This window comes from Aptenodytes patagonicus, chromosome 17, assembly GCF_965638725.1.
Source record: "Aptenodytes patagonicus chromosome 17, bAptPat1.pri.cur, whole genome shotgun sequence".
NCBI lineage: Eukaryota > Metazoa > Chordata > Aves > Sphenisciformes > Spheniscidae > Aptenodytes > Aptenodytes patagonicus.
Window position 1 is genome coordinate 3,355,108 of NC_134965.1, and position 514,354 is coordinate 3,869,461.

General features: G+C 46.7%; 8 protein-coding genes and 1 long non-coding RNA gene across 24 annotated transcripts; 3 read left to right on the top strand and 6 right to left on the bottom strand.

Moving 5' to 3' along the window:
- Positions 1-31,312: 31,312 nt before the first annotated feature.
- Positions 31,313-168,738, top strand: CASTOR2 (cytosolic arginine sensor for mTORC1 subunit 2). Its single transcript, XM_076354559.1, has 9 exons — positions 31,313-31,745; positions 98,186-98,256; positions 146,143-146,336; positions 147,121-147,253; positions 148,585-148,708; positions 149,287-149,397; positions 150,790-150,872; positions 152,328-152,422; positions 156,424-168,738. Exons 1-9 carry the CDS (start codon positions 31,633-31,635, stop codon positions 156,487-156,489), a joined length of 990 nt encoding a protein of 329 aa, XP_076210674.1. The 5' UTR covers positions 31,313-31,632; the 3' UTR covers positions 156,490-168,738.
- On the top strand, positions 32,896-37,948 carry LOC143168276 (uncharacterized). The gene is made up of 4 exons (XR_012996674.1): positions 32,896-34,138; positions 35,590-35,676; positions 36,773-36,940; positions 37,220-37,948. It is a non-coding gene; the product is annotated as an uncharacterized LOC143168276 (long non-coding RNA).
- A 3,630-nt stretch (positions 168,739-172,368) lies between the features above and the next one.
- RCC1L (RCC1 like) lies at positions 172,369-191,356 on the bottom strand. Its single transcript, XM_076354396.1, has 11 exons — positions 191,063-191,356; positions 190,080-190,209; positions 187,459-187,587; positions 186,521-186,587; positions 185,334-185,385; positions 182,881-182,965; positions 181,668-181,849; positions 179,508-179,592; positions 178,259-178,432; positions 176,985-177,070; positions 172,369-175,375 (listed from the first exon to the last, which is right to left on the bottom strand). The coding sequence occupies exons 1-11, from the start codon at positions 191,354-191,356 to the stop codon at positions 175,298-175,300; spliced, it is 1,362 nt and encodes a 453-aa protein (XP_076210511.1). The 3' UTR covers positions 172,369-175,297.
- A 1,334-nt stretch (positions 191,357-192,690) lies between these two features.
- Positions 192,691-201,524, bottom strand: NCF1 (neutrophil cytosolic factor 1). Its single transcript, XM_076354400.1, has 11 exons — positions 201,398-201,524; positions 200,841-200,921; positions 200,411-200,486; positions 198,757-198,922; positions 198,563-198,618; positions 198,136-198,258; positions 197,485-197,592; positions 196,543-196,660; positions 195,617-195,724; positions 193,817-193,959; positions 192,691-193,157 (listed from the first exon to the last, which is right to left on the bottom strand). The coding sequence occupies exons 1-11, from the start codon at positions 201,467-201,469 to the stop codon at positions 193,039-193,041; spliced, it is 1,170 nt and encodes a 389-aa protein (XP_076210515.1). The 5' UTR covers positions 201,470-201,524; the 3' UTR covers positions 192,691-193,038.
- A 3,336-nt stretch (positions 201,525-204,860) lies between these two features.
- GTF2I (general transcription factor IIi) lies at positions 204,861-285,695 on the bottom strand. Of its 10 annotated transcripts, XM_076354594.1 has the most exons (35): positions 283,959-284,070; positions 273,051-273,156; positions 271,506-271,644; positions 260,104-260,238; positions 259,493-259,676; positions 259,258-259,286; positions 258,045-258,093; positions 257,292-257,335; positions 255,801-255,878; positions 248,458-248,514; positions 247,628-247,684; positions 244,636-244,698; positions 242,817-242,918; positions 237,943-238,008; positions 234,709-234,892; positions 232,866-232,924; positions 228,910-228,981; positions 228,014-228,197; positions 227,638-227,696; positions 225,459-225,530; positions 224,773-224,956; positions 224,200-224,258; positions 223,405-223,488; positions 222,819-222,914; positions 220,591-220,656; positions 219,558-219,741; positions 218,894-218,946; positions 217,872-217,982; positions 217,008-217,091; positions 216,026-216,209; positions 214,863-214,891; positions 213,313-213,378; positions 211,882-211,920; positions 209,188-209,262; positions 204,861-207,428 (listed from the first exon to the last, which is right to left on the bottom strand). In XM_076354594.1, exons 2-34 carry the CDS (start codon positions 273,147-273,149, stop codon positions 209,204-209,206), a joined length of 3,030 nt encoding a protein of 1,009 aa, XP_076210709.1. In that variant the 5' UTR covers positions 273,150-273,156; positions 283,959-284,070; the 3' UTR covers positions 204,861-207,428; positions 209,188-209,203. The 10 variants fall into 10 exon arrangements, 9 of the variants coding, with proteins under 9 accessions (XP_076210709.1, XP_076210701.1, XP_076210704.1 ...); XM_076354586.1 differs by lacking the exons at positions 247,628-247,684; positions 283,959-284,070 and adding an exon at positions 285,632-285,695 and having other exon boundaries at positions 213,277-213,378; positions 248,458-248,517; XM_076354589.1 differs by lacking the exons at positions 247,628-247,684; positions 283,959-284,070 and adding an exon at positions 285,020-285,194 and having other exon boundaries at positions 213,277-213,378.
- An 11,655-nt stretch (positions 285,696-297,350) lies between these two features.
- GTF2IRD1 (GTF2I repeat domain containing 1) lies at positions 297,351-365,806 on the bottom strand. 4 transcript variants are annotated; one of them, XM_076354606.1, is made up of 28 exons: positions 365,772-365,806; positions 342,473-342,601; positions 340,273-340,414; positions 337,180-337,326; positions 333,252-333,435; positions 331,861-332,165; positions 331,316-331,405; positions 330,327-330,410; positions 329,168-329,351; positions 327,812-327,837; positions 325,134-325,254; positions 320,649-320,686; positions 319,497-319,577; positions 317,670-317,759; positions 317,049-317,111; positions 316,510-316,575; positions 315,616-315,799; positions 314,377-314,435; positions 314,128-314,193; positions 313,187-313,270; positions 312,028-312,211; positions 311,209-311,237; positions 305,611-305,658; positions 302,136-302,213; positions 299,987-300,179; positions 299,454-299,491; positions 298,390-298,526; positions 297,351-297,594 (listed from the first exon to the last, which is right to left on the bottom strand). In XM_076354606.1, exons 2-28 carry the CDS (start codon positions 342,593-342,595, stop codon positions 297,520-297,522), a joined length of 2,919 nt encoding a protein of 972 aa, XP_076210721.1. In that variant the 5' UTR covers positions 342,596-342,601; positions 365,772-365,806; the 3' UTR covers positions 297,351-297,519. The 4 variants fall into 4 exon arrangements, with proteins under 4 accessions (XP_076210721.1, XP_076210724.1, XP_076210723.1 ...); XM_076354609.1 differs by lacking the exon at positions 337,180-337,326; XM_076354608.1 differs by lacking the exon at positions 330,327-330,410.
- Positions 365,807-376,577: 10,771 nt separating this feature from the next.
- CLIP2 (CAP-Gly domain containing linker protein 2) lies at positions 376,578-461,202 on the bottom strand. Of its 4 annotated transcripts, none has more exons than XM_076354359.1 (17): positions 461,115-461,202; positions 444,616-444,837; positions 422,428-422,966; positions 411,769-411,893; positions 407,145-407,358; positions 405,951-406,148; positions 404,699-404,802; positions 398,971-399,031; positions 394,072-394,176; positions 391,550-392,494; positions 388,874-388,931; positions 387,047-387,130; positions 386,454-386,610; positions 385,790-385,949; positions 385,007-385,192; positions 381,523-381,585; positions 376,578-380,891 (listed from the first exon to the last, which is right to left on the bottom strand). In XM_076354359.1, exons 2-17 carry the CDS (start codon positions 444,725-444,727, stop codon positions 380,880-380,882), a joined length of 3,123 nt encoding a protein of 1,040 aa, XP_076210474.1. In that variant the 5' UTR covers positions 444,728-444,837; positions 461,115-461,202; the 3' UTR covers positions 376,578-380,879. The 4 variants fall into 4 exon arrangements, with proteins under 4 accessions (XP_076210474.1, XP_076210475.1, XP_076210476.1 ...); XM_076354360.1 differs by lacking the exon at positions 461,115-461,202 and adding an exon at positions 453,770-453,827; XM_076354361.1 differs by lacking the exon at positions 461,115-461,202 and adding an exon at positions 453,724-453,740.
- Positions 461,203-482,329: 21,127 nt separating this feature from the next.
- Positions 482,330-489,895, top strand: RFC2 (replication factor C subunit 2). The gene is made up of 11 exons (XM_076354328.1): positions 482,330-482,472; positions 483,346-483,415; positions 484,082-484,123; positions 484,540-484,646; positions 485,802-485,903; positions 486,519-486,619; positions 487,330-487,487; positions 487,850-487,915; positions 488,414-488,494; positions 488,841-488,954; positions 489,641-489,895. Exons 1-11 carry the CDS (start codon positions 482,351-482,353, stop codon positions 489,749-489,751), a joined length of 1,074 nt encoding a protein of 357 aa, XP_076210443.1. The 5' UTR covers positions 482,330-482,350; the 3' UTR covers positions 489,752-489,895.
- A 3,472-nt stretch (positions 489,896-493,367) lies between these two features.
- LAT2 (linker for activation of T cells family member 2) lies at positions 493,368-511,314 on the bottom strand. Its single transcript, XM_076354518.1, has 13 exons — positions 511,279-511,314; positions 505,785-505,890; positions 504,969-505,008; positions 503,360-503,403; positions 502,401-502,455; positions 501,799-501,842; positions 501,164-501,202; positions 500,556-500,586; positions 500,351-500,406; positions 498,399-498,464; positions 497,519-497,587; positions 496,572-496,656; positions 493,368-494,193 (listed from the first exon to the last, which is right to left on the bottom strand). Exons 2-13 carry the CDS (start codon positions 505,870-505,872, stop codon positions 494,175-494,177), a joined length of 636 nt encoding a protein of 211 aa, XP_076210633.1. The 5' UTR covers positions 505,873-505,890; positions 511,279-511,314; the 3' UTR covers positions 493,368-494,174.
- Between the last annotated feature and the right edge of the window lie 3,040 nt (positions 511,315-514,354).

Genomic DNA, 514,354 nt, shown 5'->3' on the forward strand with positions numbered 1-514,354 from the left:
CATCCCTTTTTCTATCGAATTTGGTGCATCCCACTTAAATATTTCCCTGTTCACATCTCACTGAAGTGTATGCTGCACTGTCCCATGTTTCACTTACTTTGCACAGCCTTCTGCCTGTTGCCCCTGCATTAATCCCTGTTACTCCTTGAAGTGATGATAGTGTGAGGTATTATTCTAAGTGTGGAAGTGGGAGGATAAAACTGGGCGCTAAAGTTCTGCTTTGTGTTTCTGGCTATGCTGCTAGCTGACAGACTTCAATGTAATCATTTAACTCATGAGAATACTGAAGCAAAGAGAGGTAACCTCTTAAGTGGCTTCAGCTCTCTCTGCTTCAACATTGCAGTCTTTTTAAGGGAGGTGATTATTTTGTAGTTGTTCAGCCTTGTTCAAACAAACTGGAGAAGCCTGGAGGTCAGTTCATTTGAACTGATTAAAACTTACAGGTGGGAGAGGTCAAGCTGTTCTCTGAGAGGGAGGGAGATGCTTTTTTGACCTTATTGATTTCAGCTGCATTTGGCAAGGGAAGCTGGCTGGTAACAGAGGTGCCCAGGAGCATGCCTCTCTCAAAATGAGGATCTTCCTCTCAGTGAGATTGTCTTCATTTAGTAAATTAAAACCTACCATCCACAACCCAGGGCATGGGAGGAGATGGCCTTTTCTGTTAATGACTTGGTTGATTACAAGAACTTGTATTTAATTGCAATGTGCATAACTGGTATGTTCCAGGCAAACAGTGTGTCATCAGAGAAATTGGGGAAAGTGAGTTGTTTGTTCTGCCAATAGGTCAGGCATTTTTTCTTCATTCCTCCCTGTGATCTGTTTTGTGTGTTCTATATGCATGCACATTAATCAATGTAGGCAGTCTTTAATTATAGGCAAATGGTACTTACTGCTTTCCAAATCAATGTGTCTTCTAAGGTAGGTGCCTGCATATGAGAAAAATTCTATGAGCAAAATTGAAAAGCTCTGCTTTGTCCTAGAAGTCATCTTCACTACCTGCCAAAGTCTCACCTGATCTTTCAAGTAAGTAGCCTTCAAAAGAAAGAAAAATACTGTTAGTCTGGTGGAGTTCTCCCAGCTCTAGACAAAGCTTGGTGTGTTGGGGGGTATAGGATGTTAAAGTTGTATGTACATACATCTTGTATGTTTTAAATGGAAAATTACACCCTAATCACCCTGAAGGAGTTAACTTGTTTGGGTTGTAACAATGTCAGCAAGCAACATGTAGATAATGTGTGGGTTTTGGGGGGTGTTACTTCTGATGTTATGGACACTATTTCTAAGTGCTTATTCCTTGGAAATCTTTTCCCATGGGCTGGTAACTATTTTAAAATTCAGAGGTGGTTTTCAATCTTTGAGATGTTTACTTTAGGTGAATGTTTCCTGTGTAAATTGAAGGAGTGTGAGCCTTAAGAATGCTCATTCTGAAAGCACCAATGCTTTCCAGTCTAGGTTTCCCACAGTGCTGTGTACAAGATGCTCTGCAACATGAAGATAAACACAATGATAGTTTTGAATATACATCAAAATGTGTCTAAGCTTGCCTAATATTTTTTCACTTAAAAACTGGCATAGTTCAATATGGAAGTTTTTTTTGCAAAGAAGTGGAAGGAAAAAACGTCTAATCAGTATGTCTGGTTTTAAAAATTCTGAACTATGGAAAAGAAATGAAAACCGGATTATTTAAACTCTGTATTTCTTATTTCAAATGTTAGATGATTTTTAAAACATGACTTCTGAATCAAAACCAGTTAGGCATAAAACCAAAAAAGGGGGGGAGAAAGTTGGCAGCAAATAAAATCACTAGCTGTTTTAGCTTTAAATTTGTTATTCTGCTTTCAGTGATATCCAAAAATCGCTGAAGTGAAACCTAGTTGGTGTCCCATGTTTAGTCTCCATGCAGCATATGGATGGTTTGTACTTAAAATCAGTAGTTCAGTTTTCTCTTCCTTTGCACTTTGGGCACTAATGTATACCTAAAGAAATCATAGGTAAGATCTTCCTTTACCAGGTTAATAGTGTCAGATCCTTTTATTGTGTTTCCCCTTGCACTGGGGAACTGAAGATAGACAAAGGTAAAGGGTTTTGTTTGTCTTCTGGTGATACCCAATAGTGTGGCTGTATTATCTTCATTGTGCATGATTCTACAGTGTTTTCTTGTCCTATACCAGCTTCTCCAAAATAATTCTAGTTTCAAAGCGTAATGTGATATTGCCTGGATTAACGAGGGGCATAGTGTGTGGACATAAATGCATAACCTCTTTCCAAAAATTAATTTAGCTCTCTGCATTTTTCCTGACCAGCACTTGTTAGAGCATAGCGTGGCATTTGCATGTGAGGCTTTCTCTCCTCCAAGGTACTCAGGGCAGTTGCAAATGGCTAAATTACATGATAGAGTACATATTTAATAGTGTGTGTGTATGTGTGCATATATATGCATGTGTATAAACAAAATGAAGGCATGGGAAAAAAGGGAGGAAGTGCTGAGGTTTTTTGACCAAGACATGAGGAAGGTATTAACTGTTCTCCATTGTCCTTGGTGGCTGTAACATCCTCCCATTTTGCACTATGCATATATTACACGTGGTCAAGGGGTATCAGGTATAGCTCTACACCTTCTTCCCTATTCATGTCTGAATCTAGCCCTGAGACTTCACTCACCAGTTCTCTTCCTTCAGAGTTAAAGCTAAAATATTTTACCTGGCAAAACATATAGCTATAGCACTGCCATCAAAATGATGGTAAGTAAGCAGTTAAGGTAACTTGCCGTGATGTTTTGCTACACTGACAGCTGATATCACAATCATCTGATGCATTACAAATGCACATTTTAAAAGTGTACTTAATCCTAGCATAGAAGTATGTAGGAACGGCTCAGCTCAAACATTACAAATGAGTACATCTTGTGGATTGTAGCAGTGATGTGTTTTAAGGCTAGTGATATGATTTTAAGGTGAGTAGTAAGAGGCCTTATAGACTTAATGTACGCAAGCAATTTGGCAAGAGGGCAAAAGGTAGAGTAGGTGATTAAGTTGTCCTCCCTGTAAGAAACACTAGCTGACCCCACTAATTGGATCCCAGATGCAGATTGACACAGCTAGCTGTAAACATTAGAGATTTCAGGAAAACCTTTGTCAATTGTAAATGAGAGTTGAGCATTTCTTCAGGTCAGTTATTAAATCATTTGATGCACAACCCAGGGGAGTTTGAGTCGTACCTTTGAAAACGTGTGCCCCTATTCTGGACTGACCTACCAGACAACGTTTTAGGCACCAAAACTGCAGGACTTGCTACTGAATAGACCTTTGTCTATGTGCCAAACTTCTTCTTGCTGCTCTAGAATACTGTAGAGGGACTGGGATCTCTGGTCAAGCAGTTGTTTACAACCATTCGTTCCCGCTACATTGTGTTTTAGTTCACTAGCAGGAGTTCATGATTCATATTAATGTGAAATACATGCCTGCTAATGTAAGTCATCTAACTCGTACCAAAGCTGGGGTCGACACCATGACCATTATCACTAATGCTATGAGGGGAAATGCTGCTAATGTGAATAATCTTAGAATGAATAGTCTTTTTAATAGCCTCTGGTTCTGTATCTCATCCAAAAGGCAAGCATGTGTTCTGATAAATTAAAGGACTGCTTAGCTCTTGTGAAGGATGCATCACAGAAGCTTGTAAATTGCATATCCAACATTAAGCAGGCTTCCTTAAAAATTCTAGGTTAGTAACCTTTGCTTTTGCATCTTCTGGCCCTTATCTGACTGCACAGGGCATTCCGTCCTACTGCACCACTCATCTGTGATGCAGTGGTCGTGATCTTTGTCACTGAAAGACGTGTAGAATTAAGAGCAAGAACCTTTATAGTTTGAAATGAAATAACACGTTCCCTAGTTGGAAGCTAACGTGTATTCACATCATCTGTCGATCAAGCACAGAGGGAAGAAGCAGTGCATATTGAATAGTGGGTTACATCACTGCCCTCTCTTTAAAGCATTGAGAAAGTAGACATTTAAGCTAAAGAAAGCATCGTGTGCCTTACTGCAAATTTTCTAGATAATGCTGTTTTTGTATTTGATAACTTTGCTTATCAGCTTGCTTACAAAACTACTATACATTGATTATTCTGAGAAAGTCCCCCCAGATAAACTGAGAACTAATCTGCCACAGATAATGCTTAGGCCATTGCTGTCTTATGGTAATTTGCATCTAAAAGATACTAAAAATTATTTTAATGAGTCCTATAATAAAAATAATAGTAATAATAGTGCATTACAATAACTTTCTGAATTTTGCTCCTGGCTGGGGAACAGAAGTGAATTTGAGGTTTGAAGCTGGAATTTAGCTGTTCTTTGGCATTTGCTGGGATTGGCATGACCTCCTCATATGAAGGTTTTAGGGGAAAAAAAGATGATCAATGGCAGGAAGGGACTCACGAGTGATACTGGCAATTTAAATGGAGGAGCTTCAGGTCTATTTGTCTACCTTTATGAACCAACATTTTGCTTCATTAGTACCACTGGGCTTCATCCTCTCCCCTCTACAGAGAGAGTCTGCTAGGTTTGGTTCTGGAATTCATGACAAATATCAGTGCATCATCCTCAGGCAGAGAGATCTTCTCTAGGTTCCAGGAAGAAGTGAACAAAAACTTTACACAATGAATTATTTACAGGAATTGTTCCTCAACAGGAAATGGGGCAAGTCCTGTTCTGAATTTAAGTCTAACTTAATAAACCTTAAAGTAAGCAGCCAGAATGTTGTGGACAGCAAAACACTTACACGGCTTACTGAGAAAAACTAATCAAGAGTTATTCAGTGTGAGGAACCATTGTTAGTTTAGGAAGTTCCCTCAGCTGCTGGTCCCTGAAGGCTGGAAAGATAGCAGGGATGAACACTTATGCTTCCCCTGTTCCTGTTTCCCAGGCTACCATCTGCGTCAGGGTACCAGGCTAGTTACATAGGTTTTCAGAAGAAGCATGATAGGTAGATGTAAAACCTCTACTCAAAATATTGTCTGACGTATTGCCTAGCTTTACCTCAACCTATATAAACTTGTGTCTTTCCCTTGTTGTTAGAACGTGCCAGTATGTTTTATGAGTTGGGTAACTTCTTGTCTGGGTGGATATTCTTTTTTCAGTTCTTTCAGAATCTGTAAAAGATAGCCAAAAGAAACTTCATATCTTGCTGTCTGCCCCAGTAGGTCTATTGTTATGTTAGTTAGAAATGAGACTAATTGAAATCTATGTCAATTTAATTCTTAATGAGATGCCCTGTGTGACTGATTATTTTTAATAGTTGCTTTATGATCCTCTGGGAAAATTTAATTTCTTAACTACATTTATAGGAAAAGGTTTTCATGTGAGCACCAAGAATTTGTAGGATTTCAGTCTTAGATCTGAAAATTAATTTTTTTAAGCTAAAGTAATTTTATTATGGTGGTGATCTCATAGTTAATCTTAGTGGTTGTTTTCTGAACCCACAACAGTGTTTTTTCTAAGATTCTGAGGTGGGTCTTGCTAAACACTAATCATTACACTCTTTCCTTTTCATTAGTGCCAAAAAAAACCTAGCTCTAAGCTGTAGCAACTCACAGAATCACCAGTGCCTAGGCAGAGAGGCAATAGGTTTTTATCTTCTGCTCTGTATATTTCTTAATGTCTGTCCAAGCTTTGGCAAGCTAATTTGCCATGGGAGTTTTCATCTGAATTTACCTGAGGATCTAACTGAAGTAGAACCAAAGTAGTGGGAACCAGGTATATATCCAGCAGAGAAGTGCTAACAAATACATAGCGCCTCAATTCAGCAAACTGTCTGAGTCAGCCAACGCTACCAGAAAACAATCTTCCCCTCACCCATGAGATTATGCACGTACCGTGTATCAAAATGGTATCAGAGGCTGCCATGGCAATCTTAATATAAAATCAGATTGGATGTAGAACAATAACTTTTTTCCACTCAATTAAGAAGGATTATGGACTAGGTTTGGATATTTTCCAGATCCCTTGAACTCTACCATACTTTGTCAAGAGTCTCACTGGTTCAAAGGCAAAGAGTTTATTCCACTTAATCCCTATGAAATATGTTCTTTCACCCAAACAGCACATGCCTAGAGAAAGTTCAAGGGGGCCCTTTCCAGGCTAGTTTGCATGACGCACAGGAAATGCATAAAATCTGCACAGGTGTGTTTAATGAATCATGATTTCTTGCATGTTAGCAGTAAAATAATGGATAATACATGTAATCTTTGCACATCATCAGAATCTCAGTGTCCAGATGGTTGTCAGGACTCTAGGATGCCAATCCAGGATTCCTTCCTGCTTACCATGGTAGTATGGCAGTAATTTACACACTCTTGCATAACTGATTTAGAAGCACAGGAAACTTACCTTCTCTCTCCATCTCTTCCACCCAGCCTTGCAGCTTGAGACAGCGCGAAACCCTCCCTGACACGTGGATGGGGTGTGAATGCACCCCGTCTGTTATGCTAGGGGCAGTGGCTATATGCTTTGTAGGGCTCCTCTCTGCCCATGCTGTTTTGTAAGATCTTTCCTCAATTCCAAGGCTTAAGACAGGCTTTAGTGCTTAGAAAAGACATACAAGAAAATACTTGCTTGATTGGCAAATGTGCAAGGATTGGGATCAGCTTCCAATGGAAACTTTGTTATATGGAGAAAACCTATGCCTACCTCTTTTTTTTTTTTTTTTCCATGCAAGTTAGCTAAAAATATTTTCATCTACAGTAAATGTCTGTGCAGTCGACACATGCCTAAGGTAGGGGTTTTTTTCACTGTTAACATGCATGTGGGTAGATCTTGATCTAGATTCCACTTTACCTCATCAACAGAAAATTCATTTTCTCAATAAAGAAGCACATCTGTGAAACTATTCTGTGCACACTCCTATCTTTCTGCAGATATGGCTTTTTTTATTGTTGTTTTGCTTAATTAGTCATCTGCAAGGTTTTTAAATAAAAAAAAATCTAAATTTGGTGCAATACTTGAGTGGTCAGCTGTTCAGTAACTGGTCTTTATTTGTAAGTTGTGCTGACATAGCATCTATTGATCCATTGTGCTTGGACACGACGTTTATGTTCCTGATTAAATTAAGAACGTGAATGACTGAAGCATGACTTCAGCTCTTCTATAAGGAAAAAGCCTGATTTTGAGTTTATATTTGTTAGTGCACTGGCATCCCATAAAATATAAACTTTGTGAGACACATTTCAGGAAAAAGAAAAAGTTAAAAAGAAAATAGTTTGGGTTTTGGGGTTTTTTTACCTGCAATCCATTGCTATCCAGAACCATGAGATCCATGTGACATTTCGTACATTGTGTCTTGGCAGTTTATTTCCCTTTCAGAGTTAGAGCTTAAATGCAGTTGACTTTCTGTGCACGTTGTTTTCTGAGATTTTAAGTGGTCACAGGTTGAATGTGGCCGATGTTGCATGTGCAGATTGTGTTTTTTCCATAATGACCACTGTGGCAACCTTTATCTCTTTCTAAGTGATGTATGAGCTCTTTTTTGACAAGCATGTTATACAAATTGGAGAAAGGGAAGCACCATCTCGGGGTTGAATATTGTTCGAAGTATTTCTGTAGCCTGTCCTTTTCATTAAGTGAAAAGGTATTGAAGGACTGTATTGCCCTTTTTGGAGTGGGACTTAATCAAATTTCCTGTTTGTGTGTATTCTGGCAGGAGAACAATTTAAATGTGACAGTTTAAGCAAGTGTATTCTCAACTGGTTCTTGATTTGTTGGCATCACAAACAGATGGGGAACTGGAGCTTGGCTTGGTTGAGTTGTATGTTTGTACACATCTGTGCTGCTTTTTGCTTTCTGATGCAGCCCAAGCAGCAGCTTCCCTATCATCCTATTGCTGTCTGTAAGCACCTGATAAGGAGGAGGAAGCACTAGCAGATAAGAAGACAGACGCTGCCACAGTTTTCAGCCGTGAGCATTTGAAGGGGCAGACGAGTCTTAACACTGAAAATTGAGTGCTATTTTCTTGTAATACCCCATTGGAGAGGGAGAGCCTTGGGAACATGATGCTTCTCTCTTTACTCTTTAGTAAAAAATACTGAACTTAAAATCTTGGACCTTGTTATATGTTATGCTTAGGCCTCTTATGACCCAGTTTATGGACTGAAAACAATATAGTTTCATATAATTTACTAAGAGATGAGGTTGTCTGAGTATTGTTACTTGTTACTTATTTTAGCTTGTTAAAATTATTTTTTAGAATAAGAGAGTGCTTGGCCAAGTGGAGAGCAAATGGGCAGTTTCCCAATTAAGTTTTGCTGTGTACAGTCAGGAATAGCAGATTTGGGCTATGAAGCCCCAGCATCTGCTTTGCTGTTAGCATTTCCCAACCACCAGAAGGAGGGTGTCAGGGCAATCCCTGGTTCAACAAGGTACAGTGCAATGGGACACACACACACACACACACTGTGCTCCTGTGTTTTGAAAGACAAAGAGCAAAGGAAAGACAATAAGTAATCTGTCCTCTCACTCACTGTTTGGCATGTTACGGGAGAAATTAATTGTTTGTTTTCCTTTTCAATTCAGCCTATTAAGGGATATCCAGTTAAACTTAGTGGAGGCTACAAGGCCCAAGTTCAGTGTAACAAAATATTAAATATCAGTGAGGCCTATGAACCTTTTCAGAAATGTCTGCTGATGTTGTTATTTGTAAGCTTCAAAAAAATTGTTAGGTCAGCAGACATTGGTTATATAGCCTGTTCTTTTTACTGCCAGCAGTTATTATCAGTCTATCAATATGGATATGATCTACTCACAGAGTCGTGGCAACCTGTACCAGCTCAGGGGTAATTGTTTTCCACGTGCCTGAGACGGACCACCAAACAGCTTGTTATACTGCATAGCACAAATACAAGGAAACCGAATATTAGTTCTTCCTTCTGTTTCCTCTGTATTGTTTCCAAACCTCCAGTGGAGGAAGAAGTATAGGCCTTTCTCAGCCTGGGTCGAGTGCTGCCAGTGGAAGACAAGCATTGCAGATGGCAAAAGTAGCCTCAGGCTTCTGGAACTATGCCTGAGTCCGATAGGGGTGGACAGGCAGTGATGTGTCTGGCTGATACTTCTGGGATAGTCCCTGAGCTGAATAGACTTTCATCAATACACTGATTTCTTTACTCATGTCACAAAGAGAACATTTATCTGAGATTCTGCTGCAGTTTACTTAAACCAGAGCAAATGCCCATTTTCTGTTTTTAAATTAAAAAAATTAAAATCGAATTGGGGACAGGCCCATCAGAGGATATGGTGATGTTGTTTGTGTCTAGAAGCTGAGATAGTAGTGTTCCATCACTTTAATACATGCGTCTCTCCTGTGTGAGAACAGGACTTCTTTCCCTGATTTTGGAGAGGAAACAGTTTCTGCCTCTTTAAAAATATGTTAATCAGTTTATTGGAGAATACATTGATGAAAACTGCCTCTAAAGTAGTTAACTGCCATGAAGGAGATTTCATCACCTATTTTGAAACTTTGATATGCATTTCTATTGCATGTTGGGGAAAAAATCAAAGACAAAAAGTATACATGAGCAACAATTAAGATGTGCCATGAATCATCTTTGCAGAGCAATGAGAATGCTGTAATCACATTATTTTTAAAAGTAAGTCTGCCGTTTTGCTTCATGGCCCTGCTTTATAAGTGTCTTATGCTCTCTCAGTTTACTTGGGGAAGAAAGTGCAACACTAATTATACAGATAAATAGTTATATCTATCAAATGGTATAGAAAGCAATAAAGGAAAGAAGTCATCACTGTTTTGACACCAAAGCCAAGAGTAGTTTGGCAAATTCAAGGTCAGGCATGAGTGCTGGCTAGAAGATGAGTGACTCGGTTGGTTGAGAAGAGGATGTTTGCTGCAGTGCCCAAGTTCAGACCATGTAGTTGGAGTCATCTGTCTTTTGGAGGTCTCCTGAACAACCATATTGAGGCCAAGGTCACTGAAAACTGCTTGGATAATAGATGTTTTCTCCATAGTAAAGGGCAGGGAATTGCTGAATAGGACAATTAATGGGCACTAGTTGGGAGCAGGATGGTGAGAGGGAAGGGTCAAGTGAGCTTTTCTCAACAGAAAGTTTAGCAATGTCTTTTCACAGCAAAGGTACTTTCAATGCTGAATGGTACAAGGCACAAAAAGGGAAAAAAGTCTTTCAAACTAAACCAGCTGCATCAGACTAGGTGCAAATCTTCTGTTACGTTGGCCATGTGTGCCCTATTAACATGCTACATTTTCTCAGCTAGCCAGACTTGGAAACCACAAGTTCCATTGAAGCTGACACATGCAAGATGTATATGATAAATTTTGAAAATAAGGCCAACACCTCCAAAAATGATACAACTACTGACTTAGCTTCTGTACAATGGAAAACAAATAATGAGGGTAGTTTCTGTACATACTTGTAATTACTGCTATCTTTAACTTTTAATTTATTCCATTTTTAAAATGTGTTATCTTGAGTATCTGCTATAAAGAAATTTGGGGTTTCCAAATAACAGAAACCAATGAGATCACAGGATGAAAAACTCATTAGAAAAGAATGTTCACTACTGCACTATCATACAAAGTCTAATTTCTAAGAATTACTAATACACTCAAATGAAATCCCAAATTTTCTGGGCATTGTGGAAAATATTATGGTTACTGTTTTGCTGAAGCCTGATTCTTCAGTCCCAGTATACATCTGAACATTCATGCAATGAAATCTGTGGAAGAGAAAGAGTGCAAAATACATTCTTGTTCTTCCCTAACATTGATTTTTGTGGCCATTTCACAACTGTTACCTTAAAAAGTGAAGTTACAGAAATGGGCATGCTTTTATGCCAGCGAAAATTCTTTGTGGCTTAGCTGCTGCAGAATTAACTGTTCTAGCATAGCTATCCCATTTTCACTCCTTAATCTAAAATTAAAGTGACTTTTATTTTGCAGAGTATGTCTGGAGCTGCTCTGAATAACTCCACTGCACTGAAAGGAGTGTTGTGAAATAGTTATTCTGTAGTAACTACGTAGCTCAGTTTCCCCTAGATATAGAAGGGCCTTAGTGCCTTCAGCATCCAAGCAGCTCTTTAAATAAATCAACATATTTCATTCTTGAAATTCTGCAAAACTGAATTTGAAAATCCAGCTGGGTTATGTATGTAAGAAGTATTTTCCATCTTTAAGGAACTTATATTAAATTAGGAAAAAGACATGTTAAAAACATTAAAGTAGGGGAAATTACTTATAAGTGAACATTAAACAAAAATACAAAGCCAGAACTGTGATGAATCTAGAAATACTTTGTATTAAATAACAGAAAATATTCTTTGTTCTACAAACCCCTTTGCCATCTTTCCTTCCCAGCGTATATACACTGATTTCTAATGAAATACAATTCCAGTAAATCCTGGGTTTATGGTACATTGACAGTGACCCCAAGCATCCTATTTTTGAGGGGTTTATGCTAAGCCTTCTGGAAGATATTTGTTGTCTTTCATTGCTGCCTTCAAAAATAACTTTTCAATCTATTGAGACTGCAGTTCATCTGACCGCTTTTAAGCACGTGCTTCAGTTCATGTGTTCAACAGAGCCTTCAAGCACATGCTAAGTCCCTTTAATATCAGGAAGACTTTAAGAAGGGGTTAATGGTAAGCATATGCTTAAGCACTCTGGTAGATGAGTGCAGATGACTATTACTGTCACAGTTTTGGACATCGCCTCTCTTGGTTGTACGTACCACTTCTTGGCCAGAAGCTTCTGTTAGTCCATTGGAATGGCAGAAGAACCACTTATGTGCCGAGTCCTGAGCCATAGCTAGGAACTAAGCAGTTTGTAACACCAGTTCAAGCTAAGATGCTAAGTAGTGACGTGCAGCTGCTCTGGAGCCAACACAGGGGTAATACCCCTGGCAAAGCTCCAGAGAGGACAGCAGGAACAGTCACATCTTCCCTGGCCTTGGGCTGAGGGGCAGTGCTCACCTTCCAAAGCTCTTTGCTCTTCTTGGCTTGTGCCTCTGATGCCTCCTTTGTATTGCCTGCAAGAGAGAATGTGATTAAGTTTGATGCCTGTGTTGCTGGTTTTGCTAGTTTTGGGGAAGCTCATCCTACATGGAAAAAAACTATTTGTTTAAAAGGGTCTGTAATGAAAGATGACTGCAATAATTGCAGGCTGTTAAATTTGCACATTTGAAGGTTAATTCATGTACTGTACTCAGACAGAGCCAAATATCCAGGACAGATGATTCTGTTCTTAAAAATAGACTGGCTATTACAAAACAAACAAGTGAATAGAGATGAAACAGCAAAAGTCCACCTGGTTCCAGTACTATAAAAATGTCAATGACATACAGTAGGGAACCTCATGCCAATTTAACTATTGCTCTTCTTGTAGAAAGTGACAGAAACAAGTCTGCGCAGCATAAGGCTTAGGCACTAACAGTGTGCTGACACTAAAACAGGGGTCCAAATCAGCTCCCTGTTTCTGAAGCCCCTTTTTTTTTTCCTGGATATGAAACTTGTGTGTCAAAGCTTGATAAAGTAGAACACGGACAAGTCAAACAATTATATCCATGTCCAGGATGGTTGTTCCCATAGAGTACTATGGGATCATATGATCATATAAGATCATATAATCATCATAAGATCATATAATCTAACAAATGTAAAAACAAATGCATGTCCCACCAACTAATCCTCACGACAGCCAAGGCTTGCAATCAGAAAACAGAGGGTTGCGTGTACAACACAACATGTAGCACACCAGGGGGAGGGAACAAGTTTCTTGCAAATGTATACACACGTGTCTATATGCAGAACATATCTGTGAAATGCTGACCTTTTCATTCCCCCTACAAAGTACTGGCAGTACTAGCTGCTTCATTTCCTTTTTTGCTGTTGGCTGTGCGAGCTGCAGCAGTGTGGCCTGGCTGCTACTTTGCAGTTGATGCTCTGAGAGCCAAATATTGGTCCCACTGAAATTAAGTGAGTTCTGCCCTGCAAGGGAGGGGTAACCTCTCTGAGGAAGATTACAACTTGGCCTTGATAGTACCCAGTAGATTTAGCCAGCAACATAAATACAATGCCAGAGCTCTGTATTTCCTTCTAAGCGTGGCTGTCGTGAGGATTAGTTGGTGGGACATGCATTTGTTTTTACATTTGTTAGATTATATGATCTTAACAGAGGATTTCTTAAAACCAGATACTGCATTTACACAGATCTTGTGTACATCACTTATAATATTACCCTTTGCAGCCAGCTGAAGTTGAATGCAGAGACAGGGATATGACCTGGCTGGTTGTTCACTGAGCAGAGTATTTCCCTGTGAACGTTGGCTGTGGTCAACATTGGTTTTCTGTTGATAGGAGTATGTGTGGAGCTATATGCTTTCTGCAGCAAGGAAAAGGAAGGGTATTTGGTCTTCAGCTTTTCAGTTAACTGTGTTGCTTTGTGTGGGGTTTTTTTTGTGTGTGTGTGTTACCCCCATGGTCTTTTCAACAGTAGAATTCACTCCCTTTGTCTTGATCTAGATTATTGCCCTTTGGTGTTTGATAAAAGGAGCCTTGGGCCTCAGGCAAATGAGAGGAGAGGCAAGATTGGAAGAAATGGGATGAGTGATTAGTAAATGGTCTTGGATTTATTGGGCTCCAATCCTGCCTTATCTTTCTGTGGACTGCAAGTATTCAGCAGCTCCTCCTGGGCCTGGAGAAAACTGTGGTGACCCTCTGCAGGCAAATGTTGCCATCTGTCTTGGAAGAGAGATGTTTATGCATAACTTTTAATACCAAAACCACACCAAACCTGTGGTTCTTAGTCTCACCGAAGTCCTTCAATGCTGCTAACATCTATTAGAACAAGGCTGAGTGTTTGCCTTGCACGGCATCTCTGCTGACCCTTCTACATCTCTATTCTCATCTTTCCAAAATGGATCCACTCCATGGAGTGGTATGTTTGGACCCACAATAGTGATTTGCATTAGCGTTAGTAGAAAAAAACCTGCATGGTTATGCAGGAAAACACATGTTTTTAATTTTTAACAGTATCTTGTAGTGTCAGTTTGTTGCAGAAATAACCACAAAGTTGGGTTTTGTTTGTTTTTTGTTGTTGTCTTTTGCCCAATAAAAATTTTTTTTGGGGGGGGGAATTCTGACCTGCTCCAATTTGAGTGGTGTTAGAAACAGTCATTTCTTTTACTGTGGTTGAATAAATTAAATAACTGATTTTCCATTGCTGCTTTATAGAAATTATATTGTCTTCAAGGCCTGACCCTAAGAAATGCTAAACTTCTACATTCAATATGAGTAGGCATGTGACATTTTCTTAACAGTGTATTCCTAATGTGTTTTCTAGGACAAAACATAAGCAGATCATGGAAGCAAATGTATTCCTGCTGTTGTCTGTGGCCTTAGGTGTCTAATCTGTCCATTTCACGCACTCATGCATGCCTTCTTTCCTTCTCTTACCTTTTTAATGAACAGTAACACAGCAGAATGTAGTATGTAGCCCCTTGTCTATTCTGAGGTATAGAGCTGGAAAGAATCTTGTTTGCAAGGTATGCTAGCTTGGAACAGAAGAGAAGAGAAAGATGTCTCTTCAGAGATGAATGAAGGTTATAAACACAAGGTTTGAAAGGTATCCTTGATGATACTTTTTGACTTCAATATATAGGTGAATCTTTTAAATATGTTCAACTCACTGTCATCTGACCGTACAAACTTCTGTTCAACAATGAACTACAGAAATGACCCTTTAGAACCTATATTAATGTTCATCTGGCAAAGTTTTGGAATTTCATAATCGTATAGTTATTACCAACGTGTTTTTCTTTGCCTTCTCTACTCATCTATTAATGGCATCTGTATTCTGTGAAGATTTTTCAGTATTATTTGCTGCTCCATAATAAGAAATGATAAAAGTCAGCAAGCCTGTATTGAGAGAGAGAGTTTAAGCCACGTAGAGACTTCTATCCACCTGCTTGGAGAAGGAACATACAAGTGCAGGAGCGAGTAATAAGTTCTACATTTGGGTGCTGGTTGCAGCATTGTTTCTTGTGGACTTGAAATTTGCAGGGGTGGGGAGGGAAGAAACTAAACTGGAGTGGTTGGTTGGTTGCAATTAGGTCTGGCTTATTCTCTTGTACAAAATTCTACAATTTTCCAAGTCATCGACATAAGCATGGAAAATAGACAGTATAATGTATTGTTAAATCAGCTTTAGTGGAAACTTCTCATCATGAAAATGTAATTGAAGCTATCGTTTTCATGGCAGCTTAGTGTTATAATGGCAGCATATTCCACTGATGAGTGGAATTTCAAGATTCAGAACATGCTCCCTGCTCACATCCTTGGGAAGAGAACATAACTTCAGATACAGCCATGCTCTAAAGAATGAATTTAACTCACTCAGCATATATCATCAATACAGATGCAGAACAGGATAATGTGGAATGGGTAAAGCCACTTAATGCACTCTTCTTGTCTTCCTTGTTGAAGAGCGTGCAAAAGGATATTGGAGTGACAAGTGAAAATAAAGCAACGTACTTTGTTCTGGCCTGATTCGTCAAGGGCATGGGGATTGCATTGTTCTGTTGTAATTTTGAGAGCAACACTTTCTCTGTGCTTCCTTTGAGGTTACGAGAGTGAGTCATGAAGGAGAAGTACCCAGGTGGCTTTGAGCACATACCTGTCTCTAGCACTCTTCAGCACACTTGCACAGTAATTCTGGGCTCATAGATAGTAAAAGGATGTTCCTTCTTGAGAGGTTATTGGAAGGAATTAATCAAGAATTTCTTATTGAAATGTCTGTTTTGTAAAATGATAATTCATTAAAATCAAACGTTTTTTTCAGGAGAGGGCTTGTTCTGAGACTATCCTATCACATTTTGTCTTTTAAAATCATTTTTACAGGAAAGGTTTTGACATTGTTGAAACATCTGCTTTGAACAATTTCTTTTATAAATTGTACTGTTTGAAGCACATAAATGGAAGTTTAAATTGAAAAAGATAAGACAAAATGAATAGTTTTAATGAAAAAATGAACTTGAATTTTTCATTCTAATTTAAATGAGGAAAATACTTTTAAAGTATCACACTTATATTGGCTGGAAGAGTGCTCTCATTCTATTCTAAAAAAATGAAGGGATGGGAAAATATCTAGTTGAAAATAAGTGAACAGAGCAAAATAACAGTTAACTTCTGCTCTTTGGAAATGGACTTTAACTGCTGGTATCCTAATGTTAGTGTATGATGTTATAGTTTACCATTCCTGGAGTATTCTGAGGAGCACGAAAGTCCCTACTAGCATTTGCCCTCACTGTATTTCTGTTCATGTATGACCTTTAAAAGTGAGTTCTGAACACCTCAATCAAAACCCCACGGGAATTCCAACTTCATAGCAAGTCAGTACTAAGGATTGCTCGCTGCTACTCTCAGTAAATCTATATTTCTCATCCAATTTCAGATGCAGTTGTCGCACAAAGTGATAGATTAGCATAGCAGGAACTGGCCCCTAGATTGGTTATGATACCATGAGGGCAAACTGGGTTAATAAGTAAGTCATCTGTAAATTGGCAAAACTTGGTACAAGAAAGCATGGAATAACTACAGAAAGACATCAGTCTTTTCATTAAATCTCTTACAATCGTTTCCACACATCATACTGGTAGTTAGAGAATAAGCCTGAAAATCAGAGCTGGTGTAAACTAGCACTTTCCCAGGAAAGTCTAGTGAAGTTGTACTATTTCATACTAGCTTCCAAAAAGGACCTTGCACAAAAATGACCTGTGGTGGGTTGGCTCTGACTGGATGTCACGTGCCCACCAAAGCTGCTCTATCACTCCCCTCCTCACTGGACAGGGGAGAGAAAATATAATGAAAGGCTCGTGGGTTGAGATAAGGGCAGGGAGAGATCACTGGCCAATTACTGTCATGGGCAAAACAGACTCGACTTGGGGGAAATTAATTTATTACCAATCAAATCAGAGCAGGATAATGAGAAATAAAAACTAAGTCTTAAAACACCTTGGCCTCACCCCTCCCTTCTTCTCGGGCTCAACTTCACTCCCAATTTTCTCTACCTCCTCCCCCCAAGCGGTGCAGGGGGATGGGGAATGGGGGTTGCGGTCAGTTCATCACACGTTGTCTCTGACGCTCCTTCCTCCTCAGGGGAGGACTCCTCACACTCTTCCCCTGCTCCAGCGTGGGGTCCCTCCCACGGGAGACAGTTCTCCATGAACTTCTCCAATGTGAGTCCTTCTCATGGGCTACAGTTCTTCACAAACTGCTCCAGTGTGGATCCCTTCCACAGGGTGCAGTCCTTCAGGAACAGACTGCTCCAGCATGGGTCCGGGAGCACCTCCTCCCCCTCCTTCTTCACTGATCTTGGTCTCTGCAGAGTTGTTTCTCTCACATATTCTCACTCCTCTCTCTGGTTGCAGGTTGTTGTGCAGATGTTTTTCCTCTTCTTAAATACGTTATCACAGAGGCACTACCACCGTTGCTGATGGGCTCAGCCTTGGCCAGCGGTGGGTCAGTCTTGGAGCCAGCTGGCATTGGCTCTATCGGACATAGGGGAAGCTTCTAGCAGCTTCTCGCAGAAGCCACCCCTTTAGCCCCCTCGCTACCAAAACGTTGACATGCAAACCCAATACATGACCATAATATGGAAGTGACAACAATGTTATTCTGACTGCCTAAATTTGTTCCACCTGTTGATGGAGCAGATAAAACTGGATGTAATATATGGACTATGCTATGTCTGGGGGGGAGCCTGCATTCTGTTTTTTCAACACTTTAGCAATGCCATTCTCTCCAGAAAGACTCCTTTTAAAAGAGGGGGGGGGGGGGGGGGGGGGGGAAGGGAGGAAAAGAAAACCAAATTTGTAATAATTTCTTATAACTTACAGCAAAGGCACTTGAACAGAAGTTCCTTTTTTCTTTTTTGAGTGACAAGTAAAAAGAAAAAAAAACCCCAACACTGTAGCTTTGCAGTAGTGGTCTAAACGTGATATTTCTCCTCATTATCAAGCCATTTGTGTTCAGAGAATTTCAGTCTCTGGCAAGCCCGCATTACTAGCAAGGTACCGTTCTGATAAAGAATCTTTGCTTCTGTGATGGACAGCGGTGTAATAGTAATATTCTTCTTGCCTATCACAGGAAGCTTTCTGTGATCAGACGTTTGATGCATATCTTCTAATTCGTCATGGATATTTGTGTTTTCAAGGAAATGTTCAGACTGAAAGTTGGGAATAAACAGACTTAAAAGGCTGTAAATATGTGTCAATGATTCTAAATACAGAGATGACAAGTGTGCAAAAATCTGGTTTTGAAGTGTGACTGAATCAAGACTTACAGGTTTATGTTATGGATCTTTCTGCTACCATTAGTCAAAAAGATACAGCCAAACCATAACTTCCTACAAAGCTTGTAAGTATTTAGACCAGATTATCTAAGCAAGTGGGACACACATTTTCAGGAAAAAAAATCTTGTGAAGCAAAAGGAAAAAAATATAACAAATCAATGATTGGGCTCAATCAGATATTCAACATCTGCATTTTAGGAACATAATCTTTTTATGGTATTTGGGACGATAGATTTGTTGTTCCTTCTCTAGATGTACCTTTTTATGTCAACGATAGTACTAAAGGTGGGTCTGTACGGATTGCTGGCCCCCTTGTCAGTCAGATGCAGTCATGTAGATGCTGGAAGTCAATATCCTAATAGAAGCTGTGACATAGAGGCAATCTTTGTAGTACTTACTGTTTTGGTCACAGCAGATTTCCATTGACCCATGCTTTGGCAAGTAGCCCCTCCCTCTCACCAAGTGGCTCTTGAATTTTCTTGGCCTTTTCTAGCCCTTGAGTTTTACAGCTCAAAAACCTGATGGGCAAACACTGCCTGGGACCAAAGTGTCTCTGCTAACCTTTCTTTTGATAACTGCTTGGGAAAGTTTGATGGCACAGCAGCATGCTTTAACTCTTCTCGACCCTCTGTATACGGCTAATGCATGGGTCATTGTTGCTTTCTTCCTGGGCAGTTCCCTCTGGAGTGGCTTATACATCAGCAAACCCTAAATTGTGAGGCATTATCACTTGTTGCCACAACTGTGACTGTGTACAGAAAATGAGGGACTTAAAAATGTCAGTCGCATAATACTGATCCACAAATAAAGCTTATTTTGGACCAACAAAAGGACTTACGATGCAATAATGCCGTGGTTTTTGAAACGGCTGTGGTTCAGCTTTTAATTCTAGCTGCAGACTTGGGTCAAGGTGGCTGTGGGCTCACAGCTTTTTTGTGGACGGGTCTTCGTTGTTGCTTGGAACCTCAATTAATTTACGCTCAACTGTATTCCAGCAAGTAGTGTCTGCAAGATTTTGTCTTCATCCTGTTTTCATGGCTTGTGGCTTCCAAAAAAAAAAAAACAACGAAAAACATTTTTAAATGGCAAATTTTATTGCTAGGCTTATAAATATATCCAGAAAGTAATTCTTTCATTTGTTTTTGTCCAAGTTTGATAGTGACTTGAAGCTAGTTGATGATGCTGCCTTGGAAACACAGAATCAGGAGGAGGTGCACTTCTCTTTGGACTCAGGACAACTACAGTGAAACATGCATCACCTGCCTTTAGCAGAGACACCACAGAGCAGCACACCAAGCTCCTCAACCCTGAGCGCATGCAGCAGCAGCCCTCGTGCAGTTATCAGCATAGACAAATGCACACCCAGGTTGAGCTAACTAAGAATTTGCCAAGCAGCTGAGCTGTTTAAAAGTCCTTGGCATATATGGGGCCTGAGGTGTTTGGGAAGGGAGTTAAACAATGTAGTTGCTCCTGATAGCATGGAATGAGACTCAAGAACCAGAAAGAGCCTTTTTGGTTTTCATCTGGGTTAAAAAAAACCCAACTTCCTGCAGTTAGATTCTTTCAAACAAAATCTTACTGCAGCCACATCATTTAAACAGAGGATCTGGCATTTTTAGACAGATTTTTAGGGCTTTTAAACATCATCAGAAAACGCCGTTCCTCTAGCGAGGGGGCCCAGCTTGCACCTTGTTCCACTGATTTAGTGAAATGGTGCTGGCAAGAAGTATGGAAGTGTTCATGCAAGGAGAGTCAGCCTCAGGCTGAAGGGTAGAGAGCGAGGCAGGATTTCTTTCATTTTAAGTTCTATGCTAAATCTTTCTAAATGTAGTGCTATCACATGGAGTTACAAGGTTTTGTTCTTGTTTGTTTAGTTTTCTTTAGCCAAAATAATTATCAAGTCCCTAGTGTGAGTGCAATGATATCATTTGTGTTGAAACTAGAGAGTGGGAACAGAGTGCTGTTTCATGAAAAGTTTAATGCTTTTGTCTTTTTGTTTGTTCTCTTCTTGAAAAAGAAAACCAAAGCTCCTAAGCCCATCTTTTGAAGAAAGATACTGAGACAGGAACCAGCCCCCTTCCCATATGGTAGTAGCCCAGTGGGAAACGCCAGGTTCAAACACCTCTTCTAAATCTGGGCAACCTCTTTAATGTGGAAGGCCTTTCTGGTTTGTGTTTGTATGTCTGTCTGCTCGTCTGTCTGACCCTGCAGTATATGGACAGTGCAGAACCACCCCAGAAGGAATGCTGTATCTGCCTGGTCTTGCCAAGCAATTGCACTGTGAGAACAAGAACCTCTTCCCAGCTAATATTTCATTGGAGCTGACATTTTTCTGCAGAAAGCTTTGGTTTCAACAAATCAGCACTTTCCAACTTTCTCCGCCAAAGAAATTCCCCAAATATTTAGTTGTGGTTGTGGTAGCTCCTCAGTAGGGGGAGTTCTGGTATGCTTAGTTATAGGTTCATGTCCAAGAATTTGGAGAACAACATGAAGTGCTTCCATGAGTGTGGTTGGTATATGAGGAAGGAATAAAAGCCTCTAGGACTTCTGCTCTTCCTTAGGCTTCATTATCTCCTGCTCTTTTTCTTTTTGCACTCTCCTAAGTTAAACAGATACTGTGTACCTAGTTTACTCCATTATCATTTCCCCTTGGGACAAATTATTCCAGTGCAGACAACTTTCTGTCATTCAACCTACTGGAGCAAAAGCAGTGAAATATTCTGGTGAATATATTGCCTTACCTTCAACTCATCTATTTGTTCTGCAAACATGTGGACCCATTTAGTGTTATCTCTGCCTCAGAAGTTTATCCCATTTCTAGCTCTGCCCAAGAAGCCAATCACAAAAGCACTGCCTCCTCACTCCACTTAAAGAATAAGAAATGAATTTGAGTTACATGGGGAAAGAAGTAAGGAAGACTCTAGTTAATGCAAAGAACTGAGAAGGCTTAGTCTTCAGGTAACAAGCAGATTAGGAAGCAGGTAACTGTCTGGAGTCTCTCTTCTTGGTGTAACTCCTTCCCCCCCCCTTTTCTGCTAGTCATGAACAGCAATGCAAAAAAACTAGGAGCAATTTGTTGCAGGGTTCTTTCTCTAGGACGACATTTCCCCCCTGGTGAAAACAGGCCACTACAAAAAAAATCATCTGCCGGTTCAGAAAATGGTTTTCAATGTCCATCCACCTGAGTGACAGATCTTGCTCTCCCCTCTCAGCCAGACCTGTCCTCCTGTTTGTTTGTCAGGCCTCATGTGTACTAAGAAGCATTGGTTTTCTGTGCGCGGTATTTATTGCATCTCTACTTCTCCCCACCCATCCCCCTCTGCACTCTCTACCCTCCCTCCTTGTTAGACATGATTACATGTTGTTTGGCCTCATTCCATTTAGGTTACTTTGCTGTATCATCCTGAATTTGTGCGTAGCATAACAGCTCCAAAGATCCCCTAGTTTGAACCAAATGATAGAGTAGGCAGAGTTCATTAAAATAAATAACAGCATAGTGTGAAACACAGCCCTGAAGTAATCAAAACTGAAATTTGAAAAAGTGACTCTGAGCGTAAAGAAGTCTGTTACATGCTGTCTGATACAGGCAGAGATGGAGTCTTGAAAACAGCCAGTTTTATATGCTTTATTTAAACCTGTCAGCTCTCCAGACAAAGACATGGGTGGTTATAGCAGGGGGAGAGAAAGCAGTTGGGAGGGGGATATGTGTGACCACATTATAGAACCTGGTGCCTGAATTTCTCCCTTAATCCCCAAAGCTGGAACATTCTTCATGTTGTTGCTGTTGTTTTTTGTTGGGGCCAGTGGCAGAGGAAAGCTGTGATTTAAGCCTAGGAGTGGAAATGTTTTATATAAAGCAAACTTTCTATGCAGTTAAATGCAGTTGACTCTGCCTCCTTCCACTTGCTCACCTGTGTGTCTCGCTGTCCCATTTCTTTAGTCTGCTTGTTTTCAGTGTTTGTAACGTTCCATTTTAAAATATCTCAGTGGTTTTCCCTCTGCTGTCTTAAAGACTCTTTGTTCCTCAATTCAGCTTTAGCTCCTCAGGGCACTCAGATTATTACTACTAAAATTTTGCTCTTAAAATAAAGGCTCAACGTCTACAGAGTGGTTTAGAAGAATGTGAGGTTTTGTACCTGTTAGACAATAGACAGGGTGCAGCAGAAGAGGCTACAAAAATGTCTTATTCTTACATTCTGCCATCAGCATTTGCTACTGTCACAAACAGGATTCAAGGCAAGATGGTCCAGTTCCGCAGCTCGTTATGTTCATCACTGAATTTATTTCAGCAACTCCTCCCTTGCAGCATCTATGAATCTACAAATATGGTGTATAAACCAAGTAAAAAGTATTCCCTGGCCACCATGGTGGAACACACAATCTGAAGATGTGAAAACACATTTCTAGTTCTCTGCAGAGGTATCCTGTTGATAGATACGACATTTCCATGATTTTTGCACTTGCAAATTGGAGCCTGAAGCAATTATACATGACCCCCAAGTGTTATAGAAGCAGGCCTTGTGTAGGCAAACGTGTACATTTCCTAATTGTGCAGTTATTTTTATGTCTCTCTGGTATTTCTTTCATTTTGGTTTTGCTCTATCTCTAGTATTAAACTCCGTGGAGTGCATGAGAGTAGTTGTTGTGCATGCTGCTGTATCCTGTTTTCAAGGGGTAACAATGGGTTAAAAATCCTATCCTGGTATGAGAGGCAAGAGGAGCAGAGTATTTTCAAGTACTTGCTGGAATGTTCTGGCTGGAATCAAAAGGGTTGAGATACTTGAAGGAAGACCCCATGTTAGATACTATGGGAACAACTGGGCTTTATCTTCTAAATCACTCCAGGAGGCCTCATTTGTATCAAAGTAATCATGTAAAAAAAGACCCTTCTGAAGAAGACAAACAGGAGGGAATGGATGCTGACAATGTGCTGGAGGAAATGGAGGCTGTTAAAGAGACCCCGCTGCTTCCCTGTTGGAGCTCCTGCCAAGAGAGACCTGGACATGCCGGCTCAGGCCCTCCACCTCTTACAGACAAATGACCAACAGGCCCTGCTTTGTCTCAGCAAAGCCGCCTTGCCTAACTGGGATTCCTGCCAGCTTGCCTCAGCTTCTCTTGAAGGGAGCAGGCGTTAGAGTGGATTTAAAATATTCACTGTTTCCTCTTTGCTGAATTTCTGTCACAGGAGCTCCCTGTCGGTCCTGTAGCCAGACAAAAGCTTTGACTAGCACAGCAAATGTGTAGGAATTAGTCCCTTAGGGCAGGCTGCAACTTCTAAAGCCAGCTTCAACAGCAGTAAATGCATTGCCACAGCCAAAAACTCCCTAGCGAGGAAAGAGCATGGCGTTCACAAGCCCATAAAGTCAAAAAAGCCCTAGGACTTATCCAGAGGTTATACTGACCAAGAGATTCAAGGCATCCTTGGGTGGAAATGGCAAAACCCCATGAGCCCAACTTAGCTACACCAGTTATAAGAGAAGCATAGCGTGGTCAGAAGTGTACTGCCTTCTGTACACATAAGGTTACTCTGTAAATACATGGGCAAATAAGGCCTTCTCACTGTCGAGATATGGGATGTAATTTATTGAGAATGTGAGAGGCAACGTGCAGGGAATTTTTCCATGTGGCATTTCATCCGGAATGAAATCTTGTGAATACCTGAATCCTGTGGTCCAGCAGAGCATACAGGATTTCGTCCTGTACGGTCGGAACTTTCCAGTGTGTAGAAAAGTGTTCTGGAAAATGTTAATAGCTTATACTTTGACCTGGTCTTTAGGAGTCCCCAGATTGCTGTGGAGTCATACCTAGTCTACCATGTGACTAGGTAGGACTATGTGAGAGATGTGTTATGTTCTTCAGTAGGAGGTGTAACAAAGGACATTCAACAAGATACTGATCTATGCTTTCTCATGAAATCTTGTCCCCACCAGCAAGTGCCTTCTTGCAGAAAATGCACTGTCCGCTGCCTCCTGCGCTGTCAGGAACCAGCCTTTTTTATTGCACTAGGTTTCTATAGAGCAGTGACAGCATTTGTTTGATTCAGTGCAAAATGGTGAGGTTCAGGGGGAGCGGTGGATAAATTTCACATGAGTTTCTAATCCTTAATTTGCGGATCATTAACTTTGCACTGTAACCCTTGGGAGACAAGGTCACCTGCTTCATAGGCTGGGAAGGTGCTTTTGCAAATAAGGGTGTTTGTTCAACATTGCTGATCCCTGCTGATCCGTTATGAAAGCCACATTAGTTATTGTATCCACACGTTATGTACAGTCATGTGATGCTTGAGGCCTGAAATACATTTAGCAAGTCAGAAGAGATAAGGCAGGCTACAATCTGGCTTTCTTCCCTTAGGTTTGCAGAATGTGTTTGCAGATGTGTTGATCTTCAGGAGGCTGAAGGGAGGAGGGGGGATATTTTCTTCAGTTGCCTATTTCAGTATCAGAAGTAAATGAGAAGATGAGGTCATCTGTAACACCACCTAGTAGCTGTGAAGACGTCCTTCCCACATCCTGAGCCATGCTGTCTCAGTTTTGCATCAACAATGATTTTCAGCCTTCGTAAAGTGGACATCACTTTAGTTATTTCACCTGGCTTTGTGTAGAGCTAACGGGCTGAACTGGGTCTGTTTCAATAATGCTTATTGCAACAAACAGGTTTAAGTAGCTTCACCTGATCAGTAAACTAGTGTGATCAGCATCTTGGCTAGGAAACTTTCAGCTTCTCTCTCATGTGATGTTTTGGCTCAGCAACACATGCGCTACTTTCCCTCTTTTTGTTAATCACCATTTTCCCTCCCAGACTTTGAATGTTCTCAGTAAACTCATAGGTGCAACTTATTAATGCATCTAGGCATTACTGGGAATGAGGGATTCACAGGAGCGGCTGTAGCCACTGAATCTTGAAGGATGTGGACAAGCTTTGCCAGCCACTAGCTAAGAGAACAAGGAATTGGAGCAAAATACCAAGACCAAATATTTATGCTTGGCTCCTCACAGGCCAAGGTTGAGCAAATTTTGCTTGCCTCAGATGGGGACGGTATTAACCTGCCACTTCACGGTGTACTGAGTTTTGGCGAGTTACTTGCAGTTGGTTGATACGCAGTTGGTAGTTGCTATGTCCAGCTATACATGACAGGTACATGCTATTTCACCTCTTCTATCCAGAGGCTCTGTAACATTAATTACAAGTGCTAAAGCTTCCTTTCCCCGGCTCAGCATTGGGAGTCCCATTGTTTTCTGCTCTTCTAGGACAGTAGCTGTTAGGTGTCACCAAAGCATAGAACATAGATGGGGGAACCAAGAGGTGAGGTTTTGTCCTTCCTGACCAAGGTATTTAGTTGTACAATCTCCATTTGCAAGCTGGCTCGTGAATGTTTAATTGGAGCTCTTTGCTGCTATTCAGGTTAGGGATAACATGGCTCGTACCCAGAGTGGGAGCTGCCTCTGCACATTCTTTTACTGGTTTGGCCTCCCCCAGCTCTCCTGCAGGACATCTGGGCCTCTCTGAGGAGCTGATGCAACAGCAGAGTCTCATCCACACCTCTGCTGCCCTGGGAGCATGAAATGTCTGACCTGCTCAGCCCACTTTGTACTTCAACAGTAAATTAAAGGTCTTCATTAGCTTGTTTGATAGTTGAATAAAATGCTTTGAAACACTGGCACATTAACTGCAATCAAGTTTTGAAAGGTCTCTGGTTGCTAGAAGGAAATTAGCCTGATAAATCGCTCTTTTCAATTAAACAGATGGGTAATTTTTCACACGCAAGCTCAGAAGCTATCATTTGGGAAGCTTTTTTTTTCCTTTTTTATTTTTTTATATTTTTCACATGATTATTCTTAAAGAACTGATTTATTTAGAAGACACTAATTGTCACTGAAGTGTTAAGATAGCAGCTTGTGAACCCATCCTGTCCGTCTGCCTCAGACAACCTCATGGAGGTCTCATGATCAAGCAGTGGCCTATGAATTGTACTTCCAAAAATAGTAATAACTAATGGTGTGACCTTGGTTCATTGCCTGCCTTTCTGTGCCTTTGTTTACCTGTTTGTCTAAAGAAGCATTACCCTCCCTGGGTCAAAAAGGCCTAACTTAAGCAAGGAGTTCCAGGATAATTATAGTTACTTAGTAACTTTCATCTCAGAATAAACTGGTTAAGGCTGTTAAGAAATGCGATGGCTTCCCTTTTGGTCAAAACCAGCGACTGACCTGAAGATACCTCCATTCCTCAAAGCTTTAAGCACAGTCTGCATTCAAAAAGTACTCTCGGAGCTTAGAAGCTGGAACAGATTGCTGTGTCCCTTACGTACTGAGTCTGAAAGGGACCCCAGAAATGCACGCTGACCCTGGTTTCACACCAGAGCTATAGACGTGCTAAGAACTTCATATGCTCTGTTTACTGCATAAAAGCAAATGCTAGTATAAACAACTGCGACACTGGATTCATCTTGCCTTGGGCATATTTATCCAGGGTATTGCCATTACATCATTCACATTAGGACTTGTATTATCTGCTATTTTAGATCTTAGAAGCTGTTACAAGCCCTAGTCAGAGGTCAAGATGCTGTTGAACTTCAGATGTTTCTGAAAGAGCGTAATTCTGCCAACAGCAGAGCAATGTTAGATTTGTAGCAGTGCAATGTCATACAAATCACATGAGAGAATTTAATCTAAATTATATTTATTTTTTTTTAAATGAGGTTTTATTGCCAAAAATGTAGATACTGCATGTTAAAATGCATCTGTAAAAGGCTACCATAGCTTCATCTTTGAGAACTAAGTAGGGTAATTTGGGGCTTTTTTATGGTATCAGAAGAGACCACAAATGATTTAAGAACTTCCTTCCACCATCTAAATAAAATAATACTGAAATATCCTGCTGTAGTTTGGAGTAACTGCATAAAACATGATGACTCACGTGATTAGAAATTCTCCTTTATTTTTCCTCTGTGTACACTGCTGATCTTCATGAACTGTTCATCACAGTGTGTAATTACATTCCTTTCACCTAAACTGTTTCTACATTTTTTTTAAATTTCTTTTTCCTGAAACACTGATTGTTGTTGAGTGTTTCAGTTTGGTTTGGAAGCAATCTGCATGCAGAGACTTGGGTGTTGGACTGCAGTGTGCTTTATGAGAAATTTCGCATTCAGACAAAATTCAGACTCACAAGAGCTAGAGTCTCCCAAAGGACTGTTGGTGACCTGTACCTGGCTGTACCTTGGTTGCTGCTGAGATAAATGTTCAAGGCAAAAATAGAGACCAACTTCTTGAATTTGGGTTTTTCATAGAACAGTGCGTTTCTTCTGAGGACCTCACTTCTAGACAAACAGTGCCCCAGGGCAAACAGGAGATGGCTCTTGCCCTGCTTGCCAGTAAGAAGGTCCTTGTGATCATGAGCAGAAGCTGAGATATCTGAAAACTGCCCATCAGTCCAAGTACAGTCTGCATTCTTCTACCAAGGAAACCCCACCACCTCTAGCTTCAAGGCTTCAAAACCCAAGTTTTGCTTAGTGTTACCAGTGGTATCTGACCTAGAGCACTTAGAAATCTCATCTACTTTTAATGGCTCATAAGTGCTCTGCTCTCCATCCAGGCAGGAGATGACTCACAGTGCCTGGTCCTCATACCGAGATTTGTTTTGCTGCTCTCTCATCTTCCTGTTTTCTTGTCCGTTCTCCCCGTTTCTTTGTTCTGTCTGCCCAGCATGTGCTGCGGTAACTGACATTGGAAGCTGTGGGGGCAGGGAATGGGTTTTGGTTTTAATAAAAAAAGTGTGGTTACATCGTCTTGCACAACAGGTCCCTGCTCTGTGCCTGGGCCAAGTGAGTCCTTTCGAGCTGCAAAAATATAGAAAACTTGACATTACAATAATCAAAAGATATTACAGCATGTTATATATAATAACAACGCATTCTAGGCTGCTCCCTGCATGGAATCTCCCAGGTATACCTGGCAACAAGGGAGAGAGAGATCTGAATACTAATGACAGCTGGAGGAGGGGGCACTTAATAGTATTTTGGCTAATTGCCAGGTTGCCTGCTCTTGAAAAATTTGCCTATGCTGAGCTAGGAATATTTTTCACGTGTAGAAAAATGGGTTGGGTGTTGGTAGGGCTTTATATTTTCCTAATGCTTCCTAGAGTCATCTATGTGAAGGTTCACGTAGCCATGAGGCCTGTGTTTCCATCTTGAAGAGGCCTTCAGGCCTTCTTTGAAAGACTTGGAAAACCATAGCAGCTGATCAGACCCAGGAAAGAAATTGCAATTTTGGAGAGCACCAGCTGTAAACTTACAAAATTAAGAAGTATTTTTGTGTTTTGTGGGTTTGGGGGGATTTTTTTTGCTTGTTTGCTTGATTCTTCTTTTTTTTAGTAAATCCAGATGACAAACTGAGGGCCTCTTTTCTCTTTCCCTGCAGGCAGAACAAAGTCTCTGATGATTTGCTTGCTTCAAAAGGTCCCCACTGATTTTACCTTTGGGTTTGTTCTACCATCTCTCATTGTTTCATGTAAGCATTTTCTGTGGTAATTAGACTGGTAATAGCATAATCCCTGGTGGCCTTCCTGGAGTGCCTGGCCTCTCTGGCTTGAGAAAGCTCTGCTTGGGGGCAGCATATTTTTTCTCTAAGTGGGAAGGGGAAGAGTTGATGTTGTGAATGTTGCCCTGATTATGATGGAAAAATCTTTTAAGAGAGGAAAGTTTTGCAGCATTTCCTAGAAGTGATTCAGGCTACGTTTGTCTGATTTCCTCTGGAAGCTTACAGCAACCTTGACGGTGCATGTTTTGTCCCTGGCTGCTTCCTTCTGGACTCTGTGGTCTGCATTGTCCCGCAGAAACATAGAATCATAGAATCATAGAATCATTGAGGTTGGAAAAGACCTCTAAGATCATCGAGTCCAACCATCGACCCAACACCACCACCCACTAAGCCATGTCCCTAAGTGCCTCATCTACTCGTCTTTTAAATACCTCCAGGGATGGTGACTCAACCACTCCCCTGGGCAGCCTCTTCCAATGTTTAACCACTCTTTCAGTAAAGAAATTTTTCCTAATATCCAATCTAAACCTCCCCTGGCACAACTTGAGGCCATGTCCTCTCGTCCTGTCACTTGTTACTTGGGAGAAGAGACCGACCCCCACCTCGCTACAACCTCCTTTCAGGGAGTTGTAGAGAGCGATGGGGTCTCCCCTCAGCCTCCTTTTCTCCAGGCTAAACAACCCCAGTTCCCTCAGCCGCTCCTCATCAGACTTGTTCTCCAGACACATGAATATGTTGTGTGATTTGTAGATGCAGGTGCAGGCACTTTTTGTAGCTGAGCGCAGATACATTCAGAGCTTTGAAGACCAAGACCTTGAACTGGCAGTGGAAGCAGATTAAAAACCCTCTTCAGCTTCCTAAAATGCAATGCCTACAGTCATCTGAACTTCTGTGTGAGGCAATGAAGGAAAACAAGTCCTTGTTTTTTAAAGGCTTTTAAAAAATGAAGTAGAGATTTGATATTTTATCTTTGTTGCCTTTCCTCTGAATGATTTCGACTAGCTGTTGATATGAATGCCTCTAATTTCCATTTTTCCTTTTGGGATATAACAAAATATACTTTCAGAAGTATGGCCACAGGCAGAGGAAGAACAGACATGTCCAAGGGAGAAATACAGCCATCCAGTGGGAACTAACAGAATAGAAAGGGTTTGGAAATCCTAGTTTCAGAAGCTTGTCTCCAGAGCTGGATTCAAGGGATTTCTGCCACAAGAACACAGGCCCTAAAAGTTTAATTTACAACTGCAGAAGCTCTCCCTTCTGGAAGAGGAATGGCCTGGAGTGGGGCTTGGCTAACTGAGCTCTGATCTTGTGCCCTTGGACACATCCTGTGCTTCAGTTTCCCCATGTGTAGAACAGAAGGGTTGCTATTGATGGTCTTTTTAAAGCCTCTTTGAGATCTGCTAATGAAAAGTGCCATAGTGATCTAGGTGGTACTATTATTGGTGGTGGTGGTGGTCATGGCAGAAGCAGTGTGACCCAAAGTCAGAGGGAGCCCTGCACAGAAGCTAAAATTGGGTTAATGGCCCAAGTCCTGTTTTAAGAACACCCCAAACCTGACTCTAATTCCTGTTTTAGTCTGCGTGCTGTCCATGGGGCTCTGTGCAGAGGAGCCGGTGCTCACAAACGATGTGGCTGGGGTCAGTGTCTTGGTGCCAGCCCTGTGGCACTCCTGGTGGCAGAGCAGCCCCCATTTCTGGGGTGCTGGTTTGAAGGTCCGTCCATTCCTACCTCCCTTCAACCTCCTTGTTGAGGAGTGGGGCGAGGACTGGGACGAACAGGCCATTCACCCTTCCAACATCACCAACTGTCACACACACAAGGCTGGTTTTATGTTCTTAACAACTGCGACGTTACTTCTGTAACACTTTCATGCAAGCTCTTTTTCTTCCCACTTTATTTTTGCTGCACAGGGAAATAGAGGAGGACTCCCTGTCTGCCACACAGAAGAATAAACAGGGTAAGATTTGAGTATTTCCCTATTGTTAATGAAAACTTCTGAAGTTCTCCTTTCTGCTGGCTTTTGGGTTCTGAAAGATTTTCCAGATGCCCTATGTGCCTCCCCCCGCCCGAGTCGAATGATAGGTGCAATGAGAATTAAACAAACCAAACCAAAAGAAAGGCTGGTCGCTGACAAGTATTTGTAATAAATTTCCTTTTTGGTTTGTTTTTTTGTTTGTTGTTTTTTTTTTTTTAAGTGACTGGTCAAAATCGCACCTGAAGGCAGAGGCGGTGCGGTGGGGAGGGGTTTCCCGGACCCCCTCCGCAGGGCAGGGGCAGGGCGGGCGGACGGACGTCCCGTCCCGTCCCGTCCCGTCCCGTCCCGTCCCGTCCCGTCCCGTCCCGTCCCGCGGCGGCGGCGCGGACTCCAAGCCCCGGCATGCAGCGGGGCGGCGCGCAGGCGCGCTGGGCCGGGGTTGAGTGGCAAGTTGTTTGTTCCAGCGAGCACCAGCTGCTCGGCACTCCGGGCTCCGCTGCTTCCCTGCCCGGCTCCGCTCCGCTCCGCGCCCCGCCGGCCTCCCCCGCCGGTCCAACTTTTGCACCCTCTGCTCCCTCAGCCCCCCTGCCCGCCCTTCCCCGCCCCCGGAGCCGGGAAGGAGGAGAAGGAGCCGGGGGAAAAAAAAGAAAAAAAAAAAAAAAAAGGCACCGACAATAACAGCCCCCCTCCCCCTCCCCATTCAAAAACACAAAATAAACCCCAGGGATAGATGAACTACAAATGAGAAAGAGGAAAAGATGGAACTGCACATCCTAGAGCACAGGCTCAGAGTGGCCAGCATAGCCAAGGAGAGCATCCAGTTGTTTACCTATGGATTAATCAAACTTGCTTTCCTGTCCTCCAAGACGAGGTAGGTGCTGGGGATGGGGCAGCGCGGGGGCTGGGGGCGCCCTCCTTGCAAGGGGACGGGGTGTTGGGGGGCACCCTCCTCGCGAGGGGGCAGGGTGTTGGGGGGATATCCTCCTTGCTACAAGGGGGCCGGATGCTGGGAGGGCACCCTGCTTCCCGCAGAGGGGCAGGGTGCTGGAGTTGGGGGCACCCTCCGTCCCTGCGAAGGGGCTGGGGTGGGGGGTACCTTCCTTGCAAGGGGGCAGGGCAGCCTCCTTTTTGCAAGGGGGTGGGTTGATGGGGTGGGGGGCGCCCTCCTTGAAAAAAAGCAGGGTCCTGGGATGGAGGACGCCCCCCCCCCCCCCCCGCAAGGGGGCAGGGTGTTGGGGTGGGGGGCACCCTCCTTGCAAGGGAGTAGGGTACTCTCCTTCCTGCAGAGGGCCAGGGTGCTGGAGTGGGGGGGCCACCCTCCTTGCAAAAGGGCAGGGTGCTGGGGTGGGTGAGGGCACCCTCCTTGCAAGAAGTCAGGGTGCCGGGGTGAGGGGGGACACCCTCCTCGCCAGAGGGCAGGGTTTTTTGGGGGTGAGGGAGGACACCTGGGTCTTCCCTATACACAAACCCCCCCCCCCCATCCCAAGCCTGGGAGATGGTGATGGGGGTCAGCGCTGGAGTTTGGGGTCCCCCCGTAACGTTTTAGGGCAGCCCCCCGTGAGGCTCCTGCCGCCCTTCCCGGGCCAGCTCGCCCGGGAGCTGCGCGCTGCGATGAGCGGATGAATGAAAACAGGTGGGGGCCGGGGGGGCCCGGCCGGGGCAGGCTGCAGGCTCGGGGCGACCGCCGGACAACAAAGGCAACAACAGCAACGGGAGGAGGAGGAGGAGCGGGTTTTTTTTTCCTCTCGCTCTTCTTTTTTTTTTTTTTTTTTTTTTTTTTCCCTCCCCCCGGTTGTTGTTCCTTGCAGCACTTACTGAAAGAGCGAATCGTCCACACGCGTGTTTGTTTTAAAAGGTGCTTTTCCAGTGCTGCCAAATTGGAGGAGGACGACGAGGGGCAATGCGTGCCTTGCACTTGGTTCTCTTTAAAAATTGTGGTATTGAGTAATATGGATTGTGATAGCTTTAGGGGGGGGGGAAAGAAAAACGTAGTGGAAGGCACTTTTTTTTTTTTTAGGGGGAGGGGGAAAAAAAAAATCCTCTGGCCGGTTTGTTGAATGTATATAAGCTGCCTAGGCCTTTCTCAGCAAAACAACTTGAATTGCAAATGCGTATTCTTGTGTCTTCGCTTAGCTTGTTGACTTTGTTGCTCTATTCAGAAAGAGGAATGGGAATGTAAATAACACAACTCAAACTCTTCTTGTTTTTCCAGCCTGATAATTAGTATTTCAGTTTTCTCCCCAGATTCATCTCGGGTAGCATTCTTGTATGAAGGTGGGAAATTTTCTTTGGCAGTAGGAAAATAATAAATAGATAATAAATTTGCTTTTTATTTCTTAAATTGTTCTATTCCAAGCTGTAATTCAATCTTCTCTCTGCGATAATGCTTACGGATGAATGGACCTATTTGTGGTGTAATTTGATTACAGTCCCTTATCTTACAGTTAAACTTAATGCATTGAAATTTCACTCTGATTTGGGGCTCATCCCATTTGGCTCACCACTGACGTTGTTTGCAGTGTAAAGCATATCAGCACCTTGTTTACTGCTGTCCCTGAATACTCAACAGGGCATTAAAGGCTCTTCAATCTTAAATTTCTATTTTTAATGTGTTATTTCATTATAATTGAAAGTGGTTACTGATTTTTTGGAGGGGTTGTTGCTCCCCCTCCCGTGCTTAAAATGTCACTGTTAACGTCAACAGTGAAATCTTTAAATCTGTCACTCCTAATGCATAGACTGGGTTTTACTGAATTTGTTTTTTATTTTTTTAAGTTCAGGGATGGTCCTGTTGTCTTTTTGTTTCACACTACATTTCACATCTTCAATGTTAGAGAGCTGTGAAAGGGTTAGGACAGTAAGATGAGCCCTTTGGGGTGTGATACCTTGTCTTGCATTTGGGTGCAGCACTTGACAGTTTGGTATTGTCCCTGGTCACTGTGGTGTCTGGCCCTTTCCATGCACAGTGAGTATTGATAATCTTTCCCTAACTTTCATGGAATCTCACTAGTCAGGAACAAAAACTGTTTGTGGAAAGGTTTGTTGGCATGTGAAACTTCTATTTATTTCCCTTTTGTTTGTTTTGTTGTTTTTGCAGACAGTAGAGATGCAGGGGAGAGAAGGGGAAACTTGTTTGTGTCATTCCTAAGACAAGTGACAGTACTGAAACATTGCTTTCTCGTGTGCTTTTTATATGCCCTGGGGCAAACAAGGTCCCTGCCCCACGGACCTTCTGCTTTGATGAACACCATGTGTATGAGGAAGGTGAGGGTCTCTGGGAGATGTAACTCCATAAATTTATGATCCCACTGTTTCTTTTTCCTCCTCCTTTAAGAAGTGAACGTGCCCAGGAGACAACAACTTTTTGTATGGGTGCAAGACAAATCTCCCCTCCCAACCACCCCATCTGAAAAGGACCACTTGGGGGATGAAAGGGGAAGGTGGCCTACATCCCTGCTAATCTTTTCCGATGAGAGAGCAAAGATGCCAGTTACTTACACCACCTACATTTTTCCCAGTGAGACCTTAAACAGAGTTTTTACCTGTGCTGCAAGGCTGCCAATAAGAAATAATGATTTGTGGGACAGAGGTGATCCAGAGAGGTGGCAATGACATCATCAGTATCCTTATGTTAGTCATGCAAGAAACTCTACAATTTTTACATAGGCTCTTCTGAGAAGTGTATTGGAGTCTCTTTCATGTTCTCATACACCAGGGAAAAGGGCTGGAACAATTTTTAAGTCTTGTATGTTTTTCTTAATCCTCTTGGGAAGGAAAAGTAACAAATCTCCCTCTTCTTATTTGGCCTTTTGCCACTTTCAGTCTGCCCTTGTTCATGACATGAGTCTTTTAATTTAGTTTCTGTTACAATAGCAGTATTTTTTGAACAAAGAACAGCAATTTTGGAACTATTTCGATGGCCAGAAGCAAGAAAGCAGTTAACGAGGTGAAGAGGTGAGACCGGTAGTGAATAAAACAGTGGGCTGAACTGAGCTGAAAGAAAAACACTATTAATCATAACTTTAAGTTAGGCATGAGGTATTTTATGCAAAGTTGCATTAAGACAGGTAGTCCAGAAATAAATAGTAGTGAAACTCCTAAGCAGTTACGCTGAGCAATGTACTCTTGATGCTCTGCTTGTGTAAATAAGTGCAGACCTATTGATTTCAACTGAGCTCTGCCAGGCGCCCTAGTGGAGGATCAGACCCGTGTAATTTTTAGTTGCATGCTGAAGATTTGCACGTGTCTAATCTTTTTGCTGTTGCTGTCATCATCATCCTAGTGTTTTACTGATGGTGGTGTGTCCATGTTTGGCTTGAGAGTTCCTTGGTGCCAAGGGTCTTCATCTATTCAGAAGGCGTGCCATGTGTTTATGTATGTAAATATAACAACTGTGCCTGGTTTTAACATTGCGTCCTTTTTCTGTTGTATGTGCCTCTGTAAATGTTAGTTCTCTGGGGCAGAGAACTGTGCTCATCTGTAAACTCCCACCTTCAGCTCCCTGTGTGCTGCAAAAAGAACAGCTTCCCTCCCACCAAAATTAAGTGTCTCCACTTCCTTGGTCAGAGTTAAACCATCTCATGCTATTGGGTGATGTGCCACAAGTAACCTGCTTGAGGACTTGATAGATGTACTAATGTGCTGCTACATTCCTGTCTTGATTTTTTTTTCCTAATTGCAAAATATTTTTAACTGCGTTTCCTTTTACTGCATAGGAATTAAATCTGAATGGAGGGGGAGGAAGGACAGTCTTGGATAATGCTTGCACTGAGCCACCAGTGCACGCAGTAGGTAAAAGGAAGGTGAGCCTGACCTTGTCTTTTGAGTGTATATAAAAATATATGGAGAGTTTAAGTTCTGGAGAATAAAGTGGGGTCAGGGTTCTTCCAAGCACTGTATCTGTATAATGTAATTAGTCTGATTTCTGGGTAATGCTTTGGTAGACCCTTGAACATCTGGAGCCAATGACTTAACAAGTAGCCTTTCCTCTCTCTGTTCTGGTACCTAATATAAAGATTTGGTGGTAAACAGTGAAATAAAGTAGTTGAGGGAGAAAGGTATTATTTAAATTCTAATGCTATTAAGTTATAACCAGGATGAAGTTTAGAGGTTAGTTTGTTCAAAGGACTGGGCAGTTAAAATATTGTAGGTCATGTGTCTAGCATCACCAATTTTAAAATCTCTAACTGAGAGTTTTCTGATACTGTTTAGTTTGAGATGGTCATTATTTCAGCATGCTGAAGAGAAGGAACAAGTTCTGCATGTGTAAAGGACGAGACCTTGGTCACGGAACTGTTTAAGGCAGCCATTTCAAAAGCATCTGTCAGTCTGGTTTCTTTTCCAAGATGCTCAGGTCTTCTTCTAGAGGTGCAGTTTGTCTATATTGGTGACTTGAAGCAGAATTACAGGCCCTTTGCAAGCTTGCAGATTTGGCACTAAATACAGAAGGCTGGCCGTGCAAGTGAGATGCTTCTCAGAGAAGCTGGATAGGGTGGAAGAGCCAGGCCGGGCTCTGCCCCGTGTTCGACGCTGCTTGTCATGCAGCCTCTACCATGGGATGCTCGGAGGCAGGAGGTATTCTTAGAGTGGAGAGGCGCTTAAAACTACTCATTCTAATAAAAAGGTAGCAAGAAGTAAACAATGATAAACTGTACAGAATAAGCTGGATTTTCTTTGGTCTTTGAACAAAAAATGCAACTAATTTTGTTACTTTTGCTAAGTTTGTGGTGGTATTTTTGGTAATCTGTCCATTTTGCTTAGTAATAATTGACACCTCTACTTATGAACAGTGTGTTGTTGCTATTAATATAAGTGTTTCTCATTCCCTGATCACTTGTTTACTGTCTAGTTGTCCTGAAATTTGAGATACTGTAATAAAAGGTCTATTTTGGATTTCAGAGCATAATAGGACAAACAAGTGCTTAAAATGTATCTATGCATCATTTGAGGACATTCAAGAGATCAGTAGTCTGTTTTCTTTGGTATGAACTCAGACAAACAGATGTCATTTATGCCCTTATATGAAATACAGATTGCTCTGCAACATTGGATGGTCATCTGGCAAAGGCAAGTTACTCCTGTTGTTAAAACCTTTTTTTTGTTTTCCCCCTTGGCTTCTGCCATCCTGCATGTCCTAGGAAGACCACTGAATAAAGGTTTTTGCAAGTTGTAAGACAGTGTTTACTCATCTAAAACAGGTTGCTGGTCTTTTCTTTTGGTGTGTCAAAGACTCCCAAATGTCTTGATTTTTTTTTTCTTTTTTTTTTTTCTGGGGGTGTATGTGTGTGTGATATCTGAGGTTTGGGGACTTCTTTTTTAGTCTGACTTGGTTACCATCTGTTACAGAAGGACCGAGTGCTGATGTCCAGACACCACAGGAGGCTGGAGTGATGGGAAGCCTCATGGCTAAAGCCACCTGCCTGCCCTTCCCCAAAGCACTTTGCCTTCTTGTTTGCGTTACCATGTGCATGTATGGTGCTGAACTTGCTGGTGGATATTCAGGATGAGTAAGAGCTAGTGAGAATCAGATAAATGAGAAGGAGAGAGAATAGAAGTTACTTGTTTGGGCTAACGAAGGACATAAGCCCTTTAATTGTGAATGTCACCAATTTGTGTTCCGGGCTGCTGGGTGTTTCAGCTGCCACTAGGCTGTGAGAACATTCTGCAGTGTTTTAATACATTATACCTTGGAAAGAACAGGTTTCCTTCCTGATGGTCTCTTATTGTTTATCTACAAATGTTGTTATTATTTCCCTTTCTTTTCTGCTCCTGGCACTTTGCCTGGCAGTCCTGTCATTCAGTCCTCAACCTACCATGTGGTCCCATCAGGCTAAGGCTGATGCCAAGTCAGAAGCTGACAGGAGTGCTTAGAAACTAAATGAGATTCAAAAGGTGGAACAGAAGTACTGGATCAAACCCACAGTGTAATGCTGGGGAGCACTATGTGCTGGAGAAATGTTGGTTTAGATATTGGATGTTTTAACAGGGCTGGGGTTTTTTTTAAGGGTTTTTTTTTTCCTTCCTCTTGTCTGAATTTGGACATTTGCCTTTTAAATAAATAAATACCTGGCTGTAGTTTGTGGTGGGCTGGTTCTTTTTTCCTTATTTCCCATGCGAAACTGTTTCCATCCATTGGCAGAGCTGTTGCATAGATGTAACACATCATCTGGGGATAAGGTACATCATCAGTGATGTAAAGGAAACAACGCTGGTGCCCACCAATGTTGAGCTGAGAAAAAAGAGGAAAAAATATTTATCTTTTGCCATGTAACTCATTAAAGATCCCTTCAGCTGAATATTTGTTTATTACTTTCAGATGAAAGTCAATATTTAAATGAAAAATGTGGCTTTTATTAGTTCCTAGATGGCTCCCCCTGCAAGCTGGGTGCTCTCATGCTTCAGCAGTAGAGCAAATGTATTGCAGGTCTGTTAAGGAAAAGTATGACTATTGTGCATTTGTCATCAAGAAGTAACAGCCGAGTTGTTCATTAACACAATAGTTTGAATCCACAGGCTACTCCTTCCACAGAGTTATAACTTAAATTAGGCTCCATTTGATGGCTGGAACTATTTGACAATGCCTTGTTTGTGCTCTATAAATATGTAAATCTTTCCACTTAATTCTTCTCTTTTTTTTTTTAATCTGTTGCACACACTACCTCATTTATCTAATACACAACTCCTTAATCATCCTGCATGTTTCAATGTTTTAATATATTTGGACAAGGGCTACAATTTCTTTTTTCAGAGGAAACAGTGCAGATTTGTTCTTTTGTTTACTGCCAGCTCCAGAGTAAACTGCAGCTCTGATCTGCTGATAGCTGAAGGCTGGTAAAGGAAGAATTATACAACAGGAATGTGAGGAAATAACTCCATTCGTCGCAGTTCAGAATCAACAGAGCAAAGCCTCTAAGTTGCAGTTATTATTTCAAAGTAAAAAGATCTCTCCTCCCCCCGAACTCAGCTTGGTTTTGTGTAGCTAACTATAAGATATATTTGTTAAGAGAGAAAACAACAGACACAAAAATGTTTTATTATGGCACAAAAGAAATAAAGATTGATTAAGCCTGTTTCATGACTGTACAATCCCTTGTTAGTTTCAGACTTACTGCACAAAGTTTTACTGTGCTGACCATGAAAACAGAGAATCTGATCTCATTTTTGTGGTCTGATGTATAATAAACATTTTGTACTGGTTGATAAAGTTTTATTTTCACATCCAAAAAAAGCAGTGAATGCCTAAACTTCCTCACCAACCAGAACTGACTTCCTTACTTTGGTCTGTTAAATGTGCTTTACCAGATACTAAAATAAAAAGTCTACTTCTGAACGGCAGCCTGCTTTAGAAGGCTCACAGCAGTAATGCTGAGATATCAGAGTTGCTATTTAGCACAATGCTGGCACATGGAAAAGAGACGTGGTGAGTTTGCTTGGTGGCAGCAAACCATTTGTTGATCTTTTGGGGACTTCTGAGATACGCTTTTGTGGGGCTGTCTCAGCAGGCAAAGTGATTTTTTCAGACCTTTGCGGTCCAATTAAGTTTCGTTAACGTGATGGAATAGATGCTTTTAAGATACTTGTGCTACTTATTGGCCAGTAATTGTAGGGAGATGTAGGCTGTTATTGGTGGTAGGCTGTCCTTGACCCAAATTCTTTCAATACAAATTGTTTATAAAGTAGGAACCCAACCCTCTTGTAAGTGTGAATGTGTGTTTGATCAAGATGTAACTGTAAAGGAAAAGTTCATTTTCTTTGCCTGCAAAGTTTTAGTGTCCTTGTTACAGAGGATACTAGAGATGTCATAAGGTGCTGCAAGCTACACCAGTTTATAGTAAAACACAACCTTTAAGTCTTCTGTATTCAAATAGGTGAATTAAAAAAAAAAAATTGATACTGAGGGAATTTCTAAAGCTGGGAGGGGAAAATTTACAAGTTTTGATATGGGTAGAACAGTTAAAATGTAGGTGTGACTCTCCCTGTCTTTTTCTGTTCAGGTTTTTTAGAAATGTTATGTGTCAGAGAATCTGGGTAATGATATGTACTGGTTTTAGTGATACCTGAATATTTATCCTAGTTCTGTCGTTAAAAGATCAGTATTCAGCCCTTTATTATGCCACACATATACCCTGTTTAGAGGGTGAGTTGGTTGAAGTTGACGAGTCAGAGGCCTTGATTGAAATGGCCCATGTAAATCTTGTTTAACATTTGTAGCTTTTATTTCTTCTCCTAAAGAAAGATTGACTCTTCTCTTTTGATAACCTCTAAGGCACTCGCTTGCAAATAAAAGCAGTCTTGGCGAAAAGAAAAAAAGGTTGTTCTTAATAATGAGAAGGATATACTCTGTATGCGTCTAAGTAACTGTATACATTTACATAGATTTACTTAGTCTTTATTTTTATGCTTTTTTAAAAATGATTGATGATTTATTGCATGGTTAATCTTTCAGTTGTGATCTTTTTCAAGCTGCTTTTGGGTGGAAATTGGATTTATAACATTGAAAACAAACATTTTCATTTGCTGTTTTTAAACTAATAAGCAATATTAAATGTGCTGAGTATTTAGGGGAAAAAAAAATCTCAGCCTATTTTGTATTTATAACTAAGCAGTGTAATGTGACCGGTACTAAACAAATGAAACTGATGGTGACTTGAGGCTGTGCTTGTCAAGGCATTGGAGCTAGTAGATCTCAGCTTCCCACACCTACTTCTTGTTTGCAGACTGGAAGAAAAAAAACAAGTTTACTTGCTTTTTCTATTCCGAATTTGTTTCTCAACCTGGAATGAACTAGTGATCATTCTGAACTAAACTGAGTATTTGAAATGAGGAAAATATTCTTCCTTCTTGCAGAAGATGCTGTTGCTGTCAAAATCTGGCTTATTGCGTAAATGGACTGGTTCCAGTTGCTTTGTCACAGATTTCTCCTCAATTGACTTGTTTAATTTGCTTTAGAGTTTCAGCAGCAAACATAATTGATAATTGTAAATAGGATAATTTAAGTAACACCTAAGATGCCGTCACTCAAAAAATGATTTCAGATATCTTTAAATCAGATTAGCTAATGTTAAAATAAAATTGTGCTTTAATTGTTTTCACGTTCAAACTACGTGGTTGCAAAATGGAAATGTTAGAATTAACCTGTCTTTTACCACTGTGGGGATAAATTTAGGACAGTTTATGATATACTGATATATATATATGATATATATATGATATATACTGATATATATACTGATATATGACATGCTTTGAGTTGCGTGTTATTACCCATTTGGCATTTTCGTAAGCCAAGAAGAGTTTTAATGTGCGTGGTTTGTTTGCATCTGCTGAGCTAGCAAGGTGTGAAACCACACGCTTGTGGCTCATTCTCTCCTGAGCTTACCGCAGGTTTTAGACTAGTTAGTGAATGGTTTTCTGCAGTGAGTGGTGGGACTACGTGTTTTGCAATACTTACCTTTTATGGACTAAGAGGACACAAATTGAGATAGATTATTGTTTTTGTTAAGAGCAGACAGTCTATAGCAATTTCTGTGCAAATGAAATTAATACATTATTCTGGAAAATGAAATGGATTTGAGTTACCTGCTCTGCAGGCAAAGTAACAGTAGTTACAAATGTACAAAACGACTGGATTCCTAAAGAACAGAGCATCACTTTTGACACAGAATTTTTTTTAAATGGTTGCTTTCTTTTCAGTATTTCTGGCATACAGGTGTAACCGTATTTTGATGGCTGCCAGGAACCACTTTGCTAGACCAGTATAATTTTGGCTAAGCACAGAAGAGGTTAGCAAGAATTCAGCTTGACCAAACCAGGCTTTATGGTTTTCTGGAGGGGGAGCGATGGAGGGGAGAGGAAGAGGAACAGAAGATGACAAAGCAGAGGGTTGGCCTGGTGAATGAGCATGGATGTCTCATAACTACATGGGAGCCTCATGCAGGACTTTGACAGTTAATGCCATAATGGAGCCTTAACCTTTTTGTGTTGTTTTCAGTCTAAGTGTGGTACCGTGCTGTTGTCACAAAATTAGAAAATAGCAAATCTTCACAGAATGGTTGAGGTCGGGAAGGATCTCTGAAGATCATCTAGCCCAACCCCCCAGCTCAAGGCAGAGTCAGCTAGAGCAGGTTGCTCAAGATTTTGTCCAGTTGGATCTTGTACTTAAAGCCGTGCATGGAGCTTTGCTCTCTTCTGTGTTAAGGTGTTGTTGACCTTGTTGACATTGTAACGCTTTGCTCCACTTGGCGTTACTTTCCGCATAGCATTATAATGTGTGATTTAATGTCTCATTTAAACAGGACAAAGTGTTTTTTGAACTTAAGAGTGAGATTGTACAACCTCTCAGTTTTGGAGATAACTGTTGATACGGAGGAAAAACTGTCTACTGCAGTAATTTATTGGTCCTTCATGTTTCTTTGTGAGCATTTCATGTGAAACTGCTTATTGGCTGTAAACTGTGGAAAAACTAGCTGAAGTTAGAGCAGCCTCAAGGCTGCTTTAACTTAAACAAACTAGAAGCCAAAAAATTCCATAGCTGGCTAAGAGCAAAGCTTGCCTTGGGAACGGGCATGTACTCACTTCTGTACCAGTGCAGACAGCTGAATTACAATTTGTAAGGGTGTTAGCTGGATGTACAAGAGTAATTAAGCTACTTCTACCCAAGCCCTCTACACAGGAGTTTTATTTATGTCCTTGACGTAAGTAAGGGAAAGTATTAGAATGGCATGAAGTCCAAATGTTACTTGGTTTGACTTTAATGTGCAGTATTGTGTGGTGGATGCCCTACAGTAAAAATTGTGCTTTGGTTATTGTACAGTTTCTGGAATCCTACTGTAATATTGGTCATGCAATGAAACCACACTATATGAAAGAGTTTTCTCTGTAGTCTTCATATTGGTATCAAGTTACTCCAAGGCCCTGCATTTCTGAGTGGTTCTCATAATTCCTGTATGTACAGTCATTTTCTTGGCTTTATGCCTTGTCACATTACCCATTGCAGTGCTGTAATCCGGGGGCTGCTGAGGCTTGACCCCAGGACAAGCGCTCTGTGTTTGTATGTAGGGAAAGCCTTGTGTCTGAGGAAGGATAAAAGTCTCTAAGGGAAGGGTTTGCGCCGAACCACTGAGCTATCCCCTGGTAGCTCTTATGCTCTGACAGGCCAGAAATACTTTTCGTTTGCACAGGAGTGTGAAATCAGCCTGGAATGACTAAAGTAAAAGGACTTTGTGTGTCCTGTACCCGTTTGAATGGCTTTGTTCATTCAGATGGTGGTTGAATTGTAATCTTGGGCAATGATTTAAATATGAAATAGTCCCCAAACAATATGGCTATCTATTAGCTTTTAATGGTTTTGTGAAGCAGTGTATTTTGAATAGATATTTCATTGTAAAGGTGATAATGACCTAATTATCGTGGGAAAAAAAACAGGAAAAAAGTCAGAAATTCTAAACAGTTACGTGCACATATGTGTAAAATGCTTCATGCAAGATTTGTGTCCTTTTGAGATGCATGAGCATATGCTTTAAATTAATTTTCTTCTATGTTTATAGTGTATCACTGAGGCTTTAAACGGATGCATCCTTGGCTGTTAATCCATGTTTGATAGCCTTCCATGGCACGTTATTGCTGTTTGTCTCCTTTCCCACTGACTGGAACGTAACCATGCATTTTTCTTACAGATTAGTAGATGGCCACAGTACTTAGAACAGTTAATGGCTCAATCTTTAGGTGCAGCCTCCGTTGGCTGGATAACTGAGGGTGTAGTTGGAGGATCATAGCAAAGCAGTTGATGAAATTCCTGGCCCCGAGTCAACAGTTCCCACCTCCAGTGTTGTGGAAGTTGCTATTAACTTGCTGAGAGTGATCCAAGTTCAGGGGGGAAAAAAAAAAAAGAAAAACCACACCTTTGAAGCCAAATCATTTTGGTTATATTTATGGTACAGGCTCACAGACAGTTGCAGTAGTACAGCTACGGGATGGTTAATTTTGGAGTTGGAGTAGAAATGATTGACTTCTTAACCTTTCTTTACTGCCCAGGAGAATGGTCAGATGATTAGATCTTGTTGTAGGGATAGAAATAATTTATTTGTAAAGGTATGAGGTGTGCGAATAGCAATGGCGTTAACCTTTTTTCAAAACTATAGGGCAGGCGTATCCTATATGTATTACTAGTATCATGTTTTGAATATTACATTTGCTCATTTTGTCTTTTTAATTCCAACAGTAATGGTTTTTCCCTTTTACTTGGGTTTGAAAAAACTCAGTGACAGGAATAGAACAGTTCCTGGATTCCAAATAAAGTGGTACTTTTTCCTTGGCTTGTTTAAACATATTACTGATTATATATTCCTTGCAGGATCAGCACAGAGAAAAGGACAATGAAACAATTTCATGGTGCTCCTTAAATGAGTCTTATATAAAACAAAGTTTAAAATGAATTAGAACCTACCTTTTAAGCACTTGTCAAATGTTCTCAGTGTCAGGTTTTCTTCCCACTTAATGTTCACTTTATATCAAATCTAATGTGAGGTACATGATAATATTTTCAGAATCACCTAAGTCCCATTTGAAAAAAAACGACTTAAGCACTTGGCACCCCAAGGCTCATTGGAAGCCAATGGGGCTTACACGCTGAAATGTCTGTTGCTGTTGGAGGGGAAGACACTTAGGGGTTTTAAAAATTTTGCCTCCTGGACGGACTAGCTGATAACGTTCAGGACGAGAGCATGGTGAAAATGGACCAAAGGGAGGGGAGGCTTAGTGTGACTGATCATGCAGACACGAGTGAAGATGTATTTCTGAGAATTAGTTTAGGGAATCAAAATGGGGGTCTCCCTGTTCTTCTCTCTCCACATAACCACGTGGGTTAGGGACTTGCTTTACTCCGTTTCTCCAGCAGTGCAGCATCAGGCCCCTGCACTGCCCCGCTGTGCAGCAGTAACCCTTGCAGTCACCGGGCCCTGTGTGCTCCGGGGATCACCCGTTACACTGCGTACTGGCTGCACCTCCGGGAGGTGGGGAGACGCTGCTGACTGTCTTTGCAGAGGAAGAAACTGAGGCACACAGGAGTGCGAGTGGCTTGTCCATCTCACAAAGCAGGTCTGCAGTAGGACCTGACTGTGTTTTTTGCAGGTCCCGCATCGTCTCCACCACTGGAACTGCCTCTTTTCTGTAGGACAGATGAAGGCCATGTTTCCAATCTGTGTTTGTACTAGCCACTTGAAATCCTTGTCATCCGGCTGCTGCCTTTTTCTTTTGCCTTTTCTGTTTGTAGTTTTTCTGGGTTCATTAGTGGAGGTGTGATCTGTCGTCTTTGCTTATACCTTTAGAGAGAAATATGAGTTGAAAGATGTCCGTTCGAGCTTCCAGTAATAACAGCAGTATTCCTGAGAGACCTAAAGAAAACAACCAGAAATGGACTCGTATGTGTGGTTTTTTAATACACATAAACGCACATATATATGTATGTATGTGTGTAATATATATGTAGGTATATATGTGTCATTCCAAAGTCAGAGCACTCTTGAAATGGAAATTGCCTCAGCCAGAAACGAGAGGTAGCTCGTGCTGACAAACAAAACCACATGTTTTTAGGGGCTCTAATAGCTGTGCTTCAGGATAGCGAATGTCTCTCTTCCCAATATCCTTCAGATGACAGCTGCCACAACGAAGGCTGAATATGAAGAATACATTTTCATGCGGCTGTATCCTGGGCACTGGGAAGACTCTAGAGCTCAGAACAATAGCAGAATTACGGAGCTGCCAGCAGGGAGTCTGAGTGGACAAGTATAATCATGCTCTGCTCAGCTTTCAAGGAAATTACAGTTAGTGCACTGACTTGCTCATAATAGTGATGCATTGTTTAGCTTAATAACTTATCAGCTGTCCAGGAACCAGCTAGTGATCACTGTCATCATACACTGCTAATCACTCTGTTCTCAAATTGTCCCAAGATGAACTGAGGACCTGTCACATCACCTATTAAACTGGCAAACTGACCGCGCTATAATTTTTTTTTTAAGCTAGAAGGAACAATATTGCCCACCTTTTTTGTTCTCTTGTTTTGTCATTATCATATGTAATTGTGCATGTAGTTTTTTTAAATGTCAGGTTGAAAGGACATTGTCAAATTGTGTTGGGGGTTTTTTTTTACATTTGTAGAGTCTTCGTTAAATTGCTGTTCTTTGTGATAACTACTAGGGAACTGAATCTGAAACCTGCTTTTTAAGGAACATTTGTTTTTCATAAAGCATTTGGGGCAGAGGGGCGATTCTTTGTGGTGCTTGTCTGTAGTACCTAGGCTCCTGTCAATCACTAGTAAATGTAGCCTGACAATGGCCCTCTGTAGTAGCGAAGAGTGATTATCCCTCTTACACAAATGTGGAATTTAGGCACGGGAAGATTGAGTGATTTACCCACAGGCATGCAGGGAGCTGTGGAAGAACAAGAAGGAGAAGCAAGCTGGTTTGAGTCCTGATCCCGGTAGGCCGTATATCCTTGCTGAATGCATGCTGGCTTCTTGTCAAAGGGTTATTTGTGAGCTCTGAGCTGCTAGCACTGAAGAAGCCTTGGAGCATCTTCTGAAGGAAAAGTGGCCACTGATACACAACTAGATTTTACTAGATAATATATCTGAATCTGCTCTTTAAGAGGTAACATTTTAAACTCTTGTGACTGACTCTTACTGCTGCCACTGCTTAATTTTTCCTTACTAGCTGGAGAACCTGGGGACAAGGCATTGAGATCTTATTTTGCACTTTGTAAGTGCCTAATTTTGTGGCTGTGGATGGAAAGCTAAAACTTCCTACCTCAAGACCAATGCACACAGCAGTAACATATCTATAACTTTAAACTAGGTAGCTTGGATAAATCTGGTGCTGTAACCAGTAAAACACAGAACTTGGCATGGTCTAAGTGACCAAGTGTTTACCCTGTTTTTAGATAGATTTTTTTTGTAGTCCATGCTGGTCTATGCTGCTACATACATGAGAGCCCTTTCTTCATGCCCCGACAGCAACAATGGTCAGATGCCAAATAAAAACTATTCCCGTGGAGTACTGCAAAAGAGCTTTGTTTGCTAACGTTTAGATGAAAGATCCTAGAATAGTACAAAATACCAAAGCTGTGGGGACACCTTTTCGTGGTCAGTAGTGCATAGATACGCAAGTCATGGCACGGGGAGATCTCCAACCTGTTCCATACTTGCGGCTGAAATGATGCATCTATTAAAAGGGGAGGGGGAAACAGATGGATGTGCCCCACTGAAACAAGCCTCCTTGCTGTTCTGAATAGTGCCGGCAGCTGCAGGATAGTATCTACTGATCTCAGGAATTGTGCAAACAGTGGGGTGAGCTATTTTTATTAGACTAGAATGAGTACGCCAGGATTTAAATGAAACCCTGAGCATTTCAGTGTTTTTTCAGTTGTTTGAGGTGTTTGCTTTGGTTTCACCTCTCCTGTGTCTGTCTTGAGAAAGACAATTGTATCTCTCCATCGGTGACGGCTAGAATTAAAATAGGAAGGAGCCTTCTGCTGCAAGATTTATTGCCTGGCACATCTATGTTGTCTGATGAAGTGTCATCTTTTGTTATGTTTTGAGAAGATGCTGCCTGTGATATCTCTGAACTGCATGAGAAAACATTTGGCCGCACCTATTCTTGTCAATTACGGCAGAATTCTTCTAGCTCAAATTATATAGGTCTTTGTGTATAGTATTGAAAAATTTAAGTCCAGCCTCTGCTAATAAACAGAAAAGATCAGGTGGTTGTGAAATGGTGGTCTCTACAAAGACTTAGCTTTGTGTATGCTTCAAAAGTATCACCTATTTCTGGCAGCAAGAACTGAGAAAAACGCTGAGTAAGTATGTCTTGTCCCCAAGACCAGGTTTCATCATAAGGAAATACCTGAAGCTTACAGGTGTGGCTTTCTCTTTTCCACAGGAATGTTTCCCACTTCTCCAGGAGTTTGCCGTCTTCCTTTGAAAACGATTGTTCAGGTAGTTTCCTCCTGCAAATAAGCCCCGTTTTATTGGCTCCAGTTGCTGTAGGGCCAACAAATGGCATTCGGCCCAAACTCCCAAGGTTGTACCAGTTAACTGTATTTTGCAGTTGAAAAGCGTTGCCAGGTAAAAAAATAGAATTGAATAGAATTGAATTGGAAAGCCTAAAACCTGGTATGAAATAATGCCAATATGTACTTCAATACAGCATAACCACTGCATAATGATTTACCTTACTGTTTGTATTGAAATATAGCTGACTTGGTAGTTATGCTCGACCAGAGCTTCTTCTTGAAAGAGGTATTTCTCTCTTTATCATGCCTACAGATAAAAGAGTGGAAATGTCAATATTCAAGCTGATGATTTTGTTACAGATCTGCTTGGGATGCCCTGATAACCCAGTTCTATGCCTGGCAAAGTCAAAAAGTTTCTCTTCATTGATGTCAGTGAGTTAGAGCCCAGGCTGAAAAATTCATGTGAGAGGGAATGTTTCAGCAAACTCCTGTTCATGCAAATTGGACATCAGTACGCTTGAGGTTTCTGGGAAAATAACCCTTTTTGCTGGATGTGGCATGCATTGGATTAATTCATGTTACGTTAAAGCCAGCTCTTGATTATCTCTGGCCGAATTGTGTAAATGGTGAAGTTCCTGCACTAAAGGGACAAAACATCCAGTCTGGATCTAGATGAGCAGACTGAAAGCAGCATGCCGCCTTCTCCTGGCATTTTGTTGTTGATTTCCCAGCTCGGGAGACTCAGCAGGTGACAGGATTGCTGACGGTTCTTTCCCCAACATCCCATTCCAGACTCATGTGTATGATTTCTGCTACTTAAAGTTTTATTTTGCCAAGGCTCTCCCATCCCTTTGTTCTCCTGGATAACTGATGTTTACAGTGCTCCCATCCTGTTGCTCAGCAGCTCCACCATGGTTTGAAGCCATCGTGCGTTGTGGTGAGTGTGAAGGCGGTGATAGTCTGTGTGATGGTTGCCTAAGCCTTGCTCTTTTACCTCTTCCCCTTTTATTGCTGCCTTTGTGGCTGTGAGATTCTGCTCAATGCTAGTGTGTTGAAGGAAAAAAAAACCCATGGTGGCTCTGTGCTATCATTTCGAAGAATGGCTATTCACCAAGCTCTTCATGGAGAGGTTTAAGAAGAAATTATTTTGCTCCTTGGGCATGAAAATGCTGGTTAAGAGTGTAACCTACACAGGACTACCTTTGCCTGGGAGTCTGGCCAAACAGAAATTTTTGATTTCCATTTAAGACATGGGTCTGCACCCTCAGTAGTCTTTTTCATAGGTGTTTTGTTTACAGCTGTCATTGCTGCTCAGGAGCAAGATGTGATGCCTCGCACTGAGAGTGGCCCATGATGCCTCAGAACATCTCTCAGACTGCTAGGCAATAGTTGGCTGCCATGCTGGGAGAGGGAGGAAGCAGGGAAGAAAGGGTCTTAGACTTAATCAAGGGTCTAGGTAAACTTGCATGTAATTTTTGTGTGTGTGTGTGTGTGTTGAGCTTTGTTTTTGAAATTGAGGGGAACATCTCTGCACATCTATTGTGCAAGCATAGACAAAGAGATTAATCCGTTGGGTACAGGTCACGGTAGTGCTGACCTCCTTACACCGCCTTTGTTTAGAGCAGGAAAGCCTGAAGTTTGCTAGTGCTCAATTAACTGCAGTAAAAACATCCAATCATTTTATCTTCGCTACATTTGTCTTTATAATTTTGGAGCCTCATTTTGTCCTTTTTTCAGGTACCTTGTATGGTTGTATTACAGCTGGCAGTGATACAAGCTCATTTCAATCAGGGCAATACTCATTTGAGGAAGAAGTTAACGGGAGCATGGCTCAACATTGAATGGTTTTTGGTGGACAATGGGTAAGCTAAGCCTGTGTAACAGGAGAAATCTTTATTCGATCAAAAGCAGTGGCCACGTTGACATTAATGTAATTGGAAGGGATGGACTTTGTCCCTACCCATTGATAGATTAGAGTGTTACTTTCTTTTTCCAGCACACTTATGTTCAGTTCTTTATGATCCTTTAAGTAGGAGATGCTGCCCACTGCTCACACAGCTCTAGAATGAAGCTTTATGCACCAACTAAAACTCCACAGTAGTTGTAGCTTTGCTTATTGCAGCCTCAGATGAAACTGAAGCTTATTTTACAGTAATCCTGTAAATTACACTTCAGCTTTTCTTTGGACAGGTCAGCAGTGACTGGCTTGGAAACCTTGGTATGCTGTTGGATTTCTGTTGTGGAGAAAGCTTGTCTGTGATTTAATCTAAAAGATCCCCCCCCCCCATTTATTCATCTGACCACAAAATCATTACTTTGACATTGTGTGAGCTGATTCCCATGAAAATAACTCCCTTCCCTGCAGAGAGAGTGGCCTGGCACTGTAGCTTCCCAGGAAATCTATCAAAACTGCTTCGCCTTGGTTTGCGTACCTTCACTATGTGCAACATTGCTATTAAACTAGTAGTAGACTTCAGTACAGGCTTGCACACTGACAGATTTGAAGCAGCAAGCTCTGTAAAGCCATTTTTAGTGTTTTTACCCATGCATTTGTGTGGCCGCACGGAGCCTCCTCCTGAAATGTTTGCATCTGTGGAGCAGCCTTCCCATTCTGCAGGTGACAGGCTGGGAGCATGTTTCCTTCTTGATGCCATGTAGAAAATCAGTGTCATATAGTTACACGTCACCAAACTAGTGAATGCCATGGCTGCGTCCAGAATTGGGACGTATCATTGTGGGAGACTGGCTTCAGTGGAATTATCTGATGTTCTGGTTAGCTGATTCATTACTGGCTTTCTCAAAAGCCCATAATGTCCCCTGGTTGTTTTCTTCCATAATTAACCTGTTTTTCTTGGTCTGGATTGTTGGTCCTTAAATAATGAAAACAGTTTCTTCTGCTTAGAAAAGATGCACAGACTGTTATGCTCTGTGGGCTCCTATCAGGATTTGTTCCCTTGGATTGTGTTTGTGTCTTAGTAAGAGTCCGGAGTGCTTGGGGATTCAGGGATTGTGTTTATTCATTTTCAGAAAAAGATTTTGGTCCCTTCGCTGACAGTTTGTCTTCAGCTTGCTGCCTTTTGAAATCATCTGCAAGTTCTGCACTGACAATCCGTCAATCTGTCATACGAGACAAGGAATGAGTGACATTACTTGTTTCAACATATCATAACTGTTATGCTTGCTCCCTCAAGCCCTGTAAAGTCTTATTATGTCAGGGTGTGTGGGAGAGGGTTGTATATATTTTCGTTGTTGGGGGATCTCCTTTTGGGTCCTTTGTCTTTTACATCTCAGGCCTTGGAGGTATTTGGTTCTTCCCAAAATGTGCTGTTTTGAAGAAATGCCACTTGTGCTCAGCTGGCTAAAGCCTTTGCTGCTGAAGCAATGGGGTTTGTCTGATGCAGCTAAGCAAGCTTCTTGGGGCAGAGACTGTACATGCGAGAGGCCTGAATGCAGGCTGGAAGCTGTTGCAATACAGATGGTAGAATAGTGGGCAGGATGAATGCCATACAGAAGACTTAGACAGAAGTTACGGGCTTGATACAGGAATTACTAATTCAGTTTTTTCAGCCAATGTTTTGCAGAAGGTTAAACTGTAATTACAAAACCTTTCACCTTCTCTCTCCCCCCTGCCTCTCTCTCACACACACACAAAATCATCTCTTCCCTTTATCTTTTTCATTCTTCTTTCTCCTTAGTCTGCAGAAAGTACATTCCTGCAGAATTCCTGGCATAAAGATGGAGACTGATAATACTGGCATGTAATACTGAAGTAGGAGCTGAAGCTACAGCTGTTTCATAGTTTCCAGCACAGGGCTTTTGCAGTGTGGCTGATGGAAGATTCCTGGGTGAAGCCTTGCAAGGGCAATGTGTCCTCTTGCTACATCAAAGTCTAGTTGTGTGCCTGAGTGCCCAGTATGGAGAAGGCAGCAGTTACAGAGGCTGAGCACTTGTGTAGCGAGTCCAGAACTAGGAACCAGGATTCCGAGCTTCGCTTCTTAGCTCAGTAACCAATTCATTGCAGAGCCTTTTGCAAATCATATAGCCCTAATCCTGCACATATAGCAGCCGCCAGAAAGTCCTTTCAGTTTTTCATTGGGGACAGAGGATCAGCTTCTTAACTGCTGTTTTTCTTTCACTCAGTAGGACTGGGGGAATGAAAATCAACATCTTTATGCAGAAAGTGTGATAATTTTTTAAAGTTTGTGAAGCAGTAATGTGGGCATCACTGTGTGACATGTGTGACCTGGCATCCATAAAGGGGATTGATTGATTGCTGTTATCAGTTGGGTCTTTGCAGCATGGGATTTTTGGCCTCTCTCATCAGAATACAATTTTACATGATTGTAGAGGATAATGCTGGAAATGCCTCTGCACTGGGCTTGCCACATGTCCAGATGGCAAGGTCAATGTAGCTTGGACCTTGCTCAATTGCTCTGTATGCCAGGATAAGTGCTGCTGCTTCTTTCTCTCTTTCTGCTACTGGCTCAGCTAGAAATTGAGGAGTTCTGTGGCTGTCAGTAAATTCAGAGAGTTGGAAATTAATACCTACAGTGAACTCTGCTTTTTTTGGCCTTAAATTAATTTCCCACCCTTTTGCAAAGGTGAATGGGAATGCTTGTTTTTGTATGGTACTTTTGCTTTAAGATAATCTGAGCTGCAATCTTAAAATGAAATGGAGTTAAGAACATTCTGAGCTAGGAGTTAATTTCTAGAGTATCTTGTAAGGTAAAAGGGTACAACAAAAAGGATACTATAATGTGCAAAACCCTTACCTTTACATTTGACTGTGCTGTATTTTGTAGCATGTGCAGTTCTGGTATCTGCCGAGTGCAGCATCTTGCTCTGCTGGTTTGTGTGAGGCTTTATTTTCCTGGTACAGGGACAGAGGTAGATTAATCTACAGACCTGTCGGCAAAAATCTGTTAGCAGGCTTTTCAGTGGGGGATCAGCCTAAAAAAAACACAATTTGATTTTTTTATGTCAGTTGAGTTTTTGATAACTGTTAGAGAAAGTATGGTCTCTTTGTAAACTTAGTTCTGAAAACACAGACCCTGGTAGTGGACTTTCTTGTTTCTTTTAGGAAATGTTTCTTAGTGCAGTGACACTTCATGCTCTTGCCTGTGAAGGGGCAGGTCTGTCCCAGTGCTTACATATATTTGACTAACACGGCTTTAAAGTGGGCAGGCCTTGCTGAATAAATTATTTAGGTAAAGTAAGAGGCCGAGGAGCAGAATTATTACCTCCCATGCCCTTCATGCTGGGACAGCATCCTCCCTTCCTCTCCCCCCAGTGAATGAAAATACTGTCCTGACTTGTACAGCAAGCCATTTCTGGGAGCCGGGGGGGCAATGGTACAAAAAGCACTGGTAGCCCATAGTCAGAAGCTTGAAGATGACTTTTGGTTTGTTGGGAGCTATGTGCCTGTACCTTTAAATACACATACAAATCTATTGGTGTCTCTCCAGCTTTACAGTTTATCTAATGGTCTCTGACTGCATATGAGGCAATGGACTGGAGCTGCCACCAATGCTGGCGACTCCTGGTCCTCATGGTGCGTCCCTGGGTGGAGCTCCTGCTAGTGCCCATGGCCCACCCAAATAATAATAATGTTATATTTTTAATATATATTAATAATGTTATATAATATATAAAAAACACTGCTCCTGGCAGTCACCTTGGTTTGGAGCCGTTGTGCAGGCAGCAGGCTTCTGTTCTTTAATGAGGTTCCCCTCATTTTGTTCTAATGCCTTTCCAAACGTATTTTCTTATCCTCAAGGTATAGGAGTCTCTTGCTTTCCTGTCCTGCTCTCTCTCCATCTGTCAATCGGTAGATCCCTCCTGCTTTGAAAGGGGAAGGCTCTGGGAGCCTGTTTGCTGCTGTTCTGCCTGAGGGCACCAGTAGCCCCTGTGGGTAAAGCGTGGGACATTTTGGGGTAAGTTGGCTGGCTTGCTTGTCTCAAGAGGACTCGGAAGTAGAGGTGAGCTTCCAGTTTTCTTCCCCCCTCCTTTGTAGAGAGGGTGGCAGCCCTGAGTGCTTCTCACCCCAGAAAAGCAGGAGGGCTTGTCCCCAAAATGGGCATCAGAAAAAGGGCCGGGAAAAAAGATTTTGCCCTGCTTCTCCAAGTACTGCACTAGACAAGCACCTTAAGATGCACTCAAATGTAGCCCAGCATTGACCAAGTTGTGCACTTGATGCTTTTAGTATTTTGACTAAAGCCTGCCCAAAAACGAACGGAGGCTCTTGGGTTCCTTTGTACGCTGATAATTTTTTTCCATTATTTTTGCTGTGTTTTCAGCCATAAAGCAGTATTTTTTTTTTTTTTTATTTTATGTTCATTTCCTTTTGCTGACACTAGAGCATCATATGATTTAGGGCTTTGTTTTCAGGCTTGATATGAAGGCTAATTACTTCCTTCTTGCATCCTCTCAGTAAGAAAACATGGGACTTAATCTTTCACAAAAGAGAAAAGCGAGGAAAAATTTTTAAGTGCATGGAAGTCTTTGGTAAGACCCTGGATTTGAATTTATTTTTCACAGTGTAATGACAACAAAACATTAGGAGATAAGCTCCCAAACTCCATAGCTCTATCTGTGTGGGGATAGTTTTCTGTTCAGTTTGTCCTCACTGGGTCTAGTTATGCAGTTACAATTCAGCCTGTGGCTGAGTACTTTTAGTAATTAGGGGTACACTGTGGATATTTACTGCTTATATAAAAGTCAGGATGTATTTGTCTTGTTTCAGCCCTGTGACTTGCTTTGATTATCCATAGTCTTCTAGGTAATTAAGCTGTATATTTTCTCCCTGTCTCCTTCGTATTCTCTCTTGCCTTAGTTTGACAAGAGAGGGAGAAACTACAGCAGGAAACTTGGGAGCATTAGTAAATTGTTTCAGTGGGAAAGTGTGTGACTGTTTTACAGAGGTGTCAATGTAAGGGCAACCTGCTGTCTGGGCAGTTTGGGAAGAAAAAGGTTATTGCTTCCTCATCAAGTGTTACTTTAATACAACCAAGGGAACATCAACTCTTGGGATCGCTCATGTAACACAAGACTGACAAAGCTGACAGGAATCATATTTCACTTCTGATCAAAGCAGTTGTTGTTAAACTTTCATCTAAAATTTCTGTTAATGGACTAGCCAGCAATGACTGAAGGCATGTGTTAGAAAATGCAGTACTCCACAATGCGGAGTAAATACCAGGTAGTTTGGGGATGTCTCTCTGAAAGCAATGGCCTTAATAGGAAGGTGTGCTTTTATAAAAACTTGGTTTATATTAGATGGGTTGTTTTTTCTGCAGGGTCAGCATGCATGGCTCCCAATATCCCTGGTTCATCGGGCTGCCTTAGGGCATACCTAACTTCAAGCGCATGAGTCACTCCATTTAAAATTTATTAGCTAGGTATGCGATTAAGTAACTTGATAAACTGGGAATGCGAGTTGTAAGTAGGGATTGGGGGGCTGTTCCCCAACTCTCTCGTCTGGCCGTAACCCCTTCTGTGGTAGTGTAATTGCAAGATTTGTTTGCTTCCAAGATTTACTAACAAACTTTTTCGAAGTTTGGCAGAAGAAAAGTCAAGCGATTCTTTTGAAGACAGGCTTGTGGGAGTCAAAGGTGATAAAACCAGAAAACTTCTTTTAAAAGCAACTCAGTTCTGTAGAGTGTCATTAAGAATAACTTTTTGTCCATGGCTGTCTGAACCATTTTAAGCATTTGATATACAGAGATTACAATTCCTTAAATGCTTTACAGAGATACTAACTTTCTGTAAGTGCTTATGATATTTCTCAAGACTTTTTCAACAAGATACATAAAGGAAATATTAAAAAATAATAAAATCAGTAATACTGTCTGCCTGCAAGCTTTGTAGCAAGGGAGTTTTTACAACCTGCTCATGCCTGTGGCTATTTTCATTGTTGGATTCTAGAGTTTGAAAAAATGCGAGATAGATGGTTTTAAACATTTTCACTCAGATCAACTATACATATGTCATCAAAACAATGGAATTAATTTTAAAATCTTGACTTTTTTTTAATAAAAACAGAGCTGTTCTTATTTATGTTCTAGTCTGAGCCTCTTTGGTTACGCATGCATCGCGTTTACCTTTCTTTTTCTGTTCAAGTGCCTAAAATACATATCCTTGAGCTTCATATGATTTGTTTTTATAACCTGGATTTTTAAGAAAAGCTCATATCACGAGATCAGTGACAGTAAAACAGATCAGCAATGCTGAATTTTATTCCAAGTGTAATCCCAAATAGTGTCATGTATGCTTGACAGTTGAAAGTTGGAAAGCTAAAGAAAAGATACAGAAATTACTTTTTTTTTTTTTAAAGCTTGATAAGCATCTAACTGTATCTTCAGCTGAAGAATAGGCTCAGATCTGACAAAGTGATTGAGCCTGTTTTGAGCCTGTATAGGGCTTCTCAGATGACTCTCAGCCACGGTTTTGGGTTTGGGTTGTACTTCTGAAAAGCAAGTCTGTACACATATTCCCAGTAAAGGGCAGCTTTGTTCAACATTGCCTCTTAGCACAGTTCTAACAGCTGATACTGACTTCACAAATATAATTGTATAGTGTCAGTTGTGTTGGAGACAACATTTAAATGTAGACTTGTGCTTAGGGATCTGGATGGGAAACTCTTCTGGTTTAATGTTTAGCCATCTTTTGCCATCAGGTGAACATTCAGGTTGTAAAAGCTGGTTTGTTCTTTTAAGCAGAAGAAGGGTGGAATAAGTAGAAAAAACCAGCACAGCACAACGTGGACAAGTGCTGATGGCATCTGTTCGAACAGGCAGAGACTTGCCAGAGGACAAATGGAAAGAATGTGATGTAGTGGGCTTGTTGGATTTGCTTCTCCAGGTTGCTACGGTAAAGGATCTTGTTTTGATTATTGCTGTGTGGAATATGAGCATAAAAGATGTGCAGAAAGCTGACTCTGCTGGCTGGGCTCTTCTGGCTTCTGCTTGGTCGCGTCTAGCCTGGGTATGCAAGGTGAGTGCTGCACAGTAGCCAGGCAGAATCGGAGAAAACACTGCTCAGAGACCTCTCATAGCTGGCCAGCTATTTTAGGAGTGGTGTTACCACAAACTCTGAATAGAAATAGCTGTCAAAGGACCAGCAGCATTTCATTAAGAGTGGTTAAGCCACAGAACACCTGCGTGAGGTAGGTGTGGGCTGGACATTCCATTTTCAGCATCGACATACCCAGATATCCAAAAACCCCAGGAGGCTGGGCGCCAAGAAATAGGAAGACTGGCTTTAAAAGGTGAGTTTTATTTAAAAGTATTCAATGTGTGTTTCTTTCTCTGATTAGTATCCAGGCGTTCAGTTTAGATTTGTCTACAAACAAGCCTGAACCTATTTATTTATTTTTTTTTTTATGTTTGGTCATACATAATCACATTATTCTAGGTGGAGATTTGGAGAAAAGATACCTGCTTTCTTAACCACGTTGCAATGAATGCAACTGCCCAGTATTATGCAGGAGACTGAAAGAGTGGAGTGGTTTGCTCCAAAGCTGCAGTACCTCAGCAGTTCCCAGCCTCTCTGGGTTTATGGTGATCATTCATCTGAATGTGATCCCATGCCTTTGCAGAAGAAAGTTCTCCATTGTCTCAAGCTGCATCCCACCCTCTTCCCCACTGCCCAGAAGACCTTGGTGTAAACTCTGGGTGTGCATATGTTTCTAAAGAAAACTGATATGGAGGCTTTGGATACCAGAGAAGGGTTGATTAATTGGCTTTGAGATAGGCATAATAAACATGTGGCTCTCATGTGATAGAGGTTTAAACTAAATACTCACGGCTGTATAAATGATAGCGCTCAGAAGACTTATGTGACATCGGAACATGAAGAGCTTTTATTTCTTGTCTCAAGCCAAGTGTTGACAAAGCCTGGAATTTCCTGCATGGGAGACTTGCAGGGATGTGACTTCTTGGTATGTGATCAATGTGTTGAGCAATAATTAGATTCAGTAACAAAGGGCATCTATTGGAAACTCTTCCTTGGAAGAACAGTGCCAGACCCTGGTTGATGAGCGGGAGGAACTAAAACAAAGAAGTAAATGAAGGAGAAAGTAGGTTCCTTTTTCCTCTTTTGCCTTTGAAGTAGCCATCCTTGCAAGTTTTGAGACTGTGCAGTTGAAGGATAATAACTGCTCCCGTTGTATTGGCTGGTGCTTGAATGGATAAATGACTGCACACCTTTGGATTACGAAAGATCAACAGTGCTCTCGGCAAGTAACTTCCATGAAATCCCTGTTTGAAGAGCTCCCAGGCTGAGCCTTGCAGATAAACTTTAAGCGCGGTGGACAGAGCTGCCCAGTGCTCAGCCTCTGTAAGTGCCACGTGCTGGGCTGGCTCCTCTGTGCTTTTGGCCAGCACCAGGATCTTGGCCAGCCAGTGGGCACGTACATGCATGATACATGCACAGTTTTTTTTTCAGGGGGCCTTTGGAGCTGCTGAGGAACCTTCTCCCTTCTGTAACACTTACTTTCTTCTTCCTGACCTTGATCTTCACATTTCTTTCTTCCAGGAGGTTTCATACTGCAGTCACAGGAGGCTTGTTGTGCCTCAGCATAGGGAGAGCCATAATTTGCATCTCTTTGTAGCAGAGTGACTGATCTTTTCACCATGCCTTCCTCCTCCGAGCTGCGGTGCCGCTGTGTTACAGCGCTACGAAGCTTGTGTTCACTCAGTGTTTGCCAGGGGATGTGTGAGGAAATAGTGAGCGGGGAAAAAATAGAACCTAAGAGCTGCTGGAGTCACAGTGGTACTGAGATAAAATAAGCCGTGTTATCTAACTTAATACTTCGGGGTGGGAGGGGCGGAATGTGGGCCATCGTTGTGTGCTGGTAGTGTTTGATCATTCATGAGGCTTTACTTCATGGCCAAGTATTTCTTGAACAGACCCCCTGTGGCCAGCTAAAGCACAGAGTGTATCTCGGCGTGAAGGCAGCTGATGGATGGCTGCGCGGCCAGGGCAGGCAGGATGGTTGGTTGATGAAGGCATTTTGTTTTGCAGTTGTTTTCCTTGTGACAGGCATTTATTTTAAAGTCACACTCAATCCTTCTGGCAGCTTCTGTGTCACATCCGAGACTTGTTGACTGTCCAGCACATAGGACCTGAATCTTCTCCCTTGGGCTTGTTTGGTTCCTGTTACAGGTGGGAAACTCGAGACCCTGACCCAGTATGACTATAGGTCCCACGTTTTCCATGTGAGATGCCTAGCTGAAACACAGTTTGGGTATCAGAATGGCTCCCTGTCACAATTTCACACCCTGCAGGAGAGATTTAAGATGCATTTGAATTTTTATTATGTTATTTGTGAGCATATAAACCAAATATTTCTTCTTTCCCACATCCTGCACTGTACAAACTTCTTGTTGGTCTGTCTAAGGCAGCTTTGTGGTGATGCCAGGGACTGAAAGTCCTTGTTTTCTGACATCATATATTTAAAAAATTCTGCATAGGTACAGAGAACAGCTCTCTTCTCTCAAAAATGGACTGTTGTGTACGTGCCCTCTTAGCAGTCAAACCCTATGCAATGAAGCAGTGGCCCTGTAGCAAAGAACTGGGCAATTTACTGAATTGTTACAGTGTTTAATCGGCTTTCTATTTTGATGAGTATCTCATTGGCTTGTTAGATATCTTCTTTCAAGACACTTGCACTTGTGTTTTTTTGCTGTACCGCTCTCAAATGTGATAAAGAACTTCACAGGCCTGCACTGGGAGAGGTGGTCCCAGCCCTAAGGTGCTTACGCAGATCACCGAGACCTCTCTTAGCATGCAGTTTTGACGAGGAGATAAATGTAATTTGGAAAGGCAATTTCCAAGAAAGTCTCATTTCCCAGAAAGTGTATTTGGAATATTTTTATAACATGGGCAGATTTTGAGGAAAAATTGTTATTCCTCAAGCTTTTTCTGAGTTTTCACTTGTTAGCTTATGCAAACAGGCCAGTTCAGACAGAGGAATAAAATCACCATTGCCCTTTATTTTGCTGAACTGAGCTACAAAAGGAGCTTAAAGAGCATTTTCATGTGCAATAATTTTCTTGATGTTCATGTCTCAAGTAAGTTAAGCCCTCAGTTCCTGACACAGGCACTTTTGACTTCCTGGGTTTGTTTGAAAGGCTCCACTTTGGGCCCAGGCACCACTGTGGGTGCAGGCGGGTACATGCACCCAGTGAGTCAGGGCAGCGGAGCCATGTTCTGCTCTTCGGTGGCTTCCCAGTCTGCTCCTTCAGCAGCACAAGTTTGCAGTTGGAAAAAACTGTGGATAAACAGCTAGCAGTGGTTAAATCCAGCAAAACTGCAGGATATACACTGCCAAGTGAGCTTAAACAGAGCCTAACTTCTGTTTTGTTCTTGCTGCTAAAGCAATACAGACAGTTTCCTACCAAAGCCCTTGCCAGGGCATATTGCATACGTAGATGCATCAAGCAAATCCCCTTAGTTTTAGGTGTTGTCAGAGTCATGGAAGTCTGTTTTCAGCTTTCAGCAAGCTTTCTTACAGCTCGGGGTGGTGGCTCGGATGAGGAGTGAGGTTAACGCAGGAATGTCCTTCCCCGTCCTGCGGCCCTGTGGTGATCGCTCTGCACTTGCAGCGTCATCCTCTGCTGCCTGGCTCCATCCCGAGTGGGGGGGTGTTACTCTCATGAGCTTATATTTGGGGACAAGGGTGGTCTTTACAAGCAGAAAGCCCTGAGAAGTTCCCTCAAGCATCGCTGCAGTGGAAGAGGGCTGGGGCTGGGGGAAAGGTGGCTGGCCCCCATCCCTGCCTCGAGTGGGTCAGGTCTCTGCTGCCAGGTGATCTGGCCTGAGGCTCTACCACTGGGTCTGGGAATCAGTGTGTTCAGCCTTTACTGTGATGCCTATGCTGGTTTTTTGGGGGGGTTGTGGGAAATTTGTCAGTTCTTTTCTTTTTCTCCACATTATCAGATCAGAAGAGCTTTCACACCCGCGAACCTTTCACAAAAGGACAGTTTTTAATCAATAAACTTAACTATCTCTCCTCTCCAAAATACTTTTTGGTCAAGGAATTTCCTGCCTGCTGTAGTTTCATTGAAAGGGCTTTAAAAGGCCTGATGTCAGCGTGAGCCCTTACTCGTCGAGTCTGCGGTCAGGCAGCCCGTCTGCCGAAACTGGAGAATCAGGCGGGAAACTCTCTTGTTACCCACTGGAGCTAATCGATTAATTAGCAGGGGATGAAGTGCACCAAACAATCTGTTATGCCAGATGGATGCTTCAGTGTTAATTCATGTTCTCAAAATAACTGGACATAGATATGCTCGGCACTGTGGCCTAGATCCTGCTTTTGTTGCATTGAGCGGTGAAAATGTTGGCTTTAGTAATCCAAGTGCATATTTCTTCAGGAAAAATGTATTTTGGCATCAAATGGTAATAGTAAAAATCAAATGATTAAAAGCTGTCCAGAGCAATGGACTTTACCTTCTTAAACAGGCGTACATTAGTGCAAAAACTGAAGTTTTGCTTTTGTCTCCCTAGAGCATTCCTATTATCTGAATGCCAAGAAATGAGTAATTTGGGTTTTCTTTTTGCTTTTTCGTTCTTTTAAATAATTTTTGATGTATTTCCCTAAGGAAGTCTGAACTAAAGCATAGTGCTGGAAAAGTTAAGATGTACGTTGCTTTCTCTTTGAAGGCACCGTGAAGGAGACCGAAAGAAAAAAGCAATTAAGTTAAAAAAGTCATGGTGGTGGCTTATTCTACCACATTTATTTTTAAATGAAGGAGGCTTTCTGCAAATTTCCTTCCATATTTTTCTTCCATTCTTTCTTTTGTATTTTTTTCTCCCTCCAGCTTTTCATAGCCAAAAGTTGGTGTGCCAGACATCCATTTCTTATGAACTGACTGTTGGAGAACCGCAGAAAACACTGACAATCTGTGGTCAGACTTCAGTGGGAAACTGGAGGCTTTTACTGCTCGCTGGAGGAAGAACGTGGCCCAACACCTCTGTGACACTGAGGGAGACTGCAAGTTAGAGTTTAGAGGAGCTCTGTGTCGTATCAATAGTTCATCCATGTTTTGTAAAAGGCAGTAGATTTGTTCTGTCACGCTCGTGCAAGGAGCCAGATATCTACTTAGGGTATTATTTGTAAAGCTGGAGAAAAGACAGGCCCTGGAGGAGGGAAGAAATTTGGTGTTTTTTCTGTTTGGTTTGTTGTTTTGGTTTTTTTTTTTTTTAAATTGAAATTCAAAATATTGATGATGCATCTTACCAGTTTTTAATGCTGAAAAAAATCTCTATCATGACCTTTACCTGTGTCCAGATGCTTCTTGATAGTTATTTACAGGCTAAATTGTGCGATTAAAAAGCCAGTTCAAATCACTTTTCTTTTTGCTCCATTAGTATGCTTTAAAGTATTATTTAGTATGCACAGAGTGATATCACAAACTTTGGTTCTGTTTTCAGTGTTTAACCAAAACACTGAATTACTTTTACCTTTGTGATACTGTTAGGATTATTTCTAATTAAGTGAAGTGTTTTAACGTGCTCTAATTTGTTTTTCAGCAAATGTGTCTAACACTTGATAGAGAGGGGCTGGTTCTGGGAACAAGACGTGCTCCATCTTGCCTCATTTACCTGAGAGTTGGGTAAATACTCCCTGAGGACCTGGGAAGGAGAGGTTATTGATGAATTACCTCCTATTATAGCCATGTACAGATCCCAGAATACTTGTGGACTGCAGGGAGGAGGCAACGTGTACAGGTTAAATGCTCTGATACTGAGTTGTGCTGTAGGAGCAGCTTATTCCCTCAATAAACAGTGCAGAAAGAGGCTGAATCTGAGCAAGTCATTAGCTCAACTCATTCTTAGTCCCTGATGTACTTTCAGCCTACTTTTAAGGTTATACTCAAGCCTGAATATATATTTCCCTGAAAAAACATGCCATAAATAATAAACTATTTCTTCACCAAAACAACATTGCACAAGCAGTTCCGTACTTCTTAAAACAAGGCAACCGACGAACTTGTGAGGGGTCAAACCTACTGCAGAACAACCTGTACCTGGCTCTTTCTGCCAGGCTTGTGAAGTCTGGCGTGGCACAGAAGACTGGCCTGGGCCATACAGTGACCGAGTATCCTAAATGGGGTAATGTTCCAGTGTAAGGATGTCAGAGCAGAGAAATGGGACTTGGCCTTTTCATAACCAATCATTTTATGAAGAGTGCATGTGACCCTGTAGCGTGGGGAGGAATCGTAAGTTTTGTTAGCAAAATGCAGCTTTAGGGGACTTTAAGGGGGGATCCGTGACTCTCTACATGGTCTTAGCCTGAGTGTAGAAGATGGGGTAAAACTGTCTGCGGAGAGGCTTAATCCAAGGAGGTTTGAAGGTGCTGGAAAAAAGAGGCTACGCAGCAATGGACCCAAGTGTGGCAAAATCTGGGAAACCGAGACTGGACGTGTTAACCTAATCTGTGCCTTTGCAGTGGGATTTCCTTCCCCTTCAGAGTGAGAGTTAAGATTTGCAGAGAGCATGAACGTGTAGGGCAGAGCTGAGCCATAGCAAGGCACCTTGGTACTGAGACTTCACTCTTTCTTTATTACTCCCAAAAAACAGAGTTGGCTTTAGATTAATCTGACCCCCCTATCTCCTGCTTGCTGCAGGGTTCTCCTTTTCTTCTGTCCTTGTTCCTCTTGGCTTTTAATCTGTGTCCCAGTCTGATGGCAGTAAGGTATAGGGCTGAGATGTGCCTAGCATTCTTGCATCCCATGCGTCACTACAGACCAAGCGAGCATTGCTAAAATTAAGGTGGTGTGTGATGATGGGGTTTCTAAAATGGATGCCCTCAATTGTCTAGTTTACAAGCAACATTTCAGGGGAGGAGGAAGAGGGATAGGAATCTGTGAACAAGAATTTGCCATGTTGCTCTGCTCCCATTTTGGTTGCAAGTAGGAATTTTACCCTTATTTACTTAAGCTGCATTCAGGTACCCCTGAATATGACTCCTCTCCCTCTATGTCAGCCAAAGGTATTTAAGCAGAGTACACAACTAGGTGGTATCTTAATTTTATGCTTGGTAGCTTCCAAAAACTCAAAAGGGGCTAAGGAAAGTTTGTGTTTGTTGTTTGTTTTGAAGGGCAGGGTGAAGGGTAGATGAGAGATGTTGACCTTGTAAGTAATATTTAGAGAGGTAGGGTTAGAATTCATGTTTATAGCTACTCAATGCCAACTTGCTCAATAAAAACCCTGTTAGGTTTCCAAGAGTATCAGGAAACCCAAGGTAGTGTTGGGAGAGGGAAGGGAAGCCAGCTGCTTTTTATAGATCAGGTTACAAGAAAACTTGGGTTACTGTGCAGTTGTATTTATTACTGGGGGACAGTGGGGTTGGTGTTAAGTGCAAGCAGACAGATGCATCGCAGATGGTAGCTGGAAGTCTCTTTTAGTATGCAGACTAAATGAATGAGTGGCAGCTAGATCATTTTAAGAAATGATCACTTCCCTTTGCTATGGTGTTACATTCTCCGTCTTCCAGCCCAAGCAGTCTATGGCAGGAAGCGCTTACTTCTAGTAATGCTTAATGCGCAAAGCTTTAAAACAGTGTGTAGCCATCTGATCTGCTGCAATGCAAGACCTGCGAGCTGTTTACGGGGAAAGCTGTCTGTCCTTAGGATCACAGAATAGTTTATGGTGCCCCTATCAGGGTATATTAGAGTGCAACTTTTGGAAGTGCACCAATAAATACAAATACTCTATTTGAGCCATAATCACTGCACTGTAGCAACACTGCTTAAATGTGTAACAACACATCTATGGGGGGGAGCATAGAATTACACAGTTCACTCGCTACACAGGTAGGAAAAATTGCTCTCCTTGTGTGTCTCCTCTATGGCTCAGCTGGGATTTATTGTCATAACTAAATAATTTTATACCAGCAAGTAGCCATTTTCTGCCATTGTAACTTTACATACTGGTTTGGAGGTGGAAAGGCAGCCCTGAGATCCCTGTGGATCCTGTCTTGCCTGTGTTTCCTTCCAGCACAGCAGGCAGAGTCCCCGGCATGGTCTGGAGCGCTGCATCCCCTCTGCTCCCAGCAGCAGCCCAGGGGATAGTGGCAGCCTCCGTGGCTGCTCTCCAAGACCTGCCCACCAGCAGAAAGTGAGAAACTTCTGGTTTTTCCTGGGATGCGAACTTTGTCTCCCGTTATCCCCCCATTTTCTTCATTTTTCCTTCCACAATAGTACATGTCCTTAGTGGAAACAAATCTGTGAGGGGTTGGAGGTGTCTCTGCAGCCTTCCTGGAGGGAGCAGCCTGCTTGGCACAAGGAGCATGTCAGGACTGAATGGAGACATAGTTGGTGCTGGCAGGAGTTGGACTTTGTCCTTGGGCTACAAACAGGGACTTGCAAGTGCTTCTGTAGGCTGCAAAGGGAGGCCTTGGGTTAGTCTTTGAGCTGGGACTTGGGCTCTGCTGTTCAGTTTCAGTACTGCCACTGCAGGTGCTTCACAGGTTTCAAGAGCAACAGCCCACCTTTGGGCAGCAAAACCCTTCTTGAAGCCAAGTATTGGCATTTCTGGCCTTAATTTCTCTGTCTCCTTTCCCTATCTGCAAAGCAGGATGAATGGTCTTCTATCTTCACCCTTTCCTGCTGTGTCTGTCTAGATAAGGTGCTAGCGATACAGTCACAGCTTTGTATAGGGGACGTGTGGGACACATCTCCCATTTTGCCAGGTTGTCATCCTCCAGCGCAGCCTTAGGGCATCAACAGCAAGCCAAGAACGCAGCTGACTTCAGGACCGGGTTCTCACAGTGCTGCTGTTGTTGCCTGGTTGGTTAGATTTGTTTGTGTGTTTTCCCCTTCTTTCTAATTATGCTGATATTTACTACTCAACAGCTGTAGTCTGGGAAGGAAAGTGGTGAGTGACAGCTCTGCAGCTGACAAACCGCCTTGTGCCTTGGCTGCTTGTCAGCAAAGGGCCGTTGCCGGCTGGGGTAGAGCTGTGCAGCAGTTGACCAGAAGGTTGTTTGGAGTTACCCACTAGGTAGCCCTCTAAAAGTACTCCTAAAAAAAAACCAAAAACAACAAAACCCAACGAATTTTCCTGGTTTCTGTGGCAGGAACTACCTGGCAAATGACTCAGAATTTGTCAGGAGGGCTTATCTGAGGAATGGGATCTGCTGTAGTGAAAATCTCCCCCAAAATGAACAGGTTTTGGGGTAGATTATACTATCCTGACTCCTGGTCCTGGATCGCCTGTTGTGTGTCAGTCTGTGTTTCATTGTTTTCCCACATCTGTTTCTGAGGATTTCTGGATGTGCTGGTTTCACAGCACCCTTCCTGCTACGTGTCCAGTCTGGGGGAGCATCTGGAAACGTTTCTTACCCAGAGTCGTCCATCCCCTGAAGCCCAGCTCCAGTGTGATACTGGCACTAAAAGGGGCCTGGATTGAGTGATGAAATGGTCTTTTGGACCTTAAACTATAAATTTCAGAGTTCACGTAATGATTTGCCACTCTTCTGATTCTGCAGTAAAGCCTGTTTTATCTTTTAAAGCAGATCCATGCTCTCATGACTCTGTTTTCAGGGGTCACTGTCCTAATTCAGGAGCTCTTAAATTTGCTTGATAGCTGTTTCCAATTTCCATTTCCAGTAGTGGGAGTGCAGAGGCATGGCAGGAGCATTACACTCTCTGTGGAGCAGATACGGGAGTGAAGTGGTGGGATGCCTGAGCTGAGCACAGACATGGCATCTAGATTAATGTCAAACTTGGCTCTGATCTGGGCTCTGGAAGTTGGTTTTACCTGCTTCCATCTGTGAAGATGAAAGTGATGAAGTTAATGACAATTTACACCTGTTTGCTTCAGGGAGATGTGAAGATCTGCTTGTAAAATACGTTTGCAGACGATGCATGTCCTGAATTGTGAAGTATCGGGCAGTTATGTGAAATAGGCTGTTGAAAAGCCCGGTGAGCGATGCCGGATGCTGCATCGTTCTGTATGGCTGTTTGAGGTGTCGGCCTTCAGAGCCCCGTTTTTCCCTGGCAGCATTAGGCACGAATTATCCCCTGCTCTGGTGATTGCAGGCTCTTTGCCAACATAGAGCTTTGTACCGAAATCTTTGGGCCGGCATACAGTAATTGGTTGTGTTTTAACTTCTTCCCTTTCTTTAAACAGGACTTCAAATGCTACAGCTTTGCCGCAGGGGTATAATTACATAAGCCATAGAAATGTACTTCAGTGACCAGTCAAATGACTTTGTTTTTGCCAGTACTTTAAGCTTGCTGTTTATTAAGCTGTTGAAGGAATATAATTGAAATTCATTGGGGAGTTTAATTTTATCAAGCCCACTATAACTGCATGCTTTTGCTTTGTGTCTGTGTGTGTTTGGGTTTGCCTATAAAAGCCTTGTTTGCTTTCATAAAGGAATTAGCACAAAAGTGCAGCGGTGTAAGGAACCAACCCCTGCCCCATGCTGGTTAGGGTGCAAAAGTATTGACATAAACATGCGCAGAAGTGGCCTGTAAGTATTTCAGTTCATAGAAAAGTTTTATATTTTTATTAATTTTGCTGCAGTCTTCTGCCTTATTCTATTTTTGAGCATAAAAAGACACCAGAGGTCTAATATAGCCAAGAAGGTTTTAATGGCTGCTCTGAGGATGCTCCTGCAGCACTGGCTGGTGCTGGGAGATGTTTGCTGCCCTGCAGCGCTGCGCTACAGCCCTGTCAGGCCTTACGGTCAGCAAGAAACTCTCTTGGTTTGTCCCCCTTTAGGGCTTTTCAGCTCTGTATTGCGCAGTTCCCAAATGAGGAGCTTGCCTTCTGGCCATGCAGGTGTCAGCTTGATCTGGGGTCTGCCCACAGTTTGGTGCATGGGGCTCAGCAGAAACCAGTGCTTGGTCCCCTACTATATCCCCCTTTCCTGCACCGCGTGTCTGTCCGTGTCTGCCATGAGACCCTACACTCACTGTGTGTCCCAAGTCAGCCGCTGCGGTTTGCCTGTTCTTCCCACATGTAAGTTGTGAGGTCTGATGATGCTTTCTGGCACTCCGAAATTGGGAGGGAGGAGTCATGGGACTTGCACTTCTTCAGATGTGGTGGGCCGCCTCCACTGGGATTTCTATAACAAGCAAATCCGGGGAGGAGTTAAGGCATCACTTGTCTGATCTCCAGACATGAAATAGCAGGAACCTTCTCCACCAGCTCCTGCTCTGCGGAAAATACTGCCTTGACATTAAAGCCTGAATGGAAATCTGCCATCTGTCATTTTGTGGCTGTCCCGGCTTTTAGGTGTTGTGGCTGTTCTGCCATCCAGGAAATTGGTGTGCTGATCATGCATGCTGCCTTGTCGTACCGCCGCTAAATATGTAATCACTGCTATCCCCATGGAAACGCAAGAACTTTTTTTTTCTGTGCATGATAGTGCCTAGTCTGGATTTTGATGCTTTGGCAGTGTTATTCCTTAAACCAGTGACTTTAGCTGTGAAAGGTGAGCACGTGGGCAAGTGCCTGGTTACGGAGATCTGGGCAGTAGCTCTTGCTTTGGGTTCTTTCGCTAATGGGGTTCAGGTATGTCCTGGTTTCGGCAGGGATAGAGTTAATTTCCTTTCTAGTAGCTGGTACAGTGTTTTGGATTTAGGATGAGAACAAAGTTGATAATGCACCGATGTTTTAGTTGTTGCTAGGTAATGCTTACACTAGCCAAGGACTTTTCAGCTTCCCATGCTCTGCTGACTGAGAAGGCTGGAGGTGCACAAGGAGCTGGGAGGGGGCACAGCCAAACTGGCCAGAGGGACATTCCATACCATGGGACGTCATGCTCAGTACAGAAACTGGGGAAAGCTGGCCGGGGGGGCCGCTGCTCGGGGACTGGCTGGGCATCGGTCGGTGGGTGGTGAGCAATTGTACTGTGCATCACTTGCTTTGTGTATTATTATTATTATTTTATTATTATTATTATTATTATTATAATTTTATTTCAATTATTAAACTGTTTTTATCTCAACCCACGACTTTTTCTCACTTGTGCTCTTCCAATTCTCTCCCCCATCCCACCGGGTGGGGGGGAATGAGCGAGCGGCTGCGTGGTGCTCAGTTGCCGACTGAGGTTAAACCACGACAAGGTACTCAGTTTTCCCTCTGTTCCCTTGCAAGCGGGGAGGGCAGAAGGATGAACACTGTGGATGGGTTCAGTTCTGCTCCACGGTCTGAGTTGCAGACTGGGGGAAGGGTTGCTGTATTACCATGCTAGCTTTTTGCTTAAATTGGACTTTTGAGCGATTATGAAGATTTTTCTCTGATCTGACTGAATTGGTTCTTGCTGTTCTCCTCGTTTGTCTGGCATCCCTGCAATTCTTCACTTTAAAAAAACAGGCTGAGAGGGGCTGTTAACATGGGCTGAGCCCAGCAGTGCCTATGTGCTTCTCCGTAGTGTGGGCTCCCTGCCTTTTCTTTTAATCAAACTTCAGTGTCTTCTAATTGCTTTCTAGTGATTGTGCTCCACTCTATTGACTCCGTCCTTGAAATGGTTCAGCCTACTCGGTTTGCAGAAGAGCTTCTGGGCTTTTTGGCAAAGTGTCATAATGCCAGTCCCTCTCAAACTTTTTTTCTGAGGTAGATGTGAAAGTGAGCTCACAGATCAAAGAGGCTGGCCTAAGATCACACAAGAAATCTAGAATGATAGTGCAGGCAGCTTTGAATTCTCAAATTTGATCTGTAAAACATGGGGGGAAAAATTCCCTTACTCTTCAGTCTTGTAAGCATAAGTGCATCAAGGACAGTTCAGAAAATAGGATATTACAGTTCTGACGACCATATAAGTATGTTGTATTTCAGGCTTGGGGTTGCTACTGTAATACAGACTCTCTAGATTCCTGTCACCTCAAAAGATCCAAATGTTGAGTGTCGACTGTAGCTGCAGTTACAGAGAGTAAGATGAGTTCTATGGGTGCAGTTTGTTTGAGGATACTGCCGTAAGCACACTAGCAAAACTGTCTTCTGAGTCAGTGCAGAGCAGAGAGGAAATTTGGGGGGGGTTATGCTATACCTTGAAGTTTTCTACTGACTTAGTAAGTATAGCTTGATTTCCACATCCGAGATGTTGAAAAAGACTGAATTAAATACTCGGAGGTAATTGGGGGTGGAGGGGAGGGCTTGTTAAGCAGCCTTTTTCTCTGTAAAGTAAGAGCATTGGCTATGGGGGGGATCTGTTGCACTGTTTAGAACAGTGCTACAACTAAATCATGCTTATAATGAGCCTTGGGAGGCCAGGAGCGTGAACACAGTGAAATTGTTAATCTGTTCTGTTCTATGTACAGGGTTATTTGGGAACATTGATAACCAAGGGGATCCCTGGCCACACATGGCTGGTTTTGCAATGGCCGTGTGGTGGTTCACCTTTACTTACTTGAATGTTTAAAATCAGGAACAAAATTTTCACATGGAAGCGTTCAAATCACCAGATCTGCACTGAAACACTGAGTAGGTTGTTCCCTAGAGAGATGCTGAGCCACTGCAGCTCCAGCTGATGGCAACAGGAATTACCAGGAGCTCAGCACTTCGGAAGCTGCTGAAGGACTTGCAAGCAGATATAGGTGCCTGCCTCTAGGCAGTGAAGTTAAAAATGCTGGCCTGAATTTGCGTGGCAGAGGAACATGAATAAATAGCAAGAACTTAAGCAGGGCAGAGAGAGGAAGAAGTTCCTGATAGCTTCCTGATAGATGTAAATTTTATGGGAAATTAACTCTTTCTCCATAGCTGTTCTTAGGGTAGCAAGTTGGCAGATGTGAACTCCAGTAGCATTAAACCAGTAATGGTGATTTGATGCTCAGGAGTTAAAAGCATGGATGGCTTGTAGCTGGGTATTGCTTGGTCTTATTTGATAGGACTGTTCCAGCCCAGTGAATCACAAGCTTTTGCTTCTGATTCCCCCCACCTCCACAGTGGCCTAATACTCCTCTCGTTAAAGTTGGCGACAAAATTCTTGTTCTCCATGTGCACAGTAAAGTTGCTAAAGATAGAATCATAGAATCATAGAATCGAGGTTGGAAAAGACCTCTAAGATCATCGAGTCCAACCATCGACCCAACACCACCACCCATTAAGCCATGTCCCTAAGTGCCTCATCTACTCGTCTTTTAAATACCTCCAGGGATGGGGACTCCACCACTTCCCTGGGCAGCCTGGTCCAATGTTTAACCACTCTTTCAGTAAAGAAATTTTTCCTCACATCCAATCTAAACCTCCCCTGGCGCAACTTGAGGCCGTTTCCTCTCGTCCTATCGCTTGTTACTTGGGAGAAGAGACCGACCCCCACCTCGCTACAACCTCCTTTCAGGTAGTTGTAGAGAGCGATGAGGTCTCCCCTGAGCCTCCTTTTCTCCAGGCTAAACAACCCCAGTTCCTTCAGCCGCTCCTCGTAAGATGTACCCCTGCCGTTGTGTTATCCTGCCAGGACTGTTCTGATTGAGTTCGCAATAGAGGACAGGGAGGGACTCCAACTTTTGGTCCCCTGTGTCAGTCAGGACTGTCCCAGTTGAATTCACCTGGAGCACAAATCTGTGGAAAAACTGTTGTTAACCAGGAATGGGGTGATTATGGTCTGGCAGGAGAGTGATAACCTTTCTCACTGTTTCATCAAATGTATGTGTAAAAAGGATCAAAGCTCCTTACACTGAGACTGCCTTGATCTTGCCTTGATCTTGTCCTGTGCCAGCACAGGGTCAAATACCAGCAAGATGGGGCTACCAGGAAGTCTTGAGTTTTAGAGAGCACTGCCTGCACCTAGCAAGTCTGTCTTATCTGATAGCAGGCGGGAGCTCTGAGAGAGAAGGTGTATAGGTGAGCACTTGATAATATAATAGGCTTTGTACTGAAGCAGCAGGATTCTCGGAAATGCCCTAGTATATGCCTTAATTATTTTCTTGCTCCTTTATAAGCTAAGAGGTGAACGGTTGGATGTATTGGGAGCACAGGATGTTGATGCTTAGCGTGGAGGCTAAGCCTGGCACTACACTGAAGTACAACAGAGCATTATTATTTTCATGCAAAAATATGCAATAGTTAAATTTTAAAGCCATAACTGAATATACTTGGAAACCCTTATTCCATCTATTGCCTCTTTCTCTTCTCCCCTTCTTGTTTATTTTTTGCCAGTTGCTCTCCTTTATGCGCACAACTGCTTAATTCTCTCTGCAGGCTTTTTTTTCCCAGCACGTGCAGCTGTGTGTTGGTCTGGACATCAAACTTCTCTTACCTAGGGAAATACCTTGGCTCATGTAGATCTGTTGCTTCCATCAATGTAGTCTCCCTCTTCAAAAGATCTTCAGATCGTTTAAAAGGAAGATATGTCTTCAAGCACTTATCCAAATCCCCACTGCTAATTGAATACTCACTCAAGGAATTATTTGGTAAATGATAAAAGCGGTGCTATGGACATGGCAGTGTTCATGGGTGGTCAGGCATGGGGAATGGGGTAGTTGTTTTACAAGGGCTTGTTAGTGTTTGCTCTCTCCCCTCGTTGCTCTTCGGTGTGAGATGAAAATTAGGGCTGTTAAGCTACAGACTTGATTCTTGTTGAATATAAACAAGAAGCAATTTCTGATGGATGATGAGCTTTTCAGGGATACCAATGATACTGTTCCTCTGTAGTCGACCTCTAACTCCAGTTTGTGGGTTTGGGTGTTCCCTGGATATTGTTCCAGTTATATGCTTTTTTTTAAAAAAAATGTTGGGGTTTTTTTTGGGAGGCGGAGCTCATATCCCGATATCTACCTGGGAATCTGTGAATTTATGCTAATGTCAACCTGCAGCATTCAAGGTGCATCAGATCTCCACATATGCACATAATTTGGCATCCTGTTTTTGAATTGTGGGTTAATGCTTCAGGACTTTTCTCCACTCCTGGAGGGTTGCTGGGTTTTTTTAAAATGGCATGTGATTACATGAAAACGTCATCTGTTTCTAGATATATCAGCAACAAGGCAGTCATAAGATTTGACAATCAAAAAACCATGCAAATTTGGTAGCATGGTGCAACAACAAATTGCTGCAATTTGGTAAAAGTGTTGTGGGGAGCATTGCTTTCTCTGATACTCCCTCACTTTTATGCCAGCGTGGCAGCAATTTCTGAGTTGTTGGTACAAGATGGAGACTGTCTGGACACACAGGGACAATAAGGTGCCAGCAGTCTCTGTGATTAACTGGATTTCTTTGTACTTAGTTTTGGTTTAATAATACACCAAGGCTTTGCTTCTCTTGCCTCCACACTTGTTGAAATTGTCTGATGCCTAAAATATGACCCTTTATGTGTAATCTTGCCTTTCATTTTGTAACAAAAGGAGTTAACTTGGTGACAGTACTTGGTCCAAACTGTGGGCTTCTGACCTATGTCTCGCCTTTTATTTCTTTTTCTAGCAGCAAAGGCAGCTGATATTATTTAAGTTGGTAATAATATCTGAAGCATGCCTGGAAATATCTGATAAGTTGCTTCATTCTTTTGATAAGAGAGTGAGGCAGAGAAAAACAGAGCTTAGTGTAAAGTTTATTAAATGGCAGAGCATGTTTAATCTTCCCACCCCACACATTCAAGCCAGAATTCAGCATTTGTCATCAACAGTATCCCCGGCAGCATTACTAAAAACCGATTTGTCTTCGCCACAGCAGGTTGTTTTTTTCTTTCTCAGATGGACACAATGGGTTGTTTGTTCTTTGTCCTTGGGCAGCTGAATAATATGCGCACAAACCCACCTACCTCTGTGCTTCAAAATTCATGAAAATCAGCAAGTTGCAAAGCTACCCATTTTGACAGTATGGTAGCATGCTGTCAGCGCTAATATTCATTAATATGCATTGGCAACTGCTTGTGTTTTGAAGTGAAGTATTCCACAATTCCCAATAAAATGACAGATGAATGTAAAGAAGTTGCATCTTGAAGGAGAGGTATATGAACACTTGGAGTATGTACATAAGCTCTTATATGCCCACTGTTTGAATACTTCTCTCCTTATCTCTTCCCCATGCCTTAGGGATTTTAATGAATTTTAAGGATGATTGCAAACTTCATGAGAGCTGAATTAAAGACCTGAATTAGATGGGTTGTCATAAGCCCCTACCCACGTAGTAGTAGCAGAAGCCATAATGTGTTTACCCCCAATTGCATACATTTTATATTTCCTGGCTTTTCTCCATGATTTTAGTGTTTTACCACATCTACTGAACTATCATATGAAAAATAAAACAAATTGGCTCCTTTACTGATGCTGGATGAAAGACTTGCCTATGAAATATGGTGCTTCACCACAGCTGGTAAGCTTGAAGGATACCTGAGAGGTTGATGTGCTTTTTTTCTACTCTGATTTTCACCGGAAGAAATCTGTGGAAGAGGATTTTCAGCAGCCAGCCCAAAATACTGCAGTGAATTCACGTTGAAGCCATGAGCTGCACCTAAGAACCCCGAGTCCCAGTGCTGCCACTTCCATTAGATTTCTTCACTGTTACTTGCAGGTAAAGATCCAGGCTCATCCTGGCAGTTCGAACAACCATGTGCACTCACATGCACATTTCTACTCCTGTAGCTGTTTCAGTTTTCACTCTAGCTTTCTCGGACATGTTCTTTTTATCTAGGCAGAAATTGAAGGTAGTAATTTGCCCGCTCCTGTGCTTGAGAGAAAAAAGCCTTTTCAACATAAAGCCAGGGAGGAATGCAGGAGTGAGCACTGCATTCTTATTTTGCAGGGACGTTTTCTTAGAGTAGAGGAGCTGGCCTTTTCCCAAGGGAATGAGGCTGCCCTTCGCATTCGCCTCTTGAAAACAAGAGCCCTCACATACACTAAAGCATCTGAAAATGGAAAAGTATCTTTTTTGGCTTTCTTTTCTTCAGTAAAACCACAGGACTTTGTTCCACAGAACTCAGCACCTGTATGTGCAGTTGTTTCCCCACACTTGAGATTCTGCTTTATATGCAAGTTTTGGACTTGATGTCAAAATCTGTGGCTTGTGCGAGGACAAAGATCAGTCAGGAAAATGTCTCCTTTTGGCCCTCAAAACCCATCTTCAGAGGGCTGGCATTTGTGAAACTGTGTTGTGAGACTGTTTTTGTCTTTGAGGTACATAGCTTGAAAGATAAAGCCACTCTAAGTGAAACCCAAAATAAATCCACTTTGTTGCATCAGGTAGCAGAAGTAGATGCTGGCCTGTGTTGACAAAGCAGATTAGTCTTGTAGCACCTATGTGATACATGGGGTGAAGCACGTCCCTTACTAAGCGAAAACATTTTCTGTTGTTTCTTTGAGTTTCCTTGTCTCTGGTGAGCACTCCTTTTATTGTGGTGTCTGTCTATACAAATGGCTTAGAAAGGCGTCTTTGTATGCCATACGTTGCGTAAGTTCTGTCTTCCCCAAATCCGGCGGAGTAACAGGATGAACTAGCAAGACTGATTTGCCTGATTCCGCACGATCAATTGCACCAGTAATTCCTACAGCCTCGAATTTGCAATACTGCCCATGAGCTGTTCGGAGGAGGGTGCTCTTTCTTGGGAATGTGGTTTTCTGGGTTTTACTAAAAGGCTGATGGGATACAAAGGTTGTTAGGCTAGCAAAAACAGAGGAAGATTGTAAATCGTTTCTATATGCATTAGTATGACTGGTATATTTATGTGTAGTGATGCAGATGTGAATTTATATAGGAGGATGTAAGTGGTGTTTATCTAAGATAGAAGTAACTTATTTTCTTAGGAAGATGGAGTGAAATTTCCCCTACCTCTCTTACCTGCTGTGGAATGGAATTTCACATGACGAACATGGGTGCTGAGAGAAAACTAGCAATACTAGATTCAGTCATGTCTTTAAATAAAAGACAAAAATAAAACTGTCAGTCAGCTCCATAGCTTATATTTAGCATGTCCATTTAAAGATCTGCAGCTTGAGTATATCTGAAACCGATGCAGAGGAACGAATAAGAAACCATAGCACAAATTAGTGCAGGATGACATTCTGTTCCATGTGTAGCATGAAAGCGTTTGGCACCACGAGCTCATTTTGATCTCACTTGTTGTGTCTTCTGCCTCCTACCAGCCTGGAAGAGAGCTGGAGCTGTGCCTTAGCCAGATTAACTCAACATGAATGATCTCTGGTTTACTGAGAGTTTATCTAACTTATTTAACTTTTGTGACAGCAAGGATTGCTTAGATGGGGTTCCCCCAGCCTACTGCCAGTCCTCAGTGATTCACTGGGTCTAGAAATGGTAACGGCTCCTAGTGAAGTCCCTTCTCATCTTACTGGGTAAGAGACCCTACGGTACAGCAGCACCTTGGGTGGGAAACAGAAGTTCCCCACGCTTAGAGGATGAGACTAGGCACCGCATGTGCAAAGGGATTTAGTTCATTTTGAGGTGTGGTTACTCACATGGGTTTTCAGAGGTATTGAAGTGCCTGACTCCTTTTCCATTTCTCTTGAAGGGGCGGATGCTTTGGAAACCTCATAGTCTGCACTGTCAGCAACCCTGCCTACCTTTGAAAGTCTGGCCGCCAGGTTTTAGTTTGGAAGTTGGCTGGCTGGCAAGTAACTGTGGAAAAGTGCTGCTGTCGGTGAGGCAGAAGCAGCTCTAAGTTGATTTTCCCCTTATATCAATGACTAAACCATACCTTCCCCCAGTCTAATTTCTGGGAGGTTCTCCTCATGCCTTGTTTGCTCAGCGGCTTATAGCTAATACGCAATGCTGAAACCTGAAATTAACTCAGCCGTGTCAGGGTAAACAGATGGCCATTTCCAAGGAGAAGATACTAAGCACTCTGTACAGGTTTTGCAGTGTGGTGAAAATCCAGTTAACGGAAAAAGCCAAAAGTGAAGTCTGAATTATATTGGATTCCTGAGTCATCAGCTATTGATGCAGAAGATCTTGCTACCTATGCGTTTGTGGTGATGCTGCTAAGTAGCATTTCCAGCCCTCTGGGCAATGATATCAAAGGATGGCGAAGATAAAAACAGACCACTGTTGACTTTGAGAGAAATGTTGTATTTATACAGGCAGATGTTGAGGTAACTGAAAACTTTTAGACTGTTTTAATGAAAGTTTGCCAGTCCTCAACCTTCAAAAACTCATACTCGGGCTTGCCTTCTCCAAAGTCACAGAGCTGGCTTTGGGTACCCCTGCTTCTTAGCAGAGGAGAGCTTCTTCCAAAATGAACGAGGAGCCCCAGGAGGGAAGCAAGGCCTGCTGTGACCTGGCAGGGCAGGAGGGTTGGCTGGGCCCCGTCCTTTGCCAGACATGCCCCTCAGTCATGACAGCCTCCCCAGAGCAGGCATGGGGACAGACCCTATTTCTTACGTGGACGTTTGGGTGCCTGTGTATAGGCTGCTGGGTTTGGGTCAGGTCTGGTTCCCATTTGGGGTGGTGGCATTAATGTGTGTGTGTCCCCAGCTCAAGGCACTGGAACGGCGCTCTCCCGCCAGCGCGGCAGTCCGTGTGCTCTTCCCTCGGCTAGAGACACCACTGGGTTTTCCGCCCCATTCAGGCACTTGACGTAAAGAAACACCACAGCTTTATGCAGGATTTCTAAAACAATTGGAACTCTGCTTTACAAAGCATGCCCAGGCTGCACATCTCTGATGAAAACGAGCAGCCAAACTAGCAAAGCTGGTTTCCTCTCGCTTTCTCTTGCAGCGAGACTCTCTGGAGCCTAGCACGGTGTGAGCTCTGAGGTTCCCTGTGGTCGGGACATGTCCCTTGTGGATTCTTTGCTGTCTAATAAGGTTTGTGCTTGTGTTATGGCCTTTCCCTCAGCACTGCTGCAGACAGGCTTTCCTCTTCTATCTAGCACCTATTTTAACGAACTTTCCATCAATTTAGTACCTTTGAAATATCCAACTCTGACATTTAACAGAAATTAGCCAATAGGTCAAAAACTTATATGGAAGGGACAAGTGTGTCTGCATTAAAACTGCCTTTCTCTTTAAAACTAGGCCCAAAATAGGGGATCTATCAGTACTTCTTTTCCAAATCTTCCCTGCCCTGTCTTTGGGAAGAGAGTGATCATCTCTTCCATGCTCCACTTGCTGCTGAGCAATTGAACAGCAAGAAAAAAAGCAGAACTTCTCATCTTAATAAGATCTTAGTTTCTTCAGTAGGTCGCCGCTCCTCTTCCACACCGGGCAGCATCAGATTCATGGCTTGGCCCCGTCTACCTGCAAGGCAGCTCCCTGGCTCACAGCCGGTTCACCGCTATCGGTGGCTGCCGTGTAACTGGAGGAACAAGTAGGTGAGTGACCCTGGATCATGCTTCATCTGCTAGAGCGCATGCACAATCTCTCCAAACGCTTCCTGGGCATCTCAATCCTCTATTGAGGTTAGACAGTGAAATGTAGTTATAGGGAGGACAGCAATTAAAAATTCACATTCCCAAAACATTCACGTTGCTGTGCCAGATCTGCAGGACACAGCAGTGCACAGACATTTCCTACCAGCCTTCTTGCAGCTCCATCATGGACCAGACTCTTGATCCCACACTCACAGTGAATAGCACCTAAATCCATGGGTAAAATTGCTGTTTATGGTGCAAAATGCTGTTTGGACTCTCTGATGTGATAGGAATTGACTGCTTTGTATGTCAGAGGATCATTCTGCGATTCATGGAAGTACTTATTTTAGCAGAGGAGCAAAAGGCAAAATGGCAAAGAACTTGCTGGCAAATAAATGAATGGTAACTTCCCTCTGTTGGATTTATTCAGTTCTTTGAGATATAAATGTATTCTTGATGGCCAGAGAAATCAGTCATTCTACATTAGGAAGCTTGATTGATGTCTTCAGCAGGCCTTTATGAAGGGCTGTGTAAGTGGATCTGGAAATAACCTACAGGGAAAAATACGATGTGGTCTAGTTCATTTAATACACAAGTACACAATTATGTTTTCGTTAGTTTTGCTTTTGTTGCTACTTAAGGAAATTTTAATTGTACAGATATATGAAAATAAGTTACTTCATCCCTCCAAAACACCCCTTGTGTGACATTCATCACCCCCAAACTACTGTGACTTGCACCACATCTGAATTTTAATCGTCGTATTGTTATGTTTCAAGTTGATATCTCTTACTCTGACAAGATCAGATGTTTTTAATTATGGAACAGGATCTTCCTGAGGATTACAGATAGTGCTTGCCCTAAGGACATTGCATCTGAAGTGTGTGGCTGCTCATCTTCCTTAGCAGCCTCCACAGTCTGTGCAACTTCCCATCCCCACGGTGAAGGTGGTGGGGAAGGAAGGGCTGCTCGGCAGAGCTTAAGCAGTGGGAGAAGGTACATCAGGGTGGTACAGAATAGACCAGAATTGTGTATTGAGATGTTCTGGATCGAGAATAATAGCAAATGCTCTAGATTTGGACTAAGATGGACATAGTGAAGTCTGAGGTCTTGTCTATGATAATGCAGGTACATTGATGCAGTATCTTGAACTGGAATAACAAAGGTGACTCTCAGCTTGGCAACTGGGCACGCTGTCATAGCCGTGGAGAAGGCTGTTTTGTTCCTAACCTTCCAGTGGGATTTGAATCTTGGCACTGAGTGAAGAAAAGCTTGTGCAATAACCAGTGGGTTTCCTAGCACCTTCTCTGTTGCTCCCCCTCTTGATTTGTAACAGCCTCTAAGATCAGAGGTTCATTTATGATTGTTTTCTGTTCTTTGAGCAGCTTTCACCCCCTCACTCTTTGCCTGATCAAAAAACCCATGTTGTTTACTTACTGACATAGGTCAACGACAGCAGGAAAAAAATGGTGACTAAGCCAATTAATTGCTGCCAGAACAAAGCCTGCGGACTGTATCTCAGAGTGTGAGCTTGACAGTAAAGCCTTGGGCTCAGCAAAACAGAAGTCGTCCATATTGAAAGAGAGATCTACCTTTCCCAGACTGTCCTGCACTCTCTGTTCCCCCCAGCAGTGAAGTCCTGGTTCCAGACAGTTTTCTTAGAAATCCTCCAAGTGCTATCTGGGGCGGGAGCACAGGCAGCATGTGTTCACAGAAACCTCCTGAAACTGCTGCTGGAGACATGGTTACTAGAGGCCAGATCCTGCTGGAGACCCGTGCACCACGTCAGACCAAATTAAGTGTAGATCCCTAGTCATGCTTGAAAAATCTTATTCATATCCGTCCTCTGTACAGGACTGGATTTTATTTTTCAGGTCATGACTTCCTTTTCCAGCTTTTATGCCGTTGCTTGGATTGATCTGTGGATGAGGATGTCAGGGTGCTGGTGGTTTGGGTCAGACCCTGCTGTCCTGTGGGACCATGCTGTTTTCTCATCTCCTCGCTGCTTTCTCACTGTGTAGAGCGTGCAGACAGCAATACCTGGTGGTTTTGTTCCTGTTTCTTTCTGCTGTGGAAAAAAAGCAAAGTCTTGGCTTGAAAGCAAAGCCTTGTATATTGCCGAAGGCTGTGCTCCCTTTATCCTCAGCATAGGTTAAAAATGTTCTTTAACTGTTACGAACTGTTTATTCTCCTGGAGGACTTGCTGGAAGAGCACTAAATGTTCAGACCTGTCTTGGCTGTGTGAGGCCAGAGAGAATTACTACTTTTGTGCTTTGTCCTGTGAAGCTGAGATGCAATAAAAGCTGATATTGATACTGACTTTCTTTAGAAGGTGCTTTGAGGTCTACTTGTGAAAAGCAGCAAACAGGAGCCAGGTAGAATTGTGCCTTTTTAAGAGTCTTTTCTTCTTTTGTTCCTTGATAATAGTAATTTAGTGGTTCCCTATCAGGTCCACTCACAGCCTAGCAATAACTTGTGTTCTCTAGTTCTTATTCCACCTGTGATTGTCTTAGTTCAACATTGTACTTAGTTTTGTATCTTCTTCGAGGATATTCAAGCATTTTCTGTGACCTAAATATATTTTTAAGAGAGAGCATTCTGATGGTATTTGCTGGCTCTGGAGAAGGGAGAATTGTACTACGTGAGTCAGGCTATAAGCCGTCATTGATATCTTTGCATCTTGTGTTACACTACCCTAAGCCCAGGGCTGCATCTCACCTGAAGTTTTTGTCATTTATCCTGATGTTGGTTCCTCAGTAGAACAAACTTTTCACCGAACTCTTCAGGAAGCATTACGCAAAATTTAGCTTATTCACCCAGGTGACCCAATAAGCATCTGTCTTATGATCAAGCTTGGAAGCATTTTGAAATACCATTGGCAGAAAGTACTCATGCTGGCAATGAATGAGAATCCTCATCTGTATCTGTAAAGTGTGTTTTAAATCCTGATTTGAGTGGAAACGGATTGTTAACATACCTCAAGCATATCCCTCAGCTCACAGGACTGTGCTTTCCCTTAAATCTATAGATACTTACATTCTACACAGGTCTGTTATCCTGGAATCTTATATTGCTGAAGTACTTAAGTTAAAAAGTAAGTACAGAACTGAGGTGACAGAAGAGTCTTTTATATCAAAGGCTCAGCTTACTGAGGCTTGGACTTGTTTCCTTTCTGAGTTGGCCACTGGTGATGTTGCAGACTTGAGCTCTTGGGCGCCTGAGCCGGTTGCATTTTTCCACAGCAGGGGAACTTTCCCTTTGAAGCTTTTCAGCCCAGCCAGCGTGGTATGAGCACGCTGGTGTCACAGGTGCTCGAAGTGTCTCAGGACCTCTCTGGAGGTGTCTCATCTTCCCTTTTCGAGTCATCTGATGGTTTAAACTTCTTTATTGATGAAAATTAAAAGCAACATCCGACAGTGTATTTTCTGTTGTGTTCACTTGACCACTTACTGGTTGGAAGGAAGAATGAAGTCAGAAGTATTCCCAGGCAGCTGCCTAGGATGGAGGGGATATTGATATTGCCCAGCCTTACCCTTGTTCGTTTTTGGTGGGCCTCAACACAACCGCACACAGAGGAAGATCCAAGACTATTATTCATTACATTCTCATACTTTGGAGGTGTCTTTTGATGCAGCCTTGTATTGTTCTGAGAGTATTTGTTCTTCCCCAAACCCTTACAAGAGAAGGATTGTGTAGTTTTGTTATGTTTTTTTAATCCCAGCTAGGGATTTCACAATTTTAATTTTCTGCAAATCTTTGACAGCTGTTATTTTGTTGCTTTAATTTTTTCAATCTATTTTAATATTTATCCTGCACAGCACTTGGTGAGGACAGGACACAAATAGATTATTACAGCCTGTTGGGTCTTCATAAGGCCTGGCCATTTTGCAGTCTTTGGCTGTTTCCAGAGAACACGTTTATGGACTCTGTCGGTTACTGAAACATCTCTTCCCTTTTCTCTTCTTCTCTGTGGGGAAGCAGGGAATGAACAATGCAGTAAAACGTAAACTGAAATGGTGATTAGAATTTCATGCGAAGTGGTATTTAAAACGGTTCTGCACTTGATTCATCTCCATTTTAAAGCAAAGAGGGTAGGGCAGGGGAAAATCTGTTAGTTAAAGTATTAAAACCTGCCTGGGGCACAGCATTTCCTTTCACTTCCAAAATGCCTATCCAGTCTGAGACAATTGGAAATGGAAAGATGTTGTCTGTGCCCTCAGGCTCTCACTTGGAACTACCTTAACTTCTTGCTACCTCTGCTTGTGGAAAGGTTTTCCCAGCACGTTAAATGCATTGTATTTGTTCCCATAGACTTTAAACGCCTCTTTAAAACATAGACAGACCGCTGCCATTCAGATGCCTTTTAATTTGACTAAGATGACAGCTAATAGTGATCTCTGGTAGCTGAAACCTCTAAACCATTACTAAAATGCTGACTTTTTTCCTGATACGGTTCTGTCCTATCCCCCTTCCCCGGCACAGTTCATCTTGTCTAAAAAAACTTTACAAATTTAGTAACCATGAGAGCTATGCCAGAAGAGGATATGTCTTGATAACAGGCTTTACCTGGCTTTTGGCTCACACTTCTCTTTTACCCATCCTGACAAATGGGCTCAGAAATACGAGGTTGAGAATCAGAATTTGAAACATGGATTTGTCTGTGATTGTATCTGAGGCAGTGGGCTCTGATTCACCTTAGCCGGGCAATCAGCTCAGCTTAGTGCTGGTAATTCTCTCTTCCTCACCCTGGGAAAGGGCTGACAAATTTCTCCCAAGGTGGCAACTCAGCATGAAGAGTCCCTCTAGGATACGTGCCTAGAAGGACCGAGAGGGTGCAATGACGAGGGTGCAGGGCTTTGCTCTGCAACTGCATGTGTTTGGGGCCGTTTGACCCTCAGGCCAGTTACCTGAAGGGTGGTAGGTGTCAGAGATTACCAGAATTGCACAAGTACTTTCTAAAGCAAAAAAAAGAAAAAAAAAAAAAAAGGATTGAGACCTGCAGGGTTTTATTTCATGCTGTATCTTCCTGTCTTACCCTTGCCTTGAGCCGTGCTATCCTTTGGAATACAAGGTTGGTCAAAGCAAAGAGCCACCTCGCCCAGCGCTCCCATAGCACTGATCGTGCTGCTCAGGGAAGTGAAACAGGGCCTGTGTACGTACCCCGGAGCGTCCTCCCAGAGGCAGAAGTGTGAGAGATGTGCTAAAGGGAAGATTTCATCAGGGGCACCATGTTTACCAGTGAACTCTTCTTCCTTGAACCCGTCTCTTCCCTGTGCATACTGGCTTTTGTGTTATTATCTGGCCATCCCTCTCTCATATATGTGTATAATCATGCAGGTTTTTAAATGGACAGCTTTGTGCTATCAGATCACTTCATTGCATGCCCCACTTTCACACACTGTGAGACAGTGAACTATTCTTCTTTAATCACATTGGCCGTAATAACTTCTCCCATAATCCAACACTGAGCTGTCGCTTCTTGCAGTTGGACAGTTCTCATCGGTTTTCCACACCTTGGATCACCCTTAGTCTCTTCTCTGTGTTTCTTCCAACTTCCAACCCATTTGGTAGCCTTGGGATGGTTTGATCATGAAGTACTTGGCAGCTGGGTATGTGCTGGATTTGTGCTTTGGAGTAATGAGATGTTCTCGCCTCCCTGCCCGGTTACTCCTGTTCTCTCAGCTTCTTTGAAAGCCTTGACCCTTTTGGAGAACAGCCCATGGTGACTCCAAAATCTCTTTCCTGAGTGGTAATAGCTCATTTAGAGCCTGTCATTCTTCATTCAGAATTTAAATTATTTTCTCCCCGTATGCATTAATTTCCATTTATTGACTTTGTATTTCACCTGCCATCTTATTACTCAGTCACCAGGCATTATAAGATCTTTAAGTGGAAATTGAGTTTATGAATCCTTGGCTCTAAGCAGCTGTTTTGTCATCACCCAGCAAACTTAACAGCCTTACAAAACAGTACTCCTAACGCACACTTTTGCGTCACGTGCTCTCTAGAAATGTCTGAGCCTCATTGTGCTAGGTGCTGTGCAGAGAGCACGGCAGAGTTCTTGTGCTGAAACTTTGAAAGGATCAAAAGCCAAATATGAAGGCACTGCAGGTGCAGTGCAGCCAGTTAAAGTAGCCAACAAACATATCCAAAGCCCCAGAACACAGCAAGGGAATGAGGAACTCTATTAATTTCTGGAGACTTTTGGAGCATTGATTTGAGGCCCTGATTTGAGCTGCTTTTGAGCTTGTTTGACACCTTTCACACTGGTGGCCCTGCAGGGATCCAAGACAGACCCAGCGAGGCTAAGCCCTATGGAGTGGCTGTAATGTTCCTTCAGAGTGACTGAACAACAAGAAATGTCTATGGGATTGTGGAAAACTGGCCATGACCCTGTTTTTGACCTAGACGGTGACCCACTTTGCATTATCAGTGGACTTTACTTCTCCAGGAGCTCTGGCTTTTGTTTGGGGTGTTGATCTGGCAGCTGCATTTCAGGGGCAATATTCGGAAGCTACAGGATTCAATCTGAGCCATGTAATGCTCACTTGCTGAATAATTTCTCATGTTTTTCTTGGGTCTGGTAGGCCTGGGAAGAAGTTTGATGCTTCTACCTTTCCTGTGGGCTCTTCCTTCGCAGCCTGAAGAGACCGATTTAGAAAGAGCGTTTTGGAAGAGCACTGTTAAAAATAATACTGGCTGGCATTTTCAAGGCTGAAACTTCGTGGGTTGTCAGTATTGACTTATTTTAAAAAAAATAAAATTCTTGAAATGTATTTTCGCCTTTGCTTATGTGTATAGGGAACTTTATCCAAAAAAACAGAGAGAACTGGCATGAGAGCAGCTTCCTTTTGCTTCATGAGCAAAGGAAGCAAATGAAGCTTCCTTTCAGTCCCTCTGAGTGTGGTAGATTTGGTAAACACCTTAACTACAGGTTTATGGAAAGCTGGCTACAGGCATATCTACAATGCTATTTTGCACATAATGTCAGCTAGAATATGCAGAAATAATTGCTTTTCTTTTCATCACTGGGCTAGTTAGTACCGATGTTGGGTGGGACCCAAAAGCAGAGCCTGGGAGAATGAGAGGAGTCAGAGGTAGCTTTTCCTGTAAGTGTGTCCTTAATTCATACAAGAAACTAAGCCCGCTCTCTGTGCTTAAGGGAAAGTTGATGAAACTATTTTATTTTTATTATTTTTATTATTCAGGCTCAACAATGGCTCTTAAATTGTTAATATGCATTAAATTTGGGTTTGACATACAGACTCACAGACAGTGTTCCCCCTTGGATGGAGTTATAATGGGGGGTTTTGGACCCGCTTGCAAATGGAAGCTCTTTGAAAATTATGAGGACTGAAATGGGTTTCTCCTGCCGCTCCGTTTCGATGGAGTATGGCTTGCTCTCTCTCCTCCTCCCCCTTCAATCCCCCTGCCACACATGTTCTCAATTACTGCCTGCATTGAAGCTGCAAACATTTCTTGTACATCTAGCTTTCTATATTGAGCGCTGGAAATATATTTTAGTAATTTGTGGGAGAACTATTATGTCCCATGCTGGGAAAATTGTGTTTATGGTTCCTGCAGGGAAACAAGTTCATCAATTCCAGTCCACAACAGTTTTGCTGTTTCTTCCTCCTTCTTTTGTATCTTGGAGCAGTATCGTAAGAACCTCTTGCCCCCTTTGGGTTGAGCCTGGGTTTCTCCCATGTTTGAAATAAAAAGCATATGCTCTGCAGTCTGTGTTTTTCAGTGCTGTCCACAAAATAATCATTGGTTTTTGACTGGACACCATAATAGCTACTATGTACCCCAAATATTTGGGTTTGGATGTGCAGCAGCACTGCACTTACAAAAACTCAATTGTATTTTATTGTTGGTAGGATTTCAAAGTCAATATTCTGCAGCAGAGGGCATTAAAGGAGTAATACAAGAGGGAATCAAACTTGCAGTTTGACTGGCAGTACTGATATATAGTGCCTGATTTGGAAGGGGAAAGGAAACAGGGCTTACTCTTTTTCTCAGCATTTGCGTTGTCCTCATAGGATAATCCTTCTGGATCCAGTTGGTAAAATGTATTCACAAGCCTTTGTTGTACATTAAATCATGCTTTGTTTTCAACTGTAAACCTTCGGTCCCACACCCACATCTGTAACATGTTTCTCAGTTCAGTTTCTGATTTGTAGAAGATAATTTTGTGGTTAAGGAAAATTCTGTGTTGTACTCCACCGCTCTTTCTTGTGCTGAAAGTAAGTTCGGCTCTGACAGTGATCAGGGGATATTGTTACTGCTGTAACAAAAGAAAAAGTTTTTAAAGCACAGTTACCTTCTGCTTAAAGAAATGATGGGCTATTTCAAATGGAAAGAATTGCTTTTGCATCTCTTGTGTGGATAAGTTGGCTCGCAATGGATGGGCTTTTAAGAGTACTGGCAGGTGGGATAGCAAAGAGAGAAGAGGAAAAGGTGTGTCTGGATCAATTAGTTAATTGTTAGATAATAAATGAATCCTTTTCCAATGCACACAAACTAAGCTTCCTTTTCATTTACTGCTCCAACTTACCCTTCAGAGATTTGATTACAGCTTTCTCTCCCAAAGCAAAGAGCTCTTGCCATTTTGATGTAAACATTCATTGTCCCTCTATGGAGATTTGAAAAATTACTTTCCTGTCATTAACAGTGATAAAACTGTAAACAATGTTGTTAAAGATGCTTTGGGGAGGAATCAAACCAAAAGGAACAAATTAAAGGACTTGAATAAGAAGTGATGTGCACTTTTACCATCGTCCTTGGAGAAGGAAATTACTACAGGCACCACTGCACTATACATCAAATAGTAGTTTCATCTTTGCAAATAATTTTACTATATTTGCAAGTTTGGGGATTCAAATGTTTTTGCTATTGCTCTATTGCTTTGTTTCTGATATATTGGTTCAAAAAAGAAAGCCGGAGGACGAACAGCAATAAAACATGAGCAAAGTGATGCCTGAGATGCTCATTTAGTTCCCATTAGCACAATAAATGAGAATATGATGAGGTTTGGTTTGGTTTTATATCCCCATGCTTCTCAACAGGAACGGTTTTAGACCTGTATCACAAACGGAAACTGAGTCATAGGCTGGCCCATAGGACCAGTATGGAGCAAGGTGTTAGATTAGAGTCTCTCGAGCTGGTAACATAACTCTGGCAGTTTTGGTGTGGGCTTTTTTTGTTTGTTTGGTTTGTTTTGGGTTTTTTTGTTGGTTTTGGTTTTTTTAAGTGGATAAGAGTCTTATCTCATTTCCTATTTGTAAATCCAAAGACATTGCAATCTAAATTAGCAGACTAAAATAATTCCTGATGTAATTTATGGGTTTGCCTAAAGGGAAGAGAACTTTCCTTGCTGCCGTGTAGGCTTAGGTCAGTAGCAATGGCCACAACCTCCCCTGCTCACCTCCTCGCACATGAGGAGCCTTTGGGATGGGATCCTGTGACCCAGGAGGTCTGTTACTGCCTGCCTTCGCACTGGGAAAGAGCTGCTCCCATCCCACCAGGCACGGAGGCTGGAAATGTAACCAGTCTCAGGGTGCTTTCACTTCTAAAACAGGATCTGGCTTAGTGATTACAGCCTGTTTTGTGACTGTCCTCACGTAGTTGGCTGTAATGACTGGAGGAACGTGTTATCTAAGGCTACTTTATCTTTTGAATATTTCTATTATTGGCTGCTCTCACGTCTCTTGGGTCTGAGGGCTGTGACACCGTTTGTGCTGCTAGGATCTTAGTCCCTTTTCACTGTTGTTCCTAATAACACTTTTTGGGAGGGGCAGAAGGGGGGAAATCTGTTTACATACAGGTTTTAGGTTAACAGAGGAGAATGTGCACAGAGGCCCTGCGGGCAGTATTCTGTTATCCCTAAAGTGCTCTGGGCTGAGAGGCGGCATCCTTGCTCCTCCTGCATGTTAATGGTTATCGTGGTTCCCGCTAATGGTTATAGCAGATCAGCACGGCATAGACAGCACCTCGACAGTGCTTAGTGTGGCCATGGCCAGTCCACATTCAAGGCTCTTGATATCACTGATGCCGGCAGTGCCAGGCTGCCTTGGTTCCTGGAGAGACCCGCTTCCTGGGCAGAGATGCGGGTCTGGCATTTTCACTTGTGCTGCGGCTCACCTTCTGCCTTAGCTTGACTTCCCTTCATTTTATCTGGTGCTAAGCCTCCAAGTATTTCACTTTGACGTGAAGAGTGGCAAGTAATTTTTTTGTTACCAGTCTCCTGGCTTTGTGGGACTGCACAACTCCCTGGTAGTCCTCTGCGGCTCTGCACCGCCCTGGCAGGAGCTACAGAAACATGCCCAGAGCCCACAGTCAAAAGCTGAATACAGACAGAGTGAGACAGTCCTAATTGGAGTCTTGTGTGATATAGAGGCACACTACTGCTGTTCTTTCAGATAATAGTGTTAAAGGCAGATTTCTATAGAGAAAAATATCCTCTGCTTTTGCCCTTTGCCCGTTTTGTATTGAGTGAAGCTAGTGTTGGGTTTGATGAAAGTCGGAAGAGTTGTAAAGAGAGTTGGTGCAAACCACTAACTGGGCTACGTTCGGTGAATTGCATGGACAAAAAACCACGTTTCTATGGCTTCTTTTTAACTCAGAAAACCATGCTAATAAATCCTGGGCTCTTTTTGGTGAACATTGCAAGTTTTTTGTTGGTTTTTTGTTTTGTTTTCCTCCCGAATTCAAATTTGCATTAGATGGCTTTCCCTGAAAGTTCACTTTTTCACATTGAGTTTCTGTAATATGATACAGGTCAATCAGTAGTGACGGCTGGAAGAAGATGATTTACTCATCCATGTTTTCAGTGTTCAGAACAAAAATCTGCTTTCTTTGCACACATTGCCTTTTGGGGAATGTAGAGTCTTTAGTGACCCAAACCCAACTCTATGCAAGACCAATTCCTACAACTGGGTTTTGCTTATATATCCCAATAACCAGAAAGCCACGAACTCATGAAGACAGGATTAACTAAACTTCTTGGCTTAAATTCACTTAATTTCCTCTTATATTGCAAGTAGAACTCCTTAAGTTGCAAGCAGGGCTGTAGTCAAGCCAAAGGAGGCTCCGTCTAGTGAAAGCTCAACAGCAGTCCTGCCTTGCGTTAACAGTTGGGGGGAAAAAAGCAGATCCTGGGAGTGCTTGTGAGCTGTCAGGATGGCCTGCTAGATCAGGGATAGCACTGACACGTTGTACCTGCCTCTGTTGCAAACATGCTTCAGTGCTTCTCCTACAATGCAAACAGATTGTCACCCTATCAGTGTTTACTTAGAGCTATGTAAGACCACCTAAATCAGTAGAAATTTATGCACCATTTGGTAAAAAGGGGCAGCACAGGCTGAATGCTGACTTGGGAAGAGTTGAGTATCTGAGCTTGTCTCACACCCTTGTGACTCTCGCAATGTGCGCTCGGTGTGCACGGCATTGCTCCACGCCTGGCCCATGTCGCGGGGCTCCTCAGCCAGGGGGGCTCTCCGGGCACGTCAGCTCCAATGACTCTGCAAGGCCAGCTTCTTAAATACTCCTCAGAGGCTTGACAGCAAGCCTTTTAAAGATGGTTTTAACATCAAGAAATAAAGCTGTGCTCAGTTTGCCTTAAGCTCCGTAGAACCAGAGCTGCAAAAAGGCTTTTGCCATAATAACCCATACTGACCCCAGGTAGGCACCCAGTGCTCGTCACCCAGATGCCAAACAGCTCTGTAATGCACACCATTTCACCAATTCACCCCGTGTTCCTGGGGTGAATAGCAAATATCCCACCAAAGTTACTGGCTATAGTTGTAGCCGGACACCCAGTTGCCACCGCCTTGTGCCTCGCACCGAGAAATCCCAAGGTGTGAGGGAAGCTGTGGCTTTAACTTTGCCTGCTGCCTGCCCTTATCAGAGCAGCCTAGTGATTTTGACTTCTAGACAGGTAAGCAAAATCAGCTAATAATTATTATTCTCGCAGAACTTGAAGTTGCCAAATTTGTGTTATGAGAAAAATAGGAAATAGTTTCGAGTGAGAAGCAGCACCCGCTATTGACTTTATGACTGTTTCCCTACAAACAAGCACGCTGATGTTTTCCATACAGTCAAGGGACAAAGATATATAGTTCGGTCTGTTCATGTTCACCCGTATGCTGATGAATTTGGGCTTAGAATTACCGGGTGATGACAGGAAAGAAAACTAGTACCTCACAGGCAGTATTAAGCAACAGCTCTCAAAGTTTGTGAGAATAACAGAAGATGAACAACCTGGTAATTCTCCTCTGTTTTCTGTCTCCAGTGGTTAGAGCGTGGAGAGATGCCTGCTTTCAAGCAGAAAAGCAGCTAGTTCCATCGGCAGTCTGACACCTGAATTTTTTGCCCGTAATGAATCTAGAAAGTTCAAATAATATTTGGGAAAGTGAAACCTAACCGAGTGCATTTCTTTCCTCTCATTTCTCCCCTCCTCCAGCCCTCTCTCCTGCCTTACTGTGTTCCCTACTTAAGCAGATGATAGAAATGAGTTTTTCGAGATGGGAAAAGGCCAGCACTATGCCGTGCAACTCACCTATGGCTGCAGGAGAGGAAGGTGGGGTCTGTTGTGGCTCACTTAATGCGATGGGATTGTTAAACCTGCTCCAGCGGCAGCATTGGCAGTGCATGCGACATGTGCAAGCCAGAGAGATAACCCTGTGGTTCCAGGGTAAGCGTAAGCAAGGTGTATGGGCAGTCATACGTGCTGTGAAACACAGTACGGTTTCAAAGGCCTGAGAAGAGAGTGTAGGAGTAGAAGCGTGAGCATATACCTGTCTAAATGCTGGTTTGTTCTAGTATTTTTTTACCTTTACGATTAGTGGAGGATCTTGTTCCTGTCTGCAGCTCTGAACCATGGCTGCTGGTTTCTTCTGTCCCCCTTTGTCATTCGCTGCACCAAGATAAACAAATGTTTCCCAAGCAGAATGCGTTAACCAGTGAAGATTCTTTATGGAATTAAGACTTGAGGGGCTCAGTTATGTCAAAATGGAGCAGTGCCTTCCATGAAATGTTTGTTGCTGGCATGAAATTTTTTATTCCAGTTCAAACTAAAAGGAAATGTTTCAACTTGAAACTCTAAGAAGTGATTTCCTAGTTTTGATTTATCAAGAACTTGTTCCCTCAACTTCTGTTGCCCCTTTTTGGGAAGTAAGATGGCAGAGAAGACAAAACAAAATGATGAATGAGGAGTAGAGGTGAGGTAATTCCATTTTCCTTTTTTTTTTTTTAATTTTTTTTTTTAGGTTACTTCAGGAAAATTGAAATTATGTTGCTATAACTGATTTTTTTTTTTTTTTTTTTAGACCAAGAGCTGCTTTCTCTCTGAGCACCAGATAGGCTTTCAGGTGCATTGTATCCATCAAATCCTTATGAGCACCAGTACTGCTAAATATCCAGTAAGAATGCTGAAACCTAAAGAATGACACCCTGTGGTTGTGTGAAGTGAGGTGCAGCATGGGTGCAGAACTGCTGCAGGTTCCTGTCCTTGGGTTTTGCACCCTTGAGCACCCTTATCCTTGAGGATCCAGTGCCTTGGCGGACTGGAGTCTCCAAGTGCCAGTGAGCCATTTGGAGGTAACTGGGTGACTTTTCTCAGTGTGTGGAAGGAAGGACTCCTGCCAGGCACCTGGCACTTGTGTCATCTGGGCACCGGCCAGAGCAGTAAAGTTCAGATCCAGGTTTTTGATTCAGCCTCATTCACTAATATAGGTGGTGAGCGGTGACGTTCCAAGTAAATATTGCACAGCAGAGCTCACTTGAAATAGTTTATGACCCGGGAAGAAAAATCTGTGCTAAGAATAACTTCTAATTACATCAGGTCAGTAAATTATTCTACAGATTCACACCCAGGACAAGTCTTGGGTATAGAAGATGTGTTAACTTCAGTATGTCCACACCTAGTCATTGGTTTGTTCTCACTGAGTTAATAAAAAAAAGTCTGTATTTAGCTCCTTCAATGGACAAATAACAGATGAGCGCAGTAACACTTGCATGGTCTTAAACTGCATTTATATTTCCTGCAGTACATCTCTGCTAAGCACCACAGACTCTTTCCCTGTTGGCAGTCATGCTGGGGTGGGAAACCGGCGTCGTTCACATTCATCAGATCGAGTGGCTTAATGGGGGAGCTGCACTTGGGTGGACTCGGGCCTTTTCATCTCCCTTATATCGTTTCCTTCAGTAAGCTGAGCTTTCCACTCCATTCCAGCATGTAACATGCCTTAGTTTCTTCATGTGGTGTATTTTCTTACTACTACTTCAGTGTAGTTTTGGCTTCTCTCTTCACATTTGGCAAGAATTTATTTCTACACATAAGTCGAGATAAAACAGATTTTCTTACAGAATCTTCCTAAATACGATGGTGGAAGTCTGTTGAGGGGGGGGGAAATAAACCAGCCAAGTTGCATGTTGCTTTCTAATTGTTTTTTAGGAAGTATTAAAAAAATGCTGTCGTGACAAATGAAGGAAAGATATGTGTTAGTATCCCAAGTAACAGTTTTAGAAAGCAATACTGCAGACGCTGTGCTTTGACTTGTGAAAGCATCGTGACTTGGGCTTTGCTAGTCATACAAAATAAACTCCAAGTGTGTGTTTATAGAACCAAAAAAATATCTCCTGTGGTTATGTTGCAGGATAACTCTTGAATATTGTAGCTTTGTTTAATCTGCAGCTTGGGAAGTCTGGACTGACCAAGTCTGACTCCAGAAAAATAGAAATCATATCAGAATTACTGGTTGGTATTGTTTCAAGCTACTGCTAATCTTTCATTTGCAGCAGTAATTTGATTTGCATGGGCTCTGGTAGTCCAGACCACGTGGAACTGTTCTGATGAAGACTTGAACCACAGTTTGATATTGGTTTAACGAAGGCCAATACAGTAGACACCCAGCTGACTTTTTTTTTTCCAATAATCCTTACTTATTTTTGCCATGTGTCCTGACTTTATCAGTAAGCTGTACTTAAGATCAGTATCTTCTTCAGCACATCCACATCTATTTATTTAGTTATTTTCTGTATCGCATGTCATCCTTTTTGTGTTTTGTCTTGATTTCTGTTCCTTCAGGGTGCCGATCATTTTTCTATTATTCTGCTCCCAGTTGTCTCAAAGTCTAAATACAGGCTTAGATAACTTCCCCAGCTACACAAAAGTAGCAAGGAGAGGGGTTGACTGAAGGTCCCCCCTTTTAACTTTACACAATGTAATCTGTAGCTTAAACTGTCATTATTATTATTATTATGGGTTAGACAAGATCATCATGGTTATCATGTTGGAAGTTTTGGCATAGCACAGGCTGTAGAACTTCCCTGAATTTATGTCTGTTCATGAATACTTGCTTTCCTTGGCCACAAATCTGTTAGTTTTGTTCTGTGTTGTTTTTGAAAATGATTAACTTTCTGTAATGAACCAAACTCTGCTATCACAGTGACTCTTTAGGCGGTCCCTGATTGTATTTGCTAATGTCTCCGTCCCAGATCTGAGCACAACTAATGACTGGAAGGAATGTTGCTGTTGTCCTTTGACCGTTTCTAACAGTGCTGTGACATCTTTAGTGTTTCCCTTGGTAGGGACGGTAGTGCGGAGTTTGTTTAAGCAGCTCATATGAACAATAATGCTCCTTTTAACAGGGTAGCAGCCTTCTAATATCAGGCTGCAGAATTAAGTTACTATAAGAAAGGTGAACCCACCACTTTCTGATCTGAGCGTTGAGTGGAAAGTCAACTGACACTATTGCAAGGGGCTTTTTTTTTGTCTTTGGAGTCCAGCTAAGCTGTGTTTTATCAGCCTCACCAAAAAGATGGCAAAGTGTTTTGGCTAACAAACAAATACGCTGTTTAGAAAACACCAGCCATTTCACTGTTTGCAATTTTCAGTGCCATTTAACTGTATAGTCTTGTAATTAGATGGTGTAAAGTACTTAACATGTTACACAAATATGTCAAAACGCATTAGCAGCACAAGTGTTCTTTACTGCTTTCCTAAATACATTTCACAATATGTCGTACTAGAATCCACCTCTTGTCATTATTTATAAAACTGCAAAGTTAAGATCACCAAGAATTAGATGATTAGCATGAGACTGTCTTTCTGTACTAAGAATATATATCATGACAACGTACAGACTGAAGCATACAAATCCCTTCTCATCTAAAATGAGAAGGCAGCCTGGAATAAAACCCAACAAATTATGTTTTTCATATTCACTCCGATCAACTTTCTGCTGCTGCTTCTTAATTCCCGTTCAGTTCAACTGCTTCTTTGCAAACTTTTGGGTTACCTCCAGACTTTGCATTTGAATGCCTTTTAGGCATTGTGTAGCTTTTGAATGGCGTTCGGCCATGGTTTCTGACGCGTGGGGAGGCCAGCCGCTCACCTGCTTCTGGGAAGGATCTTTTCCATAGAACAAACAGCTTTGCAACACTTTACCCTGCCGAGGCAACAAGTAACTAAGTAGCTTCCTTATAAATGAGAAGGTAGGACTTGCGGCTTCCTTAAAGACCATCAACTGTGCTGAACTTTCAAATGACCCATAGCAGTATTCCCACAAACGCGCGCTCTATGTGTGACCCAGAACCAATGGAAGTCGCGGTCATTCCAGTATTATCGCCCTTGTGGTCTAGGCAAGCCTGGGGACCAAGTGTCTTGAGGAGACACTTCTGATGCGGACCTGCAGGTGAGGCCAACCAGTATGCCAACCAGTATGCTCTCCCGCCTGCTTGCTTCTCCCGTGGAGACTTGAGTGCTGTTTGCAAACTGAAACGATGCTGTTGCTGCATCCTACACATGCTTTCCTGCTCTGTGCAAGCTTGGGTATTACTTCCATACACAGTGTAAGCTTTGCAGTTTCAAAGATCTAATCTAATAATAGATTGGTCTACATTTGCTGCGTTGCCAGAAAAAGACATATGTTGTCAGGCAGTCGAAGTCAGCAACAGTGCTGAAGTGGAAATGTGCTGAAACACGAAGAAGGCAGAAATCCAGAAGAATCTATCTGAGGTTTGGCTATTAGGAAACTAAAAATATTGTCTTCTTACATATATGCTTTCCACACATACTTAGAGAAATACTGTTTGCCTGATGTCTCAAAATGATTAAAGGGCAATTCTTTTCCTTTCTTGGCTTTGATGTGATAATAGAAGATGCTGTTGGCATTCAGCTTATTGAAAACTGGTGTAAGAGGAAAGAAATGATTGGAATGACTTGAATGGAAGAGGCATGTGTAGTATAGCGCAGGAGAGAAATACGACATTCGAGTTCCTTCTGTCATTGATGATTCAAGATGCAATTTTTGAGTTGCACTCACAGTGGAAGTAGATCTTTCCACATCTGTGCTGAGGCACAGGTTTTAGGGTGAGGACTTGAGTTTTGACAGCATGCGATGGTAAGAAAATTTTCCATGCCATATTTTATCACACAATGTTTGCAATTCCCATTTTTCATTTTTAGCTTTTCCCTGGGAAAAAGAATGCATCGTTGGCTTGAACAAAGTGAATGTATACCACAAGAACCGCTGGTCTTCTCTGTGCTGGTGAAAAGACTTTGCTTTTAAATTCAGATGGCTCTATGCTGCTGACCTTTTACAGAATTGCAGTGAGGTGGGGATTGGGCTTTAGGCTGGTATATGAAGATGTGAGGTTTTGACATGCGTTCTGAGCCAGCAATTACAGGATTTCAACTGTACGTATCCCTTAAAGATCATCACTTCTGGATGTGTGCTAAGAAAATGGCATCTGTCACAACCATACTTTTTCTGTTGCGGTCCATGTGTGCACATAGACATGTATTACTGTTCTGGAACAAAATTTCTCCGTAAATGCCATCGCAGATCAGGAAAGATTTTTTTTTTTTTTTTAATATTAATGTTTCCTCCTTTAAGACCAGTAGCTTCTCCCTAGTCAGCATGCATGTGGCTTGGTGGGGTAGTAGTAGCAAAGAATTTTATTTCAGTGACTTCTCCAGGGAATTCATCCACTAAATAATAAATACTTATATCTCCTGGGAGCCACCTGGAGCAGCATCCCAGAAGTCCTTTTTGCTTGGATCACCCATCGCACAGGTAGCATCCTTGTGCAGTTAAGAAGTGAGAGTAAAAGATTTGGCCTGCTACTGTTTTCTGCTTCTCTTGGCACTATTCCTGGAGAGAGTTGAGTTAGTAAATGTGGCTGTCACAGTAGCTATTACCAATGACACGAAATAATTAAGTTGTGGTTTCTGTTGTGGTGGGGCCGCTTCTGTATTTTATAGTGATACGTCTGCGCTAGGAGGGAGAGTGTCATGCTTGATTGTCGTGACGGATGCTTCTAGGAAAACAGGATGAGCCTCTAAAGGCAGGTTGTCTGATACTTTCCATTTACATGAAATCCTGTTGGTTACATGGCAGATCACTAATAGAACTTGCATGTTGTTTCTTCTAGTTTTCCTGATGAGGTGAGGGGGAGGGCAGCAGCCATCTCATTTTTCTCCCTGTTGTTTTTGGAGGGGATAGCTGCAATCTTTGTTCTTTTCAGCTAGTCAAAAGAATGCTTAAGCCAGTTTTTAGTCTGATTCTCTAATCAAGTGAATGCTTCTATTTTTTGATGTCTAGAGCCACCAGTGTGGGGTTCCTGGCTTTCAGTCCTGAAGACTTTGGGACACAGATGCTCAGCCGCGCTGAGAAGCCCTGGTAGTCCCTGATTGCTGAGTCCTGCTGAACTGTGCTCCATGCAGGAATTATACTGTGAACACACTGGGGGCCTTAAGAACAATCTTTCTTTTTCCGGTATTTAAAGTATTTTCTGTAGGTTGCCTCAGATAAATCTGATAGTATTACAGTGTAACTGCGAAATCCTGCTCTTTGGTCCTTATAGACAGGCTCTTCCTGTTGCACCCGATTTAGCTTCCTAGAGGGAAAAGTTTCTCTTGTAGCTTGGGCGGCAAACACAGTCCATGTGCTCTGGCATGCTGCTGGAGGGGCCAGGAGCCCTGCGGGGGTCGGGGGAGCCGGCCAGCACTGTGCTGACGCTCGACAAGTGCGTGCTCTGCTGAAGGTGAACATGAGCTTGCAAAATGTTGTGCAAACCTTCCTGCCATTGCTGGGGACCAATTGGATAGAAGCTGGAGAAAGTTTTGGGGTTTTTTAGTAGATGTTGCTGTACATATGTTGGTGTGTCAGGGGGGAAAAAAACTTTTCAGCTGTCTGTGGTGTTACACCTTGAGGCTGAGGCTTTTTTTGTTTGTGTCTCTACAGTGGAAGAATCCCGTGTCACATTTATTTTGTATCTCGTGTTAGAGGTGACATTGTGCTCAGTGCTGAATGAGATGGAGAGGCCGTGCCGCACATGGCCTGCGGTGTCAAAAGATGAGCACGGAGCAGAACAGATGCGATAGGAGATTGCGGGGGGGGGAGCTCGACCTTGTGTTCATGTGCTCAATGGCCCCTACCACTTGTGTCTTCACCTGGAGCTCCCCAGGGAAAGGAGGCATCTACTGAGGGAAGGGGCAAGGACCAGCAGAGGGAATTGGGATGCTGTCTGCTGGTGGGAAAAGACTCTGAAGCAGTAAGAAGAGATACTGGGGCTTGGCTGAGAGATCAGATGTCAAACCTTGAAAGGCAAGAAACTTCAGTGGGTAAATAGGGAAGAAGGGTGCGTGTGTGAACCATGGGAAGGGCGTTGGAGTGATCAGTCGGTAAGCAAAGCTTTTTGCTCTGTGTCAGTGCAATACAGCAGGTCCTGGGCTGTGACGGGAAGCCTTAAGGGATATGGTAATTAAGAAAAGTAACTAAGAACTAAGTCATAAAAATAATAAGTGTTTTACCAGCTCCGTTGTGCATAGGCAGGCAGCAGGGAATGTGGGTCACGCAGTGTGAGTGGCTGAGCCAGGAATAAAATCCAGGTCTGTTAATGCCTCAGGCCTCTCAATACGCACCAGACCGTGGCTCTTTCCTCCGGCACAGCTTGGGTGGGAAAGGACCTCCATTTTAGGTGGAAGACCAGGCTCCGCTCAGTCCAGCAGCTAATCATGTTCTCCTGTTGTTTGCCTTTGCCAGGTGCAAGTTCTTCAGCCTCACGGAAACCCCAGAGGACTACACCATCATTGTGGATGAAGAGGGCTTCCTAGGTAAGTGTCGGCCTGTGCCGCTTCGGTATCCAACCTGGGGGTGGGGGTGGAGGCGGAAAACCTGTCATCTCTCGCTGAGATTATAAACCAAAGCGTTTGTAAAACAGGTCTGTTTGTCAGTGCTAGCAGTACAGCTATGAAAGGTGCTTTGATCACTTAAGCATACTGTCTCTGCTGCTGTGCTGTACAAGGCGTTTCACACATGGAATATGAATATATTTTAATGCCAGGAGAAGAGCACGCACAAGTCTTAAAGAGCAGCTTAAGCATATTTGAAAAAGCAAAACCATCTGCATATCATTGTATTAAAATGAGCTGGCCTTTGTTGCCAAACCTCCACAAGCACACCACATCTTGCGTCTCCAGCTTGTTCATCCAACCTTTCTCATTAAAAGGAGCACTTGAAGATGAGTAGTTCCTATCATCCCCACGACCATCACAATGCTGTGGAGCTGCGAATCAGCTCCTTTGGCTCATCACTGAGAGTTGTGATTTTCTACCCAGCTCTCTCCGTATCAAATGTGCCATCTTTGCCCGTGGTGGCTGACGGTCTCTCTCTGCCCGTGTCAAAGGTGGAGTCGGCTGTGTGTCAGAGAAGCTGGTTAGCATGTGCTTGGGAGCTGCAGATGCTTGGCATTGGGCGAGTGCTGATGGAGAGAATGGTTTGGCTTTGTGGATGGAAATAGTTTGTAATAACATTTATCATGTGGGGAGGTTTTGTTTGTAGCAGTGTTACTGAGGTGGTGGAATGAGGAAGTATTGTGCAGCTATTATTATTTTTGTTCAATCGCTGCTTTCTGTGGTTGGAATTAGAAGTCTACACATTTTACCGGTTTGGAGAAAATTCATTAAAATACGAAAAAAGAGGATTTCATTCCTGAATAGGCATTAACTGTCGAGTAGCTACTTGTGACACTGTAATACTCAATGGGTTTGTAATATCCAAAACCTAAGGAGAAAATGAGAAACTATACCATCTTTATTTAGTACAGAGTCAAAGTTTTATAATCAGTAGCATTGCTGAATTATTCCCCTTTCTGTTTCAGGAGCGCTCATAAACATATAATAGAATAAATTATTGCATTTTAGAACACTACAATAGTGGCTAAACGTTTTCATAAAATAATCACTAGGTTGAGAATAGGTGAATGGATCTTTACAGCTATTGCTGTTTGTAATTTGGGAGTTGTAGGGTTTGACTGAAAGCGTATGTCACGTGTTCTGCTTTTGCCTCCCAAAAGAGGAGGTGACATACGATTCTGCTGCCAGAATGTCCCTTGTTGCATTTTTTCAGGGAGCATATGCATGAAAATCTTATTACTACTATCGGTAGTATCACCTTTTATATTATCGGTGGTAGCTGGGGGAAATCGATTCAAATTTGGTTTCGCCATAGTAGTAGGATGCAAAGCCTCCCTCTTAAGAGCTTCATTTTAAGAGAGAAGTCACCAAACAAGGAGAGAAGTTTTTTTTCCAAGGGCTGCAGCACGTGGCAGAGCAAGAAACCCGGAGATTCACATTCTCAGGAGGGAGTCTGCGTCACTGAACCATGCTGTCCCTGCAGATGTGTCACGCTAGGGGCATGCTCATCTCCAGCATCACATCTGTGTCTGTGATATCCATGGCACTCACTTCTCTGCCCAGTTGGCACAAGGCAGATTCCTCAGTTCAATCACTGGTGGCAAGTTCGGATTGCAACCACCCCCATACAGCCTCTAGCAGCCACGCTGCTATTTATCTCTCTGGAAATTATTCCAGCTTGAAACAAAGGTGAGCTTAAGCAGTGGTTTTGCTCCTCAGTAGCGGGGGGTTGTGTTGCACTGTGTATGCCACCGGTTGTACTTGGAGCAAATCCCAGGTCTAGCCAGACCAGTGTCCTCGAGGAGCTGCATGTCCCACTGGTGCCCCGGGTTATCTCTGTGAACCAGACAGTGCTGCTGCACTTCAAAGCAGCGGTCCTCTCTGCTTGGACCCCTTTGACTTTGTTACCTTGGCTCTCATACACACATGAATTTACTGCTGGTAGTTACAGTACCCATGTAGCTTCCGTTGGGCTATGGTTTTGGCAGCATGTAACATCCCTTTTTTTCAAATACACCGCGTGCAGTTGGGGTGTTAAAGCAGGGCTTTGCAGGAGAAAAGATCACCTTCCGGGCAACGCAGGGGATGGAAGGAGCATGCTAAGGCCATCCTCTACTATGGCATGGCATGGAAGCCAGGTGCAAAACCCAGCACGGGTAGTGGTGTCACGGAGCTGGCAGCTTCATCACTAATTCTTTGCTCTTTGCTAGTAAGTGATGATCTGCTGGACAAGACTCGTACGCTCTGCATCCTGCTAACTGTCCTGACACAACCCCCATGCCCTTCGGGTTTGTGTCCAGCCTATGCTCTTCTTTCTGAACTGTCACAACCTCAGGGTTAGCCCTGACCGCGATCTCCACTGTTGCTCCATCCCTGTTCCTCATTTCCATATGCCGTAAGTTTTTCACGGTCTGAAGGAATTCAGGATCTACCATCGAGGATGCCTTCTAACAGTGAAAGGGCTCTGCTTCACCCCCTGCTTCCCCTCACAGCCTGGCTATAAATGTCTCAGGAGGAGGAATCTCACTTGGCCTTTGTACAGAGTGTAATCAGCCCATGGACCTGAACAGGATCAAAATCTATATGAATTGCAGCATCCCACCTTCTTGCAAAACAGCACCAATCATGTCTGCCTCGAGTGGATAAGCTGCTTCTTGACCTGATTAGCCAAGTGCCAGGTTCAATTTGCCAGGCAGGGTAAATTTTCACCTTTGTTGAGCAGTTTAGGTAGCAAGTCCAGCAGCAAGAAGTGACTTTTTTTCCCCTCTCCAGGTAACTTTTGTTCTTCCAGTGCTTAACAAACTAGATGTAAGTCTCTGAAGGGCAGGCTTTTCTGTGTGGAAAGTTAGGGCCTTTCTTTCTCAGGCACCTATATGAATTTTTGCTGCAGCAGCAGTGAGAAGATTGTCCTCTCAGCTGGCATCTCTCAAGTTAGCCAGGCCCCTTCTCCTGCATATCACAAACAGCACGGAAGGGAAAAGAAATAGGCTGGAGAAATACTGGCACTTTCAGCAATCCTTGAGGTTAACACTTCAAACATACTGACACGCAGTAATCATTCTTAACTGTTTTGTCAAAAAATAATCCTCAGGCTTGTTTCCCTGAGAGTAGCGAGTGAGTCGGGCTGGTAAAGAACTCATTATTTCTTCTCCCCAGAAAATGTCTGCAGTGCAAAGCCGTAACCTGCTTAAGCATTCATCATTCTGGAAGGGAACGGCTACAGCCTAATTCTTTGCTTTAATTCCCTGGCGGTGAGGTGGGGATTATATCTGCACAGAACCTTGTTTGTTCCAGTGGCCGTTTCTTGGGCTTTGGCCTGTTAATGAGGAAGAATTTTATTCAGCAAATAACACAGGGGGACAGCGCACAGAAAGCTCTTTTCCTGGCTGATACTGAGATGAATTAGCAGGAGGAGTTTGGCCATGGGCCTTCCTGCATGAAGACAAGTGTCTCAGCTACTGGGGTGCTTGGACAGCCATGTAAAACCCTTGCATTTGTCACCTGCTGTGCAGCCAGCGCGTGGCAGAAAAGTCGAGCGGCTGCTGCTCCCTGAAATATAGCAATATTTGTTTGAGTTTGGTTTGGTTTTTTTCCCCAAGGTTTGGCTGAAAGCAGGAGCTGCCTGCGCGTGGTGCAGATATGCCATAGCCCCTGTGCTCTCCGCATAGTCTGTCCCTTTTTCAAAGGGCAGCAAGGACAGACTCCCTCCATCTCTGGGCAGCTGCACCAGCAGAGCTTTTAGCCTGTGGTCTCACTGGTCCCAGTAGTCTCCGTTCACCAAAGGTTTTAGCTTTCACACACTGAAAGGAAAGCACGTGCCAGCACACCTGGAGATAGCCATGCTCTCGGAAACCCTGTTTATGTGCACCGGGAAGCAGTTGCTAACATTGCAATCCTGTCCTGGAAGTGCCATCTGAATAAAATAATGGGGTCGGGGGGCAGCAACGTTCCTCCAGTGGCACTCCCAACAGCTGTCACGTCGCGGCTTCTGTACCGTATATCCAGAGAGACTTTTACTGGAGGTAAAGGGGCAGTTTGGGTGTTTGGTTTGTTTTAATTGTCCCTTTTCTGTTCCTGGTTTCTCCAGCTGGTTTGTCTGCAGTCCTATTCATCCTTTTTTCTCTTGAAAGTCCACTTCCAGGTTTAGCGATAGCTCTGCTTGGGTAGCTTTCAGTGAAATGCCATCCATCTAGCCTCCCATTTTACAGCACTTCTCTAATTGCACAGCACAGTGTGAAATGAAGAACTAACACTCTCCCTCAACCACCTTTATTCTCTACAAGCCTAATGAAGGAAGAGCCCGTCTAGTGTCATCTATGTCAGTTGGTCCAATTGCATGGAGGTGAGAGATGGCTACAGTTTACCCTCAGATATTTCTTTGTTTCAGTATCTGTTGCATGCACTTGAAACGAAGACGAACTCTTTGATAAGGACCTTCCCAGAATCACCACCACTGGGACCTGGCTATGTGCTAAGGGAAAAGGAGCTCCTCTGTACTATCATTCCTATGGCAAGATAGTCTCTTTGCACCTAGAAGGCAACAAGTCCTACTTTTTGAGTTTATGCCTATTTATGATGGAAAAAGAGGAGTCTCCCTTTTTGAGACCTCTTACAGGGCAGTGGATGGAGTTTGAAGGCTTCTTTCTCCATTTGGGGGACAACCTCTAGCCTGTTGCTGCCCTGCCCTGGCCTCCTCTGTGATCTTGGCAGCTGTTGAGTTGCTCCATGAACATCTGCATAAATGGCGTCTGTGACAGTCTGTCACCCAGGTGAAGCTGTCCTGAAGATGGAAGATTGTAAAGCAACAAGTTGCTACCATTTCCACGGCGAGATCACTGCCTTCCCAGCCTTGGCATTTGGTTGGTGTCCCTTCCGTGCAATCTTTCTCTGTAGGCGGTGAACTTAAAAGGTATCAGAGAAGGGGAAAAGAAATCAAATGCTAGGGTCAAGGGAGGAGTGAATCCTTGTGATTTCCAAGTTGGTAAACATGCATATTCTAGTTTCAGGGGAATTGGGGGTGAGTAAGGGGAACACATCACCTTCATGTCCTCTGGTCTTCTCTCTCCTAGAACTGGCAAGCCCATTTCATGTAGGTCGCTGCAGTTAGCAGACCTTAGGTCCTGACTGATCTCTCCTGGATTGGAGCTAGAGAGGAAGGGCAATTTGATTTCAGTACTGAAGCAGCGCTGGGAAACATCTCCTTCTTTGGTGCAGATCCCCTGTGTGAACGTAGAGCAAGACTCTCAATCTCCCCACACTGAGGTTCATCTACAAGATGGGGGTGACAGCCCTTCCTTTAACCTTCTTTGGCTGCCCAGTATGGCTAGTAACTTCTCTAAGGCCAGAAATCCATGCATTTACGCAGTTTTCAGAATGAGGACGCTCCTAATCTCAGTTCATACCTCACAATAAATTGCCCAGTACGTTAAGAATAATGGAACTATTTGAAAAATCTCAACTAGTTGGAGTGGCAGAGAGATTTTGTCAGAATTCATAAAATGCTGACCTCATTCTAATAAAAAGAAAGGATAAAAAGAGAAAAAGCCCTCCTGCTGGCAGTGCTTTGTTTTCAGAGCCATCATCCTCAGACAACCTGTTCCCTATCTGACCTTGGATTCAGGACCATCATATGCTTTAGTACCACATTGAGTCCCTTTTTCAATAACATCAAAATGGTAAGTTGCTCTCAGTGTCCTCTCTCTCATCCTGTATATAAAATGGGCAAGAAATCATCTTATTTATAAGTGCAAGCACAGAACCTGTCTAGCTGGGAGCAATCTGTAACAGAGGGAAGCAAGCTAATAGATGCATCTGGTTTTTTGAGTATTTCTTCTATAACTATTTCTCCTTTAATTTTTTATTGCCCAGTGACTAGGCCTTTATATCTCAGGCACGGTGGCTTAATTTGCTTGCTGACATTTATAGTGCTGAATTCCTTCCCTTGGCCCGCCAGGAGAGCCTGCTGGTTGCTAGGCAGAAGATGTTTTTCTCTATTAAACACGTGCACAATCGCTCTCTTTTGGATCTCTGTGTTGGCCAGACTACACTGTGTCTGTGGTTTTCAGGTTTTTTAAGTAATGTGGTATTAATGACTTAAATTCAAATTAAAAACATGGGGATTTGACTACTGGCTAATTAGAAATATGTGCTTGGTTGGGAAGGTTTTTCCTGCAATGCATATATGCTGATATAGATCGATAAACATGTTGGGGGGCTGCGATTGCATGGGATTTCTGCCCTCTCCCGAGAGGCGGTAGGGTTTGGTAGTTAAAGCATTTGGGGGAAGGGAGGGAATGATGAGAAATATGTAATCTTCCAAGGTCTGGTTTGTGTCACCTGGGGAAAGGAGCACTTTAGCTTCTCCTCAGAGCTCATATGTGAGTGGGTTTGCAAATCTCGATAGCTCGTATTATCCCTTATGTTTGTAACCTGCCACATAAAGTCTTTTGGTCCAGTTTTTCTGCTTGCCTCTATCTAAAGAAATACTGCATAAATAATACATATTTTTCACTGTTTCCTCCAGCAGATGGGTGTGTATCGATACCTATTTTTGTTTCGCAGCCTGTGGTGAGAAAGCCCAGACATCTCTTCCTGAACCACTTGACTGGCCATGATTTCCTCCTTCAAATTTATTACGTCTTGGCTGCTTCCTAGCACTTTCCAAAGTCTGAGATAGATGAGCAGATAGATACCATGGCTCACTCTTATCAACCCGCTCTTATAAATGCAGGACCTAAAAAAAGCTTTTCTGGCTGAAATGATGGAATGATTCACTGAAATTTTAGGTTGGTCTCTAAAAGCAAGATGCAGCTCAACAGAGAAGTAGCAGCCCTGCTTATTTGTTTCACTAGACAGCATTTGACCATCTGCGTGCTGTTCCACTGGTGGATTTGGGTTTGGTTTGGGGTTTTTTTTTTAGGCAGGACTTAGGGGGATTTTGTGCCTTCCATTGTTTTCCTGTTTCTGGAGCTATCCACAGTCTGCCAGGGTGGCAAAAGGTGCAAAAAGGGACAAGGCTGAATATACTCTGTAAGACTTTTTGAAGCACTTTTATATTGTAAGTGCTGGTAGGACTGTAATTTGTGATCTTACGCTGCTTTTTAAATGAATTCTGTATGGAGCACCCTGTGAGAGATGAAGAAGTGCTGTTACCCGCCGGTCACAGGTCGAGAAATGCAGCACAGGGAGAGCTTGAGGGATCGGTGACACAGCAGAGAAATGAGCCCCTTTTCCCAAGGCTGAAAGCATTCAACCCCTCAGTTCCCAAACTTTGCTCGTTGTGAACCTACTTTTAAGTTTCAAGCCACACTTTTCTCAAGTTTGTGACCTGACGAGGAAGTGGATTTCCTCCACCTTGGCATCTCATAAATGCTGTGACCTTAGTCTAGAAATCGTGAGACTCCAGTAACCTTCCAAAAAAACCGTCTGTCATCACCCGCAAACAGAGAAAACATTTCTTTCACGGTAATCCTTGCAAAATGCCAGCACGCGGCACTCCCCAGGGTTGGTCCCTGAGCAGATTTGCCAGATTTTCTCTTCGCTGCAGGAGATGGAGGTGCCCGTGCCTCAGGTTTCCCAAGGACCAGCAGTCGTTCATAAAGGTGAGAAAATTTCTGTCCCTGGCAGGCTTGGAGGATCCTCCTGGTCAAGTGGTCTGGGAGGGAAAGCCAAACAAACTCCCATCTTGTCTGTACCTAGACAGAGGCTCTCGGGCAGAGGTGGCAATTTTTGTGCCCTAAAACTTCACCAGCTTTATTTTCTCCTGGTGCAGTGATCAGTCTTTTCCAGCTTTCTGCCAGCCCTGGTACAAAGTCTCCAGAGCTAATGATGGATAAAGGGTAGCTCTCATAATCCCAGTGCAACGTGTCTAGTTGTTTGGGTTTTACTAGAATCAGTTGAATTCCTTGTGTCTAACTCTGGAAATGCAGTGATGCATGTGTTTGACTCCGACTAACAGTTCTCTTTTGAGGGGAATGAGGGGAGGCTTGATGCTTTGAGCTAATCCTTGTGCAATTAAAACAAAGAGGGGATGTTCTTTCCTTTGTGTGCAGTATTAAGCCGATGGTGACACACTGGCCAACCATCATCTTCAGGCTTTTGGCCCGACAGTCACAGAAAGGCTCTTCTGGGTTTGTGGAAGGGCTGCTTGTTGGGCAAATGAGCCTTTCTCGAGTGAGCAGGTTTGCTGCTGCAATCGCAAGGTGAAGGGACAGGGAGTCAGAGCAGCGTGATGAAGTTCCTAGGTCTGCTGCAGGCTTTTCTGTTTGACCTTGGACAAGTCTCTCATTGTGTCTCAGTTTCCTCATCTGAAAAAAATAGGGATAATCCTAGTAAATCACCTCATAACAGGCCTTATAAAGATTAATTAGTAAACATGTGGAAATGCTTTGATAATGTAACAGGCAATGGCCGTGATAATAATAATTGAGGTAGCTTCTGTCCCACAGGATTCACTTTTACAATGGGTACACTTGCAGACCTACTGAATAAATCACCTCTACAGTGGAACAGATTGGAGATTATGGTGGGAAAAAATACCCTTTTATGAAAAAAGTTGCATAATCTTTTTAAAATCTCATATCTTAGTATTTAATCTTGCTCAGGATTAAGTCTCACAACCTCAAGGTTACAGTCATACAACAGTTAGGAATTTAGTGGCTCCATCTTCAAGTCTTGTTTGAAATGTAATTATTTGCTCTGCTCTGTCAGTCCGGTGAAATATTGTCTGAAATGTGATTTTCAAAAAAAAGAAGAAGAAGAAAAAAAGGATTCCTTGTGCTATTTTGTTTGAAAATACAGAGAGAACTGGAAATGTGAGTCCAGCTGCATCGGTTTCTTTTTTTGATGATCTTTTATTTCTGTGTTTTTCGTTTTTCAGTGAAACGCGCTGTCTGTGTCCCCTTGCCGACAGTAACCTGAGCCGACAGCATTGCCTTCAACTGCTCGCCTGGGCGAGGTCCTCCCCACCCCCCTGCTTGCAGATTCTGCGAGCAAAGCCTTTGCCAAGAGTTTTTGAAACACAGGGAAAGTTTTGTCAGGAAGTGGGAAATCTGCTGATTTCTGCAGTTCCCATCCCCTGATTACCAGAGACAAAATCCTCAATTCTTTCGGAATGTGGAGCCCATTCGCTCGTGAAGCAGCGGGTGGGTGAGGAGAGGCTGGCCGTGAGCAATGCTTTCCTGGCTGGGAGCAAAAAGCCGTGGTCAACAGGTTGGGAAGGACCCAGCTCTTGATCGTGGCACAGAGAGGGCATCAGAGTCAGTGCACTCGGGAGGCAATCCTGTGTAGAAGGACAGATACACCCGTATCCATGCTCTGAACACATCTTGAGCCAAACCTTTAATCCGCCTTTGCTTAGCACTAAAGAGGAAAGCCAATTTCTGCTCCCTTCTTCCTTCTCACGAGCAAACACCAGCTTGTGGAGCTTGGATCCGGTTTTCATTTTCCAGGTTTGCTCATCATTAGTGGTGCGTTATCCCGTGAAGAGGAAGGAAGAGAGCAGCTTGGTTTCCTGAGAGCAGGCTGGAGCCTAACCTGGATTTGTCTTCCTAACCCGGTTCTCCAGTGAGAGTGGACATAATGATTATTTTTGGAATCTACCTTACCATGTTCCACGTTTTTAGCCAAACATAATAACGATGCTTTGTTTTTGGAGTGTATTCATACTTCCTGTCTTATGAGACCCTGTGAGGGAAGAATTTTTTTTTTTTTCTCTCCCACATATGAGGAAACTGATAAAAAGGAGACAGAGTGACTTGTTTCAAGTCACATACACACTTTGTGGGAGGGATCAGGTTTTGCCTTAACTACGAGCCCAAATTGCCATCTACTTGTCTGCACTTCAAAATCAGACTTTATTTACCACTGTGTTCCAAAGACTTGAGTAACTGTTCTAAGACACTACTGTAAAACCACAGTTTTCTAGTGATCCTCCCAATCGCCTGTAGTGAGTCACTTACCCCTCTGTGCTCACAGCCAGGTGGGAAGCGGGCTATCGCATTGTAACAACTTCTACATTACGACTTGACTTTCTTGTGCAATGCCATTTATTGCTAAATCAGTGTCTGGCCTGGCAAGAACTCGCCTCCTTGCTCTTAGACTCAGACTATTGCTATTGGTCTGAGTTTTTTTGTTTCTCACAGCAGAAATCACAAGTAGGAAGCTAAGAAAGGGGGCCACCATAAACAGATTTTCTAAGTGGAAATTTTTGTGCATTCCACGTGACTGCGCCAATCTCATTGGAAATGCACTCCTCCTTTTTGTTTAATTTTTAAAAAGTCACTGTAAAAGTATAACCAGCTTAGTTTTTAGATTGCTGTCAAAGTTTAAAGTTATAAGGATTGCAAGAGGAGAAGTAATTGATTGAAAATGAAACGAGAGCAGGGGTTTCTGTATAAGCATTTCCTTTTATCAGTCCTTGATTGCTCTCTTAGTGGACACTTGTACTGAAGGTCTTTCCTCAGGAGGTGCTGATGATTTAAGTGGAGAGAAGGCAGTGCCTGCACATACGTATGTATTTGCAGGTTCCCAGTCTCTAAAGGACTACCGCATCAGCCACTCAAGAAGGACCGGTATCGTGTTATCCTGTGGCTTGATAGAAAAGGATAGTTGCATGCCCTAGTCAGATGTTGAGTCCCTTGGAAAGCAGAGAAGCTACTTGTCAGAGTCAGGATTTCAGAGCTGGGCTATGTGTTTGTACAGCTTCATTTAATTCCAAGTTACCCTTGGGTTATTTAATTTCCTGACAGCTGCAAAAACAGTGTTCTCAGATAACAATGGCCTCTAATTAGGCAATGTGCCTAAAATGGTAGAATGTTTTATTTGACCATGGCACTAATATTTTGTATGCAGCTTACACATGAGAAAGTCGAGTGATTTGCATTTCCAGCTTCCCTTGGCAGAGATGTGTCTATCTTGTGATACTCGGTGCATAATGCTAAAGGCATGCCCGCTCTTCTGCCCCTGTGGTTAAAACGCTTCTCATCTTTCTGGACTGTGTCATCAGCAAATCAGTCTTTCAGCTGTAACCACCTTCCAGAAATATGTTTTATCAGCCCAGCAAGACTAACAGGACTTGCACAGCTGAGGCTGCAGAGCGTTTGAGAGACGCAGGCAGCAAGAAAGCGTATGAGGTGTACCTGTGGTTGAGGCTTGTAGCTTCTTGGGGGTTATACTACGCTGCGGAGTTGCCCATATGTTGCTTTTATGGCTCATGCACTTAGTACACAATCAGGCAGTGACAGAAATAAACACACAAGTCAATCGTTCTTCCAAATCATTTATTCAGTTTGGAAAGGGTGTTAGCATCAGGGTATGTTAATTAGATCCTGACTCATGATTTGTGCTTATGGAAGCTTTATGCATTGGGCTGTACAAATTGATGATTTCTGAATCCCCTCCTGTGACAGCAGGAAGTGGTTGCTCGGGAGTCCTTCCCCTCCTTTAATTCTTAGACTTCCCTTGAAGAAAGAAAATAGATTATTTTTTTTCTTTTTCACTGTTTTACTCCCTATTTTAATTCCTTTCCAGAGCTCGCAATTCTGACAATTCCCATACCGAGTCCTCATCATTGCAGAGCTTTAAGCTCTTTCTTTAAGGTCCTGTTTATATATATAACCATGATGCAAAACTGCAGTTCTATCAGATACCTACTTAAAAGTCTTGCAGCCTTAATTAGGTATTTGCTAATCTGCAGTCAGAGTTTACAACTGCCTTTCACCTGAGCAGTCTTTACATGCACGTCCTGTACCACTGACCGGAGGGCTCTTTTGAAGGTTTCTGGTATGGATTCTGTATATCCATTTGCTTTTAGGTGACTGATACCCTGCTCAGACACCGTAATACGATGAAAGAGAGATTAACTGCATCAATTGCAGTGTATAATAACAGTGAAAACTTATTGTCTGCATTAATCTGGACTTACCCAGTTCTGTTGAGATGCTGATCTGTTTGAAAAAACTGGGGATGTCAGCTCAGATTGGCTTGTGGCTACATGAGCAATGCCCATGGGTTGTCCTCTGTGTAAGATCTGCAAGGATAGGAGATGAGCAAGAAAGTTTGTGTTCTTCCTTCCCCACTACAGTTCCCCACCAGTCAACAATCGAGGGGTTCCTAAATTACAGGTTGAATCACCTTACCGTATTTAATAGCTATCAACATACTAAACCACCGCAAATTTGTCTAAACCCCTTTTGAAGCCTCTTCATTCTTTCAGTCTCCTTGACATCCTCTGCCAGCACATGCAGCAGCGTGTGTGCTGTACGAATTCGTGCTTCAGTTCAGATCCTCTAAACCTGCTCCCGGATAATTTCATCGGGTTTCAGGTATTGTTTGTTTGCACTGCAGCATAAGGATGCCTATTGTCTTATTCACAGGTCTCCTCCCAACAGTTCTTAAAGATCTTTGAACATTGACTTGATGTTTCTCAAAGAACTATCTACAGTCTCCAAGACCCTTAGGAAGGGGGGTGAACAGAGCCTTTATAAAAATGTTAAACAACATAGCTCCTGCCAGGGGCCCCTATTGGTTGATCCCACAAAATTCCTTCCATCAAGAACTGACTGTTTATTGCTATTTTTCTCAAAAGTCCATCAGAGGATCTTCACTTTCATCCCATGGTACTAGGGAAGTAGTGAGAAAGTTTGTAAGACAAATTCTGCCTTTTGATAAGCTGTTTCACAATGATCTTCTCTTAAAATCCCATCTCTGAGAACTGTATTATAGATCTAGTACTCTTTTTTTTTCCTACAGAAAAAAATCTAGTTGATTTTCTCTTGTTAGAGAAGAATAAAATTCTAAAATACGAGCACTTCATCCTCAGAAGACAAATGGAAAGAATCACAATGTATTTGGGTTCATACCTCTCTCTCTCTTCCCCCCCCCCTCCCTCTCTCTCTCTCTCTGAAAAAACAAACAAACAAACAAACCCACTCAGTTTGAATCGCATAATTTTTTAATCCTAACTCCTGACTCTAGGAACCTAGTTTTAGGTGTAAGATATGATTTACAGTGGTTAACTTCCTTCAGAGTAGCATAAAACTCAAGTTGTTTTCCATTTTCTTTCATAATCCCTCTCCAAGCTTTCTGCATACCATCTAGGCAAAAAGTGGTAAACATGTCCCCAGTTTTGCTTTGCGGGAGTGTTGTTCATTTTCTTTTGGGTTTGTCTTTCTGGGATTTCCATCGCCATGTTCTACCGCAACATTCTCAATGTTTATTTTGCAAGACTTCTTCAGTTCCCACTTCCCTACTTCCACATTTATTGAATTTTTGAAGTTGGAATGAACCGTATCTCCACAGTCACAGTTTGCGTTTATTTTGAGTTGGTTTTGGAGTATGTGAAATTGAAGAGTTTCATAAGACGCGAGAGGTGACTTCTCAAGGGCCGGAGGTGTCGGGAACACCGGGCGTGTGGCTGGCGTGCCCTTGGAGGGTCCCCAACAACCTGATTTCTTTATCTTTCTATCTTGCACGTTGCTGAGCAGATTGTAAGCGCTAAATAAGTGGTAATCTCTGGAGTCCTGCAGAAGTAACTGTGTCTGCGAGGTATTTATTTCACACTTGTTTTTCTTTTCTGCTTCCCTGGGCTTGGGTAAGGTGTTTATTTACTGAAACACTTTGAGCTGAACTTGTGTAATTAAGAGTTGCCAATTTTTTTATATATATATAATGCCTGTGTGTATGTATGTGTATATACCTATATTTGTATATGTATATATTTATTCAGGGATGTAGAAGAGGATTAAGTGAAAGCATTTTTAGCTGTTCTTTTTCACAAACTTGTCATTAAACTCTAGCTTAAAACTGAAAAGTATATTGGATTTTCAAGCTTTAATATATCTAGTGAGAGCATCTGCCAGGACTCAGTGGTCCAAGACCAAACCAAGGTTTTCGTTAGTTGGTGAATTAAATAGGCAGCTCACGCACAGACAGGAACATCCATAACTGAGGGCAGTCCAACAGAGGAGGGTATCCTCGGGAGCTGGAAGGCAGGTTGTGTCGTGGTCTCTGGGTACTGCTGTCACACAGCTGAAATCCTCAGTGATACCAGGTTTTCGGTTTGGTGAATTAGGTTTGGGTTTGTTTTTGTTTTTTTTTAAAAAGTTAGAATTGAGCCTTTGGCGATGTGGGACGAGGATTTATGTGGGTCATCATGTGGGTGAGCCTCTGGTGGGTGTCTGTTTTGGCATTTTCAACCAGTGAACGAAAAATAAAACAGCTTCTCGAACAAGCTCTCTGCTGTTTGCAGCAGACAGGAGTGCCTGCTCTGATGGATGTTTACCATGTCTCTTCATGCTCTAAACAGAGAAGAGATCATTTTCCCCCCAGACAAATTCATTTTTAGAATTTGTATAAACAAATTCTTGACCTAGATGAATACTCCAACATGCCACAATGTGCCTGGTTTTAGTGGCTTGTATGCACCTTTACAAGGAAATGTATTTATGTGTCCAAGAATCAAGGACAATCCATGCCAGCTTCTCAGATTGCCTCCCAGCTGGATGAAAGGAAACCACAAACTGAAACCAGTTTGCTTTCAAAAGTAAAACCTGTGTCTCATAAACATGAAGTTCAAAGGAACTGCAGAGTACACTTCACCAAACCCAAAGAAAAACACTCTTGAGAACAGGAGGTTTAATAGCAATGCTCTTTGTGGCACAATGGCTGCACCTTTAAGGCATATGCACCTGCTTAATTTTAAGCATATTAAGCGTACGTATTCTTCCACTGGGGCTTAGAGGGCCACTCACGTGCTGAACGTGGCTTAAATATCCGAAAGATCAGGACCCCTTCACGTACCGCCCCGTAGAAGTGTATGACTTTGGGGGAAGACAGTTGGAGGGAGCCCGGCCCTTTACAGTGGGAAGGAGGAGGGCATCGGCAGAGGTTTTACTCACGTAAAAGCCTCGTTATGTGGATGTATCTGACTTGGGTTATGTGGCAAGGGGAGCTGATGGTCTGTTGGCAGCGCAAAACGCTGGATTTTGAGCAGGGCTCTTTAGTACAGCAGACGAGGCGCGTGCTGGCGTGCTTGCCGCAGGGCAGCTCTGATGGGCACCGCAATAGTTCAGATTGTGTTTGTCACCGATTCTCAGTCCTTCCCCGGCTGCTTTAAAAATTCTCTCCGGTTGAAAAGTTTCTCGAGGGAAATTTAGTATGAAGAAAAGAGCCTATTCTATAGAGATTCCTGTGGTTGAGTTTGGTATGTTTTTGATGGGTTGTTCTAGGTGGGGACACTTTAGTTGTCAGTTTTGATTAGTTGGGCTACTGACGTAGGATGCAGCCTGCTTCCTTGTTTGAAGATGGAAAGATGATGCTTAAAAAGCTCTCAGTGGAAAATTGGGAAAAGGAAAAGAATTAGACACTGCTTTTCATCTGCTCCTTTTCATGCTTTTGAATTTTTCTGATTATTTTTTTTTTTCCTCCAGTGGGCTTGAGGCAGCTGGGCTGTGGTCCATGACCAGGTCTCCTAGCCTCTGCAACCGCATAAATAATAATAGTAATGTGGTCCGGGACGCAAAAAACTGAAAGACTCCTGTGTGTTTGGCAAGTGCTTTTTGCCAAGCAGCCACTTCAGCTAGAAGGTTCTAGGTAGCAAGAAAGATTTTAAATAAAGCGCAGAAGGTACTTATTTCCAAGGTGAGCAAAAGGCGAAGAGGCTTAATGTGAACAATTTCCCATATAGAAAAGTGCTGGCTTAATGAGCTGTATGTTAGTGAGCGGACAGTCTCTGTTGCTGGCTAGTGACAAGACATATGATTTTTAAAGCGCGTAGATGTGCAATAATCTATTGTTGTTTTTCTCCCAGCTTCTTTCTTCAATTCTTTAACAATTTGGCTACCAAGAGGGACTCATGGATTAGAGAGTGAGATTGATTTGGCCTTTTTCCATTGAGGCGAGTGAAACAAGGCAGCTCCTTGTCAATATAAGTCTAATTTGACCTCATCTTCTCTGGTTTCATGAAGTAGTGGAATAAGAGCAGGAGTCACCGATGCACGTTGGGTTGGTGGCTGGCGTGACTGCCGAAAACACGTAGTGCTTAGCGGGGTGGGGAGCACTTGATAAAGAGAAGGCCCTTGTACTCAGAAATGCCAGAGAGAAATTGTGTGGAAAATTCTTTGAACTGATGGTCTGAAAAATATTCTGCAAAGGCTATTTTCTACCCGTACTTCTAATTACATCTTAAACATTAATAGCCTGAGCAACTGGAGAGTCACACACGCTAATGTCACAGTTCACTTGGAGCAATTTGTTTTGTAAGATAATGAACTGTGTCAGCAAAAGTTTAAAACTTGCTATAGGTGGGGCTGATGGTACAGCCTTCTGTTAACTTTGCCCAGTGTATCCCATTAAAATGCCCTAGACCTTTGCCTGATTCTCTGCTGGATTTGGTAACCTGGGGTGAGATTTTCTATGCCAGGGGACGTGACTTTTTCAATTTTTTTTAATTTCATTTAAGCCATTCTCAGGAGCAGCTTGGAAGGAAATACTGCAAAATATTGACAACTTTTTCTTTGAAGAGCTCTAGTCCTCTCGTGCTTTGGCAGGGGAGGTGTCTTTGCATGAGAAGGTACCTTCGCCTTATTAAAACCATTCAGCTGTAGGTTTGTTGCACCCTGGAGTTTTTTGGCCAAAGTGTCAGAAGTGACATCAAGTCTGTTGTGGTTTTTCGCGGTCCGTAGCGCAGCTCATGCTGGCAGAGCATGCCGTACCCCCAGGTTACGGGTAAGGCATGAGAAAAACTAGCTTTGTAACAACTGCCTCGGTGCTGCAGCGGGGAGCAGGGACCCTCAGGGGTGTGCAGGAGCAAGGGAGGTTTCTGGCCCTGCTGTTACCGACGTGATGCAGAGGAAGAAACAGAATAAAGGTATAAATAGCAAGCCTGAGATTGGAAGGGAGAAATCGATGAGTGAGAGCGGCAGTGATGGAGATGAGGACAGGCTGATGGGGTGGGGGGATGGACCTAGTGTCAGGGGGAAGGCGTTGGGGGGAAGACAGGGCACAGGACCAGTGGGGAGGACAAGAGGAGGCAAAAAAGAGTAAAGCTGGATGTATGAACAAGGAGAATGGGAGGAGACGATGAGGATCGAGTGCTGTTGGTGAGGATGACTGCGGTGGGGAGGTGGGAGGAGGGAAGAGAAGAAAGAGGAACAGGCTGGTGGATGTTGGGTTTGTGGATGAGCAGAAATTGGCCACCCAGAGCACTCTCTTCTCCCACTGCCCACGAGGACACCCATGGCAGCAGGTACCTGTCCCACTCACCAGCAAAGGGTGTCTTTCATTCCGCAGCAGCTCTGGGCAGTGGAAAAGGCCAGCTACAATTGCAGTGCATACGGCAGCAGGTCTGAATGGGCTGGCTCTACAACAGGACTATGTGCAGAACACGATGAAGCTCTGATGCAATTGCAGTTTTTCAGCAGTTTTCAGTGCCCAAGCTGGTAGTTGTACTGGTTTTGTTTCTGAGCATTTTGTTCTAACTATTACTAAAAGTGCCTGGGGCTATTAGAAAGGCTGATGCCAAAACTCAGTTTGTCTGTGGTAATTTACCTCCTCTTGTGTCTGCTTCATGATGCAGGCATTCAGTTGCATCATTACAGGCTACTGCTTTTGAGATCCATTACCTGAGTGCCCAAAGCTCCCGCATTGGGGTGGCATCTGGCTCGGGTGGTAAATGCAGCTGGGGGCTGCAGACAGCTGCATCCTTCCCGCTGCTGGAAGCTGGAGACTAAATAAAGCAAATGGCAGGAAAAGAAAGATTGGTTTCATGGTAAATAGGATTGTGTCCCTGTTTGTGACAACTTCAGTTTGGCAGCCTCCTACCTTCAGAGCACTCAATATTGCACCGCTTTAAACAACACTTTTATGTGTGAGATAAATCCTCAGTAACTGTGCTGGAGTGGTTGGTGTAAAGCGGGCTCCAGGATGATGGTTTGTGAGGAGCTGTCTGCAAGGAACCACTGTTTCCAGCTCCGGGTGCTAAATGAGTGTTTAACCTCCACTGAGATCAGTGGGACTTGGGCACATGCATTAGTGCTTTACTTGATTTGCAGCGTCATTGCAGGATGAACTTCCCACTGGGGACTGACTGGTGCTGCAGGGCATGATCCCTGACCATTGATGAATGTGTTGCTTTCCAAGCATGGGTAATAGTCCCCAAATTCCGGGCTGTCATGGGATCTGGAGTAAATTGTCCCTATGGAGAAACTCTGCAGATAATGTCCAGCTATATTGAGAAGAAGGATCACCCTTTTCATTAAGGGCATATGTATAGGGAAGTTATAAAAGGTTAATAAATGATAAATAAGTAGTTAATCGATGATTAGCTTCGAGTCCAGCAGTTCAAGAGATTGCTTTTACCTGTTTGAAGGGCCATCTGTGCCACACGTGGGAGAGAGGGGGCTGCAACAACCCAGCGTTTAGGTTTTTCTTGCTCTCTTTCATGTTCAGGATCAGTTGGGAGTCCTGGGAGTGGAGAGTCATCTCCGACTGTGTCTGGTTCAGAAGAAGAAGTCCGATTTGTTTACCCTAGGGAAGAGGTCATGCGAGTCCAACACAGACACAACGGCTTTGTTCTGCAGGCCGCTTCACTTCTATGCTTTCTTTCATACCATGCTGTCCCATGGCGTTTCACAACAACAACAGGGCACAGTAGAGCTGAAGAAGTTAGCTGTCCTTTTATTTATATTTTTAGGACCCAAGATTGGTAGGTCCAATTCTAATTCTTACAAATTAGAGTTTAGCTGTGTCAGGGTAGCACTTTGGAAATAGAGTTGGGGAGGGTAGCCTGAAGGCGAGAGTCTAAGCCGAAGAGCGTGCTGAGCAGTGAGGTTGCTGGTAGGGCTGTGTGCCCGTCTCCCCACGGATTGACCAGCTCAGGAGGAGGGGGTAAAGCTGTGGAGCAGTGTTTTAGTCTGCATCACTTTGTAAGCCTCGTTCTGTGGGACATCCATCACCTCTCAATCAGTTCTTTCAGAACTTGTGTTTATATGAAGATGCCTGTTTTATTTCTTTGCTCAAGAGCTTGTGCTGAGCTTCTGCTAAGCCCTGTCATGGGACTTTCTTTTGCTTTTGATTCCCTGCAATGCACAGAGAAGTTCCACTTCGCACTTCTCGGATTATGTCTGCAGAAATGAATTTAAACTATTCTTGTCTATACTTATCTTCTTTACTCTCCTAACGTTTCTCATGCTGTGAAAGCAGCCAGAATGCATTTTTGCTTACGTCCGTTGTCTCTCTGTATTAGGTTGAAATGTAAACTCATGGGGGCAAGAAACATCTTTTTGAAACAAGTGCAGGGCCCTTCAGAGTACCGCTGTCTCTGATCCGTTTGTTGCAAGTGAAGCAATCAGTTAAAACTTCTATTAGAAACTTACGTGGTACAAGCATTTAAAACAAAACTGCATGTTAAATCAAATCACTCCCAGCTGGTGAGGCATGCTGAAGATACTGATGTCTGCTTTTCTGCTTGCTCTGTTCTTTTTTTTAATTAGCACCTCACCTTCCTACGCAGGGTTTCCCTTTCCCCCAGCTGTTGTGTCCTGCAGGGTTAGCAGGTAGAAGCCAAGCTGCAGTGGTGCTGCCTGCTCAGGAACCTGCCCTCATAGCCACCCGTTGGGGTCTGTACCTTGTTTTGCTTGAGGATCTCCAGAAGCTACAAAAACGACTGTGAGTTTGAACCCCCGCCATCGCTTTCAGAGAGGGAAGCGGTGGCTCTGACCGGAACGGAAGAGTGAACTTGCTGACTGCTTCCAGCCGAGCAGTGGTTTGCTGTGCTACAGCTGGATTCAGATACTACAGCGGGACTAGCGCTGGGCAGCCTGCTCGCCCAGGGCCCCTGCGCTGACCACCGCTCTGTGGGTTATTGCTTTGGCAGGGTTTAGATGAGCACTGTTTAACCATTTTCTTTCATGCAGACCAATCTGAAAACCTTTTAACTGGCATCATTTTCCAAACTCTTATGTTTTTCTCCCTCTTTTTAAACATTTGCTTTTCTGTTGATGAGGATTTGCAGTAATGCAAATATCTCTTGCTGCATCTCAGGAAAGAGTAAACACTCTGGGGGGGAAGTTCTTTTCTTATAACTAATCTTTTTCCCCCTAATTTGAATGGAAAGCAACACTTTACTAATCTTTTAAAACTGTCAGCTTAATTCTGTGTTTGTTACCAGTGTAACCTCTTGTCTCTAGCATTCTGGGCGATTTGCAAACTGAGAGAAGTTAATAGATATTTTGCTCAGCACAAGTCAGCAGGGGCCACTGGCTTGACGAAACGTCAGCTCTCCTGACCCAGCCCAGGCAGGTTTTGGCATACCTGGAGTTGCAGGGGATGTTAATGCAGTCTGAGAGATGCTTCTGGTAGTTTGTGTCACAGGCTGTGGCAATACATTTAATCAATAGGCTATTAAAGAGGCAGCAGGCTCTCTGTCGCTGGGTGATTTCAAATAATGCATTAAATAGAATTGGGAATGATCTAGGGCTAACTGGCCCTGCCATAGACTGGCTGCGTTATGCCTGAAGATCTTTCAACCCTGGTTTTTTTTTTATTGTCTCCATGGTGTATATTACAGATGCACGCAGCTCTCATCACCAAACAGGGACAGAGTTTCATTGCATACTACATAAATGTAGGAAGAGGTGGTCTGTGCCCTGCAGATTTAGTTGTAAAAGCTAGGCAGGAATTAGGAGCAGAGCATATTATCCCAGTCTTAGAGATGGAGAACTGAGATACCGAGAGATGCTCTGCGAGATAATCTGTGGCGCGGGGACTGGTCCCAGCCCCCCAAGCTGGTATTCTGTGCCCCAAATGGCCTCCTCTTTGCTGGAGCTAGTTTAAAAATACATGTCAGTGAAACAGAGCTTGCAGGCCTCTTTGGCTGAGTGCCCATAGCTAATCACTAGGGATTTCACAGTGAAGTCTTTTAGAGTGTCTATTTGATTAATGGTTCATATTTGGCAGATCTGAGGCTTTTTATTTTATTCTTAAATTTATTACATATCACTTATATGAGTTAAATATGTTTTAATTCCATCTTAAATACAGTGGAACAATCTTTACAGTGAAGTTGGCTTTTTTCACCCAGCGGCAGCATGTTTGCAGAGGCTCGCGCTTGGACATGCAGCTGGTTAGTTAGGATTCTTCGCAGGCCTGTTGCATGCACTTCCCCAGAAGTCTCATAAAACTAAGAAACCAAGGAGCTCTGAAACACCATCGAACTGAACCTCAGTGCGTTATGCCTCAAGGTTATGAGGGATAACTGTGCTGCTTTCACAGGAGAGAGGTTTGATACGTCAGGCTGTTGCAAAGGCACGTGCAGAGAGGCTGGCTGGGAATGGTAACGGTAATGCCGTTTGGGTCCACTGAGATGTGGAATCATAGAATCATTGAGGTTGGAAAAGACCTCTAAGATCATCGAGTCCAACCGTCGACCCAACACCACCACCCATTAAGCCATGTCCCTAAGTGCCTCATCTACGCGTCTTTTAAATACCTCCAGGGATGGGGACTCCACCACTTCCCCGGGCAGCCTGGTCCAATGTTTCACCACTCTTTCAGTAAAGAAATTTTTCCTCACGTCCAATCTAAACCTCCCCTGGTGCAACTTGAGGCCGTTTCCTCTCGTCCTATCGCTTGTTACTTGGGAGAAGAGACCGACCCCACCTCGCTACAACCTCCTTTCAGGGAGTTGTAGAGAGCGATGGGGTCTCCCCTCAGCCTCCTTTTCTCCAGGCTAAACAACCCCAGCTCCCTCAGCCGCTCCTCATCAGACTTGTTCTCCAGACCCCTCACCAGCCTCGTTGCCCTTCTCTGGACACAAGAGATCGAGTGGGGCAAGGGAAGGAGTGAGCTACTTGCCTGTGTCACCTCCTGGACACTGGTCTGGTAGGGTAAGTGGTTTGGGCTCCGATGTGAGCACACACCTGTGGCAGAGCAGGGGTAAAATCCGGGAGTCCCTTCTGCAGCGTTTGCTGCTCTCCCTCCTGCCAGGCTGTTTGCAGCATCCAAAGCACATCACAGTAGTGCCACTTTGGGCTTTGCCCCAGCCTGGTCCTTGAGCACAGGAGGTGCATACGGAGCCCATTTTTAGCAGCTCTTCCCCCTCCCTGCTGGCTGGGACTAGTGGGGAGCTGGACAAAGGAAGCTCCTGATGGAAAAGGGCTGCGTTGTTCTGTCCTCATAGAGTTCAGCTGGTTTTCTTTGGCCAAACTTTGAGTGTGTCAGAGTGAAACCTGATTTTTACAAGTTCACACAGTCTGTATGCTGCTCCCTTCCTTTTAAATTAAACATCCTTTTCTTTCCCCCCCAGCGAGTCCCCCCCGGCAGGAAGACCCCCAAGGGCGCTCCCATTGTGGCTGCGCTGTTGGCGGACAGGCTGTTTGCTGCCGACTCAAACAGAAGTGCTGCAACAGCAACTGCAATCGTCTGTTTGATAAACAGTGCCTGACCGTATGTTCAGCTGTTGATTCCTGAGGACGTCTTCCCCCCGCCGCCCGCCCCCCCCCCCCCCATTTGCATACATGCATGAACAAGCTACCGATATATATGTACAGCCACGTAGAAGGGTTCATTAAGAAGGGATTAGGAGTTGTGCCGTGTTTGCCTTCAGAGCTTTGATCTTGAGAAGGGCACTCAATAGCAGAAACAACACTGCGTCCGAACCCGTATCAAATGCCTTTATCCTGAGCACCTGGGGCTGGAGGCTCAGCAGGGCAGGGTAGCTTTGAAATGAGTTAGGAGCGTTTCTCCTGAGAACTATGAACATTTGTCTCAGTTAAGCTCGGTTTTGCTATTTCCCAGTGCTGCAGGTGATCAGTTATTGTAAAATCCCTTAATGGCTTGTATAGAGGAGAAAACCATGACAAATGCAAGTAAACTTACTGCTTTTGCTTGTTCTGACACTTGTTTCTCTAATATTTTCAGTCCTGAATGACAAATGGCTGTATTCTTTGTGGTTAGCACGGACCACTTGCAGAGCACTGCGGAGCAGGAGTCTCATGCATTCCTATCGTCACAGCTCAAACAACTTCTCAGCTTTTCCTGCAAATTTCTTTTTTCTCCACTTAATTATTGAAGACCCTAATAGCTAGGTGTCAGAAACCCACGAAACAGAACAAGGCAGTATTCCCCATGTAATAATATACCTTCGTAGGTTTGATAAGTTTTTGTAAGCTATTCCTTCTCCCCCCAACGGCATTACTTTAGCCCAAACCTAGCACTGTCATGCCAGCTAACTCGTTTTTATCCCTTCTGCTCCCTCTTTGTCCTGTTTTCTTGGTTTTTTTGCTCGTGTTCACGTGACCAGCCCTGCCAGGCTGTCCTTCTGCACCGGGCTGCAATCGCTGCCCTCAGAGCCGTTATCAGGAGTGGGGTCTGCTGTGTGCCACGTCAGCTTTTAAAGCCAAAAAGCCTCTCTCTGAATTGACTCGGTGCTCTCCGAGCAGCTGCGTTTGTATTTTTTCCTTCCCCGCTCTCTCAGGGTTGTTTTTGTTCCTGTGTGTGACACCCAGTGATGCGCTCAGCACGATGCCTTCCCATCTAGGTAGCCCAGGGTTTGGTTTATTTATAAACCTAGCACGAGTCAGGAGAGCATCAGTGGCATTACTGGGTTTGGGGAGGTATGAGAGTGAAACGGCAGAAGGGAGCAGCTTGCTAGCAAGAAAGTGATTATTTGTCAGATAACGTCTTTTGCTCTTTCTGGAATCAGCTCATTTGTTTCAAAGAGGACCAGCCCGAAAAAGGCAGAATTACTGAGAGTGCTGTGTTTGTCAGAGTGGCTCTGTGCTGGGATAACAAAAGCAAAGTGAGCCCTTGCCTAAGCCCGTAGGGCGGCGTGATGTGGGAGCTCGGGGTGTGCCGCTGAACCGATTTTTATTTTTGCATTCAGAGGCAGAGCGCCTGCTTCGGCTCTCTTTAGGTTCAGAGATATGAAATAAAGGAAAGGAAATATTTCTAGCTTTTAGAAACTTTCTTCTTTTTTTCCTGTAGCACCTAGTTTGGAAGCAAGAGTCTCTGTTGCTCTGCCAGTATGGCTGTTAGGAAGAGGAGATAAAAAATATGCCAGGGAAAGATTTTAAAGGAGCACCAACGGGCGATGATCTTGCTGGCAGATAAAGAAAATCTCCTTCAGTTTTTCCTCAGCATCTCTTACATAGTGCTCCCCCCCTTTATTTTTGTCTTCTGAGCTATCATCGCTACGAGATAAAAAACCCTCCAGTATTGAGAAATTTAGTGTCTGCACAGAATCACAGCCTGTCCCTTTAAACTACAGATAAGCCTTAGTGGAATTTCTATTCTGGGAATAGTTAATTCTGTTTGAGGTTGGGCAAGAGAGAAGCACTCACAGGCTTAGTAACAATATTTTTCTCCTAAGGATTTGCCTCCCTCATTTGATGGAAAATGCAATTATTGATCAATCCCCCATTAAGGAGAAGATTTGGGGGTGGGGGGGAAGAGAGAAAAAACAAACAAAATGCCCAAAAGAGAGTATTTGTAGCTGTAGTGCTGTTATATAATAGCCATTATGTAATGCCTGTTGGTGCCAACTAAAAATATACTGGAAGATAACTTCCAATTCATTGAAGCATTTAACTAGCGTCGTCCCAGGGTTTCTCTGGATTCAAACCCTTCTGCAGATGTTGACAAGAGCTTACAAGGCCCCTAGACCGCACAGCAACCTGTTCTGTCTCTTATCCCTCTTTTCCTCCAATCTTGTTTTTCTCTTCTACCTGGAGTTTTAGAAACGGTAAATGCCTCTTCAAGCCGCCTCTTTGCACACCTCACTGACCACGCCGTTGGTCCACGCAGCCCCTTTTCTAGTGCTTTGTTCAGCTGAGCTTTAAACGTCCGTGGTAGACACTGGGTTTTCAGGAGGAGGTGAGCGTAAAGCATAGCAGGGAATAGATTTTGCAATTGCTCATGCAGCAGCCATCGAAAACTCGACAGCTTCATAGGCAGTTTTATAGGCAGCTCTTCTCTTGTAGCTGAGCTGCAGCTAAAAGTATGTTGCCTTTTCCATCCTTAAGCCCCCCCTTGAACTGCCAGCAGGACCTGACATCCATGCCCAAATGCTCAGCCCAGCTGCAATTGCTTGAGACGGCGTACACCCTCAAGGTGCTCCTACCCAGCACTGGAGAGGTGCGGTACGGGCCGTGGTTTACCCTTATTTTCTGTAGCAAAACATTGATGTGGCTGTGCAGGGCCTGGAGCACCATTCTGAGAGGCAGAGGGGGCATCCCAGGCTGAGCAGTGCTGCGAGGTGGCAGTGCCTTGGCCAGGGCTCGAGGGCAGTGGCAGCCTCTCTGGGGAAGGGAGTAAGCATCAGCTGTGGTCCCCTGGACAGGGTTGGGGGACAAGGGGATGCGACAGGCCGCTGGAGGTGACCCAAGGAGGAGCTGCAGGGAGGTGACACAGGCAGCAGCAGTGAGCTGCACCGCTGATGGGGACCCTGCAAGGTTTGTTACTTTGACAAGAGAAGCTCAAATAGTCCCGGCTGAAAAAGCCACGAGCAAAAGCCTCTTTGCATCCACATATCCAGGATTTCAGTCTGCATAGAGGCTTACAACACTGTAAATAACACTATGTATCACAAAATCACGAGTGCTTTAATTAAAGCCTCACAGTAGTACCAGGAGAGGGTAACTAGACCTGTTATCACCAGTGGTGAAACTGAGCCGTGGTTGAAGCAACTTCAGTTGGATCACATATTCACACACAGGGATGCAGAAAGCGGGGTTTGGACTCCCATCTTTTGCTGTAGTTGGTGTATGGCATTGCCCTTTCTGTTCCTCATCGTTGAAAACAGTCAGTGTGCTGTTCTGTACCCAAGCACTAAGACCAGAATGTCGATATCCATGGCATAAATCTATATTCAGGTCTCTTACTGTAGTAGATGCATCCTGTTAATGAGCTATGGCATCTCTGTGGTCAAGGAAACTAATGCTTCCATCGCAGGAGTCACAGGTGCTATTTTAGGTGACCAGAGATCGTGTCTAACTGTCCAAGGCCTCCAGGATCACTGGTTCAGTCCCCAGTGGGATCAGCAAGGGGGTTTGTTTTTCAGAAGAGCAAAGGGTCTATCTTCAAGACTTACAGAGCCTTTGTTTTGCATGAATTTACCCAAGAAGCGTCTTGATTGCATCCAAGCAAGCATTACGTACATCGTGTGGCGCATTTTGCTCTTGAAGGTGCAGTAGAAGTCATTAGTACCCATAGTAATTATTGTTGTTGCTATTGCTTTATTACAGCACTATAATGAAGTATGAGTGGAGATAACTCCTGGTTAAACTCAATTTCCTCGGCAGGAACAGAAACGTTGACAAACTAATGAAGGGAACCAACGGTGCTTCGCACTCGAGTTGGCTCTGTGTCAGCCACAATGGCAAGTGCAGTTATGTTGCGTCCAGTTTTGAGGAGGGGGAAATCCTCGTAAGTAAGTGGAACTAGGATTTTACCTAACAAATATTTTTGTCTGCTTGCTTTTAACTAGAGCCGCCTACTTTCTGCCACGTGAATGTGCTTCATGTCCCAGCTCCTGGTCAGATGAAAGAGGTCTTTCTCCTGCAAGATGCCTGTGTAGGAAGGGCAGTGGGTTAAGGTAGAGGATCAGGACATGGAAATCGTATCACTGTGTGATCAAATGGCGGCTTAACCTGGTTGTGTGTTGATGCTTGTCTCTGGCAGTTGCTGAGTAGACTGATGTGAATGCTTACTCAAAACCACAACAAATTAGGTGAGTGATAATTGTTTAGCACTATGGGATAAAGATTTAGGACTCTACAGCCTCAGGCCAGCGTGATTTGCTGTCTGTGGGGTAAGATACTGTCTACAGTGCTTATTGCTTTATTTGTATAAAGAGGGAGAGAGCGCCTGTGCAAAGTGGGTTTTGCTGAGTGTGCATTAGCAGAGGCCACTCTCCATTTCCATGTGCGTTAAATGCCAGGTGGCAGGCAGTTGGAGAGGAGAAACGCAAAAGCTGTGGAAAAAAGAGCCAGTGGCTTTAACACTGCCTCATTGGTCCAGCCGAGCACAGCTATAGCGATATACTTACTTTGGCGCTCGTCCCTCGGTGATGTCATCAGCATATTAACTGAAGATGTGGCCATGAATTTTTTAGTGCCAGCAAAGAGCTGGAAGTCTGAAACATTGAATAGGTAATGAAAGCTGCTGTCCTGCACGCGCTCCCCCGCGGGAGATTCACGGGGGAAGGCAGCATGGGGCAGATGCTCGGCCCATCGGCCGTCCTAGCGAAGCTGGCAACCGTTGCACTGGTAGGTCCTCAGTCTGCATCCTCTGTGTGCCTTTAATGGGGCCAATTTGGGGAACTGGCTGTGCTGCACCATGGTTTTGCACGCTCATGGGCAAGATGTGTTGAGAAGAGCATTCATTACGTTCTGAATAGGCACAAATAAACCAGGCAGTGCTGTATCAGCGATATTGTTGTGTGGGATTGTTATTTAAAACAGCATTTCATCTGGAAGCTTTGACCAGCTCTTTGACTGGAAATCAGCTGGGTTTGTTATTGTGCCTATGTTTAAATTCTGCTTTCCTTTTAATCTCTTTAGTCTGCATCTTGCATTAAAAATCCACTTAATTTTATGACCAGAAGATGCCCTGGCTGCTCCTCCTCTAACAACTGCTTCACCACCAGATATGCCATAGCCATTAAATCGACCCCTGCGGTGACCTGCATATCTTTAAGCATTTAAATGAGTTCTACAAATTAGGCTTTTAGGATTAGTCATCGTAGATTTGCAGCATCATTGGTGTGTTGCCAAGGACCCCAGTTTTGTCACCATGACTACTACCGCAGGGTTACCGAGAAACACAAACTGCAGGAAAGTTTATTAAACAGAAAATTCACGTGCCAGCGTGTGAGGGGGTGAACGGTGACGATGCACCCACCACGGCCAGGGGAGCACCTGGTTGCTGATACGCAACGCAGCCCGGGGGTGGGCCTCCAGAGAAGAGAAGATGCTACTATCCACCCAGGGAAAATCACCATCCTATGTATTTCTTGTATCGTCACTTGTGCCTGTTCAATAAATAGCGTGTTTTGAGAAGGTGGGGAGGCAGTGGGAGTGTGTGCTCAGTCCACAAAATGCTCTAATCCTGTGGGGATTGTCCCTTCCCGGGAAAGGCTGTCCCCACCGTGGGACATGAAGCTGCAGGAGGGGTGATCCTATGATGAAGCAATTGCAATGATAAAATCCCCTGCTACTGTCTCATGAGATCAGTGGGCATGAACTGTCAAGTTTGGGGGATTTTTTTTAAACCTGAGCACTGAAAAACGGGATGCCGTGGTTTGCCTCCAGCAGGGAATATACAACCCAACTCTTCCCTGCTGGTCCTTCTTTAGATATATGCCTGCCTTGTGCAAGGGGAAGCTCCTGGTCCCTGTATTCACCTTCTTTTCTAGATCTTCTTCAGACATGTGGGAATTAGGGCTTTAGAAATGGGGCTGCTGGAAACTCCTAAGTGCCATCCATTCAAGATTTGTGCTTTTCTATCATTTGAAAACCCAGCCCCGTAGCTCTTCCCCCCACCGCCTCGACGTCTTCTCCTAGGACATCTAACATGTATATACGCCTCACCCTGGCGTGTTTTTCCCCACGCTCTTGATATACATGGCTGTTTCTCATGTCATCTCCTGTTCCTCAGCCTCACCAGACTGTTTCAGAGGGGCTCAGGACCAAAGTCGTCCTACTGGCTGAACCTCCTGTCCTCTCTGGCACATGTCCTGGACTCTCTTATCGAATCCTTCAATAAGACAGTGCCAGAAATCATCAGGGGGATGTTCACTGGCACCTAATGGAAGTAGGGTCTACATTATGAAATGTCTTTTATAGTCCTTGGAGAGAGAAGGAAATCCAGGGAATGGTTCTTAGCTCCTCATGAGCTCTGCAGGCACCTTCTCCTGCCCTGGGCAATGCTGATAAACTGGCTGCCCAACGGCATGCTTAGTGCTGGGCAAGAGTAGAGGCTGTTCTCAGAAGGTGTTTCTCCTCCTGCATGAATCTGCTTTTTCCACCTCACTTCATTCCTTCCCTCTCCCCAGGACCTTCTCGCAGGTCTCGTGGCCGAGCGTCTCTGTAAGGTTGGCTGCCCCGTCTGAATGTGGGATGCTCCCTGTGCTATTCCACCAGCTCTGGGCCGCCAGCTTACCATCTTGGCGTGGAGGCCTGAGTGGGTTTTTTGTTTTTGAAAGAGATTCTTTGAATTCAAAACACAGCAAATTCCTGGCGGAGGCAGCTGACGGATCACGCTCTGCAAGGGCTCCATGCCTGGGACATGCTCTTCTGTGGTCCTTCCCTGACCTTCCAGCAACACTGCCAAAAACCTCTGTCGTGGGTTACAGATCAAAAATACATAAATAGAATGAACCAACACACTGGGGTCAAAAAGGGGACAAATACTCCTGATGCCAGCTCTCGTGTGGCCCGAAGACAAATTGCCTGTCCTACAAGCCTGATACTCGCTGAAAATGGGGCTGGTCGGGAGGGGAGAGCATTGCTGTGTGTGCAGAAGCTGGCATACTTACGTGTTATATATAGGAGCATGTATATAGATGCACACAAGCACATTATATGTTTATGTGCTAGCAGGCCACCACAGCCCAACTGCTTCCTCAGTTTGGAGGTTTCCCACTTAAACCATTCTGGTTTCCCTCGTACGTTTTGTTTTTACCTCTAATTTCCCACAAATGAGCGGTCAGGGAAGTTCTCCTACCACTCTCCTAAAGGTTTCCTGCCCCTGAACTAAACTGCTTTTGCAGGGGATTTTCACTTACGCAGTAAAGTACATGTTAGAGGTCTGTGTGGGTGACTAAATGCTATTTGCTTTCCAGTGTCAGTCCTGTTCCGTATTTGTATTTGTCTTGAATGTTCTGGAGAAATAGAGGAAAAAGACGTTTTAGCTTCAGACCCATCTCAGCGTAAGTGAATTTGTGCCTATTGCTTCCCAGGCTGGCTGCATTGATCTCATGGTTAAGGGAGTGGAAATAAAAGAAGTAAAATCCTGAGCTATCGTAATCCTGTTTGGGTGAACTGGCTGCCTCCAAAGTATAAAGCCTGGTGTGGAAAGCATCTCATTTTTAATTACTGCTAATGCTGCTGTTTCGGTGGCACTTAGCACTGGATTACCCGAAAGCCTGACTGTCTCAGGAACATCAGCGTTCACCGTAAGAAAGTGAGAATGAGTCTCTCTGCTTGGCTGGTTTCAACCAAATTTGCTGGAGGCAGAGGAAAAGCTCTCAAGGATCTCAGATTCCTGCAATTATTGTGCAAATGGGTGAGTGGGAAATGGGAGAGAGACTGTGTCCCTGTTCACCCTTTCCTGCTCCAGGGAAGGGTCCCATATTACCCACCAAGGGGACCAGGCTTCCTCACGTGCGTTGCTCCCATCGTATCATGCTCCAGACAGCAGATGCCAGGGAAAGGAGAGCCAGTGGTGGGAGAGCGGCTATTCCTGCCTCATCCTGTCAGTGTAAGCCTCTCCTGGAGCCTGTCTTCCCCTTCTCCTCAACCCATTAATCGCTTTTTTTTTCCCCCCCACTGGCAATTACCATAATAATAATAATAGAATCAAATGCTGAAGAAGAGTTGAAAATGCCATAGCATCTTTCACAACATACAGCATTGGACCTGGTCCCTCGAGCAGGAATTGCAGTATCATGTGGTAATCTATCAGTGTGTACTTTTGAACTGTCTTGTTCTTTGTCACTTGGGGTAATAATTACCCAGACCATTTTACCTTCCAAATGCTTTGCAGCTATTAATCACTTATCAGCATTCCTGAAACGACAGAGTTCGTATCCCCGTTATATAAATAAGGAAAGCGAGATGAAGAAGGTAGCAACAAAACTTCATAGGAGGTGTCTGCTGCTCTGGGGTGGGTCTGCTTTGGGGGTTTGATTTGCAGCCTGATGTTTCCGAGGTGCTGAGTCCCAGAGCAGCACCAGCACCGCCGGGCCGAGAGCAGCACTTGTGCAAAATCAGGCTCTGCGTGTCCCAGCGTGGGGAGAGGCTTTTGAAAAATTGCCCCGAAATTAGAAAGTTGATTTAGGAGTTGGGCCTTAGATCAGCTTTCTTCCAACTGTGAGGCTTGTTTTTCTGGAGGACTCTGCAAGGAGATAGGAGGCAAGTTCCCAGCGAAGCCAGCTCGGCGGGAGGACAGGCAGCAGTTTGCAGCCTTCCTGCATCATTTTCACAAAGCACGAAGCTAAAGTGTTACCAGCCACCTGGAATGCGGAGAGGGCTCAGGTTTTGCCAAACACCAACCAACCATGCAGAGGCAAGGAAAAAAACCTGCCGCCTCCTGTTTGTTTTGTTTGCAGCTAACCCTTACATCCTGGCCATTTTTATTCCTGGTTTCTAGCCTGCCCTCCTCCTGCATCTCTCTGTATCCTGGCGAAGGAAGTGCTACGATCAAATGTTAATGCTCAGGAAAATCTAGCTGTGAGCAGCAGCGCTCGCGTCCTGCTGTTTAATTTTCCCTGTCATAGGCTACAGCCATCAGTGGTTGGGGCAGGCTGACTTTCCTCCTCGTGCGGGCCGCCGTGCGGGCCCTGTGGGGAACTGTGCTAGCCATTGCTGCCTCCCCCCCTCCAAGCGCTAAATATGTGGTGTGCCCTATCTCTAATACTCCTTATCGGGCCGGCTTTGTTTACTTGCATAATTCCCTCAGTGCCTTATCAGATTAGCATGATTTCAAAGTGTTAAGAGCATCAGTGCCTGAAAGAGTTTTGCACTCAGCTTGCCTGGGCCTCCCTGCGTTCAGATTAGATGCAAACACATTCGTGATAATCGAGAACTGTTTGGACAGAGGTGGTTTTCTTTTCATCCTAGATTAATAATAGAAGTATGGAGACCTGTTAGAAAGGAGCAAGGCTTTCTCATGTAGTTGCTTTAATCCTTGTTAAAGGTATTCTTTGGTATCTGGCTTTTTTGTGGGTTGCTGTTCAGGAATGGTGGAGAAAGCCCCCACGTCCCACAGCAAAGGCCACGTGTGCTTCCCCGGGTCACGAGGAGAGGGAGTGATTCCTGTTGGTCCCGGCGGGTTGGGGAACAAGGCCCGTCTGAGCAAATGTCTCATTTCTCCTGGGTGAGTTTGGAGATTTGATTTGTTTAAAGAAGGGCCATGAAAGAGGTTACACTGGAGCCAGCCACAGTCATCCCTCCTTCCCTCCCTCCTCCTCCTCTGATAGCAGCAGTAAAGCACGTTACGTATATGCGAGCATTATGTCAGCACACAGGAAATAATGAGATTTTCCTGTTCCTAACAGTGGCAGGAATAATCAGACCAATATCTTCATAACAGCCAGAACAACGAAGGTTTTTGGGGTCTGCGCTGCCGAGGAGCGTAGTCGGAGAGGGCCACCCAGCCCCTGCAAGGATGCTCGCTCCTCTGAAAGGGGCTGGTCCTGAGCCTCATCGCAGACCTGGGCAGAGCCCTAACCGAGCTGATGCCTGCTTGAAGTGTTTGCCTTGTGGCCAGTTTGCACTTCATGCCCATCCGCATACCTGGCACAGCTAGGATCTGTTTACAGAGTAGTTGTGCCTTGCTTGGAGTGCTGGGTAGAGCAGAAAATAGGCTTGTGGTATAACTGGGCAGATATCTTTAGTCCCAGCCAGAAAAAATTTGCTCTGCTTTCCATGTTCGTACCATATACCCGTTCCCAGGGTGCAGTGTCAGCAGCCCCTCCGGCTCCCTCTTGATCCCCTTTTGCCTGGTTGCAAAAGCATCCAACAGCCACGTTCATATTGTAGCTTGGGCTCAGCCGGAGCCAAGCGTTGATTTTTGTATCCAGAAAGGTCTATTGTTATTCCTGCTTGCTCTCACCCTTCCCTCACCACCCTCCCCTAAAATTCCCACCCTTTGGCTTGCTGCATAATTTCAAGGTGCTAATTGCCCCACGCAGCAGCTGATCCATTGATCTGGAACACAAACAGTCTCGAGGTAATTTTCTGTCTGAGCCAGTCTGGGGCTTACGCAAGTGCTGGTGTTTGTTTCCTTGTTTTTAATTTCCTGCAAAGAAAAGCTTTTGTGTTGCTCTCGACAAGATGCCTGTGCCTCTGTCTCAGTCGGCGGCTGCTCCGTCAGGCCACGTGGGTCTCGAGGAAAATTGACACTAACAATACCCGTTTCTTGTGTAATTGAAGTCTGTGGGTGGGAATTGAAAGTCCTGCTCAGTCATGTCCCTCTATCAAAACTGTTAGTCTGTTCCTTGAGGTATCAGGTGGCTTCTCTTGCTCATCTTTAGTCCTACACTTGGGACAGACTGGGAGCAACTCCGACTCTTTGTCCTGTTAGATAAATACTTGGAAACAGAGGTTGCTGGGGCTGCTCATCTCTGAGGATTCAGACATCCCTTTCTGTAACAGCTAACCACAAAAAGCCAGCGCTGGGTAACTCCTAGCCACTGGAGAGCGCAGCATGCTGGTCCTGCACAGCAAAGAGTTAATTTTCCTACGGCTATTGCTTCCAGCAGCCGTCAGCAGAAGCGTTGTGCCTTTGCAGGGTTTGATCCGTCGAGGGGGCGGGGGTGTTTGGATGATGTAATGTTAGCAACTCCCGGTGCTCTGGTAGTAGGAGGCTATGCAAAAATAAACTCATCTGCATTCATTTCTCTCCCCAGCTTGCGTGCGCAGGTTCGGTTTACCTGGAGGACGTGCTCTCGTATGTTTTAAATAAAATCGGGGGTTGTTTTGCTAACCAGGGAAGAGGGCAAGGTTGGTGCGGCAGCTCTGGGCAGGGGGCAAAGGGGAGCACAGGGCGCGGTGGTAGTGGGGCTGCACACAGGGAGGTGCACCCCTCCAGGACAGCAGCGTCGGTGAATAAAGCGCAGAATGAGCTTTGCACCCCATTTCTGGGAGCAGTCTTGTCTCCAGGTGGTGTGTGTGTATAAGTAGGAATGAGTAGCAGTTGTCTACCCCCGAATCATAAGCAGATTTTGAAAAGTGAAATATAACATGACATCTATCTCCCTCCAGAAAAGTAGCCCCTTCTTTACAGGGTCAGAGAAGGTGCCCGTGGCTCGGACCCCATTTTACGAAATGCTGCAGCCCGGCTGGGTAAGAGGTGGAGGACAACTCTAAGGCGTGCGTGTAACCAGGTAGGAGGGGGGGAGATGTTTGTACCATTTGCAGTCCCGGGCTGGCTGGTAAATCCTGTCCCTCTGGCAGATCTGTCACTTTGGCAGGAGGGGAAGGTTTGTTCTCCGCAATGCCTCGCACCATGCCTTTGGAGGGATGCTGGCTCGTGCACTCTAAGCCATAGCTTTAAGGACTTCCATCTGCAGAAAAGGTAGCATTTCTTGTGCTGCTGTTTCAAAAGCATCTGCCTGAGTGAGTGTGTGCAGCCCTCGCACCTGCGTACTTGGCTTTCCAGAAATGGTGAAGATTGATGACACCTCTGGAATAGTTTGGCACCTCTCAGCCAAGGAAAGATTTTCCCAGTTCAAACAAAGTACTGAAATATCCCTTCTGTCTATCCACAAGTTCACAGATAAAGTAGGAAAGGGGAGGTGGAAAGAAAGAAACATCGCACAAACTGGAAACTGAGCTGCTGTGAATCCTTTTCCCAGCACCATCCTGTGTCACCGACGTGCCTGGCACTGGCAGGAGCCGGCAACAGAGCAGAGCTCAGCTGGTCTGCGTGGCTGGCAGCCGGGAAGGGTCTTTGGTTTTTATGATGATGGGCTCAGATGGCAAGTGGCAAACAGGTATCGTCCCCGCGATGATGGGTTGGGTAGCCAGCACTGCCAGGTTTCTCTCTGGTTTGCCCTCAGACATGCAGATATGTCTGCACTGCCCTCAAAGTCCCTTTTAAACTGATGTAATTGTTTGGGAGGTGCTTTGGATCCATTCTGTAGTCTCAGAGTGAGATGGGAACGCCCAAAAAATGGACCTGTGTGATCATCTGTCATTGGACACTACTGAAACTGCCTCTGCTCTGACTCAGCGGTGTATCTCCTGAACATCTCCAAGAAAGATGTCTTCTACTCCACATCTTTTAACTGGAACAAGGGGAGGGGGGCATTTAGAAAAACAGCTTCAAAAGGTTGGAGAGCTTGACGTTTTCAGGTAAAGGTACTTGCCTTGCAGAGTCCCGCTCTAGCATTGCTGTATATCAGAGACCCATTCGAATGTTAAAAATGGCCTTTCTCATTCATTGCACTGCCTTGGCCATGTCTGTGGCTCTGGATGTGACCCAGGATGCACGCAAGACTCTCACTGTGTTTCAGGTGGTGGCAGAGCATGCCACCACAGCAGCGCTTCCAGGAACAGCAATCCCTTGCACCTGCTGGGGGCACGGCTTCACCGAGCTTTTCTTCTTGCCGCAACCTTCATTTCAGGCTCAGGCTGAGGACCACAGTCAGCCTGGGGGCTTCCAGGAGGCCAGGGAAAAACGGTCATAGCAGCAAAATCCCTGCAAAGCCCAGTGCATACACTCATACTTAATACTGAGCCAGGGAAGGGAGAGGGTCGGGCACGTGAGTTCACGTGGGTCTTCAGAGATTTGTGCTGGGTGCCTCTGGTGAAGCAGCTTGGGCTGCAGCAGGTCTGGTAGATGCGCAGCAGAACATGACACTGCTTGGGTGTATCAGCGGTTGGTGTGGGACAAGCAGAGACTCCAGGTAGTGTTTCTGGCCTCTGCCTGCAGCACCTGGAAGGCTGCAGTGCAGCACTTAGCGGTTGTCAAGTTCAGCTCTCCATCGGGTCAACACAGGGGTGCTAATTCTTTGCTTGAAGATGGGGAAGCTGAGATTGGGAGGAATACTTGCTGATTTTAAAGGAAATGTGCTTCACATGGCTGAAGATCTCTCTCCTGCAAAGGGAACTTGCATTGCAAACACATTCTTTCCCCCCTGGGAAATACTGGCCTTTCATTAATGCAAGGAGATCCAGCTGCTCTCCAGATGCAGACCAAAGGGGTCACTTGTTTTGGTTGTAGGTTGGAGCCTAACGGAGGGAGAAAAAAGCAACTGCTTGGATTTCTGGAGCTGTTGCCATTTTTCCTATTTCAGAGTGGAAGAGGAGGCATGGAGACTCCTCACCTTAGTGGCACAGGCACTGCTGGGGATGGCTCCGAGTGCCACGGTGCTGTGGACACAGGTGGCTTTGGGAAAACTGCATGAAATGAAAATACCAGGAGACAAATAAAGGGGAGCTGCTTCCTTTAAGTGCACCAGGATGGGTGGCCAAGTCACATCTCCTGAGCTCATTTTTGGTGCTATTACTGTAACACCCAGGAACCGCAATGCTCTGTGCTGCCAATATTTCACATACGTATTGCAGAAGAGAAGGACTTTAGCAACCAAATACTTAATGTGGAAGGGAAACACAGGTAAGGGAGAGGACGTGATGTGCTCAAGGTCACCTCACAAGCTAGTGGCAGAGTAAGGCAGGTGAGCCATGTCTGCTGGGGCCAGACCACTGTGACGGACTCACAGCATCCATCTGCAATGCTGCAACCCTTGCCACTGCCCCAGCATCCCTGGGGCAGAGACACAGGGGCACCTGTGAAACAGCCTGCAGCTCTACTTTCCCCTAAGCTAGCGGCCAGCTGGGTAAGGAGTATAAAAATGTCTGGACCAAAGAGAGATGCTGTTGTTGCAGCCATAAGAGTATTCATCTTGAGAACTAGCTGCTCCAGGAAAAACCAGTGCTAAAATGCTGTGGGAAATCAGCACACAGTTTCATGTTTTCCAACATACAGTTCATATATACTCTAGTTCCCCCATATTTAAAAGAGAAATAAGCAGTGACAATAAGAAAAAACATATTTCACTTATTTTTCTGAATACTGATGAAAGTTAGCATTATGTAGGCTCCCCAGCACCTCAGCACATATTTTCAATTACAAAGGTTTTCCTACCTGCAGCATACTGTATTCATCTTTTAAATATCATTGCTCCTTTCTTCCATAAAAAGCCTCTGTGAACTTGTGCAAATATTTGCTTGCTGTTCAGTGGCGATTTGGATAGTCACCAAATCCAGGAGCACGGTTGTACAAGCGAGCTGCGTTCTGCTGGAGGACTCCCTGCCGTAGGCAGCTCCGGCTATAACTAAGTGCAAGCACCTTGTTCGCAGGCCCGGGGTGCTGCAGGGAGGAAGGGACCCACATCACCAACTTGGAAGGGCATCTGTCAACATCTAGATCGTTTAGGTCAAAACCAGCAAGGCAGAGTGCAGTGGGAGAACTTTGTCTGCTGCGCTTTCTCTTCACCACCTCAGCAGTCAGCTGCTCTTTAATTCTGGCTCTGCTTTCTAGATCTGTACACTGAGCACGTGGCAGAAATGTAGCCCATGCTGACAGAGGCCTGGGGTGTAGAGACACAGCCCCATCCCTGCAAGAAAAGAGCAAAGTGTTAAAATCATTCTTGCAGCCACTGGTATTTCAGTGGCCAGGACCAGCTGGGGAGCCAGCAAAAGCCCCGAGGTGCTGATATCCTCAGCAAAGGCATATCTTCTAGAAGCTTTCTATTCCCTATCTGCAGTGCCATGATTATCTTTGAATTACATCATTTACAAGCTCTCAGCCATGCCTTCTCTTTTAACAGGTGCAGGAGATGCCTTTGCAAATATAATGGTACCTTTGTTATGATGGGGGGACATGGACTCGCAGCTGGCTGGGGCTGTGCGGAGCTGGTGAGCATTGCTGGGCTACGGAGCACTCCAGTTCTGGCCAAGCCTGGATTAAGCAGCAGTGCTGGGTTGGACCTGATGGGTGCTCAGGTGCATGTGCATCGTGGGCTGTCTGCCCTTTTGCTTCCAGGAACACGTAACGTGCCCGGGCCAGAGACCCAGAGGCTGCACAGGAAGGAGTGCATTTCTGAACACAGCACGCTTCTTGCCTCAGGTTCTTAAAGTCAGAAAAAGCGATAGACAGCTTTAGCCTGGCTTTTGCCGGCTTTTTGCATTCACAACAGGCTCCAGCAACAACATTCGCTTTATTTTAGCTCTTCCCTGGGAATGGGCGCTTCAGGTTCCTCTGTTTGCCTGTTTTCAGGCAGCAGAGAGATCCTTAATGGCTTATGTTGGGTAAAAGTCACTGGTTTGTCTCTTCAGTCCCAGTGGTGTGCCAGGCATATTTGCTTGCTGGAACTAGCCCAAATTTCTGTCTGCACCCTTAATTGGGAAACAGGGATGGGGATGAGCAGGGGACTCCAGAGGTGTAAATAGATCAGTCAGCCACATGGCGTCATCTCTGCTCTGTACAAATGCAGCTGAGGATGTGCTGAGCAGAAAGAATAATTTTAATTAGCGCATACTCCTTCCCAAGTTCTGGAACTAGTGTAAATATATTGCCACTTCTGCTGCTTTTAACAGACTAGTTAGTAAACTTTCCAGAAAGTTGCCACCCCTCAGCATCTACCTCGTCTCATTCCTCAAAATTTAAGTAGGCTGTGTCCATGTCAGCGGAGGTGAGGATCCCTTTGGCACCTGCTGAGAAAGGGATGCATGTGTTCCCGGATAGGCAAAGAGAAGCGGCAACAAGCTGTCTTCCTCCATCATCCCCGGGGCACGGACGTTGTGCCTGGGATGTCTTTGTGTAACTGTACCGTAAATGGTAAAAATACACCGACTTCTCCATCTTTGAGCATGACATCTCCAGCGCTGTCAGAAAGACTTTCCTACTTCGTGTGGATACGTGGGCAGATATGTAACAGTGGAGAAGCTGCACAGCGCTGTACCCTCCCTTCCCTACAAACGTTTTATAAAGGCCTTGCTAGAGAGCTGCTTGACTGTAGCGCCCGCAGAAACGATTGTGTTGTACGGGGTAGTGGATGGGGCTGGTTAGAAAAAGTAGGTACTTTACATAAGAAGTTCCCAGCTGTTTTGAAAATTCAGAATACTCACACGCCCCTGCAAATTGTTTACGGGGCCAGCGAAGCTTCGGTGGAGATGGCTGAGCTGATACAGTCTCTCCGGTAGCTCCCAAGGTGGCTGGAAATACTCAGTATTAAATCACTTGATGTCTCTGGTTAGGAGCTACTTCTCTCTCTTTGAGAATGGGCCTTGAAGAAATGCTCCGGGTGACCTCAGTGCTCTTGGAAGCAGGTTTTCAAGTCTCCCAATTTTTATAAAATGAAGGTGGGATGAATGTGTTTATAATTTCCTTCCAGTAAAGGGCTTGGAGAACTCCCTTGCTTGTGAGTAGTAACAGTAGTCTCCGTCAGATGGACATGGGACCTGGGGTCACTGTGTGTGATTCCCTGTGTATGTAATTTGTCCTATTCACATGAATACTTTGAAATTCAAACTGGTTATTACACTGGGTAGAGTTAGAATTGAATTGTCAGGAAAACATGAGAAAATTGCACTGGGTATGTTCACCCATTCTAACGTAAACCCGTGAACGGCCTTTAGATTTAGTTAACGCGTAATTGAAAGAAAACCTGTAACAGCAGACAAGGACCAGTGTAAGATAAATGTCATGTGAGAAATGAGGGAAGATGGCTGCATTGCTCGACGTTACTTTGGGAGCACTCCTAGGAGGTGCGGATTTGGGAAGAGCTGGTCCATACTGGGTGCTGTACGAGCACTGGCTGCTCAGAGCTCAGGGACTGAGACTTTGACAGGCTCTGGGTGCTGGTTTTTCCCTAGAGTGCTTTCTTGTTTGCTTCCTTCTTGTTTTCTTTTTCTTTCTTTCCCTCTGTCTAGCTGTTTGTCTGTCTTTTATGGTCTTGATAGTGGAAAGTGAGAGACCTTTGCCTTTCAAACCTACCTTAATATCCCTAGAATAACACTAGCACCAACAGCTTCCTCCCTCAATGATGAAGGAAAGATGCTCAAAGAGGCCAGAGCAAAACTTCCCAGTTCCTTCCATTCTCACCCTGTTTTCAGACACTTAAGTCTTTGCCACACTCTCTCTTTGGGCAGAAATTTTCCATGCTGCTTGTCTGCCTGGTGCTGATTTTTGCATTAACTGTGAAATGCTTCAATTGTGAGATTTATATAAACCTCAGCTAAACAGGTCAGCTGTTTCTTGAGAGCAAGATTTAGAAGAAATAGGGTTTTTTTGTACCCACTTTATAGATGGGAAACTGAGGCACAGAAACATTGAGGTTAAATATATAAAATGTCAAGCTGTCACTTCCTCACTGCAGAGTGTTTGAGTTTATGAACCTAACAATGTTCTTTTGACAGTTTTGTGAGTGGGATAATACCTAAATAGGAAAATGAGCTGACAGGTTTCACAGCTTCCCTGTTGAGGGAGTTTGGAATTAAAAAACCTCGGTTTTGCATGCTCTGTTAGGAGAAAATTTTAAAAACACAGAAGCACGCAGTTAGAGATGGCGAGGTTCCCCGGCTGTGGATCCAGCCCTGCAGAGGTGCCCGGGTATCCCATCAGGAGCAAATTTGGGATGCACAAAGAAGAGCAATAAAAGAGACAAAAATTGAAGTTTGATGGTCCACTGTGATCCTGGAGAAACCTGCCTCCCATTTGCTGGTAGCGCTTGGTATCTAATGAACATTTGGAGCTACCAGCACTTTAAAAATTCCTGATCTGCTGCTGGATGAGATGTCTCGCTGCCGGCTCATGCCTCTGAGACTGAGCCAGAGCGCATACTGCAGGGCAGCGATGCGATGCTGGAGGCATTGCGCTCCTCGTGTTGCAACTCATGCTCGCGGGCCTGTCTTCTGTGCACCCATCACTGGAACAGGTTGCTCAGGGAGGTGGTGGATGCCCCATCCCTGGAAACATTCCAGGTCAGGCTGGATGGGGCTCTGAGCAACCTGATCTAGTTGAAGATGTCCCTGCCCATGGCAGGGGGGTTGGGCTAGATGACCTTTAGAGGTCCCTTCCAACCCAAACTATTCTATGATTCTATGATCACCTCTGGTATTGCCCTCTGAAGAGGGTGGCAGCTGACCAAACCGTTAGCATAAATGGAAAAAATTGCAAAAGCTGCTTGGTTGTGAGCACGCCGACCTCTTCCCAGGATGAGCTCGAGCTCGTTGGCATGTGAGATAATTTCAGCTGAGTCAGAGCTGTGGGATTTTCTCCCTTCTCTTGTGCACAAAAGCATTAACTTTTTGGACCTAATCATCATGTTTCCCAACGTGAAGCCAAGCGGTGTGCTTTCATCTCACCCGGCTATTGTGCTTAGATAAGTCCCTTGGTGTGGGAGTGCTCTGTGGCACTCAAATCAAACCGACACCAAGGACTTTCTGCCTGGCAGCCATCTCGCACCGCGCTGCAAACTGCCTGTGGGGCTTATTTAGAGTTTATGCAGCAGCAAAAGTCTTTGCTCCCAGTTATTAAGTGTGAAGCTGGCAGCGTATGTGTTTTCAGGCAAAAAGAAAGGGTATTTGCGTCCTCTGAAAGGTTATAATTTGCATTGTAACATCCCCAAGACATTTTTGTTGCCCATGGGGGAAGCACAGCAGTGGATCGCTTCAGCTTGTCCTTGTGGCAGAGCAAAGCGAGAAATGGGGCATCCTGCAGGAATAACCCTCGTGCTTCCAGAGTAGCGAGGACTGGGACACACAAAGCTGGGCACTGGACCAGCTTCCGAGCTCTGCCTGGATTTTAGCACACTACAGAAACTGATAAATGACATCTTTACCCTGCTTTATCCCCTTTCACGCGGCTTTCTGAAAGTGAGAGAAACAGAGTGCTCCACTTCCTAATATTAAAGGAATGTTTACTTAGCCTAATTTTGCAAAAGGGATGAGGCTCAGGTGGTTATCCTCCTCCCGCTCTCCCCCTCCCCAAGATTTTGAGCTGATATGGCCAGTTTCCATGGTGCCCTCCAAGATAGAAAATTCCTAAAAAGTCTTCCGAGCAGAGACATCCAGTTCAAACACATGCACTTTATTAGATATCAGGGAAACCACACGAGTGGGCGCTGGAAACCTACCTTGGGCATCCCAGCTCCCCGTGGGCTCGTTGATGCTTTGGCCATCGCACGCTCTTCTCGGCAGCGCCCAGCGGCAGCACCCGGTGGCCTCTCCAGCCCCTCCTCAGTGGCTGCGTGATAAGGCCGACAGAGAAGTCGGAAAGATGCCCGGGCTTTGGATCAGGCTTTACAATCTGAGATAATCCCTCGCTTCATTATAAGATGGGATTTTAAAACGGCAGAGCAATGAAAAGCTTCCACTGGGCAGTGGGAAGAGAACTCTTTAATAAACATAAAAATCCTATTAAAAATATATCTACATAAACTGTGCTGCCACATAGAGGCATTGGCGACAGCTCTCCCAATTTATCATGAATTTTGCAGTTGGCAGCACTTTTATTTTTAATGCCTGACCATTGGAGTCCTGCTCTTGCAGGAGCCTTTTTCTCTATCTTTTTAATACAAGCCAGAGTCTAGCTGTCATTTTTGCAGAGGGAGGCTATAAAAGGTGAAATAATTGCAGCGTAAGGGATCTAAAGCCAGAAGGCTGGTCAAAAAATCCACAGTATTTTTTAATTTCATTATTTTTTAACATTTGGAGTTAGCTGTGGCTGCGAACATAAGTCCTATAATGATGAATTGAACGAGCAATTGGTTCATTCGGAGTACCAGAACAAATCAAGGAGTAGCACATCACCCAGAGTACTCTGCTATAACGCAAAATTTGTGTACTGAGTGAAGATAAGTGCTTAGGAGATGATCCAACATACCACACCAAAGAAACAAACCAGCTGAGTGCCTTCATTTCTCTCCAAGCACTACAATAAATCCATCGTATATCTACAGTTTCACTTGAAAGCTAATAGGTGTCCTCAAGTGGGTAGCTGATTGCCGTTAAGTTGGAACGAGGTCCACGGAAAACAGCTCCCAGGGTGTCCTTTTGGAGGATGGGAATAAGTCTCTGGTTGGCAGCGCTTTGGACAGCACTGATCCAGATATCGATGTGCGTAGGTGAGGTGTATTTCTGCTATGGAACTGTGCATTTTCCAGTTATCCCCCCCTTAACTGTAACCCTTTTATGAGAAATTTGAACCCATTTAAATTAAGTACAGAAAGGGGAGAAAAAGTTCTGGTGGTGTTGCACTTTCTGAGAGCATCTTGCACATTTTCCAGCGCTCCTCCAGAGCAGGGGGACTGGCTCCCAGTGCTTTGCCTCCAGCTCTACAGGGTGCGTGAGGCTGAGGGGTCCCCAGGGTGGAAAATGGAGGCAGACAAATGTTGCTGTTTTCCCACCGTTATGCAGACCCACACTGTCGGGCTGACTCTTTGGTCAGGGCTGTAAACCAGGGGATTTTCCTTCCCTGCTTTCTGTGGCCACCTTGGCTGCTTGCAAAGACCCATGAGCTAGAAGTTCATCATCTGGCCGGCATCCTCCCAAAGGTATTTTAAGAGTGCCGTGTGGAGCACCAGCTCGCAGTGCTTACAGCATTGTGTAGCCCTCTGGCAGCAGCAATTCAATCCTTATTTGGGTTTCGGCCAATGTTTGTTGTCCTCACTGGAAATCGTATTGATTATTTGAGCTCAGGAGCCAATTATGGCCGATATGATACTCACCACCTTGCGTCCCAGGATGATGTGTGCCATGGAGGCTGCTTTGCTTCAACTGTACCTGCCAAATGGGCCAGTGAGGCTCTGGACAGACCTCTGGCCTTTTAAATCACCTCTTAAATCACCCATGGTGGGAATAAGCAGTTTAACTCATGCCCTAAACCTTATTTGACACGTGTTTGTTGGGTTTGGTTTGAGCAGGGATTGACATTTGTTTAATATCTCCCTCAGGGGGTGTCGTGTCCCACACGACATCTGTCTGTCTGCTTGGTGGCACTGCAGATTTCATACAGCAGGGAGAATTTTGGATGAGAGAAAACTGCTGTGCCAACGGAGAGCGGTACCGTGGGCTATTGGAGCCCAACAGCGGTTGGTACCTAGCGTTGCACTGCCAGGCAAAATCATACACGAGATGAGTGCTGTGCTTGGGCTATCAGGATGACCACATCTTGCGTAGGTTGGTGGGGTTCCATGCTAGCTACTGTGGATGAAATGACAGCTGGAGTCTGTGAACCTCCTCTGCTTGCCAGCGATGGTTGTGATGATGGGCAGCGAATGATGGCTAGGGAGCCTGCGGGCAGCTGAGCCGCTCCTGGGTGCCTGCTCCTGGCAGCAGGTCTGCAAAGTGTTACACAGCAAAACCACCAGAATCGAAAGGCTTCACCCCAATGCAAATTCAAAACAAAGACCCCGATTATAATAAACAAAGCTTAAGTCTGACCTCTTAGAGGTCCTTCTCAGGCAGAGGTGAGATGTCCCCTGTGATCAGAAGGGGGAGTGACCCGCACTCTGATAAACCAGTTGCAAGAGGATCTTGAGAACCCAACAGAGAGATTTCTGCGCTGATCTCGCAGTGCGAGGACAGGGGATGCTGCGTGTCGTGGTTTAACCTCAGTCGGCAACTGAGCACCACGCAGCCGCTCGCTCACTCTCCCCCCGGTGGGATGGGGGAGAGAATCGGAAGGGTAAAAGTGAGAAAACTCGTGGGTTGAGATAAAGACAGTTTAATACGTAAAGCAAAAGCTGCGCACACAAGCAAAGCAAAACAAGGAATTCATTCACTCCTTCCCCTCGGCAGGCAGGTGTTCAGCCATCCCCAGGAAAGCAGGGCTCCATCACGCGTAATGGTGACTTGGGAAGACAAACGCCATCACTCCGAACGTCCTCCCCTTCCTCCTTCTTCCCCCAGCTTTATATACTGAGCATGACGTCCCATGGTATGGAATGTCCCTTTGGCCAGTTGGGGTCAGCTGTCCTGGCTGTGCCCCCTCCCAGCGTCTTGTGCACCTCCAGCCTGCTCAGTCCGTAGAGCATGGGGAGCTGAAAAGTCCTTGACCAGTGTAAACACTACCTAGCAACAACTAAAACATTGATGTGTTATCAACATTGTTCTCACCCTAAATCCAAAACACAGCACCGTACCAGCTACTAGGAAGGAAATTAACTCTATCCCTGCCCAAACCAGGACACTGCGGTGCTGAAGCTGTGGGGTGTCAGGAGCTCTGCTCTCCTGTAGGGGAAGTGGTGGAGATGGTGGGTTTGCTGGGTTGGTGCTGAAACATGGGAGATTCCTCATTTTGCTCTTTATTTATTACCTCATTCTGCCTCACTGAGTTACATCTGGTGTTTTCAGCTCTCCTTGGGTTTACTGCATTTAACAGCTTCCTGGGCAAAGCACCTTCCCACGTGGCTTATTTGATGCTATTTAGATGAATTTGTTCAGCCTCAAGCCTGGGTTTGTTTCATTAAAATTTGGGCTGTACTTTTCCATCTGGCTGCCTAGTGGAAACAGTGTCCAAAATTGGTATTTCAGTCACTTTCTATATATTTTTTGCAAAGTTAATTGAATTATGAGAAGCAGGTTACTTAGGCAAATGCAATGGCCCCTGTCATACTTCATAGGGCCTTTTAAACACATAAAACCAAACACGATCAACACTTTCCCGTAATTACAAATGCAACGGACAAATCAGCCTTCCTGTCCCCCGAGGAAGAGGTTGACGAGGTCTTCTTGGGGCAGCTCCTCCAGCACCGCTGCTGCCGGAGTGAAATGTGATAATGCCTCCATCCACCGTGAAATACTGCATCTTCCGTCACATCCCTGACCCGAAGTAGTATTTAAACTGGTATTTAATGAACTGCAGCCAGGCCCACGTCACCCGTACAAAGCAGGAATATCATCTACTCTGTTTATAGAGAGGGAAATGAGTTGTGATCTCTTCTCGCTGCTGGTAACGAGTCATTAGCGGACTTGGGCACATCTGGGACGTGCCCGCTGCGGGTGGGACAGGTCGGTGAGCGCAGGACCCCAGGGGACGCGGAGCTGCCCGTGCATCCTGCGCAGCTGGCGCAGTTACTAGGTCAGCCGCGCTGCCAGAGGCTTTTGGGGATGAGTTTGCAGAGAGGAAAGGTGTCACTTGACCTTTCTGTGATTTAGTTGCCTGGCTGCTTTAATGGCTTTGGGATGCGGGAAATGGAAGTGTAAATACTGATGACGTGCAGGTGGCGTCGCCTGCGCCTGCCCGCTCCGTGCTGCCAGGGAGCAAATACATGTCCAAAGAAGCAACACATGGGTTTTTTTTCCTCCTCCTTCTTATTTATTTCACAGGCAAAGAGCAGAGGTGGGAATAAAGGAAAAAAAGACGTCAGCTGCTTATTAGATCAGCAGCAGTTGTTTTGAGCCCTAGCTTCTCCATGCCAGTTGATGTAGTAAGCTTTGTTTTGGGGGTGCTTTTCTGATGCGAAGGGCTGGCTGATCAGAAAATGGTATTTTGCTGCAGTAATTTACCACAAGCAACTTGCACTGGTCTCTCTGAGGTAACATGTTGTTGATTAATGCACAAACTTACCCACTCTCCCTGGTGTCTAGTTTTCATTCCATGTAAGCTCTGATTATTCAGTGAAAAAGAAACATTGGCCTATGAAGCTAAACATCAAAATGCAGAAGCAGAACCCTCAGTGTCCCCACTGTTTGCAGTGTGTTTGCTCAGGGTTATTTTCATGCCACACACAATTGAGGTTATTGAGGAGAGCAAAATGAACAGTATTTGTTATTCAGTTCATTTTGGGTTTTCAGCGCTGTCGTTGTCTCACAGCAGTGGTGCCTGGGGATTCAGGGCGTGTGAGGTTATGAATTTATTACATGGTGTCTGGAGCTGTACAGAAACAGCTCCCAAAGGTCTCGCTGAAGGAGATGGAAAGGATACTGTACGGAGGAGCCAGGAGTGGGTGGACAGAGTAGGAAACGTGGGTTCGGAGGCATGAAGTGGCTTGCCCACGGTGCCAGAGTGCTGACTGCAAGAGCAGCTATACTGGGATTTATGCTTTCGAGCTGCTGGGCTGCATCTAACCTCTAAGCAAAGTGTGTAGGTTTCTGCTGGGACCTCCGCTGTGTCTTTGCTGGCTGGATCTGCATCTGAGGTCAGGTTCCTTATGCCAAGTAGATTTAACTGGGATTATGTATTTGTAAGTCTGGTTATGGATCTGAACTGTTTGTTTCTATAATTTGCCAAACCAAAATCCAAAGTCCAGAGAATCATAGAGAAGTTTATACCTTCATTCCAGAGTCCACGTCTGGTTTTACGGGCTGTTAATACATTAAGGTTTCTTTAAAACAGTTAATAATTTGTATTAAATGGTTTAGCTGCAGATTTTTAACTACTTAACGACAGCAGACTAAAAGCAAATGGCATGGAACTGGGGTTATTCTTAAAAAGATCTCCATTATCGTAGTATGTGATCACCTTGTAATCTCTAGCGTACATGTTACACCATCCATCCCTTACAGAGCTGTGCGGCTCTTGTCTTCTGCTTTAGAGATGGAGGCAGCAGCCCGCAGATGCACAGGGTACCTGCTCTGCATCTTCCAAGTTTTGGGCTAGTGCCCAGGTTGCTCTGTCAACCTCCATCTCATGTCCAGGAGAACAAAATTCGGGTTTAGAGCAGGAAAAAGGAAGCGAAAGAGACCAGAAAAGCTCGAGTGAAGTATTTGGAGAAATTGTGTGATAGAGGACATTCAAGTTAAGTCAAGAACCTCAGGCTGTTTCCACATGGGGAATTCATCAGTGCTGGTCACCAGCATCCGAGTGAATGGCTGAGGCTCATGTAATTCCCTGTGTTGTCCTTGGAAATCTATATGAATCCTGCAATGGAAGCTGATGCAATTGGTATATCTAAAAAGCGGCCCCGTACCAACCTGTGAAGCAGCGTGGGAAGCCCAGGAGGTTGGCTGGATAAGTGGGCTCATCTCATTCCTTGCACTGAGGTCTGTGCTAACCACATACGGACCAGACGGTGGACCTGGCTTTCTCCGCCTCTAAACCAAACCTCTGTCTCCCCCCTCTGTCTCTTTGCAGAGCTCCCTTCCTCGGAACACTTGAGCGTGGCTGATGCAACATGGCTTGCCCTCAACGTGGTGTCTGGTGGAGGTGGCTTCTCTGGCTCCCAGCCCATCGGAGTGACAAAAATTGCCAAGTCAGTAATAGCACCCCTAGCTGACCAAAACATCTCGGTGTTCATGCTCTCCACCTATCAGACGGACTTCATCCTGGTAAGAGGACATGAGAGGACCAGGCAGAGTTATCTGCCACCAGATGAAAGCTCAGTTGGGCAGTTTTAATGACATTTCTGGGAACACGTTGTTTGAGTAGCGGCAGAAGGACCAAAGTCTGCTTTCCCCAGAGCTCTGTGCCTTGTAGTTAGGCTCTCTGACATCTCAGGAGCTTTTCCCATGGGATGAGGCATTTGTTGGTACGGGTTATCTGGTGTCTAATGAGAGTGCTGAGCCCACACTGCAGTCTCTCCCTTAATGGAGGCACTGGCAGCATTTCCCACCATCACTCAGACACTGGTTTTCTGAGAGTTAGAGGAACATAGTGTCTGCTGTCAGGTTGGCTGATGATGGCCAAGAGGCTCCAGGGTTGTTTTGGGGATAGACAGACAGACTTTCTGTCTCACACATGTGTGTGTGCACTCACAAAGGGCACGACCACATAAGCTTTACTTCCTTAGGAAACAAGGCTGAAGAACAGGCAGTGCTGAGTTCTTGAAGGGATGCTGGAAAAGAGGTGAAACATCTCCCTCTTAGAAGTCTCCACGCTCTTTCCACAGTCCTAAAAGTACCGTGGTGCTCAATCCTACTGATATTTGCAGTAATATCACCAAATGTGCTTCTCTAGACACACATCCAGATAATAATTATCCTTACACACCTGCTGGCTCAAGCAGGAGTGGTGTGTGCCCCTTTCTGTGCCCTGAGGGTACATAACCTCCACTGCAGTGTATTCTCACTTTTGGTGCATACCATCACGAGCTAATCCTGTTGTCAACTTCAGGTACGTGAGCGAGACCTGCCCTTCGTGATGCACACGCTGGCTGCTGAGTTCACCATCCTCAGAGTAGTGAACGGGGAGACAGTGGCTGCCGATGACCTTGGGATAACAAATGGATTTGTCAAACCAAAACTTGGTAAGGACCAGCATGGGCTCAGCTTGCCAGGGAGTTGGTCTCCATGACACATGGGGGTGAAAGTCTGCCTCCTACCTTCCTTCAACATTTTGGTGAATGTTTATCCTGTTGTAAGATAATAAACTATCTTGCCTGAGCCTATCCCAGTTCAACCAAGGATTTGAGTAGGTGCTTAACTTACACTGAGCAGTGCTGATGAGCTCTGCTGAATTTGAGCCTTTTAATGCTAGTTTCACATCTCTAGCAGAGATGTGCCTTTTGTAGGACAGAAGGTTAAAGTACAATTCATTTCAGTTGCAAAAATAACATTGTCTGTAGCCCATATTTCCATGTTTCAACATTTCAAAGGAAAATGGCTTATATAAAAGCTTGTTTAAGTATTGCAGTGATTGATGCACAGAGAATACTGTTGTTCAACGTTCACACTTCAATACCGGTCAGGATCAAGGCCACTACGAGCCCAGGGCTGTACAGACTCTTAGGATGTTTCCAGTCTAGAGGAACAAGCATCAAGCAAAGGGCACAATCAGGAAAAGGAACTACTTAAATACATATGTTTACCTACACACCTGTGTGTAATTTTGTGCCCGTAACCACACAAAGCAGGGATCAGTTATTATGAAGTGCCACTCAGCCTTGTCACTTGATAGCTATAGATAATCTTGTTTCAGAAAATGAGCCTTAAACAAAAAGCATAAAGGAAGGGCACAGCGAAACGCACGTTGATTATGCACATGTATGCAATTTGCTGTGTTGCTCTGTTTAATAGTTGCATGCCTAAATACCGGCTGCTTCTCAGCCACTGGCTGCAACGTGTTTGCCAAGATGCATGGCAGCTGGTTTTTAATTTTTGCAGGTATTATGGCAAAATAGGCCCCCAGAAAGGAAGGAAAAGAGGGCGTACTGCCAGCAACCACAGCCGGAGAAATGCCTTCCGTAGCCCTGCCTTTTAAATGGTGGAAGCCTGAATTTATTTCTACTTTTCGGTTTGTGTTGGCACCTCCTTTAGCTTGCCCCCTGTCTCATGTGGGTGCACCCGATGGCCTGAAAGCCCCTACGAGCAGAGAGCTGACCTGTGCCCCGTGCAGGGCAGGGTACTCAGGATGATCTCACCCTGTACCCCGGGGAGAACACCGCAAGAGCAGGTTGTCCCCAGGCTCTTCGGTCCCTGTCTGAGAGCCAGCAGGGCTTCAGCAATGAGGAACTTCCTTACAAACACTGTCAGTTTTCTCTGTGGCCGCTGCCGACGCGTGGATAACACGTCTGGTGGGACGTGAACCCGCTGCAGATGTGGCTTCATAGTTGTGTGTGTCCGTGTGTGTCTCTTTCAGTTCAGAGGCCTGTCATTCATCCCCTTTCCAGTCCGAGTAATATGTTCTGCGTCACCAGCCTGGATCCAGATACCCTTCCCACTGTTGCTACGCTCCTAATGGATGTCATGTTTTACTCCAATGGGTAGGTCCCAGCAGGGAGACAGGCTCCCGGGGGAGGTGTGGCCGGCGCCTGGAGGCACAAATTCACATTGCTCCTCCAGGACGCCCAGGGATCTGCTGTGGCCTTATGCTGCTGTGGTGCTCTGCACTTAGGGAGGGAAGTTCAAGAGGGTTGTCCTGACAGGTGGAAGCCAAATAGGAGATTGAGGATGCCCAAAGACATCCGCTGGCTTTGGAAAGCTGAGCCTTTTCAGATTTAAGCTAAGAGTAGCAACGCGATCAACGTGCTGCATATCCACACATGACCGGAGGATGTACGGCTGGCTGTACTGCTGCCCATTGGTGCCTGTGGCTCCTGGCCCACAGCCTCCTGCGAGAGAACCTTGGGGCAGGGATGGGAGAGTTTTGTCAATTGTGGGGACTGGCATTTTTTTCCCCTGCAGAATCAAAAAAATGAAAAGCAGTGTAATGTGACAGGACTCGGTGTCACTTCCCTAAGTCAGGGTATGAATGTTTCTGGTGTCACTGGCTATATCTGCTTTAAAAACCTTCCTTTGCTCTTCTAGCCACAGTTAATGCTGTTCTCTTCTGTTTCTTCAGAGTAAAAGACTCGGTGGTGGGCAACGAAGACTCGGGACATATTCGCTTTTTCTCCTTTTCTCTCATTGAGGGTTACATCTCCTTGGTCATGGATGTCCAGACACAGCAGAGGTGAGCTTTGGTCTTAGAGTCTCCTGGACCCAAAAAAAGCACCTGGGATGTTCTCAAAGGAGCAGGAAGCAGCTTAAGCTCCTCCATGTTAGTTCTTGGGAGCTTCATTGCGTGGGTGTCATGTGCCTGTTCACCCTGTCACTTTTCTGAGTGAGGTCTGGCATGTTAGTTCCAGCTCCTGAATTTTGGGCTTGTCTGTCCAAGCCCTCAGTGAAATCACAAGCCAATGTAACGTAGGGTTATCTCACTTTTGAAAGAGGAACACTGGAGCAAAGTGATTTTGACGTTTTTATTCCATTGTTTATTAGTTGCGCTTTTAAGAGCAAAACCCAGAAAAATCTGGTGTACGTGGTCGAAATTTTACTGCTAAAGGCCGAAAGTAGGGTGGGGACGTCAGTGATGCTGTCCTCCTGCTTTGCTTTTACACATGGCTGGGCTTGGTGCGGAGTCTCGTTGTGATGATAATGTACTGAGTCATCCCTGTGCAGCGGGAGCCCATGACTCGTTTGTCTGGCAAGGAGAAAGTCAGCTGGGGAGCAAATACCGTCCTGTTTGTGTGTGTGTGTGTGTGTACTTCTGCAGCTCCACGTCACAGAAGTCTCTGAGGTCTGGAGGCTAGATAGGATGCTGCACTGAGATGCAATGCATAGACTTGCTTTTGACACACAGTGCAGTGTTTGGTTTTGATTCTTGCCTGCCCTAGGGACTTGTTTTGCAGACTATTAATTGCCCTCTTGAAAGCTGCTTTGACCTTAATTGGAGTAAACCTCTGTATGCCTTCAAGAGAGGCTAGAAGGTTGGAGCGGCAGCCTGGTGCTTGGGGAACCTGGGCAGCCAATTCCTTCTCTGTCACAGACTGCCTGCTTGACCGTGGGCAAGTCTCTTAGCCACTGGTCTTCCTTCCCCTGCTAAGTAATGGGGGTCTCTGCAGGGATCCCAGGGACCTCCCGGGGATGGTATGGGAAAAACCACCGATGGTGCTCATACACAAAAACAGCGGTCACCGTTCACGTTCCCAAGAGAGTAGGTATGGAAACATATTCTGTCCCTAGGTGTTTCTAAATGCGGCTCAAATCAAGCCTTCAGATTAACAGTCTCGACGTTTGTAAAGCTGGGGCATGGCCTGTTCCTTAGAAATCTTTTTCCGTGCCTCTCTGTGTGCCTATGCACACTTCCAGCATCAGATGCTGATTTACCATAGGACATCTGGAGGGGCAGGCAGGTGCATCTGTCCCCCTTGCCTTGAGTTTTCTCAGTTTCACCGAGCTGCCGCCGCCGCTATTGTTGGCTTCAAGCAGCGCAGGGATACAGGAACAGCAGCATCCCCGCAGGCAGAATCTGACACACTGCTGTGTTTTAATTGCCACGTTTGGTGTTCCTTTTCTTTTGCAGATTTCCTAATAATTTGTTGTTTACAAGTGCATCTGGCGAACTCTGGAAGATGGTGCGGATTGGTGGGCAGCCTCTTGGCTTCGGTAGGTAAACATTTGGGGGATCAGCTGGTGCACAGGTAGTCAGTCGCCTCAGGGCCTTCAAGGATGATGGAAAAATCCATCTGAGGCTGAGCGTTTTTAAGAGCCAGCAGCTTAACATGACTTTGCAAGCTGAGATTTTCAAACAGGAGGAGTCTGACTCCTACCTAATAAGTCAGACTTCTAAATATACTTTTGAAAGCGCTACATGCTTGACAGCTCCATCTAAATTGCATTCATCTGCTGGACTTCGGAGGTGGCTGCAGCTGGGTCTCTGTTTAAAAAGTGGACAAAAAGGTGGCATGGGAACGCATTGCAGATTCCTGAAATTGGTGGTCAGAAGGCACTGTCGTGCAGTCCTTGGGCAGCTCTGTGGCTTTAGTAGATCTAGTATAGATTTATAGCAGTCCAAGTGGCAGTCCTATTTGTAGACCTGTTTCACATCCAGTGCTGCAAACAGTTTCTCTACTTGAAAGAATATTGGACCTAAGTAGCACAGAGCAAATGCTTCATGTCTGCAGAAGCGTTCTCGTTATTTTTACGTCCCCTGTAATTTTAAGGAGTCCATTCTGAATACTGCAACAAAGGCCTGATCTTCAGAAAACACTGGGGCTCCTTCCCGTGGCCTCTGAAACAGTTACAAAAATACGGGCCTCAAGAACATTTCTGAAAAATGTTTGGCCAATTTTTATATTTAATTGCAACTTCTACACCAGACAACCAAAAGTAGCAAGAAGGAAATCTTCATGCACCTTCTCTGTATGCATCTTCAAGGCAAAACACGTAGAAGTGGCATGGTATATGTCATTGATGGGACATCAGGACACCTACAGGTCCCCTAAACATGCGATGTTTAAATATGTTAGCTTACAATCAAGTTGAAATGTTCAATTTGGATCAGTGAAACTCAGATTTCATCTGGAAACAATGTACCATTGATCTGCGATGAATAGGACAGATGAACCATTTAAATTGGCGTGAAATCCTGTCTCGGGGGCTGCGGTGGTTTGTGGTCTAGGAACCATGTGTCCAGGCCGACCAGCGGGTCAGCATCTCCTCTCTCAGAGATGCAGGGCAAAGTGTTTAATAGCAACAACTAAAGAGAAAAATGGAGGTTAGGGGTGTATGAGACTGGTTTTGGTGCTTCCTTCTAGAATGTCATTAATTGCCTTTCTTTGGACCTCTGCAAATCATTCCAGTTCTAATGTTTTGTGCTTTTGGGGGATTTACATTTCTCTGTAATAAAAAGAAGGCAATAAAATCCAACGTGCAATGTATCGTGGTGGCCCAAAGAGCCTGATTCTGTGAGAAAGAGCACATTTTACTACAGAGATCCCTTCTGCTTGGAGTTTGTGAAGATAAACTCCTCCCTGTATAAGCGCCGAGCTGGCGAGACCCAGGAGTTCTGCGAGACTGTGTGCCGTTCAGACAATGATTGATATTTTATCTCCCCCACAGATGAATGTGGAATTGTCGCTCAGATTTCTGAGCCTTTGGCCGCAGCCGACATCCCAGCCTACTACATCAGTACTTTTAAGTTTGATCACGCATTGGTGAGTATCAAGACAGCTTCTTTGGAATAGGGGAGATCTTTTCCCTGGGAGAAAACTCATGATGAGAAGATCGTTTCCAGTCTGGAGAGCTTGTTGGAGTGCCTTTGCTCTGGCATAGCCCAGCAGATAGCTCTCTCCAGCCTCCTGGCTGTCACTGCCCTGGGTCAGAGGCTCCCGAACGTAGCCCAGCCCTACCCCAAGGCGAAGCCGTGTCAGGGAGTGTCATTCTTGCAAAAGGCTGGTCTTGGTCCTTAAAGACCTGCAGCGATGGAGACTTCACGGCCTCCCCAGGCAGTCTCTTCCCCTGCGTCACTATCTTTTATTAGACGCAGCCACAAACCCTCTCCGTTTTCCTGCAAACGTAGTCAGAGGCTCCAGACTTTCAGGAGGGTGCCTTTGTGTGTGTGGAACTTTTTGGAGAGTCTCCCAGTAGCACACCCCTGCCTTCATCTCTTGGTACCTGCACAGCCCTAGCCTTGGCATTTTGAGACCCATCTGTGAGTCCTGATTAGCTCTGCTGTCCCTGCATTGTCCTCCTCGTGGTGTAGGCCTTTGATAAAGTAGCAATAATTGGCAGCACAGCAAGGGGAGGTGATTTTGAAGCAGAGAAGAGTGTTGCCGTGTTTGTTCTCCTGAGTGCCCATAAGCAGTTGCAGCACAGTCATCAGCATGAGGGTCTTGCCATTCGTGCAGGGTTCTCTTCTCTTTTATACTGGCAGATATTTTACCTTCTAGGCCTACCTCTGCTCTTCCTTTGGCTGTATAGGACACCCTCAAAAATGAGGAATTTCCCTGAAAAGGGAAAATTGCTATGCCTGTAGCCACAAACAGGATGGCATTTGACTTGGAGCCCATTCCCCAAGTCCTGAGGGGGGGAGTCAGTAGCCCAAGCGCTAACAAAGCTAACAAAACTCAGCTACTTTGTGCTTTTCAGGTTTTTTTTCTTAAGTGTGCCCTTTATTGCGCTATACTTCTCCTTTCGTCACTGTAAATTCACTGCTCAGGCCCGATTTTTGACCTGTAAAAGCCCCAATGAGTTCAAGGCGGGTTTTTTTCAGCTTTGGCTTTTTTCAACTTTGGTTTTTCACAGTTGGTGCGAACCATTTGCAGCCTATAGGTCATGTGTGTAAAGAGTAAAAGTAAATATTATTCCAGATAGCAAAGGTCAAAGTGTTATATATGTTTGTCTTATTTTCTTGAATATTAACTGTGCTGATAAGATAAGCTAATAAAACACCATTTTAAAATCAATACTGTTAGCTTTGCCTCACATTCCTACCTGTTGTTGTGGCCCCAGGTGCATGCTTTCTGTGCAGAGCACAAGGTGCAGAGTGCTTCTAGTTGTCAAGCAATATCTGGAGAGCTAAGGCCTGTCGGTTAAAATAGATATTTCACTTAAAACTTGGGCCATACAATTGTGATGACTCTGCAGGCAGCTCCGCCTTTTAAAAGTGTCTCATCCTGCTGCATCTGAGCCCAGCAGATCCCTGCCTCCGAGCAGCTGGCAGGGTATTATTTGGGCCGTGCACGTGGTCTGCAGATCTTCCTCACTCAGATCAGTATTTTAGCATTTTCCTTCCTACTTGCTGTTTTCTTTTTGTACGGTTTTAAAAGCCTTTTCATCTGGGCAGTGCTATGCTAGCTGTCAAATCCTTCCACCATGTGGAAGGTGCATTTCAAGCCCTCCTTTGCTTGACTTTGCTCCGAGCGTGGCTGGGCTGCGTGCTTGCTGGCTCGAGGTTGGTTTGGTTGGCCAAGACCCTGGCCTAGATTTTGTCATGTTTTCCCTAACTTTGCTACCCAGACACCTTGACTTCTAGTGACATTTCTCAGGGTCTAAGTGCATCTTTAATCCTTTCTCTACATCCTCCCTTTCTTTATTTAAGGTTGTTCAGTACTTGTTGTCAACCATTTAGAGTGCTTTATAAAAGCTTGTTGTTCCCTTTGACCGGATCTTTTTTCTCCTGTGCATCTTAAGGTGTTTTTTGTTGCTTACTTTTTTATCTGACCTGGGTCTCTGGTGTGTCCCCTGGGTGACATAAGGTTGGGCTGGAGAGAGCTACGGTTTCCAGCTCCCTCTAGAGAGAGCAAGTGAGAAGAGTTCCTTTTCCAGGTGCTCTGCTCCCGCTGCCTCATGCTCAGAGGTATCTTGCTCTTCTTCACCAGCGTTTTGCATCTAATGAGGCTGAAGCTGTGTCTGGGACGTAGTTTGGAGCTTTACTTTTCCCTTCACGGTAGATGCTTTGATCTGCCTTCTAGCTGATAAGTGAACATGTTGCTCCGGCTGCCCTGGGGTAGGGATCTTTTCTAAGGGGCAGAGAGGGGTAGGACTTCTCTACTGGTGGCAATCTAGGATGTGTCCTACAAATCAAAACTGTTCGCACATCTGTCCTGGAGAAAATCCAGCCCAAACATTTGTGCTATGATTGATACTATTTCCTTGACGTTAAGGGAGTCAAATCATTTTGCAGCGAACGTAGGATCAGCCCATTGTGTTTAAGTGAGGAGGCGGGTCCGTGCAGGGCAAAGCCAGTTGGCCAGAACTGGCGGGTTCTGCTTCCTCCTGCTTCTGTACTGGGCTGAAGGAGCGTGCGGAGGGACCCGCTGATCGTCCGCTGGGGCTGGCTAAGAAAATGTGTTTTGCAAAATTGATTCCTATGTCTTTTCTCATTATCTTCCGGAGAGGCAGAGTGTCATACAGCTTCCTCCACTGCAGTGTTCAGTATACTGGGAAAAACGATGGAGGGGAGGCAGTGAGGAGTCCCGTCTCAAAGTCCTGTTCCCTGTGCTGGAGGTTTGCTGGGGTTTTCTTCCTAACCCAGAAGAATTTGCTGTATGGTTGTTTTAAGATTATTTTCTTCCTTTCTCAGCTGAGTCTTGTTCACACATCATCAGACTTAGCCACTCCTATTCCATCTTCCCATTGGAAAATTGAACGTTTTTCTTGTTATTTCTCATGGGTTTTTTCCCTCGGTTTTGTTAAAAGCCTTGCAGAAAAATCACAGTCCAGTTGTATTTCCACTGTCTGAGCTCTGGAGGGTGTCCAATGAATCCAGGTATTGTACTGCTGGCCAAGGACTCAAGTACCTCGCAGAGGAGACAGTCCCTTCTTCAACTTACTTAACGTGAATTATTTTGGCTTCTTGCAGCAGCTCACAGATAATTTATTTTTCCCTCAGTCCCCTTTCCACTTTCCAAGAGCTGTTAGCTGCCTGTCCCCTGAGTGTCGTCTTTGAGTTTATGTAACGGTCAGATGCCTCTTTTCTGTCTGATGTAACTTTACTTGTGATATTCTTTTCTACCGGTGACAGTCGCTCTGAGATCTTTTGCATCTTCTGTTACGAGGATTTTTTTCTTGCAGTAAGTGTGAAAAGACACCCACTAATAATTTTGTGTATGGACTTCTATGGTTAAGTCTCATCACAAGACTGGATGAGAAAGAGGTGCTACGCCGCACCATCTGGGACCCCCCCACCACAAGCAGACTGGCAGTTCTCTTCTCCTTTTGATGGACACGTTCCTCTGTCACCCGACGTGGTCTCCCCACCCACACTTACGGGTCCCAAACCTGTAGGATGCCCCGGAGAGCCTCATGGAGCCCTTAGGCAGCCACATAAATCCATCAGCACAGGCACCTTGCATGAGCGAGCTCCTGGCGTACAAATGCTTTACCAACGAAAGGAAGGGAAAGGAGGGGAGAGGAAGAGGAGAAGGAAAGGAAAACCCCAAAACAGTTGCCTGCCCACCAGCACCCACCATACAGACAGCAAACCAGCCAGATCTCACTTACAAAGTTTGCTCCTAGGGGTACCATGGGTTAACGCTTCTGAACCGGAGGGTGTCTCTTGTAGGTGGAGTCCTTTCTCAGCGGAGTTCAGGTGTCCAACAGCAAAGTACCTGGCTCCTTGGGACTGTTCTGGCTTCGTCTCGTGCCGCTCCTTTCCTTGTCGTCCCTCCCTGGCTTTTGCTAGAGCATGACCTTTCTTTTTGTTTTCTTGCAGGTACCTGAAGAAAATATAAACGGTGTGGTCAATGCACTCCAAGTCAGTCAAGCTGAAAAGCATTAGAAATCTTCTGAGCTGGTTCCAGATGCTTTTTATTATTATAATTATTATTATTATTATAATTATTATTATTATTCTTTTTTTCTCACAGTATTTCTTGAAAAATCTGATTCCAGAGAGTGACATGAAAAGAGACTGTGGAAAGTTGAGCAGAAACAGCTCCAATAAGCCTTTGTTTTAATTATTATTATTATTATTATTATTATTATTATTGTTATTTTATTAAATTTATGAATGAGGGGCAGGAGGAAAGGGAGTTCAGACGGTTTCCTGATGTTCAGCTCCAAGGCGAAGTGTAACCTGCCCGTGTTCTCGGTGTGGAAGGAGCTGCCCGGGGACACCCATCTCTCCCCGAAGCGCGGCGGCGCGGATGGCCGCATGCGCGGGCGCTCTGCCGAGAGCTTCGCAGCACGTCTGGGATGGATGGGCCGCTTGCTCAGAGAGAGCCCTGAAAACCGTAAACAAAATGAAATGTGGAATTAAACAGAAAAGACGTCGCATAGTGCTGGCTTGTCTCCTCGCATCAGACTTTCTGAGGACTGTCCATCGTTGCGTATGTTGAGATAGGATGGGAATTGGGTTCTGTTTCCCCTGGCAAAACTGTTTGGCATTGGAAAAGGGGAAAATATCCAGTTGTTTGAATTTTCCCTTTCTCCCTGCAGCCAAAACCTGGCTGCTCCGAGAAAACCTGGGCAGGGGGAGCATTGCTCTGGCCCACCTCCTGGCAGATGGTGCCACCAAGACTTCCGTCTGCATTGAAACTTGGCTGTTTTAGCTCAGTTTTCCCCAGTCACCCTCCCCCCGCCCCCAGCGTCCTCCCGCCATGTCCCCTGCTCCAGGGCAGCTGCTGTCCCCTCGCCCCCACATCAGAGCCATCCCCGAGCCCTTGTCCCCTAGGGCCAGCAAGAGGAGGGAGGCATCTCTTCTCCTGTCCCCGTGGGCTTTTTCCCATCCACTTCGCACACATTCATGGGGACACGAAGCGTTGCCCGGGGTCCCCGGGTAGCTGCTCCTGCACATCCCAGGCTACCTCGGCCAAGAGCCGCAGCGGGTTGTCCCCACCAGGGCCAGGAAGGTGCCCAAGCCCTGCTGGGACCCTCCTGCAATTTTTTGTCAGCTCCTTCATCACCAGGGTGGATCACCACTGCCAGCTGGGGGCTTGACTCCCAGGGTTTTTCCATTGGGTCCGGTGGGCAGCCCTTCAAAAGTAGAAGGGTGCTGAAAACGCATAAAACCCGAGACATTTCCTGCTGGTCCTGTCGCAAGAAGATGATGTGGGCTTTTCCCGTGGGGCAGCAGGAGTGTGTTTGCTCCTGGCTTGAGCCAAAGCTGTGGGCCAGCAGGAGCCAGGCATCGAGGCCCATGGTGGCACCTGCCTCTGAATCGTGCCCGCGGCCACTCCCAGCACCGTGGAAGGCAGCGGTGACTGGTGCCGGGAGAGCAAGCGTCACCCAAGACGTAGGTACCAGCAGCCTGCACCGTGCTGTGACCGTGCAGCAAGGGGTGGTGGAAAGGAGAAGCCGTCTACAGAGGACTCTGCTTTTGCGGTTAGGAGCCCAAGGATTTCTTGCATTTCTAGACTTTTTCCAATTTCATTTTTGATATGAAGAAATTGCAGGTCTTACAGTTTTAATGAGGGCTTTCCAGCCTTGCTTAAGAGACAGCCTCTAGCATGGTTTTGCTGAGGCCGTGTCTTGCAGGTTTGAGCCAGGGTTTTGCATTCATCTGGAGGCAGTAAGCAAGCACCCGAGATGATGCCACGGGCATGGTTTATATGGCGTGTAGGTCATGCAAACAGGCTTATACTGGTGCGTAGGACATGCAAGCACAGACGCTAGCTTACAGCTCGCTGTTTAGTTCTCTATTCACGGTGCTGGAGGGCTGAGCTTAACATTTGTGGTTTCTGGTGCTGCTGGACCCAGACATTGAGTTTCAAATCTTTCTGATTTTTCGTCGGTGGGATGTTGCGTGGCAGCTAGACAGGGAATCAGAGCATCCACAGGAAAAATCGTGGGTAACTTTCCTTTGTAGGCCCTAACTGAGTTAAAGCATCCCTGCTGAGAAACACTTAGGCACATGTTTAATACTTTACCGAACAGTATGTTTTGCTGTTCCTTTACATGGGTTTTCAGAATTGCCCCATGATACATTATATTCACTCCAGATTTCTGGAGTAAAGGTTTATTGCAGGTGCGGCACCACGCGTCTCTGGATGTTTGCTTGGAAAGATGCTTTGGTCTCCTGCCGCATGCCGTAAGGATGCGAGCACAGGCTGTGCGGTGCAATATTTAAAATAAAAAAGCACTCGGAGATGTTTTATGGGAATCTGCACAGCGTCGTTGGCAGCGAGCTGAGCTGAAGGATGCGGCAGGGCGGTCGGTAGCTTTTCACCACGTAAATTGTTGAAGGGTTTCTCCTTGGGATGGCAGATGGGAGTGTTTGTAGGACTGTGCAGGATTTTTTTGGAGAGGGATAGCAGCACGCTAGTTGGTGTACAGCTACTGAGTTGCCAGCCAGGCTTTCTGACCGGCCAAGCTGAGCCTGAGCTTTCCCTGTGTGCGTGGACAGTGTCACCGGGGCAGGGTCTTCTTTGTGCTCCTGGGTTTTGTCAACCATTGGAAAATGATTATTTAGCCACTTTCCGCATCGGAGAGCAACGTGCGTTGCCCTCTGCGTGTGCTAGCGCTGCTTTCTAAGGACCGCGACATGTACGGTAAGGAATTACTTGAAACAAGCATCAACTTTCTGAGCCTTAAGAGAAAGAGAAAAAAATAGTTTTTAATTTATTTTTTTTTTAACTTTGCACTCAGGCTATTTTAGAGGCTGATTTTTTAATTTAAATTTTCCACTTTTTTTCCCGAGGGAGTTGGCCTTAAATTTGTGAAATCTGTAGAAATTTTGGGGGTGTTTCAAAACTTCACGAAGCAGGTTGGCGTCCCGGTACGAGAAAGTTAGCCTGAAAAATTCACAAGGTGTAAAATGCCATTGAGGGACTCTCTGTCTCTGCCATCATCCTCGGCTTCACCTTTTTATTTCCTCTCTCGTGTTGTCCTGAGAACCAAGAAGATTGTTTCAGACAGCTTGAGGTAGTTTGATGCTTTCCCTTTAGCGTTCCCCACACCGCTTTGCTGGTGGGAACTGGGATACTCCGAATTTAGCCAGAATTGGTTGAACCTTGAACCAGAGCCCTCGGGAACGGCAGTCCAGCGTGCGGTCAGGATCAGTGCAAACTCATGCAGTGGTGTTGCTTGTGAGACCTTCACTGGATAAGGCAGGACGGGGTCTGCAGGGGCTTTGTTAAAAGAAAATTAATACTAATAATAATAATATAACACCAGAGGGCTTAATGAGCCCAAAGCAGTGGCTCTTAAAGCTGCTCAACAGCTCCCGCTCTCCCAGCACCTGGCCTTCGGGATGGGGAAAAATTGAAGGGTCTTGTCTTTTTTTTTTTTAAATGCCTTATGATAATAATGTCTCTGAGCATCCCTGGCGTTGTGCTGTTTAACACCGCGTGGATAAAAGGAGGAACATGTCTTAGTGGGACGCCCTTCGGCTGGGCGTCTGCATCGCTGAAAGCCCGGGTTACCTGTCAGCCGCCGGCACTGCCCCGAGCATCCCTGCTCGGCTGTCCGGAGAGTTTCACCAGGTCGTGGTTGCTGCTAATCAGGGATCACCTTAACGCTGCGGGACCCTCCCCGTGCCCGCTCGGTTCCTCTCGTTTGCACAAAATTTCACCAAACAACAGCGGAATGCAAAAAGCGTTTCCAGCCCTGCGAGGAGGGGTGGGCAGGGAAGGAGAACGTAGCCCTCCTGCGCCCTCCTTGTTTCTCCGAGGCCTTTGTTTTCTGAGAAATTTCAACCTCTCTCCTGTTGTGTGTGTTACTACGTAGGTTTTTGTCTTTTTTTCCCCTACCCCAATTAGATTTTGGCTGCAAATTCCTTTCTACTGTGCAAGTGTGTGCATATGTTCATATAATTGTATAGTGTTTACATAGAAATACTTAGTATGTCTCTATTGTACACATATATAAATACCTGTGTTTTATGTTCGTATGGCTATATACTGTACATAGCGTATATACTTGAGCAATATAGGTTAATATATACTGTGTGAGTACATGTGCGTATACTCCAGGCACACGCTCTGTGTGTCTGTATATATGTAGTAAGTGCTGTATACACACATTTATTCACCATATATTTTTAATTCAAGTATATAGGCAATATGAATACTTAGTTACGCTCTCGGGATTTCTCTACACGTTTTTAGCGAAGAGCAGCAGCGAAGCTGACCTGGAGCAAAGCTGTGGCTCCTCTGCTTGCTGTGAGTAGGCAGAGACCCACGCAGATTCGCAGCATCGGGTTTTTCCTGCCTGCTTCAGAAACACCCTGTTCCTCTTCAGCTTGGTGCCTCAAGCACAGAGACTGTAGGAAAGTTGCTCCTTTTTCTTTATATGTATTTTAGTCGCTGCCCTGAATTGCTTCAGCCTGTAAGTAGTGATGGTTCATTTGCAAAGTGCCTGCCCAGACCCTGGCTGGAGGGTTTGCAATGGGGCTTCCAGTTCCCCCAAGCGCCGGTGCCCGTGCCGCCCGCCTTCCCCGGGCCGAGGCTGGGTCCGGGCGCCGCCCGCGGGGAGCACCTCCTGAACCTCCCGCCCGCGAGGTCTTCGGGACGGCCTGGGCTTGTCGCCGCGTTTCCTCCGGAGCGGGTTCGTGGTGGCCTTCCCCAGCGTCTCCGCGCAAGGCTGCACGGCTGCTTTCTGCGGGTGCGGGCTTTCCTGGTAGATGTGGCTGTTGGTGGCTCGGTGGCCAGAAGGCAACCCATGGCTAAGGCAGAGCTCTGGGATTTATTGGGAAACTCGCATTTGCTGGCCTGTGAGGAGCTTTAAATCCGTGGGTTATTTTTAAATAGATGGAAATGTTGGAGGGTCTTTTCCCATTAAAAGTAAGAGCGGCTGTTTGAACTCGGTCACTGGAAGCGTATGGTCTTTGCATCTCGTAGTCAGAGTTTCCTGCTGACCAGGAGAGCTGTTTGTTAGGGTCCAGGTGGGAAAAGGCTTTTACCCCAAACATCCCCTAGTTTGATGTTTCAGTTACGCTTCACCAAGTGCGGTGGGGGTGCTGCCTTGCAGCTGACCTTTCGGCTCTTTCAGGTTGCTGATTTTCAGTCTGCCCCCTAAACGCATCCTTGCCCCGGTTTGCGCAGCTTTCTCTTTCTTGTCAGACATTGAAGTCAGTTTGGTTTGCAGTTGATAGAGTTTCTGAAATACTGTGCTTTGCTTTAAGTGGCATGCAATAATCTCTCTTGCACAGGGAGGCCTTAATGGAAGTATTTGGGTTTGACTGGAGCGCAGAGATTGTGGCACCTGCAGCGGGTGACATTAGTATTAAGACTTACTTAATGGCGATGCCATTTAGAAAGAGCATTCATCATATAAACGTCATGCTGCTGCTTCCAAATGTATTTTTAACTCCAAGCTCAGTGTTACCATTCCCAGGGGCACAGGTAGGGAATGCTGTTGGTCAGAGACGAGTCAACCTTCGTCTCTTAACAAAAAGCTTGGTGGTGTCAGACCCTGCTTGTGGGGTTGCAGATGGCACTGAGCAGTGATTCAGTCTTTTTAAGACGTGCCATGCAGAGCAGGCGTGGGGATTTTCAGGACTGACACTTGAAGGAGAATGTTACTAGAAGGTCACGATTGCTTTAGCCAAGAAAAGCATCCAACAGAGGTTTATCAGGTTTAATTTTCCTGAAGCATGATGTTCTGTCCTGCAGATGCTGGGAGGGAAACAAGGCAGTGCAACGCGGGGGGCATGTAGCAGAGGAGGTCGCTCAGGCTCCAGTGTAGCTCCATGAGCACCCAGTTGTTTTCCTGACGCACTTGATGCTCTCGGCAGCGTGCAGGCACCTGAGAGAGGCAAGGCAGAAGGCGGCTCTGCTCGGAGACTACACTGGCGTGTGTGATGCATTTGCAGGGGCTGGATTTGCCATCCCCAGGCACGAGCTCCCGGCACGTTCCCACACCGGCTGCCCTGCGCGGGGACCTGTTGTCTCACAGTGTGTCCCTGGGATGAGGTTTTAATAGCGTGACTCTGACATCCCATGACGGTAGGGAAGCTGTTGGGGACATGAGAGGCTAAATTGCGTGTGTTCGATCAGAGTCTGGCTCTGAAAGAAGCCGGTTCCCATCTTTTCTTAGCTTTGCTGTACAATGCTTGAATTTTCTTCCATTACAAAGGGGACAACCTCCCTGGTGTAAGTTGATGCAGCCGTTACTGCCCCGGCTGCAGAAGGGCCAGGGCTTCAGTCCGTGCTGACTTGCAGCAGCCGTGGTGTCGGCCCCAGCTTCTCGATTCCTGTGGGCATCCCTGGTTCTGTCTCGGCAGTTTCCCGCATGTCTCCGTGCGCAGCGCGTGAGGTGTGGCAGTAAGGAGGTCTGCGGAGGTCCCTGTTAATAGCCAGGCATGCAAAAAACAGGGGCGAGGAGGGGATAGCTGGAGCACTGAGTGATCCAACAGAATTTTTTTTTCTTTTTTAGTTGCGCAGATATGAATGTATGCAGTTTTGCTCGTTGTTGTTGTAAACACAAAAGCGTTTTCATTCTTTTTCCTCTTTGAATCAAACAGACCTCCTCTCCCTGCCCAGCCTCCCCGCTCAGCCCAGTGACCCCCCCCGGGGATGCATTTCTCCCGGTAGCACCATCCCAGCAAAGGTGGCACGACCCCTCCCAAACCCCCAGCGTTCAGAAAAATTCTTCCGATGCTCAACCTCGCCTTGGGGGAAAGCCTCCAAGTATCGCTGTGTGTTTTGAGGCAATGGTGGTGTCGGGCACTGTGGCCGGAGGGGTTAGTCACATCCTTGTGGTGTTTCCCGCCCAGGTACCCACACGTACTGTTCGAGAGCACCAGGGCGTTCCAACTCCCAACTTCCAACTTCAGAGGTCAACGACTTGAGCAGAAGGTGCTGGGTCCTGTGTCGGCGCCGTCAGTGCTCAATGCCGTGTCAGTGCAAATGTTCCTGTCTTGGCACCGGATAATTGGTATTTTCTGATAGTGACAAGGGACGCCCCAGCCTGAGCGTCGGCTGCTAGCTCCCGAGCGAAGGTGTCTCACAGCAGCATTCGATGATGGGCAAGAAATCATTTTCTGATGAGGATTTTTCTCTCTGTTACTGTGACTGTTGTGGACGTCTCCAGTAAAGAGCTTAAGGCACCTCACTTACCTGCTCCAGTCCTGCCTGCAAACGTTGGACTGGATTAAACTTTTATTACCTGCTAGAGAGTAAAACCCAGTAATCCTTTGCCAAATAGTATTTACATTTTATAGCATGTGCTGGGGTGTGTTTACATTGGCCGAGATGTGCAGATCTGCCTCCAGATGTAGATACCTTCTCCCCATGAGCGCATCTGTCTGTCTGTCTGTCTGTCTGTACCCTGCGTGGGCCATATGTGCCAGGGGCCAGCAATACCCCTCGGGCACCCTGGCAGCACTGAGCCGGTACAGAAACGCCCTGTGCGCATCCCCAGCGAGGGTTGTGGGACCTTCCCAGGACGCCTGGGAGGGAAATGCTCGACTGTGAATCTTGAGTTATTCTGCTGTCTTCAGTCCCCTGTTTTCCATCCCTCGGCCTCCTTCTTTATTTAGTCTTCATGAAGCACAGCTCGGTTGAAATACCGGCTCTAGTTAGCACAGGTGAAGGAAAGGACTGGGGTCTGCAACGCGGGACGTGCACTGGAGGCTGATCAGCAAATCCTGGCTGTAGCAGCAACAGCCCCTGCAGAAGCTCCGGTGAGCGTGGAGCAATGCACAGACCCCGTTTTAGGCAGGGGAAGTAAATGAAGTATGTATCAAACAAAGTATATTCTAACTTTAGGGTATGAATGTGCAGAGAAACATACCTCTTTGGAACAAGAGGTCCCTTTCTTGGGCTCTCTAGACAGCACCAGCCATTTCTCCTTCAGGTTGGGAAGATAATTTCTATACCGAAGCCTGGGGCTGAATGTTACCTTGTACTTGCGGATTACGTGTCATAGCTTCTCCCCGCTCTGCAATTTCCTTGCGGAGATTACCTGCGCCGCTGCCTGCCCCGGGTTTGGTGAGGGCCCGACCACGAGGGAGCACGAACCCCAGACAGCTCCTCCCAGCTGAAAGCCCGTAAGTTTTTCAGCCGGGGCGCAGGGAGCGGCGGAGGGACGGCAGCCGCACACCTCCTGCCCTGGCTGCCCCGCTCGAGCGTGGCCACGGCCAGCCCAGCACCACCCCGGGCTGCGTGAGTGGTGGCGTGGTTGCAAACCAGCTGCTTAATTCCCTGGGCTCCCTTGGGTTTTTTTTGTTTTCATCCTTTTTTAGCTTTCTGCAGAATTTTGTAAATGAAGCATGGGTGGATTTTGGATGGGAGATGGGCAGAGTTGCCCAGCAGGAAGCTGGCAGAACAGACATTTTGAAGTATCTCCAAGAGCGGAGCGGGAGCACTTTTCTCCCCTCTGTCTTAGCTCTGTCCTCTGCCTGTACCACAGGAGAGAGGATCAGCTGCCAAGTGTCCCTCTCTAGACAGACCCAGCGGTTTTACCGGTGTCCTCCCAACCCTAAAAGTTGATGCCAAAAAAAAGGGCTCCTTTCGTCCTTCATTTTGGGGGCCTGGTTGCTCTTTTCCTCCCTGTGTGGATGTGGCAGAGGCAGTGTCTCTCTTGCACGGCGCAGTTGGAAAGATGCCGTCGGAAGCTGGCTGTAGTTTGGGGTCCCCCTGCTCCGCCCAGCTTTCTGCTGCTCTCTCAGCATCTTGAGGATTTGAAACCAGCTTTCTGCAATTACAGTAATAAGCTTTTTCTTTTTCCCAAAGGATTCCTACCAGCTCTTTTGTAACTTGAAAAACATAGTTTTCCAGGTACCCGATTCCCTGGCCCTTGCGGGAATGCTGCTGGAAGCACCCCGCTTGCCGGGACGGCTGCTGTGAGCATTAACGCTCCTTCAGGCCCCAGAGGAGTTGTTCAGCCCCATTTGCCTGCTGAAACACGCTGAAGCAGCCACCGGGCTCAGGCTGGTGGGAGGCTGCTCTGGGGACCAGGTCGTACGGGAGATACAGCCCCGGTAAACGGAGCCGCCTTGCCTTCCCTGTCCTCGCTGCCCGCACAGAGTCATTCCCATCGGCTGAAAAGGGACGCGGAGGGAATTTCCCTTTTGCTGAAGAAAACCGGCAGCGTCCTGCTTGGGTTTGTGGTCGGCGGGAAGAGCGAAAGAGCTTTTGCCATGTGGGAAGCTGAAGAAAGGGGCGAGGGGGTTGTATGCATAGGGCAAAGGAGAAAAAACCCACAGCCTTTTCTTGTAGTTGTTTCTTGTGATTATTTTTAAGGTCAGCCTTGTGATTTTTTTAAATTTTTGAGGTCACTGAGATTACCTAAAGAGCTGGCTCTGCTGCTACAGCTGCGGGAACTGCAGACCTTCCTAGGGCGGCGTTGCCTCTGGGCAGGACTGGCCTGCACAGGGTGCAGGGACCCTTCCCAGCGCGGCTCAGCCCTGAGGCACGGGGTGTTGGGGGCTCTCCCATCCAGCCACGCCGTTCATCTGCAGCAATACCCGTAGGCGGTCTATTTAACTAGTCCTGTTCTTGAAGAAATCACTGAATTTTGAACGTCTCCTTTCTGGGAGCAAACCCCTGTGTTTTCCCTCGCGGTGTGTGTTTGTGGGTCGGTGCCGTTCAGCAGCCCTGCGCCGGCGTGTGCAGGAGCGTGCTGGGGTTGGGAGGTTCAGTGTACGTAAAGGACGGCTCTGCAGTAGGAGCACCCAGTTTTTCCTTTGACCGTTAGGAACAGACGCTGTCTGCTCCGGCTCAATGACCTCGGCCTTCTTTTAGTTTTTATCATAGAATGAAAAAAATGAATCGTGCCCTCGCTCTCCTCCAGACCCTGCCCACCGGGGTCCCCTCTCCCAGCCCCGCGGGGCCCGAGCCACGCCGTCTCAGTTCTTCCTTCCTCCGGGTTTTTATTTACTTTGCATTTGTGAACTGCTCCGATAGCGTGGGGGAACGGAGGAGCACATCAGTGTCCCTGGGCCAGGGGTCTGGGGTGCTTTTGCAGCTCCCCGGAGGCACTGGAAGAGTCTTTTCCCGGTGTTTCTGGTTGTGCTGGAGCTGGGACTGCCCTCGCCTTTCACCCAAAAGCCTCTCTGCTACTGCTGCTAAAAATAATCATGCTAATCCCATGGCCGTTGATAGTAGGGGTGTGAGAACTGCGTTTGAGTGCTGTTAGTGCCCGGATCGGGGGCCTGGCGACGCAGAGGGTGGCACTCGCTTGCCTCTCGCCAGCCCAGGGCTGTGCTCCGCGTCACAGCCAGCGTGGTCCCGTCCCCTGTTCCCCGCTGCCTGTGGCTGGGTCGCTCCTCGTGTCGTCCCGCCCCTGCGCGTGGGCTGCAGGCTTGGATTTGGGGTTCGTGAGACACGAAGTTGAGGAGTGGGCAGTTTGTTTTAGCACCGCGGCAGCCATGTTTTCTGCCAGCGCATCCTCCTCCGCGCTGCCTCTGCAGCATCCAGGGATGGCAGTGACGGCGAGGGGACGCTCGTCCTGCCAACCCGAGCAGGAGAGGGGAGAAAGAGGCTGCCAGGCAGTGACTCATGGCAGGATCTGGCTTTGGATGCTCCGGTTCAGCCTTCGGAAGAGCCTGGCTCCCTCCCTCTCTCTATTAACCACCCAGGTAGCCTGCTGTCCCCTTGTTTTCACTAAAATTGGGGAGTGTGATGACCTCAGTCTGGTGAACACGCTCACCCGCTCCCACCAGCAAGCCGTGCCAGCAGGTCCTGGTGGTGCTGGGATTTGGGGGTCTCCTCGGTGCCGGGAACATGCTCTGGATCCGCAGCCCCCCGCCCCGCAAACGCGTCCGGCTGCAGCCCCGCAGCACGGTGCTGGCTCGCATCGGTTGTCTCTTGCTCTTCGGGCACTGTAAGGCACCTGGGAGGGTTAATTTGGAGGGAGCGTTGCATGGAGGGAGCCTCCATCATCCTCATCAGTACTTAGGGACAGATTTTTTAGTTTGGTTCCTCTGGGCTCAAATGCAGCGAGCTGTTGCCCTGCGGGGTCACGGTGCAGGTTTACGCCGTAACTCCACTGCGTTGGGCACATTCAGAGCTGCCTGGGTGGGGATCAGCCCTTTCACGGCCGTAGTGCGTCACCACCTTATTAGCGTCTCAACTGGCTTGAACAAGACTAAGCATTTCTCTCTTTCTCCCCTTCTTTTGGACTTAAGAAGGAGCCTAGATTTTCCCCAGGTGCCCGGGACGGCGGTAGCATTGATTCGCATTTCTAGAACTGCCAAGGGAGCAGAGAAGCTCCTGGTGCAGCGTCTGCCCAGCTGGGACCAGGATCTGCCCCTCTGCTCCCCGGCTGCTTCGAACGGCCGTGCTGGGCAGCCCAGGGAGGAAACACAAACCTTCGGGCCCTTCTTAAAAAAAGTTATTTATGTATCATTTTCTCTTTAAGCGAAATACCACTTCTGGCCTCAGACACCCACCAAACTGGCTGAGGTCGGGCTGGGGACGCGGCAGCCCTGGGCACCCCGACCTCCCGCAGCCTCTCCTCCCTGCTCACTTCTGAGAAACCCCATGGGAGCTTTTCCTTTGGAGGGAGCAAAAAAGAATGCATTATTTTTTCCCCTTTAATTACCAGACTAATGCAAACAGACTGCGCGGGGGGGGGGGGGTGTCCACCCTGTGCAGGGGCCCGTGCTGCACCCCCTGCTCTGGGCTGCGGCCCTGGGAAGGCTGCTTGCACCAGCCGGGCGGGCAGTGCCGGCTGCACTCGGTGGGGCTGTGCACCGCACGTGTGGGCAGCAGCTGGTGAGAGCTCGGGGGCACAAGGTGTAGGGGAGACCGAAAGCGTCGGTGGCCTTCGTGCCGGCCTCGCCGCGAGGGGAAATGTTACGCCGCGGGGCAGAGGGAGCGGTGGCAGCAGCTGAGGATCGTGCTCTGGACACAAAGTGTGGAGCTGAGAAGTGGATGCTTTGCTTTCCCAGCGAGTGCACACGCTTCTTTTCTTTGCTGGTCTTATGCTGAAAAGCTGAGATTTATGTACTGTATGGAAAAAAAAAACAAAACAAAACAGAAAAAAATAAAAAAATCCTAATGTTCCAAAATAAATGACAGTATATTTTGTACTTTGTAAAGTGTTAATTAAAATGAAAAAGAATAAAAAGTGAAACATACGCTGTCTGCTTTTGTACTGATCAAACTGATGAAAATAAAGCAGAGCTTGGCATTGTCTATAAGATGTAGCGCTCTTATTTTTCGACCTACGGCCACGCCGGGCCTTGCTCCCACCAGTGCCCTTTGCCTACGTACACCCATTTAGGAAGGTCAGCAGACGTCCCCAAGGCTCTCTGGTCTCCCAGACCTGTCACCGGGTGTATTTTACCCCCTAGGGATGGCACCCGCCACCATCTTCTCCATCCTGCCGCTGTTCTCTGGGAGCCACCAACCCTGCCCCATCCTATTCCCTTAAAAATAACAAGTCAGTGGGATACCGCTAGTGTAGTTGCAAGACTTAAGTTTTACCTGCTCACAGAAGGGTGCGAGATGCCCGGGAGCCTGGAGGGCCCCAGCAGAGACCGTGATGGGACATCACCCGAGCCCTGCACCCCAAGAGAGGCAGGGGAGAATTGTCATCCCCTCGCAGGCTGTTTTAGGGCAGTCGCAGCTGGGTGCTGTCCGAGTCTCGGTAAGCAATGCAGCTGCGCGGTGCCGTTGCCACACGCTTCTCGGCAAGGAGGAGCTGAAGAACCTGTCTGAAGTTTGCAAGAAAAAAAACCCCCAGTGGAATTAGCTGTATCGTCGTCACCCCTATCACAGTTATAACAATTTATAATGGCTCTTTAAAGGGAAGCGGCTCGTCTACATAAACTGTGGTCAAGAAAAATACCTTCTTTCTAGCGTAGCGGAACCCATTTTTGACTCTTCTGGTCAAGTGTAAGAGCATGCACGTAAGAGTTTAGTGTGGGATTGCTAATCTGGAATGCAGCCTTAATGCAGAGCATTGCCTGGAGGGTTTAATCCAATTTAAAAAAAAAAAAAATCAACACCCACGCTGTCATGCGCACTCAGCACTGCCTGCAAAAGTGACTGGGTTCTTAGGGTGAATACACAGGATTTAGGCTCTTTCTTACACTGGAGCCTAGACACCACCACCACCCCCCCACCCCCCCCAAACACTGCACACCTGAGACTTTTTTTAGCATTAGGGGGGTTTTGGGGGGGGGGGTTGGGTTTTTTTTTTTTACTTTGCCTGACCAGGCTCGTGCCCTCCTGCAGAAGGTGCTGGGGGTGCTCCAGCCCCCTTGCAAAAAAAAAAAAAAAAAAAAGCTACAAAAACAGATTCTGATGAGTCATGACAAAGTAACATTATTTCAGGAGCAGTTCGAATGCTTCAGGCTAACTATTAGTTCTCCAAGTCATTTGTTTTTGAAGGTTCCTGGAGAGAAAAGTTTGCTGCAATGTAGCAGGTGCCTAAAATAGGGTGGGTTTTATGGGCTTTCATGTGTTTTAGTCCCAGTTAGGCAGTTTGCTGGTAGACAAGCCCAGCCTTGCCGTGCCGGGGGCTCGCGGAGGGGCCGCGGGAGCCCTGCTGGGGCCAGCTCTCCTGCAGGGAATTGCCGGCAGCCCCTTGGCACGACAGGCTGCGGACAGGGAATTTGGGCATGGATCTCTCACCCCGTCCCTCCTGCAGCCCCCCCCCCCCCCAGCTGCTAATAAGTGTCGCAGCCCTGCTCCGCCGCCAACGTGCTTGGAGCTGTACATGTACACGGCTCTACGCGAACATCTTGTCCTGAAGCGCTTTCAGGCTATTTTAAGCCAGACCCGACAGCGCGATGATGTTTGGAGGGCAAATTACTCTTGCTAATCAATGCAAAATCAAGTAGATTATTTTAGTTCTAATTTGAGCTGCTCTCCGTGTGCGTCCCTGGCCTGTAACACACCCCCCCCCTCGCTGCAGGTATGTTTAGGGATGCAGGTATATTTTGGGCTGGCTCATTTGCCATGCTTTGAAGGACAAAATGATGCACCGGTGCCTTCCAGCGCATACCTGTAATGACCTGGGGTCATTACACCACGGCAGGGCTCCTGCACGGCCCTGGCCCATCGGTCACAGGGGAGGCAGCATAAACCTCTCAGGTTGTGGCTGGCTTTGACAGGTGGGGGGACGGGGGGGAGGCTATTTGTTTTCCTATTTTTCTGAGCCTCTTCTTCAATAAAATATTTGTCTTAGTTATTTCCTAGATACAAAGCAGTACAGGGAAGAGCGCTGCTACAGGGATGCTGTGAATTAGGGCCGGGCACAGCCTTTTTCATTTGCATGCTCCAATTTTCTTATATCCAAAACCCCCACCACCAAGCTCCAAATACGTCTGGACCCAGCTCATCCCGTCTCTGTGTTTCCCCAATGTGCAATCTGCTGTTGGAGACCATCCGGACCCGGGATGGACCCACGGGGAGCGGCAGGTGCTGCCCAGTGGGGAGGGAAGGGGCTGCAGTGGGGGGGTGTGTGTGTGTGTTTGGTATGTGTGGTGACTCCCTTCATCACACGAGGATAAAACATGCTGAGCTGCTCTCAGCATACGAACCGGAGTAGCGCAGCCCCCAAGGAGAGCTGACAAGGCCAAGGGATCTAGGACAGGAAAGGGCTATTAAAAATAAACGCTGATCTTTTTTCAGTGTGGGTTTTGTTTTGTTTTGTTTTGTTTTTCCTGGTGGTCTTGCATGGCCATGTGGGCCGGAGCCTTTGGCTGAAGGCACATCTGGCTCCTCTTCAACTTTGAGGACAGTGTAGTTGTACATTCTAAGAGTTTAGGTGGGGCAGGAGCGTTCCTCTTAGTGCCAGAAGTCACCAGTGTCCATCCTTCGCCTTCTCCAGAGGTTGCACTCACCTGGAGGACACTGCCTGCTTCGCTACCGCACCTGGGGACTCTTCAAGATGCTGCATCTCAGAGCCACTCCTGTCTATCTCGCATTCACTGACTCTGATGCTGCGCAGCCTGCACACAACCTCTCGATGACGGCGACTGGGAGAAGTGCCCGAAGACTGACCAAAGTCAGCCATGAAGGTCCCCTCCTTTAGCAAGAGATGAAGACATTTGTACAAATGACAAGCAAGTCTTGTTTAGAAACCCAGCACCAGAGCAGCTCCCCAAGGCGCCGGGAACGACAGCTCTATCCTATGGCCGCTCAGGCTCCTGCCCAGCCAGGCTCGTGCTCCTCGCAAGCTGTAACAAAAGGTTTCTCTGGGAAGAGCCGTTCCCAGAGCAGCACAGTGCTGGTGGGCAGCAGGGCCAGCGGCTCCACCGGCCCGGGCAGGCTGGCAGCAAGCCTTCTGCTTGCTTTGAAACTGGACCCACAGGCGAACGGGGAGGAGCGAGGCCAGACGAGTAGGATGTTTGTCAGCCAGGCTCGAAAGAAAGATGCAAAAAATTGGGAAAGTCTCCCGTCACTTTCAGCTGCTTGTAGTGAGAAGCAACACACCCCTGAAAGGGCTCCTTTTAGTGGGGCGCATTCCTGGTGCCCCCCCCGAAAGGGAACCCTGTTTTTAAGATCTCATTTTGTGGACGCTTCTTTGCGCCATCCGTCCTGGCAGCCGGAGCCGAGGAAGGTGTCAGCTCTCCCCAGCCTCAGTTTCCCCCTCCACAGCACGAGCTGCCGTTCCCAGGCTTCCCACGGGGACGAGCTGTGCACGCGGCGATGCCACGTGAGTACCGGCTCCTGGCAGGTCCCGGCAGCCAGCTGAGCTTGGACACCAAAAACGTGGCCTGGCCAGCTCGGTGCCGGGCTGCAGGGCAGTGCAGTGGGAGCCCAACACCAAAGTCTTTATTAAACAAAAACAAACAAAAAACCCCGAAATAAACCTCAAACAAATAAAAAATACAAGTTTATTGTAATGAGAGTGGAAACCATACAATAGTGAACAGATTGCATATATTAAAAGTTACGTTAATAAATTTAAGACTATAATGTAAAAAAAAAACCCTCCAACCCAAACCCCAGGAGACAAGCGTGAACGCGGTTCACCCATGCTGACAGACGGGGCACTGATGCCAGCGCGGCAGCTCCTGGCAAAGGCGCTTTTTGACCCACGCGCCCATTTGGCAAACCTGCAGCTGCTGGGGGACCTTGTCTGATCTTGTGGATCAAATCATTTCAGCAATGCCCACTTGTATTGGGCAGCAAGGTTTTGGTAGCAGGGGGCTGCAGGAGTGGCTTCTGTGAGAAGACACCAGGAGCTGCCCCCATGTCGGGCAGAGACAGTTCCACCCAGCTCCAAGACAGACCCACCGCTGGCCAAGGCCGAGCCCATCAGCGACGGCAGTAGCGCCTCTGTGATAACGTATTTAAGAAGGGGAAAAAACTGCTGCACGGCAGCAGCTAGGAAACAGGAGTGAGAATATGTGAAAGAAACAACCGTGCAGACACCAAGGTCAGTGAACAAGGCGAGGGAGGAGGTAGAAAAGTCAGGTTGAGCCTGGGAAGAAGGGAGGGGTGGGGGAAAGGTGTTTTTAGGTTTCTTCTTATTCCTCATTATCCTGCTCTGTTTCATTGGCAATAAATTCCTTTCCCCAAGTCTGTTTTGCCTGTGACAGTAACTAGTAAGTGATCTCCCTGTCCTTATCTCGCCGCACAAGCTTTCCATCATATTTTCTCCCCCTGTCCTGTTGACGGAGGGGGAGAGACAGAGCAGCTTGGTGGACACCTGGCCAAGGTCAACCCCCCACACTACTTCGACCAAGAGAAGGGTCAGTGCTGGCGTTTGCCAGATCGTAGGCTCTCTGCCGCTAACCTTGTTCCCATCAAGCAGCATGTTTGAGAATGCCCACTCCCACTGCATTAAGCCACACACCACTTCTATTTAGGGCTGAAGACCTTGCTGGCACCTAATTAACACACAGATTCTGCAACTTATTGCACCAGCAAGACTGCAACGCAATCAGGTACGACACGGCATTAATCCTCATCCCAGCTCTCCAAAAGGCCCAGCCCCAAGTGGCATCAGGAAACACTTGTGAACGAGAGCAGCCAAAAGCCTGCAGTGCTCCCCAGCACTAACCAGCCAACAGGTTGCCCAGAGAGGTGGTGGATGCCCCGTCCATGGAAATATTCCAGGTCAGGCTGGACGGGGCTCTGAGCAACCCGATCTAGTTGAAGATGTCCCTGCCCACATCAGGGGGGTTGGACTAGATGACCTTTAGAGGTCCCTTCCAACCCAAACTATTCTAGGATTCTATGATCCTGTGCAGCCCTCCTCAAACAGCAACATCCATGAAGGGGGTTGTTAGAAACACCTCTCTCACCACAGATTTTTTTTACATTTGTTTTCAATGCTTTAATACGCTTCCTCGTGTTAAAAGGGCACAGCTACTCCCATGAGGCCAGCAAGACATGTTTGGGCAGCTCAAGTTGCCCAAGTCGCATGTAGAAGGTGGCATAAATTAAAGCTAACTTAATGGGAATTCACTGCAGTGAAGGTCTGCCACAATTTAACGGTAGCTTTCTGCTTGTCCTGCCTCAACCCACCACAGCAATACCAGTTACACAGTAATGTTAATAACAACTCATATACATCTCTTTCTGTGTACTTTGTTTCAACTCTCCTATATTTTATGCAAAGTCCTTCAAGACTTACTTCATCAAGGTAGTTTACCCCCTGAGTTTTGGTAGTTACACAACAGATTTGATACAGAATTTCAGATAAACGGAGCCAAAGTGTGAGTACGTGGTGTCCCCTGGGACGGTGGATACAGCGCCTGCCTACAACAGTATCAGTCCTGCAGGTGCAGAGGTGCCTCAGTTGACAAAAGAGGTTTCCTGTCACATCACTGTGAACCAAAATGCTTAAGTTTAAATGCAGACTGCAAGACTGAGCAGCCCGTGTGTGAAGTCAAGCTCAAGAGTATTTCCATTACCACTTTATTAAAAACATTATCAGCTTGGATTTTTGCCAAAATAACTTACACAGTAGAAGTATCCCACACAGAAAAAAAGTTATACAACTCTGCCTGATGTTTGGAGTATTTCACAGGAGACAGTTTCCCACACATTTGGTAAGTGCCTGCTACAGGTACATACAGCTGTTGCATCCCACCTCCGGCAGCCTACTGTGTCCTAAACACGCTCACCACAACTTCTCTGCTAAGAAAGTACCAAGAAACAAGGCTCTGCTTCTTGCCCATTAAGACTCCTTTCCCTGCTAGCACACCACTGCCTCCAGGCCACCGGCCGTGCATCCAGCTTCCACAGGAAACAGCAGCCTGGGCAGAGTACAGCTGGTGGCGGACGCCGAGGACGGCTGTGCTGGACTCCAACAGCCAGCACGACTTTTCTTCCACATAAAAAACAGTTATTAAAAAACCCTTTCCCTTGAGAAATAGTTTGGCTCAACCCAACACTGACACCCCAGAGCTGGTGACAGGGAAAGCATCCATAAACGAATGTCCTGTGCTACAGATTTCACCTCACGCCAGTTTTCCCTGAGGGAGATGCTCTTCATCCTTACACACAGAGGGACTCACCGGCTGTGGGATGGGCCTCAGACTCTTTGGGAGCTCATCATGAACCAGCCAGATCACTCCCTGCATTTCCACTCTCCTCGGGGAATGTAAATCTTTCCTGCAGCCAGGCCGAAGCATTTCAATGATGCAGAGATGACAACGCACCCAGGCACTGCTATGGCTCTCTCTGCTCACAGTCACTTCTTGCTTGGCTTCACAGAATGAGTCTTCCTTTCCAAGAAGCTCGTCACCGAGTCCCCCTGTCTTCTTAGCACAGTGCTGAGGCCCAGCGATATCACTAGGTGAAAGACTTAACCATGCTTACCATATGATCAACTCCACATGCAACATCCACCACCTCACCGGGAACAGTCACCTGGATCAGACACACAAAGAATGGATTATTTCTCAAGCTGGTACTTTGCACCTGATATTTCCTACTTCTCATCCCCCTTCTGCTTAACATGCCAGTTGGTTTCACAGGGACTTGTACCTATGAAAGTGCCATCTTGAAAACGCAGAGAAAGCAAGATTCAGCACCAGACATGTTTGTGCATTGAGCTGTGAAATGTTCCCTTTCTCCCTTCACAGAAGCACATAAACCTTTGGAAGGACAGAAAGAGAGGTCTCGCTAGCAGACAGCGAGGAGACTAGCCTCAGCCCATCTGTTCAGCAGCAGAAACAGCACGACCAAACAGAGAGTAATCCAGACAGCAGGAAGAGGATCTGCCCAAGCACCACAAGGATTTGCCTCCTCTCTCATCAGCAAGGACTGGAACGAGGCAAAAGCTCAACTCAGCCTAAGGCAGTTTTTGCTTTGATGCTAAGCAGACCCAGCTCACTCACTAGTGTAGTTATAGCTCTTTCACTAAAAGTTGACTCCAAATTCAAGGAAAGCAGAGGCTACAAGCGGAAGTTTTCCTTAGAGCTAAGGGAGAGGAGAGATGGCCAGTTCTAGGGCAGGAGGTCACAGACAAGTACCCTGGTAACTGCCCTTGTTTCGGTACATTGCCGTAGTAATGTCAGACAGGAGTTGGCTGTTTGAGGGAGCATAATCCTCCGTGTCCACACTTAGGGAAACCTGGACATGCCATGTTTGGTGAATTCAGAGGCTCCACTCAGCCACAGCAGTGTGATTTTAGGCAAATGCTCTACATGCCAGAGAAACACATCCACTGCAAGTTCAGACACATGGAAAAGGACTCCAGGGTGGTCCAACTGATTGCCTCCCTCCTCTCCTACTTGGCCTTCATGGAGACTGGGAACATCTGTTAGGCTGAGTGCTGAACTCCAGAGCCAAAGCCTCTTCTACACCCACAGAGTCTGGCTCTCAGAGCCATCTGAGAGAAGGGAGTGGAACTGGAAGCGTTGCGAAACAGCTATGAAAACAGTTCAGTGGCTAAGGACCTCCTACTGTAACTACACAAGCAGTCCAGTGACCCACCACCACAGCTGCCTGACTTGGAAGGGGAGGAGGGGAAGGCAGCCCACTGCTATGTGGACCTGCTGCCACTATAGCCTGACCACCATGACCAAAACGTTCACCTAATTTAGATGTGCCATGCAAGTCTTTTGGGCCACAGATGACCAATACTGGTGGTTTTCTTTGCAGCACGTACAAAAGTGAAGTGCAGGTTAGAAGGGGAGGGAAGAGGCAGTAAGTGGTAGCAAGTAGAAGACTGTGGACAGGAGGAAGGTAAGAACTGTTCAGAAGTGATGGCACAGCACCAGATTTTGCTTTGGAATCTGAAATCTATACTGAAATAGCAGAACCAGAAGACCCAAAAAATTTACTCAATACCTCCCATCCCTAAGCAGGCTAGGCAAGGATCTCTGGAAAACAAAGCAGTTCTACAGTCACCTTAGGCTTCCACTATCTTACAAAATTACTCAACAAAACTATGCAGCATATGATGTTTCTTGCCCTCAGGATAACAAAGACTAGCTGAAGAATATACTCTTGGCCTTAATACTACCGTCCTTACCCTCCATGGGAAATATTGGTCTTCCATTCTTCCAGTTCCCAGGCACCCTCTTAGATTCTTGCCCCATACAAACAGTTCTCCTCTGTCTATACAGGAAAAAAAAAAAAATAGGGCATAGTCATTAAAAGGAAGAATTCTATTTGTGATGCTGACAAGTGTGGCTACAGTGCTTCTGGGAATATAAAGGGTTATACATGCAGTATGAAAGCCATCGAGTTTAGTTCCAAGTATAATAAATGTACTTGTGCTTGGGGAAAGTGATGCCTAATGAGCAGGACAAGCAGCAAGTTCTGGGCACAAGTCTTTGCTTCTCCCTCTTACTGCTCTTGCTTTGGAATTTTATTTGAAGAAAGAGTGGAGTAGAAGAGATTCCAGGGAATCGTTTGTGGTGAAGTGAACCATTTGTGCTAGAAGTTAGACAATTACAGCTGACCCACACCAGCTATCAGCACAACTGGGGAAAAAGAAAAAAAACTTGCGTTCAACAGAGTTGGAAAGTTTTAAGCCCCTCAGCAAAATATGTAGATCTCAGAAGTGTTTAGATCAGCCCCACAGCAGAGACAACCAAAACACAATCTACAATGCAAGTACAATTTAACTGGAACGCAGTTTCTAACACTTCCTGAATACCAGGGGGAGACCAGTTACAAGCACCCCGTAACCTGACTGATAGCGTCATGTATACCACTTCCCCAGGAAGGACCAAGCACGTTGGCACCTGGCACTTTTCATTAGTAAACTATTACTTTTGCTATCAAGTACATGGGTTTTCTGTGCTGCTGCCCTCTGCTGCCCATTTTTAAGTGGCTTTCAAATTCAAAGCTTTCTTTAAAGGCTGGTATCAAGTACAGGGTGTACATACCAGAGTATCATACCCTTTACACATTAAATGTGTAGGTCTTCCCACCTCAGATTGCTAACTGAATTGGTCAGAAGAGCCAAGAAACCCTGACACCTAGCTCCGATTTAGACTCAGTTTTAGTTTGTTCATTTATCACATAAATTCCTGCTGCTTCTAAAGTGCAACTGACTGACTTACTCTGTACAAGGAAATGAAAAAACCTTCCCAGGTTTCCTGTTTGAGAGTAATTTTTTGTCTGCTTTAGTAGAATAACACTTTCTTAATTAAAGCATAAGTTAGTGCTGCCCGCCCCTCCTGTTGCATTCCAGTGTGCTTTAAGTTTAAAGAAAGACGGGTGCTTTTTTTGTTTTTCTTTTAAATGCCAATAATACAGCAATGTGACTTCTCCATGACAGTAGGACTGGAAACTTACTTGTAAGTGCCGCAAACTGGCTGAGTCCACAGCGAACGTGAGCAACACGGATGTCCGGATTGAAGTCTGACCAGCCAAAAAGGCTGGGTGGGATCATCTCTGGCACTGCTGTCTCTATTAGGTTTGGTCCTTTCCCAAGAATTCCATATCCCCAGACAAAAACATTTCCTTCTTCTGTATTACAATAAGAACACATTCTGTAAGAAAGTCTGTGCTTATGAATTCATGCCATGACCAAGAGTTAATCAGATCCAAAGGGATATTTTCCTTTCTCCCAGAGCAGTCTAAGCACCTTTTGATTATTTAGAAGTAGCAAACAATGCATTCCCATTCAAATGCTCTAATTTTTTCCTAAGCTGTGCAAGCAGATCAATCTTCACAGGCAAAACTTTCATGGGGAAAAAATGTCAACACAGTGTGGGCTGGATAAAATACTTCAGCTTATTGACTGACGGGACAGAGGCTGAATGTTTTATCACCACCGCTTTTTCCTTTGAGGCATGGCCAAACCAGTGGTAGGCTAGTCACTGTCTGGCATTCTGCCTTAAGCTGGGTGCCTGGGAAAGGCAGCAGTTGGACAGCGTAAGACAGAGTAAGTCGCTATGTTTGCTAGCTCTGCTCCCTTCATGCTAGAAGCTCAAATGTCCTGTCATCACAGCAACCGCATCATATATATGAAGGTCTTCCTTGAGAAGAGCCTTCATAAAAGTAGTGCAATCCTTTCCCTCACTCCTTTATTCCGTGACTTTCAAGCTGTGCTCCCCTGGCCACTGGCAATCCAAAGCAGCACTCACTAAGAAGCCTGCTGTGGAGTTTCGCTGTTCTCGGAACTCTCTAATTTCCAGCCTAGTTTATCAAGATTTATTTACATGTCAGATTTATATTGAGTCTGAAGGGCTCTTCTTTCTCTCAAATGTTGCCTTACTTCCTCCCTATATCCATCTTCATTATAGGCCACACATGGCCCGTGGGATCAACAAACAAGGGATCAGAACAGCAAGCAGTGACCATGCTCTTGTTATAGTTTGTGTAAGTGCTCACAAGGCACATACTGGAAGCAATACTCTGCAGCTAGGGAAAATAACTCCCCTAGTACATTCTTAAATCACACGTTTCTCAGTCTCACAGCTTTCCTTGTAACAGACGGTACCTCCCTGTTTCCAGTGAACAAGATGCTTGCTCCATGATGTTACAATCCACCTACTGCATGGCCTTGCACTAAAGAGGATAATTGTAAAAGCGAACTCACCCGTTAACACAGTATTGCCAGTCCCTCCACATGCAGCCTCCTTTATCTTCCCAATCTTGAATGGCAAATGTCTGGGAACATTCACCTGTACAAGGTTGCAAGAGTGTCGTTAGAGACAAGGTAATAAACTGCAAAAGAGACACACATTTTTAACTTGTTCTTTAATCCTGGTTAGAGCTTACATACACTGAATCCCTGATACAGACAACCTTTGTTGCCTGAATAACGAAATGAATGCAAGTCCCAAGATTAAAAGAAACTACATGAAATTCATTAAGGCTGAGAGTGAGGACAAAGTGGAAAAAGTTACCCACTGGAAAACTTAAGTGTATGGCAACAAAGCCGGGAATGCTTAATGTCTACTTAAATCCCTGGCTCTGTAAGTCAGACACAATGGGAAAGTCAACAGGTGAGCACATTTGCAAGTTTTCATAATGGACAAGATCACTAAATTTTGATCCACGGTGGCATTTTTGAACATACTAGGGAAAAATCACTCGACGAAAATCACTCTTATTTGGTACAGTTCAATACAACAGAAACCTACACGGCTTGACACATGTAAACGGTGACCTCGGATTTCACAGATAATATCCAGCTCCGCTATTCCACAATTTGGACTTTATCTATATTGTACCTAAAACTCCCACTTTGGCAAACATGCCATTCATCCATTTCAGACCCCTCTGACCTCCATCGAGCACCCAGCCAGGAAACTACAACACCACTTAACCTGGTCATTGTTTTCAGGCCTTACGGGTCTCAGTAATTAGCCCTACATTATGGATACATCAGGAGAGGCATAGGAAACAAAGGTACGTGTTTTACTAATGCCATACTAATGCAATTGTCTGCTCTTAGCCTTCTGCCAAGAATAGCTTGAGTATTAATTAATTCCCTGACTCCATTTCCTACACTAACTGCAAGAGGAAACCGTCTGCCTAATTACCTCACTACTACAACATTTAGTGTCAGGTCAGCACTGTATTTTTGCCCCACATAAGCATGCTCCAAAAAAACCTTTTATCTGTGAGACACTGGGATTTGTTTAGGACTCAGCTATAAACCTACTAAGGTTGTTCGTGAAAAATTCACCAACATAAGGGTTGACCGGAAGGGACTTCCAAGGATCATCTGGACCAACACCACACTCAAAGCAGGACCACTCGAAATTCTAGATTAGCCAGTGGGCTGGTTTTGGCTGGGACAGAGTTAATTTTCTTCACAGCAGCTAGTATGGGGCTATGGTTTGGATTTTTCCTGAAAACAGCGTTGATAACACAGGGATGTTTTTGTTACTGCTGAGCAGTGCTGACACACAGTCAAGGCCTTTTCTGCTCCTCACCCCACCCCACCAGCGAGCAGGCTGGGGGGGCACAAGAAGCTGGGAGGGGACACAGCCAGGACAGCTGACTCCAACTGACCCAAGGGATGTCCCACACCATATGACGTCATGCTCAGCATGTAAAGCTGGGGGAAGAAGGAGGAAGGGGGGGACATTCGGAGCAATGGCATTTGTCTTCCCAAGTCACTGTCACACATGATGGAGCCCTGCTTTCCTGGAGATGGCTGAACGCCCGCCTGCCGATGGGAAGGAGTGAATGAATTCCTTGTTTTGCTTTGCTTGCATGTGTGGCTTTTGCTTCACCTATTAAACTGTCTTTATCTCAACCCACGAGTTGTGTCACTTTTACCCCTCTGATTCTCTTCCCCATCCCACCGGGGGAGAGTGAGCGAGCGGCTGTGTGGGGCTTCATTGCCAGCTGGGGTTAAACCACAACAGTCAGCCAAAAGACTAATTCCTGCCCTGAAACCAGCACAAGCACTCGAGCTGGATCTCAATTTGGTGCAAAGTCCATGGGATGGGGAAAGGAGAGCATGGGGTGTACTCTTCCTTTATAACAGACTAACAAACTGGGGTGAGATGACACAAGCCTTTGCCTATCAATAGCTGGGAAACATACTGCCCTAAAGCTATACAACCGTTTTAGACAGATTGGTTTTGTAAGCATAGGTAAAAACAGCCTGCTAGTGGTGTTAGCTTATATTGATTTATACTGCTGTCAAAAGAACCCAGAGCAGGGAGAAGTGTGTAATTTTTAACTCTATGCGCAGCAGCTGAACTGAAACATGTAAAAACACACCCCCAGGCCAACTGACCTGTGTGGTTTCTGTGACAGATGCCAACTGCAAGTATTCTGAATTTCCCCAACCGAAGACGTCTCCTTCATCTGAAACAGCCAGACAACAGTCCCCGTAGGAAGAGACCTGGATAATGTTTACTCCAGCAATGTCACCACGTAGCTTAGTAGGAACACTGGTGATGTTGTAGTGTCCAAGACCTGAAAGGAAGAAAAGTAGAGATGATGAAGAATTTTTTCCCAGACATACTTTTAACACCTACATAGGACCATTTTGTCATGTTATAACCCAATCACCCTCCCTCCAAAAGAAATCTTTCTGTCCCTCTCTTAACTACCAGCTTCCATGCACAAGCAGCCACGAACACCAGTTCTACTAGCCAAAGCTAGCTCTCTAGAGTACAAAACAACTTTAATACAATCACACCTGGAAAACAGTCTAGGCCCTCATCTCTCTTGTCTGCATGGACCAAAGTGTTTGAGAAAGCAGTAACCAAACTAGGCAGATATCCCAACAGAGATGAAGTTTCACAAACCAGCTGCGTCCTGTTTCTGCAAGGATAGCCATGAGCAACAGCACACTGCAATCAGTTTAGACAACAGCAGGTGAAGCGGCAGAAGAGGCTGGGAAGCAAACACATTACATGACAAAGAGCTGCCTGGACAAGAGGCCAGACCGTAGATGACAAACCAGACAGGCTACAGTACGTCCGCACAAGAGAACCATGTGCAGAACCCGGCTTCAGGAGCAGCAGGACTAAACAGTAGGAAGGACTGGAAGTCCTCTGACAGCAGGAGCCACCAGGACAAGGGCCTGGCCAAAGATTCCATGCTAAGACAGCAGTAGCTGCCAAAAGTCTCTGTCAGTTCAAAAGGAGCAAGAAGCAAAACAGACCCTGAAATGAGAATCATGAAGCAAAGCCTGCACAGAACCAGGGAGCTAACCTCCCCATGCTACTTCCGCATCCCCTCACAAGCTTCAAACAGCAGACACATTCTCCTCAGATTGCATGCTTGGATTGCCAGCGTGGCATCCTAAAGCTCCTCTAAAAATGAACTGGTTTGTCTCAGTTTGGTTGCACAAGAGTATTGAGAACATCTGCACACAGCTGGAAACATACCAGCCCCTTTCTGCCCACACATGCAAGACAAATATATACCACAAGCTCTGAATTAGGACAGCTTGCTATATTCATCAATTCACTGAAATGCAAGCTGAGCTGAGCTCCTACCTGTTTGTCCATCAGCTCCCCATCCACATGCATAGACCGCACCTTTCTTGGTTCTAAACAGACTGTGGTCCTGCCCACACACAACCTGCACGCAAACAAAAAGTCAGAGCTGTTCAGGAAAGGTCAAGTGTTCAGAATTGATTTAATGAAGCACTACTGGCAGACAAATTTGAGCAATCAACCTCTACAATGCCCATCAGCTCAGATTTTGACCTTTCTCTCCAGATCACATGGCTCTACAGACAGGGAAGGGTAAGAACAGCACGATACAGCACAGAAAACAGCAGAATTTTCTTTGTGGAAATTGATGCTGCAGTTGATTTGTTCTGAGATCCAAACCAAGGCCTAGTTAACAGAAAGCTCGATTCAACAGTGCAACACAATAAAACAGCAAAGAGTAAATAAGAGATCTCCCTTCCCAGAGTGCTACCACATGGCTCTCAATGCCAGCTACAGACTGTTATTGATTCCTTGCCATGTAAGCGCTCTAGGAACACATCTGTTCTCAAATTGACATTTATGTTGAACTAGCTATCATGTCTGCCACGGGCTTGGCATGAATTAAAGCCAAGACCTTCAAAAGCAGACATTAAAAATTAGCCAAAGATTAAAGGGATTTAATCCACAAGTTAAAAGATTGACTACCAAGAATATTAAGCACATAACTGCTGTCAAAGCACAAACAGGCACCAATTATTGGAAAAAAAAAAATCATGAAACATCCAAACAGAAGTTTACAAGCCTAATTCAAAACATCATTAGGATGTAACACGGCGCACACTCATCACGTGGACCTGAATAAATGACCCTTGCTTTCTAGGATGCTGCATGGAACAGGAGCAATGTTTGCCTGCAGAGTACTGCTACAGTGGCATAGACATGCTAGCGAACTGCTCCTGTGCCTGGAAATACTGCAGCCGTGTGCAGACTCAGTAACATTTATGCTGCTCTGCAGTCCCTTGCTCTCCTAGAAACCTGCCCTAGGGAAATGCTGGCTAGTCTAAGTGGACAGTCTCACAGCTCACTTTTGAAATGGGGAAGACAAACTTCAAAATAAAACAGTTCAATTGATATAAAAGTGCCAAAGGGGAGCAAGAGCAAGAAATCAGGACAGGAAGAGATGAGGCATCAAAACAACTTCCCTGCCGTGCAGGCGTTACCTAGAAGTCGAGCAAGCAAACACTGCATTGGCATTCCCATCAAATTCTTCAGTAAGTTCAGACCCTGCATTGCCAGTTGCAACTGCTCTGCAGAGGCATGGAGCAAAATGCCACCTTGTGCTTTTTATAAGCAACCATATAGTAGATCGCCTCATCATTTCAAAGAGCTTCAACTGAATGATTTGCATGCTGATTCCCCCCCCCCCCCATTACAGAATCACAGACTGGTTGAGGTTGGAAGGAACCTCTGAAAGTCATCTGGTCCAACCCTCCTGCTCAAGCAGGGCCACCTACAGCTAGTTGTGCAGGACCATATCCAGATGGCTTTTGAGTATCTCCAAGGAGGGAGACTCCACAACCTCTCTGAGCAACCTGTGTCAGTGCTCAGTCACAGTAAAAAAGTGTTTCCTGATGTTCAGAGGGAACCTCCGGCGTGTCAGTTTGTGCCCACTACCTTTTGTCCTGTCACTGGGCACCACTGAAAAGAGCCTGGCTCTGTCCTCTTTGCACCCTCCCTTCAGGTATTTATACACATTGCTAAGACACTCTCCCCCAAGCCTTCTCTTTTCCAGGCTAAACAGTCCCAGCTCTCTCAGCATTTCCTCACAGGAGAGATGCTCCAGTCCCTTCACCACCTCAATGGCCCCTTCATTGGACTCTCTCCAGTATGTCCATGTCCCTCTTGTACTGGGGAGCCCAGTAACGGACACAATACTCCGAGTGTGGCCTCACCAGTGCTGTGTAGAAGGGAAAGACCACCTCCCTTGACCTGCTGGCAACACTCCTCCTAATGCAGCCCAGGGTACCATTTGCCTTCTCCACAGCAAGGGCACACTGCCGGCTCATGGTCAACCTGGTGTCCACCAGGACCCCCAGGGCCTTTTCTGCAGAGCTGCTTCCCAGCTCGTCAGCCCCCAGCATATAGTGGTGTCTGGGGCTGTTTCTCCCCAGGTGCAGGACTTCACCCTTCCCCTTGTTGAACTTCATGAGGTTCCCGTCAGCCCATTTCTCCAGCCTGTCAAGGTGACTCTGAATGGCAGCAGCACCACCCTCTGGTATATCAGCCACTCCTCCCAGTCCTGTGTCATCTGCAAACTTGCTGAGGGTACACTCTGCCCCATCATCCAGATCATTAGTGAAAACGTTAAACAGGATCAGACCCAGTATTGACCCCAACACCACTAGTTACTGGCATTCAACTAGTCTTCGTGCCACTGATTACCACCCTCTGAGCTCGGCTGTTCAGCCAGTTTTGAATCCACCTTCAGAACTCAGTTCAGAAGATCCTCTTACCTGGACAACTCTGCTGTCAAACTCCTTCAGCTGATGAATTAGATGGCTTTCACTGGACACCACCAAACAACCGCCGAGAAAAGAAAAGGCAACAGAGAGGGTTTCAGAGGACTGCAACTGAAAAACATTAAGGTAGACCTGCCTTTGCTGAAAGCCCCTTTGCTACTACAAGAAGAGAGATTCTTTCACATGTTCTCTTATATATTCAAAGAGCATAGTTACACTGTAAAACTACTGCACAAAGAAGGAAGGTAATTTTGCATTCTCTTATTTAAGGATTTAAGAACCGTCATTTTTTAAATATAACCTCTCATGAGAATTGGGGGTGGGAGCAATCCTCAAACATGTTCCCTAGTCTGGAATGAGCACAGACACTAGATAATACTGCAGCACCTATATAAACACTACACTTGCTAGAGATTAACCAGATTTAAATCCCAGAGCACAAACAGCGTAGTGTTAACATCCATTTCATTCTTTCACAAAAACAGGAATTCTGAACAACCCAATGACAAACTTCCAGTATCAAGGTGAAAAAAAGCTAGCTAAATTACAGCTATTTTCTTAAACTCTACAGGCCAAGTCTCGTGGATCAGAGAGAGCAATCACCAAGATCTCTTCTAGGCCCTGCCAGTGAATTAGTAACTTTCAACGTATTCCCACTATCCACTTACATCACTACCATCTTATAGAGCATTTTGAGAATATGCTTTGGTGTGGCCCGCAAAAACCCTGTAAAGGAAAAGCACTACAGATTCAAAGGCAGTTACAGCAAAGAGATTCAACAAAAGGATGCCTCTTTCATCATTAAATGGCATTTCTAACACCCTCAGAAATAGCACTTGCACTCCGAGAGGCTAAAGGGAGAAAGACTGACTACGAACGCCAATTACCTCAAGCAATTTATGAAGGTTGCGTTTTCTCATTATGCTTTGCGAAAACTGTCACATGCTGACATCTTCCTGTCTTTTGTGAATGTGGTCAGAATAGTGCTCGTGTCCAGCCTAGGTTTAAAGCCAGGCCATTTATATGATGCCTGCAGCATAAAAGCCTGTTCTCAGACCCCTGAATCTTAAATGGCACCCTTATACTACCAGATTTCTCCCACCTCCAGGCTTTTCCGTAGGGTTGTTTTCATGCAATTATGTTTTTAACATTAAGGAAGTTCAGGATCTTTGGATTCTCACCTGTAAGTTTCATCTTCAACAACCTTCCGGCCACACTGTCCATAAGAATTGTTCCCCATGGTGAAAACTGAAAAACAATGATAAAATGCACTAGTTTTATTACTGTCCAATCCCCTGAAAGCCTCTTTTCAGGTACACAAAATATTTTCATGTGCTCCTCAGTATGAAAGGTGGAACACAGTACTGTAAAAATTGGCATAAGCTTTCTTCAAACCGAAGTCCACGTAAATTCAAGTGACTGAATCCATTTTAGTCAACAATATCCCGGCGATATTGTTGCAGGCACAGTAGCAGTACCTGGAGCCCATTGGGTGTTTTCCAGTAATTGCTAGTTCATCCCGCCGTTGCCAAGGAGACTCAGAAATAGATCAGCGCTCCCACAGGAGCGTTAAATCAACCAACCAACCAGCTCACCCACTGATAAGCACCACGGGATCACTCAGCGCAACACCGAAGCCACTGCACCAGAGAATTCCCAGAGACGTGGAAAGCCAATTCACACACAGGATCTTCTGTATAAAGGCCTATTAATCGCTTTTAAAATGTAGCACTCTGGGGCTTCAAGGTGAAAATAACACAGGAGTATTGGCATAGCCATCCAAAACTGAATTCAAAAACACATCTGACTGAACAAGACAAATAGGCTACACTTAAACGAGGCCTGGGGCTAGATAAACAAACCACATTTTGCAATATTTGTAGTGAAAAAGCTTCCAACACATTTACAGCTTGAGCCAAGCAGAGCTCAACACACGGTTATCAGCTCAGGGCTCTCCCTCCCAGCAGCAATCCCACAAAGGCCAGCAGCTACCTGCATCACATTTACAGTGCAGACAGCCCATTTGGTTAGTTCTAAAGGACAGAAGACGATCTTTTCCAGAGCTTTTAATGAAAGCATAGTCAGGTGTCCCTTGTCACCAGCACAAGCGATACCGTACCTCCCTCACTATCTGTCAGGATCAGGGAATGGGCTCTCCCACAGGACACCTGCAAGACTCGAGTTTGCTGCGGCTTCTCCAACGGTAATGGAATTGGAGATGGTTCCAAGACATATTCATAGCCCTTAGCTTAAGGAAGGGAGAGAAATAAAAAGTCAGTACCTTCCACAAAGCAAATTCATCATTTATTTGCCAATCCTGTTGTACATACACACACTCGCTTCTATTTTGTTACAAAAGTAGATACATTTTAGAAAGCCAAGATACTAACCAAAATAAAAGGTTGACTGTGATTCATCGGGGGGCGGACTTAAAAAGCCATAGGAATGGTTGAAGCCAATAATCACTGCCTAATCTAAAATCCACCATACCTAGAAGCTGAATGTTATTAAGGCTTCAGGTGGCCAGAACTGAGAAACAGAGGCTTTCAGCCGTTATGTTCAACCACTTTGGTGAATAAGGCTGGATTACTAGAGAGCTTAACACCAAGCACAAACTAAGTACTCTGTGCAACCGGGGATATTGCAAACAAGGTATAATAGCAGCAATCACAAAAAGACAGCATGAAAGGTGAACAAAAACTCTCAGGGCTTTGTATTTAAAGAACAGTAGATTAAAGGCCTTTTCAGAAAAAAGGAATGCAAGAAACACTAGCTAGCCTGGCTCCATAGGGGATAAGAGATCTAATGTTTATGAAAGAAAATGACAGGCTTTACTAGAAAAGGAAGATTTAGTAACTCGAAAAATATGTAATCACTTATGGTCAACTGGGGCGGGGGGGGGGGGAACAACGAACAGCAAAACATAAATCAGTACTAGGGAAAAGGTTAAGGGGAGATAAAAAGCTTTGATATCAAAGAAAGCCACTGTAACAAGTGAAATCAAATCCCAAAGGACCCAAAGCAGTGTTCTGCTCACATGTAGCAGTGCTTTAACTAGTTCTTACTGCCTTCAATTAAAAAAAACCAGAAAATCTACATGTACCCTTTTACAGCAAGACACTACTTGACAGAAGGACAGGCATCACAACTGGCTGTTTGCAAATGGTGGGAGCCTGCCTTGCAATATAGCAGGAACTGAAACACAGCGAGGCTGTATCTGTCTAAAGAGACGTGGAAGTCACAAAGCAAAAAACCTTTTCCTCTCTCTCTCTCTGTTCCTTCCAGCAGAGTCACAAGCTACTGGGATCTGTGGTAACGAACTCAATATCATCACTGATATCTGAGGGATTTTACAGAAAAGAGACAACAAGGTGGCTAAGGCAGGGGAGGGCGAGAGTAAAATATTAGTAGTTTAGCTTAGAAACAGCTCAAGTTAGAGCATGAAATACAACCATCTAGAAGTCAGAAGGTTGCAAATTCCCCTGGAAACAAACCATCTACAGGGACACAGTGTTAGAACTAGAAGGTACCAAAGTAAGTTTGTAAACTGAGTAACAAGGAAGCTTGTCTGTGGGAAGTTAAACATGGAGCAGCAGCAGACCCCACTGATCTGCACACCACTTTCAACAGATCCTATCGAACACTGAACACTCCCTTACTTAGAAGGGCTTGACCTGCATAACGTATTTACCGATTCTCTGGCAAAAATAACCCATAGGTCAGATGAAAAACAAGAAAATGACAGGACACTCCCGAGACATCAACAGTTACAGAACTAAGACAGAGTAAGAGCTGAAACCTTTAAAAGCAGAAGTGAGTGGAGGCTTCTGCGGTCCCTTCATTTTGCAGCTGCTGTTTAAGCACACACATTTGCTGCGTGCTCTTGGAGATCTATACAGTATGCTAGCAGCAACGCACAACAGCAGCACCACTGCAAACTTCAGCATTCTGCACAGTAACAGCAATTTTCTTTTGCTTCTCCAAAGTTCAATCTTTTGCCCATATCAGATGCACCATACCTTAATGGATTATGCTCTTATACACTACAAAGAGGAAAAACTGAAAACATTCTTCCATGTTAAAAGCAAACAGTTAGATAGCCATTCTATAAGGGAAGCAAGTTTGTGGGTTTTTTATCTGTCTTAGATGGAAGGTGGTGATGTTCTGCACAGAAATCATCATCTTAAATGCATTTGAGAACCTGGTATAAGACAGAATGACTAAATAACATGTTTTTCCTTCAAAATGCAATTTGGTATTAAAATAAAAAACCCCTACAGCTTCACACAAAATTCCACTGACTGTATAAAAAGATCTCTGTGAGAAAAGAAATTAATTTATAGATGCAAAGGCAACAGAAGTAAGGAAATCATCTTGCCAAAATCGTTTTATTAACTAGTCCACTACACAGTCTACTATCAAACTGGAGATTTAAAGCAACACCTTAACCAACACACACACTTCTGAAGAATAAATACTTAGATTTTAGTTACATCCAGGCAAGAACGTAAGTGTACTGCACAGAACAAATGCATACCTTGATCAGTTACAAACCACACAAACACATAGCTAAGTTCCAAAACCAGGCCTCTTTTTTTTTTAAAAAAAAAAAAAGCATAGCCCTGCAATCTGCAGCAAAGCCTCCTGGACATTGTTTTATGCGTTCTAACCTGAAGTTTCCCACATCACATGTGTCCTGTAGTGCCGCCCTGTAAGCCCTTACACCACCTCAATCCTTACTTCGATCTCTTATGCTTCTCTGAAATCCAAGCTGGGAATCCTTGTTCAGCCCCATGCCCCACACTTTGGTGATGTCTGTAGTATTAGAGGACAGCAGCGTGAATCCATAACCGCAGGCAACAGAGGAGATCTTTGAAGACAAAGAAAACCCACACCATTCAGTTATAAACTGTAGCTTAGAAAAACGTTTCACCCCATGCTATTTGTTTATCAGCATTCCTCCTTCCTTAGGCCATATCCAAATACAGCCAAAATTCATGGTACATACGGTCTTCACAAAAATGATCCAGAAACACCCTTCAGTGATATGCACAATGGTGTAAACTCAAGTCCAACATTACCGCCCTAGAGTTTTGTTTTTGTGTGTGTGTACACTTTCATTTTTGCATTATTTTGGACCCATTCAAACACAACAGGAAGGCCTATTTGCTGACCTGCAACAGCAGTAGATTAAAAAAAAAAAACAACCCAAAAAACCACAAAGAGCTATTAAGAGAGTAACATTCCCCTGCTTTACTTCTTTTGCCAAAAGCAGCCCAGGATAACAGATCTGACCTTCTCTGAACTGGACAGCAGAGCATGATGTTTGAAACACGGAGACAAAAGAATAACGTGATTTTCAACACAAGCTTCCAATTTTGTCAAGGTGAAAGTAGCCATGAAAGCCGCTGAAAAGGAGGCCCTATTTCTCTGATAAATGTTGTTCATGCTCTCGCTAATAGCTCTGACAAAAGTATACGTATGCAATCCAAACTGTATGCTACTGTCGTTATACTAAAAATCATCCTGATAAACACCCCAATACCAATTAAAAAAAAAGAATCACGGCAAAGACTTTCAATCAGGTTAGTTAACGCTTTTCAAAGCTGAGAGAAGAAACCTGCCGAGCTGAGCTGGCAGGGACAGAGGAGGTGCACCGGCGTTTGAGAAGCAACGCTAACGTTACCCCGCCGGGACGAAACCGCCGCCGCCCCCGGGCCCACCTTCTCCTCCGTTTCCAGCCGGTAGGGGGTGGCTTGGATCCGCCGCGGCTTCTTCCAGCCCACGTCCGGCTTCACGAAGCTGGGGACGCCCAGGGCGCCCGAGTAGCTGAAGCCCCACACGAAGACGCGGTCCTTCCGCTTGGCCGCCTTCCCCGCGTACTGGAAGACCGGGGCGGCCTCCTCGGCCTCCCTCAGCTGGCGGACGCTCCGCGGGCCCGCCGGCTTGGCCAGGCCCCTGCGGAGGGCCGCCGGCGGCGGCGGCGGCCGCCGCGCTCCCCTCAGCGCTCCCCACATCGCCGCCGACCTCCCCGCGCCCCTCAGGCCGCCGCCGCCATCTTGTCGGCCTCTCACCTGCGACCCCGCGTGGGCGGCGGGCCGCGCGCCGCCTCCCCGCCCCCTGGCGCGCATGCGCCCGGCCACGGCGCCGCGGTCACGTGCGGCGCGAGACGCGGGCCGGCTGGGGCGCGCGACGGTCTTGCCTTAAAGGGGCTATGCCGCCCTTTCGGAGAGGGCGGGCCCCCACGCAGACCCAGCTGTAGATCTAAATCTAAACCTAGACCCAGGCCCAAACCCAGACCCAAACCGAGCCCCAGACCCAGGGCCAGACCCAGACCCAGACCCAAATCTAAACCTAGACCCAGGCCCAGACCCAGACCCAGACCCAGACCCAGACCCAAACCCAGGGCCAGGGCCAGGGCCAGACCCAAACCCAGATCCAAATCCAAAACCAGACCCAAACCTAGTCCTAGACCCAGAACTAGACCCAAACCCGGACCCAGACCCAGACCTAGTCCCAGGGCCAGACCCAAACCCAGATCCAAATCCAAAACCAGACCCAAACTGAGCCCCAGACCCAGGGCCAGACCCAGATCCAAACCCAGACCCAAATCTAAACCTAGACCCAGGCCCAGACCCAGACCCAAACCCAGGGCCAGGGCCAGGGCCAGACCCAAACCCAGATCCAAATCCAAAACCAGACCCAGAGCTAGACCCAGACCCATACGCAAACCCAGGCGCAAACCTAGACCTAGACCCAGACCTAGTCCCAAACCCGAACCCAAACCCGCCTGGCATGGCGGTGGCAGGGCTGGCTGTGGTGGCACCCAAACATAGCCCTCACACCACGCTCCCCGTTGCGAAGCAGCCCTGTCCCGGAGGTGCTGGCCGTGCTGTGACGGTCGCCAGCCTCCCGACACGATGGCCCTCCGCGAGGCAGCAGGAGGGACCAGCCTCCGCAGCCTTGGGAAGCCGCTCACCCCTCACACCCTGGCAGCCCCATGGGCCCTGGGCCGCCCGCCCCGCGCCCCTCACACCCTGCCGCCGTTTGGGGCGGCCACCTTGCCTCATGGCTCCTATCCCACCGCAGCGAACGCCATATCCCCACATCCCGGCCCTCGCTTTCCACTAGAGGGATTGGCACAGCCGCCTTCACGGAGGAAACTGTCCTCCTTTCATCCCCCCCAACCAAATTTCCTCCCCGCCGGCATCTTTCGCAAGAGATCCTTGCCCAATCCCCCGCCGGATGCGCAGGGGAGAAACGCCTTTCCTGCCGCCATGCTGCCGGCCGCCATGCTGCTCCCCGCTGGCTGCATTGACCAGCCGCCCAGGCGGACATTGAAATACATCTATAAAGTGTCTCTCCTTTATTGGTGAAAAACGCAAAATCATTCAAAATACAAATAGGGGTTAAAAGGGGGTCTAGTGGCGAGGGGTCTCCAGTGGCTGTGGAGGCCTCAGCCGCCCAGGAGCCAGTAGAGCGGGGCTGGGTCCCTCCTCACGGTGTCATTAGGACACCTTGGGCTCGCCGTGCCGGCGGATGAAGATGGGTGCTGGGCTGTGCCAATCTGGCCGGCAGCCCCCCGGGACCTGCGGCGGCTGCCAGAGCCACCTGGATCCCCTGGTCTGGCTCTGAGCCCCGGCTGCGCAGGAGCTGGTGGAGATAAAGCATCGGCTGGCTGGTGGGGTGGGCTGAGGCTTCACAGGATCTTTCTCCGGGTGCTCTCGGTACAGCGGTTCAGGATGAGGTCTTTGCTGGGACGGGGAGGAACAGCAGGTTGAGCCTTGGGCTTGTTCTCCTCTTGCTCGTTTTTCTCAACTGCGGGTAAAGCAGACGTACAGATGGGTCAGTGCTCTCCACCACCCAACACCTTCATGTGAACGTTCAAAAGCTTCCTATGTAATGGCCACCAAACCTCCTGCCTCTCCTCCTGTCTCAGCCGCATGTGATGGTCTTCCTGGAGGTCGGGGTGGTGGCATAAGCCCACCAGTTCCCGGCTGGGAACTCTGCTCAGGTGGGAGCCCAGCTCTAGGTCCGTGCACGGAGCGGCTCTCCCTTAGGAAGGTCATGGATCCCGCATGGGGATTACCAGATCTAAAGCGTGTACCTCGATAGCAGCCTCCTCCTTTATGCACCACCTCCCTCTTCGGTGCTTTGCTGACAGCTAACGTACATGATAATAGTAACAGCAGCACAGGTGAGGTTAGGTGCACGGAGGAAAGCACAGGTCCTAAATGTGGGCTGACCTCCCACCAGGACCATATTCTGCTCCTTCTCTGTCAGACCTATAACCAGAGGTAAGACACCTCGTTGAAAAGAAACATCTCCCTGCACATGCTTTCCCCATAGGAGAAGGGTGGACAGGCAAGTTGTGACCTCCATGTGCTGTCCTACTCCAGCAACCAGCGCTGGAGGGCACGGGCTGTGCCTGCAGGACTTCAGCCCGTGTCCAGGGCAAAGGCCCTGCTGAGACTTACTGATGACATTGGCCTTGTTCTGGAAATTTTTCTTCAGGTTCCTCTGGCTCTGGATGTACTTCTTGCTGTTCCTCCTGTAGGTCTCCTGGCTGATCTGCTTCCGGCTCTGCTTGTGGATGCTCTTCGCGTTTCGGATGGTGGATCTGCAGTGAGTCAGAAACAAAACTTTCAGTTTCCGTGCCGGCAGCTCTCACGCCTTGCACTTTCTCGCCGAGGATTTCCCCGGCCCTGCTTCTCACAGATCTGCTGCAGCCGGCCCCCGCGCTTCCTCCTCTGCCTCACCCAAACCCCTATATCTGCTTTGCGGTTTTGCCCAGTGGAAGGCAGCAGGTGGATGCCAGCCCTCGAGGGCAGCCGCAGGTGAGACGTGATGTACAGCATGTTAGGAGGCAGCTGGAGCGGTGCTTTGGAAGGAAATACTGAAGGGTGAAGCCTGAGCACAAGCCTGGAAAGTAATGACGGGGATGGCGAGGTAGATTGGGTGTAAGGCTGGAAGGACAAGATGGGCAAGAGGTTTATCCAACAGAGTTCAAGAAAGCCCTGGAAGTGATCTATAGCTCTTGGACGGATGGACATGCAGCATCCATACTGGCTGCAACATTGAGATCCCTGGTGTGGTGTTTGGCATGGCTCCCCAACGCCCATGGATCAGTCCTTGGGCCAGGGGAACAGAGTGTGGGGTACGCGTCAGCGCGGTGGATGTGTGGTGTTGAACCCACAGCAGAGAAACTACTAAGAGAAGTGAAAGGCTGAGCAGCCTGGGGCTGTGCGGCGGCATGCTGCCGCAGGTGAATCCCCAGCATCGGGGACCGTCCCCAGGCAGGCAGACGGAGGCCACCGCTTTGTCTTCACTACCAGGGCATGAGCGATGTGGCTCCTGACATCCGTCCCATGGCATTGTCCTCCTGCTCTGCTCAAGGCAATGGCCTCTTGCTGTGCCCATCTGCCTTCAGGCTCTCCCTGGTTTGAGCACGTATCCATCTCAAAGCAAAGCTCTTGCCCACAACCGCAGATCAACACCTTTGCAACAGGGCTCAGCCTAGGGACAGCATTCACCATGGTGGGGCAAGTCACTGTCCTTGAAACAGGCCACCTCACGTCCCCCAAGGGTATCAGTAGGCATCACTGCGCTCAATTAGGTGGATTTGGGCCATTTTACACTGTCTCACACTCCATCTGTGCTCCAGCAGAGCTGGATTTTGAGAGATTTTCTAGCAAGGCTGCCGTGTTTTATTGTAGGGAAGAAAAGATAGCGGCAAGCTCTGCCCTTCCTAGCGGTTTTCTTTGCATCAGAATTAATGAGTTATTATTGCTTTTTATCTTTTTAATCAAAATAAAATCCCTTCCATTAGCTCAAATCCTCCCATCAGATTAGGCCATTTGGCAGCTCTGATTAGTCAAATCTCTCCTCGCTTCTCAAAGATTCAGTGGATGCACTTAGGAAATAAGAAAAAGGCCAATTTGAAAATTAAATGAGATTAGCCCAGAAAAGAAACTTTGCAGAAGGACAAGGAGAAATACGCCTGGCTGGAGGACCTGCTGGAGCAAGGACCGTGCAGCCCTGCGTCAGAAATGCTGGGGTGCCTCCCCGCCTGTGGAAGTCGGGGAGCCCAGAGCTATTTTTGCTGCAGCCCTGCAGGATCTGCCTCCCGGCCTGTCTTTGCCCTGCTCACATCTCTCCTGGGCAGTTCCTCATTGCCAGGGCGAGCAAGGGACACCACAAACCACTGTCTGGTTTCATTCTACCCCCTTCAAAGAAGAGCTTTAGTCCTCCTCGACCCCACCCGGGGCTTCCCCTACCTTCGTGGAGGAGCGCTCCGGTTCCTCAGCTCGCTCTTCACAGAGGTGTTCGCCTCCCCGGCTTTCTGCAGGTACATGGAGGGGTAATAACCCGTGGTTTCATCCTTCCTGCAGTGCAACACAAAGCAACATCACTTGCAGTCTTGGCTCTGCGACCACCACCTCCTCGCCCCTGGCCCCAGCAGGATTGCTGGTGCTAGGTGGGCTGTTTCTTCTGATGTTGCTTGCAGGGATGGGGACTTCAACTGTCCCCCCACCTTGTGTGCCCGTGGCTCTCCCTGAAAGTGTGGCTTGAGTCCCAAAAGGAAGTAGGTAGCAGACAGAGCAATGGCTTACAGCTTTCAGGGTCTCACCAGCTCAATTTATCTCCCCAGCTCATATCATCTCCCCTGGGGGTTTCGCTGGGCTCCTGAAGCATTGCTCAGGGCCTCCTGCCAGACACCCCGCCACGTGTTTGTGTCACTCGCCTGGGCACAGGCTGGGGCAGGAGGATCCCCAGGGTTTGCAGCCACGTCATGCCCTGCTGCGAATGCGCAGTCTGTGACTCTCCAGAGGACAAATGCAGCTGGGGATCCCCTTGGGAAAGCCCGAGATTGCAGGGCAGGCCAGGGCTGGGATGAAAGCTGAGGTTTTGCAAAGCAAAACGCGCCAGAATACTTGGAGGCAAAATAACAGATTTTTTTTTTTTTTTTTCCCATCTGCCTCCTTCTTGGATATTTCTGAACCCCCCAGCAGAGGAAGCCCCAGCTGCAATGTTTAACATCCGGCAAAGCCACAGGCTACTAGAAGCAGCCCTGCAAAAGGAAGTGCTGGGCAGTGGCACCAAACGGTCCGTGGCTTTCACAGCCCCGCTGTGGAGAACCTCCGGTTCATCCCTTCCCTCTGCCCGCGTCCCGCTTGCCTGATTTGTTCGTGGCATCTCTCACCTGATGACCCACCAGCCGTCGAGGAGCTTGTGGATGACTTCGATGGTATCACCCTCCTTGAGGGACAACTCGTCGTCCTCCACGGCTGTGTAGCTTTTCTGGACAACGTACTGCTCACCTGCACACAAAATCGGGACAGCAGGTTGTGTGCTACCATGCCAGGGATGAGGCTCATCCTCTCCAGCTGCCGAGGAGAGGAGGCACCAGAGCGTCTACTCTATGTTTTAGGCAAGACCCAGGGTGCTTCAGGTCTCCAAGTTTGGATTCAGACTTCCCCCAGCCCCTCCAGCACCTCCGGAAGAAAGCTGGTGAATGCAAGCAGTGGAAGTACACCTATCTCTGCTGAAGAGCGTGCTTATAATTTGGGTGATTGAATGAGGTAGAAGGAAGTGTTGTGCTAATATAGTCTGTTGCAGTGTTTCGAAAACCACAAAGACAAAGCCTGGAGAGCAATCAGCATGAGTCTGAAGGATCCCCCCTCTGCTCTGTGCGATAAGGCCCTGCTGTCACGGTGGGGCGATGCAGAGGGCTGATAAGGACAGCGCAGAAACCACAGGAGGCTGATAAGGACAGCGCAGAAACCAAGCACTAGGGAAAGCCTGCGCCTCAGTTCAGATGCTGCACCGTGCTCCTTTGCTAACCCGGCAACTCAGCAGGCACCCAGCTGGCTCAGGACGGCCACTGGATGAAGATGTGCATCTGTGATCAGCCAAAACAAGCATCTAATGCCGAGTTGCGTGTTACGGGAAGCTCCTGATGTTGGGAGTAAGGCACTGAACTATGAGATTTATCCCTCCTGGCAGCTTCTACAGCAACATCTCTGGGCCCAGCAGCCCTGCTGCAGCGCGGACTGTCCAGCTGGGGCCTTGCAATGAACCAGCCCAGGAGGGAGCAGCGGCAGGCTGTGCTCTGGTGCACACCCTGGTTACCCCAACATTTTACCTGCATAGTTGGGGTCCTGCTCTTCAGACTCATCGGGACCGTCCATCGGCTCCAGATAGGCAGCTGGTACCCAGCCCCGTTTATTCTTCAACTGGCAAAACCACCAGCCTGCAATAAAAGCAGCCGTGGGCAAGAGCTGAGGGTGCTGTGGGGGCACCACGGGGGCACCAGCATCAGGTCTGTCCCCGGCCCGGGTAGGCGCAGGCATCCACGTGGCCTGGACAGAAGGGAGGGCACCGGGGCTGGTCTCTGTTTACATGGTGCAACCAGAGAGCTTGGCCAGTTCATCCTGTTTCATCGTGGGCAGGAAACCTCACAGGCTGAGGCATGCGAGCAGGTTGCAGGGTTTTCTAGGATTGCCCCACACCCTCCCCGGCCAAAACCGACTGTCATGTGGCTCCATGTGAATGTTAAACATGTCCCAAGGGGGTGGGAAGTGCCGAGAGGTTCGGTGCTGCCGGTTGCATTTGCTCTGAGCTTCTCCTTTCCATCAGAAGACCCTGATACAACCGCCTACCCTTTAACACATGCATTGGCGTAACTAACTCGCATGCTGCATTTGGACGCGAGATGCAAAGACAGTCCCCATGCTGAAATGGTGGCCAGGAGGGGGCTGGCCCCTGGGGGCTCTCTGGAGGAACAGACACATACCGCTCTCGCTCTTCTCCACGACGTCCACCATGTCCCCAGCTTTTAGAGCCATCTCGGATGTGGAGCTCTTCTCATAGTCAGCGATGGCTCGGTAGGTTTGCAGGACAATGGGGCCCGTGATGTCTGTGGGGGAGAAGTGACAGATGTTCCCTCTCCCGGTCTCCAGTGCAGAAATACCCTATTTCAGGCAGGCCAAAAGCAACCCCAAGACAGCCCAAAGCGCTCTCCCAGCCTCTTCTGGTCCCAAACCAGCTGGATCCCCGGACAGGGAGTCATTCCTCCCGAGGCTGTAGTTTCCTCCCAGCTGCAGCTCTGGCACAGAGACGGTGCTCTCGATCAGGGCATCTGCCGTGGGATGGCTGCCCCTCTCCTGGCCAGGCTTTGCTGCCGCCGAGGCAGCCGCTTGCACCCCTCCGAGGCCTCTTACCAGTGGCGTTTTTCTTGGCATCTGTTGGCAGGAGGAAGACCTCGGGCTTCTTGATCCTAGATGGGTCAGAGCAAAGGCAGCTCAATGCCAACCACCCCTCATCGCTGGCAGCGGTGCCCTCCCTGCGGGCTGCTGCCAGCGCCCGGGGCCGGGGATGCAGGATTTCCCCCAAAGCGGCAGGCGGCTGGACTCACTGGCTGTCCGTGACGGGGTTCATGTCGTCGGGACGGACCTTGAAGAAGTTGACCACGTGCAGGCACCGGGAGATCTTGTGGGGCAGGTTGACCAGCATGTAGCAGTACTCCGCCAGTGTGCCCTGCCTGTTCTGGGTCGAGCGCTGCCCGTCAAACCATTTCGGGGCTGGGGGAGAGGGGAAAAAGCAGGCAGAGTGCCCTGGTTTTACGAATTTTCCCAAGCAGCCTGATCTGAATCATTAATTTTGCCCTGAAAATGAGTGGATTTGGTCCCAGGGTGCTGCATGGCTGCATGGTGCTCGTAAGGCAAAGCTCTGCAGGAGCGTGGCCTGGTCTCCTCCCTCGCTGCTCTGGCCCCGGCTGTGGCAGGTGCGCGGGGGGGGGGGGGGGGGGGGGGCCACACATGGTGCTGAAAAAGCTGGGGAGAAGCTGACTGCAGGGCCATGGCTGTTTTGCAGAAGTGCTGCAGCTGCGGGTTCCTCGTTTCGGCAGTGCGGCTGGGGAGGCGAGCGCGGCGCCATGCCCAGCCCGGGTGCCGTGGGCAGCGTGGAGGAGAGCGCTGTGCAACTGGACTCGTCCCCTGCAGCCTGTGGACTCTTGCAGAGCTTGTGCAAGCCCAGAAAAGACTCCGTTTGACCCCATTTCAGTTGTGGGAAAGCTCCCACATCCATGCTCAGACTAAGCCCAGCTGCTGGGCCACAAACGCAGTGACTGCACCAGGGTACAAGGAGGGACTCGGGACCAGCCTGTTGCCGGGGCAGACATGCACAACCCTCCGTCCCACTGGCCACGGCACAGGTCCTGCAGCAGCCACTCTTGACCCCAGGGCTCCAAAATGCCGCTGGCAGCCCCGACCCACAGCAGTGTTGAACCCCGCGTCGGGGTGCATGTGGCACCCCTGCACCCCCCGCAGCAGTCTGACGCCTGCCTTGTTCCCAGCGCTTTCAGTTCCCCAAACGGCACGAGGACGCTCCGAACAGCTCTGGCACGGCAGCGGCAGTACGTAGGAAGGGTCCCGGCACGGCGGTGTTGGTCCGGCCCCGAGGGGAGCCCCCCCAGACATGGCACCCGCACTTGCTGCATGGCGCAGGTTTATTCCTCCTCGAGAGGTGTCGACCACAACCTGCAGCTATTTCTCATGCTCCTTACTGCCTCCTTTAAAGCAGGAAATTAAATAAAAGGGGGAATTTTGCTGACCTGCACCGTGCTTGGGGACAAACCGTCAGCTCTTTGGATCAGGAGTTCATTCCCTGTCATTGAAGACATATTGCATTGCTTCCTCTTACAAAATACCTGTGTTGCCATAAGGGCAGTAAAAGCCGATCCCAGTGACGGTGTCACCGAAGGAGGGCTCAGCTCAGCTCAGGCTCCCCAAAGCCAGACCCTTTACACCAGCCAGGGGTTGCAGCCAATGCTCCGGGAAGCTTCCTTGGGGAGGAGGGACGGGGTCTGTGGGCTGGCGAGTGTTGGGAGAAACCATTGCTGCTGCTCCGACAGACCTTTCCGGTGTTTTGATTTCAAGCCCGGTGGGCAGGAACAGAAATTGCACCAAGCACCTGCGCAGGAGGCAGCCGGCAGAGCTCGGCCCGCTGGGGAATTTCCCAACCAGCTGCAATTTCTATTTCAGCCCCCAGCCCCGGCGTCTGCCCCTCACCTGGCAAGTGTGGGATGATCCGGTTCTCTATGTTGATGTCCCCGGATTCAATGGGGAACATCTCCTTCAGCGCTTTCTGTGGAGCAGAGCCAGGCACGGCTGTGAGGATGGCACTGCGGGACCCCCCCCCGTGGCACCCGCGCCCCTGCCTGCGTTTTGCCCCCCTTCCCGGCGCTCGCCCCGCTGCCTGCTGGCACGTGCTGGCTGGACCCCGCGCCTCAACACTGGGAGAAGCCTGCCGGGGGAGCGCAGAGCCGGAGGCTCCCCACTTCAAGGGGCGAAGAAGATTTGAAACACAGGGACCCGGGAGCCTCTTTTGAGCCAGGTTTGTTTTGGGGCAATTTCAGCTGGAATTAGCCCTCCTCTTTTTCCCCACCCCAAGCCTTGGTGCGCTGGGCCGGGGGCCGGTGCCCGCACCGGGACGACTCACGTGGAACTCGTATATCTCGGTAAACCGGCGGTAGACGAGCTTTTCAGAGAGGTCGTTCCACTTCACCAGGAACATGTAGACCTGAGGGGCAAAGCACAGGCGCTGCAGCTCTGCGGGCGAGTGGGACCCCGTACCCCGCTGCAGCCAAGGACCCCGGGGAGCTTCATGGATGTTTCCATTTCAGATAAACTGCGTTTTTCTTCCACCACCCCAATGCGAGTAGCTCTGCCCAGGCAGCGAGCGAGCTGGGCGCTAGGGAAGCTCGGCAGGGACAGAGAGGGGACAGAAACGTGCAGACGGGTGGGAATCAAAGAGGGAAAAGCCCTTTCCAAGCCTGCAAAGTAACCAACGGCTTGCAGAGGAGGTGCCCAAAATCTTGTGTGTTCAGGACATTTTAGCCTCTGGCTGCCTCCAGCTCATGCCAGCCACCATGACCCCTCCAAAAAAGGATGCTCTTAGGCCCTCGATCGCATTTATCTAAAGAAATATGCTGTCCAGGCTTTTTACCCCCACCAGTCCTCGCTACTCAACTTCTCAGAAGGTCGCTGCATACTCACATAGTGCTGGCTGGGGAAAAACCTTTTCTCGTAGCCCAGCAGCTCGATGTGCCGGATGAAGGCATCCCCCATAGCTGTTCCCAGCCGCGGCGTCCCGCTCCGGCCCCTGCTCCTGCCTCCCCGGGCGTCTCAGCGTCCTCTCCTCCCCTCTGCCTTCGCACAGCTCTGCTTCGCCGTTAAAGCCCCCGGGAAAGCGGAAGTCCCGCTGCAATCGTGCCCGTAATTGTTTACCCACTGTGGTTTGTATTGAGTCGGTGTTTCCCGTGGGGAGTCTCCAGCCCGGCCCCTCCAGCGGCTCCAGGGCTGGGGAGGAGGCGGGCAGCGGGGCGACCTCAGGGATGCCCTGGAGGTACCTCTGAAATCGGAGGACAGTGAAGGTTCAGGGCCAGGTCAGCTGCCCTGACAGCCAAGTGGCCCCTCCGACTGCTGACGCTGCCCCGTGATGGCACAGGGTGCTGCAGTGCCTGTTTCGCAGAGGGTCAAGGATAGACAAGTGCCTCGGCAATGGCAACCAGAGGAGTCTTTACCCTCTCGAGCAGAGGTGGATGGGCTGAATGAAGCACGTAATGTGCTCCCCGAGCCCAGGGATGGCAGCACTGTCCTCTGTACGGCTGGGAGACCATCCTGCGCTCCCAGGGCTCCTGCCTTTGCATCTCCGTTTTCTTTCAGTCACCTGCAGCTTCCTCAAAATCTGCCGCCAAAAGGCCCTTGAGGACCTGAACCAGCTTCAGCGCCACGGCTCTGCTCACTGCCTTACCTGGGCACAGGGCTGCATGGGAGCACCGGCCACGGGGGACCCCGGGCATGCGGAAACCCCAGGGTAGGCTGGAGATGGACCCCTGCCTCCCGCTGGGAGAGCTGAGGGTCCCCAGCAAAGCCCCTCTGAAATGGCAGCGCACTAGCATCCTCCTCCTCCTCCACCCCCAGCTCTGAGCAGAAAGGCCCGAAGGGACGTGAGGGCTGCGCTTATCAATCCCGCGCTGCTCGTAGGCAAAGGCGCACCTGGGAGCACCTCTTTTGTCCCCAGCAAGGGCACCCTCGATTACAACGGGTGCCAGTGCTGGGCTGTCCCCTGAGAGCATACAGAGCCGGGACCTGCTCTCCATGGGATGCTCGGAGGCAGCCCAGCTCCAGCTGGCCGCCCGGCCGTGAGCCCTCAGCCCCATCCCTGACCCCCTCCACTACATCCCCTCCAGGAGCCCGTGCTCGGGTGCAGCTGGTGTCCCCGGCAGGCCAACACCTTACCATAAGCCCGGTCGTCAGAGCAAGCCCAGAGCCATGCTCAACCGGGAGTGGAAACGTCTTGGTCCTTGAAGCAACACCCCTGTCCCCGTTCCTGGCAGGCAGCAGTCCCAAACCACCAGCAGAGCTAACACGGGCTCTCCCAACCGACCCTCAACAGCAAACCGTGGCGCAGGGACAGCCCTCCGTGGGCTAATACCCTTATTAGCTGTAAAGACAAAAGCTTGCTCTGACTGCATTAAAAAACCCCAAATACTAACCATAGCTTTCCCCTGAATCTCAAGTATGGTGCTGTGCAGGTGTTGAGATCAGAAACACGGTCATTTAAATTTGGTTTCTTATTAGTTTAACATGGGGACTTCTCTGTATGCAAGGCAAAATTATACAACCAGTAATATTAAAAAAGGTACCTCCGGGGCTGTTTGGATTCTGCACGGTTAATAGCCAGATCGCTGCTTCTTATGCAGAACCATCACAAACTTTTGTCATGAAAGCTAATTTCGTAATTACAACTGTTTGTGCTAAATTTAAAACTGCTTTACAGACAGTGCATTACTGAAACCACTTAATTCACATGTTTCTTCCTGTTTCCTCATTCCTCATCTTGTGATGTGAGAAATGAAATGGAGCTTGTAGATCTCGCTGCTGGCGATGGGTTAGTTCATAGTACCCTGTACTTGGCACTGGTGAGGCCGCACCTCGAATACTGTGTTCGGTTTTGGGCCCCTCACTACAAGAAGGACGTTGAGGTGCTGGAGCGTGTCCAGAGAAGGGCAACGAGGCTGGTGAGGGGTCTGGAGAACAAGTCTGATGAGGAGCGGCTGAGGGAACTGGGGTTGTTTAGCCTGGAGAAAAGGAGGCTGAGGGGAGACCTCATCGCTCTCTACAACTCCCTGAAAGGAGGTTGTAGCGAGGTGGGGGTCGGTCTCTTCTCCCAAGTAACAAGCGATAGGACGAGAGGAAATGGCCTCAAGTTGCGCCAGGGGAGGTTTAGATTGGACGTGAGGAAAAATGTCTTTACTGAAAGAGTGGTTAAACGTTGGACCAGGCTGCCCAGGGAAGTGGTGGAGTCCCCATCCCTGGAGGTATTTAAAAGACGAGTAGATGCGGCACTTGGGGACATGGCTTAGTGGGTGGTGGTGTTGGGTCGACGGTTGGACTTGATGATCTTAGAGGTCTCTTCCAACCTTAATGATTCTATGATTCTATAGTGAGACCCAACGCGTAACTCAGTATGATACACTGCTTAGTGTTTCTACCAGCTGTCCCATAGTTACTAGGTGGCAAGAAGCATAATTTTAGAAGAAAATTCTTGGAGGAGTAATGACCCATCTGATAAACAAGCCGAGTTCATGAGCTGATTCATTATTTGGGAAACAAGGCTGGCATCTGAATGCAGGACCTGATTTTTGAGTGAGATGAACTTCCCCCGGCCCCAAGATGGAGAGTCGGTAGCAGTGGTTTGCAGCAGCGCACCACTGCTTTGGAGTGAGAACAGCAGGTACGGGACTTAAGGCAACAGATTTCAATCAAGGTTATTGAAGACGAAGCGCTGGAGGTTTAGAGTTTCTTAGGCGAATGGACTATCCTCTTTTCTGTAGTGCTCCACCCAAAACTAGGACCAAAACCTCCTAGAAATGAAAAGCTGAAGAAAAGAATGCCACCCTAATTTTGTTCAAAATGTAATTTTTGATTTTTCGGTAGTTTAAATTTAAGCTTGATTCAATCCAGAGCCAAGGGAGGCCTTGCTTATGTCACTGATGGCAAATTGCTGTGTGTGAACAGTACTACGTGCTCCAATAGCTGTTGCAAAATCACAAAAATGGAAGTCCGCCCTCTTCCTTAGCAGTCCGTCGCCAACAGGACAGATACGAAAAGCAACGAAGGAGAAAGGGTTCAATTTTTGTATGTGGAAAACTTCAAATCCCAAGGGAAAACACAGGCCAGCAGCTGCACGACAGAGGTGCTGGGCCTCATCTGACATCTAGTGGTTACCGCTGCGAGAAAAGCCGGGGTGCCGTACCCGAGGAACACCTGGCTCCACCATGGACACCCCGGATCCTACACTGCTTGGGTCCAAAATTCCTATTTAAGAGAAAGGCGCCAGCCCAAGGCACAGGACGGGCTTTAAAGTTCAGTAAAACATGGGGAATAAATACTTGCCTGCTACTTCATCACCACAAAGCTGCTCTGCTGGAACAAAAAATATTCAGAGCTCTGGTCAGTTGTTGCAATTTTCTTTATTTACTTGTTTATTAGTACAGCCAAGGCTTTTTAGGGCATTATCACTCAACACCCGAAGAGTGACACACCTCATGTATTACTAGTTTGGAAATGAGTGAGATTTTCATACACGGTCAACATCTTAAAAGTCTGCTACCTGTTAGGACTATATATAGAGATAGATATTTTTTTTTAATATAAAATTGATATTTGGAAGGTATAAATATTGGTGCAAGTATTTTGTCAGTCTAATTTCTCTCTACTGGATATAACTCAAAATGTCTGAGACCAAAAAGAGACTTCAGTGTTGAATGCTGACGTACCCATCAGCATTACTGCAAGCCCAGCAGCGGGACGGACACTAATGCATACCACCGCCCTAACTCCCAGCGTCACGTAAGGACTCCAGTCCTTCCAGTAAAACCACTGCATCAGTTTTCACTTCTTTTTTTTTTTTTTTTTTCAGCTCCTGCACGTGAAGTTGCAGGACGTCCACGCTCTGCTGTTACATACTTGACAAGGCAGTAGCCTGGAATTACTTATTTTCACAGTTTTTTCGCTATGATGCCTCGTCCTCATTTTGAGTGAGCACTAACCACTCCATCAGCAATATATAGCCTTGCTGCGCAGGCAGCTGTGCAAAAAGTGCCTCCTAAAGACTGCTGTGAGTGAAGAAGGGATGGACCATCCTTCTGCTTTTTCAAAAGGGGAAGTCGAGAGCCAGCTGAAGACCAGGGGAAAGCTACATTAACTCATTTCCCCATTCTAAACATTTCTAGCAGCAATCGCGAAACTGGCCGTCACCCTGATAACAACCTATTCATGGAGGTACGTTAACTGAGCACGTCTATTAAAGTAATCAGCAGTGAAACACGTCAGTGGTTATAATTTGGGGCAGTACCCATACGGCTGAGAGTTAACAGGTAAGTTAAGTCAACGGGCTCGTTCCCATGGGACTGAGATAGGGGCCGTTTGCCGAGGCAGGGAGGCAGCACTGCATCGGTTACCACCGGTTCCCATCTGGAGAGCTGGAAGGTACAACCGGGACGAGCGTTTTCAAAATGACTCGGCACGGAGCTAACCCTGCTCCTACTGACATCAACAGCGCAAGGTCCGAATATTTAAGAGGGAGCACCTAGACCTGCACGGAGCAATTGTGAAAACGCAAGCACACGTCCTACAGCTCTCCCTTGCCTCCAGAACGACAGAGCACGTGCTGCTCTGAATTAATCTGCTGAATTTCAGGTTGCTCCCAGGGAATAGACACTGTACCCAATTGAATTTAAGGCTTCAAAATTTTCCTTGAAGATACAACAACCTCACCCACCCGGAGCTGGATTTCTGTCTGAAAGGCATGACTGGAACTTACTTCCTTCGCTGGAATGAATAACTACGCTACGGCACGTTCCACCTGCCTGGAGAATTACCGCTAGAACTTGATTTGTTGTAAAATATGCAAACGTATACTGCATGGACAGTCAGGAAAACCATCAGAAAGGTCTTTATTTCTTAATCAGGGAATAAGGTTTATCATTTGTGCGTAATGCAGTCATCCCAAACTCATGCCAATAAAAGAGAAACCTTTACAATAATCTGCATCTTCTCTATAGAGATTATCATATAGCCAGAACTTTACATCTCTTACGGTTTGTGAAACTTAAAAAAAAAAATGCGTACATGAGTCTCTTACATGATGTGGGGCGTAACCAGGACTACAGGGGACTTAACTTTTGACACAGTAGGACTCGCAGCGTCTTGTAGCATACGTTTCCATAACTAGTTCTAGATGAAGAGAAGGGCATCCCCCACAGCCTTCAGGAGAAAAGCTCTCACACAGGCCCATGCGAGTTTTGCCTACGTTAGGACTGCAAGACCAGACCCATCATATATAAGCCATGTGATATTCTGATAAAACATGCACTTACTACTTTGAATTAATGGAACAAACTGTAACAGGGTTTAATTTAAATTGGTTCCTAATCCACACACTGAAATACTGACCATTTCACAGTCCATCTCATTAATGCGTAGTAACCGTCAAGTGAACCAGTTTATCTTTTATTTATGAAAAACATATGAATTGTGATAGATATAATAGGAAAAATTAGTTCAAATATACAGATACTAGTGTCCAATCAGCCATTAAAGGAGTAAGAACCAAAAATTAATGATTTTTTTTTTTTCCCAAAGTAAAACTAACAGACTGAACTACTTGCAGGAATTTTTCTTCATTACAAAAGCTGAGATGCATTCAGGTACGGTGAAATTCAGCTTTATTGGGAAATGTAGATAGCTTCTGTTAAGTCCCTGTTGGTTTTAATCCCTGTCATCTCCCCGGCACTGCTGCATCAAATTTAGTCCTTATAATATATTCCAAAGTAAAACCAGCCATTCCAAATCTACAGTCACTCTTTGCTTTAAGTCAATTCACAGAACTGCTGAAAAAGTAGACATTTCTATCTAAAAGTACAAAAAGGGTTTGTATAGAAGGTACTTCTCTTATACAGTTATATTACACAGCTCAAGACAGTCCCGGCAGGCTCTTCTCAGAACTGGATGCTTCTGACTAGATAAGAAAAATTACAAAAGCGAGTTAGTTTCATTGCAGCTCTCTATCTCATTACAAATATGAGTAGTTTGCGTTGCCTTTTCGAGTTCTTTAGGCCTCGATTCAGAAGGCATGCAGAAGCTGAATATTGCTCTCAAGAAATGTGAGATTAGATGTGTGCTTGAGTGGTCTCTGTAAGAATTTAGATCAAATACTTGCTTTAGTATAAATTCAGTGGATGGCCTAAAGCACTCAAAAATCCAAACCACTGCAGAACCAAACAGTGCAGCCATTGCTCAGACAAAGTTTCCCGTGACCTTTAAGGGACAAGTGAGATGGCTTTTTACACCTCCACTAGGTGAAGTGCTTCCCACGACAAACCAAAGGTTTTCCTTCAGCATATTTTCTCCTGCCGTCTTCAGTTTTATGACAAGTATTTCCAAAGCAGACTTCACCAATTTATAAGGAAGACTACTGCTGTACTTAGAATTCTCAGGGCACCGACAGTTATGCTGGTATGTCAGTCTCTGCCAGTTTCTACCAAATCATTTCTGGATTTGTCCTTTCAGTCCCTCATCCCGATGCCGTCAGCAGCCCTCCACGTGCCAGGCTGTGTTTATGCTGCACGGACGGAGGGCCACGGCCAAGGCTGTCCTCGTCTCCAAAAAGCCAGACGGTGCCAGGAGTGAAACCCGCAGGCTCGAGGCTCCCCCAGCCACTGCTTCATGCGAGGGGCAAACCGCATTATCACTCTCAGCTGCTCAGGCCGGCAGAAATGAAGAACCAGAGCTTGGTTTTGCCGTTTGCCTGTCTGTGCCCTCAGAACTGGAACAGTACGCAGACATTTTCTTCTCTGGGATGAATAAAATGTCTTTTTCTTACTAAGGCTAGACAGGTTACAGCTCGAGTATACTAAACAAATGCATCAAACTTTATATCAATCAAATCAAATTTCTAAAGTATCAAACACTACACAATGAGGAAAATATGTGGTTTGGAGTATTATCAAAAAACTGAAATGGGAAAAAGTACTACAGAGCTGCGATAGCTTAAAATTGCCATTTTCTCTGAATGAGAAAAATCCACAAAGCCACGTGGATCAGCCTTTTACACTTGGTGTCGTGGTAACATGGCTCGCACTGTTCTCCACCTCCACCAAAGTGTCATTTCTAGGAGTGAGTGACGTTAAAAATAGCGTAAGAGGAAGGTTCAGGCATTTTTGAATTGTAAATTACACTAAACTCTTCATAAAAGTTAATGGAAAAGAAAAAAAAAAACAAAACTTTTAAAGGAAGTTGGTTTGTCATCACAGCTAATAGCTTTACCAAGCGTCCCAAGCTTAGACAATACTGCAATCACAGTGAAGAGCTTTCCTGCTCAATTACAATTTGGAAACATAGGCTTTACCAAGAATAATAATGCTCTTTCACACAACCATGTCAGAGCTCTTCGTAAACACTAATTCCCTAAGCTTTCATTTACTCTGCCTCCGAGGTATGTAATTACCATCACCCATTTTTATTTATAGGCCACATTTTCCTAGGACTGCCTGCCTCACAAATTTGAACACTGTGTGCTTTACATTGTGTTTGGGTAAGGTAGTGAAAACATCCCACATTTTACAGGTGAGAACCGAGACAAATAAAAGAATTCACAAGTAAAGGACTGGCGCCTTCTGGCATTCAGTCCTGTATCTCAGCCCTCTTCTCCCCACCCAAAATATAAAAATGTTATTCCTTGACAGGCGCTGACTTCAAGAAACACTAAATTCTTTTACCCAGTATTGATGAGGTCTACCACGTTGGGTCTGGTTCTTGCTTTATTTGAGAATTTTCTTCTGTTTCTGTAGTATCTGTTGAAAAAGCAGTAATGAATGAAGAGAAAAGGAAACTTCTCAACCAATTTTGTTGTTATTGTTGTACTTATAACAAGTACTTTTTTACTTATAAGTAAAAAATTATGATAATATGAAAAGCATTCATTTATCATTTTAAAACTACTAACGACAAATAAAAACATATTCACAACAATCTGATTCTGCGGAAATTAGCACATTCACTTCAATGTAAAGCAGCCTGGGACCTTAGAGAATTCTAGTTTTTTAAAGAACAGAAATAAAAGTTGGTATTAGAAGCGTATGAAACTTTAAAATGCTTTTTATGTAGCTGAAATACTCACTGGGCAAGAAAAAAAACTTAATCCGAAAAAGGAAACAACATATAACCAGTGAAAAAATGTCAGATCTATCACTGGTTTGGTCTGCATCCTGCTCTTCAGTCCTCCTCCCTCCTCTTCGTCAATCCCCAGCGCCATTCCTTCCTCCCTCCACCTCATCAGATACCCAGTATGGGCTGAAGCCTCTCAAACACTCACAGGTTAAGTCTGTGGCCCATGACTTCAAATACTTCAGGCACGACTTCACGTTTTTTAAGATGCTGGCTTCCAAAGCTAGCTAACAGCACCTGAACCTACTTGTGCTCAAGTCATGCCTTCTGGGTTAGTTATTAAATTAACGCTTTCACAGCGCTGACTATTTTTCAGCTTTTTTTCCCGTCTGTAGGACTGCTTCTCTTCTCAACTTGATACAGGCTTTTGCATTAGTGTATTTCAATCTGTCCAAAACAAATTTTGACCCTAGCTAATTTTTCTTCTTCAGTGCACAGTATCACATAGAAAGGCATTATGATATGCTTAAAAAAAGAGATAAAGAAATTTTATCTTGTTGGCTAAAGCATTCATCATCTTTTGATATGATTTTTTTTCATTTCCAGGAGACTTCATTACAAAATCTGCTTTTTCTTGTTCACAGGGCTGCTTGGAGGTAAATCAAAGAAATCTCGTGCCTGTATAGCACTGCCTATATGACCTGGAACCTGATTTTGTTCTTTTTATAAACAGAGAATACGATGTTGGAAGGAAATTGGTTTTTCACTGAAGTTGTTTGGAAGGTTTGGGGCTAGGGTAATTCATCACTACAAAGCCAAGCCATTTCACCACATGATCATTTTATACGTTCCAGCCTAGTTCTGAAGAGATTTTGAGTTCTTTAGCAATTTCATGCCTTTTCTCAAAATCATTCCTCTGGTTACTGGGCCTGAATCCAGTTTTGGATGACAAATTCAAAACCACGTTTGTCTACTTCTTCAAAACAATCACTTTGCAGGCCCATGGCTAGATCTCCTCTGCATGAGGGTATTCAGGAACAACTCGTGCACTCTACCGTCTAACAATTTCAGTGATCCCACATAGTTTTGGTATCATAAAGACATTTGACGCTCCAGCTTTCAATAACTGTGAGCTTAAAATCTGCAGCTCAGCTCTTCTGTGACTCTAATGCACTTGCTTTCTTCTTGTCTTGAATGTTGCAACAGGATTGATCTATATTCTGAGAAAGACCTACTCATAACACTGAGCGAACCCGTAGCTGAGTTTGTAACAGTAGTTCTGGTTAGGCATGTTGGCTTGTCTCGGAGTTCAGTGACACGCCAGGAAAACTGAAGCAATGGAGACTGGAAAGGGCATTTCCGTGGAAAAGGATACAGAAGAACAGGAATGCTGAGATTTGCTGCTTTCTCTTCTGGGGGAACCAAAGCAGGATTAGGGAATGAACTCAAGCTGAGAGTTTTAAGAGGACAAGTGCTGATGCACAGCAGCCTCCATCCCAGTGCTGTTGGCTACGCTGCTGTCAGGCTGCCACTGACACATCAGAGAGCCCCTCTCAGGGCACGAAGGCAGCACCCTGCCAAACTGTCACAGCACTTCAGATCCCCTACGCCAGCCACGCCAGAGGCAGCCACAGCCGTCCAGGCCATGCTGACAAGCTGGGGCTATAGCAGAGGCAGCGTTTACAGGACCAGAGCACACAGCAGACACCAGCATCCCAATTCTCAGGTCAATTCAGCATTCCTAATGCTCCAAGACCGTATGCAAAAGCACAGGGAGGGTAGAAGATCTACAGCCTCCTTGGTCTCACATATATCAACATCTGAAAAAGATACAACTCAAGTATATTCTTGGACAGTAGGAAAGTTGGATGTTTTTCAGAGCTTAAGTTCTGGAAGAACAACAATACTCCCCCCCTACCCAACACAGTATAGTCAGGCCAATATGGCATTCAAATTTCCTGATGATGGCAATCATTCACTTGCATAAATTGTGGAAACTACTGCGCTGAATAACTAGATGCATCGCTCAAGATATGAGCAATCACTCAAAGCCTATATATAGTCATGACTCACCAACCAAGAACAACAATTCATAAAACTCCGTAAAATTATTTGAATAATAACTTTTGCTGCAGAATATTTTTCACATGATGCAGCATGATATTAATACAGATGAAAAAATGTCCCGGGAACCAATAAAAGCCCTTTTTTTGTTTTGATTGACCTGTCTCCCTTAAAAAAAGATGCAACTTTTTTCAAAATTACTTAAAAATATTTGTTGATAATAACTGAAGACAAACACTTACCTCCTACAGATACTTCTATTTGGCTTGGTTCAGCTGGCTCTTAAATGAAAAAAATACAGTCAAATGAATATGAATATAGTTTCAACAATATGAATCAGATAAGTATCTTAGAAAAATTAAGGAAATTAAGTTTTCCCTGAAAAAAAGCACCTCATTTTTTCTCTTATGATAAGACTCAAATATCTTTGAGATAAATGCGTGTAACTTTCTAGAGTCTGCAGCAAAATATAAGAAGTACCCAAACATTTATTACATTACACTACCTAACACTTTCTCTTCTGAGTATGGTTCACTGTGGCAGACCTAGTCCTAGCAGAACATAACATGCACTTGCACAGAATATACCAAGTTGGGAAGAGCTTTACTCAAACCGCTGAAATATAAAACTGTATTTAAAAAAAGTCATCACTTCTGGTTAGTATTGTCTTCAATGGCGAGTATGTGTGTTTTGGGGGAGAGTGGAAAGGTGCAGAATAGAGGGCAAAAAGTATGCTTGAATTCCATAACGATTTTTCTATTATCTATGTGGATGGACTATAGGTGGACAGGTGTTGGGAAAGCCATTTAACCTCTGTAACACTGCAGGTCAGTTAAGGACAGACAGACCACAGCAAGTTCACTGACCATCAGCAGCTGTTTTCCTCCCTTCCATCACCTCCAAATGTAAACGGAGGAGACAGTAGTTTCCTTTATAATTATCTCCACCATACAAGTGTCCCTTACTCTTAAAATGTTTATCGAACATTTTCTCTTAAGTTTCCCAGTTTCTTCGAGTACCAGTTTATTCAGTCAATTGCAAAAGTCTTCCCTGCACTACACCAACTTGGGATACGCATTTTTAAAAGGTCTGGGAACATTTAGAAACTATATTGAGTCAAAAGGAAGTTGCTCGACTACATTTACTTTAGCTATTCATAGCATAAAGCTAAGTTCTCCATTCAGACTAAGATAGGTGATGTGCGTGCAGTCTAGACCCAGCCTAGCAGGGGTTAGAGCTGGGCAGCAGGCAGAAATTCCATCGAGGCCCCTTTCTAGGTTCTTACATGTTACACAGGCAAACTTCACTTGGCTGAACATCTATCCGGTGCAGACACACACATACTTTGAGTTAAGCAGACACCAATAAATGGATACTGAAATGGCTTTATATATTGCCCCTACCAATCCTTCTTTTCAGTTCACTCATCATCTGCAAAAATCAAATCAAGGAAGACGCCAATAACACAGCTTGAAGGAAGCAATGGCTCTTTCTATTAATAAATTAATATATAATAGCTATAAAAGTCACCATCACACACCATCTGTCAAAATAAAATGGCTCATCATGAGCAGCGCGTACCCAGGACATGACTACTAATATCATCTGTCAATAAGATCGAGAACTCCATACCCTACCCCTTCTGCAAGGACATGCGTCACGCTCTGCATCACCTGGCAGTACTGGTGCTGCTGCTGGTGCTGTTGGCGGTGCTTCTGCTTCAGCTTTTTCCATCAGTTCTAAGATTAGACATGATCACTGTTTAACTTCACAATGAAAATGGTCCCACATGTAACACAAGGGCAATCTTACTTCTTGAATCTGCAAATCCTGAAACTTGTCGCATGAACAGGTTACTAACACTTGTGACTGAGCTGCAGTTCAGTATTTTATTACAGAAAAAACATTCCCTATCTCGCCTGCAAGCACCAAAAATTTCCTTGCAAGTTCTCACACGTTCTTCAGAACAAGAATAAAGCATCATCCCTACGTAAGCAGTAGGCTCAGAGCCTTTCAATCATTCACCTCAGTATCTATCAATATCAGATAATTTTGATCATTGTTAATGGACATGGATACTGCATAAAAATCACACGTTCAGTGATCAATCTGCTCCTCCAGTGATGGAAGGTGATTGGATATCTATGTTGTTTTTATTCAGCGTATTAGCCAGCCTCAGTCCCAACACATGCTGAAAGTTATGCTGGATAGACAACAGTTTAATAGATTCTTTCATTTCTAATTCAATCTCTGGAAATGCTATTACACACTTATCTGCCTGGAAGGTTCCCTCTTACAAAGGGATCTCTTTCCCGCCTAAGAAGGTGTGCCTACGACTGGTGAGCAGGTCAACTACAATACCTTCCCGAAAACACTTCGTACTTGCAGTTCATAGACCTCAGCATGTTAGCTGGAATACAGAATCATAGAATCATTTAGGTTGGAAAAGACCTTTAAGATCATCGAGTATGCTGGTGGCTGGATGCAGATGAACGACTGCTGGGTTGCTAAGGCTCAGGCTGGGTAAGGCCAAAGAAACAACAGAAGGTTATTTGGCCTCTAAATTTCTAATCTGACATTAGCTCAGAAAGAACGTGACACAAGGGACACTGTAATGACAGTGTTTTGCAGTTTGTTTTTTCTCTTAAATAAGATCTAAAAAAACAGGTCACAATTATTTTAGGCAACTGAAAATACTAAGACTTTTTTTTTTTTTCCTCTCAAATGATTTCATTGACATGGCCAAATTGGCCATGGCACTTCAGGTGATTACACTCTGCCTCTCTAAACCATTAGTTTCAGCAGAATGAAGAATTTTTCACTGGAACACGGTTGGTGCAGCTACTGGAAAGTTCTTGCTTATTAACTGCTACTGCGATGGATCCGAACCTAAAATGTAGACACTCCCATGTAAGTCTGTTGCTCAGTCAGGGTCCTAAATCTCTTTGGGACTCTGCAGCTGAAAAATACAAAATCAGTATCTTGCATTTTCATATCAAAGTTAACGCTAATCTTACACTGTTCCGTAAATTTATCACACTGCTCTCGAGTTAATTGCACATGCATGTTTAGTCAGGAAATCTTAAATGAGACAGACACAGACAAGAGAGTTATACATAGAACTTAACCACTGTGGAGCCTCTGCTACTAAGCCAGAATGAAGAAAACGAATCTTGGTAAGTTACAAAAATACATTTGCCATCAGTGTTTCATAAATACTTACGATTGTTAATCACAAGTCCTGGAAATGGTCTGGGGGGGGAAAAAAAAAAAATAAAATTACTGATTCTAAAATATACTGCATGGGGTCCCCCTCCCGAGGCGGCCTCAGCTAATGGTTCGTAACAGAGGCCAGGCTAAAAAATGAACAGAAAGTCAAACAAGACAGAAGGAACCATCATAGCAGCTCTTGGGCACCGTGGTTTGTTCGCTAGCATTTTGAAAAGTAACATACACAGAAAGATCTAAATCCTTCCCTCAGTCACAGCTAATTAACAGGGAGTCACCTCTTCTTCAGAGCTCAATTAAATAAAATGTATCAAGCAAAAGTCCTTTCAGTTAGAACTCTTCATGATTAAGGGTTGAGAATTCAGACCCCTTAGTAAAATACATTTAAGAAATTTATCTCTATCTGAAGATAAATTGAAGCTTTTAGACTCCTGTGAAGCAGTCTATGATTTGAGAAGTTACATAAACTGATAAATTTTTATTTTCAATTCCTGAACACCTTCTGAGTATGATTCCAAAGTTTCATCTATTCAGCTTCATGCTTACAAATATACTTTGTATATACATGTGGGTCTGTGTATATACGTCTATGCAAACATACACATACAAATAAAATTCACTTATATTGTAATTGGACAACGTTGTATTTTTATATATTGTAGATAAACTCATTTTGTAGGAAAAAAAACATTTATCAAAGAGCTTACCTTAGCTCAGGAATTTTAACACAACTGAAATACTTAAAAATATTAATATTAATACTACTACAAACATACTAATTACTGTCAAGAGCCAACAAGCTCTGGACCTGTCTCAAAGCTTGATCTGATAAATAGGAGAGCAAGGCCCACAACACTTTAGGACTCTGTTACAGAATATGAATAGATTTAAACTCAAAAGACAGCTTGCTGTAATATGCAGTATTAATAATATGCTCTTTGTCATACTAAATTGGACATGTCTCCAAAAAGTTACCATCTTCATTCATGCTATGAACATTTGGGCTTCATTTGACTTGACATACTGTTTCCGAAAGAGCCAACATCTTCCACTATTTAAAGATGCACTGCAAGTTCTATTCTTTCGAATCTCAATTTATTCAAGCTACAGGGCTGCCCTCACAACATCTGCACAATCTAATCAATGGCAACTACATACCGAATGACAGTAAATTTTATAAACTCTGCTGATTCCAAAATCTTCCTCATCGAGCTGATTTCCAGATAACTGGGAGCTTTAAATGCCACGCCAGGAGGCATCCCATCCACCACCACACAGCCAGGGTTGATAGTGATTTTTCTGTACGGGACTTTCACAGGAAAATTCATACCAATGGCTTCACCTAAGTGAGAGAGGTCATGTTTATGTTCAAGTCTATGTATTTATGATTACATGCTGAAGAAAAAGTCCTCAGACGATAAAGAAACTAAATGCAAACCCAAGCTTTTTATCAGATCTGAAACTATGAAAATCCACTTGACAATTAAACCATTACAGTGTTAGAAGTTTTGGATTACACTCTTGAATGTTACTACGAGATCATTAGTTACAACTTCAACTCTTAACAGCTCACCATATAAAGGACCCAGATTCTGTTTTTACTAAAAAAGATGTAAGATATCTAAGGAAACAGCTACATGAAGGAAGACAAAGCATTTCCTGCAACGCGCACGAAAAGCAATTCAACAGAGCACTAGTGAAGGAATTTCAGACAAAGAAACTCAGGTCATTGTTGCCGTACAAAGCAGAAATAAAGAAAACCATACATAGTAAAAAGGTTAAGTTGCATTTTAAAAATTATTCTAGTCTCAAGTATTAAGAGGTCTCTGAAGCCCTAAGAAGAATCACGGTTTGCCAGCAAAATAAGTAATTCATCCATGTTTACACAGAAATAAACAGGAAGGGGGCGGAACTTAAAGCAATCTATAGTCTTGGGATTTTTTGTTTAAAACACCAAACAACCTACATCACTTACAAAAGATTCTTTTTGAAGTCAAAACACAGCATTCATATACAATTCTCAAATTTGTTCATTTTAGCGATCATACACATCATCCCCTGTGATGATTCAGTAACTTCAATATGAACAACATTAATTGCATTCACACCTATGTAAAAATGGGGAGTAAGAAGCAATTACCAAATTTCCGGCTAAAAAGATCATTTACTTGCTCTCTCAATTGTCTGGCCTTCTCTACTTTTGACAGTCGCTCACTTTCATCATCTGGAAGAAATTGTTCGAATAGCATCAGAATTAAGCAGCTTTTTTTTCCCCTGAAGCTTGTTTATTGTTGCATGTTTACTCAAAGCAGGTGTATCTGAACGCTTCGAAACAGCCCCCGTCTTTGTTCCTAGTTTTAGCAGTAACACAGAATTGTAGAAATACGCAAAAATAGATGGTTGTTAATAAATCTGTGAGAAGCTTCAAAGTATTTACATAACCAACATTAGATTTACTATCTAGAGGTGATTTTGTAAATTTAATCTAAACCCACAAATTATATTTTATTTTCTTACAGTACGTATAATGGTGGGGAAAGGTAAAAGCAAAGCGACATTCAACAGATGGCCATAGCATGCAACGTTCCTCACGGTTTCTAATGAATGTAATAGATGCCTGAGAAAGTAGTAATCAGTGTTAAGACAAAGCAGTTCAGTCTGCAGGGTTATTCAATTCAGTCTCAGTCCTGATCTCTTGAAGTTGCCAAGAAAATTGCAAATCAGTATTTAACTTATTGCATGAGAAAAAAGGGAAAAATGTGCATACGTCTTAACTAGGGGCTGGACCAAGAATATTCTAGAGACGTCACTGAATAGATATTCATGAGCATTAGAAAATATTTAACATCTCAGCAAAAACAGAATGCTAAATTATGCTCTTTGTTGACTGTACTTATATTTCAGCGAAGCAACTTGACTGTAGGAAAAAACTTCATCAGACTAAACAAATGTCACGGGGAATATAACGCAAAAAGTATGATGTGAAACCTGACAGTATACACACCTGGTATAGTTACTTGAATGATGTTAAGATCTTCAACACCTGCAGCTGTGTTCACCACTGTGTTTGTTGTGGTGCTTGCTGTATTGGTTATATTGGATGAATTATTTTTTCCTAAAAGTGAGAGAATTAATTTAAAAAACAGTTGTAAAGAGCCCAAAATCTTGACTGTCATATATAAAGAAAATATTGCAAAATAACAGATATTTGCAAAATTTTCAAAGCAGACCCAGTCCCATTTTCAAAATGGGTTCAGCTTCCAGTGAGACATACTTATTGAAGGTACACACTACTCTGTCTTTCCAACCCAAGAGGAGAAAGGGCTAGATTAAAGACACTGTTAATCTTTACCATTTTCTAAAAAGACTGTTAAGAAAAGGAAAAAAAAGAGTATGTGGAACAGGTATTGGGGTATTTTTATTAACAGAAATATCATAGTACTTGCAGTTAATTTAGTAACACCTACTGATCCACATGTTCACTGCATGCATTCACAAAAGAAATCCCTTACGGTTAGATTTGTAAGCCACGCTGTCCAGCAGCACAAACTAGCATAGCTCAACTAACTCAGTGGAGTTTTGCCAGCCCATACTAACAGATAATAATATGACTCAAAACATTTAATCCGTGATCTGTCCGACAATTTTCTACTGGCTATCTGCACTCCTATCTGTGGAGCACTTCTCATTTAGATGACCTACATATCAGGATCAAATAATTTATCTCTAGACCTGAATTACTTCTGTGAATCACACGTTGCTTCTTACATTTTGATAAAAGGTAGTAAAGAATGTATTAGAGGCATGATTATTGTGAATAACTTTAGAAAATTTAATAGTCCCTTGCTAAAGCTGTATTAAAACTGTAACTGGAAAGTGCTTTTCCCATCTTAAAAACAAACAAGCAAACCAACCACAATGTAGAATGAATCTTTCAGGAACTCATTAACCCCATGCAGCACTCCTGATTTGTATTTAGTCCTTGAAAGAGACTTATCTAGAACGTTAAGCAGTTGCAAAACTCACTTTGGGGGCTTCTAGCAGAACTTTCCTTAACAGCCGCCTCAAACATCTCAGGCCTGCAAACAGATTGAACATTTCATGTACCGTAATAAAAGTACATTCATCAACATTAAAGAAAATGAGATCTTCTAATATTAATTTAGTAAAGACAGGAACTAAGTGATATCGTAAATGCTATATTACCCTCAGCCAAACAGACAGCCAAGAATGCAATGGCTGAGAGGCTCCGCAACTTCTCTTGCCACTGTTTCTACACTGGCACACGGGTATCTAAACCTATTCTAGACAAGAAAAATAAATTCTTACAACTCCCAATATATGAATCTCCACTTCTCAGCTCTTAGTACACTGCCGGCAAGTTTTGTGAGTAACCCACAAGCGCTCCACGCAGTAGGAACTAAACCAGTGATGTGATAACTGAAATGGGCTAAGAAAGCCGGACTTGCTATTCCTCCTAAAACAGGTTGTGAGTGTCTTTCAAAACAAAAAGAGATTACTGTATCTTGCTCCACCTCTGCAAGAGCTTTCTGACCATTTCCTCATTTACTAAAAATATTCCAGTGTGTATTTTGTAGAGTAATTTAGCAACTTGGCAACACAATTTCATTTTTTGGTCTAGATTTCAATACTCATAGAATGGATTATCAAAGACATATGGGAGTCTTACTTTTTAATAATGAATTTTATCTTCGATTTGTTTCTCAGGATCTTCTCTAGTCTTGGAATTCCAAAAGTAGAAGGTCGGCGGAATGGCACCCCCTCGGGTAGTCCTTCCACATAGAAAACCTCCGGGAAGGATTCAAACAACGCAAACGGCACCTTCACTGGTTCAGTCAGCCCCAGCGCTTCCCCTGAAATGCAACAGAGCAAATAAGCTACCAGCTAGATAACTGATGTGTCTATAAAAAGGAAAATCTCAGGTATAAATGGTATATAATAGTTGGCACATACATACTAGATTAGGTGGAACCAGCAGGCTTTGCTTTTTTTTGGTGACAGCTATGAGTAGGCAGGAAGAAAATAAACAGTCTCAAACATAACTCGTTCTGTTGCAGTAATCTGATCATAATTTGCAGTTGAAAATATTAGTATTTATAGACAGCTCATGCCACTGGCTTGGTCTGCATACAAGACTATCCCGTTTGTACTCCACTTTGTTACAGGCAGTGTATTCTGTCTTTGCCTCTGCTAGAGAGTAGCACCAAGGGCAGGTGACATTAGTCAGGTCTTGTTCCAAAAACTGCACTCAGAAGAGTAATGAGAAGTCATTACTTCCAAAAGTCATTAGCTTCCAAACAGCCTGCACTAGAAGAAGCGCTGGGATACGATGGAGCACGTCTCTCCAGATACCATCCATAACATACTGAGTCATGCAGAGGCTGAAGTCATGCAAAGTTCTTAAGCAGAGCGAAGAAAACTTAAATGATGTGCCAGGATGTGGAGTCACTATGTCTCTGGGTCATTACAGAAGTAGTAATCCAACCACAACTTCTCCATTTCCAAACCCAAATAAAATAACTAGTGGAAGTGTGACACAGAATTGCAAGCAACCTACATGAGAATGAACTCAAAAATGAGATTGTCTAGAGTACACAGGGATTGCAGGACCTTTGGGATAAACATGTGAACATATCTATCATACGTCTAACTGCATGTTTATAGGAAAGACATCTCAGTAAAAAAAGAATCAATAAACTTACCACATTTTTCATTAAAAAGGTTTTCAACTTTCTGCTTTAAGTCAGTAATTTTGGCATTCCACGCCTCTGCCAGGAGGAAATTGGAAGAATTAAATCAACATGCACACAATAAATCAGTCCTTGAGGAATATTTTAATAAATGTTTAATAAATTATTATGCTCGATAACCGATTTACTATGACAGTAAAATACGCAAAATGGCTACCATTCTGCAAACGGCACTGAAACATTCTGCTGCAGTCTAAACCTATAATCACGTGAATCCTCATTTTCCTAAAGTTTTGAAAAATACTGCTAACTAAAGCAAGGACGATTAAAATTGAAATCAAGAGTGATCCAAATTTACAGTATCAGGCAACATGAAAACTACTCATCTGAACCAGCACCCAAAATAGCAGCAGAAAGTTCTTCATATGTTCAGTGACATAGCCCTGAAACACATGCCCCTCTTGAGAACTATAAACTCTATCATAATTTCAACTTCAGTGGGTAAGATTAAACGTCCACCTAGCTAGGCATTTTGTTTCTGACAGCAACCAGCAGCAATTCCTAAACCAGTTTACTTGCGGCTGCAGTAAGTGGTCCGTAGCTGGTCTACGGAACTAAAAACTCAGTTGAAAGTTTAAGAAAGTTGCAGACTGTCCTGGTTTCGGCAGGGATAGAGTTAATTTTCTTCCTAGCAGCTGGTACAGTGCTGTGTTTTGGATTTAGGAGGAGAACAAAGTTGATAAGGCACCGATGTTTTAGTTGTTGCTAGGTAATGCTTACACTAGCCAAGGACGTTTTAGTTCTCCATGCTCTGCCGACTGAGCAGGCTGGAGGTGCACAAGAAGCTGGGAGGGGGCACAGCCAAACTGGCCAGAGGGACATTCCATACCATGGGACGTCATGCTCAGTACAGAAACTGGGGAAAGCTGGCCGGGGGGGCCGCTGCTTGGGGACTGGCTGGGCATCGGTCGACGGGTGGTGAGCAACTGCACTGTGCATCACTTGCTTTGTGTGTTATTATTATTATTATTATTATTATTATTATTATTATTTCAATTATTAAACTGTTTTTATCTCAACCCACGAGTTTTTCTCACTTGTGCTCTTCCAATTCTCTCCCCCATCCCACCGGGGGGGGGTGGGGGGGAGTGAGCGAGTGGCTGTGCAGTGCTCAGTTGCCGACTGAGGTTAAACCACAACAGAGACCAAAGCTTAAAAAAAGCCTAGGTCTAACAATAACAAGCAAGTCCAAGAAAACTGTACACAACTGTGAATAGGAATACTGCCCATGCCAAAAGGAGCAGTCATACCAAATCAGTATCTTATATTCATTCTAAACTCTCAGTAGGAGCAAAGAATTCTTTTGTTTGACATTTTATGACCATATGGCTAAAAAGAAAGCATGAGGGACAAATACAAAAAAACAGGTAACAACAAACTCCTACATAAATATAAGCAAATAATCTGAGAATGTAAGGATGCTGAAAAAAGGTTTCATGAGACTTGGAAACTGCTTATAGTTACTCTGAATACAGTCATTCAACTCCCTTGACTACGAGGAATTTATCTGGGTTGCAAATTTGACTCTGCTTTCAATGCAAAGATTTCTGTGCTAGAGCACTGCACAGACAGGCCTGGTCCTCCATGGTTAAAAAGCTCAGGCCCACTGCTCATGAACACAACTACACGGCTTCCAGTCCTGTCTGGCTTTTCCTTCACTGATTTTCCAGAACTGGAGAGGTCTATAATGGCGACCTTGCAAAATCAGCTCCGATAGATCGTGGCTTACTAATGTTAGTTCAAATCCTTCCTAGTTCCTACATACCACTTGGGTATCTCCGCACAGTGATGCTCAATATTTCAAGTTTGTGGAGCGCTTATTAAGCTTATGCACAATATCAGATCACAGCTGGGTGCAACCAGACAGTCCTTCAAGGGTCTGCAGCACTGTGAGATAACAGAGCAGCAAAAGTCTAAAGGGACTGATTCTGAACCCAAGCTAATAAGATCTAATGGACCCGTGCTGCATTTGTACAGCATCCTCCACACATCATCCAGGATTTCTCTGATGCAGATTATTCTATACGACGAAGAACTGAATGTACATGAAAACAGGAACTTCAGTCATTCACTAACTGTAGGATAAAACATGAATTCAAAATCTCTCTGATACATAATCACCAGAATTTTCAATACCAACATTAATAGAATGCACGTGTGCTAATTCCCACAACATTTACCAAAAGAAAACTCTCTTCCTCGTGGCTTGAAACTCATATTGGACCCATTGGTTTGAGAATTAGTTCGAACATCTGTTGTTTGTTGTTTATTAGGACCTGTAAAAAGACATTACATATATACATGCAGAGAGCAGAAGCAAGCCATCATATGAAAAAGAACACAACATCAAACTTGATTACTAGAGAAAACTTAACTTCTGAATCAAGAGTAGACTAAAAAACCCCGTAAGAAGTTCTTCTAGGGTTGTATTTAAGCATTTGGTACTACTGATCACGTCTGTCATTTCTCTACTAAGGACTACATCAGTTCCCACATCTCTCCTTGGAATAAAAGGCCCAAGCAAGCTGTCAAACTCCAACATTATACATAACCATCACCTGCACAGAATCCAGTATTATTAAGAAACGAAAAATAGAACTGTTTTTATATTAAAGTGTACCTGGAGCCCTGAAATGAAACTGAGTTTGCTACATGAGGTGCATGTATAAGTTAATTATAGGCTATGAAAACTGAGAAGAACAGAAAACATCAAAAGAATAGAATAGAACAACATTAGAAGACTATTTAATGGTATTTCTTCCATACCTTCTTCAACAGTAACTTCAATCTCTGGGACGTTTGAATTGTCTGCAGGACTTCGTGACCTTTTTGAACTCTTTGGACTCATTGCTGGAAGTCAATATAATACAAGGTGTGATGCACAAACCCTCTATAACGTATATCCTGCACAGCTAATGAAAACACAGCTGTATTCTGAAAATTCCAACAGACTGAAGAATCACTTGTGTCTGCACTAAGTACAGTCTCCATTGTAAAATCTGAACAATACAGTGACACAGCATTAAAAAGCAGGCTTAGTACTCTTGAAAAAGGCAGGTATCACACCTAAATTTTCACTCCACTAATTCAGAACAGAAGACTTCAGTGTTTCTAAGTGCGAGGGACAGCTTTGGTACTTTTTATTATCTAAATAACAAAATTATTACCTTCTGATTTTTTTATAGACAACTTAAACGTAAATGGCTTTCTTTTTTATTCTTTTCTTACAAAACTTCATTGCTATTTACTTCAGTTCACACCTGTAAGTTAAATATGGCTTAGGCCATTAATCGCAAAATAAAAGTTGTCAAAATTGGGTAAATTCCATTTTCTGCATTGGAATAGTCCTAAGTAAAAAAAAGTAGATAAATTTATGTTTTGAGTAACTTTTTCAAATAAAAGCAGATTTAGATTTAGAGGCTACTACGCTAGATCATCTTAAATAATGCCTTTTGTTTGCGACACCCGTATTTTTTAACCATAAAGATCTCTCAGTCTGCTAAGGAAGCAGAAAGTAAGTATTTATGAATTGATGGCAGCAAATAATACTTAATTGTTTACCTTTAGTGTTTATTTTACTAGCCAGTCCTGGAGGCAAATAGGAAGTGACAAGCTCAGGCCTAAAAGTTGAACAGAACACAATCCAATCAATTACACATGCAAGAAAAAAAATACAGCAAAATGTTACAAATTTCTTAGAATTCATTCGAGTTCCGATTTACATAACATCAGCTCTCTATAACAAAATTCTGCTAGAAGCACGGGTGACTCTCCATCTACTATAACCACAAAAAGTTAGAAAACATAAAGCTACATTTTCTACTCTGTAATTTTCTTCTGGGTTTATTTCAAGAAAAAAAATAAAGAAAAAGAATGGGGGGGGGGGGGGAAGGAAAAAAGCTTCCAGGTACGAGGCCATTTTTTCCCCTAGATCCTTGATGCATGAAACACGCAATTTATACATCTATTTAAATTTAATAAGGAAGGTATATCCTTTTATGAGGTAAAACATATGTGCAAAATGTTCTTTCTGTTTCATGGAAACAGAATTTAGGTAGCATTTAAAGCCTAAAGTTGCTGGGAAGAAAATCAAATAGCTTCAAAATCAGGAGTAAAAATAACTGAATTACGTACTTTTTAACAACAAATTTGATTTTGCCACTCCCACGAACAATCCTTTCAAGGCGTGGAATTCCAAACCATGTGGGACTCCGGAAGGGGATTCCTTCTGGCAAGCCTTCGACGTACAAGTACTCAGGGTTTGATTCAAATACAGGATAGGGAACTTTCACTGCCTCTGAAAGCCCCAGAGCTTGGGCTGAAAATAAAAATTTAACGATAGTTTACACACTCAAATGGGTGGTATTTTATCTCAAGTGATTTTAAGAAGCTTGGCTTACAGAAGCTCTGCTACTCAGAGATAATTAAAAAACCCAAGAGAAATATTTAACTAGATTTTCTATTATTTTCTGTAGAATAATTGCAAATGGCGACTTTGTCCATCTTATTACAGACAACATCTAAGTCTGCAGTGCCTAATATTTTCTTTTGTGAACTTTTTTCATCCAAAAGCTTTTTGCGCACATATCATCTCTGTCACACAAGTGGAAAATCTATGGCCTAGGATGTTGTTATAAAGCCATTTATGTCAGTTATAGGGAAGAGTCAGTAAAAAGTAGGTGAGAGGAGTCAAGATTTCCACACCTGACCTAGCACATTTCTGATGTTTAAATAAGTACGGTAAAATTTAAAACTCTTTTTACAGACGAGTTTTAAAACACAGTGGCATTATAAAACAGTTCATTTAACATGTAACTTACCAAACTTCGTATTAAATATCTCTTCTACTTGTTTTCTTAGCTTTGTGATCCTGACGTTCCAATCTTCTTTGGCTGAAAACCAGAAATGGACAGATGTCAGACTATTACCCAGTTCTAGATAAAGAGGCACATTCGAACACAAGAACTTGTAAACTATCAACACAGTCACATCTGCATAGACAAGGACATACAATGAGCAATGATTATTAATAGCAGCTTAAATGATACACGTAATTCCCTCTACATAATGGAAAATCTGTTTAAACGTGGTTACAAATTTCAAGCATTGCCCCAAGTGGGAGAACTTTCTTCAGAGCCTTTAGATGCAGGAAGGAATTATTGGCTCTGACAAAGTTGGAATTAATTAATCATAGTGCATAAGAATAACATTCTTTAGAACAGAAGAGGATGCAGAGAGTGCTTTGCTAAACATTTTGATTAGCATAAAAAAAAAAAATCATCTTCAATCTTGTTCTCTATTGTAAATAAAAGTCAATTATAGGAGTGCTAGCCAGAGCAGACAATTTGTGGCTTAGGTGGAGAAGAAAGCAAAGGACACTAGCAGCAATAAAAAGCACTACTTTTCTGACAAACTGCATAACTGATTACTTTTCATCATAACCCACAAATAACAATTAACTGCTACTGAGCTAATACCATTCAGAGTTGTGGAGAGCATGCAGGAAAAAAACTATACGGAATTTTTTGTTTCTAAATAATTATTTTTGACTAACAAATTACCTGACCGTCTTTATTTCTAGCTTCTTATACTGTCAAGGCAAGATGCATTCATATTTTTTGCAATCTGGCCTTCTTATTTGATAGATTTCACAGGTATTTAACACCTGCACATGTGTTTGTATTTATGCGCAGGTTGTAGTCTCACTGGCAAAGGAATTAGACTAATTTACTTTTAAGAAACGTTGTTTGCAGACTATCTGTTGAGGACACCGGATTATTACTTTGCAACAGAATGATATTTTGCTTAAAAAAAAGGTATAATATTCATTAGCAACATAAAGTACTGCATCTGCAGGAACAAGTTCCTCAGCTTTTGCCTGGGAAAACGGTTTTCACTGGGCTCTAAGCCCAAGAGAACATTTGCTGCGTTTACCTGTCTGACATCAAACCCTGGACCCTGCTAAGCTTTGTTGTGGGCACTGATAACACCAGACTCACCTGTAAGTTAGTGAAAAATATAACTAGTACAAAAAAGAAATGTTATTCTGAAGATTCAAACAGTCTGAGTTTTAAGAATCGCAGCCACCGCACGTCAGTTCTTTCAGAAAGAGGATTTTATTAGCTGGTTTTTTACTGCTATCATTGGCACCTGCTGTTACTACTTCATTGTCAAATTGTCAGTTATATTGTCAAATTTGACAACAATCGGGGTTTTGGCAACGAAACAAACCAATCAACGCTGCCTTTTCCTTCTGCTCCATATTGAACACAGTCTTTTCTACTGAGCTACCCCTCTTGCTGAATATGAGCCTTTTCCTACAATCCAAAAAAAATCCACAGTACGTTGTGATGACGTAAGACGACTACTGATTACATGATCATTAAATCATATTCTTTCCTTTTTTTTCTGCAGAGAGCTCAACACAATTATTTCCTGAAGCTGCAGTTTGTTTATCCAGTGAAACGTGTGGGGAAGAAACCTAGCAAGCCCTGGGTCTTGGTTTGTGTTATTACTACCACCAGATTCATACTCTGGATTGTACACTTCTGTAGCAAGGAAGTATCAACACACCAATTCAGAGCATTCGGTTGTCTCAGGAAATAAAAAGCAATCTGGATTCTCTTCCCCTGTTAAAGGTATTTCATGCTTACAAGAAGTCATTACAATTCCTTACCAACAGAGGCCTGAAAAAAGCCCAACAAAGTCAGCTGTGAAACGCTAAGGGGCTCCAGAGCTTTGATTCAGGCCAGGACAGTATCTCCAGTTCTCCCGGGCTGTGAAGGTGATCCGTTCTGTTATTCAAAGACAGCTGGACTGCACCACAATCCAGAAAGCCATCCACGTTCATAATGATCAATTTATTCCTTTCAAACCTCATGAAGAGCATGTCAGCACGCTCATCACAGAAGGGTTACTTCTTGAAAAACGTTGCATTGATCCAAATTTGTGTCCCCACCAATCCCTTCCATTCCCACTTGGAGACAGCACCTGTCTTACCTGGGGTGTTCGACCTGGGTTGAATAACTTCGGTTGAAGTGAGAGTTAGCAGCTCCGGCCTGCAACCAGAAAGCGAATAATCTGCCCATTCTTGACATAAATTAATTACTACTACTTATTATGACATGAATTGAAAAGTTTGGATTTTTCTATTATGTATTTCACACTTGTGAAAATGCCACAAAGATATTTTGGAAGACTTGTCTCGATTGCAAATACCCCCTTTATAACGCAGAATATTTAACCTGCCTATTTGGTAACTAGAGACCGAATGCTTCATGGCTTAATGAAACCAAGTGCTTGATTACACAAAGGGTGTTTGTTTGGCCTCTTTTTCAAAAAAACCCCATGTTTAGGCATTAAAACAAACACTCACCTTTTGATCACAAATTTTATTCTGTTGCCCGCTTGAACTATCTTTTCAAGGCGAGGGATTCCATACCAGGAGGGACTCCTAAAGGGGATGTTCTCTGGCAGCCCTTCAACACACAGGTCAGTAGGATGGGCCTGAAATTTCTGGTATGGAACAGCTTTAGGCTCAGTGCTTCCCAGGGCCTCGGCTGTTAGAACAAAATACATCCAGTAACTGGACAGTTTGGCCATCAACCTTTATTAAAAGCTAGCTGAGCTACCAAATCTTCAGGCTGTTGCAATCGTGATCTTAGAACCTGGGACGATGCAGGATATCTAAACCCAACAGAGTCCAAGTCTCAGCACATCAAGAACATAAAAAAATTACTTTATTATATCATGTTGATATGGGCAGTCACAATGCCAGACTGAAGATTACTGGGTTTTTCACTGCAGCATAATACAGTGGTTTTATCCAAAGTTTTTAATCTATTATAGAGCATCATGCAACATTTTATTCTAGCTCTTACGAAGCTGGCTATTTTTTTTTTTATATTGGAGAGAACATAAAAATTCACCCAGAAATGTTCTAATGCTAATTTTAATGGTACTGCAACAGATATAAATAAGTAACTGGTTGTTTTATTCACCATCAAAGGAAAAAAATCCAAATAGGAAGGAATTGAGAGCAATTAAAAGAGCTGTACATATAAGATTTATAAATTTTTTTAACTATGAATTTACCTTGTTGTATAAGCAGTAGAGCAATACATTCTTTTTCACTCAACTGACAGGATTTTAAATATTTGAAAAAACTGATCAAAGGTCTCATTCACGTAGACGTGCAAAGGAAATAATGAAAGCAGCCTTTTAAGAAATACAAAGCCATAAAAGAAAAGAAAATAATAATACTGTACTCACCAAACTTTTTACAGAAGAGTTGATCTACCATCTTTCTCAGTTTGGTGATTCTGGCATACCACTCCTCTTTCACTGTATTGGAGAGTGACACAGAACAAAGACAACATTCCCTAATTATTTTGGTTATATTGTCAGTCGTTCAGTTTATAGCAGGCATAACCATCCCGCATTTTCAGGTAACCCAGGAAATACTATGCAGAGGAAGTATGGATTCAACTTGGAACTAGGATAATTAATTATAAAAAATGAAATCATATTAAAACTGTACAAAAATCCATTGAACCAGTGACATGGCTCTTGCTACAAAACACACGCAGTGTATTGGCATGAAGAACTGCAATGCTTTCATCATCCGCCTCCAATCTGTAGATCCCATTTGGAGATGGGATTAGTTTTTTGCTAGTTTCATTTTCTGCAAAATTATCTGGACACTCAGTGTAGAATTTGGTATGCATATGGGATGAAAACTCGCATTCAAGGCATTTTCACTAAGCACTGACAACCCCAAAGGAAGCTTTTACAGTAGGTGCACATGTTTGCTCCTTGCTGTATATTCATGTTGAACTTCCAGCATCCATTTCTCCCCACTGTTTGTGGGCAATACTTTTTGAATGGTGGTTAACAGCTACATCAGATGACTCTAGGGTTTTTGTCATTCCTCTCGAGATGACAAGCAGCTTAGTTCCAACTCTCCAAAATGTTTCCTTGACACTACCAAAGACATGACTTAAGTCATAATTTAGACACAGAACCCAACATGTGGCAGCTCTGTAGATTAGCATATCCTGGTGAATAAAACAAGTTTAAATACTGTTCTTTCATCATTTTATCACTTGAGTATCTTTGCTGGTACACACGCACCTTTGGTAGAGTTCATGAGATAAAGTTTTGCACCTGAAGACAGTCATAAGTTTGAGTTCTGCTCCTCCAGCAGAACAACAGAGCACAACGATGACATTAGTGCTGTCATATTTGGTAGCAGGAATGGTAACAGCTTTTGTTTCTGTTTTGTCATGTCTGCTTGTCATTGGGGATTGTGACCGGTACCCCCTGCTCCCAACCCCTGGTAATGTGGTTAGCATAATTAATGCCATTTTGTAAGGCAGGCAGCCATTCTCTGTGAAGGAGCGGGTCACGTATTCGTTCCCTTTGCCTTCATTCTCAGGCCCTGAAGGTCTTGTGAACCAAGTAGACAAACCAAACAGATTTCTTCTTCCCCTCCCTATTGTCCTCAAGGTTCCTGGGCGCCAGGCCGATTACTCCCTTCCTCACCGGCCTTGAAGGTCCCAGGCACCCAGCCAGCCCGGTGGTGGTGATGTCCCTGGCATGGAACAGGGAAGCGTAACAGCACACGGAGCACTGTCCATAACATCAAGCAGTTACAAGTCCTATGGGGGGAACTTGGACCGGAGCTGCTGCTGGTCAGCGAGACCCTTGACCCCCCGTGGCTAGGGATGCCTCCACTGTCCTCTGCTTCCTCCGAGGATTGGCTGAGTGACTCGTCGTCTTTTATATCATTTTTGAGTCTAGATTATGATTGTCATTCTTGTATGATTGTATTATTGATACAGCAAGCCATGTATTAAGATCTGACCCGATCTGACCCGATCTGCAGAGGTGATTAGAAACCACAGGTTAAGTTGTATTATAAATTCTGTATTACACTACTTATAAATTGTGCTACATTGATTCTGCTTGTGCCATTCTAATCATAAATTCTATGCTATGCTAATTGTAATATCCTGTTAAAAATACAAAGCTTTAATTGTAACTATGATTTAGTGCTGTCATCATTCTGCCAAGGATCCCTAAAAGAATCTCTCTGTCCCCTCAGTGCCGGGGATCATAGTACATATCATACAAATCACTTTTTTCTTCTAAATATGTCTTTGTGACCACCAAGTGGAAGCACATCAGTCTTGAGCAAGATACTGGACAGCTGCCACACTGTGGGTTTAGTCATCACGCACAAGCAACAACTTCTGCTCCGTAACTGCATTGCACCAGGTTGGGCTATCTTCATGAGCACCTGCCCACACTTCTCCAGCCATTTCCTGAGCCAAACCATCGCTGCCCGACTGGTTTGTCTCGGAGCCAATATCAGTCTTCTCAGGGCTTCAGGGCTGAGACCATTTCATAAAACCTTCCTGACCACCCTATTTCCCACAGGAATGCAAATGCAAATAGTCTTTCTTCTGCCAGTCAAAATACAACTTCTGTACTCATCCCATTCCTCTCCTGCTGGGGACACAAGCTAGCAGGGGCTATGGACAGAGCAGGATGTTGGACACGGAGCCACAAGGAGCCGAGAGCAGGGGCTGGCGCTACATAGCTCTCTCTCCTCAGATGGCAGCAGACACACGGAGCAGCAGAGGAGACGATGAGCTACTGGGAAAGAGGGAATCCAAACAGGGAGAAAAGAAAACTGGGGGAAAGGAGGCTCAGACAGCTGCTGCCTTCTGAGCTGTGTTCCCTGAGACGTTATCACAGCTTTCACAGACGTTCTCTTCTCTCAGAAATAATGCAGAGGTCACACATGAATATATCATCATTACGAGTTAGTGAAGACAAGCAACATAAAGCGACTGTTCATAACACTGTGCCATAAAAACGGGTTACTACTAGTTTTCTTAGCTACAGGGGTTTTACGGGATATGAAATGTACCTGCTTTGTCTTCATAATCAGCATAACCATATTAAATACGACAAAAACAACAGAGAAAGGGGCTAATTTAAAAGCCCATATAAGAGTACAGTTAAGCTTAAGACTCAGTCATTACCCTACCTACTATTTTTGTAGTCAAATTTGGTGCTCAAAGGAACAGTAGGTTATTAAGACTCAAGACACTAGGTTAACTTATACTGCAGGAAAAGTTTAATTCCCACACACATGTTAAAGCGACATCCTTATGACATAATTTCTTTGCTTAATTTAAATCCTTAACGTTCACTTTAAGTACAGTCTTTAACATACTTTTTACAACAGAAGACTACGAGTATATAATACAACATAATGGTGCTGCAGTAGTGCAGATACTACCATTGCTTGCGTCCCTGTCTGAACTAAGAATTTCTCTGGTATTACTAAAAATTCAACAGTTCAACCAGGCTGAGGTTGCCAGTTAGCATTTTGGGGTTGGGAGCAATTTGTTTGCTACTATTGGTTCAGGCATACAAGCTTTCAACACTTGGCTTAATTGGACAATTAAAAAAAATGCCCTGAAGCCCAAGAGACAGTAAAATACAACTGAAGAGAAAAACAAGTCCAGGAAAGTAATTTACCAACTAGTGCCCATGCAAAGGCACAATTCTTTCAAAACTTGATTTTTTTCCATACTAAACTTTTTTCTCCCAACTTGAGGGGAAATGCGTTCATGGGTGTAATCATAACAGAAGTCTGTTCTTGTAGTCTTTTTTTACACGGTCATTTTTGTTACCTTTGGATGGGTGCTCAATGGAGACAAAACATGTAAGAGCATGCGTCTGCTGAAAAGTATTACTGACGGCAAAAGTGGTTAGAATGCACTAGGTGAAAATGGAGTGCCATCATCTGAGCAAGTCAGATTCTACAATAACAAATGTCACTATAACCAGTATGTTCATTACTGCATTTCAGTTAATCTAATTTTGGCAAATACCATATATAAGCAATTATTCCATGATACAGACAGTTCCCTACCCAGTAAACTCTATCAACTATGGAAACTACTGCCTTTTCTCTATATCTCAACAGTCTAACGCTTAGCGCTCTGTTTTTCCTTCTGGCCAGCTGAACCAAATCAGTTGATAGCGTTAGTAACACTGGCTTGGATAGCCAGTGGAAAATTGCTGTCACTTTGTAGCTAAAGAAAATTCAAAACAAGAGGAATTATTTGCAATGTGTTATTAGTAAAAGCAAACAGTAGCCACCGTACAGACTGACTGTACTTGTACAACTCACATGTCTGAGGACCTACCTCCTGCAACTGGTTTGTCCAATGGTAGATCATCTTGTGTCGAATTCAAAAGCTCATGCCTAAAAGATTTAAGATACATACTTCAACAGTGACATACACCTTGATAAACCAGAAGTTACAGCCTCAAGTTACCACTGAAGAATCAGAAAAAAAAAAAATAACAGGGGACATCATGATCCTCAATGTTAAATTCCAATTAACACCGAAGTATTCTAAGAGCTGGCTGGAACCCTACTGACAAAAACATTTTTCATGCCTGATACCCATATCCACCTGAGCCATAACATTTCATGGTAACATACAGATTTACATTAAAATTATCTCTGAGGTCTAAGACGCACCTCATCAGAAACAAAGATCCAAATCAAAAATTTAACCTTTAAAAATGAAAATCTCAAAGCAGACATTTCTGTTTCCCAAATACATCTAGTTTTATCCATATTAGAACAACAAAAAATTTAAAAATTCTGACATTTCTCACAGAGCTGAACTGGTTTTTGAGCCGATGAACAGCATAAATTAATTACTGTTAACAACTAAGACAAATTTGACAAGAGCAAGTGCCAGCATTGCATAAATATTGAAATCTACACATAGTGTCCGATTTTAAGCGAGACAAAAGGTAGATCTACACTTCTTCCTCTTTTCTGGTTATGTGCAAGCGTTAGGATGACAGAAACTGAACATATACCTCTCAAATATGAGAAACTAGCATCCGTGCTAAAGGCAGCATGCACAGAGGCATGGGCTGTCACTACCACCAATTCTGAGCCTGACCACTGCCATCAGCAGATTCCTATCCACTTCGAAAACTCTTGGATTAGGCCCTACACCACTGAACAATAGTAAAACGTCAGCTGTTACTCACAAGAGCTTCATTTAAACTGTAAATGCCCATCTGTGGTGTGAAACATCACATCTGTCTGTGAAGTGAAGCACCAAACTATAAAAGGTAAATATCCACCCACTACCAAAGCTGCGTATCAGTCTGCCACAGTCGTTCCCGCAGTACTGGATCTCAAAGTGCTCTGCAGCTCCGAGATCCAGCACCCGGCATCCACAGATGCCGGCATCTCTCCCTGCATATCCTGAATTCAGGCTCGGTCCAGGCTCCCTTCCAATCCCACCTGCCTTTGCAGAAAGTAATGTCAGGGTTCTTCTAGGAAAGACACCAAGACAAGAAAGGAGAAAAAGAGAAAGAAAGGAGCCCAGAACATCTCATAAGTCTCATGTCCTCACTTTAAAGGCAGACGACACTCTGCCAGGCTAGCTACAGCAGGCAACTGAGCCCTCAAGCAGTTTCTATGTACATCTAAGGTCTCCCTTCATGTACACTATCTGATCTACCTCCAGACACACCAAGGACATGCATCCAACTAAATAACAGGAACCAGCAGCTATTTTGGCCTCAAGTCTGCCCTTGGAGATGCTATACAAATACAGCTGTAGACACCTTGATACAGCATTCCAGCAAGAAAAAAAAATAAAAAGCACAAGCTGAAATTTAAGCCAGGATCCTCAGATAGCATAAAATATCCCCAAGTCAATAGCTTTCAATGTGTATTAGAGCCGCAGAGATTAAAATAGTACAAAGAGATCTGCCCATGACAAAAAGTCCATAATATCGAAGAGATCTGTCCAGATCTCAGCCACCGCTGTGGTGCTCTGGTGACCTGATAAGCTGAATTTGTCAGAGTGAACATCAACTAAAAACAACTCATCAGCACTGCAAAAGAATACGTCAGTAGAAATCAGTTTGGAAGTTCTTGAAGATAAAATGAAGCAGAGTGGAGCCAGCAGAAAACAATGAGTAATATAGGGACAAAAATGCAAAATTCCTTACTTTTTAATCACAAACCGGATCCGCTCCTTTGCTAGAAGTATCCTCTCAAGACGGGGAATGCCGTATGTGGATGGCCGCCTGAAGGGAATTCCTTCTGGCAGCCCTTCCACATACAAGTCTTCCACATGTGACTGAAAGAGCGGGTATGGGATAGACACTGGACCTTTTGCTTTTATAGCTTGAGCTTTAAGAAAAAAGGAGAATAAAAACATTAGAGTAGCTCGTGGCTCTACTCAGATTATCTGTTTGATATCACTCTGAAAAACATTTAAATTAGCAGACAGGCAATAAGCCCCTCAGCACATTTCAACATGCAAGCATTTGTATTTGTGGGGGTTTGTTTTTGTTTTATAGCAAAATCACTCTAATTCACAGTAAACAAGCTGCAGACCTGCATACATATGCAGATTCTCCTCTTCTCCCTTTACTCTGTAAACATTTAATAACAGAGACTGCACCTGTTACAGTGAAGTTTCACAGTATTTTGGTTTTGTTTAATAGCACATTTTGAAAGATGAAATTATCTAGACTTAATTATAAACAAAGCATGTTTCAGTTCATTAGCTCTGATTATTATTATTTGTTAATACTATTGGCTTAGAAGAGTCATTAATGCCTTGGAGGAGGGGCACACATCTCTTCTTTTGAGTGAATTCCTAAACCTTCAGTGTATTTTAGAAATCCAAGGACTCACTGATGAAATAAACAGTACACTTCGAACAATGTCGAAAAAAGCACGACCCTACTAATGAAGTCTTTGAAGCAAATGAAAAGCAAATAACAGATTCACCCACTGCTGGAAAATAACCTCAATGTATTTCTTTAAGTTATGAGGATCGTAATCATATCGATACACTTATCAGGCTGGCAAATACTGGAGAATGGCATGATGGTTTGCAAATACCAAGCGGGCTAATTGCTTTATACTCACAAGGGTACATTAATTTTGTAGGCCACGCAACAAGAATTCTCTATTACCATCTGACTGGTCTGCAAATAGTTTGGTACATTCTGGTTTTTTGCTATGGAAATTAGATGCAAAACATTATTTGTGGAGAGAAAGGCCAAGCTAAGGCCAAATTAGAGTACAGTGATGTCGTGGCAAGGTTTCTGAAAGCAAAACTACTCAATGCACCTTTTCAAGCAACTTAACGTAACGTGAAAGTGGCCAGTGGTTCAGACATCGGTGTATACAAAATGCTCACGTTAACTCACAAATTCTTAAAAGCAATAAAACAATTTAGGTTTTAAAGGCATTTGGGTAACATACTCCGTCAACCACTTGGAAGCAGAACAGTTCTAGGTATGTTTATCACAAAACAGGAAAGCTTTGAAAATACTGTATGTCTCTTAGTCTTATATTCTGACGAGAACCGAGTATCAAAATTTTAGGACACTGTGAGAAGAACTGTGTTTCAACTAGACTTGGTTTCAACTGCCAAATATAAGATGGCCAAAACTGGAGACAGAGAAGAGATACGTACAGAGAGGGACACGAACCTGAAGATGACGCTTACAAATAGACTAAAGAAACCCTATTCAAACCTGCATCAAAGGAGCTGCAGAACAATCACCAAAAGAGCTGTTGTGTATCACACCAGTCCTTCATTAAAGTAGATTTTTATTGCAGTCACATACATCTTCCAAGAAATTAATAAAATTATTCTCAGCCCTGGAGGCTGTTGTGGCACGTGGTGAAAAAGCATAACAAATCCAGATGGAAATGAGCATTTGTGAACCACAGTTAGCCGCAGGAAAAAAGATCAAGAACATCACTAAAATCTAGATCACTACACAGCATCAAGTAAGAACAGCTTCAGAGTAACAAAAATCCTGTCTGTTTAAATAAGTAACTAACAACAGGTAAGATTTTACAAGTGAGAGTCTTTATTTCTCTTAAATCAGCAAATGTTTTAGCAAATACTCTTCAGACAGCCTAAGAACACGATCACCATCGCAGTCTGCAGTGAGGCTTCTTACATTTGGAACCTTACATATTTTTGCATAGGAATCCTATTGAATATAGGTTTCATTTTTATAAATGAGTTTGTGTTTGCGAGACACTATCTTGTGTTTACAGTATAAAAAGTAATCCCATTTAGTTTACATCTAAACACAAAAATAAATACATTTTCAGACATGTCAGTTGTAATGGATGACAATGACTGACGTTGCTGAAACATTTTGGAGCTCCAAAAGCCAACAAGGCTGAGGAGCATTCTGGGAATTCTGACATCCATAACTCATTTCAGTAAATGCGAAACTGCATGTGCATACAGATAGAAAGAATTGGAATCTGATATGGAATTGGTTTCTGAATCAATGAAATGTTGTCATCCACAGAGAAAAAGGGGATAATTTAATTACCATCTGGGCTGCTATGGAAAGTCAGGAATAGCTCTGTATTCAACAGACTCCACAGGAGATTTTTAGGCTGGCTATGTGCAAACAGCAAACCCAAAATTAAAGCAATTCACTACGAATGATGCTCCTTTCTAGAGCAATTAAAATACTGTAAATCAGATTGTGAACTGCTTTTACTTGGTCTGAGTTGCTTTCAGTGGGCTGTTTAAATGTCAGATGATAGCCACACCCAAAACATGTAGTAACTCCAACATCACAAGGTCCATTCTGAAAGCACTTCCACTTTTCACTGCAGGAGCACCACCATTTATTTTGAAATTTTTGCTGATGCTGTTTCAGCCTGTGATATGAGGACACAAAATATGTCTAGGTGCAACATCTGGAGACAAATTCCAAAGACTAACACATGTGCTTTTTCTCTCCAAGAACCATTAACATATAATTGTTGCTTCACTGCAAATCAATCATAATCAGAAAGGAACAATCAAGCAGTGGTAAACCTCTCCCCAGAGCCATTTTAAAAGAGTATTTCACTCAAGGACCCAGTGTAATTACAGAAAAAAGGCCGGCTCTCTTAAATGTGGGTGGCCCCAGACATGAGCACACTGGAACTCCAGGAAACTGAGCACAACTGAAAAATAAAATCAAGTTTCGCGCTTAGGTGCCAAACACAGGCACCCAATTTTGAAATTACTCTGCTCATCAAAAAAGCTACTTTCCCCAGTTTTAGGTCTTCTACTAATATTTAACCCTTTGGTGCTGTCAGTACTGGTGTGCTCCTGAGCCAACGCCAAGACGCATGCCAAAGAGCTGTGATTTACGGTGTCAAAGGACTAGAGGCAATTGTTTGGAAAGGAGCGTAACACATACCGTATTTTTTTTCAAACAGCTCTTCAACTTGCTTTCTCAAGTCTGTAATTCGCGCATTCCATTTCTCTGCAAAGAAAAGAGGAGGACATGTCAGAGTACAAAGGAAACTGAGGATCTCTTGTAAAATCTGTGTTACCCCTAATTGAAATATGCAGTGTGCTTTTACTGCTCACTTGCATATAGGTGCCTCTGGAGCACGGTATAGGCTATACCATAAAATACATGGATACCTTCAGAAAGAAAAAGGATAGAATAAAATGTTTGAGATTACCTCCAAAACTTGTGCAGATGTTAAATCAAGTTTAAAAAAATAAAAGGACACAAACCAGGCTAAAGTAACTCCAAAAACAGTTTCTCTTTGAAGGCTCAGTCAGCAGCTCTCACTACCATCAGGGGTAAAGTCAGTTTGCAGCCGCTGTTGATAGTTATCTAAATCTGGGTGCTGAAAAGTTTAATTAGTGAGACTTGATAAAGCTTACAGCGAGTACATGAAGTTGTTTTGGAGCATCTGTACAGCTATCTGGCTCAGAAGGCATCATGCTATCCTCTACCTTAATCCAGTATTTCTCCAAGTCCTGATGTTGCAAAACATCCCCATAAATCCTATTTCTGAAAGAAGATGAAGGCTGCAAGACAGAAGTTATCCAAATCCAATCGTGTGTTCCATGGAGAGCTGGATTAAACGGCGGAATTTTAACATCTAATTTTCTGCCTGTGACAGAGCGCACATGTTTTCACAGCTTTTTGTACTATCTCAATGCGTTTAGGAAAATGCTGTAACTCTTTTGTAGATGGTACCAGATGCTGGCTGGCCTTTATGAATGAGTTAATAAACAACTGTACTTACAGCTTATTTCTTACACTAAAGACTTGAATCTAGTAACTGCAGAGGTCAAAAAATGAGGCCATTCAAGTTATTACACTGCCAGTTGTCAGAAAATTCTTATATCAGACAAGAGAGAGGATTGAATTTCGAGTCCGTATTGAAAGGGTTTTAAATATTCATTCTCAGACCAATGTATACAACTTTGGTGGCCATTTTTAAGCTTATAGTTTTTAAATGTAACTTTATGGATATCAAGAGACCAGCATGCTTCAGATGTGGGCAAGAATAAGGCCTTGCTTAGAGGGGAAAGGGTGTTTTGGCACACTGCCTCTCATCCAGACATAAACTCTTCATTCTAGTGACCTGGCATATCACCTACATCAATTAACCTGTTTATATTTTGAAATAACATCCATGTGGATAAATCCATATAATTGCTTCTGCCACCCTTTTTACTGCTATCCTGCAGTACACAGCTTCTTAGCTGACAAATGTCTTGAGCTCAACGTTTTCTGCTCCCATGTCACTTCAACCTTGCAATATTTCCCTCTTTAATTTCAGATGTATAGCCAGATGAAGCTCTTTCTGATTCCAGCACAACCACCAACTGCATTTTTTGTTGACCTGCAGAACAATGGATTAACAGCAGCTTTACCAGTAAGAGTCAGGAAAATACGAGTCAGAATTTACTGGCTTAAAGGGGAAACTCCGCTTTACGCAACAGAGCTGGTGAACACACATGGACAGTCCTGGGACAAGGTTTTTGAAAGGCACCCGTGTGACTCCAGATTGTAACCCAGGGGAAAGCGTCACAGAGTTGAGATCCCTTGAGTTCATCAAGCTCTGAGGCAGACTCAGCAAACAACCTCCTCTAAAACTCAGGCTGGTTTTCATCAGAGAGAGAGAACAGCCAGAAAGAATGTCATGCCATATTACAAAGCAACCATATAAAAGTATACAAATAATACTGTTTTGAATATTGGTCGTTCTGCAATTTTAGGAGAAGCTGCTCTCACCCAGCCTGGTCTCCCTCTGCTTGTTAGCATGCTCACGAGAGCGTTCCTCCAGGCGCCATTAAGTTGTCAAGGGTTCGCTTTTCTCAGTTACCAAACCCCACAATCACTGGCCAAATATTCCATGTGGATATTTTCAAGCAACTACTTCCATGCCCCTCTCCCTCCAATGGAAACACTACAGGGATTAATGATTAAATACACCACAAAACAGGCATGTTTATTTGGAATGGTGGATACACAGAGAATAGGCAATTGAAAAAAATTATAAACTCGCTCACATTTTGATCAGCACGCTGTTTTTTAGCTACTTTTGTATTTTATGAGTCAATCGCCAAGTTAGGCTACAGAGACAACATTCAGAGGGGTTATCAGGTAACTGACATTATTTTTAATCAGATTGTCAGCATTATTAACCCCTTGGATTCAGACCAATCACTGTAAAAACATTCTTTTGTCACACACTTCGTGCTTGTGTAGCAAAGTTGAAGACGTACCACAAAGCTAAGCTCATATTCTGATTTGGTAATCACTCTACAAAGCAGTTTAGTTTTCCTGTAGGCACCAAGATAAGTGGTGGTTTCCTTCTATTCCTATATATACACCTTCTGATACATGGGAAACACCATCCCAATTAAATAACAACCCTGAAAACTTCCCCAGCCCATCCACAGTCTCTTCAATTCACTCCACTCTCTGCTCCAGATAACATCCACTACAGTAGGGGCAACCTGCACAGCGCACACAAAATGATGCTCAGGAACATTCTATTCCCATCAACATGCCACACAGTACTCTGTGGGGAAATAAAATGGAAAACACGCAGCAAGTCTAAGCATGCTGCAGGCTGGCAAAACCTGTGTTCAACAGCGTGTCAAAAACTATACACACTTTCCATCAATGTCACAGTGAGGTAACAGCTAAGGGGACTTTCTTCCCACTAAAATGGTATGACACAACTGCAAGACACAGCTTGAAGCTTCTGAGCTTTTGATAAAATCTCTAAGAAAGCAAAAAAAATGTTGTGGGATGAGATTTTTACTGACAATGTCAGTTCCTTTCAGCAAAGGTATTTTTAACCTTAAATAGTTGGTTCAGAAACATTTTTGAAATCCAACCTCCCTTCCCAAAGATGATCAATTTCTATTAAGCATTTTACCAGACACTTTTCATTCCTCCCCCTGGTTACAATTATTTGGCTTTCCACTTTGTTTTCCTGTTTCCATGAAACTAAGAGCACAGCACATTATTCACCCTGTTTCTCAGGCCACTTGGGGTACTGATCTCTGACTCAGTCAAGACATACAGGAAGTCTCTCCAACTCACAGCTATCAAACATCTAGATCTCATCAGTGTTACGTAAAATACTGAAAGTCCTTATCAGATGAGACAGATTTCTCTCTCAAGCATCTTTATCTCCTTTCCAGTCTTCTGAGTGCATGTGCCTTTGTCATTCTGCAGCTATTCATGATAGAATTGAACACCTCCCTTTCTCCTGTCCGATTATCTAATATTAGACTTCATTAGACAAAGGTGCAAAGTCTTCTGAACGGTCCAAACAGCCGCACTGCAACTACCAACAGTTGCTCTTTTTTTCATTACAGCAAATGAAGTCTATTTCTCCAAAGCTTCTCACATTCATTTTGTGTTTTAACCAAACCTTGCAACACTGTAGAGAAATACCCTGTTCTGTAGGTGAAGCCCAAAAATGAATATGAGGGGCAATAACCTCAATACAATTCAGGAAGCCCAGGAATAAAGATCTCTGAATAACCCATGAGCTGCAAAACACTGTAATCTAACTGCACGGCAGGTGGTTAAGAGGAAAGTTTTCTTGAGAACAGCCCAAAGAGATAATCTACCAAGTCAACTCAGAAGCAACAGTGAGCAGGTAAGCTGTGAGATGTTCTTTAACTGGTGTTTCAACATTGCAAGCTCAACTCAAACTTTTATCATCCTAATATTTTATTACCTTTGCTCTCCATGTCTAATCAACCTCACTGTTTATTCCCTTCAAACACTGCTGGCCTGCCAAGCTTAGATGCTGTTTTCTACTAAGGGAATATATTCTAGCAAAAGCTTCTGCAGTATTAACTGCTCAGTCTTCTCCTCTACTAATGTTGCCATTATGTGCTCCTGACCCAACCAAAACTAACTAATGCTACGTGTGGAACTGCCTATTAGTATTAATGATCTTTTGAGCATAAAGCTCTCAACAATGTTTTATTCATTTTTGCTGAAATTAGCATGAAAGAACATGTTTCACGCAAAACAGATGTCAGAAGAGGTTCCATGGGGATTTTTCAATTGACCTCAAATCCCTACATTCCTAATAAACATCTCAAACACTGTGCCAAAGGACATACTCCTGATCGCGCAGAATCTTATAGAAGTACACAGATTCATGGGATATCTGCCCAGAAACCAAACCAAAACAAGAAATAAAGGAGAGGTATGGGGCTGCAACAAATCACATGGGAAGTATCTTTAACCAGAATAACTACAGTCTGTGGATGCATTTCTGCAGTGAGAACTCTACATAAGGTATCATGAAAGAACACTACCAAAGAGACCCCAACTTTTTGTGTGTCCGCAGGGATCAAGGCAGGCTACTCGGCGTAACAGTCATTTGGTTACCTTCCCAAATGTGGCTCCCCTCAGCACATCTTCATTGTTCGCAGCACGTATCAAGAAAGACCAGCTAGACAGGCTCCTGACCTCCAGTTTGCCATAATTCAGTACACTAGTAAATTCAGTCTTATCTTCTTGTCCAAGAAATCAGCTGACAAAACTCTGGACTTATTTTTATTTTATTAAATTACTTGCAGTGTCTATTTAGGGGGTCACTTTGAATAATGACAAAGAACAGAGGTAGCCTATGATGATGATTATACTGCTGCAATGTATCTACAAAGAGCCCTGGGCTCTTCAATGAATACTAGCACTGGCGCGTCTCACTCCTGCAGTGTGAAATTGTCTAATACCTTTTTATAAAACAAAGCAGAGAGACAAAAAATCTTTCATTTTTATCTTACCAAAATTGAACTCTCTCACTTTTCTTCTCCCAGTATTGGCAGCTTCATTAGCTGACTCAGTGTTCTTCGGTCTCTTGTTAGGGGGCAAGTAGTCGTCATCATCTTGAAGAAACATGAAGATATCACTGTTTTAATGTCCAGAGAACTTATGTGCAATGTTGGAACTGCTTTGAATTTCAAAGCTCTAATGCAAGTATTGAACTGTGCTTTATCAGGGCATCAAATTTTGCAATGAATTACTTATCTGAGTAACTTGAGAAAGCTACTGGCCTGCGTAGGAACAATTTGTGTAAGAGAGCCAGCACAAGGCATAAGATAGCAAAAAGCAAAACTACTTCTGTACTTCCTAAGGAAAACACTATTGTGTTCTGAAACATGACTGGACATCTCATGATCATAAAATGACCACGCAACAGCAAAAGAAATCAGGAAATGAATTGTGCAGACACAGACTACATTTTTTATCTAATTGGAAGTATCCTTCCACTAATAAGTCTTGAAACACAGTACCTAAGTTTTATCTTGAAGAGCTCAAAGGTGCCAAAACCAATTTCAAACCAACGTAGAACTGATGGACGTAACTGAAATTCATTTAACAGGTCAGCCCTACCTCAAATACACACAAACAGACAGAGGAGGAAAACTGCGAACCCCAGGTATTTTTCAGTGAGCTGCTACTTAGCCAGTCACTTCCCAATCCAAAACACTATCTTCCCTACCAGTTAATGAGTTTTTAAGACTGTCCAATTACCACTACCTGCAACCTTAGAGAAAAGAAATGGTTAAAGCAAAGAAAATTAAAGTTAATTTCACATACAAAATAGCATCTGCCCAGGTCACCAAGGGTATAGTTTACTTAGGAAGAATAATATTACATATTGACATCTCTTGCACCTATGCAATTGTATTATACTCTGTCAGAGAAAACCTTTTCAGAGTATTTTTAATTTTGTGGTAAAGGCCTTTACATACACACAGAACTTATTAACTATTCTCTTATTACCTTTTCTGTTGAGGTAACGTAAGAATTATTTTACTGCTGGATTATAAAAAGGTGAAAGTAATGCCAGAAGTGTCAACTTTGTCCTAAAATGCATTGCCTAATTTCTAAATTGCTAATTTGGTGGTCCTAATCTTACCCATTCCACAAGCAAGCATTGCAAAAGCCAATCTCGGAAATGTTTTAAAGCAGTTACAGGACATGTAATTCACAAATGCAAGAAATACAGGTGGCTTCCAACCAACATCCTAGCATGAAAACAACGTGGACATTGGTTAGTGGCTTTAGTGCCATTTAGATGAGAAAGGGAGGTGGTAAGTACAAAGGTTTTTATCTCATATTTATCAATATTAGACAAATAAATTGAAGCTTCACTTACACCACCTGTAACACATCATTTCTGTTATGGTACAATTCTTCCCAGAAGCTAGTGTTACTAGAAATTTTATATAATTACAGTGTGCTTATAAAACAATGTGTTCTTCAGAATGAATGTTGTAAAATCTTTTTAAAATCTAAATTATTGGCTGTTAAATAATGAGCATTCTTCATTACCAATGCTTGAAAAATACGTGAAAGATGCAAATCTCTGTCACACATCATTTCAAAACCAGCCCAGTAAGTCCAATATGCTTCAGTATATTGTGGGTTTATAGAACTTCTGGACTAGATATGTTTACGATATGTGCACGATCCAAACTGCAGTCAACACTGGCACATAATCCTATTTATTCAGTGCCAAGTAATGCAGGCATTGTGAAACATTTTTTGGACATAAAAACACCCAACAGACTGAAATTAATGACCGGGAGAACTAACCTTCGATGGTGACCTCGACCTCAGGATCCTCACTTGTTTCTGAAGGGGCATGCTGGGAGGAATCTGAAGGGGGAGAAGCAGGACTGATGAATACAGAAAAGATTTTTAACCAAACACTCTGTGATTTTTGTATTTAAACTAACACTTGTCAAAGAAGTCCCCTGGCTCACTGAAACATTTTGCATTCACAGCGTGCAACAAAAACAGAAGCAAAGATATTTTACCATAAGCCCTTAAGCAATTCTAGACACGGGCAGGGAGGTGAGGATTATACTTGCACAATCTATTGTGTGTGCAGCAGTGCAGAGTTGGTGTTAATGACAGTAGGAAATTCCTTATTCTTGGCTTAATAGGATTAATACAATCATAAATATTTTTCCCTTTGCTATCAAGGATTATTGAAAATATATGACCAAAGTCTGTGTGCCCCTACAGACGATGTATGTCTTTACCATTTCTACAGCCTCATAGTCGTTGCACTATAATGATTTCCATAACAGGCTGCAAGGCCAACAGTGAAAAATGAGAGGGAAATTCATAATCACAATGCTTTCGTTGGGGCAGTCTGCTGCAACCTAATAAACAGGATTAGGCCTATCAACACTCGGTGGGAGAAAGAGCAATATGCATGTAACTGCAGTAAAGTTTAAAAAAGTGAAGCTAAGTATATTAGAAACTATTTCAAAACTAAGTAGCAGTGGATGAAGGAATATATTTTAATTATTTTGGCAGAGTAATGCTGCACTTGTGCATTTTGAAGAGTATCTTCTTTCAGATCTCTGTAAGCTGGAAGTATGCTATCACTTGGGGAGCAAGTCTGAAGGAATCTCCGTTTCAAAGGCTCTTCACGTGATGTCGTGTATAGTAGAGATTCAGCAGCATCTACTGAGACACCTTAACTGGAGTATACTCGAACTATGTCAAATATATCATCTAGTTCATGGAAAACATAGTATGATGTTTTGATCTAATCCAGCGTGAGTGCTGGGTAGATAACTAGCAAATGCAAAGCACAACAAAAGGAAAGAATTGGGAGGTAATGGTCTTTTAGTAGACGTGAACATAAAGTATGGTCATAAAAATAACTATCACATCAACTGATCGCTTAGAACCTTTTTTGAGAGCATCAGAAAAGTTTAAAACAAAACAAAACAAAAAAGAAATACAATTTTTGGAAATTTAAGAACAGCCACAAAGACTGGCAAATGGTCCATCTAGTCCAGTACCAAATCCCTGAGAAATAGTCATAATTAAGAGAAACATGCTAAAATGTCAAAGCAGATGGCAACACAGTTCTGGAAGAAAACTCCCAGATGGGACATTACTTCTTAAGCCATATTAAACCAACTGCTTTAAACACTAAAGTACCTTTTTTTAACAAAGTATTATCATCACTAGGTATTTTTTGATCGTAGGTAAATACACACAGCTCCTAAGCAGCAGCCTTCTTCACAGTTCTAAATGTCGTCGTTCACTGGCACTGTCTCCAGTTTCTCAAACGTGATTTCATTCAGTTTAAAACAATTTCTTTTGATGCACATAACCTTAACTTTCTGATTGTTGAATCTCAATCACACCATGCTCCCCACTCATCCAATCTCACTAAGACCTCAGACGCCTTTATCAGCAGGTATCAATCAATACCATATCAATGATATCAATCTGGGGGATTCCAGGCACACGTTAATTTTGCCACTCCCTTTTTCACCATCTTGTCAAGGTTACTGGAGGGGAAAAACAGTGAATACCCCCAGTGATATACACCAAAAGATACGTTTGTACATCCCTCTGACGTTTTTCTTTGCAGAAAACAATCATTTCTGCAGATCTTCTGCATCACAGTCTGTAGCTTTCAGGCAGACTTTCAGAAGAACTTTAAATGCCTATTATATGTATTTCTCTAATAATAGTTAGAAGGATATACAGCAAAGACTTCATAAAATCCAAACGTTGTCATCAATTTTTCTGTCTTATTCATTTTTGTGAGGATCAGCAATAATTTTATTTTACAGAATCCAGACAAGACTGCCTACGCTGCATGCCTATTTAAACAACAAATGAAATTTCAGTTAGACTGTTACCTGCAATTTTTAATCACTGCCTAGAAACCTTTTCATAAATACTAACCTTCACGAACAACAGGTTTATTCTATTCAGCAAAACCAGGGTGCAAATTTCAGCATCTCTCTTACAGAAACTTGTAAAGGAGAATAGAATTGAGAAAAGGGTGTGTAACAAAACCATATTCTGACACAAAGGGCCACACTCAGCATCTGTAGCTACAAAATTCTACATAGTCAAAAAGAGAGCAAAGTCAGAGTCTCGGTCATTTCATATCACACGTCCCTTTCCTCAGGCTCTCTCTTCACGGTCAGGCATAAAGCTCACGGCATTATGCTTAGGAAAACAAAGTACCTAGATAATTTCTTCTCACCTAAGTAGAGTTAATAATGCAGTCAGCAAGAGCAAAAAAGAACTTCATTCTCCATTATCAAGAGAAATGCTTTTAAATTTCATGTAATGGCACCCTTTGCTATGGTGATATTTACCTTCAAAGCAAAACTAATGGGATTTGCAAGAATGAGTATTGCTGCTAGCGTAACTTGGCCTTAACATCCAAAAAATACTCATGACTCAGGTTTGAGAGTCAGGTGCTTAGAATGAAACTAGCTGCAGAATGATGTACTTTTAACATCATGTCAAAGCATTAAATGTTGGGTGACAAGCACCTTACAAATGCAATTTATGATTTAAAAGAATGACGACTCCCATCACAACTTGCTTATAGTAAGCCACAGAGTGGCACGATTTGGGAGATTAAAAGCAAAACAAAACAAAAACCCCAAAAGCCAACCTTGTGGAAATGTGGAAAGAGAATGGTTGGAGAAGATGTACAACTTTTATTAAGGTGCCATCTTTTCAAATATTTCTGTAAAAAAAAATATCCAATGATGTTAAATTATTCTCATGAAAAACATTTCATATCTCTAACCTTCTACCGGTATTTCCACATCTGTTCCTTCACTGCAATCGGAACCCTGGTGGCTTCCTTTAGACAAATATAAAGTAAAAAACATACCATAATAAAAATACAAAAGAAACTTTTTAACATCTACTATTCAAAGCAAGGATTTTCGTAAGTGAAAAATCCAGAACTATAATGTTCACATGAACAACACACAGAAGGCTCAATTTCTGAATCTTAAATTCATGACATCAGGAGCACTCTGACGTTATAAAGAAATTCACAGGCTGAAATGCAGAATACTATTTTCTAGTGTTTGCAAATGGGCAAACCAGTATTTTTAATACAGACTGTACGAAACTGAAAAAAATGTACAATTTTGGAGTAAATTTATTTCAGGTATTGTTCATATACAGTAAGGAACTCCATCCACTAAACACGGGCTTTCCATATACTTTGTTCTGTATATACCCATTCACCTCACACGCAGCTGAAAGAAAGAAATGATCAGGTTGTACTCATAATACATAAGCAGAAGTTTATTAAACTTTATAACCAATTATGAAACAGACTGAATTTCATGAGAAACATATCGACTCGCACAAATTACCAGTGCTTTAGTGATCAACCTGATGTTCCTTTTCGAGTTTAGAAAAGAAAGAAATGAGGTTCCCTTCTACATGTCTCTCTACTTGGACACCTGAAAATTAAGGCAACTGAAATTTTCATTTCTGTTGAAGTTTAAGTTCCAAGACCCTAACTCTCACTTCAAATCAAGGAAGCAGAGCTTTGAAAAGTAAAACTCACACATTCAATTTCCAAAACAGATGTGAGAAAAATACAACTAAAAGGTCTACCTGTGTAACTTTTTGCAAGAGCAATTTTTTCATCCATCTCCGACGTTTCGGAAGGGCCTGCTTGGGAACAAAGAGAACGGCTTTTAAATTGTGTCTCACAACAAACACATTTTGCCAGTCCATAGAGGAATTTGCCAAATAACTCTTAACTTCATATATCATATGCTCATTTCATACCTTCTATAATGTTGAACTTAGAAAAGACCGTGTGAAATATTAAGAATGTATAAATCCTTACTCATCCAGTTCAACAGAATAAAAACGTTGAGGGGCTAATGGCAGGGGTGTGCATTTCTTGGACTACTCAACAGTCAGAGACTCATGCAGAACAGCAGGTTTTCATTTTTTTTGGTGTTAATAAACTAATTTTAAAACATGAAATGTTGATGGTTCTGCCTTTTTTCAATGAATTTTTAATCAGCTAACTCTTTTTCCTCTTTGTTAAAATTTGTATTCCTAGGGAGTCCTTTTTGACTTTAAAATTTCTACCTACATTAAATAGACAAATTCGGACAGATTAAAATCATTTACGACACTTCAAGGTTGTTTGCTTTTCATCATAACAGCTCTTTTGATGGCTATATGGGGACTGCTTTAAAAAGGCTGGTGCAGAAAGCAGCACACAAATGACACTTAAAAGATTAAATTAACACCCCTAAAATCCTACTGCTTAATGCTTTGGCACTCCTGCAGTTACACTGAAAAGAGCGAACTGCTTATAGCACAAATGGCTTCACACTGAGCAAGAGATCATTCTATACCACAAAAATAGGCTAGTTTTATACACCTATGCTGTGTGTGGCGTACGGGCATGCACAGGACTAACTGGCACTGAAGGATTTGGACTAAAAGGATTTCTGCATAAATCAAATCATTGCTGTGTTCATTTGCAAAAGCAATCTGCAGAAGATCATACACCTCCCCAGAAATTATGGCCGTTTAGAGGTAGGTTTAAAAGTGTATCAACAACAAATATTAATAGCTTCCCAATAGAAAAAGCTACTATTAACTAATAAGGCAAGTGAAATATTTTAAACTCATTATTTTATACACACAGGAAGTAAGACAAGATAGAAAAGACTGTTGTCACAATCAGACTTAATGAGTATTTCAGTCAACTGAAGGTACATATACAGTATCAAACACTATAAGTTAATCAAGAAAATTAATGTTTAGGGATTAAATTTTTAAAAGAAAAACATGATGATTATTAGGTGGTTACAATAATGTTCGGTTGAGACAGTTCTGCCTAATTTGATTGCTCAGATTTTCAAAGGGATTTTAAATTAACAGGATTTCAAGTGAGGAACCTATACAAGATTCCTTGTTTTACATGCATTTCTTTCAGTAAGTGCTGCTTTAACCCGCTCCTGCCACTTTCTCTTTGCGGGGTGGGGAGGTGTGAGGTTTTTTCCTATTTGTCTGTTTAACTCAGAGGAGCTCCCCAATTTGGTTCAAAACATGGCTCCAGAAAAGAGTGGTACTGGCACAGCCAAGACCAAAGTCCAAAGATGGGAAAAAGCGGCGGGGAAGAAAAGGAGCAAGGCAGAAGCCAGAGAGACTGGTGGTGCTCTAGGCCACACGAGAAGAAATTCTCATCAAAATAGTGTGATTTGCAACTGTTATGGGCGAGTAGGAATAGAACACAGCCTCCCTGGGTGTACTGGAAAACATCTCCATGGACTAAATTGGCTTTTATTTAAATGAGCGTATTCTGTGTATGCAGCTAGACAGGAGAGTCATTTCCTAAGAACTCTTCTGAACATGCAATTATTATAATTCATAACACACAAACACACAGAAGCCTGCATCCCATTATAAGCAAATATCCTATTATAAGCACACATTTTCGTGTTTATTCCTTAATTCAGAAATCCTGACAGGATTGTTTTACCTACATATCCTGCAATAGTCTCTATATTGCATTATCTTCATGCCAAATATATGCTGTGACACAAATAAAAAAGGAAAAATAGGAGTCTCTGACATGTTCAAACTTGAAGAAAGATTTCTCTAGTTAAAGATACACTTACTAGGCTTACAGCCCCTGGGATTAAGCACAGAGAATTCAATCCCCTCATCTTTAATGTCAATAAAACCTACAGTACATGTAGTAAAGCCATCAGATTTTTTAAGTGACCCACACAGATTATTTTATGAAACTTGAAGCTTTTTTTTTTTTAATATTATGAAGCTCTGACAGAGGAAAGAACAGTATGAAAAAATTGTTTCAGAAATTAAAAAGTGTAAAACAATATATTCTGCTGGCTTAATTTAGTACAGACTAGAAAGTGAAATTTAAAAGAATTCTGAAAGTTCTACACCAGGAGATATTAAAAAAAGCAAATACATTTCCACTTTACTGCGTTCATGCACATTACAGGCAGATACACACACATCGCATTACTAAGAAAAGCAAGAACCAAGCACAGTGGTAAAACCATTTACTTATACTGAGTTCAAATCCCTCAGCCTCAGTTTCTAATGGATTATGTCCTAACACTACACAGCCAAACCTGTGCCACTTGGCAGAAGCAACGGATTTATCATCTCATGGATTAACATCGTCAGTGATGCTCATTTTTTTGGTCTTTTTTTCACTACACAGATGGCAGCAATGTGAACAATATGTAATTACCAGGGTGTCCTGGTTTCGGCTGGGATAGAGTTAATTTTCTTCCTAGCAGCTGGTACAGTGCTGTGCTTTGTTAGCATGAGAATAATGTTGATAACACACCGATGTTTTGGTTGTTGCTGAGCAGTGCTTACACTAAATCAAGGACTTTTCAGCTCCCCATGCTCTGCCGACTGAGCAGGCTGGAGGTGCACAAGAAGCTGGGAGGGGGCGCAGCCAGGACAGCTGACCCAAACTGGCCAGAGGGACATTCCATACCATGGGACATCATGCTCAGTACATAAACTGGGGGAAAGCTGGCCGGGGGGGCCGCTGCTCAGGGACTGGCTGGGCATCGGTCGGCGGGTGGTGAGCAATTGCACTGTGCATCACTTGCTTTGTATACTCTTTTATTATTATTATTACTATTTTATTTCAATTATTAAGCTGTTCTTATCTCAACCCACGAGCTTTCTTACTTTTACTTTTCCGATTCTCTCCCCCATCCCGCTGGGGAGGGAGGGAGCGAGCGGCTGCGTGGTGCTCAATCACCGGCTGGGGTTAAACCATGACACAGGGTAGTATCAGAATGCCTTTAGGAAGCACAACATCATGCTTGCTTGTTTTCTTGATATATTCTCTGGAATTTCTTGGTTTAAGATAGTATCTACACGCCGAGTCTTACATTATGGAGGTTAGAGTACTGCCAGCCTAGCTTTACAGTTTCAGCCCCATTAAAATGGACATTACTTCTAGTATTCTGGGAGATCTCCAAAGGAGAAGTATTTTGTTGTCAGAGACACACTAGAAGTTGTTCATGACTTTCAATGTCCAGAGTGAGAATAAAAGCACAGTTTACTTTCCCATTTTGGCCTTTTTTTCCAGCAGAAGATATTTTCAATCTCATTTGGTTTTGGATGAATGTCCTATATTTTAACTGCCTCACTCTAACATTTCCAGAAATTCCAAAACCGACAGCACTGTTCAACCACATGGTGCTTTAGAGAGAAAAGATGTTAGGCAGTTGTTTACTCACTCTAAGCGGTTTATAAGCTAAACCGGTCAGTTCATTAGACAGAGGTTTATAAGCTGAACCAGCCAATTCACAGGACACATTGTTTACAGCCTTTTCCTTCTTTTCCTTCCAGTTCTTTGTTTTAACTTCGAGGCGTCAGTGGTAACTGAAGACTTGCATCCACAAAATTCATGGGATAACATGCCTCTTTCAGGAAATGTTTGGTCCTTAGTCAGCAAGTTACTCAGTTCTGCATGGACTATGTCTCCAAAAAGCTTTGTTTTACTCTGTGCTGATGAAGAGGATTGAAGATGGTACATATCCCCAAGGAATTATCTTAACATATTCCTGCTTCTTTGTAAATGGGGAGGGGGGGGCAGAGTATAGCTCTTAATTCTATTCTCTTAATTGATTCAGAGCTGCTCTTATTTTGGCACTGATGGTATTTGCCCTCATTTTTTTCATGAAAAGTCTTCAAGATAGCCTGGGTCTTGCAGACAGCCTTCTAGTAACAAGCCAAGATGCGTCTCTTACTTTTCAAGACATTTATGCATCAGTTGAACAGTCCCCTGAATGCAAGGGAGCTGGTATAGAAGCTAGGAGGATTTACGGGCACAGAGATGTATTTGCAATAACACAGTACAGAACACACGCCCTCCTACTTGGTGTTAGGATCAGGCCTTGCACATACCCAGCTGGTCTGGAGCTCAGGCAGAAATGAATGCCGGTCCCTCTGCAACAGCCATAGAAACAGATCTATTCCCACAGCATAGTAATATGCTTAATCTAAGAGTACAAACCACATTTCAAGGACTAAACCACATTTCAACCACTAAACTAAGAAACAGCATTTTAACTAACATTTCTTTTCATAAGAGCCATAATAACTGGTACTTATAGATAAGGCATATGCAGGAATATTAACTATGATAGCTGGAATGCTCCAGTATGTGTTATTTAGTCCTGCAGATCTCTGCTCAGTCCTCTTCCTCATTTAGTCAAGAGTCAAAATCTGGACCTTTCTTTCAGAACAGGGTGTCTTTGGTGTCACCCAAAGCATTTAACACTGCAGGGACCTTCACATTTGTCCAGGATACTGGAAAAAAACCCACCTACTGCTAGAGCCCACTGATGGAAAATTGCCCCTAATACTCTGTCAAAACACCCACATGAAGTTTTTGATGGCTAAAGTCCCTATTTCTCAGTCTTCTTACTGTGTACTGCTAAAACATTTCTAAATTTAGTAATTCAGTATTAACTCATGGCAACATCCAAATGCTGCAACCTACTATGAGATAATAAGAAATTAAAAGAACGTCCACCTACAGGTATAATTTTCCCCGTTTGATTAACGGGAGAATTTCCTGTGCCACCGAGGCACACAGCATTTTGGTCAGCATTACAGATTTGTGAGAGGAAGCGAACACTCAGAGAAAAACAATAACTGTGAAATTTCATCACTAAATCACTTTCTCCAGGAAGCCCCAATCAGATTGCTGTTCTCTAACAGTTAAGTTGTTTGTTCTCATAAATCGATAAGCCTGGCTTTTGCTGTAGGGTATATTAGTAAGAACTATGACCCTAGCCATTTTCTTTATTTCGCAGCACAGCTCTACAAAGGCAATGCTTGGGCAGACTTGCGTCATCCCTCAGGAGCACATCTCAGATAACTGTACTTTTCTAAGGTTCACTTCTCTGCACAGCACCACCATGCACACACAAACCCCTATATGCCTCTTGAATTTATAGCTCTCTGCACTTTGTACAACCTTTGGCTTGAATCTGCGCGTCAGCAACTCGAAGAAACGAAGGGGAAGCTGCTTCACTCCAGGGAAGGTGGCATGACGTGACACGGTAACATCTCTTTTGGCTCACAGCACCCCATCCCTTCTACCAGCATATTCAGTTTTGCCTCGTTTTAAATGCAAGTTTGGAGGACTACACTGGGAGGGGGGAAAGGGGGAGTTATTAATCAAGCACCGTTTTATCTGAAAAAGATACTTACTGCTCTTCATCAATCAGAAGATTTAGAGTTCTGTAAAAGACAAGAGAAATCCCCCCTCCAAATCCACACTGCTTAGACTTTACTATGGAAGCATATTGTACAAAGGGGATTTTTTAGCTCAAACACGCTGCAGCACAATGGGTTACTATTTTGTAAGGAAGCAATTTCAGTACAGACTCCCTTCAAATGGCATTGGATTACACTTTGGGCTATTGGCCAAATTCTGACATCGGTTTTATGCATGAAATGGAAAGCCACAAGGGCCTGAAAAGCAAAAAGATCACAGGACTGGGCTTTGGAAGGAACAACGATTAGATTGTCTCCAAAAAAGTATCTATTTTTACTACATTCTGTCGTGCCTGTAAACCCTCCCCCTGTCCCTTGAGGCTAGGCAATGTACAAATACAAAGAAAAGATAATCCTAACACCAGAGAATTCACCTTTCAAATTCTGAACTTGAGTGGTGACATTTTGCTATGTCGTATGGTTAAGATCTCTCTGAACAGTGCTCGTACATTACTTGAGACGTGCCAATAAGGGGGGCTTATAAAAAAAGATGGCGGCAAACTTTTTAGCAGGGCCTGTTGCGACAGGACAAGGGGGGATGGCTTTAAACTAGAGGGGGGTAGATACAGACCAGATGTAAGGAAGAAATTTTTTATGCTGAGGGTGGTGAAGCACGGGAAGAGGTTGCCCAGAGAGGTGGTGGATGCCCCATCCCTGGAAACATTCCAGGTCAGGCTGGACAGGGCTCTGAGCAACCTGATCTAGTTGAAGATATCCCTGCCCACGGCAGGGGGGTTGGACTAGATGAGCTTTAGAGGTCCCTTCCAACCCAAACTATTCTAGGATTCTATGAATACGAGAATATTGATTCTACAACCTGTAGTTAGTTATTAAAGCACGTTAGAAAATAATCTCAAGAATCTTTGTGTCTAAACACACACAAAAATGTAATCTCAATAATATACAATATTACAAAATGAAAGGATGTGCTGATGTGCATGTCATTGTTGAGCATGCAGCTATCCTTCAGAGACGCGTGGCAGCTTGCCTGTGTTCCTTTGTATTGCTCAATTAACGTAAGGACAAATGCAAACAGGCTGAAATAATAAATTTAGGGTTCTAGTTATTTTATATCGCCATTCATAATCAGGACTTCTTAATTACAGTTCATCTCAAGCTACAGAAGTAATGATTTCTTTTTTCACTCCTAGTTGAGGTTAACATGCAGCATTAACCAGACACATAGGAACGAGGCAAAGCAACTGAGAGATACCTTAAAAAATACAGAGCCTGAGTCACACACCTCACGAATGTTGTTAGCTTTGTCTATATACACCTTTCAATACAATTTTGACACATATTGGTCATTCCATACAAGAAAAGTGATATACTATGAAAGTTACTGAAACTTTAAACTAAAGAAAAGATCCAAGCCGTTCTCTAGACAAAAAACCCAACCAGTTCAGAAGACTCCTTCAGCCCAAACACATACATATGGGTATGCTGAAGTTGTACTTTAGCTCTTTTGGTATTCTTCCGAATAATTTAAATGATAGCCAGCATGGATATGTTGTACCTTAACAGAGCTAAGTAATTACAAGTTTAACGACCAAGAATAAGTAAAAAGAGAGGCACAGAGAGAGCAACACTTAAGCAATCAACCCTTTTATGAGATAAACACTTACGAAAGTTAGTATCATTACCTGGAATATTATATTGATAGTAGTCAGGATCATCTGATTCCTCCTTCACTGTTACTGTTGCCATTTCCAAAGAAATTCCTGTAGAAGCAACAAAGGAATCAAATACGGAAACTAGTAATAACCAGATTCTTAAAAAAAAAACAAACAAAAAACCCACCAAAATCCTAGCTGGTCTCTATTAAAAAAAAAAGAACAAAAAATTATTTTCAGGTGCTGAGACACTAAACAATTGTTGAGCTAAACCAATGGTAACAAAGTGACCTGCTGGTTTCAGTTTGGTCACCGTCAGAAGGGATTCAGGTTTAAATGCTTCCCTACAAACTAGGCAATCCTTGCAAATGCTGTCTTGGATCTGAAGAATTTAAAAGAATGGTCTCCTTCCTTTTTGCCCACTACCACAGCCAAAAAAACCAAAAAAAAAATTTAACACTCGTTGTGCTGAAAGTACTTCTAGACCTACTCCTGCTCCCTCCTCTGTACAGCCAAGTTCAGATACAGTCTGCATCAAACGGTGCTCTGATGGAGCAACACCAAAGGTCCTCAGCTGCTCTTGGCTTCCTTCAAGTGAACTATCCCCCCCATAAGCCTTCACAGCATTCCCTAAAATGTTTTCAAAACATTCCAACAAAAGGAGAATTACTTAAAATGCCTAGAAAGCAGCACTGGAAAGAGTCTGGGACCGACCTGACAAAAAGCTCAAGTTAACTCTTTGCGTACGTTAAGCTAAATGCTAACCATGAAGGGTTCCCAAACCACAAGTTTAAAGTTGTGAAGCACAAAGAACTAGAGCAAAAAACAGGACTAAATATAAAAACTTAATTCTTATACAAAATGCTGAGTAGCGCAGCCCAACCCAACGAAAGGGAAAGTCACAAGCTTATCTCCAGGCACACCTGTCGTCTCATTGGCTCTAGTGGGATTATTCATGCCTTTCTCTCGAAGCATACACTTAAGCATTGCTCTGCTGCAGATCACAGAGCCTTGCAGGATCGTGTCCTACCTGCAGGGGGACTTAGGAATGCTTGGTCATTTTTTTAACAAGCAATAAACACACTTTGCTACTTTATTTCCATTTTAGCTATAAAATGGACATTCTGTCATTTTCAATATTTTAGTAATATTAACAAATAAACTTCTCCTCTCCCCGTTAGGGATAAAGTGATCTTGAACTGGAACAAAATAAAAAACAGAGGATTTTCTTCTTCTCCATTTAAAACTAAACTATTTACAAGGAGAAATTATTTTAGTCTAGAAAATTTTACAAATCTCCTCCTCCTAGAAATGGAAACATTTGGCTTAAGTTAAGTACTTGATAAAAACACGAACTGAAAAGTGGGCATTTTTAAGGAAAAGGTTTTTCTTTCTCACAAAGGATGTCTTTTTGCTGCTTTTTTCTTGGAGCTTCCTATCTTTGCTTAAATTCAGCCTTCTGAACAGAAACCAATTGTTCTTTTTTTTTTTTTGCAAATAAGGGCAAAAGTTGGAACATACCAGAATCCTCATTTGGTTCCGTTTTCACTTGAATAGGAGGACAACTACAAAAATAAACAAATCAAGCACATTGACATTATAAAAAACAGGTATCACATTTCTGGAAAGTTCCTCAAGCTTTACAAGTTGTCAAGTAAAATCAATCTCCCAGTATTTTTTTTCCAACTGGGAACACAAAAGTAAAAAGCCTGCATCTTAGCTTATCTGATTTATCTCAAGGGAATTGCCAGGAATCTCCCATCCCTACATTTTCAGGACATACACAATATTCAAAGCATGCGTACCATTTAACGGGAAGCAAACTCAGAAGCACAGAAACACTTGCCATTTTGCTCCCTGTTTTCACATTAACCAATTTTTTATTTATTCCATATAGAATCTCTTCATTTACTAACAAAAAAATGTATTTTAACTTTTTAATCGAGGAGGGGGAAGGAAGCAACATTACATCTGTTCCCTATCACTTCCATATCATAAAACATGACAAACTTATCCCTGACTGACAGACTGTGAATTAAACCACTCATTGGACTAATTAAACCAAGGGGAAACTTTGCCATCTGTTTAATTCGTAACAGTTTCCCCACAAATAATGGTCAAAAGAAAGAGAAAATTCAACTTCATGCTTTTTATAATCCCAGGCAAGCAAAAGTCATCCAAAGGTCAGCTGGATAGAAAAAGCACATTGAGAGAAAGATAAACTATATGAAAATACATAGTTGAAACAAAAAAACTACATTATTTTAAATTCACCTTCCACCTGGAGGTATAACTGAATGTGAAGATTCTGTCATATGAGCTCCTGAAAGTTAAAAGACAATCTTTTAATTTCCTGTACTCCATTTACCTTAAATACAAATTGAAAATGTAACATTGATTTCATGAAGCAAAAACCTGCTCACATTTTGCAAGCATATGTGCATATTTTCTGTATTCACAGATATGAAGGCGAGATCTCTCGTTAAATTGCTTTATTGATCTATAAAGCAACACCAATATAAAATTGCTTCAAATGTGCGCATCACCATGCTTTTCACTGCCGTCTTTCATGATGCTGAGTAAAAATCTTGGGAAACAAAGTTAAACAGATCTTCTACCTAAACTCTGCTAAAAGCAAATGGATTGTTTTATAGAGATTCCAGCTTAGTCCTAAATTACAGCTAGACACAAATAGATTATGTTTATAGAAAGTCAGTTACCACACTGAAAACCTGCCTTGCTTTTTCAACAGATATATATTATTACCAGAATCTCTGTAATTCCCCACTCTCTACTCTTCTTACTGAGCACAGGCAACACATTTCTAATTTCACTAATCCAGCACCAACTTGTGACTGTTTCACCTCAGAAAGTGATTACATTCCTATAGAGATTGCTTCATCCTCTTCATAAAACAAATCCTCACATACAGGAATTTTGCAAGTAAAGCAACATGATTCCATGAAAGGAACAGGACAAGGGATTTCTTCTAGACTAGAGTGAATCTTTGCAGAGTTTTAAAAAAATCACTTTAGCTCAGATTTTTTCATATATAGAGGCTTTCACAGGAACTGCAACACCTAACCACTTCAGAAGATTAGATCAATTTTTAAAATGAGATATAAATGCCAAAATCAGCTATGTATTGGAACACGGAGCACTGCAAAGTCTTGGCACATTCTACAAATGCAATGCACAGTCCTTCATCAGTTCGCTTCTCCTTTCCCTAGGATAATATCCAATTCACATTAAATTTAAATTCAGTAAAAGGATGAAGAATGCAATAGAACAAATTTATCTCTAATTAGTTGCTCCTGGCAGAACACATAAAGGAACAGGTTATAGTTCCGTAAGTAAGGCAACTGACGGTCTAGGAATTTCTGTACAGTTTGCCACTTTATCCACATGACCAAATCTTGTATCTATATTGCTATCTAAACTAAAATCCCGATCTGTTTCTGTTTAGTCTGAGTAAGTGGTAACTTACCTAGGTGTTTCTTTGGCTCTAGGAAAGGCCTGTGTGGAAATATGGAAAGAAAACCCCATAGCTTTAGTAAAGACATCATTAAAGACTACATTAAGTAGTGTAAAGAAGTAAAGAGAGAGCACTCCTGTTTAAGAGAAACAGGCTGCAATGTATTTAATTAAAAATTAAAATTAATTGGACTTAATTTAAGTACAAAACCAAAGTGGACAGACCAGCACGAGAGAGAGCAAATAACCTTTTGATGATAAATGAGATCCCTGACTTGTTTTCCAAAATCCATTTCAGGGTTGAAACATCGTAATTTGCTGGATGTTTAAATGCAAGTCCTTCGGGCAGGCCCTGCACTACCACAGCAGACTGGTCCCTCTGAATCTTCTCATATGGCACAGGTACCACTGTTGACTTTCCTAAAGCTTTACCTGGAGGGGGGTGGAAAAAAAGAAGATTGTTTTGAGGTCAAGAACACTCAAGTTAGCAAAAGGACGAGTCCCTCGTAAAACTTCTTACTTTGAAGAGGACTGGAGCGAAAGCAAGGTGCAGATGCAAATCTCTACAGGAAACCAAGTACTGCTTGCATTAACATGCACTGAACCCACTGAGATACAGAGGCTTTCTTGAAAGAAAACTAAATGGGCTGTGCTGTGCAATAACCTCAAATCACACCCCACAAAACCCATCAAGAAGAAAACTATCCAATATATGTGTATGTTTTAGAATTGGCTACTGAAAGTTAAACTTATCACCTTAACAGCAGTATAGTTGGAAAATCATGCAGTACTTTCCTCCCAACTAGAATAAAAATGTAGAAATCCAGAATAGCTATTTAGAAGACTTTAAAGCACCCACCATAGCAAAAGCAGAAAAAGTCCTCCACAGACTTTCTGAGAGCTTCCAGTTCCACAATATCCACTGTCAGTCTGTTTACAGGTGGTACAGTCTTTGTTTTCTGCAGTTCTGCAGCTCTCTCCTCTTCTGTAACACCTGGCAGTTATTTATAAAAATAAGACAAAAATAAAATAATCAGTTATTAAAACTCCCAGTACCTAGTCCCTCCAGTTTAGACTACAGACATTTGGGAAGGATTCCTGCCAGAAAATCATAAGAACTTATTTGCCTCAGAAGCAAATGCACTTAGCTATGTACATGAGCAATGACTAAATTTAAATTTACACCAAAATTATTATATCTTCCTTACAACCTTTGTAAATATCACCCTGTGAGGTTTAAGAATGATGAATTAAGAGACACATCCAAGCAGGCTTTTTTTGGCACGAAGAGGTAGAAAACAGTATTAATCTCAGGAGAGGATAATACAGCAGAAATAAAATGCAAAACTGCCAAGAAAAGAAGGACCAAGACAGTCACCAGGGAAAAGGTAAAATGCCCGTGTGGAGGGTCCCAGAGCTCTCTAGTACTATGCATGATGTCTTATGCAGCAGTTATGTTATATCCTGTTTCGTTTATGCTGTATGTGCTTAGCTGAACTTTTTATAGAAGGGATCTGACTTTTGCCACAACAGCTCCTGTATCTTTCAAAAGTAAGTACACATCTCTTATTGCCGAATAGGAGGAGTCGCAAACCAGCCATCATCACGCAGAACAGAGAAGATTTCAGCCCTGCGCCTTGTTCTACTCTCTGAGCAAAAGTCATTGCAAAAAGGAGTGAGGGAATAACAACGCTTTCAATATTAAAAAGCAAACGGAAGCGATCGTCTCAGGTGGCAGCCTTCCTTTATCCTTCAGTTCTTGCAAAGACTTACTGAGAATCACCCCGCAAAAACAGAGGAAAATAACAGAGAGAGTCTGCATATGAAAGAAAAAGCAGGGCAGTTCTATGTTCCTGTGTGCAAGAGAATGATCAGTGCTGAAGTTGCGTCATGACTTCACCATGAGCAAGCACAGCAGTAAGTCTGAAACGCTGCAATTTGCATTACCAGTACTGCTGGCATCATAATTCTAGGCTAATACGAGAAAACAAACATCAGTTTGAACAACTGATTACAAGTCAGTTGTGAAATGAGCTGAAGCAGCAATGCTTTTAGCAAAAATGCATTTATCATCTTAAAAATCCGTATCTTCATTTAAAAGAGAACCTCTTCCTTCCTCTACAGCTCACACGTCTGCTTTGTGCCCTAGAAACCCACCTCCACGTGACATTTAGCTCTCCAGCTCTTTTGCTTTCTCTGCAATATCATAGGGCCTACCATAACACAAAAATAGTGCAAAAATGGAATATTATTATTTACCCGTAATACCAGGGCTTAGCTAATGACAGTTGATAAGGTTTGCCTGGAGACTCAGGGATAAGAGACATTAGTTTCCACTTATGGCTACATGCAGTGTCGCTTTTTGGGTGGGTTTTTTCCACATAAGAGACTGATTCACTGAAAATGTCTTTACTCCCAGTAGCTTCTCAAAAGTGTACCCACACTTTCTAAAAATAATAAGCAAAACAAAAATAAAACGACTCTGCTCGCTTCCCATTAAAATGAAAAGCAGACAAAAAGACAGAGATTTTCCTTCTTAACTAGAAGAAACCTTATCGCTGTTTTTTATTACATTATTTCTATCCATTTTCTTGAGCTCACATTATGCATCTGCCTCGCTAATCTCTCCCACATTTGTTGCCCAATTTCAATCAAGTCTGACAAACAAGATCAAGTCTCAAAGACAGTAAGATTTGTAAGAGCTCTGCACAACTGATCAAACCTAGCAGCCATTCATCTCCTCCTGGCAGCACTGACGGGCACATCTGCACTTGTTGGAGGCTACACAACTTCGAGGCTCTGTTGAAGCTCTCGCCACAATTACTAGAGCACCCAGCAGGATTCAGGCTACGTCTGGGACAGGGGATGCCTGGGGCATGTGCAACAAGACCTGGAGGGGAAGAGGGATAGGGGGCTGTATTTACAGGGTAAATGGCTCAGGAAGGGTGAGGAACGGTTATAGGGTACAAGAATTGCATTCTACACAGCTGGGAGCATACTGTAGGATTAGTCCAGTTACTCTGCAAAAGTTATTCCGGATTCAGCAGGATTACAACGAACCAACTCCTAACAATCCTCATTTTGCACTGAGAGCCTGTATAGGGTTGAGTGTTTCTTATCTTCTTGTACTATCCGGGTGTTCTGGTTATTCAGAACAACCTTTCTTCTCACCTGTCCTGATCAGCAACAGACTGGGTTTGACAGTCCAGCCTACCACCTGGCTGGAAAAAGAATCTCCCAGCTGTCACCGTCCTTATAAAATGAATATACTATAAAATGAATAGTCTGCTTTAAAATAAAAAAAGCCCTCTTACAAAAATTTTTGTGACAGAACAAAAAATGGAATACTTGAAATGATCAAATTTTAATTTGACGATTTTTTCTTGTTGCATGGCAGCAATTAGACAGCTACACCCTGACCTCTGTATGGGCAGACTCTCCAGCTTCCTGCCTTAAATAGATGCTGTTATGCTTATGAATTGATGAAGAGAGTTACAGCTCAGCAGTGTTATACAACACCTACTCTGAAGGTCCACTAAAGCATGGTCTGAGTGCAGCAGACTAAAATAGGCCATAAAGAGCGTCTGCCTTCAAAGCACCTTACTCAGAAGTAAAGCTGCTGTTTGGAGGAGGCAGGCTGCATTTCTCCTGCGGAGCAGAGCACGCCCCGCTGCGTCATGCTGCAGACAAGTGACAAAACCAGCACTGACCACATCTCACCAAGGAAACAAAAATCAAGCTTTAGCAGATAAACAGTTTACTGAACTGAAATTCTCAAAAATGTGACCTGAAGATGAGATGCTACACAAACAACAGAGCAAAGGTGGTAGGATTCAGTGCCTGAAGCTGATGGAGCACAACACTCCTCTAGCAAAAGAGCTGTCAGCCCCATGGTACATAAGGCATCTTACAACATCAGGTTTTTAATCAGGTGGTTTTTAATCCCCCAGGTAGAGAAAGCCAAGAAGTGATTATAAGAGTATGAATGTCACCCCTGCGCAGACACTCCAAGAGGCAACTTAAGGGCAACAATTATTTTGTGACAACACTCACGTACATACATTTTATCACTTGTGCTTCAGGAAAATTACTCTCTGAAAATAACTACGAGCAATGAAAGAGGGAAAGTAAATGTGTGTGCGGCTAAAAGCATTTTGCTTTGTTTTATAATGCATCCACCCAGTTCATCTGTGAGCTTTTTAAGGCCATCCAGTTTTACAGTTCAGGAAATTGGACCATAACCTCAAATTAAAGAAAAATCATTTTATGATTATCAAAGGATCACTTAAACCACAAGAAAAGCAAATGACCTGAGGCAGAATTCAGGAGCCAGGGAATTTCAAAAAGATCGGCTATCTACAGTAATTTTCTGTTTGTTTGCAACTGAGGGAACGAGATGGGTGGTCTCCACTGAAACATGACTGAACTTTAGCAAGTTTTTTAAACTAGCTGTTAGCTTCATACCCCTTAACTGGCTAGGCAGAGACAGAACATGAAAGGTTTCTGACAATGAAGCCAAGCAATCTAGCTCTAATAAGGCTGTAAAAGAGGCCAGTTACCCAAATCAGAAATTAACCCAGAAAAATAGCAGGGAGCTCTGAGCTGGCAGGGCATAGCTAAAGCTAAAGGTGCTGGAAAGAAAAGGCATCCGGACTGGCACACGACCTGCAAGAGTCTCTGTTCCTGACGCATATACGGAGCCAGAAAGGCAGATGATGGAAGCAAAGGAAGCACCCCTGAGGAAGGGAGACAGAAAGTGATCTTATAAAACTCTTTAAAAATAACTTGTGTCTAACTATGTAACAGAAGTTTCAAAAATGCATTTTTCTTTTCATTTTGAGAACTTGGGAAAAGGGGTAAACTGACTTGTAAAACAAGGGAAACTGCCAGTAACGTAATACTTAAGACAAACAGATTAATTCACCCCTAATACCATGAGAAAGGGCTTGCAAAGGAGACCATCAAAAATGCACGGCTAGCCAGGGCTGGCCATCTCCCACTTCACGTAAAGCCCTTTTACAGCCTGGGAAGTTGGGGAAAAAGGAAGGGAAGGAGAACAGTAGTAGAAAAGAAAAGGAAGAGTATAGCAGGCCACAAGGTAAAGCTAAAAGATAGGAGAATTATTTCCATGTCTTTCACAAAGATCTAGGCTATTAATGCAGAGTTCAGCTAATGAACTTATATTAATATGTGAGAAATATGCAGCATGGGACAGCTCAAAAACTACATTATTTGCATTTCAAAAGGTTAGGCAGGAGGGGACTGTAAGCCGAACCATTTCAGTGAGCTCAAACGGCGACAGCAACGGCAAAAAAAAAAGAAAGCAGCTCTCGGTAAGAAAGACAGGGCTGATTGCTTTGGATTTTATTGTTATTACTTGTAACTGCAACTGTTTGGTGAGTGCTAGGAATGTTATCTTTAAACTAATCCCTAAGCGCATGATTTATTAGGAATAAACTGATCAAGTCTTTAAGGGTAGATGCTTTAACTCATAGCTACATTCTGCAAATACAAAACAGAAAGTGACTGAAACTTAAATCAAAAAAAAGCTCTCGGGGATTCCAAGAATGAACACCGTTCAGTTAATTTATCAGGCAGCTACAACCACAACAGAAAAACTCCCCCAAAAAGTATGGGTGGGGCAGAAACAGATGCAAAAGAAGAACTAGTGCTTCCAATAAACAGAGTACAACGTAAATACTTTAAGAGACTGGGAAAGCAGAAAACCAGAGTGCTGGAGGAAGTCACAATGTATGCAGCAAAGTGCCCTAGCTTTCCAGCAGGAACATCTGAAGCTGCATGCTTTTTATTAAATAAACAAAGATCCCCCGTAAGCTTTAGCAATCAGGGCACTCCAGACATCTTTGTAGCATCCTAGGGAGATGGGGACCCCCAGAACTAACTCACAGTGCTAAGGTTTTACAGTTGTACAGAGGCCTGGGCACAAACGCAGAAGACCATCTCGCACAGAGAGCTGCAGAACAGGAAAGGAGATGCACAAGAGGAAGGCAGCGGTTACCATGCCCACAACTCTCCCAAGCAAAAAGGATTATGAAACTGTTCCCTAGTTACCCCCAGGCAGAGCCAGCCAGGTTAGCATGAACACATCGCTAAACAGGCATGATGCAACCTGGCTCACGTAATGTAAAACGGACAAGGGAACACTCACGTGATCCTTTCCACTAGCAGAGATGCAAGGCCTTAAGTCCCAAGTGACAGACATGGTAGGAGTAAATACGTCATGTTTGCCAGCACAATTAGTCTGGGAAATGGTGATGGGCTACAGCCAGTGTGGCCAGGAGCAGCCATCTATCTCTTCTGGTCTTGCAATTTGGAGAAGTGCAAGTTATTCCAAGTCATCTGCTGTGAAAAGGAAGATGAAAACTCGGGAACACAACCGAGAGCCACAGCTGAGTAAGTTCCCATTAAAAGTGACTGGGAAGAGCCTCTTCCAGCAGATACTCAAATAGAATAAGCATTTAGTAGAGGTTGTTTTAAAGAGGCCACTCCCAAATAGCTGGAAGGAAATCTGGCATGAAAAAAGAGATTGAGAGTTACAGAGGTGTAAAACAGCTCTGGCTTGCCAGTAGGAAAGCATCCTGACAGTCACAGCTTTTAAAAGCAACTATTCCAACATCCTTTTTTCCTGCTACGCATTCTGTAAAGTGTACGCATTTTGAAGTGCACTGGAAGACCAAAGCTAAGGCAAGAATCATAGATACAGCCCCCCATTTGCATTTAAAATAGGTAACAGATTAGTGATGGCATACATGCAACTCCAAGAGTGTTTTGTCAGGATTAATCCTCTGCCCAGCTCTTATTGTTTTTCTTTCATTTACTATTTGCGTCTACAATTTAATGACTCCTTTCTCTTCCAAAATATTCTGTAGCTTCAGGAGCAGCAAGAGCCACAGAAGTCTCAGCTGGCCACAGAATAGTTCAGGGCCAAAGAAAACGACTGTGGGAAACGAGTTTCCACACTGGCACATCATCATCAGAAAGAACTGGTATTTTTAAACTAGCTGCATTAGTGTCAAGGGATTAGCCTCTGAGCAACATAAAAAGATGTCAGCTAGTTACAGAATGGTATTTTCACTATAACACTGTAGCACATAATCACAGATGAAGATGATGATGAAGACTGTCCTTTAGCTATTATAACGAGGACAAACACACACAATCAATAGCAGTTAGACCCACTAATAACCTCTGTTATTAGAGTAATACTGAAAAGATATTAGGCTGCTTCCATACAGGTCAGGGGATTCAGTCTGCACTCAATTGCAAGTCTGAGACATTCTGCTTCAGAGCTGAAAAGCTAAACACCCTACACTGCTTCTGAATTACTACAGGCATGACAAGTAAGATATACAGAATATAATCAGGGGTAATCACAATAGTAAGGAAGAAGGAAATCAACTGTATTAATACTTTATTTACATCATTACTGGAGCATCCAAATAAAGTACCATAAAAGGACTACGTCCAGACTAGCAGTACAGTACACACACTAACTAGCAAGCTGCAGTGTCAGGGGCTATCTCAGCAGATTTAATCAAAGACATTTTTAAGCACAACTCTAAAATTAACCCAGAGCTACTGAGTTAATAAAAATATTCACACTACTGTAGATTGACTCCCACCTATCATCTTCTAAACACAAGATCTGTGCATGATGCTCTCAGGCCTGCAATATCACAGTCTGTTCAGCATTGCTTACAGTGAAAGTACATAGACGATACACAGATGGGATCAAACATGTAAATAGCTTCATCCATTGGAAAATGGAAGAAAGCAGCAAGACATGCCAATCAGAGCTTCAGCATGTTAAAATTTATATTTATATCAACATGCTCTACACTTTACTGAGCTTTGGTTAAAAAATACTGAAGTCATGTAGAAATCTACAGTCATGTAGAAATCTACAGCATGCTTTTTGGATATCATCACCTACAAAGAGAACACAGTTCAAGACAAAAATACTAATTTATGAGCTATTTAGATGCCTACAGGTAGATGTCATGGAGACTTTCAGCAGCTTTGCCCTAGATTTTAGGTGGAATCATAGAATCAAAGAATCGTTTAGGTTGGAAAAGACCTTTAAGATCATCAAGTCCAACCATTAACCTAACAAGGCCAAGTCCACCACTAAACCATGGCCCTAAGCACCACATCTACACATCTTTTAAATACCCCCAGGGATGGTGATTCAACCACTTCCCTGGGCAGCCTGTTCCAATGCTTGACAACCCTTTTAGTGAAGAAATTTTTCCTCATGTCCAATCTAAACCTCCCCTGGCACAACTTGAGGCCGTTTCCTCTCGTCCTATCGCTTGTTACTTGGGAGAAGAGACCCACACCCACCTCGCTACAACCTCCTTTCAGGTAGTTGTAGAGAGCGATGAGGTCTCCCCTCAGCCTCCTTTTCTCCAGGCTGAACAACCCCAGTTCCCTCAGCCGCTCCTCATAAGACTTGTTCTCCAGACCCTTCACTAGCTCCATTGCTCTTCTTTGGTTGTCCTCCAGCACCTCAATGTCTGTCTTGTAGTGAGGGGCCCAAAACCGAACACAGTATTCGAGGTGCGGCCTCACCAGGGCCGAGTACAGAGGGATGATCACTTCCCTACTCCTGCTGGCCACACTATTTCTGATACAAGCCAGGATGCTACAAAGCTTCTTGGCAGATGGGATGGAACACACAGTGCCGGGTAAATCTCTTTCAAAGTCCAGAGCAGATGACCAAAATGGTGTTTCTGAATCAGGAAGCTCTTCTGAAAGTTCACTTCTGACAGGCAAATACAACCTGAGGATGATGAGGCCTCTTCTGGGTTTTTTTGTTTGTTTGTTTTATAAACCACCTTCAGCTCCATTCAAATGAGAATGAATTCCACAGAGCTGATACCAAACCTTGACCAAACCTCAAGGGAAATTGCCAAGATGACAAAGATGAATACATGAAGGGAACAGCATTCTTGAGACACCCCAGGAATAAGTCTCCTATTCAGCATGGCTGATAACCCACAACTCCACAGCAATCCAGAGAGCAAGGAGGCACTTCATCTTGCTGAGGCCATCCAAGAGGAACCGAGGACCACACAATACACTTCAGCAGGGACCAGCAACTAAAACAAAGAGGTACTGGTAGGGCAAGACGTGTATGATCTTGATTGCTTACAGTGCACAAGTATCCATGCTTGTCCATATTCTGAATATGAGCAGGCACTCGAAGGGTATGCTCTTTTTATGTACAATACAAACTTACACAGGCTTGGAATAACTAACACTGCAGGTTACCTAAGTTACATGTTATGTGTACAAGCACATGCAGTTCTAAATTGATTGAAACATACCATTTCACTGTAACACGGGGCTTACAGCCATCTTAATTAAGCACAGTTCAGAAGAATATATTATCTGTCCCAATTTTAAGTAATTAATGCCTGTTGACTGGTTCTTCAACACTCACTACACAACCCATACTAACATTAAAAAAACCATTGCTATAATTTGTTTCTAACGCATTTTCTTAAGGTAACAAGATACATGAGATATGCACAGGGCTCCTCCTTCCCCTGTAGCTGGGCATTAGGGAACCCATGTGGGTGAAAGTCGTTATGAATGAAAGCCACAGGAAACCAAACTCCAGTGCCGCTTTCACCGCTGTTATTTTTATCAGTCCTATACTGCTAGAAAGTGTACATGCTACTTCCTTCACAAACTTCATATATACATTTCATCAATTTAGCCCACTAAATTATACTCATTATTAAAAATAAGCAGCGGGTTTGAAGCCTGAGCCCTCCAAAATCTGAAAACTCTTCATATTTACTCAAACTATACAAAGGAGCTGTGGGAAAAGTGGAAGTAAAGACTGGAGATACATGCTGGCTTGTTACAACAGAGTCTCAGACATAACCAGAGGAACGCTTAGTAACTACACTTCTGTTTCCACACTTAAAGAAAAACGAAGAGACCCACACAAGCAGAGACCTAATTCTCAATATTGTCAGCACCACAAGTTCCAGAGACTGACATCACAGCTGAATTTTTAAAGGTTTAATTCTAACAGCAACATAAGAATCTCTTGGAAGCCTTTATTAATCATAAAGGAACAAAAAGGGCCCAGCTGTAACTTACTAAAAACACACAGAACTGTGGCCTTCCTGGATTCTTCCAAAACACCTACTAAAATTGCAACTAACTTTGTCTACTGCTAGCTTTCATATTTAACTGAAGAAACAAGGTGCGAGGGGAAAGGAACTGTTGCCTCCACGGTTCTAAATTTTAGGTCAACAAATATTACACTATAAACTTCATCAAGACTTCAAAGCTGTCAAGGGCAGTGATGGAATCAGCATCGCCACGAATATGTAATGGTATTATTCCTAAAAATTGGCGTTCTGAAGTCAAGTTTTCTGGAATTATCAACATCTTCGTCAGCAACAGGCGAAAACTACCTCCAGCATCAAAAATCCCCAGAAAGTATGGGGGATATGCACTTAGTGAAACCATGAAAGCAATGACTGAGGTCAGTTGGCTTTATTCACACAGATCTACACCACAACGTTTTGCGAGAAGCATACTGAAAACACTGTTTTCAAAGTGGATATTGTTTAATCTCGTCGGCCTGACAGTACAAAAACACTGCCCAAGAACGAGTATCTTGTAACTGGAATAAAGCAAAGGATCAGGATTATCAGAACGAATGTAAGATTTAAACACACGCACACATCTATAGAAACCACATCCGATACAGTCGGACACAAGCATGGATGAGAAGCCAGTGCTTCCCACGGTACAGAACCAGAAATACAGATCTAGCCAGGGAGATCAAAGATCAAATACCAGTTATTTCAGACTCCCTACCAATAGGTGTGCACAGTGTACAAAGTCTCTAGTATATCAGGGCCCATGATACCACTGTACTGGCACTAAAACAAAGTATCTAGGACCTCAGGAAAGCCCTTTAAGGAATAATACCAAAAAAAAAAAAAAAGAAATCAGGTGAAAAATCCATTATTCAGCTAACAGTTTTCATAAATACCAATATCAGAAGACTGCCCCTGTAAAAAAATAAAAAGGGAATTGACTCATCTTATACTTGATTCCTCAGTGAGGTCGTAATTCTGCATTTTGATACCAGTTATCTGTTACAATGCAACATTGTGGTGACTTTCCTTAGAGTAAATACACTTACGCGCACCGAAAGTCACTGTCCAAGCGAGTAGGACAGTGGCAGAAAGCCAGAGCCCCACCACGAACAAATGACCTTGAGACAAAACCTCCAGGAGAATTTTAGCTAGCAGCAAAAGCATTTTTAGGAGCAAATGTTTCTGTTACAGATTAAACATAGTTGCTCTCCAAGCAGTATTTAATTAGTCAAGCCAGAACATTTTACAGCTGTTGCTTTTAAACTCCCCCCCCCCGGCTGATTCTTCTCTCATACCCTGCTCTTGACCCGCATCTTCTCCCTTTCCCTAGGCAGGTAAATGTACCTTTCGTTATTGATTAAGCAGCATCCATCAACAACACTTTCCTAAATGAGCACATCAATGCTCCCCCAAAGAGTCACTGAATCTTTGAAACCTAACTCCTAAAAATACTGTCCTGTACTCAATGGATCATGTTTTATGAACACAAAAGTTCCAATGTTTTACTATAAAAATGAAATTAAACAAAAACCACACCCTAGATGTACTTAAAGGAGTACAAAAGTACTGCAGATGTAATTTTAAGTCATTATGGTATAGATTCATATTTCTGCCTACTAACAGTGATATAAAAAAGGTACGTAAAAAATAGTATCTTCTCAAAAATCTGCATCTGCTTTAATAAGGCATGAAGTGATCCGAAGAACCAGGACCATCTGAGCTGACAGAAGTAGTCCACTACCTGTTCAATGTTCCACCCAGCCTTCACAAGTGGAAAAAAGACTTGGAGGAGAGGATACAAAGAAAAATTAACATGAGCTAGGAAATGCAGGATGTGTTGTGAGGATGGACAGCCTAATACTTCTTATTGTACTAGTTCATCACATTATCTAAGAAAAAATGAACATTTCCAGCCACAGTTGAAATAACACTCCAAACAAGACCACTGTTACTGATCATTTTTATGTTCTTAAACAGCTGGTTTTGTCATAGCCAATGTAATTATAGCATGTAGCCATGATATACAGAACTTTGCTCCCCAAAGTTATTAGTATTATGCAATACACATTAAGCAGCTTGTGAAATACAAAAATACAACATTGAAACTTACAGTATTTAACAAAATCCTTCTGAAAATCTTTCCTAGAATTGACAAAGGCTCTTCCTCTCTCAGTTCCAACTACAAACACATCTGTTTCGTATACAGCAATACAGGCAACTTCTGCCTTGGACTTGGCAAGTTCTTTACACTATAAAAAGAAAAACAAAAAGCTTTTATTACCATAGTTCAGAGTACAGTTAGTAGAAATGTATGTGGTATCATGTAAAACAGTTATTACTTCTGCTGCCAGCATCCACCCTTCAGAAGGTACTGCAAATAACGTAACATCAGCCATTAGCAAAGGATAATTTATACATCTGGAGCGCTTTTCATCAGGAATCTTAAAAGCGTTGTAGATGCATTAGTGAAATTAAGGCCTTGTCTAGATTCAGAGATTGCACTGTTTTTAATTAAAATGATTTACGACATCAATCCATGCGAAATTATCACTTCCCTGTTAGATAATCATATTGAGTGTCTTACTCCAACTTTCAACAGAGCACACAGGAGTTTTGTTCATTCACAGCACACTTATCACACATCGTGTTCTGTTCAGAAAGGTGTGGTTGCAAGCAGAAAGGCTGCCTGCAGTCTGCCTCGTCCTGCCTGCTGTGCTCAGGCTCAGATGAATTCCTTCTGAGCGGAAGGATTGCACCTTCCCTGTGAACACCGACGTGTGTTCTGCTGGGAGAAATTTCTGGCAAAGAAGTAAGGCAGGAAGCCTGCGGCGCAAGGAGAGAGCAAGGATCCTAAGAAAATTAGTGAGATCATCAAGAAGTGATCACAAAAAGTCAATTTCTCCTAGGAACTCGGATCAGAGTTTGCTGCAACCTATAAAGACACCAACAACTGCAGCATGAGAGGAAAAAGTGACACAAAGCCTTTAAGAACCAAATATACCCATTGGGAAACAAGGCTTGCAATCAATTATCTCATAACTATCCCACTCAAAGTTTCATTGCTAAAAAGAAAATTTTTGTTCTTGCTTATCATTTACGAAAACAATTTTAAAGAACCAAATCTTTGACAGTGCCTCAGCTTTAAGGAAACGGGACAGGCATTTCCACTCACAGCCTTGGCCAACCTTAAACCCCACCACACAATGATTAAATAACTTCTACAAAACAGGTGATATGCCAACTTAAAAAAAAAAAAGTATTTTCTGAACAAGTTTTGTTGAATTGGTACAGCAGCTGAGGACAAGGCATTAGCCTCAAGACCATTTATTCACTCTATATTGCAGATGACAAAGACCAGAACATGCCTTTCAACCACACTCTATCTGAGCAATCAAGAAATATTTCCCATTTGTTTATTTGACAAAATCATTTTTAAAACAACCACACCACAACAAGAAACAAGATGGCTTAAGAAGACTGTTAGCATGATTTTCCACATGCAAAGAGACAGAGTTCCAGCTGGCTGGAGAGCACACAATAAGGTAAAGATATAACATTACACCTTTCCTGCTCCCCAGCAGGAGGCAATATACTGGTGTAATCCTGCACATGCCAAGACAGAGTTACGATGCAGCTGTTTAACTTTTCTACTAACCATTGACTCAAGTGCTGACATGAGGAATGTAACCACCATTCTGCTTTCAGAGGAGTCCTCATCATGGATGGATGTTGCTGGTGCAGTAGTTTGGGCCATTTTCCTCCTATAAAATGAAATAAAAAAAACCTGTTCAGATACACGCAACAGCGCAAGAAAACTAAAACCTCTCTTACGTAAGCAAAGGAAAAAACAATATTCAGAAGCCCAGAACAGAGCCCACCACACACACACGAGCAAGCAAATATACAGGTAAATTAACAGGAGGAAGTGCCCGCTCTTCCATTCTGTCACACTTCCAGCTGTTTCATCCAAAGATGGAGCTAAACGTTCAAAAGTCAAAATGTTGTGCCATGACTAGATCACAAACCCTTTGTGCCTAGAAAGATGCATGTTAATTGATTAGCTGAATTTACATCAATTTTTCTTTCTAAGCATGTTTGCAACTCCAGCAGTCTAGACAAACACAGCAAAACACACTGGCATTAACGTACAGAAAAGAGATGGCAAATCGTAGTTATGACACAAGTATTAGAACAATCCTTCCTGTAATTATGACGGCCTAGCTCAAAACAAACCACCACCACCCTGCCCCAAAATCATGGCCTCAGAGACTACAGTATCAGTAACCAGACCGTGACATTTTTATTCGCATATTCTTCAGTTGTAGGATTAACTCCAAAGCTAAGTAGTCCCAATTAAGGTGCTAAAATTAAAAACTGAATTTCAGCAGTGACACATAAAAGAGATTTAAACCTACTTTCTTTATGTCATTCAGGAGACTTTCAACTTATTTAAGACATAAGTAATAATCAGGACTTGTTTATGCTTCTGCTGGCAGAATCTTCTATATGAGAATGAATATATTGAGAATGAAGCTTCAGTAGCTGCTAAGAGCACATTTTTCTATTGGAGTGTTGCAACTTGCTATGTTTACACATATCTAAAGCAATAACCCAACATGCCTGGAGGAGGAGAGAAGTGGTAGAGATTTAGCTGTTACAACTCCATGCGCAAGTCTTGAGAAGAATCACCTCAAAAGTCAAGATAGCTCAGATAAATGAGACATTTCACAACAGCTCGATGAGACAGCTTGCTGCTCCTGTAGAACCTGGACACATGACGTGGCTCAAGTTTTCAAAGGTGACGTGTACCCTATTAGATGTGCAGACAAGTCAGGGCAGCACAAATAACCATTGGATGTGATAATACACACTTACATTGGAAAAAATGGCACTGTGTTGTTCTTTTGATAGGACTTGGAGCACTTCAGACTACAAATTGCAAGCGAGGAGGGGAAAAAAAAAAGCTAGCAACACTGCAAGCTCACAACAGACATCCAGCAGCCTTCTGGCTCTCCAGACACAGGCCGGCAAGGTTTAAACAGCTTTAGAACTGCGTTATGGATAAACTGGCAGTGGCAGAGTCAGCAGCTGTTTGAGGATGCAGGTAATGAGAGGTTTGAACACCGGCACCTGCTACACCGAGGAGCAGGCAAACAGGTCCTTCGTCAGGTCTGGAAAAGGAGCGAAACTTGAGGAGTGAATGTAAAGGAATAACAACCATTGAACTATGTTGATTGCTTCAGTGATCTAAGAGAGGGTCAGCTGGGGATGGGGAGGCAGAGGCTGATGGAGTTATCCTCCAGAGGAAGAGGGGCATCTTACTTATTGCTTGTGGAATATCAGAGGGAAAAAGGGAGATTATGATGTGATGTAAATAAATCAATCTTCACTGGGCCATGATTTTTGATACCTAATAGAGTTTTCAAGCTCATCTTTGGAACTCCTTTAGGGTTGGGATGCTGACAGTGATTTTAAACATAATATCGTTTTAAAAAGTCTGAAAGCTATCTTAACAATCCAATATTAAAGATGAAATAGAACATAACTGCACATTTCCCCTTTCTCCCACGTCTCTACTCACTGTTTGATGCAGCTGTTCTGCATCAGTTCAACACCTCCCAAGCTAGCAATGGCACAAACATACGCACCTATGCCATTCTAGGCGAGAAATCAAGCTGTGTAAAAACAAGAGTAAACTTATTTTCTATTTTGCAAAGGCACCTTGTCCAGAAAACAGACCAAGGAAACTCTAGCAATCATTTGAAGGCTGTGGATGCAGAAGCACATCAGAGAAGTGCCAGCTCAGGCCATCTCCCCTGTGCAGAATTGCTCCCATCCCTGGAAGGTGGTTTCTGATCCACAGGCAGAGGAGGAGAGGGGAGGAGAAGTGCTCCACTGGACCGGGTCCCAGTTTGATTCACTGCACAGCCCCACAAACAGCCATCCTGGCTCAACAGAGAGGACAGCACATCCTAAGCTACCTTGCTGCCGCACGTGAGGCCACAGCCTCAGTATCTCAGAATCACATTTGGATCAGGAGTTGGGTCAGGTTATCATTGGACTATTCTTCTAATAACATTTGGAAGAGTCTTTACAAAGTATAAAGTCATAGTGCCTTTCATTTTTAAGATACCCATTCTTTAACCAGTTTGCATGGTGCCAGATCAGTGTTTAATGTAGATTCAAGAGACATCCTGTTGCACCATGGCAGCACAAGAATATTTTTTCGTACCCACTTGACAGCAAGTCACACATGAAAGATTTCCCCCCCCACGCACACTTCACCAGTGTCGTGGTTTAACCTCAGTCAGCAACTGAGCACCACACAGCCGCTCGCTCACTCCTCCTCCGCACCCCCGCCATGGGATGGGGGAGAGAACTGGAAGAGTAGAAGTGAGAAAAACTCGTGGGTTGAGACAAAAACAGTTTAATAATTGAAATAAAACAATAATAATAATGATGTAATAATAATAATAATAACACCACCACCACCACACAAAGCAAGCGATGCACAGTGCAATTGCTCACCACCCACCAACCGATGCCCAGCCAGTCCCCGAGCAGCGGCCCCCCCGGCCAGCTTTCCCCCAGTTTCTGTACTGAGCATGACGTCCCATGGTATGGAATGTCCCTCTGGCCAGTTTGGCTGTGCCCCCTCCCAGCTTCTTGTGCACCTGCAGCCTTCTCAGTCGGCAGAGCATGGGAAGCTGAGAAGTCCTTGACTAGTGTAAGCATTACCTAGCAACAACTAAAACATCGGTGTGTTATCGACATTGTTCTCCTCCTAAATCCAAAACACAGCACTGTACCAGCTGCTAGGAAGAAAATTAACTCTATCCCTGCCGAAACCAGGACAGCCAGTTTCTCCCTTTCAAACAACAGTTTTTTCCACTATCCTTATCTATACCACTGGGACAGTGTTTATTAGAAAGAGTAGGCTATGGTTCAGTAGATCTAATGAACCTGGCTGCCTTTCCAAGATCCAGCCCTTAGAAAGTGTGTGACAACTCCACTGCCCAATGTAAATCCCCAGTGCAAAGCCCTGAAAAAAGTGTAACACCTTACCCATTGCCAACGTCCTACACAAAAAGGCCAATTTAAAAACCATCCTTTAAACAATTATAAGCTGGCTGCCAGAGTAGCACTTATGATATATCTTATTAATTTTAATCACATATTGCTAAAAAAGAACTTCCAGATCAGTTACTATTAGTTATAATTACCTTATAAAATCCTTCAGTTTAACTGTGCCAAGATGAGCCTTTGCCCAAGTAAAGGCTTGTAACAATGAACAAAGCCTTGCAAAATACACTGGTAGAGTACCAAGGATGTGGCATTTAGTCGTTCCTGCCTGCAGTTTAACCCCAGCCGACAACCAAGCCCCACACAGCCGCTCGCTCACTCCCCCCCGGTGGGATGGGGAAGAGAATCAGAGGGATAAAAGTGACACAACTCGTGGGTTGAGATAAAGACAGTTTAATAGGTAAAGCAAAAGCCACACACACAAGCAAAGCAAAACAAAACAAGGAATTCATTCACTGCTTCCCATCGGCAGGCGGGTGTTCAGCCATCCCCAGGAAAGCAGGGCTCCATCACGTGTAACGGTGACTTGGGAAGACAAAACGCCATCGCTCCGAACGTCCCCCCCCTTCCTTCTTCTTCTCCCAGCTTTACATGCTGAGCATGACGTCACATGGTGTGGGACATCCCTTGGGTCAGTTGGGGTCAGCTGTCCCGGCCGTGTCCCCTCCCAGCTTCTTGTGCCCCCCCAGCCTGCTCGCTGGTGGGGTGGGGTGAGGAGCAGAAAAGGCCTTGACTCTGTGTCAGCACTGCTCAGCAGTCACGAAAACACCCCTGTGTTATCAACACTTTTCAGCAAAAATCCAAAACACAGCCCCATAGTAGCTGCTATGAAGAACATTAACTCTACCCCAGCCAAAGCCTGATGAGAAGCTACAGAGCTAAAAAGCCTCTGGGTTTTCCTTTTACAAGGAGAAAAACAAAGACCAAAACCAGTAGCTTTTCAGGAAGCCAAATCAAACCAACATGTATCTCACTCCACATGTTTCTTGCTGGCTTCTACTTTTAAGAACCAAAAAATAGAAACACTCAAGGCAAGAGAGAACAAAACCACAAGACAGTTACTTTCCATCTTCCCTGTACTCATACAGGGGCAGACACACCAGTCTGGATAAACCCACCAGTAATGGATACTCTCTCTAGTAGTTGCTTGTCAGACACACAAAAAGCAAAAGCAAAAAAATAATTAAGCTTTATGAAGAGGAACTGTTATTTAAACATATAAAGAATACATATGGAAAATTAGGGGGGGGGGAATTGAAGGAATATGCATTTCTCAGAGAAGAGTCTTAATAAGCAATAACAACACGTTTTTACCCTTCACCAGATGTAATGCAAGTGGGTATTCCCAAAATGATACATATATCCATTGTCTGCTACTCTCCAGAAAAGTAGCTGTGGCTGCCAAAGCATACTTCTCTCCACTAACCCCTCACCTAGCATTACAAACGCTAAAACAAATCCTGCCACACTGATAGAAAAGAACATAACTCCCGAGAACTCCAAAATACAGCCAGATGCGAGGTTGTGTGGGCTCATCCTTACACACCACTGAAGATTTGCTGCTCCCTAGGGGAAAGAAGTCCAGCTCCTGCTAGATCCCCGTGGGCCACTTTTGATATTTGGGAAAAAACAGTTATTCTAGCAGAGAACAAAAGCACACATTTCATTACAAAGCTGGAACAAGAAGGAACATAACAAAATATACCATTAAAAAAAAACAAACAACCTAACAAAGCTAGTCTGCTTCTTGGCTGTTGCAGCTTTCACCCCTCAGCTTCTTTGCTTTCTGGGCCAAGACACAATTTCAGCATACTTAACTCTGCCCAAATATTGGCCTTCTGACAAAGGACAGAAGTTGGTTCTTTCCAAACTGTACAGATTAATACTCACAAGCTGCTAAGTGCAAATGAATCTTTTTAAATAAATCTTGGCTAAAAAATCTGCGTTATTTTTCCTACAATTTGGTTCAGTGATCCCGTGTTTCAGAGGAAATTAAGTCTGATGGTTCTTAGCTAACCTAGCATAGAAACTCTGTTGGGATGCAAACCTACCACCACTGGTTCTTCTGATTTTCTGTAACACATCCACCCTAGCCACAGTGCACACAGGGTTAGGAGATTCTCACCTTCACCCTCCCGCGTCGGTTCATAGCTGACCTACGCAATCCCATTAGGATGATCTATTTTCCTTGTTATGACGTGTCATTGATCATCTTAAAATTATACAAATACTCTATAAGCAACAATTTTCAGCTCCTTCCAACCACTAGACTGCTCACGCACAGCAGAAACACAACAAGCTTAACAGCAAGGGTGCTCAGACTGTGTGACACCTCTACCTTCAGATACATGCAACTATTTTTAAAGGAAATATTTTCACCAGCCATAGCCCAAGATAAACAGAAGCAAAGGATCTGGGAGTTCTTTCACAAAAACATTGCCAGTTCTTCACCATCTGCATCTGATGCATGTGGACTATTGTCGTGGTTTAACCCCAGCCGGCAACTGAGCACCACACAGCCGCTCGCTCACCCTAGCCCCAGTGGGAAGGGGGAGAGAATCGGAGGAGCAAAAGTAAGAAAACTCGTGGGTTGAGATAAGAACAGTTTAATAATTGAAATAAAGTAAAATAATAAATTGTAATGAAAAGGAAAACAACAAAAAAGAGAGAGAGGAACAAAGCTCAGGAAAAACAAGCAATGCAATTGCTCACCACCAGCCGACTGATGCCCAGCCAGTCCCCAAGCAGCAGTCACTGCCCCCCTGGCCAACTCCCCCCAGTTTATATCCCGAGCATGACGTCACATGGTATGGAATGTCCCTTTGGCCAGTTTGGGTCAGCTGTCCTGGCTGTGCCCCCTCCCAGCTTCTTGTGCACCTCCTTGCTGGCAGAGCATGGGAAGCTGAAAAGTCCTTGACTTAGTATAAACACTGCTTAGCAACAACTAAAACATCAGTGTGTTATCGCATTATTCTCATGCTAAATCCAAAACACAGCACTATGCCAGCTACAAGGAAGAAAATTAACTCTATCGAAGCCGAAACCGGACAATTATGAATCAACCTGGTACCTCTGCGGAGGACCAGCCTGTTCTGAAACGCAAACACTGCTGCACAACACCAAACAAAAGCAGCTCCAGATGTTCAGAGCCAGCTCAATCCAAAGCAAAGAGGCAGAGGCAGGTCTGGCAGAGTTTAACTCTGCTTACAGCCTACACCAAAAACAAGAGGGTGAAGCTTCCCGACATCAGGAACAGGAAGGAGAGACAATATGGAGATACCAGAGAGCATTTAGTCAACTCAAACCCATCTGGGTTTCTCTCTTCTGGCTTACTGTCAGCTCTCCCAGACAGAAGTTGGCTCCCTTGGAGGTACAAACCTGGACTCATCGGCTAGAGCGCAGTGTCATGTACACATGCATGGTCAGCTCTTAAGTAAGACTGAACCCAGGCTATTAACACACCCCCCCCCCCCAAATGAATAAAAATAACTCTCAAGGACAGCAGAATAGCCCTGAAGAAGCCTTAACGTACTAGGGAGGCTCTGCACCTCTCCCCTCCACACATACTCCCTGAGGTATCTCTGTGGCCTTTTTTCCCAGCCTCTTATCTGGAGCAGCAGAGCAGCTGATTCAGGAAAAGTGCACATCACGATTAAAGTCAACCTTCTTGCTCCTTTGCACACTAAAAGTTAAGTGTGTTTATCTCCCTAACCTTAAGCTATATTGCTTTCTAGTCCGAGACACCAGGAACACAGACATGGCACCCACTGGTTTCAGCCGAGGAGCAGGTTCCCTGGTAAGCATGCTCTTGCCATTCACGCCCGACACCATTACAAGCGCAGCAACAGTGACCCATTAAACACGGCAGCTGGGACATTTGCTGTCGCCATTTCAATCCAACTCCCACCACAGGGATTTCACTCACAGCAGCAGAATCAACAAGACACAGCACCAAGTGTTTCACATTAGGGCTTACCCCAACAAAACACACCAGCAACGCTACTTACGGCACCACATCCCACTCTAACTAATGAAACGATTCGTGGAAACACGCCACTCAGAAATACAGTCTCGCTGTAAACCAACACACTGCCCCAAATCCCTACTGTAGTGCTCACTGATTTAAGCTTTCATTTTTTTTCTCCGAGGGCAGCCGAGCAGAAGGTCAGCAACCAAAGGCAGTCGGGAAAGAGAACAAGGGCCTCTAACAAACAAAGCTCCGAGGGGAAACACCTGGTGCTCAGCACACCCGATAGCACTGAGACAGCACAAAGTCACACAAAACCAGCAGCATTTTGCTGGGGGCAGGGGGGCATGGTTCATTACACAGCTGCAATACCTCCCCCTAAAACCAGTAATAATTAATTCCCATTTTTCTAGGTACTTTTATCATACTCAGCAACACGCGATGACTTTTTAGCCAGCCTAGATGGCAACTACCTCTGGTACTCTTAAGAACCATTAAAAAAGTAAAACACGATTCCAGCAACTGTTATTTGAAAAGCACCTCTAATTTCTCTCATTCATAAGTCTGCATAATCCTGTTTGCAAAGAGGTATTTAAATTTGATTTTCACTATTTCTAAAGATTACAATATAGACCAACATATTGTCGTGGTTTAACCTCAGTCAGCAACTGAACACCACACAGCCGCTCGCTCACCGTTCGCCCCCCCTGCCCCCCCTGCCGCGGGATGGGGGAGAGAATTGGAAGAGTAGAAGTGAGAAAAACTCGTGGGTTGAGATAAAAAGTTTAATAATTGAAATAAAATAATAATAACAACAGTAATACACAAAACAAGTGATGTACAGTGCAATTGCTCACCACCCGCCGACCGATGCCCAGCCAGTCCCCGAGCAGCGGCCCCCCCCCGGCCAGCTTTCCCCAGTTTCTGTACCGAGCATGACGTCCCATGGTATGGAATGTCCCTTTGGCCAGTTTGGCTGTGCCCCCTCCCAGCTTCTTGTGCACCTCCAGCCTTCTCAGTCGGTAGAGCATGGGAAGCTGAAAAGTCCTTGGCTAGTGTAAGCATTACCTAGCAACAACTAAAACATCGGTGTTATCAACATTGTTCTCATCCTAAATCCAAAGCACAGCACTGTACCAGCTACTGGGAAGAAAATTAACTCTATCCCTGCCGAAACCAGGACACATATAATCACAAAATTTTAGATAAAATGAAAATGCAGTATCTAACTATATACCTCACAGGCAATTACATAAAAGTGAATGTATTACCTGGTTTGGAGTAGTTAGGAAACCATTAACATAAAATTCCATTTCTGTATTAAAGCCAGACAGACTCAGGGAACAATTCACTTAGTTTTTAAGTATGCAGTGTCCTACTGCAGCACCTAGGCATTCGTGAATTACAGTGAAACCATGTAAACAAAATGAAATATTAATCACAGCAGTCCTGACCATCTGGTAATTTCTGTCTTTACCAGTGTTAATTATATTTACTTAGTCAACATGACGATCATGTTAAATAACAATTACTTTAGTTCTGTGTGTCCATCAACACTTACATGTAACATTTGAGAAATGAATTAGTCTAAACTCTATTGGTATTTATTTAATTGTAACAAAATTGGTGCTGGCACTTTTTTCCAGAGTGAGAAATTGTTCTCCTCACTAGTGCGAGCTGGTCCTTTGGATCTGTCCTGGTTTTGGCTGGGATAGAGTTAATTTTCTTCCTAGCAGCTGGTACAGTGCTGTGTTTTGGATTTAGGATGAGAACAATGTTGATAACACACCGATGTTTTGGTTGTTGCTAAGCAGTGCTTACACTAGTCAAGGACTTTTCAGCTTCCCATGCTCTGCCGACTGAGCAGGCTGGAGGTGCACAAGAAGCTGGGAGGGGGCACAGCCAGGACAGCTGACCCCAACTGGCCAGAGGGACATTCCATGCCATGGGACGTCATGCTCAGTACAGAAACTGGGGAAAGCTGGCCGGGGGGGGGCCGCTGCTCGGGGACTGGCTGGGCATCGGTCGGCAGGTGGTGAGCAACTGCATTGTGCATCACTTGCTTTGTATATTCTTTTATTATTATTACTATTTTACTTTATTTCAATTATTAAACTGTTCTTATCTCAACCCACGAGTTTTCTCACTTTTACTCTCCCGATTCTCTCCCCCATCCCACTTGGGAGGGGGAGTGAGCGAGCGGCTGCGTGGTGCTCAGTCACCGGCTGGGGTTAAACCACGACAGGATTTGTGTGTCACACTGCACTGGTCACAGGTAACAAAAGGCTCAAATCGATTTAAGGGCCAACAAAACCCCTTTTAATTCCTCCGGAGTTCCCACAAAGAGCTAAACTGACACTAAACACCCAGTAGTGTTTTAACACCCTGGGAAAAAAAAAAAAAAAAAAAAACCACCCAATTAGTATACAGCCGGTACCTGAAGCGCACACCTTTGCACAGTAGCTTCATGCAGTGAACTGCCCTGTGTCCGCACCGGTGTGCTGCTGCCCACCACCACATGCATCAGGGCACTCCACGAAACCTGGGAAACTAATCACCCCGTCACTCTTCAGCAGTAATCAGTCCCCTCTGTTTGGTCACTTAATTCCCTCTGCATCTCTCTCCCTTGGTCCTATTATTGTACTTAACCAAATGAACCAGAACACCGATTTCCATGGAATCAATTACACGTGTTCTTCCTTGAATTAAAGCATTTATGTCAATCCTATTAGAAGTCTCTCTCCACCCAGGATCTGAGACCAGAGAGAAAAGTCAATTCCATAAGCAAGAGCTTGGGAATGTGTCAGTAACTTTGTCAGAAAATTACAAATTCACAGTCTTTCCAGAGGAACATGAGTTTTCACCAAACTTTTATGAAAAGGTTCTCATGTCCTGATGGGTAAGACAAAGGACTGCTGGTAGCCTCTTACCAGGTTGTATAGGGGACAAACTTTTACGCCATCTAATTTACCTAATGGATTTACAAGCCTTTTTTTTTTGGTTCTTTTTTTTTTAAATATGTTTTATAGGGTTTTGTTATTTTAATTGCAGAGTTAAAGTTAGACAAGCAGAAACAAATATTAGGTATATTTAAAAACATAGCCTAAAAGTTGCTTCTTACTGTGAGATGTTAACCCAAAGATATGTACACACTGACAACTACTCAGCTATGCGATTAGCTTACAGGGGGATGGTTGCGCTCATTAAACAGTCACCATGCGGATGTTTGTCTCAAGCAACTTACACACCAAACCTTTGGCAAAAGAAGCCTGCAAATAAAAAACTGGAAACACCACAGGTGATAGCCAAAACATCGTGATGATTAAAAACATCGTCATGATTAAAAACATCGTCATGAATCCAAGAAAGGCAGGTAACGTTACACATCCAGACGGGTGTACAATTTTACGTCGACCTCCCTTAAACATCAGGTTGACAGACTTCTCTAACAATCCTTTGCTGCCAGCTAGGGAAGTTCTTTGCTGCTGGCCGCGTTGCTGCACATAAACCCACCTTTTCCTGAATCCCTGCCTCAAGCAACCACCCTGCAGAAGCGCACTCCCGGGTCTCTCCGCCGAGCTCTCCTGCCCTAAGGCTCTTCCCCAGGCAATCTGCTCCCCTCGACAGCCGACTGGCGCGCGGATTTGCCACCTGCAGGGTGGAACTGAAGCGCTAGACTCAATTCACAGTTAAGCTGCCTGGTATATAGAAGGGGGAAAGACACCTAAACGCCTCTAGATTTTAAGAAAAAAAAAACACAAACAAGTAAAAGTCATCCTGCTTACTACAGGCAGCTGCACGTACTCCTCACCTGAGCTGCCTGTGCACTTCCTCCCCAGCGCCTGGGCACTGGCCTACACAGGTCGGTACCGTCCCAGGGGAGGGGCTCAGCCCTCATCCCGCGCTCACAGCCCCAAATGCGCACCCTCCCCCTCCTCCCTGAGGGGTGCCCGGCCCCGCGATGGGACAAGGCCCCGCGATGGGACAAGGCCCCGCCGCCGCCGCCCCCCGGGCCGGGCAGGCTGCCGGCGCGGGCCAGGCCCCACCAGCGCCCCTCGGCGGGGCCCCCACCGCAGCTCCTTTGCATACCCCGCCCCGCCCCTTCCCGCCCGCGCCCAATCGCCGCCGCCGCGCGCGGGGCCCCGGCACGTGCGCGCCGCCCCGCCAGCCAATAGGAGGCGGCGGCACGGTGGCGGCGCCCCCTCCTCCCAGCGGCCGGGGTCCCGCGGGAGGGGGCGGTGAAGGGCGCGGAGCTCCGCCCCTCCCGCGCGCGCGGCGCTGAGGAGGGGGCGCCCCCCCCCCCCCCCGCCCCACAGGACCGCGCAGGGAGCGGCGGGGACGGCGCCGAGGGGCGCGAACAGCCGCCCCGCCGGGCCCCGGCCCCTCCCGCAGCCCGCCGAGCGGCGGCAGGAGCTCCCCCTGGGGCCGGGCGGGATGCGTCGTCTCCCCCCCGCCCCGGTCCAAAGCCCCCCCGCGCTCCGGGCCGAGGGAGGGGGAGGTCTCCCCTCAGGGAGCCGCGGGATAACGGTCCCGTCCCCCGTACCGGCGAGGCCCGGTCCCGCCCTCCCACTCACCCGCCGCCGGGCGCGGACAGCCCGGTGCTGCTTGGCTGGAGGCGAGGAGGCGCCGCCGGGCTGCGGGGGAAGGCCGGGCGCGGCGGAGCCCCGCTGGCGGGAGGCGGCTTCCCCGCGGCCTCTCAGCGGCTGGCGGGGCGACGGGCCCGGCCGCCACACGGCCCCGCTTCTCCCCTCACGGTCTCGGGCTGAGCCCAGCGCCGCTCCGGGGGAGGGGAGGGGGCAGGTTTTTTTGTTCGAGGAGCCCCGGCCGCGCACGCGCGCCCCTCGCGGGGGCCGCCGGGAGCCGTAGTCCGCCGGCGGCGGCCGGGCCGGGCCGAGGGGAGGGCGGCGGACTGCGGCTCCCGCCGTGCCCCGCGCGGGGAGGGGCGGCCGGAGCTCTGCGCCGAGCGGGGCGAGAGCGGCGCCGGCCGCTCGGGCGGGCGCAGGCGAGGGCGCCCGGGCGGAAGATGGCCGTGCGCGGGGGAGGCCTCCCTCCGCCCCGCTCCCTCAGGCCGCTCCCCGCCCCGGGAGGGCTCTGCCGCCGCCGGGCCGTTTCCCTTCCTCCCTCCTTCCCTGCGGCCCGGCCCGGGGGAAGCGAGGATCGCTCCCGGCTGCCCCGCGGGGCCTCACCGTGTCCGGTCGCCTTTTCATGGCTGAGGGCCCGTCGCGCTTGTCGGAGGAGCGGCAGCGCCGAGCCCCGAAAACGCCCCCGCACGTCGGAGCCGGCGGCGGCTTCCACCCTGCGGCGGTGCGGCTCCGGTGCGCGGTGCTGCCCGGCCGGCTGTGCCCCAGCTGGCCCTTGCAGAGGCCTCGGCTCGGCAGCCCTGCCGCGTTCATGCCCTTCCTGCAAAAAAATCGGCCGCGTTTAACACCCGGAGCTGCTCCCAGGTTCTCCAGAGCCGACACTGGAGGCAGCAGCCCCTGCAAGCAGAAAGCCCGCTTTTGGTGTCATAAAGAACTTGATAGCAAAATAATTTCCCTGTTGCTGCAAGTTAGGTTATTACTTCTCCCCGAAGGTGCTCAGCATAATGGATACCACCTATGAGATCTAGTTCCCTGGGCATAACGGGCAAATGTTTTAGTTGACATCAGTGTTATTTTCCTTTGAATTTAGGTTCAATATGTGGTAAATGTGGGTAGAAAAATTGCCATTGAAAGGGAAATGCTGCATGTCAAAATTTGTTCCAAATGAAAAAACGTGAGTGCTGTTAAAAAAGCTGGTTTTTAAACCAAACTATCATTTGTATAAATATCAACATTTTGTTTATAGTGTGTATAGGACTGTAAACAATGTATGTAAAACTGTTAATGGTATTTTCAAAACGTTGACAGTGTGTTGAGGGTTGGTCAAGAAGAACCACCAAACACTGCGATTGCGAGTGAATCTCATTTGTAAAGGAAACGGAAGCGTACTTCGTTGAAAGCGTTCAGCTTCCTCCTAGTTGCAATAAACGGAGATAAATCAAACCAGGGAACAAAGCTCAGAAGCTGTCTGCTGGGAAAGGACCCTGCGGGAGGCACTTTGGCCGTTCCCACACCATCGCTGTCGACGCTATAGACTGTGCAAAACGAACGCCCATCTGCAAACGCTGACCGGCGTCCCCTGAGCAAACGGTCCGAGTGATCCAAGATGTTGTGGCTCTCGGTGGTTCCTCGCCAGTGTTAAGCTGGACGTAACTGTTCTCATGATTTACGCTGTGGGAAAGGGGACAGAAGCATTCTGCAGTGGCCTAGCAAAAAAAAAAAACCCCAAGAAACAACCCCTCCCCCCCAAACCCTCCACCAAATCACTCCAAAAAACCCAAAAGGCAAAAAAAAAAAAAGCCACCAGCCATTTTCATCACCACCTTAACCTAAACCAGAAGATTTTGCCCTGCGGCACTTGGGTGGTTCCTTTTTGCCGATCCTGTGCAGGGAGAGGCATAACCTCTGGTGAAGGACCTCAGCACGAGGGACGCCAAATCTTTCTAAGCAGCCACAGCTATTTTCTAAATCAGTATGTCAGCTCCCTTTGCCGTTTAGATGGCATTTTTAGTGGAAGGCATCACTCCACGACAACTGCGTGCTGTCATCTTCCAGCTGTACCTTACTGCACACACAGCCCATACTGGCTGTTTCGGGCAGATTTAGATGTCCTAAGTACACCCTGTCCAAAAGTTACTCAAGCAAATCTTCCTGGGAGACAGGAGGAGTTTTACCTGCCTAAGAAATGGAAGCTCATTGCCAGGACATCATTCAGGCGCTGCATCCGGACCCTTGTCCTGCAGGTGTGGACTGGTCCTGGTCGCAGAGAAGATGCCTTTTGGTTACACAGCATCACGTCACGATTTATTTTGAGAGTCATAGGTGGCAGCTGCTTCCCGCTGGTAAGACCATCATTGCCGTGGTTCATTTGCTACCACGTGGGTCCTCGGAAGAGTGGAAATTTTGGTATTTCTCCAGGACAAGATTCTTCCCGCTCTCCTGTATCCCTCTCTCCCACCGGATCCAGCCACATGAGCTATGGAGCGGAATAAAGTTTAGGAGTTAACTGAAGTCAGAGAGTTAATTTAAGTCATGCTTTATGTGGAATAATGTTTACCCATTGTGGTTACAAGATGACTAACTGAAAAATTACTTCCTTAAGGCTTCTAAATCCATCGGAGACATTCACTGGGTGTTGTAAATCAATGCTCAGACTAGAAATAACTTGTATGGTTTAGTAGCTAGAGTAATTAACAACTGTAACACATTACTATGGACCACGAGAATTTCTCCATCAGTTCAGAGCCTGGAAATTCAAGCAGCTTCCTTCTAGAAAAGGCATCCAGCTTAACACACAGCCTCCGTGGATTTTTACCAGCAGATTCCTGAACTGACTGTTATACATAACATCTATCCAGTTAATCTTGATATTCTTTCTAGGTTGAAAATTCAAGGCCAAGTCTTCTGGCAGAAAATACTTTGATCTAAATTTCTTGGTTTAAAGTATTTTGTATCGCTTTGCTTTTCCCTCTACTAGTTAACCAGCTGGGCTTCAACTACAGATTGAAAAAGATTTTCACACGACTACAAGGCAAGGAAAACATTTCTCTTAAACAAGGGAGCCAGACTGTGAAACCATAAACGTTGGAAGAGAGGAGCTGAATTCAGAGTTATGTTTATCATCATTAAAAAAAAAAAGACGTTCCATTTCAAGCTCATAGTCTTCTTTTGAAAAGAAATTGAGACCAATACATACTATTTTTTTTTTTTTTACTTACTCATTAGTTTGGGGAATTATTCTGTTTCTTCACCAGAAACTTGTATTATTCTCTTTAGCACTCACAAGAGCTAGGCTGTCTTTATCAGAAGGCTTTGTTTCACTACATGCAAGAAGTTACAAATTTAACCTCAAGCTAAGTGTAGCATAGGGGATTTCAGTCAACTCGCCCCTGAAGTCTCTATAGGTAAATCTAAATATCCTCGACAACTTCCACCTGACATCTGAGAGTCTGAAAACCTTAGCGTACGCCTGTTGAAACTATTGGAGTCCTTAAAAATTTGTGAAGGGGTGAGGGCAAGTAGAGACCAACCAGTCTTACACTGATCACCGTAGACCTGCTTTTCGAGGCAGGAAAACTTCAAAACCCCTGCAAAAACTTCACACGTGGAGGGTTCGGATCCAATCTCGATTCTTCTCCCCCCGGTACTGCCTTATCTTTGTCCAGCGTAGGATACGTGCCTCAGTTTGCCGGCCTTTACTTGGTGTCTTGCCATCTCTGTCTCAAAGTGCTTTAGTTCCAGGATTCACGTCTATAACCTTTGAACAGAGGGGAAGCGCAGAGGGAGAGGAAGGAGGAAGTCCCGACCTCTTAAAAAAAAAAAACAACGCAGAATTATATTGTCTTTTGTATTTTGGGCAGAAGTCAGACTGCAGTGTCTGGAAGCTGTGTGCAAATCTGTCAGACCCTCAGAGCACGGGGTTCATAGTTCCTCGCTGTGCACTGTTTCTTTTATATGTAAATAGAATCTCTTTCCTTCTCCCAATTTATTTTTTTTAATTGCGACTACCAAACCAGAACAGCTCCACCGCAGCCCAGGAGCAGCAACGTGCTCTTTGTATCAGAGAACAGTAGTGATGACGGACCAAGACTATGATGAACAGTAGTGATGACGGACCAGAACAAGACTGTAGAGATCCACATAAGCACACGGCTCCAGATAAGCTTATTTCATGCTCCTTTACCATTTTTCCTTTGCTCCAGTTGTCGAGATTCCTCTGCAGTTTTCTTTCGCTAAGCTTTATCTCTGTTAAATAGTAAACAGGGACATCCTGTATTTTTCCTTTGTACATGGTGCATGTGAGAAGGCTGGTGAACACATGGGCAGTACAAATACTGGGCTAGCAAAAGCACAGACACCGTTTTCTCCTATCATTTACTCCTCTGCCCTCAGTTAAGGATGTTCTGGGACGTTTAGCAAGGAAGGATGTACTAGAATGTCTTGGCTCTCCTCTCCACGTCCTCACAGAGCGATGATCTTAAATCAAGATCCTTCTATTGCCATCATTTTTAACGACAATATAAAGTCTATAGAGCAGGCAGGAATTCTGCACCGGTTTGCGTACTGTAACTCTTCAACAGAAGAAGGAAGCGTTTAAAAATAATTCACCTTTTCTAACAGACGATTACAGGGACAGTAAATATGCATTTCTCCAAAGATCAGGAATAAAAAAAAAAACCAACTTGACACACTATCCAAAATTGCAGGCGCCAGCAATAGGTCATGGGGACCGCTAGACGCATCTACTTGTAGCACAAAAGAAGTTGCCACTTTGAAAATACCCGGCAAATCCATGAGCGCAGTAGTTAATGGGGACATTAAAAGTATCCGCGGCTGCTGAGTAATTATTCACATCTCAAAACGGTCGCTGCGCTCGCAGGCTCGTACAGACATTGCTGCATCAGCTTGTGCTTCCCAAATTTTCCTCCCAGCCATACCAGCCAGGGACCGAGTGTTTCTAAAATGAAAGCCGAGACAGTTGTGCACAAGATGGCAGAGTGGGAGACGTGCCAGCATCCCGCCACGCGCTTCCAGGGCCGCGCCAGCCCAGCGCCAGGCTTGGGCCGGCACTGCAAAGAGTCCCAGGCAGCAGAAGGGACAAAGTGAGCAAACACGAAACGCGATAGTTCAGATCTAGTGCAGGCGCGCTGCAAAGTAATTCGGCTATATAACAAAGAATTCCAAGTAACGCAGAAGCCAGCAGTGCTTGTGCCTCATACGTTCAGCCAATCCCTCAAATAAACTTAAATTATTTTTTCGCTGTTAGGAGGAAGTTAGATCGGGAGTTTGCCAGCAATGCTTTATCACCCAAGAGAGGGTTTTGGGGGGTTTTTGTTTTGTTTTGGGTTTTTCTCCCCCCCTTGCCCCCGCTCCTCACCAAGAAATCTGTGCCAGCGTAATGACGGAGCCTAGATCAAGCCATTGACAAACAGACCAGCAATTTGGGCAGCTACGTATTTGATACAAACACCCACAACACTGAAGGCTGAAAAGGGATTCTTGTTTGCAATTAAAGAAGACAGACCTTTCTACTCAGCTTACATGTCTAGAAGAAAGGAGTTTGGGAGCGTTTTTGCTTCACATTACAGAATGATTTCATTGGCAGCTAAACTGTAAAAAATGTGTTTATACAAAAGTCAAAAAAATCCCAACAAAACCAACAAACAATTCAGGGACCCGCCCGTGTTCAGTTTCTGGTTCCAGCCTGATCTTCCTAGACACTGTCCATCCCTTCCCCTTATGTACTCCTGCCTGTACGAGCTGTGTGGGGGGTGGCAGGGGACCACGGCAGCGAGGAGGTGGCAGCAGGCTGGCCATGGTGGGGATCATCTTCAAGGGTTATGAGCTCTTCAGTAGGGCTGCTCTAAACTTGCCTGTCGCCTGGATCTACTCGCCTCCTCGGGGCACAGCACAACTTCTCCCAAGGGGCCAAAAGCCACCTGAAAGCAGTGGTGAAAGGGTTTAAAACTGGGCAGCAAGGAGCAGCCCGGCGTTCCTAGCAGGGAGCCCGCGACGTGGGAGCGCCCTGCCCTCATCCTCGGTGGCAAGAAGTCAAAGCCAGACGCAGTTTTCCTCAGCTGCAGACCTGGGTGGTTTTTGTGCAAAACTAACCGTTCAGCATTCCTCACCGAGGGAGAGCGCATTTGTCCCCATCCATCACCGTCCTTCCCAGAGGGGTGATGTTCCCGGGGAGGTGCCTGGCAGCGCCGGCGTGAGCAGCATGTCAGCGCTCCGCACAGGAGCTTTCTCGCACATCAGTGCCATCCTCCGCAGAGGCTTCCCGAGGCAAACACTGGGCCATCTTATTTATTTTTGGCTGAACACAGTCGGCTGTCACTATCACTTATACGCCTGAAGATCTATTAGCGCTTCTAAACATCATCAGCCTACTGCATCCTTATCTCCAATTATTCTGCACTCAGGTCTTTCGACATTTGGGTGTGAAGAAGGGGGTCTGTTTTTGTCCCAGCTGTAAGAGAAGACAGATTTACTGATGCAGACATCAGCAACATGAACAGCAGCTTAAAATGAGCCATTAATATCAGCAGAGCAACTGTGAGGAAGCTCGCTCCCATAGACAAGTCTGATGCACCGCTTTCCCAAGGGTTTTACAATCCTTTATAAGACCTTGAACCTGCAGTCAGCTCTCCACAGACTGACACCAGCACTGCCAGGGTCTGTCCTAAAGCTGGAGGTTTCCAAGCTGGCAAGCCAACATAGTATCTTTGTAACAGAAAAGAAATCCTGTGCCACCACATGGCAAAGCAGCAATGGTGCTGCATGTGGCAGCGGTGGCTGTGTTCTTAGTTCTCCTCGTCTGTTTGGAAATCAGTTCTGTTGATTCAGTCAGAGAAATGGGGAAAGTGTTTTGGAGAAAGCTTGAAGCAGGACAGGGGGAGGCCTGTCAACTGCAAACACTTCTAAGGACTTTCCCAGGATGGGCCATGCCCTGGGCGCAGCAGCACCTTGCTGGTGGGTGATGCTGGATTGCACCCGGGCACACCCCCGTGTACGTGCCAGAAGCAATTTCTTGGTGTTCACACAACATAAGACCCAAGAGAACAAGCCCGGTGGGTCCAAACCAGCTCAGACATCTTGGCTTGGGTTCAGCAGGACCAACACCAAGCCAGAGCTGAGAGGCACGACTGAAGGAGTCCTCATTGCTTTCCCCAGCACAGGCCACCCGTGACCCTCCCTGCTCTCCCAAACCCCAGGAACAGAATTGCTGGGCAGATCTGCACATACTTTTAGAGCTGCGTGTCCAGAGGACCAAGAAGAAGAGCAGGAAGCCTCCATGAAACATGCTTCCCTACCCAAAGCGAGCCCTGGGTTACGCAGGCACAGCCGTGCTTGCTCAGGCTGCAGGGCTGGGTCGCAGCGCAGGTGAACACTACAGTGGCTGTGCATGGGTGGCCCGAGAAGGGAACAGGACAAGCACAGGCAGTGCTTTCCCCAAGTACTCGCCCAGACCCCAGCTATTTAGGGGAGGTTCCCACACCTGATGTGGTTTGCCAGCTTGGTAGCCCTCAACAGATCTTGCTTCCAAGTTAGTTCTCCAGCCTCTCCTTAAGCCCACACAAACTTTCCATGGCATCCTTTGGCAGAGCTGCACAAATGCCTCCCTGATCCTTGATGAACCACTCCCAGCACCCTTCCCTTCCTCCCTTTTCCCTTAGAAAGGTCCTGCCCAGGCCCTTAATTTTATAATACCTGAGAGGTATTAATGTGCAGGTTAACGAGGAGCCTCGTTACCCTCCCGTGACCACACAGCTGCTACCAGAGATGTCCCATCAGTCTTCTCTGCCACCGTTTGCTATTGGCAGAACAGGGTGAAGCAGCAGAGCTGCCTCCTCCTCGAGCCCGCCGACGGCAGTGCATGTGCTGCAGCCCTGGGTCTCCAAATCCCGCAGGCAGCGATGAGATCCCAGCCCCTGCCATGAGGACTATGAAGCCATTTTAGTAAGATGAATGGTCCTGCTGGGGATTCGGCCTGTCCCTTCTAGGAATGCCCATTTCATAATCTTATCGGGGAAGAAATTAATAAATAACTTTAATGATGGCTCACAGAGATTCATTCCACTTAAACATCACCCTCCAAAAAACCACACTCATGAAAAGACGTTAATCTTCACATGAGAACGTGCCAGTTCAGTTCAGCTACATCAATCTGCCTTTATACCCCATGGACCTGTTAGTCTGAGACAGCTGTTTAATACATTCATTTAAGAAAAGATAGAGACACTCTGCTGGCAGCGTCCTCATGAATTACAGCGCCGCAGCTCCATCCCCCCGATCGACCCCGGTGCCTCCAGCGTCACCGCTGCCCACCAGCTCTCCCGTCCAGCGGCACAGGCACATCAGTGGGGTTTCTTTCTCTGGATTAGGTAATCCTAATCAATAGGATTACCAGTTTAAGATGAAGGGTGTTTGAGCCATTAACTGGAGAAAATAATCCAAGAGATAGCAAAGCACAAGTTATATGTTATATACAAGTTATATGGGAGAGAGATATATACACAAGTTTTATATCTATCTATCTGTCTATCTATCCATCTATCTCTATCTCTATGTACGAGTTATATGGGGGAAGGAAAGCCATGGCTGAAGGTCAAACAACTTGCAGACACGAGAAATAAATAGAAGTCACTGCGCTGTCAAGCGGCTGCCACCCCTGGAAAGGCTCCGGTGTACACTGTGCTGGAGAAAGAGCCCGCACAGAAAAACCTGTGCCTGCTTCTCACTGGGACCACAGAAAATTTTGGTATGGAAAAGCATCCGCCGGGCTGTCCTCTCCCTTGCACACTCCTGCACAACCAGCACACAGTGGGCTTTAAACCCCGGTACGGCCGGGTGGGCGCACGGCTTTGACCTGCGGGAAAGTGCTGAGCCCCAGCCGGAGCCGCCCGGGAGCTCCCGGGGAGTCAAGCCTTGGCACCACCAGGAGGGAGCCTCCCACGGCACCTCAGCCTCCATTTCATTAGCTTTAGCCTTTGATAAGCTACATGCTATATGCTGTGCAGGCTACAAGGGACTACATGTAATGTATATGCTAGCCATACTGCTTCGCGCGTACTGGAAGGGGCGAGTTGCTGCGAGGAGGGGTGGGGTGTAATGACTGCTGGAAAACAGCCTGAAATTTGATTGTCTTTCAAATCAAGTCTTTCTTTGGCATCAGCTGAACGCTTCAAAAATAAAAAAAAATAAACACCCAAAGAAGGAAGCAAGACCTCGCGCTTGGCTGCATTATTAGTTTCCTAGCCTTGCCGCAGCATCGGGGGAAGGAGGTTTCTGCAGGCACCCAGCCGGCCGCGCCGGCCCGTTGAGCTGCAGCCGACAACCCGTGATTGCTCCGAAAGGGTTTCCAAAGTGTTTCCTCGCAAATGCATTCGGGCTTCTGAATAAAAGCCCAGATGCTGTTTATGCTTTTCTCTAGCATCTCGGTGCACTGTATTTTTTAAAAATGATTTGAATCAAAGCTCTCATTCTTTAATTAAACTTCATTTAGCTGCCATCTGCCTGGGATCAAAATGGCTTCATGTTTTGCAACTCTTAATGAGGATTGTTATTGGATTTGTAAACACATAAACAACAAAAAAACCCCCCACCAAAGTCTTTGAAAAGTAATAAATGAGGAACGTGGCTCAAGTGTTAAGATCTGCATCTTCACTTGTCTAATTGTAATAGAGCGGATCCCATTCAGCGGATAATCACGTTATACACAAAATCTGGGTATAAAAATACCCTGCAACTGCAGGATCGAGATTAGGGAAGCTCCGAGAATTACAGCTGAGGGAAAACAGTAATAAAGCGGTATCTGTCATTTTTCCACAGTGGGAAGGGTCAGCACTCCTGGGTCACGAGCAAATGCAGGCACCGAGGGCAGGAGTTTCCCACCCCAGCCACAGAAAACGAAAAGTGGATGTCGTGGCCCTGAAACTCCCCAAAATTACAGCAGGAATTACTGCTATTCGCTCCCAAAAATATATCTGTTACCAGAACCCAGCAGCCTCAAGACCCAGCCTGGGGATACTGGAGGTGCCGGGCAGCCACGGAGCTTCGCGGCTGAGCAGATGGGGCAGGGCACGAGCTGCCCTTTGGTGAGCGGGCTTGGGGGCACAGGGAGCTCCAATTAATGGATCAAGAAACTTAGGGAAGAAAACCTGAGCCTAGAGCTTTGGCTCAGCCCGTGCCGTAGCAGCACAGCCAGCCGTCCCCTGCCCCATCTCGCTAACCAGGCTCCAAGCCGGGGATGCCGGATGGGGGAGAGGGAAGAGGCAGAGCAGGGAAACAGCCCTACGCTGCCTCCTTGCTCAGCTTCCGTTCCCCCCCGACACATTTACAGCCTTTACAATTGCATTCGGCTTTCTGAACTAAATCATTAGTCCCCAGCATAGCTCCCGTGCCCTAATTTAACTCCACTGCCTGCATTCACCCCTGCCTTTCAGCAGCAGTAATTAGGGCCCCGTGCAGGCTGCAGCGCTCCAGACCTACACCCCGCGAGCAGCCTCCCCTCCGCCGCCGGCGCGTTCGTGGGATGCCGGGACCGGCAGCAGACCTGGGGCAGCCTCAAACATCTCCACTCATTACCGAACCCTGCTGCTGCCTTCGGTGCTATGGCATCAGACCTTTTTTAACGGCAAAAAAAAAGAAAAGTCAAAATATAATGAGTGTGCCCTCTTAGGAGACACCTACTCGGTGGGGTTTGATCTGTGAATAAGACCCTTTCAGACATTTTGGAAGAGAAAATTGTATTTTTACCTCTGAATCATGTTTCTTTGTTTCCTAATTGGAGATGCCACAGGTTTGAGCACCAGGCAGAAACATGAAAGACTTCAGATTTTGATGCCAACCGCTCAGATGTCAAACTGTATTTCTAATTGGGGTCACTGATACAGATCTTTGCCCTTCTTTCGGCTGCCGCCTTTGTGCCGTCTCCTACACTTGTTTGTGTTTTTATTATCTCATGTGATCATTTGCATCTAACTCCACAGCAAATGCAAGTCCAGAGCCAGGAAATAAAACTGCAGCTGCCTTGAAATGCTTCTGCCTGCCATCAAAACCCTCCAGTGGCCTGAAAAGACCAGGATTCGAGCAGACCGAAATCCCATAAAACAAATAAAGCAGTGCATTACACTTGGAAAAGCTGTCACGAGCGACTTTGATCCTGCACCTACTACCGTCCACCCTCCAGCAGACCACGGTCGTTGCTTTCGGGGCAGGTTTGCTCTGTGAAAAGGCTGTGACCCGTCCTGCAGCCTGGAGGGACGCCCAGCAATGGTCACCCCACAGTGACACCGCGCGTTGCTGCTTGGGACGACATCAAAGCCACAAGCCCCAGGTCATCTCGCTTCACTGGTGGTTCGTGCTGGGCTGCATTTACCTACACAGAAGCCGGGACGTTTCTTCTCGTTGGCTTCTTACGCCGCCCTCATGCCAGCATTGGCTCCCGCCGCGTCTCACCCGTGCACGGCTCTCAGCGGACACAAAGCACAAGTTAAATACGTGTGGTGGTCAGCAGTAGTGGTCGGCACCATTGGCTTCTGCTGCCAAACTCTACGAGTGGAATGAAAGTAAAAATGCAGGAATTTCAAACAACATCCCTCAATTTACTGGGCTGCTTTGTACATGGGGCGAAGCGGCCCAGGGCGCACAGAGGAGCCCAGGGGCTCCCCCAGACGCTCGCAGCAATGCCACTCGCAGCTCTTGGTCCAGCGTTACGGAACAAGTGGAGCATCAGCGGGATCAGCCTGTACTTACTGCAGGAGCTTCCCCACCCCGTAAGGCATCGAAGCCTCTTAGAAAATCATAAATAGTGAAGAACTTCACTGGATTGAAATCTTTTCCTGGTTCAGAAGCCGGTTAAACACACGCAACCGAAATTGCTTCTGTGCCTTTCCAAGTCTGGGGCGGCAGGAGGCCAGACATGAGAGGGCTTGGGGGGGATCTCGCTCCTTGGGGGGCCTGAAACCTCCTTCCCACTTAATCCAAACCCGCTTCTGCTCCAGAGCCGACAGGACTCGCAGGCACCGGTCTCTGATGCTCGTGAGGGCTGGTTCCCTCGTCTGTCACCACTGCGGTTTGGTACCACTCCTCCTGCAGCTCTGTAAGTAAATTTTTACGCCTTTGATCTAAATTGAAGACATCAGTGGCAAATGAAGCATTAAAACGTGTCAAACCTCTTGGTTTCAAGCACTGGTGACACCAAGTATTTTATTGAGCAGCCAAAGCACGACAAGGTCTGTCTGGGGGTGCCCTCCTGCGCTTACTCTTACCTGTAAATGCTATTATCAATAATATACGTAATAAAATAAGTACTTTTAAGAGCAAGGCAACACTTTTTATTTTTATTTAAAAAGGCCTTGATGGCAGGAATATAGTGTAAAAATCATTGGAAAAACTAAAAGGCATTGATACATATTGGAATATACACTTTTTACATAAATTACATTTATTTATTTATTCTTTCATTTGAGGTTCTTATTCGGTATTGAGGTCTAATAGTTAATAGGTCCTGGGATCTGGACGTTTAGACCACCATAGTCTAACATGTACATGTTCATGGGCCATTGCTGAAAGAGAGGGAGAGAAAAAGAAGGCAAAAGTCTCTGTTAGGACACAACACAAAACCATGCATCCGTCAAATCTCTGACATGTTCCGACACGGGCTGTTGCTCCCACTTTCCAAATAAGATTAAAAAAACCAACCCCAAACCAAAACACCACCAGCCAACCTGACAAAAAAACCCTTCCAAGTTTATATTGCTCTTGCGCTTTTTTTTTTAATTTTATTTTTTAAAAGCATTTGGCATCATCCACAACCGAAGCCAAGCCCCGAGGGAGAGCAGCTGGATGCATCTCCCTGATTTTCTTTCTTATTTTCACAGTTTAGATGCACGCCGGAGCTCTGCATCGCTCCCGGGATGGAGCCGAAGCAACACTCCCGGCGCAGCTCAGACCACGGGGGAACCGCCGGGTCCTGCCAAGAGGTGCTACGGGGCCAAGGCGCCACCGCCAGCACCCATGTTTTAACCCAGTGGGGTCGGGGGATTTGCTCAGGCTGGTCTCGTGTGGCTCCCGCTAACACCATGAGCATCCCCCCGAGGACTGATGCAGGAGAGCCCCAAGGGGCAGCGGGCGCTTTGCTCCGCTGACCCCCCCCTCCACCCCAGACAAACCCAGCAGGAAAAGGCAGCCCCAAAGCTGCGTCCCCTCCTTCGCCAAACCTGCTTGTACCATTTTACGTCACACTTTATAGTGTTTGTCAGGCAGAGGGAGGTGGTGACGGTTTGGGGAGAGCAGAGAGCAGCATCCTGAAACGGAAAGATAGGTAGGCAGTAACCCCCCTAATATTTGGAAGGCTTTACCACAAGTGAGATCTGATTTGTTGATGATGTAGACTCCATATTGGAAGAGGAGGAAGAGGAAGATGAGGAAGAGGAAGATACTGAGTTCCCTTCGGAGATCCTCTTCCGCTTCCGTTTGGGAACGCTGGTGTCTTTCTCTGCAGGGAGAGAGGGAAGGCATGAGGTGTCCAAGCTCTGTCCCCTAAATGCGGGGACCCATCCCACCGCTCCGACCTTGCCTCCCACTGAGTGTTCCCCTGATCCGCTGTGCCACCATTGGTGATGCAGGCTTGGCCTCCACGACCTGGCACGGAGCTGCCAGCTTTCCTCAGGCACCGGTGAAGAAAATCCCCAAAATAAGCAAATCCCAACTCCAGCACTTACAGAGCCTGATATCGCACTGACTTGTGTCCGTGCTGGATGCTTTGGGGCCGTGAAGGTGCCAGCTCTGATGAGGATATGCCCATATATATCTGCATATATGATATGCCCATATATATCTGCATATATAAAGTTTCTTGCGCATCTCTTTTTACATTACGCTGCAGCATGCTCTCGCTTGCCAGATCTCCCTTCTCTACCTAGCCACTTATTTTCATAAAACTAATATGAGCCTAATTATCTCTGGGGCTGCTAATTCTGACACATTTGATTAAAACTGGCTGAGAGTTATTGGGGAGGATGGGACGGGGAGAGAAACGCATTCCCAGCCATCACAGAAACCTTGTTTCCTTAGAAGCTCAACGATGGCTCAAATTAAGGGCTTTAACCAGTGAATAAATTGCTTACAGTGAGTAAATTGCTAATGGGAAAGGGATAATCAAATCCTCCAGAATACGCTGAAAGTTTGAGTCTAACAGCCCAGTCTCTCCCCAGCTCACAGAAGCGCAATCATCTAAGTTGATGCTTTGCTCCGCAACAGATGCTGAGCCTGACTTCTTTTTCCAGGTAGTATCTTCTCCCCAGCCTCCCCTGGGGATGCGGGAGGTTTGAACACCTCCTCATGACCCCCATCCATTTTGCCCATATATTCTCTCTGCCACAGGGCAGGGAAAGCCGTGGTTATTTCCTAGCTCTCCGCTTACCTGTTTGTTTGGCCTCAGTGCAGATTTCGGCAAACGGCCTGCGTAAGAGACAAGCAGGGTCAGAGCAGGCGGAGCCCGTCGTTTCTCCCCTATGCGCCTGCCCGCGCTGGGACACAGCCCAGACCCCGACCCTGAGCTGCCTCCTCCGACACCCTGCTGCGCGGGGATGGGGCATGGAGCCTCCCCACCGCTCCCCGGAGGGAAGCAACCCGAAATAACTCAGCTGGGTCTCTGAGCCGTCCTGCTATCTGCCCTCGTGCCGTGCCCCTTCCCATCATCATCATCTCAAACTGCACAAGAAAGAGGGGATAAACTGGCCCCGCTGACGCTTCGCTGTGCCCACCCGTGGCCGAGCACATCCCTGCGGCGCAGGACAGCGGATGCTGGGGATGGAGCGGGTCCTCCGCAGGTGCGCGGTGGCGTGGCCCTGCTCCAGTGGCCCCACGGTGACTTACCCCACTCCCGGCTGGAGAAGCAAAGGCAATACTTAACGAACAGAAACCTTCCCCGGTCGCAGAGCTGAGGGAACTTACTGGAGCTGGTTTATAATCACCATCCGGATGCTCTCCCGTGCCTTCAGGATCTTCTCCAGACGATGGATGTCGTACGTATTGGGGTTTCTGAAAGGGATATCATCCGGCAGCCCAGTAACCTCCATGGCGTCAGGACTGTCCCTGATGAGTTTATAGGGCACCATGACGGGCCGGTTCAAGCCCAGAGCCTCTCCTGTAATGGCAGAGCAGAGGACAACGCACCGGCTTTACCGCACAAGGCTCCGGATCCAACCAACCAAAGGACCAAGAGCCCTGGGAGGACTTTGGGAAGCCACGGCTGCCATGATGCCCGACCTTTGCTGCAGCCACATCCCACCCAGCCGTTTCACATCTGCCTGCCCAATTTATTGCCTGCTCCATTAGTCTCCGTTTAGGATCCTGCCAGGAGCCTCAGGTGAGGGCTGTTTTACAGCACCAGCACTTGCACACCCGCCTCTGCTCCGTGCAGAGCACACCCATTGCCACGCTTGCGCCAGCCCGTGGCTGGGCCAGCAGCGGCAGCGTGGGGGACAGCCCAGGAGAGAGGGCAAACGGGAGAGATTTGTCCATCTCTTCTTGCCTCCGGCTGTCAGCAGGTTTGGGGGTCACTGGGGTGGAAATTATATCCATCACTCATCATCACATCACATTGCTCCTGCCCATTTTTTGAATCACTTTATCTCTTTGGCCTCCACAGTATCCTATGGCAGTGAAATACCACAATTTAATTCCTTGCTGCGTTACAAGTACTTCCTTCCGCGCGATTTAAACCTGCTGCCCACCTCTCTGGGTACCCCTTTGGTTCCTGCATGGTGGGGAGGAGCAAACGTCCCCCTCCTGTACTGGTCCTGATTGTAAGAGCCTGATCTCGCCTCACATCTCTGCAACCCCCAAACCTGGAGGTGTGAGCTGCCCCTCAGCCACATTCCTGGCTTTCCTTGCAGGGGGTTTGTCCCTGGAGCCCACCTGGCACCTTGTGCTCCATAAACTGTGCCTGGACCGTGAGAACGCAGGGATCTGCTGTGGGCTCAGCCCCCACATGGGCCAAGTGCTGCTGAGCCGGGGCGGATGGGGAAGCTCAGAACACGGGCACCAGCCTCCCTGAGGGGGTGCGCCCATACGCTGGCACCTCCAACGAGGGCAAATCCGCCCCCAAAGCAGCACACAGCCCATGCTGTGAGCAGCACCCCAAAATAAACAGGGTTTGTGGGAAGGGTGAGCGGCCTTGACATGGGGAGACTTGAGAAAGGAGGGGAATGACATTCCCCACTGCTTTGCTGTCATTCTGTTTTCCTTCTCCTTCAGGCAATTATTGTGGGGAGAGAGGTGAGACACTGCACTGAACAGTGGGGTGCCACCGAGCCGCCGCGGCCCAGCTGTGCAGCCCTGGGGTCAGAAGGGTTGAGAAATAACCACCCAGCACTTACTTACACAAGTCGTGCCCAAACGGGGACAGCCACAAGCAGTGGCAGCCCGCACCCGTGGGGCTGAGAGGGTGACGCCGCTCGGGGCCGTGCATCCTGCGGCTGGCTCCTACGCTCCCCCCACCCGGCTGCTATTCCTACTGCGCCTTTTCCCAGCGATGGGTGGAAGGAGGGGTTTGCTAGGCAGCACAAGGGGCCTGCAAAAAGCATTTTCAAATCTTCTTCAGTCTCCTGACCTCCTTTTCCGCCGCGGCGCCAGCAAGCTTTTTCCCAGCCGTGCCTCACGTTGGGCTGCGGCTCCAGCCTTGCTCCCAGCCCGGCAGGCAGAGCAGGCAGGGGCTGCCTGCCAGCAGGCTGGCACAGGGCAGGCACGCTCAGCGCACAGACCACGGCTCACGCCGGCTCAGGACACGTTAAAAACACATCAAAGGCTGATGCCAGACTGAACAAATCCTGCTCCTCGGCTGTGTTTTCTTTCCGTCCTCCCTCCCCTTGCCAAGGAGGAGCTGTCAACAAGAAGGTCATGGTCCCACCTGCCGGGAGCGAGACACAGGAACATCCCTAGGGATGGGCTGTAACGTGGAGCAGTGGGATGAAACCTGTGCTGCAGCAGGCTGCCGTGCGCTCGGCCTATAAATAGAGGCCTTCAGTCGAATTAATTTTAACTATGGCTGCTGTCAGCAAAAACAAACCCGCTTGGCGATGCGTGCAGCTGGGAGACTCACCGTATTTTTCATTGAAAAGCTCTTTCACTTGCTCTCGGAGAATCACCTTCTCTCCGAGCCTGTTGGCATCGTCCTCATCTGCAAAGCAAAAAAGGACAGGGAATAAAACACCCCATTTCTTTCTGAGCCCCTGGAAAACCCATCCCATTGTCACAGCGCACAACCGCATCTCTGTCCCTCTGCCCCAGCACGGCGTGGGAACAGCTCGGAGGCGGCTGCTCTGCCTTTGCACCTTGCGTCACCTTTTAGAGCTGTGCGAAGTAGCTATAAAATGCTGCCAAATCTGCATTTGCCATGCGCTGCCAAGGCTGAGAGCATTTTACATCCACTTTGCGGTGCTGTAAATGACTGCAAAATATGCAAAGCAACGGAGACTCAGGCCCTCAGTGCCACGAATGCTCCCACAAGTGATATCAAGGAATGAGATAGCACTTTTATAGCTGGGCTCCTAAGTACAGTATTGTTTTATAATATGCCATATAATCAGCTTGGCTTTACTAGCTTTTTTAATTATCCTCATCGTGCCAAACAGTTTCTCTTCCGTTCTCTCATTTCAGACGACGTGCCTGTGTCAGTAGATTTTTTTCCCCCCAGCTATTCAGCATCCTCAGGGGGCTCCAGGAAAAACAGCTGGGGTCAGTACCGGCCCCCTTTGATGCTTTTTCACCCCGCAGGTATAAAGCACCGACTGAATGAACCTTATCTGCTTCTCACCAGGGTCACTCGTCCAGCCCCGAGCCAGCCAGAGTGCGCAGCGCAGGGCCGGCTCGGTGGGGTCTCTTCCCGGGGAGGAGGCATCACCACCATGAGCCTTGCCGCACCCAAGGCAGGCATTTTCACGCAGGCTGGCATGCCACGGGGTGGAAATCCAGGATAGTTATTTAAAACATCAAGGTGAGCGCTGCAAACCTCAGCATGAGGGACCCGAGCATCCTCTGCCCCGGGTCTGCAGCTATTTAATTTGATTTTGAGCAATCACATGATTTTTATTTTGGTTTTAAGCGATCACATGGCTTGCAATTTTATTTTAAACGCAAGCTGAAAACCTGACGCAAGTCCCTGCCTCCCTGCACGGGGCCCCAGAGCCCAGCGCTCAAGCACCCCCAGCAGAAATCACACGCCTCGGCCACCCTGCCGCTGAGGGTCCTGGAGAGAAGCTGGCACCCTTAAACCTCTGCACCCTACTACTGCAGGCTACGGCCTCAAAAAACCTCTTCTCTACCTGGAAAACAATAGTTTTGTCTGGATATAACTAGGAAAAAAAAAGGGAGACGTTTCTGTGAAGGAACCTCAGGGCCAAGTCGTGCTTCAAATCCAGAAATGGCAACAAAGCAGCTTGAAAGGGATGGAGCAAAAGATAAATAAACTAGAAGAAAATCAAATAAATGTCGCCAAGGAGCTCTGATTTCAAGAACCAAGACCTTGCCTTGCAGTGCTACTCCCGAGGCCGCAGCAGGCCAGCGGGGGCAAACCCTGCGGGCTCCCTCTGTGACTTCCTTGTCATTGATGCTCAGTTTCTGGGCTGTATATACACACCCGTATGGATGTGTAGATGGTAGCAGACAAAAAACCACCAAAATTAAGTGTTCTCACTCGTTTAATTCTCTGGGACTGAAAAACGCAGCAGCTCTTTCCTTTCCGCTCATGCCCCGAGCGACCCGAGTGCAAGAAATGAGATCCCAAAGGGGTTTTTTTCCCGGCTTGTGGTGGGCAGGACTCCCAAATTCCCATCCAAGGACACAAACAAATGCCATAAAAAACCTGGAACTGAGCATGCATAACAGAGAAGCCAGAGAGGAGGCTCCGGCTGGCGGCGCCGCTTCCCGGGGACCTGCCCCTCCGTCCCCAGGCGGCTCCGGGCAAGAGGGATCTCCGTCTGCCTTTGAACTTCAACGTTTGGGTTTGGGAAATAATCGACTCAAGGAAGCCACTGGCACCCCTGGGATCTGCTGAGTCCTTCCCATAAAGCAGGTTTAGGCATGCTGCTGGCTTCAGCTCTGTCTTATCAATTTATTTTTTTTAATTAAAAAAAGTAGCCAGTTAATTGACTTTTTTTTTCCCCAATCCTACTTGCCTGAAGCGAGGAGCCCTGCACTCCACAGGCACTTACGTACAAGAAGTCACATTTTTAAAGCACCATTTGCTCTTTTCCAATAGGACTTGTCAGAACTCGACATCTCGACATCTCTCTTAGAAACTCATTTAGAAATATGACCAAGGCATATTTAGTAGTTATTAAAAATGGGGTTTAGGTGTCTGCTGTTGGACAACAGGATCCAAAACACCGCCTATTCTTCTAGTGACTTTAAAAAAACCCCAACAAAACCAAATCCAAGGTATCCCACCGATAAAGAACGGTTTTGTCTGGGCTCGTGATGCCATGTGCAGAGCCCTGATCTCGGCGGTGAAGCCGCAGCAGAGCCAGGCAGGGTACCCGGCAGAGCCTTCCTCCTCCCCGTGCCGCCGCCAGCATCCCGCGGTGCAGCTCCGGGCGATGCACGTCCTCCACCTGGCCACCGCGCTCAGAGTAACAACCTCCCGTCATCCGAACCCCCGGCGTGAAGCCTGTTTCGTCAGGGAAACAGCCGCTGCCCAACACATCCCACCGGGAAAGCGGCTCAGGTCCCTTCTTCAGGCGATCCCAGTCGTGCCAAAGAAACACCCAGCCGGGGTAGGCTGCTTACAGCGGTCAGGATCTGGCCCTGAATCTTAAGAGGATAAATACACGCCTCTTTCTCCCCTTCCAGCTTCAATGGGTGCAATTCAGTTACACCCCTGTGTAAATGCAGAATAAACCCGCTGACTTTACTGAGGCTATGCCACAGTAACCCAGGTTTAAATACAGTTCGAATTAGCTCAACATATGCATGTTTTCAAAGCGGAGCTATAAACTTGCGGGAGCAGGCAATTACCATCTAGACACGCAGCCAGAATCCCAGCTGATGGGACTAAGGCTGGATCTGCTGGAGACACGCCGTGCCCCGCCGCAGATACAGGCAGGCGAGCTCTTCTTTACTCCTGTAAATTAGTATGTATGTTAAATCCCCGGAGCCTACACGACTGCACACTGGCTCTGACCCACAGTACGTGTTAAAGCAAAGCAAAAAACCCCAACCCAAATCTGTGCAAGAGCTCCTTATGAATGGCAAGTGGATTTTTTTAACAAATTAATTGCTCGGACACGTGGATGAGCTGAGGATAACGTGGCAGGTCGGTTTGTCTGGAGTAGAACCGGCACCGATGCCCAGGGACTGCAGCAACGGTGCTTAGAAATGCAGAGAGGATTAATAACAACAATAAAATACTGTTAAACACATCCTGCATCATTCAGTTCTTGGTATCACAGGGAAACAGAGCAGAGAGGAAAAAAAAAATACCTGAAATTTGGGGGTTTAAGACATTTTCATTCTTATATTAAAACGCAAGTGCATTTCTTGTCTGCTACCATCTACGATGCATCAACTGAGCTACGTACCATTCAAGGCAGCGTAGGCTTTTTCCAATGATGTTATCCGTCTAGGGGCTACAGCGCAAGTTAAAAGACAAAAAAAAAAAAAAAGAGAGAGAGAAAGAAAAAGAGAGCCATGAGTGCTGCAGCTTGGTTTCTTGGTCACAAACAAAAGCAAAACCCAGGATGACACTGTCCCTAGCAACTTAAAACTCCTCCGGTCCCAAGGCCCCTTGGCACAGAGATGCTTTCGGTAGCTAAATAACTGCCCGGTGAGCTGGGCAGGCGGGCCGGGCTCTCCACCGTGCACCAGGGACCCGTTTTGGGATGTGCTTGAGCCCGCGAGCATCCCCCGAGCTACGCCGCACTCCTGAGCAGCTTGAGGTCCACATGTGCCCAGGGACGCGTGGTCGAATTGCAGCATTTACGGCACGTGCCAAAGCAGCAGCAGCTGTGCTGCATGCCCGCGCCGGAGGATAAAAAAAAAATATCTGAGGTTAAAGCAGATGAAAAGCAAACAGGGAAACTGTGTCAGTTCTGCAGCAACGGGGGGAAAAGGAATCCCTAAGGAGAGGCTGGTGCTTGCCACCGACTCCGAAGTGACGAGCGATATCAAAAAGAAATTAATTCCCTGGGGAAAAGCAGCAGTGACGGGGCTAGGGCCAGGATTTGCATGATGGACAAAAGGAGGAATGAAGCGGCTCATCATGCCGAAGCTGGCAGTCGCGGGGAGAGTCGGTGGGGGGGACGGGGGCTGCGGGTCGTGGCACCAGGGAGGCTCTTGCTGCCAAACTGCAGCATGCAGGCACCGGCAAACTGGAGGGGACGGAGGGGAGAGAGCAGGGGTGTGTGTCTGAATTTGCCGAGCAGAGATACGAGCAATCTGAAGTAGCTCAAAATATGCATCAAACATTTCGAGCAGGCTCAGGAAAGCAGCCGTTGCAGCACACAGGAGACAAGAGCTCTGCCGATGCCTCCGGCCCAACCGTCTGCACGGGGAAAGCGCTTCAGTTCAGCGGCACCAAAGGAACAGAAATCGCGGGTTTTGCACAGGGCAGCTGCAGACGCCGACATTTCGGTGCAGACCACAGTGAGCTGAGGCGCTGAGCCGGATCCTGCACCGCCTGGGCTGCAGGTGGACAAATCCTGCCGTAAGCGGCTGGCAGCTGCAGCACCGCCGCTCGCTGCCACGCAGCGGAACCCAGCTGGAAAATAAGAGGTGCTGCCCGTCGCCTGGTCCCCCGAATCGCTGGGTGACACCCTGCCCGTGTGGACACCCTGCGGGCAGCACCCACCACGCAAAATGTTCAGGCGTATACGCAACGCGAAGGGGGAAGAGATGCAGATGGGTCACGCCGGAGCTGGGAAAGCCAAGCTGGAGTCCAAGCCAAGAGGGAACAAGCTCCTGGCATAGCTCCTGTCAAGGAGGCATGCAGGCAGGAGCAGGGGCAGGAGCGCAGGCAGGCTGCAGGCAGGCAGGAGTGCAGGCAGTGAGGAAGAGAAGCGTACAGCAGCATCTTTCCATTATGAATCAGAAACTGTTTCGGAAGGGCAGCATGGCGTTTCACTTGGTTGGCAGCAACTCAAAGGCATTTTCAGCGTGTCAGGTGAAGATTTCAAGATGCTGTTTGGAAATCACGCTGATTAAGAAAGATAATTAGAATTTCTTGTCCTGGTAACCCTCATGTGCTGCTCAGCCTTAACCACGGGAGGCATCCCACTAGGCTCACGGCCGCTGCACTACGTGGTACGGAGCGCATCCCGAAGTGCTGGACCACAGCCGGGATGGAGCGGCACCCGACTCGATGAGCACCCTGAAAAAAGGGGGTTTGGGGGTCTCCGAAGGACACGTCAGGATATGAGGCTGGCGGGGAGCGGGAGGGAGGCAAGACCAAAGCAAACACGAGGGCTGGGATGAGCTGGGTGATGGCGCTGCCTTCCCGCCGGCGCAAGGATGCCACACACGCAGGCAAAAGGGAAAAGAAGACAAATAATAGGCAAAGAAAAAGGTGACTGGAATCGCGGAGGTGCTTAAAAACAGGCTTTGAAGCTCCACAGCTACTCACACTACCTGCTTGATTTTCCACCTTCAGACTAAAAACACTAACCAGCTGAACACTAAAAAATAATTCACCCTGGATAACAGGAAGGCGGATCAGAAGGAAAAATAACCCGGCTGCTCCTGCGGGGGCTAAATGTCGGGGCTGGGGGGTGAAGGGAGAGGGGCACGGACCTCGAAAAGCAACCTGGTGAGGGAGCAAGGTGCGTTCAGCTCTCATCACCGCCCCATCAAGTGCTTTCCTCTTTTCTTTTTTTCTTGCTGGGAGTTTCCAACGCAAGGCACATCTCAAAGTCTTGCGGAGGATTGTGCTCTTGTGATTAAAAAAAAAAAAAAAAAACAGTAAAATAAAAAGGATGCCTGGATGTGCGGGTTTTTTTTAATTAAAGAACACTGCCTGCCCTACTTTATTAATTGGAGTATGGGAAATAATCTATCAGGGTGGTAGGGAGTTTGGGGAATAGGACAGATGGAGCTGGTGTACATTTTCAATCAAAGCACATAAAAATTAACATACAGAAAGAATTTTTTTTGTGTGCTAGATTACTTATGCTTGCTATTTTTTTTTTTTCAAAGGCTCAAATTAAGCCTGTTTTGTATCTCTCTGCCTCAGGAAAAGAAGAAAAGAGAGGATAAGTGCTGTGTTTGTAGCGCTGGAGCTTCACCCCTGCTCTGCCACTTCTGTTTTAATGCCGAGAGATTGTTCTGCTTTGAAAAAGGGGTTTTGAAGGTCTCTTTCGCAGAGCAGATACCAGCGGTGGGGAGAAGAAAAAAAATTGGAAATCAAAAGGAAAATCTCAGGACACCAGGAGGGCCGTGCTCCTGGATTAAAGCCCCCGGGAGCCACGCGGGTAAAGTGCCGGCGGAGGCACCGGTGACCTCGGGGCCATCGTCCTACCTTCGAAAGGCTGCAAATCCGCACTGCAGAAGGGGGTTGCAGCCTCCGACCTCCTCCGGGCACTGGGGAGCGCCGCCGGCTTTACTCTTCCAAAAAAAAACCAGCCTCATCCCCACCACCTTCTGGTAACAGCATCCCTGCAGGCACGCACCCCCCAGCCGCCTCCGCGCCGGCAGCCTCCCCCCCCGCCACTGCGACCCATTAGGGGGGAAGATACCATCTCGACAGAGAAATTACAGATGATCTTGAGAAAAAGCACGCTTGGTGCTCAGATTATATTGAAATCCTTTTATCTGTTTCTGTCACACTTAAAAAAAATGGGTGTCCCCAAAAGAGAGAGATAAGGAGGCCGGTCCTCTGCGGTCCTGCAGTTATCTGGGATGCTCCTTGCAATGCAGGAGGTGCACAACTTCTTTAAAGCAAATTAAACCCCGTAATTCAACCTGAAGGCAACTAAAATCACCCCAAAATAATAATTTAAAAAAAATGCTTATGTTAAACTTCCCTTTTCCCTTAAAATGTGTATTTTTCATGGCCAAAATGATCCACAAAAAACACAACCTCCCTTATATTTATATTTATACAGTTCTCTTCTGGGCTTTCCAGCTTTTAGATGCCCTTGCAATGCCATCCTGCTTGGGAGTAACTATTGCTTTCATTTTAACGCTCCTCTACGAAATAAAAGTGATTTTCATTGATTTTGTTTTAACGCCAAGCACGCACTTCTGCTGCTGCTCTTCATTTTACATGGCGGGACTTTACTACACAAGATTGAGGTGAAAAGAACACTCTTAAATTTAAATTTTTAATGATCTATGGCTAGTTGGAAATCATTAATTTTGTTAAGGCAGATGAAAAGCGATCAAAGCCAAGGCAGCGCGTGTACCACTGTGTTGCCACCATCCACTTCAGTGTAATGGGGTGGAAAAGCAGACGAGAGGTTAATTGCTGTCAACAGGGATTTTTGGGGGGCAAAATACAAATAGCCTTTTTCTCAAGGAGACATGCTGGTGATAGTCTGACTACTAGAAAACAATTATAAGTCCTGGAACTGTCTCTGAAGATTTAGCAAATATATGAAATAGTCTATAACAAATTGAGTTGTCAAGTAAGAAAAACCCCTCATCTGCGACTGCTCTTATTTAAAACCCCCGTGGGAGGAGAGGGCATGAGCCCCAAGCCCGGCAGGGATGCCGCGACTCCTCCCGAGCCCACTTGGGTACCACAATACACGGAATAAAATATGCCTTTGGGTTTGTGCTAGCATGGGCCAGCCCGTGGTGGGAGTGTTCAGCTGGAGAAGGAAGGAAAAAAAAGAAAAAAAAAAAAGTTGTGCATCGAAAAGAAAATCAATTTCCTCTACATCTCTATTTATCAGGCTGCGTTTCCAAGCCAGCTGGCAGGTTGAAGTATTTGCCTTCTGATGTGCTCCTTTGTTAATGGTGTGATTTGTGTCAGATCAGCGTCTCTTAACGTAATTATACCGATTACGGCGGAGGAACGGGAAGACAAGATGTGGCTGGAGGAGCAGATATACATCCCCGGCTCACTCCGGCGTTATACCATGTAATTCCGTGGAAAACCACAGTTCTGCAAAACCTGCATTTCACCGAGGGCTCGTTTAAGGTCCAGCCGATAGGAGCTGGCACCTTGCTGCTTAGGACCAAAAGATAGGAAGTCTAAACCCAAAGTCCGCAGAGGTCTCGGGGGACCTCCCCATCGACTTGGCTGGGACATACACGGGGATGCAGAGGGTCGACACTCGGACCATGCCCTGGATAGAATTTCCCAGACAGCTTGTCTTTTGTTAGAGTCCTCTCAGGTGTCTAACACCTTTTTGCTGTTCTAGTAAGGACATATAAATGTTTTCCTCTCTGTCATATTTGTCTTCCCTAAATTGTGCCATCCCCGTGGAGGCTGGCCAAGGAAACGGGAAGCCATCAATAAAGATGACAACGTTTTTTGCACCCGTCTGTGCTCTTCCAACAGTTGTAATTACAGACATTTAAAACCAAGACAGGTTTTTACCCACGTTTCTGACAGCAGCTCTCTTTTCTGGGCAGCCTAGAAGCGAGAGACAGAGCTACCGCAGCGATGCACGGGGAAGAACGCGGCTCCGGGATGGTGATTTCTGCCGCTGGGTACGGAGCACACCCAGGACACCCCATCCTCCCCTCTCTCATGTCTCCCCCGGTGTTTCCGCATGCAGGATGCTCACGAGCCAGCGAGGGCTTTCACTGCCATGCTGCTGCAGCCCGATGCGGACCCTGTGGTTAAATCACCCCCTTCCCACGATCCTCCCTCGCCACTGAACCTGCCAGCTCACTGCAACGCTTATTTATTTTAAGAAAAAGCTGAAGAAAGGTGCTTTCCTAAAAACAGAACGCAGATCCCTGCCCTAGATTAGCTCTTGAAAAATGCCGTCATTTCAAGGCAACAGCGGCAGTACCAATGGGTGCCACTGAGGCCAGCTGTCTCGGTCAGGGGAACTTCAGCAAATGCACCAAACAACAACAAAACCAAAGTGGGAAGCCCAGGAAAGTGAAGTCAGGGGCAACCTTCCTTCAGCTGATAAAATTATCGCGCGCCATCCACAGCTTACAACCCCCTGACCACCACTAAACACTTGGCCAATGCATTGCGTAGGCAAAAAGGCATCATCTCTTACCGGGTTTGGGGATAAGTCCTTGAAAAGGCCTGTAAAAAAGAAGGAAACAAGGAGATATAAAATGAAACGCCACTGAGAAGCCAACACGCCTGGCCTGAGCATCCTCCCGCGGCCCAGGGAGGGTCAGGGATCAGCCTGTCCTTCGCACGCTGTGCCACGACTCGCGCGGGACCGGCAGGAGCTCTGCGGGGATGGGGTCCTTGTGGTCCCTGGGGACACACGCCCTGCTTGGGGCAGCATGCACTGCGTCAGTAAGAAGACAGGCAACGTGGCCCAGCGAGAGGTGATGGAGCCACACTTAAAGCCTCTGTTTTTCCCCAGTCTCACCTTACAGTGATATAGTGATAAAGTGCCTTTCCCCTCCCGCTTGCATCCATCTCCTTTGGCTGCAAAACCCGCAGGACCCCCCGGCGAGCGATTAGTGCCTGGCGCCTCTGCAAGCGCTGCGGGACGCTGAGCACTGCCTTTCACCAGCAATAAACCAAGCAATGTTTCTCCTATCTCAAGATTCCTAGAAAAGGGGATGGGATTTCTCTGCCCACACAACCACCGAGCACCGTTTTCTCCTGCCAGCGCCTTCCCCACAGCCTCCCCAGGCAGCAGGCAGGAGAAAAGAGCACGAGTCTCTATTTTACGGTCCCCTCCAAACCGTTCTGGCAATGTTAACTGCCAACTTAATAGCTGTCTCGGGGGCTGGAGGCATTTATAGTATTTACAGCCCTGCCCCGATGGGGCTGGCAGAGCTGGGGGTGCATTTAAGTCAGCTCCCTCCTCTCCCCCTCCTGCTCGGCAGGGTGGCTGCCACCTCTCGCCACGTACCTCGTCACGGTGAACTTGATTTTATCGGCAACGGCCAATATCCTCTCCAGGTTCTGTGAGCCGAAGGTGCACGGCTTCCTGAAGGGGATCCCGGGGGGCAGCCCCTCTATAATCACTGACCCCGGATTGCTCTTGATCCGCTTGTATGGCACTTGCACGGGGTATTTAATCCCCAAGGCCTCACCTGGGAGAGAAACGAGTGGTAAGCGAGCGGTAAGCGAGCGGGACACCAGGGATGCGATTTCTACCGCGGCTCTGGCTCCATCCCCAGCCCTGCCAAAGCACGGCGGAGCGCGAGCGGGCTGCTCGAGGCACCGCGTCAAGCGTTAGATCAGGGACCAACATTTTCAGGCCGCCTCCACGATGGGAGCGGAGGGGTCCCAAGGCAGCCGTGAGCGTGCAGCAGAGTGGTGGGAGGGATGGAAAGCCGCTGCTCTTTCCTTTGGGACATTATTTGGAGATAACTCCATAGGCATGTTCCCTCGCTGAGGTCTGGCTGCAGGACCGAGGCTACACATTGCCTTGCAAATAATTGCTCCTGTGGGTACCTGGGAACCTGCACAAGTCTTACCGCTGCCTAGAAAATGAGGATAACAGCATTTCCCTGCCTTGCTTGATAAAGAACAGATGCTGGGGCAGGCAGGCCATGGGAGTGCCCTGCAGAGCCCGGGTAGGTGCCCTGGGGACAGGAGGAGCGGCAGCTACTCGTCCCCCAACGCTCCTGCAAGTGCTTGCTACGGCCCCTCCTTATTCCCTTCCCAACCTCCTGCCACCCCCAGCGCTCCCACAGCTCCGCAATTCTCCGCTAATGAATTTACTATCGTTGTTCTTCACGGAGGCGGGGTTGAAAGAGAAAAACCCACCAAAACGTGGCCGGGAAGGGCAGGCAGCGGGAAGGGAAGGGCAGGCAGCACGCTCCCCATCACGGGCTCCCCCATGCTGCGTGGGAGCTGCCTAAGCAGCAAGCGCCTGCAGCAAAGAGCACCAATTCCCAGACCCATCGTTCCCTCCCCGGCCCTCCAAGGTGCCAGCTGCTCAAGGGGGAGGCGAGAGAAAGCACCTGGCAAGGAGGAGTCGGGAGGAGAGGGGAGGGATAGGGAGCAAAAAATTAGGAGGGGATAAGGAGGGAATAAAACCAACTCCCACCCTGGTTTCTCACCGTATTTCTTATTGAACAGGTCCTGGACTTGTTCCCGCAGCGTGTTAGCGATGTCTATTCTAGAAAGCCTGGCATCATAATTTTCTGTAAAATAAAGAAACAATTATGGACTTCTGCTGGTAAATTAAAAGGCACTCTGTGACTTTTAAGTAATGCCATTTTCTAATTATAGGAAAGTCCTTATCTTGCAATTAGCTAATCTCTGGAGTGGGCCATTCAAAGTCCTTAAAAATAATCTAAACAGAAATATGTTTTTTTTCCCCCGCCTGTTTGCTAAGAATAAAAGCCGCATGAAATCGAAGATTCAGTTGCGATAATTACCAGCGTTAAAATAAAACGCGCTCCAAAGCCTCTTTGAAAAGCCAAAGCCTTTGAAAAGCCTCCATCCCTCTCTGCAAACCCTCGCAGGCCCCTGTGGCCCGAGGAAAAGGGATGCTCAAGCAGGGCAGCACTTGCCCCCCCCAGCCCACGGGCTTCTCACCATCGCTCCTTTCCCTGGTGGAGCTGCCGTGCCGGCTGCCGGTATGTGCCGGATGGGAGCGGTGTTTATACAAACATCGCCTGGGTGGAAAAAGCCCCGGAAAAGGCCAACTCTGAGGCTTGGAAGACGTAATTATGCATCCCGCAAGGTCAGACGGCGAGATAAGCAAAGCTGGTTAATTAGGGCACCATCCAGAGCGCTTCGAGGCTCTTGGACCTATGGGACTGCCCGCCCCGGCTGCGCGTCTTGTCTTCTGGTTGTCTGTCCTTCCCATCCTCTCACCTCACCTCCTCCTCTCCTCTCCTCCCTCCCATCCTTGCCTTGCCTTGCTCCTCCGCCAACCCACCGAGCCCTGACACCCCGCAGCCGCTCCCTTCCCACATCTGTTTGCTCTATGCAGCCCCCGCAACAGGCCAGGGACTTTGCCTCAAACCTCCCCCAGATGCCTCCAGGCCCTCACCTTGAAAGCCCTGTCTCTTCACAGCGTCCTCCAGCAGCGCCTCGCTCGAGTCCCTCTCGCTGGCGGCTAAGACAGGGGACATAAGAGGAATTAGGGTTTGCGGTGCCGCCAAGGGGGACGCACAGGAGGGGGTTTCCAACCAAAAAATGAGGTGGGGAGGGAAGGCAAGAGACGCGCTGTAGGAAAACGCTCTCACTCCTCTCCTACCTAGTCCTTAACGGCCCGGCTGCCGGGCGTCTCGCAGCCTACCTTTGGCTGCCGGGCTGTCCGACGCCGGCTCCTTTACGCCCTCCGCCAGCAGCTCCGGTCTGGAAAACAGCGAGAAGCAGAGGGCACGCGAGTGAGCTCCCCGGCCAGCAACACCCTGCTGCTCCAGCATCCCCTAGGACAACGCTCCTACAGCCACAAACCACTAACTGTGTCTGGCTAATGCAATTTTAAAGCTCCTGCAATGCAGCGGGGGAACTTTGGAAGTAATTTTCATGCTGACAGACTCTTTAGTGAGCCAATGTGACGCTCCTCAGGATAAGATTAAGCTGGAGATGGCTGAGCAGCTTAAATCAGCTGTTACAGACATTTGGGAAACACGGTCCTGCACATTTCTCGGGGATGGGAGAAGCCGTGCATGGCTCCTTTCAACATACGGTTGGCCCCAAAAATTGTCACTTGGGTATCTAATGCTAAAACCACACAGTGAGGCGACAGCAGGGCTCGTTACGAGCTGCGCTACAGAGAAAGGGGTCTGGGATGGGGACAGGAGAACCACCAAAACGCGGTCAGGTTGGCCTGGGAGCTCCTGGTCCGACGCCACAAAATCTCTGCGCTCCCAACATTTATTTTCTGTTTCAGCCGCCCACCATGTTGGTTGCACCAGCTCTCTCCTCCGCGAGGGATGCAGAGTCAGCATTTGGGTGAGAACCCCCCCAAAATACCTACAGACATTTATCAATCCATCTCTGCCAGATCCGTTCCCTCTTTCAGGGCAATGCTGTTGCGTTACATCGGTCGTGGCTTCTCACAGCCCCCCCAGCTCCTGTGACACACCCAACTCCCTGTGCAACAACAGCATCTTCCCTGATGCCCGCAGCATCCCGCTGAGGCACAGATGTGCACATCTGGACCTTGGCTGGAGCCGCTTCCCATAAGAAAACCCTCCAGGGCTCCCAGCCCCATTTCTTGCCCCATGCCCGAGCACCCTGAAGGTTAAAGGCTCTGGCTCCTCCCACCCACCCTTGGGTGCTCCTTGCTGCTGTGGCCAAACCTTTGCAGAAGTGGGTTAAAACCCCAAAAGACATTGAGGGAGAGATGACAACACCACCGCTGCCTCTCGGGGATGGCTCCGACAAAGCAACAACCCCTGGTTTGCTTCTAATCAAGCAAATTTATTGAAGGCGACCAAGTGACGGATCTTCCCCAGGACACTGCACAGCAGCAGGAGCTCCGAGCAGGAACATCCTCCCCAAGGGACGGCCACTCCACCTGCCTTACCTTTTAATGACAAACTGGATGTTGTTGCTCGCTTGCAGGATCTTCTTCAGCTTGGCAATCCCGAAGCAGTTGGGGCGCCGCAGCAGGATGCCCTCCGGCAAGCCCACAACGAACAGGTCCTCGGGATACATCAGGAACTTGGAGTAGGGAACTTTGACCGGCTCAGATATTCCTATGGCTTTCGCTGCGTGGGGACCAATTCTCGTTAGTTTGCTGGACCTCCACGTCGGGTCAAAGCAGCTGCATGCCCAGCGCCTAACCCTGCCCGAGAGCATCCCGGCCCTTCTCCTTTCCCCCGGTCACGATGGGCTCTCCCGGCCCAGGGGCCGCAGCTCAGCCCTGTCCCCGGCTTTTGGGGACCGCTGGGCAGAGCTGTGTCTCCTGGTCCTGCCAGGGGCAAAAAACTTTCTGCCGGCTCTCAAAATGCACGTGTGACCTCACTTGTATTTTTTCTGGGTTAAATAACCTTTCTAAAAAGGGGTGAGCAGAGCATGCCGAGTGCCAGCCCCCAGCGCTGGGGTCCCGCCAGCCTTCCTGGGCCACACCATGACCACCTCGGGTGGAAAAACCTCTCTGATATTTTGAACAAGTGATGAGGGGAAACACTTTGGTCCTTCCCTCCACATGAGAAAGGCTGAAGGTCACGGCAGCAATTCCTGGGCTGCAGCCAGCAAAAAGGCATCGAGGAAACCAAGGGGAAGAGCTGCAATAACAAGGCCCGGGGAGATTTCAAATGCATTTGTAAACTCAGCAGACAGCAAATGAACAAATTAGATTGCACCTTTACTCAGCCGCTGGTTTGGAAATGGTAGGTGACATTTCTGAGCAATTAGGGGCTCCCCATGGCAGAGGCCGGCACTCGGCATAATGAACATGTGTTAATGACCGTCTTACCGTATCTTGTGTTGAACAAAATTTCAACTTGTTTCCTCAAATGACTTAAAACATCCCCTATACCATCTGCAAAAAAAAAAAAAAAAAAAAAAGAAAAAAAAGAAAAAAAAAGAAAAAGAGAGAAATGCTCTGAGAAATCAGCTGCCTCTGGGGCAAGCAACGCACAACGCAGGCGAGCAGCCCCTGACCTCCGGCAGAGCCGGCCGCGCGCTCTTCATGCCTCCCAGATCGGTGCCGGTCCTCCGGCAGCTGCCTCCAAGCTCATCCCCGAGCGAGGAAGGGCAGCGATGCACCTGCCACAGAGCTGTGCTAGCAGCGAGGAGGAAAAAGACAGGGAAAAAAGTAAATCCAGGCAAGAGAGGGGAGGACAGAGCCCGAGAACACGGCAGTGTCCTTCCACACTGAGCTCTTCGGAGGCTGAATGCTTTGCTGATAAGGTAGGAAGCCCAGGAAACCCAACCCAAAATACATCTGTGTTCATCCATCCTTCCAAAAACTTGCAACGATCAGGCGATGCTCAGGGTTCATCGCACGCTCACCTGATCCCTCCATCTGCTTTTCCTCATGTCGCGACTCCTCGCTGGATCCCTTCTCTGTCCCTGCTGAGGAAGAGGAGGGTTACTGATGGCCAGTGTCAGCAAAACTGGACCAGATACGAGCAGGAGGTCTCCGGGTCCCCTGCAGTCACCCAACTGCCCCCTCCCCTCACTAAGCTCTGAGCACACATCCCCAGCGCAGGCTCAGGCTGGCAGCATCACGCCAGGAGCTGCGTAAGCAGAACAAACCCATCGCCTACATCCAAGAGGTCTGCCCCCCCTTCGGCATGGGCTTCCTGGGAGAGGCAAGACCCAGCACTCGGCATGAGCGAGGGCAGCCGCAGCGGCGGCACAAATCCCTCAGGTAAATCCCAGTCGTGAGCCAGGCAGAGGAGCCGGGGTTTGCAGCGAGCTGGGACTGGAGAGAGACTGGGAAGGAGCGGCGGTGCTGGAAAAGCCACCAGTTCGTCTATCAGAGCTCCCAGCTGGCCTGATTGAGGCCACGACTCTGGAAGCGGGTGCCGACTCAATCACCTTGGCTCATAAATGGTATTTACTCATTTCTGACGCACACACAAACTCCCGTGCCCCCGCGCAGTCTCCTGGATGCTTCATTTCTGGTACCTGCTACCGTTTCTAGGACGTAGTTCGACTCCTCCGAGGCCATGTGCGTGGGCACCGGGTCGTGCATCTCATCCGAACCGGGCGATCGGTCTGCGGACAAAACCCCACGGGCAGCTTTTGTTTCGATGCCGGGGGGCACTGTCCCCAAATCAGGGTTCAGAGGGTCCTGGCCCATCAGCAAGGGCTGAGCAAAGGGCCCCCTGGTCCTGGGAGCCCCGCACACCACGGCCCTGCACCAGGAGCTGCTCCGGGGGTGCATCTGCCTTCTTCCTCCCCGGGACCACCCGGAGCTCGACCCTGAAACACACCCGACCTCTCAGCCCGAGGGAAGAGAGCAAAAGTTTCTTCCTAACCTCCACGGAAGGTGAAGAGCAAAAATAGTTCAAAACCATTTACTTGGCTTAATTCCATCTAGACACTCAATTTTGGCTTAAAAAGTTAATGCTGCTTGACTTAGCTACTCCACTGTGGGAAAACCATTCCACTAATGCTGCCTTCCTCCACAAAATCACACCTCCTTGGGTCTCCCTTACGTAATCTGTATGCCCTCTTCATTTAAACCTGTCTCCCCTAACGCTGGGCTCTCCAACACCCTCAAAGAGCTATCCAAATTTAGCTTTAAATAAACATTCAGCTAGTTTAAGTACTTCAATCAGGTCACTTCTTAATCGTCACCTCAGGATAAATAATCCAAATTTCATCAATTTCTCCCTGTGGGTGAACACCTCTTTTCCACTAATCCTCCTCCTTGCCCTCAGCTGTACTCCTTCGGACTGAACTCAATCTTCAAATAAGGTAAGAAAAGGGGGACTCGGGACTTGAAGTGTGATCCACCCGGCACCCGAGAAGCGATAACACCTCCTCCTCTTCGCATGCACCGTCAGCTCGCCACGTATTAGCTTTCTTCTCTTCCATTAGCTGCCACGTTGAAAATTAAAATGTTTGATCTACCACTATACCTTGTTCCTTCTGCTTCCCCTATATGAACCGTGCGTTAAGTCCATTCTACAATAATCCTAGAGTGAATCCACAGATATCACTGTATTAAGGGGGCTGCTGGGTGCAACAGAGATCACACCGGCACGGTGGGGCCGGGCATCACTGCTGTCCTCTGCATCGCTCACCCTCGGGCACGTTGGGAGTCCTGTTGCTGCCCTCATTCTGGTGAGATTATTAATTAATGTTTGTAAAGCACACTGAAAATGCAAAGCGCTAACTATCCACTCAGTAAACCCAGAGGATCATCCTACCATTTGCTGCGCTGTCCAGGTCAGGTAACTGGAAAACGACTCTCCCAGCTGCCCCTCAAGCACCCAACTGCTCTTCTCCATCACCACCGACCTCTCGGGGCAGAAACGTGGGGAAATGCATCAGTGCCACCGATTCCAACACGTTTTCAGCACGTGCTTAATATTAAACCTGTTCTCACGAACTCTTCATAACCAGGCTGTTCTTCTAAATTAAGGGCCTCATCAAAAGCATCCCGCGCTCGATACCTGGGATCCTCCAAGCCCGTGCGTGAAGGAAAGCAGCAAAACAGGCTCGCTTTCTCCAGGGGAAAGGCAACATGGAAAAGCGATGAAGGAGAGAGAGAGAAACAAGAGCAAGCCCTAAAACACCCTGCACTAGCCCCAGGAAACCCACTGATTCCCGATACGACCCTTAAAATGACCTTTGGTGAAGAAAGACCAGTGCAAGGGCACAGGGGACCTTCCGTGCTGGGAGATACCCCACAAACGCCTCTTCTCAAAGCAACACGCCAAGGCGCCACGCAGCAGCCCTGCCTGCGCAGAAGCCGCTGCACGCAGCCGGTACCCCAGCGCCTACCTGGCACGGTGATCTGGATGATGTCCAGCTCGTCCGGCTCGATTTTGATCTGCCTGATCCCACCCAGCTCTCCTGAGGTACCTAGCGGGGAAAGGCAACGAAAGGCAATCGCCAACAGGAACCAGCAATGCCGTGTTTGCCCACCAATGCAGGCAGGGAAACCACGGCCGGCCGCGACTTCAGTGCCAGCTGAGCATCCCGCAGCAACGAGGCTTCAGCCAAGTGGCCAAGGAGCATCAAGCCCATGGCATGGAGGTACCCAAAGGATGGCCGCGGGCATGGCATCTGCATGCTCAGCTGGCAGGAGCCGCCAGTGCCCTTGAACCGGCCGCTGGCCCTCGTTACGTGCTTGTTTCCTGGCTTTCTTCACTTAAACCAAACTGGGTCCCCAGTGAGCGTTGGTGGGGACGCAGGAGGAGCCACCTCCAATGGGCACTCCTGGCGTCTTTAACACTCCCAAACTCATGTTTGGGACAAGCCCTTCTGCAGGCCCGTGCTCTGGGAGGGCCGATCGCAGCTGCATCCCACCAGGGCACGACCAGCTGAACCCTGGCAAAATTCAGCATGGTTTGAACCCCTGCGCCAGCCTGGCCATCCCACAGAGGCTGCCCCCGGGGAGGATGCTGCATGTGGTGCTCAGCCCAGCTGCCTCTTATCTCCAGATAAATTTCCTCATTTAGGGTGGGACTGATTCACTGCAAGGGGCTGAGTCACAGCTTGCAGCTTGGGCAGGCAGGACTGCGGGGCTTCACCTATTCGGTGGTGATTCAATGGGTCCAAGCACCTAAACCTGGGGAAAAGCATTTCCTTCTCATTTGCGGTGCTCAGAGCACCGACGCTGCTGATTTCTTGGTGACCCAATCGTGGCGGCTTTTAGGGAGAAGGGAACTCCGAGATTGAAGAATTCCCTTAGCATCGCATTTAAGCATAAGCTTAAGTCTTGTTATTTCAGTTTATGCGCTTTTGGGACCCAACTGGAGGGTCACAGGGTAAGACCCTGCATCTATCAAACGGGGATAAAATCCTGAGAGAACTGCCCCGTGGGGCAACCAGGTGACTGGTGCCACACGTCCAAGTTACTTTGCAGGCAGCTTTCTCTAGTGCCCCCCGCCAATATCACTATTTTGCAAGAGAAAACGAATTATTCCTCACCTGGTTCACAGCTTTCAGAAACACTACACTTCTCGGACCTGGAAGGGAAAGGCAGACAAGAGAGGTGGTCATGGAGCAACCAAAGGGAAAGCTTAAAACCCAGCGGTGTGCGTAGGACTGATCCTGGCAGGAGGGAGAAACGCCGCAGCCCGCTGCGATGCCAGGCAAGGGCTGTGGAAGGGTCCCTGGGGACGCTGCACCCACAGTCCCAGCAGCGGCACAACATCCATGGCTGCAAGGGAAAGCCACAGTCTGTGGGTTTCTCTGCAACCAAGCCCTGCTCCCAAACTCTCCCCCGGTATCAGCCCTCCTGCTAGACACTGACGGACGTAACCGCAGCAGAGAGCTCCTGAAAGCAAGAGGGGTTTTAAGCCCAAAACCTGGTCAACTCCATCCCTTTGCGGCAGAGAGCAGTGCATAAAGCATCATTACAATGTGGTTACTCATGGAGGTAATGCAAATAGGGAGAAAGGAAAAAAGTCAGTTGATTTGGTAAATATTTATTCTGCCCAAAGCTTTTCTCCCCTGAAAACTGGGCGCTATCCCAAACTTGCGTCTACAGTTAACTTCACATGCTCAGGAATTTACACAAGGTGTTCAGCATCCAAATGAGATTACTTTGCATTCTCAGGATGCATTTGCTTTCTGTCTCTCTCTTTCTTAAACAAGATCAACCACGCTGCTTTGGCAGTAAATGATCTAACGAACGGCACTGGAAAACGCACTCCTCCACAACGCTGGTCCTTCAGGAGGAAGGAAAACCCTTCTGAGCCAGCACCACATCCCTGTTGGCTCAGGGGGGATGTTCAAAAGCACTTCACGCTCACCTAAATCCACTCAGCAGCGTCAGCAGAGCAAACGATGGGCAATGCGAAGGAAGCCAGGAGAGCTCTTGAAATGTTCTTCCTAAACGTGGTATGGGTAAAAAGGATCTCTGGTCTAGAAAGTACTGTATATATTACCTAGGAGCCTTGGGAATGGCTTTCAACTCTCCCACTTCAGGTCAAAGTCAACCTTGACCTAGGGAAATTTGGGAGGGGGGCTTCTCTGGGGAGTGCCCCACGGTATCGGGCCCTTCTCCCTGGAGCATCTGGCACTGTCCTTTCCCTGGAACTGGACTCTGACCCAGGTGGACCACTGCTATGGAGATGCTCTGCTCCTACCAGGGAACAGAGGTTCCTCATTTGCAGGAAGAACAAAGTGGGATTTGAATATCCACGTACTTTTTCCTGCAGATAGGTGTTATCAATGCACTGGGAGATTTTGGGAGATTTAAGTTTCCCCCCGTGGCAGGTAAAGCAAGCTGTGCACCACCGCTGCAGTTCATGATTCCCTTTGTAACCAGAGACGCACATGAACCTCAGGGTCCGTGGCCCTATTCAATATGCATGCACACAGCGTAAATTAGGAACAAGGCATATATATACACACAGCTAGGATAAATTTGAAAAGGACCCCAGGATGATCTTCAGGTTGAGCCAGATTCACACCAGTGGAAGGCGGTCAGCCCAGCCCAGCCCAGTATGGTCCACATCACAGCACCATCACGGGGAGGGCGATCTGAATCCAGCTGGGTACAAACCACCCCTAAAAAAACTAATTTTCCCCCATAGGGTCTTCTAAAGCGGTTTTACGGCACTGTGCAACCCCTACCTGGCCCACAGCTGGAGTGCAGCAGATGAGACGGGGATGGTGCAGCATCAGCAAGGGCCATATGGGGACCACAAGCCTCTGGCTGCCCTCAGAGCTCTGCAGCGGCAAACCTCAGCTCCCACCCCGCTGGCACGCTCCTGCAGACACACGGGGGCTGGTTTTCTACCTATTGCTTTGCAGAAAGCAGCTCAACATCCCTAATACCCCATCCTTCCACCTCCTTGTTTCCAGTCACACCAATTTAACTGCACAGTGGGATCTTCTGCGGCAAAAATTAAAAGTGTCCTAATTGCAAATGTTAACAAGTGAACGGGAAAACAAGAAGCCTCAGGCCAGGTTTCAGCCCCGCAGCGTGCTTAGAGGCCAGCGGTATTTGAGGCATCACCGTTTCCCCTGGCATCCAGCATGCAACGGATGCTCTGCTCCTCCCCACGTCTAAAACGCCTCCAGACACAGCGCGATTCAGCAAGGTGCAGAGAGCAATCAAGAGCTGGCTGAGAAATGGTTTTGGGGCTAAGCCCTAGCTGGGGATCCGGGAGATTCAAGTTTAATTCCTCGTAACACCAGTGAAGCACCTCAGGCCTGGACCCAGCCCAGCTGAGTTCCCACCGCAGACGTCTCCGGCCAAGGCTCTCATCTGGAGTCCCTTCATCATCGGGGAGGAGAAACAGGCACTCGTGGGGTGTGATTCCTCCAACCCATTTTAAATGGTTGGAAAGGGCTGACTCACCCGGCGCACCGAGCTCACTGCTGATGAAAGGTGCTGGAGTGACTCAGCCAGCCCTGCTCCGGCACAGACGCCCGAAGGCAGCCGCCACCAGCCTCCCTCCAGCACAGCGGGCGAGCGGCCGTGCTGTCACGGCCCTGCTTCACCAGCACAGCATCTGGGGTTGCTGTCCTTTGGCGGTGACACCTGCATGCTGAGCGCTAACCGTTTCAACCCATGTACAATATCAATGCACAGAGCTAACCAACATCACCCACAGAGACCTGGTCCAAGCAAGCCACCCCAACCACCCGCTCATCTTAACCCCCTTCCCGTGCCCATGGTTGACTCTGCCTTGCATCAGAGCTCCAGCGTGGCACGGCTCGTATTGCACTCGCAGCCAACGGTACAAGGAATTGGGGCCAGCCTCTGCAAAGTGCAGGAAACGTCACCGTGGCATAGCACGGGGCACGAGTGACATCCATGGGTGGTCCTGGCACCCCGTCCCTGGCAGAGGAGAGGACGAGAAGAATTTGACTTGTTCCATTTAGCAAAACGAAGCCTGGGAGGGGACACAGTGGTGTCCCGCAGCAGTGGGGCAGCAAGATTGTGCAAGAGCCATCCCAACTCGTGGGGTAAAACCACCCCCAAACCCTCCTTTGAAGCTGGAGATACCCAGAGGGCTGGGTGACGAATGCCAGCCCTGTGGACTGGGCAGCTCGAGAGGTCTCTGCCCTCCGAAGCTGCGAGATTTCAGTGCTTGGTGCACCGCCAGGCTCACTCGCTGCCTGCTCTAATGCTGCCAACGTGGCAGGTTCCCCTGCCCAGGACGAGCACGGCTTTAGAGGCACACGGCAGCCGCATCCAAGGGGACAAACCTGAAACAGCACTGGGGAGAACGAGGAGACTCCAACCTGTCACAGGTTCATGTCAACAAAGAGCCAAGGAAGGAGGGGAACCCAACACATGCCACGGAGGAGATGGGGACAAGTTACCCCATCTCCCCATCCCAGCCTGCAGAAGTTACTGACCCCGGAGCACAGTCTGCAGCCCTGGCTGGTGGAGGTGTCAGCGCTGGGGGGCGAGACTTTGAGCTGGAGAGGCTGAGGAGCACTTGCTCCTACACCCCTGCTCCTGAGCCTCCCTGCAGCCGGCGGCCTCCAGCATGGATGTGCAGACAGACATCCCAGCAAAGCTCATTTTGCTGCTTGCAAACCCATCCATGACCGAGCCGGCCGTGCGGGGGCAAGGCTGGGAAAAGGCTCCTTTCCCTGCGGCACAGCCTTGCCTGCGAGCATCAGTTATACTGCTATGAACTGCTGCCCCACTTCTCTTATTTAAAGTGGTTTTAAAGGTAAATGTTGGGGCTAAATATTACCTTGCTTCTGACCAGCTGAAGCAAAAATGCAGGAAACTGGGGCTACACAGAGAAAAATACCTTCTGGATCTCCCAGCACGGGTTGGAAAGCAATGCTGTATGCTCCATAGGTGCTGCCAGCACATTACAGACCCGTCTAGCTCATGGCATGGTGGTACCAGAAACAGGTACTCTCATAAGAAGCCTCCTGCCCTGCTGAACTCTATAACTCCACCTTCATTAAAACATCTGTTAATCTGCTATTAGCCTCCCTGTGAGCTTTATAAACAAGTAACACTTAATGAGCAGGATGTTGTGTTACGGTGCCGGCTGAGGGTGAATCCTTAGGCCATGCTTTAACACCAGAGATCGCTTCTGCAGATAATCCCAGCCTGCCCGGGCATGTCCCCAAATTCATCAGTTTTGTACAAAATCAATGATTCCAAACTTTGCTATTTTGGCTCGCAAAAGGATGGGGGTGCTCGGTCTCCTCCTGTGCCGGCTAGCTGTACCATCGCAGTGGGTTTTTAGGGAGGCAGGAAAGCAACGCCCTTAGAGCCACTCGCCTTCCCACCACATTACTTACCTACATCTCCCCAGTGCTGCAGCTTACTGAATTGCACCCGTCGCACCCTCCCATGCCCGTCCTTCCCAGCAGGCGCGCGAGCCGGCAGCACAGCAATAACCTGCTGTGCACATTAACGCCCCCCAAATAACTCTCGGAGGGGTGTCACTTTGCGGTGGCCGGGGGGACGGGAGTGCCACTTACCTGCTGTTGGCCTGAGAGGTCCCCGCCAGGTCCAGCACGGCCCCGCGGTGCGGCTCGGGGGAGATCTCCCCGGGGGGGCTGGAGGGCTCCAGCTTGGTTGGATCTTTGGTAAATTTGCTTCCTGGTGCCGGATGCACAGGGCAGGTTTGGAAGGAAAAGCAAAACCAGAATTAGCAACCAGAGAGGCCGATGACGATGCAGCTTTTCCACCTCCATTTCTTCCCCCTCTAAGTCCCAGAGCTGAGGTCAGGGTGGGGGACAGGTTTTCAAGAGTCACCTGCTTGCAAAGAGAAGGGTGCAGATTTAATCGGGTTTACATGTTAAAATAATAGCAAGACGCTTGCTTAAACCTCTGCGTAACTAAGTGTGTGCTGGGAAGCCCTGCCGGGGATGGAGCATCTCTGGAAAGGGCTGGCTGCCGGGACAAGGTGCAGAGAGGTGGGGACCAGGCTCAGAAAAGCCAGGTATAGCCAGGGCCATGGACCAGCGCTGCAGGAGCAAGCCCTGGAGCAAGAAGACCCCTGTCCCAAGGTGCTGCGCTGGACGGGAGCTCGGCAAAGCCCAGAGCAGCGGTGCCACAGGGAGCCCCATCCCGCAGCTCCGAGCCCTGCACGCAACAGGAGAAATCTCTGCTGCAGTGACGCGGAGGGGGACAAAAGCATTCTGTCACCACGAAAAACCTCCTGTCTTCCTTCCCTGTTCCTCAGCAACCTGAAAGGAGCTGAAACGAAGCCTCAGCAATGACCTTGGAGATGAAAAGAGTGATCTGAAGGCAGGGTAGGAAATGAAAATCGGGCAGGGAAGGTGAGCAAAGAGATGGATTAGTGCTGGGGGAAGGAGGGAATGAAATTACGCCGCGAGGCTGCAGAAACCATGTAGGTGTCTTGCTAAATAGCTGCTGCCGAAGGCCTTTTGCTGGTCTCAAAGTGCCATCGTGACATCCCCACCCTTCCAAAACACATCCCATCCGTGGGAACATGAAGCTTTTTTCCTTTCAGCTCCAGCCTGCAAGGAAGGGCAGGGCTCTGGCAATGGGACCAGCAGCAACGCAGAGCCTTAAAGACACTATTTATCTACCGACGGTCCAAAAGGCTCCTTTTAATTTGTGCTTTCTATGGACCAAATCTTGTTCTTGTAGCAGCGAAGCCTGCCTGAAGCTGCTACCCAGGGGAGTAGCAAAAATAGGTTTCCTAGCAGCGGTGGGTATTTTAATTAAAGGGTGAGCAAAACTGTACGGGGAAGCCTTGGGATACTTTGCAGTCGGCAACTTAAAATACAGCTTCACTCAGAAAATAGTGTCTTTGCAAAAATGGCACCTCCTGACTCAGCAGATGCTTTTTTTTTTTTTTTTTGCACAGTCAGATGTGCTGATGCGAATCACAAAAAGCCAGGTTTAATGTGTTTTGCTTCTGGTAGCCCTGCAGGGACCAGGCAGGGGAGGGGGAACTGCCATCCTCCCCAGTCCTGCTGGGTTTGCTTCCTCATCTCCTAATTTCCACTTGTACCTCTCTGCCATGCAACCTCCGAGCTCGTAGCACGGGGCTTTCCATCAGCAGCTCTTGAGCTGATGTACAGACATACGCGATGCCTCCCCCCGGATACTGTGCAACCGTGATGGATTTGCAAGGAAAATCCAAGCATCCCAAGACACAGTTCAGTGCTCCATCCCTTGGGGGTGGGTTAGAGCTTAAAAAGTCCTTTTCTTGAGAAAAAAAGTCATTAACGGGGATGAAGACAAAGAAACCCCCCCATGGCGGTGGGACCCCCTCCAGGCTCTGCTGGAGGTCCCCTGTGGGTGGCTCCGGCATCATCGTCCCCAGGGAACACCCCTGGGCCCGGGGCTGTCGCAGGGCCACAGGGGTTAATTTGGCCAGCGGAGATGTCAGAGAAGAAGGTGGTGTCGGGAAAGCCGCCAGTGTGCGGGGTTGGCGGCTTGGGGGAAAAAAAAAACCCACCACCCCAAAGCACGTCTTTACTTGCGAGCCAAGCCCAGGCAATCCAGGAGCGGGGCTGTGCGGTGACAAATTCGGGTGCAGTGCCATATTTCAGGCGGGTATCAGGGTGGTGGGACGGGGGCAGCTGCTGGAGCGAGGGCTGGGTCGGATCGTACCAGTACCTGTCTCCTTTTATTTGCCAAGAAGCACTTAGCCTGGCTTCTCCAGCTCAAACCAAAAGGAGGAAAAACACAAGGCAAAGAAAGCCAAAGAAACCCCCTCTCAGGGTTTTGTCACTGAAAAAATGGATTTTTGTTGTTTTTTTTTTTTAAAAACAGTCAGCGGCTGGATGATGTTAGCACTTCCCAGCCAAAAACAGAGAATAATTTACCAGTGAGGAACCCAGCAATGATTTTTCTTCCTCCTGAAAGCACAGGAACATGCCGTGTGCTGCCTGTAGCTGCAGCTCAGCCCAGTGCAGGGAGCCAGCCCAGCCTCACACACCGGGGGTTTCTCGCTTAAACCTTCAAAACGCTATTTAAGGGGCGCACAGTGCTTGCACCGATCCCAGGCAAAGGCAATCTCAGCACGCCGGCGTGTAGGGCACAGACAAGGCTTCTCCTCACTGAGCATAATTGCACGTCCTGCACTCTTCCTGCTTACAGGTGACATTATTTCAACTCTGCCTCTCTGGATAATCTTTCAATTCTGTGGGCAATAAATCAAAGGACGTGGAGAACGTACCTGTAAAAATTCTCTCGTCAAACATCCTAGGAGGAAAGGAAAAAAAAGAGATTAGAAATACGTGCTTCTAATGATTGAATTTTAGGTTTTATTAATGAACAGCATTAAACCAAGTCAAAACAGTCATTTTATTAATTCCCTAAAAACGGGAATGAATTTTTCAGCTAAAAAAAAAAAAAAAAAAAAGCCTTTCAGCCTGTTGTGCAACCAAGCAATCTTACAGCATATGCTTTTTAACTAAAGCACTTTTAAATCTGCTTATAAGTCATTCTCTTCATTTAATTAACTTATTAAATGAGGCTGCTACAGGCTGGCTTTACCAAAAGAGACGATGGGACTGAAGTAGCTGTTGCTGGACCTTCCCTTCACGATGCAGACCATCAACCACGTGCCACCAGCACAGAGCTGCAGTATTTACACTCTCCCGCTTTGGCACACATACCCTTGGGGATGTCACCTTTCTCCCAAATCCTGTATTTTGGAGCCACCCACAACTTCTATGCAAAGGTACTCATGGGAGCAAAGCGTGTTCAGGGGCACATCCCGGGGCCTGATCCAGCCCAGCGCAGCCCGAGCGGTGCGGGACAAAGCGGCTCCTCCACCAGCCGACATCTGGAAAGCTAATTCCTTTTAGGATGCCTGAGTCCTGTTGATGTCGGTGATTTTAGCCCCCCTGGGAGCCTTAGCTGGGCGTTTTCTACACCGTAGTTTCACACCTCTAGCAGAGGAACAACACAAGTGCTGCACAGGCAGGGACCGAATAAATAAATATATTATAAAGCAGATTTTCTGATGGAGGAGAAGAAAGGGGTTGCACAGCACAGAGATAACCAGGAAAGCATCCACTCCTCCTACTCCAGTGCAAACACAGACACCAAGACACAACGCCCTGCCCGTAGGCGATACATCCTCATCATCGTATATACAGGACATCCGTAAGTGATCACCGCAAAACAAGGTGGAGGGGAATCCCCGTGCAGCGTGAATATGGATGTTCCTCCTCCCACCCGGAGGCATCGCTCCCATCCACCACATGCCGTTGGAGAGAGTTGTGCTGCGGTCGGAGGATCCCATTTTAGGGTGGCACCGGCAATGTCTGCATGGACTTACAACAGGGTGGTGGGGCTCAGGGGTGACCAGGCCATGGCCAGCCCTGCCACATCCTCTCAAAAAGGGAGAGAGAGATGGAAAACCGAGGTTGGGGGGAAAAAAAGAGCTGTTTAGCTCTTTTCCATAAAAAAGGGTAAAATGAGTTTTGGGTATCAAAGCAAACCCTGTGAGGATGGAGGGAACAGAGCTTAAATCCCTGAGCCCCCTCGAGGCCGTGCACTCTCCCTTGCCCCCCTCGCCACCCACCTTTTGATGACAAAATGGATGTTGTGCCTCTCCTCCAGTATCCGCTTGAGTTTGGGGACGCCGTAGGTGCAGGGTCTTTTGAAGGGTATTTTGTCCGGAATGCCGATGATTTCCACCGCCTCGGGGTCACAGGCAATTTTCCGGTACGGGACGGGGACCATGTGGTCTAACCCCAAGGCTTCGGCTGAAAGGTGAACACATGGTTTTCACTTAAACACACGCTGTTCCTTTTACAGATGATAAAATGAAGGTGTAAAGGCTTGAACTCAAAGCAGGAGTGCCTCCTGCCCTCTTCTCCTTTGCTTGTTCCAGAAGGCGAGCCCCGGGAGCAGCTCGCCGCTGGGACACGGGACAATGGAGAGACGACACAGCAGCAAACACAGCTGATAGCATCCTCCAGAACCCTCAAACGTACCCGGCGTTGCTCAAACCAGGGACGAGCTGGCCCACGTGCCGTCCCCAACCTCCCCGTGACGGCAGCAGGTTGCTGAACTATGTAACTCACGAGTTGCATAGCACATACACAGGTCATAAGTTACAGAGCTCATCTACAGCCCATCTAGAACTCACAAGTGACATAGCACGTATCTATAGCCCATCTAGAACTCATGAACTACACAGCCTCATGAGGATGGTATAGGCGACAACCTCCAGCCCGTCAGCCCATTCCCGAGCAACTGCCTAAGCTTACAGCCACCCAAACGCCCAGGAACTAACCCAGAATCACTGCCCGTGGCAAGGGGAGCACCAAAGACGCCCGTAAGCCGTGCAGGTGGAAAAAAAGCAGCTGCAGTAACGACAACCTTCTTTTCCCCTGCCACGTTAATTTAAACTGGCCACAGGCCTCTGCTCCCCCTCGCCCGCCAGCGCCGGTGGTGCCCAGGCGCTCTGACCCGGCGTGCCACACTTCAAACCGGGGCTGTTTTACAGCCCAGTTATAAATTCCTCGACAGCGGCGGGGGCTCCAAATGGAAATATTGACATAACCTTCAGCAGACACCCAGAGACTGGGAGCTGCTGGGCTAAATGTGTTAGGAAGAGAAGGGAGCTCTAGCATATGGCTTCTGCTGCTGTGTTAGGGAACAAAAATGATTGCTATATAATGATATGCAAACCACAAGTGCTGCAGATGCATAATGGGATATTAACTCCTACTCACCATATCTGCTGTTAAACAGAATTTGCACGCACTCCCTAAGGGTGTTGATATCTTCAGTTTCTTTTATAAAACTGTCCCACTTATCTATCAAAACAAAATATAAGAAATAAGGAACTTCCATATGGTTCGTACACAGCAGATGCACTTTTCTCGCATGAAGCGCTGGGAAGTAAGAACAAGACTTTGCTTCTTTAAAAATAATGATTTCCCTCTTCCTGAGCAGATTCTGCCAGGCTGGCAGATAAGGTCTGGGCTTCCCAAGCCCCAGCCCCAGCCCCAGGCAACCTCCTCTGCAGCCATGCATGTACAAAGCAGATTCCTAAGAAATGACCCCATAAAACTTCTCAACCCTGAGAAGAAAGACCCTCTGGGACAGAGCAAACTCAACCTGAAATGAACCTTTGAAAGGCACGGGATTTCACAGAGGAGCTTTTTCATCTCCTTCTCTTTTCCGACATTCCCACCCACATTTTTTTCTTTTTTTTAACGCACGCAGGCGAGGGTTTTGATGTAAACACATCAGCATTTTTAGGTTGCATTTCCCTTGGGTGGGATGGAGGTGGGGAAATGGCAAAGTCTCCTCCCCATTGCTGAGCCCCCCCGGGCACCGCTGCAGAATCACAGAGGGGTTAGTGGGTTTCAGCTATTTTGAAATAGCGCCAAGCTTTCGGCGGGTATTTGCTGTTTGCAGCTCGGGCAAACGGCCTCACCCAAAGCCATGCCTCGGTTCCCCATGCACGAAGTAGGGATGGGATTTCCCAGCCGGCCGGCAGCGCTCGAGGACCAAGCATCGTAGAGATGGCAAGGACGGACCCGAGTGGGGATGAAGCTGTGACGCTGAAATGTTGCAGCAAGCAAAGGGAAAAAATCCCCCAGCACTGCCAGGTCCCCGCAGAGCACAGGGATGGCTGGGAGAGATGGGGCTGGGGGGAAACCTCTCCCTAAGAGGTGGCTGCCAGCCGCCTCCAACACCGGAGCGGGATACGGACCTGTCTTGTCGTGGACAATGGAGAAGAGGATGCGCTTGGACGAGTGCACATTCTGGATGAGGGGACCTCCGGAGACTGACGATTTCTGTCCTGGACAAGAGGGGAGACGAGGAGAACGGGCTGATGAGAGCCTGACCGATGCTCTGGGCACCCGAACAAGCCCCCGGGTGCTGTCCCCCGCCGGCGATGCCGACCCGACCCCACCGGCTCTCCTCTGTGCACCCTGGCCTGTGACAACCCAGTGGGGTCCTGGCCAGACCGAGCCCCTACTGTCCCCTCCCGGCTCCCCCTCCAGCCTCACGGCGCAGCACCCGGCGTCTCAGGGCAAAAATGGAGGTGCGCCCCGTCGGCACCTCAAAGGCACTCGGGGAAGGGCCGGGGTGGCGCGGCATGGCGGGGTGGGGGCTGCTTATCTCCGTACGGGCCAAGCTTTGCACCGATTTTCATCCGAGGACCGCCAAAACACCCGGGCCTGTCCCCTGTCAGCGCCGGGGGGGTGGGCTTCGCACCAGGCCCTCGTCTGAGAGCAAACTCCAGGCTATTACCACAGCAGTCGCTGTACTCCTGTGAGGAAGGCACCTTCAGCTCTCCCGCGGGCCTGGGCAGCAGCGCCTCGCCGGCCGCGTTCGGCCCGGGCAGGCCGGAGGACACCTCTTGCTTTAGGTCGACGGCGATCTGGGTCGGCAGCGAGACGCCGTATAAGAAGTTGGCGACGGCGGAGGGGGCGTCCTGGCCGGCGGGTTTGGCCATGGGGCCGTTGGCACCAGAGTCTCGGCCACCCTTGGAGGCAAGGGAGGTACAAGTCAACTCGACGCTGGGGTTCGGCTCTCGGCTGGGCTCGTCCGCCGGCCTGAGGGGAAGGAAGGGAAAAGAGGAGGGAAAAAACAGGTTCCTCTGGGTCTGTGGCACTGCTAAGCTGAGACAAGCAAAGATGTGGAGGGTGAAGGAGAGCTGTGCCCGGGAGGGTGGGACTCGCTGCACTGCCCGCTGCTGGGCTCTTTGTTTCAGAAATTACAGCCATCACCCAACCTCTTCCAGCTTCTTCAGGCACCTGCACCGTTTCTGTCTTCTTTAAGTAGAGCAGGTTGGTCTTACAGTAGTTCAAAGCATTTATATTAGCCAGGGCAAAGCTGCCTAGCTCCACGGCCCAGGGTGTTTAAGGAGTAAAACAATTTGTGTGACCGTAACCACTTGACTCCATTGCCTGTCCCAGCCCCCACGGCACGTTCAAGGGGGACCTCAGTCAGCCCAAGGATGAGCTTCAGACCGAGGAAGCCCACAAGCTTCACATGAGACAGGCGGCTGCGAGCTCAGAGACGGCTCGAATTCTGCATGTCCTACTTTTAGCTGTCTCAGCCTGATTTTCCAGAAGTGCCGAGCCTTCAGAGGAGGTATTTGGTAGAGCTCAGCATTTCTCTGAATGGATCCGAGGTGCCACCACCCAGGCAAACGCAGAGAAAACGCACCCAAAACCGCTGAGCCCCTTGCAAAAACGTGGCCAAAATGGGGAGTTCGCCCCACCGCGGTCCCCTGCCTCCCTCCTGGTCTGGCGTTAAAAACTCCATTTAAGCCTGAGAAGAAGCTTGCAGCATTTACACTGGAAACCCCTCTGGAGACAGAAAAGCACTTAGCTTACCGCAGTGGAAATTTTGGTGGAGACATGTAAAGCGATGTGGTTAATGCACACGTTTACAGGTGCTTATTATAGGAACGAGTTCGAAACGGTCTTGAGCCACCCAACACTGACGAACCTCCATGCAAGGCTGGGTTTGGCACGGCTGGACCCAGGTTTCTGGGTCTGGGGGAGAAGCTGGGACATGGGAGGGACCCCCCCGTGCCTGCTCTGCACAGAATCTCTACCATTGGCCGGCGTTATAAAAGCCGCCATCCTGAGGGCTCACTGCCCTCCCGCCCCTTCAGGGATCCCCAAAATTACCTTTTTAGCCTGAAGCGGATGCTGTGGCTGTGCTCTAAGATGGCCATCAGGGACTTCACGTCGTACTCCATGGGTTTCTTAAAGCTGATCCCCTCGGGCAAGCCGGCCACCGCCAGCGAGCCTGGCTCTTTCAGGAACCTCTCGTACGGCAAAGGGACCACGCTGCTCTTCCCCATGGCTTCACCTGGGGAGGGGGCAGAGTTACACACTGATGGACACCCCGCGCCCCCGACCGCGGCCAAGCAGGGCTGGAGGTGTAAATGCAAGAGCAAGAGATCCCGATGGAAACATTATAAGAAAACCTCTTCCTACCTCTGCACTTAGCATGCAAGGCCCTCCAAGCCCTTTCTAAAAGCGCTAATAAATAAAAAGCTCACAAAAGCCAATAAGCAGATGTCTCATCTTTCAGGTTGTGCAGTAAAATCCTTGGTTGGGGTCACTTGGCACAAGCCCACCCCCCGGGAGCGCCCGGACCTGTGCCAGTGAGGGATGTGGCCGCCGGCAAGCCGGGAGGGAGCCAAGAGCTGACAGAGGAGGCTGAAGGGCTCACGCTGATTTTTATCTCATGTTTACTGAGATATCTGGGAACCTTATTTTCAGCCGGTTTTCTTATTTTACCTCCTGGAAGAATGGAAAGTACTTCGATTGCTGGTGCTGTCAGGCAGCTTCGATGTACTTTGAGAGACAAGAAAAAAAAACCCAACAGTCTCCCTCCATCCCACCATTCGCAGGCAGCACGAACATCGATACGTTTGACTGCATGATGACCTCCAGCAGCCCAGAAATCTCACCCACTCCCCTTGACGACGGGCACAGAGTCCCCCCGTATCCCCACTGTGCAGGGCTGGCTCCGTTGTACCTCTGATACCAAAATCTCCCCAAGGAGTTGGGAGCAAACTGCTTTCCCTTCACTGGCAGCACAAGACGACCGGCGAACATCGCAGCTATACAGAGATCTTCTAAACCGGCTAAAGAGCCCACACGCCCAAACTGGGGATGCTTACGGTGCTCTCCAGGCAAGACACCGTCGGAAAATCAGCCCCTTCTGAAGGGTTGCAAGGAATGACCAAACCCTTGAGCTGCTCTCTGCAGAAAAATTACTTTGGAAACCAACCCAAGTCACTGCGACCAATAAACCTGGTGCTGAAAGCACGAAGCAGAAGAAACAGCCGTGCAGGAATGCGACCTGTCTGGCAAAGCAGTGTCCAGATGCAGAACATCTGGCCGCATGAAAAGGTGTCTGCGCCTTCGTCTCCAGGCTGAGGGGCAGGCAGAGGCGATATGGGACCTTTAAATAGCTGTGGGATTTTATATTGTTGCTTTTCTTTAAAACCTTTTATTTTTTCTCTCTTCTTTATTGTGGCACTGTCAGCAAGCCAGTGATTTCTTCAACATGTTCTTTGAAGCAATGTGTGACAACTAATGACATGCGACGAGCCATCAAGGTTCCTTACAGGCAGGATGGATAATGTTTTAATTAAGCCAATAACAGAAGTTTCAAAATGAACCTTTGAACCACAACACCGCCAGTACCTTTTCTGCAAGCCCAGAGGGTACTGATGGTTTCCCTGCCCCGAAGCACCGGCTCTAGCAGCTTTCCACCTCCCTCCATCCCCTCTCTTCATGATGGGGAGAAGCTCCTGATGCCCATGGCGGTTCCTTATCAACCCGACACTCAACAACTCCCCGAACATATTTTTATGGGGAATGCGTTACTGTCAAAGTGACCTTCACCAAGCCTCGCGCTGCCATGCAGAGGCTCACAGTTTAGCTAAAGAGAGACAATAATCATCATTAATGCCTGTTTAATAGAAGCCGGTGGTAATCAGTCATCCTGTTGGTGCAGAGATTACCCGGCTCTGGAGGGAATACGCGATCTTTTTGACTGAGCATTTTCTAAGATTTTTTGTTTCCAATCCCTGTTGATGGGAGGCGACTGAAAGGATAAAAAAAACCCAAACCAAACCATAAGAAAGATAACTGTTAATTTCTGACAGTCCTCTCGGTGTTGGAAACAGAATCACCCTGGGACACCTACTATCTCCTGCGGTATTTCTCCCCACTCAACCAGGAGAGGCTCTTCCCGGTGGGCACGCTGGGAGGGGAGCATCTGCCCGGCGGGTTTCCCCATCCAGCGGCTGAGGGATGGAAACAGCTGATCCTACTGAATCAGCAGCAAAGGCAGAATTACACCCAATGCCAGAATTACGTCCAATGCCAGAACTACACCCAAAGCCAGAATTACACCCAACACCGGGCCAAAACCACCAGCCCAGGGATGCCCAACTCCTCCTGCCACTACCACTGGCCGTGGCGATGCCAGCCACCCTGGGCTGAGGACCCGGCCAGCTTGTCCACACACACAACAAGGTAAAGAGCATCGTGAAACTCATCCCAATGGACGGGCCGCGTGGTCGGTACACCCCCATGCAGATGCACCCTGGTCAAACGTTTTTACGCAATTATATATTTATGGTACGTCATACATATATGAATAATTGCCATATTCCCAAGAGGCCTGTAAAGCCTGGCGCTAACCCGGCAGCAGGACAAGGAGAGCTGCAGCTCAGAGCGGGGATCCAGCCAGCGCCGAAACGCCCTCCCCAGCCCCGTTGCCTTGGCTCTTTTGCATTACCCCTTCCTTCCCGCTTGGGCCCAGCCTTTTGGAGGCAGCGAGAGGATTTGATTACCCCCATTAATGGGAATATTGCCTCCAAGTCCCTTAAGTGGTTTCAGAAAACCTCAGCGACTGTCCGTCCCCAGGGGAAGGGATGCCATCTCCCCTCTCTGTCTGTGAAGCCCGCGGCAGGCGCTGCTGGCGCGGCGAGCACCGAACGACAGCCAGCAGCAGCAAATCCTGCGCACAAGCTCAGGGCGGTTGGTGGGAGCACCCGTTATCCCCCTCACATCGTGTGGGAGTGCCCATTCCCAAACCCAGCACACAAAGAGGGGCAACGCCTGCGCTTCGAGCTCAGAGAGACCTGCACGGCCCCGGCAGGGCTCAGTAGCTCACCCCAAATCCCAAATGGTGACGGAGAGCTGCACTCAGGAAAGCGAAACACCCGGTTCTGCAGCTGGTCCAGCCACACGGCCTGAACTCCCCCAAAGCATCACGCTGGGCTAATGCAACCCGCTGAGCAGCACAGGGGAATATTGGGGCCCGCCGCCCCGTTTTCCCAACCCAACCTCGCTTTTGCTACCCGGGCCAGCACGGCCCCGTAGGCGCTGCTGGGGGACAAGCCGGGAGCACGGCCGCCACCTCCAGCCGCTCCGTGGGGGCTCCCGCAGGGACCTCCCGAGAGAGAAGCAGGCACTGCCGCCGCTCGAGCCTCCGCAGATTGGGCCCAGAGGGAGCTCTGCAACCCACTGGGTTACATATCAACAGCCATATGGTCATCTACATTTTAATTGCAGAAGCTTTATTGCCGGGGATGATGCATGTGCTGGAATGGCACCAGCTCGTCTCTCGGAGACGGGGCTGCCTGCTAGAAAAATCATCTTTTTTCCATTTAAATAGACTTGCCAGGGAAAGGGGTGAGAGAGTCTCTGCAGAGCCCTGACACAGTGCCTGTGAAAGAGGTGCTGTAGACACGGCGTCAGGGATAAAGGTGTGCTTAAAAATCACGCTCAGGGCATGGCAGAGGCTTCCCCTGGCCGGGGGCACAGAGGATGCTCCCCCCCAGCACAGGGATTTTTTTTTTGCCCAGTTTGGGGCACCGGAAAGTGAAGAAGCAGTGGCCGGATCCCATCTCAACGCAACGCTAACCCTACGCAGGAGCACGTCCCGCCACGCCGCCCCTGCCAGGCACCCGCTCCCTCGCCGGGGAGCCGGGCTGGGGCCGAAAGCCGCATCTGGCGGCGGCGCCAGGCAGCTCAGCGAGCCCTGGGGGCAATCCAAATCCCCAAATGGAAGCGTGAAGGTTCTTACTATAAAGCACATCAAACACTTCCTCTACCATCTTCCTGAGGAGGTACACGTCTGATCCCTGGTCCGGGGAGACCCTGAGCACGCTTCGCCCACACTCCTTTGCCTTCTTCTGCACTTCCACGTCCTGCTCCTTCCTCTGCTGGACTTCTGTGGGGGGGAGAGGAGAAAATGGGAGACGCTGCGGTGAGAAGAGGGTTCATGGGCGATGCCGCACGTGCTTCTGAGTGGCTGTGAAGTGATCAAACCCGCTGGCCGGGTTACGCCAACTTCAGCCAGGACTGAACGCATCCCTGCCCACTAAACCCCACGCAAGATGGCAGTCCCACGGGTGCTGGGCCCCTCACCGCCCCCACGGCATCAGCAAAGTCCTCTGGCCAGGCAGGTGGGTGCCCCGGGTCTCCCACCCACCCCACCCCCATGGGGCCACGGCTCCCAGCAGCCCCCGATGTGCAGGGGAAGGTGCTGGCACGGGTAGCGGTGCCAGCAGCGCAGCTGGAAGCGGGGTCGGTCATCCTGTGCGTGCCCCCCCCTTCCCTGGTTTTATCCACTCAGCTGCACTGAAACTGTTGTGATTAATTGGGCAGCGCATTTCTTTTCTCTGGTTTCAATCTGCTTAGCCTTCAATCTCTCAGGAAAAGAAAATCCGCATTTCTTGGAGGCTTTTTTACCCTTCAGCGTCACGTAGCTTGGTAATACCAGCTATTTCCTGCTAATTTCCCCCATTAAACCTCAAATAAAGCATATCTTCGGCAATGACTTCCTTGCATCTCTAAATGCACAGAAAATTAAACACTACAAGTGCATTATTGCTGTTCTATCCAAAGTGATTCACAAGGGATTTTCAGTGGCGAAGGACTAATTCCTTCATCATCCTCGACAGGCTCCTGCCAGTGATCAGCCCTGGATGCTGCCTGGGCGCTCAAGGAGGAGCTCGTGGATCCCTCCCATGGAAACAGCCCGTGGCTGGGACATCGCTGGGATGGGGGCGAGAGCCACCCAGGGTACCCGCACAACCGGCCACAGGAAAGGGGACAGCCACCCAACACCGCGCAACCCATGGCAAGCTCCGCATCCTTCCCACAGCGCGGGGAAACAGGCCCTGGAAAACTTTTTTTGGGGTGTTTTACTAAGGTGGTGAAATGCATCCTCATCCACACCCTCCTACGACTGACTCTCCCTCCCGGCTGGGCACAAACTCTCCTCCATTGACATTAATCCTGATCACTGTCAAGTTCCCCCCGTGCGCCAGGAAAGGCTGAGCCAGAGGTTCAGATAAAGGAGCGCGTTCAAGTGAGGTCTGCGTGCCCAGAGAGATAAGAGGCTTCTTACATCTCCCAGCGATGTCTGCGTTAGATTATTTCAGATCCTTTCTAAGGGGGCAGCTAGACCATAAATCAGCGGCACTTCCAGGGATGCTTTCCACTTCGTGCCAGTTGTAAGAGCTTTATGGAGCAGAGTTGAGCCTGGGCCATTTATAATTCAAGACAGAGTTATCACGTTTCACCCTGTCTCCAGCATCAGCCGCTTCAGCCGAACCCCATCGTCAAGATTTTGTGCTTTCAACCAGACGCAACCATTTCATTTTGACAAAGGTGTAAATGAAACCAACGGAGAGGGGAATCAGGATCTAATGCCGGGCACCTTGCCCCAGCAGAGCGGTAGGTCACCAGCCAGGATATATGTCTATATATTTCTAGAAGTGAGACTTGCAGAAGGTCATCAAATATTGTGAGCTCTAGGGAGACACAGTTGGCATTTAGCATATAAGATGGAGCTCCCGCCCGTTGGCCACCCCGCTGCCGTTCACTGCTCGGGTACCTCCCTGCCTCTCGTGGGTAGTGGGAAGGGGAGGCAGAGCCGCCCGCGAACGCAGGAAACGTCCCCAAAATGCCTCCCGTCCTGCAAAACACAACGCGCCAAAGCAGAGGATAACTAGCGGTGGCTCTCCCGGGTGCGCGTGGCGTGGCGGAGGTGGCAGGCAGCTGCCCACGGCGGGCAGGACGGAGGGGCAGAGCGGAGCCTCAGCCCGGAGCCGCTCCTGCAAAGCCGTGCCGGCTCACCCCGCACACGTGCAGCGAATAACCCGAGCAGACAGCAACCCTGGCAGCTTTACAGCGCTAATATTTTCACTAGAGCGAACCCTTCCTGAGCAATCTCTCCAACGGATTCAGCACCAATATGGTTTCTGTCAACACCATGTGTGTGTACACACGGCCAGGTCATTTCTCTCCACTGACATCCCCCGTGGGCAGCGTGTGTGAGCAGATCCGGGTCTGGGGTCCCCCCAGCTCTGGGGTCCCCAGCAGCACCAAAGCCAGATCCCGTCCTGGCTCCTGCACGGAGTGGGGAAAGCAGCGGTTGGCGTGCCGGGGATGATGCCATCCAAGAAATGCAGGTCCCCGCATGCAGCACGGCTCCCACTTTCCTCTCAGCTCCCAGGCTGGTTTTGGAGAGCTGGCAGAGGCACAGAGCCAGCACAGAGGGCTGGGTGCTCGCCTCACCACACGCAGGGCTGCCACCAGTCCCACACGTCCCTGTGATACCCGGTGACCTCAATCTGAGACCAGGGGGACCACAGCTCTTGCTCAAGTCATCCTTTCACCACTGTTAGCCCCTCAAAAAAAGCAGCAGCTCCACAACCAACACTCCCAGCTCCCAAATCCATCCCTGTCTTACTAAAACCAGGAAAAAAGCCTTGGCCCAGGAAAGCCTGTCTGCTCCTGGGGGATCACTAGGACAAACTATTTCTGCTAAGTCCTCAAAAGCCACTCCAGCGCACCGGCAGTGTTGCCACAGACCGACAGCGACGGGGGGAGCGGAGCAGCCATCCAGCCCCGTGCCACCCCAGGGACGCTTTCGGAGAGGAGAGCCGGGGCGCACGGTGCCCTCCCTGGGAGGGGAGAGGCTCCGGCCGCGGTTCCCACCCGCTTTCTCCATCACTTTAAACACCGCTCAGCCCCACGGACAGACAGTGCCGCGGTGCCCCCCCCCCCCCCCAACCACAACCCCTCCGTGCGCAGTGGGGGTCCCGGCTGGCACAACTGGAGCACCGACCTCGGCACGGGAGAAGACCGCGCCGGCGGGGATACTCACTGCAAAACTTCTGGAAGTCGGCTTGCAGCTCCTTGCGCGCGCTGAGGAAGACCCGTCCCTTCTCGGTGCCCACCACGAAGGCGCTCTCCTCGTGGACGGCGATGCAGGCCACCTCCGCGTTCAGCTTGGAGAGCGCCGAGCACTGTGGGGAGGCACCGGGTCAGCGCGGCTGCGGGAGCATCCCCGCTTGGCACCCCCTGCCATTTTCCAGTGGGTTTTTTTTTCTTCCCATCAAAAAATCCCCCCATCAAAAGCGATGTTCTGGTTTGGGTCAGAATTTCAGAGGGCATTGAATCACATCCCCAAAAATAGGTATTTTTAAGAAACCTAATCCCCTAAACACTTCAGCAACTTTACAGCTCCAGAAAGGTATCTGGCTGAGCTATGCTTTGCTGGAAAACAAGAACTATTTACCCATCATTTCACTTCACTTTTTCCTATCCTAAAAGTAAACATTTTATAGTATTTCTTTAAAAGAAAACATTCCTGTAAAAAAAACCAGAACCAACAACAATTTGTATTTTTCCAGCAGCTCTAATGAAATAAGGAGTACGGGAATCTTATTTCAGCTGCAGAACACTAATATGGTCAAAGTCTGGATTAGTCGAATGATTCTTCTTGTACAGTTATGCAAAACATTAAAGAGATGGAAAAGACTTCCTCCATTAATCCATTTTATGTAACGTGTGCTTCCTGCTCTACATAATACACATGTATATATGTTTTTATTATTATTTTTTGTGTTATAATAGTTACGCAGTTACACCGGCAGCCTGAGTCATATTCCCATAGCTACAACACCGACGCTATGAAGTCGTTATCCCCAGGTCACGATTTAAATGGGTAAAACAGGGGAGATTTTCCCATCGTCAGCCCCGGTTAGACACGTCGCCCGCCCCCGGCACCACGGAGGGGCCAGAGGGTGCTGGCAGCCGGGGAGGGAGCAGGAAAGCAGCTGCCCATGGACCAAACCCCCCGGAGCTACCTTCAGACTCCCCGCATGCATTTACAGCCAGTTCGATTTGCGTAGGCTTAAACCAGTCTTTATATTGGGTCATTTTACCTCCTGCTCATCTTCTTCAAGAAGAGGGCATTGAATCACATCCCCAAAAATAGGTATTTTTAAGAAACCTCCTTTCAAGAACCCAGTAGCAGATGAAAGTACTTTGCTCAAAAAGCCCAACACTCAAAAAATAAATATAAAATCTAGGGGATGTGAGATTTGGAGGCAGACCAAATCCAAACCCTAAGCCCGCTTGGCGATGTGCACGTGGCCCCACGGTTTCTTCATCACGCACGCAGACAGCCAGGCTTCGGTGGGCGCAGAGCCCGGCCATGGTGAAGCGCTGGGACAAAGGCTGAATTTCAGGAGCAGCCTGGCCTCCTGGCCCTGGTGTCAGCACGTAACGAGGACTGTGGAAGCCAAACTACGATAACATGATTTGCTGTATGGGGTGGCACGTATATAAATCATCAAAGCTGCTTGGGGTGTGTCAGCTCTGGGGAACCTGCTCCTTAGTGGGGCGGTGATGGTCGAAAAGAAGGAAATCAGAATTGGTGAAAAAAAAAACCCTACCTGCATAGAGAAGAAGACGCATCCAAGATAAATACATTAAATATGACTTGGCTTTAAAAAGGGAGGGCTATTTAGCACGTCGCATTGCATTAGACATTTGTTACTACACACCCGCTTTCCCTTCTTGATCACATTCACAGTTAAAAATAAGATTAGCTCTGGTCCACGAGACTTAATCCAGACAGTTATCTTGTTTATGTAAGCACGGCTGACTTAGGCAAGGTTTCCACCGGGAATTCTACGTCAAAAGATATGAAAGTTATTTTCTTTGTTCTCGGAGATAAAAGCCATTGTTCTCCTGTTGTGTAAAAGCTCACGGTAACATTGGTAAAACATCAAGAAAAAAACCACCCCAACCACCCTACGTTCAGTTGATACCAACATAAATATTAATGGGAAGACAATACACATCTGAGATTAACTTGGGCTGACTTTATGATCCTTATGGCTGTCAGGGTGGGAGAGGATTTTTATTTCCCAGCTCCGGCAGCTCCCTGGGCTTTCCAGTAGCGGAGGGGAGCGGGATGAGCTCGACAGCCCTCCTGCTTCAGCCCTGCGCCCAGCCAGCCCCAGTAAAGGGAGGCGAAACGATGGAGGGGGACGGGGACGCCACCAGCCTCTTACCATGGAGTCTAAGGCAGACACTAAGCTGGTGATGATTTCGCCTTTCTGGGGAAAACCCATAGTCCACTGGTCAGCTCTGGAGGTGCTGAGAGTCACGTCTAAAGGCTTCCCTGCCAGGGCCATATTCACCTGAAAATAGAAAAAAAATGGTATATGCATTGCTGTTACTAACGGAGAGCTGGCACTGAGCATCGCCAGCGCAGCCCAACACCAGTGTGTGCCATAGGCTACGGCGCAACGCTGGCATGGATACACAGGGGAAACTGAGGCACGGAGAGAGGCTGGGGCCAGCCTGAGCCCCATGTTCCCCATGTCTCCTCTGCTAAAGGCAGATAATTGCAGACGCTGCTGAGCCATAACCAAACCCCGGGGCTGAGCCTGCGTGTCCCAGCAGTGGCCAGGCCACCTCCGCCCTGGGGACTCACCCCTGGGGAGATGCCACCACCGCGCGGGGTGTGCCGGAGCGACCATGTGGTGGGACACCCCAGACGAGCAGGCTGCGGCTGTGCCGAGCCGGAGGATGCAGCGCTGAAGTGGATGCGGAGCGCTCCCGTGCCCGAGCTCTGCGGGCAGCAGTGAGCAGGGGGTGACACATGTGACCCTGCGAGGACACCGTGCTGGCTGTCGCCGCGCCTCCCTCCCTATACCCTGGGCAAGAGGAGAGCCCAGCACCCAAAGGTGTCCCTGAAACGGGCCAAAGCCACGGGGTGTTCTGCCTTCGCCCCAAGGAAGAGAAACAGCTCATGGTGAGGGGCTCCGTCATCAAATCATCCCACCCCACAGCTCCTGGGGGACCGTGCCGGCGGGAGCAGGACCGGGTGGCATGCCGGGACCCTGTAGCCAAGAAGGGGCTCAGCCCCGGGAGCTCCATCCCACACTGCCAAATGGGGAAAAAAGGGGGAAAAAAGCCAGGGTCCCGCCACATGTGCAGCGACTGTGCCAGGTCTCTGCACCCCAATGCACACGTCTCACCATGACCCATGGCGATGCCGATGCTGTGGGGGAAACTGAGGCAGGGGCTCGCCCTGCATAAATCGCCCCATTCCCACGCCGGGGCACCCACACCCAGTACAGCATTACCTCCCCGGCACCCAGCACGGTCCCTCCCAGCTATCGCCCCTCCATCCGCAGGGCAGTGTCACGCCGCCCAGCTTTAATCCTGTGAATAAAGGGTGGCAAATTAGCCAGCAACGCTTGGGAGCCACTCGAACCGGATCGTAAATCATGTGCTCGAAGCCACAAGCGGATAAAAGAGGCCAGAGAATTTCTAACAAGGCGAGACGGGCAGGAGCCGGGGAATATGAATGAAGCTGCCTGCACGTAACTCGATTTGCGGCTCAGCTGATAACCGCGGCCGCTCGGCCCTGCTGAAAACAAGGGTTAAAAGTCAACAGCAAAAACCCAAATTCACCTTCCTGCCCCGCTTCGCACCCGTGTCCAAGCAGAAGGAATCTTCACGCAAAGCGGGGCCTTGCTGCCCCATGCAACCAGGGAAATGGTGGATTTTGGCCCAAAATAACAAGTCCCCCCATACCGGCATCTCTGCAGGTGCCTGAGCGCACACAGGGCAGGGGGCTGACAAACGTGCCCTCGGCCCTGCAAAACCTCGCTGTTACGTGGGCATGCAGCAAGCTAACGAGGGTGGAGACAATTCCCCATTAAACAATAATGACCGAATTTCAGGAATTGCTCTTGATGAGACCTCCAGGCTGGCTTCCCCTGCGTCGCTGGCCGGTGAGAGCAGGCGAGCAGTGCCGAGGCCTCACCAGCGCTTTTGGATGGCAGAGCGTGCCAGCACTTCTGCTGCACCACGCCGACAGCCACCCAGCAAAATCCTTACACCCAGCTGACACTTCTTAACGAAGCTGATGGATGACTCTTCTCCCCCAGGATGATCTTGGGGGATGGGTGGGGGAACCCCCAAACTAGGCATCAGCTTGGAAAATAAAGCAGGCAACCGAACACGCGGTCCTGCAGCCTGGGCGCTCCCGCCCTCCGGCACAGCCCCCGGACGTCCCCACGCTGGGGACAGGGCTCTGCCTGGCACCCCCAGCTTTGCCATCACGAAGGGTTGCAGCAACGCCGGGAAACAGTCTATCTTGCTCCAGCCCTGCAATTTGTGCATGGATGGATGGACAGACAGACGAGGGACTATTTCTCGTACATGCTCCCAAGCAGCTCCCTGCGCACAGCCCTGCGGGTGCGGGGGACTCAAGATTTCTGCTTTTAATCAATGCTGTGTTAATAAGAGGTGCCTTGTTGCAGCTGGCAGGGAGCAGCAAGGTGACGGCGGTGACGGCCCTGAGCCGCTCTCCCGGCCCGCAGGACACCAGGCAGCCGCAACGCTGGGCTGGGCACCAGCCATCGCCTGGGGGCTGCTGTCGGGAAAGGACTCGGTCCAGGGACTACCGCTCCCTTCTTAACCCCCCCACAAGCACTCTATTGGAAAACAGCCTTATTTTGATGCCCATACATATTTCTGAGTGCTCTAATTATTATTAAATATGACTGCTACGACATGGATGTTCTTGTTGCCTGCCGGCAGCGTTTTGGAGAGCCGGTCCCTGCCTCAGCGGGGCTGGTCGCGGCCCCTCGGAGAGCTCAAGCTGCACCAACCTGCTCAGCCACGGCCTCCCACGGGAAGCGGCGTTTACAGGGAAGAGATGCTCCTCCCTTGGCTGCAGAAAGCAAAGCCACGAGCTGGATCTGGCCCCAGAGGGGGAACCGAAGGGAATAACGTCAGTGGGAAGTGGGGCAGGGTCCCTGCACCCCCTCCCTACCCGCTCCGGGCTCTGCAGGAGACCGGGACAAAAATAATCCCTTTCACCTGGCTGATCGTTTAATAAGGAAAATGGAGAATCACTCAACAAGGAAAAAAAATCATAACAAAAATATGACCCAAGTAATACAACAGGACTTTAAGGGATGGGGGGGACAATATTCCTGTAAAGCTTTTAATCATTTATGGTCATGAAGAGCAGTGACAGCAGATTTAGAAAAGGGGGGAATAAAAGGGAAGAAAAAAAACTTCACGGCAAGCACTAGGCTTATTCAAATCAAATTAAGACGTACGGCTTGAAATTGTTTGTCTAATCAAAGGGAAAGTAATCTTTAGGAAAACTGGGGTAAACCATTCTTATAGCAGTTAGGGCCGGTGGCAGGGAGCGAGGTGGGTAGGATGGGTGCAGAGCATCTTACCCCCCTTCCTGGGGCACCACGCACCCATCCTGCTGAAATCCCACCCTGGGGCACCCACCAAGGGGTTGATTTCTCCCTCCCGGCCCGCAGCGGGCGCTCAGCTCCGGCCCCAGCCCACCTCCGCATCCCGAGTCCCGTCCCCGGGGGCGCAGGGTGACTCAGGGACCGTCACGTCGCTGTCACGGGGCCAAAGCAAACATTTGCAGATTGGTTTTGTTTTTTTAATTTTTTTAAAATTATTTTATTATTTAATTTTGTTATTAATTAATTATATCTCCCCCCCAAAATGAGTCTTGCGGGGACGGGACGAACAGCGTGGGGACGGGGGTGCCGTGCCACAGCCAGCACGGGGCACGGGCAAGCAGCCCGCACGGGCCATCGCCTGCTCGGCTCTTACAACACCTCCTTCCTCGCCTCCCTTTATAATCCTGGGAAAGATTATAAATTTGGCCCCGGGGGAGTTTCGCTCGTGAATCACCTGGGCTGCAGCAAAGGAAAAACCAGGTGCGTGGGGAGGCTCCCGAACCCCCGCAGAAACGGCAGCGGTCCCCCCAGACCCTGCGCCCGCAGCAGGAGCATCCCACCTCCATCCCCCCGACTGCTGCCGCGGGGCAGCATCTCTCCCCAAAATAAACATCCTCCAGGCTTGCGCGCTGCGTCACCATTTCCAAAGCATTCGGAGCAAACAAAACAAGTAAAAAAAAAAAAAAAAAGTAACAAGCCAACGACAACCCCCCAAAGGAAATTTCCAAGCAGAAAACTGTGTTGTTATATCCCTCAAATTATAAACAGGTTCAGTTAGAAAGAAACCAAGGGGAGTTTATGCGAGCCAGCAGCTCGCACAGCGCAACACCGGCATCGCCTGTCGGGCTGGGGCTCGGTTCATGGCAAAGATGGGTGCTGTAAGCTCCTGCTGTTGATTTAAGGACGGGAGAGCTTTCATCCCCCTTCTTCTTCCTCACCTTTTCAGGCCTTACAGAGATTTCCAGTCCCGTGCCACCACCAGAAGCAACAGCATCTTGTTTATTAAGGTGTTTCCACGCTGCCGTGGCGGAGGTTGGGGAAGGATCTCTGCTGCCACCATGTTCTCCCCACCGCTTTTACCTTGCCGTGTATGAAAGCATTACTTAGCGTAAACCCCAAAATATAGTTTCCCAAAGGAAGCTGGGTGCTCGCCTGGGACTCGCAAAACTAGGCTGAACTTCTTGCCAGCTCTCCCCATGCCCTTCACTCCTCAGGGCCACCCTTGCCATCAGAAAGAGAAGGCAATAACCCCTTTTTTGGGAATTACCCAAGGCCAAACCCAGTGCAGAGCGGGAGACGCCGTGAGATGGGAACAGCCAAATGCCCAGGAGGGACCGAGAACATCCTGCATCTGCTGCTTCTTATATTGCTTTCTACCAATACTGTTTTTAAAACCGAATTGAGTGATTTATTTCTTTTTTTCCTGCAGCTCTACCGTATCTTAAAAATGTAACCCTGGCGATTTTCACCGCGTGAAGCATCTCCCATAATGAGGACACCAGACCACTCAAAACCATCGCAGGGCAAAGCATCCCACGGCTGGTGCCCCGACCCAAACCCACTAGTGCTGGGTGGGTGCAACGTCTTCCAGCTCAACCCTTAAATCACCAACTGCATCCAAGGGTGACAAGCCGGAGGACACCAGCCCAGCCACAGCACCAAGGAAACGCCACCGGCACGCAGCGTGCCGGGGTCTGATGGCAGCAAGGGAGAAGTGAAAAGCAAGGGAGCAGCACGGAGAGCCCCAAACAGACACTACCACTGCTGCCTTCTGGCCCTATGGACATCCCAGCATCGCCTCGGAAATCCCCCCGTGCGCTCAGCCGGGATGTTTATAAAGCGCCTCCGACCGCATGGGCTGGCTCCCAGTTCAGGGAGCCAAACAGGAATTTAAATTAATGAGAGCTTTGACCGTTCAGCATGTTGGGGGAAAAAAGAAAGGACAAAAAAAAAACCCCCACCAAAACAAAAAAACCCATCACGCTGGTCCTGCCTGCAGCTCCACACAAGAGTGGCTGGAAATTATCCACTCTTATTTTTCCAGGAAAATTCTGCCCTGTTGCTTCAGCGGTGCTGGTGAGACCGTGGGAAGCCCAAGTGAGCCAGCCCCAATTCCAGCAAAATTAAAAAAAAAAAAAACCCCAACCACAAACCAATATATATGAAATATAGATTTTTAAAATATATTAGAGGTAGGTCTTGAGATGAATTACGGGCCTTAAACCCTCCCGGGGAGAGGAGGGACAGCCTGGGGATACATTAGAGCAGGGGAAAGCACTGCTGGGGGTGGGGGGACTTTTGAAGGTGGCATTTGGGCTTCTTGGCCACCCGAAACGCTGGATGAGCCACGGGATGTTGGGCACCACATTCAGCCGCCTCCATTCCCCCGGGACCAAGGGAGCAGGACCGGCACCCACCGCCCGTCTGGTGAATGTAACGATGACCCACATGTAACGACAAGACGACAGTGATTGTATTTGTAATTGCCTTTTACTCCGGGAGGGCATATTTAAAGGGGATTTTTAAAAATTACACCGGCCCTGGAGGACATTTAAGCAATTAGCCCTGGCTATCATTAAACACGCTTTAAAATCCATCAGGAGCCGTCCTGATAGGAGCCAGAGGGACAAATAATGTCCTTTGCTAGCGCTGGGACAGCATCCCCCCTCCAAGCGAGAGGACCATCCCCCGTGTCCGTGCCGGGGACATCGCTTTGGGGCAGGACCCACGCTAAGGGTTATCTCACCGATCAGGAAGGGGCACCGACTCGGAAGGTATTTCTCTGCCCCCCCTCCATCGCAGGGACTTTTGAGGTCCCTTTTTCGGCAGGCGCCTGTTAGCAGCGAGGTGCCCGGAGAGCTGGAGTCGCTTGAGCAAAAAGCCCTGGAAACCACATAAACCGCAGCGGGGCAAAAGCCAGGGGTAGGGACCGGGCTTGAATTTCAATTTGTGGTTTTTTTCTAATCACTTAAGCAAACACCGGTACCAGCAGAGCCGGTGGATGCGACCGAAGCCGTCTCGGGTGTGGAAGCACCACGGCATGGCCCCACGCTTGCCAAATAACCAGCCCTGGGGTTTTTGCCGCGGCGGTGGAGATTTCTGCTCCGCGCGGGCAACTCACTTACGGCACGATGGCTTTAACCCGCCCGTGCCGCCCGGCTAAACCCTAATCCCTTACACCTAACTCATCGCCGGCCTCCGGCCCCTGCAGCCGCATCCTCTCCATCCCGAGCCAGCGCGGGGCGAAGCCACGCAACTCATGCCGGGGCAGTTTATTCCTTCACTAACGATGCTTCGTTAGCAGGCGATCGGTGAGCTGCACGGTTGGCACCGACGCCAGCGGTACAGCAGATAACTGTGGCCCGGGGCATTTGCAAAATGCCCAGAAATACCCTCCAATGTCTAAACACCCCCAACACCCCCCCAAATTCCTAATCTCTGCCCCATGTGTGGGTGCCCCTGTGGCGCAGCCCTCCTGGGGCAGACGGGGGGCTCTTGGTTTTGGGGTACCCCAGGTGCCGCGCTGCCGATGCACCTGCTGCGAAAAAGCACCCGCTGAGGCCACAGCTGCATCCCCCAAAGGTGGGTGCTGGTGCACCCCCAGCCCCATATCCTGCTCCTACTGCTGCCCCATAACCGCTGCCACGTCTCTCCCCGCATCCACAAATTCCCTTTTTTTTGCTACTTTTCAAGCCGATACCTTTTTGCAAAAGTCTGAAAGCAGCAGAGCTGGGGACAAACAGCCTCCGGCACGGTCCGGGATACCTGACCGCTTGTGCCCGTGTCCCCACTGTGCTGGCAGCCCTTACCTCGCCGGGTCTGCCGGCTCCCCCAAACCCTATATTTCCTCCCCCCTCCTTCCAGCTGGGTGCTATCGGGCAGAACCAGCTCCCGCCACCGGACACCTCTTCCCCAGTTATATTTTACCGACAAAACCCAGGGCACCTGCTGGAAAAGCTCCTCATGTACACGCCGGCACCGCAACGACAACATCCACCGGCATCACCGCCTCAGCTCCGCTTTCCCAGATAATCCGGTGCCTGCCGCGGTTTAGTCCCGCTTATAAAAGAAGCAAAGAGCAAACCAGGGGCTCCCGCGGGGGGACGTATCCGCAGCGGGAATTTAGCTTCCCCCCCCCAACCAGGGCGTTGCATTCTGCTGCCGCCTTGATTTTCTTAAGCCTGGCCTAGGTGCACACGCAAATATAATACAGTAAAATTATAGTAGGCTTCTGTCTAGTGCAAAGAGAGACAGACCAGGATCAAGTGCCCTTCAGAAGCTGCGTCTCATCTCCCCCAGGATAAACACTTTCATGTCACGGCGGCTGCTGGGGGGGATTGCTCTGCTCATGGAGCTTGAGCAACGCGGCTTTCAGCTAGACAAGCTTCCACGCCGCAATCTCATGGCAGGCAGGCGCAGAAGCTCTCGCTTCGAGCAACTGCCTCTTCATTTATTAAAGAAAAGAGGAAAAAAAGGGAAAAAAATAAAAAATAAGTGTTAATCAGAGCGTTCCCACCATTGCAGGGGAGGGATGCCGTAAGCATTGTGCATGGGAAGCGGCCGCGGCTGAGCCGGATCCTGCCCCGGCGGCCCCGCGTGGGTGGTTGGGGGCAGTGAAGCTGGAGATGAGCTTCGTGGTGCCTGATGGGCGAGCAAAGGCACCCAGCCATGCCCAGCCCCAAAACCCAGCCCACAGCAGGGAGCTCAGCACCCCTTCCCGTACAGCCTGGACAAAACCCGGTGCTTTGCGGTTCCTAGAAGGAGAGGCGGGCAGCGAGGGCACGGATCCACCGTCCCACGCGCCAGGGCTCGGGTTGCACTTCCCAGAAGCGGGCGACCGGGGGAAGCCAAAATTAGCAGGCGACTAATTCTGCCCCTTGGTACATCCCCTGCCCCTGCACCGCGGTGACTGCTGGTTATTGCAAGAAGATGCTGGCGATCCCTTGCCTAGAGAAAAAACTAGATGAAACGAGCCCCGAAGCCAAAGGATGACCTGCAGGGAAGGTCTTGGGGTTGCACCGACCTCGGTCCCCAGCCCCATATCCCCTCACGCTCCTCTATCGATACCCGGGTCCAACTCTGCACACCCGAACGGGCGCTGGGGCAGGAGGGAGATACAGTTTCCAGCCCCTGGTTCGGTGGCGCGTAAGCTAACACTGGGGTTATTTAAAGCCCGAGTTTTAGCAGCGTTCAGCTACTGGTTGCGTGATCAGGATAAAAAATCGCAATCCTAATTCCTGGCCCCCCGGTGCCTATGGCAACTGGTATCCGTCTCCTTGGAAACTAATCTCGTGGTATTTGAACAATGTACCAAGGGCCTTTAATCTCCCAAACACTGTAAATCTTTATTCTAGCCTGCTCTCCTCCTACCCCAAGAGCCAACATAAAAAGCCTGTTGTTTTCCGTGCAGTCACCAAGAGCCTAACTCGAATTTTATATTACACAGGCACATGCTTTTTTGCTTTCCTCCCCCCCGCCCCCCGTTTTTTTTTTTCCCCTCTGAATTAAAGAAAAATCCCACGTGCACGATGCCTGCAGGTGCTGCAGCACCGGCCCCACATCCCGGTACAAGGTTTGCTGTCTCCAAACGGTGCCCGATGCCCCGTCCTGGCTGTCACCCCAGTTTGCGTGCCCACCTTGCGTCCGTCTAACTGGGCGCTGCTTCAGAGAATAATAATAAATAATTAATAACAATAATTCTGAACTATCTAGCAAAAAAAATCCCCAAATTGCAAATATACAAAGACACAGCGCCCAGGCGGGGGGCAACGAGTTTACAAGGGCTCAGCAGAGGATGGTCCACCCCAGTCCTCGCCGTGGGAGCGGATGCTGGCGGGCACCTCGTCTCGCTCCTCAACACTCATCCCCGATGCTTTTTTCTTTTGCAAAGCCGCTGTTGATGGCACTGACTCCCCCAGCTCCCAGGCAGGGCTGGGGTGGCCCCGTCCCCCCCACGCTGACCCCAGCCCATGGCCACCGCCGCTCATCACCCGCTTTCTGCTCTGCCCAGGTAATTACCTCTGCGTAAGGAGGTCTCTGATAGAGAGCTGCTGTCTAATCTCATTATGTTTTAATTTTATCTCTAATATTTCTCTCTGGTTGCTGGTGTTCCAATATCGAGTATTCCCCGTGTTACAGGACGGTCCGAGGCCTGACTCTACGCCACATAAATAAGCTCAATAACAAAATAAAATGGCTTTCTAAGGGGATGAAAGGAGGCCGGGAGACGGGAGCATCCCACACCCCAAGCTCCCCCTCCTGCCCCTTGTTTTATTTTACGGGATGAGTCAGAAAGGCGACAGCAGGTCCCGGGTCGCCCGGGCGCTTGCCCTCTGCTCCAGCCCCTTGGCGGGGAGCATGTGCCGAGAGCTGGCAACGGCTGCACCTTGTCGCCTGTGGCCTCGACGCCTGCCCAGAATCGGGCATCCCGCGGGAGCAGGGGGACATGGCGCTGCCCGGGACTTGCCGCTGCCACCAATGGAGGAGTCTTCGGTGAAGCTGAGCACGCACCTGCCCCGGTGTGACCCTTCAAGGGAGGCGGGTAGCATGGCAGTGCTGCTGGGGAGGAGGGATGCTGCCGGCAGCTGCCCGCCCCGGCCGGCCGGGATCCCCATTTCCTTCCCGGCCAGCCTCTGGCCATGGCACCAGCCCCAAAACCTGCTGTTTCTCATGCAAACCCTGCCATTACCATGGCGCTATCAGGGCTTGGCATCACCACCGGCTGCCAGACACAAACAGCTGCGGGTGCCGCGCGGCCCCCACCCACCCCAGGCAGACATCACCCTCCGCGGTGAGCTGACACGCCAGGAGCCGCCGGGTCCGGCCGAGGATGGCTCTGGCTTCCCCGGGCCCCGGCATCATGACCGGGGCCGCAACGCTGGCTCCTGCCGTGCTGCTTCTGCATCCCGGGAGCAGCAGCTCCGCAGCTGGGGGGTCTCCGGGGTTCCCCAGCCCGTGGTCAGGCTCCCCAGTGGCTGGCAGAGCCATGCACCTCCAGCTGAGGTGTCCCCACCAGCATGACAGTCCCTACAGCTCTCATGGGGAGATTTGCTGGTGTCTAATATAGCTTGGGTGCGCATCACAAAATTTTCCCCCGCCATATTCACAGGGGCCCAGCTTTTTTTAACGCTGTGTCCTGAGCACCACAAGCCCTGCTGCGCTGGGTGGCAGCCAGCCAGCAGGCAAGGGACAGACAGAGAGACGGACAGGGACAAACCCATGCCCAGAGACAGTGATTACACACCCGTGAGTCCCAAAATGCTGATTCCCCAGCGATGCCCTCCGCTCCTCGGGGCTGCAGAGAGCAGCCCGTGTACATCGGTGCCTTCACCCGGCAAGGGCAGTGCAGCATCCTGGGGGGGGTCCCCGGTGGTGCCAGGGTCCCGCCTCGCCCCACCAGCGGGATTTGGGGTGCAGCAGGGTGGGGACAGTGGCAGGCGCGGGGCGGAGGCGGCAGGAGCAGCTCTGATAGCCGGCGATTTGAGCAGTGACTCAAAGGCCACCCCAGCCGGCGTCAGGGCTGGCCCCGGGGAGCCCTGTAAGGGCTGTCCTGGGCTGGCCAGGATCCGGCCCTAAAATACAGCCAGGGCCTCTCCCGCATGCTTCTGCTTGGAGTCACACCGGGACACGGTGACCTGGCCACTGCCACCTCCTCCCTCCCAGGACGCGCCGATGCTCGGGCTCCAATGCGGTGGCCTGGGCCAGCAGTTCCCTTCCCCCGATGCCTCGATCCCCCCGCAGCACACGAGCCCCTTCTTTCCCAGGGGAAAACTGGTCCTGGATCAGCCCTGGTCCCTATAACCTCAGGGGGATGCCAGTCCCCTCCCCAGCCTCACCAGTGGGCCGGTTCAACTCACCGATCCTGCAGCTGATCAGCCCTCTCCTCTCGTCTCGCTCGCCCCATTTCAGGGCTGTTTAGCGAGGCAAATCGGTCGGCAGAGGTGTCACCCAACACCAGCGAGAAGGGGCCACCCAAGGACGCCGAGCCCCAGCCTCGAGCCCCCATGGTGCCGGCACCACCACCACCACGACCATGACACGGCACACAGGCACGGGGCTGGCGGAGCCTGAGGTCTCGCAGAAACACATGTTCCCCCCTGCTAAATTCCAGCTTAATTCTCATTTCCATTGTGTTATGAAACACATTATCTGTTGAAACTAAGTCAACAGTTGTTTGCATTTACATGTAAACACAGCGAATATTAGGAATGGGGCCAGCATTATATTTGCATACGAAATGCTGCCTGCGCTGCCCTCTCTCCCTGGCTCTTCTCCATCCCTGCAGTTACAGATGCGGGGAGATGGTGAAACCCAAGACCGGAGCAGCCCGAGAAGCAAAAAAACCTAGTTTTTCCCCTCTCTATTTTTGTTTTTGTGCAGCAGGAGAAAAAACATCCCTTTAAACCCACATAACGCTCCAACACGTGCACCCCTTCATCTTGGGCCCAAACCGAAACCGCTTCAAATTCCCAATGATACGCATGTCTTATCGGGCCTGCTTTGCATAGCGCATGAATATTTATTTGCTTTTAATCCTGCAAAGCAAACCTGCCTCGTGGCATATTTCCCTTAATCGGCAGCTCCGGCGCCCGACGAAGTGCCAAGAGAAGCAGCCTCCCAAATTCGGAGCCTGCTTTAGGTACGAGGGCAGGGAAATAGGCACCCAACATCCAGCACCCACCGCCTCTTGGGGTGCCCGGGGCGGGTTCGTGGGGTGCCAAGGTGGCTGTAAGGCACCCTGGTTCCTCACCACTGGGGAAAGCAAGAGCCCGGCTCAGGTGCCCCATAAATAGCAGAAAATAAATAAATGTGCATCGTGGTTTGGGTGCTGGGAGGTAGCTCGATGCTGATTTAGCTCCGGGACAGTGATGCTTCCAGGAGAGAGGATACAAGGAGTGGGGACCAGCCCCTCAGAAAAAAGAGGGTTTTGGGGCTGTGCAAAGGGAGAGCACCCTGTCATGGGGAAGGCAGAGGGCACGCAGTTTATTTTTTGGGCTCGCAGCTTATTTTTCGCACATGCGCTTGTCGGGTTGAAAAGTGGAAACCCTCCGATATCTTCATCCACGAGATGGGAAACAAGGGGCTACACCGCTGGGAACCGCTCAGGCTCTCCATCACCCCAATTCAGGATCCCGCCGAGCACAGACCCGTACCCCAAACGCTGTCGAGACCCACACAACCTCATATGCCACAAAACTTACAGAAACCCATAAAAAATGAGAATTTTCAAATACCAAATCACCCCAACACCAAATGTCCCTTAACTACCTCTTTCTGCAGCCAGAAGGATGGGAAGCAGCACACTCGCCCGCATCCGTCCCTGCTCCACCGCAATCAAAGCATTCAGATCGGGACCCACGGAGCCTGAGATTGTGAATTAATTTCTTAATCAGTTCCCCTTAAATGGGTGGCAAGCAATTAGGCAACAGGCGCCCACAGCCTGGCAGCGCAGGTGCTGAGCCTGGGAGAGCCGGCAAGCTCTCGGCACGGCTCTTCGCGCCGCACACGGCCACAGAGCGGGTAAACATGGAGCTACTTTATAATGGGCAAGTAAATATTTAAATAGGCGGGTTTATTTCGGCTGCTTTGCTGCCATGCCTTGTCCTCTGCGAAGTTGCTGGCCCAGGCGGAGCCCAAAAACCTGATTAAAAGCAAAATGCTGTTTTTCCCCAAGATGGGAGGAAGCGCCTTAACCTCTCCCCGAGGCCAGTGATCTGGGACTGGGAGGAGAAACCGCCCCAGCCACCCTACAAGACACTTTCCCCGGGCGCCGAGTGTGATCCCGCATCTCTCTGGCATCTTCAAGGAGCACCCCTTGCAGCCTGAAACCGTGACCCCTGGTATATCAGCACCTCCAAGGAGAGGTGCTGCTCCATCCCCACAAACGCCTCCCAGAGCCCCCCTGCCCACCGCCTCGCTGCCGCGGACACGAAGCGCCCGGAAGAGGCAGCCCGGCTCTCCCCAGCATCCTTCCAGCTACTCAAAACACCAAGGGCAATAGAGAGAGACTCAAGCAGAAAGCAAAATCAATACCGAGAAGGAAGGTTCTGGGCTTAAACGCCTTTCGTAGCATCGCTGGTGAAAAGTGAGTTAGTGAAGGAAGCAGGGAAAAGGACAGAAAAACCCTCGGTGCACCCCACAGCGCATGGGTTTAAGAGGGATGGTATTTGCTGTAAGGTTTTCCATAGGCATCGCTGATGGTTTCTAGGCGGGGAGCACGCAGGGGGGGTGCAGACCCAGCCTGGCACCCCCCGAGCCTGATCCGGCCACAAGTGAAGAGTTATGGGGAGGAGGAAGAGGAAGAGCAGGGAGACCCTGGCACCGTATCCTGGCTCCCACCCAGGCGATGCCGGCATGCACCCCAGCTGCTGCCATTTTGCTTTTGGGGGGTGCGGAGCCGCAGGGAGGGGGCACACGGGGACAGGGGCCATGTGTCAGCCAGCACCGGGAGGAGAGCCACCCCCCCACTGCTCTCCTCGCCCGTGGCCCCGACGGGAGCCATTTCCTTTCCTGCTCTTCTGGTCCCGCACCTCCGACGGACCGGCTCCGGCTGCCGACGGGCATCGGCTTCCCTGCCCCAATGGGGACAGCAACCAGGGGAGCCGGGCACGTGCCGCGGCAAAGCCCACCCGCTAGTGCAGATGAGACCCCCATGCCATGGGAAAGCCGGCATCCCGGAGCATCCTCAGCAGCAGCTACCCACAGCAGAGACAACCTCCGCGTTATTTTTAATTATCGGGTTTAAAATAATAAAGGATGCCTACGTGCTCCGGCGCATCAATGGCAACCCAGCACAAGCCCAGCTGTTAAAAATAACCCTTTCCAGGAGCGTGGCTGCCAGCCACCCACAGGCACCCTTGGCCCCGCGGGACGGGTGCTCTCCACTCCATCCATCGGCATGACCGCGCCGGGCCCGCGGCGCGCCAGAAGGTCAGCAAGCGTGGAAATACGCATCTCGCATGCAGAAGAAAATAAAATAAATCAACCAGGAGCCAAAAAAAATATTCAACGATACCTACGCTGCTAGGGGAGAAAAAAATAAATCAGGAAGAAGAAAATTTATCGGTGATGAAGCCGCAACCCAAGCCGCCTGCTTTCAGAGATCATTTAAAGATGAGGGGATTTGTGCACTACAAGGTGCGGAGGGGAGGTAAGCATCGCCCTTGCCGGCAGCTAAAGTAGAGGAAACTTTTGCACTGCCGCGGCGGCGCTGGAGCCGGCTTTTATCATGGAGAGCCTCACGCGCAGGCAGCGATAGGGCTGGATTTCTGCAGGTGTAATTCCCACGGAGATAAAGACCTTGTTTTTCAACAAGCGGCGGCATCGTACATAAATTACAACAGCAAACATGGGGAAACAAAGAGGTCTTCAAGAAAGCGCGTAATCCTCAGAGGGGCGGCTCGGGGAAAGCTGGCGGGCGGCTGCGGGAAGACGATGTGGGAGAGGTGTGGGGCTAATCTCATGCTCTCCCACCTCCCCATAAAGGAATAAACCTTTGGCGCAGGTGGGGAAAAAATTAACCCACCTGAACAATAAGTATTTGAGGGGCCCAGGATGGAGGTGAGGTTTTTCATGACAGATGCTAGGTGCCTGCTCTCCCCTGCAACAGGATCCAGCAAGGAGCTGTGGGAAGGGCACAGGCGGATGCTGGATCCATCCCGGAGCCAGGTATTTGCTCCGGGAGCTTGCACGGGGAGGGCCGGGGATGCACCGCACCAGATCGGTCATCTCATGGGACTCTCAGATCACGCTCGCCTCTCCTGTGTCTTTCCCCCCCACCCCCCTCTTTTTAAATAAAATAAACAAATACAACCTGACACTAATTCTAACGGTTTTAATAAATGTTTAATGTCCTGTTAAAGGTCGCCCGCTCCCGCCACAGGTCTGTATTAGCAGCACACGGGCCACTCGGTTTGAAACGCGCTCTTTCACTGGGGTTCAAACGCCCGGCCCCCTCCTCTCCCCAGCCAGGCGTCCCCCGAGGGAGCTGTCGGGCAGCGGTGACAGGGGGCCGGCGCGTGCCAGAAGCCTGCAGCGAACCCCAACTAACCCTCCTGCTTTCGATGCAAGCCCCCGGCCGAGCTTCATCTGGGAGTATGGGGGGTGTTTGCATTTTTGAGGGCAAAACCACTAAGCTCTAACACAGGGTAAAATGCTGTAATTTCACTTTGGGGTTTTCTAGGCATTCGTCCCCAGAAAGACGAGATGAAATTACAGCCTGGCGATGCCCCTAAAGGGTGCGGAGCAATTTATTTTCAGTGATCCTCCTCTAACCAAGCTAATTTATAACCTTGTCAGAAGGCACACGCAGACTTGGGGCACCGGCGCGGCTCCCTTCCCCCCGCCTGCCTTTCCCGGGATGAAAGCCTCCAACCCAAACCCCAACCAGGATGTTTATTTAAGGCCCAAAACCCCAAAGGCACTTTAAACAAGCAGAGTTCCTCACATATTTCGCTGACCGAGCGCGATCCTTCCTAACGGTGATTGCAAAAGGGCTTCCAGCACCCAGAGGGGTGTGTGTGGGGGTCCCTGCTGTCAGCGGGACAGGGTTGTTCCACCGCTCGGATGGGAGCAAGGATGATGCTGTGGGACCGAGGGACCTGGTGGCATCTCAGGGCGTCCCCGCAGACCAGAGCATCCCTGCTCATCAGGGTCTCCATGGCTCGGCAACGTGGTGACCCAGTTTTTGGGGGACTTGCTGATGACCCTACCACCATCCCAACAGCCCCACAGCGCTCCGATGGGAATCGGTCCTCACCAGCTGGAAGGGTTCAACAGCTTATCCCCTGGATGGTTAAAAGGGAGGAAACCATAAGAAAAAGCCCTTTCTCCATCCGTACCAACCACTTCTGTTTCTCCTAGGACATGCAAGACCCACGGCAAACACTGGCAAGAAGGAGCAGGGGAGAAGTGGCACGGCAGGCAGCTCCCACCGCTCCGCCAGCGCCGCGCAGCAGCACTTTAGCAGATGGTGGATCGTAACATCATTATATTTACCTAAACGAGATTGCTTTATTGTAGCCCTCCAACAATAAAGCAAGAGCATCTAAAGGCGGCGGCCAACTTCTGGGCTTTGACAACCCAGGTGCCAAAAATATACATATATATATTTTAAATCTATGTATAAATCACGATTTCAGAGGTCATGTTAATACAATGATTTTTCCCCCCCCCCCCATACTAAAACACACGTGACTCGTATGCAACAAAAAAGACATACAATTCAATGCTTTAAATCCTTCTAAGTGCCAGGGAGCAGAGCTGCGGTAGCAATTCGGGCAATGCCGCGGGCGCGCAGGGCTCAAACCCCAATCTACCCGGCCCAGGACACGCGACGGGTGTGCCAGAGATGGCGTTCCTCTGGGCAAGGACTGTCGTTCACTGTTTGCACAGCAAACGGAGTCCTAGCCTCCTAAACACTAATACAGTACAAATAATAAAGATAATTCCCACATATTTAATCATTACCAGAGCACTGGGTAGAAATGATAATCAGGCCCCTACTAATTAGGGAGACGTAATCCTGCCTATCCTACAGGTTTTTCCATCCCTGTCTCCTACCCTGCAATGAAACAAGCAGAAAACCGACCCGATGGGGAGGAGTGTGACTTTGATGGGAGCCTCAAATAGGTCCCAAAGCCCAACCACAGCAGGCACAGCCCCGTCCTACCGGTGCCAGGGGAGATATGCCAAAATCCCCATCCCACGGGGCTCGGCGACGGTCCAGCCCTGAAAGCAAACCATCCTTTAGGGTCCCTTTTGGGAAGGTCTGAGCAGCAGCATCCATCCAGGGAAAACCCTACCACTGCAATGGGGTCTCTGCCCTGCAGCGGGATATGGACCAGCAGCTCGTCTCAAGCTTCGTCCTAAACCTTTCGGCATCCCGGAGGCTCTTCCCGACGGCTGGCGGCAGGCGGGCAGGTGTCCTGGTTTCGGCTGGGATATAGCACTATACCACTACTAGGAAGAAAATTAACTCTATCCCAGCCGAAACCAGGACAGCAGGGGAGGGCAGTGCCTGCCTTACTGGCACTGCTTCTGGGTGCCGCGACTGATGCAATGTGCCACGCGTGTTCCCCGGCCCCGAGCCCTTATAAAGTGGCTGAACTTCATTTCAGGCGTGAGGATTGCTGCTAATTAGAAGCAGGGCTGGGTTTGCCTCTTTCATCTGTGTGCGCCGGCGCAGGGGGCTCTGCCCAACTCCGAGGAGCCACCTCCACCCCCAGCGTGATGGCTGGAGCCGTCCCCACCGCCCAGGGCCAACCCTTCGGTGCCACCATCTGCCTCCAGCAGCAGATGAGCCACCCGATGGCCAGTGTCCCAAGGCGAGGTCACCTCACGCAGGCACTAAGGAGTGGGTGGTTTCCCAGGCAGGAGACACGTCCACGCAGACGCAGCCGGAGGTAAAGGCAAGACACGAGCTCTGCCGAAACCTGGGCGCGGAGACACACTAGTCCCCGCAAGCCACCCTTTAAAGATGGGCGAAGCATCTTCTTGCACGGCAACCGGATAAAACTAAGGTCTTCTTCACCCACTGCAATGGTTTCATTTCCCCAGTGTTACTTGCTCTGGAGGACTCCCTCTCCACTCACCACAAGTTTTCCCCAAGCCAGACTGACCGCCTCTATGTTCTAACCAGCAGTTACCAGAGGGAAAGCTTTGAGGGGTTTTTTGCCTTTTTTTTTTTTTTTTTAGCGAGGGAGAAGGAAGCCAAGGGCTCCTTGATGGCCTCGCCACTGGCACAACCCGTGGCTGGGATCCCACGTGTCCATCCCCTGCCTCAGCCAGGGACGGGGCCCAGCTCCAACCTGGCTACCAAACGTCTCTTCGCATGTAAAGGGAGATTTCTCAGCCCCCCTTCAAACGATCCCATAAAGCTGCTGGTTTTCAGGGCCCGGGCACCACACGTTTTGCTTGGAAGCGTACAAATCCCTCCAACCTCCATCCACCCATGATGGGGGGGGGAGGGGTTTCTCCTCCAGGAACATCAAACCCCACAGCTAAGCAGGACACGCAACCCATGGCAGCGACCAGCACGCATCACCAAAAAGTGCAAGAAAGACTCAAAAAACAAACAAGTTACAAAACATCCTGCCCACCAGTTTTCCCCCTGCCATCTCCAGAGGGATCCATGCCCCAAAGCACCCTCTGAGCTCCCAGGTTTTCCAGGAGTGGATCAGCAGCAGGTCCGTGGTGCCCACCACGAGCGTTTGCACCCATCCACTTTCCCCCACTGCTTGGATGGCTCAGGGGCGCAGCCAGACCCCGGCACACCCCATAGGGAACGTCACCTGCGGGCAGGGGACATTCAGGTTTGTCCCCTTCAAGCTGCTGGGGCAGAGGTCCCAGGCACGCAGGCGGGCGCTGGATGACACATTTCCAGGACCTCTCCTGGGTCCGCACCGATGTCCCCACCAGCATTCGCTCCTTTTGATGTTGCAGATTTAAAGAATATGAAGACAGACACCTCATCCCTCACGTGAGGTGGAGATCAGCTCTGAGGGGGGAAGCCCTGGTAAAGGACGGTGACATCCGTGCGGACGCGTAGCAGCAGAGCGATGTTCCTCGCTGGTCCCCTGCTCGTCCCGCTGAGGTTAATGCTCTTCTTAAACCAGCCAGACCAGCACGGAGCAGAGACAAGGCAAAGTGAAGCCAGAAAACTCAAACAGAAGCTGTTTGCGTGCGGGAATGTAAATCCCACCTCGGTACAGCCTGCTCTCGAGGAGGGGATTCGTGTACCGAGTGCTTTTCTTCATAGCGTCCTACCTGTGGGAAAGCCTTGCTGCTGCCGTAGGTAAGTCCCTCGGAAACCACTGCCAAAGTGTTTGTAAAGCGGCGTTTGGCAGCGGCTCCCAAACCGGGATGAGACATGGGGGTATTCCCACAGCAGCTGCTTTGGGGGATTTGTCTGGCAGCAGCCCCCCTTCCCAGCCCATTGCTCCACCACTACGGGGGCACCACGCAGCAGGGATGAGCTCCCACCCGGATTCACTTGACATTTTTCTCTTGGGCTCGAAGCAAATTCAACCAACGGGGCTGCACTAAGAAACGAAGCATCCAACCGGTGAGCAAAAAAAACCCCAAATCCCTAATCCATAAAGCCCACCTGGACCCCAGCCACTGTGCAGCCCCGAGCCTCCCGCAGCTTCAGACCAGACCAAGGGCTTCTGACCTCTTTTTACAGACGATGCTTCAAGAGATTTAAATAAAACATGTCCTGTGAAGGGACAGGCTGCAACAGGGCAGAGCAAGGTCCCAGGAAACCTTGCTCCAGTCTGCAAAGACCCGCTGCTTCCCCGGCAAACCTCCAGCCGGGGCTGCTCGCTGCCCCCAGCCCTGCTGCTCGGGCCAGCATCCAGATGGACACCAGGAGGCTCTTCCCTACAGCTTCCAGCTGGGCTCTTCCCAATAAATGAATCAATAAATACGTTTTTAGCTCCTGGATGGATATCTCCATCCTCGGAAGGGGCTCCCAGTAGGTCCTTTCCCCCACTCCTCCCTGTCCTCGAGGAGAAGGCTTCTAGCGGTAGCAAACCCACCCCACGTGCCTTCAGCACCTGCCTCTGCTCCCCCCAAAGCCCCAGAGGAGGTTTGTCCTTGCCGACGAGGTGCAACATGCGCAGACGTGGCTGGGGGGCAAGGAGCAGAGCACGGGTACCAACACAGCCCCTCGCCCACGCATCCCCTTCCCCAAACCTACACCCAAGCCCAGCCATCCTGGGAGCAGCAGTCCCCATCCACACCTCTTCTTCCATGATGAGCCACCACCATGTCCACCCGCCACAGGCATCTGCAAATGGATGCCGATGGCACGAGGAATAACCGCGCCCATCAGCCGATGGGCAGGGCAGGGTGCCACTGCCCAAGGCGGGGACAGCCGGCGCTGAGCCCTGAGCCCATCCTAGGGGTCAGCCCTGCAGCGGGCAACCGGCCGGGGACGAGCCTGGCCGCAGTCCCCCTGCCTTCCTCCACCCTGGCTGACGGGGTCCAGCCGCCGAAATTCCCAAAGGAAGTACAGGGCATTGATAATTGCCGAAAAAAATCTGAGCTATTTCCTGCGGGAGCAGGATGGGAATCCCCCATTAGCTCCAACAGCGAGAGGTCACTTCTTTTGGTCTGGGGTTTGGGGTTTTTTCTCCTTCCTTTAAGGAGAGCATCGCTCAAGTCATACGTGATGCACATCACGCGGGACAGCCAGACCTGTCCCCTCCGTGCTGGCCCCAAAGCCCACTCTCCTTGTCACCTCCTGCCCCACACAAGGTCCCGCCAGATGCCTGCTGGCACTGCGCTGGGCTCCCGGGACAGTGCCAGGCTGCCAGCAAGGGCACCGCGTCTCTCGCCCGGGCTGGTAGGGCAGGTTGCTAAATACGTCCCTGAACAGGTTCCTTCCCTCCTCTCCCTGCTTCTCATTAGCAAACCTAAACGAGCAACGACCCACGGCAGCACCAGCAGCTCCTCCACTGAGACGTGAAAGCCCTCCTGGGAGGGACAGCAAAGGGAGGCAGCAGTGGCCACTGGCACATGTCCCCTTCGTCACCCCCCGGCTCCTGCAGGCACCTCACGAGGGCAGCTGCCTGACCCCTTCCCCTGCCTGCACCCAGCGGTGATGCATCCCGGGCAGCGTTCACCCCGAAAACGCAGCCTTGAGAGGCAACACCAGCTCAGACAGCAGCAGTGCATGGGAAAACCAGCGGCACAGCCCCGTACTGGGGCACCCCGTCTCCCGGCGGTCACCGGGACCCTGGCTCTACAGGGGTGAAGAGGGAGGAGCAGGGGACCGGTGGGTGGCCGCAGAGCCACACCGCGCTGCCGCGGCTCAAAGGCGACCCTGACACCCGACCGGCTGCTTGATGTCGCCCTGACGGCGGCACACGCTGCTGCGCCAGGGCTTGCTGCTCTGGCGGCAGGAGCCCGTGGGACGCGGCAGAGGTGCCAAGCCGCGGCCTTTAGCATCCCAGCCCCTTGGCTGCCAGCGGGGTCAGGTCTGACACTGACAGCCGCCGCACCGCTTTCTCATTTCAGAGCAAGCGCTGCAGCGGTTTCCACAGGAGTAGGAAATTCCATGGGCTTGGACAGGCAACAGCCAATGTGGTGGGTCCAGCCGTGCCGGTGGGGACCGGAGACCCGGGATCCTGCGGAATCAAAGGCACTCGTGTCCGCAGGATTATTCCCCAGCTGCAGCACTTCCAGCAGCACCTCCAGCAGAAGCGGCGTGGGGAGCAGACACCCCAAAGCCGGGGGCTCCCGTCACGCAAGGCTCTGTGCCGACATCCCCAGATGGTCCCTCTGTCCGGAGCTTGCACAACAACAGGCAATGGCTGCAGCAGGAGGCTGAGCGACCGACCCCAAAGCGCCCACGACACCCGGCCCCATGGCTCTGCAGCGATGCCCGGCGGCACCAACGGCCTCCTGAAGTGCTCTCACCCAGGCGTGCCCGGCACCCGCCGCGAACGCCCCTGGATTACCTGTGCAGTGCCTCCGGGTCCGAGGCTCGCTGCGGCGCAAGATGCATTAATAGGATCACTCCGATTTACAGCTTATCCCAGATAAACCCACCGCCAGCCCCTCACACTGGAAGGACAAGGGCACCAGCTCCCCGGGGAGCAACTTTCTCCCCATCACGGTCATCCCTGCGCACCAAGAAACCTCCGCTTGCCCCCACCGGCACCGGGGAGTCACAGAGGACGTCTGTCCCTCCACCCCATGGGCTGCGGTGCAGAGGCCGGGTTACCAGCCTAGCCAAAGCCCCGAGCGCTTCATCAGCTCAACCCTGCGTTTCTATTTCCAGCCACGCTGCTGCCTTTCCCCGCGCCGGCGGAGAGGGAGGCGAGCCCTGGCAAAGCCCTGCTTGCAGCTTCCCTTCCTGCCCGGCACCACCAGACGCAGCCGGGGCAGGTGGTGGCCCTGGAGCTGCCTTAGGGATATGGGACACCGTTGTGGTGGTGGGCACCGAGGGCCAGCCCGACATCCCCTGCCCGACTGCCCCAGCACCCCCCAGCCCTACTGCTCCCTGCATCCCCCTGCCTTACCACCCCAAGCACCCCTGCAGCACTATCATCCCCAACCCCTAATGCCCCCCCCCCCCCCAACCTTACTGCCTCCTGGCATCCCCCCCCAGCCCTGATGGACCCCACCAACCCCAAGCCCCATCATTACCCCCAGCATTCCCCCCCCCCCGCCAGCCCTAATGCCCCCCCCAGCCCCAATGAGCTCAACACCCCCCCCAGCCCTAATATCCCCCAGCATCTCTCCCAAGCCCTATAGCCCCCCAACATCCCTCCCAGCCCTAATACCCCCCCAGCATCCCTGCCAGCCCTATTGCCCTGCAGCATCCCCCAGCCCAAATGCGCCCCCCACCTCTCAGCTCTCTTGCTCCCCGGCATCCCCCAGCACTATCCTCCCCCGGTATCCCTATCGCCCCCCTGCACTCTCCCAGCGCTGATGAGCCTGGCATCCCCCCCAGCCCTATTGCCCCCCAGCCCTATCACCCCCCCAGCATCCTTCAAGCCCTAATGCCCCCCTGCACCCCGGCAGCCCTATCACCCCCCACCAGCCCTAATGCCCCCCTGCACCCCGGCAGCCCTATCATCCCCCACCAGCCCTAATGCCCCCCTGCACCCCGGCAGCCCTATCATCCCCCACCAGCCCTAATGCCCCCCTGCACCCCGGCAGCCCTATCACCCCCCACCAGCCCTAACGCCCCCCCCCCCCCCGCATCCCCCAGCTTTATCACCCCCCCGGCATGCCCCCCAGCCCTGATGTCCCCCTGCACTCCCCCAGCCCTAATGACCTCAGCATCATCCCCCCCGGCCCTATCACACCCGGCCCTCTTGCCCCCCAGCATCCCCCCCCCCCCCAGCCCTAATACCCCCCTGCACCACCACCACCCCCCCCCCCCCCAGCCCCATCGCACCTAGCATCCCCCAACCCCCGCATCCCCCCCGGCTCTCCCCACCGCCGCCCCCCAGGACCGGGACCGGGACCGGGGACGGGGCGGGATGGGGTGGGGGGGGAACCGCGAGGAGGGGAAGCGGGGGCGAGGAGGGGGGGGGGGGGGGGGGCCGAAACTTTTCCTTACCGCGGGCGTCTCGGGCGCGGCGCTCCTGCCTCCCCCGGCGAGGCTGCGCGGGAGCGGCGGGGGCGGGCGGGCGGGGGCCGGGATGGAGCCGCCTCCCCGCCGCCTCCCGCCGCTTCCCTCCTCCCCGGGCGGAGCCGGCACTACCCGGTGGGGGCTTAAAGGAAAGAAGGAGACGAGGGGAGCAAGGGGGGGGGGGGGGGGGAGGGGGGGAAGGTGTTTTGGGGGGGGGACACGACCCAAACCACCCCAAGCTGGGAAGGGAGAGCAGCTCTTTGTTCTGTAATCCCAGTAAAAGTGCCAGCCATTCGCCCCGCCGCTAATCCCAACCCCGCTCAACGGCACCATCCATTGGCTGCCATTTACATACGGGATTAACCAGCCCGATAACCGGCCCGGGGGCGGGGGGGGGTTTAGGTGGGGGGACGAGCTGTGTTAAGTCCGTTCATGCCGTGCCGAGCCGCGCCGAGCCGTGCCGAGCCGTTCCGGCTCGGCACGGCTCGGCGCGGCTCGGCACGGCCCCGGCTCGGTGGCCCGGTTGGGTGCTGGGGGGGGGGGTGGTGGTGTTATAGGGGTGCAACGGGGACCTGTCGCCACCTGTTGGTGTTGGCACGGCTGGGCTTGGCACGGCGTGGCACGGTATGGCTTGGTATAGTGCGGCCCGTGTAGGGTTTCGCGCGGTTCGGTAGGGTTCGGCTGGGGCACGGCGCAGCTTGGCGCGGCCTGGCCTTGCACGGCTCGGCACGGCTCGGCACAGCCTTGCCCCGCGTGGCTCGTCGCCGCTCAGCATGGCATGGCTTGGCGTGGCCTGGCCCCGCACGGCGTGGCACGGCTTGGCACAGCTCGGCTCAGCACAACCTGGTGCGGCATGGCACAGCTCGGCGCGGCCTGGCCCTGCACAGCTCAGCATGGCACAAGGCAGCTCAGCACAGCCTGGCCCCATGCAGCTTGGCTCGGCATGGCTTGGCCTGGCGTGACATGGCTTGGCATGGCCTGGCCTTGCACGGCTCAGCTCAGCACAGCACGGCTTGGCACAGCTTGGCATGGCACGGCTCGGCATGGCATAGCATAGCTCAGCACAGCCTTGCCCTGTATGACTTGGCTCAGCTTGGCTTGGTGTAGCATGGCACTGCATGGCTTGGCATGGCGTGGCTTGGCATGGCCTGGCCCTACACGGCTCAGCTCAGCACAGCATGGCTTGGCATGGCACGGCTCGGCATGGCATAGCATAGCTCAGCACAGCCTTGCCCTGCATGGCTCAGCTCGGCACAGCTTGGCTCAGCACGGTGTGACTTGGCATGGCACAGCTTGGCATGGCCTGGCCCTGCATGGCTTGGCATGGCATGGCACAGCTCAGCACAGCCTTGCCCCGTATGGCTTGGCTTGGCTCAGCATGGCATGGCTTGGCATGGCCTGGCCTTGCACGGCTTGGCACGGCATGGCATGGCTTGGCATGGCCTGGCCTTGCACGGCTTGGCACGGCATAGCATGGCTTGGCATGGCACAGCACGGCTTGGCACAGTCTTGCCCCGCGTAGTTCAGCTCAGCACGGCTTGGCTCGGCATGGCACAGCTTAGCATAGCCTGGCCCTGCACAGCTTGGCACGGCACAGCGCAGCTCGGCACAGCCTTGTTCAGCATGGCCCAGCCTGGCACCGCACAGCCCTGCTCGGCACGGCATGGCCCGGCTTAGCATGGCCCATTAGGGCATGGCTTGACACGGCACAGCCCGGCACAGCATGGCACAGCTTGGCACGGCCCAGCTCGGCACGGCACAGCCCAAGCCGGCATGCCTGTTTGGAGCACCCCGTTCACCAGAGCCAGGCGTGGCGGTGCCGGGAGGTCCCGGCCGCCCTGCCAGTGCTGCCGCCGGCGTCCCCAGCCACCCCTGCCCGGCGGCAGGGAGGCCAAGGCTGCGTTTGCCAGCCAGGGAGATGACCTGTGAGGAGGAAATGGTGATTTTCCCAGTTCCTCGCTGCATATTAAGGAATGGCAAATTAAAACAAATTAAAAACTATTAAAAATAACTTGACAGCATTTTAACCTCGAAAGTTTGGAAACTGCTGACAATTTTTTTCCCTTTGAAGCACACACATTATGCAGCTGCTCCATTAGCTGGATTTTGTTTTAAATAAGTGATGATTTATTACCGCTCCGGGGCCACGGGGAGAAGAAAACATTTTAAGTGAAAACACTTTTTTCCAGTTTCTAGAGGAGCGGGGAAAGGGGGGTTTCGGCGTTGCCGAGCCTCGTGCAGGCACCCGGTACCCGCCGCCTCCCTCCCCGTGGCATCAGGCCTGGCAAACTCATTGCTCTGGTAGCGGCAGGCTGGGGGCTGCGCCGTGTCCCAGCAAAATCCCACGAGGGATGAAGGGTTTGGTGGAATGGGGCTCCTCGGGGCCGGGTGCATCCCGCCGGGGTGGCCGGAGCCAGTCCCCGATTCGCACCTGGCATCGGCTCTCCCTGGGAGCATAAATGGTGAGTGAGAACACACTTGCTGAATAATTAAATGGAAGATCTTACTCCGAAGAAAGAAATCAGGGCAGCTTTTGGCTAATTATCTTTAAGCCAGACCCCAAAATAAAACCACCCGCCAAAATTAATTTAATTAGGTCACCCGAGCACAGGAGCTGAACAAGGGAGAGCTGCCTGCGAAGGATGGGCAGGTTTCCGTGCAGGGCTCCGCTGCCCCGCTCTCGCCACGGCTCTGCCATCACCTCCACGGCACGCCGCTGGCCAAGAGCCACAGCCCTTCACTGGGGAAACCAGGGCAATGAAAAAAAAAAAAGGGGGGGGGGGGACACCTCTATTTTGATGCAACATCCAGCTGATGCGGCGGTGCGCATCCCCCCGCTCTGCGCCCCAGGAGGGCTGCGGCCCCCCGTGCCTGTCGCAGCGGGCAGAGGTTTGGGGCAGCGCTGGGGTCCTGCCTGCGGCCGCGCTCAGGTCAGGCTTGCGCTCGTCGTTGCTCCCAAAACCTGCCCTCCCTGGAGCCGGGCCCGTGCTCCCGGTCCCACGGGGCATCCAGGGGGTACCAGCAGCCCCAAGGGAACATTAACAGCCCGACACGATGGTGTTGGTATTTGGGGAATTAAGCAACACCCCCGCATGCATTCGACGCATCGCCACGGCAGATACGCTGCAGGGCGACGCTTCTTGGAGCCCTCCGAAGGACACCGGCCCTCGGAGGCGACCTTGGCAAAGAGGGTTTCCGAGGTCCTTTGGCCAAAGACCAACATCTGGCTGGCTCCAAACGCGCAGGGAACCGTCCTGCCCTTTCGCCTCGCTCCAGCAGAGACCCCGAGAGCTGGTGGCGAGGCTGGGACTCCAGCGCTGAGCCCCGGGGCCGGCTCTGTGCCGGCTGGCTTTGGGGTCTGGTTTTGCTCCTCACTGTTGGGGACCGTGAACCGAAATAACGTTGGAGGGCCGTGGGTGCCACCTTGGGTCACCGGTGCATGAACGGAGAGCTCAGCCCCCGCGGCCGGCAGCAGCTCCCAACGGAGCCTCTGCTTCGGGTGGCATCCCCAGGCAGGGCTGCGAGTGCTTGGGAGGGGGAGAGGCCAAAATGATCCTGAAATGCGGAGAAGGAGCCTGGGAAGATGGCGTGGAGGAGGGCAGGTTGCGGGCTGAACCCCACGAGCGCCAGGAGGGACGGGCTGAGCCGCGGCTCAGCCGCTTGGGGAGGTCTCCTGGGGCTGCTGCCAGTTGGGGGCTATGGACTTCAGGGGGAGGTGGACCGTCTGGAGGAATCCCAGATGTTCTCCAGATGTTCCACTGGAACAGAGTCCACACAGGTGGACTCTGCCCCCCTGAGCCCCCATCCTCTAGGGATGCTCACGCTTATTAAAAGGACGCCTGGTCCAGCCGGGGATGGACGCGACGGCTTAAACACTCTCTTGCAACTTTCACATCTATGCACGTCTCCGAAGTGGGATAAAAGTGGGGGCAAGACATTTTATTTGGGGGCTGAAACAATGAGCCGCACAAACCCATCCAACTAGGTGAACGGCGTGAGAGGGACGGCTTAATCTGCTCTGTCTGCAGCAATAAAGAAGTTCCTTGTCACAGCGCCGACAAAAGAAAAGGCAACGTCGCCAAGAAAACAATCCTATCTGCAGAAAGATTTTTTTTTTTTTTTTTTTAATTTGTTAATTAGTGACTGCTGGGCATCACAAGAATCGTTGTTTTCTCTGATATGCTGATTTCTTCTGTCTCTCGGTGGAATTGGAGATCACAAAAATAAAAAAAAGAAAAGCTGCTTCTTTAGAAGAGGGAAGGAGGAAGAAGTTTTAGTAAGGTCAGGAGAAATTTAATTGAAAGAATGAGTTTATTTCTTCTTTCCTAAAGGGGTATTGTGTTCTTTTGCTAGACCGAATTGCTGGTAAAAACGACCGAGGCAAAACAAAATGGTTTTTAAATTATAGATCAAGAGCGGGACACTTCTGGAAGCCCCCCACAACTCGGCGCTGCCGGGCACGTCTTGGGTGAGCGGTGCGGGCGGGGGGAGCTGGCGTCACCCCGAGCAGGGCTGGGAGACGCGAAAACCATGCGAGGAAAAGCCTAGAGGAGAAAGTACCGGGGTCTGCGGCTCTGGGTGGGAAGCTTTGAGGGTTAGGGGGGAAAAAAGAGCCAACGAGACTTTGCATGCAGCAAATTAACTGCTGAGTTTTGGGCTGTATTTGCAGCGAGTCCGTCCTGCACCGAAAATAGCTACTACGAGGAGAGCTGTGCACCGAGGCAGCCAAAAGTATTATTAATTCTTTTGCAAGATAGATGCTATTGAGTAAAACTGGCAAGGATTCCCTGCAAAACCCGAGCTGATATCTATTGGTCCCAAACATATTTGTAGAAAGATCAAAAAACACCTCCCCCCCCCCGCCTCCATTCCCTGCCTGCTGGGGCGTAGCGATGGCTTATAGCGCGTATTTACTCTGCCTATCTGCATTTAACACATCTATCTGCGGTGCCAGCTGCCTGCAGTTGTGCCGTCCTTTGAACGCTGCGCTGCAAAAAGAGTTTGCTCCGGCACAACAGATAAAATGCTTTTCCAGCTGTCTTGCGCGCGTCCCTTGAATTATTTCCATGCTAATGAGAGCCTGGCGAGGCGCTCCCGAACCGGAGCCTCCGGACAGCGTCCTGGGGAGCAGAGCGGGGAGAGTTCCATTTTCCGACTCCCCCGTCCTTCCCAGCTCCACGTCACCTGGCAGGAGGAAAGGCCCTTTCCTAAGCTGACGTTGTCACCGGGGTTGTTTTTGGCTCATCAGTGCAAGGGACGGGGAATCCTTCACGCGCCCGTGCGGGCAGGAGGGCTGCCGTGGGTACCGGCAGCATCCCTGGGGGGGGTCCAACAGCCCAACCCTTGGTCCCGGGGTCCCCTCTGCAGACTTCAGGCATCCAAACAGGACCGGGGAGGCCCCATCCGTGGAAATCCCACTCCCTGGCGTGGGAAGGCAGGCACTGGGGTTATCCCCGCGCCGTGCTTCGGCCGAGAGCATCACCTCCTCCCGCCGGTGGGGGACGAGGGGCTGCCGGGGGAGCGCCGGACCCAAGCCCTGTCCAAGGTCGGGCTGATATTCATACATTTTTAATCAAACCTGCAGCTGAGGTTACAGCCCCAGCCTTTGAAATCGCCGTGCAATTTCGCAGTGAGGCTCCAGCTTTGCCCGTCAGCACCTTCCCCGCAGGGCTGTGGCCCCAGCAAAGCTCCTCGCCCCCCCCGTCCCCTGCCCAGGCTGCTTTCAGCCCCCAATTGCAACCCCCCGACTCGCTGCCCGGCAAAGCCATCCCCACCGGAGGACCCACGCCCTCGCAGCCCACCCGCTCCCACGCCGGGAACGATCTGAGAGCATCGGTTCTCTGCAGGCGTGGGGTCTCGGTGCCAGTGCCCCCACCGCGCCGCTGGCCCGGCACAGCCCACCCAGCGTCCGTACGGGCGCCCACCCGCTCGCGCCCTTGCAATGCTGACGCCAAGGGCAGGAGGCATTGACATTCCCATTGGGTCTGCGCAGTGCAAAAGTAAACTTAACGACGTTATCTGCTGATCCGGTAATTAATACCCTGGATGCTTTTTTATTGGAGTGAGCGAGGGCCAGGACATGCCGGGGGTTTTAATGAAGGGCCGTGCCGGAGAGGCGCATCCCCTGGGTTTCCCCTGGAAGGGGCCATGCCAGGGCCTGGGGGGAGGCAGGGGGTGGTTTGGGGTCCGGGGGGCTGCGTTCTGCGTGGGGTGCCTTGTGCCCCACATCGGGTGCCCCAGGGTGGTCCCAGCCCTGCACCCACCTCACCAGCCCGTGCGCCCTGCTTTCCCTCCCCATGCACTATGAAGAGCCACGCTGGAACCCACTGGGTCTTTTTTTAAATGAGATGCTTTCAAGATCTTTAAATATTAGGGAAGAAGTGTTTTCCCAAGCTCTCGCTGTGCTATGCTCCGCAGCACCCGTTCGGGGCAGGGAACAGGCAGAAACCTGCTGCCCGACAGCGACGGGGACACGGGGACCGTTTTGCTCCAAAACTGCTGTATCTTTCGTTGATCCCGCTGCTATTTTTAATACAGATGCCTTATTGAGATTCAAATGAATGTTTCAAATCCTCCCTCCTTTGCATAATTCTTTTTAATTAACACTTCAAAGGTTTGAACACAAGATCTGTGCTATTTCCCTAACGAAGTTGACTGAACCTCCTTTCCCCCAAAGCTCCCCTGCGACATTTCCAAGGGCTAAAGCCGGGGCTGGGCCTGTCCCCCGTGTCCCCTGCAGTAGGGGATGACGGCGTTTGGGCCTGGGCTCTGCAGAAATGGGAGCTAAGGGAAGAGAGGGGGTCGATGGCTGCGGCGCTGGGCAGGGGCTGCCGTGCCATCACCCAGCGCCTCGGGCAGCTCAGCACGTGCCGGGCGGCAAAACAGCCTGAGCCGGGCACAGAAATCTTGGCGTTTGAAGCGAATATGATCAAGGCCACCGCTCTGCCGTCCCCTGCCCCAGCTGCTGCTGTAACACAGCCATGTCCCTCGAGGTCGAACAAAACCTCCCCAAAAAGGAGCACCCCCTCTCCAGGGTGCAGTTTAGTCACATTTTCAATCTTCTTGGCACCCAAAAGGCCTGGAGATGCCTTTCTTCCTTCGGAAATTGTACTGTAAAAATAAAAACTGAAGTTGTCGCACAATCACATTCACTACTAAGAGCTGGAGCTTTTCCTCAGCTACCCCGAGAGCTGGGAAGGATGCAAAGCCCTGAGGCTACAACACAGACGCAGGAGAGAACGAAGCAGCCCGGGTCCCCGTCTGACCTTCCCCCCACCTCTGTACCCACAGGGTCCCCCTGTCTTGAGTGGGAGCAGCCTCACTTTGCAGGACTGGGACCCCGAAGAGCAGCGTGGTACAGCAAACGGGGAAACGAGCTTCAGTTTAAATTCCTGCAAGTGCAGAAATTATTAGACACAACAAAATTGTATAATTAGGATTTAATAAGAGACTGTCCCAGACATGCAAAAGAAGTAGGTTAGACAGTGGCCTTTGTTCAGCTACAAAAGACGTTAATTTGCAAATACTCTTAATATTCATTTTTTGTTATTTAGACTGATATTTTGAAAGTCTCCGATAAAATGAAAAATTTGGACTAAGCATTCCAGTTGCATTTCCAAGCGCAGGAATCCAGCTTTGATGTTCCCCTTGATAACATCTTTTTAGAGCCTTGACTGCATCAAATTAAATTCTGATTACCCTGATAGTGCAATACAGCTTCCAAATGTATTCAGGTGACTTTTTGTTCTGGAAGGAAATTAGCTATTTTGACAAGGATGCTTCTTAGGCAGCAGAGAGATGGGGAGGAAACACCCTTACCAGAGAAGCAGCACGTTCCCAGCCCTGGTTTCGGCACCGGGGCTGCCGGGCTGCGGTGCCCCTTGCGAGCCAGGCTCGCTGGTGTTGGGGCTGCAGCAGGGAGGGGACACGGGCAGCCCCTGCAACAGCAGAATTGCACTTTTGGTGGCCCACAGGTCTCCCAGCACCAAGCAGAGACCTGGTACATCCACCCTCTCCAGAGGGGACATCCCAAAGGGACATGCCCTTGGGTCGCAGGTTCTGGGGGAGCGCGGACCATGGGTGGCCGCAGGACGTGCGGTTAGAGCAGGGCGGCCACATCCACACACATCCACACACATCCACACACAGACGTCCCCTCCGCATGTCCCCCCCCATGCAGGGAGGCCACTTCATGTCTCATCCCCACCTCACCCCTGGATTAATCCCAACCCTGAAGCACCCATCCAGCTGTGGGCACGAGCACAGCATCCCAGGGAGGTGAGGTCCCTAACACAGATGAGGAAGGACATCCCACCCATCGCCTCTTCTGAGCCACCCACGATGCCCAAGGAGCAGGTCGGGATCCCCGTGCCACCCTCACCCCATCCATTTTCATGCAGCGGTACTGCTCCCCAGCCCAGGCTCCGCTCCTTGGCTGGATGCTAGGATGAAAATAAAGTGCAAATATTATTGTTGGCAGAGATTACCAGCTCCCCCACTAGGATTTAGGCATCTTTAAACTTCATGTTTTATTAATACTCACCATACGATTAACAGCACCGAAATATGATGTCTGCAAACAAAGGCATGCGCTACAGCGTTCTCTCCGTGAGATACCGGGGCTCGGGCACTTGATTGTAAATATGCACATTAATGAATTAGATAGTGGAACTACATAAAAGACGGAGCTGGAGTCACCTGCCCTGAGCAGGGACACGGTGCTCACGGCCTTTGCCTCCTGCCCCAGGCAGCCCACCCCCTGCCCAGAGCTGGCGTGATGAAGAACTTGCCGTTTTCTGCCAGCTTTTCTGGGGAGAGCCTCCTATCCCCAAAAACCTGTCCTTCCCGGGTGCATCTCCCTCTGGGAGCGTCGGCTGCAAAAGGGTGCTTGCTCGGTGACCTTGCAGCCAGTGTGGGGACAGCTCAACAGCCGCCGCTGGAGCAGTCCTCCCCCTCGCTGGCAGCCTCGGCAGCAAAGAGGGGACCGACGGAGCAGGGGGTCACAAACCTCGAAACAGCTATTGGGGGCCAGGGCTGAGCCGTGACAGCGGGATCACACATGGGAGCCACCGCCCAGCTCTGCCAGAGCTGCTTGGCCGGGAGAGGATCCCACCCTCCCGTGCTGCCCAGCCGCAGCGTCTCAGGACCCGACCTGAGTGAGCAGCAGCAGCCTTTGAAAGCAAAGGGCAGGGAAAATAATGACTTCAACAGCTCCCTGCCCAGCACCGATGCTGGGCTGAGCCTGGATGGACCTTCCTATGTCCGGAGATTCCTCCCAAGCAAAGTTCAAATAAATTATTCTCCTTCCAGCCGCTGGAGGACAGTGAAGCACACGGCAGCAGCAGATGCCATCAGCACCCGCTCTAAAAATAAGCAATGCGGTGACCCAGGGACCCGCCGTTTTTGCCCAGCTATTTTAGGAGATCCCGAGACCCCGCAACGCGCAGGACCAGGGCCGTGGTCAAGAAACAGAAAGTCTCAAGTTATTTGTTTTTGACAGCAACTCTTACACGCCTTAAAAAAAATAAAATAGCAGGATATCATGGACCACCCTGTACAGAGCAGGTTACAGCTCTGGAATAAGGCTGCATGGCCAGCTTTCATGGCGTTATTGTCAGTCCCCTCTAATTTTCTTGGGGCCTCGCTCTGGAATCAACCCATCACCTGCAAACCGCACCAGCTATTCAGAAAGAGTTTAAAACTTTCAGGTAGTCCTCATAGTAGAGAATTTTGGTTTAAGTCCAGGAAAAGAAGAAGCCAGGAAGCAAGGAAAAAAGCATCCCAGTTTTTTCCTGTATCTTAAGACAGCTGGCAATACTGGGAAAGCCCATCCTGTGAAGGATCTACAGCCTACGGGGGCAGGAATACACGACAGGAGGAGAGATGGATGTTTCATTGCTGTATGGGGTGCTGCTGAGCCGGGGCACAGGCCATGGGCAGTCAAGGAAATTCCCAACTAAGAGATGCTGTACCACGAAAAAAGCACCAAGCCCTGGAGTAAATTCCCCCGGTCCTGCCCCATGGGAGCAAGCGTAACCCCACGATGCTCAGAGCATCCATATGGGCATGTGGTGGGAACACGGGGGAAGAGGGGCAGGAGGCTGGGCTGGGGAGCAGCGTGGCTTACCCGGACCTGCACCGACCCTGGCAGCAACCGCAGCTCCCCCCGGGACCAATCCACAGCAATCTCTGTTTCCCCGTGCTCTAAAGGTCTGCAGTGAGTGAGCTGGAAGGGATGCGGATGACACAACCGCTGTCTCTGCCCCTGCACAATCAAGGTGGCACCGCTCAAACGAGTAGGCGCCAGTCTCGAGGTGAGGGGAGGTGGGTCCAGCACAGCACACTGTGACACTCCTCGCCTCGGGGTGTTGTGGATGCATCAGGGAGGGACTGGCGGAAGAGGGAAAATAATCATGGATTAATAAATAGCACCATCACCCCGCGGCTCAGGAGATCCCTGACAGCAGCGGGCGGGGAGTCACCCAGGGAAGGAGCTGGTTGTCCTCACCTCCAGCACAGGCTGCAGAAGAGCAAACGCCGCATGCCGGCTCCCAGCGCATCTCACCCCCCAGGGCAGGCCTGCAGCCTCTCGGCTGTTGGCAAGCCCTGCTCTTGGTAGAGCCCAAATGCTGATGGCTCCGGGTCCCTGCTTAGGCTCAGGGCGAGAGGGACTTACCAAAGCCCCACGTTTGAGCTGCAAAGGGAAAGCCCCCCCTTGCCCACCAGCCATTTCCATCTCAGCACGGCTCATGCGCTGCAAAACATCCTTAACACACCCCCAGCAGCCCCGGGGTGCCCGACTTCAGCCACAGATTTTATTGTTTAGTAACGAGCTCACCACACCAGCAAGCCAGGACAGGGGTGGATGGTACATGAATACATATCTGTAGTAGTTACACAGACCGAGATTTGTACAGCTTTTGTACAGAGGAAGAAATAAAATGAATCAAATAACAAAATAGACATTAGCAGTCAAACTTTTTTTTTTGTCTTTTTTTTTTTTTATATCATACTAACAAAATCTGATAGCCAAAAAATGACTAAGCTACAAAATTGTAATACATACTGTATGGGTAAAAGGTTATCATCCATTTATACATCTAGTATCATCTTTATTCTGGTAACTTACATGAGGCCTATAGGATCTTAGTGTATTAATAACTCCCTACAAGATAGTGTTGAGCTGCTAAAGCTGCTGAACAATGGAGTACTGGAATTTTTGTTAAGACTTTTACAGTGTCATTTGCATCGTTTTGTTTTAATGAAACCCTCATGCATCTCTACTGCAAGCCAGAGGAACCGCTGGTGGCTGGGGGTAGGCACGAGCTGTAAAGCCCTGGCTGGTAACTTGGCACCCGTCGTTCAGTACGGCACCAGCACGGTGCCTCCCCTTGCTCCAGCTCTCTGGATGCTGTAGGAGGGATAAAGCTGAAATCGCTCAACCAAGACAGATTCTTTTCCCTTTGGTCTAGAGGGTTAGAGAAGAAACCACTAAACACGGAACAGTCTCCATTTCAAAGACTTTTTTTTTTTTGCCAGGTAACGTCTCAGCCTTCAGCAGAAAAGCATCACTAACCATTGGGGTAACGCAGCTGGCCATGAGGGATGGTTCCACAACCAGGGTGCCGGTCCTTCCCCCGGTGCTGAGGGCTTCGGCAGGATGCTGAGCATGTGCATGGCTACCTCCTGCTCCCCACCTTGCAGCAGTGCTCTGAGGCACGCTCCGGATGCAAAACCGGCATGGCACGCACAAGCCAGGAGAGGGGCTGGGGAGAATGCAGCCCCCCTGCACCAGCTCTCGGGGATCAAGATAAGAGCAAAGGCTAAAGCCAAAGAGGGAGTGAAGGCACAAACAGGAACCAGTCCCTGACCAACAACAGGAGATGGGTGCATCACTGCTCCAATGCCCTTGAAAATCTCCCCCAAAGAACCAAGCCAGTAAGACCAAATATTGTGAAATACTTTATACACCACCACATAGGCAAAAATAGCAATTAAAATTACAAATAAATAGAGGGGCTGGGGAATCTCCTCCTCCTCCTTTCCAAGTTTGTCCCTAGTTTGGTCTCGTACAACCTCAGAGGGGCAGCCAGAGGCAGGTGCCCTCGGGAAGCCTATGCCAATTTTGGAGAGGAAGGACATGGCTGGTGTCCAAACCCCCTCCTGGCCACTTTTACAGGGTTGAGCTGAAACCCAGATGACGCATGTGATAACATACCCTGTTGACACTGTAGTCAGTCCTGTCTGGGGAGCAGCTCCCATGGACCTGCACCCCAGGGGTTGTGGGGACACAGGGGACCTGGCTTCGCCCCGCTGCCCGTTTCGGTACAGCCCTGCAACACAAAGACCGAACAGCCTCCACAGAAAGTCAAGAAGTGCCATCAGCTCCTGGCTGATCCTTAGGGACCAGCACAGCTATTTACAGCCAGAGAAGACCATCAGCACTAACTTTAAACCTGCTCGGGACCCATCTGCTGCTGTTCTACATTCTCACCCAAGCTGACTGGGAAGAGCCACAGGTCTGAGCCACTCACAGGGGATGGTCCCTGGCAGGAGACAGGAGCCAGAGACTCCTCCAGCCTGAACCACTGCCACACTGACAACTTTGGATCTATTTAACAGAGCCAAATAGGTGGTCCCCATAACCACTCTTGGGGGATCCCGCCCTGTGCGGAGCCAGAGATTCATCAAGGGAGGTGGAAAGTGCAGATGCCTTTCCTCTGTAGATGAAGGCAGCTGGTCACAAGTCACTAGAAGAACTATCAGGGAAAATAAGCTACAAACCAGAACGGACTCTCGCACCTGCAGGTGCCCGGGAAGCCCTGGGTGTGGAGACAGGCAGCACTGCAAGAAGCACTCTGTGTTAGCTCCACTCAAGCCAGCGGGAGCTGCAGCAGTGACTTCAAAGACCATGCAGCCAACAGGAGCACTTTGGGAAACACCAGCCCTAAATTCCTAAAAACAGCAGCTCCCAGTGAGGTGCTCACTGTCGCAAGCTGTAACAACGAACAGTCCCTCTGGAATTTTCCTAAATCACATCGGAGATGAATACACCAACCAGGAGGATTTTGGAGACCACCCCTATGATCCCCTGGGAAAGTCCCAGAGCTAGGCAGAGATGTGGCAATCTTCCTGGTGATTACTAAGAGCTGATGAAACACTTCTACAAGGCAGGATGAGATCCCACTTGAATTACTTCCAGCCAATTAGATCCCAAGCTCTGCCTCCCCCTGCCGTGCACCAGATTTAAGCTGTGTTTTCTGACCTGCTTTACTCCCCCCGAAGTCACCTTCCTCTTTCATCCTCCCCTTGAATGGAGGGAGATCACCAATCCTGCATCAAGTGAGCAGGGTCCAGTATTGTATCGTAGCCCAGATTCAGCAACGTCCTCCTCGTGGCAGAATTGCAGCCATGAAGCCCAAGTTTTTCCCAGGTTGCTTCTGGCTGCCCATCCTTCAAGGAAGTAGGAGTCTGGCAACCCACTAAGAAAAAGTAACACAACTTTGTAGGAAATCGGGGCAAAAAGCAATGAAGCTGACATGCCGTGATGTTCATCTGCCTGTGGTCTAGCTCAGATCTCCTCTCTCAGTGGTCTCTTCTGTCTTGTCCTCTTTCATAGATGCCCCATCATAACACAAGAACTTCTGAAGACTGGAGGAGTCGGGCACTAACTAGGGGAAGCCTGGTAAAATATTGCTGTGACTCTTCCCTGTGGTACTGAACAGTGAATCTGAACTGGACTCTCTCACACCTTTAAGAACATATTGTCCCCTTCCTCCACCCTAATGTCCCTTGGGAGCTGTGGTGCAAAGTTAAAGAGAAGAGTAAAGCCTTCAGAAGAAGGAACAAGACCCTTGCCTGGGCCTGCACTGCCGTGTACGGATACAAGAGCTGTGTTGGCTCCAGTCTTGGATTCCTTCTGCTCCAAATGCTCGTACTCAGGTCACGCACAGATGATTGCTGTACCCATCCAATACAGACAGCCACTACTGCATGAACGCTCACAGCAGCACCTTAGCCTCCTCCATTCCCGGTAGTAGGGGATGGGTATCATACCAAAGAGCCAAGGATAGCTCTGGAGAATGGCCAGGCAATCCCCGATTAGCTGTTGAACAGGCAAGGAGGGAACCAACTCCCCAAGGCATCTGTCCCACACTGACTGCAGCCAGCATGGAGCTCTCAGGCCGGCGATGCTGAGATCCAGCCGTCTGTGGAGTCCTGTGCTCAAAAAAGACCCAGTAAAACACACAGGAGTGAGGGGGACCAGGCTGGGCAGCCTGGCTGTGGCCCAGGCCATCAGCAGGCCTGCTCAGCGATCTCTCTGCAGGAAGACAGGCCAACCACACCTGAGCGAGGTGTGCCTGTCCCCAAACTCAGAGCCATCACAGCTCCTTCCCCAAACAGCAGTGGGTAAGAAATGAAATAAATATCCCTCTGAAATCGGATTATTTCCCACGACATGCTGTGATACAAGTACTAAGTGCAGCCTCCGTGCTCTAGAACAGCGATGTCTTCTACAAGGCGAGGAGGGAAACACATCCCCACACCCTGCCTTCCTCAGCCTACGCGTGCCAGCGTAAACAGTCAGCCCAGCAGGTTTCACTTGCTTGTGCAGGTCTTCAAGACACCGGGGTGGGTGGAAGGGAAGGGACAGACCACGTGGGAAGAGTGCAGCCCCTGGGCACGCGCTTTGGAGTTGAACACCACAATCAAATCCCTTTGCAGCTCCCGTGCTGTTACTGGGACTCGCTGGCACTTCAGCCGCCGTTCGGGGCAGCTGTCATCCAGACCACATCAGCTGGTGGGATAAGGGCAGCTCAAGCAATACAAATTCCACAGTCAAAACCAATGCAGGTAAGAAAACCAAACCCAGAGAGATCTTTCTGCTGCCTCCTGGAACAATGGCTGCCTTGGAAAACTGGATTCCAGGATTGTCCTGATTACATCAGTTAGTATATTATAAACATTGTCCTGCTTTAAAGTGAAAATACTGTGTCTAGTCTTTTGGAGGTGCTAAAGCCAGATGGGGCATTGTTTTTCCTGACTGTGCACAGGAGCTGATACTGGCATGAAATGATCCTCTTCACCTCTTCTCTATCAGAGCTTCTCCTGGAAAAAAAGAGACCTTGTTAGGCAAAATGAGGGCAAGCACAGATGTCTTTTTATAGAAGAGGAAACTGAGGCACAGAGTGGGAGGCCACCAGGCCTGCCATGTCCTGACCCACTGCTCTGCCCAGTAAGCCACATTGCCTCTTCCTCAGGCTGGCCATCGTGCCTGTAAGGAAACGAAGTCTGAGGCTACAGATCTTGCCCTACATCATGAAAACCACAGGAGACCAGGACAACGTGTCCCATGAATGCCACCCACGTAAAGGGGAAGGCAGGGATCTGAGACCGAGCAGGTTCTAGCTGGGGCTGCCAAGAGTCATACAGGCACTGACCCAGCAGTCTGAAGGGAAACTCCCTCCCCACTGCTTCTCCCAGAGGAAGCACCCGTTGCACCTCAGCGTGCACCTCACTAGCACCTTCCTGATGGCTTCAAGTGGTTTTAATGGTAAGGTGAGGTTCCCACCATGCTTGGGAACTGGTGTTGTGCAAAGCCCCTTGCTTTCGCTGTGGGAATGACACAGTCAAGCTTTGCTGGCTGAACTGCCTCTGTCCAAGAGCTGTCCCCAGCACAGCAGGCAAGAAACCACATGAAGCAGTCACTGTTTTAAACAACATTCTGCTTTTAACTTACCTCTTGCTTGTGGGATTTATCCTGCTGGTGAATCCCGTTAGCAGACCCAGAATTTCCAACAGTCTGCAATGGAGAACGGACAGTACTTAACTAAAGAGGGACGCAGAGCCTAGTGGTTTTGCCTACAAGCGCTGAGATCTGGCAGGACTGCCACCTCCTTCCTTAGCAGCCCAGCACACAGTGCCTACTCCACGCAAGGAAAGGAGAATGCAAAAATCCCAGCCCACTTTAGGCAAGAAGCTTCCTGCCCTCTGCGCCCTGGCCCAACCCCCCCGTGCCGGATTGCATCCTTCCCAGCTACAAAACATTCCCCGAGTTCCTTACGGACACAGACTTGCTCTTCACTTCTGACTCTTAAATCCCAATAAACAAACCCTCAGCCAAGGGCAGCGTTAGCTGCAGAACGCGGCACAGCAAACATCCCGGCAGCGAAAAGGACATTTGCCATTCCCTATTTCCCGTCTCTGGGGACAAGTCTGGCAGCCAGGACAGGCTGTTCTATCTTTAGAAAGCACAAGAACTTTTAAACATTTATACTGTTTCTTTAGCAGGGATAATATGGAGCCCTTCAGCTTCAAAACGACAGTACAACCGGCACAAACAAGAGAAGAAAGCTGCAGCCTGAAGTCACAGCATGCCAGATGTCAGTTGCTCGGGTCTTGGTAATCAGATTCACCGTTGTTGATGAATTGCTGATGGCAGCAAAACCAGACATTATGGGGAGACAAGACTGCAAGGTTTAAAACCCGTCATTAGAGGAGTCCCAGCTACCCAGCTTCCATTCTCACTGTGACCATGAAGGTGCATAATCAACCCTATGGGACAGAGGTTTAGTTTGGGCAGGAAAACCAGGCAGAGATTCAAACTGAGCTCTGCTTTGAGAGCCTGAACTGTTTGCCAGGCAGTGAATCCTACCTGGATGGATGGCCAAAATAGTGCCACTGTAGTAACTCGGTCTGGGGTCTGCACCCACAACCACAGGCGATTCAGGCCTTACACAAGGCAATATATCCTACCTGCAGCACACCCCATCCGTGTACTAAGCAGCTATCAGATACCAGGAATTAGGTTTGAAATTTCGTCTCAGTACATGGTCACGATAATGAACACAAAGTGCTGTAATTCACTTGAAATTAAATAAAAAAGCTCCCAGAGCAATCACTGCAAATTCTCCAAGAAAAGGCCCGAGTGCCAAACCCTTGTCATTTCCTGCAACGCTGCGAGATCAGGGTCTCCCAAGACATGGAGAAGGCAAAGATCCTCTTCCTCTATTACAGGACAAATACTTTCCAGCTGCAGGCACGGAAACAGCAAGGCAGCAATTACTCGACAACGAGACGAAGACACAGTGCCATTATGCTCCCCCAGCTCCTGCACCTCCTTGTCTAACAGCAAGGCCAGCCATGCACATCAAGGACTGCAGAGCGCGGTGGCTGACTAAGCCTGCGAAGGGAAGAGCAGCAGCAGCTTGTGGTAATTAGAGATTTCCTTCTTGAGCGTGCTGCGACGTGAAGGCTCTGCAGACAAAGGGAGAGCGATGCCAAGGCAGATCCCTGGGCAACAGCTGCTGCTGTCAGAGAGGAGATGGGAGGTCAGAAGGTAGCGCAGAATGGGTTACAGCAGAAATGTGGCTTCTGGGGAAGAACCATCAATTCCCTAACTATTGCACCAGGATCTCTTTAGGCCAACAACATCCTCAGGCTCAGCCTGAAAGCCCCAGCTAACAACTCCGCTTCATAAGGGGCAGGATGAATAGATATCATACTGAAACTAGGGAGCTTTGATCCAGACTTCCTTGTAACTAGGCACTTTAAAAATCTGACATCAATAGAAGCTTGAAGCCTAGCTTCCCCCGATAATCCTCTGTCTGTCTCTTAGTACCATGGTTTGTAGTTGACAGCATAATACTATCTTGTCTTATCTCTAAGATTTCTTAAGCATGAAAGTATCAAAGTAATACCAGGGATAGATTAGCTGACCTCATAAGGTCCATTCCAACCCACTTTATGTAAGATTAGTTATTTTCTACAGTTGGGAAAGAAATAATTACCACCTGCACCACCTCTGGAGACAGGAATGCAAAAGGGAAGATTTCCTTTTCTCAAGGGACTTAGCCTTAAAGCAAACAGAGAATAACTTTCCCCACCCCTCCCATAGCTTCCAACAGATGAGGTTGTCACGATGCATTTTCATTTGACACACAGCAATTACAGCAGAAGCTAAAGTCACTCTGGAGGTACTGACAGGATTATAGTACGTCTTGGACTGCCACAAACTTGTCATCACGACTACAGCTGTCCTGTCTGGTGCTGGCAGACAGCTGCTGCCGCTGCACCGCGGGATATAGAGACTTGTCTGCAACACACAGATGCTCAGCTGAGCCAGCAGAGCTTTCAGGGCTGCAATTTTTACCGTGCACCCTCCTCCTGACTGCCTCCCTGCAAGTACTACTGCAATGCAAACAGCTGTTCAGTGTATCTGTAAACTGTGCAGAAGACTGTGTCAGGGGAGGAGGAGAAGACCTGATACCCCCCCCAGATTACCTACCACAACATATCTGCACCTGCATCAGGGAAAACAAGCTCTCTGCCCATTCTCTGTGTCTACTGGCTTGTTCTGTACTACCCTAAGACATTTTTCAGCTAAGAATTTAAGTGAGCAAGTACAAGAGGAGCACTGGCACATCTGGGCTCTGAAAGGCATGACCTGGTTGCAGACACAAGAGAAGATACAGCTAGAAGAGAAAAAAAGGACGTGAAGCACAAAGCTTGGCACAAGGGGCAGGTCACTTCACAGGAAGAATCAGTCAGGGCTTAGACACCACAGGTATGAGACGGAAAAAGCCAAGCGTGGAGAGTCAAGTTATTTGCAGCCTTCAATTTCACAAAGAAGGATGCAAGACAAACAACAGAAGCAGTTTTGCTTTTGTCAGAAGAAACAAAGAGAGACCAGAGGAAGTTGGGAAGAGAAGATAGCAGCTGGAACGTGAACATTCATGGTCCATCAGCAAACCCAGATCAGACACAGAGATTCCTCCAGGAACTGGTTAGAGAAATGGAAAACATTTTCCCAGTCACCTCCAAAGTTTGTGCTTATGGACTGCAAAGAAATAATCCTCTCAAAGAACAGAGATGGCAGAAATCCTCAACTTCCCTATTATAAAGTGCCTGTACGGCAAGGATGTGCAGCAACATGTCATTGTACGCATAAAGAACAGTTACTCACACCGCAACCTTCCCCAAAACACCACATTTAGCAACCATTCTTGCAGAGCACAAGAGGATCCGTAATTACTAGCAAGGCTTTTCTCGGTTTTAAGCTGCATCTGACAGAACAAAGTCTTGCCAGGCTGTTTCCAGCAGAGAGAAAGGGACCCAGCTGAGCGCATCACCCCCCACAGCACAGGGCAAGGTCCCAGGAGATTTCTCAAGAGAAATGACTGCTGAGGGCTGAGCGACCTGGGAAATGGTTGCCAATGCTCTACCTGTGTTTTCTCGGAGGAGAGCCTCATTGCTTCCATGAGCTTCTCCATCTGGTGGCCCTGCTCCAGCGCATTGCGCAGCACATCCTCCGTGCTGACGAGCCGGTGCTGCAGCCGGATCACTTCCGACTCTGACGAGGGGTCGATCAGGGAGTATCGCCTCTGATCCGTTACAGATTTTTCCTTGTCCTTATACAGCAAAGGGAAAATAGGAGCATGTTAGATTAAAACCAGTAACTACAGAAACTAAGCAAAGTAGAAATCCACAGTAACTCACATAACCATGTTTTGATTTCAACAGTAGATGGGGTCAGAGCACAACTCTGAAGGCAATCGTATCGAATACAACCAGCAGCAGCTCCAATTTGTTCCCAGGAGAGTTCAAATAAATTATTCACATTTCAACCACTGGAGGACACTGAAGTACACAGGAATTAGAGGACTTTGTTTTACACACTCTCTGATCTAGGAATAAGCCATGTGGGGTAGCTGACCGACCTTCAGTTTCTCCCACAAATTTTAGCCCTATTTAGCTACGGATCTAAAAACAGTGGGAACAGGAAAACACTGGAGAAGGACAGCTGGACATTTTTGCTGCTTAATGAGGTGCTACTAAGCCAGGCCACAGCTCACAGGCGCTGTCAAGGAAGTTCCCATCAGATGCTCAGTAGCACAAAAGAAAGCACAAAGACTTGGAGTCAGGGTGAAGGGCTAGAACCCCCAACGAGCCACACACAGCCCTCCAAGCCCCCAGGTCAAGGCCAGGAGGAGTTTTGGTGCCCTCACCAGCACAACCAGTTTTTCTCGCAGCCCCTTGATGTCATCTTTGAGCTTCTGTTCCTTCAGCCGCCACTCGGCTTTGTGCACCTCCCGGCTCAGGTCCCGCTCTGGCCCAGGCGAGTGCCGGTTCGCTTCCAGTAACAACGCTCTCAGCTCGTTCAGGCTCCTGGAAGAAGCAGCACGAAAAGGTGAAGACATTTCCAGAGCCCACACACCACTGCAGTCCTGCCACGCTCCCTCCCGCCTTTGTTACAGATCCAAAGAAAGGCCAGCGAGCAAACCTGACCCAACTCCCACCACTTCGGGGGCTTCAGAGCTCTTGTCCTCCTCACTGCATCAGCTGTAAAGAGACTGGGACCTGCACAGGGCACCGTGTTTCAGAGGAGGGCAGCAGCCAGCTTCGCTGGCTTGTAGATGACTTTATTCAGCATCTACAGGGGCACTGAGCTGTCTTGCAGCTCCTGGTGAGCAGTGAAAGAGCAGTCCCTTTGATCATTCATAGCCCCTAATTTTAACCAAATTCCCACATAAGCATCTCTAAAGAACAGGAAAGCTGGGGGCTGGAATTCAACAATTCAACCTTTTGATTTCTTTTGGTGGTAAATTACAGCATCCTGAATGAACACAAACACACTCTGTCCAGCTTCATCCTTCAGACCTGCGGACTGACCTTTCCTTCTTGAGTAGCTCCTGGCTAATCAGGACCAGTTGCCCTGAAGCATCATGTGTTTTCTTGGTCAAGGCTTCCAGTTCACCTTCCAGCCTCTTCTTTTCTTTTAACGCCGAATCAGCCTTCTTTTCTGCCGTTTTGCATTTATTTTCCAAAGCTACGAGAAGCAGAGGATACAGGGGGAAGAAAGGTCACTTAGTCCTTTACTTTCATCCCTGCTTTTTGCCTTTTCCCAGTTCCCACTCCTAACAGCACAGGTCTGATTAGCTCTGGATCTAGCCCTATTTAAGGGGAGATCTCAGAAACAACATGCCCAGCTCTGTTTATTTCTGCCTGTTTCAGCTTTTAACATTCAATGAGCCCAAAAACCCCTTCTCACAGGATGCAAATATCTTCTGCAGGGTTTGTATTCACCTCCTGAAAAGAGACCAGAACTCCTGAACAAATTTTTACCGACAATATCCACTAACAGACAGGCAGTGTCATGTTTTAGACCTGCCCCTTTCAGCACCTGGGCCCTTGTTTAAACACCAGTACAGTGGACGAGCAGGGAAACACCTAGTTCCCACCAGCACTGGATTAGGGAAACTTACCACTTACTTGGGCCCTTAGAGTTTCAGTCTGGGACGCCAGCGATGACACCTCTTTGTCTCTTTTACTCAGCTTGTCTTGGAGGTCTGTGGGAGAATGAAAAGACAAGACACAGAAGCTTGGAAAATGCTTTGTGCAAATCAGGAAGGTATCGAGTGTACAGCACAGGTCGGGGTGCGACAGGGGCATGGTGGCGGTACCCTCCATCGGCAGAGAAGCAGCAGGAGACAGATAACGGGTGTTTCTCACTGCATCTCACCACCATCCAGGTATTAGGAGGCAGGATACACAGCTGGGAAGCCATATTGGACAGGTTTAAGAAAGCAACCACAAGGAGGGGAAAAAAAAGGGAATAAAACTTTAATAAAAACCACAAAAAGGAGCTTTCAGCACATTTCTTTGTGTTACCTCCTACACTGGAAGGCAGAGACAGTTTTAAAAGTAATGTTTTCTGAAACTGATGCATTTCCACACTCAGAGCCGTAGATTTGAAGTATGATGCTTTTGTGACTCAAGTCTGAACTGGTTGTTTTTAGTATATCCTATATATGGCTTATTCAGCGTGGAAACAACATGCACATGGACTGAGTGGCCATTTTAAGAGCAGTGGCTGCTGGACCTAGTTATGTTCTGCCCTCACTAGGCAGGAATTACCTGTCAATCAGCATACAATTTGGTATAGCATATACGTAATCCAGTACCTGCAGAGACAGTGATGAGGCCGACTGACAATGCCTAGCTAGCATTGAGGGCAGATGGAAACAGGACAAAAACACCTCTGTCTGAATCCACAAACAGCTGGAGGGACACTCAAACAAAGTTTCTATTAAGTAAAGTTTAAGCCTGCAAAAGTCCCCAGTAACCTCCGTTTAGATTGCTACGTGCTCAGCAGGACTTTAACAAGGGCTTTGCAGAGAACAGACTCCTTAGAGGTGAATAATTGAGAAAAAGCTATGCCACCCTAAGCCAAATGCCATTTGAAAAGAGAAGTGACAAGTTAGTTCTTTAGAGATCACCTTTGTGATCTACACTGATAATGTTTTCTGCTAAAAAAAAAAAAACCAAACCCACACACAACATCCCTAAGGAAGAATGAAGAAATATGAGTCTCCTGGGAACGAGCACAGGAAGATGAGATCTGGAAGCACCTTACGTGTCTTGGAACAGCCCTGAATCCTTCACAGACACCCAAAAGCGTATGTCATGCACATGCAATGTGGTAGGACATTGCTCCCAACAGAGACCATCTGGGCCATCCAGCTCTAATCTTGCCAGGTCTGCTGTTGCTCAGACTAGGCGTTACAGCTTACCCTCTTTGTGAGGGAGGCTGAGTGCAATTCAGTTTCAAAGCTACTTTATACAATTTTTCTGAGTGCATAAATTCTGCATTTTGTTAAAAGGATGGATTTGATTTATAGTAAGCTTAATTAAAAAAAAGTAACCCCCATTATTTTAAGCCAGTCACATTAATATCTACCATTAGCAGTCCTCTCCTATGAACAAATTGCATTTAATGGCTGGATTTTACCTGCTGTAAAAATCAGTGATGGGATGGAAGTGTGCCCATTTCCCCAGATCTGTCTCCAACCTGCACCATCTGCATGGTGAGTGTGTAACACAAGTAAAAACATCCACCCCTGCACATGCTCAGTCAGATTAGAGGAAAAAAAAAGCCAGACAACAAATGCCATCCAGCAAAATATGAGAGATGAAACGGCTTCCTAAGCCCCTTCCACACAGCCATCCCTGCAAGAGCAGAAAGTTAGAGGAAGGGAAGGCACGAGTCACAAGAACAGGGCGTTCCAAGAAAAAACAATAAAATTTCCTACCTTCCATAGTCTGCTTCATCTTTATCTTTTCTTCTGAAATATCATTAGTTTCAATCATCTGAAATAAATGTAAAATACGAGATGTAAACCAGCCCTTTACCCAAAGATTCAAAGCAAAGTTAACAACCACAAAGCCCCATCCAAAGCAGAGGTGTATCCTGTACCCAAGTTACGATGTTTTACATCCTTCCTGGGAGGGAAACAAAGGCTTTTGAGGAGTCACTTCTACAGTTGGGTGCTACTGAAGGTTAACCAGTACTATCTGAGAGTGCCTACACACCACAGGCAGCTGAGCCCAACAGCAAGATTCACCCAGGAGGGAAAAGAGATCAGGCTTTCCCTGTAAGCTCCGGTTCCAGCTTTCACACACCCGGAGTTTGCACAGAGCGATGGAAGAGCTGCTCTCCTTTGGACCAGTGTCTTGTGGTTAATCATGGCAAATTTTCAGGTGCAAATGCTCTTTAGCATTCAGCTTGAGATCTATCAGACAACAAGTTCCTCAACTTTTGAAGAATCTAACTGTGCCCAAAGTTATAAAAACAGTAATAAAACGTTGATAAAATAATATTAGAGAATGAATACATTAATAAAAATAATAAAAAGCAAATTCTGGTCCATATAGAGGATTCTGCCTTTTCCCTATCCTCTTTTGTCTATACTGCCATGAAAAGCCAGAGACCGCAGAGCTCACGGTCAAGCTTTCCATTGCAGAGGCTGCAATTCAGCCCTTTAAACCTCTTCACGTCCAGCAGCGTTTGGTGGGACCTCAGGACATGCCCCAGATCAAGCAGTTGCTGTGGCCACCACCACTGAAAGCCCCGAGGTCAGGCCCCGAGAGCTTGAGTGGGCTGCAGGATACGTCTTGAACAGAAGCAGGAGCACACCCAAAGAGGGAATACACCACCTGATGTACTTTTGGTACAGAAAAACGATTTAACTGCTCTTTGGAAGCGCAGTTGTGGTTCTCACTTGAAGGTCTAGGAAAGATGGTCACAAGACACATTTGTTTAAAATATTTGGATAGTTAATACTGCAGTCACATTAAATTAGCTAAGACATTTAAAAATAGAATTTGCCTTGTGATACTCAAAGGCTTTCACTCATGCATTTCTTCCCACATTTTCCTGATTTTAAATCGACACATAGTTAAAGTAATTATTTCAAGACTCCCTGGTTCTAATCCAATATCAATATCCCCCAGAGCCCTCTCACTTATTTAAAGGGCTCTGGAACAAGCCTCCAGCTTCTTCTTTTACATTCATTCCTGTTTGAATATTGGCTATAATATGTGACATGTTGTAATAACTTTTCCCAGGGCCCTGGCTGTACTTATTGTTCACGACTGTCTTCACTAGATGAAACATGTTGAGCAACCCTTGAAATACCATTAATGCTGTAGATTGCTCCTTGGGCTTCTGCCTCTCCTGTCCAGTTCAGCATGCCTTTTTGCAGGCATGAAGCTCTCACTTGGCCAAGAGTAATTCATGGGCTTGACTTTCCCCGCCTAGAGGTGCAACCGATTTCAAAGGGGCTGTTCATGCTGGCAAATTAAACATAGGCATTGTATTCACTTCATTGGCACCTCAGTCTGAACAGCGACTACACCGCCAGTGATAGATTTCAAATGAGTATTCTTAAAACCTGCACATTTCATGGCTTATTTTCATTTTCTGCATCCCCACAGGGACAAGTTGTAAGTTGGGTTTTTGCTCATTTCTCATGCAAAATCCAAACACGAACAGGAGTTCAGCCTAGAGCCATGAGCAGCAATCTCCTCCCCTCACTCTAGTGCAAAACCAGCCATGTATCCCTGTGCCACGCCACACAGGCAGGATGGCATCCTGTGGCAAATAGTCAAAAAAATGAAGATGATTTAAAAAGACACAAAGGCCACAGAAAATTGACCTCTTCCTATTATTATTGGTTTTATTCTAGCCTTCCCTGGGAGGCTCAGGACTCGTATTTAGTCAGACGTTTTACTTCCCCAGCCTGGTGCCATCCGGACCCTTGCTAGCACCTCTTCCACTACAATCCTTAAAGGCAGCATCTCCCCGTGTCTCTTGTATATGTTGCGAAGCCTCCCCCACTGCCTCTGCCGCATTGCTGGCACCCACCTCCCACCCAATCCCATCAGCTCAGCCCCCTAACTGGGGCCCTCAAACCATGCTCCACGTGCTGAGCAAGCTACGTGCTCTGTCTCAGCATGGGCAACGACTCTTCTTCCACCTTGTCCTCCACCTACCCCTAAAGGGCCTTGCTCAATAATACACTAAGGCTGCCGCAGCTCCTTGGAGGACAACAGCTGTACTGTAGAAACAATGCTTTTTCAGCTAAGAACGCGGCTTGCTCAGGATGAGAGCCCACCCCTGACAAACTACGATAGTCCTATTCCGCTGCCACAGTGCTCGTGTGCCTTCAAGCCCACATGTGGCCCACTTGCTTCTCTTGACTCTAATTTCTTCTAATTGTGCCACTGTACTGGCTTTCAAGAATGGGAAGACACCTTTGGCATGGAGATGCAGTGCAGAAAAAGCACTATCAATGAAAGGTAAAGACATCCAGATACTCTGAGGCACAGAAGCCTCAGAAAATTGCACAAGGCAGCAGCTGAGGGCTGCTCCTAGGAAGGGTTACTAACAGGGATAACAAACAAGCAGAACGACCCAGAAGTCATACGTTTGCATGCTGAGAAGGATGCAGGGCCTCCATGGACTGCAGCTTGTTCTCTAAGACAAGCACTTTTTCCTGCAATCTGTGGATCTCCTGTTTGCTCTGGGCTTCTGTTTTCTGCAATGTTTCATAGTCCAACATCTTCTTCTCAGCCAAAGAAATCTGCTCTTTCAAGAAAGCTATTGCTTGTGTCTGATCTTTATATTCACCATGAAGTTTCTCCAGTTCATGCACCCTCAGCTCAGCATCTCGACACTTGTCCTTCACATCTTGGAGCTCGAGAAGGTGCTGATTGCTTTTGGTTTCCAATTGCATTTTCCAGTTGCTGTTGCTTTTTTCCACTTCATCCACAGCCTCCTGCAACTTCAGTTTGAGGCTCTCTTTCTCCTTTATATGAACAGCTGTCTCAATATCATGCTTTGCTTTCAGGTTCTCCAACTCAAGCTGGTGCTCCATCTTTATACTCTCCACCACTGCCTTCAGTTCCACGATCTCCTTGTGCTGGGTGTCGGGGCCTGTGTTCAATGTGGCTTTGAGGTCCTCCAGAGACTTCTGGTGGTCAGAAGCCAACGTGTCCAACTTGGACTTCCAGTTGTCCATAAGCCCCATGTTCTCATTAGTGGCTTGTTGAACTTTATGCTTTAGGTCAACGATTTCCTGCGAATACTTCTCATTGACAGCTTTCAGCTTCTCCATTTCCTGCTGGTACTTCTTTAATGTCTTCTCATACTTCTCCTTTAGCTGGCTGCTCTCCTTCTGATGCTCCTTGTTGGCAGACAGCAATTGATCTCGTAGACGAAGAGCCTCTGACTGCAAGCCAAGGTTATGCTCAGGGGTCTCTGCTTGGTGAGAGCTCCTGAGGCACTGCCGAAGCTCATCCACCTCACTGCGCCTGAGGCTCAGCTCCTCCTCCAGCTGCAGGATTCTGGACTTCTCCGCTACCGTCGTTAACTGCAACACGACAGAGAAGACAAAGTCAGTCCCCACCTCTCATAGCCACATCCTTCCTTTTAGTAAGTGTGCTCCAGTGGAAGTAAATCCAAAGTACATTAGTCAAAGTTCAAATAAACAGGAAAAGAATACCCAGCACCCTCCAGTTTGAGTATAGTTTTGCACCAGGGTAACCATCACCAATAACTCTAACAGTTATGTCTTTGTGCCAATTGCAATTTGTTTTTCCTAATATGAACCTCTCGTTTTCCACAGAGAAACACACATCTTTGAAGCAACCATTGAAATTCGCTAGAGAGCAACAGTGGTTTATGAAAAATAATGTCCTGAAAGGGCATTATATTTCCAGACTAGGCATCTTGCCAGATGATGCACAGAGGAAATGTGACTGCACATGCAGGAATATCACAAGCATTTAAACCAGCATTAAGCATATCATGTTTCCTTTATTGCTCAGCAATCCTCAGCCTACAGACCTTCTTCTGCATCATAATTTGTTTACCCTGGTGTAAAAAAGGAAGGGGATTTTTACACATGAGTACTTGTTAGAGTTAATAGCAAAGTAAAAATAACGTAGAAGGCTAGAGGATGCAAGACAACTCTGGCCATGGTTAACATTGAGCATAAGGGCTATGGATCAATGTCTTAAGATCTGAATGTAACCTAACAGGGCTGAACTACCTGCTAGTCACAGGGAGTTCAGGGTGCTGCAGCTATGGATGGAGGAGATTTGACTAGATGAAATATTAGAAAAAGGCAGAAGAAACAAGGAAACCAAGCGGATCTTCCAGTGCCAAAACACAAGCGATCAATTCCATTTCATTTCAATTGCCGTTTTCCCCACTAACCATCAGCCCAGGAGGCTGGGTATTTTTTGTTTTAGATGGGCCCTTCAAACCATTTAGCCCTTTTGGAGAACCTCACGTTTGTGTTTTCTACAGCTCTAACAAAACCATTGGTGGAGGAGCAAGCTCACTGTAGGCAAGTTCACCGCTTCCCACACCACACCAGCATGAAAAAGCCCTTTCCACATCTGGCTGCTTTTAGGATCGGGTGCGTTGTTCATCTGGGCAGCCTGTCCTGTTGCAGGCATGGCCAAGGAACAGAGCTGGCCCACCTGCACTCACCAGGATCTTCCATTTCAGATGGCAGCTCCCACAGCTGGAGGGAGGACAAAGGGAATGCTGATTGTAGTGTTATTTTCTATTACAGCCTGGGGGAGCCTCGAGGCAGAATGAGTTGTGCAGGGTGCAGCTATTATTTGGGCATGTTAACTGAAAGATGAATTGTGAAGAGCTCGTGTCAAATGGTGGCATGGGGCAGAGAAGCAAACTCAATCTGAGAAACAAGTCCCCACACAAGAAGCAAAGCTAGAAATTATATCGTACTACCATTTCCAGGAGAGAGAGCAAATTAAAAACCAAACAAAAAATCAGGGAAGCCTAAATTCAAGCCAAAACCAATCAACCCCACAAACCATTTAAAAAAAAAAAAAAAACCCAAAGCAAGGCGTCATGAGCATCAACGCAGGGGGCAAGCGCGCTGTTCTGCAGGCAGGGCAAGTGGGGGTCGATTACCCTGGTGTCCTCTAATTCTCTGAGGAGTTTTTCAGCCTGTGCCTTCTCAAACAGCAGGCTCTGCTCGAGCTCCCGTATTCGGGCATGCTCCAACTGCGTCTGAGTCTGGTCACACATAGGGAGAAAAGAAGAACAGTGGAGATGGGAAAAGGGGAAGGGAGAGAGAGAGAGAAAAAGAGGGAAAGAGAAGGCTGCAACATCATCTTCAGTGTACAAGACAAGGAAAGGCAGTTCACAACAGGAGGAGAATAAAGATCCAAACAAGCAAGAAAAAATCCAACCGAACAGAAAATGGTCACTAGGGGATTTTACATGGTACTTGTAGTGGCTATTCACAAGGAAATGGAATCTGTGGTGGGAAAACATCCCTCTGCATTAGAAAGCTGCTTCGCTCTTTTCCTGCATCAAGACTATACTGAAGACGCTTCCTAAAAAGCAAAGCTCCCACTGCTGCAGACCACCAGTACAAGACCCTTGCACCACATAAGAGAATGCAAAGACCTTGCAGTGGTTCTCCGCACCTCTCCTTGAGAAGAATCACAAGGTAGACTGAAAAGAGTTGGAAGTTCCCATCCTCTTTTTGCTCCGGAGACAGCTTGAACACTGCACTAGGTGGGGGGGGGAAAAAAGCAGGTCATACTGTACACGGTATGTGCTAAAACCAAAAACACACTGCACTGAAAGCAAATCAAAGAAATTTAGATACCAAACTGTTATATAAATCAGTGCTTTAGGTTTGAATAGGGCTGCTATGAATTTCAAAGTGATTTTTGCACACTAAGACTTTAACAGCCTTGTACACAAAACAGAACTATTTTTTGGTTCTGTTTTTGCTTTTTTGTTTTTTAAACAGATGAGTAAACTAAGCGCAAGAAGTTTATGTAACTTGTCAAATCCAGGGGCATTGACTCAGGGCACTGCTTCGGTGCCCTTCACTTTTAAAGCAGAGGTACCATATAGCTGCACTTGGTGGCAAACCTCAGGACTCTACAACAACCACTGTAATATCATGTAAAATTTCCCATAACTAAAAGAGGAGAGGAGACATGGGAAAATGCATGCAGACTCTGGCCTTCACCTTTTTTTTAGCTTACAAAACCAACATTTTCCTTTGAATTAAACTGGACCTACCAAAAAACAAACCAACCTGATCAGAACCTTTTTTTTTTTTTTTACACCCCCATTTTCTGCCCTGAGTTGGAGCTCCTCATGGTGCTTCCACAGCTGGAACTCATTTGCTATGAGAAGCTATCGCTGAAGTGATCTGGAGAATCCATTTCAATGAGGAGATATCTAAATCAAGCTGCAGTGAATTTAACAAAGCCTCTCCCGAACCTTTCTTCTATAAGCAGCTTGTGTCGGCTTGTAGTTATTTCTCTCTTGTTCAGGAAGTATCTTTTACAGATCTAATATTATTTATACAATAATTGTATCTGAAGTGATCACCTGAAGTGTTCACAACATAAACCTTTTGAATTTATGCTACTCTTCTTCTCGTGAAAGGTGTTACTCCAGTGCTCCTGCTGTAACTAAAGGCGGCAGTGAGGAAGAAGGGCCTGGCAAGGAAAACAGGGCTGTTGGGCATCTTTGAGCAATCTTTGAAAGCTGGAACAAGTTTTAGGGACTTTTCTGCCCTTTCCTACAACTAACCCAAATGTGCTTTATTGTGTACAAATGATGGAAACTGAAGTTTGTAAAAACCCATGTTTTCTCTTACGGCTTGAAAGGTATACATGTACTCATAGGTGGTCAAGATCGCAACTGCCAGATATATTCAGACTGCTCCATGTTTTATGTAGTCTATTTGACCCCTGAATGAGGAAAAAAGATGCTGTCTCAAAAACCCAAACATTATCAAAACCCCCAAATAATATCACTGAAGTGCTAAAGTTGGCTGAATGCATCCTAATAAGAAAAATAAAGAAATTTAATTTTGTACTGAGTGGCTTCTCCCGCTCAAAGATCCACATCTCAAGATGGAGCTCCAGGCTTGATTTTATTTACAGGGATAATTATTGCATTGACACTAATGAATTTTCCTCAATTTGCACTAGCTCAAAATCCCAAGTGAAACTTCAGCAACACAAACTTTTGGAATTACCTTAACTGGTGGCAGCGTGTCAGATATTGGCTACCTGAAGATGCTGACCTATTACAAAACTAATCTCTGAATCTCCCACAGAAACTCTCTCAAAGACTCCTGAGGTTGACACTCAAGTTCCCAGCCAAGCTTGCTCAGTCTAATCAATCCTGCTATTTTCCAAGTCTGGAAAAACACATGAAAATAGAGGAGAAAAATAATCGGGGAAGAAAGTTAGATCAACTGTTTTACAGTCCTTAAATATACCTTCACTTAAGATTCACATCAAGTCCTGTGTTATTTCTTATTTTATGCAAATTGGTTCGCCTAGCCAGTATGACTCAGAGCCTCGAATCCAAAGTTCTCCTGCACTTTGAGGAAGTTCAGGTCTGAATTTTAGACTTGCTTCTTGCTATTAGCCTTAAATTACTGTTTGCAAGTTACAAACTGACTTCCCACTGGTGTTCAACGTATGAGGCAGATTCCAGGAGATGAGCACGAGACAGTTCCTTGAAGAGGTTAATATTTCCTATAACAACACAGTCTTCCACCATAAAAAGCCTTTCTTAAAAGGTTTTGTTTTCCTGCAATTGCTTTTCACCTTCCAAAGCACTATAGCATCAGCATTGCCAACCAGGACCAAAAACGGGTTGAATTCACAACTACATTTCAAGGCTAAATCCACAGCTTCTCCTTCTTTATCAGAGGTCGAAAAACTGGACCCCTATCTCCAGGCTTCAGACACATTGATTTCTTTGGTCAAAGAGCTTCTAGGGATGCTGCTTGCCACGCTCAACACCTGAGAGTCCCAGCTTCGTTCAAAAACTACATGGTATTATGAGAAACACCATAGGATTTAGCCTAGCCTTCAGCAGAAACCCTAGATCCAGGGACCACAGAGGAGAGAATCTTTTCTTACCATCATGTCTGTTACTGGCTGTTAAGTGCAAGATAAACATTCTCCTCTGATTACTCAGAAGAGGGCTGTTGGCGTAAGAGGACTACGAGACCAGAGGAGGGGAGACAACTGTCGCTGGGTTTTGCTTTTGGTATTTGGGTGATTAATTGAGGTCTAGCTAGGGACGCAAAGGGCTGTGCTAGCAGCCACTGGTTGACTTCGTTGTGATTTTACATGAAGAGTATCAGGGACAACCATTTCCCAGGAAACATACTGCAACATGAAGGAGCACTTATCCCCCTGATTTCCAATGAGAGATTTTTTTCTTTAAGTGAATTACTTGCTTCTGGAAATCCTAACTGTCTCCACAACAAAGCAGGAAGGTGAGAATTAACTCCAGTGGGTCAATCATTCAGTCTGAGCATCCAAATTAGACAGGACAGAATGTGAAAACTGACCACAGCAAAAGCCCTCTGACAGTGTCTGACTGTCTGATGTTGGACCCACGGGGGAACATCCCAGTTCTCTGGATCGCAGGAAACCAAGCTGCTCCATGACTCTTCCCTAAGAAGTTATTCGGTCTTCTGTACAGACGAACATGGAAACGGGGACAGGACCCCGGCAGCCTGCAAGAAGCTTGGCCACATCCCCGCTGCAAAGCAACTCCTTCCCAGCCCAAATGAAAATCAGATCTATCCTCAGTTTGGGACCTGCAGTTATAGGAGCACTTACCATCTTGGTAAAATGTGGTGGCTTTTTTTTTTTAAAATGTATCTAAATATACCTGCTAGCTAACCCTGGTCCCACTGCCATTACTCCACAGCCAGGCTTAAATGCTTAAAGCTTACACAAGGACAATTCACTGCTCTCAAAGGGAGTGATGGATCAATCACCCTTCTCTAAAGCACTGGGGAAACCTATCATCTAAGCTCAGGAATCAAAAGAAACCTGATTTTGCACCCACACGCTAGGCAGAAATGGCACTTGCTGTCCTTTAGCAAAGGTCTGCTATCAGTGCATTGCTGATTGATACCCTGTCAAACACATTACTCTGCTTCAGCTTCTGGATAAAGGGGAGAGGTTTATGCCAAGAGGGTCAAAGCCATACCAACATACTCCATTGCCTAGTTTTCCCATTTTCCTGGACTTTTATTGATATGGCCGACAGTGAAGCACAGGAGCAGGTCCATTGACATTTCTGGCTGTTACTAACCTGGACTCTAGCTGAAGATAAGGGGAGGTCCCGATTTACACATGTAAAGCAGAGAGCCTTGCTTTCACAGAAATATTTTCTTTTCCTTTTTTTTGCCCCCACAGAAAAGCCTCCCACTCAAGGGCAAGCTCCCAACACCACTTCCAGTTTGCACAACACTCGCTGCAACAGCATCGCTCTGAGCAACAGCCCTTCCAAATGAAAGGGTATCCTAGTGTCAAACCCCACTCTCGTGGGCAGAGGACTCCACACGAGGGTACTGCAGGTCAAACAATACACGGCATTTCGGCTGGAATAGAATAGCATCCGACTGGGAGATTGTGCGTGCCAATTAGCTGCTAATAACAGGACACTGCAGGGACAGTGACTGAGCAGTCAAATAATTTCTACAGTGGAAAAACATATGTTGAAATGCATTCAGATACAGTCAGATTTTAGCATGGCTTGGCAACTCATGGCAACATTTAAAGCCAGGCTGGCTGCATGTGATTAATTCTAGGCAGCTCCCAGAGTTATTAGTCATTGGGCAACATACCAAAGAACAATCTTCACAGTTTATACCACGGTGTTCGCAGCAGGTCCAAAGCCATCAATAAAGATAATGTATTGTTTAGAGTTGAGAAAAAGGTGGCAGAAATTACTCAGGTGAGGCCACACATGCAATTTCAGGTTTTAACCCCACACTTTGGCAAGGGTGTTAGGAATTACCTCCAGATCCCCCTTCGTGATGGATTCTTCCTCCACACGGAACTGCAAGTCCTCCACTTTCCTGGGGAAGGAAAAAGACAAATAGCAATCAGTAACACCCAGATCAGCATGCCATTTCTAAGCAGCCATTGCACATGGGCCTCCCCTGCACAACCGAAGTCTGAGAGGAGAGGGACACAGACAAACTTTGTATACAAACAGCTCAGCAGAAGCTAAACAGCAAGACACATGGAGCAAGACAATTACTAAGCAAGCCTTCCTCATAGCAAACATTTGCCTTCTTGCAAGGTACACGCTCACAGACATGCTGTTTCTGCTGCACCACCTCTCAGCAAGCACAACTGCTGTGCACTGACACCGGGGATCCTGAAAACATGAAAGCCACAACCAGGTTTCACTGGTTTTCTTAGACCCTGTTATCCCGCAGCCGAGCACTGGGCAATTCCTGTGCAAAATGCACAGGGCCCATACAAAATACTCCAGGGGAATCAGAGCCTCTGCCTTCTTGGCAGAGGGCAGGCAATGCTTAATGTTTCTACAACGTGGAAATGGTGAGCTACCCTGGCAGAAAAGCCTTCACCAGAGACTGTATAGGCCAGTCACGCATAAATGCACATAAAAATCACATGCACAAACGCAGAAGTGCCTAAGACTCTTTCGCAAAGTCTGAAGAGAAAAATCCAGTAACGATACAAAATAATTCAATCTTCTGCTAAACTCAGTCCTCTTTCTTCTCTTTACTGATTTAAAAAAAAGGCAATAATGAGGATGTTGAGCTGGTAGCCAGATGTAAGGACTCTGATTCCGTTACAGACAAAAATAGCTGTGAGTGTACATATCTAACTTCATAAACAAACTTCCTTGTCTAAACCTCCTCTAATTAGAGGAGGCATCTGTTGATATTTAGGAAAGAACTCAGCTGTCTTGTGTTAAAGGGCCTCCTGGAGCTGGGAAAGTGAGCTGCCTACCAGGAAAACAGGGAGACTTGTGCACAAAAGAACAATTCGTCCTCAGGAGGGACATCATTCAATTGAAATCAACACTGTTTTCAGTTACTTAATACACAGAAATGGCTTTCTATTCCCACTGAAGAGCTTCATTATATATATGGAGCAATTGGACTCCAAGAATGCCAAGCAGATCTTCACTCTTATCCAGAGAGGAAATGTATACATCATCATATATACATGGATGGGGCCTCTGGGATGTGGGGAGATGATGAATCACACTACAGTAAGGCTGTCCAGTTTGACTTCCCTTCCTCAGAAGGAATGTCCTTAAGGTCATCACATCACAAATAGCGGGGAAGGCAATGGTCTTCAGCAAAGCCAGGTTGTACAGAAAGGTTAGGGGTCTGGGATGGCCCAACCTGCACAGTTCTGTTTATTATCCAGTATTGTTTTTATATCGCATCCTTAGCCAAGAATATCTGAAGGCAAGGCTTTGTCACTGTCTACACCCTTGCCATGAGTTAATCCCACCTTATCCTGGTTTTGGCTGGGATAGAGTTAATTTCCTTCCTAGTAGCTGGTACAGTGCTGTGTGTTGGATTTAGCATGAGAATAAAGTTGATAACACCGATGTTTTAGTTGTTGCTGAGCAGTGCTTACACTAGTCAAGGACTTTTCAGCTTCTCATGCCCTGACAGCGAGAAGCCGGGAGGGGGCACAGCCAGGACAGCTGACCCAAACTGGCCAAAGGGACATTCCATACCATGTCACATCATGCTCAGGATATAAACTGGGGAGAGTTGGCTGGGGGGCAGCAACTGCTGCTCAGGGACTGGCTGGGCATCAGTTGGTGGGTGGTGAGCAATTGCATCGTGCATCACTCGCTTTGTATATTCTTTTATCGTCATCATTATTATTATTATTATTTTCCCTTCCTTTTCTGTCCTATTAAACTGTCTTTATCTCAACCCACAAATTTTGTTTTTTTTCCCCCCGATTCTCTCCCCCATCCCACTGGGCACAGGGGGAGTGAGCGAACGGCTGTGTGGTGTTTAGCTGCCTGCTGGGTTAAACCACAACAGTCCTTTTGGCACCCAACATGGGGCACACAGGGTTGAGATAACAACAAGTCGCAGAAAGTGCTGAAGGAGAAGGTAAATCGAGTCAGTTTGCAGAGGTAAAAGCCATCCAGCTGGCTTTAGATATTGCGGATTGAGAAAAGTGGCCAGTGCTCTATCTCTATACTGACTCATGGATGGTGGCAAAGGCCCTGTGGGGGTGGTTGCAGCAATGGAAGCAGAGCAATTGGCAGCGCAGAGGCAAACCCATCTGGGCTGCCGCATTGTGGCAAGATATTGCTGCCCGGGTGGAGAACCTGGTTGTAAAAGTCCGTCACGTAGATGCTCACGTACCCAAGAGTCGGGCCACTGAAGAACATCAAAACAACCAGCAGGTGGATCAGGCTGCTAAGATTGAAGTGGCTCAGGTGGATCTGGACTGGCAACATAAGGGTGAATTACTTATAGCTCGGTGGGCCCATGACACCTCAGGTCACCAAGGAAGAGATGCAACATATAGATGGACTCGTGATCGAGGGGTGGACTTGACCATGGACACTATTGCGCAGGTTATCCATGAATGTGAAACATGTGCTGCAATCAAGCAAGCCAAGCGGTTAAAGCCTCTCTGGTATGGAGGACGATGGCTGAAATATAAATATGGGGAGGCCTGGCAGATCGATTATATCACACTCCCACAAACCCGCCAAGGCAAGTGCCACGTGCTTACAATGGTGGAGGCAACCAGTGGATGGCTGGAAACATATCCCATGTCCCATGCCACTGCCCGGAACACTATCCTGAGCCTTGAAAAGCAAGTCCTATGGCGACATGGCACCCCAGAAAGAATTGAGTCACACAACAGGACTCAACCTCTCCTACAAAGAAAGGCTGAGAGAGTTGGGGGTGTTCAGCCTAGAGAAGAGAAGGCTTCGGGGAGACCTTATTGCAGCCTATCAGTACTTAAAGGGGGCTTCTATAAAAGATGGGGACAAACTTTTTAGCAGGGCCTGTTGCGACAGGACAAGGGGGAATGGCTTTAAACTAAAGGGGGATAGATTAGACTAGATATAAGGAAATATATCCTTATATCACCACCCTCATGCTGAGGGTGGTGAAGCACTGGCACAGGTTGCCCAGAGAGGTGGTGGATGCCCCATCCCTGGAAACATTCAAGGTCAGGCTGGACGGGGCTCTGAGCAACCTGATCTAGCTGAAGATGTCCCTGTCCATGGCAGGGGGGTTGGGCTAGATGACCTTTAGAGGTCCCTTCCAACCCAAACTATTCTATGATTCTATTTCCAAAACAACCTCATAGACACCTGGGCCAAAGAGCACGGCATTGAGTGGGTGTATCGCATCCCCTATCATGCACCAGCCTCCGGGAAATTCAAACGGTACAATGGACTGTTGAAGACTACACTGAGAGTGATGGGTGGTGGGACATTCAAACGTTGAGACACACACATTTAGCAAAAGCCACCTGGTTAGTCAACTGCAGGGGATCTGCCAATCGCGCTGGCCCTGCCCAGTCAAAACCTTTACATACTGTAGAAGGGGATAGAGTCCCTGTAGTGCATGTAAAAAAATATGCTGGGGAAGACAGTCTGGGTTATTCCTGCCTCGGGCAAAGGCAAACCCTTCTGTGGGATTGCTTTTGCTCAAGGACCTGGGTGCACTTGGTGGATAATGTGGGAGGATAGGGAGGTCCGATGTGTTCCTCAAGGGGATTTGATTTTGAGTGAGAATAGTCAATGAATTAAATTGTATGATGTTAACTGCTATATAATACTGTATATCATCACTTCTATGGTGGCTATATGCCATAACAGCGGTATTACAGTAAGAATCACCTAGATTAATGAAGAATGAACTTTGCTCAATTTCATCAAAGTGCAGAGATGATAAAACCAGACAAGCGCAGCGATAATGGAACCAAAATTGGCTTCAGCACGCAACAATCCAACACCACACACCATCTCTCCTGCCCTGAAGGACTGTTATGACAGATGGAGCCCAAAGTCATGGACTAAATGAACTCAACGAACATTTTATAGGGACAGCCCATAGCCTGAGGGAATGGTATCTGTGTGTATATATCAAAAGACAGGAAAAGTGGTGGTGATTAACTGGAATGTATTGGAAAGTGTGGGACCTGGGCATGATGTAGATGGTATAGAATAAGGGGTGGATATTGTCCTGCTTTCGGCTGGGATAGAGTTAATTTTCTTCCTAGTAGCTGGTACAGTGCTGTGTGTTGGATTTAGGATGAGAATAATGCGATAACACACTGATGTTTTAGTTGTTGCTAAGCAGTGCTTACACTAGTTAGGACTTTTCAGCTTCTCATGCCCTGACAGCGAGAAGCTGGGAGGGGGCACAGCCAGGACAGCTGACCCAAACTGGCCAGAGGGATATTCCATACCACGTCACGTCATGCTCAGTATAGAAACTGGGGGGAGTTGGCCAGGGGGGCAGCGATCGCTGCTCAGGAACTGGCTGGGCATCAGTTGGTGGGTGGTGAGCAATCGCATCATGCATCACTTATTTTGTATATTCTATTATCATTATTATTATTATTTTCCTTTCCTTTTCTGTCCTGTTAAACTGTCTTTATCTCAACCCACAAATTTTACCTCCCCCCCCCAGTTCTCTCCCCCATCCCACTGGGGGGGACAGTGAGCAAACGGCTGCATGGTGTTTAGTTGCCTGCCGGGTTAAACCACAACACACCTTTACCAAGTAATTCCAGTTTACACAGTGACGTGGTTGAGTTTGGTCAGGGTATGAAATCCCAGAGTTACTGATCTGACTGGAGCCCTTCATTCCTTCAGGCTAATAATGCTGCTTCTCCCTGCTTTGTGTTGGGAACCAAACAACAGGGAAGATGGCTGGAAACCCTCAATAACTTCACTGCCCAGCAGGAGACCAAGACTATTTGGCCTTCTACGGGCAGTGGTAAATCAACTGTTGTCCACCATTGTATTGTCAGTGCAACATGTACCCTGGTCAAATACTCTTGGACATGCAAGCAGCCTGTCAAATATTTCTCAGGGTCATCACAGGAGTGCCAGCACTTAAGAGTCCTAATCAGGAATGGAAAATGATGGTCTCTTTTTTTTTCCTTAAGTGCTACATGCATTTGGCAGGAAAGTAGGTCCAATCATGAAACTCCTTTTGATGGCAAAACAGAGCTGCCCCTATCCCAAGTATGAGCTGTCCTGGCTGGCTGTTTGTCTTCTGCCTTTCAGTTGCATTGCAACAAGGGGGCAGGTTCAGCTAAGCATATTCAAAAAACCTGAGACTGCTCACATCACGGAAATGAGCTCACTGCAACCCCACCAAATGATATAGCATCGAGTCTCCTCTAAGAGCCATAAGACATAGGAACATACAAGACTAATTGGAAATACTTCACTGTTCAGTTGCGATTAGCAAATGGGGGCAGTCACTGTACTGGATACCCAACCCTCGACAAGAGTCACATCAGATGCGCAACTGCAGCAAAATTGTTCTAATCTTCCCGTTACCTGAAGCAGCACACCCCTTCCCTACATGCAGGCAGACCACAGTGGCCAGGAGAGGGGAACACAGCATATTTGAAGCACTGGAAGACATCCAAAGATGACTTTCCCAGTCACTTTCTTCTCCTTAGGTCCAATGAATGATGTTCTTGGGTAAGAGCCTCATCTCCCCCACACCCATCCACTCCTGCTTTACCTCTTCTCCTCTTCCAGCTGGTTCAACAGCTCAATCTTCTCCTTCTGCATCCCATCCACCAGGGCTCGTGCTCGCTGGAGGTTTCCTTCTGCCTCCGTGACGTACTGCAGCAAAAAAGAGCCCGAGCCACATAAGTTAACAATGTTTGAAGTATAAAGTTGTTTAAAAAAGGATCAGAACAAGGGAACAGAAGGTTTTGATGATCTGTCTCAGAGGCTGCTATGGTAAGAAGATAGATTTTTCAAAAAAGGCCAGTATGTAGGTATCAAAAAGAAAAAACCTGCTCAATTTCCAGCAGCTTGTAAATTTGATCCACGCTTCAGTGCCTCTCTGACTTGAGCCCTTTGGAGAGCCCAGCTCTCATGAAGAGTTAAGCACCCGAAGCCTGAACAGCTTTGAAAATCTGGTCTGAGGTTACCAGATGCAATTCAGCCCCGGTCATGAAGCAAGAAGTCATTTCAGACTTGCGTTAATTCATTTGTTACTGGTAATTACTGGAAAATACTATACACAAGGAAGATGTCAGTTCGTACTTGATTGGCCAATTTCTTCTGCAGTTCTGACAGGCAGGTGTGGCCCACCACACAATGATACACAGTGCCATCAATGCTCCCTAGTAGCTGACTGGGGTTTATAAACATAAGCAAGGAATTTAGGGCAACAGCAGTCATTGAAGAGCCACATGTTGATGAACAGCACAAACACAACTCCTCCTTTTAAGCATTCAAATGCATAAAACATCATTTGTAACAATGCTTGTGCAAAAAAGCTAGTATGATCAGTCTGTTTTCCTTACAGATCTCTCTACTTTATTAATGTGATAAAAGCCTCCCCTCTGGCAGGAAAGCAGTGACATATGAACTGAGCTGACGTTCTCAGCAGTGTCTGATAGCATCAAAAAACCACTGCAATGCAGTCACGGCCAAGGCCAGATTGGGTGGCTAAGGGGAACAAGTTTGCCCTCCACTTGCATTTCAGCATTTGAATGTATTGATCCACCAGACACAAACTATCTACTGCCCTTTTTCTGCTCCTGGCTTGAGGCAGAGAGAGCACATGCTCCACTGGCAGGAGTGGAGAAAGAGCCTCAGCTTAACCCACCATGCAGGAAGCTGTCTCCACATGAAAGGCAGAAATTCAGAGCCCAGGTTTCACATCAGGAAGCTATACACAGGTAATGTTATCATGATCCAAATCTTTCAGAGGATGCCAGATATTTGCGTGCTAGCGATAAAGCCACATCATCTCCTACCTGCTCATGCTGGGCCTTCATGATGGCAATCTCTTTCTCCACCTCACAGATGTGGCTGGTGGCTTTGGCAACCTCAGCCCGCTCCAGGTCACGCTCTGCCAGTAGCTGTTCAATGTGCTGCTGCTTCTCCTTTAGTGCCTCCTGGAGAGCTGTGGTGCCAGAGATTTTTCGGGCATATCGAGAAGAAGTCTCTGTGAGCTGGGGAAGAGCGTTCAAAAGAGACGGGGGTAAAGCTGTGTCCTTCCTAATCTAGAGTAGCTCAAAGTCCCCTGTTAAATCTGGAATGCAGCTCACCTACTGATCATTTATTAGGCTGCACAGAGCTGCAGTTCCAGCTCTGGACTCTCCGGGCCCTACAGGCAGGGTTAACAACTCTGCAAAACATCTGGACACTGCTTACAAGCTCAATAGCTCTGCTACACTGCACTGAAAGGACCATTTCCCAAAGGACAGGATGTGGGGTGGGAATTGGGTCAGGAAAGATTATCATGTATTGTATCATCTGCCTTCTTAAATATATTTTATTGATGACCTGCACCAGTGCAGTCCCAAACAGCGAGCTCAGCTGGGAGGACTGATCTCAACTGGAGACTGATATGGGCTAGTTGGATCCACTCCCAGTAATGGATGCTGCACCCTCGTCCCCAGCCAACATGACTGCAGGTGCTATGCAGCACACGCTATGGCAGAGTTAGAGCTTTTAATAATATTGCTGCCTGCCCTGGTGTCCGCCTTCTTGAGTACCTGCCAAAGCACAAGGCATGTGATCCAGGACAGTGTCACCCCTCCACAGTAAAACGCAGTCATTGCAGGAGCTTTTGCATACGTTCAACACAGCAGCACACTGCTACACAACCATGAAGGACAAGAAGCAATGGCAATTTTTGCAGGGATCCTGTACAAAACCTGCTCTTGACAGTGGAGCTTAGATTCACCCCATCGCAAATAGCACTTTGGGCTCTTTAACGGTCACAATTGCTCAGTGTCTGTTACGCCTCTCGTGTCCATGGAGGGAGACCTATCTGTAAGGTGGGTAACAGTATCCCACACTCCACTCCCCTCATCTCATTGATGGTGAAGGAGCAGCTGCCCCAGTGCAGCTGCTGAAACAAAACCCCAACCCTTCCACTCTGTCAAGCCGGGTCACAGTAGTAGTGGAGTGAGGCTGCACAGTCTCTGGAAAGAGCCACTTACCAGCCCGCTGCGGCTGGGCCTGCCCCCAACAGACGATGCCACTGAGCTGACGGAGCTGATGGAGGAGCTACTGGGGCTGTGGGTTAAGGCAGACACTCCCATGGCCATTCGTTTGCTCTTCTTTGCCTTGGCGGGGCTGGTTGATGGGAACCCAATCCGGATCACCTTGTGGATGGGAGCAAAGAGGCCAAACTTGGGAGGGCACTGAAAATACCTGTAATACAGAAGATGCACCAAGTCAAAAGCGGTAAGAGCATCCATCTCGCCCAAGCCTCACAGAATGGCACTGGCTAAGCAACATGCAACCCCGGCCCTCAGCTCATCTCTCGGTGCTTTGCTGTGACATTGTTTCCTGCATGCAAGAGGTTGGATTATTCTCCTTTCCTGCCACTTAAGAGTAGTGGACATCTCCATGTTTTCACTTGTGGTGCTTAAGCAGGGAAACCCAAGATAATTGCCACGCACTAGTTGCCGCACACTTGGATGAGATGCCAGGAAAGACCCATCTGGTAGCCTGGACAGCACAAAGATCTCGTACATGAACACAGCGAGAGCACAGGCACTCCTTCCTTACCGCAACAAACCAGCCTCCCCAAAACTCACGCGTGTTCTCTACCCTGCTTTGCAAGAAAGTCACGTAGCAAAGTGTGCCGAATAAAAAGATCTGAATCACACAGCTCTGTTTAAACGTTCCTCCCAAAACAGAAGGGGAAAATGGCAGCTCCTAACTTTGAAGCTAAAAATACCATTACAGCAAACCAGCAAACTCCAGTGTGTGCCATCTCCTCTGGGTGGCAGAGAAAGAGAAACTGGTTCCCATGCAAACAAACTTAGAAAGAAAAAAAGCACAAAAGAGGGAGGATCAGATAATTACGGTGCAAGCTCTTTTCCACAACTGCAGCGAGCCCGATGATTATGTCTCTCTGGAGCCCTCTTTCAGGTTACAAATGAGCCAAAACCCACAGTGTCAAACCTTGGAAATCCCTTCAGAGCTTGGGCTGACAGGCTCAAGCCAGGGTTTATCTGTTGCTGGCCAGCTGCACTGCAGCAAGTAAAATCAGATCATCCCCAGGCATCGCATCCCCTTGTTTCAAGGGAGTAGTCACCATAGAAAACTGTCTCCATTAAGAGTTCTTTCTCAAAGGCTTCGTAGCAAGGTTAGGGGAAAATACTGAGCCATACAATAGTCTGTCTTATGTTAACATAAAAAACAGGTCCTAACGAATAAATGACACAAATCCAGCTTTGCTAGCACAAGTCCTCTCTCTCCAGATGTGAGCAGCTGCTTCCCCAATTCCCTTTTATTTTTAAGTGCTGGCAGCCACACGGCTGTATCACAGGCAGACCTCTGTGTTCTTGGGAGGCCAGAGAACAGCCTAATCTCCAGCCAGATGAGAAAGTGATTCATTTTCAAGCATCTGCTCAAGCCCAATTTTTTCTATAACGATCTTTAAAAACAAAAACCAAGAACAACCCTCTACAACCCAAAATCACTTAAGCCCCCTCTGCTTGCTGCCAACACAGGTTCTTGGGTTTGGAAAACCAGCCATACCGCAGGCTGACCTTGCTGTGGAACAGAGACCCAAGGAAGAAAATCCGTCTGACCTCCTGCCAGCCAGCCAAAACCCTGCACAGCATCATATTCTCAAACTGAAGTAGGCACAGGCGGACCAACAGCCCCTTCCACAGGGCTAAGCATGGACTGGTACTTGTGGCTGTACAACAATGCCAAAGGCTAAGTCCCTCAAAACCCCCCTGACAGCTCTTAGCAAGTCCAAACTTGCACTCTGATCACTCTGTGTCTGCTCATTTTCTTTTAGTCTAGACTGGAAGTGGTTGCAACTAACTTTTATAGTTCAGAAGCAGGAATTGGGTCCAGAACACTTGGCAGAAGGAAAAAAAAAAAAAAAATCTGCTTGAAAACCAAGAGCTGCCCTCACTGAGTGCTAAGGAGCCCTAAACCCACATTACAAAAAAAACAGGGAAGAAAAGTGGCACTGTGATGGCAGTGCAAACTGCAGGTGGGAAACAGCACAGGAAATTTTGAAATAGATAAAAAAACCCCTTCAGTGTCCAAGGCCTGTAGCTGACATGTTTCAGACTATGCGAAAGCAAAGGCATGAGCAGTTTAGTGGGCAGACTCCCATAGGAACAGGGGCAGAGAAGGAAGAACAGTAAAATAAGCAAGTAAAGGTTAATATACTGGAGATGAGTAAGTGGAACTTGCTTGGCTTTGTGGATAAGAAAGCAAAAAAACCACACCAGCACCTCTCTAGTCTCCTATACAGACAGGAAAGCAGATGCAGCAAACCCCACCGTGTCTCAGCAGCATCCATCTGATGTACGGAGAGGGGCTCACCACAGTGATACCCTGTCCTCTCTACCACAGCCTGCAGGCAGTCTCCACCAGAGAACCACGAGCCGCTCGGGAAACCCTGGCCCTTCATCCTTCCCTTGATGCACATCCAGACCTGGATGCCCTTCCTGAACCTGCAGGAGAATCAGCGCGACCCTCCTCAAATTTCAGCTGGTTCACCACTGACTCAACTGGAGAACCCACGGCAGCAAAGATGGTGACAGTCCTTTTCTCGCTCATTTGCCCACGCGTTTGCTGTCCTACTTCCACCAGCCTTCGCTGTCTTGAGTTGGCCCTTTGGACCTGACTCTCCTGCTGTAGCAGACGGCTACTGCAGCAGCGAGCGCTGGTCTCGGGCAGCCAGGCCAAGGATGCTCACTAGATGGCAACCACCACCAAAGCAGAGAGACTCCAAAGTCCTGAGCAGTCTCTGCCCAGACTGATTCTGGCAGGACAAGCTGAGGGCAGCATCAGGAACCCCATGTGGCGGTGGCAAACATAGGGAAGACTGTCTGAGGGGTGCCTGCATGCACCGAGAGAGTTAGTTTTACTATGTTGGCTTCTCCAAAACACTGCTGTTGAAATCGGCACATACTATAAGAAAATCAGAAGGTTGGATGAAGACTCAACGGATGAACAGGGACAAATTCAGCTGCAAACCTGCAGCTGAATCCTTAGTAGACAGAGAGCCCTTCAGCTGGAGAGTCCGCATGTACCACTGTTGTATCAGCTAGTATCCATTATTGCGAGAAGATCTGCAAAATCACCTTGGATGCAAGGGGCAGGGATGCCTTACAGACTTCCCCCGATCTCCCTTGTTTAATCCAAACCTCTTAATTCACTCCCGATCCCTGCTGTGGCACTCAATTTTTCCTGCTCTTGATAAAGTGTGAAACAAAGGAGAAGCCTTGAAGACAGGGTACACACCATAGCAACCTCGGCCAAGACGTAGCAGTTTCAGAAGATAGATGACTTCCAAAAGTTGGATTTTCAAAACACAGCAACAGAGGTGTGAGGACAAGAGGCAGAGGGAGCACCTCACATCTGCCTTCCACACCTTCCACATGCAGAGAGACAATAAATACTTTCTGAGCAACCTGAAGATTAAGCTTAGAGATGAGGGACTTGGATTCACTCCATGACTTATTCTCTATCATCCTGGTTCTTTTCTTTTGAGAACAGGCTGGAACTCAGCCATCTGCTGCCAATCATTTACTGTTTTCTTGTCCTGACATTGAACAAGGCAACGTTTCTCTTATTTTAAATGAAAACACATGGCTGCAAGACAGAACGAGGCTGACCCAACACAAGAAACCTTTATTACAGAATCTGATACCTAACAAGGGAGGAACTCTCAGCTCCTCAGTTTCAAAGCTAAATCTCACCTCTAATGCAAGATTCCCTCAAGAAGTGCCAAGAAATCAACAGTATTTCCCACTAAAGGAACTTGTGAAGGACAAGAAATCTGTTCCACCTGTATTTGAAGCAGGGTCAAAGTTCTGCTTTATAACTCAGATTCGAACGTCCCCAAGCTCAAGATCTGAGGCTGGGGGTCATTCTCTTCTCCAATTTCCACGTGAACAGAAACAGCTTCCCAGCAAGCCTGCGAGATGCCCCTGCCTAGCTTTATAGATACTAACAAGGGCTTTTTTGAAAAGAAAATAGTAGAGGTACCTATTGATCTTACCACCTCTGACTCCATCAGCAGACAGCTGTCATACTACAGAATTACTACAAGGACAGAAAACAACCACCAATTGTTCTTTCAGTTCTCTGGAAATTTGTCCCCAGAAAGAACAACATTAAGCTGAGGAAAAAAGAGAGTCAAATCTTTATCTTCTTTAGTTCTGACAGGGTGAATTATAGCATAAGAAGCAAATTTATGAAGGGAATGTGTGGTAAAAAGGCAGAGCTAATACAATCACAGAATCAATTTCTAGCAAAAACGAAATCCCACTGTAAGTTACCTTCTATCCCTACTCTCTCCTGTTTCCTGAAGCCACTCAGGTTACTTCTTTACAGACCTTATCTGATCCTGCTTTAACATGCTCCAGTGATGAGGTTTCTATTGATCTCCCCGCAAAGATATCCCAAAGCTTAAAAACCTCAAAACTGGACTCTTCCTCCCAACCCACAATGTCCAACCAAACACAGCCGCACACATCCCTGAGTCTTCCTCCCGGGTCCAAATGGCATTTGGCCCCCAGCCACCCTAGGAGGTGTGTAGAACCCTACACGCCCCGGGCTGGGTTTGAGAACGCACAGTACCTTGTACCAGCAACTGCCCCGTCGTTCTTCCCCAGGGGTTCATCCAGCTCCACACCACACCACTCTCCTTTGGCAAAATCCGTCTCTCCCACGTAGCGCACAACTCCTGTCTTTGTCCCACCAACCTGTTGGAGATAAGATGCCGAGTGTTAGAGTCAGCAGCACTGGCACTGCCACAGGGGACTAAAGCTGGGACAGCTATGGAGAGAGGAGGGGGGGAAGACATCATCGGTATTTTCTGTTTCAGATCTAATGAAACCAGAACAGATAGTTTTCATACCAAGTTCTCCTAGCACTAAAGATGTCTCTTCAATAACTACAAGGAGGTTGACAAACTCCCACTTTTGGACCTGCCTGCCTGGAAGATGTCAGGACAAATACAGCGAAAACATATTTTAAGGCATCAACTAATTGCACAAAGTTACCTTGTGAGGCCATGAAGGGGTCTAAGCCCCCCAAGCACAGCTCATACCTGCCTTCTGTAAAGAACGAAGATCTGCACTAACGGGGTTTCAGTTCTGTGTTCTTTCAGCCGGCAGTTCTGAGCAATACTGGGACAGGACATCAAAGCGACAAGCTCAGCCAGCTCTTCAGCTTGTCTCCACGCAGGGTTTGCTAGTACGTAACGAACAGCTCTCCCAGCAAAATTCTCAAAATAGAGGCGTTTTGTACAGAAAAAACCTCTGCTTTTACCTACACCTTCTACATCAATTCACGGCGCTAGCGTGCTGCATGGGAAAGGGTCTCATCTCACTGCTAGGCTTCCACTAGCACGGATTTTTTTCCCTCCGTGGAGAAATAAATATAAATCACACCTTTTGCTCCCGTATGTACACTCACTGTTTTCAGCGTGCTGAGTAGTCTCTAGTCAGGAATGTACGAAGCTGTGTTTTGATCGCTGCAATGACAGCGCATTTCACTGAGCAGCAGCTGCCTCTGTCTTTGCACTGGCAGCTCCTACAGGTTTGCTTAGATACTTGGGCAGAGAAGAGAAAGATGGAAGAGCAGGAGGGATCTTCTAAAGGTTTGTACTTCAAGCAAATCAGCATATGATTTAAACCTTTTTTAGCCTATCCCTGCTAAAGCCTAGGTTCAAAGAAGAAAGCTTAAAAAAATAAGTTGAAAATTAAATTTGCAGCTTTATCTTGAATGACTGGTGGTTATTAATTTTCTTAATATTAAATTTTACATAAAAGGGTATCAACAGAGTAATATTCTCGTACAGAAAACAGTAATAGTCAAATGCAGAAGTCTCCAGTTTTGTCTATTCCTGGGTAGGGATGTTACAGATTTACCAATTCTGAATCCCTAAAAATTCTGAAAATTACTTATGCAAAGGAGAAAGAGTTTTGCCAGCCTAAAAATAACTGCACCTGAATGGACTGGAGAACACAGCTCTGAAGTCTGGGTCCTACCTCAAGTCCTGGGAGGCTGCGCTGCAGCATGCAGCTTGAGCCGTCTTCTGTAATTTCTCTCACTATTCAAAGTGCTGCTTATGGAAAAACCTTTGTTGATGTTGTTCTCTTTGCTATAGGAAGGAGGAAAATATTTGCCAGCAGGAAAAGTATCACAAGAAAGCTTTGTGGTCCTACATTGTGTCCAGGAGTAAAAAGATGATTCAGTTTCAGTATTAGGTACTTGGCAAGTTACAGAGTTGAACAGTTGCAGTAAAATTATTCACCTATCACTCACAGTCAAACAGCAGTCCCCTTTTTGATTTATTTGAGTTTATACAGACTTAGCCTCTTAATATTAATACAATGATTTAATGCCATTCTAATACATTTCTTTAGCTGCAAGTTGAACTCAATATAGGTGTAATTCATCTTCATGTCATTTATAGTAACTTACCATTGCTGGTAAGCTCCCTCAATTTTATTTTTATTGAGTTTTAACTACAGATATTGAGCCACATTTCCTTTACCAAGCCACATGATCCCAACCCCACAGAGCCTCATGTAAACACCTTAAAAACCTGATGAGCTCCCTCCATCAGCGTGACTCTTACCATGCTATTCTGGGCACCTACTAGAGGGCCACATTCCTCCGTCCACACAAACAGGACCGCTCAGTTACGTCCCCATAGATATTACTTATTTTGAGAAAGCTGTTTCCAAACAGGAGAGAAAAATAACTAGCCCTATTGACTTAATACACACATTATCTAATTATGCCAATACCAAAACTGCGCAGTAAGAGAGCAGGTCACATTCCTACCCGAAAGCCATACATCAGTGAAGATGCTAAGTGCAGATCAGGTCCAACGCTCCCCGAAACGGCAATGTGATTCTCTGCTTCCAAAGCAATGTATTTTATTTTCTCTTTCAAGCATTAATTATTCTGCCATCTTTTCTATGAAATACACCCTCGCCATACAGCATTTATCTTCTCCCCCAAGCCAGAGCGGACACATCTGCTCCCCAGCAGCCTGGGCTCCCCGCATCCCGACAGCGCTGGCAGTACAGTCAGAAGCCAGTATCAGGCTGTCACACTCACATGCCAGCGCTCGACCCTCTTGTTGAACTTCCCATCTTTTGGCAGGCACACAGAAACTCTTATGGATGGAGAGCCTAGAAAATTCATCCAACTCAGATGTGCAGATTTATTCATCCCTGATAACCTGCTAATGCTGCTAAAATAAATAATGCTTTTTGGAAAAATGCAGCTGGCAGGTCATATCAGCGCACAAAACAGCCTCATCAAAACAGAAGCGTTTGTTTCTATCAGACCCTTCAATAAATCAGAGGTATCACCTTGGAAGGAGGATAAAAGGCAGCTTGTGAAAGCCAGGGAGGTTAGCAATTGCACAGCATAACTCATGGTAGCTCACAGCCGCCCCTTCTGCCCATGCCTAGCTTTGATACCATGCCCCACAGCCCGGGCGTGAAAGACAGCTGAGCTGGGTGGCTCCTACTGCACTAACACGACTGCCATCATCACGCTAGAGACCAGATGATTTCCATCCCACGAACATCTCAGCCTGCCATTAGCATCAGTGCCACCCTGAGCCATGAGTTTCTCTACGGAAAACTTGTCTGCATCTCTCAGCCCGGCACATTGATCAGAGCCACAACCACACCTTCAGCTTGCCGAGTGTCCGGAGTTAAGCAAAGACAAACTGGACAGGGCAACCCATCTCTTTGCTAAAGCACGAGACAGCACAGAGTTAACAGGGCTGCCAGCGAGCTCAGCTACACCCCGGCAGTTCAGACGTGCCACGGCTTTTATAGTTGACAAGTTTCGTTCAGAACTGAACAAAACTCCCAAAGCTTTTCTGAGAAGCCGTTAATAGTTACCTCACCAAAACTATTACTGAGATTATTCATGCCCAAGAGAATGGGATTTTACCAAATGTAAAATGTTACTGGTTTTAGTTGGTTTTGGAAAAAAACCACAACAACCCAAAACCAAAAAGCAGCTCAAAATAGCTCTTTCATGAAACTCCAAAAACCAGAAACAATACTGACACAGTGATATAGGATTTTTTGTTTTGGAGGGTATTTTGACTAGCATCAACGTTCCAAGTTTCTCGGCTTCAGGTAAAAACCACTTATGATTAACTTTACACAAGCTCATGGTGGTCCACCCTCTCCAGCTGGATTCAAGCAGCCTCAGAGCCACACGCCTCTGATCTCTTGGGAAGTTCAGCTCCAGACTGAAGTTCTCTGCCTCAGCTCCGATGCCTTTTTCATGCCTTTGACTAAAGACCATCTTCCTGACCTGGCCTTTCCTCAACAAAAGATCTCCAATAGTCTCAAGAGACAGTCTTGGGCTTGACCTTCACAACAAAATGAAGCCAGGAATATTTAACAGGTCTGTGTCCTAACTGGTGAGTCAGAAGAGCAACGTGCACTCATAGAAGAAGAACATCCACACGCCTTCCCTGCTAACTACAGTATCACTGACATGTTTTACTATGGTTTTCTCATCAAAATGACAAAATTGGATCCAGACCAGTATCCCAGGGCTGAAAAGACAGTGATGGTAATCCTTCCAGACACTGTCTTCATCAGAGCTGCTAGCATACCATTTAAACAATTTACCAAATTAGCACCAGGCCATATCTCAATCTGGCTGCTGCAAGTCAGACTCCCTCCAACCTGCATCTTGCTCTTTTCCCCTTATGTCCTCCCTGCCCGCCCCACAGCAGTTTCTTGCTCTCAACAAGAACCTCTTAACAGCTGTCCTCAACCCAGGGCCTGTGGGCAATGCATTGCTTGCAATACACTCCAGTACTGCTCAGGGAGAGACAAAAAATAAAATTCTAAGTGTCATTCAGGCCAACAGGAACCATTCCCCACCATGTCATGCACGGTTTCAGGGGTCAGCAATGGCTGTAGACGCCTGCTTGAGCATATCCCCAGGCAGAAACCACGGAGATGATGCTGTGCTGTCTGCTTAAAATTCTAATTTACTCATCTAAATTTATTTTCTCAGCTGCTTTCCAAAGCATTTCCACAAGACAGTGCTGCTGACCAGAGGGTCAAGGTGGGAACAATAAGTGCCCAAGTACAGCACGCCGACATGCCTCCTCTGCAGGGTTCCCGTGTCTCATGCTGGGTCCTGGCAGAGCTGTGAAACTCTCCTACTGCTCACCTGTGGGAAGAGAAGGGAAGGGGACAGGAGGGAAAGGGCAGACACAGGACAGTTTCTTTACTCTGAGGACCTTCAACTACTTTTAATGTGCCGCACATAAGCTTACTCTACACTGTTACTAGACGATACTAACAAGAAATTGGAGCTCACCTCTACTGGACAAGTGCTGCTTGCTCCAGTTTGAGCTGTAGCTACGGGCTATATCCAGCGTGTAAACTGAAGCAGCCATCCTTTCCCTTGGAGGAAAAAAAAAAAAAGGGTTTTCTTCCCCCCCTACGCTCATCCACCCAGACAAGGAGCCTATTTCCACCCAAGCTGAGAGAGGTAGAAGCTGTGTTTTCCCACCACACATAATTTAGCTCTTCCAAGCATTGATGGCAGAAGATTATTGTACAAGACTTGATTTACAGAGGGTGCTTTTCGCAGCAGCATGGGAGTGTGAAATATCATGAAATAATGATCTGTAAGTACAAAGGGGTAAATGCACGTACCTATGGGAAATGCATGCCATCACTTACTGGGGCTGTGTCCCAGCTGACAGCCAGGGACAGCGTTCAGCAAGCTAGGGGTAAGGTGGAGATCTGGCTTGTGGTCAGGTTTGTCTGTAAATACTACTTACTTCAGGTGGCATCCGACCATCAGCAGTTTCATCTGACCAGATAATCACTATGGTGTCTGTGAATGCCAGAACTGGCTTTTAGGGTGAGGGGAAAAAGAGCTAGCCAGGAATTACAAGACAGTCGTCCCTATGTGAAGTTACAGGAATTTTTATAGTTTCTTTTAATTCAACCACTTATCTTTGTGCCTTCCCATCCCCACAGCACAAGTCAGCGTTGCACAGGGACGGGTCTGACAGCACTGCTGATGCAAGACATTTGCGCACATTTATCTTCCAGGCACCAGTGAGAAAATAATGTCCTAGGGATGTGGTGTAAGAGGAAAGCCTAGAATTACAGCATCCCCTCCTGAGGCTGTCTCTGGCACAAAAGTCCGCCCACGTTAATAATACAGTTTGCCCCACCACAGGCCACTTACAACTCCTATTTAATGACAGATACTGCACACAGAAGACAAGGACTGGCCAATGCATCAGCCCAAATGAATGGTTAGGAGGGTGTGTGCGTGCACAAAAAACTTGAAAGGGTTAATGTGACAGCAGGGCAGGGCGGTTGCTTTGGGCTATTTATTTCCTCTTAGTTTCACTGCAGTGACAGGGAACACTTGCTCCTGTGACAACAGTAGTCACACTGTATTTCACACCACACAAGGGCAACAATCTCATATGGCGAGGAAAGAGCTTGGACTAGGAGACCTAGATGTTTCCCTGTCTCTTGAATCCTGCAAACAGCTGGAAGACTGCACTTCCCACTGCCTGTCAAACCTCCATAGGGACAGAGATCCATCATTCCCAAGCTCCCGTGCAAGGTCTTGGGCTCTGCCGTACTGCTACGCTCTCCAGTCATGACACAGCAATTGCTGGTCTCCTTACGGACCGAGCGGAAAGCAGGCAATGACAGACTAAAATCACCTTCCCTGAAAATACTACCTTGGTAGAACTAGAGAATAGGATCCTTCTTTCTTTACTGCCTGATTTGCAATAAGGAAATAAGTCTTGTGATTGTCCTTCTGTAAAGCCCATACAGCAGCATTGCTGCACCTCTAAGACCGCAGCAAACTGGGAGAGCTCTGACGGTTAACCAGGAAAATAAAGAGCACGAATCCTTCCTTCATAACACCTCATGTGCCTTTGCAGCAGCAAGGCTTTTCTCAGGCACTGAAATAGCTCAAAGCGAGCTGGCAGCAGAGCAAGTAGTTGTCTCTGCCCAAGGAGAAGAGCTTAGGCTGCAATTCTCGCTGGAGAGCTTCTAATGGGAATGATTTTTCACTCAGGTGGCTAAAGGCTTTCTTGCAGCTTCAGGCTGGCAGAGCAGGGTTGTGGCAGGGGCGTGCAGGGGGGATGCTAAAGAAAAGGACGTGATTAATTTATTCATGAGAATTTTCTGTCATTTGCCAGTAGCCAGAGGTTGCAACACACCGCAGGCCAGAAACACTTTGCAGCGTGCAGAGGAGAAAATGATTAAAGTCACACGCTCGGGGGGAGCCCAGAGTCTATTTCCAGCAGCCTAACCAGCCCACCGCAGCAGTCCTGCCTGTCCATCAGCCAAGGCGCCGCTCCATCGTAATCTCCCTGCTAGTGCTGCTTCTGCTATTCCAGCATCTCTTCTGGTGTTGGCCACCTACAAGTTCTAGCAAAATCACAAACCTAGAATCCATCTGAAGGGTATCTGGGACAACACCCCACAGCAACAGAGTCAATCAGCCACTGGGATAGAACCTGGCCCTTACATAGTCTTGTTTATTACTACATTTCAGTACTGAAGAGTACAAACCCAGTTAGCAGACAGAAGGGTGGCTAAAGGGCAGAATACCTCTATGAAGAGGATTTTTATTATTATTTTTTATTTGACTGACACAGAGAACAGCCACCTCCTTCCCACCCTTAAGAAAGCAACTACATTTAGTGTGGAATGAGTTCAGCTGCCCATAAAGCCTCCCCCCCAAAGCATGTAAAATACATTTTCTTAGGCAAAAAACACAGCAGAGATTCCTCCCAAGCAGAAAATGCTCAACTGTTCCATTGCTTTATTTCCATCCCTTCTTTCCCTGGAGGAAGGCAAGAAGCCAGCCGCATGTTAACAGCGGCACTCCAGCAACTATCATACTTTGGGAAGCTCCATTCTTATTAAAGCAAAGGTTAATTGTTCCACATTCATTTGCCAGACTTCAAGAGATGAATTCTACAATATTAGGGTGGGTTTTTCATCTCTTCAGTGCAATTTTTGCATCTCTGGGAAAAAGTCTGAGTTAGAAAGTGCCAAAGGCAAATATTATCTAGTTCTTCTAATGGAAAGCTTCTAATGGAAAGCTAAAAGTCACTTTTCACAACTGCGACAAGAGTCAGAAAGGGTCTCAGAACAAAGTCATTGAAAAGCAAAAATGTCTTCAAGCTATAATGGACTTTAATGAAGTTAAAGAAAACCACTAGCAGGAAACGACCAGCATGCAGAGCAGCCAGGTGTCAGTCTTACAGACCTGGAAGGGACCCCTGCAACCTTGTGCTCCATCCACTGAGCAATCACAGAAAACACATGTCCTCCCTCACTTGAAGGGCCTTTGGTGGATCCCATCTGCCTAAAAGCCATTCTCAAATAAAAAGATAATCTTTCAGAAAAGCACAGACTAAGAGCAATAAAGACAACTAAAACAGTACCAATCCATAGAAGACAAGAGCAAAGATTTACTCAGGGAATTGGAGGCAACTCGGGTTAACCCCGAATTACTGCTTGCGTATTCAAACACCAAACATGATTAGCTGACATCTCCATTACTAAAAAAAGCCATCTGCCAAACCAAGCACATGTTACTGAACCATAACAGCAAATTATTTCTTCTTCTTGTCATTATCTGTTCTTTTCCTGGACCTCTACTACTGCATGCAAACAATTCCTCATTTTTCTGTAAGCTGAGCATTCCTGCTAGAGCCAGTGAGATGCTGAGCTCATTCCAGATTTGCTCTTTTGGAGCTACTGATTACACTAACAAATCATAGCACAAATTTTATCTTATAACATCTGGGGTGGATAAATTAGCAGGCAGGGAGGGAGGGCTTTTAAGGATGCACCTTCATTAAAAACAAACAAAAAGCCCCAACCAAAACCACCCCCAAACCCCCAAAAAACAACTCAACAGAAGCCAAGGGGAGAGATGCTAACAGTTTATATTGCATGGGTATGCCGAAATCTCAATCTGCGTGGGCCATGCTGTGGTAAGTGGAGTATTAAGCAGACAGACCCTGCCTCGGTGAGCTTACAGTCAGGAGAAGAGAGGGGTTAAACAATTAAGTCTGGAGAATGCTATTCCATTGCCTGGCTGGTTCAGAAAGAACAGAGCCAAGTTTACCCTAGATTTTATATTTTCCAGTTTACCTTCTACGGCTGCTGCTCCTAAAATGGGAAGTTCTCACCTGAGCACTCTCCCCACTCCCTGCAACAGGTAAAGGAGAAAATGGGGAGCAAACAAATAAACTGATCGAAGGAGGACGGATTCCCCAGGTTCATTTTTCCCCATGTGTGGCTGCTTTAACACACCAACACGAAGCATCAGCGCGTGTGTAAACAGAGAACGTCTCTGCCACCTTTCCCTGCCCACCCCTGCCCCCGGGACCAGCAGGGACAGCAGCAGCTTTGCTGACAGCAGGGATGGGGAGGGAAGAGAGTCAGACTCTGGTGAAGTCGGGAAGAAGACAGACAAGCGACAAACCCTTGAGCAGCTGTCAGCTCCTGCTGTGATACAGAACGCAGTGCGCATTTTGGGGAAAATTTGAGAATATAAAACTTTCTCACCTTTACAGCTAGGTCTACAAGCCCACATGTTCACACTAGATTTACTAAGTGTCATATTCAGAGGGCACAAGCAGAACCCACCTTCACTTTTCCTCCTCCGAAAATGAACCAACTTTAAATTGTTTATATTTTATTTAAATAAAATGAAAACTCTTGGACAGCCCAACAGCATTTTGGTCTGCAAGCGCACTGCTAGCTTTGAAAGTGTATTTGTAATGCCAGAGATGCCTGACGTTTGGACACAACAGATCCTGAAATCCTCAGAGCAGATTGTGCCACGTGAAGGTCTGACTCAGAAGACACGTGTGGTCTGTCACAGTTGCTCGGTGCTCCCCAGCCACCTAGGGCTGCTCTAACGTGGCCCAGCTGCCCAGGGTCCCCGTGGGGCTGCAGAGGGCAAAGGAATCAACTCCATCAGCTTGAACCACAGCCTGCCCAGGGTTGCTGCTATCACCAGCAGAAAAACCCACTCTCCGAGACCACAGAGGACATTTGAGTGCCTCTGACACCCCCCTGCACATGCTCCTGATTCACATCAGCTGTGGAGCCAAGTTCTACCAATCCCCTGTTATTAACCAGACGGCAAGTCTGTCTACACTTCCCTGCTACCACTGTTGGTATTGGAACCAGGTGCCCCAAAAAGGAAACACTACATAGCTAACTTTAAATGAGAGCCAGATTGCCCAGGATGCACAAAGACTAACCCTCTGCAACCTGTCGTCGCTGTCGGTCAGAGTCACCTTTATCTTTTAGATCCAGGGATATTACTGGGGATACAGTTGCAACAGATCTGTGCTCAAATGCTTGGCTCTTCCAATATTTGATAGCACAGTATGTATCATACAAACTAAACTCCATGCTTTGATATCTTTCTTGTCCTTCTCCACCTCCACTGAAAGCGCTACTCCTTTGCTAGGACACAAATGGTGACAAGCTTGATGGCAAACTTCCAGTAAGCCATTCTTAGCACAAGTGTGGCATTTTAGCTTCAAGTCATCAGGTACTCTATTCCAGATAATGAAAACAACAACAAAAATCAGATGTGGAGAACCCATCCATCAGTACAGTGATCTCTCCTTAAGTCCTGCCCTTTTATAAAAATAATTGCAAGTTCCTTTCTGTACAGGAAAGGAGTTAGTGTCATATCCAACATATAAAAGCTGAAGCACCAGAAGGGGAGTGACCAGCTAGGAGAGATTCTTGCAAATACTTGCAGAGTATGTACAACTACATGCAACAAGACACTCTGTTGCAAATTCCTCGAAAGCCCCAATACACACCATTACGGAGAGGATCACTGGATTAGAAAATAATAATCAATGATTTTTCTTTTATTTCTCTCTCATGTTTGAGTTGCTCTCTCTGACCTCATTCTACTGCTCAGAACTTGTCCAATACAAGAAACGCTCTGCAATATGTTGTCTTGCATCAACGTGAAAGAGAGACATGTCCAGAAGACATAGCATCCCAAATAACAGTGAATGCAGAAGTTCGATGCCTGCTTGGTCCAGGCATCCCCCTTCCAAGACCATGCTCTGTCCCACACCTCACCACCAACTCTGTCCTCCTTTTGCCTTGTCCTGAACCTGACCAGGAACACTTAGGGAGGGGACAAATTCTTGTCCTTTGCCTTTCTAGGGGGACCCCGCAATCAACTCACCAGCACACGATCTCCAAGCCGTAAGTCCTTCTCCCCTTTTTTCACAGACCCACTGTCCGAGAGGTTAGATCCAGACTCGTTGCCCGTCTTCATGGCGCTGTTCAGGACGCTCTCCCGCAGGGGGATGACGCGAGTGGAGAGAGGTGGCGTGGCCGTCCCCGAGTGCAGTGACAAGTTCTGAGCCGTCAGGGAGTCCACGGAGGGGGCGTCGCTCCCCGAGCCCTCGGCCACCGGCTGCCGCGTCAGCTTGGACGGTCGCGTAAAAATCCCCTGCAGCGGCTGGCATTCAAAGTAACGTACTCCACCGACAGAGCCGTCATTCTTACCCACCGGGTCATCCAGAACGACCCCTGCCCACTGGCCCGGAGCAAATTGCGTCTCCCCAAGATACTGGATCACACCTGGCTTCACTCCATTTACCCAGACACGTTCGCCCACCACAAAGTCTCCCAGGAAATCATCGCCCACCTCGGCAACCTTTGAACCCGACTTCTCGGCGCTGGCGGTGGAGGCGGTACCCTGCTTGTGTAAAGGTGAGCCTGTGAATCAAGGGAAAAGAGGTTTTGGTATGAGGAGAAATCCTAAAAGGCAGCCAAAACACCAGGAAAGGGCATTTACAAAAAGGAAACATCTGGGACCACGACTTAGGTCGCAGGTTTACACTAGGTGAAGGTTAAAACCTGAGCGACCCCGTTACTTACACATCTTCCTCGGCAGGAAAGCAATCTGCACAGAAATCCCCACACGCTGCCCAGTTTCTGCAGGTCTCGCACACAACATAAAAGAACCGACCCCATGTCTTCATCCCCCTTTACAATGCCCACTTACCCCCAGTCCCGTCACAGCACCGAGGGGAAGTTTACGTGGCAGCACTAATGGGAATAAGCTCAAAAAGACAGGAGTAGTGGTAAATGCTTAAGGATCAAAAGGAGACCAATGAACTGCTGCGTTGAAGAAAGATGCCAAAGTCATCCTTTCATCAGAAAAAAAAAGAAAAAAAAAAAGAAAGAAAGGAGTGAGGTACTGACGTTTTAGTACCTGGCGCCATGAGAACTCCATGTGTCTGGATACAGCAAACAGTTAGTCCAAGCATTGAGAGTCCCACCAAGGGCATTAATAGCTCCTGTGGGACCACGCAGCTGCCTTTGCAAATTACTCAGTTTTCCCAGCTGCTGCTATGCCCTTTGCTGGAGCAGAACCCAGCAGCGAGCAGACACCTGGGGTATGTTCAATATAAACAGCGTATCTATAAACAGGAAGCATCTACAACCCCCTGCACGCACAGCCTTCCCAGGGCTGACGCGCCATGCACTGAACTCAATAAAACCTGCAATAAAGAATGCTCTTATTCTGGCATCAGCCCGTCAAGCCGAAGCCAGACCTCCAGCAATGCTTCGCTGCGCTGGGAGAAGGAAAACTGCAGGTGATGCTGGAAATTCACTGTCCCGCTCACTCTCTCCAGCATATCCAGGACTGGCCAAATGTGACTGGCGTCTGAAGGGCAACAAAGACAACGCGAGCAAACGAGTAAGCAGTGACCCCACTCTTGCTGACCCCAGCGTCAAACTCTCCTATCGCAAACTTTGGGCTTTCAGCCTAGGCCCCAGGGGAACGAAAGAAAAGGGCATATGGACTTCATTAAAACACTCTGAAGGCTAAAGGAGGAGGTTAAGTAAAGCCCTAAAAGAAACCACACAAGAGAATGAGGAAATAAGCTTGCAAAATAAGATCCAGCAAGTCATATACCATGGACCTTCAGTCATCCTCAGCTCTTGGTAGCACTGAGGTCCCAAACGTGCTTCTCCCCCACAGCTGATGTAGGGGGTGTGTGCATGAGACTTGGTCCCACACATCCTGCACTCAATGAAAGCTTCCTGGACTCTTCAGCCAAACTTTAAGCTGAAATTTCTGAGTGCCACCCACCAGAAAAGCCTAAAGCACACCCAGGAAGAAGTTTTCATTTGCTACCAGATAAGGCTGGCAGAGAAAGTCTAAGCAGCTGCAAAGACAAGTCAAACTTGAGTGCTTATCTGAAATGAACTGTGAAACTTGTTCAGCCTCAGCCATCACTACTGCTCAGCCTGCACCATTTCTACAGCTCTTTCAGAAGTAATGAGCCTGACAGATCAGGCTCAGCTCCTAGAAGGCCTGAAGAACACAAAAGCTCTCAAACCAAGATACTTCAAAGCTTTGCTAAAGGTCTAATGTCAGGGGAAAGAAAAGAGCACCAGTGCTTCAGTGCTAGTATAAAGAACCTACAGTTTCTGCTAAACCAGCTGCATTAAGAGGGATTAATATTAACACTTCAGTTCTCATTAGACTCCAGAGTCAACACTCTTGACAAATCTCTATGGCACAATTGCACCAGTTTGTTTGTGGCTCCTGGAAGACAGCAGTACCTCTGCCTGGTCTGAGCCTGATCTGAACTAGGACAGAGCAGCAGTTAAGGAATGATCATACAAACTCCTCTTATGAACAGAACCACCTCCAACCTGCTCACTCGGCTGGCAGGCTGGAGCCGGAACAACTCCTGAGAAAGTTAGCTAAACAGGGGGCATGCACAGCACAACACACGGGGCATGTTCAAGAGGCCCATCCTGTGATGGGCACAGTAAGGGCAGTAACATAAATACTGTTCCCAACTGAAAAGGTTAGCAGCAACCGAGCCCGCAGCGCTCCCAGCAAAGCTCAGCCAGCTCCCCGGGAGAAAGGGATGCGCTGTAGTTCCTGAGTTTCCTTCTCTTGGCATTTGGGCCCTGCTCTGAAAGCTTCTTCAACCTCACGTGTTCTTCATTGACTAATTTTTTTTCTTTTTTTTTTGGCAAATGCCTGACTTTCAAGCTTGCGTTACTCTCAATCTTGTAAAAGATAGCACCTCAAAAGGAGCTCCATTAGGTGTACGGCATTACATCCGTGAACCAGTTTCACCTTAAAAACTGAAAAACAAAAGACTATAAGGATGCTTAGAGCTTTTGATCTTTACAAAAGAAAGACTTCAAATAAAAAGGGGGGGGAGGAAGTGGCTCCATCCACGTGAACCATAAAGACAACCATAAGCAGAAAATAAGGCCACCATTTTCATTTCAATGCTTAATAGCACAAGACAGTAAAGCAGTCAGGTTAGGAACCAACAAGTTACATTTTAAAAAGAGTCTTTCAGTTTGATAACCAGGATGGCTACGGGGGTTTATCACCAACAGCGTCTGTGATATGTATCTCTCCCCTTTCATGGGTATGAGAAAAAAAAATAAATTAGAAACACAACTTACATCCTGGTTTCATGCTCGGCAGAGTGCCATAACACACAGATCTCGTGCCGCTGACATGTTTGTGACAGACATATGCAATGTGCCAAGCAGAATAGCTGAATTCAACTCTACTGTACAGGGAACTATAAGCACAGAAATTTGGGGGGGGGCTCTGCATCTGTATTCACGAAAGATCAAAGATGTTTTTCTAGTCCTACTGGAGCCTGAGTTTCAGCACGCTAGCAGTCTTTATTAGGGCTGTTAGTTAACAATCAAGATACAGGTTACATTAGCACCCTCAAACACCTTTGCAACGTGGCTGGGATCAGCAAACCCTTCAGCAGTGAAGCTCAAGCAAAGACAGGCAGGAAGGCTGCCCGAGGCTGAACGAACAACGCAGCAGGATTTAAAACCACGGCTAGACTCACCGTATTTCACTGCAAGAGCAAACACCTTCAAAAACTGACTTGGACTAGAAAAAAAAAAAAAGAACAGTTCATTGGACTCTTGGTGTAACATTGTGTTCCCCATAGAGCCAAAATTTTAGTGGGACTTTATACACTGCGTTCATTTTAGGTGCCTGTCTGACAGACAGGGCTGCCAAACTACAGTAGTTATACCATCTCAGGAAACAGTCTAATTACAGGCTCCCAAGCAGAGCAGTGCATCAGAAGCATTATTATTCTTTAACATGAGGGGAATGATTCAAAAAGATAGGATTTAAGCGAGGAAGAAGGTTCAACTTCATTATGGCCATGCTGTAGAATCTTAGTATTTTACATGACCTTCATTACCCACATATAAAATAATAACTAAGGCACCAATTTTCCTACTGTGCAGCTAACAGGCTTTTGTGCACTAGGTTTTCAGAGAAGCCAAGAGTCATTATGATCAAGCTAAACCCATTCGTCTTGGCTTCAGGTCTGATGGACCCATTAACTAGATGGCCAGACAACATCCAGAGTAGTCTGAGTAGACTAAGCTCTGATCCTCCCAGGTAGGCATCTAGTCACCAGCCCTTCAGAAGGCAAAAGGTAGCAACGAGCAACTTGTCTTCAATCCCATGAGTATCTTAGAATAGCCCAAAACAGACATCAGCTGACGGCACTGCTCTCCAAGACCTGACATCTGGAGTTACCCGCTCTCCAAGCAGCTCTTACAGCTTAGGGGAAAGCCACCCAAGTGCCCAGAATTCCTGAGCTTTCTCCAGCCTACAGGCACCTAAAGAGCTGGTCTATGCCTGTGTCGTTTGGATTTGCTGTTTATGGAGAAGAAAAATCTTCTTGTTCTAGTCAGACTCCCCAGTTAAACACCAACAAGTTCCAAGAAACTTGCTAACAGCAAAGCAAGGGTACAGATCTCAGGTACAAAGTTGAGAACACAAGAGAAACAACCCCAACAAAATGCAGACTGATTATTTCCTACTCCAACCCTGCCGTTATCTGGTGATGCCGATCAAGAAGCCACAGGAACTCTTTGAATGTCACTATTAGGCATCTAACTCAGCAGCTCACCTGGAAGCCAGCGATGGGGAAAGCTCTTCCCTTCTCGGTCCAGGAGGATCTCCCTCTGCTGCTCTGTCCAATACAAACCTCGCTTGCTAGACAGGACTGCAACAGCAGCTCCTCCCTCCCTCCCTCTCCCTGGGACCAGGCTCCAAGACACAACAAGCAGTAAGCAGGATCTCTTCCACTTGGGCTTTCCAACTTTACAACCCTATTGTGTTCGTTAGCCAGCTCATTCTTTTCGGTTTAAATGGTCTTCCTGTAGGTCACAGCTTTCAGGGCTGAACAACAACTTATAAATCAAAGTCATACACAGCATCCGCTAAATGCACATCTTATCCAGCTTTAAATCTCTATTTTCCCTTTAGCTTTCGTAAAGCCCACGTGTGACGCATTAATAATAACCACGGCAGACCTGGTGCTTAGGGCCCTTTTTGCAAACTCATCCCACCAGTTTTAGGGGCCCACAGTGACAGGGTACCCCACACTGACTTCAATACTTAGGAGCCAAACAAACTCCTACCAGCCAAGAGCTGGAGAGGTTAAAGGTTTTAACCGAAGCTTCAGCCTGTTCACATGGCTCTCGTTACCGTGTCAATGAAAGCCATGTGTCCAAAATCCCTGGAAGTGCAAGGACTTCTGCAAAGAGGAGACGGACTCTTCCAGCTCTTAGAAACGTCTGCTGTAGGAAGGGGTAAAGAGCCAGCTTCGTACAGTACAGGAGCAAGAAACCCCCCTTCAAGTAAGCTCTGAAAGTTGAAGCAGGAGGAACAGAGCACTTGCTCTGCAGCATCAGCAGGAATAACCTTCTTTGCAGGATCCCCGATGAGATGCTCAGCCTCGTGCTATGTTTAAGGGCCATCCACATCCAGCGAAACCATGCATCCCCTCACTCCCTCCACAGCTTTCGACCTCCCACAGCACTTCAGTTGCTCATGTCTTATCACCAGGCAATTGAAACAAAGGGGAAAGGAAACTTGTTTCTAAAGGGGAGGAGGGAGAGGAAGAGAAAAATAGTTTAGCATGAGAAGCGGTGCATAGTGAGCGTTGCCCATGTATTTCCTACTCCCTGCAGAACCCTTTTGTAATCTTACTGCTCCCGAGACACATGCCAGGCACCCCAATTGCCAAAGGAATCAGAAATGCAACAGCCTGTTGTGTTGCCATGGGAATCAGGAGACAGGCAGTTGATTGATAAAATGGAGGCACATTAGATTTAAAAGAAAGGAAAAAAAAAAAGAAAAAAGAGATAAACCAGAGTAGCATCTCATGCCAGGAAGAGAGGGAGAAATAAGAAAACACATGATATTTACAAAAGAGCTTTACAGTGCCCCTAGGAGAGGTCTTTTTCCTTCTCCATTTTAATTTTCAGAGGTTTTTACCCTCAAATCCCACCACATCACAAGACAGCCTGACGTGCAGCACTGAATTGCCTGTCCACTCCCGGGCTGCATTCACTCTCCATGGCAATCAATAAGCTTCTCATCCACTAGCCAGCAAGAAAAGCTGTACCAGCCTGGCAGAAGTGTCACTGTCACAAGACCTGAAGACACTACATCCTCATCTCACTGGCCCGTGCTACAGATGTCACTAACCTGTGACAGGGCAGCAGGCCTTGCAGCTCGTGAGCAGCCCTGCAACCAAGCGAACTAGTAAAAAAAAAAAAAAAAAAACAACCACACACACAACTTTGGTACCAGCTCTGCTCCCTCCTAGCCTGGGCAGCGCTTCAGGACAGTCCCGTGACCAGGGGACCGTAATGCCCATTTGAAGCCAAGACAGTTTTTGTCAGCTGGAAAACCCTACTGCTGGTCACAGGGGTGCCAACTAAAAGCAATAATGTATGTTTTTACTGCCACAAGGATTAGGTAAGAGCCTAAGAGGCATTAGAGCAGCCTGGCTCGCTGCTTGGTTCAACGCCCAGGTGATGACGTGGGGATGTGGTCTCAGCTGGGACGTCAGACACTGCCCCTGTTCAAGCTGCAGCCTGATACTCAGGGCACCAAACATTTGTGGTGGACGATACTTTCCCATTCAACGAACCACCACCCTCCACTACGAGCTGGAGGTGTAGAATAGCAGCGTGTTGTCTTTACAACCAAGTACCTATCACCTCCTGGCTCTGTGTTTTTTACCCATTGCTTTTACATTGCAATTACTGTAAGCCTCTCTGGGTCTGCAATGCCATTTCATCTCCAAGCATAACATTACAGAAATTCACTAACCAATGGAGAGCAGAGCTGATTAGAGCTTCCCCTGCAGAGAAGGGAACGAAGAAGGACAGTCCAGAGCATCTATTGTCAAAGACTCAAGCCTCAGTCCCTATCGACTACAGTAGCTGGTCTACCAGGCAAGAGACAAGGAGGTACAACCTGCTGCACTCTCCCTGCGCAGGCAGGGAGACAGGGCTTCACTCGGCAGCGTCAGCAGCAGCCACGCAGGCTGATGGGGTCTCCCACGGGAGAAGGGCTGGCTGCCTGTTGCCTTCACAGCGCTCGGTGATGGTGAGGCCTCGCCACATGTAATTTCTAGGTTCCCACACAGGGATTGGAGCTTCTCAAAGCAGCTTGGCCTACATAAACATGACATTGTTGGCAATCAAGTGAAAGCCAGCCTACTCTGCCGTACCCAAATTCAAATTATCAAGCACAGCAACGAAGCAGCTGTTTTCTGCAAGATTTATCGCAGCCCTTTCAAGCTGCAGGATAAGGCAGAAATAGAGAGGGAAGAGGTGACTGCGAGAAAGCAATGCTTTGCAGGCGATAGCCGAATGCCTGGCAGCACATTGTGGGAGGAAGCAGCCCGAGAGATTTATGGCTGACTTGGAAACAACGACTGAAAGCTCTGCAAGTTCAAAGCTGAAAAGTTGGGGCTGTAATCTGGCACAGAGACGAGCTCTGCATCTGGCACCCTGGAAATCTATCGCCCCTGCTGCTCTCTGGAATAACTCTCATGGCGTGGATATTAAGATCCGATACAACTTCAGCATCACTGGCTCTAGCTCCTTTGAAGAGAGGAGACATACCTAGAAAGAAACCTGCGATGAGGAGGACGGAAAAGAGGAAAATAAGAAAGTGAATGAGAACTATGAATGAGCAAGCAAAATCGAATGAGAACCACTGCAAAGTTGCTTTGCACTGAATGCAAGGAGATGCCCATTGAGGCAGATATTTGCCTTCACAAGGGCAGCTGGGAAGGGCACTGAACCTCAAACAGACATACTGAACAAAGGCTTTCTTATAAAGGTCTCATTCAAGAGGCTGACTGGTACGAAATCTGCTCTGCCACAGGCAAGACGGGCATTCTTGGTGTCCGCTGGAGACGGGAGGGATGGAGGACCCTGGGGTTTACCAGCTATGCTAGATCAGATCCAGTATAATTCTTAAAAGAAACAAACAGCAAAGATACATATGTTATGTGTGAGGATTTTAACTTTTTCAAATAAACAATGGTATTCAACAAAATATGCAAAGCAGATAGGTTTTGGCAGCACAGGGCACTAGGGAGGCAAGTGACTAGTAGAAAATGCACATGGTTTCTTTCACTGAGGGATAATTAACTTGCAGCATATGGATGGATCTATTCATCTCAAGATTACAGTCTTAATTTTTACATAATTATTATTTTTAAAAACATATATTCTTTCAACATTCATGTTTCAATATGCTATTCAACATTTTCCAGTCTGAAAACAGGGCCCATCTATCACACCTCTGGAGCAGCACCCTGTTTTCCCAGAAAATAACGAAAACAAAAATCCCGCAATTTTAAGGGTGTTTCAGGTTTGACAAAAAGAACAGAGCACCCATGCCTTCCTCCCCAGCTTGTGCCACCCCCCACCTCTAGAAATAAGTCACAGACACATTTGAAAAACTAGGACTATGCTAAAGTAACGCCTGGTGTATTGCAGAATAATACAGGCTTCATTCTTCCGTGAATAAATAATAAAATTACTTCAACTAGAGAATATTCCACTTGGAAACATTATTCACTTTATTCACCATAGCTTATTCTAACTAGAGGATATAGTTTTCCATTTAAACAAGCCCTTAGCTGTAAAGATTCAGTAAGTCCTGTCCCCCAGCCCCATATCCAAACTGGGTTACCTTGCCCGGAGCATTGCAACTACTAAAAGACTTCAGGACAGACAGGAGCGTTAGAAAGCAACCCCGGGGTAGCCCAGTACGGTGGTAACCCACGAGACAGCCCTGAGGGCAAGAATGCCAACTGGGGGAGATACACTTACAGGGACGGCTCCTACCCCGCACGGTGAGCTTCCTTCCAGCAGCTCAAGTGATGCACCGCGTAACGCAACCTCCCCTTGAATCACCAGTACGCACTCACACGCGTCTCCGGCTCTCCAGTTGCATAGCTGTAGTCACACCATATGTTCGGCTTCTTTATAAATTTAGCACAAAGCTAACTTCTTAGAGTCTTTTCTTTTCAAAGAAGCACGGAAAAGCCTGGGAACGAGCTCAGTCTAAACCCGCCATGTCTGCAAACCCCGGCACATACACATGTGCACAGTTGTCCGTGGTTTCTTAGGCTGTGGGAATTTGTAAGGCACAAGCGTGGTTACGGGGCTGTATTACGGAAGTGAAGACAGCTGCTCTCAGTGAGCTGATCCGATGACAAAAAGAAAGAAAAGGAGGCAGACACAGGTCTTTAATGAGACATTTATAAACGATTTCCCAGGCAGAGCACTGGCACTAGCACAGAGAGAGGAGCAGTCTCAGGACGCCTTCTGAACTGGAGAAATTTATCTTGAGTACCAAACATTGTAAAGCACAGCCAAGCAAAGCATAGTGCTTTCTCTCCACCAGAAAAGCAATCAAGCAGCAGGGTTTTGAAATTTCACAGCCTTTTTAACTGTTGGATTTTTGCTCAGGCACCATTCCCACATAAAACCCACTTGCGGATGGACTCTGGTGCCATTCCTAACCAGCTACGACACTAACTGAAAAAGATGAGCAGCCAAGCAGTACATTGCTCAAGCAGGTGCACACAGAAAGGCCATTGACTTATTCACTCAGAAATGATGGAGTTAGCTCACTACCGATAAAATGTAGAAGAGACGGTACCAAAGAATAGCCTGGCTTGGTCCTTCAAGAGAGTAATTACTACTTTATGATCAGACCAGAGCCAGACCACGGGACCTGCAGCTCCAAGAACAACAGTCTGTACAGGGAACGTGACGCAGGAGAAGTTGATGTGTGTGCGTAGCTCAGGATATTTACTCACGGGACATAACCTGAGCAGCCATGCACAAGCAGAGTGGCTGTACCTCTAACAATCCAGGGGAAAGGAAGGTTAAGTGACCAGGAGAGAGCCTAGTTCGACTCTAATTTTGCACAGACTGCTTTTGGGCACAGTACTTACCCCAGCTATATAACAAGCATTATAACCCTCTCTTACAGCACTCAGATGTTCCGGTTACCCCATTCAAGTCAGATCAGCTCTGCTGTAGCCCAGCATTTTGCCTGGCGTGACAGCTGATGAGCCATGCCACTCATGCCACAGCAAGTGCTCTGCCAGCACCTGGGAGGTGTGAAGGGCTAGACATGTAGCAATAGACCACATCGGTAAGATCTTCCCTACTCTTTCTCTCTTAACTGTAACAACTTCTCATTTCTACCTGCTGAACCTCAGAAACATTTCCTAGGTACAAGCACAAGCTTTTCTCCGAGTTTCTGATATTACTTTGCTCTGCTTCCCTCTGGCAGGAGTTGGGCTAATCCTCACGGTGATTGCTCTTTGCCAGAGCTCTCAGCCTGCAGCCGTACTTTCTCATGACCTGTCTGCAGCTAGTCTTGGGGGAAGAGTACAAAAATGTAGCACCTGACATGTAATAACAAAGGAGGATATGTGGTTAGCTCCTTATCAGCATGCTGAAAGGCTTGTTTTCAGCATAACCAGCTATCCTGGAAGACAGCAGAGAGTTAAGCCACTGTTAATTAAGCCACTGGGATGGTACTAGCAGAAAGGCAAGCACCATGCTTTCTATCTTGTATGCAGGTTTTTTCCCTTCTCAGTAGAAACATGACAGCGATACAATTATACCAACCCTCCGAATCATCCATCCGACTTGCCTGAAAGAGAGACGCTTTAGGGGCCATCTGCAGCACCCCCAGGATCCCAGGGGAACTGTAGGGGAGGTGAAGACCAACATCTCTTAATTGCCAAACAAACTTGCGCACAACCCTAGGGCTGCGCTGCGCTGAAACACAGCTTTGATTCATTACTTCATCAGCCATTTATTTTTGCAGCCATACATCCACGAGCAGATCGCGCAGACTATACATCTCCTGCGAAGGTCACACAACAGACTGATTGTACACAGATCCATGCTATGCAGAATGCAGAGTTTGTTGGGCTGTTTTTGTTTTGCCTAATCTAATAAAAAGATATTTGAGAGCAGATTAACACTGAGTCATCTACTTTATTCAAATATCTGGCTTAAACAGCTAAGTATCCAATTCAAAAGGCAATGAGCTGTACATGAACAGGCACTATTTGCAGAAAATCCAAATCACCTATTCACAGCAGATGTCTAATTTTTTTGAGAAAAAACATGACCATGATCCACATCTGACCCTAAAAACTCTGAGCTATCATATGAATATACCTGCTGTGGGTTCGTATCTCAAACCCAACAGCTGTTAAGTCTCAGTATCACCAGAAATGATCCATTACACCCTTCCAGGGGTGACGGCGGGTAAAGTAAGCAGCAGTGGGGCGGGGGGAAGAAAGAAATCCATAATATGAAGTGAGAGATCACGGACAAAGATGTGGGAGCTGACCAGTTGAGCTGTACAAAATCTCAGTACCTGGTCCCACCAGGCACCCTGGCTAACCTTGAGCAGACAGTATGCTCCCAATCCCCGTACATCTTACTGGTTAGAAACATTCACACATGAACTGACCCTCTCTCTTAAGCTGCTTCTTCAGAACTTCATCACATGATCAGTTTTATGCTTTTATCCTCTGAACATACCTGGCCAGGGCAGCAGTCAGTCAGCAAGGATGAAGTCTCCAAGTCCTTTTTTGGGGTCAGGATTTTCTCAACATGTTACCATCCTTATCTGAAATTTTGTCCTCAAGGTCTGCATCAAGCCCTTCTAATTTCTGGCAGGTTTTTTTGAGCAAACACCTCCAAATACAATATTCTGCGATTCTACAACACAGCAATCCCGTGAAATAAATTATACAGCAATACATAAGTCTCCTGTCATCTTCAGGGATGTGAATCCTAAACAACTGTACAGGTTTAAGTGTGAAATAAGACAAGCACACCCAAAGTGCAGGACTGAGGCAGTTGCCCTATATGCTCAATGACTGTGTACCCTCAGCCAAATTACAAATGCACGGACGTTTACAGACACAGCACTTGACTCAATGAAAAGGACTATAGGAAGCAGCACCAGAGAGGGAAGCCGCTGCTCCTGGTGCCAGGACCGGGAGGGCAAAAGGCCAGAAAAACCTGCTGGCCAGGATAACTGTTCCACTTTCACCTCTGACTCACAGGATGACATGGGGCAAGGCCTAGTTCTCTAAGTTGTCTTGTGTGTAAAAACACAGGTAACACTGACCTACCCCACAGCCCCAGGATTCACAGGAGGTGGTGAAGCATTCGGAGCGTCTAAACAGAGGTTTCATATGTCCATAGCAGGCTTATAATTACAGAAAGTGAGAATGACTTACAGCTTGTGCTTGGTAGGAATGCATAAAGCAGCTTGGGAATACTCCTGCAGCAGCAGTTAACTCCTGCATAATGCTGCCCTGCAAATTAGAGCACTGGCAGCACACTAGAGCACACAAAGCAATTTCTGAATTCTTAGTGTAGGTTCGGTTTTTAAGAGGTACTCATGGCAGCACGCTAGAGCACACAAAGCAATTTCTGAATTCTTGGTGTAGGTTCGGTTTTTAAGAGGTACTCATGGCAAAGTTCACCACTGCCTTCCTCTGCAATCATTTAAAATCCCCATGCATAAATATTTCCTTTCTCACAAAGCATTCTGTAAACAAGACCATGCAAGTAAAGCGCTCTGCTGCATCCTCCGGGCCACCCGTAACCCAGACGTAGCACAAGAGGACACACATTTACTGTGCTGGAAAACAGCATTGCCGGAACAGTCACATTTTGTGGTAGAGAAACCATCAACTGTGTTCTGAATGGAGTTGCCTAAGTCACAGACGGCCCAATTTTGACAGCTCTTATTATTTTATAGTGAGTATTGTGATACGTGGGAGTTTTCCTACAGACCTCACTACTGCATAAAAAATAATGGCATAAAAAATAAATTAAGGGGATATTACTTTCTAGCATCTTTATAAAAAGTAAGTAAATATCCTACTGGACCCAAAATAAAAAGAGCAAAAATCTCTGCATTCTAAATATTTTAAGGCTTTTGTGGAGACCAAGTCACCCATTTAACTGCATGCAAGGAGGGTGCTCACATGCAGGGTCAGTGTGTGATGGTTAAATCAGACCAATAGCCAATACCATGTAGCAACAGTCTGATGCCACTGTAATCCTATGGATTCTCATCCCAAATCCATCTATGCCAAAGGGAATCTCTCCTTTGATTTCAGTGAATATTGACTCAGGCCTCTAATGATTAATCTGCTCTTGCAGGATTAGCTCAATTGTTCGAGGCAGAACATGCAGGAGCAGATTCTGCCCTGAAGCTGCACCCTTACTCCAATGGGTGTAACCGCAAGCGTACCAATGTTACTACAGGCTTACACCAGCACAGCTGAATAGGATTTGGTTCATTATATTCAAACCACCATAAGCTGAACATCTGTGGGAAGCAGATTTTCTTTCCCTGCTGTTCTGCGAGGAGCTACAGAGAGAGCAGGAGGGCGTCTGACCTCCATATGCCTTCAGTGTGTGCTCGCATCTCATTCTACAATGAGTGCACTGAATATTAAGGATTAACTATATCAAATCCTTCTAAGAGCATCTAATGGTTAAGACAATTAAAATCAGACTCTCAGTTGTCTCTAGATGTCACCTGTAAAGCTGATTAAACCAAGATTGATTCAATGCCCTTTTATATTGCTTAGAATGCATCAAACCACTTCTCCTTGGGAGATGAATGCTGCCAAAAGGTCCTTTCCCTCTTCAAGAGGGGAACCAGAAGGGATGGGGAACCACCACCTCCAAAAACCCCATAGAAACCCCAGTACAAAACATATTTCAGACTGCAGGATGGCAGACAGAGTGGCTCACGAAAGGGACGTGTGAGCTGAATACAAGCCCTATGCAAATAGTCAAACGGTTGGTCCACAACCATGATGCCAGAAAACATTTGGCTTCTGGATACGCAGCGGGGATTAGAAGCAAATATGTAGGGTCTCATGAGAGCATCAGTGTCCATGAGCGAGTGGATTTGTACAGAGCAATGTGACCTACACGCAGGGCACTTCAGTCACCCCGCAGTAACGATGAACGAACACGCTCAAGCTCTAACGATCACTCAGCAAAGCTTCTCTGGCGGTTGTCGCAGTTCCTACACCTCAGCCACACTGACCGTCAGCCACCACAGCTCCCCTCCCAGCCTCACTCCTCCATCTGAGCTGTACATCAATCCTAAAGCAGCAAATCAGCAACTCTCATTGGCAGTCTTTCCTGTGCAGCCCTTGAAAACACACTCTTGTTTTCCTTCAGATATCTGATAACTTCTTGAACAGATGACTGCCTGTGTGTACCTGGATACTGTAGCTCTTACTACTAATTGACAGATAATCTGCTGATAGTGCAGCAAAGGCATTTGATCTTAAAACATGCTTGTTGGCACCTCGTCCTCCCAATTCCCCTTGGAACTGAAGGTGCTGTGTACCCAGACCCGTTAAGATAAAACAAGACCTAATCAAACTTCACAGACAACAATGATGCATTTCCAGCAACGATCACTAATCTGACTCGAGGAATATCCATTCACGCTTGCAGCATGGATTTAATTGAGGACAGCGCTCAGACGAGAGCTGACAATACCGATCACTCCATGAGGCCTGAAGCAAAACAGCAAAAACAAGCGTTTCCTAGAAATAATAGCAGCCTCTGGCCCCGCGATGTGGGGTCTTTTCTCTCAATTTGCCAGCACGCAACACCCCAAGTTAATATTAATCAAGAGCCACAAAGCCTTTGAATAGACAAGAATTAGCTCCCTATGTCTGTGCCAGTCAATCAGCTGCTCCGGACACTACAACCCCATTTCTTTTGTTTCAGACAAAACAGTAGTTTAGTGTCTTTCATATTTATTTGGGAATGAGAATTAATAGATTGATACAAAACCAGACAGCCTCAGCACTCTTTCTTGCAGCTTTATAAAAAAGCCTGTGTTAAGACACTGTCAAATCATCAATGATTACCTCAGAATAACCTGCCCAAGCTCTCTCTTATTACCGAGGCATGAATTCCCCATCAAGAACACCTTCCCACCCTCTGTTTTACTGCAAAATAATCCTAGAGGCAACAGAAATTACTTCTTATTGCTATGCATCCAGCCAATTTACTCCAACAAAATCCTGAGAAACTTGAGGGTCGAACAACTGGTTTCCAAGTTAATTGACCAAGATGTTCCTGTTAACCCTGTTGCAGATAAATAAAAAAGGAATGAAGATTTCCCACTGAGCATGGTAAGAGCAAGGCACTAATCCTACAGAGGACCTAATGTGGTGGTGAGATTTAGACTCCTCCAGCAGAATTCACACAGGTATAGCTCATTAATGATGGGGCCTAGATGTATGCAAAGAGACTTATCCATATAGAATTGCTGAGTCTCTGAAACTAGATGCAGCCCTTGGAAGATAACTGCGTTTCCAGAAAACAAATCAGAAAAAGTTAAATCCCTCCCCCCCCCCCCCCGCCAGCAGACTCAAAACCAGATTCAGCCCTGATAAAAAGATTATGCCACACAATTTTCAAAGGACACCTCCTTTAATTGCGAAGAGGGACCTGGGACGTAACCCACGGAGTCCAGTCCGTCCAACCCTCTGTTGGCCTCTTCTCCTTATTCTCCGATGCTAGGAGTGACTGATCACATTCAGGTTGGAGCGACAGCTCTGATCACGCATCCCACCTAATGCAAACTCAGCAACTGCCCCCAGCAAACCCGTCCCAGCTGCTGCCGGAACAACGTGAAGCTCATCCCCTCGGCACAGCAGTAATTATCCAGGTATCTCTCTCTCTCTCCAGGATATAACCAGGCTCAGCCGATTACCAACCAGAAACCAAGCACGACTAACTACCCCAATAACTAGCACAGCTCAGGCTTATAAAACCCTCATTACAACATACTTAGTTTAATGACCCTGTGGAGCCAGTCATCTAGTGCTCTTTAATAGCCCCGCGAGCGCTGCAGTCCGCTTCGCTTTTATTTTTAGTGAACAAAAGTGTCACACAGTGTTTGCAAAGGTGGACGTTATGCCAGCAAATATTAATAGGTCTGTGCATTTATTTTTCATCAAAAATAATGTATGTACACTTATATGAAAATAAGAAGGCATTCCCAGGCTCCTGGCAACGCTGTATAGTTTAGCTGTCAAAGTATATGTTTTGACAATAAAACTGGGCACCTGCTGAAAAGACAGTTTTGATACTCATAGCCATGTCTAAATATGATACTCAGGTCACAGATACTTGCACCTGCCCATTCAGAAAGACAGGATCCATCTGTAAAATTCAAGATGTAGGCTGGATTCAGACAGGATGCGTTTTAAGTCTCACAGAAAATGTAACGGGTTTGGGCTTTTTTGCCTCCAGCGCTGAAGTCCCAGTGTTGCCCAGCTCCATCTGCAAATACTAGTTTTCCTTTTTTTATCCCCCTTTTGCCAGAGTTCCTTAATTGAAGAAGAGATTTAAGAACCATAAAAAGCACTGGCAAATGAACGCCAGAGCCAGCTGACAGCAAAATGCAGTATGAAAGGCAAGACTTTCTCCTCTAACCAAGTTACTCTAATGCTGCTCTGAGCAGACAAAAACCACTCTGAAATGTGAACGCTTCCCTTCCCAGCGGCTTTCACCTGTTCCACCAGCTGGGAGGGCTGTGTGGACCCATTCATCACAGCTTCCATTCTCTCTCCATCTTGCAACTCCAGGCAAAAGCAGGCTTTTCCAGGAGGAGGGTGGGAAAGAAACCAAGACATACGAGCTTTGTAAGTAACAAGAAAACCAAACATTATATCGAGCCCTTTACCAGTGACCCACACCTTTTGCACAGAACCCTCTCTTGCACGTAGGGTTGAGAGCAGTAACTTTCTTTTCTTGAAGCACAGGAAATAAGCCAACTCATTTGTGGGAAATCCTCTCCCGAGACAGCTAGAGATGAATTTTCAGTCTGGTTTTAAGGAAAATAGTTACCACAAAGCAGCAGAACTTATTTTTTCCATTGTTCCAGCTTTATGGGAGAGAAGGGAGGGGATAGTCAGTGTGGACACCATTCATCGCGGCTCATGTTTTCCAAGAATCCACGCCACGTGCCAGTCCCTCTCTGACTTTCAGTGGAAATGACCATTTCAGCTCTCCTTCACAAAAAAAAAAAAGCCTCCATCCACAACAAGCCAATGCACCTAACCCAGAATACCACCACAAAAAGCCCTTATACCTTATGGGTCTTTGAAAGTGCCAGCTCAGGTAGGAGACCCAGTAACTCTCCACTCTAGGAAAGTTCAGAGAGGACACTCCACGAGCTGGTAGGAAACAGGGGCTCCAAATAAGTTTTCGGGAAAAATAGTAACTGATATACTGAGCCGGCTTGTCACACATGCTGCAACTACATCATTTTTGGTGCTTATAGAAACCTACAGCCATGAATTGTGAAATTATATATACATGCACACACAGCATCTTACATCTGCATCAACCCTCTGTTCTGTTGCGTAAGATGTGAGTTGTCAAGAGTACATGGAAATGTTTAACAGGGTACATCTCCACTGCCTGGGAAAGGAAAAGAGATGAGAGATGGATGGGACACTTGACTTTCCACAAAAGAATATGAACAGAATGCTGGGGAAAAGAGAAAGAAGAAATCAAAGCATCTTTGTGTGTTCCAGACTAAGAATAAAGGAAAGTACCTCTACTTGCACTTTTGCAGATAAAGACTGATCAACTTATGGGAAGGTAGGAGGGAGGAAGAAAGCGTGAAGCTTTTCAAAATTCATTTGCATCTAACGGCTCACTGACAACTCTCAGGTACAACTGGAGAACGAGCACCTTCTTTTGACACCCAATCTGGAAGATACAACCTCGATGCGGGGTCTTTCTGAGCCAGCCCCAGGCTACCAGAGCCAAGAGACAGTTCAGAGCCAACAGACTGTACATTGTTACAGTTTAATTCTGCACTTTATTAGATTTATGGTTTTCTTTTGCAACTACATTTCAAGCTTTTGAGATTTCTGTCTTCCCCCAAGGTAGCAAATTCATAGAGATCAATGTTGCAGCTCTGTATTTTGTAATCCAAACCACACTGGTTTTCTTCCATCAAGCTGCAGGGCTAAGGTGGTTCACCAAATGCCTAAGACAATGGAGAAGTCTCTTTTGGCATTTCTGGCAAGAAGCAGGTAAGTGTGGAGGCAACACACGAGTTCATAAAAATCCAGTACACTCAGATCCCCCTGGAGTCAGGCAAACCCTGACTGTCTCCCAGGAAAGCACTCTCAGTGCACCGACACAGTTCACAGGGCTCACGCCAATGTTCAAAGACAGCACAGAGCAGAGCTCATGGTTTCTGCAGGGCTTCTTCACGTCTCACATACAGTCTCCTTTATGCAACTTTTTAAGACCTGATGTAAATCTTGTTATCTTTAGAGGATCTTTCCATCCCAGCAGACACCCAACATATCACATGAAGGCACTTTCCTGGACAGTGACAGAAGAGGGAAGAAAAGCAGAAAAAGCCCTTTGCAGTATTCACATTAAACACACAAAAGAAAATTGTTTTCAGCCTCTCCATCTCTGCCATTGTCCCTCTGTACATTAGACAGGCTCCAAGGCTGTGACACTGGGGAAAGCACTCAGTGCTGGCTGCGCACTACCAGATCTAACAGCCCTCGGGCTGGCATATAGTTACCTCCTCTTGATAAAAGTTGGGTTATCAGTACTGCTGTGAATTAACAGCCGTGGTGCACTTAGAGGCCAGAGGTTGAATGATGCAGGTTAGCAAGACAGAAGAGTGAGGATGGGGCAAAGCTCCATCACCCTCCTTGTGGCCCAGACCTGATTAATCCCAGGGAAGGTAATGAAATCCAGTCTCCACGGCCATCTACCACCAGATCCTTTGGCTGCAGGCATCCTCAACGTTTACATCAGTGCCTGCTGTGGTTAGGATTTTAGTGATGGGGACGCTTGGCTCTGAAATAGAATTAAGCCACTGACAGAAAAAAAAAAAAGAATATTTTCTCTTGGAGTTTTTCCCTGCCAAAGGCTGAATCTCATGATTGTCTGTGCTGCGGCTGGGCCCCACAGCCAGCACAGGTGCTGCCGCTCTCAGAGAGGGTCACATAGGCAAGTCAACAGGATTTTGGGATGCACACTTTGCTCACCGCTTCAGATTATCATCGGAAAGGAGAGGAGCAGCGGGCAGCGAGGGGCTGGCCAGGCCTTTAGAGAGATTTGCAGGAGGAAGAGCAGGTACAGGCCACGCATAGACACAGCAGTAGCTCTTGTGCAGGGGACAGAGTGAGAAGATGATGCTAGAGATGACGTCAAAGATGCTGCTACAAACCCTATCACAGCCATCCACCGAGCACACGCTGGGTAAACAGCCCCATTGTGCTCTGTTCTCACCTTCCAGGTAGGAACGGCTCAGCGCTGTGACTGCTCCGGCAGCTCCGCAACTCCTGCAAAGCCCCCTGCACCATCCCGAGAGGCAGAGGAGCAGCAGCGCAGCTCACAGCACACTGGTTGCACAGCACCAACCCACCATCCTGAGGCTTCTCCCCTTCTCCATGCACACATTTTTCCAGGAATAAAACTCATTTTAGAATTTCTCAGGCAAAGGTCAAACTCAGTTTGGTGCAGATTCTGCCCGCGCTCGGCCGGCTTTGCTGCACATCTATCACAGTGACAGATGGCTATAGCTGAACAAGGCACAAAGAAGCTCCAGCAAACAAGCGCTGCATTCAGCTGAAAGGCTGCATCGGGCCCCGGTGCTGACTGTCCGTGCTGACTAACTCTTTCATACCGCAACACACGCGCTGACTGTGTTTGCCGAGACGCCTCTGTGCAAAGCCTCCGAGGGGAAGACAGGCCTCATAGAATCACAGAATCATTAAGGTTGGAAAAGACCTCTAAGATCATCGAGTCCAACCGTCGACCCAACACCCCCATGCCCACTAAACCATGTCCCTAAGTGCCGCATCTACACATCTTTTAAATACTTCCAGGGATGGGGACTCAACCACTCCCCCGGGCAGCCTGTTCCAATGTTTAACCACTCAATCTTTTCCCTCATTTTGGTGCGTTTGTTTTTTTTTTTTTTAAGTGATAAAAATCAACTGAAAATAACTCCACGCCATACTGCAATTATACATCCAGCATGAAGCACCTTGAGAGATTCACAACTGGTAGCTACATAGTCACTTCACTGGAGTCCTTCAAGTTCATTTCTCAATCACAGCTAGGTGCTAGGAGAAACAAGGAGGAAATACAGAAAACGGGTCTGGGGAATAACTTCAAAATAAACAGCCAAACCTATCAACCTTACCCTAATAATTTCCTTTGTCAATCTGCGCTTCCCTCTGGCAAACAGATATAAGGAGATTTCAGTATCTTTGATTTGGATACTAAATTAAGAAATTAGTCTAATATTAAAACCCACTCAAACACAGAAAAGTGCAATTCAAACGTTTATATCTACATCTAGGGCCAAGTCCTCAGCCAAGGAAGAGCAGTGCCGCTCCACTCCCTACAATGCTGTATCACACTGAAGGATCTGGAACTCAGCCCATGATCTCACGCAGTGACTGGCCCCTCAAACAAGACCTTACACATGTGCAAAAAACCAACTTAAGACTGTGGCTTTTACAGTACTGTTCAAGGAAAGAATTTACAGAGTGCGAGAGATGATCAATCACTGAAAGAAGAGAAAGCTCAGCTGAAGAAGTCCATGAGCAAAGCAGACCGCCTGATGTGTAATAACGGAGCAGAGCCAGGGTCGCTCAGCAGCAAGCAGGGTCTTTGCATGGAAATCCTGTGCAGAGGTTGTGCCTGAACCACCCTCTCAATGGAGGGTGTTCATGGGACAAGGACACATGCCCCAGCACAAGAGAAGCTTCACGGAGGTGAGGTTTTTTTGTTTGTTTTGTTTAAATAACTAACACTTCTGCATTACTCTGACAAGAGATAGCATTGTCTGGTGACCCTCATTTTTGCAGTATCATTATCACAGACTAATCTGTCATAGCATGCTAAAGCAAATTTTGTCCAATATTATCCCCTATACTAAAAATGTTGTCTGACAGGTACAAGGCTTTCCTGCTTCTGCCAAATGCTATATATTTTTGGGACTGAAACATAGAGCAAAGTAACCAGGCACGTGGGCAGCGGCCTGAATTATTATGGGACAAGAGGTTGACAGATGTCCAGAAGCAACCAGTGACATTCTCAAATGGAAGTGTAATATATTGAATGTACAAGTGATTGATTCTGGTTCCCCAGAACCAAGAGGAAAGCCTTTTTTAACAAAGTGAAACGAAAAACATTACATACAAAACTTGCACCTTGAATATTTGCTAAATTATATCTAATAAGAAAACAACCCAGCAGTCAAAGAAGCCAGAAAAATGAGCGCTAAGTAAAACACATCTCAAACGCTTCTGAAGTGTTAATTATACTGCATAATGGCAGTCTGTATAGCTTATGTATACACTGGATATAGATCAACGGACAGTAAAGCTTGTGTATGTATGTCTAGGTAAGCCATTATTCAAATCCCAGTGCTTCAAATTATTCTGTTCAAACAAAGGCACTAATTTGAGGTAATCAGCACAGGACAAATCACCTTAAGTACCTGGTTCTTACTGTTGCATTATCACAGGCCAGAAGCAATGGCTATAGGACAGTGTTTAAGGCGGCCATGGGTGAGGTTCCCACCTGCCTAATTATTACCAGCTCTTCAAATGTCAGTGTCTGTACAGGTACGCATACGCAAAAAAGCAAGACAGGAGGCAGCAGCTCTCTCTGTCAGCCCTAAACACCAGGGGATCCATCTGTCTCCCACCCACTCCACAACCTGCCTGGTTTGTGTGTTAGTTGGGAGAGGGAGGCCATTTACTCACCCCATTACACTTGTTTTGATCCATGCTCACGATCGATCTACGTACAGATGGGAAATTTCATGTCCTACTGAACACTGGCACCACTAGGCCTTTGCCTTTAAGCCAGGTAATCACCTGGGTCAGCTCATGCCCCTGCCAAATCAAGTCCTTACCTTCTTTTGAACCAGTGGTGACAGCAGCTGCAGCGGTCCCTGATGCCCGTCCCACCGGGCTGGAGTGCTTCCCAGCCCTGCCGGGGATTTTAAGTCCACTTGGCTTCAGCATGTTTGCTGTCTCCTGTATCTCAGGCTCGTACTGCCAGTGTCTCAGAGAGCTGTCCTGGTATCACCGTTCAGGCTTCTCGATGACGGACCTCTTCTTCCATTGTCACAGACCTGGGAGAGAGAGCACAAAAAAATCAGATAGAGAACGGGTGGGAGAGCACCGAACAGGCTCCCAGAAAGCAGTGCCCAGCTCCCTCCTCACATCCCTAGGAGAGTCAGGATCTTTCGTTTCTTCTGCAAAACAAGGGCGATCATTTCCTTCATCTCCCATCTTAACGTTACATTCTCTTCCTCAATCTCACCGTCTCACTTTAACCCTGGAGTCCTGGACCAAAGCTGAAACCTCCCAGAACCACCAAAAAAGAATTTAAATTCAGTTTGGGATTTGAGTGACTGAAATCGTTGACTGGTTTTAAATTGTAAAGTCTCAGTTCGTGCATCAGCCAAGACCCAGTTCTGCTGCCAGAGCCCTTACCAAAGGCGCACTAACGACCCTCAGCACTAGACCTTTGGTGCGCGGCCCCCATTTTCACAAGACTTCAGGGCAGCCTCTCCAAATTGACAGGAGGAGGAAGGAAGAGGCCAGTGTCCAAGATGGGGCTTTCAGCTCCTTTCCTTAAGAACAAATCCAAAACCTTGCCACAGAAAAAGGGCATCTGACCCCATGGATTTGCAGTAAGACTGAAAAAAATAACCTCCTGAAACCTAAGCGTGACTCCACCAACTACTCATCGGGGAAGTCACATAACCCTTCTCCATGCCATTCCCTTCCCAATAGGCAAACGGAATAAAACCTCCAAATTCCTTGCAAGGATGTTGCATTAAGAAGCACACAACTCCTCAAGCAAAAAGTTTTATGACAAGAAAAGAAAAATAAAGGAAATGACTAAGCTGCTTAAAAAAATGCAAAAACATTCCTAATGGATAAAGAAAAACAATCAAAAAATTGAGACTATCAGCCAAAAGGAAGCTAAGGCTGGCTGACTGAGCAGGCTGGGATGTGGAGGGAAGAAGGTGGCAGCAGAGTGAGCCAGGGACATAACGGCAAAGGGAATTGCACGGGGAGGACACCAAGGACCAGCCAGAAGCCGGCAGACACCCAGACCTGCTTCCTGGGCCAAGGAAGGAGGCAGCCTGCTGCAGACAGCACTCTGGAGAATTAACGTAGCAAAGATTTACAGATGCTGCAAGGGGGGAATTGCAATAGTGGGGACGGGAAGTGATTAAGGCATGAGTAAGGATTTCAATACAGGCTGGGTCAGAGCGAGGGGAGGGCTGGCAGGGCTCCAGGGAAAGCTGCAAGCAGAGACAGAGGAGGAAAAACCGCAAGGAGAATTCCAAAACTGTATTCCTGAGGGCTCACAAATATCCGAGACACCAAAGAGTGTTTCAGCAGTAACAGTCAGTCATCCCACACCGGCTGAGAGAGACAAAGAAAGGAGGGATCAGCAGAGACAGCCTGGGGAGGGAGCCTGAGTGAAAACCCAAGGGATCAAGCCCCGTCTCTTCCCCACGTCCCCCACAAAGGGTGTTCAACACCTGGGGTGGCTTCAGACACCTGCAGACAGCACCAACTGGGGAGTATTTAGCTTACACAGAAGTCAGGGCTGTTTATGAGAAGCGGGATGCTCAGATCACATCACCAGCAGCAGGAACAATGGACAAGAGCAAGCAGTTCTTGTTAAGGAAGAGGGAAAAACAGCCCTCCTGCGACAGAGCCAGCGAGGACCAGATGCTGTCACAGAGCTGGACAGGAGGCTGCAGTTTCCAGCTCTATTTAGCATAACAAGAGACAAGTAACAGAATCTGGAGGTGAGAAACACTGATCAGCCTGGTTCCTCCTATCTGTCAAGCCATCAGACATCTTCCTCCCACCCACTCCATCTCATATGACACGTTTTGCTCAGAGCTAGCTTTGATTTCACAGAGCAACTTGATTTCTAGCACTTCTGCTGGCATGTGATTGTGCTCTACCAAAAGATCTCACCCCATCTCCATCACTTTCAACCTGAAGGTTTGCTCTCTTCACAATATGCCCCTACCCCTAGATTTACACATCTCATTGCCCCATCCTACCTTTTGGTTACAAGGTTTGATGCTGTACTTGCGATTAAGCAAGCTGGGGATGCTGGTTCTTCCAGATAAAATATGATGGCTGGTTGAATCCACAACCAGGAATATGGATGGGAAAAGGACAAAAGGACACAGGGGAAGGATAGAACTGTAGTAGAGAAGAATTTAAGCAGGAAAGGGTGCCAGAAGAATAAAGATATTTTACAGTTTTTCAGGCCTCTGTTAGAGGGAGTCTCTGGATCCCTCACTTTGCAGCCAGAACCACATAAACTTTAGGGAGACAGTGAATTTAGTCTGTCACTCTATTTTGCTGCTCATCTGTGAAGAGACAGGGAACTTCAGTTCATTCTCCCTCCACTACTCATGATCCCTGAAGATCAGCTGGCCACACAAGTCACAGGATATTGTGATATTCTGCTCCTTCTCAGGGTGACTGGATTTTATTTTTATGCATGGGGAGAGAAATAAGAGGAAGCGCATTCCCACTGCATAAAGATTTCTGCCAGAAACCTTTACGCAAACACATTTGCTTTCAACACACTAATGCTGAAAAACAAACGAACTCCACAGGCTGCTAATTAAGCCACCCTCCGAACAGATAGCTTCTTTTATCCTGAAATACGATCACCACGACTAGTTCACGGCCACACTCACCGGGGTCTCCACGCCACACATCGGATTCAAAAACTTTCTGAAGTGCCACCCTGCATCACAGCCAGATGCCCCCTGCCCAGCTATGCTCGCTGCATGCCGGTTCGCAGGGAAGTCTGACGGGGGGTAACTCACCTATCTAAAGTGTCACTCATCTCCACGAGCTGCAGACTGACCAAAGCCAGGAAACAGGGACGACTGCCTTAGCGTATACCTGCACGCTCATTATCACACGGGGAAATGAGGATGAACTTGAGTACCTTTTACTATAAATGCAGCTTGTTAGAAATACATAGATAAAAATAAATGTCTGGGACATTTTTAAAGAAGTGTGTGCCTGCTGCTAGGGACAGATACTCCTTCTCTGTCACTAGTTTCTCCCCCCACTTCAACATAAAAATGTATGAGCAGATTTTTAGGAAGCTCGGAACATCGAGCACGGAGCTCTTCCAAATTACACCATTAGGTCATCTTCACCACCCAGAGCAACGCTGCCCTGAGCCATCCAAGTCCCACATTAGCTCCCAACCGAGCGATGCAGCTTTTGTGCTGCAGAAATATCCTCGGCCTGGGACATAGGCCAGTATCTCCACAGGGCACTGCCCTACTCCATTAGAGATAACAACCTGCCCTGAGCTCCTGTATCGGCATCCCAACAGGCTCTATTAACAGAGCCCTTCTGGAAAAAAATCTGCTTCCAGCAATAGATGCTGAACCCAGGCAAATATGATGCCACATGTGATGTAAGAAACACGAGCCGTTTTCTTTCCTACTCCCTATGTTACCTGCACAAGGTGTAAGCTTTGCCTTCCCCTATAACTTCATGGAAATGTGACTTTCTCCAGACACACTGTAAAAAAAAAAAACCATCTGCCCCTGTGGATACTCCGGGGCCACCAGCTCTGCTTATTTTGTTTTTCTTCCTTTTCCAAGATGACACAGATTACAAGGATTTTCTAGATCTTTGCTAGATTCTTCCTGCAATCTTTTCATACTGGGATGAATGGTTCTGTCTGTTCCCACAAGAAGAAAAGCATCCCAGGAATGCACAATATGAAAGCCTGCTTCAAACGACCAAAATGTTCTGTTCTCCATCTTTCCATCAGAAAAGAGGACAGCTGGATCTGAATCACCTAGGCTCAGATTCAAAAAGGGGAACAGTTCTCGAGTAAGTACAGATGTACATCCAAAAAATACCTTTCACCAGGAGCAATATATCTGGATACACAAGTATCCACAGTGCTGGCCAGGCATCAGAACAGCACACATTAAAAACAGAGAAACAATTGGAGGTGCTTAGACCTCAATTATTTCTCAAATGTGGTAGAGGAATAACACAAAAACAAGGGTTGGAAGCAAAAGCCTTTGTCAGCCTTGGCAATATAGCTTATCTGCAAGTTTCTCTGCTTCATCCATCCCTCCTACCCTCAACAAGGCACATAAGTACTTGCTTGCCGTGTGGAATACCATCCCATTCAAGACGAACATAAGCAACAAAGCAGACTCCCAGATTCAGCGCACTCTCCAGAAGAAAGCCCTCTTGGGTATATGCCAATCTAAGGATCTGTTCACCTCGACATATCGAGTGAAACAACAGCAAGACACAGGAACAGGTTTCCAGACACCAGATTGAGTTGGCCTGAATCCCATCCTGCGCCTGGTGCTTCCTTCTGGATGGATCTAGATGTAAGAAGCGTTTACCCAACACGAAACCCTAGGCAAGGCACAGGGATTTCGTTGTGAATGCAGACCCAAGTGGAATTTAGACCAGCTGTATCTGAACACTGCTGTAACAGTTGGGGATATACAATATTTTGTGGGGAAATAACTCCTTTTTTCTTAAAATTAAATATATAGCCAAAAAAGCGAGTACCAAAATTTAGGCTTCTAATTTCCTAAATTTGGAAATCCACATGTAAGAAACTAAATTTGAAGTTTGCAGTCAGTCATGCACACACCGTTTCAGGACAAAGGCCCATTAAAAATGGGTAAAGAACAGTATCTAGTTATCAGACTGAAGGAAATCAAGGTTATCATGTCGTACAGAAGGTTAATGATAAACAAAGACAATGCAGCGAAGCAGTAAAACGCTTTTTTCGTTTTTAAACAATCTTGACTCATGCAAATAATCAGTGACTTCAAAGACAACTATTTGGATAGGGACAGGTTTGCACAATAAGGTCTTTCTGTTCTTACCTACTCCCATCTAAGATAATCTTTTGAGAAGCAATTTTTTGCGTCATTATTTAAAACACTACGCCAGCTTTCCTCGTGTTCATTCTAAGGATGAGGAACACCAGGCCTTGGGATGCAGCCCTACAGCAGCATGTCCGCAAGCAGAGTTTCAGCCATTTTCAGGGCTATCATAAGATGTGGTGGTGTGGCTGAATCTGCACAGAGACTCTTGCATTAGTAACAGAGACACAGCTTGGAAAGACCAGGAATTCTGTCTGCAGCTGCTCTGACAATGTAATAACAGCGACTCCATATGGAGTAATGGAAAGTGCATTTTACGCCTGCAAGGTAAATCCCCATCCTCTACAGGAAAGAGAAACAATCCCACATGCTGCCACACAATGTGTAGCTGGGGACGGTCCAACAGCACTTTGGTTTCGACACATCCTTCGCATGCATGTTCAGGAGAGTTAAACAGAAAAGCAGGAACTTAATTTTCTACCCATGTTCTGGCTTTGTATTTCAGAAAGAGTACAGAGCCTTGAAGAGGCTTCTGGGTTTGGTCCCCTAGCCTCTGTCATTCAAGAACCTCTGGGACTCTGGACAAGAGTGAACCTACCTCAGCACAGCCCGAGAACAATCCCTGCTCCCCACAAGACCCACAACTGCCTGTGCCGGCAATTCACTCTCATACGTGCCGCACTCCCCATGCAGAATCTCCCACTGAAAACAGCATTACTGCTTGCAGAAACCTTCAGCATCAGGCACTGTAAATGTTGAAAACAATACCTGAAGCCCAACATCTCCCTGAAAACAAACTGCGAGAGAAGAATTTGGTCCACTGATCGCTGGAGGAGCCCTTCACTCACTTCAACAATAAGCACACAGAATAAAGGCAAAAAGCTTTCAGTGCCAACTCTGGTATTCATTTATTAGGCCTTATACAAAACCTTTACTGGCCTAAAGGTATGATTTTTTTTTTTTTTAAAGTTAAAGTTATTTCATTTCTTGTTTCTGAGCATTTGGTTGCATCCACTTCATATTTTCAAGCTTTTCTGCACCTTCCCCACTCCCAGGAAAATGAGATTTTCAGGCAATAAAGCTCCATCTCCTGGAGTCGTTACTCTAGGATACATTACTGCCCAACTGACCGCATGCCAGAGGCAAGGACAGGTTTTGGTGCCCCAGGCTCACGACCCCACAACACGGGCCACGCCGCAAAGATGGGCTAGGGATTTTAAGAACAGAATTTTTCCTTGAAATCAAAATCCGGAGACCAGACTCAAACCGCTCGGTCTTCCGCGAAAGGGACAGGAAATGAATCCGATCAACATAGAGACAGGATCTGATAAAGCCAAACTGCAGCTTTGCTAGAGACAGAGATTATGCTGAGAAGAAAGGGCAATTTTATCTTTTAAGTCCTTAAGATGTTCTACCTGATCCAAGGCAATCATACCATCGCCTTCTCACTTCTCCGATTAGTTACTCCTTCCAACAAGCAATCAGAAACCCATTTCTGAAGCACATGGCAAATTAGGATTAAATCCTTTCACTTAATCGAAGTATAAAGGAAATAAGAGATGCTCATTCTTAATTAAGGTCAGACCCCTCTCCCAAGAAAACCTTTCCTTCTCCCATAGAGGGAATGGAGGTAGAATACTACAGGAATGAAAGAAAGGAACGTATTGCCTTCAGTTACACACAGGGAAAGCCAGGGGATCCCAGAATCCGCTGTGAGCCATTAGGTTTTTTCTCCCTTGCAGTTGAAGAATTTACACGGGTTCTTCAGCCATAAAGCTCTGTTGTTACTATGCAGTCTCCCTTACGTATCTGAAAGGTTGTTAACCTCTGAAAAAGCCTGTGTTTAGTCTTCCTTCTCACTCAAGTTTTCTAATAATTAGCACGGAATGCAAAGGGAAAGCCTAGAGGCCTTTTATTTTAAAACTTAGATATGTTTTAAGCTAGTTCTAACCACTATGATAGACTAATCACCCTGTGATTTAGTTATAAAACAATGGTTATTAAAGGAAGAATGTGCAAAAACATCCCACTGCACTCTAAAAACCACAATGCAAAACCTGAGGCAAAATGGGGGAAAAAAGCAACAAAGGACATTCAAGGAAGTCATCATATACAAACTGGGGAGCAATTACGGGCTTGCTGATGAGCTCACGCTCCCCATGCTGGCAAAACGCCTACTGAAGATTAACACAGTAAATAGCAACAATTCTGCACTAATTGCAGAGCAAAACTATCTCTAATTTGTGGGGAAAATCCTGGGGATGGTCTTGGATCTACATGAGTTTCTGCTCCCTGGAGTTAAGCCCTGGGGCAGGGGACAGTGTCCCTACAGAGATATATAAAAGGGCATGACACCAAAATTGCACGGCTCCCATGGGAAGGGAACAGAATATACACAGAGATTTCAGAACTGCTGTCCTCCAGGTCAATTCAGACTTGATCCAACGGCTACTCAATTCCATGAAAGATTTCTCTACAGTTTAAGGGGCTTTGACAAAATCCAAGCTTCCCATTCACAGAAAGCGTTACTTGTCATAAGCAGTACCTGGAAAAGAAACACGAGGAGAGCAGGCAGAGTGCAGGAAAGACAATGATACATGACAAACATATTCCATTAGAATGGCTTGGTATTTTACTATTGGAGAAACAATTTATTTAATTAAAGATGAGCCATACAATAACTCAACCATGTTATGCACCCTGTGCCGAGCTGCAGAAGGATCTGAACTTTTGGAATTTCCTGGCTTTTGACTGCTTGGTTTAGTGTAGCATTGAAGTTCACCCTGGCACTTAATCCGTTATTCACTGGAGCTCAGGTTAACATACAGATTTTGATTTGTGCGCTTCCATAATCTAACCTCTGCCCTGGACTTTGATTATGAAACAAAAACAGGACCCAGGTCCCTCCTGCCCTGATTTTTTTCCCCCTTTTTACAACCTGCCCCTGCACCGAAGACTTCTTCGCAGGCCAGCCTTGGTTTGTAGACTGTAACTGAAAGGCTAGAGCAACAAAGAGCTGAAAATAGGAAACAACTGGTCTTGCAAGTTTCTTCTCTTTCTCTTTGCACATTTAAGTTTTTTGAAACTAGGAATTTTGTTTTCATTTTCAGTGCAGTGTTATGACAGCCTGTCTGATGGTAGTGCGGTTGTACCAGTTTAAACTTGCAGATGATTTGGTTAAAAGCAAAGAAAATAGAATGCAACTTGTTTCTGGTATAATAGAAAATACCTTGGGACACATGGGGCTTGCCACTGAAGCCCCCACTGTGCTCCACTAACGCTGCCCAATATCTACACACACCCTCAAGCGCGCTAGGAAAAGACACCTCGTGAATGCAATCACACATTTAATGCAATTCAGTATGCAGTGGAGACCTGCTCATTATAGCAGGAACAAGAGCAAAGCCTTGCCCTGGGCCATTGGTACTGTAGGTGTAAGGCCTAGCACAGAAACCCCCTCAGAAGAACCCCAGTGCCAACAGTGTCACGTTAAGGGAAAATTGACCCTGCCGCTCCACAAGCTGCTGAAACTTCAGGCAGGGATGCAGGATAGGAAGGGCCTACCCTGCACCCGAGGCAACCCCTTTCGTTTAGTTATAAAACCACCTTACAAGATTTTTCATTCCTGCAGTTCAGCAGCGTTAGTTTCAGCCTCTGCTGGCTGGGAACCCCCCCACCAGATGCCAGTCCAGATTTATTCAAGCCAACCTTCTGCCCACGTACCTACTCTGCCCTTTGCGCAACTCTGACACTCTCCCATTGTGTCCAACCCCCATGAGACAGCTTTGCCCTTTCTCCGCCTTCACTATGTCATTTTGAACAAGCAATGCTCTCCTTTGAGAGACCCTGAGATGCGAGACTTACCATTTTCTGGTTCATCTTAGGAGACCTTCTCTAAACCTCCATCACTTGAATTCAGTCTGGTTTAGACATAGGCAACCCAAAATGCACGCTGCATCCCAGGCAACGTCTCACCAGGCCTTAGACAAACTCTGTGCCAAATACTTTGAGCTAACATCATGTCATTCCTTCAAACAAAGTAACTGTTCCCAAAAGCTGAAAGAATAGCTAACCCACCTTCACACTCTGACTGTTAAGAGCAAGCTGAAAGGGAAATACAGACCATCATCTCACAGTTGGAGTGCAGCACTGACAGCCAGGACTCCTGCTTTCTTCTTCCACAGCGGTCAGTAATCTCCTTGCCACATAAAGAGGGATGACAATGGTACCAAGCTTGCGAATAGAAGGGTGGTAGACCAGGAGCGTTACACCACTGGTACCTGTTGAAAGACCTGAGATCACCAAACCAAAGATGCTAGGGAGGAGCAAACCCACTCTCCCTCCGGAGCACCAAGGCACTGTGTAAGCCCCATCCCTCTACCTACACTCAAGCATCCTGTTTCCCATCGCTGTGCTGGCAGCAGCAGAGCAATGCTGGATGCGGTTGTTCCCTGGAGCACCCTCCTCCTCCTCCTCCCTGCTGATTCACCAGCCTGCACTCAGCTTCCCACTTAAGCAGCTAACCTCTGGGCTACGTGCACTAATTGCTGCTTTCTCCTGAGCCTGATCTCCTGAGCGATTTCCCCAGACCTCAGCTGACACTGACATATCTACACAGCTCCCACCATAACCAGTGGTAGAGACAGGGAGGCCAGTAATCTAGAAAGTTTGCTTTCAGCCAGTATGCGTTAATCACGGAGTTTCCTACTTTACCACCTGCAACCCCAGCACAAAGGTGCTTAGAAAAAGCCAGGAGTTTAGATAGCTCACAAACCTTATAGTACAAGAAGGAACATGTCTCTTATTCAAATTACATCCCTATCAATGACCAAAACCATAATAATTTTGGCAAGTTATATCAAATGGGATCTTATCTGTCAACGTTGTTATGTTATCCCCTCCTGCCTCGCAGTTCCTTTCACCCACACTTCACAATCTGCCTTGCAGAGGCCATCATTTACTTTGGATTGCACCACATGTAGAGAAACAGAGATCCTAGCTCAAAGCCTCCAGGCACTAAGCCACAACAGCACCATAGGATGGCTACCTAGTACGTTATACCAGAGGAGGTTAGAGATTACAGTTTCTAGGGGATGAAAAAAGAAAACACCATCCTACACAGCCAGATTGCAAAGCAGGTGTGGAGAACGAACATGCGCAGTGCGCTGCCCGTGCTCCAGTGGGACTTGTTGGGCTGGCAAGAACAAGAGAGGCTGTCACAGCACGGGCTGCACACATCTGGGAAAGGCTGTCAATCCCAGCCTCCTCCAGCAGCAACAGAGACCTTGCCAGAGCTGTATGCTCCACAGCCTGGTTTTAATCAGCATTTCTATCTATATGCTACCATGCCATTGGGAATCACACAGACAGCGGTGCTTGCTGTATAGATGCCGGCAACCAAAAGGAACAGGCCTGGCTAGATGGATCAGTACTAAAAGTGGGATTTAACATTTCGTATCTCTGGAGAGCGATGCTGACGGGGTGAACCCAGCCTGCATGCAGGTAGGCAGGACAGATGGATCAACCCACCATACTCCTGGAGTACTGCAGCACTACATGTTCTAGCCGGAGCTTTACAGAGCCACCACGTGTCCCTAGCTGCTCCTTCACTCCTTACAGAAACGGGTTGTTTCTATACCACAAGTGTCATTAATCCCTCCTCTAACGCAGGCAAGACCACCATCATGATTTTGTACAGAGATCAAGATATAATCTCATCTAGCCAAGCAAGTACAGAGCAGTTACAGGCAGCAGCCTGAGTACGTTACAACGCAGAGCGCTGGCACAATGTCTCTAACACAGACTGGTGCCGTTTCAACCAAAAAGGAAGAGCAAAAACCAAGTTGCCACTTCTTCCTAACAATGGCAATCAATGTTGCCAGCACCCGAAGGCAAAGTATATCATAGCACTCCATAAACCCAAACCATATGATCACCCAAAAGCACCATTTGACTTTGCCATTTACGTGTCAGTGTGCTGGAAGTGCTCCCACACCTTCCCACTGTCTAGCCAGTGTGCTTTGGGGGGGATTCAGAGATAAAAAGAGAAAAAGCGCTTGCAGATGCTTCAGAGACATGAAGATTAAGCTCGCAGGAGGCATTGCTATTGCCAGTGTCATTTACTAGAAATATATATAAATATGCATACACATATAAATAGAGATTTTTCCTATGGAAGAGATTTAGCACGTTCAAAAAGCTACTTCATAGATCCCAGTAAAAGCCTACATAAACAGACATGTAAAAGATGAACAGTGTAAGGCAAAACATCAGCTTCCTCTGCCTCAGCAGCCTATTCCACACAAGCCTGCCTTTTTGTGCCACGCTGTCCATCATTAAGTCTCCATTAGGAATGGCTGGTGGATTGGTCATCAGCTAGAACATCCCAAACTTACCAGCTGGGAAACAGAAGTCCAGAGGAAAAAAAAAAAAAAAACAACACTTATTCAAGGTTGCAGACTGACCTACTCCAGTTTGCATAGTAAGGATCTCAGTTATAAAACAAATAGCTATACGCTAAATATAGCTAAGGAGCAGACTTTAATCACCAGGACAGGCTTCATGCGGAGGGCTGACAGGAGCCACTGAGGTAGTATAGCACACAATATATGACAGCCAAATACGAGGCTAAAAAGCCCATTAAACACATCTCATGACCTAAGTACTTCTCCACATCTTCCAGGAGAAGAGGCCTCTTTTTCTAGGGAGGTTTGTTCCCCGGCCAGGACAGCCTCTGCATCCAGGGGATGAGCTTGCGGGTCATGAATGGGAGTATCTGCAAGGGATGGGAAAGTGCTGTTTGTTTCCACAGGCAGCTGCTTTTCGCGCCTGTCAGGATTACTGAAAAGTTTCCAGCACTAATTGGCAGACACAGAAGTTTTCAGAGCATGATGCAACACATAAAGGGGGGAGGAATATGTCAAAGGAAGAAAAAGAACAGACCAGCCAGAGAAAGCCTTTGTTAGTGACTACGCCAGAAGCTGGTGCCTCGGTTTGGAAGCCTTCCTCTGCCCCTCCAGAGGATGTGCTGCAAAAGAAGTTCAGGCTGCAAAAGAAACTGTGCTGGTTTTGTCAATGAAACACCTTTGTACTTCTCCTTTGTACAGTAACAGGCAGATACACAAAGTGACAAAGACAACAAACAAAACGAAGGGGAAGACACACACTATGCAGTTCTAACTACAACATTAGTTCAAACTGAGGTAGACTGTCCAGAGAGGCTATAGAAACTTCCCTCATTGCCCACACTATTCTTTTTAAAAAAAAAAAATTAAAAAAAATCATCTTCAAACTTCTGTCTTGAATGACAGAGATGAAGACAGACCTAACCTGGGACAGATGGATCAGATGATCTCTTGAAGCTTCTGCCACCCTAAATGTTTGTGAAGCCCTTCCAGTGTAACCAGTATCCATGTATTCTTTACTACACTATGCAAGTTACTCACTACAATAAAACAGGATTAATTTTGACCAAGAGCTCTGGTACAACCAATGCTTTTTTTTTTTTTTTTGGCATTATCTTTTGAAAGGAGCCATGTGGGGGAGCACAGAAGAGGGATTAAAAAGCACCAAAAAGCGATTAAAAATTTCCAAGATCCACATATCCAACATCCACAGAGCATTTCATTCACAGACCTCAAAGGAGGTCAGAACTGCAGCACCCATTTGGTACCTGGGAGAAACAGATACAGAGAAGGAAAAGACTTTTCCCAAGACTACTCAAAAACACAGTGGCAGAGATGCATAGTTGCCCAACTCTGTTAGGCACCACTCTCTCTCTGAATATCCAACCCATCAAAGGACTTGGGAAGTCTTTCTGAAGTGTTTACTTTATAAACACAGAGTATAAATACTTTTCAAAAATAATCATTTGGCTTTCCCAGGCACAAATGGAGTTATCAAGGGAGTCAACATCAGAGTTCAGAACATTAACTCTCAAAATAAACCAAACAAACTTCAGATTCCCTTTGTGTTTCAGCATAGACAGCGATGGGGAGATGGGGACTTCATGGCTGGCTCAGAATCCGCAGCAGGGCATTTTGCTAGTCTGTGCCACATTTCCCTCCGACTAACCAGGTGGGTAAACACTAGCATAATAAAAATAAATCACTGAAAGGAAAGTATCACCTAATTTCAGTGCCAATTCAAGTCAGCATCATATTTTATTCCATCATACTGAAGTAAAAAAAATTTAAACTGTGACAACAAAATATGACAACGCTTGGTTTTATTTCTTCACACAACTTTCTTTGCTTATGCTGCGTCTGAAACAACCATGGCTATTTTATAGCCACAGTTTCACTCATTTAGAAGGAGATACCAAAAACTGTGCCACTGCATGGGAATGATTTCCAAAACATCTGAGGCACAAATATTGTGGGTTTGTTGGTTTTTGTTTGTTTTGCGGGTTTTTTTAGGGGGGTTTCTTTGGGATTTTTTTTCAGGAATAGCAGTAAGTATCAGTTTAAGGTGCCAGACTCAGAGTCACATGCAGTGAAGTCATTTTTCCACTGGTAGCTACAGCAAGAGCTACTGCACAATCATATAAGAGCAAGAAATTAAAACCAACTATGAGGAAGGTGAATTTGCTTTGTCCTGTTTAGCATCGCAGTTCAACGAAGTACAAAAGACAAACACGGCACACGGGGGGAAATACTCCGAGAGCACAGCGGCACTGCAGAAAGAGACTTTGTACATCGATGCACTGACAGACTTCTGTGTTTCTCTGTCAGTATCAGCCACAGAGACAAGAGCTTTCACGCGGGACGGTTGCATGGAGAAGGCAGGATTAGAGTAGGACTCAGGAAGACCAGGTCCAACTCCTTTCTCTAACCTGGGCTTCCGGAGTGACTGTGAGACAGCTTGTCTTCTTTATTCAGCAACTTACCTAATTTGGTCGTTTTAGAAAACTGACCAGTAAAACAAAGCCCCAGTCTTGCTGCGGTCCGACATCACCAGTACTATCAGCCAAGACGCTCTCCCACGCAAACAAGACCTGAAATTCTACTGTAAATATCACAAGAACAGCAATAAAAGAACAACAGCCAGAGATTGTTGGCTGGCTAACTCAGCAATAGAGCTGCAGAAAACATGCTTTCTTGCCCCGTATCAGCAACTTCCTTGGTCATTCTTGTGCTCAGACCCCTTGGGAGATGGAGGGGGAAATGGGTCACGAGGTATTTATAAAATATATTTATGAAAAAAATAGATCTCTCTATAAATAAGTGCATACCAGTGTCTAACTTAGGTCAGCAACAAGTCATGATCAGATCTAGCTACCTGTACATAGGCTTTCCCAGACCTTTAAAAGTATATGAACCTTGCCATGCATTGTATAGACTCTGCAAAGTGGCACTGACACCATGTATCTGGGGGATGGAACTTGTTTCATATATTGTCTCTTTTCCCCATCAGAATTATGGCACTCCCCTCCCCCCCCCAAAAAAAGCATTCATTTCCCTGAGTTTCACAGACAGAGGAGGCATTTTGAGAAATAAAAACAGCAGCCTCAATCAGGAGGCGGAATCCATGCCCTTACTCATTTTAACCACCCAGTAACACAAGGGAAGAAGAACTGGCACGCGTACCCTTACACAGCCGCATCCCTTGACACTGGAAAATCCCCCTTTGGGTTCTTCATCATTTCTTCTGCCAGAGCAAAAGCACAAGTGGGGAGAAAGAGGAAACGCACCAGGAACTGCTACTTGCTGGAGTAAATCATAGCAGCCTCCAAGGCCAGAGGCGACAGGAAGCCAAGCAGAAGAGGAGCACATACCAACCCTTGGCCTCAGCAGATAATCCAGTCCATACTTATCCTAACAGCATCTCCTGAAACACACAGGTTTTCCCTTAATTGAAGGCAGGCCCCACACACGAGTGCTCCTGAGACGGCAGACTGGTTCCAGCCCAGCTTCTCTCTGACATGCCTGTAATGGCCGGTGCTGATGCTTTAACTTGTGGCTCGTCTCAGAGCTGAGCCTTTGAAGTCCTGTAACTCTCAGTGACTTCTGGCAGGCAGAGTGACACCTTTTTGTGAGAACACGGCCGTTTGGTGCAGACTCTCTCCTTCCTAGCCCTATAACAGCAGGCAGGTAATTTCTTAAAATGCCAAATCCCAGACCCAAGTTTAAGAACGGGCAGCTGCACCATGTTTAAAGCAGCACCTCCCCAGCAATGACGGGGCAGGACTGACCTGTGCTAATTAAAGGGGCTCTCTCGGAGCACTGCTGGGTAGAGGAATGCTGCCTGGCAGGCGGCAGGGCAGAGGCCAGGGCCAACAAGCCTGGCCAGGCACCCCGAATATATCTCTGTCCACACATAGACCAATTCTTCTCAAACTGCAAGTCACCCTCAAGGAAACGCTTCCAGCCAACAGTAACGGATGGGCTGGTGAAACTTGACATCCATTCCAGCAGGATGACTTTCTGAGACCAGGTTTGCAGGCCTACGAGACTGACGCTCAACAGAGCAGCTAATAACAGTCGGTGCTGACACGGTGCTTTGTCTCCCAGCACTTCCCAAACGCAGTTGCAGCCTGCCTAGATACCCTGGAGATAACAACGCGTGCCTCTGCCTCCATCCCTGGATGCTTCCCCAAACAGACCATTTGCTGGTTTGTATCAGGAGATGCAAGGGGCAGAGACCTGCCCGATCTGCCGTGCCATTCACACCCTGAGCAGTATGTGACTGCCAGCAGCCCGACCCAGCTGGGCCTTCCTCAGAAGCACATCTCCTTGCTACAAACAAAAAACCCCACCAAATCCTGCAGTATGTAGTTAATGTCGATATCTGGATCGTTAACAAAAATCCAGAGAGGAGACTGAGCCCGGCAAGCAGTCCAGCTTCCCAGAGACAAAAGAAAATTTTCCTCCCGTTTCAAAACCAAAACTCGCTCGGCACTGAGCAATCGATGCTGACACCCACTCTTATCTCCATCTTCCCAGCATCAGGCCCCCGCTTCTCCCGCTGCTCCCAGCCAGGGCCATTTGCTGTGACCCAGCGGGTGTGTTTACTACCAAACCAACACCCAGCTGCGGAGGTGCCGGTCAGGGCTGTAGCCCTGTGCGTGTGTGCAGGTGGGTGTGCACCAGGCCAGGCGGCAGCCGAGCAGCCACCGCACGCTCCCACCCGAGCTCCCTCCCCACCAGCCGGTGGGTGCCCCGGTCCTGCCCAGCCTTCGGGGCTGCAAAGGCAGCGGGGACCGGCAACGGCAGCGGCGGGAGCGCCATCCCTCCTCGCACGAAACGCAGCCCGCAATAAGGACGGTGCCTTTCCTCCCCCGACCAAGGACAATGCTTTCCCGTGGCCAAGCCTCCGACGAGGAGCCCGAGCGGCGGACCGCGGCGCTGACAGCGCCACAGACCCCGCTCCCTCCCGTCTTCTCCCGCACCAGCTTCGTTCACCCCCTCCTTTGTTGCCGGCGCGGCGTGGGCTCGCAGAGGCGCTCCCCTCCCCGCGGTCCCCCTTACCCTCTCGCAGCCCGCCGGGGAGCGGAGCGGGAGCCTCCGCGCTGCCGCAGGCTGCAGCCCCTGGCAGGCGGCCGCCCTGCCACTCCCTGCGCGGCCGCGGCGGAGCCGAGCCGGGAAGGAGGGAGCTCGGCGGGCGGCCCCGATTGGCGGAGGCGGGTGCCGGGGCCGGCAGCGCGGCTGGCTGGTTCCCTCCCGCCCTCCCTCCTCCCGGCCGCCGCCGCCGCCGCCGCCCGCCGGCGCTGCGAGGGCACGGCCGGGCCCTGCGGCCCGCGCGAACAAAGGGGCCGGCCCGGAGCCGCCCCGAGCCGAAATCTTCCCGGTTGCCGGGCCCCGGCGCCGCCGGAAGCCGGGCGGGAGGGTGGAAAGGCGGCGCGGAGGCTCCTCCTGGCTGCCTGCAGCCCTTAGCGCTCGCTCCTTAAAAAAGAAAAGAATCGTGAAGTTCGCCTTTTGCTTGGCAGAGGCGCGGCCTCCCTTCCTCGCAGCTGTGGGTCTGGTCTCTGGAAAGGAGGGGCTCTCTAAGCACACCTGAATTTACGTGGTAGCAAATTTCATTGATTCGAGAAGGGCAGGAGGAGTTGGAGGCGCGTCCTGGAAAAAAGGGGAGAGCCCTAATTACCAGGGATTTTCTGGGGAATGCAGCCAAGAGAAAGCACCTACAGCCTTGGAAACTCGTTCATTCAAAGCCAGGAAGGGTGGGCTGAGCTGATCGTCATCACTGGTGCCTCACCACCTCTTTGCTGATGACTCCCAGAGCTGTACCTGGGCTGACATTAGATGGAGACGTAACAGTGCAGGGTCAGATCTAGCACCTAACCCCTGAGATTGCATCTTTAATTCAGACAGGAGTGGAAGTGCTTTGTACAAAGGCCACAACTCTTACCCAGTGTACTTTACTAGCTCTACAGACACTCCACATCACTCAACGGGCAGTGATTTTGCACATCGGACGCTATGGTGGAAGGCCACAGGCCATGCAGTAACAGAGGAGGGTCCCACCTGGCAACAGTCCCAAAATCTGATGCTGTGACTCTGCTCCATACCCCCTGTGTGGGCCTGGGAAAGCACAACAGAGATGCAAGTGAAGGAGATGCAGGCAGCAAAACAGAGAAGAACGAAGCTGAGGTCAACTGACCATCATCCAGAGTATGAGATTTGACAGCCCCAGCCTCAGCAAGACAATCCAGCCCCACGAGGCAGCCGCAAGCATCCTCATTTTCCATCTTGCAGAGGGGAAGCCAAAGCGAAGAGAAGTGAAATGCCTGGTCCAAGTCAAAAATAGAACCTGAAGCACCCGACTCCGACGCCTCTGCTTCAACTGTTAGTTCACCGTCTTTCCCTGATATTTTCCCTACGTCCAAGCTCAAGTCATTACTTTGCGGTTCTGGATACAAGATTTTTTGTCTCCTCTCTAATCTGTAGTTGCCTAGGGAGACAGTATGTCACCAGGAGAAGAGCTAGACGAGAAGGTGCCTACTGAATCAGGCTCTGGACTCCAACAGGAGGTCTCGCTTCTCCGTCCAGCTTCACCCCTGGTTTGCCAGCTCTGCCAGTTCGTAGCCTTAGGTCCGAGTTTCTTTCCTTATCAAAATGGTGATGGAGTGATGATGGTGACCTCCCTTTGTGAGTTCCAGAGAGACTAATGAGAAGCGTTACGTGCAGCCGTGCATTTTGTAAGAAGGAGGAGTGTAAAATTAAAGCAGTTTTGAAAAAAAATCCCCTTTAATGTTTTCAGGTGCTTCAGGCTAGGATTTCAAATCAGATACTGCTCAGAAGTTAAACCTCATTTTTGATCAATTGCACAATTTTATCCTGTATCTTATATACACTGATTTGTTCATATTACAAAAACTTCCATATAAACGTTTAATTTACAGCCCTATGTCTACATTACGACGAAGGTCAGCGAGTCTGGGGTTCTATTTTGCCTGCCAATACTCTGTGGTACGCGCAGCGGCTCAGCGCCGTTTCCCGTCTTCACTCTCGAATTGTTGCAGGACGGGGGCCCTGGACTGACACGCTGCATTGCAAGCTGGCACGTTTCTCATTGCTTCTCCATTTCAGCAGCAGAAGTCTTGAATTTTACAAGTGCTTTTGTTTTCTTCTTTAGAACTCAAGTCATCCCAAGGGCTCTGTGTGCAAATAGTCATATATTGTAATGACTGTTACCTCTTATAAAGTAGTGACTCGAGGCGCCCTGTGGTCCGAGGCCGTTGTGCCAGGCACGCTCCCTGAAGAAGCGGCAGACCTGCGCACCATGGAGTCAGGTTTCCCTCGCGCTCGTGCGTTCTGCAATGCTGATGCAAAACCAAGAGGATAATCGAGCCCACTAGCTTCAGTAAGATGAAGCGTCAGTAAGATGAAGCTAGAAAAATTTCACAGCTCTTAAGTCATTTCCTTGAATCATTTTGACAAATCTGCCTCTCTGACTAAACTTTCTCAGGGGAATTTCCAGGGAGAGAAGGAAAGATCATTCGGGGCCAGAGCACTCGCGGTGATGTGGCTGAGGTACCCGTAGACTTGAATTTGTGTCTTTGCCATCAAGTGCTCCCCCACAAAGCCACCCCTCAGCTTTTGTTGTACCTGCTTTTCACAAACAAAGCTTCAGGATGAAAATAAATGTTGAAATCCCATCATTCTGCAGAATGGCACTATGATTTCCCAATAACCATTTATTTATGCCCAGGGGCTGCGTGCAGGCAAACAACCCTGCACTGATGATCCCAGGCATGGAGAAGCACAGGAGACACTTAAGTTTCAGCCTATGAATATATAAGGACTTGTTAATTTTATAGAGGTGAGCAGAGCCATGACTTTCAATTAAACCGTTACATGTAGAGAGCTGGTATGCAATCTCTGACATTTCTGGGCTATCACACTTGTCTGATAAACCTCTTGCTATATACTACCCTCCTATTTTATGGATATGATACATACTTTGTTTTGAAAAGTGGCTTCTCACAGATAGTCAAAACTGTCTGCACTTGACTGATCCATTATTCTGATTTGGTAAGTATTTGCATTAGCTGTTGGGATCACTAAAAAGTTTCACAGCTGTTTTCTTTTAAATTATCCTGACAAACTGAAGCATTACACAAAGTAACGTAAAAACCAGGGGAATACTCACGCGTGCATCTAGGGAAACAAAAAGAGCAAACATTTTGTGGTTTGCTGTTCTCTATATTGTTTGAATAAGGACGGCAGATAAGGAATGGCCAAAGCATTCAAGCATCTTTCCATTTCATTAGCCAGCAGCAGGAGATGAAGCACCTCTCCGCGAAGAGCTGCTAAGACACTTGATTTGTCACGTACCAATAGGTTACACTTCCTAAAGCCCTGATCCTGCAGTTGTTCCCCAAAGGCAGCTATGTTTGAAGGGTACAGAGAGCATATATAGGCCACGTGAAGTGGTGACATCAGGACCCCAGAAGTCAACAAAAGCTTCAGAGTCGAATCCTTTCAGCCTTTTCCCTACCACATGCCTAGAAATCCCTGCCAAACGTATCCCTTTGCCCTGCCAATGTCCTGTGGGAACCGAGCGGTGGCAGAAACAACTGTATTTGAAAATATTCTGCAACTTCATTGCTGTCAACTTGCAGTACGCAACAAGAGCGTAAGTTCTTACTATTCATTCAAGCTGACACTATAAATAGCCTGCTGCATTTGGTGGCAGAGCACAAAATTCCAGCATTGGTGGGAGAAACAAGACTAAAGCAGTGATTTAAAGAAAAGCTGTTTTTTTCCTTTGATTACAGAGCTGCTGAAAGAACTTCTTATCTTGAGGATCAGTGACTGCTTTAGGCCTTGCCCATTCTAGGCCAAGACTAAAGTTCAGAAACTTCTTGTAAACAGCTTTTAAATTGTTAAGATCTTGCACAGTTGCAACAATTCAGCCGAATGGCGCCATGTTTTCAGGCATTTGTTATCCAACCGAGAGCCACTGCAAAGCCTCTAATATCCAGCAGATTCTGTTGTATCTCCTTAGTGAAAGAAACCTCTCATCTACCTTCAGACATCTATATCCGAGCCAACTGTCTAGACTTCCTATACAATGAGTGCAGAGAAACAGGCACTGGGGTGCAATTCCCCTCATCATATTGCAGACATCTAAAATGGATTAATTGCTCTCTAGCAATGCCCGCTTCCATCCATGAATTACAGGGGTAGTCGAGAATTAGGCCAAATGAGATGTTTAAAGTTAAGTGATATGAATTGCACTCGTCTTCCTTCCAGAAATGCTCAGCACAGCTGATGCTGCTTATTTGGGTGCACGTAGATCAGACATGCATGTCAGGTACGTTCTTGTCTGAAGGCCTGACTTTGTTCTGTTTCACTGAAAGAAATTAAACTGTTGGCCAGGATTCAACAGGGGCAAGATCTGGCTCCAGGACCCTTCAGGGGAGCGCACGTGGCTTGTACAGCGTGACAGAAAGTGCTCTGAAAGAAGGCTTTCTACTAGGCTGACTGCTGTGCGTTCCTACACACTTGTTAACATAAAAAAAAGTGTGGGTGGAAATCTGTTGAAGGATCATGGCAGTTCTCATTAATTATGAAGATCAAGAGGAGCTCTTACTGCTTTTTTAGTGTATTTCCTATACTGAAATTAGTGCATTAACTGTTACTTAAACTTCAACCATCAGTATAATTTAATCATTAGCGCAGTCTGGTTCTTGTTCTACATTTTTGAAGTAAACCTCCTTGCTGCAGTAGCAATGACTCTGAGGAACGCAGGACAGCACTCTACACAAATGCAACACGGTAAAATGGACCACACTGCATGATCGAAGAAATAGTGTAATTTTCGTTACAAAGACTGTTCCCTATCCATGAGACCAAAGGCAAGTGGATTTTCAGAGAAATTCAGCATCCATTAAGTGGAGGCCTTCTGAAATTCTCTCCTCTGATACTATGTTTGTCCAAATGATCTACACAAGATCATACTGGCAGTGGAGAACTTGAAATAGCTCTTTTTTTAAAGTCAGTAAATTATCACCAATCTTTCATCCGAAGATGAAGCTCCTCTTTACAGATGAAGTAAATGAATCATGAAGAGCAAAACTAACATATCTGCGATCATTCAGCTGAAACAGAAATATGTTGGTCGACATCTACATTTCAGTGTCGAACATCTACAACTAAGCATGACCAAAAGAGAGTAATACAGGAGGATAAGAGCATGGAGAGACTGAAGGGAGATTTGGCACTAATGAGTGTAACATCTTATTCCTGGGGGGGTGGGGAACAACACAGCAAAAAAACAGAGGTTAAGTAGTGGATAAGCCCTCCCATCCTAGCACAGTACCACATATTTATTTTCATTTTCTTTGTTATTGCCCTAAAGCTTGTTGCTTGTCTGAATTGAGACTGAAGACCAGGCTGTCCTTTGCTTAGTCCAATTTTTAAAGATCGGGGCAACTGACAGTTGCACTTAGCCAGGCTTGCACAAATAAAGGGACTTTTATGCCTATTGACCTCAAAGGTGAGCCAACATCACTTATATTTTGTAGACTCGGGAATTGAAATCGGGAGGAATTTGTTTATCTTCCCAAGGCCCACTCTAACGCAGCAGCACAGCTGGGTGCAGAACCTAGGTGGCCAGACTCTGGGCATTACCATGTTGTACTTCACTCAGTTCATGCATTTCTTTTTATACACATTCAAGTCAGAGAAGAAAGCCAGCCATAGAGCTCCCAGCACGGCGTCCTATACCCTATTCATCAGGTGAAGCTGCAGTCTATTTTATAAAGCCTCTGGTAATTCTCTGTATACCTCCGTGTAGCTCAGCGTATCCTCAGGAAAATACAAGGAGACAAAGATCACTCATAATGGGGCAACTCTGCATTTTTCCAGTTGTCAAAGCATCATGTGCACCAGCACCAGTCATTTGCAAACCATCTGAGCTCTGCCTCTGTGCACTGCAAATCAAAGTTACTTCTGACTCGCTTAACTATTTTTCATTGTATGTCAAAAAATTATTCCCCTCTTCTGCTGCTGCTCCAAGTACACACCAGCAGACTTTTCTCATTGTTGTCAGGGGTGTAAAGATTTATTGTTTTCTCTGACCTGTTTGAACAGGGTCTGTAACAAATTGGAGCCAGCCTGTACTTTATGAAAAAAAGCAGTCTATTTCCCTGTTGTTTGGGCCCTGACACAAATACTATTTCAGACCAAATAGAAGCACCAGATGTTTTCTACCAGAGCTACAAAATGTGCAGCGCCTGCGAGAGGCAAGAGAGTCCTGTTTCCTTTGCATGAACTGGAGCGTGTTAGAAGATCAAAGATGAGGGACGGGAGCCAGGATGAAAAAGCTTCCTATCTGTGCCTAGAACCTGAAAAGAGATTTCAGTACCTACAACCGAAGCTGTGTTTATTGGGGAAGGGGAGGGAAACAACTGTCCAATTTTGACACTTGGAGAAAAGCCATACTTTTTAAATGTCTCCAGCAGGCAATGCACAGAACTGGTGTGGATCGCTGAAACATCCAGTCCTGCCACTTCGGGTTCTTAGCCTTTAGTTCTCCAGAAAAGCAAAGCTATCCCCAAAAAGGCACTGACACTGTAATTTAACATAGGGCACGCTTTCCCAGAAGATCCCAAAGCACACATGAAACAATCTTTGTAACAAGTTGCAGATGAGAAAACTGAAGCATGAAGTAGTTTACATGACTTACAGTCCCATGCGGGATCACCTATAGTCCACTAATTTCCAGTCATTAAAGTAGCCGATAAGCTACTTTGCCAGTAGCCTACTGGGTGAGACGTAAGCCTACGTTAATGAGCTCTGCTAGAGCTCTGCTGGCTCCATACCGAGGTGTGGAATATTAGCAATCTTCTTGTGTAAGGCAGAAGGAGTACGGAAGAGGTAGGAGGCCATCCACAGTACAGCTAGCTGCCCTCTACTTCCCTCAAACATATGTATGTTTTCAGTTAAGGAGAGGTTTCAACCAAAGACCCTGACCAACCTAACTTAAATACCGCAGTAATGAGCACAGCGTAAATACATAGCTCAAAACCCACAGCACATCTTGTTTCAGCACTGATGCAGGGGAATGTGCTGCTATCCTGTCTCTGGGAGAGCGCTGGGTGGTAATTAAACTGCATTTTGTTCTCTTTCCACAGAAATGTCCATGCAACAGAAGCATGCTATTCTGGTACAGAGGAACTATCTACCATATGTTAGAATTTCAGCCTCCCCACCATAGTATGTTTCCAGCATCAACCCATTCAACCATCCACTGATCCCAGCTGTCATTTTTCAGTATGACATTAAAAGCTTTAAAGAATCAGTGTGATGTCTTTATAAAAAGGAGATTATTTCTTTACGCAGAAATAATATGTCTTGTGACAGCAGCCAGTGTGCATTGCAGTCCTAGCTTCAGACAATGCAAATGCACTGTATGTGTCTTGGATTTGGCTGCTGGAAAATGCCAACTTCTTAGCTGTGAAGATATAAAAGAAAGAAAGGAAAGGAGGTAAATTGTGTGTTCTTTTACGCTCTTTAGAAGAAACAGAATCTGAGGAGGGTGGTAACAAATATAATGTTAACAAGAGGAAAAATACAATTAAGGTAAATTAACCTGTGGAACTCAATGCCAGAATATATTAAAGGTAATTAAGATAATTATATTGCAGTGGTAGCTATGTTAATTCTAATTAGAGTAAAAAAGTATGAGACAAAAAGGTATGAGACAACCCTTAATTCTTGATGAAAAATAAACTTCTCTGAACAGATTTATAGCTGTTCAATATCACGCTTAAGGTTTGCCTCTCTTTCCTTTGAGCCTGTGGTAACAGTCAGCTTCTCAGAGGGGATGTCCGCTTGAACAGGCTTCTGGTCTGTTCCAGTAGGTAATTCGCCTGTACCTTTCATTTTATATTCTTTGCAATACATCTAAGAATGCTTGGGGCAGGAGAACAGAAAGAGCAGATTACTGGCCGAGATATTTACTGAAGAAAGGAAATAAGAAATTAATAGAGTCTTTTTTTGTGAAAAACACTTAAAAATATGAATTAAGCCATGTGAGACCCATCTAGCATGCAAATTGTATGTATAGCTAAAGAAAAGAGATGGAGATATTTGCAAACGGGGCTTAAAATGTCATGGAAACAGCTGCCCTCCCAACAGACTGAAAATTCATTTCCTTCTTGTATACAGACAAGTACGGCAGAGAAACCCACCCACTTGCATCCATACTTATGTATCACACCAAAAGCTATGATATTTAAGCAGACTATAAATACCGACCAAAAAACCTAACAAATGATCAAATCTCATTGTTGTTGTTGTTTTTGCAAGTGGGCTTGTTTTAAGAGATTATTAATATTTGTAATATCAAGGTCATAAAACAAAGCCATGACCATATTGCAATCCCAGAGAAAATTGCCTTGAGAATGACATACTGCAGTGACCTTCAGACCCCAATAGTCAAGGAGCTGAAGTCTGACAATTTCCCCCCTTACAATCCCTAGCTCATGCAAATCCCCCTTCACAGGGCTGACATGACTGATCTGGGGAAGAACAGCCAAGGAGATTTGTAACGCAGGGCTCTGCCCTGCAGTTGTTTCCGTAGAAAATAAAGAGGATATTAGATGTAACCCCTGTAAACAGCACTTCAAATTTGCAGGGCAGTTTCACTCTCCCTATCCCCACATTGCAAAAAAACTACATCACTGTATTTAAAGATCAGTTTGTATACCTGGTAGATCTAGAAGTACGTAAGCAGGTCAATCTGGGCAGCAGATGAAAAGAAACTAGAACCTTGTTGGATTCATTCCATCATCGCTGCTTTGAGACTGTATTGTTTTGAGAGGTGTGGAGTGCATAAAAAATATCGTAAGCCTGTATCACCGAAGCAGACAGAAGGGTGAAATACTTCTCCCGTACCTGTGTAGGCTTGAAGAAGGTGGGTGTCGTTCCCAACACAAAACAAGACCTGTCCCACAACAATTTCGGCATTTGTTTTCACAGGAACCGTGCCTGCAGACTGCCAAAGCCATGGGCTTAGCTAGGACGTGCTGCCATCCAGCTCTGCTGGAAGCCAGTCTCTGATCTCTGCAGCAGATTATTTGCAATCATTTTCCACCTCCACAACCCTCTGGCCTACAGCAGGCTGAATGATTTTATCAACGAGAATGATGTTTTTGTCACCCATTGCAATGAAATCGCATCCAAGCACCCGGTGCTGGGAAGCATGTCGTACTCCCAGTCTGCTGATTTCAGTAGGGAACTGAGGCCCCCATTTAGCAAAAGCCCTAAGTGCAGGTTTAACTTCACGTGTAGGAGCAATCACCGTGAAATTAATTAGATTAGACATATCATGAAAGCCAACTCCATACCAAGTGTGCACTGTTGTACTGTGGCTTGCCGGTGCACAGCCCCCTATCAGGATCAGGCCTTTCCCTGCATTATATTGTTTTGAGGCAGCAGAACACAGGAGCAATGGGATGCCATTAGATACAGCACTAAGCTTTTAGTTTGTAAATCCTTTATTTCCTCAAGATCCACTTTGCTGCAGCATTTGATTTTCCAATTATATTCCTGCCTTTTACCCTGTTTTCCAGCTGCATAAGGAAGTCAAATGCCTTGCTCAAGGTTACACTCCCTGATGTAGTGGGCAAATAAAGACTATTTCTGGCAGCTGAGATGTCTTTTCAATCATTCATTTCCATGAAATTCCAATTCTAATAAACAGATTTACAAGCTACAATCCTGCCAGATGAGGTGTGTCTAGTTCATCTGTACTACTTTCGCTCGATATGCATGTATATACACACTACGTTCTGTAGCACCTTTATCATGAGGTTATTTTCAGTAAGTAATAAAAATATTTGCATTCTGAGATGAGATTTACTAAGCACAGTTGTGTATATTACAATGCACTGAAACAAGGGATGTTTATAAAGGGCATTTTGCTGTGTTCTGGTTGTATTGTGTCGAACCTTCACATCCACTAAGAGTTAAGCCCAATGAAGTGACTGACTGACAAACCGTACAATCAAACCCGTTCGTATAGCTGCTATATATTAATTTTACAACAAAGATTGTGTGTGCAGCTCTGTCTTTCTCTGTTCCACTCCAACATGTCTCCTAAGCTGAAGTAATTCAGTGCATGCGGCATTTGTATTACTGTATCATCCATCTACAGGAGACGAACTCCTGAAAGGCAGGGAAAGCCAACAGCTCAAGCCCAGCTCATATTCACCCTAATGACAGTATGGAAGATTTTCTGGCCTTTCAGCACTTTTATCACCTGATGTCAGCATGCATTTCAGGAGGTTGTTAACTAGGAATTCACTGATCAAAGAGGGTTGTCTCTGAAGAACGGTATAGTCACAGAGGACTTAGGGCACACTCAATTTATATAGCCCGATCTGCTTGGGAAGCAACTTACCTGATTAAGAATCCTCCTGTAGTGCAGCAGTAAACAGTATCTTATGTTAATGACAACTGAAATACTGAACAAATAACTTGAACTGCATTTGTTTCCTTTTAGCACCCAGAGAAGTGGGTGAAATAACCAAATAATCACCAAATAACCATTGTAGGGGTGGGGGAACCTATGTTTCATGTTTAGGAGTTAAAAGCAGTATTTTTCAATATCTAAGATGTTTTTCTGAGCTACTGGTCAATTTGTGTTTAACCAACTAAACCTATATAATATCATACACAAATGTCCTGCATGTACAAACATGTAAATACTTGCATATAGACATGTTTATTAACATGCATAAAACCTGCACAAATGTAATTGTATAAGTAATTAAAGGAAGCAGTCAATTGTACTCAATATAGTGGACAAAGGCCACATTCTAGGCCAAAACTCTCTCGTCTTGGGCAAGACATTTCAAACTTTCCTGTTTCAGTTTCGCCACCTGTATATTGGCAGTATCTTTTTTCCAGCAAGTGTGCTGCCTGCATCAATGAAGTTTTTAGCCATTCAGTTAAAGATCCTATCAAAGTATTACTAGCAAGCATACATGCAGAATTGGAAAGCTAAATCCCAGAGTAGACTTGGAAACTATTATAAAGATATATCTAGCAAACTGGCCTGCTCTCAGCTGATATGAGTACTGAATTCAAGAACTATGTTAGGAGAGTGATCAAGAGAAGGAAGCAGTAATGGCGTAGGAATCAGTCTCTGTTCTCAGCTCTGGTACCAGTCTAATAGTCAAAAGCAATACCTGCAGGAAAAACTTTGCTTGGCAGCCTGGAAATCTCCAGGACAAATAATGTTTAGGGAAACAGTAGTTCCCAAAGCCCAGGAAGAACATACTAAATACTTTTGTGGGTAAGACAATGCATTGCTATTTACTCATATGGGTAAGAAAGTGGCATTCAACACCCCTTCACCTCATCCATTAAGTTCTGTCTTTGAAGTATGGGAGCACAAGTACAGTCACCAAGAGGGCAAATGCTATTATTTAACATTATTATTTGGATATCATATCTATTAAATCTGAACAAGATGCCAAGACAAAAGGAGCTGCAAGAAAAGCAGAAAAACAAAGCTAATGTAAAATAATCGTGATAAACTGTGGAAACAAACGGAAAAATCACCATGTGATTCAGCTAAGACAAGTGATTGTACAACTCTACATTGATCTGGACAAATAGCAAAAAAAAAAAAGGGGAGGGGAAACACCAGGGAAATATCTGCTGGTTACAACAGACTGAAAACTGAACATGAGCCAGTGATGTGCTCTGAGCAAAAGATAAATCATGGATAATTTTAGTTCAGACTGAAACATTTAAACTCCTCCGTTACAAACTGCTTGAAACAAGGTATTACAAAGCGAGCTGCTCCTCAGTATTAGCTCCAGACAGCACAGTTCACGCTGGAAGCAGTCACTAGACCAAACCCTGGAGCCGTTTCCTCTCTTCTCTGGTCTCCGTGCCTGCGAGGGCGGAGGCATCAGCAACCACAGCAATAAAAAGCAGTGGCCACACCAGCTGGCAGTGGTTTCCTCCCTTCATGGCTCCAGGAGAACGGCTCATATTTTATTCATGAAAAATGAGGCCTCTGGAGGTCTAAGCGAAAAAGCAGGAAGTAAATATTTCTTGGGGGCACTCGGTCGCAAGCTGGCAAGTGTCCAGGACATCAAGAAGGAGAGGCGGGGGTGGAGGATGGAAGCATGAAAGCTCCGTTCCTACCAGCCTTCCTGCGATGGTAGGAAGGAGGATCACAAAGGGCAAACTGTACCCTGAATGTCCTGCGTGGTGACCCACACAGGACCAGCAGGGAACAAACTCGGTTGGTGTCCTGTAGTGGGGGTCCTGCAGGGAGTCACTGCATCGCAGGGGGAATGCATGCTGCAGGGTCGGTGCGGATGCATACCAGGATGGGATCCCTCCAAGGTTTGGTTTGGAGAGGCTGATGTTTACCCCAGCCATTTGCATAAGCTGTTGCTTTGAGTTCTCCAGGTAGTCTTTCTCCCCACCTTGCCACACTCCTCTCATGTCCTAAAACTACATCACCCTAAAGGCTGTTTTGCATGTGCCTTCAGAATAGGAGCACACCTGAGCTCAGAGTAAGCACCTTCCTGGGAAAAAAGATCTTGTCTTCCCACGTAGCCAAACAGCCCCCTTCCATTTCCTTGTGCCCCCAATAACAAAGACCACCCTTAATATCAATAGAGAAAACAATCTTCTGCAGTCCTTCACTTTCCTGAGAAGACCGACATGAAGCTGCAGATGTCATTTGTCGGCCACTAACTGGAGACACAGAAGTGTCCTGTAAGCTCTAATTGTGTGCAGAGGAACAACCGTCGGTCCCCTTGCAGCTCAGACCTGACACACAGCACTGGCTGTTCCTAATTTCATAAGTCTTACCATCAGGGTTGACTGTTTCTGAACTCCAATTATTTTGCACAGGACACTATAAAAAGACTTTTCCGAGAAGCCTGAACTCCTCCTTGCAGATTTCTGGAATCTGCAGGGAAAGGAAGAAACTACCTATTATTTTCTGACAGATTCCTAAAAAAGGATACATGCAGGGGAAGATTTATTTCTTGAAAATTAGAAAAGAAATGTAGCATTTTACATTAACATCCATCCTTCGTGGTTTTAATTACCGTCTAATGAATATTAGCCCTCAGAATATCTCCCCTGCAGGGCTGAGCAAATGCGAAACAAGTCATAGCAGGGCAGTCAGAATGAAAGGAAGGGAAAAAAACAAGACAATAAAAAAACCCACACATCAGGAGAGGCAGAAAAACGCGCCCTGGGATGCAGCAGCCAACATTCATTTAATAATGTCAACATTTCATATGCAAAGCTTTCCTGGGTGGTAGTAAAACATATGGATTAATAATGGCATGTGGTGGGATTAGATAAAAAATAAATTAATATTTAAGGTGCTCTTTATAGTATGGGGGGCAAGGGGAGGAAGAAATAATTCTCTGTCAGTGCAAGCATCACCTAAGATTACTGTTGTAGAAAGAAATTTTAAAAACAACAAAACCCCCTAAAGACCACCCCTATATTAAATCCTGGTTTTACTCAAGTCCGTGGGAGTTTTCTGCTGCACTGCCATAGGACTAGGACTGCACTCATTTCCCATTAGTTAGCTTATTTTGAAAATCCCACTCAAATGCATCCAGCTGCCTCCAGCATGTAAATGCACAAAGCCCACTGGAAACTGAAGTTCAGGCAGGCAAATACTGAGTTAGTATCAGAAACCTCAGCCTTCAGAGCAGACACTTCTCTGCTCTTCAGTTACTGACAGTTTCTCCCTTACCAATGTATGCACCCCAGTTCCCCCCTCAACAAAACTTAGCCACAAATATCTACAACAGAGATTACAAAGAAAAAAAAAAACACTTTAAAAACTCTCAGAATAGAGAAATAGCTTAAGCACTCTAACCAGAAGCCAATTTAAACAGACATTTTTTTAATTCAAAGCTCTTTAAAAGCTTTACTAAAAATGAAGCTATTAAGAAAATAAACATTTAAATAAAAGGTGACCAAAATCCTCACATCACAAATGTTTATGCTAGGTGTACTGTATCGTAGCATCTGTCTGGCCTCTGTAAGACTGATAACAATTATAGTGGTCTTACACTTACCCAGAGGGAGCCCAAAAGCGTTTTACAAAATCTGACACCGAACTTGCAAATGTATAAGCGTATCTTTAAGTATCTGCATATATCCTAAAGACAGCCTGTCAATTTACCAAACAAAAATATAATAAACAATCCATATGTAAGAAGTAGTTTCAGGCTTCTCCAAGCCAATTTTGACAGAAACTTTTTATCCTGTGACTTGCAGTGTGAAAGCTGTGCAGACGGCCAAGGAAGCTGATTAAGCACAGCTTCTATGCAACCGAAGTGCTCTTAGGTGCTTTGGATGCATGAAACAAAGGAGACTGAAACAAGGATTTTCCCTTCCTGCTACAGTTAAAGCTGCTTTGAGGAAGTGCAGGTAAAAAAAACTACAAAAGAAGGGATATCTAAGCTAATGTTTAACTTGAATTGATTAGATTAACTCTGTTACTTTGACACACCATTAAAGCAAGATTTACTGAATACTAGACAAAGATAGGCAAACTGCCTCATTTTGTTTAAAATGTCCTGTTCTTACATAGCACTTAAATGCAGTATCAATGAAGTGACAAATTACTCTGCTGCTTAAATGGACCTCTCTCGACATTGGAACTTACTGCCCTTTCCTGTTGCGTTTGTGTTTCAGAGGACCACCACCTCACAATGGGTCAGCAGAAAAAGAGCAAGCTGGCTGCAGGGAAATCAGGTATTTTCAAGGAAGTGGCTAAACACCAGGAGATATCCAACCTGGCTGCGTTCAAACCTGCAGGTGAGTCTCACTTACTCAGTAAAGCACACTAATAGGATTTGTTCACTTAGAAGGGGCAAAACCCAGATGACTAATGCAATTTTCTTTCCTCGCTCCCGTTTCTCAGACTTCTGTGATAACTTCAATACTGTAGCTCTAGAAACAACGAACAACAAATGTCTTTAGTCGGAGGATATACTGAACCTAATTAAGGCAAGGGAAATTTAGGGAGGCAGCCCTAAATTTAGGGAGTTAGCCCGGTGGAATGGAGCCTGGATTGCAGGGTTAATATCCAAAGGTTTACCTCCACAGGAGTGTCCTGTCACATCTCATTTGACGGATGCTGCCTGGAGCTCTAGGGCCGAGCTGGCACCACGCTGGACTGCGGCCAACTCTAACTGCACAGTGCCAGCTAGTGCAGCACCTGGGTTTCGCTAGACTTTAACCCCATAAAACAGAATACACCTTCACCCAGTAATGCGGGACTGTTTCCTTTCATGTTCTCCCAGACCAAGGAAAGGTTCACAAGCCATTTTCTCTTGCGACAATCAAAGTGCGAGCGCATATTTTGGTATTATGCTCTAGACTTAATACAATATACCAAGTCATCATTTAAATCCCAAATTGATATGCAGCCACTAAAACAAATCTTAAGAGTACAAGTCCTATTTTCCATTGCATATCTAGGCAAAACCACACCAAATATTTCGAGTAAAATTCACCTGTACACACAGAGGTCTGAAGATAACAACCATATTTTTATTTTTGCCAGATTTTTCTCACTTCCTCTATCACAAACACTCTACAGTCAAGCCAGACTCGACCCTTACCTTCATCTTTTGCTAAATTCCTCCTTTATGGTTTAGGAATTTCCTGGTTTGGAATACTGCAGCTCTTCCTTCTGATATTTCTAAATCCATGCTCTGCAGACTTGAAGGAATCCAGAGTGCTACAGCCTGGTAATTCCTGGGCTCCTGATAAACAACAACATTATTACATTTTCGTCTTTTACATACAGAAAATGAGCGCAAATGAATATTATTTAAGATTTACTTTGTTGCATTCAGCTAAACAAGATCTCTGATCAAGTTTTGCCCAGCATTTAAGAGACTAGATACAGCTGAAATGGATTGCATAATGTGATACAGTACCAATTAGGGGCAGTCAGTGGAGAATATTACCAGACTGCTGACGTCAGGAACGAACACAGGAAAATACAAATGCCGGATGCACTAACAGAAGTATCGTGCTATACCATGGCTGCACTGTGTCTGACCGAAAGTCAAGCAATACTATAACTATTAAAAAAATAAAATCCACTTTGTATCAACTTCATTGCAAATTTCTTTCAAAGTTTCTGATAAACATAATCAAGTCGGTCCACATTCCCATTATTATGGGAAACGGAGGCCACAGAGACGAAGTGTTACGTCTGAAAACACAAACTAAGTGGCACACTGGTAAAAGAATGGATGAACCCAGAATGTCTACCTCCATTTCAAACTATTGGATGGTACCATTCATCAGAGCTTAGCTGACACAGCCCTCAAATCACTCCTCTGGTTTTGCACCAGCTCGGGGCTGACTCTTCAAGCAGAAGGCTCACAGAGGCATCAGGTTCGTTCTTCTTCATCAAGAACCTTCCTCTTACGCAAGGGAGTCCCAGGAAGGCACTTGCTGCTGCAGGATGCTTTTTGCAACATCTACGTTTGGCAACAGAAGTCATGCACACAATCGCTCAGCTTCCTCAGTGGAAGGGGGGAGGCCGTGTCCTCCCCAGAGGCAGGCGTTTGTGCAGACAGAACCCTGCTACAGTCACTAGTGGTGACACGAGATCCTGACACGGAGGAGAAAAGGTACTGCTCCTCGCCAGCCCCAAGCTGCAGGTGCAAGCAGCCGACTGCTCACAGGGTGACTGCTGCAAGGAGAAAAGCATGGCAAGCACAAAGGATCATTCCCCTCTCCCACACTTTCAGCTTTATCAACAGTGTTAGCAGCCAACAGCTACATTTTGGCATCTAGGAAAATGGATGCTTAAAGAATTTACCTTTTTTTGCAGACAAAAGAGGAATTCTAAGAGAAAGTCTACTCTCTTGGCTGTCACGGGTGACCCTATGTGGCTTTTAATACAGGTGTCCATACTCCCTCTACTGACTAAAGCTGTAACCACACGTCTGGTCTTGCACTGGACACTCGTCGTTCTCTACTACATGCTTAAAAAACAAACAAACAAACCAGAAAGGAAATTTCAATTACATTGTTAGTCTTAAGCATCCAAAGAGCAGGAGACTAGGACTAGCAGGTCACTGCTCTTGAATCCTTTTCTTGTAACCTAGTGTAAAGCACTGGACAAATTGGCATTTGTTCCTCAACACATGCATAAAAATCATTATAAAGCTTCTCTGGCTTAAAATTGCAGTGATCTAAATCCATTCTTTTAAGTATTTTCAGGTGCTTATAGAAAAGAATTGTAAATGTATACAACATTAGTCTCCTGGTAGCAATAAGCTGAAGTTGACCTTTCCAGCTACTCTGTCACCACGGTCTATGACTTGCCTCACTTCCAGCAGCATGCATTTCCTAACTGCAGACTAAGACAGCATGCTGCTTGTAATTTCGTGTGACAGCATTAAAAAAAAAACATCTAAAGGTACTTAATGAAAATGTAAAAAGCAATAAGATGCTGTAACTAAAAGCGCTCAGGTAACAGGGTGGGCAGATGTCAGGGCGGGCAGATTCACGCGGTGTTTACCCAGACTGTTCCAGTGAGCTGCCATTGCTCTGCAGCTACTAGAGATGCTAATGAGAAAGGAAGGATGAGGCAGTGGATGGGGAAATAAACTAGGAGATGGCAGCGTGCTGGTGGAGAGTGAATGCGTGACCTCAGCCATTATATTTAGGAAGAAATTTTAAATGGCACACATAACGTTAGCTCAGATCAGCATGACTGCACCTCCCAGGGCCAGTCTGTGGGTAAATACATGAAGAATGGAGGGTGCTATGATGCTGTAAGAAAAAATTAATGTCCTGCATATACTGACAACGTCATTCCTGGTTTTGCTCTTATAGCTCAAGCACAGCAGCTCCACAGGAATCAGAGCCCCTGTCAGTCTGGGTGCAGACACGTCAAGCCCATGAAACCCCCTAATACAGTGATGCCCTATTTCATAAAGCGCCAGTCCAGCCTCCCTTCTAACCACCCCATCATTACTTTCACTCCCGGTATTTGTACCGGCTTTGCTTTACGCTTTCAGCCTCAGTGAACACAAGATAAAATGTTTGGTAGCATCAGAATTCATTCCACTGTCTCCAACCTAACTGTGCGAAAGGGAGAGAGAGCAACCAGGGAAGAGCCTCAAAGGGGACTGCAGCCTCCGCATTTCCCTGGCAGCAAGACCATCTGTGCTACGTGACCTACTTGTGGCTGCTGAACAACAGCACGCTGCAATAGGAGGAGACAGCTTATACCGAGACTGCAGGGCTGGTGGGGACGGGGAACGGACAGCCGAAGGAACCTGGCACTTCTCTTAACACTGTAATTTAAGGTCTCAGCCCCTGGCCTTTTAGACCTGCTGGATAACGTATATTAGTGTTAGCCCTAACAATAACGGTAAGCTGAACTCACAGATTTAACCCAAAAGCAAAATGACCTTGAATACGAAACAGTTCTCCCCTCCCTCCCAAAACCACTGTATGTAAGAATTTTTTTTATTACTTATCTAGTAATAAAAATCTACTTATTCTAGTAGTGAATATGCAGTACAGATACATACTTTCACTAATGATTGCCTGAAGTTAGTTTCTTCTCTCATCCTTTATTTCTACTGCCTTCTGGACTTTACACCTCACATCCCCCATCCTAATTTCATCACTGTTGCACTTCGCCGTCTTCAGCTACTGCCTCACTTTTAATGTCTCCACTAATTTCAACTTCTTGTTCAAACTCAAAACAAGCTATCCTCAGTTTCACCAACCACAGCATGCAAAACAGCAATTCTTTTGCCACAACTTCTACATTTACCCAACCCTCTGACAAAACCTGTTGCATTGGGCTTTAGTTTCCCTGTAGGGGCTAAAGCCTGAGCCCTCAACTGGAGCTCATCTGAGACGAGCCTCCGCATGGTCTTTAAAGGACCTGTTCCCTACATCAAGCACCTGCAACTGGGACCTCCTTGCTCCTGGGACGATCACAAGATCACTATTTATTTCTCTGATGGTGATCTCCATTACTAGCAGTAGATGCTGTCTGAATACACCCAAGAGGGGCATTCCCCTTGCTAACTAAATCATTAGCAAAAAGCCTTTATCTGTATTCTATACTAATTACAAATACTTAGTAAGCTTTTTCTAGGTATCTTTTGGGGTGGGAGGGAGACAGGTCAGAAAGAGTAATTTTAAATTCAGGGTTATTCTCCTTTCAGGATAACGCAGTACGTCTACCACGTGCCTGTGTATTCGGGCACTGTTGATGACACATCAAAAGAGTTCTGCCGTTTCAGCACTGAATTTGGAATTCATTTTATCCTGGATGTATCCTATGATCTCAACAGACAGACTACAATAAAAACAGTTCACATTTTGGGACAGACAGGTTTTAAAACTCATTTAGGCTGAGGTCTGCCTATCCACCTGCCATGCATCCCTATCAATATTGTTGTGCCTTCAATAAATACTCATTCCATGTTTGGTAAACTACAGAACCACTGTGGATAAGCGAGGAGTTACTGCCTACACAGGGGCTGCAGCACTTTAGAAGACCATGCTCCAGAGAAACACACATTGCAACTGGTTCGCAGAAACGTATCGCAAAAATCTGTCATCAGGCTCTCTGCAACAATTTTTATGAATAGCCTTTCTTACTGTCCTTTGGGTGCTTATCAGCAGCAATCCTGCACATATAGTGGAAGAATTAACGCTGGCCAGTAAAATTGTATCTTATCTAGAGGCTGGTACTTCCTAAGAGCATAACAACTGTTTAATTTGGCAAGAAACCAAAGCACGTCCAGTGTGCTGTAGTGACAGACTTTTATGGCCAGCTGTGCTGTATGCAGCTGCAGTATTTCAGTGTCTCATGCTGGGCTCTGCTGAGTACTGCAGTAAATTAAATCCAAACACAAGAGTAACATAGCGAGTTCGAGGTATTACAGGAACAATGTATTCATCTGGTATGTGTGCCACAAGCAGTCTGAACACTGAAAAAAATGCCAACTGTCTCACCCTCATATGCCACATAATTGTGTTATTTAATTTTCTACTTTACCTCCAATGGAGGCAAAGTTAATCCACAGTTAATTCAGCCAGCCATGTAAAGGCTGCAGACCACTTACAATTTCACCCTTATATAACGCTTATCCCAAAATCACTAGGAACCACGTACAGCTATTAATAAAAAAAAAAAAAAAAGGCAAAACAAGATCAAAGCACTGACCACCCTGCCTACATAAAACCTCAGATGTGAGACTGCACTTTGCATAACAGAAACTTCACCCTCCCGAGTTTTAGAGCCTTATGAGAAACTCGGCAAAGTCCATCACTGACAGGCCACAGGCTGAAGGCAATGCTCTCATCTGCAACCATTCATGTGCCAACCTCAAAACACCAAGTAACAGGCACTGACAATAATATTGGAACGCAAGCGTTGTGGCAAGTGATAGGAAGTTACTCCCTTAGAAGAGTGTCTCTGCCCACACAGGGCTTCAAATATGGTCAAAGTTCCTGCCTCACACCAATCTTAAATTTGAAACACCTGCCAATGAATCAGAGCCCAGACTGAAGGCATATCCTCTGCTCACTGAGCTAACGCAAACGTCATTGATTATGTGGAGCATAAGCGGACCTTAAAGATGTATCAAGGCCCCAGTAACTACTGAGGTTTAAAAGTAGCACTGATACCCAAATTCTAACAGTAGCACCAGAAACACACCCCTCTTATAACCTAACAATACTTACAGTATTTTGCAATGTACTTTTTATTGTTTCCATTTTATAGGGGAAAATAAAGTTAGCTAGAAGAAGAAACAAAAGTTTAGACTCCTAAAGTGCAAGCACATTACTGGTTTTATTAGTTCTTGACACTTAATCAGTCAGTGGGGCAGGAAAAGCAGCCAGACTCCAAAACAGCCGAGCACAAGCCCACCCAGCCGTGCTGCGAGCGGCCCCCACGTCTAACTGCCAGCCCCTCCTCAGCAAAGCCCAGCCCTGACGCCCCCGGGGCCCGGCCTGCCGCCTCCCTTCAACGGCCTCACCGAGCTGCCGAAGCCGCCAGGGCCGGCTGAAGAGCGCCCGCAGTGCCCACCCCCGGGAAAGCCGCCCCGGCCGGGCAGGGAGCGCTGGGGAGGACCCACTCCGCCGGCCTTCGCCGTCCCGCCCCGCGAGGCGGGCCCGGGAGCGCGGCCCTCCCCTCACGGAGGCGGCGGGGAGGCAGGAGCTGGGCCGGGCAAGCCGCCGCCGGGATGGAGATGGAGGTGGAGGCCGCGGAGGACGAGAAGGCCGGGCCCGCGGCAGGCGAGAAGCGGGGATCCGCCGACGCCCCGGGGGCCGCTCCTGCCGCCGGCGGCCATTACGAGCTGCCCTGGTGAGCGACGGAGGCGGCGCGGCGCGGCGCGGCCTGCGCGCGGGAGCGGCTGCTGGCGAGGGAGACCGGGCGGGCGCTGGGCGGCTGCGAGATGGAGCCAGAGGAGGGAGGAAGGGCCGAGGGCGCGCGGCCATTGGTGCAGAGCGTGGCGGGAGGCGGGGCCTGGCGGGGCATAGCCTATGGAGCGGGAGGGGGGCGGGGCGCGCCGTTGGCGGGAAGGCGTGGGCTCGCGCAGCGCTGTTGGGCCTGTATCCCCGCGGCGCCTTCGCTGAGGGGATCGTGTAGGCCGGCCCCTGTCTCCCTCTGCGGGGCGGCCCCGGCCGGCCTGGGCGCTTAGGGCCTTTCCCCCCCCCGTGCCCGCCGAGCTGCAGGAGCTGGGTCTGACTCGGAAGTGGGGGGCTGCTGGCAGCGGTGAGGGCTCTGCCTGCACGCTGTAACCTGCCCAGGCAGGGCTGGGGCCTGTGAAGTGGGAGTGGGGAGAGGGCACCGGGCAGCCTGGGGTGGAAAGCAAGAAGTCCCCATCGAGGCCAGACAAAGTCAGCCCTGCCTTGTGTTAACCGTAACAGAGCGCAGAGGGCGGCATCTCCTCGTAGCCCTGATGCCAGACTGAGGCACCAAACTCGTGTCCAAGTTGAGCATGTTTTTCTTCCTTTTCCTGTTTTATACTAATCGAAGTAAAACAACCATTAAGGAATTAGCGTTGTGGAATGCTGCGCTTGGCAGTCAGGGGGGACCCTGCAGCGTTTGCACTAAAGACACATCAAGTCATCTTTGTCCCACGTTATCTTAACATAATCCTCCTTTTCTGTCAGTGTAAAGCACTATTAAAGTTTTATTAAATGTGCTGAAGTGTGTGTGGTTTTACTTTTACAGGGTGGAAAAATACAGACCCATGAAATTATGTGAAATAGTTGGAAATGAAGATACTGTGAGCAGGTTGGAGGTGTGTAGCTGTCCCTTTGGTTTACAGGTCAAAAAGGTTTACAGGTTAGCTCAAAAAACATAATTCTGCATAGATCCACAGACCAGTAAAAGCACTTTTGTATTTTTACATCCATACTTGAGTATGTGGAAAAAACCTTTCTGATTTACTTAAGAAATTACACGTTTTAGGACATGTTTGAGTGGTGTTCTAAGGAAATATGCTTTCCTGAATTGGGATATTGTTTAAATTGGCCCTGTTTTGGTACAACTTAGAAAGTTTGTAGCTGTTATAATATTGTTTCAATGAATAAATATAATTTATATAACAACAGAAAGAAATGTAATGTTTTTCTGGAAGAAAAATATTTTCCTTGACAAATTAGGTTGTAAACACAGTATTTGTTAACAGAAAGCTTATACTAGCAAACGTATAACAGATGCAAATGAAAGGCAAGAGTACTAAAGACCTGTGGGATCAAGTGCTTTTAAGTTTTTCCGTACTATTCTAGGGGCTGACTTCTAATGGTTCAATTAAAAAAAATACAAAAGCAGCAAGGTCCAAAAAAATGAAAGCAGGAGGGAAGAAAAGAATGGGTTAGCTCTGTTTCTCATGCTTAAAATAGAATGGGAAACTATTTGTTCCCACTATTTTCTTATATAATTTTTTATTGTTGTTCTTTCTTAGGTCTTTGCAAAAGAGGGGAACGTACCAAATATTATAATTGCTGTAAGTATTGCTGTGTTCTACTGTATTGCACTGTGTTGGTCCTGGCTTCTGAAATCTAGCCACAATAGCCTCCCAGGATAGCTTTGTATTGTGCCTGAATGTATTGGTAAGAGAAATGTTGATTGTATGGTCACAGAGATTGTACGGTTCTTGGCAGAATACGCAAGTAGTGAACAGCCTTCTGTTAAAAACTAACTTGGCCCTCAGGTGCCTATTGAAGCATGTCTTGTGCTTCTCCCTGCAGTGTTTCTCTCCTCTGTTGGAGGCAGGATCCTGAACTCAGGCAGCCTCTAGTCTGATGTTCTCTCTGCAGTTCCTCTGTTGCAGCTGTTTTTCATAACAGGAGTTTTGTAGAGAGTACAGCTTAGAAAATGCCATTAAACTTACCACCAATTGCTGTATTGTTGCATTTCTAGGGTCCCCCAGGAACAGGTAAAACCACCAGTATCCTCTGCTTGGCTCGTGCTCTGCTTGGTCCTGCATTAAAGGATGCTGTTTTGGAGCTGAATGCCTCAAATGACAGGTGAGAATGAATAAACCTTATTAAACTTTTAATGAAGAAGCAAGTATCCATTTTTATTTTTAGTTCAACTCAGGCTGGCTTGATAGGCTTAATGCTATATTAAGGCCTCTAGTACTTGTTTTAATGCAGTTTTTCCAGGCAATCTTTGGTGTCCAACTATCGACATAGATATTATTACTTGATGTTTTATAAACTTGATAGATACTTTAATGCACAAAAATAGAAACAGATGGAGTGCAGAATCTATAATGGTACTGTTTTCTTGAATTTACTTTAAAGAGTTAAGCTTCCAGCATTCATGAAGATCCTCCTAAGAATGAAAAGTGAGCAAGTCGTTTGTAATGAAACTCTTCAGTGCTTAGGAAAAAAAGTGAAGTGACAGAAATTAGGGCTATAAGGGCAGTTGGGGATTAAAATGTAGGTTAAGGGTGTTAGGTATGTAGAGGACACTATCTCTACCCCAAGGATCAGGCACTAAGCGCTGATTATATTTCCCGAGTCATGTAGCAGACCTGTCCTGAGGTATTCTGAGGACATTTCCTAGAGGGTTGTTTGCGAGTACAATACATTTTACCTGCCTTTGTTAATATCAGTTACAGAAGAGCTATAGAATCACAATGTTCATTTTCTAAACAGAACAAAAAAGTAAAATCCTTTCTTTTTAAAAGTAAGTCTTTGTTGGGACTCTGTCTAGGAAAGCACCCAAGTTGTGCTAAAATGATGCAGTCTGTCCAGCTGTTTTTCTTAAACTCTTCTGAGTTATAGCTGGGTCTGTGGATGTAGCTGTGTGAAGTACTGGCAAAGTAGCAAAGCAATATTAAACGCTTCTGCCCTTGTTCGTTTATTACCCCTACCTTTGCCAAACATAAGTAATTTTGTGGCAGTACTGCAAGGTTACTGATACATATGTACTGATACTGTTAAATTATTTTGTCAGAGCCTCCAAAAATGAGGATTATTGGTGTTTAAATCTGAATCAGGCAGTCTGGCTTACAGCATGGTTTCACAACAGTTATACTGGCACAGCTGAAGGGGCAGGAACAAACAGCGGGAGAATAGGGAGCTCAGGAGCGCTTCAGCCACCGTGGCTGCTGAATAAAATCTATTATGTAATTTCACCCAACTGATCATGAATCTCTTGAATTATTGTTCCAGAGGCATTGATGTTGTGAGAAACAAAATCAAAATGTTTGCCCAGCAAAAGGTCACACTTCCAAAAGGTCGGCATAAAATAATCATCCTTGATGAAGCAGACAGGTACGTTGTTTTTTTCTCGACCTCAGCTACTATGTGAAATGTGTTGCATCTATCCTGTCTGTGGAGCTGCTGTCTTGGACAGTCTTAGATGTTTCTATCAGGCTATCAAAAATAATTCGTTAGGAAATAAATACGCATTGAACGGTATTCTTATGAGATTACTCATATCAAGCAGAGATCATTGCTTCAAAGGAGATACTGAATACCGGGGTGAAACACTTTGTGATTTAGCTGGATATGAAATAGCATCTTCCAGTTTATTGGCTCTTTCCCTTGGAAAAGAGTCTGGCTTACGCAGACAATTGCACTGGATGAAAACAGGACATTCTCCTCCATCTGCATATAAGTAGTAGTATTCTTAGCAGTATTCTTCAGAGTATTAATGATTTATTTTTGCGTGTCAGTTTTACGGAGGTCTCGGTGACTACCTGCATTGCGGGGTGATTTGTTCACATGACTAGAAAAAGCTGCTTAGTTTATCAAGCCAGAATATCAAGTAATTTACAAAGCACTGTTTAATATCAGTAAACTCTGAAGCTTGTATAAAAATAGTTACTAGGCTGCACCTGTAAGTCAGTGAAGGGCAAAATCTGTCCTAACTCTTTTCTCCCCCAGCATGACAGATGGAGCACAGCAAGCATTGAGAAGAACAATGGAAATTTATTCCAAAACAACGCGCTTCGCACTTGCGTGCAATGCCTCTGACAAAATCATAGGTAAAGTGCTGCTAGTCCCTGGGCGTTTTTGTCATATGTTCTCCACACTGTTGGCTAACTTCCAAGGCAGTTTTCAGAAATACCTTGGACCTGCTCGTTGCGAGAAATCATGGTACTTCTGAAAAATCAAACCACCTGTACATCCAGCTGATAAAAGAAGAGTGTATTTGTGTAGCCGGTGAACCCTCTGAACAGCTGTTTTTGATGGATAGTGCTATGCATGACTGCAGAAGCAGATGTCTCATACTTCGGGCTTAATCTCCATCCAACTCTGCTACAGTTTAAGATGTTTGATGTATTGCTTACTGGGTATCGAACCCCTTTTGTTGTCCTTTCTGAAACATAATCTTTAAGTTTGCCTATAGGCTAACACGTTGTAGACCATTAGACTTTTCTTGTTTAGCCGTTAAAATAGCATGATAAACATATACCTTCAGAAAACCAGGAGAACAGAAGAAGCTGAGCTTCAGGTATATTTGCACATATCTGGGAAAACTCAAGTAGCACATTTGGGCTGAAGTGAAGGACTATAACAATTGTATATGCTTAAGGAGATGCTATATTCTGTTTGGAGCTGACATGCTCTTTTTCTTTAAAAGAAGAAAAATGAAGAGTTGGAAACTGAGATAGCTTCTTCCAAGATGAAAAAAAAAATTATTTTTTTTTTTTTATAAAAGAGGGAAATGCTAATTACACATCTCTGTCCTCAGAACCTATTCAATCCCGGTGTGCAGTGCTGCGTTACACTAAACTGACAGATTCACAAATCCTTGCAAGGCTACTGAAAATTGTTGAGAAAGAGGATGTACCGTACACAGATGATGGACTAGAAGCCATTATCTTCACAGCCCAAGGAGATATGAGACAGGTAAAAGAAGAAAGGCAATGAAACAAAGGCTTCTGTTTAAAGCAAAAAAACCTTCTGAATTGTGGCTCTCAAGGATTTATCTCTGGAGGGGTAGAGCAAAGGGAATGTGACCTGTGGCACAAGAGTAACTAAACTATTTGGTTTTGTGAGGTTTTAAAGTGGATCTGCTCCTTAGAAGTGAATTGGTGGGAACCAGATACCAAATTTGTGGGAGGAAACAAAGTCTGCATACATTTGTGGTTTGCTCAATTGAAAACTGCTTATTTGGCATCATTTTCTGAAAAGTGTATTTCATCCTGAGGAGGAGAGTGAGAAGTAGAGCACTTCGGAAAATAAATGAAGTCTTATTTTTTCTTTCACAGGCATTAAACAACTTACAGTCCACATATTCTGGATTTGGCTTTATAAACAGTGAAAACGTCTTTAAGGTTAGTAATAGCGTAAAACGGCGATGCTAGAAGTTCAGCACTACAGCTGTGTGAGACCTTCAGTCAGATACCTAAGCCTTTGAAAGTGCTTTGCCAGTTTGCAGACAGCACTGTGTGTGTAGCAATTACTGCATTAGGCCGTAAAAAAGTGCATGTGCCTTTTGAAAAGGGAGAGAGTCCCTTTAGGCAGTCCCTAATGGCACGTCTGAGACTTTGTGGCTTTCCAGCTCTCTCAAAGCACACGAATCGCATAACTGCTGGGAAATTTCACAGTGATAACTTTTGAATCTATTACTTGGGTGTTCTCATTTCGTGCTATTGAGTCTGCCGTGGCAGGATAGCTGTGTTACCAGAAAAGTCATATTACTTAAAATTTAATCTGTATTATAGAATGTGTCTGATTCAGTACTTCAGCTGTATAGAAGCTTGGTGAAAATACCAGGGGTTTAATGCAGAGTCTTCTAATATTTTGAAGTGTAATATTTCTCTTTGATATAGGTATGTGACGAGCCGCATCCTCTGCTTGTGAAAGAAATGATACAACACTGCATAAATGCAAATATTGATGAAGCATACAAGGTTGGTTTTTATGTGTTGTGTCTGCATAGACAGACACTTTTTCTCTATGGAATTCTTGTTTGTTTTGAAGAATTCACAGTGTGTGCTGTTTTTTAAGATAAGGGCAATACCATGCAGTCAAGTTGATGAATTAAATCCTTTTTATGCAGGGGTCTGTTCAGATGAATAAGCCAACAAGCAAAAAAACAAGTGGTATTGAAATTACCTGCTAAACAATTGAGGTTAAATTATTTGATAAATAGTACATGCAGTTCCAGTAGTTACATACCGCTGTTCCAAGAGTGAATATACTTGACTCACCTGGTAAGTTTTGCAGATAAATGAGGGATTATTCTTGCCTGCACAGATTCTTGCCCACCTGTGGCGACTTGGATACTCTCCAGAAGATGTGATTGGCAACATCTTCCGTGTGTGTAAAACCTTTCAAATGCCAGAATATCTGAAACTGGAATTTATCAAGGTTAGTACTAACCTAGTTCCTGGTGGGGTCTTTTGGGCCTTTTTAAGAAGAGGATGTGATCCCTAATACAGGGGCAGCCTCAGGGTTTTCTCTTTGAGATTTGCTGTATATTAGTGCGAAAAAAGTATTTCTTAACTTCTTATTACTGCTTTCTTTCCCACTCTGCATCATCAGTTTGTCAGTAAGAATGGTCACTTGAAGTTTAAAGTCTAACCACCCACAGAAGTGCCAAAAGTCACTTCAGTGATCAACTAGAATTAATAACAAACATAATGCTGGCTGAATTTATCATTTACATCGAAGCCTCAAATAACTCCCTGAGAACTTTCTTCAAGCGCATACTTGATTCTAGTCCAATAGATAGTAAAATATTAAATTCTATTAACAGCCAGATGACAAATGGTAAACTGGTATAATGGAATCACTCTTCGTATTTAAAACCTGTCCTAAAATGTATGCACCTTGCTTCTTATAAAGGAAGTAGGGAAACACAGGCCTTGATTTTAAAAAAAAAAAAAAAAAAAAGGCATTCAGTTGGTTCACATGAGAAGATACACTTCCCTGAAATTCGAGTGACTCAAAGTTGGTCCCTTAGCAGTAAGGGAATATGTTCTACTTAGTCATTAGTCATACTATACATAGACTGGGGAAGAAAACAGAAGATTTTACAATGTCTTTATCACCAGGAAATCGGGTACACTCATGTGAAGATAGCAGAAGGTGTGAACTCACTTTTACAAATGGCTGGACTGCTGGCCAGGCTGTGTCAGAAGACCGCAGCCCCTGCAGCAAGTTAGATATTTCATTGAGCTGAAGCCTGCGTTCCGGAAGGTGAAGGCCTGGTGTGCAAGGTCAGCAGCTCCGTGCGTGTCCTGAATTCTGGTTCTATTGTAAAAATGTTTTGTACTTTTTTATTTAGACCAATAAAGCTTTAAAATTTCCTTTGACCCAAGAACTCTTACCTGTTGTATAACCGAGGTAGAAGAGAGGACGGTGACGGTCCAGAGCAATAAGGTCTGTCTGGTGCACTCAACAAAACTGCTTATGTCAGCGGTACCGAGACCTAACGGCAGGAGAAACAAAAATTGAATCCCGTTGTTAGTGATTACATTTCAAGACTGGTCATGAGTGGTGGTCTCACCGAGACCAAGAAGGAAAAACTTTTGCACAAAATTTCATGAAGTTACAATCGAGGCATGCTGAGCAGGTGCCACTACTGGGTGCTGTCGATGTGCTGTGGGTAAGGAAGATACTTTCACCAAACAGGAGAAATATTGCACATTTCTTAATGGTGCTAGCTATTTACTTTGGATATTTCTTTAAAAAAGTTACCAAATGCTGGGATGCTCTGCATTTGAGTTCCCTTTTCTGTTCTTGCTGTCCAGGTTAGGTAATGTCATTTTACTATAGTTTCAGCATAACAAAAAGCTACAGCATCATGCTTTCCTGTCTGTTCAGTTTTGGAAACCACCTTGCCAGTGCGGATGAGCAACAAAGTGTGAAATGCAGAGCGAGAGCAAATTTAAATTGAATTTGACCACCTCCATAGCAGATGCGAGATATGTGTCTCCAAGCAGAGCTATCTTAATACAATTAAGTACGTTCTGATTATAGCAGTCAAACAAAGCATGGTAGAGGTACAAGCTACTGGTGCCTGCACTTCACCCTCCCCGTTCTGTTGAAGTTTTCCACCCCAAGTATTCAGCTGCCCACGCCACAGCTGTCTCAGTGCCAAATTGGTCTTCACTGGCAGCGTAAGTCGGCTTCAGTCTGAAGACTGGCCCCTGCGCCGAAGCAGTGGCTGGTTATACCCTCTGTTTCTCTGACTCAGGCACAGGGGTAATGAGTTCCAGCAGCAAGAGCTGGTAGCATCATAAATTGCCCCGGCAAGACTTTCTGCAGCTCCTCTGCCAGAGCCTGAAGACAACCCTTTTTAATTCAAAAGTGCGGGAGAGCAAGTTAATTGACAGCTAAAGCGCAGTCACATTTCAGCTTGCTCCCAAATGGACTAAAGCAGACGGCTCTTAGAATAATGGATGTAATACTCAAAGTACATTCTTCCTTCGCTAGATATTTATTGAACTTACCTTTTGATTCCCAGCCAGTGAATTGCCACTACTAGCACAAACACCGTTAAATATACGACTAATAATTTAGTATTCAGGGGCTTATGCTGCTGAGTTCTCTACAGACACAGCGTCACAGCTTTTGTCCCTAAAACTGAAATAAGGCACATTTAAAGAGTAGGTTAGTTTTGCTTTGGCTGTACATCGCAGCCAGCCTACTCTGTCTTTGCTTTCTAGTTAAATATGTTCACTGCTGAACGGGGAAGGAAGAGGTGTTACAGTGGAGGTTTCATAAAACAGCACACGTGGTATTAGGAGGACTCGTAAGGCTGGTCCTGACCCTGCTGGATGTACCTACCTACGCATTGTCCGGTTTGCTGCGTGGGTGCTGTGGAAGGGTGAGAAACATGGAGGGTCACGGTTCCTGTTCCTACCTGCTTTAAGTGGTTTTCTTCTTCGCTGTATGCAGTAGGTGCTTTTCAGCTCCAGTTTGGAGCTGATTCTTTTCTGGGCTAATCCTCCACAGCACTGGGGGGACGTAATCATACCCACTTTTCCTGAGAAGAGGAGTAGTATCGATCCGAGAGGCCACCAGTGCAGCCTGTTCTACCAAAGGTGGTTGCTCACCCTCTCTGAGTGCAGAGCTACCGCTTTCCGGCAGCTAGCTACGGCTCCCCAGCTCCATTTGAGCCGCACCAGCGGTGCCAAAACTACTTTTCTAATGCATCTTAAATTGAAAACAGGAAGTGAATTGCTCACTTGGCTGCCTACCTAATGTGAGGAAAGAGATACATGGACCCAGGGGAGATGTCATTTCTCCTTGCGTTATGTTCAGACAGCACAGGATCTGGTGATTTTGGTTGAGCACCAGATATCCTTGCACACCTCAAACCGAGTCCTGAAAGGACAGTGCGTCAGTGAACACACTCACATGTACATGGTCACTCATTGCAGAGAAAAAACGTCAGGTGTTTCAGAACAAGACTGTAATAACATCAGTGGAAGTTCCCGTAACAGTCCCTGGATATCTTCCAGCATAATGAGATCACTGGCTGAAAAGTACTTCAGGAGCCGAGAAAGGATTTACCCCTCTCTAAAGCTGGCTGTTCTGGAGAGCTGCGAGGGGGGGATTTGCTCAGACTCCCAGTAAGAGGAGGGAAGATATATTCCATAGCCAGCTCCTGCCCTGCTGGCTTCGGCTCTACAACTTTCAAACTCAGATTTTGGCAGTGGAGAAATCTTATACCAGGAAAATGTAATTGGTCTAATCTGCCTCCCTGCTTAGCCAGGAGAGCAGTAAATCTTTTAGTTTAATGTTTTGGCTGCGCACCCACCTAATGGCTAGAACTTTCTGGGAGTTCTCTAGCTGGATCTATTACTGTGTGCCAAGGTTCTTCTACTGCTGCTAATCTCCTAATCATTTAATGGCTTCCTCCGGTTACGAGATGAATCACCAGTAGGTGTAACATCACCGCACATCACTGAAAACGGAGCTCGCCCTTCCCCTCCAGCGAAAAATCCAGTCTGCAGCACTTCATGGGAAGTGGGAGCTTCTGCAGGTGCTGAGTTAGTCACGAAGGATGAACCAAGGATGACAATTTCATGGTCCTGCGAGGGCTGGGCCCACTGTTTCAGAAACGAAGGCATCTCCTTCTTTCCTTGCCTGTCTGTGAGCCTGTGCAGAGCCAGCACAGGCCGTGGCTGTCACCGTGTCTGCTCCAGGCTCACTGGGACACTGGTGTCCCCCACCTGTGCAAACTTTTTGCAGAGCATTTAAACATCAGGGAACCAGAGGGTGTGAGTAGAAGCTGGGCTGGGGTAAGCAGAAAACCAGGCTGTAGCTGACCGCGTGTGTGTACATCCCTGAAGTGCACTAGATTTTCTCTGTTGTAAAAGTCCCGTGGAAGCAGGAACAAATGCATTTGCAGGAGCTACAAGTAAATCGTCTCCTAAACCACACTCCAAACCACACACCATTTCAGCTACACGAACGATGGCCACTCAAGGTCTCAGTGATTCTGCTAAAAATACAGCCAAGTCACTTGCAGGAGGAAGCACCTGACATCCCCTTCTCCCGCTCCAGGGCTCGCTCGCCCTTAGCTCCACTTCTCTGCTCACTCTTACCGGTCCTGGAGACGTGAGTATGGGCTGCGTCCATTCTTGAAGCAGTTTTCTGAACCCATTTTGAGGAGGAAGGCTTTAAGGAGCTACATTTTCTCCCCATCAGATCCCGCACACTATTCCATGTCATCTCACATGCTCCCATCTCAGTCTGCCTCACCCAACGATGCAGACAACGTCTGCATCATAGCAAACCGTAATAAAACACCGGATTGTCTTTGGAGGCTTTTCAATTTTAATAAATAAGTGGTACGATACTGCCAAATCCGTGCATCGGGGCTCAAGAGACGAGGGTTACATTTCAGGGCTGATGTTCCCTACGGCAATACTGAAAGACTGGTGCAGTTTCCGAGGCTGGCAGCTGCGGCTCGGACCTTCTCGGTTGTTGCAGGGTCTTTGTGTCATTATAAAATGGATACCGAAACCCAAGGAAAACTGCTGCAGACAGATACTGTGAATTACAAGCTGTGGATAAGGCAGGGATTTAGTCCTCTTTCGTCTTTAGCTTTTGTGAACAGGTTGGTATCTCATTTAGTTCCAGAGAACCACTGCTGTTGTAAAAGCAACCTCTGCCTTGCCAGTTCCTCTCTTGTGGGGAACCGCTCCTGTAGGAGAGCACAGGAACTAAGTCAGAATGTAATCCCTATGTCTTAATACCATCGTGCATGAGTCACCCTGACAAATTAAGTAGCTGGCTGCATTACTGCTCAGCAATTTAAAGACTCATTTCATGCTTGACAGGAGAAAACATTGCACGGACTGGCCATCCTCCCTTGAGTAGATGTGCAGGGAAATGAGATGGGATAACGAGCTCTTGGCTTGCCCGTGGTCACTGCTGGGCAGAGTGCTTTCTCCAGTTGCAGGTTTGCAGTTGGACTTCTGTGGGACTTCAAGCAGAGCATTTCTTCCTTTCAGCGGCACCCCTTCTATGTGATCTTGGGCACAATTTGGAGAAGAGATCTCACTGAGGGATCGAAATCTCCCTGTGCGCATGCTTGCTGGGTGTGCTCTTACAGCTCAGCAAAGGACTTCTTCAGACTTTACGCAGAATACTTGAAATAGGAGGGGGAAAAAATAGTAAGTCCACTGACTTTTAATACCTGCTTTCAACTTCTTAACTCTGCTGCCTGTTACATTTTCTTTCCAGGGACAAGTAGCGAGGTACACTACATCTAAGCAGAAGACCCAGCCGTGCTCCCGGATGACGATCCCTGAGCAGAGCAGAGGGCACAGAGGTGGCAGGAGCCCAAATTCACCCTCCCTTAGTGGAGAACTTGTGCTGACATTTGTTGGTTGGACGTGAGGATTTTATAGCGTTACTCTGCTAGCAAAGGCTATAACAGAGGCATCATTATAATGGCAAAAAGTGCGTTGGCAACTTTAGTTTACTTACAGAGCTACCAGAAGCTATTGACACATACAGCCACGATAGCATTTTGCTAGGGCTTAGGACTGGAGGTTTTCCCAGAAAATCTGTATCACCAGCGCTTAGCAGGACAGCTATTCCTCCCTCTCCTACCTTCCCACCATCATTTATCACTTTGCGGGGGGTGGATTTATGGTAGCCCCTGTGCTGCTTTGATCATTGCTCTCCACCAAGTCAGGTGCAGTCATTACCGCAGCTTTGCTAAACGTTTTGGGCATCTATCGGCCCTGATTGTTCCTCTCTCAGCTCTGAAGGCTGTGGGCACCCTCCCCGTTACGAACGGCAAACAGAGCAGGCTGGTGTGCCCAGTGCCACGGAGCCACTATCAGAGCGAAAAGCAGGGCCACGCTGACTAACGCAGAAATGTAATCCCCTCCGCCTCGAAATTTCTCTGTGGAAGAAGAATAAATGCAGAATTGCTTATAAGAGTTACCATTATAGCACTTCTCATTTTTTTCATGGATAATCTGGCTTCCTTTCTCCAGATGCTTAGCCAACGCAACACCTGGCTATTCCATAAACACCTTCCAAAAAGAAGTTTCTCTGCAACCCCATCTGAAACAGTCCATTTTTATGATATTCTCTTGGTTTGCTCCAGCTCAAGCAAAGAGAGATGCCTGGCAGCGAGGTACCGCTGCGGCAGGTTTCTCGGGCCGGAGCTCCCGCGTTCAGCCGCATCCCGGCAGAGGCTGGTGTTGGACTGGGGGGAGCAGTGGCTCTCCGTGGGCAGGGGAAGAGGCATTCACCAGGCTGAGCTGTATTTGCTGCCGGCCAGACCACGTGCGTGTGCTGTTGAGAAGCAACTTGCGTGCCACGAGTGACACACGCTGAATCCTTGACCAAAATGCACAACCTGCCCTTGGTGCAGCTTCCCCTCCAGCACAGTCTGTGTCAAAGCTAACGCTGCCGGGACGGGCTGCTGAAGTTCAAAGCAAACGTTGCAATGTGAAGAATGAGGTGACTGTGCCTTTTATGGCGGGGACAAGTCTTAAATGCTTTGCACGGCTTCAGAAAGATCCAATTTGAGGGGTCTGCCCACCGCTGGTGCCCACAGTTTGGGGATTGTAAAACCCTGTAACTGGAGCACGTGGCATAAGGATGATCCCGCTGGGTCTCTGCAGGTGCTCAGAGAGTAAAAACCCAACAAGGAGAGCGAGACTGGTCCCAGTCCCTCTCCCAGCTGGAGTCCTAGTCCAGTCTGGAGCAGGGTGACCAGCACTACATGCTCTAACCAGCATGTAAAGACACCACAGATCTATACATTAGCACAGCGGTGGTTTATTTTCCTCTTTCCCCTTCTCAGCAATCCACATACGCTCACCTGACGAGAACTCAGCCAGCACTTGCTGCGAGCTCACCGCAAAGCCTCCGAGAGCCTGTTTTGAGCTGCAACACCTAATGCAGAACCTGTCCCTGCGTTTGGTATATCTGGGGCTGCTTTTCTTCCATACGTTACCATGAATTTACTGACACTGTGTTATATCACCCACTCATTCCGTGTCATGCAATCTTTCTGCAGCTCTCCGCAGATGGTTTTTACATTAACTGCCTTGAATAATTCTTTATCATTAGCATCAGGTTGCTACCGATAACAGGGCAGGATATGCGGTCGTAGCAGAGCAGGCAGGGCTCAGCTGCGCCCAGGGAATCCCTTACGCTGCTCAGCCTCCGAGCTGCACAGACCAGAGGGGTTTTGGGGGTTCCTGTCTGCAGCACATAGCAGCGCCTCCCGAAGCTGCTCTGAAGTGGTTTTGAGTTCCTGTTGGAGGAGGGCGGCGCTGGGACACAGACTTTGACAAATTTGTCTCCACGGCCGGCGTTAGTCAGCTTGGCATCAGCCAGAAACATGCCATGGCTGCCCCTGCTCCCTGCACAGCTTATGTGGGCTGCTGGGCACCGGCTGGCCGCACCGGCTAGGTGCAAAGCTCCACCTGAGCTCTCTTTGGCACAAACACAGTCCTCCCACCCCTAAATAAATCCACCAGCCACGTGTTCTCTTTTTACTTTTGCTTTGACAGAGGGGCAGGGCCTGACGCGGGGTCTGTGTTGATGTAGTCTGGCTCATCATCCAGGCTTTCTGTCTGCAGAGCTGCGAGTGAGGAGGGGAAGCACTGATCAGTAAGCAGGTTGATCGAAAAAAAACCACATACACACCATAGACACGCCCTGCGTCCTCCCAATATTTAGCCTTCAGTGCCAACATATTTTTGTGCCTGGGCTAAGAAACCTCAGATCAGTGTCAAAGTCTCCTTGAAGGGGCTTCAAAATGGTCACAGCAAATTCGCAAGCGCTCTGCGAGCGGCGAGCATGGACAACTTTTCAGAGCCAGAAGAGACAGACTTAGATTTAATCTAGAGGGTATGCAAACAGGATAACAAGAATCAGTTTGCTTAGGCAGCTTCCACACCAGACACAGAAGGATCTTAAATATATGTATACATTCACCACTATGTCCGAGGCCGGACTACCCCCTGCGCTGCACAGGAAGCCACGCGTTAGATTAAACTGCTGTTTAAAGGTTAGCTTAAGAAATTTGCACCCCCAATTACCGCAGGGGAGTCGCAGGCTGACCCACTGGATGTGCGTGCTGCACATTTCTTTGTTGGAGGGGATCACAAAGGCTGAGCTTGCACCGGGGCAAAATTACATAAAGAAGATGTAAGACATGAAGAGTGACATTCTTCTGTAGCATCCTGTGGTCAGGGTTTAGGGACAGCCACCCGCGTGGTGGCCTTTTGAGCACTGGAAACACCACGTCCCATCGCAGCAACATTCAATTACAAGTGTGTGTAGCAATTTGGACATTGCCTTAGATGTTTATCATGGATGATTAGGGAGAAAAATAACTCAATGGCTGCATTGCCCTGAGCGTGGTCTGTACCAGTCTAGCGCGACAGGCACCCTGCCCATGAGCCCCATCCCTAAATAGTAAACGATTGCTGAGAACATACCTTCTGCTTGCTGGAGTTTCCATATGTGTATCGCCACGCTGTTCTCATAGTCTGCAGCATCATCTGTGTCTAAGAAGAGTTTGGAGAGGATGATGCTGAACAGCAAGCAGACTAAAAATGGACCTTTGTGAAACCCCCCTCCTACCACCGCACCCCAACTGCCCCGTGCACGCGGCTGGGTTTCCAGCCGGGCGGCTGCCATCCTGCCGCAGGTCTGCTGACGCTGCCTCATCGTTTTTCCAGCCCTGATCACGCGCCTGGCTATCAGCAGCAGGGCCCCGCTGCTCCTGCCTCCTCTGATTGCTCCGTACAAAGCCAGGCAGGAGCAGGGCAGGCTCTAGCGCTGCAGAAAGTGTTGTGTTAATTTTCTGAAGGAAACCAGCTTGACTTCCTATTTTGATTGCAACATCCCAGGACAGAAACAGACATCCCTTAAGCAGACACTGTGGTCCAACGCCATCCTCCAGCGGCTCACTGCCTGCAGCCTTCTTGGGCTGGACGTGGTGAGAAACCTGAGCTGGGGGCTATAACCACACTCAGTCTCAGCTGTAACAACACTGAAAGACCTAGAGAAGCAATGCAGACCCCAAAGCTCCTGAATTACTTCAGAGACCTCCAAGTCAAAGGGATCAGCCCGGAGGTGAGCTCTCAGCCAGTAAGGTACCACCACGTGCATTTTCCTGCAGAAAGGGGAAGTGTTCCAGGTCTGCTCTGTGCCTGTGGCAGCCCCTGCACCCCGGCTCCACCGGCACAGAGCTGATAGGAAGAGCTGAGCCTGTGAACGAGGGGGTTTTCCCTCAGCTGAGCAGGTCACCGTCCCTCTCTGTACTTCCAGATACCTTTGTACGACACACACAAACCACGACAGCAACACACCTACCCGGATCGGAGCCGTGAGACACTCCAGTGATGATGTTTTGATAGGAATGGGAATCCTCCTCTTTCTCTGGCAGAAAGAAAGAGGGGGACAAAGGACTTAAGGAAGCGTAGGTGACCTGGGAAGATCCCCCAGCACCTACAGGAGCAGGCTGTTTCTCACAACGAAACGCACATTAGCTAAAAGATCATTAGTCTTCATGACAGCCTGCACTGACCCGGGGCTGGGGCATCCCCAGCGCAGTTGCACCGGGCGATCGCTGCCCCATAGGAGCACCATCACCACCGATGCCGTCGAGCACCGACTGAGCCTCTCCGGCCACGGCATCACTTCCGAGCCACCCGAGGGCGAGCAGCCAAATCCGAGGCACCGTGACTTTTCTTACTGATAGGAATAAAAACCAATAAGCATAATTACTAGCCCTACAGGAGCCCCTAAGGCGAACAGGGAGAGGGCTGGCTCCAGCAAGGGGTGAATCCCCAGGCACCCAGCCCAGTGTAGCAGTTGGGAGGGGGTATTCCTTCCCAGTGAGCGTTATGCTTGTTACTGCGGTGTCTTCTTGGGCTTATTCTCAGTTTCTGGGAAGGAACTGAGCCCCATTCCAAGCACAACATCTGTCCGAGCCCAATATGTAAATCTATTAACATCTAGAACCAAAATCTGCTTAAAAGAATTAAAAAAAAAAAAACCCACCCTCAAGTTCTTTGTTCCGTTGCTGATTATTTTAGCTCTCTGGATGGGCCTGTGAGCAGCTGAACCATGTGAGTCCCTATATTGCTAACCTCAAAACCTGCATCCACCGATGCTGAAAACACCACTGACACTCAACAGTTAGTGTGGTCACGGCACCTAAGCTGGAAAAGTTTGCAGACAGCGTGAGCACTGCTGCTGCCCACCCCACGACCCTCCGCGCTTCTCCAAAGCTGAAGGGGAGAAGCACGGAGCTCAGCGGGTCGCCTGATCTCAACCAGGACAGGCAGTCCCTGCACCGGTGAGGGCTCCGCTGCCCAAAGCCACGCCAGGCAGGAGGGGAAGGCATTAGCCAAGGGAGCCACTGAGAGCAGCTCCGCAACAGCTACACACTGACACTACCTCTAGGTAGTCCTCAGCCGCTGAAAAAGTATTAGAACTAATAAGGGATACAAGAACATTCATAGTAATACATTCACATTTCTCTTTCTCCCTTCCCCCCCCCCCTTTTTTTAAATAAGTTAAATTTTTTTGGTAAACAAGAGAGATAAAAAAAATAATTTTTTTTTTCCTCCCTCTGGTGTCTTTAAATAAAAAAATAGGATTCATGTTTTGAAATTCATTTTAGATAAAAATAGATTGATGTCTGAGTCAGCGAAGAAAAATGCTGAGTACCCGAGGAGGTGAAAATGTTTCATAGATGCAATATTTGCCTTGAAAAGACGCATTTGAATGGAGCAGTGCGTTTCATCCCACCTTCATTCGATAGCCTCATAAACCAAGCATACAAAATATTTGATAGCTTCCCTTTGACGAAAAGCTCCTGGACGAGGACATGCCCTTTCCCGCCTGTCTGGGCAGGACCCTGAGGGGCTACAACCTCCCCTCACCCACACCAGACGGCGCTACCAACAGGAAAATGGCCTTGTTACCCCAAACGCTCCTGCAGCAATGGATAATTTGCTGCTGCTCAGAGACAAAACAGGGTGAGAACAGAGTGCTTTGTGCGATGGGAGCCATGGATGTGTTTGGGCTGTCCTGTTTATAACCAACGGATGGACCGATCGGGGCTCGGGCATCCCTCATGCCCCACGACTCTGCTACACGCCTTAACGAAAGTGTCTCCCGGACCCACGCTTGCTTCAGGCCGTACGGCAACAACACACAGACCTAGGCGAGAAAAGTCTCACGGGCTCCCTGGAGCCACGGGACAGCGGGGCTGGCAGCTGGAGAAGAAACCCATCTCGCTCGCATGGGGACCTTACCGTTGGGTGGTGTGAAGAACTGGGCACAGTTGTAGTAATCCAGAGATATGGGCTCCCTGCAAGAAGAGCCGCCGTTAGCTCCTCCTGCCCGGGGCAGCCCACGGGCTTCCCAGCCTGAGCTCCAAGAGAGCCAGGAGCGCGCGACCGCACTGGGACCAGTATGGCTCTGCTCGATCGCGTCGGCGGGCAGCGACCAGCTACTTACACGTAAGCAATGTCCCCTCGCAGGCAGTCCTCTGCAAGCACAAAGGGTTTGCCATCAGCACACCGTACCATTGCATAAACTCAAACCGCCATCCCAAAGCACAGCTGGACAAATTCCCCGAGCACGGCTATAGCAGATGTCCCCAGCAGCCAGAAAGCCCCGGCACAGCCCCGAAGCCCGTCCACAAGCAGAGCAGGGAGGCTGGAGCAGGGGGAAGGCAGCCCCAATCCACCCCAGGCCCTGAGAAAACCAGGGCTCACCACTTCTCATGGACAGGTCCTGCCAGCTGGCAGGGAGACGGGGAATATCCTCCCATGTTTGGGAAAGGAGAGCACAGCCCCACACGCCAATAATCCACTTAGGGCAAGCACCAGCTGCCCTGGGAGGGAGTTGGGGGGCTCGCGAGCATCCCGTCCCCCTCCGCTCTGATCGTTAATCTGATCAGCACGTGTCTTATAAAGCAATCGCTAAATTAACCAAGCTGGGGCTCCGCCAGCTGCAGTGTCGGCTGCCTGCATGCTCCCCGCCAGCTCTCATCCCTGGTAACCTCTTATCGCCTCGGCAGCCTTCCCTCCCCACACCACCAGACGTGCGGCTGCAGCATTTACCTGTCAGGAAATTCTGATACCTGAACTCGGTCCTGCACCCTGGGGAAAAGCAGAGGGGCACGTTACGCTCAGGCTCGGGCTGATCGATGGGAGCTGTTTGATGATGGAGCCACCGAGCATTGCGGCATCAGCAGCTCTGCCCCCGCTCAGCTCCTTGCTCGGGGCTGGGGGACACAGCTGCAAGGTTGGACGCCCCAGGGCAGAGGTGTTGGGACATCCAGGGGTGATATTTTAAATAATCTGGCCCCGCAGCTCTAACCAGGACTGGTCAGCCGCAGCAGGATGAGCACTGGATTTTAAACTCAGACCCAGGCTAGTTCTTATTAAGTGTCGCTGTGCAGACCAGTCACAAGCATCGTGGGTAGGTACTAATAACAGCAGTTAATTTTATCATCACCCAGCTTGTTTCCAGGATTACGCCCCCCCCGTGCCCTGCTCGGGGTCCCGGCACCAAGTAACCAGCCTCTCGGAGGCTCCGTCTTCCCAAAACCGGTGGGAGCTCCCAGCCAGCACCTACACAAACAAGCCAAGATTTGCAACATCCCCATTTATGAATTTTGTGGTAGGTGCTTCCCCCGTGGCCGAGTGGATGGGGAGAGCATTGAACCAGTGCCCATCCCGGGGGAGATGCTCACCGTATCCAGCACGGCAGGAGGCACCGAGCTCCTTGGTGGTTTTCCTGAAAGAGAGAAAAGGGAGCTAAAATCCCAGGTCCGAACAAACCGTACCAGGGGTTACAAACCACAGCAATGACTAAGCCAGAAGGAACATCCGTGAAACCTCCCTGTGAGTTTATACAGGAAACATAACAAGCAATGGGAAATGAAGAGTTTGAGGTCAAATCCCAAGGTGGGAATAGCTATGCCTGAATACTGCAGCAGAGTTATTGCGGCCGTGTAGCTCTTGGGGGCTTTGGTGATGGGGAGAAGGGAATTTCTCGTGTCAAACTGCTTGTAAGCAAAGAATGGCCATTTCTTTTTCGTGATGTACCTATTATGGACAGCCACAGCTCGTTTCCTTGGGCTCGATTTAAATGGTTGCCAGTAGAACACAGTCAGACTGAAGGAAATCCAGAAAAAGCCTAAACCCATATTGACCATCAGTGAAGTAAGTATAGCCCAAGCCCCATCTATAGGGTCCAGAACCCAATCCCAAATCCTGAACGTTCACGTATGTTGGGTGAAGTTCATCCAACCTTGGCTCTATAGCTAGGGTTTTGGTTTGGTTTTTTACCTACCTTGCTATTGATAAGTTTTCAGGTTCCTTAATTTGTTCCAGCCTTCGGGTTGTAGCTAGCACCAAGAACAAAACGAGACGTTAACGACTGCAGCAGCAGCAATTTCAATGAGCACAGAGCATCCACCAGAGAGGATTCCCCGGTACTGGCAAGCATTTTTCTAATGCATCCCAAAACAGCTTCCAAAGCATTCCTCAAAAGTACATAGATGGCCAAAATGGGAAACAAATAGAGGAAAAGCTGGTGTCTGTGCAGACCGGTGTGTGTTTGCTAGCCCTGCGGAGGAAGCTACAATCCCAACCGCTGCTTTATTTCCTATTCCCCGCCAAACCTGCTTGATTCGGGAGCCTTTCCCACGCTCAGCACCCCTCCCTTCACACTGCGGGATGCGCTGGTAGGTCGTGAGCTTTGGTCGGGCTGGGCTGAAGCAAAGACTCGGAGGGGGGTTTGTGGGGCTCGGGCCAAGATAGGTCCCAGGGAAAGGAGCTGCCCCGCAGAGCCCGTCTGCAGACGGTGACATTTAATACAGACCCCGTCAGCAGCTCGTTTCAGGATAAAAATCAAAAGGTCAGCGCCTAACCCAGCTTGCGCAGGAAGCAGTAAGGGGGTGATGACAAATGAGTCACTCCTATCAATTCAGGTTCACCCACACCGTCGTTTTCACAGGGTGAACAGAGCGGTTTGAAGAGCCCAAGTTTGAAGAGCCCGAGTTAATAAGGTGTGTTGCATTTCAATGACATTGCTTTAGTGTTTTATTTTCAATTCGAAGGGAGATTTTTTTTCCTAGAGCTCAGAATTCGCATCCCTAGAAGCATCTAAGGTGGCTTTGACAATCCCCGTCTCGTATCATTTCACCGCCTGGCTTCAAGGTGACCCTTTTATTTTTACTTCCCCCCCATTCTGTGCATGCAGGACCCCCACCCCGCAACACAGGAGCCCCGTGCAACGTTCATACTCACTGGAGTGGGATCGAATCACCTCAAAACTCTGCTGGCTTTCGAGCCTGGAAAAAATAGAGGTACAACCTCAGCTGAATTGTAGGGTCTATGACAAGGAAAATAGATGCAATAGATCCCTCCCTGTTTGGTGAGCGGAGGGAAAAGAGCACAGCCTCCACGCTGGGAGTGGTGAAAGGCCGAGGTGCATCACTCGGTGTGTCACGCAGGACCCGTATGAGCTGGGAGCAGCTTTTTGGCCGTTCCCCTTGCTACATTGCCCGAGGTGTCCTTCTAAGTCTCCCTTTGGACTTCCCCTTTGACCCTTTAAAGTCAAGATGTGTAATCCTACTATTAATCAAGTAATTCCTACTCCGACACTTTATGCACCAGTTAAGGCCAGAAGAGCATTTTCACCCACAAAAAACTGGGTGTTCACCCACGAAATGGCTTCAGACCCCACTGCTTCACCTCCGCTGCTGTCCCTGCCCCTCCCAAGATCCCTCAACATCAACCTGAAAAAAATAACATATGTGATCAACAATAAAAATAACACACATGCCCAATAACCTCTTTACTTTTTAGTTAACAGGAGAGCTGCTCTTCAGAGCACGACAGGATTCAACAGCTCTTCTACTGCAGGTGCATACAGGCACTTACTGACTCTGATTTTGGGACCCTGAAAGTATCCCTTTCTCCCCCCTCCCCCTTTCTTTCAGGTCACCCCCCACCCCAAGCCAGTATTCACGCCACAGGGCTGGCGAGGAGACGAGGTGTCAGGCAAAGGACCTCATTGCAAAGTCTGCAAATGCAGAGAGTTAAACCACTTTGCTCACAAAAAGCCCAAACTAACCCAAAACAGATCTAGAAAAAGAGCACCATGAGCCTGAAGTCAAACCACCTAATCCAGGTATAAATTTCAAGAAGTCAGGACGATTCAGTACGAGCCCACGGGGGACGGAGCATGCGCTGGCTTTTCCATTGGTCTCGGATGGACCACGCCAAAGCCTTTCCCCCAGTCCCGGGCAAGCAGGGCAGAAGCAAACACCCCAACCCCGCGGAGGCCTTCGCAGAGCCCCTTTGCACCACGTTTGCTCCTGTATCAAAAGGTTACGAGCCAGCTTTTTTTTTTTTTTTTTTTTCTTTCTTTATATCATTTAGCTGTGGTTTGTCTGTTGCTGAAGGAAATAAGAGGGGGTGCATGTGTGTACAATGCATTTCCTTCGTTGCTTATGCTGCAGGTCGGTGGTTGCTCTGGCACAGGGTCCCACCAGCACCAGCCAAGGGCAGGGTCTTGTTTATGAAGTTACTGACCTCTCTACCTCATCTTGGGGCACGACGGCACAGGATAAAGACTTGCCCTTCCAATTCTCTCAGACCTTTTTCCAACTAGTTAATGACTCAAAGGCATCACGGTCAGAGCTTCAGTTTCATTTTGGATTATTCTTTGTAAAGGCATTACCCCTTCACAGCACCCTGGGCTGGGGCACACCGCCCTGCACGCCCCATTCTGGGATTATTTTATATAGATCTGGATTTCAGCTGTGAGGCACGGAGCGGGTCTGGCTTTGGCCAGGGTCTCACCCCGGGTGAGCTGTTTGGGGGAGAAGTGCGATTGTGAAAGGCGACTTACTGGCTCCTCCGCTCACTCGACTGCTTCTCTCGCTTGGTAGCTGGAAGACAAGGAAAAAAAAAAAAGCTCATAGAAAAGGATGATTTGGGAGTTAAAGATCAGAAAGACCAATAAAACACATTCACAAAACTTCTTCAACCGGGAGCACGAGAGGACAGTGGGGGCAGCGAGCAGCAGTTGCGATAGGGTTTTGATTTATTTTTTTTAAGCCATGTCTAAAGTGTAGTATTGGTCTCAGACACCGCAAAGCAAGCAAGCCAGCCACTCCTGCCCCCAAAACCCCACCCTGCAGCCTCTCCCAGTAAAACCCACCCAGCACTGAGAGGTGGGCTCGACCCCCCTGCCAGGGCGGGTGCTCGCCCCGCTCTCTTTGTATTTCATGTGTTTATAAATACATCCCCCAGCCTGTCCTTTCGCGCCTGCCCTCCTCCTGCCTGTCTGCCCCAGAGCCCCCGCAGGATTCGTGCATCTGGATATGGTCCTCCTGTGTGGGGTGTCCCAAAGCCACCCGCCACGGTGCCCACGGAGAAGGGTCTGCAGCCCACGGTGTTGCACCCACCCCAGGGAAGGGGTGCTACAGGGTTGGGGGTCCTTTCCCCCCCTAGCTGCTGGGGGGGCCAGCAGAGACCCTTCCCAGCTCAAGCCGCTGGGAGCATCCCCACGAGGGCAAAGCTCCCTGAGCCAGCACGTGGCTGAGCAGGACCAAACCCACCCGGAGGGGACACCCCAAAAAGAAAGGGTCTGCCCAGCGTGACCCCCCCCCAGCTCAGCCCGGGGCCGCGGGCGGGACCCCGAAGCACGCGGGCAGCGCCTTACCGGAGAGCTGGCACTTGATGCAAAGGCTGACGGTGGCCCCGAGCAGCATCAGCGCGGCGGCCGCCCACAGCAGCTCCAGCTGCGCCATGGCCCGGCCGCATCCAGCCTGAAACACAGCGGCGAGGGGAACCCCGTGAGCATCTGGGGCGTGTGGAGCTGCACGGCCGCTGCTCGAAAAGCTTTTACCCCCTAAAGAGCCACGTGCTCTCTGCCTCTGCACCCCCAAAGAGCCGGGCATTTGCTGAGGACGCAGAAGATACTTTAGGGTTATATTACCATGGGGCGGCGGAGGCGATGCCCCTTCTCCGAGCTGCTTTGGTCCGAGGGGCTGCACGCGCACTTTCAGCTCCAGGAAGACCCGAGCACACCCCAGCGCCCACCCCAGAGCCGAACCCCCATTCCGCCGCAGGGAAGGAGAAGAGGCTCACGTGGTTTCCCGCAGGACATCAGCGCAAAGAGGGAAAACCCACTTGGATTTACTCAGTCCCAATCCCATAACCCACGTTGCTATCAAATATTATCAGCAGATACTATTTTTTAATATTCAGAAGGGAGGACAAAAAAGGAGGCGCTCTGAAATATTCAAAGCTGCCAAGACCTTTGCACAAGGCGCTCCGGTTATTTCCCTGCAGCACAGAATTACTTTAAATGTTAAATTCCCCACAATTTTTCCTGCGTTGAGCTGGCTCAGACACTGGCTCTTCCCCTCCTTTCCATGACAGGCTCTTCCACAAACAGCAGCTAACATTTTGTAACAATCAGCATGATTTGGCTTCAATTTCTTCCTTTAAAATACAAAACATCCTATAAATATCACAGAAAACAGCCTGCCGGGTCTGGGACAGACCATTTGGCCCATTCCTATTCCCCAGGGCCAGATTTTCTTTACTTACAGATTATTTTAATTTATTTTTGTTTTTAAGAAAATTCTTCTTTGGCCCCTAGGGATGGAGACGCTTCAACGTGCCAAAGGCCAGTACGTCATTGCTCTGCCTGGCAGGAAGCTTTCCTACCACCTAACCCGAACCTCCCTTATTACAATTCAAGCCTGTATTGTATTGATATATCCACTGTGGATGGGCCGGGGATTATACATATTAAAAAAATAATAAATAATTAAAAATAATTAAACAAATATCAATAACAGATGACAGAAAACAGCAGCTTGATTCCGCCCCGTTCAGCACCTTCTGCCTCCACTTGTGTCAAGTGGAATAAATAATATTTCCCTGGCCAAACTGCAAGCCACGCCGACACCCCGTTCGCACGGGAGAAACCCCAAAGGTCTCCTCGCAGCAGCCGAGCCTCCCGGTGCTGAGCGAGCATCCTCCTGCCTGTGCCAGTCGCTCGGCGCTGCAGCCGAGGATGCCGGCGGGAGGTTTGCGATCCGGTTTGGCACGGGAGTCCCGGTCCTCCACCAGCGTCCCAATTGCTAGGGCACGGTGTAAATGACTGCGGTGTAAATCAGCATGGGGCAGGGGAAGGAGAGGAAAGACACGGTCCCCCATTTCGGCTCCAGACAGCCCCTCGAGCACAGCATTGCTCTGCCCCTGCCAGGAGGGAGCAGTCGCTGAAGGACGGGACGGGCTGCCCGGGGTTTGGCGTCAGCATCCCCCCGGCATTGCCTGAACACGGTCTGGCTGCCCAAAAGCGACCCTACAGCCAGCAGGATGACGGCTTGGCTTTGCGACCATCCTCTCCGCTTGTGAGCAAACTGGGTTTATTTCTACTCCCTTCGAGGTTGCCTGGGCTCACGAGGACACGGCAGCTCCCGACACTCACTCCACCGTGGCTTTGCTCTTTACAGACACCCCCCCCAGCCAGGGGCCCTTCCCTGCAGAGCTCTCTGAAGAAGCTGGGATGAGCTGTTTATAAGTTAATGATGTGCCCAGCACCCACCCTGGAGGTGCAGGACCAGCACCCTCAGCTGCAGCCAGGGCATCGGGGACGGAGCCTGGTCAAAACCATGTGGTTTCTCACATCATTTTTCCCTTGCTCAACATCCCCCATGGAAATCACGAGCTGGGGATCACCTCTAAAGCATCTGCAAGAAGCAGCTAAGGGAAGTTGGCCCAATGCTGGTGACCGAAATTCATTATACAAAGGGTTGTAACACTGCTGGTTTGTGGGTGGGTGGTTTTTTTGTTATTGTTTTTTGGTTTTCCCCCTCTTTTTTTCTCTCCCCCCCCCCCCCTTTTTTTTTTTAAAGGCAAGGCAGAGCTGAAGGCGCGTGACAACACTGACCCAGTTTGTACCTTTGTAGGACAGGCCGCCATCTCCCTTCTAGAACCAGTTTAATTTCTGCAGCGGGGCAGTAACGCAGCAAACCCAGGCTGCTCCCGCACCCCTCGCTCAACAGGAACACGAAAGGTGATTATCTGCAGGGGCTGAACAGGGCACCGCGCGTCCCATCCCCATCACGGCGTCTCCCAGTGAAAGCTCCCACGGGCACCGAGCCACAAGCACAACACCAGCCCGGAGGCTGTTATTTGTGTTCGCCAAACACAAATTTCCAAGTCCATGGAAATCCTTTCTTTTGGTACAAAACCTCCTCTTGTAAGGAGCTGATGGAGGAAGGCGATGAACAGATTTATGACAAGCAGAAGGCTGGAGGCACTTACTCACGGCTGGCGGGATATAAATAAAATATTTGGAAGGCTGAACGTGCTTTCCCTGCTCTCCGCCTTGGGAAGACGAGAGAGGAGAATAAAAAGGCTCGAGCCACTGAGGGCTGTGATGAGGCCCGAGTATATCAGAAGGACGTACGGAGTTAACGACTCGCTGATCAGCCTTGTTTTCAAGATGCTAAATTCAAACACAGGGAGAAAACAGGTTCCCATCTAGTTTCAGCTCTTCAGGAGTAAAATTCAGAGAGCAGCAAAATGCCTTGTTCTCTTTAGACACTTCCCTGTTCTCCTTTTATATGTTTTTTTTCCCCTTTTTGCACTGGCAGAAGTTTCTCCTTGCACAAGGAAGCCGGTGCATGCCTCCGCCAGCGAGCACGGCCCAAGCACCACGGCCCCGCAAAATCCCTCCCGGGAGCAGTGGCTGCGAATAAGTGATTCCAGGGAGAGCAACTCGCTGGAGGCTGGATAAAGTCATGATCCCTGCGGCACAGCACCTCTCCTGCGAGGGGGAAGCACGCCTTCCCGAACAGGGGCTGCTCTTTTCATGGCCTCAGATATTTTTTGCAATCAAAGAAACAAACTTTTTTTTTTTTTTTAAATGGAAAAAATTAACAAACTTGCACAAGATCATCCAGTCTGCACATGCTAGGCCTCGTCAGCCCGGCTGCTGGTCCTAAATTAAGGATTAAACCCAGTAACGGGGCTCACTATAAACAGCCAAGGGAAGGGGAGTTTGTTTTAGCGGGGAAGACTGAAAGGTCTCTCGCTTTTAGGTCTACTAAAGCGGAGAGTGAGGGTACCTGGACATGCATTGTCAATCTGTCCAGGAGAGAAAGACCAAAGCGAGAAAAGCTGTTTAAATTCAAATAAGACAACACTGGCATATAAAATGAGTAGGTACAAGCTGGATACGCACAGGCTAGAAATAAAATTCCTAATGGATGGAAGTCTGGAAGAACCTTCCAACAGCAGCGGCAGCAAAAATCTCACTCAAAAACCCTTTAAGAGTACTTAAAACATACTTAAACTTTTTTGCCAAAAATCCGGGAGAGCGAGGAATGTGTTGATGTGGCATTGGCGAAAATGGCTGCTTTTCTGCAAGATCATCGCTGATGAAGTCATTTTAGCCCTTTGCAGACGTCAAGCCCACCCCCCCCAAGCTCACCCTGCAAGATCAAGACCAAAATTGCTGGGTTAGGTCATGTGTTCAACCTATTTGTAAAAAATGCCCCAAAGGCAAATATAAGAGCGTCTTCCTCTCTCTTCCAGAAAGTTTTGTGGTCTGCACCAGTTTGCGGCAAATGAAGGCTAATTCAGACTGATTGGATGAGTCACTGGCATGAAATATAAAGTGGAGAGTTTATTTAAAACCTCGCCATATGAAATTTCGCGCACGGACTCGTTGAACAGATGCAATATTCAGCTTGACTCAATGTCTCTAACATTTCTAAGAAAAGAAACGTTACTTTCTGTTTGTCTCCGTTGCACAGATTGCCGCAGAAAGTCCCATCGATTTAGAACTTAAAGTCTCAGACTAAGGAAGCTCCTGTGGTTGGAACCACTTCAATGACCAGCCTTGAGCCTCCAGAAAAGCTCCTTTCCAGAGGTCTGCACATCCCATTTCCTACCAGATTTTATGCCAGTGTAAATTTTCTTAGGAAAGCTGCTGCAGGATAGATAAAGTCTGGTTTTGTACAGCTATTCAAGTAGACCATGCTTTATTTTATGCCAGGGGAGCAGTGGATGCATTTTGGTAGAACATAGGACAAGAGGGAAAATCGGAATCGATAAATCAACTTTAAGATAGATTATCACTTTATAAAATGCCTTAAAAAACCTCAGGTGGAAAATACAGTGCAAAATCCTCATCACAACAAGCGTGCCAGCGCAAGGAGGTAATTCACAGAAATATCTCGTATTTGTCCTTAACTTCTCCTGTTTCAGGCAGCAGCAAAGCCATGCAGCATCCTTCACCGCTGCTGCGGAGTCCAGGGGGACTCCACGTTAGGAATTGCAGATACAGGCAACCCATACGTATGCAACTAAGTACTCCTATGTAGTCCAGAGCAATGAAAATGAGCCGATATCACACAAGATTATCCCATAATTGTCCCGTTTTGCTAAAGCGTCTACCTCACGGCCCGTATTACACCAAACATTGATCACAAGAGAAAACTGATGCAAAGACAAAGCTCTTTTCTAGCTAGGATTAGCAATTTCAAGCGCTCGTATGCAGTAAAATAAATACATTCATATACATGATGCCAATCAGCCCTGAAACAGCTGTAAAACCCAGAAAGTGTAGTTAAAGTCAGCTCTTCCGTAGGATTGGGCTTTGGAGGGGGAAACACTGTAGGCTGCAGCGACCCCAGAAGCTATAGGCAGGACCGAACAGATTTGGGATGAGCGCAGCTCAGCTCAGCCTGAACCTTCCAGAATTTTTAGTAGATGTGAAGACAGAAATAACATAATTAAAGAAATCCACGCTGCCATCAGCAGCTGGGGTGGGGAGATGTAAAGAATAGTATCGTAAAACAGGCAATCCGGGTTGCACGGGACAGACTCTCACCTTGGGTGCAGCAGGCGTAAGTGCTGCTGAGAAGAGATATTTGGCAATTTTCATACCTTGGAGCTTGTCAGGCGACGGCCCTGAGCAGCAGCGAGGAGTAATATCCAGCATGTTGCTTTTCAGAGGGGTTTTGCAGGGATGACCTTGAACCCTTTTTAAAAAGGGTCACCAAGATCTAGCCTAGGATCTCTGAGCTCACCGAAATCAGTGGGACACCCCACCTGCCCCAAAGCCTTCACACGAACCCCACGCACCCCCAGGCGCCTTTCCCTCCCCATCCCTCCCTCTCCCACCTTACCCGCAGCCTCAGCCGCTCTCCCCCATCTGTCCCATCTCCTCCTGCATCTCACGGCCGCAGCCACCGACACTGGAGCCGGTTCCTCCAGGGCTCGTTAGCCAGTTTCTGGTTTCCTGTCATCATCTGAATCACTAACCCCAACATCCGCCGCTCGGCTGGTCAGCCCCTCGCCAGCTCACGAGAGGGACCCGCGGGCGGTGCTTGCACAAGCTCACCCTGGGCAGCATCTCGCCGGAGCGTTTCGGTTTGTCTGCCGCGGGGAGAGGAAGAGGCTCGGACGGCGAGGAATCATGCACGCCGCCGAGGTCCCTTCCCAAGCAGCCCTCGAGTTTCAGATGGGGCTGGCGCCCCAAAAGAGTTCAAGTTTCCTTTTAGCAAAGAGCCTTTGCAGGATTTAACACCGCACACTGGAAGCGGCAGGTGCTGCCTGGAAAAAACTCAGAGCAGATAAAGCAAATAGCAAGTCCTCTCTTAGTTTTTACGGAAAAGATGATATCAAGTCTCAAAGGCGGCAAATAGCCCGAGGTCACCGTTGCTAACGGCCAAACCTGGAGCTCCTGTCCAGAGCTGTAAGAATAAAACTATTTCTTATGCTTCAGCACTGGCAGTTTGCAGACGTCAGACACAATTTCACTGTACTCTTAAAAAAAAAAAAAAATAGTAGTTCCTTAAATTTTTTTGTGCTTGAATAGAATAAGGAGGGTTTATGAATAATGGGGAATTTATCTACTGGCTTAGAGTCCAGTTACAGTACACGAAATGTGTATCCTGCTCTAGGAATAGGAAAGCCTGCACGTGCACCTAACAGTCCTGTATAGTTGTAGCTACTGGAGTGCAACAGGCAGCCGGGCACACGCTTTACAACCGCAAACAAACCGACGTTTCATGCTGCCTCTCGCTAAGGCTCTGTAATATCTCTCTTACATACAGCCATGTAAGTTATTCAGTAAAGGGAAAATTTGTTATATTTAAATTAGGGCGCTCTCAGGCTACCACAACCAGTCATCTCCATCCACCTCTCTCTGTGATAGAAGGTGGCTCTTCTACCACAGGAATGACAAAATAGCCAACTGTTTATAACTTTTGCAACCCTGGGATGGGAACTTTGCTATCAAGCTTTCAGAGGAAACGTTGCTTTGATAGGATAGTTAACCACCGTATGTGCAAATACATTTAGACTTTCTCTCTTCCAATTCTAACCTGAGGGGCAAAATTCATTGCTTGCACGCACCTTTCGGAGCCATTCCCACATGAAATCCAGGTGCAGAAGCCTATCTTGAAATCAGTACGTATAATCTGAACCAAAGACTAGAAGAGAGAGACCCAGATTTGAATTGCTTGTATGGTTTCTGGCTGACCTCTATAGAAGGAACACTGTATAATGTGAAGTGCATTCCTGGCCGCTAAAACAGTTGCTACGAAACTGGCATTTCTAGCAGAGGTCTTAGCTATGAAGTAGTTTGTTAGGGGCTTTCTAGCAGGTTTTTTACCTATTTAAACATAAACTGATAACAGAAGTTTTACAAAAGAGTTCTTTATAGCAGAACTGATACTCTGAACATGCCAGAGACAATTACAGTTTGTCTTTCACGTGAGAAATCTATTTCATTAGGAACAGCCGCTGCTAAAAAGGTACCATGTATTTGCTTACAGGTTCTCTGATGGTTCTCACGGCTTCAGAGATGACTCACTGCCGTGGTACGGACATTATCACCGTTGGCACGGGCTGTAGCAAAGGCACCTCGTGTTAGTCCCCTAATTGTCTCCTGGACTGACACACATGACTGCTCAGCTTCTCTAGAGCAGGTAGAGGCTGTTGCCGTGCCCGGGGAGCAGCACCATGAGCGAGGACTGCTGATGGTGCAGAGCAGCGGGGTCACCCCCAGTGCATTACAACAGCTCTTGGGTAGAGCGATGCCCTTCGAAGACGTCAGTCCTTCTGAGAGATCAACCACCCCTTTTTCTAATGTTGATTAGAAGGGAACTACTGCAGTAATACAGACAGCGGTATACACACCACCTCCCTTCTTTGTATTTCTCACGAGAAGGGCTCGATGTAGAGGTTTAGGATGAGAGCCCTCACTCCGAGCACCTACCTACACAACCACGAGTTCCGCTCTTCGCAAGGCCAGACCGAGCCCCCCTCTCTGACACGCAGATAATAACCCCTCAGACATCAAACCCAGCTTGTGATACCAGGCTCTACCCGGAGTCTGCCCTCTCCCTCCTGTAACCCCTGCACCTCATCTAGACCTGCTGCTAGAAACCATTTCTGGGCTGATAAAAGGTCAAAGACAGAGGAGCATCAAGCTTTTATCTACCGCAATAAATTATGTAAAACGACACATTACAATTTCACCTTTCCACATCCTTTTCAAAGCTTACCCATTTCACCTTGGTTTTGTTTTTCCCCCGTAACAAACACATACCATCCACTCCTTCAGTCAGTCTTACCAGCAAACCAAACCCTCTTTCCCCCCCCACCCCTTTTAATACATAGCTAACCAGCTCTAGAAATACCTCTTTGGGCCCAGAGAGGTCGTGAGACGCCATCTTCCACCCTCCCCAGCTTACCTGTTGCGGTTGGGAGGCTGAATGCCCTGGGGACCGGTTTACATCCTTTCAGATAAAGGTGGGGTCTGCTCAAGGACCAGCTGGTTTTGCTTGAACCAGGTGTTATGGCTAATGCTGATCAGAAATTCTCAGTGAAACAAGGAATAGGAATCAATGCATCATCTAAACCTGACCTTTCTGCAGAAACACACCCAATGCTGAAAGTTTTAAGGGAAGGTTTCTGAGCTCCGGCAGGCTTTCTCCCAGAGCTCGTAAGCTTTGCAAGTCAAGCGTTGCCTACTTTGCAGGAGACCAGCATTCAAATCCCCCTCGCTTTGGAACCAGAATAAGCACGTCTCATCCCAAGCACTAAGTATTTGTTTTGCCAAATTTTCACGGCAGCTTTAATGAAAGTCACGTCTTGGAGGAAATTTTCTGACATGCTAAAGTAGTGCACGCACGTTTCTGTATAGACCAAGAAACGGCTTTCCTCTTGGCTGTAGCTGCATGAGCATTTCCCCAG

Coding starts and splice junctions, on each gene's coding strand:
- RCC1L (XM_076354396.1), bottom strand. CDS start 191,356: ATGTGGGGAGCGCTGAGGGGAGCGCGGCGGCCGCCGCCGCCGCCGGCG. Junction 181,850..182,880: donor GGGAGCTGATGGACAAACAG/GTAGGAGCTCAG, acceptor TCTTCCTTTCAG/GTCTTGGACACTACAACATC. Junction 177,071..178,258: donor CCAGTTTGCGGCACTTACAA/GTAAGTTTCCAG, acceptor TTTCCTGTATAG/ACAGAGGAGAACTGTTTGTA.
- GTF2IRD1 (XM_076354606.1), bottom strand. CDS start 342,595: ATGGCCCTGGCAGGGAAGCCTTTAGACGTGACTCTCAGCACCTCCAGA. Junction 333,436..337,179: donor AGTGTTTGATGTGCTTTATA/GTAAGAACCTTC, acceptor CCCCCTCCCCAG/GTGAAGCCATGGGGAAGAGC. Junction 317,112..317,669: donor CGTCCTAGAAACGGTAGCAG/GTACCAGAAATG, acceptor CCTCTTCCTCAG/CAGGGACAGAGAAGGGATCC.
- LAT2 (XM_076354518.1), bottom strand. CDS start 505,872: ATGGCGCAGCTGGAGCTGCTGTGGGCGGCCGCCGCGCTGATGCTGCTC. Junction 501,203..501,798: donor CTCCTGCCGTGCTGGATACG/GTGAGCATCTCC, acceptor GCTTTTCCCCAG/GGTGCAGGACCGAGTTCAGG. Junction 500,587..501,163: donor GTATCAGAATTTCCTGACAG/GTAAATGCTGCA, acceptor TTGTGCTTGCAG/AGGACTGCCTGCGAGGGGAC.
- GTF2I (XM_076354594.1), bottom strand. CDS start 273,149: ATGGCCCAAACTACTGCACCAGCAACATCCATCCATGATGAGGACTCC. Junction 219,742..220,590: donor CCTTTTTAATGAAAAATGTG/GTAAGTTTATTG, acceptor GTTGCATTTCAG/GGGAAGCGCTGGGGCTGACT. Junction 217,092..217,871: donor CATTCAAGTAACTATACCAG/GTGTGTATACTG, acceptor AATTTCTTCCAG/ATGATGAAAGTGAGCGACTG.
- RFC2 (XM_076354328.1), top strand. CDS start 482,351: ATGGAGATGGAGGTGGAGGCCGCGGAGGACGAGAAGGCCGGGCCCGCG. Junction 487,488..487,849: donor CCCAAGGAGATATGAGACAG/GTAAAAGAAGAA, acceptor TTTCTTTCACAG/GCATTAAACAACTTACAGTC. Junction 488,495..488,840: donor ATATTGATGAAGCATACAAG/GTTGGTTTTTAT, acceptor TTGCCTGCACAG/ATTCTTGCCCACCTGTGGCG.
- NCF1 (XM_076354400.1), bottom strand. CDS start 201,469: ATGGGGGATGCCTTCATCCGGCACATCGAGCTGCTGGGCTACGAGAAA. Junction 200,922..201,397: donor TTTTCCCCAGCCAGCACTAT/GTGAGTATGCAG, acceptor TTTGCCCCTCAG/GTCTACATGTTCCTGGTGAA. Junction 196,661..197,484: donor GCAGGACCCCAACTATGCAG/GTAAAATGTTGG, acceptor TTTTGTGTGCAG/GTGAGCAGTACGTTGTCCAG.
- CASTOR2 (XM_076354559.1), top strand. CDS start 31,633: ATGGAACTGCACATCCTAGAGCACAGGCTCAGAGTGGCCAGCATAGCC. Junction 147,254..148,584: donor ATTTGTCAAACCAAAACTTG/GTAAGGACCAGC, acceptor TGTCTCTTTCAG/TTCAGAGGCCTGTCATTCAT. Junction 150,873..152,327: donor TGGGCAGCCTCTTGGCTTCG/GTAGGTAAACAT, acceptor TCTCCCCCACAG/ATGAATGTGGAATTGTCGCT.
- CLIP2 (XM_076354359.1), bottom strand. CDS start 444,727: ATGCTGAAGCCAAGTGGACTTAAAATCCCCGGCAGGGCTGGGAAGCAC. Junction 404,803..405,950: donor TGAAGGCCCAGCATGAGCAG/GTAGGAGATGAT, acceptor TTTTTGCTGCAG/TACGTCACGGAGGCAGAAGG. Junction 388,932..391,549: donor ATCCTTCTCAGCATGCAAAC/GTATGACTTCTG, acceptor CATTTATTTCAG/ATGATTGAAACTAATGATAT.